The sequence below is a fragment of the Dryobates pubescens genome, chromosome 11 (assembly GCF_014839835.1).
Source record: "Dryobates pubescens isolate bDryPub1 chromosome 11, bDryPub1.pri, whole genome shotgun sequence".
NCBI classification, from domain to species: domain Eukaryota; kingdom Metazoa; phylum Chordata; class Aves; order Piciformes; family Picidae; genus Dryobates; species Dryobates pubescens.
In genome coordinates this window covers 1,854,731-2,413,721 of record NC_071622.1, presented here as the reverse complement: position 1 = coordinate 2,413,721, position 558,991 = coordinate 1,854,731, and the positions used below count along the sequence as shown (strand labels likewise).

The window sequence follows — 558,991 nt, the reverse complement described above, 5'->3', positions numbered from 1 at the left end:
GGGGACAATCCCTGCCCTGGTCCTGTTGGTCACACCAGTGTTGATCCAAACAGGGATGATGTTGGCCATCTGGGCACATGTTGGCTCATCTTTAGCTGGCTGCCTCCATGCCTAGAGGGGTTTCAGAGCCATGGAGACATGGTGCTGAGTGCCATGGTTTAGTGGTGCCCTGGCAGTGCTGGCTTCATGGTTGGCCTGGGTGATTTTCAAGGTCTGCCCAAGCACAGTTGGATTCTGTGTTCCAAGAGAGGGCTGGAGGGAATGAGCCTGCTGGGCATTGCTGAGGAGCTTGAAGATCTCTTCCAACAAGAACAGTTCTGTGGTGCTGGATGCACCTGCAGCTCCAGCCACCCCCTGGCAGTGCAGCAGTGCCTAACCTTGATGCAGAGCCTGCCCAGGGAGGTGGTGGCAGCCTCCTGCCTGGAGGTGTTTGCAGCCAGGCTGGAGGTGGCTGTGAGCAACCTGCTGCGGTGTGAGGTGTCCCTGGCCATGGCAGGGGGGTTGGAACTGGCTGAGCCTTGAGGTCCCTTCCAACCCTGACAGTTCTGTGATTCTATGACTCCTGCTGAGGAAACTGATTCTCCAACGAGGAATAAGGACCTGGCTGTGGAGCAGGCAGCAGGCAAAGCTTCCTGTTGGATGGCAGGAAAGTGCCTGGGCAGGAGTTCAACAGTACCCATTTATTTCTGGTCACCACCATGTGAGCTGAGCCCAAAGTAAACCAACAGGGGAATGGAATAAAACTAGAAGTGGGGAGATTGAGATTGGATGTGAGGAAGAAGTTGTTCCCCAGGAGGGTGGTGAGAGCCTGGCACAGGCTGCCCAGGGAGGTGGTGGCAGCCTCCTGCCTGGAGGTGTTTGCAGCCAGGCTGGAGGTGGCTGTGAGCAACCTGCTGTGGTGTGAGGTGTCCCTGGCCATGGCAGGGAGTTGGGACTGGCTGAGCCTTGAGGTCCCTTCCAAGCCTGACAGTTCTGTGATTCCATGATTGTCTCCCTCTTATCTTCTGCCAAAGCCAGGCTGAAGCTTCAGCTGTGCCATGGTGGTGCATCTGACCAACAAGCCTCATGCCACATCCTTCCTCCCTCCGGTTGTTAGAGCTGAAGTATATTTGTGGCCTCCCTTCGAAGAAAGGAGGAACAGGAGGAGGAACTGAACTCCTCAGCACAGAGCTGGTGTGTGAGGCTCTGGCTCTGCTCCCAGCTCTGTGGTTCCCTCCCCAAGCACAGCTTGGTTGGGTTTGGTTGTGTGCCAGATACCAACCAGTACGGTGGCTGGTGCCCAGTGCTGCTCCCCACAGCCCACTGCTGGGGCCAGGACTCTTCAATGTCCTTCTGAATGGTCTGGATGACCAAGGCACCCTCAAGTCAGCTGGCAGATGACACCAAGCTGGGTGGCAGGATTGATCTGCTGAAGGATCTGGAGCTTCTGCAGAGGGAGCTGGCCAGGCTGGCTGGCTGGGCTGAGGACAATGAGGTGAGGTTCAACAAAGGCCAAGCGCTGGGTGCTGCACTTGGCTCACAACAACCCCATGAAGCCTCCAGGCTGGGGGCAGAGTGGCTGGAAACTGCCTGGTGGGGCAGCCCCTGTCCACAGCCAAGCAGGTTGTGCTCCTACAGACATCTGCCTCCGGAGCCAGGAGCTGCAGGGGAAAGTGCAGGTTCTCAGACTGCATCTTGCAGGACTAAGTCCAGAGGCCCAGCACTGGCTTGTGCCTTTGGAAGACTAAACCAGAGACAAAGACAAGTGGTGGTGCCATGGTGCCATGGTGTTTGCAAGGCAGGGAGCCATGAGAGCCAGACAAGCCACTGGAGAGCTGGCTGCCACTTGGCAGCTGCAGGGGAGGCTCTGCCTGGATGGAGGGCAGCAAGGGCTGATGCTGCTCTCTGGGCTGCCTCAAGCCTTCCACACCCTTATGAACCTCATCCCACTTTCCCAGCAGCCCACCTCCCCACCATCCCACCTCCCCAGCATCCCACCTTCCCAGCATCCCACCTCCCCAGCATCCCACCTCCCCACCATCCCACCTCCCCAGCATCCCACCTTCCCAGCATCCCACCTCCCCACCATCCCACCTCCCCACCATCCCACCTCCCCACCATCCCACCTCCCCACCATCCCACCTCCCCAGCAGCCCACCTCCCCACCATCCCACCTTCCCAGCATCCCACCTCCCCACCATCCCACCTCCCCACCATCCCACCTCCCCACCATCCCACCTCCCCACCATCCCACCTCCCCAGCATCCCACCTCCCCAGCATCCCACCTTCCTAACATCCCACCTCCCCACCATCCCACCTCCCCAGCATCCCACCTCCCCACCATCCCACCTTCCCAGCATCCCACCTCCCCACCATCCCACCTCCCCACCATCCCACCTCCCCACCATCCCACCTTCCCAGCATCCCACCTCCCCACCATCCCACCTCCCCACCATCCCACCTCCCCAGCATCCCACTTCCCCAGCATCCCACCTCCCCACCATCCCACCTCCCCACCATCCCACCTCCCCACCATCCCACCTCCCCAGCATCCCACCTTCCTAACATCCCACCTCCCCACCATCCCACCTCCCCACCATCCCACCTCCCCAGCATCCCACCTCCCCAGCATCCCACCTTCCTAACATCCCACCTCCCCACCATCCCACCTCCCCACCATCCCACCTCCCCACCATCCCACCTCCCCACCATCCCACTTCCCAACAGGCCATCTGCCCAGGATCCCACCTCTCCAGCACTGCCCTTCTCAGCATCCCAGCTCTCCACCATCCCATCTGCCCAGCACCTCACCTCTCCAGCACCACCAATCCCAGCCTACCCTCTGCTGTGGGCTCAGGAGCCCACCTCTCCTCCATCCCAGCAGCACCAAAGCCAGGAGCATGCCAGGTGTGTGCCTGGGGGCTGTGCTCCCCATCAAACCCATGGAGATTACCTTTAAGCACCTGCTGGAGGATCACATCACTCCAGCCCAGGCTGGCTGTGTGTGTTGAGCAAACCCAGCTGAAGATGAGCCAATATTTGCTCACTATTGATAAAAGAACTGCTTTCAAGTGAAAAGAACATTCATGGAGTTGCTTTCTGGAGATGGTTGAATCCAAACACTGGACTAGGGCCCTGGACAGTCTGTGATGGGGACAGTGGGTCTGTTCAAGCCCACCTGCCTCCTTAGCTCCAGGGGTAGGGTTGGACCTGAGGCAGGCTTCAGAGCCCCCCCGCCCCCCTGCCCATCCCAGGTTTGGAATCTCTCCAGGGAAGGAGACTCCACAGCCTCTCTGGGCAGCCTGCTCCAGGCCTCCAGCACCCTCACACCAAACAAGTTCCTCCTGATGTTCAGGTGGAACCTCCTGTTTGTGCCCTTTGTGGGCAGCACTGAGGAGAGCCTGGCCCCATCCTCTTGCCCCTGGCCCCTCAGCTCTTGCTCTTTCCTCTCCCAGGCTGCAGTCCCCATCCCTGGAGGTGTTTAGGAAGAGCCTGGCTGAGGCACTTGGTGCTGTGGTTGAGCTGATCAGATGGTGCTGGGTGAGAGGTTGGACTGGATGATCTCTGAGGTCTTTTCCAGCCTGGTTAATTCAATTCAATTAATTTCATTCCTATTCTATTCTATTCTATTCTATTCTATTCTATTCTATTCTATTCTATTCTATTCTATTCTATTCTATTCTATTCTACTCCACTCTGCTCCACTCCACTCTGCTCCACTCCACTCCACTCCACTCCATTCCATTCCATTCTATTCTATTCTATTCTATTCTATTCTATTCTATTCCATTCCATTCCATTCCATTCCATTCCATCCATCCCATCCCATCCCATTCCATCCCATTCCATCCCATTCCATCCCATTCCATTCCATTCCATTCTATTCTATTCTATTCCATTCCATTCCATTCCATTCATCCCATTCCATCCCATCCCATTCCATCCCATTCCATTCCATCCATCCCATCCCATCCCATCCCATCCCATCCCATCCCATCCCATCCCATCCCATTCCATCCCATTCCATTCTTTAGGCTCCATGGCTGCCTGCTGGCTTTCCAAGGTGGAGGCCAAGAGGATCCCATTCACAGAGCATCCAAGGGCTGTGGAGCTGCAGAGCCAGGAGGAGAAGCTGGGTGCTGTGGTGGGGGGGAAGGCTTTGCCAGACCTTGTTTGGCAACCAGCCTTGTTTGGAACCCTGATAAGAGAAATCCATAGGCATCCAGCTGTCTAGCCAGGCCCTCCCCACCCTCCATCTCCACGGAGCAGCCTGTTTATCCTACACCTTCCCTCCCTGCCATGCTGAGAATTCTTCTCATTGCTCACCCAGCCTCCAGCTGGCAAATGGTCTGGAGCAGTTCTATATTAGAAGAAACCCCAAAGCAGCGGTGGGAGAGGAAGGCTCAGAGGGTTGGAAGGCAGACAGAAGCATTCTTGACGTGCACAAAGCATTCCCCGCCTGCTTCAGGCAGGGTGGAGGCTGCCTTCCCTTGGAGGCCACCTAGATGTTCCTGGAGTCATTTCTCTTCCTTTTGTGGAGCACTACTGGATATTTATTGCCTGTCTCCTTGCCTTCAAGCATTCCAGCCACGGTGACGTCAAGAGATTGGGGATGGAATGCGCACCAAAACCAGAGCGCAGCGCCGGAGGACTCGGCTGCTCCCATGGCTGCTGGGGTCAAGGCCCTAGAGCCAGAGGAAAGCATCAGGCAAGTGGGCCCTTGAAGATGGAAGCCCTACAGAAGGAGTCTCTGGAGGTGGAGCTGCTGGAGATGGAGCTGCTGGAGGTGGAGCTGCTGGAGAAGGAGATGCTGGAGAAGGAGCTGCTGGAGAAGGAGCTGCTGGAGATAGAGCTGCTGGAGGTGGAGCTGCTGGAGGTGGACTGCTGGAGATGGAGCTGCTGGAGGTGGAGCTGCTGGAGAAGGAGCTGCTGGAGGTGGACTGCTGGAGATGGAGCTGCTGGAGGTGGAGCTGCTGGAGAAGAAATCTCTGGACTGGGGAAGTTGGGAGCAGGTGTCAATCTGTTAGAGGGTAGGAGAGCTCTGCAGAAGGACCTTGCCAGGCTGGGCAGATGGGCAGAGGCCAAGAGCAGGAGATTGAACACATCCAAGTGCCAGGTTCTGCACATTGGCCACAGCAACCCCAGGCAGAGCTACAGGCTGGGGTCAGAGTGGCTGAGAGCAGCCAGGCAGAAAGGGACCTGGGGGTGCTGGTTGATGGTAGGCTGAACATGAGCCTGCAGTGTGCCCAGGTGGCCAAGAAGGCCAAGGGCATCCTGGCCTGCATCAGGAGCAGTGTGGCCAGCAGGAGCAGGGAAGTCATTGTGCCCTGTGCTCAGCACACCTTGAGTCCTGTGTCCAGTTCTGGGCTCCTCAGTTAAGGAAAGCTGTTGAGCTGCTGGAAGGTGTCCAGAGGAGGGCAACATGTTCGTTTCTCTCTGGCTTGATCCATCCCTGGACACTTGGAGTGGATGCTCTACAAGGTCCTTTCTCTGTGGCTTGATCCATCCCCGAGGAGTTGCTACTGGTGTGATGAGGTGGCTGCTCTCCTAGTCCTGGGAGCAGAGCACCAGCAGGTCCCCATCGGGTGGGGGACATGCAAGGAACCACAGCACAGGGCAGTCTCAGCCACCACCTGAAAGAGTTTCTCTCTTCAGAGCCTAGCATGTGATTCATCTTCCTTTCTCTCGCCATGCAGGAGGAAAGCTCCATGACCTTCCCCTCCTCTTCATCTATTCTGGACATTAAGTGAAACATTGTTTCCTCTGAAATTTGACCTGATTCAATTAATGGCAACATTGCTCCCAGCCAGGAGCAGCTAATTAATGTCAATAGTTAACAGATCAGCAGCAACTTCTGCTGAGAATGAGCTCTTTGTGGTCTGTTATGGAGTAGGGAAAGAAGAAAGAGCATTTTCCTCCAGTCCAGGGATTGGTAGGATAGGATAGGATAGGATAGGATAGGATAGGATAGGATAGGATAGGATAGGATAGGATAGGATAGGATAGGATAGGATAGGATGGGATGGGATGGGATGGGATAGAATAGAATAGAATAGAATAGAATAGAATAGAATAGAATAGAATAGAATAGAATAGAATAGAATAGAATAGAATAGAATAGAATAGGATTAACCAGGCAGGAAAAGACCTCAGAGATCATCCAGGCCAACCTCTCACCCAGCACCATCTGATCAACTCAGCCATGGCACCAAGTGCCTCAGCCAGGCTCTTCCTAAACACCTCCAGGGATGGGGACTCCACCACCTCCCTGGGCAGCACATCCCCAGGGCCAATCTCTCTTGCTGGGAAGAATTTCTTCCTCACCTCCAGCCTAAACCTCCCCTGGCACAACTTGAGACTGTGTCCTCTTGTTCTGGTGCTGGGTGCCTGGGAGAAGAGACCAACCCCCACCTGGCTACAACCTCTCTTCAGGGAGTTGGAGAGAGCAAGAAGGTCTCCCCTGAGCCTCCTCTTCTGCAGGCTAAGCAACCCCAGCTCCCTCAGCCTCTCCTCACAGGGCTGTGCTCCAGACCCCTCCCCAGCTTTCTTGCCCTCCTCTGGTACAGTTGGGACCTCCCAGCCAGGGTGCCCCCAGCACCACATTGACTTCTCAGTGTCACAGCATGGCAGGGCTCAGAAGGGACCTCTGGAGATCATCAAGTCCAACCCCCCTGCCAAGGTAAGTTCACTTAGAGAAGGTCACACAGGACCATGGCCAGGTGGGTTTGGAATGTCTCCAGGGATGGAGGCTCCACCACCTCTCTGGGCAGCCTGCTCCAGGGCTCCACCACCCTTAAAGAAGTTCCTGCTCATATTTAGATCAAACTTGTGAAGTTCAAGCCTGTGCCCATTACCCCTTGTCCTGTCTCAGGGCACCACTGAAAAAGGGACTGGTCCCAGCCTCCTCCTGTCTCCAGAGAAGGGCAACAGAGCTGGGGAGGGGTCTGGAGAACAGGGCTGGGGAGGAGCAGCTGAGGGAGCTGGGGGTGTTCAGCCTGGAGAAAGGGAGGCTGAGGGGAGACCTTCTGGCTCTCTACAGCTCCCTGAAAGGAGGTTGGAGCCAAGGAAGAAGCAAGAGGACAAGAGGAAATGGCCTCAGGTTGCACCAGGGGAGATTGAGGTTGGACCTGAGGAAGAATTTCTTCCCCTTGACAGCTGTCAGTGCCTGGCCCAGGCTGCCCAGGGCAGTGGTGGAGTCCCCACCCCTGGATGCAGTGCTGAGGGCCCTGGTTTGGTGGTGCCCTGGCAGTGCTGGGTTCAGGGTTGGACTCCATGATCTCAGAGGAGCCTTTTCCAACCTGAACAACTCTGTGATTCCAGGAGGAGAATGGAGCTCCCAGCCACAGCACATAAAGATCATCTGCTGCCTTTCCCACCAGCTGCCTCTCACACTGGCAACCATATCTCCTCTGACCTCTCATCTCCTTTCCTTTCCTGCCCATTCTAGCCCAGGTTAAACTCACAGCACCTCACAGGATGTCAGGGGATGGGAGGGACCCAAAGAGATCATCCAGTCCAAGCCCCCTGCCACAGCAGGACCATACAACCCAGCTCAGCTCACACAGGAACACATCCAGATGGGGCTGGAAAGGCTCCACAGAAGGAGACTCCACAACCTCTCTGGGCAGCCTGCTCCAGGGCTCTGTGACCCTCACAGGAAAGAAGTTTCCCCTTGTGCTGAGTCTCCAAAGTCCTCTTCAACCAAAGCGATCAGCAGACCCAGCAGGCCATTTGCCCTCTGCACCCATTGCTGTGACCCCTTTCTCAGTGACTGAAGACAACCCCAGCACCCCCTTGGGGAATCAAGAACCAGAACCTGATTTGGACCTTTCCTTCCCAGATGTGTGTCCTTAGTGACTCCAAGAAGCACCAGCCTTATGAGGAGAGGCTGAGGGAGCTGGGGTTGCTTAGCCTGGAGGAGAGGAGGCTCAGGGGAGACCTTCTTGCTCTCTCCAACTCCCTGAAGGGTGGTTGTAGCCAGGTGGGGGTTGGTCTCTTCTCCCAGGCAAGCAGCACCAGAACAAGAGGACACAGTCTCAAGCTGTGCCAGGGGAGGTTTAGGCTCGAGGTGAGGAGAATGCTCTTCCCAGCAAGAGAGATTGGCCATTGGGATGTGCTGCCCAGGGAGGTGGTGGAGTTCCCAGCCCTGGAGGTGTTTAGGAAGAGCCTGGCTGAGGCACTTGGAGCCATGGTTGAGTTGCTTAGATGGTGCTGGGTGAGAGGTTGGACTGGATGATCTCTGAGGTCTTTTCCAACCTGGTTAATTCTGTGGAATGGAATGGAATGGAATGGAATGGAATGGAATGGAATGGAATGGAATGGGATAGGATAGGATGGGATAGGATAGGATAGGATAGGATAGGATAGGATAGGATAGGATAGGATAGGATAGGATAGGATAGGATAGGATGGAATGGAACGGAACAGAACAGAATGGAACAGAATAGAATGGAATGGAATGGAATGGAATAGAATAGAATAGAATAGAATAGAATAGAATAGAATAGAATAGAATAGAATAGAATAGAATAGAATAGAATAGAATAGAATTAACCAGGTTGGAAAATACCTTCTCAGATGGTGCTGGGTGAGAGGCTGGACCTGATGACCTCAAAGGTCTTTTCCATCCTGGTTAATTCTGTGCTTCTGTGCTTGGAGCAAGAGGTATGAGAAGAGGTCAGATCAGGCTGCTCCTGCGCCGAGCCCCAGAGCCAGATGACAGAGCTCCCTCTGCCCTGCCAAGAGCGAGCTGCAAGGAGCTGCTCCTCCTTGGAGCTGGGCCCTGAGAAGATGTCAACAGCTGCAGGAAGCCTCCTGACAAGCTCTGAGAGCCAGAGGAGAGGTGGAAGTTGTGGAGTTAGATAAATATTTTGGGTCTGTGGTTAAACACAGCCACCTTCTGCTTCCTCAGCGCCGCGAGGGGAAGCACAGCGCCAAACAAACAGGGCTCCAGCTGGCCCTGGGGCTGGAGCCTGCTTGGTGCCTTTGCTCAGGCTCTGCAATGTTTTCTGCCTGTGGTACCCCAGGTGAAACCTCCCCCTCCCTCTCCACCTCTGGGGAGACCATCTCATGTTTCTCCAAGTGCAGGGTTCAGTGTCAGGACCTTCAATCCAAGAAGGACATTGTGGGGCTGGAGAGAATACAGAATTAGCCAGGTTGGGAAAGACCTCAGAGGTCATCCAGGCCAACCTCTCACCCAACACCATCTGAGCAACTCAACCAGGGCACCAAGTGCCTCAGCCAGGCTCTTCCTAAACACCTCCAGGGGTGGGGACTCCACCACCTCCCTGGGCAGCACATCCCAGTGGCCAATCTCTCTTGCTGGGAAGAATTTCTTCCTAACATCTAGCCTGAACCTCCCCTGGCACAGCTTGAGACTGTGTCCTCTTGTTCTGGTGCTGCTTGCCTGGGAGAAGAGCCCAACCCCCAGCTGGCTACAACCTCCCTTCAGGGAGTTGTACACAGCAAGAAGGGTCTCCCCTGAGCCTCCTCTTCTGCAGGCTAAGCAACCCCAGCTCCCTCAGCCTCTCCTCCCAGGGCTGTGCCCCAGACCCCTCCCCAGCTTTCTTGCCCTTCTCTGGACACCTTCCAGCAGCTCAACATCTTTCCTAACCTGAGGAGCCCAGAACTGGGCACAGGACTCCAGGTGTGGCCTAAGCAGTGCTGAGCACAGGGAAGAATGACTTCCCTGCTCCTGCTGGCCACACTGTTCCTGCTGTAGGCCAGGATGCCCTTGGCCTTCTTGGCCACCTGGGCACACTACTGGCTCCTGTTCAGCTGCTGTCAAACACTACCCCCAGGTCCCTCTCTGCCTGGCTGCTCTCAGCCACCCTGACCCCAGCCTGTAGCTCTGCCTGGGGTTGCTGTGGCCAATGTGCAGAACCTGGCACTTGGATGTGTTCAATCTCCTGCCCTTGGCCTCTGCCCATCTGCCCAGCCTGGCAAGGTCCCTCTGCAGAGCTCTCCTACCCTCTAACAGATCAACTCCTGCCCCCAGCTTGGTGGCATCTGCAAAGAGGAGCTGGCAGTGAAGCTGGTGCAGGGGCTGGAGAGCAAATCTGGTGAGTGGCAGCTGACAGAAGCTGGAGTTGTTCAGTCTGGAGAAAATGAGGCTGAGGAAAGACCTTCTGGCTCTCTATAACTCCCTGAAGGCAGGCTGGAGCCAGGTGGGGGTTGGTCTCTTCTGCCAAGGGACAAGAGGAAACAGCCTCAAGTTGCCCCAGGGGAGGTTTAGTTTGGACATGAGGAACAATTTCTTCCCCTTGAGGGTTGTCAAGGCCTGGCCCAGGCTGCTCCAGGCAGTGGTTGAGTCCCCATCCCTGGAGGGACTTGAAAGCTGTGGAGATGTGGTGCTGAGGGCCATGTTTTAGTCAAGGACTTGCCAATGTTAGGCCAATGATTGGAGTCAGTGATCTTCAAGGTCTTTTCCAACCTAGGCAACTCTGTGATACTCTTTGGTTTACACCATTAAAATAAGCAGCTGTGAAGAAGACAGCTCAGGTTAGTTCTTGTGCCATGGTCTTGAAGGCCAGGCTGGATGAGCCCTTGAGCAACCTGGTCTGGGGGAATGGAATGGGATGGGATGGGATGGGATGGGATGGGATGGGATGGGATGGAATAGAATAGAATAGAATAGAATAGAATAGAATAGAATAGAATAGAATAGAATAGAATAGAATAGAATAGAATAGAATAGAATAGAATAGAATAGAAATAGAAATAGAAATAGAATTAACCAGGTTGGAAAAGACCTCAGAGATCATCCAGTCCAACCTCTCACCCAACACCATCTGATCAACTCAGCCATGGCACCAAGTGCCTCAGCCAGGCTCTTCCTAAACACCTCCAGGGATGGGGACTCCACCACCTCCCTGGGCAGCACATCCCCAGGGCCAATCTCTCTTGCTGGGAAGAATTTCTTCCTCACCTCCAGCCTAACCCTCCCCTGGCACAGCTTGAGACTGTGTCCTCTTGTTCTGAAGGTGTCCCTGCCCATGGCAGGGAGGGGTTGAAACTAGGTCATCTTCCAAGTCCCTTCTAATCCAAACCACTCTGTGAATTCATGAGGTTCTTCTGGCTCATGTTGTCTCTGTGCCAGGAGCTCCCCCTGGTACCATTCCTGGCCAGGGGGTCAGCTCAGCTGGGACCCAGCAGGGATCTCCCACATCAGCACCCTCCAGCTCAGGCATGGAACCTTCTCCTGGTGGCCATGGCAGTTGGACATTAAGAGAGATGATGAAATTATGGAGAATAAATTGGTTCCTTGAGGAAATCAAGTGGGTGGGTGGTTTTGTTCCATGAGGGAGAGGTTCACAAGGCTCTGCAGAGCTCTCCAGCTCTATTTGTTTTCAGCAAGCAGCTGCAAACCCCTTTGTAAACAAATGCCAGCCCTGCCTGGGTCTGCAGGCTGCTCACAGCCCTGGTGCTCAGGAGGCTTCCAGGGCTCCAGCAGCCCCTGCCCTGCTCTGCTCTGCTCACTCTGCCCCTGCTTTCTACACACTCTTCATGCAGATGCTTTCATGGAACCATGGACTGCTTGGGGGGGAAGGGACCTTTAAAGGTCATCCAGTCCAACCCCCCTGCAGTGAGCAGGGACATCTGCAACCAGAGCAGGTTGCTCAGAGCCCCACACAGCCTGACCTGCAATGGTTCCAGTGCTCAGAGCCCCAAACAGCCTGACCTGCAATGGTTCCACTGCTCAGAGCCCCAAACAGCCTGACCTGCAATGGTTCCATGCTCAGAGCCCCAAACAGCCTGACCTGCAATGGTTCCATGCTCAGAGCCCCACACAGCCTGACCTGCAATGGTTCCATGCTCAGAGCCCCACACAGCCTGACCTGCAATGGTTCCATGCTCAGAGCCCCACACAGCCTGACCTGCAATGGTTCCAGTGCTCAGAGCCCCACACAGCCTGACCTGCAATGGTTCCACTGCTCAGAGCCCCAAACAGCCTGACCTGCAATGGTTCCACTGCTCAGAGCCCCAAACAGCCTGACCTGCAATGGTTCCACTGCTCAGAGCCCCAAACAGCCTGACCTGCAATGGTTCCATGCTCAGAGCCCCAAACAGCCTGACCTGCAATGGTTCCACTGCTCAGAGCCCCACACAGCCTGACCTGCAATGGTTCCATGCTCAGAGCCCCAAACAGCCTGACCTGCAATGGTTCCACTGCTCAGAGCCCCACACAGCCTGACCTGCAATGGTTCCATGCTCAGAGCCCCACACAGCCTGACCTGCAAGGGTTCCACTGCTCAGAGCCCCACACAGCCTGACCTGCAATGGTTCCATGCTCAGAGCCCCAAACAGCCTGACCTGCAATGGTTCCACTGCTCAGAGCCCCACACAGCCTGACCTGCAATGGTTCCATGCTCAGAGCCCCAAACAGCCTGACCTGCAATGGTTCCACTGCTCAGAGCCCCACACAGCCTGACCTGCAATGGTTCCATGCTCAGAGCCCCACACAGCCTGACCTGCAATGGTTCCACTGCTCAGAGCCCCACACAGCCTGACCTGCAATGGTTCCAGTGCTCAGAGCCCCACACAGCCTGACCTGCAATGGTTCCATGCTCAGAGCCCCAAACAGCCTGACCTGCAATGGTTCCAGTGCTCAGAGCCCCACACAGCCTGACCTGCAATGGTTCCAGTGCTCAGAGCCCCAACCAGCCTGACCTGCAATGGTTCCAGTGCTCAGAGCCCCAACCAGCCTGACCTGCAATGGTTCCAGTGCTCAGAGCCCCAAACAGCCTGACCTGCAATGGTTCCAGTGCTCAGAGCCCCACACAGCCTGACCTGCAATGGTTCCAGTGCTCAGAGCCCCAACCAGCCTGACCTGCAATGGTTCCATGCTCAGAGCCCCACACAGCCTGACCTGCAATGGTTCCACTGCTCAGAGCCCCACACAGCCTGACCTGCAATGGTTCCACTGCTCAGAGCCCCAAACAGCCTGACCTGCAATGGTTCCATGCTCAGAGCCCCAAACAGCCTGACCTGCAATGGTTCCATGCTCAGAGCCCCAACCAGCCTGACCTGCAATGGTTCCACTGCTCAGAGCCCCACACAGCCTGACCTGCAAGGGTTCCACTGCTCAGAGCCCCACACAGCCTGACCTGCAATGGTTCCACTGCTCAGAGCCCCAAACAGCCTGACCTGCAATGGTTCCAGTGCTCAGAGCCCCAAACAGCCTGACCTGCAATGGTTCCACTGCTCAGAGCCCCACACAGCCTGACCTGCAAGGGTTCCACTGCTCAGAGCCCCACACAGCCTGACCTGCAATGGTTCCATGCTCAGAGCCCCACACAGCCTGACCTGCAATGGTTCCACTGCTCAGAGCCCCAAACAGCCTGACCTGCAATGGTTCCATGCTCAGAGCCCCACACAGCCTGACCTGCAATGGTTCCACTGCTCAGAGCCCCACACAGCCTGACCTGCAATGGTTCCACTGCTCAGAGCCCCAAACAGCCTGACCTGCAATGGTTCCACTGCTCAGAGCCCCACACAGCCTGACCTGCAATGGTTCCACTGCTCAGAGCCCCAACCAGCCTGACCTGCAATGGTTCCATGCTCAGAGCCCCACACAGCCTGACCTGCAATGGTTCCATGCTCAGAGCCCCAACCAGCCTGACCTGCAATGGTTCCATGCTCAGAGCCCCAACCAGCCTGACCTGCAATGGTTCCAGTGCTCAGAGCCCCACACAGCCTGACCTGCAATGGTTCCACTGCTCAGAGCCCCACACAGCCTGACCTGCAATGGTTCCATGCTCAGAGCCCCAAACAGCCTGACCTGCAATGGTTCCATGCTCAGAGCCCCACACAGCCTGACCTGCAATGGTTCCATGCTCAGAGCCCCAACCAGCCTGACCTGCAATGGTTCCATGCTCAGAGCCCCACACAGCCTGACCTGCAATGGTTCCATGCTCAGAGCCCCACACAGCCTGACCTGCAATGGTTCCATGCTCAGAGCCCCAACCAGCCTGACCTGCAATGGTTCCATGCTCAGAGCCCCACACAGCCTGACCTGCAATGGTTCCATGCTCAGAGCCCCAAACAGCCTGACCTGCAATGGTTCCATGCTCAGAGCCCCACACAGCCTGACCTGCAATGGTTCCATGCTCAGAGCCCCAACCAGCCTGACCTGCAATGGTTCCATGCTCAGAGCCCCACACAGCCTGACCTGCAATGGTTCCACTGCTCAGAGCCCCAACCAGCCTGACCTGCAATGGTTCCAGTGCTCAGAGCCCCACACAGCCTGACCTGCAATGGTTCCACTGCTCAGAGCCCCACACAGCCTGACCTGCAATGGTTCCATGCTCAGAGCCCCACACAGCCTGACCTGCAATGGTTCCACTGCTCAGAGCATCCCTCTGAAGCAAGAGAGCTGGGGGTGAGGAGGACAGTTGTGCTGCAATTGCAGCAGGAGAGGGTTAGGCTGGAGATTAGGAACAACTTCTTTCCTGCAAGAGTGGTCAGGCCCTGGCACAGGCTGCCCAGGGAGGTGGTGGAGTCACCATCCCTGGAGCTGTTCAAGAGAGGTGTGGCCATGGCACTTTGGGACATGGTTTAGTGGCCATGGTGGTGCTGGGTTGATGGTTGGACTGGGTGATCCTGGAGGTCTTTTCTAGCCATGGTTCCATGGTTGTATGAAGTCTGCTCATTTGATTCCCTCCCTCTCATTTTCAAGCTCAGAGCTGTGTCCTTCCAGTCCCTCTGTTCTCAGTCCCAGTTTGTGTTGTCTTTAAAAGGTCATGCTCACACCAACCCAAAGCCCCACAAGTCACCCTGCAAAGGTTGCTGACAGCCCTTAATGACCTGCTAAAAATAACATGGGTGATTCATCTCCTGATGCATGGAAGCTGCAGTTACTCCTTCTTGGCAGCTCCCTTGGCTTTGCTCTGGGCTGCAGCAGATGACAAATCAAGGCATCCTGAAGGGACTTCTTCTTTGTGCCATCCTGTTGGCCTCTGCCCAGCCTGGCAAGGTCCCTCTGCAGAGCTCTGCTACCCTCCAACAGCTCCACTCCTGCCCCCAGCTTGCTGCCATCTGCAAGCTCGCCGATGGTGGGCTCAGTCCCCTCGTCCTGTTCCAGCCCCCCTGCCACATCTCCCTGTGTTGCCAGGATGCCTGTTGTGACCTCACCCTGGCACTGCTATTGCCCTCCCCCAGCCTCTGACTGTGGAGGTCTCCCTGTGCTCCCCAGAAGCGTCAGCTGAGCTCCATGAAGAGCAGAGTGCCGTTGCAGCTCAGCTGGGAACACCTCCAAAGAGGGCTGGGAGAATGAAGAAAATCTTTATATTTAGACTGTGTTCATCATCATTTATCTCTTCTGCCTCCTCTTCCAGACTTTCATGAAGACAGATGAACATAAAAGGAATTCTTCTGCTTTGGACACATGGAGGGGAGCAGGCACAGAGCAGTTCCAGGCAGCAAGTGATGGCATTTGCTGTTCCCAGGCTTTGTTCCTGAGTCAGTTTGCCTGGCTTTGGTAAAGGAGGTCACCCAAGCTGCAAGTTCACAGCTGGGGTCTTGAGATGTGTTAAAGATGGGGAAGTGTGGGCTTGAGATCTGCAAACACTGCAATCTGAGATGTCAAACCAAATACTTGTCTGAAGAGAGAAGCATCTCAGAAGGTCAACTGAAGATGCTTCTGCTTGTAGGCAAAAGAGAAAAGAGAGGGGAGGGGAAAGGAAGCAAAGGCTGAGAGTGGTAAAAGCTACCAGAGTCACAGGGTGGGGTGGGTTGGAAGGGGCCTTCAAGATCATCCAGTTCCAGCCCCCATGCCATGGGCAGGGGCTCCTTCCACTACACCAGCTTGCTCCAGACCCCATCTAACTTGGCACCCACAACCTCCCTGGGCCACCTGTTCCAGCATCTCATCAATGCAAGATGTCCTTCACCAGGTGATCTTTAAGGTCCCTTCCAACTGAAGCCATCCCAAAGCCTGAACACCTCCCCAGATTCCCAGCATTTTCCTCACTGAACTTCACTCTACCTTGCTGCTTTTTGGATGGGATGTGCCCTCCTCAAACTCATTTTGTGCATTCCACAGGGGCATGTTCTGACCAGCAGCCCCAGGGCTCTCAGCCTTTCCTCCTCACAGAGCTGCTCCAGGCCCCTCAGCATCTTGGTAGCCCCCCCTGGACTCTCCCCACTAGTTCCCTGTCTCTCTTGAGCTGGGAAACCAAGAGCTGGACCCTGGAATCCAGCTGTGGCATCCCTAGGGCAGAGTAGAGGGGCAGGAGAACCTCCCTTGACCTGCTGGCCAGGCTCTGCTGCATGCACCCTAAGAGCCCATTGGCCTCCTTGGACAGGAGGGCACACCACTGGCTGATGGGGAACTGGTTGTCCACCAGCACTTTAGTGGAGCTGCTTTGCAGCAGGTCACCTCTCACCTGTACTGCTGCAGAGGGGTGCTCCTCCCCAGGTGCAGGACCCTACACTTGCCCTGCCTGAACTTTGTGAGGTTCCCCTCCCCCAGCTCTCCAGCCTGCCCAGGTCTGGCTGGGTGACAGCACAGCCTGATGGTGTGCCACCCACTCCTCCCAGTTTGGGACCACCACACCAGCTCCTGCCCAGCAGCTCCAGGAACGTCTCTGGCAGGACTCCTTGTCAGCTAGTGCCACCTGAGCCACCCTCACAGCTCCAGGCCTGGATGAAGCAAACCAGAAGGTCAAGAACCACAAAGCACTTGGTGGGACTCAGGTCAGCCTCAGCATTGCTTGGGAGAAAAAAGACATCTGGACACTTGACTGGGAAAGAGGCTTTCCTGCCCCAGGCTCTGGGCTGGGCTGGACAGGGGCTGGGGAGAAGAGGTTCTGAACCTTGTGGCATATTGGTGGGTATGGGAAGACCAAGAGGAGGAGAGAACTAATCTGGTCCCTGGTGGGCACTGCTGTGAGGCAGCAACAGCATAAAATCAGAGAACTGTCAGGGTTGGAAGGGACCTCAAGGCTCAGCCAGTTCCAACCCCCCTGCCATGCCCAGGGACACCTCACACCACAGCAGGTTGCTCACAGCCACCTCCAGCCTGGCTGCAAACACCTCCAGGCAGGAGGCTGCCACCACCTCCCTGGGCAGCCTGTGCCAGGCTCTCACCACCCTCATGGGGAACAACTTCTTCCTCACATCCAATCTCCATCTCCCCATTTCTAGTTTTGCTCCATCCCCCCCAGTCCTATCCCTCCCTGGCAGCCTCAGAAGTCCCTCCCCAGCTTTCTTGGAGCCCCCTGCAGATCCTGGAAGGCCACAATGAGGTCTCCTGGGAGCCTTCTCCTCTCCAGCCTGCACAACCCCAACTCCCTCAGTCTGTCCTAAGAGCAGAGCAGCTCCAACCCTCTGCTCCTCCTCGTGGCCCTTCTCTGGACACCTTCCAGCCCCTCCAGATCCTTCCTGGCACAGAGGCTCCAGAACTGGACCCAGAGCTCCAGCTGTGGTCTCAGCAGAGTGGAGCAGAGGGGCAGAATCCCCTCCCTGGCCCTGCTGGCCACATTTCTCTTGCTGCAGCCCAGGCTCTGCTTGGCTCTCTGGGCTGCAAGTGCTCCCTGCTGGCTCCTGTTGAGCTTCTCCTCCCCCAGCACCCCCAGGTCCTTTTCTTGAGGCTGCTCTCAAGCCAGTCCCCCTCAGAGTTTGGTCCCTGCTCTGCTTTCTGCAGGCAGCTTGTCCATGGTGCCTGTAAGACCTTTCAGATGAAAGACACATGTGGGTTCTTGTGCTGTGCACTGCCATCGATCTCTGACTGGCTTTTTGTCCCTTGGAAGCCAATTTCTTGCCAGCTTGGCCACTGGGCTCAGGGTAATTAATGAAACCTCCCTCCTGAGACTCACAGACACAAATTTGCCCATTTGCAGCAAAGGTGAAATTCAATTTCCTCCAAATGGAAACCATCCTTCAAAGAGAAGCCCAAGGGAAGCCCTTGCAGGGGTTTTGACCCCAGACAATTCATGCTGTGCATTTTCCACCACAAAATCCACCCAATCCCAGCATGGTGGAGTTGGAAGGGACCTCTGGAGTTCATCCACTCCAAGCCCCCTGCTCCAGCAGGGCAGCCACAGCAGCTTGCCCAGCAGCACAATGCCCAGCTGGCTTTGGAAGCTCTCCACACCAGGAGACTCCACAACCTCTCTGGGCAGCCTGCTCCAGGCCTCCAGCACCCTCACAACAAACAACTTTCTCCTCCTGGTCAGATGGAACCTCCTGGGTTCCAGTTTGTGCCCCTTGCCCCTTGTCCTGTCCCTGGCACCACTGAGCAGAGTCTGGCCCCAGCCTCTTGCCCCCCACAGCTCCTTCAGCTCTTGCTGAGCATTGCTCAGCTCCCCTCTGGGGCTGCTCTTCTGCAGGCTCCCCAGCCCCAGGGCTCTCAGCCTTTCCTCCTCACAGAGCTGCTCCAAGCCCCTCAGCATCTTTGTAGTCTCCCCTGGACTCTCCCCAGTAGTTCCCTGTCTCTCCTGAACTGGGGAGCTCAGAACTGGAGCCAGAGCTCTGTGCCTGTGCCCTCCCCAGGGCAGAATAGAGAGGCTGTGGCTCCAGCCTGGCCATGCTGTCAGGTCCTCCAGCCTCACTTTCCTGCAGCACAGATCTGAGCTGCTGAAAAGAAGTGAAGCAGAGGCCACCTTCATGTGGTGCTCCAAGTGCTGCTGCTTCACCAAGCAACATCCACTCTCACTGAGCCTTTGTGAGACTTGGGTCCACACCTGGACTGTTCCTTGCTGTCTTTTATGCCCTTGCTCACTGTGTGTGTGTGGGGGGGGGGGGTTGGACAAGATGAACTTTAAAGGTCCTTTCCAACTTTAAGCATCCTTTGAGTTTATGATTCCCTTGGTTGAACCAAGCACAGGTCCTGACCTCAGCCTCCAGGCTGATGAGGGTCAGGCACTGGAGCAGGCTGCCCAAGGAGGTGCTGGAGCCACCACCCCTGGAGCTGTTCAAGAAAGCTGTGGCCATGGCACTTGGGGACATGGCTTAATGGCCATGGTGATACTAGTCCAATGGTTGGATTTGATGAGCTTAGAGACCTTTTCCCACCCAGACAATTCAATGATTCTCTGGGGAAGAGAGGCCAGCCCAGCAGATGGCACTGAGCTGGGGGCAGGAGTTGATCTGTTAGAGGGTGGAGAGGCTCTGCAGAGGGACCTCGACAGGCTGGGCAGATGGGCAGAGGCCAAGGGCAGGAGATTGAACACATCCAAGTGCCAGGGGCTGCACATTGGCCACAACAACCCCAGGCAGTGCTACAGGATGGGGTCAGAGTGGCTGAGAGCAGCCAGGCAGAGAGGGACCTGGGGGTGCTGGTTGAGAGTAGGCTGAACATGAGCCTACAGTGTGCCCAGGTGGCCAAGAAGGCCAAGGGCATCCTGGCCTGCAGCAGGAGCAGTGTGGCCAGCAGGAGCAGGGAAGTCATTCTGCCCTGTGCTCAGCACTGCTTAGGCCACACCTGGAGTCCTGTGTCCAGTTCTGGGCTCCTCAGGATAGGAAAGATGTTGAGCTGCTGGAAGGTGTCCAGAGAAGGGCAAGAAAGCTGGGGAGGGGTCTGGAGCACAGCCCTGGGAGGAGAGGCTGAGGGAGCTGGGGTTGCTTAGCCTGCAGAAGAGGAGGCTCAGGGGAGACCTTCTTGATGTGTACAACTCCCTGAAGGGAGGTTGTAGCCAGGTGGGGGTTGGTCTCTTCTGCCAGGCAAGCAGCACCAGAACAAGAGGACACAGTCTCAAGCTGTCCCAGGGGAGGTTTAGGCTGGAGGTGAGGAAGAAATTCTTCCCAGCAAGAGAGATTGGCCATTGGGATGTGCTGCCCAGGGAGGTGGTGCAGTCCCCATCCCTGGAGGTGTTTAGGAAGAGCCTGGCTGAGGCACTTGGTGTCATGGTTGAGTTGCTTAGATGGTGTTGGGTGAGAGGTTGGACTCTGATCTCTGAGGTCTTTTCCAACCTGGTTAATTCTATTCCATCCTATCCTATCCTATCCTATCCTATCCTATCCTATCCTATCCTATCCTATTCTATTCTATTCTATCCTATCCTATTCTATTCTATTCCATTCCATTCCATCCCATTCCATCTCATTCCATTCCATTCCTTTCCATTCCCTTCCATTCCAACCCAGCTGAAAAGAGAGATGTGTATCCTTTGCCCTCTCAAAGCCCATAAAGCTGTGATGGAGCAGGCAGTGGGCTGGGGGACTCGACCTCCCCTTCTGCTGCAAGGAGGTTCTCAGCAGGGCCATCAGTCCCATCGTGGAGCTGGGGAGCAGGGTGGATATCCCCACTCCTTATAGGGGACCCTGGAGGATCCTTGCCAGCTCCCCTGTCAAAGGCTGAGCTCAGGATGCAACTGCTCCTGCCAGCAGGATCATCTGGGCTGTGTTTAGTGGTGCCCAGAGAGAGGATTTTGCACATCTAAATAAACTGAGAGTGGACAGACACTTGGAGAAGAGCAGAAGGATGTTTGTCAGAGGAAGCAGCTGGGATGTGGTCTCAGGCTTAGGAGCCACCCTGATCTTAACCAGCCACAAGACCAGCACACTGCCTAGGGGCAAAATGCAGCTTAGGCTCAGCTGGTTGACCTCAGACATGGTGGTGTCTGAAGGTGAGCCAATGTGTGGCCAAGGTGGCCAAGAGCATCCTGGCCTGGATCAAGAGCAGTGTGCCCAGAGCAGGGATTGAGGCCCTGGGCTGGGCACTGCTGAGGCTACACCTCGAATCCTGGGTTCAGCTTTGGAGCCCTCACTCCTAGAAGGACACTGAGGGGCTGGAGAAGGTCCAGAGAAGGGCAATGAGGCTGAGGAAGGGTCTGCAGAGCAGGGCTGGTGAGGGGGCCTGGGGTTGTTCATCCTGGAGAAGAGGAGGCTGAGGGGAGACCTTCTGGCTCTCTGCAGCTCCCTGAGAGGAGGCTGGAGCCAGGTGGGGGTTGGTCTCTTCTCCCAAGGAACAAGTGACAGGACAAGAGGAAATGGCCTCAAGCTGCTTCAGGGGAGGTTTAGGTAGGACCTGAGGAACAATTTCTGCTGTGAAAGGGTTGTCAAAGCCCTGGCCCAGGCTGCCCAGGGCAGTGGTGCAGTCCCCATCCCTGGAGGGGTTTCAAAGCTGTGGAGGTGTGGTGCTGAGGGACAGGATTTAGCAGTGCCCTGGCAGTGCCATGTCAATGCTTGGACTCCATGGTCTGGGAGGTCTTTTCCCAACAAAAACCATTCTGTGATAATATTTCTCCTGGGTTGTGGCCACATCTCCAACCCCAGCATCTGCCTGGAGCAACCTGGGTGTCTGGAGACCAGGAGGCCCTCACCTCTACACCTTCTGAGCTGGGGGGAGCTGTGGGGAGCTGGAGCTCGTTTTGGCTACCTCCCCAAGGTGACAGTTCCCTTTTACAACCCCTGGCTGTCAACAAGATACAAGAGAATCAATATTTTCCTCGTGGAGGATGGTCAAAGGGAGGAACAAATCTTCCAGTTCTAAGTTTCCTGTCTCTACAGCATACAGAATCAACCAGGTTGGAAAAGACCTCAGAGATCATCCAGTCCAACCTCTCACCCAGCACCATCTGATCAACTCAACCATGGCACCAAGTGCCTCAGCCAGGCTCTTCCTAAACACCTCCAGGGATGGTGACTCCACCACCTCCCTGGGCAGCACATCCCCATGGCCAATCTCTCTTGCTGGGAAGAATTTCTTCCTCACCTCCAGCCTGAACCTCCCCTGGCACAGCTTGAGACTGTGTCCTCTTGTTCTGCTGCTGCTTGCCTGGGAGAAGAGACCAACCCCCACCTGGCTCCAACCTCCCTTCAGGGAGTTGCAGAGAGCAAGAAGGTCTCCCCTGAGCCTCCTCTTCTGCAGGCTAAGCAACCCCAGCTCCCTCAGCCTCTCCTCCCAGGGCTGTGCTCCAGACCCCTCCCCAGCTTTCTTGCCCTTCTCTGGACACCTTCCAGCAGCTCAACATCTTTCCTGACCTGAGGAGCCCAGAACTGGACACAGGACTCAAGGTGTCAGTGATGGTCTCTGTGCTGGTCAAGTGTGAGCTGCACTTGGGGGTGAGGTTTAGTGGTGCTGGGTTGCAGGTTGGACTCCATGGTCTGAAAGGTCTCTTCCAACCAACCAATTCTATGATTCTGTGATGCTTTTATCTTCTGCACCTAACAGGAGGTAAACGAATTAGGGAGAACCAACCAGACTCAAACTCAGTTTAGTGTCTCACAAAGGCAATTGGAAGCCCTACCTAAGAGACACCATGGAGCTAACACCTTCAGACCACTAAATCCTTAATGAGGTTAGGAAACAGAGTGCCATGTCCCAGCTTGTACTCTGACATGGACCTGGATCAGCAGGAGAAGATGAAGAACCTTCATTAACCTGGTGGATGAGAAGCCTGGGGGAGGAGAAGCTCAACAGAAGCCAGCAGTCAGCACTGGCAGCCCAGAGAGCCAACCACAGCCTGGGCTGCAGCAGGGCCAGCAGGGCAGGGAGGGGATTCTGCCCCTCTGCTCCACTCTGCTGAGACCACAGCTGCAGCTCTGGGGCCAGGTCTGGAGCCTCTGTGCCAGGAAGGATCTGGAGATGCTGGAAGGTGTCCAGAGAAGGGCCACGAGGAGGAGCAGAGGGCTGGAGCTGCTCTGCTGTGAGCACAGACTGAGGGAGTTGGGGTTGTGCAGGCTGGAGAGGAGAAGGCTCCCAGGAGACCTCATTGTGGCCTTCCAGGATCTGCAGGGGGCTCCAAGAAAGCTGGGGAGGGACTTCTGAGGGTGTCAGGGAGGGATAGGACTGGGGGGGATGGAGCAAAACTAGAAATGGGGAGATTGAGATTGGATGTGAGGAAGAAGTTGTTCCCCAGGAGGGTGGTGAGAGCCTGGCACAGGTTGCCCAGGGAGGTGGTGGCAGCCTCCTGCCTGGAGGTGTTTGCAGCCAGGCTGGAGGTGGCTGTGAGCAACCTGCTGTGGTGTGAGGTGTCCCTGGCCATGGCAGGGGGTTGGAGCTGGCTGAGCCTTGAGGTCCCTTCCAACCCTGACAATTCTGTGATTCTGTGGTCTGCCTCTGTGGATGGTGACAGCCAGGGCTGGCCAGGGCTGAAGCAGAAGGAATGTGTGGTATCACTCAACATGGACAAGTTTATATCACAATGACAAATGGCAGCTGCTGCAGCCTTCCTGTAAGTAAGAGCTGCATGTTTCTAAGAAGTCTTCTGACTAATGTGGGACAGCTCTTGGCTGAGAGAGGCTGGAGAAAAACAACCACCACCAAAAAAACCCTTTATCAAAGGCTTCTGCAGCAGATAAATGCCAAGAAAACCAAAAGCTCAAGCGAGGAGAATCTGGGACGGGGAGGGAGTGTGGGAGCTGCTGACTCCTGCACTTGCTGCCATCTGTGAGGCTGCAGCACTGCTCTGTGCTGTGGGGACAGAGAAGGGCAGCAAGGCTGGGGAGGGGTCTGGAGCACAGCCCTGGGAGGAGAGGCTGAGGGAGCTGGGGTTGCTTAGCCTGCAGAAGAGGAGGCTCAGGGGAGACCTTCTTGCTCTCTCCAACTCCCTGAAGGGAGGTGGTAGCCAGGTGGGGGTTGGTCTCTTCTGCCAGGCAAGCAGCACCAGAACAAGAGGACACAGTCTCAAGCTGTGCCAGGGGAGGTTCAGGCTGGAGGTGAGGAAGAAATTCTTCCCAGCAAGAGAGATTGGCCACTGGGATGTGCTGCCCAGGGAGGTGGTGGAGTCCCCATCCCTGGAGGTGTGTGAGAAGAGCCTGGCTGAGGCACTTGGTGCCATGGTTGAGTTGATCAGATGGTGTTGGGTGAGAGGTTGGACTGGATCATCTCTGAGGTCTTTTCCAACCTGGTTAATTCCATTCTGACTGTATTCTATTCTAAAAAGGTCCTAAATGTGCTGTGGAGGAGGTCACCACTTACCTGCTGCCACACTGCTCAGCAGCTCCTAGCATCACATAATCTCACAGCATCCCAGCATGCTGTGGATTGGAAGAGGCCTCTGGAGATCATCCAGTCCAACCCCCTGCTACAGCAGGGCAGCCACAGCAGCTTGCCCAGCAGCACAATGCCCAGCTGGCTTTGGAAGCTCTCCACACAAGGAGACTCCACAACCTCTCTGGGCAGCCTGCTCCAGGGCTCCAGCAGCCTCACACCACAGAGGTTACTCTTCATCCTCAGATGGAATCACTTGAAAGTTGTTGACTTAGCTCCAAGAAGATACTCTCTGAGCTGGGAAGGCTGGAAGAGGCCATCCTGCCCCCAGAGCAGTCAAAAGGAGTCATGCTGAGCTCAGGGGTGTCATGGTGTGGGGGCTGGTCACTTCTCCCAGGGCACAAGTGACAGGACAAGAGGGAATTGACTGAAGTTGCCCCAGGGGAGGTTTAGGTTGGGCATGAGGACCAAGTCCCTTCCCAAAATCATAGAATCATAGAATCAATAAGGTTGGAAGAGACCTCAAAGTTCATCAAGTCCAAGCTGTCACCCAACAGCTCCTGACTAACTAAACCATGGCACCAAGTGCCACATCCAATCCCCTCTTGAACCCCTCCAGGGATGGGGACTCCACCACCTCCCTGGGCAGCACATCCCAGTGGCTAACTACTCTCTCTGGGAAGAACTTTCTCCTCACCTTGAGCCTAAAATTGTCCTGGCCCAGGCTGCCCAGGGCAGTGGTGGAGCCCCCACCCCTGGAGGGGTTTCAAAGCCCTGGAGATGTGGTGCTGGGGGCCAGGGTTCGGTGGTGCCCTGGCAGTGCTGGGCTCGTGGTTGGACTGGATGAGCTTAGAGGTCTCTTGCACCAAACCCATTCTGTGGCCCCAGCCTCTCACCACTGGCAGCCCTTGCCCCAGGGCCTCTGGCCAGCCCTGCCCTGCAGCTCAGCTGTCCCCCAGCCGTGACCCCGGCCCGGGCTGCGGCGCCGCGTGGCAGCTCCTGCCTTGGCCCTTGCAGTGCAATCTGATTGTGAGGGCTCTGATCAAATTTGCAGACACTGATCAAGGATATCCAGAAGAGTAATGGGAAAATTACTTCTGGTTCTTCATCTCCTGGGAGTGGGGGTGGAGTGGAAGCTGGAGGCAGTGGAGGGTGGTCCCAGCTTCAGCCCTGCCACCCCCTGGGACGCTCCCATCCCCCCATCAGATCCTTGCAGGAGTAGCTGCCTCTTCAGCTTATCCTTTCCAAGGCTGCCCCTTTGCATCACTTGGTGCCCCTCCAGAATCATTAAGGTTGGAAAAGGCCTCCAAGGTCATCCAGTCCAACCAGCAAGCCAACACCAAACCATGTCCCCAGGTGCCATGGCCTCACCTTTCTTGCACACCTCCAGGAGTGAGGACTCCACCACTGCCCTGGGCAGCCTGGGCCAGGCCTTGACAACCCTTGCACAGAAGAAATTGTTCCTCTATGCCCAACCTCTGATGCAGCTTGAGGCCATTTCCTCTGTCCTGTCACTTGTTCCTTTGGAGAAGAGGCCAAGCCCCACCTGGCTCCAGCCTCCTTTCAGGGAGTTGTAGAGAGCCAGAAGGTCTCCCCTCAGCCTCCTTTGCTCCAGGCTGAACATCCCCAGCTCCCTCAGCTGCTCCTCACCAGCCCTGCTCTCCAGGCCAGCTTTGTTGTCCTTGTCTGGACCTTCTCCAGCCCTTCAATGTCCTTCTTGGAGGGAGAGGCTGAAAGTGCAAGCAAGACTGTGCTAGTGAAAACACCACAAACATCAGCTGGGCTGGCCACAGAGAAATGAAATCAGGTGTTTAGTGCAATTAAATGCAATGGAAGAAAACACTTCATGGATGAGAAGCTGCTTTCCAGTGGGGTGGGGAGAGCTGCTGGCTCACACAGCACAGCTGTGAAGCCTCTGAGGGTCTTCATCAACAGCTGCCAGAGATGCTGCAGTTTCATTTGAAGGGACCTTTAAAGGTCACCCAGTCCAACCTCCCTGCAGTCAGCAGGGACATCTGCAACAGCCAGCAGACTGCTCAGAGCCCCAGACAGCCCCACCTGGAATGGTTCCAGGGATGGGACATCTGTTGCAGTAGGGGAATTGCACAGAGCTGTGGCTGCTGAGCTCAGCCCCTGCTCAGGGCTGGCTCTCTCTGGGGCTCAGGGTGGATTTCTGCAGCCAGGGGCTGCTGCCAGCAGTGAGAGCCTGAGGGGGACAGGCACTGCCTGGGCTGGGCTGCAGGAAGCCTCTGCCTTGCACTTGCTCCTGCCCACACCAAGGCACAGCCACAGCTTGTGCCCCATGCTGGGGGGCAGCAAGGCAGAGCTGGCACCTGTGGGGAGGAGAGGGCAGGGCAGGGGAGCCTCAGCTGCCCAACAAGAGACTGCAGCCCATGGGTGGCATCTGCAGGAGACAGCTGGGGGAGCACCAGGGTCAAGCTGCTTCTTCCCTGGGCAGTGTCCCAGGAGGACTCTGTCCCTTCTGCCTTCCATCCCCATCCCTGTGCTCCTGAATCCAGCTCCTGAACCCAGTTCCCATCTGCTGCTGAGTCCAGGCTGGGACTTGCCCAGTGCCTGCCCCCAGCACCAGTGGTGCCCATGGTGCCAGCACTGCCACCAGGGCTTGGGTTCCACCTTGGTTTGTGTCTCTGTGTCTCTATCCCATGGCATTGTTCTTCTTTCCACCCCAGCTGGTTTGGTTCCTTTCCCACCCCAGCAGCCTCTCTCCCTTCTTCCCTTTGGGAAGGAGAGGGCTTCATGGAGAGCCTCTGGCACTTGTTTGTTGGCTCCCCAGGCCTGACTTCTGACAGCAGACATCAGGCACGAGGTCTAATGCACCAGAGCAGAAGATGGCAATGCCCAGACAAGCAACACAGGAGGGAGAGTCAAGGCATGGTTTAATTAGAGTGATTCCAGTTTGCACTACTAATCAATGGGCAGTCCCTGATTAATTTGTGTTGAAAGGGAAAGAGTCCTCCCCAGGAGGTCACCACCTTCACCAGGTGCTGGATTTCATCTCCAGCACCCCAGGCAATCTCAAGAGGAGGCAAAAAGCATTGCAGCAGATTTCCAACCTAAGTAAAAAGGAATCTAAGGGAAATGATTGATTTCTTTTCAGGTGGATTGAAAGGGATGAGGGAAAAACAGAATCACAGAATGGTTTTGTCTGGAAGAGAGCTCCAAGGTCACTCAGTCCAAACCATCAACCCAAGACCACCATGAAGTGACAAGAACCCAAATCTTTAGACCTACCCCCCTAGCAGCACTGAGTGTGACAAACAAGAGACACAAAGGGAACTGGGATGATGGCCCTGGGTGTGCACCATGGCTGCTCCCAACCACCTCTCAGGCACTCCAGAAATCCCAAAGGAGAAGAGCAAAGCTGTTGTGTTGATGATCTGGATGAGGGCATTGAGGCCATCCTCAGTAAGTTTGTAGATGACACCAAGCTGGGGGCAGGAGTTGGTCTGTTACAGGGTAGAAGAGCTCTGCAGAGGGACCTTGCCCGGCTGGGCAGATGGGCAGAGGCCAAGGGCAGGAGACTGAACACATCTAAGTGCCAGGTGCTGCACATTGGCCACAGCTACCCCAGGCAGAGCTACAGGCTGGGGTCAGGGTGGCTGAGAGCAGCCAGGAAGAGAGGGACCTGGGGGTGCTGGTTGAGAGTAGGCTGAACATGAGCCTACAGTGTGCTCAGAAGGCCAAGAAGGCCAAGGGCATCCTGGCCTGCAGCAGGAACAGTGTGGCCAGCAGAAGCCACACTGCTGCCCTGTGCTCAGCACTGCCCAGGCCACACCTTGAGTCCTGTGTCCAGTTCTGGGCTCCTCAGGTTAGGAAAGATGTTGAGGTGCTGGAAGGTGTCCAGAGAAGGGCAAGAAAGCTGGGGAGGGGTCTGGAGCACAGCCCTGGGAGGAGAGGCTGAGGGAGCTGGGGTTGCTTAGCCTGCAGAAGAGGAGGCTCAGGGGAGACCTTCTTGCTCTCTCCAACTCCCTGAAGGGAGGTTGTAGCCAGCTGGGGTTTGGTCTCTTCTCCCAGGCACCCAGCACCAGAACAAGAGGACACAGTCTCAAGCTGTGCCAGGGGAGGTTTAGGCTGGAGGTGAGGAAGAAATTCTTCCCAGCAAGAGAGATTGGCCATTGGGATGTGCTGCCCAGGGAGGTGGTGTCCCCAGCCCTGGAGGGGTTTAGGAAGAGCCTGGCTGAGGCACTTGGTGCCATGGTTGAGTTGATCAGATGGTGCTGGGTGAGAGGTTGGACTGGATGATCTCTGAGGTCTTTTCCAGCCTGGTTAATTCTGTGTTCTGTAACAGACAGGAGAGACCACAGTGTGTGTGCCACCCTCCGTGGGCATCCAGACAGCAGCAGAGGAAACCTAGTGGCACCAAGTGGCACCTCCCTGGGAATCCAGTGTGGGGTTGAACAGATTGAAACTCCAAAAGGCAAATCAAAGGCAAATCAGCAGCAAAGGTGGTGATCAGAGTCATCTTCTTCAGCCACCTCAACCCTCTGGTTGTAAACATCAAGCCTTCGGGTTTGCACTCTGCAAGGAGAAGGAGAAACGAGAGAGAATGAGGCTGGTGTGCACCTACAGAGGGGGACAGTTGTGCACCTCTACATGGGGCTGTGAAGATGCTGAGGGGCCTACAGCACCCCTGTGAGGAGGAAAGGCTGAGAGCCCTGGGGCTGTTGAGCCTGCAGAAGAGCAGCCCCAGAGGGGAGCTCAGCAATGCTCAGCAAGAGATAAAGGAGCTGTGGAACCCAGGAGGTTCCATCTGAACAGGAGGAGAAAGTTGTTTGTTGTGAGGTGCTGGAGGCCTGGAGCAGGCTGCCCAGAGAGGTTGTGGAGTCTCCTTGTGTGGAGAGCTCCCAAAGCCAGCTGGGCATTGTGCTGCTGGGCAAGCTGCTGTGGCTGCCCTGCTTTAGAGTGGATGATCTCCAGAGGCCCCTTCCAGGCCCCAGCATGCTGGGATTGGGGGATTCAGGTTTCAGACTGGTGCTTCTCTTGAAGCCCTTCAGCATATTCCAACCCCCTCTAAACCTGCACTGTGAGGAACCTGAAGGACACACTAAGCACTTGAAGGTCTTGCGTGAGCCTCCCCTCCAGCCTGAGCCTGGCACCCAGCCACCAGGGACATCCCACCTGCTGCATGCAGATCTAGGAGGGCAGATTTAGACTGGAGATTAGGAAGGAATTCTTTCCAGTGAGGGTGGTGAGACACTGGAAGAGGTTGCCCAGGGAGGCTCTTCCCTGGAGGTGTTCAAGGCCAGGCTGGATGAGGCCTTGAGCAACCTCTGCTAGTAGGAGGCGTCCCTGCCCGTGGCAAGGGGTTGGAGCTAGAGGATCTTTAAGGTCTCTCCCAACCCAAACCACTCTATGAATCTATGTCACCTCAAAGGGTGACTCAGGACTCTAAACCTGGTGATAAAGCTTTGAAGCCCTGAGCAAGGCAGGCTCAGGAGCAGCTGAGCGCTGAGGCAAGAGGCAGTCCGAGACCGCTTAAAGAGCAAGGCAGAGGAGCAGAGAGGAAATGACTCCTGGGTAACCACAACCCCCTCACCACAGCTTCCAGAGCTTGCTCCAGGTCTTCCAGTAAATCTTCTTCGTCTTCCAAACCCACTGACAAGCGAATTAAAGTGTCACTGATTCCAAGAACCTCTCTGTCTTCTCTGGGCACCGAGGCGTGAGTCATGATGGCTCTGCAAGGGGGGCAGAGGAAGAAACACCCAGCAAAATACAGCCCAGCAGCAAAGCCTTCGATGCTGGCAAGAAGTTTTGGCTTTCAACATTAAAGAGCAGACAACCTGCTCTGCTGCCAGCATCTCCTGCAGCTCCAGGGAGCCCGGACACGGCTTGTGTACCACCTGCTGGCCGACTCGCAGATGGAAGGCAGCTGCTGCTGGCAACAGGGCCGAGGGCTGGGCCCTGCCCTGGGCTCACAGCAGCAGCCTGCAGCACTCCAGCCTCGGGGCAACGTGCCTGGAAACTGCCCAGCAGCAAAATACCTGAGGAGTGATGGCTGGCAGGAGCTTCAGGTGAGCCAGGGTGTGCCCAGGTGGCCAAGCCCCTGGCTTGGGGCAGCAACAGTGTGGCCAGCAGGAGCAGGGCTGGGACTGTTCCCCCTGCACTCAGCACTGGTGAGGCCACCCCTTAAATTCTGGGATCAGTTTTGGGCCCCTCTCTCCAAAAAGGACATTGAGGGGCTGGAGCTAAGTCCAGAGAAGGGCAATGAAGCTGGTGAAGGGTCTGGAGAAAAGGTCTGGCAGGGAGCAGCTGAGGGCACTGGGGGTGTTCAGCCTGGAGAAAAGGAAGCTGAGGGCTTCTGGCTCTCTACAGCTCCCTGAGAGGAGGTTGGAGCCAGGGAGGGGTTGGTCTCTTCTCAAACAGAACAAGTGAGAGGAAATGGCCTCAAGTTGCCCCAGAGGAGGTTTGGGTTGAATATGAAGAACAACTTCTTCCCCTTGAGGTTTGCCAGGTCCTGGCCAAGTCTGCCCAGGGCAATGGTGGGGTCCTTATTCCTCAAGGGGTTTTGAAGCTGTGCAGAAGTGGTGCTGAGGGCCATGGTTTAGAGGTGCCCTGGCAGTGCTGGGTTCATGGTTGGACTCATCTCCAACCAGAACCATTCTGTGGTTCCCTGATTCTTTCAGTTACTGTCAGTTTAGGAAGGGCAGACAAGTCAGTCACTTGCATCTCCCAGGTTTTCAGCACTTCTGAGCTACAAATGATGAAGTGGATGCTGAAAAAGTGGCCCTGCAGGAGGAGAAAAGCCTTCTCCACCTCCTTCTACATGCTGGATACTGAGTCTCCTTCTCAGGAGAGCTTCCAAAGCCAGCTGGGCATTGCAATCCTGGGCAAGCTGCTGTGGGTGCCCTGCTTTAGCAGGGAGGGGTTGGACTGGGTGATCTGGGCTGCCCAGGGAGGTGGTGGAGTCCCCATCCCTGGAGGAAAGATATTGAGCTGCTGGAAGGTGTCCAGAGAAGGGCAACGAAGCTGGGGAGGGGTCTGGAGCACAGCCCTGGGAGGAGAGGCTGAGGGAGCTGGGGTTGCTTAGCCTGCAGAAGAGGAGGCTCAGGGGAGACCTTCTTGCTCTCTCCAACTCCCTGAAGGGAGGCTGTAGCCAGGTGGGGGTTGGTCTCTTCTGCCAGGCAAGCAGCAGCAGAACAAGAGGACACAGTCTCAAGCTGTGCCAGGGGAGGTTCAGGTTGGAGGTGAGGAAGAAATTCTTCCCAGCAAGAGAGATTGGCCACTGGGATGTGCTGCCCAGGGAGGTGGTGGAGTCCCCATCCCTGTTTGTGTTTAGGAAGAGCCTGGCTGAGGCACTTGGAGCCAGGGTTGAGTTGCTTAGATGGTGCTGGGTGAGAGGTTGGACTCGATGACCTCAAAGGTCTTTTCCAACCTGGTTAATTCTATCCTGTTCTATCTCCAGAGGTCCCTCCCCACTCCTGCCATGGTGGGACTGTGTGAGAAGCCTGCTGGCTGCCCTGCAGCTCTGTGAGGCTGTGGGGATGGAGGATGACTTACGGGTGCTCCGCGAGGCTTTCGTAGCCGCCCAGGCTCTCCGCCAGCGCAAAAACCTGCAGGGGGGAAAGAAACAGAGCTGAGCTGCCAGCGAGGCTGGGAATGCCTGCAATGAACTTCAGGGGGGCTCTCAGTGCTCAGAAAGAGACTTCAGGAACAGGGTAGCTTCAGGGCTTTCTTCTCAAAGTACTGCCAAGGCAGCAGCAGGGCAAGGACAGAAGGGAACGGCCTTTTACAGGGGCTTGTAGTGCTAGGACCGAGGGCAGTGGCTTTGAGCTGGGAGAGGAGAGGTTGAGGCTGGAGGTTAGGAAGAAATTCATTCTAGTGAGGCTGGTGAGACACTGGCACAGGTTGCCCAGGGAGGCTGTGGATGCCCCCTCCCTGGAGGTGTTCAAAGCCAGAATGGAAGAGGCCTTGAGCAGCCTGCTCTAGTGGGAGATGTCCCTGCCCATGGCAGGGGGGTTGCAACTGGATGACCTTGAAGGTCCCTTCCAGCTCAAAGCATTCCATGATTCTGTGAATCTATGAAAGTGAGGAGCAGGCTCTGCTTTGGTGCCTCCAGTTTCCATTTTGCTCAGAGGAAGATGAGAGCAGGCTGCCTGAACAAAGGCTCAGCTAAGAGCTGAGGGATCACATCCTGTCTTCACATCCCCTTCCTTCCACAGCACCCATCGCTGCTCACATCTACCTCTTGTGCTTCTCACAGAATTCCAAGGGGCCTTTCAAGGTCATCCAGTCCAACCCCCTCCCTGTAGTCAGCAGGGACATCCCCACCTAGAGCAGCTTGATCAGAGCCCAAACACCCTGACCTGCACTGGTTCCAGGGATGAGGCACCTACCAGCTCTCGGGGCAACCTGGACCAGGGTCTCACGCCCCTGCGGTGAGCCAGGTAGGGGGCAGGCTCTTGTTGCAAGAAACAAGTGACAGAACAAGAGGAAAGAGCCTCAAGTTGCACCAGGGGAGGTTTAGGTTGGACATAAGGAACAGTTTCTTTCCTGCAGGAGTGGTCAGGCACTGGCACAGGCTGCCCAGGGAGGTGGTGGAGTCTCCATCCCTGGAGGTGTTCAAGCAAAGTGTGGCCATGGCACTTTGGGACATGGTTTAGTGGCCATGGTGGTGCTGGGTGGATGGTTGGACTCAAGGACCTTGGAGGTCTTTCCCAATGCATTCTGTGATGCTATGGAATCCTGGGGGTGCTTGTGCAGAAGCCTGCAGGTCCTTTGTTTGCAGTGATGGATGCCCTACACCCTGCTATGTAAACAATCACTTCCAAGGAGCTGAGGCATCTTCTTCTCCCCTCTCATTAGCCTCCATTTGCAAATCATCTGTTATTTAGAGATGGCTGCACCCCAAAGCCTTCAGGAGCTCTGCAAGTAGAGAAGGACTCTCCCCCACCCTATGAAAAGCCAGGTCCTTCTATAATCACTCTCAGAGCAGGCTGTATTTACCACCAGAGTCATAGAAGCATGGAGTCACAGAAGCATGGAGTCACAGAAGCATGGAGTCACAGAAGCATGGAATCAAGCAGGTTGGAAGACACCTCCAAGATCACCCAGTCCAACCTATCACCCAGCCCTATCCAATCAACCAGACCATGGCACCAAGTGCCTCAGCCAGGCTCTTCTTGAACACCCCCAGGGATGGGGACTCCACCACCTGCCTGGGCAGCACATCCCAATGGCCAATCTCTCTCTCTGTGAAGAACTTTCTCCTCAGCTCCAGCCTGAACTTCCCCTGGCACAGCTTGAGACTGTGTCCTCTTGTTCTCAAAAGACTAGGGGAATCTCTGGTGCTTCCTCCTGCTTTTGGCATCATTTCATTGACTCCAAGCACAGAGCTGCTCTGCCAGTGTCCAGAACTCGTGCTTGGAGGCATTCCAGGGGAAGGAGTGGGAGATACCCAGAGGCTCTTCAGCTCTGTCCAGTGGGAACCACTGCCTTTTGGGTGGGCATGAGTATTATTATGGGAGACAACTGGCTGTGAGAGCCCCTGCTGCAGCTGGGGCTTGGACTGGATGATCTCCAGAGGTCCCTTCCTCTCTCTCTCTGGGAAGAACTTCTTCCTAACCACTTTACCTTTAAGTTCCTGAGGAAGGCAGAAGCATGCTCCAGACCTCCTTTGATGTAAAAGGTCACCATCCCAGGACAGCCAGTGCACTGCCTCTTGATGAGCTCATGCTGGGGGTGTGAAGGCAAACCTGGAACAGCCAGCAAGAGCTTTAATTGCCCTCACTCAGCTCAAAGAGCAAAGCACCCTCAGCTAGCCGGAGGCGGCCTGCTCACGGCCGTGGCGGACACCTCACGGGGCAGTCACAGAGGGAAGGCTGCATCAGCAACAGGGAGCAGCCAGGCCCAAGCCTCCAAGAGGTCAGCAGCTCCGAAGGCTGGGCAACCTACCTGGGAAAATGACCTTCTCCACCCGGGGATGTGCCTGCAGGAAGCGAGCCACGGCCAGCGCGTTGCGGAAGTGCTGCCGCATCCGCACCGCCAGGGTCTTCAGGCCACGGTTGCAGAGGTAGCAGTCGAAGGGAGAGGGAACAGCTCCAAGAGCTATGGCAGGTGAAAGAAAAACTCCACCAAAATCCACCCCCCACACAAAAACAAACAAGGAATCAAAGATCTACTTGAACCAAAACCCCACTGAGAAGAACGTTGCAGCCTCAGCCGAGCCGCAGGAGGGAGAAGAGACAGGGCAAGAGGGAATGGGGTGGGGTGGGATGGGATGGGATGGGATGGGATGGGATGGGATGGGATGGGATGGGATGGGATGGAATAGAATTAACCAGGTTGAGAAAGACCTCAGAGATCATCCAGTCCAACCTCTCACCCAACACCATCTGATCAACTCAACCATGGCACCAAGTGCCTCAGCCAGGCTCTTCCTAAACACCACCAGGGATGGGGACTCCACCACCCCCCTGGGCAGCACATTCCCATGGCCAGTCTCTCTTGCTGGGAAGAACCAGAGCCAGAGCTCTCCTACCCTGTAACAGATGGACCTTCAACTCCTGCCCCCAGCTTGGTGTCACCTGCAAACTTACTGAGGATGGACTCAATCCCCTCCTCCAGATCACCAATCAAGATATTGAACAGGCTGGGGCCCAGCACTGATCCCTGGGGCACACCACTGGTGCCTGGCTGCCAGCTGGCTGTGGCACCATTCACCACCACTCTCTGGGCTCAGCCTCCAGCCAGTTCCTAACCCAGCTCAGAGTACTGCTGCCCAAGCCAGGGGCTGACAGCTTGGCCTCAGGTTGCACCTGGGGAGGTTTGGGTTGGACAGTAGAAGAAACTTCCTTCACTTAAAGGGTTTTCAAGCACTGAAACAGGCAGCCCAGGGAGGTAGCTGAATCCTCATCCCTGAAGGGGGTTTCAAAGAGGCAGAGTTGTGCTGCTGAGAGACATGGAAGAAATTCTTCCCAGCAAGAGAGATTGGCCATGGGAATGTGCTGCCCAGGGAGGTGGTGGAGTCCCCATCCCTGGAGGTGTTTAGGAAGGGCCTGGCTGAGGCACTTGGAGCCATGGTTGAGTTGATCAGATGGTGTTGGGTGAGAGGTTGGACTGGATGATCTCTGAGGTCTTTTCCAACCTGGTTAATTCTATTCTATTCCATTCCATTCCATTCCATTCCATTCCATTCCATTCCATTCTAAGGGTTAGCATCAGCCCTAGTAGTGTTAGGGAATGGTTGGACTGGATCTTAAAGGCCTTTTCCAACTGATATGTTTCCATGAAGCCTGGAGGTGCTCAAGAAACATCTGGCCATCTGGGCACATGGTTTAGTGGCCATGGTGGTGCTGGGTTGATGCTTGGACTCCATGACCTTGGAGGACTTTTCCAGCTGAAACAACTCCATGACTGCACAAAGCCAGCCTAGGACTGGTGAACATCAGAGGAGGGGTTTCAAGGTGCTTCCACCTGTGTCACTGCTTTCTCTCCACGTTTGGATGAGGCACTCAGTGCCATGGGTTAGTTGATCAGATGGTGTTGGGTGAGAGGCTGGACTTGATGATCTCCAAGGTCTCTTCCAACCTGGTTAATTCTGTATTTCAAAGCCTGAGCTACATCTCATGAGGTCTGTGGTGACAGGTTGGACTTGATGACCTTTGAGGTCTCTTCCAACCTGGGTGGTGATTCTGTGATCTCTGGATAGCTTCCATTTGTGCATGCAGCACCTGGGTCATGAGGAGCTGCTCTGTCTCAGTCTGACCCACTTCAAGGAGTTCCCCACACCAGCTACTTACAGTTTTGTAGGAACTTGAGCCTTTCATAGAGTTCCTCAGAGTTTACTGAAACAAGTCCCATGACAACATCACTATGGCCTACAGAAAAGCAAGGAGAAGATCAGAATCAGCTGCTCCATCTGCCCCAGGGTGCTGCCATTTTCTCACTCTTGGTACTAAGAGTCCCACTGTGGTGAGCATTGGGGTTCTCCTCAGTGCTACAGCACCAGGCTGCTGCCTCAGAAAGCCAGCCAGAGAATGCCCACTTCTACCTGCACCACCAGGGACATGTGGTGACAGCACAGCTACAGCCAGGTCAGCTTCAAGCCTGGGCTCTGAACACTCAGACTAAGGTCACTAAGCCAGCAAGGGGCCCTCATGGTCAAGAGGGCCACTGGTCTCCTGGGATGCATGAAGAAGAGTGTGGCCAGCAGGTGGAGGGAGGTTCTCCTCATCCTCTACTCTGTCCTAGTGAGGCCACAGGAGTCCTAGGGCCAGCTGTGGGCTCCCCAGTTCAAGAGAGGCAGGGAACTACTGCAGAGAAGGCTCTGTGGATGTGCTTTTGGGCAGGCTCCAGCACAGCTGCATGAAACCTCCTTTGAGCCTCAGCATCATTTCTAGCAGCTGCCTTCCACTGAAGCCACAGCCTTTGCTGAAGTCAAAGCAAGCTTGGCTAGAAGCACCTCGAGGGTCTGTCAGCTGGAGCCCCAGGCTTACCATTCATGTACTTGGTTGCAGAGTACATACAGATGTCAGCCCCCAGAGACAAAGGACGCTGCAAGGGAATGAGAATCTTGAGTCAGACCAAAGCTCCTGAGCACTCTGGGTCATAAGAAGCTGGAGGGAAAGGCTGTGACCAAGCCCTGAGACAGCAACAGCTGGGGACACTAACAAACCCCACCAAAATATAAAGCTGAGCTCCTAAAACCACACAGACCTGAGCATGAAGGAACAAGCCCTGCACCAGCACAGTGAGAAGCTGACCTGCTGCAAAGCAGCTCCACAGGGAAGGACATGGGAGAGCTGCTGGGCAAGAAGCTCACCATGAGCCAGCAATGTGTCCTAGGGGCCAAAAAAGCCAAAGGAATCCTCAGGCCAAGAAGATGACTGTGGCCAGCAGCTCAAAGGAGGTTCTCTTCCCCTTCAACTCTGCCTTTCTAGGCCACAGCTGGAGCCCTGAGTCCAGGTCTGGGCTCCCCAGTTCAAGAGAGACAGGGAACTGCTGGAGAGAGTCCAGGGGAGGCTCCAAAGATGCTGAGGGGCCTGGAGCAGCTCTGTGAGGAGCAAAGGCTGAGAGCCCTGGGGCTGAGAGCCTGGAGAAGAGCAGCCCTAGAGGGGATCTGATCAGTGCACAGCAAGAGCTAAAGGAGCTGTGGGGAGCAAGAGGCTGGGGCCAGACTCTGCTCAGTGGTGCCCAGCCACAGGACAAGGGGCAAGGGGCACAACCTAAACAGGAGGAGAAACTTGTTTATTGTGAGGGTGCTGGAGCCCTGGAGCAGGCTGTCCAGAGGGGTTGTGGATTCCCCTTGTGTGGAGAGCTTCTGAACCCAGCTGGGCATTGTGCTGCTGGGCAAGCTGCTGTGGCTGCCCTGCTTTAGCAGGGGGTTGGACTGGGTGATCTCCAGAGGTCACTTCCAGCCCCCAGCACTCTGGGATTTGGGGATCCTGTGGTGGGAAATGCATCCATGTGAGAGTTGGTGACACTGGACTGAAGGACCAACAGAAGGCCTGAAGAAACTGCAAAGGCTGTTTGGGTTGGGGGTTTTGTGCCAGGTTGCTCTTCCCTAACCTCCAACCTTTGTCCCTTGAAGCCTTTTAAGGTGAGGCAGCCTGAGAAGCTGATGGCCCAGGAGTAATGAACAACACATTTTGTGTAACCAGTCACTAAGGAAAGGACTTTGCACATGATAAAAACTTTAATTATAAAGCCTAAGGAGCATCACGGTGGTAAAAGGTAATAAATCAAACAGACTTGGAGCAGAATCAGAGAATTGTCAGGGCTGGAAGGGACCTCAAGGCTCAGCCAGTCCCAACCCCCTGCCATGGCCAGGGACACCTCACACCACAGCAGGTTGCTCACAGCCACCTCCAGCCTGGCTGCAAACACCTCCAGGCAGGAGGCTTCCACCACCTCCCTGGGCAACCTGTGCCAGGCTCTCACCACCCTCCTGGGGAACAACTTCTTCCTCACATCCAATCTCAATCTCCCCACTTCTTAAGGTGTTTAAGAAGAGCCTGGCTGGGGCACTTGGTGCCATGGTTTAGTTGATCAGATGGTGCTGGGTGAGGGGTTGGACTTGGTGATCTCCAAGGTCTTTTCCAGCCTGGTTTATTTTGTGTTCAGTATCACTGTTTATTCTATTCTATTCTAATTCCATTCCATTCCATGCTATCCTATTCTATTCCATGCTATCCTATTCTATCCTATTCCATCCTATTCCATTCTATCCTATTCCATTCTATTCCATTCCATTCTATTCCATTCCATTCCATCCTATTCCATTCCACCCTATTCCATTCCACCCTATTCCATTCTATCCTATTCCATTCTATCCTATTCCATTCCATTCCATCCTATTCCATCCTATTCCATTCCATCCTATTCCATTCCATCCTATTCCATCCTATTCCATTCCATCCTATTCCATTCTATTCCATTCAATCCTATTCCATTCCATCCTATTCCATTCTATCCTATTCCATTCTATTCCATTCCATTCTACCCTATTCCATTCCATCCTATTCCATTCCATCCTATTCCATCCTATTCCATTCCATCCTATTCCATTCTATTCCATTCAATCCTATTCCATTCCATCCTATTCCATTCCATTCTCATCCAGCCTGGCCTTGAACACCTCAAGGATCTCCACAAGGAAGCTCCCTGGGCAGCCTGTTCCTGCCTCTCACCATCCTCACCTTCCAGAACCTCTCCCCGATGCCCTGTCCACATCTCCCCTCAAGCCTCCAGCTCCTCCCTGCATTGTCAAAAGGACCCTTTGACTTCCCTGAGGTGCAGAGAGAACTGCACACAAAGCACCAGCTTACCTGGAAATAGGCAGACATGAAAGTGTTGTCCACCACCAGCAGAACATCTTTGTGCTTGTGGACTACCTCTGCGCAGGCCTCGATGTCGATGACCTTCAGCATGGGGTTGGTTGGGGTCTCAATCCAAACCAGCTGCAGAAACACAGCAAGGCAGAGGCCATCAAACACAACCTCCTCGAGGGTCAGCTTCTCAGGAAGGTTTGCAGGGGGGGGGGGGAAGGAAATGAGTCCCCAGTAGGGGGGGAATGAGAGTCCCCAGTGAAGCAAGGCAAACATACCAGGGGGGAGGTAATGCTCTGCACACAAGCAGCTGATACCTGGCAAGAACAGCAGAGCTGTGGATGTGCATCACCCCTGAGGAAGGGCCTGACACAGCCAGGAGAAAGGCTGCATGCCCACAAGTCCCTAAGGCTTCTATAGCTGAGTTAGCTTCCCCTAGAGCAGGCCTGGGACAGAGTGGCTGGAAAGCACCAGCTGGAAGAGGACATAGCAGCCACTGGAAGAGGACATGGCAGCCACTGGAAGATGTCCCAGCCTGTGCCACTGGAAGATGCCCCAGCCTGTGCCCAACAAGGCCACCAGCACCCTGGCTTGGGGCAGCAATAGTGTGGCCAGCAGGAGCAGGGCAGGGATTGTTCCCCTGGCCTGGGCACTGGTGAGGCCACATCTCATATCCTGGGCTCAGTTTTGGGCCCCTCACTCCAAGAAGGACATGGAGGGCCTGGAGTGGTCCAGAGAAGGGCAACAAAGCTGGGGAGGGGTCTGGAGAACAGGGCTGGGGAGGAGCAGCTGAGGGAGCTGGGGGTGTTCAGCCTGGAGAAGAGGAGGCTGAGGGGAGACCTTCTGGCTCTCTACAGCTCCCCAAAAGGAGGTTGGAGGCCAGTGGTGGGGTTGGCCTCTTCTCCCAAGGAACAAGTGACAGGACAAGAGGAAATGGTCCCAAGTTGCCCTGAGGGAGGTTTAGGTTGGACATCAGGAACAATTTCTTTCCCAAGGGGGTTGTCAAGGCCTGGCCCAGGCTGCCCAGGGCAGGCATGGAGTCCCCATCTCATCCCTGGAGGGGTTTCAAAGCCATGGGGATGTGGTGCTGAGGGTTTAGTGGTGCCCTGGCAGTGCTGGGTTCATGGTTGGACTCCATGATGTTAAAGGCCTCTTCCAACCAAAATGATTCCATGATTCCATGTGCCAGAGCCATGAAGCACCTCCTGCTTCCACCCTGCTGCTCCCTCTTCTGTGTCTTCTCTTTTCCCTCCTCCCTCTCCCCCTCCATGGTGCTTTCTTGCCCTTTCAACAATGCTTTCAGTGAGGCACCACAACCATTACAGAATAATTGACCAGACTGGAAAAGACCTCAGAGGTCATCAAGTCCAACCTCTCACCCAACACCATCTGATCAACTCAACCATGGCACCAAGTGCCTCAGCCAGGCCTTTCCAAACACCACCAGGGATGGGGACTCCAGCACCTCCCTGGGCAGCCACAAAGATACCATTGAATGACACTTATTAAGTAGCTTCAGGGATTCCCCACCTACAGCTTGGTGTCCCATACCTTGGTCTCAGGTGTAATGGCAGCTTCTAGGCACTTGGTTTGGGTGCAGTCCACAAAAACCACATTCAGCCCCATTTTCATGGCTACTTGCCTGAAGTACCTATTTGTGCCTGCAGAAAAAACCCCAAACAAAGCAGACCAGAAAAACCATGAGGAGATTAAAACTACAATTGAAAGCATGTCCTCAGCCTGCCTTCAGTGAGCTCCAGCCTCTGGTAGGCAGCCAGAGCCAGGAGGGGAGCTTTGTGGTCTACACCATCAACAAGACATCAGAACTGTTTTTACTTCTGCTGCCAGCCCAGAGCCAGCCCTCCCCTGGGCTGAGCCCCAGCAGCAGAGGCAGGGAGGGGATTCTGCTGCTCTGCTCTGCTGAGACCCCACCTGCAGTGCTGGGGCAGCTCTGGAGTGCTCAGCACAGACAGGGACCTGTTGGAGCAGGGCCAGAGGAGGCCACAGCAATGCTGGGAGGGCTGGAAGGGCTCTGCAGTGAAACCAGGCTGAGAGAGTTGGGGTTGTTCAGCCTGGAGAGGAGAAGGCTCCAGGGAGAGCTTCTGGTGGCCTTTCAGTGCTTCAAGAGGTTGAGCAGAAAGCTGGGGACAGAATTCTGAGCAGGGCCTGTGACAGGACAAGGTGGGGGATGGTGTGAACTCCAAGAGGGAGATTGAGACAGAGAAGGAAGAAATGTTTGACATGAGGCTCTGGTTTTGGCTGCCCAGAGAGCTGGGAGCTGCCCCATCCCTGGCACCACTGCAGGTCAGGCTGTCTGGGGCTCTGAGCAGCCTGCTCTAGCTGCAGCTGTCTCTGCTGACTGCAGTGGGGTTGGACTTGGATGACCTTTCAAGGTCCCTTTCAACCTAAACCCTGTTATGAATAGAAGTGGCCAGAAGGTGGTCACTAAATGAATAACTTACTGACCACCTGGCAACACTGCCTGGATTAAACATTAATTCATCAGCTCTTCTGCCAAGGTTACTCAGCTCCTCTCCCTTCTGCAGGGGAAGAGTTTCTAGGACACATGGGTGAAAAAGAGAATAAAACACACCAGATCCCAGAACCTCAGCATGGGAGGGGATGGAAGGGACCTCTGGAGATCATCCAGTCCAACCCCTGCTAAAGCAGGGCAGCCACAGCAGCTTGCCCAGCAGCACAATGCCCAGCTGGGGCTGGAAGCTCTCCACACCAGGAGACTCCACAGCCTCTCTGGGCAGCCTGCTCCAGGCCTCCAGCACCCTCACACCAAACAAGTTTCTCCTCCTGCTCAGATGGAACCTCCTGGGTTCCAGTCTGTGCCCATTGCCCCTTGGCCTGTCCCTGGGCACCACTGAGCAGAGTCTGGCCCCAGTCTCTTGCCCCCCACAGCTCCTTTAGCTCTTGCTGAGCATTGCTCAGCTGCCCTCTGGGGCTGCTCTTCTGCAGGCTCCCCAGCCCCAGGGCTCTCAGCCTTTGCTCCTCACAGAGCTGCTCCAGGCCCCTCAGCATCTTTGGAGCCTCCCCTGGAATTCCATCCAGCACTTCCCTGTCTCTCTTGAACTGGGGAGCCCAGAACTGGCCCCAGGACTCCAGCTGTGGCCTCCCTAGAGCAGAGTAGAGGTGGAGGAGAACTTCCCTTTCCCTGCTGCCCAAACTCTTCCTCATGCAACCCAGGAGACCATTTGCCTTCTTGGCCTCAAGGACACATTGCTGGCTCATGGGGGGCTTGTTGTCCTTCTCTGGGGAGCTGCTTTCCAGCAGACCACCCTCTCACTGCTGCATGGGGTTCTTCCTCCCATGCTACAGGACACCACACTTGCTCCTGTTGATCTCCATGAGGTTCCCTTCCCCCCAGCTCTCCTAGAAGTGGGCTGCAGCATCCCTGAGGCCTTGAAAAGCCATGGGCACAGCAGAGCCAAGCTGTGCTTTCAGGGAAGGTGGCAGAACTCTTGTCTGGAACAATCCAGAGCAGAAATGCTGGATGGAGAAGGGTCAAAGCTAGGGAAGGCAGAGCAGGAACACCATGGAGCTGGCAAGCTCTGCTGAGCTGGACTGCAGAAGACAGATCCTGCTCTGCAAGCCAACCTGGGGAAGGCTGTGCTGCTTTCCCCCCATTCCAGCATCCCTCACTAATTAGCTGCTCTTCCTTTTAACTTCCAGGTTGTGCTGCAGAACCTCCCAGGGTTTGAAGTCCCAACACCCCCCAGCCAGGCAGCTCTGTGCCCTCACACAGTCAAAAGCCTTCAAAGAGAACTGCAGGTCCTGCATGGGGACCTCAGGGGGCTGATGAGAATCACAGAGAGGTGCAGTTAGACTCATGGCATCACTAAGGCTAGAAAGGACCCCAGAGATCACTTCATGAAGCCCCAGGCCATGCTCCTGTGTCCCTTACCTCCATAGACATCATCCATGCAGATAATGGTGTCCCCTGACTTCAAGAGGTGAGTGATGTTCAAAGTAGCAGCCAAGCCAGAGGCAAAAGCTAAACCTGAAAGAGAAAAATGTCAACTGCAGACAATTTGAATGGGATCCAGCCCTGCCAGCTTTGCCTTCCCCTTCCTGCTCTGTCACTCCCCTGAGTCCTACCTCACTCTAAGTTGGTTCAGTGAAAGCAGCAGGCTGATTTTACATGGAGTGGAGCCCAGGAGGAACACCAAGAGCTGCTGCCTGGCTCCTGCTCCCCACCTCACAGGGTCATGGAACTGTTCTGGTCAGGAAAGACCAAAGCTCAGATCATTGAGCCCAACCATCCTCTAACTTAGAATCATAGACTTGTCAGGGTTGGAAGGGACCTCAGCCAGTTCCAACCCCCCTGCCATGGCCAGGGACACCTCACACCACAGCAGGTTGCTCACAGCCACCTCCAGCCTGGCTGCAAACACCTCCAGGGCTGGGGCACTTGGTGCCATGGTTTAGTTGATCAGATGGTGTTGGGAGAGAGGTTGGACTCAGTGGTCTCAAAGGTCTTTTCCAACCTGGTTTATTCTATTCTATTCTATTCCATTCTATTCTATTCTATTCTATTCCATTCTATTCTATTCTATCCTATCCTATCCTATCCTATTCTATTCTATTCCACTCCTATTCCATTCCATTCCACTCCATTCTGTTGCATAACTGCTGCTGCTGGCTCAGTGTCCTTGCTCCCCATGTCCCACCCACTGCAGACACCCAGGGGACAGCCCTGGTGACATTTGGCTTGAGGAACACATTCATGGCTTACAGTATTTGGCTCCATCCAGTGCTGCCACAGCCTTCTCCAGGCAGTTCCTGGTAGGGTTCCCACTCCTGCTGTATTCATAACCCTGTGGGGAAAAGCAAGAAACAAAGACAGCTTCAGAGAGAGCACCAAGAGAGCTGTGTCCCAGAACAGGCAGCTCCAAAACCCCAGGGTACTCATCCACCTCAGCTGGGTTAGGAACTGGCTGGGGGACAGAGCCCAGAGAGTGGTGGTGAATGGTGCCACAGCCAGCTGGCAGCCAGGCACCAGTGGTGTGCCCCAGGGAGCAGTGCTGGGCCCCAGCCTGTTCAGTATCTGTATTGATGATCTGGAGGAGGGGATGGAGTCCAGCATCAGTAAATGTGCAGATGACAGCAAGCTGGGGGCAGGAGTTGATCTGTTAGAGGGTAGAGAGGCTCTGCAGAGGGACCTTGCCAGGCTGGGCAGATGGGCAGAGGCCAACAGGATGGCATTCAACAAGTCCAAGTGCTGGGTGCTGCACTTTGGCCACAACCCCAGGCAGTGCTACAGGCTGGGGGCAGAGTGGCTGAGAGCAGCCAGGCAGAGAGGGACCTGGGGGTACTGGTTGGTAGCAGCTGAACAGGAGCCAGCAGTGTGCCCAGGGGGCCAAGAAGGCCAAGGGCATCCTGGCCTGCAGCAGGAACAGTGTGGCCAGCAGGAGCAGGGAAGTCATTCTGCCCTGTGCTCAGCACTGCTTAGGCCACACCTGGAGTCCTGTGTCCAGCTCTGGGCTCCTCAGCTTAAGAAAGATGTTGAGCTGCTGGAAGGTGTCCAGAGAAGGGCAAGAAAGCTGGGGAGGGGTCTGGAGCACAGCCCTGGGGGGAGAGGCTGAGGGAGCTGGGGTTGCTTAGCCTGGAGAAGAGGAGGCTCAGGGGAGACCTTCTTGCTCTCTCCAACTCCCTGAAGGGAGGTTGGAGCCAGGTGGGGGTTGGTCTCTTCTCCCAGGCAAGCAGCACCAGAACAAGAGGACGCAGTCTCAAGCTGTGCCAGGGGAGGTTTAGGCTGGAGGTGAGGAAGAAATTCTTCCCAGCAAGAGAGATTGGCCATGGGGATGTGCTGCCCAGGGAGGTGGTGGAGTCCCCATCCCTGGAGGTGTTTAGGAAGAGCCTGGCTGAGGCACTTGGTGCCATGGTTGAGTTGGTGTTGTTGGGTGATAGGTTGCACTTGATGATCTCTGAGGTCTTTTCCAGCCTGGTTAATTCTATTCTATTCTATTCACCTCCTCCAGGAGCAGCTGGCTGGGGTCTTGGCTGTGTCAGGCTGCTGCACCCAACCTCCAAACTGGCATCCCCCAAGCTGAAAATGGCTTGCAGGGCTGTGCTGCTGGAACTATCAGGCTGTTAGTTATGTTCTCCTTCCTGGAGATCCACCTCTGGGCACTGCTGGAGAAAAGCTCTTGGGCTGACACAAGGTTATCCTGTCCCATCTCCAGGATGCTCTGCCTGAAAGATGCTTCAGGGCACCAGTTAGTGCCAAGCTGTGCCCATCAACAGGTCAAAAGCCTCCCTGGCATGCAAGCAAATCATGCTCCATGTGGCACTGCAAGGGCTTGTATGTGAACGCTGAGCCCCTCATGCGTGCAGGGCTGCACTCTGCAGAGACAGCCTGGCTAAGCATCCTGGGACCTGCTGCACTTCCAGGATTTCTGCTTAAGGACAGCTTCAGCAGAGTCAGGAATCCAGCAGCTGGCTCTCAAGAGAGCTCCCAAGCTAGCAAGTGGCCATCAGCACCTGAATACAGCAGCCTGGGACTCCTCCTTCTGGTGTCTTCTCAACAGTCACAATTTCAGTCCCTTGCAAGTGATTTTAGGTGGAATGAAAGATCATCACAAGGCAGGCTCCTGCTGCCCAACCAGCACAGCAGGATGGCCAGCCCTCCACTTTGGAACAAAGGCTGGATTAAGGGTTGCAAATCTGGGCTATTCCCCTCAGGCATGCATGGTGCTCAAGGCAAGCACTCCCAGCACTTCCTGAAGCACATCCACAACATACTTCCTACAATCCCAGCATGCTGGGGGTTGGATGTGACCTCTGGAGATCATCCAGCCCAACCCCCCTGCTCAAGCAGGGCAGCCACAGCAGCTTGCCCAGCAGCACAATGCCCAGCTGGCTTTGGAAGCTCTCCACACGAGGAGATTCCACAACCTCTCTGGGCAGCCTGCTCCAGGCCTCCAGCACCCTCACAAGGAAGAAATGTCTTCAGATGGAACCTCCTGGGTTCCAGTTTGTGCCCACTGCCCCTTGTCCTGTCCCTGGGCTCCACTGAGAAGAGTCTGGCCCCATTTTCTTCTCCCCACCCTTTAGCTCTTGCTGAGCACTGAGAAGATCCCTTCTCAGACTCCTCCTTCTAGTAAAGTGAAATTGACTCAGAGGACATCTACCTGGACTGGAAGAACAACTGAATCTGCTGCTTTTAAGAGCTGGGCACGTGAGGAAAGTCACTCTGCCTGTGCTCAGCACAAAGTGGTGTGACCACAACGGCTTCAAGAAGTCCCCTGTTGGATGGAACCCATCTGAGCAACCCCCGAACCTTAACGTGGTTAACAGCTTCCTGCAGCAAATGCCCATCCCATGAGTGCTGCTGGGTGGGCTCCTTCCAGCACCTTTCACCTTGGAAACCACCCTCAGTGTTCCTCCCAACCCATAATGGCCCAAAGCAGCTATTCTGGCAGGGAAAAGATGCTGGGTGAAGGAAGGGAAATGATTCCATGAGCTGCAAACTGGATCACACAGGCTCACAGGATGTCAGGGGTTGGAAGGGACCCAAAGAGATCATCCAGTCCAAGCCCCCTGCCAGAGCAGGACCATACAATCCAGCTCAGCTCACACAGGAGCACATCCAGATGGGGCTGGAAAGGCTCCAGAGAAGGAGACTCCACAACTTCTCTGGGCAGCCTGTGCCAGGGCTCTGTGAGCCTCACAGTAAAGAATTTCCTCCTTGTGTTGAGGTGGAGCCTCCTGTGCTGCAGCTTCCATCCACTGCTCCTTGTCCTGTCCCAGGGAGCAAGTGAGCAGAGCCTGTCCCCTCCCTCCTGACCCCCAGCCCTCAGCTATTGATAGACATTGATTAAATCCCCTCTCAGTCTTCTCTTCTCCAGACTAAAGAGCCCCAGGCCCCTCAGCCTCTCCTCCCCAGGCAGTGCTGCAGTCCCCTAAGCATCCTGGTAGCCTCCCCTGGAGCCTCTCCAGCAGATCCCTGTCCCTCCTGAGCTGGGGAGCCCAGAACTGAACACAGCACTCAAGATGAGGTCTCAGCAGGGCAGAGCAGAGGGGGAGGAGAACCTCCCTGGCTCTGCTGGACACACTCTTCTCAATGCCCCCCAGGATGCCCTTGTCCTCCTTGGCCCCCAGGGCACATTGGTGTCCCATGGATAAGTTGTGATCCACCAGCACTGCCAGGTGCCTCTCCACAGGGCTCTCTCCAGCAGATCCCCTCCCAGCCTGTCCTGCTGCAGGTTATTCTTCCTCCCCAGCTGCAGGACTCTGTACTGGGGACCTCATGGGGCCAGCTGTCTGCACGGACCCCCCTGGCCAGCCAGCACCGCCCAGGCTGAGCCTTACCGAGCCGGGCTATGAGCCCTCGCTGTGTCCCCATCCCTCAGCTCCCCGGTGAGGGCCAAGCCCAGATCGGGGTCCTGCCGGTGGCCCCCCCACTCACCGTATGCTGCCCTGGAGCCTTTTGCTTGAAGGTAGTGGAGAGGGAGAGGGGAGGCACAAGAGCACCCGATCGCCACTGCTCGGGCTCCTGCCCGACGTGGATGGCCTGGGTGGCAAAGTGCGGGAAGGGCGGCAGGAAGGACGGAACCCCACCACGCTCCATGGCCCCGGCTCCCCTCGCTGCCGGCAATGCCGCTGCCCGTGCCGGTGACGCGGGAACCGCCGCGGCGCCCCGCCCCGCCCCCAGCCACGTCACGCACGGCACCGCCCACCGCGGCGTCAATCACGGCCCAGCCCACAGCCCCTCCGCTCACGGCACCGCCCACCGCGGCGTCAATCACGGCCCAGCCCACAGCCCCTCCGCTCGCGGCACCGCCCACAGCGACGTCAATCACGGCCCAGCCCACAGCCCCTCCGCTCACGGCACCGCCCACCGCGGCGTCAATCACGGCACCGCCCCCAGCACGTCACGCCTCGCCCCGCCCACAGCCACGTCAATCACGGCCCAGCCCACAGCCCCTCCGCTCACGGCACCGCCCGCAGCGGCGTCAATCACGGCACCGCCCCCAGCACGTCACGCCTCGCCCCGCCCACAGCCACGTCAATCACGGCCCAGCCCACAGCCCCTCCGCTCGCGGCACCGCCCACAGCGGCGTCAATCACGGCACCGCCCCCAGCCACGTCGCGCCTCGCCCCGCCCACAGCCACGTCAATCACGGCCCAGCCCACAGCCCCTCCGCTCACGGCTCTGCCCGCAGCGACGTCACGCACGGCCCCGCCCACAGCGCCACGGACGGGAGGGAGGGGCCGGTCGGGGGCGTGGGTTTGGGATGGGACGGGGCCGGCTCTGCCCAGGGCTGTGGCTCTTTGGTCTTTGCAGGAGCTGGTCACTGCAGGCAGCCGAGGCTGTTCTGATTGTGTGCGGCTGCCTGTACCTGCTCGCTGCCCAGAAGCAGTGTCGAGACAGGCTGATCGGATTGCTTTTGTCCTGAGAACCACAGACTGCTTGGGGTGGGAAGGGACCTTTAAAGGCCATCTACTCCCACTCCCCGCAGTCAGCAGCGACATCTGCAGCTAGAGCAGGTTGCTCAGAGCCCTCTCAAGTCTTACCTTTAATACCTCCAGGAATGGGGACTCCACCACCTCAATGGGCGACCTGTTCCGGTGTTAACCACGCCATGAGGCTGGGCCAAGCCTTTCGCTGTTACACCACTCACCCGCTTGGGGGCGCCACTAGACTGCAGCGCGGCCGCTGCGCACCGCTGCGGCCGGGCGCGGGGCACCGCCTCTGCCTTGGTTCCTGCTCTTCGGCCCCGGAAGGGTGGCGTGACCGAGCCCGGGAGAGCGGCCGGCAGCAGGCGGGACAGAGGCAGCGTGGCTCGGGCTCTGCGAGCCGGCGTGGCCGCCTGGCAGTGCAGGAACCCGCCGTGCTGGCTACAGGAGGAACGCCAGGCGGCGGGGGACAGGGCGTCCGGGGAGCCCACCCGAGCTGTCCCCAGCGAACGGCTTCCTCCTGCCTCTGCACCTGAGCCCATCGGCGTGACCTCAGCCGAGACAGGCACAGTTAGGGACTCTCTGCTAATGCTCACATCTTGGAATCATAGAATCCTTAGGGTTGGAAGGGGGCTCAAGGCTCAGCCAGCTCCAACCCCCTGCCATGGCCAGGGACACCTCACACTACAGCAGGTTGCTCACAGCCACCTCCAGCCTGGCTGCAAACACCTCCAGGCAGGAGGCTGCCACCACCTCCCTGGGCAGCCTGTGCCAGGCTCTCACCACCCTCCTGGGGAACAACTTCTTCCTCACATCCAGTCTCAATCTCCCCATTTCTAGTTCTGCTCCATCCCCCCCAGTCCTATCACTCCCTGGCACCCTCAAAAGTCCCTCCCCAGCTTTCTTGTAGCTCCCTTTAGATAGTGGAAGGCCACAATAAGGTCTCCTTGGAGCCTTCTCCAGACTGAATAGCCCCAACTCCTTCTGTCCTCTTCTCTGCAGCCAGGGCAGAGGAGGCTATAGCATGATCCACTCTGATGAGACTACCTACAGTGCTGCAGTGCTGGGGCCAGCTCTGGAGTCCTCAGCACAGCACAGACCTGTTGGAGTGCTGGAAGCCCTCTGCTGGGAGGTCAGGCTGAGAGAGTTGGGGTTATTCAGCCTGGAGAAGAGAAGGCTCCAGGGAGACCTCCTGGTGGCCTTGCAGTGCTTCAAGAGGCTGAGCAGAAAGCTGGGGACAGACTTCTGAGCAGGGCCTGTTGTGACAGGCCAAGCGGGGATGGTTTGAACTCAAAGAGGGAGATTCAGACAGGGAAGGAAGAAATGTTTGACAGTGAGGGTGATGAGGCTCTGGTTATGGTTGGCCAGAGAGGTGGGGGCTGCCCCATCCCTGGAACCATTCCAGGTCAGGCTGTTTGGGGCTCTGAGCAACCTGCTCTAGCTGCAGATGTCCCTGCTGGCTGCCAGGGGTTTGGACTGGATGACCTTTAAAGGTTCCTTCCAACCCCAACCACTGTATGATTCTTCCTCTACCTCCATTTTCATGTTGTGGTTATGTGTGTAGCCCACAAATAGTCTTTTGTGGCTGCTTCTGGAGCAGGTTGTCCTGTCCCTCAGTGAGCAGAGAGACCTTTGGTATTGGTACTACTGCTCCTTTCAAGGGCACAGATTCTCACCCCAAACCTCCCACAAGCAGGGGATCCCATCACTAAGTGGGACTCTGCAGATGCTCATCCCATGCTTTAGTCTGAGCAACCTCAGCAAAGAGCTTGTGGGCTTTTTAGTAAGGAGATAACAAAGGTCTGAAGTGCTTTGGGACAGCACCCCCTGAAAAGAAGAGGCAGTCAATGCCTCCACTTGAACAGAAGCCATGGAGGCTACAATGGTTTAACATTTCTTACCCACAGTTTCCTCTTAATTCCTTTAAAAGTCTTTGGTTGCTTTGAGGAAAAAAAAAATGATTTCTTTCAAGCCAATCATCCTCAACTGCTGGAAGTTAATTCCTCCAGAGCTGGCAAAGTCCATTCCTTGTCCTCCAGGACCTTATCTGTTTTGCTTTGTGGAAGTGAGGGAGGGGGAAAAAAAAGGTCAACCAAAGAGCATTTCTCTGTACTCAAGTTTCAACCTTCCATTAGGGACTCTTCAGAAGTTTAGATGTCCCTGGTTAGACCTTCAGCTACAAGCAAAGCAGCTCACATTCAGAGTGGATCAGTTTCACTGCCTGCCCACCTTGGGGCTTTGCATGAATTTACTTCTGGGTTTTATTCCTCTCTGCTTTTTGACCAAGATCTTCCTTTATGTACTCAAAAAGCTGGCATCCTTCCTGGAGGGATACACCCCTGAGGAAAATACTCCTCCATTAATACTCCTCCATTACTCCTCCTCCATTATTCAGTTACTCCATTATTAAATTACTCCTCCATTATTCAGTGACTCCTCCATTATTCACTTCCTACTGGAGGAATTCCTCCAGTCAAGTTTCCATAGACTCACAGCCCAGCAACTGTAGAAGATGCAGCTCCACCTTTGCCACATCTGATCCTGCTCCTTGGATCTCAAGTGCCTGTAATTTAAGAAGGTGTGGAGTAAACCAGGCAAAGTTTGGTTGTGAGATGGTATAACCTCCCCCCCCCCAGAGCATTGGGTGTAGATTAGTCAGCAGAGCCCTAGCTTGGGAGGAGACCTGGGGTCACCAGAACCACCACTTTTCACCATTCCCATTACTGATGCAGTCATTACATGGAGTCATGGAATTGTTTGAGTTGGAAAGGCTTCTAAGAGTCCAACCATCCACCCACCACCACCATGGCCATCAAATCATGTCCCAGAGTGCCATGTCCACAGGTTTCTTGAACACCTTCTGGGACAGCAACTCCACCACCTGCCTGGGTAACCTATTCCACACCTCTAAGTGGAGTAAAGGACTCCATAACAAGCTGGTAAGCAGTGACTTCATGCCCCTGCCTCTTCTTAGCTGGCCTCCAGTCATTCAAAAGGCAACAGGTAGCTTCCAACATCAGCTGCAACCTGAACTAGGGCATCTCCACAGGACTAGCTAGGCACCACACACCTTTGCAGCACAGCAAACAGCTGGAGAACAGACTGGAGACACCAGAGCTGCCAACAGTTTCTCAAACTCTCTTTGTAAATGGGTTGTAGTTTCTTCTAAAAGCAAGAGCCAGAAAAACCTTGTTGGAAAGACCAAGTGTGGAGGATAGAGCAAAGGTTTTCCCCCTAGAACTGTGTAAAATTCCATGTCAGAATTGTAAGGGAAGTGGATGTGTTGTTACCTTGAGGAGAGCAGGCACAGAAATTGTGTTTCATAGCTCCCACCTCTGCCTCAAACTTTTCTTGGCCTCCCAGTGTGAGGTGATGAAAATGGGTGAAGAAAGAGGTCATCCAGAAAGGTAATTCTCTTATCACAGCAGTTCTCATCATCTTGGAGGAAGATCATTTGCACAGGTCCTTCCCCAGTTGGGTGGCAGTGTTGATCTGGAGGGTAGGAAGGCTCTGCAGAGGGAGCTGACCAGGCTGGATTGATGGGCTGAGGTCAGTGGGATGGGGTTCAACAAGGCCAAGTGCTGGGTGCTGCACTTGGGTCACAACAATCCCATGAAGGCTCCAGGCAGGGGGTAGAGTGGCTGGAGACTGCCTGGTGGAAAAGGACATGGGGGTGCTGGTTGACAGCAGCTGAAGATGAGACACTGTGTGGCCAGGTGGCCAAGAAGGCCAGTGGCATCCTGGCCTGGATCAGCAATAGTGTGGCCAGCAGGAGCAGGGCAGGGATTGTGTCCTGGATACTGGTGATGCCATACCTCAAATACTGGGCTCGGTTTCTCCTGTTCAGATGGAACCTCCTGGGCTGCAGTTTGTGCCTGTTGCCCCTTGTCCAGTCTCTTGACACCACTGAGAAAAGTCTGGCCCCAGCCTCTTGTTTCCTGTATGGCCTTTATCTCTTGCTTAGCACTCAGCAGATCCCCTCTGGGGCTGCTCTTCTGCAGGCTCAACAGCCCCAGGGCTCTCAGCCTTTCCTCCTCACAGAGCTGCTCCAGGCCCCTCAGCACCTTTGCAGCCTCCCTTGGACTCCCTGTCTCTCTTGAACTGGGGAGCCCAGAACTGGGCCCAGTATTCCAGATATGCTCTCCTTAGGGCAGTAGAAAGGGGAAGGACAACCTCCCTCAACCTGCTGCCCACATCCCCGTGCACCCCAGGAGACCGCTGGCCTTCCCGCGGGCAGCTTGCAGGCTCTGTTGTAAGGCGTCAGTGTGTGCAGCGATCCCTGAGAAGGGCTAACCCACAGCGGAGCCGGACAGGGCCTGACCGCGGCTTTTTATCTCCGCCGACGGCCCGCTTCGGGGAGCGACGGGCTCTCGGGCAGCCGCCGAGCGGAGCCGAGCGCCGGGGAGCGGAGCGGAGCGGAGCGGAGCCGACCGGAGCCGAGCGAGGGGCGGGGCGAGGATGCGGCCCCGCCCCCTTCCCCGCCCCCTTCCCCGCCCCCCCGGCTCCCGCACGTCTCGCGGCGCCCGTCAGGCTCTCGCGGGAAGCGCCGGCCAAGATGGCGGCGGCGCCGGGTTCTTGAGCGGGCCGCCGCGGGCGGGCGGGCAGACGGCTCTCGGGCGCAGCGGGCTCCGGGTGCCTCTGGCGGGGGATGCCGACGGGACGGGACTCGCCACCGCGGCGGCTCTGAGCCTATCGACCCCTGCGGCTGAGGCGAACCTTCCCGGCGGGGCCCCGCCGGCCGCGGGGCCGCCGCTGGCGATGACCGGAGAGAAGCTGCGCTCGCTGCGCAGGGATCACAAGCCCAGCAAGGAGGACGGGGACCTGCTGGCTCCCGGAGAGGAGGAGGCGGCCGCCGCGCCCGGAGGCATCTTTACCGGCGGCCGGGGAAGCAGCGGGAAGGGCGGCAGGGCCGGCGGCCACCGGATCTTCAGCAACCACCACCACCGGCTGCCGCTGAAGGCGGGGGGGCCGGCGGGCGGCGGGACCGGGACCGGGCCTCCCGCCGAGCCCGACAAGTGCGCCCCGCATTTCCCCGTCCACGAGTGCGTCTTCAAGGGGGACGTGAGGCGGCTCTCGGCCCTCATCCGCACCCAGGGCATCGGCCAGAAGGACAGTCACGGTGAGCGGCGGGCAGCGGGCGGGCCTGGGCACGGCGTGCGCGGAGCGGGCGGGCCCGGGGCCCGGGCGGCCGCGGGCAGCTCCTCCGGGAGCCGCGGCCTCGGCTCTCGGCCCGCCCTGCTCGGCTGGAGGCCTCGCCTCTGCCTTCCGAGCCGCTTTTCCCCGCTCGGGGCTTGGGGGGCCGGCGGGGTGGGGGCGGTGATGTGGCTGCAGGGAGGGCAGGCTGGAAAACGAGTGAGGTTTGGGTGATGCTGGTGGGCACCGCACCGGCTCCTGTGGCCCCGGACTGCCCGCAGAGCAGCTGCTTGCCTGGTGTTGCTTCCAGTCCAGAACCTTACTTGCTTTGAAAAAGCAGTTGTTATTGCAGTGCCCGAGCTGTCACCTAGTAGCTCTGGGAGATGGACACCTCAGTGGTTCCATGACAGGTTGCACTTGATGATCTTTGAGGTCTTTTCCAACCTTATTGATTCTATGGCAGGCACACTCTGGAGTGCTTCATTTGCCTCTTGCTGCAACTGTCTTTGGTTTGATTTGATTTCCCACCCCCTCCATAAAACTTTTATCAGAGAATCACAGAATGGTTTGGGTTGAAGGGGACCTTAAAGATCATCCAGTGCCAACCCCTTGCCATGGACAGGGACACCTTCCACGAGAACAGAATTAACCAGGTTGGAAGAGAACTTTGAGATTGAGTCCAGCCTCTCACCCAACACCATCTAATCAACTCAACCATGGCACCAAGCACCCCATCCAGTCTCTTCCTAAACACCTCCAGTGATGGTGACTCCACCACCTCCCTGGGCAGCACATCCCAGGTTGCTTAAGGCCTCATCCAGCCTGGCCTTGAGCCTCTTCAGGGAGGGAGCATTTCCCTGGCACTTGAGTTCTGGAATTGGAAAGAGCCAAAATCATTTTCTCTGCTCCTCTCCAAGCTTGCTTTGGATAGAAGTGGCAGTAGCAGCAGAAGAAATAGAATCCTCCTGCTCCTCTGTAGTGCATGAATGTTTGACACCTTGCTAGGACAACTTAAAATAAGCTCTTCAATTGAGGGAGTGTTTTACACTGTTGGCAAATGTAACAGCCTGTCATGTCAGCTTAAGTTTGATGGTTAATTCTCATCTCTGTTTCCTGCCTATTTCAAGAGTAACACAGAATCCCAGCATCTTGACCCCACAGCTCCTTTAGCTCTTGCTGAGCATTGCTCAGCTCCCCTCTGGGGCTGCTCTTCTGCAGGCTCAACAGCCCCAGGGCTCTCAGCCTTTGCTCCTCACAGAGCTGCTCCAGGCCCCTCAGCATCTTGGGAGCCTCCCCTGGATTCTCCAGCAGTTCCCTGTCTCTCTTGAATTGAGGAGCCCAGAACTGGAACCAGTACTCCAGATATGGCCTCCCTAGAGCAGAGTAGAGGGGGAAATGAACCTCCTTCCAGCTGCTGCCCACACTCCTCTTGATGTCAGGCAGGGTAGGTTTCTGCTGGCAGATGCAGAGCTACACCGTATGTGGTATCAGAAGGGGCTGTGATGGATGAATGTGCCTGTGCTCCTCTTCTGAATGACAGCAAAACCTGGCCTTTGTTTGAGGTAATTGTGTGATCTGAGAGCATTCAAGCAGAGCAGTCATAGAATTGCTTGGCTTGGGGAGGACCTCTGAGGTCATCCAGCCCAACCATCAGCCCAGCACTACCATGGCTATTAAAGCACCTCCCCAAGTGCCATGGCTGCACATTTCTTGAGCACCTCCAGGGATGGTGACTCCAGCACCTCCCTGGGCAGCCTGTTCCAGTGCCTGAGCAATCACTGGGATTGCTCTAATGGGAAGAAGAATGCACCAGGGAGTTAGCAGCCCTGGCCAGGGGAGCATCAGGCTCTGAAACCCAACCTGATGCTTGTGGAGTAATTTGCCAGGTCCCTTTCCTCAGGCAAGCCAGGGAGGATTTCCTACAACTGTCACAACATTGCTCTCAGGATGTTGTTGTAAATATAGCTCCAGATAAATTTATCCTGTCCTCCTCATTCCATGCACTGCTGGAGTGAAAGCAGCAGTCTGGGGAGGAGATTTTCTCACTCCCTGCTTTCCTTCTGCTGCCTCCTCCAGCTCTTCCTCAAGGAACTCATCACCACGAGCTTAGCAGAGTTACTCTGGGGCACTTCTGCTCCTTCTTCAGCACCCTGTCATGTTCAGGAGATGCCAGCAGTGTTGCTGACTCTTTAGTTTAATATATTTGCACAGAGAGAGGCTCAGAAATCTGTAGGTAAAGGAACTTTCTTCTGCTTCACACTATCAGCAAGGTTGGAAGAGACCTCAGAGATCATCAAATCCAACCCATCACCACTTCCCTCACAGCTTCCTTGGTGCTGATTGCAGCAGGAGCTCTTTGGGGCCTTTTACTCATTCTCCTCCTCCAAATTTTCACTTTAAATGGTCTTTTTTTTTTCCACCAAAAGCCCAGCAGCAGCCCCTCGGTGCCTTGGCATGCCAGAGGCCTGACTAACGTTTCCTTGTTGTTGTTTTCTTCCTGCTTGGAGCCATCCTTCCTTTGTGTACATTTCTGAGGTGTGAGTTGCTGGCAGTAGATGACCTCCAGGTCAGAAATAAACCAGAAGGATCCCAGCACAGGAGGAAGTGACAGAGAAGGGAGAGAGACCTTCTAGTAACAGTTTGTGTTGGCAGTTCACTCCCTATTTTTAGCGTGGTGAAGTTCAGGAGAGCCAAGTCCTGTAGAGTGTTAAACTGTTGCTGTTCTGAGAAAGCAAAAGGAGTGCAGCCTCCCTGAGCTGACCTCAAACCCCATCACCCATCCAAAGGCTGCTGTCATTGCTCCAAAACCTGTGGATTTGAGGGGGGGAGAAGCTGCTGGGGGTAACTTGGGGATGATTTCTGCTGTTACTGTAATGTGCATGCAGGAGCTTCAGCATAGGTGGAGAAGGTTTTAGTCTGGACAGACAGATCTCCTTGCTGAGTTATTCTAGGAAAGCAGATTTGGCTTCCTTCCTTCCTTCCTTCCTTCCTTCCTTCCTTCCAGATGCCTAACAAAAGGTTAAAGCTACACATCCGTGTGCCAGTGGATGTGTAACAACAACCCCATGAAGGCTCCAGGCTTGGGGCAGAGTGGCTGAATCCTGCCCAGCAGAAAAGGTGCTGGTTGGCAGCAGCTGAAGATCAGGCAGTGTGTGCCCAGGTGGTGAAGAAGGCTACCACCCTTCTGGCTTGGGTCAGTAACAGGGTGGCCAGCAGGAGCAGGACAGGGATTGCTCCCCTGTGCTGGGCACTGGTGAGGCCACAGCTTGAGTCCTGGGCTCAGTTTTGGGCCTCTCACTCCAGGAAGCAGATGCAGGGGCTGGAGCTGGGCTGGTGAAGGGGCTGGAGCTGGGCTGGTGAGGAGCAGCTGAGGGAGCTGGGGTGGTTGAGCCTCAAGAAAAGGAGGCTGAGGGGAGACCTTCTGGCTCTCTACAGCTCCCTGAAAGGAGGCTGGAGCCAGGTGGATGTTAAGTCTCTTCTCCCAAGGGACAAGTGACAGGAGAAGAGGAAATGACTGCAGGTTGCCCCAGGGAAGGTTTAGGTTGCTCATTGGAAGAAACTTCTTCACTGAAAGGGTTCTCAAAGCATGGCCTGGGCTGCTCAGGGCAATGGTGGAGTCCTCATCCCTGAAGGTGTTAAGCAGCTGTGGATATATGGTGCTGAGAGACATGGTTCAGACTTGCTAGAGTTAGAGAATGTTTGGACTCTGATGCTTGGCCTTTTCCAACCCAAACTCTGGTTCTCAGCCCTGTATTTCAGGTGTGGGTTTGTGCAGGCAGTTGTTGTTGTTCCAGTGCAGGGTCTCAGGCCCTGCTGTGCTGAAACCAGGCCTGTAGGCTCCAGGAGGTGTGGAGGGAATTGTCTGCTTCCCCCCAGCTCTAGCTGGTGCTGAAGCTGCCTGCAGGTGGAAGGGAAGTGTGAGGCTTGCTGGTGTGCTGAGTTGAGCTGTGGCCAAGAGGAGAATGAATTTGATTGCAGCTGCCCAAGTCTGTGCCCAGGTCAGTGTCTAGCAATGGTCCCAGCAAGCACCTTGGGATGATTCAGTGGGGTGGAAAGCAGCCAGGCACCACGTCAGCCACTCAATTATTTACACTGCCTGCTGGATTTCCTCTCTCTTACCCAGGTGAGCCACACACTTGGAAATTCACACCCTCCCCTCCCTCTCCAGCAGCTCCTTGCTGTCCAGCTGCTTGTGCTCATGGAATCCATTAAGGGAGGTGGTTCTGCCCCTCTGCTCTGCTGAGACCCCACATGGGGCTCTGGGTCCAGTTCTGGAGCCTCTGTGCCAGGAAGGATCTGGAGGTGCTGGAAGGTGTCCAGAGAAGGGCCACGAGGAGGAGCAGAGGGCTGGAGCTGCTCTGCTGTGAGCACAGACTGAGGGAGTTGGGGTTGTGCAGGCTGGAGAGGGGAAGGCTCCCAGGAGACCTCATTGTGGCCTTCCAGGATCTGCAGGGGGCTCCAAGAAAGCTGGGGAGGGACTTTTGAGGGTGTCAGGGAGGGATAGGACTGGGGGGGATGGAGCAAAACTAGAAATGGGGAGATTGAGATTGGCTGTGAGGAAGAAGTTGTCCCCCAGGAGGGTGGTGAGAGCCTGGCACAGGCTGCCCAGGGAGGTGGTGGCAGCCTCCTGCCTGGAGGTGTTTGCAGCCAGGCTGGAGGTGGCTGTGAGCAACCTGCTGTGGTGTGAGGTGTCCCTGGCCATGGCAGGGGGTTGGAGCTGGCTGAGCCTTGAGGTCCCTTCCCAGCCTGACAGTTCTGTGATTCTATGAATCAACTCTTGCTGTGCTTCCCTGAGAGCCTCAAGCTGGTAGAAGCATCCAACCACCCTTCCCCTGCCCTGGCAGAAGTGCTTGGTTGCACTGTGTGCTGCCAAGGCAACATTGCTCAGTGCTGAAGTTCACCTCCTTTTCTTTCATCAGAATCATTTTACTTGGAACTGTTCTGTATGCTCAAGGTAAATGTTCAAGAGGAGCTTCAGCAGTTCTTGCCATCATCACAGAGTGTTAGGGGTTGGAAAGAACCTCTGGCCATTATCCAGTCCAACCCCCTGCTAAAGCAGGGCAGCCACAGCAGCTTGCCCAGCAGCACAATGCCCAGCTGGGGCTGGAAGCTCTCCACACAGGGAGACTCCACAGCCTCTCTGGGCAGCCTGCTCCAGGCCTCCAGCACCCTCACACCAAACAAGTTTCTCCTCCTGTTCAGATGGAACCTTCTGGGTTCCAGTCTGTGCCCATTGCCCCTTGTGCTGTCCCTGGGCACCACTGAGCAGAGTCTGGCCCCAGCCTCTTGCCCCCCACAGCTCCTTTAGCTCTTGCTGAGCATTGCTCAACTCCCCTCTGGGGCTGCTCTTCTGCAGGCTCTCAGCCCCAGGGCTCTCAGCTTTTGCTCCTCCCAGAGCTGCTCCAGGCCCCTCAGCATCTTTGGAGTCCCCACTGGTCTCTCTCCAGTGGTTTCTTATCTCTCTGGGGAGCCCAGAACTGGCCCCAGTGCTCCAGCTGTGGCCTCCCTAGTGCAGAGCAGAGCTGAAAGGGAGAAGGAGAATCTCTCCTGACCTCCTGGCCACACTCCTCTTCATACTCTTCTGGAGATCCAGCCTCCTTTCAGGAAGGCCAGGAGGCCTCCCCATGCCCAGCCAGGTTCTGAAGAAGGTCACCCAGGATCAGCAACTGGTTTGTGTTCCTGTGGAGCTGTTCCCCTGGAGTCCCATTGTGTGTTCATGGAATGGTTTTTGTTGGAAGGGGCCTTCAAGGTGATCCAGTTCCAAGCCCCTGCCATGGGCAGGGACACCTCCCACTAGCCCAGCTTGCTCAAGGCCTCATCCAACTGCTACTAATTAGTCTGGAGCTTCCCCCACTCAGATACCCAGCAAGAGGAGGAGAGTGTGGCTCCTTCAGCAGCTGCTGGGCTTGGGTTTACCTCTCCAGATGCCAGAGGAGTAGGAATTGTGCTGTGCCTGCCAGGTTTCTGACCTGACCAGTATGGAAGGCTGCTGCTGCCTGCTTCAGAGCCTGCTGGGTGCTGCTGCTTGGTGTTGATGGTTGGGTTGACAGGAGACTGGGCTCATCTCTTCCAAGGCATTGCAAAAACCTTCTCCTCTCAGGGCTGCAATGAGCCAAGCAAGGATTCTGTCTGCTTCCCATTCTCCTGCTGCTGGGAAGAGCTTGGAGGTTGCCTGGAGACATTCTGTGCCCAGAACTTCTTCATGTGGTGGCTTCCAACCATTTTGCCTCTTGATCTGAGGCTGACAGGTTCTCATTTCTGTGCCCTTCCCATGTCCAGGAGAGACACTGTGCCAACTCCTCTGCTCTCTTTCTGCACCCTCCATTTCCTCTCCCCATTAGCTGCTGGATCCAAGTTTCCTATCTAGTTTTTGCACCCCTCTTGGTGAGAAGGCAATCATTGAGTTGAAGCCTGTGTGGGAAGAGCTCTCTGGATGTGATCTAGTCCAACCTCCTGGCCCAAGCAGTGATAGCAGCAGAGTTGGGTGAGCTGCTCAGAACCCTGGCCAGAGGAGTTTGGAAGTGATGGCTGTTATCTCCCAGCTGCACTTCCTGCTTATCTGCCAAATGAAATCTAGCAGAGGTCTCAGGCAGGCTCTCAGGGGCATGGTTAGCTTTTGTTGACTTCTATCTTGCTGTTCTGCTGAGCTGCCCTAGCTTCTGAAGCCCTCTGGCTCTGAAGTCACTGTTTGCAAGCTGCAGGGTGGGTTTCAGTCTTCAGGTTTCTCACTGTTGGAGAAAACTGAGTGTAGAGCTGCCAAAGATCATCAAGTCCAGCCCTTGCCCCAGCACTGCCAGGTCACTACTAAACCATGGCCCTCAGCACCACATCTTTACAGCTTTGAAACCCCTCTAGGGATGGGGACTGCACCACTGCCCTGGGCAGCTTCCTCCAGGGCCTAAACACTCTACCAGTGAAGAAGCTTTTTCTCATGGCCAGCCTAAACCTCCCCTGGGACAGCTTGAGGCTGTTTGCTCTTGTCCTGTCACTTCTTCCTTGGGAGAAGAGCCCAACCCCCACCTGGCTCCAGCCTCCTTTCAGGAAGGCCAGAAGGTCTCCCCTCAGCCTCCTTTTCTGCAGGCTGAACAGCTGCTGCTCACCAGCCCTCTTCTCCAGACCCTTCCCCAGCTTCATTGCCCTCTCCAGACCTGCTCCAGCCCCTTCATGGAGAGAGGGGCCCAAAACTGAGCCCAGGACTCAAGGTGTGGCCTCACCAGTACCTGGTCTAGGGGAGCAATCCCTGCCCTGGTCCTACTGGCCACAGTATTGCAGGTCCAGGCCAGGATGCTGTTTGCCTTCCTGCCCAGCTGGGCCACATGCTGGCTGGTGTTCAGCTGCTGTAAGCCACCCCCCTCAGGGTCACTTTCTGCTGGGCAGTCTGCAGCCACTCTGCCCCAAGCCTGGGTGTGAGGTAAGTGCAAGCCCCAGCCCTTGGCCTTGTGGAACCTCAGCCCCTCAACCCTCATCCCTGTGTGCAACTCCCTTGCCATGGAGCAGCTCAACTTGATGTTGTCTGCCAACTTGCTGGGCTTGGCCTCCCTCCCCTGCTCCAGCTGTGCAGTGCTTGAGGAGCTGAGGACCACGCTCAGCATCTGAATGCTCTGAGCAGCTGCTTTGGCTCCTGCCCAAGTGCCTTCCTTCAGTCACTTAACAAAGCCCTGCTGCATCCGGTGCTCTCCCTGTGCTCTGCCTCACACATCTTACAAGGCCTATTAATAGAGCCTTTGAGGTCAGCCTCATGTGCATAATGAAGGAGGATGGAGCTGGCTGCTGCTGCCAGTGGCCCTCCAGAGGAACTTGTGCCACGTGTGGTGGAGCTCAGGCAGAGCTGCTTGGAAGCTCTGCCTCTGCCTGCTCGCTGTCTGGGGAGGAGAGCTCGTGGTCACAGGCTGCTTTGGGTGGGAAGGGACCTGCACTCAACCCTCCTGCACTCAGCAGGGACATCTGCAGCTCCACCAGCTTGCTCAGAGCCCCTGACAGCCACCTGACCTGCAGTGGTTCGAGGAATGGGACATCTGCCACCTCTCTGGGCAACCTGGGCCAGTGTCTTGCCACCCTCACTGTCAAGCACTCCTCCCTTCTTTCCAGCCTGAATCTCCCTCTTTGAGTTCACACCATCCCCCCCCACTTGTCCTGTCACAGCAGGCCCTGCTCAGAAGTCTGTCCCCAGCTTTCTGCTCAGCCTCTTGAAGCACTGAAAGGCTCTCCCTGGAGCCTTCTCTTCTCCAGGCTGAACAACCCCAACTGTCTCAGCCTGGTTTCACTGCAGAGAGCTTCCAGCCCTCCCAGCATTGCTGTGGCCACCCCTGGCCCTGCTCCAACAGGTCCCTGTCTGTGCTGAGCACTCCAGAGCTGCCCCAGCACTGCAGGTGGGGTCTCAGCAGAGCAGAGGGGCAGAATCCCCTCCCTGCCCCTGCTGCTGGGGCTCAGCCCAGGACAGGGCTGGCTCTGGGCTGGCAGTGCTTGGTGCCAGCTCACGTCCAGCTTTGCACCCACCAGCACCCCAGGTCCTTCTCTCCAGCCCTTCCTCCCCAGCCCAGCAGTGGTGTCAGTGACCCTACAGCACAGAGAGGCCCTTTATGTAGCAGGCTCTCCACGCTTGGGATTCCATCTCTGAGCTGTTCCATGCATCACCCTGAGTGGCAGGGGTTGGAGGAGACCTCTGGAGACCATCCAGTCCAACCCCCCCTAGAGCAGGTCACACAGGAACAGGCCCAGGTGGGCTTTGAATGTCTGCAGAGATGGAGACTCCACCACTTCTTTCATCTAAGGGAGATGGAGCCCCAGAGCAGGCTGCCCAGAGAAGTTCCTCCTGTTGAGATGGAACTTGTGATGTTTGTGCTCATTGCCCCTTGTGCTGTCCCTGGGCACCCCAGGGAGAGGCCTGGTCCTGTCCTCCTGACACCCCCCCTGGAAATACTGACCAGCACTGATGAGGTTCTTGGTGTGCAGCAAATCCTTGCTGCTGCTGTGCTGCTGCCAGATAACCCTGAAAGCAGCTTGAGGTGGTAGAACTGCACAAGAAATTTGCTTTCCAGGTGTTTTTTCCCTCTCCACTTAGTGTTTAAAGCTGTCCTTGCCCATGGCAGGGAGGCTGGCACTGGGTGATCTTTGAAGCCCTTCCCAGCCCATTCTGTGATTCCAGCCATGCCTGGTTGCATGAGGAAGGGGGTTTGTAGCCAAGCTTTCAAAGCTGAGTAGGCTCTTAAACTTTTCATCAGTGTCCTCTCTTGGAGCAGCTCCTAACCCAGATGTGTCCCTCTGTGAAGTGCTACACTCCAGGCCAGCAGAAGTGTGGAGCTTTGGGTGGTTCAGAGGTTCAGAGAAGGGCTTGGGCTGCAAGAGACCTTGGAAAATCATCAGCTTCCACCCCCCTGCCATGGGCAGGGACACCTTCCACCACCCCAGGTAGCTCAAGGCCTCATCCAGCCTGGCCTTCAAAACCTCCAGGGATGAGGCTTCCACCAACTCCCTGGGCAGCCTGTGTCAGTCTCTCTTGAGACTTCCCAGACTCACAGAAATATTCAGGCTGGAAGAGCCCCTCAGCATCACCAAGTCCAGCCCAGAGCCCTGCTCTGCAAGGCTCACCCCTAAACCAGAGCCCCAAGCACCACATCCAAGCCACCTTGAAACACAGCCAGGCTTGGTGACTCCACCAGCCCCCTGGGCAGCACATTCCAGCACCTGACCACTCTTGCTGGGGGAAAAATGTCCAGTCTAAACCTCCCCAGTCACAGCTTGAGGCCATTCCCTCTTGCTCTGTTATTAATCACCTGTGAGAAGGGACCAGCAGCAGCCTCTCCACAGTGTAGCTGTAGAGAGCAATGAGGTCTCCTCTCAGCCTCCTCTTCTCCACACTCACCATCCCCAGCTCCTTCAGTTGCTTGCTCTCTTCTCCCAGGCAAGCAGCACCAGAACAAGAGGACACAGTCTCAAGCTGTGCCAGGGGAGGTTCAGGCTGGGTGTTAGGGAGAAAGTTCTTCCTGGCAAGAGAGATTGGCCATTGGGATGTGCTGCCCAGGGAGGTGGTGGAGTCCCCATCCCTGGAGGTGTTTAGGAAGAGCCTGGCTGAGGCACTTGGTGCCATGGTTGAGTTGATCAGATGGTGCTGGGTGAGAGGTTGGCCTTGATGATCTCTGAGGTCGTTTCCAGCCTGGTTAGTTCTTCTCCAGTGCAAGGGATTGCTTAGAGAAGTGGAGCTGCCCTGGTGGGGTTTGGTTTGCCCCTTGGGAGGGCACAGATCTGGGGTTTGTTGCCATGGGAGGTTGGAGTGGTGCGTGCCAGCACCTGAAGGAACTGTGCTGGCTTCTCCTACCTCGAGTTTAACCTCTCTTTCTCCTGTTATTTGTTGCAGGAAACACTCCTTTACACCTTGCTGTGATGTTGGGACACAAAGGTAGGTAAAGCCCTTCAGTGACCTTGCAGGCTTGAGGGCAAGAGGAACTGTGCCCTTCTCCTGCAAGCGGTTTGCTGCTAGCACAAAGCCATTGCCCCTCCTCCTATCACTGCAAGATACAGAGCCTCCCCTCACAGTGGTACCTGAGAGCCATCCCAGCTCCTCTGTGTGCTGACCCAGCAGCCAGGGCTTTGTTTGCCTCCCCACAGGAGGCAATCTGTCTGCCAGGGAAGTGTCTCTTCCCTTCGGAGCGCTCTGACTCACCGCGGGCTTGCTCCATTTCCGGGGCCATCCCGAGCAGGAGAACAATGCAGGAAGCTCATCTTGCCTGCATGCCTGCCCAGCCTTTTGTGTTTGCCATGAGACACTTGTTCAGCCTGCAGCTTGGGCCTGCTGTGTCACTGCAGATGGGTCACCTCGGTTGTGGGTTTTGCTAAGGAGGTGTGGGGAGCAGGAGGCCTGCAGTCAGAAGCTGGAGAGCTTTGAGGCTTCAAATGAGGACATTCAAAGCATGGCAGCTCTCTGAGCTGTTATCTCCTTCACTTTAAGGACTGTTCATCCTCCCACCATCACCTTTTACCTGTAGGCAGAGACTTGATCACCTTGGAGGTCATTCCAACCTTAATGGTTTGATGATTCTATGAGCAGGGAATGTATGTTGAGCTGTGAGCAGGTGATCCCTTCCAGCTCCAACCATTCTGTGGTTCTGGGGCTTTGCTGGGGCCTGCTGTGGTTTGATGGCCAGGTGATCCTTAAGGGCCCTTCCAGCTCCAACCATTCTGTGGTTCTGGGGCTTTGCTAGGGCCTGCTGTGGTTTGATGGCCAGGTGATCCTTAAGGGCCCTTCCAGCTCCAACCATTCTGTGGTTCTGGGGCTTTGCTGGGGCCTGCTGTGGTTTGATGGCCAGATGATCCTTAAGGGCCCTTCCAGCTCCAACCATTCTGTGGTTCTGGGGCTTTGCTGGGGCCTGCTGTGGTTTGATGGCCAGGTGATCCTTAAGGACCCTTCCAGCTCCAGCCATTCTGTGGTTCTGGGGCTTTGCTGGGGCCTGCTGTGGTTTGATGGCCAGGTGATCCTTAAGGGCCCTTCCAGCTCCAACCATTCTATGGTTCTGGGGCTTTGCTGGGGCCTGCTGTGGTTTGATGGCCAGGTGATCCTTAAGGGCCCTTCCAGCTCCAGCCATTCTAAGGTTCTGGGGCTTTGCTGGGGCCTGCTGTGGTTTGATGGCCAGGTGATCCTTAAGGGCCCTTCCAGCTCCAGCCATTCTAAGGTTCTGGGGCTTTGCTGGGGCCTGCTGTGGTTTGATGGCCAGGTGATCCTTAAGGGCCCTTCCAGCTCCAACCATTCTGTGGTTCTGGGGCTTTGCTGGGGCCTGCTGTGGTTTGATGGCCAGGTGATCCTTAAGGGCCCTTCCAGCTCCAACCATTCTGTGGTTCTGGGGCTTTGCTGGGGCCTGCTGTGGTTTGGTGAGATGGTAACACTTCTTATCAGCACAGTGTGAGTATAGCAGGGGTAGCATGACAGGATCCCAGCATGGTGGGGGGGTTGGAAAGGACCTCTGGAGCTCATCTAGTTCAAGCCCCCTGTGAAAGCAGGGGCACCTGCAGCAGCTTGCCTAGGATCACAGTGTCCAAGTGGTTTGGAAGCTCTCCAGAGGAGGAGACTCCACAGCTTCCCTGGGCAGGCTGCTCCAGGGCTCCAGTACCCAAGAAGTTTCTCCTCCTGTCCACTGATGCAGGCTCTTGGTGTTGATGAAGCAGGTCCCTGCAGTGCTGGGGCACAGGACCGTGAGGCACATGTGCTGTGGGTATCCACCCTGTTAGCCCTGTAGTCCCAGGTGTACAGCTGGTGCTGCACATGTTCTGAGGAGCTCCTAGGTGAGGCTGTGCCTGCTGGCCTGCTGCAGCTGCCACCTCACCACAGGATGTTGCAGCACACAGGGATGTGTCAGTGCCACAGCTTCCTCTCTGCCTCCTGCACGCACATTGGCATCAGGTCTGCCCCCATCATCATGTCTGGCAAATTAGCTTCTCCTTGACCTTTGTCAGGGCTGGGTTGGCCACCACACAAGGGCCAGAGGCTCTCCATGAGCCCCTCTGCCAAGGGAACAGAAAGGGAAGAAGGGAGAGAACCTGCTGGGGTGGGAAAGAAACTAACTCATCCGGGATGGAAAGAACAACAATGCCTTGGGATAGAGATACAGAGACACAAACCAGTGTGGAACCCAACCTCTAATGGCAGTGAGGGCACCATGGGCACCACTGGTGCTGGGGGCAGGCACTGGGCAGGACCCAGCCTGGACTCAGCAGGTGGGAACTGGATTCAGGAACTGGGTTCTGGATCTGGATTCAGGATCACAGGGATGTGGATGGAACAGAGTTCTCCTGGGACACCAGCCAGGGAGTTAGAGGCTTGACCCTGGTGCTCCCTCTGCTTTCTCCTGCAGATTGCATCCATGGGCTTCAGTCCCTTCCTGAGCAACTGAGGCTCCCCTGTCCTGCCCCCTTCTCCCCACTTGTGCCACCTCTGCCTTCAGTGCTGGGTTGAAAGCTGGGCTGTGGCTCAGGCCAGGCCAACCTTTGAGCCAAGGAGCCTGAGGCAGAGAAGGGAGGCCCAGCTTGATAGGTGGGTTTATGCATGAGGTGGAGAGCAGTGATGCAGTGTCTCAAGATACCTTCCCAAGGTGGCTGCACCGAGATGGAACTCCAGAAGCAGCAGGAGGGACACTTCTCCAGTGGTGCCACAGCTAGTGGTTGATCAGCAATTATGTCTTCAGTGCAGTAATTGAGCTGGGGAGGTGCTGTGAGTCCTCTGGTACACATTTCTGGGCTGTTTGAGGTGTGAGTCAGAGTCCAGATGTCTGGTTTGATAAACTCCCTAAATATCTGCTGCTCTTAGGTTATTGCTTCCTGTGCTCTGAATGGACTGGCTTGATGCTGCCTGGAAACCATGATGACTTTATCACTGCTTCTCTCTCTTCCTCCAGAGTGTGCCCACCTGCTGTTAGCCCACAATGCTCCAGTAAAGGTGAAAAATGCTCAGGGATGGAGCCCTCTTGCAGAAGCCATCAGCTATGGAGACAGACAAATGAGTAAGAGTCTCTGCTTCCTAATTAATTAGATCTTGAGGCCACTTTGAGAACAGGGAAACAAAAGGGTTTCAAGCCAGGAGGGTTTATAAGCCTTGTGGTTTAGTTCCCTGAAGAATTCATCTTCATCAGCTGGACTTTTAGATACTGCTCTAGGAGCCAAGAAGCTTCCCTGAAGGATTTGTCTTCACCAGCTGAGCTTTTTGGGGCTTTTTGGGTCTAAATGTGAGGCAAAAAAGCTCTTCACATGTCCAAGACAGACAATGTGTCAGGGTACCTGAAGCAAAACCTTGACTGCTTAGCATTAAAACAAGCTATGAATTAGCTCTTCAGGTTGGACTTGCAAGGTCAGAGTGGATTTGAGCTCAGCTGGATTTCAGATTTCACCTCACTGGAGCTGCTGCAGGTGGTCAGATGTGGCTTTGAGGGAGCAGTTGGCCATGGGGTGTTGCTTTTGTGCTGTGTCTCAACAGGCAGGGGAGTGAAGGTGGTGAGGATTTCATCCCTTTAGATAGGGGTTAGTGAAAGGAAGAGAACTCTGCTGCTGCTCACTGCTGGCTGTTAACAGCATGTCCCAGAGCAGAAAACTCCTATGTACCATTAGACATTGTTCAGCCTGGAGAAGAGAAGGCTCTTCTGGTGGCCTTTCAGGTGGATCAGAAAGCTGGGGACAGACTTTTGATCAGGGCCTGTTGTGACAGGGCAAGGGGGGATGGTCTGAACTAAAGGAGGGAGATGTAGGCTGGAGAGAAGAAAGAAGAAGGTGCTGAAACCCTGAGAGATGAGAGATGCCCCATCCCTGGAAGCACTGCAGGTCAGGTGGTTTGGGGCTCTGAGCACCCTGCTCTAGTTAGCAGCTGTCCCTGCTGACTGCAGGGGCATTGGACTGGATGAGCTTGAAAGGTCTCTTCCCACCCAAACCAGTCTGTAATCACAGAATAGCTTGGATTGGAAGGGACTTTAAAGATCATCCAGTCCCAGCACCCTGCCTTGGGCAGGGACCCCTCACACTGGATCAGGTTGCTCAAGGCCTTGAACAGCTCCAGGGAGGGAGCATCCACAGCCTCCCTGGGCAGCCAGCTTGTCATACCCTCACCCCAGTCTGCATGTTGGCTGCTTGCTGCCACAGAGTGCTCTCAGTGTGAGCAGATGTTGCCCAGCTCATGGGCCAGAAGATGCTTGTGTAGAAGGTCTCCTGAGATGACAGGAAAGTCCCCCTGCTGCTCAAACACCCCCAGGGATGGGGACTCCAGCACTGCCCTGGAGTTGAGAGCCCTTCCCAGGAAGAAACACTTCCTAGCATCCAGCCTGAGCCTCCCCTGGTGCAGCTTGGAACCATTTCTTCTGCTCCTGTCCCTTGCCACCAAGGAGCAGAGGCTGCCCCTTCCTCACTCCAACCTCCCTTCAAGGAGCTGTAGAGAGCAAGGAGGTCTCCCCTCAGCCTCCTCTTCTCCAGCCTGAACACCCCCAGCTCCCTCAGCCCCTCCTCAGAGCCCAGAACTGAACACACACTCCAGGTGTGGCCTCCCCAGTGCTGAGCACAGGGGGATGGTCACCTCCTGGCCCTGCTGCCCACCCTGTTTCTGACCCAAGCCAGGAGGCCATTGGCTTGCTTGGCCCCCTGGGCACTGCTGGCTCACGTTCAGGGACTGTCAACCAACACCCCCAGCTCCCTCTCCAAGTTGCAGCCTTCCAGCCACACATCCCCAGGTCTGGAGCTTGCCTTGGGGTCGTTGTGACCCAGGTGGAGGAGCTGGCACTTGGCCTTGGTGAGCTTCATACAGTCAGCCTGTCTTAAAGATGATCTGCTTTGTTTTATAGACAAGTACTGAGGCTTTGTTTCCTGCTGAGATCAGAGTAGGCTATGTCTAATTAGCATAACTATGGCTTAATTATCATCCCTGAAGAAGTTGTTCCCCATGAGGGTGGTGAGAGCCTGGCACAGGTTGCCCAGGGAGGTGATGGAGGCCTCATCCCTGGAGGTGTTTGCAGCCAGGCTGGAGGTGGCTGTGAGCAACCTGCTGCAGTGTGAGGTGTCCCTGGCCATGGCAGGGGGGTTGGAGCTGGCTGAGCCCTGAGGTCCCTTCCAAGCCTGACAGTTCTGTGATCACTCTCAGTGAACATCTTCAACTCCTGCTGAATTGTTTCACCCTGGTTTTACCAGCTGTCAGATAGTGACCTGTAGGTACCAAGCAAGCAGAGCAGCCTTCCCTCATGGTTCATTTCTCTTCAGTCACAGCACTCCTGAGGAAGCTCAAGCAGCAGTCCAGGGAAAGCGTTGAAGAAAAGCGACCTCGGTTATTAAAAGCCCTGAAGGAGGTGAGTCCAGAGCAGGGGTGTTGACCAAAGGAGCCAAGGATGGACACCAGTGGCTGCTGTCCTTGCTGTGGAAACAAGAGCTTCACTCTTCTGCTCTTAATGGCAGCCTTGGCTCTCAGTGTCCATTTCCAGGGGCCACAGAACTATGCTCGTGCTTTCTTCCCCGGCTCCAGGAGGTGAAGTAGAGGGCAGATTGAAACTGGAGGTTAGGAAGAGGTTCTTTACCATGAGGGTGGGGAGACACTGGAACAGGTTGCTCAGGGAGTCATGGATGCACCCTTCCTGGAGGTGTTCAAAGCCAGGTTGGATGAAGCCTTGAGCAGCCTGGCCTAGTGGGAGGTGTCCCTGCCCATGGCAGGGGGATTGGAACTGGATGATCTTAAAGGTCCCTTCCAACCCAAACCATGCCATGAGTGTCTGAACCAGGAAGGTTTCTGTGAGGAACAACTGCTGGTCTCCTTTGCAGGCCAATGGATTTTTAATCTCTGTTTCTTTGCATTAGAGTTTTAAGCCTTTCTTAAATCCTTTGTTCTGGTGAATAATTCAGGGGATTTTAGTCACCAGTCACTCCTGACACTTTTCTTGCTTAATAATGAAAGAGGGTTTGGGGTTAGCTCTCCAATTCTTCTTGAGCACAGTGAAACATCAAGGAGGCCAAGAAGATAAACTCAGTCTCCTCCCTTTCACATTGCTGCTGGTGTGTTAAAACTGGGGTTAGAAGACAGAATCATGCTGGGGGTTGGAAGGGACCTCTGGAGATCACCCACTCCAACCCCCCCTGCTGAAGCAGGGCAGCCACAGCAGCTTGCCCAGCAGCACAATGCCCAGCTGGCTTTGGAAGCTCTCCACACAAGGAGACTCCACAGCCCCTCTGGGCAGCCTGTTCCAGCACCCTCAAAGCAGAGGATTTCCTCCTCCTTGGTTCCAGTTTGTCCCTGTTTCCCTTTGTCCTGTCAGTGGGCACCAGTGAGAAGAGTCTGGCCCCATCCTCTTGCCCATGTCCCTGTAGCTCTTGCTGAGCCTTGAGAAGATGGCAGAATATCTTTGGTTGGAAGAAACCTTCAAGATCATCTAGTCCAACCTTCAACTCTTCGCCCCTCAGTAAAGGCAGGTGGTTATTTCCCTTTGGCTGGGCTGAGCTTCTCCTGCCTAATCAAGTGGTAAAAGAATTGCCTTTGTGGAAAACCAACTATTTATCTTGAGCTAATGAAGCCATACCCTGATACATTGAGCTGCACTACATCAGTGATGCAGTCTATGAATGGTCTTTGCCAACATTCCTACATTTGTCATTGATTCAGGAAAGAAACCCAGCCTGGCAGTAGGAAACTCCTGTTTTGTGTGGGGGCAGGCAGAGCCTTCTTCAGACCAGCTCTGCCCTGCCTGGCTCCTGCTGGGGGCAGGCAGAGCCTTCTTCAGACCAGCTCTGCCCTGCCTGGCTCCTGCTGGGGGCAGGCAGAGCCTTCTTCAGACCAGCTCTGCCCTGCCTGGCTCCTGCTGGGGGCAGGCAGAGCCTTCTTCAGACAGCTCTGCCCTGCCTGGCTCCTGCTGGGGGCAGGCAGAGCCTTCTTCAGACAGCTCTGCCCTGCCTGGCTCCTGCTGGGGGCAGGCAGAGCCTTCTTCAGACAGCTCTGCCCTGCCTGGCTCCTGCTGGGGGCAGGCAGAGCCTTCTTCAGACAGCTCTGCCCTGCCTGGCTCCTGCTGGGGGCAGGCAGAGCCTTCTTCACACCAGCTCTGCCCTGCCTGGCTCCTGCTGGGGGCAGGCAGAGCCTTCTTCAGACCAGCTCTGCCCTGCCTGGCTCCTGCTGGGGGCAGGCAGAGCCTTCTTCAGACCAGCTCTGCCCTGCCTGGCTCCTGCTGGGGGCAGACCTGGCCTGGAGTTGCCTTAGTGAAAGTCTGTGCCCTCCTCAGTGTGTTACCAGCATTTACTGATTTTAATCAAGTCACCCCTTCATTTTGTTTGGCTTTGAGCACAGTTTAAAGGAGTTGTTGCCTGAGGTCTGCTTATGGAGGTGGAAGATCTTCTGTTTAATTATTGAAGTGTATCTCCAACAGCAGAAGAATGAAGTTTGTGGCTGGTTAGAATCCTCCTAACAGCAACCTGCCTCATTAATCTGAGCCAGGGAAATGCCATTCCATGGGGTTGGGAGGGATCAATAAAGCAGCCAAGAGGCTTCATTGATCTCTCTGCAATAAATCATTTCAATGAATTATTTACAATCCAAGGCTTAATAGCTGTATGAGTTATTGCTTGCAGATAACCACTGGGAGTGGGGAGCTCAGATGAGAGAACAATCTCTCCCTATTGATCCTCCTCTAGTTAAAGCTTCAGCAGGAGCTGAAGCTGCCTTTGACATCAGACAGCCCAGACAAGGCTGTCTTCAAGCTTTGTTCAAAAATCCAGCACAGCCCCTAAAAGCTTCTTGGGCAGGGCCCAGCTCCTGCCTGCCTTGCAGCTGGCAGAAAGGCCTGAAAACCTAACCTCAGTCTTCTTTTCATCTCAGCTAGGTGACTTCTATCTAGAGCTTCACTGGGATTTTCAAAGTTGGGGTAAGCAATTGCATGTTTCTTTTGTTGGGAGCTACTAAACCCACTCTGCAGCACGTTTCTCTCTGCCTTCCCTTCCCTTCTCCTCTGCATCTTGGGAAGCTCACAGTCCACTTCTCAAGATCTTAAGTTCCAAAGGTAAAACAGATCAATGTTTCCCCCCCCCACTCTGAATCATTTTTTTCTGAGCTGAATTCTGTTTTGTGATCCAGTGACACAGATACTGCTAAACAGTGAGAGGATTCTCTCTCCAGGCTCCACAGCCCCAGGGCTCTCAGCCTCTCCTCCTCACAGAGCTGCTCCAGGCCCCTCAGCAGCTTTGGAGCCTCCCCTGCACTCTCTCCAGTAGCTCCTTGAATTGGGGAGCCCAGAACTGGTCCCAGTGCTCCAGATGTGGCCTCCCTAGGGCAGGGTAGAAGGGGAGGAGAGCCTCCCTCAAGGTAGTGGCCACATTCTGCATGCCCCCCAGGTGGCCATTTGCCCACGAGGGTCCGTTGCTGGCTCATGGGGAACTTGTTGTCCATGAACTTGCATTGGGATGGTGATGGGAGATGGGGAATGCTGTGTTTGTGTTTAAAGGCTTCCAAAATGAAACTGCTGTCTGGGGTGCTTTCTGGCAATAGTTTGCAGAGGAGCCTCAGTGTCCTAACTTCCTTCTCTCTCTCCCTACCTCTAGTGCCTTTACTCTCCCGAATTCTGCCTTCTGATGCATGTAAAATACACAAACAAGGTATAAATATCAGGTGAGTGCTGCTTTTTAGTGTCTGCTGAAGTCCTGAAGTGTCTTCCTGGTTGGGGGAACCCACTGGATTCCAGCTTTTGCAGGGTCTGGAAGAAACCACTGAGAAGTCTGCAGGAGGCTGGGAAGCAACATGGCTTTGGTACACTGGTGTTCAGAGACAGGGGGTGGCTTGAAATTCACACTGCCTGGGGTTTGGCCATGGAGCTGACTCTCTTCTCTTACCCTACTGATCTGAATTTAACTTCACTTTTCTCCCTTGATCTCATTTCTCTCTCTTCATCTGAATTTAACTTCACTTTTCTCCCTTGATCTCATCTTTTTTTCCCCTCTCTTCACCTGAATTTAACTTCACTTTTCTCCCTTGATCTCATTTCTCTCTCTTCATCTGAATTTAACTTCACTTTTCTCCCTTGATCTCATCTTTTTTTCCCCTCTCTTCACCTGAATTTAACTTCACTTTTCTCCCTTGATCTCATTTCTCTCTCTCCATCTGAATCTAACTTCACTTTTCTCCCTTGATCTCATTTTTTCCCCCCTCTACTGGTCTGAATTCAACTCCAGTCTTTGACTCACTTCAAATAAAGCAACTAGGCCTGAAAATAATCCCTTGGAAACCAATTTTACACAGTTCTACCACAATTTCAAAGGGGCTTTCAGTATTCTAGAGAGAAATGTTGCCACTCCAGTCTGGGTAATAGAACCAGGGAGGGTGGTTGACATGCCAGATTCACCAACAAAGTAGAGTCCTTCCAGGAGCTCCTCCAATGCCATCATTTCTGGTTTAGTTTGAGGTTTTGGGGTTGGAATTGTCCTTTTCTTTAGGTTCTAACCCCAGCCAGGCCTGCCTTGGCCTCAGCTGGGCCAAACAAGTCAAAGCTATGGTTGAGAGGATTCAATCTGTAGAAAATTCTGTTCTACTAAAGCCATCAGCAGAGGGTTGGGAGCTGAGTGTTGGGTCAAAGGTGGAGTCAGAGGCCCCTTTTATCCTTCACACTTCTCCTTGCTCTGCCTGTATGAGACTGAGGTGGCTCTGAGTGCAAAGAGCTGCAGCTTCCTTTTTGAAAGCAAAAGTCAATGGGATGAGTAGGAAGCAATCACCACTTGGAGCTGCAGAGGTCACTAAATTCAAGGCTTTTCCATCCTTTCTGATGAAAACATGAATCTTTTAGCAGTAAGGGAGAGGAATCATCAGCCAAGATCTTTGTCCTTGGCTCCATCTTCTAGTTATCCAGGTCAGCAGCAGCATTTCTTTTGTGTTGGCAAGGGGAGGGGGAGAAATAGAAATAGCAACTCAAATAAGTCAAATTTAATACAATTCAGACTGTTTCTGAGCCCTCTTCAGAATCTGGGCCATGGCCTAATAGCAGCATCCTAACAGCAGCCCTCAAAGCAGGGGCTGCTGCTTGGCCAGGCTGCTGCTCAGCTTGGAGCATTGTTGCTCTAGCCTGGTTGTGTAAACTCTCTCACTTCCACCTGCAATAAAGATGACTCAGAGCAAATGGGACTTTTTTCTTCCTCCCAAGCAAGAGAGGAGAGTTTGGGTTTATAAAGGTGAACTTGATTCAGTCTTAGTGATTTCTGCTGTTGTTGTTTTCACCTCCAAGCTTCACTCATGAAATACTCTGTGCAAAGTTCCCCCTTCAGCTGCTTGTGGTTTAAAACCAGCCATCAATAAAGGGTTTCTGCTTGCAGGCTGGGCTTAACTGAAGTGGTGCTGGTTAAAGGGGGGGTGTGTGTGAAATTAAACCCCCTCCTCACCCCCCACCAACATTAGCTGAGCTGGAAGCAAATGGAAGATACATTTACAGGCAAGGCCACAACCTCCAAGGGAAGGCAGTGACTGTGTACAAAAGATCCAGGAGTTAGAGATCCTAACAATGAACAAACAACACAGGAACCACCCTGGTCAAGAGAGGCAGGGAAGATGGATCTCTCCCTCTGTCCAAAAGGGAGAAGGGAGCAGAGGAAAAAGTAGCTGTTAGTCTTATCCCCAAACACTGCAGCCAAGGTGAAGCAGAGCAGTCTCCCCTCAGAGCATGAAGCAAGCAGAAGAGGGAAGGTTGTTTTGGTACAGCCACTCTTAGAGCAGATACCTTTCCAGTGGGACTGTTTAGAATTCACAGAACTGTCAGGCTTGGAAGGGACCTCAAGGAGCAGCCAGTTCCAACCCCCCTGCCATGGGCAGGGACACCTCACACCACAGCAGGTTGCTCACAGCCACCTCCAGCCTGGCTGCAAACACCTCCAGGCAGGAGGCTTCCACCACCTCCCTGGGCAGCCTGTGCCAGGCTCTCACCACCCTCCTGGGGAACAACTTCTTCCTCACATCCAATCTCAATCTCCCCATTTCTAGTTTTGCTCCATCCCCCCCAGTCCTATCCCTCCCTGACACCCTCAAAAGTCCCTCCCCAGCTTCCTTGGAGCCCCCTGCAGATGCTGGAAGGCCACAACTCGGTCTCCTCGGAGCCTTCTCTTCGTTACCTCTGCTTTTCCTTTCCCCACCCAAGATTTGCATTTCTCTACTTCTCTGCTTGAAATCTGTGAGAAAACTTTTTAAAGGCCTGGAAGCCTAAATCCCCAGCTGAAAGGCCTGCTCTCTCTTCCCAGGCTGGACACCACTCTGATAGACTTTACCGACATGAAGTGCCAACGAGGGGACCTGAGCTTCATTTTCAACGGTGACGCCGCGCCCTCCCAATCTTTTGTAGTTTTAGACAACGAGCAAAAAGTTTACCAGAGAATCCATCATGAGGTAAAGACCTGCCTGACCCTCACCCAGGCTTGGGCAGAGGCCAGTGGGATGAGATTTAAGAAGGGCTAAGTGCAAGGTTCTACGCTTTGGCCGCAACGACCCCGAGCAGCTCTATGGGCTGGGGAAAGAGTGGCTGGGGAGCAGCCAGGCAGAGAGGGACCTGGGGGTGCTGGTAGAGAGTAGGCTGAACAGGAGCCAGCAGTGTGTCCAGGTGGGCAAGAAGGCCAAAGGCATCCTGGCCTGCAGCAGGAACAGTGTGGCCAGCAGCAGCAGGGAAGTCATTGTGCCCTGTGCTCAGCACTGCTTAGGCCACACCTGGAGTCCTGTGTCCAGTTCTGGGCTCCTCAGTTCAAGAGAGATGTTGAGGTGCTGGAAGAGTCATAGAATGGGCTGGGTTGGAGGAGACCTTAAAGATCATCTGGAAGGTGTCCAGAGAAGGCCTTAGTGCTGGTTAGCCCACACCTTGAGTCCTGTGTCCAGTTCTGGGCTCCTCAGCTTAGGAAAGAGGTTGAGCTGCTGGAAGGTGTCCAGAGAAGGGCAAGAAAGCTGGGGAGGGGTCTGGAGCACAGCCCTGTGAGGAGAGGCTGAGGGAGCTGGGGTTGCTTAGCCTGCAGAAGAGGAGGCTCAGGGGAGACCTTCTTGCTCTCTCCAACTCCCTGAAGGGAGGTTGGAGCCAGGTGGGGGTTGGGCTCTTCTCCCAGGCAAGCAGCACCAGAACAAGAGGACACAGTCTCAAGCTGCACCAGGGGAGGTTTAGGCTGGAGGTGAGAAGAAAGTTCTTCCCAGCAAGAGAGATTGGCCATAGGGATGTGGTGCATCCCTCATGCCCTTGAGGGGTTTCAAAGCTGTGGAGATGTGGTGCTGAGGGCCATGGGTTAGTGGTGCCCTGGCAGTGCTGGGTTAAGGGTTGGACTCCATGATCCTGAAGGTCTCTTCCAGCCAAAATCATTCTGTGACTCTATGAGGAAAAAGCTGGGATGGGAGGCCTGGGAAAATCCTTTCCCTTCTGAGAGGCAGATGCTTTCAGTGGAGCTGGACTGCTTGTTAATCTTCCCAGTGGCTTTAACTCAGGTGTCCTCAGGTTTTCATACCTGCTGGCAACTCCTTTGCATCCCTTGAGTCAGCCTGGCACCACTTCAGTTGTTCACTAGGGTCTGACTCATTGGACTCCTCCTGTTTGGCCAAGATTTTCATTAGAGCTTTATTAACCCATCACCTGGGGACCTTTGCCTGTGGAAAGGATCACAGAGTATCTGTGGTTGGAAGAGACCTTCAAGATCACTGAGCCCAACCATTGACCCAGCACTGCCAGGGCACCACTAGGCCATGGCCCTCAGTACCACACCCCCATGGCTCTGAAACCCCTCCAGGGATGGGGACTGCACCAGGGCAGCCTGGGCCAGGCCTTCACAACCCTTTTAGGGAAGGAATTGCTCCTCATGCCCAATCTGAACCTCTCTCAGGCTGGATGAGGCCTTGAGCAGCCTGGTCTGCTGTCCCTGCCCGTGGCAGGAGCGCTGGAGCCAGGGGATCTTGCAGGTCCCTTCCGACCCAAACCATTCCAGGATTGTTGTCATTATTACTCATTTCTGTGCCTCATTTGGGATGTTTGGGGTTTTTTTTCTTCTAGGAATCTGAGATGGAAACAGAGGAGGAGGTGGACATTCTGATGAGCAGTGACATTTACTCAGCAACGTTATCAACCAAATCCATCACCTTCACCCGTGCCCAGACCGGCTGGCTCTTCCGCGAGGACAAGACAGTAAGCTCCCAGCTCCTCAGCCCCCTGCCTGCTGGAAGGTGTCCCTGCCACTGCCAGGGGGGATGCAGCCAGCTCAGCTTCAAGGTCCTTCCCAGCCCAAACCATGTTAGAGGGTAGCAGGGCTCTGCAGAGGGACCTGGACAGGCTGGGCAGATGGGCAGGGCCCAAGGGCAGGAGATTGAACACATCCAAGTGCCAGGTTCTGCACATTGGCCACAGCAACCCCATGCAGAGCTACAGGCTGGGGTCAGAGTGGCTGAGAGCAGCCAGGCAGAGAGGGACCTGGGGGTACTGGCTGACAGCAGCTGAACTTCAGCCAGCAGTGTGCCCAGGTGGACCCTTGAGGACCAGGTGGCACTGGAGGACCCTTCCAACTCAATCCATGCTAAGAACCTCTGAATCTTGTTCCTAGCCTGCTGTGTCCAGACTGTTGATAACAAACCACGAGATGAAATCCAAGGCAGAAGAGCACAAAACCAAGACACAGAGCAAAGCTCCTCAAAAGGGACCTGGGGGTAGTGTTGACAGCAGCTGCACAGCACCTGGCCAGCAGTGTGCCCAGGGGGCCAAGAAGGCCAATGGCATCCTGGCCTGCAGCAGGAAGAGTGTGGCCAGCAGGAGCAGGGAAGTCATTGTGCCCTGTGCTCAGCACTGCTCAGGCCACACCTGGAGTCCTGTGTCCAGTTCTGGGCTCCTCAGTTCAGGAAAGATGTTGAGCTGCTGGAAGGTGTCCAGAGAAGGGCAAGAAAGCTGGGGAGGGGTCTGGAGGAGAGGCTGAGGGAGCTGGGGTTGCTTAGCCTGCAGAAGAGGAGGCTCAGGGGAGACCTTCTTGCTCTCTCCAACTCCCTGCAGGGAGGCTGTAGCCAGGTAGGGGTTGGTCTCTTCTCCTAAGGAACAAGTGGTAGAACAAGAATAAACAGCCTCAGGTTGCACAAGGGGAGGTTTGGGTTGGCCATGAGGAATAATTTCTTCCCCTTGAGGGTTGTCAAGGCCTGGCCCAGGCTGCCCAGGGCAGTGATGGAGTCCCTATCCCTGGCAGGGTTTCAGAGCTTTGGAGAGGTGGTGCCAAGGGAGATGGTTTCGTGGTGACCTGGCTGGGCTAAGGGTTGGACTCTGCTCTTAAAGATCTCTTCCACCCAAGACAATCCCATGACTTCAGACAGGGGAACTGGCCTTTGGGATGTGCTGCCAGGGAGGTGGTGGAGTCCCCATCCCTGGGGATGGCTGTGGCACTTGGAGCCATGGCTTAGTTGTCAGGAGGTGTTGGGTGATGGCTTGGACCTGATGATCTCTGAGGTCTTTTCCACCCTGATTGATCCTGGGATGCTATGAGCTGTACCTCCCTGGAACTGTCCAGGGGTAGCTGCTGTGGCTGGCTGGTAGGAATGGCAGCACTTGAAGCCTGAAGCTGCCATCCTGCAGCCCCAGTCAGCTGGCTGTGCAAACGTTTCAGTCTGGTTTGTGGCTTACCTCCTTGTGAGTCACTCCTCTCCCAATTCCTTCCTTGCAGGAAAGAGTGGGGAACTTCTTGGCAGACTTCTACTTGGTGAATGGGCTGGTGCTGGAGTCCAGGAAGAGGAGAGAGCACCTCAGTGAGGAGGACATCCTTCGAAACAAGGCCATCATGGAGAGCCTGAGCAAAGGGGGCAACCTCATGGAGCAGAACTTTGAGGTAGGCTCAGTGAGCCCTCACAGCCTGGGAGCTGGGCTGGAGGGAGGGTCATCTTCATGGTGTCACAGTATCAGCCAGGGTTGGCAGGGACCACAAGGATCAGCCAGTTCCAACCCCCCTGCCATAGGCAGGGATACCTCACACTAGGTCAGGCTGCCCAGAGCCTCAGCCAGCCTGGGCTTAAACACCTCCAGGGACAGGGCCCCAACCACCTCCCTGGACAACCCATGCCAGGGCTTCAGCACTCTCATGGGGAAGAGCTTCCTCCTCACCTCCAGCCTGAATCTCCCCACCTCCAGCTTCATTCCCTTCCCCCCAGTCCTATCACTGCCTGAGATCCTGAGCAGTCCCTCCCCAGCCTTCTTGGAGCCCCCTTCAGATCCTGGAAGGCCACAATGAGGTCTCCTGGGAGCCTTCTCTTCTCCAGACTGCACAACCCCAACTCCCTCAGTCTGTGCTCACAGCAGAGCAGCTCCAGCCCTCTGCTCATCCTCCTGGCCCTCTCTGGACACTTTCCAGCCCCTCCAGATCCCTCTTGCAATAGGGGCTCCAGAACTGGAGGCAGTACTCCAGGTGGGGTCTCCCCAGAGCTGAGCAGAGGGGCAGAATCCCCTCCCTGGCCCTGCTGGCCACACTTCTCTTGCTGCAGCCCAGGCTCTGCTTGGCTCTCTGGGCTGCAAGTGCACTCTGAGAGCTCCTGGTGAGCTTCTCCTCCCCCAGCACCCCCAAGGCTCTCTCCTCAGGGCTGCTTCCCAGCCAGTCCCTGCCCAGCCTGGATTTGTGCCTGGGATTGCCTCCACCCAGCTGCAGGACCCTGCCCTTGGGCTTGTTGCACCTCTTGAGGTTGGCTTGTGCCCAGCTCTGCAGCCTGCCCAGGCCCCTCTGGCTGGATCCCTTCCCTCCAGCTGTCTGCTGCCCCACACAGCTTGGTGTCAGCAGCAACCCTGCTGAGGCTGCACTCAGTGCCACTGTCCCTGGCACCCACAGAGATGGTGACCAAGCCTGGGCCCAGGACTGATCCCTGGGGGACTCTGCTTGTCCCTGGCCTCCCCTGGGACAGGGAGCCATCTTCCACACCAGCCACTGGGCACAGCCTCAAGATGATGTTTTTATTGCAGCTTGATTGCCTTAATTAGGGAATAATAAATAGGAGCTGCAAGTCTAATCATGGTGATGGCTTAATTATCCTAATGAGTGGGGAACTGCCCTGATTAGCTTGGCTATTTTAGTCTTCCTTTGGCTCTTAGCCCCAGATGATGGGTTTGGCTGTGGCAAATCACTCCCCTTTGCTTTAGAGCCCAAATATTGATTGGGTTTGATGCCTTTCTGGTGGTCTTTTGCAATCCATTCTCTCATTTGGCTCCATTAAGATGATGGAGCTAAGGCTGTTATTAGTACCAGGAAATCAAGAGCTATTGAGAGGGAGCCAAGCATCAGCTGGGAACACACCCACAGCCATTAATTTATGCCTCTGACTAGCTTCTGCTTTGCTGCTTGGCATGCAGGCTCTTCAGTTCCCTGATGAGCTGATGGGTCCCACCAGCCCAGTGCTACACAACATACACTTGGAGGCCAAATACTCAGATGGGGGCTGTCAGAGTTGGAGCAGGAGGAGGGAAAGCCCAGGGAAGGATCAGCTGCAAGCTGGACACACTGCATTGATGCTCCTCTGACAACTGGGGAGCAGCTGGGCCTGTAACTCATGCAGGGGGGTTAGAACTAGGTGATCTGTGCCCAGCACTGCTCAGGCCACACCTGGAGTCCTGGGTCCAGTTCTGGGCTCCTCAGTTCAGGAAAGAGGTTGAGCTGCTGGAAGGTGTCAAGAGAAGAGCAAGAAAGCTGGGGAGGGGTCTGGAGCACAGCCCTGGGAGGAGAGGCTGAGGGAGCTGGGGTTGCTTAGCCTGCAGAAGAGGAGGCTCAGGGGAGACCTTCTTGCTGTCTGCAACTCCCTGAAGGGAGGTTGTAGCCAGGTGGGGGTTGGTCTCTTCTCCCAGGCAGGCACCCAGCACCAGAACAAGAGGACACAGTCTCAAGCTGTGCCAGGGGAGGTTCAGGCTGGAGGTGAGGAAGAAATTCTTCCCAGCAAGAGAGATTGGCCACTGGGATGTGCTGCCCAGGGAGGTGGTGGAGTCCCCATCCCTGGAGGTGCTCAAACAAGGCTTGGCTGTGGCCCTTGGAGCCAGGGTTCAGTCAGTCAGGAGGTGCTGGGTGGCTTGATGATCTCTGAGGTCTTTCCCAACCTGGTTGATTCTGTGGTTCTGTGATCTTGAAGGTCCCTTCCATCCAGAGCTCTCCCTGAAGCTATGAATGGCAAAGTCCTCAGAGAGTAGCAGGACAGGTGCCTGCAAGACTGGCATGGAGCTCAGCTGGTGTGTGCCCAGGTAGCCAGAGGCCAGCAGCAGCCTGCCTTCATCAGCAAGGGTCTGGCCAGCATGATCAGGGGAGTGATTGCCTCCCTAGACTAGGCACACCTAGAGCTGACACCTAGAGGTTCAGATTAGGGCCTCTCACTCCAAGGAGGACACTGAGGGGCTGGAACAAGAGCAGAGAGGGGCAGTGCAGCTGCTGAAGGGTCTGGGGAAGAGGTCTGCTGAGGAGCAGCTGAGGGAACTGGGGGTGTTCAGCCTGGAGAAAGGGAGGCTGAAAGGAGGTTGGAGCCAGGTGGGGCTTGGTCTCTTTTGCCCAGGAGCAAGGGACAGGACAAGAGGAAATGGCCTCAAGTTGCCCCTGGGGAGGGTCAGGTTGGAGCTGAACAATTTCTCCCCCTTGGGGGCCTGGCCCAGGCTGCCCAGGGCAGAGCTGGAGTCCCCAGCCATGGAGGGGTGTCAGGGCCATGCAGATGTGGTGCTGAGGGCCTTGGCTTGGTGGTGCCCTGGCAGTGCTGGAGTCCCCAGCCATGGAGGGGTGTCAGGGCCATGCTGATGTGGTGCTGAGGGCCATGGCTTGGTGGTGCCCTGGCAGTGCTGGAGTCCCCAGCCATGGAGGGGTGTCAGGGCCATGCTGATGTGGTGCTGAGGGCCATGGCTTGGTGGTGCCCTGGCAGAGCTGGAGTCCCCAGCCATGGAGGGGTGTCAGGGCCATGCTGATGTGGTGCTGAGGGCCTTGGCTTGGTGGTGCCCTGGCAGTGCTGGAGTCCCCAGCCATGGAGGGGTGTCAGAGCCATGCTGATGTGGTGCTGAGGGCCTTGGCTTGGTGGTGCCCTGGCAGTGCTGGAGTCCCCAGCCATGGAGGGGTGTCAGAGCCATGCAGATGTGGTGCTGAGGGCCTTGGCTTGGTGGTGCCCTGGCAGAGCTGGAGTCCCCAGCCATGGAGGGGTGTCAGAGCCATGCAGATGTGGTGCTGAGGGCCTTGGCTTGGTGGTGCCCTGGCAGAGCTGGAGTCCCCAGCCATGGAGGGGTGTCAGGGCCATGCAGATGTGGTGCTGAGGGCCATGGCTTGGTGGTGCCCTGGCAGTGCTGGGCTCATGGTTGGGCTCCCTGATCCTCAAGACCTCCTTGAGCCACAAGGATTCTGTGCTCCAAGGAGGGGCTGGAGGGAAGGAGCTCAAGGTCCTCAGCTCCCAGTGCAAGCTGTGATTTGAACAGGAAGGGAAGATGCTCAGCAGGTTTGCTCTGTAGGGTGGTACTGGGTGATCTGAAAGGGCTTTCTTCCACCCTGAGCTCCTCCATGATCCCATGATGTGTGTCTCTCCCCACAGCCTGTCAGGAGGCAGTCCCTGACTCCACCATCACCCAACACCATCACCTGGGAGGAGTACATCTCTGCTGAGAATGGCAAGTGAGTGCCTGCTCTGCTGACAGCAGCTTCCACACCCCCTGAGATCAGGGCTTTGGCCCTGTGGGGCTCTGGGGGTGGGGGTTGGGTTGTGGGGCTTTCTTTGTGTGTTGTCTGCTCTTTGGGTGCTTTACAGAGTACAGAATCAGCCAGGCTGGAAAAGACCTTTGAGATGATCAAGTGCAAGCTCTCACCCAGCACCATCTGAGCAGCTGAACCATGGCTCTGGGGGCAGTGGCTGACAGCAGCTGAACAGGAGCCAGCAGTGTGCCCAGGGGGCCAAGAAGGCCAAGGGCATCCTGGCCTGCAGCAGGAGCAGTGCGGCCAGGAGGAGCAGGGAAGTCATTCTGCCCTGTGCTCAGCACTGCTCAGGCCACACCTGGAGTCCTGTGTCCAGTTCTGGGCTCCTCAGGTCAGGAAAGATGTTGAGCTGCTGGAAGGTGTCCAGAGAAGGGCAAGAAAGCTGGGGAGGGGTCTGGAGCACAGCCCTGGGAGGAGAGGCTGAGGGAGCTGGGGTTGCTTAGCCTGCAGAAGAGGAGGCTCAGGGGAGACCTCATTGCTCTCTCCAACTCCCTGAAGGGAGGTTGTAGCCAGGTGGGGGTTGGGCTCTTCTCTTGGGCAAGCAGCAGCAGAACAAGAGGACACAGTCTCAGGCTGTGCCAGGGGAGGTTTAGGCTGGAGGTGAGGAAGAAATTCTTGCCAGCAAGAGAGATTGGCCACTGGGATGTGCTGCCCAGGGAGGTGGTGGAGTCCCCATCCCTGGAGGTGTTGAGGAAGAGCCTGGCTGAGGCACTTGGTGCCATGGCTGAGTTGCTCAGATGGTGCTGGGTGAGAGCTTGGGCTGGATGCTCTCTGAGGTCTTTTCCAGCCTGGCTGATTCTGTATTGTGTAAAACTGAGTTAAAACCCCCTGACTTCTTTCCCCCCCTGCAGAGCTCCTCACCTGGGCAGAGAGCTGGTGTGCAAGGAGAGCAAGAAAACCTTCAAGGCCACCATAGCCATGAGCCAGGAGTTCCCCTTGGGCATCGACTCGTGAGTGACAGCTGGCAGCCAGCTCTGCTCCCCAGGCCTGCTCAGATGCCTGTGTGAGCTGCACAGGCCTCTGGCTCACAGCAAGGGCAGCTTGGCACCACAGAAACCTGGGAAGGAAGTCACCTGGTCACATTGTCACCTTGCTGCTGGAGTGCCTCTGGCTGGAAGAGCCCAGTGCTTATCTCACTTGATAAGGGCAGAGAGTTGCTCAGGTTTATCATTAACTTAGCACTGCAGGATTCCCTGAGGCCAGAGTGATGTCCTCAGCACTGCAGGATTCCCTGAGCCCACAGTGATGTCCTCAGCACTGCAGGACTCCCTGAGCCCACAGTGATGTCCTCAGCACTGCAGGATTCCCTGAGCCCACAGTGATGTCCTCAGCACTGCAGGATCCTCTGAGCCCACAGTGATGTCCTCAGCACTGCAGGATCCTCTGAGCCCAGAGTGATGTCCTCAGCACTGCAGGACTCCCTGAGCCCACAGTGATGTCCTCAGCACTGCAGGATTCCCTGAGCCCAGAGTGATGTCCTCAGCACTGCAGGACCCTCTGAGCCCACAGTGATGTCCTCAGCACTGCAGGACTCCCTGAGGCCAGAGTGATGTCCTCAGCACTGCAGGACTCCCTGAGCCCACAGTGATGTCCTCAGCACTGCAGGACTCCCTGAGCCCACAGTGATGTCCTCAGCACTGCAGGACTCCCTGAGCCCACAGTGATGTCCTCAGCACTGCAGGACCCTCTGAGCCCACAGTGATGTCCTCAGCACTGCAGGACCCTCTGAGCCCAGAGTGATGTCCTCAGCACTGCAGGACTCTCTGAGCCCACAGTGATGTCCTCAGCACTGCAGGACCCTCTGAGCCCACAGTGATGTCCTCAGCACTGCAGGACTCTCTGAGCCCACAGTGATGTCCTCAGCACTGCAGGACCCTCTGAGCCCACAGTGATGTCCTCAGCACTGCAGGACTCTCTGAGCCCACAGTGATGTCCTCAGCACTGCAGGACTCTCTGAGCCCACAGTGATGTCCTCAGCACTGCAGGACTCCCTGAGCCCTGTAAATCAGCACAGAGCTCTCAGGTTCCTCATCTCCCTGGAGCAGGGGGTGTGACACCAGGAGCTTCAGGCTGTGGTGTGCAGTGAGGCCAAGTCCAGATCTTGGACCCCTGAGGCAGTATGGAAGATTCACAGCCCCTCAGAGGGGGCTGGGAGGGAAGGCACCTTACAGTTCTGCCATGGGCAGGGACACCTCCTGCTGGAGCAGGCTGCTCCAGGCCTCATGGCAGGGAGCACTGAGAGCTGAGTGTGAGGGTGCTGGTAGTGAGGCTCTGAGGTGACAGCCCCCTGGGTCCCAGCATGCTGGGGGCTGGGAGGGACCTCTGGGGATCATCCAGCCCAAGCCCCTGCTCCAGCAGGGCAGCCACAGCAGCTTGCCCAGCAGCACAATGCCCAGCTGGCTTTGGGAGCTCTCCACACAAGGAGACTCCACAGCCTCTCTGGGCAGCCTGCTCCAGGCCTCCAGCCTCACAGCAAAGGAATCCCTCCTGCTGTTCAGAGCCCCCTGGGATCCAGTGATCCTGCTGCTCAGAGCCCCAGGCAGCCTGGCCTGCAGTGGTAGCAGTGATGGGGCATGTCCTGCCCCTCTGGGCCCCCTGGGTCAGGCTCTCCTCACCCTCCTCACCTTCCCTCCAGCCTCAGTCTGCCTTTGAGTTCACACCATGCCCCCTTGTCCTGTCAGAGCAGGCCCTGCCCCCAGCTCTCTGCTTGGTGCCTGCCATGCTCCTGGTGTCCTGTTTCAGTCACTGAGCCTTGGGTGGGAGGAGTGGGCACTGAAATCTCTTCTCCTTTGCAGGTTGTTGAATGTTTTAGAAGTCATTGCACCCTTCAAGCACTTTAACAAACTTAGAGAATTTGTGCAGATGAAGCTCCCTCCAGGCTTTCCTGTCAAGTTGGGTAAGAGAATGACCACAGCAGCCCCCTGAGGCTTCCCATTGCCCACACCAGTGTGGTGATCCATGCAGAGTGTTCACAGCTGGGCTTTGGGGCAGGCAGTTGTCTTGTGTGAGAGCTTCTTGCTGTAGCTTTCAGGAGCACAGCATGCTGGGGGTGGGAAGGGACCTCTGGAGATCATCCACTCCCACCCCTGCTCCAGCAGGGCACCCCCAGCAGCTTGCCCAGCAGCACAATGCCCAGCTGGCTTTGGAAGCTCTCCACACAAGGAGACTCCACAACCTCTCTGGGCAGCCTGCTCCAGGCCTCCAGCACCCTCACAACAAACAAGTTTCTCCTCCTGGTCAGATGGAACCTCCTGGGCTCCACTTTGTGCCCATTGCCCCTTGTGCTGTCCCTGGGCACCACTGAGCAGAGTCTGGCCCCATCCTGTTGTCTCCCACAGGTCCTTTATCTCTTGCTGAGCATTGCTCAGCTCCCCTCTGGGGCTGCTCTTCTGCAGGCTCAACAGCCCCAGGGCTCTCAGCCTTTCCTCCTTCCAGAGCTGCTCCAGGCCCCTCAGCATCCTTGTATCCTCCCCTGGACTCTCTGCAGCAGTTCCCTGTCTCTCTTGACCTGGGGAGCCCAGAACTGGCCCCAGGACTCCAGCTGTGGCCTCCCTAGGGCAGAGCAGAGGGGCAGGAGAACCTCCCTTGAGTGCTGGCCACTCTCTTCATGTACCACATAAGACCATTGGCTTCTTGGCCACAAGGGCACATAGCTGGTTGAGGGTGACCTCCTTGCCCACCTGCACTGCCAGGCCCTTCTCTCTAGCAGATCAGATCCCAAACCCCTCCCAATCCCTAGCTGCCAGGGGGCATTGTTTGCACCCTGTGTTCTTCTGCTCTTCAGAGCAGAATGGTTTGGGTAGGAAGGGACCTGAAGGAGAGGAACCAAATGAAGTTGAACAAGGGGAAGAGCAGAGTCCTGCAGCTGGGGAGGAAGAATAAGCTGCAGCAGGACAGGCTGGGAGGGGATCTGCTGGAGAGAGCCCTGTGGAGAGGCACCTGGCAGTGCTGGTGGATCACAACTCATCCATGGGACACCAATGTGCCCTGGGGGCCAAGGAGGCCAAGGGCATCCTGGGGGGCATTGAGAAGAGTGTGTCCAGCAGAGCCAGGGAGGTTCTCCTCCCCCTCTGCTCTGCCCTGCTGAGACCTCACCTTGAGTGCTGTGTTCAGTTCTGGGCTCCCCAGCTCAGGAGGGACAGGGATCTGCTGGAGAGGCTCCAGGGGAGGCTACCAGGATGCTTAGGGGACTGCAGCACTGCCTGGGGAGGAGAGGCTGAGGGTTCTGGGGCTCTTTAGTCTGGAGAAGAGAAGACTGAGAGGGGATTTAATCAATGTCTATCAATAGCTGAGGGCTGGGGGTCAGGAGGGAGGGGACAGGCTCTGCTCACTTGCTCCCTGGGACAGGACAAGGAGCAATGGATGGAAGCTGCAGCACAGGAGGCTCCACCTCAACACAAGGAGGAACTTCTTTCCTGTGAGGGTCCCAGAGCCCTGGAGCAGGCTGCCCAGAGAGGTTGTGGAGTCTCCTTCTGTGGAGCCTTTCCAGCCCCATCTGGATGTGCTCCTGTGTGACCTGTGCTGGGTTGTATGCTCCTGCTCTGGCAGGGGGGCTGGGCTGGATGATCTCTTTGGGTCCCTTCCAACCCCTGACATCCTGTGAGCCTGTGATCATCTAGTGCCAGCCCCTCCAGGGGCAGGGGCCCTGCAGTGCTGGGGCAGGCTGCTGCAGGCCCCTGCAGTGCTGGGGCAGGCTCTGCAGGCCCCCCTGTGCTGGGGCAGGCTCTGCAGGCCCCTGCAGTGCTGTCTTTGTGCTTCCTCTGCAGACATCCCTGTCTTTCCCACCATCACAGCCACTGTGACCTTCCAGGAGTTCCGCTACGACGAGTTCGCCGACTCCATCTTCACCATCCCCGAGGACTACAAGGAGGACCCCAGCCGCTTCCCCGACCTCTAACCCCCTGGGAGGAGGCTTGGTGCTTGAATGGCCAGCCCCAGCCTGCCAGGGGGACACAGCAAGCAGACCCACCCAGCCCACTGGTAGAGGTAGCAGAGTGGGTCCTGGAGGAGGGGCTGGACCGCGTGGGCCGGCGGCCGAGGGAGCGCTGCTCCGGCCGCGGCCGTGCTGAGGCCGGCGGGGGGCAGCTCACCCAGGGCCTGACCGGCAGCAAAGCCTCCTTGACCCTCTCCTTCAACACTTCCACATCCAGCAGTGCAGGGGGGGCTGCTCTGCCCCCTGGGTGGCCCTGAGGACACCTCTGAGAGGCAGGAGGCCTGCTGAGGCCTTTCACGAGGCTGTTGTTACCGTTTGTCGGTGACACGCAGCGGAAGCAAACCCAAGCAGATGCAGAGCGCCCTTGGACCCTCAGCATCCCACTGGAAAGGCCCTGCCTGGATCCTGGGCCCTCTCCACCACCTCCCATCCTGCAGCTGGCCTGGATCCTGGGCCCTCTCCACCACCTCCCATCCTGCAGCTGGCCTTCAGCTGACTAAGTGCTCCCTCCTCTGAAGCTGTGCTCTTGGGGAAGGGTCAAGCTCTGGCCCCTTGCTGTGGTTGGGACGGTGGTTTTGGAGCTCTCTTGGAAGGAGGGAATGCCTTCTTCTGGAGATGAAGGAACCAAATGGTGACCATGGAACAGCCCTCCAGCAGCAGCACCTGTCCTGCAGGGAAGCAGCTCCCTCCTCCAGCACCTCTCTGCTAGCCATGGTGGTGCTGGCCATGTCTCTGAGCCTTCCATTTCTTCTCTCAGCTGCTCCTTTGAATCATCTCTTTTGTTAGCTCAGCACTTCCAACCTCTTCATCCTGCTTTGGCAGGTGTGTGCCCCCCATGCCCATGGCACTGTGGTGGTAGCATGCTTGGAGGGCCACTGGCTGGGAATGACCACTCCTGGTCTTTTGCTCCTCTTCACCTGGGAGACCTGCTCCAAACTGCTTGAGGTCAGCGAGGTCGTCCTGAGTTGGTGGCCAGCAGCCAGTCAGACCCATGGGGCAGGTCTAAGGAGCCACCAGAACAAGAAGCTGAAGCCCTCAGTCTCCACAGAAGCAGCTCCTGCTGTTCAGCTCATTGTGCTGCAGCTGGAAGGGGGCTCAGGTTGGAAGGGTTCAGCTCCCAAGTGCTTGAGATGTCCTCAGATTCAGTTCCTTCCTCTTCATGTTGTGACTCAAGTTGAGCAGTTCTGCTTCAGTGCTTTGGCTCCCTGGGCTTCTCATTCCACCTCCTCCTCTGACCAGACTTCCTCCTCTGACCAGACCCCAGCTCTTTTGGGGCTGGTTAGAAGGAATGTGTGCAAGAGGCTCCTGGTGCTATTTGGCTGAAGATCCAAGTGCTGTGCTGTGGTTGGACAAACCTGTAAATACCTTCAGGACCATCAGCTTTGTACACTGTCCTCCTACCCCTTCCCTTCCTGCTCATCACTCAGTTCAACATCCAAGGCTCTAGGGAGGAGTCCCAGCAATGCTTGGGCAAAGCAACCACCCCAGCAGGACAGGGTGGAGGTGGCTGGTGGTGAGGCAATAACAGCTGACCCAGCAGGACATGGAGCTCCATGCCTGCAGCAGATGTTCCTTCCAAACTCCTGGCATCCAGCAGCAGCAGACCCCAAGAGGCTGCTCTGGAGAAGACAACATCCACTTGGTCACTGGAGCCCAACCCAAGGCTGTCAGCAGAGCCCACGGGGCAGGGAGCTGAGGCTGAGCCTCTTCCAGTGTGGCTCTGAGCTGGCCAGGTGAGGTGTGGTGGCTTTGCAGACTGTGATCCATCAGCAGCAGACCCCAAGAGGCTGCTCTGGAGAAGACAACATCCACTTGGTCACTGGAGCCCAACCCAAGGCTGTCAGCAGAGCCCACGGGGCAGGGAGCTGAGGCTGAGCCTCTTCCAGTGTGGCTCTGAGCTGGCCAGGTGAGGTGTGGTGGCTTTGCAGACTGTGATCCACACCCTGGAAACAGCTCCAAAATCCAGCTCTGGGGGCAAGAAGCAAAGGGAAGTGTGGGCCTGGAGCTCCTCCTGAAGTACTGTGTCAGCAGCAGATGGTGGCCATGGGCCAGGAAGGAGAGCACTTGTTCTGCCAGGCCACTCTGAGCTCCTCAAGGGTTTCCCAGCTGTGCCAGCAGCAGAGGGCACCCAGCTCCTGCTCCTCCTCGGGCACCACCAAGATCCTTCTAGGGAGAAACCAGGCTTGAATGTATGGAGAGGCCAAAGGAGCCTCCTGGTGCTGGAGGGCAGGGTCTGGTGCTGGAGGGCAGGGTCTGGTGCTGGAGGGGCCAAGCTTGGGCTGCTCCTGTCACAGAGGCATGCTGGAGGAGGGGATGTTCTGTGTGCTGCTGCTGCAGGAGGCCTCAGCTGCTCAGGACTGTCACCAGCCACAGGCTTCTCCTCCAGGGGAATGCTGGACATCCTTTTGCTCCATATTACAGGAGGGAAGACCCCCAGGGGGGTTGTGTGACCCTGGGGGCTTGGGTCCTCCAAATCCTCATCAGAGCCTGGTGAGAGGGGAGGCAGCATTGTGCAGCTGGAGAGAAGTGGGACCATGGGGGGCTGCTGTGCAGCCCCACCTGAGAGCAGAGGGTTCTGTCCAGCTCCAGCTGCCTGCAGCTACAGCCCACAGCCTCTTCTGGGGGTCACTGAGAGCTTTGACCACCCACTGCAGCCCCTCAGATGTTCTCTGGGGTCTCCCCAGACTCCCAGCTGGGGGTTTGAGCCTTCCTGATTCCCCAGCTCCCAGCTTTGAGACCTGCAGCAGCTTTCCAGAGGGGGTTGCTGTGGGGAGGTGTGCTCAGCCTGGCAGTGGCAGCAGAGAAGGGTGGGCACAGCCCTGGGGGGCTGGCATCTCCTTACAGCAGTCTGGTGAGCAAACCCTGCTCTCTCTTGTCTCCCTCTGGGGCTGAGTGATCCAGGTTGTCCTTCCCAGTCCAGGGAGCATTGCCACATCCCTCTGACAGCTTCCTGGTTGAAGACCTAGTGAACCTTTTCTCCATCCTTCCACCTTTGGGTGATGTCTTCTGTCTGAACCATTCCCAGCAGTGTGTCTTGAAGCTTCAACTCACAGGAGGTCAGGGGTTGGAGGGGACCCAAAGAGATCTTGAGTCCAACCCCTCCCTGCCAGAGCAGGACCATACAACCCAGCTCAGCTCACACAGAAACATCCAGATGGGGCTGGAAAGGCTCCAGAGAAGGAGACTCCACAACCTCTCTGGGCAGCCTGCTCCAGGGCTCTGGGAGCCTCACAGGAGAGAAGTTCCTCCTTGTGTTGAGGTGGAACCTCCTGTGCTGCAGCTTCCATCCAGTGCTCCTTGTCCCAGGGAGCAAGTGAGCAGAGCCTGTCCCCTCCCTCCTGACCCCCAGCCCTCAGCTATTGATAACCATTGATTAAATCCCCAATCAGTCTTCTCTCCCCAGGCCCCTCAGCCTCTCCTCCCCAGGCAGTGCTGCAGTCCCTTCAGCATCCTCAGAGCCCTCCCTAGGACTCTCTCCAGCAGATCCCTGTCCCTCCTGAGCTGGACACAGTATTCCAGGTGAGCTCTCACTAGAGCACAGTAGGAGAGGAGAAGCTCCCTGGATCTGGAGAGAGACTTTGGAGGATGGCTTCCTGCTGGGAAGCCATCAGCCAGAGGGACACTTAGGCTGAGCCCACCCTGGGGATTCATGTGGTGGAAGCCCCAGTCAGGAGCTGTGAGCCCAGCACTGGGGGGGAGGTGTTGGTGGTGGCCACAGCTGTGCTGTGAGCCCGGGGTCCTGCAGTGCCTGTGAGCTCCTGCTCAGCTCTCTCTTGGACACTGAGCCAGCAGAACTCTGCTTGAGGCCCCCTTGGGTGCTGAGGGAAGGTTTGGGCCCCTGGAGGTGGTCTTAGAGACCGAGCAGCACATCAGCTTCAGCTGCTCCCTTGGGGCTGTGCAGGTGGAGAGCCCTCACTGCAGGGAGCCAGCCTGGAGGGCAGGGCAGCTGGGAACCAAAACACCTGGACTCGCCCATGGGCCCCAGGTGGGCCCAGAACCAGCTTCACCTTTGTGGTTAAGATGAAAAAGGGAGGCTGGGGGAGAGCCTTCCCCCCCTTCAGCTGCACTTGGACACTGGGCTGTGCTTGAGGTGAAGCTCCCAGGGGTTGCAAGGTGCACAGCAACACCATGGGGGCCTGAGATGAAGCTGGCAGCAGACACAAGGGGCACAGGGACCCCATGGTGGTCCTGGGGGTGAAGGTGACAGTGATGTGCAAGTGGAAGAGGAGGAGCCTCTGCAGCAGGGCTGGGGGAGATGCCACCTCAGGGCAGAGTCTGGGGCATTGTTTCCTGCTCTCACCACCTCCCTGGTGGCCACAAGCTCTTCAGCCAGCAACTAAAACCCAACCATTAACTCTGGTGCCCTGAAGCAAGATGCTGTGGCACAAGCAGCCCTGGGTGGTGTTACCTGTGGTGCCCTGAACCAAGATGTGGCAGAAGCAGCCCTGGGTGGTGTTACCCAACCACATCGCTTCACTGGTCTTCCAAACCCCTGCTTTAACCTCTGGCAAAGGGAATGTGCTGATCTCCTCCTCCTCCTCCCACGGAGCTGCTGCTCCCCACTGTCCTCTTCCCTTCATCCTCCCGAGCCCCATCCAGGTCCCACTGGAACCTCCCCTCCTGCAGTCGCCAGTGGAGGCCAAGCTCTGGTTTTTAAGCTGGTTTTTCTTAGGTTCTGGGTTCATCCTCCACCTGGGAGGGTTTCCTCCCCACCTTCTGGAACCCCTGGTAACAAAGCTCCTCTAATGCTGCAGTTCCACCTTCTCCTTAACAGTTTGGTAACGATCACAGACCCCCCACAGCCCTTCCCTGGCCGTCCTGATGGAGCTGGGCCCAGCAGGGGGCCCTGCCTGCCCCAGCCCCGGTCCATGTTTTTATTCCCCACCCCCTCACTAATTGTTGGGGTTTGGTTGTATCATTTGTTAGAATAAAGACCAAAATGCTCTGATTCTCAGCTGGCTCCACCTCTGGCAAGCCAAGGGCTGACTTTCTCCTCTGGGGCTCTTCTGGCTGTGGCCTCTGAGGAGAGGTTCCAGGGGAGGGGAGGGGCTCACAACATGACCCTGCTCCCCAAAAGGCATCTTCTGGTCATACCTGTGCCTCGGGTTCTGCCTCACCCCCCAGAGGCCATGTGCAGGACAGCACAGAGGGGATGGAGTGGCTCCAGAGAGGCAATGGCCTCCAGCCCCTTCCCCACCTTCAGTGCCCTGCTCCAGCCCCACAGTGGCCTTGGAGGGCAGAGCTCACAACTGCAGCCAGAGCAGAGGGAAGGAGCACAAGGTTGCTGCTCCTGCTGCCTTCTCCAGAGCAGACTCGGGAGCCTGGGGGCAGAGGCTTGGGAAGGAGCCTAGAGGTGGGAGGCCCCCAGGGAAGTCGCTCTGGTGTGGGGGGAGGCGCCCAGGGAGGCTGCTCCAGGGGCAAGAAGCTCCCAGGGAGGCTGCTTTAGGTTGGGGAGGCCCCAGGGAAGGCCTCTCTGGGACAGGGGGAGAATTACAATAGAATGAGAATAGAATTAACCAGGTTGGAAAAGACCTCAGAGATCATCCAGTCCAACCTCTCACCCAGCACCATCTGATAACAAAACCATGGCACCAAGTGCCTCAGCCAGGCTCTTCCTAAACACAAACAGGGATGGGGACTCCACCTCCTCCCTGGGCAGCACATCCCAGTGGCCAATCTCTCTTGCTGGGAAGAATTTCTTCCTCACCTCCAGCCTAAACCTCCCCTGGCACAGCTTGAGACTGTGTCCTCTTGTTCTGCTGCTGGGTGCCTGGGAGAAGAGACCAACCCCCAGCTGGCTACAACCTCTCTTCAGGGAGTTGTAGAGAGCAAGGTCTCCCCTGAGCCTCCTCTTCTGCAGGCTAAGCAACCCCAGCTCCCTCAGCCTCTCCTCCCAGGGCTGTGCTCCAGACCCCTCCCCAGCCTTGCTGCCCTTCTCTGGACACCTTCCAGCACCTCAACATCTTTCCTAAGCTGAGGAGCCCAGAACTGGACACAGGACTCCAGGTGTGGCCTAAGCAGTGCTGAGCACAGGGCAGGATGACTTCCCTGCTCCTGCTGGCCACACTGTTCCTGCTGCAGGCCAGGATGCCCTTGGCCTTCTTGGCACACTGGAGGTAGTTGTAGAGAGCCAGGAGGTCTCCCCTGAGGCCGCTGCAGGGGAGGGGAGGCAAAGCAGCAGGGCAGGAGCCAGCAGGTGAGGCTGGGTGAGGCTGGCAGGAGCAGGTGAGGCTGGCAGGAGCGGGTGAGGCTGGCAGGAGCGGGTGAGGCTGGCAGGAGCAGAGTGAGTTTCAGGGTTTTTATTATCAAAGTTCTGTAAAACAATTTCTGAAACTGTACATGGACATGGCACAGACTGCAGCCTACTTCTGTCTCTTTTGTTTTGTTTTACCTGCACAAAAGTCAAAAAAAAGCTTCTTGGGCTCCGGTAGCTAAGGGGAGAGCTTCGCCTAACCTACTGCAGGTACCAGGGGATCACCGTGGGCACCAGGGGAGGGCAGACACCAACCGATGGGCTTCAGAACTGAAGATCAAGTCCAAGGGAGCTGGGAGGAAGGAGCCTGGCTTTGAGAAGCTCAGGAGGGTGGATTTCAAATGCACTGCTCTTCTGCGAGGTGGGGAGGGGAGGGGAAAGGGGGTGTCACCCCTCAACACACCGAAGGACCTGGGGGATGGGACACTGCACCACTCGGCCTTTCATCACTGGGCACTGCTGAGGTGGAAGGCTCCAGGCTGAAGATGATGATGGGAAGCGATGAACCATCTCAGCCTGCCCGAGGTGGGTTTGGACCAAGCGATCGCCAGGAGCCCTCAAAAAGGTCAGTGCAGTGGAACTGTCTTCAAAGCCAAACCAAACCCACCTGAGGGGGGGAGAAGGGAGAAACAACCCAAACCCAAACCAACCCCAGGCACAGGGCTTCAGAAGTGAAAACAAGAGAAACAAAACCTCAAATCTATCTCTAGGAGAACGAGGAGCTTCAGGTGCAGGCATCTGTGTAGCCACACTTAAGACCCTTGGTCAGGGCAGACCCACCCAGGCCCTCAGAGCAGGCCCACCCTCCAAGTGGACCCACCCAGGCCCTCAGAGCAGGCCCACCCAGACTCTTGAAGCAAATCTACCCTTGAAGTAGACCCACCAAGGCCCTTAAAGTAGCCCCTTGAAGCAGATGGGTGGTCTGTGGCAGGAGTGGAGCAGAGGGAGGCCATCTCTGCCGGATCAACATGCAGTCAGTGCATTCCCTACGCTGCTCTATGGTGCTGCGAGGAATCCCAAGTCTCGGGGACACTAGGGTGGGTGAGAGCTGATTGACTACAGGAGGTCACACACAAACAAGTCCATGCCTGCTGGAGACACATGCAGCTTCTTGACTTCTGCTCCGAGCAGCACCCCAAAGCGCGGCGGTGGCGGCGGACCGCTCGGCGCGAGCTGACCGGCGGCCGGGGCCGGTCGCCTTCGCTCTGTCTAAAGCTTTGTTGGGTGTGAAGTTAGTATCAGGAGAGGTACAAACCATGGCTAGCTGGGAGCTGGAGACACCTAGGAGTTAGGATTAAGGAGGAGAGCGTAAAAAGAACCAGAGAGGAAGGGCAGGGAGGCGCGGGCGCCGCCCCGCTTCAGTCACTCATGTCCATGTCCTCCTCGTGGTGGTCGTCGCCGTTGACCTTGGACTCCCGGCCGGGATCGCCGCTGCCCTTCTCCCCCGCGGCCTCCTTGCCTTTAGGGGAGGAGGAGTCCGCCGTCTTCTTCTCCTCCTTCTTCTCCTTCTCACTGTCGTAGCCCTGCTCCTCCTCGTCGTAATCCCTGGTGACCTGCTTTGCGCGGAGACAAGGGCGGGTGAGAGGAGCCCGCCGCGCGCAGGGGCCGGGCGCCCGCGGGGACCTGAACTTACCTTCACGTCCTTGTCGCTCTCCGACTTGCGCTCCCGCTCCTTCTCCTTGTCCTTGCTCTTCTTCTTCTTGCTGGTGGAGCGCTCCCTCTCGTCTCGACTCCTCTCCTTCTCTTTGTCCTTCTTCTTCTCCTTTTTATGCCTGCAACCGGAGCAGAGCTGGATGGGAGCCCCACCTCGGCAGCCCGCGGCGCGGCCCGCCGCTCGCAGCTCACCGCTGCAGCAGGGAGGGCGTGCATGCTCCCCCCCGGGAGGTGTTCAAGGCCAGGATGGATGAGGCCTTCGGCAACCTGGGCTGCTGCCCATGGCAGCAGGGGGGTTGGAACTAAATGGCAGAGAGGAGAGAGGGCGGGCCGAGGAGGAGAGAGGGCAGGCGGAGGAGGAGAGAGGGCAGGCGGAGGAGGAGAGAGGGCAGGCAGAGGAGGAGAGAGGGCGGGCAGAGGAGGAGAGAGGGCGGGCAGAGGAGGAGAGAGGGCGGGCAGAGGAGGAGAGAGGGCGGGCAGAGGAGGAGAGAGGGCGGGCAGAGGAGGAGAGAGGGCGGGCAGAGGAGGAGAGAGGGCGGGCAGAGGAGGAGAGAGGGCGGGCAGAGGAGGAGAGAGGGCGGGCAGAGGAGGAGAGAGGGCGGGCAGAGGAGGAGAGAGGGCGGGCAGAGGAGGAGAGAGGGCGGGCAGAGGAGGAGAGAGGGCGGGCGGAGGAGGAGAGAGGGCGGGCAGAGGAGGAGAGAGGGCGGGCAGAGGAGGAGAGAGGGCGGGCAGAGGAGGAGAGAGGGCGGGCGGAGGAGGAGAGAGGGCGGGCGGAGGAGGAGAGAGGGCGGGCAGAGGAGGAGAGAGGGCGGGCAGAGGAGGAGAGAGGGCGGGCAGAGGAGGAGAGAGGGCGGGCAGAGGAGGAGAGAGGGCGGGCAGAGGAGGAGAGAGGGCGGGCAGAGGAGGAGAGAGGGCGGGCAGAGGAGGAGAGAGGGCGGGCAGAGGAGGAGAGAGGGCGGGCAGAGGAGGAGAGAGGGCGGGCAGAGGAGGAGAGAGGGCGGGCAGAGGAGGAGAGAGGGCGGGCAGAGGAGGAGAGAGGGCGGGCAGAGGAGGAGAGAGGGCGGGCAGAGGAGGAGAGAGGGCGGGCAGAGGAGGAGAGAGGGCGGGCAGAGGAGGAGAGAGGGCGGGCAGAGGAGGAGAGAGGGCGGGCAGAGGAGGAGAGAGGGCGGGCAGGGCGGGCAGAGGAGGAGAGAGGGCGGGCAGAGGAGGAGAGAGGGCGGGCGGAGGAGGAGAGAGGGCGGGCGGAGGAGGAGAGAGGGCGGGCAGAGGAGGAGAGAGGGCGGGCGGAGGAGGAGAGAGACCTTTGAGATCATCAAGTCCAACCTCTCACCCAGCACCATCTGATCAACTCAACCATGGCACCAAGTGCCTCAGCCAGGCTCTTCCTAAACACCTCCAGGGATGGGGACTCCACCACCTCCCTGGGCAGCACATCCCAATGGCCAATCTCTCTTGCTGGCAAGAATTTCTTCCTGTAATCCAGCCCAAAGCTCCCAGGGAGGTGGTGGAGTCCCCATCCCTGGGGGTGTTCAGGAAAGGCTTGGCTGTGGCACTTGGAGCCATGGGTTAGTTGCCAGGAGGTGTTAGGGATTAGGTCATAGGTTGGACTTGATGATCTCTGAGGACTTTTCCAGCCTGGTTGATTCTATGATTCTAATAGCTAGGTGTAACCACACAGCACCTTCCCAAGGACCCACTGTGACCTCTGCTGCACTTCACATCACAGCAACACTCCAGCAGGCACCACTTTGCTCTGCCAAGAGCCTACTGACCTCCTTGGAGATGGGGACCTGGACATTTTCCTCTTGGGAGACCTGGGCTTTTTAGGTGACCGGGATCCACTCCTGCTTCTTCTGCGTCGTCGTTCTCTGCAGCACAGGGAGAGCAGAGTTGGTTGAGTTGGGTTTCTTAAAGCCACAAATGCACCTCTGGCTCTGCTCCCCCTCTACTCTGTGCCCAGCCCATATCTGGAATACTGGGTGCAGTTCTGGGCTCCCCCAGTTCAAGAGACAGGGAATGCAGGAGTAGTGGAGGTTACAAAGGTGCTGAGGGGCCTGGAGCAGCTCTGTGAGGAGGAAAGGCTGAGAGCCCTGGGGCTGTTGAGCCTGCAGAAGAGCAGCCCCAGAGGGGAGCTGAGCAATGCTCAGCAAGAGCTAAAGGACCTGTGGGGGACAACAGGATGGGGCCAGACTCTTCTCAGTGGTGGCAGGGACAGGACAAGGGGCAATGGGCACAAACTGCAACCCAGGAGGAGAAACTTGTTTGGTGTGAGGGTGCTGGAGGCCTGGAGCAGGCTGCCCAGAGAGGTTGTGGAGTCTCCTTGTGTGGAGAGACTCCAAACAAAGCTGGGCATTGTGCTGCTGGGCAAGCTGCTGTGGCTGCCCTGCTTTAGCAGGGGGGTTGGAGTGGATGCTCCCCAGAGGTTCCTTCCCCCCCCAGGCTGGGCTGCTGTGAGATGTGAGACCTACCTGCTTGTGCTTCTCGACCGCCTGGCTGTGCTGTAGCTTTTGGGAGGAGTTTTGGAACGTTTCTTTTCTTTCTCTTCTTTCTTTTTATCCCTTTGAAGTAAAACAGAGATTTTTAAGGTCTTTCTTAGGTCATTTTTAAACTCTTCCAGGAAGGAAAAAAAGGAATGAAGCCATGGTGACTACAGTGGAGAGCAGGAACTGCTGAGTACAGCTGGAGTGTGTCACACACTGACAGGCACAAAGGCAATGCCTCTCCAGAGCACAGCACGAGGACAGCTCTTCTATAGCTTCTGGGTACAGCATCTCCACCTTTAGACCCTCACAGCTCCAAGGACATCTTCTGAGTGGCTCAGCAAGTGCTTGCTGCATGTAGTGACCCTCAGCAACAGCGTGTTCCATGTTTCTATGCAACTGTGCCCATGCAGAGGACAAATGTGACATAACTCCCTAAGACTGCCTTTGCGGAGCCACCAGGTTCATCGTGACCCAGGCTGCTTGGTGAGATCATCTTTTAATTAAGCAGCACCACTCAGTAATTTGGCTCCTAGCAAACAGAATGGACTGAGTGAAGGACTCTACCTGGTTTTGGATGTGCTCCTCGACCTCCTGCTTCTCTCTCTGGAATGAGATCTTCTTCGCCTTGGGCTTTTCGATCGCCTCCTGCTTCTTGATTTTGAATGGGACCTTCTCCGTGACCTGCTTCTGGAGCGCCTGCAAGGAACAGTGCACACAGGAGGTCAAGATCTGACCTTCTGTCCCCAAGCTCAGAGCCCAGCTGCTGGCTCATGGTGCTGGGAAAAAGCAACCACCAGAGAACACAGGGAACGGCAAAGGTGTCACACGCAGTCCGCCGAGGCCCTCGGCCGGACTTGGAGCACCACCTCCTGCAACAGCCCCACAGGGAAGCTCAGGAAGTGTGGGTGGTGAGGTGGGGCAAGAACTGGCTGAAGGACAGAGCTCAGAGGGCTGTGATGAGCAGAGCCTACAGATGGTGGTGTTCTCCAGGGGTCAGGGCTGGGTCCTATCTTGTTCAACATCTTCATCAATGAGCTGGATGAAGGGAGGCAGTGGACCCCCCAGACCGGGAGGAGTGGCTGACGCCCTGTCAAGGCTGTGCTGCCCTTCAGTGAGACCAGGCCAGGCTGGAGAGCTGGGTGAGGAACCTCAGGAAGCTCCACAAGAGCAAGTGTAGAGAGAGAGACTGAGGGAAGAACAGACCCTTAGGCCTGCTATAAGATGGAGAGTCCACAACAGCTCAGCTGTTCAGAGCAGTGAGGGCTGGGTGAAGGCAAGGCTCTGGGCTAAGGTGGTTCTCATCTGACACAAGGAACAGTTCACTGTTCAATACAATCAGACACTGCCAGCACTAGCTTCATAGATTCAGAGAATGGTTCAGATTAGAGGAGTTGGATGATTAGATGGTCTTGGGTGATAGGTTGGACTCGATCTCAAAGGTCTTTCCCAGCCTGGTTAGTTCTGTGCTCTGTCTGGGTTGGAAGGGACCTTGAAGATCTTCTAGTTCCCACCCCCCTACCATGGGCAGGGACACCTCTCACTAGGACCAGGCTGCCAAAGGACTCAGTGGCCTTAGGTTCCTTCTGCAGCACTTTGAGGTGCTTTGTGCTAGTAGGCCTCCACCTCACACCAGAGAGTGGCCTCACCACAGCCTCATCTTTGAGACCATTCTTCCACCTCTCAGCTTCCACAAGCAAAGTCTCAGCTCCAAGAAGCACTTCTGGAGGAGCTCTTTCATCTCTGTGGGTTTTGTTTGTAAAGGAAATAAGCTACCTACCTGTGTCTAGATGAAGAAGGTGTCCTCCTCCTCCTGGAGCGTGACCTGGACCTTGAATGTCTTCGTTTTTCATCTTTTTTGTCTGGAGTTGCAAAGCAAAGTTAAAAAGCCACAGTTATTTAGTTGGGCAACACCTCTAAAGAGCAAGCCCAGCCTGCTACCCAACACCTCCATGGCCACTAAATCATGTCCCAAAACACCACAACCACAGGCTTCTCGAACACCTCCAGGGATGGCGACTCCACCACCTCCCTGGGGAGCCTGCTCCAATGCCTGACCATGACAGCAGGCTGAACATGAGCCAGCAGTGTGCCCAGGGGGCCAAGAAGGCCAAGGGCATCCTGGCCTGCAGCAGGAACAGTGTGGCCAGCGGGAGCAGGGAAGTCATTGTGCCCTGTGCTCAGCACTGCTTAGGCCACACCTGGAGTCCTGTGTCCAGTTCTGGGCTCCTCAGGTCAGGAAAGAGGTTGAGCTGCTGGAAGGTGTCCAGAGAAGGGCAAGAAAGCTGGGGAGGGGTCTGGAGCACAGCCCTGGGAGGAGAGGCTGAGGGAGCTGGGGTTGCTTAGCCTGCAGAAGAGGAGGCTCAGGGGAGACCTTCTTGCTGTGTACAACTCCCTGAAGGGAGGTTGTAGCCAGGTGGGGGTTGGTTTCTTCTGCCAGGCAAGCAGCACCAGAACAAGAGGACACAGTCTCAAGCTGTGCCAGGGCAGGTTTAGGCTGGATGTTAGGAAGAATTCTTCCCAGCAAGAGAGATTGGCCACTGGGATGTGCTGCCCAGGGAGGTGGTGGAGTCCCCATCCCTGGAGGTGTTTAGGAAGAGCCTGGCTGAGGCACTTGGTGCCATGGTTGAGTTGATCAGATGGTGTTGGGTGAGAGGTTGGACTGGATGATCTCAAAGGTCTTTTGTTCATGTGGGTGGGTTAAACCATCACACCACAACAACCTGGTTAGATTCTATCCTGAAGCATCAAGCCAACATTTAGCAGACCATGAACTTCTATCATTTCCCACAGCCAAAGTCCCCCTGAGGCTGCAGAAGGTGTTCCATCAGTGGGAGTTACCTGGCTCTATAGCAGCAGAGATTAACGACTGTGCTTCTCGGACTCTTTTCATAGCTTCTTCTATTTCTTTACTGGAGGTATCTGACTTCAGGCTGGGTGAGACAAGACCTGCAGCTACGTGGTTCAACCTGTGCAGGAAGAGAAAGTCATATCACAACTTCAGTGTCTATGAATCCAAGAAACACAAAGTGAAGAGACCTAAGCAATCAGAACTTGTCTGTGCTCCCCCTGAGCAAGACCTGTGCCCTCGTGGCCAAGGCGGCCAGTGGTGTCCCATGGGGCATGAAGAGCGTGGCCTGCAGGTGAAGGGAGGTGCTCCTGCCCCTCTGCTCTGCCCTGCTGAGACCACAGCTGGGGGACTGAGGCCAGTTCTGAGCTCCCCAGCTCAAGAGACAGCATAGTGGAGACTCTGGAGATACTGAGAGGCCTGAAGCAGCTCTGTGAGGAGGAAAGGCTGAGAGCCCTGGGGCTGTTGAGCCTGCAGAAGAGCAGCCCCAGAGGGGAGCTGAGCAATGCTCAGCAAGAGCTAGAGGACCTGTGGGGGGCAAGAGGCTGGGGCCAGACTCTTCTCAGTGGTGCCAGGGACAGGCCAAGGGGCAATGGGCACAAACTGGAAGCCAGGAGGTTCCATCTGAAGAGGAGGAGAAACTTTTTGTTGTGAGGGTGCTGGAGGCCTGGAGCAGGCTGCCCAGAGAGGTTGTGGAGTCTCCTTGTGTGCAGAGCTTCCAAAGCCAGCTGGGCATTGTGCTGCTGGGCAAGCTGCTGTGGGTGCCCTGCTTTAGCAGTGGGGTGGACTGGATGGTCTCCAGAGAGACTTTCTACCCCCATGGCACACTCCCTTAAACAAAAGCAGCCTTTCTGCTGGGCACTGAAATAAGAACCAGCACATCCTTGTGCTTGCTGCTCTTTGCTCCCTTTCTCTACCAAGTAATCAGACACCTTTTGTTTTGCTGTCTCCTGACAGCTCTGCCACACACAGGCTCCTTCACCATTGTCTGTTTCAGCAGGAGCTGCTTATTCTCAGCAGGATGAGAGGTTCTAGCTGCACCTTCACCTTATGGACACAGAGGTGACAGCAATCAAACTGAACTTCCCTGTCTCTAGCAAAATGAAATGCCAGAGATCAAGGGGAACTACTCTGTAGATGCAAGGCTGAATCATCTTCACTTCCTCCCCCTCTTTTCTCTACCCCAGAAAAGCCTGCACAAGACCCTCAAGACACCAGGTTTCTGCAGCCTCATTAGATCCAGCAGGAGAAAGGCTGGATATCCAAGCACAGAAGATAAACCCAGGATTAAGTGCAACACAAATGTTCAGAATGCTTACTTTGGATCCACTGTGCTCATCAGTTTTAGTAGCTGGTCTGCTGCAAGAGACTGAGAGAAGGAAACCAGAATTAGAACCACATTGGAGGGTGTCCATGGTGAAGAAGATTGACTGCCTTGAACGTGCCCTCAAGCCTCTACACATGCAAAACCAATCCAAACCCCAGGCAAGTTACAGAGCAGGAGGCAGACTGTTCTGTCTCAAAACTTGGTGTGAGGTCTGAACATCTCATTTCAGTGGTGCTTAGGTAGCTTTCCCCTGCCCTGCACCACTGCACAAACACAGAAACTTTCATAGGTTCCTAGAATGGTTTGGGCTGGAATGGACCTTGAACAACATCTAGTTCCAACCCCCCTGCCAAGGGCCACCTCTCACTAGGCTGGTCCTAGGCTGCTCAAGGCCTTTTTCCTGGATAGAACCAAAGAACTTGAATTTAAAACCCCATTTCTGGTCTTTCCAGGTGATTTATTTCTCTGTTTCTTCAAGAGAACAGAGAACTTCAGCTGCCTGCTCATGGGAAGTCCTCAGTGTCAGTTCATGCATAATAAGCTGAAGTGTAGTTAAGAATTCCACCAAAGAAGTCTGGTTTACATCTCTCAGGAAAGCTCAGATATGCTCCCAGGTGCTCACTTCCTGCAGCAGTGCTGTGCTGACAAGAAAATGTTTAATCCCCACTGATTTTTTTCACACAACAGCCACAGGCTGAACCCAAACAAGAGCACAGGGCCAGGCACTTCTCAGTGCCCAGCCACAGGCCAAGGGGCAGAAGCTGCAACCCAGGAGGTTCCACCTGAACAGGAGAAGAAACTTGTTTGGTGTAAGGGTGCTGGAGCCCTGGAGCAGGCTGCTCAGAGAGGTTGTGGAGTCTCCTTCTCTGGAGAGCTGCCAAACCTGGCACTGTGATCCTGGGCAAGCTGCTGCTGCCCTCTGTTAGCTTAATGGACCCAGGAAACAATCCTTCATTATTCCAAGTTTGGATTGCTTTAAACATGCACCCAGGATGCCTTTTTTTCTCTTTGGTTTCATTATGGCCATCATTTTCTTGTCACCAGACATGGCATACATGCAGATGCTAAATGATGGATTTCTTAGCAAGGCAGCAGGTTGTTAGCACTTCTTGGGCCTGTAAAAGGCTCTTTGTGCAGTATTTGGGCCCTGCCCCTCACCTGTCCAGCTCACCGTCCCTCGGGCCCTGCGCCTCACCTGCCCAGCTCGCTGTCCCCTGGGCCCTGCCCCTCACCTGTCCAACTCGCCGTCCCTCGGGCCCTGCCCCTCACCTGTCCAGCTCGCTGTCCCCTGGGCCCTGCCCCTCACCTGTCCAACTCGCCGTCCCTCGGGCCCTGCCCCTCACCTGTCCAGCTCGCTGTCCCCTGGGCCCTGCCCCTCACCTGTCCAGCTCGCTGTCCCTCGGGCCCTGCACCTCAACTGTCCAACTTGCCGTCCCTCAGACCCTGCCCCTCACCTGTCCAACTCGCCGTCCCCTGGGCCCTGCCCCTCACCTGTCCAACTCACCGTCCCTTGGGCCCTGCCCCTCACCTGTCCAGCTCACTGTCCCTCGGGCCCTGCACCTCAACTGTCCAACTCGCCATCCCTTGGGCCCTGCACCTCAACTGTCCAGCTCGCCATCCTTTGGGCCCTGCCCCTCACCTGTCCAGCTCGCCATCCCTCGGGCCCTGCCCCTCACCTGTCCAACTCGCTGTCCCCTGGGCCCTGCCCCTCAACTGCCCAGCTCGCTGTCCCCTGGGCCCTGCCCCTCACCTGTCCAACTCGCCGTCCCCTGGGCCCTGCCCCTCACCTGTCCAACTCGCCGTCCCCTGGGCCCTGCCCCTCAACTGCCCAGCTCGCTGTCCCCTGGGCCCTGCCCCTCACCTGTCCAACTCGCTGTCCCCTGGGCCCTGCACCTCACCTGTCCAACTCGCCGTCCCTCAGGCCCTGCACCTCAACTGTCCAGCTCACCATCCCTCGGGCCCTGCCCCTCAACTGTCCAGCTCACCATCCTTTGGGCCCTGCACCTCAACTGTCCAGCTCACCATCCTTTGGGCCCTGCACCTCAACTGTCCAGCTCACCATCCCTTGGGCCCTGCACCTCAACTGCCCAGCTCACCATCCTTTGGGCCCTGCACCTCAACTGTCCAGCTCACCATCCTTTGGGCCCTGCACCTCAACTGTCCAGCTCACCATCCTTTGGGCCCTGCACCTCAACTGTCCAGCTCACCATCCTTTGGGCCCTGCACCTCAACTGTCCAGCTCACCATCCCTTGGGCCCTGCACCTCAACTGCCCAGCTCACCATCCTTTGGGCCCTGCACCTCAACTGTCCAGCTCACCATCCTTTGGGCCCTGCACCTCAACTGTCCAGCTCACCATCCTTTGGGCCCTGCACCTCAACTGTCCAGCTCACCATCCTTTGGGCCCTGCACCTCAACTGTCCAGCTCACCATCCTTTGGGCCCTGCACCTCAACTGTCCAGCTCACCATCCCTTGGGCCCTGCACCTCAACTGTCCAGCTCACCATCCTTTGGGCCCTGCACCTCAACTGTCCAGCTCACCATCCTTTGGGCCCTGCACCTCAACTGTCCAGCTCACCATCCTTTGGGCCCTGCACCTCAACTGTCCAGCTCACCATCCCTTGGGCCCTGCACCTCAACTGTCCAGCTCACCATCCCTTGGGCCCTGCACCTCAACTGTCCAGCTCGCCATCCTTTGGGCCCTGCACCTCAACTGTCCAGCTCACCATCCTTTGGGCCCTGCACCTCAACTGTCCAGCTCACCATCCCTTGGGCCCTGCACCTCAACTGTCCAGCTCGCCATCCCTTGGGCCCTGCACCTCAACTGTCCAGCTCGCCATCCCTTGGGCCCTGCACCTCAACTGTCCAGCTCACCATCCTACTCCCTATTGCTTGGCACTTAAAAAGTAGAAATAAAAATTCCTTTTAAGCTGGGAAAAAGTGGAGCCCAAAGTGTTTCTATGTAAACCTGCTATGCCAAACCCCAGGGATCATTCTGTAACAGTCCCAAGAAGAACCAGGCCACATTCAGCCAAGTCTTTAATAAAAACCAGGTTTGCAGACCTCAGGTTCTCAGACCTTCAGCCTGTTGCTTGGGCTGCCCCCTGCCTGCCTGCCTGGGCTGCCCCCTGCCTGCCTGCCTGGGCTGCCCACGTTGCCAGGAGGGAGTTAAAAACTTTTAGGCTCAATAAGCACTTAATGAAGTGACCTGGAAGCAGGATAACAACATGGAAGGTCCTCAAGATTAAAGGACAGAGTGACCTCAAAGGTTAAAATAATCAGAAACAAGACAAATGAATTCAAAGCAGGATCTAAAGAGAGTCAACTTCCCTCAATCTCTGTAGCCAATGCCTCATTCTGTTTCCTTGACAGAAACCAGACTGGGACAGAGATTCACAGATCCCAACCACTGAGGTGTCCCCTCCAGAACCTGTGGGGGTTGCACAGGAACCCACACCCATTAAAGAGGAGGATTTCAGTGTGGATGTAGGAGGACCTCAGGATAATGAATGAGGTAACTATAATAAATTAATCAAAGAGCTGGAGAATGTGCACCAAGATTGATGTGCTACACATCATGTTCTACAGTTTGCTATTTAACCTGTATCTGAACTGCTGCTGCCTGAGCTCATGGGGAGCTGAATTTGCTATTTATCACCTGGCAGAAGCAAAGCAAAACAAATATGTTCCCTCTGTATCTTGATTTGCTTTGCACAGCAAGCACATTACCCTTTGGAGGTGGGGGGAAATAGGGGGTGTTACACTAAAATTATCACTTACTCTACTCAACACTATGTGCTAGGGAAAATAAAGACAGTTTTGAAGTGTGTGACCTACCTGAGAGTTTAGGTTTGCTCCAGGAAGCCCCAGAGCAGCTAGGGCAGGATCAAGAGCAGGAGCTCCTAAAGCAGCTAAAGGAACAGCACCAATCTGGAACACAGACAGCAATGAGACAAAGACAAAAAGCTGTTAGGTTAAGATCCTCAATCAAGATACTCAATGATTAGACATGTGGAAACTTAAATTGGGTTTGACTCAGCCTTCTAGATACAGCAAACATTGTATTAAGTTCAGGGAGAGTGTTTCAGTTTCTCTCATTCAGGTATTTCAAAGCTTCAGAATCACAGAATTCTTTCCCAGCAAGAGAGATTGGCCATGGGAATGTGATGCCCAGGGAGGTGGGGGAGTGCCTGTCCCTGGAGGTGTTTAAGAAGAGCCTGGCTGAGGCACTTGGTGCCATGGTTGAGTTAATCAGATGGTGTTGGGTGAGAGGCTGGACTCAATGATCTCAAAGGTCTTTTCCAACCTGGTTGATTTGGTATTCTGTATTCATAGAATCACAGAATCAGTAAGGTTAGAAAAGACCTCAGAGATCATCAAGTCCAAGCTGTCACCCAACACCTCCTGACAACTCAACCATGGCTCCAAGTGCCACATCCAAGCCTTTTTAGAACACCTCCAGGGATGGGGACTCCACCACCTCCCTGGGCAGTACATTCCCATGGCCAATCTCTCTTGCTGGGAAGAACTTTCTCCTCACCTCCAGCCTAACCCTCCCCTGGCACAGCTTGAGACTGTGTCCTCTTGTTCTGGTGCTGGGTGCCTGGGAGAAGAGACCAACCCCCACCTGGCTCCAACCTCCCTTCAGGGAGTTGGAGAGAGCAAGAAGGTCTCCCCTGAGCCTCCTCTTCTGCAGGCTAAGCAACCCCAGCTCCCTCAGCCTCTCCTCCCAGGGCTGTGCTCCAGACCCCTCTCCAGCCTCACTGCCCTTCTCTGGACATGTTCAAGTGTCTCAATGTCCTTCTTAAACTGAGGAGCCCAGAACTGGACACAGGACTCAAGGTGTGGCCTAGCAGTGCTGAGTACAGGAGGAGAATGACTTCCCTGCTCCTGCTGGCCACACTGTTCCTGATCCAGGCCAGGGACCACTGGCTTTCTTGGGGTATTCTGTGATTGCCTCCCCTTTGGTCCAACTGGAGAGCTTACCTGAGAAAGAGGGTTGGGAGTGGGCAGGAGTCCACCTCCAGGCAGCAGACCTGCCACAGCATTAGCTGGTGCCAAGAGAGACAAAGCCTTAGTCTCATCAGGAATAACTCCTGCAGAGAAACAGCCTGGCATTAGAACACATCCCAGCTCCAGGGGCAGAAAATTACACACAAAAAAAAAATACACCCAGAAAAAAACAAAACCTTGTCTCCCTGAAACACCACCTGAATTTGTTGGAAGCATTTACGTTGGCTAAAACACAACAGCTCCATCCCTAGCCATAATTTATCATTCATTTATCAGATTGGGGGAGGGGGATGAGGGGGTGGGAGGGAGGGGAGGAAAGGGGAGTGTTGAGGGGGCAGTTAGAATGAGAACTTCACCTCAATGAAAGCTTTGGAACCATTTCTTTGGTTGGGGGGAGGGTGTTGGGGGTGGGGTGGGGAGAGAGGAGAGGGGAGGCTTTTATTTGCGTGGTGGGTTTGGTTTTTGCTCTACAAACTCGGGCGAAAGTCTCTAGAGCAAAACCCAAAGCCAAAGCCGCCAGAATAAACCACAACCAAATCAAGCAAACAGCACAATACTTTTTTTTTTTTTTTTCTTTTGGAGGGGGGAAGTTTGGTTTGAGTGTTTGGTTTGTTTTTTGGTTTTTTTGGTGTGTGTGAACACTGCCAAGGTTTCATCACCTGTCCTCGATTTTTAAGTCATGAACCAAACGTAAGCAAGCACAGTCGGTTCTCCAGAGTGGGGGGTTGTGCTCTCAACTGTTTTATGAACAACGACTCGTGTCGGCTGCTTTTCACTACAAAGCACACAGAAAAAAATCAAGATACACAAGACACAGAAAAAAAAAAGAAAAAAAAAAAAAAAACAAAAAGAGTTGGATTTAGGGGTTAATAATGATGGTTACAGTTCACTGTTTCTGTGTTTGTTCGTTTGCTTTCTTTGCTTTGGGAGGTTCGTTTGTTACGCACCTACCACGCTGTCGCGTTGGAACGTTGGGTCAGGCTTAAAAAGAGGAGAGAGAGAGAGAGAGAGAAGGGGAGGGAGCGTGGAAAACAATCTGGTTGGGGTTTGTTTGGTTTCTGTTGTTATGGTTTTTTTGGTGAGGTCAAGAGTAGGGCTTTTGCTGGCTCGGCTAAGTGAGCAGGTTCTGCAGGCCTCTGAGCGGGCGGTGGGGGTCGGTCGGTGGCACATCTCCTTACCTGCGCGGTAAAATGCCTTTTGTCCCCCTATGTGCCACGCTTTATTGTACCCCCCACAGTGCTGCTGACATGCTGCAGAGGGAACTTCTGGCCCCAAATCTTGCAGCTAAGACTGCCTGCTCTGCACAGAGAATTTTAACTGGGTGGTGGTGGAGGTAGGGGGGATGGGGGGGGAGAGGGGAGAGGAGGGGAGGTGTCCTACTGTGAAAGGAGTCATTATGGAGGTAGTAGCTTTAACTCTATCCAACAGCAAAAGCCCTATACAGATGGATTAATTTGTTAATGTGCCCAAGCCCCCAAAATGAGAGTTCAACAAAACAGTTGGTCTTTTTTTTTTTTTTAACTAGATAGTTGCAAATACCAGTTAAAAGTGTTTCTGCAAATACACAATTAAGAAACTGCATCTCATCATGTAAAACATACAATATGTACAGGGCACTTAAGAGAAACTGGATAAGCTGCAGAAGAAAACTGTTGGGTGGTATTTTCAGCAGGGCCTGGTATATAGTTCAGGCTGAACCAGGGAAAAGAACTGTAAAACACAACAACAAAAAAGAAAAACCACTGTTAAATAAAGGTCATGGTTCCTTCCACCTATACTGAGAAGTGCCGATAATCTAAACAAACTGCATCATACACAGCACTGTTTTAGCTTGCTCGTGGCATTGAGCTGTCATCAATTTAGATACCCAAAGTTATGGGGGGGGAAGAGGAAAGGGGAGGGGGAGGGGGGAAAAAAGGGCATTTAGATAATAAGAGGGCATCAATGCATCAATATATTAACATACCTACAGAAAGATTAAGGGGGGGTGGGGAGGTGGGGGGGGGGGAGAGGAGGGGAGAGAGCTTGGCATGCAGAAATTATCGGCCTCAAAAGGAGGAGGACACACAAATCAACGGCTCAAAAGTTAATGACAGCTAAAACATTGGCAAAAGAAATCCACTAAGCACGACATTTCTGGCAACTGAAAAAAAAAAATAAATAAATAAATACAAATCCTCAGGAGCTTTAGGCTCCAAGACCCCCTCAGAGAAGAGCTGCATCCATTAAAAAAGAACAAACAACCAAAAAAACCCCAATAATAATTAAAATAACCATAAAAGAAACAAAAAAAAAACAAACCCCAAACTCATGCATCCGAGCCTCTACTTGGTCAAAAAAACTTAAAACAACAGAAAAAAAAAAAAAACAACTGAAGAAATCAATAAACTACAACTTTTTAAAAGAGAGCAATGAGGCCCCTCACCAGGTATAATTTTCATGCTTCAAGAGCTTTTTTTACTGCTGCTTTGTTAGAACCATGAAATACGGCATGAATGGGTAGAAATGAAAGAAAAAAGAACAAACAGACAAAAAAAGAAACAAACATTAACCAAAGAACCTAAACACCTCCCCCTCCCCACCCCCCCAAGAAAGCCATCTTTAATTAAACCTTGAAATGCTTAAGAGGCATCTTTTGGGAACCTTGAAATGCTTAAGAGGCATCTTTTGGAACCCTGAAATGGTTAAAAGACATCTTTTCTTCAGCCTTAAAATGGTTACAAGCCACCTCTTTGAACCTTCAAGTGGTGAAAAGCTACCTTCTGAGACCTTAAAATGGTTAAAAGCCATCTTTTCTTTAGCCTTCAAGCGGTTAAAAGGCACCTTTTGGGACCTTAAAGTGGTTAAAAGCCATCTTTTTGAACCTTAAAATGGTTAAAAGCCATCTTTTCTTTAGCCTTCAAGTGGTTAAAGGCCACCTTTGGGGACCTTAAAATGGTTAAAAGGCATCTTTCCTTTAGCCTTAAAATGGTTAAAAGGCCCCTTCTGGGACCTTAAAATGGTTAAAAGGCCCCTTCTGGACCTTAAAATGGTTAAAAGGCCCCTTCTGGGACCTTAAAATGGTTAAAAGCCATCTTTCCTTTAGCCTTAAAATGGTTAAAAGCCACCTTTTGGGACCTTAAAATGGTTAAAGGCCACCTTTTGGGACCTTAAAATGGTTAAAGGCCACCTTTTGGGACCTTAAAATGGTTAAAAGGTCACCTTTTGGGACCTTAAGATAGTTAAAAGGCCACCTTTGGGGACCCTAAAATGGTTAAAAGCCACCTTTTGGGACCTTAAAATGGTTACAAAGCATCTTTCCTTTAGCCTTAAAATGGTTAAAAGCCACCTTTTGGGACCTTAAAATGGTTAAAAGGCATCTTTTTGGGACTCTTAAAAAGCCATCTCTTTTCAAACCTTAAAAGCCACCTGGTTTTTTTCCCCCCACACACCTCTAAAGTCACTTTTAAAGCCTTAAAAGTCATCTTGAAACCTTTTAAAAGCCACCTTTGATTACAAAAAAACCACACCTTAAAAGCCATCTTTACATCTTAAAAGGAAAAAAAAAATAATAAATCACCTTTGTTGAGTTTTAAAATCTTAAAGAGTTAATCTTTATAAAGTTTTTCCTATCAAATCTAGGGGGGGGAGGGAAACAGACAAAGACTAAACCTTACCGTAGGCTTTGTGTTTAAGCTCTAGAACACAAAGCAACAGCCACCACACCCCAGTGTCTGTGTATGTGGTAGAGGGGATAATGATTGCACTTCAACAAGACAAGAAACAAGTTGACTTTTAGTGACAGGCAATATTCAGACAAAGAGTTATCACAACAAGGAAGGTAAGAAGAGGTCAAAAAGCCCCCAGTTCGGCACAGTCCTGCCTTTAAGTCTGGATTTAATTAAGGTTTCTTGCTGTCTTGAACAGGGAGCCTGGCAGGGAGGCTTAGCAGGGAGAACTCTGCTCCAGAGTAAGGATAAAAATGGGCTTTCCAGACCAGGGTGGGCATCTTATTGGCTGAGCCTCTCTCTTGTTAAGACTTGTTGACATCCTGCTGTTGACCTACCAACAGTGTGTTCCAGGAGGAACACTCCCCATTTAAACACCCCCACTGCAAAGATTGGACTGGATTTGATTTGATTCACACAACTTTGCAAGCCAAGCTGGTGGGGGAGCCTTCTCTATATGCCAGAATCCATTTAAACAGCCTCCCCCATTTCAAATATTGGGCTGAATGTGAATTTCTTGATACAAATCTTGGACCCAAACTCCTGGGGAGATCTGTCTGGGTGCCACAAGTCCATTTTCAAAGCCCCATTTCAAATACTGGGCTGCATTACAGAACTTGGAAGCTAAAGGCTTGGGGGAGATTTGTCTGTGTACCCAAAATCCATGTAAACAGGCTCCCACTTCAAATGCTGGGCTGCATTTGAATTCCTTTACAGACTTTGGAAGCATGACTCTTGGGGAGATGTCTCTGTGTGCCAGATTTGTCCACCATTGGATGGAGAAAGTCAGAGTGACAGAGAAGAACACCACCACAGTTGAAATACTGGATTGAATCTGACTTTCTGTTCACAATCTTGGAACCAAAGCTCCCTGGGGAGGTTTCTCCAAATGCCAGATTTGCCCACCATCAAGCACAATGGAGAAAGTCAGACTGACAAGAGAGAAAAGTCCATTTAAAGAGCCCAAATATTGGACTGGATTTGATTCTTCTTTACACAATTTTGGAAGCAAAGCTCCTGGTTGAGATTCCCCTACGGGGCACTTAAAGCCCCACTTCAAATATTGGACTGGATTTGAATTTCTTGACACAATCTTGGAATCAAGGCTCCTGAGGAGATTTTTCTGTGTGCCAGATTTATCCTCCATTTGATGGAGAAAGCCAGAGTGACAGAGGGAAAAATGGGGGGGGGCTGGGGGAGTGTTATCCTCAAGGGACAAGTTAAGCACTAAACTTTCTCCCCCGTGGGCCCTGGAGACCATTTCAGTGCTGACTCTAAAGGACTGTTGCTGTCTCATGCTTACACACCAAGAGGAGGACAAAGATGCCTTTCAGCTATGTGCTCAGACCTCAACTAACCCAAGCAGAAGCAGTTACTCAATGGCAGCTTCAGAAGGTGGTCTGTACTCCCCCAAAGCAGCATGTGTCCATCAAAGGTCACACTGCAGGTTCCTACATTCCAGAATCAGGAAGGTTTCATTCTAAGAAAACACAAAGACAAGACAGCTCCCCAGGCCTCAAAAGACAACCTAGAGCATTACAATCTCTTGCTTACAGCTCTGAACCCAGGCCATGTATCACATTTCTTACTGTAGTAGAACTTAAATCTGCAGACTTTTCACTTAAATTCAAAGCCATCTGGGAAAATCCGTTATTTCAGGAGTGAAAACAAAACCAAAACAACAACAAAAGCAAAGGGGGGAAAAAAAATGCAAGGAAAACAGTACAATGGAAATCAATTACTTCTAAAGCAAGTCTAGAAGAGTTTAATAAGACTTCTGCAAGAAGAGGTGTCTTCTCAGCACTTTGTTTTTAAGGTAAGTTCCAAAAACCCTGCTCATTGCCTTTCAAATTACTGTAACACCCTAAAATGTAAAAATAAAAAGAAGAAGAGAAAATGTAGTTAACAAAGTGGTTACACCAGGAAAACACTTGGGGACTTGAGTGCTTGCTGGCCTTTAGTTAATGTCTAGAATCCCCTGTAGCTTCAGAGGACCCACTGTTTTTCAGCCATCTGGAAGGGCTTTGCATTTGCCTTCTCCACTACAAAAATCACACACACAAATAACAGAGAGAAGAGTTTATTATTTAGTGAAATGCTATAAAATATATCAAGGATGAAAAACAAGGAAAAAAACAAACAAAAACTAGCACCAGTGCCCAATGTGGCACCTCTGAGGAGAGCTAGCTTTCAAATTCAAGTGGAACTATTGCAACCCTTGGTATACTGGATGTGATAAGCAGGGAGAGTGCCTTTTGCCAGGGAGATTCCCAACTAAAGGCAGCAGCGGGGATCCCAAAGGAATCTTAATCCACTCTGATGGAGGGAGAACCCAGTCTCATGAAGAGATTTGGTTTCTGTATGAATGAGGCAAACAATGATTAAGGCAAGATCTTCAGGTGAGATCCTTCAAATGCCAAAGTGTTTGCCTAAGCTGAGGAAAACGTCTCAGCCAAAGTGAGAAAAGGGCAAGATCTGGGCAGACTTCTGCCTAGAACGTTGGTATCTGAACTCAAAGATGTCTCTTAAAGACACACAAAGCCAGTCAGAGGTGAACTTTCCACTCTCACTCTGTGCCATGAGATTAAACCCCAACATCATTTAATCCACTGGCAATATACCAAGGGTTCCAAACAGTGATTTTAAACTTTTTGACATTTAACTAATTCTCTCTTTTTTTTTTTTCTTTTCTCTTTTTTGGTGTGGTATCTACTGGAATGAAACTGCCATCAAACTGGTGGCTTCATAGGTGATTAAACAATGCACCAACCTTCTGCATAGGGTACGACTATCAAGGCTCTGTCAACGAAAACAGTGTTTGTCAGGTGCTGGGCCACGACCGCCGAGTCCGCCTCGTGGAACTTTACAAAACACACCCGGGACGACACGGGCAAGGGAGAGTCACTGCCAGAGGGAAACAAGGCAACACGTTAATTGAAGCTAAACAGTCACACTGGGGAGCTTGGCACTTCGGCTGCCCACCCCCGCTTGCACCAAAGCAAGAAACCCCGCACGACGAGGGGACACTCCTCTATGCGAAAGCAGCATTTCTGCTATCGCCTTACAGCGTCACCAAGGTTGGAAGAGACCTCGCAGATCATCGAGTCCAACCTGTCACCACAGAGCTCATGACTAGACCATGGCACCAAGTGCCACGTCCAACCCCCTCTTGAACACCTCCAGGGATGGGGACTCCACCACCTCCCTGGGCAGCACATTCCCATGACGAACGACTCTCTCTGTGAAGAACTTTCTCCTCACCTCGAGCCTTGAATCCACCTCTGGCACCCCCAGCTCCCCTCCCCTCCCTAGCACCCTGACTCCCCCCTCTCTCCAGCACCCCCGGCTCCCCTCCCCCCTCTCTCCGGCACCCCTGGGTCCCTCATTGGTACCAAGCACCATTTTAGAGATTCAGACATTGCACTGGGTGGGAAGGGACTCTCAGAGATCATCTTGGCCAACTCCCCTGCAGTACCCTCACAGCAAAGAAGCTTCTCCTTCCCAGTTCAAGAGGGAAAGACTGGAGAGAGTCCAGGAGAGGCTCCAAAGATGCTGAGGGGCCTGGAGCAGCTCTGTGAGGAGGAAAGGCTGAGAGCCCTGGGGCTGTTGAGCCTGAAGAAGAGCAGCCCCAGAGGGGAGCTGAGCAATGCTCAGCAAGAGATAAAGGAGCTGTGGGGGACCTGACTCTTCTCAGTGGTGCCCAGGGGCAATGGGCACAAACTGGAACCCAGGAGGTTCCATCTGAACAGGAGGAGAAACTTGTTTGGTGTGAGGGTGCTGGAGGCCTGGAGCAGGCTGCCCAGAGAGGTTGTGGAGTCTCCCTGTCTGGAGAGCTTCCAAAGCCAGCTGGGCATTGTGACCCTGGGCAAGCTGCTGTGGGTGCCCTGCTTTAGCAGGGGGTTGGACTGGATGATCTCTGGAGGTCCCTCCCAACCCCTACCATGCTGGGATTGTATGGCAAAAAGGTTATGGGGACACAGCCATGCATCTTAGGAGTTAAAAGCCGTTTCAGGAATGCACAGGACTGCTGTGAAAGCAGCAGCATGTCCCACACCCTACTTCCTCCAGGAGTTCAGGCAGGGTCCACGAGGCGCTCAGCTCTGCCCTCAAGCACCAGAGGTACAAAGCAGCCTCAGGAGGTAGCTCTGAAAAACTCCTTAATTCTTTACCATCAAAATGCACCTTTACTAAGCAGACTCCCAGCAACAATTAGAAGATGAGCTCTTGAAAAATGCATCCCACTGCCAAACCACTTTCATCTGGGTTGAGGAACACTGATCGAGTCTTGAAGCACTGACAAGAGTTGTCAGAACTCAGAATTATTTCTTCATCAAAGGCAACATCCAAGATCTATTTCTGTTACTGCAAATGCCAAAACAGCTATTCCAATCTTCAGAAAAGCTGAGCAGAGGCTTCACCAAGCAGCTCACTCCAATAGCAAGTGATGCAAACTCGTGGACTGCCCTCAACATGTATTGGATCACGTTTTAATACACTTTAAATTTAAACTGATGGAGAAAATTGCTGGCAGAGAGAGAAGCCAGCAAACTGGGGCTTTTAAAACGTCAGAAACAGCCACTTCAGCCAGTATCTCACAGCTTTAATTCATTGGCAAGTGTCAGTGTAGTGACAAATGGCACAGGGAGGAGAAAATGGGCACTAGCAGCTCTTTTTTATCTATGACCAAATGGCAGCTGGCCAGAATCGTGCCCTTTCTTAAGCCATTTGCAGAGAACCCAAAGAAGCATCAGCAGAAAAAAATAACAAGATCATAGCAGTGAAGTGTCTGGAGATCAAGATGTTCTGGCATCTCTGAATGCTACAGTCAGCTATTGCCTAAAGAAATTAAGCTGTTTGTGACATTAATGCAGCAAAAACCATTCAGACACCCTGAAACTGTCTGTGGTTGCTCACAGAAGAGAGTAGATACTGTTGCTATACAAGAGTACCACTGCCTACTGATGAGCTGAGCGAGCTGAACATACACAGTCCCAGCACGCTGGGGGTTGTAAGGGACTTCTGGAGACCATCCAGTCCAACCCCCTCACTAAAGCAGGACTCACAGCAGCTTGCCCAGCATCACAATGCCCAGCTGGCTTTGGAGGCTTTCCAGACAAGGAAATTCCACAATCTCTTTGGGCAGCCTGCTCCAGGGCTCCAGAACCCTCACACCAAACAAGTTTCTCTTCAGATGGAACCTCCTGGGTTCCACTTTGTGCCCATTGCCCCTTGTCCTGTCTCTGGGCACCACTGACAAGAGTCTGGCCCCAGCCTCTTGCCCCTCAAAGCTCCTTTAGCTCTTGCTGAGCATTGCTCAGCTCCCCTCTGGGGCTGCTCTTCTGCAGGCTCTCAGCCTTTCCTCCTCACAGAGCTGCTCCAGGCCCCCCAGAATGTTTGGAGCCTCCCCTGGATTCTCACCAGTAGTTCCCAGCTTCTCTTGATCTGGGGAGCCTAGAAATGGACCCAGTACTCTACCTGTGGCTTTACTATGGCAGAGCAGAGAGGGAGAAAAGCCTCCTTTGACCTATTGGCTACACTCTTCTTCATGCACACCAGGAGACCACAACTGCAAACACTTCAGGCCATGCTTGTGCAGGCTGACATTTAAGAGAAGCTGGTGTGTTTCATTTTAAAACGTTTATTTCCAGTCACTGCAAAGCCCAAGCTGTGGCTGAGAGAAATTCAGGAAGAACAGAACATTCTCCCCAGTTACCAAAAAAAGGCCCTCATTATTCTCATTCAGCAGAGAGTGAGAAATTCAATAACTCCCTCTCAGACACCATGCCAGGGATTGCTGAGGCACACCACAACTGAGTGTAGTTGGGGTCTGGACAATGCACCCATTCTGAAGTACAGTAGATAAGAACCTCTAACTACTTGTTCAACAAAAGTTCCTTCATCCTACAACCAGCATCTTAAAGCTATTAAATCCTGCCATTTAGATAAACACTACTAATGATGTAATAATAATCAGGCTAGAGTGAACAGATTGTCCATGCAGTAGATGTTTTTCACCACCATCATGTTCACTAAGAGCCAAACTCTTTCCACTGGGGCTCTGAAACAGGACAAGGATCAACAGGCACAAACAGGAACCCAGGAGGCTCCACCTGAACAGGAGAAGAAACTTGTTTGGTGTGAGGGTATTGGAGCCCTGGATCAGGTTGCCCACAGAGGTTGTGGAGCCTCTTTCTTTGCAGATTCCAAAGCCACCTGGCCACTGTGACCCTAGGTATCCTGCCCTCCATTTCTGATAGCACACAAATAACCTTGTAACAGATTTTGGCAGCAGCATGAAGTTTCAGAAACAGAATTAATTGCCAATAACAGTCCTTAAAAATGGGAGGTAACATTAAAATACAGAGCAGCACATCAAAGAGCTGAGAATCTTTGAAGGTGAATTTGCTGTGCTTGCTGCCAAGTATTAATAGTTCTGCCATTTCAATCCAGTTAGCACAGCTGATAACAGTTAGCTCTGGGAGTCAGCCACTCACTCCCATTCTTGGAACTGTTCCTCAATTTCAGTTAGATTTACATCGTTTCACAGAATCATTCTGGTTACAAAAGACCTTGAAGATAAAGTTCAAAGATTATCTCATCACTAAGCCACGTCCCTCAGCACTGCATCACCACAGCTTTGAAAGCCTTCCAGGGATGGGAACTCTACAACAGCCCTGAGTAGGCTGGGTCAGGATATGACCAACCCTACTGGGGAAGAAATTGTTCCTCATAACTGATCTAAGCCTCTCCTTGTGTAACTTCAGGCCATTTCCTTTTGTCTTGTTCCTTGTTCTTTGGAAGAAGAGACCAACCCCCACCTGGCTTCAGCCTCCCTTCAGGGAATTGTAGAGAACCAGAAGGTCTCCCCTCAGCCTCCTTCTCTCCAGACTGAACAACCCCAGCTCGCTCAGCTGCCCCTCACCAGCCCTGTTCTCCAGACCCTTCAATAAGCTTTGCTGCACTTCTCTGGACCTGCTCCAGCACCTGAATGTCCTTCTTGGAGTAAGGGGCCCAAAACTGAACACAGGACTCAGAGTGTGGCCTCTCCAGTGCCCTGTACAGGAGGACAATCACTCCCCTACTAAAACACTCTCTCTTCCATGATCCCATTTTCAACATTAAATTGACAAAATCCCATCCCAAACTAGAACCACACTGCCTCTAGATTTGTGTATGTAGCTACCTAGCAAGATGGGTCAACATTCCTGGGTTTGGGATTGAAGACTTAATGAGGGAAAAAAAAATAATTAAAAAAAAATGTTTTCTGACAGCTTTTTGCCCCCAACCAAAAAATAAAAAAAAAAAAGGCAAACACACTCCCCATAAAAAAAAAAACAACAAAAATGGTTTTGCTTGATTTTTTTCTTCCATCAATCCTTGCCCATCATGCCAAAAAAAACCTCAACCCAAACCCTTTTTCCTTACATAATCAATACACAAAAGATCAGCATGTAACATGAGGTGCTATAAAAGAAACTCAGACTACCAAAAATCAACGTTAAAAACCCGAGAGACCACGCATTTGTTTCCATTTGACTTGTAAATCTATGATATTAGTGGTTGCCTGCTTGTTTGTCACCCAATTCTTTTTAAGATACAGGTGCTTTTATACAAATTTAAAAGTCCGATGGCCAACTACCCACACACCAACTACAACTTCGGGGATAAATCCAGCAGAAGTTAGCAAGGCTGAGCCGGAATGAACAGTACCCAGGGGAAAAGGTGCGCTGAAGAGGAATCCGGCGTGCGACTACACGTCGTAAATTCCTCTTTCCCCCGCATGAAGAAATCGCATGAATAATTACAGCTTTAAGACGCACGTAAGGTCTTACAGCCCCTTCATCTCGGAAGAAAGGCAGGCACACAAAAGGGGCTCGCTCCGGTTTGAGTCACCGGGAGTCCCCAGCACACCCTCTGCGTGCTGAGAAAGAGGGGATCCCTGGCCGCCCCGTTAGCGCCGAAGCGGAGGCGGATGCAGGCCGAGGCCTAGCCGCCCAGCCGCGGCGGGAAGCAGGGCTGCTGGCCGCCATGAAGGCCAGAGGCGGGCCGCAGGCCTGCGCCTGGGGGAGGGGAAGGCGGAGGCGGCGGCCAGGCCGCAGAGGCGGAAGAAGGGGGCCGCTCCTCGCGGGTGGAAAGGCAAGAGAGAGAAAAGCCAGCAACTCACTCGGGAGGAAAGAGGCGCAGCTCCTCGATTTTCCCGAGGAAACCGAAGAGCGTCCGCATCTGCTCGGAGCTAGCGCTGGGGGAGACGTTGGTGACCTGAATCACGTCGGTGCCGCTGCTCGAAGCCATTGCGCTGCCGCCCGCTCCGCTGCTACAAACACATCAGGGAGAGGAACAGCTCGTTAAGCCCGACCACGCTCCTCACTGTTGCTCTTGCGACTACCGCCTCCTGCCACCACCAACCACCTCCGGCCCGGCTCGGCCTAGCCGCCGCCGCGCACACCCCGTCGCCCGCCTCACCAGCCTGCCTGGGCCGCAGTATCCCACAAGCCCCCGCGGCCGCCCGCCGCGCAGGCGCACTGCGAGCAGCGCCCGAGCCCACGCAGCCTCACGGCCTAGGCCGCGCTGGCCGCCGGGAGTGCGCATGCGCCTCGCCGTGCCGCCCGCAACTCTCGCGTTGATTGGAGGAGGCGGGAACGCGCGGGGTGCGGTGGCCGCGGAGGGGGAAGGCGGGAAATGGCGGAAGCGGGACCGTGCAAGCTAGCCCAGGTCACACAGAACACATCCAGAAGGGCCTTGGAAGGTTCCACAGAAGGAGACTCCACAACCTCTCTGGGCAGCCTGTGCCAGGGCTCTGGCACCCTCACAGGAAAGAAGTTCCCCCTTGTGTTGAGGTGGAGCCTCCTGTGCTGCAGCTTACATCCAGTGCTCCTTGTCCTGTCCCCTTCCTCCCGACCCCCAGCTCTCAGATATTGATAATAATTTATTAAATCCTCTCTCAGTCTTCTCCAGACTAAAGAGCCCCAGGCCCCTCAGCCTCTCCTCCCCAGGCAGTGCTGCAGTCCCCTAAGCATCCTGGTAGCCTCCCCTGGAGCCTCTCCAGCAGATCCCTGTCCCTCCTGAGCTGGGGAGCCCAGAACTGAACACAGCACTCAAGGTGAGGTCTCAGCAGGGCAGAGCAGAGGGGGAGGAGAACCTCCCTGGCTCTGCTGGACACACTCTTCTTAATGCCCCCCAGGATGCCCTTGGCCTCCTTGGCCCCCAGGGCACATTGGTGTCCCATGGATAAGTTGTGATCCACCAGCACTGCCAGGTGCCTCTCCACCGGGCTCTCTCCAGCAGATCCCCTCCCAGCCTGTCCTGCTGCAGGTTATTCTTCCTCCCCAGCTGCAGGACTCTGCTCTTCTCCTCGTTCAACCTCATTTGGTTCCTCTCCTTCAGGTCCCTTCCAACCCAAACACCCTGGAGTTTCAGGGGTTTAATGGACCCTAATGGTAGCAGAGATTGTGGAGGCTAAGCAGTTTTGTGTACTGGGAGCCCATGAAAATGTCAGCTGGGATTGCAGAGTCATTTTACTGTGGGGGCGGTGAGGCACTGCAATGGCTTGTAAGAAGTTGTGGATGCCTCATCAGTGGGAGTGTTAAAAACCAGGCTGGATGAGGCTGTGAGCAGACTGGTTTAGTGGGAAGTGCCCTTGCCCATGGCAGGGGTCTTGAAGCTGGATGGTCCTTGGGTCCTTCCAACCCAAACCATTCTATGAATCTATGCTGCTCAGTTTTCAGAGGCTGCTGGAGAACAGCAGGAGGAGCAGCTGAGAGGACTGGGGATGTTCAGCCTAAAGAAGAGGAGGTGTAGAGTAGAGTAGAGTAGAATAGAGTAGAGTAGAATAGAGTAGAGTAGAATAGAATAGAATAGAGTAGAATAGAATAGAATTAACCAGGTTGGAAAAGACCTCAGAGATCATCAAGGCCAACCTCTCACCCCACACCATCTAATCAACTCAACCATGGCACCAAGTGCCTCAGCCAGGCTCTTCTTAAACACTTCCATTGATGGTGACTCTACTGCTTCCCTGGGCAGCACATTCCCATGGCCAGTCTCTCTTGCTGGGAAGAATTTCTTCCTCACCTCCAGCTTAAACCTCCCCTGGCACAGCTTGAGACTGTGTCCCCTTGTTCTGGTGCTGCTTGCCTGGGAGAAGAGACCAACCCCCACCTGGCTACAACCTCCCTTCAGGGAGTTGTAAAGAGCAAGAAGGTCTCCCCTGAGCCTCCTCTTCTGCAGGCTAAGCAACCCCAGCTCCCTCAGCCTCTCCTCCCAGGGCTGTGCTCCAATCCCTCCCCAGCTTTGTTGCCCTTTTTTGCCCTTTGTTGCCCTTTTCAGAGGCTGCTGGAGAACAGCAGGAGGAGCAGCTGAGGGGATTGGGGTTGTTCAGCCTGGAGAAGAGGAAGGAGAGGGAAGACCTTACAGCTCTCTACAGCTTTCTGAAAGGAAGATGGAGCCAGCTGGGGGTCAGTCTCTGTTCTCAAGGAACAAGTGAGAGGGCAGGAGGAAATGGCCTCAAGTTGCATCAGGGAGGCTTTAAGTTGGGCATGAGAACAAAATTCTTCACTGAAAGGGTTCTGAAACACTGGAGCAGGCTCCCCAAGGAAGAGGTTGGCTCCCCAAGGAAGTGTTTGGCTCCCCACCTCTGGAGGCGTTTCAAAGGTGCAGAAATGTGGTGCTGAACAAAGCGGTTTAGCACTTCCTCAAGCGGAGCAGGGAATGCAGCTGAGGAACCGGTTTCACCAGTGCTGCTCCTGTCCTGGTGCTGCTGGGAGGCACCATCCCTCTCACCTACACACCCTGCTGAGGGAGGGGTGCCTGTCCTGCTTCTCTCTGCTGAAGACTAATTGCAGGAAGCAGGCCAAGCTGGCTGCCAAGTGTCTTCTCAGTCACAGGATCGCTGAACGCCAGGGGTTGGAAGGGACCTCCAAAGATCATTCAGTCCAACTCCCCTGCCAGAGCAGGATCACCTGGGGCATGTCACACAGGAATGCATCCTGGCAGGTTTTGCATGTCTTCAGAGAAGGAGACTCCAAACCTTCTCTGGGCAGCCTGCTCCTGGGCTCTGTCACCCTCACAGCCTAAAAGTTTTTCCTTGTGTTCACATGGCACCTTCTTGCCCCCATTGCCCCTTGCCCTATCATTGGACATCACTGAGCAGGGCCTGCTTCTGTCCTCCTAACACTCACCTTTCACACCTTTATAAACATGAATGAGGTCAGCCCTCAGGCTCCTCCAAGCTAGAGACTCCCAGCTCCCTCAGCCTTTCCTCACGAGGGAGATGTTCCACTCCACTCAGCATCTTTGTGGTTCTGCACTGGACTCTTTCAAGCAGTTCCCTGAGGTCCTTCAACTGAGATGTCTGGACCTGGACACAATGTTCCAGATGTGGAACAGGGTAGAGTAGAGGGGAAGGAGAACCTCTCTCAACATGCCTAGCACACCCCAGGATACCATTGGCCTTGGCTGCAAGTGCACATTGCTGGCTCACTGTCATCCTTCCATCCACCAGGTCTCCTAGCTCCATGTCCTCTGTGCTGCTCTCCAACAGGTCAGTCCCCAACCCCTGCTGGCCCTTGGGGTTGCTCTTTCCCAGATGCAAGACCTAAACTTGCCCTTCTTGTGTTTCATTCAGTTTCTCCCCTCTCAACATTCCAGCCTGCCTAGGTCTGGCTGAATGGCAGCACAGCCTTTAGGTGTGTCAGCCACTCCTCCCAGTTTTGTGCCATCAGCAAACTTGCTGACAGTGCCCTCTGTGCCCTCATCCAGGGTGCTGATGAAGGAACTGAATAGCACTGGTCCCAGTACCAACCTCACTAGATACAGACCTCCAGCTAGACTTTGTCCCTTTGACCACAACTCTCTGACTTAGAATCAGGGAACTGTCAGGGTTGGAAGGGACCTCAAGGCTCAGCCAGCTCCAACCCCCCTGCCATGGCCAGGGACACCTAACACCACAGCAGGTTGCTCACAGCCACCTCCAGCCTGGCTGCAAACACCTCCAGGCAGGAGGCTGCCACCACCTCCCTGGGCAGCCTGTGCCAGGCTCTCACCACCCTCCTGGGGAACAACTTCTTCCTCACAGCCAATCTCAATCTCCCCATTTCTAGTTTTGCTCCATCCCCCCCAGTCCTATCCCTCCCTGACACCCTCAGAAGTCCCTCCCCAGCTTTCTTGGAGCCTCCTTCAGATCCTGGAAGGCCATAATTAGGTCTCCTCAGAGCCTTCCCTTCTCCAGACTGCACAGCCCCAACTCCCTCAGTCTGTCCTCAGAGCAGAGCAGCTCCAGCCCTCTGCTCCTCCTTGTGGCCCTTCTCTGGACACTTCTTTCCTTCAACCAATTCAGGATCCATGTCACACTTAGTGCTCATCCACACTTACTCAGGTTAGCTGCAAGGATGCAGCCTCTGCTGGGAAGCCAGCAGCTGGTGATTGATTCAGTGTCAGAACAGCAAAACATTCACACTTCAGTGGGGCTGTTCTGTTTCACTTGCCTTTTGCACCTGAGTGCAGGAGGAAAGATGGGGATTCTCTCACCAGCCTCGAAAGCTTGTGGAGATGCTCTTCATCATTGCCATATTTCAACAGCTCCCCTCCTGATCCCCTTGCTAACAGAATTGCCTGATGGGTGGCTGCCAAGAGACAAAGTGCTATTGATTTTTCCAGTGACCCAGGCTCTGAACCTGAGCAAGAGTAGAAATTGATTTACTGATCATCTTAGAGTGCCAGAGCCCTGGAGCAGGCTGCCCAGAGAGGTTGTGGAGTCTCCTTGTGTGGAGAGCTTCCAAGCCCAGCTGGGCATTGTGCTGCTGGGCAAGCTGCTGGGGGGGTCAGACTGGGTGATCTTTACTTTTGTGAGACCTCCACCTCAAATACTGCATCCAGTTCTGGTGTCCCCTATCAGAAGAAGGACATGGAACTGCTGGAGCAGGTGCAGAGGAAGCCACAAAGATGATCCAAGAGCTGGAGCACCTCTGCTAGAAGGACAGGCTGAGGGAGCTGGGGGTGTTCAGTCTGGAGAGGAGAAGGTTCCAGGGGGACATTAGTGCTGCCTTCCAGTGCCTGAAGGGATCCTACAGCAACACTGGAGAGAGACTTTTCATAGGGATGACTAGCAACAGGACCAGGGGGAATGGTTTTAAGCTGAGGGGGAGTAGGTTTAGACTGGATCTCAGGAAGAATTTCTCCACTGTGAGGGAGGTGAGACTCTGGAACAGGTTGCCCAGAGAGGCTGTGGCTGCCCCCTCCCTGGAGGTGTTCAAGGCCAGGTTGGATGAGGCCTTGAGCAACCTGGGCTGGTTGAGAGGCATCTCTGCCCATGGCAAGGGGGCTGGAGTACCTGATCTTTGAGTTCCCTTCCAACCCAGGCCATTCTGTGATGATCTCCAGAGGTCCCTTCCAACTTCCACAAACTCACAAGCTGGAACCCAGGAGGTTCCAGAAACTTCTTTGGTGTGAGGCTGCTGGAGCCCAGGAGCAGGCTGCCCAGAGAGGTTGTGGAGTCTCTGTGGAGAGCTTCCAAAACTAGCTGGACATTAGGAGGAGGGTTTAGACTCTGGATGATCTCCAGAGGTCCCTCCCAAGCTCCCCAACCCTATTAAGGGGCTCAGGGAGTTGTGTGTAGCAGAGCATGAGTAGCTCACAGCAGGAGCAGTTGTAAGCTGAGCTTCGTGCTACTCCGAGAGCCTTTTTTCCCTCTCTCTTTTGCAAGAGGAAGTGGAAGGAATGTTAAATATGTGCAAAGAAAATGGGTTTGAGGTCGTGTGATGTGTGAATCCTCAGAAAGGCTGAGCTGGGAGCTCCTTTGATTTGGGTGAGCTCCAAGAGGAGTCTCAAAGTCTTGGCAGCAGCGTTTAATGTATAATTAACGACCGAGCGCTCGCCACCCTCTCGGAGGGAGGCTGCAGCTCCACTCAGAGCTGCTCGGGGTGTTTTTGGTGGGTTTCAAAGATCTTGGGTATGAAACTGACAGAGCAGAACCCATTTCTCTCTGCTCTGCCTGAGTTAGGTGTTGATACTCAGCGTGGCTCTGAAGCTGGAGCTGGAAATAACCCCCCTGCACGTGCAGACGTGAGATGCGCTGCCTGCCGACACAGCTCCCCCGTGCAGGCAGCAGGAGGCTAGGGCTGGGTGTGGATGGCAACAGAACCAGGGGACACAGACTCAAGCTGTGCCAAGGGAGGTTCAGGCTGGAATATTAAGAAGAAGTTTTTCAGAGAGAGAGATTGGCCATTGGAATGTGCTGCCCAGGGAGGTGGTGGAGTCCCCATCCCTGGAGATCATAGAATCAATAAGGTTGGAAAAGACCTCAGCAATCATCAAGTCCAACCTCTCACCCAACACCACCTAAGCAACTCAACCATGGCACCAAGTGCCTCAGCCAAGCCTTTTTTGAACACCTCCAGGGATGGGGACTCCACCACCTCCCTGGGCAGCACATCCCAATGGCCAATCTCTCTTGCTAGAAAGAACTTTCTCCTCACCTCCAGCCTAAACTTCCCTGGCACAGCTTGAGACTGTGTCCTCTTTTTCTGCTGCTGCTGCTTGCCTGGGGGAAGAGACCAACCCCCACCTGGCTCCAACCTCCCTTCAGGGAGTTGTACACAGCAAGGTCTCCCCTGAGCCTCCTCTTCTGCAGGCTAAGCAACCCCAGCTCCCTCAGCCTCTCCTCCCAGGGCTGTGCTCCAGACCCCTCCCCAGCTTTCTTGCCCTTCTCTGGACACCTTCCAGCAGCTCAACATCTTTCCTAACCTGAGGAGCCCAGAACTGGACACAGGACTCCAGGTGTGGCCTAAGCAGTGCTGAGCACAGGGCACAATGACTTCCCTGCTCCTGCTGGCCACACTGTCCCTGCTGCAGGCCAGGATGCCCTTGGCCTTCTTGGCCACCTGGGCACACTGCTGGCCAGGTGCTGTTCAGCTGCTGTCAACCACTACCCCCAGGTCCCTCTCTGCCTGGCTGCTCTCAGCCACTCTGACCCCAGCCTGTAGCACTGCCTGGGGTAGCTGTGGCCAATGTGCAGAACCTGGCACTTGAATGTGTTCAACCTCCTGCCCTTGGCCTCTGCCCATCTGCCCAGCCTGGCAAGGTCCCTCTGCAGAGCTCTCCTACCCCCTAACAGATCAACTCCTGCCCCCAGCTTGGTGTCATCTGCAAACTTACTGATGCTGGACTCAATGCCCTCATCCAGATCATCAGTAAAGATATTCTCCCTTAAGCCTTCTCTTCTCCAGGCTGAGCAAGCCCAACTCTCTCAGCCTGGCCTCCCAGCAGAGGGCTTCCAGCCCTGCCAGCATTGCTGTGGCCTCCTCTGGCCCCGCTGCAGCAGGTCCCTGTCGGTGCTGCGGAGTCCAACGCTGGCCCCAGCTCTGGGATGTTTCTGAGGTAGCTGTGATTATTTGCTGTTTTAATGCCAATTTGGGCAGAGTTCTGTTTCCTGTGGCACTGAATCAGGCACAATCCATTGGCTCATGCCTCTTTGAGGGCTTTGTGCAAAGCTGTGACTCCCACATTGTGTAACATCTCCCTTTGAGATGATTTTTAGAAGGCAAGGTGGGAAGGTGCCAACTGTAGCTTCCTTTGGGTGTAACAGCAAAGGAAAGTTTGCTCTGATCTTGGAACATTTCTGTTTAGGATGCTGAGAATTTGGGTAACCCTCTGCAAAAACAGAGGCTTTGGTGGCAGTCAGTTTGCCTTCACAGGTTGCAGTGAACTCAGTTGACTCACTGGTGCCCTGGCTCTGCTGCAGACCTTCAAATAGCCTTTACTGCAGACCCAGGCACTTTCTCCCTGCTTCCTTTGTCCTCCAAACCCTTTAATTAAAGGCTCCATGCAGTTTGAGGGAAGCTGAGCTGAAAAGCAAAGTCCTTTTCTACAGTTTTTTTTTGCTTCTCCTTTTTGGGCTGCAGCCCAGCTGCACCCAGTTTGTCCTCACCAAGAGGTTCATCAGCTCCATTATGCCACCCTGTGCAGCAGCTGTGGCTCCAGCCCAGCTTCCCTGCACGTGTCCTCAGCAGCTTTGCTCGCTGGGTTTACTCCAAACACTTGGGTTGGACATAGGGAACAGTTTCTTCCTCTTGAGGCTTGTCAAAGCCTGGCCCAGGCTGCCCAGGGCAGTGGTGGAGTCTCCATCCCTGGAGGGGTCTCAGAGCTGTGCAGATGTGGTGCTGAGGGCCATGGTTTCATGGTGAGCTGGCAGTGCTGGGCTCATGGTTGAATCTTGGTGATCTTCAAGGTGATTCAGAGTTCCAGGAGAGGGCTGGAGGGGATGAGCCTGCTGGGCACTGCTGAGGATTAGCTGTGGGTACAGAAACATCTCTGTTGAGTCAGAGAATCATAGAAGAGTTAGGGGTGGAAGGGTCCTTCAGGATCAGGCCAGGTCCAACCCCCTGCCACGGGCTGGGACACCTTGCACCTCCAGCCCAGGCTGCTCAAGGCCTCCTCCAACCTGCCCTTGAACACCTCCAGGGAAAGAGCATCCACAGCCTGTGCCAGTGTCTCAGCAGCCTCACTGGGGAGAATCTCTTCCTAATCTCCACTCTGAGTCCTTGCAGAGGAGCAGCTGAGATGGAATTTATGGCCTGGAAAGGTTCATTCTCCACTTACACCTGGTAATGGAAACCTCCAGGCACCTTTGGCTCTCCTGACTTGGGCCTGAAGCTCTCAGGTTGCCCCAGGGGAGGTTTAGGTTGGACATGAGGAACAATTTCTCCCCCAATAGCGTCACAAAGCACTGGCTCACGCTTCCCAGGGCAGTGCTGGAGTCCCCATGCCTGGAGGGGTTTCCAAGCTGTGCAGATGTGGTGCTGAGGGTCATGGTGTGGTGGGGAGCTGGCAGTGCTGGGTCAATGACTGGGCTTGATCTTGAAGGTGTTTTGCTGCTGAAACCGTGGTTCTCTGCTTCTCTGACTGCTTTCTGCCACATGGTGGTGGTGTTGCTTTTCTTCTCGCCCTCCAAAGTCATGTCTGAGACCATCTGGAGCGCCGAACCCTGCAACTTCGCGGTAAGATGTCGAGCTTAATAAATATTCAGGCAATTTGCATGGCCCTTTTGCAGCCAGAGTGCAATGGCACTGTCCCAGAGTTGCAGGATGGTTTGGGTTGGAAGGGATCCTAAAGATCATCCAGTCCCAACCCCCCTGCCATGGGCAGGGACCTCTCCCACTGGGCAGGTTGCTCAAGGCTTTGTCCACCCTGGCCCTGAACACCTCCAGGGAGGGGGCAATCATTTATCAATCTACTGCAGTACCCAGGCTGTCATTGTTGGCTTCCTGCTTCTTTGTGTCTAAGAGATTGCTTTGGTGGTCCACCAGCAGTCTGGTTGACCATTTGGTGCTAATTTGTCTCCATAGGGAAAAAGATTTCAGCCCTTTAGTTGGTGGTTTCTTTCAGAGGGGACTTCAGTACATTTTGAGTCATGTAGGTTGGCCAAGGAGGTGGTGGAGTCCCCTTCCCTGGAGGTGTTCATGAATTGTGTGCTCATGGCACTTTGAGCCATGGTTCAGCAGCCCTGGTGGTGTTGGGTTGGTGGTTGGACTCCATGATCTTAGAGATCTTTTCCAACCCAAACAATTCTCTGCTTCTATATTTATTAGGATGCAGCATCAAATGGGCTCCAACATGAGAGTGCTACAAGTTCCCTGCTGTCCTCTGGAGCAGATCCCAGCTCCACCATGTAGGTCTCCTCGCTGATCTGTCCTTCTTCCACCCTTCCTAGTTCTTCACAAGACTCTTCCTTGATCCATCTTTCTCCTTCCACCCTTCCCAGTTCTTCACAAGACTCTTCCTGCTCTCTTTCCTGATCCATCTTTCTCCTTCCACCCTTCCCAGTTCTTCACAATAGAATAGAATAGAATAGAATAGAATAGAATAGACCAGACCAGACCAGACCAGACCAGGTTGGAAGAGACCTTCGAGATCACCAAGTCCAACCTATCACCCAGCACCATCTAATCAGCTAAACCAGGGCACCAAGCACCCCATCCAGTCTCTAAAGCAGACTCTTCCTGCTCTCTTTCCTGATCCATCTTTCTCCTTCCACCCTTCCCAGTTCTTCACAAGACTCTTCCTGCTCTCTTTCCTGATCCATCTTTCTCCTTCCACCCTTCCCAGTTCTTCACAATAGAATAGAATAGAATAGAATAGAATAGAATAGAATAGAATAGAATAGACCAGACCAGGTTGGAAGAGACCTTCGAGATCACCAAGTCCAATCTATCACCCAGCACCATCTAATCAGCTAAACCAGGGCACCAAGCACCCCATCCAGTCTCTAAAGCAGACTCTTCCTGCTCTCTTTCCTGATCCATCTTTCTCCTTCCGCCCTTCCCAGTTCTTCACAAGACTCTTCCTGCTCTCTTTCCTGATCCATTTTCTCCTTCCACCCTTCCCAGTTCTTCACAAGACTCTTCCTGCTCTCTTTCCTGATCCATCTTTCTCCTTCCACCCTTCCTAGTGCTTCACAAGACTGTTCCTGCTCTCTTTCCTCATCCATCTTTCTCCTTCCGCCCTTCCTAGTGCCTCACAAGACTCTTCCTAACCCAATCATTCAGAGAGCACTGAGCTCTTGGCCTCCTCAGCTGCCACTAACCTTGGGGCAGTCCTAGGACTTCTTCCTGCCCTCAAGCTCAGCAGCTCAGTGGATGGTGGAGCAGCTCTTTTGGTGTCTCAAACTCTGCTCTGCTAAATATAAGTTCTCCATTTGAATAAACTAACCTACTACTGCTTGAAGGTCATCTTTAACAACCAGCTCTAATGACAGCAGCAAGGCAGCTCCCCTCACCCCACCCCTCCTCTGGTTTGGGTTTTTTTTTAGCCACTGAGTATTTTTAGAAGTTCTTGGGCTAGTTGTGATCTGCTGTGCCAGGGATACCATCTACAGTGACCCAGAAAGACATCTTGCTGGCTGGCCTTTGCCTCCAGACACCACGAGGGAACTCAGGGCAGAACCCCATCCAATTAATCCAAAGCCTCCTAGGAGCAGATCACACTGGGGCAAGGAATCCTGCAATCATTGAATTGTTCTGGCTTGGAGAAGGCCACTAAGGTCATCAAGTCCAACCACCAATCCAACACCACCAAGGCCATCAAACCATCTCCCCAAGGCAGCATGTCTCACATTTCTTGAATGCCTCCAGGGACAGAGACAGAGTGTAGGGGGAACAGCTGTGTTACAGGTGTCATAGAACTGTCAGGCTTGGGAGGGAGCTCAAGGCTCAGCCAGCTCCAACCCCCTGCCATGGCCAGGGACACCTCACACTGCAGCAGGTTGCTCACAGCCACATCCAGAATAGAATAGAATAGAATTGAATTGAATTGAATTGAATTGAATTGAATTGAATTAACCAGGCTGGAAAAGACCTCAGAGATCATCAGGTCCATCCTCTCACCCAACACCATATAATCAACTCAACCATGGCACCAAGTGCCTCAGCCAGGCTCCTCCTAAACACCTCCAGGGATGGGGACTCCACCACCTCCCTGGGCAGCACATCCCAACAGCCAGTCTCTCTTGCTGGGAAGAATTTCTTCCTAACACCCAGCCTGAACCTCCTCTGGCACAGCTTGAGACTGTGTCCTCTTGTTCTGGTGCTGGTTGCCTGGGAGCAGGAGCAGGGAAGTCATTCTGCCCTGTACTCAGCACTGGTCAGGCCACACCTTGAGTCCTGTGTCCAGTTCTGGGCTCCTCAGCTTAGGAAAGATGTTGAGCTGCTGGAAGGTGTCCAGAGAAGGGCAACAAAGCTGGGGAGGGGTCTGGGGCACAGCCTTGGGAGGAGAGGCTGAGGGAGCTGGGGTTGCTTAGCCTGCAGAAGAGGAGGCTCAGGGGAGACCTTCTTGCTCTCTCCAACTCCCTGAAGGGAGGTGGTAGCCAGGTGGGGGTTGGTCTCTTCTCCCAGGCAAGCAGCAGCAGAACAAGAGGACACAGTCTCAAGCTGTGCCAGGGGAGGTTTAGGCTGGAAGTGAGGAATCAGTTCTTCATACTTGTGCTCTGGCTTCTCTTCAGCTCCTCTTTCTTTCCTGGTGAATATTTATGAGCACTAAGAGTCCATCAGGAATGACTTAAAGCCCTCCTGTCTGGAATCCTTAGTAGCATGGAGATGATGGTAGCTGGAGGTCATGTCCTTGGCCCACCTAGGGGCTCTCGTCTCTCTCATGCAAGTTTCTGAGCTGCAGGTTAAACGCTGCTTTAGGAGAAGTGAGTTTGTTCCCTCTGGGCTTGGCTTTCACACTTCCAAGTGAGCTTTCTGCTGCCTGAAGTAGAAGGGAAGCAGCAATGAGGCACCAAACGTGTTCTGGTGAGACCTGTTCCCTAAAAAGCCCTGATCCTCAGCGCTGAGCAATCCCAGCACCAGGAAGCAAACCCAGCCTCCTCCCCAATTAGCTTGCTCTCCATTCCTTTCCACCACGTTTCCCACCACCCCCCTCTGACAACACTCTCCCAACCACTCTAATTTTGGATGAGATCTTCCTGCAGGAAGATTCATGATGCCAGAAGTGCTGAAGTAATTCCCTGCACATGCATTTGGCTTACAGAATACAGAATTAACCAGCTTGGAAAAGACCTCAGAGATCATCCAGTCCAACCTCTCACCCAGCACCATCTGATCAACTCAACCATGGCACCAAGTGCCTCAGCCAGGCTCTTTCTAAACACTCCCAGGGATGGGGACTCCACCACCTCCCTGGGCAGCACATTCCAATGGCCAATCTCTCTGGGAAGAACTTTCTCCTCACCTCCAGCCTAAACCTCCCCTGGCACAGCTTGAGACTGTGTCCTCTTGTTCTGGTGCTGCTTGCCTGGGAGAAGAGACCAACCCCCACCTGGCTACAACCTCCCTTCAGGGAGTTGGAGAGAGCAAGAAGGTCTCCCCTGAGCCTCCTCTTCTGCAGGCTAAGCAACCCCAACTCCCTCAGCCTCTCCTCCCAGGGCTGTGCCTCAGACCCCTCCCCAGCTTTCTTGCCCTTCTCTGGACACCTTCCAGCATCTCAACATCTTTCCTAAGCTGAGGAGCCCAGAACTGGACACAGGATGCTGATGGCAATTCATAGACTCACAGAGTGGGTTGGGTTGGAAGGGACCTTCAAGGTCATTGAGTTCCAGCCCCCCTGTCATGGGCAGGGACACCTTCTACCAGCCCAGGTTACTCAAGCCCTCATCTACCCTGGCCTTGAAGGCCTCCAGGGATGGGCTTCCATGACCTCCTTGGGCAACCTGTTCCTGTGTGTCCAATGTGCCCAACAGCCCACATGTCAAAGAGGCATCAGAGGGAGTCAGAGAATCCCAGCATGGCAGCAGTTGGAAATGACCTCTGGAGGTGATAGAATGTGTTGGTTGGGAGAGACCTCTAAGCTCATCCAGTCCAACCCTGAACCCAGCACTGCCAGGGCACCACCAAACCCTGGCCCCCAGCACCACATCTCCATGGCTTTGAAACCCCTTCAGGGATGGAGACTCCACCACTGCCCTGGGCAGCCTGGGCCAGGCCTTGACAGCCCTTTGGAGCGAGCCAGGCAATGAGGAGGTTTGTGTCTCAAACTGACATGGGGAGAGAGAACCTTTCTGCAGACATGTTCTAGGTTCTGCAGTTCAATAGGGATGAAGATCTACTGGGAGAGTCCAGGGGAGGCTCCAAAGATGCTGAGGGGCCCTGCAGCATCGCTGTGAGGAGGCAGGGCTGAGAGCCCTGGGGCTGCTGAGCCTGCAGAAGAGAGGGGATCTCATCAGTGCTCAGCAAGAGCTAAGGACCTGTCAGGGCAAGAGGCTGGGCCCAGGCTCTTCTCAGTGGTGCTCAGGGACAGGGCAAGCAGCAATGGGCACAAACTGGAACCCAGGAGGTTCCATCTGAACAGGAGGAGAAACTTGTTTGTTGTGAGGGTGCTGGAGGCCTGGAGCAGGCTGCCCAGAGAGGTTGTGGAGTCTCCTTGTGTGGAGAGCCTCCAAAGCCAGCTGGGCATTGTGCTGCTGGGCAAGCTGCTGTGGATGCCCTGTTTAGCAGGGGGGGTGGACTGGATGACCTCCAGAGGTCCCTTCCCACCCTACCATGCTGGGAATTGGTGACTGTGGTACAAGACACTTCTCCAAGCAACTTCACTGAGGTGAATCATGCAGCAGCCAACATGCCTGCAAAAAGCCACCACCAAAAGCACCCTGCAAGTCCAGCTCTCTGTAGATCAAGGCTGGGTGACTTCTAGGGCTGTGTCCCACATGATGCTGACCCATCCTACCTGGAGAAGCACCACAGGATGGTTTGGAATGAGCTGCCCATATTTGCTGACAATAGTTTTGATTAGCAGTGCTTGCAGACTGTTTTCATGACTACTCTAAAAACCAAGGGGTTGTTCTTCAGAGAATTCAATTTGCCATCAAAATAGACATTAGAAGGAGTAGAAAGACCTCAGTTGAGGCTTTTGATTGCTCAGGAGCTTTCCATTCTGGCCTTTCTTCACCCAAATTCTCCCTGGAGTGTAAAATGCTGTGTTGATGTTGGGGTTAATTACCTGGTGCCTGACATCCAGAAGCATCACCTCCTGACATTAAAGCTTCCAGGAATGCTAATGGCCAAGGCCAGGTTCTTCCTTCCAGGCTTCCAAGTGAAAGGAAACCAACAGCAAGAAGGCAGCAGCTCATCAAAATTCCTCAGCAGCCATCAGGGCTGCGTTCTGCTGGGCTGTCTTGTTAGCTGTCAACCATTCCCACCATTAGGAACAGGCATCTCCCAAGGTTTCCATGGTGCTGAAGCACTCCAGGAGAGCAGCCAGCCCACACAGGAGCCAGCAGCCAGGAGATGCTGAGCCACCACCAGCACGTGGTGGCTCATCTCAAAGAACAGAAGAGGATAGATCAGAATAGAATAGAACAGAATAGAATTGAATTGAATTGAATTGAATTGAAGTAGGATAGAACAGAACAGAACAGAATAGAATAGAATAGAATAGAATTGAATTGAATTGAATTGAATTGAATTGAATTGCAGTAGGATAGAATAGAATAGAATAGAATAGAATAGAATAGAATAGAATAGAATAGAATAGAATAGAATAGAATAGAATAGAACAGAACTGAACTAACCAGGTTGGAAAAGACCCCAGAGATCATCAAGGCCAACCTCTCACCCAACACCATCTAAGCAACTCAACCATGGCACCAAGTGCCCCAGCCAGTCCCCTCTTAAACACCTCCAGGGATGGGGACTCCACCACCTCCCTGGGCAGCACATCCCAATGGCCAATCTCTCTTGCTGGGAAGAATTTCTTCCTCACCTCCAGCCCAAACCTCCCTTGGCACAGCTTGAGACTGTGTCCTCTTGTTCTGGTGCTGCTTGCCTGGGAGAAGAGACCAACCCCCACCTGGCTACAACCTCCCTGCAGGGAGTTGGAGAGAGCAAGAAGGTCTCCCCCGAGCCTCCTCTTCTGCAGGCTAAGCAACCCCAGCTCCCTCAGCCTCTCCTCACAGGGCTGTGCTCCAGACCCCTCCCCAGCTTTGCTGCCCTTCTCTGGACACCAAACAAGTGCCAGAGGCTCTCCATGAAGCCCTCTCTTTCCCAAAGGGAAGAGAAAGGGAAGAAGTCAGAGAGACTGCTGGGGTGGGAAAGCAACTAACTCAAGTGGGATGGAAAGAACAACAGTGCCTTGGAATAGAGAGCAATGGAAATGTCCAGTAGTGTTCTCCAGCAGCACTGGGGGAGGTTATAATTGGTAGCAGCATCTTGGAAGTGTGGGCTTGAGGCTCAGGTGGGGTTTGGTGAGCTGTCTCCTCCTCCTGTGGGGACTGGAACCTGTGGTGAGATCACATTTGAGATTCCAGTGTGGGGGCAGCTGCCTGTGTGATGGGGCCAGGGATGAGCCCTGCAGAGCTGAGGGTGGAGCCAGGGGCATGGAGGGTGCTCCAGCCAACTCTTCTCCATTTCTGGGTCCCTCTCTGCCTGCCCTGTTGTTTCTTTGCCATCTGCTTTCTGCAGGCATAGCTGGGATAAATTTGGATTAGCTGGAATTAGTTCCACCAGAGTTGCTGCCTTCTCAGTTGAAACAAAATCCATTCCTGCCTTAGAATCACAGAATGGTTTGGGTTGGAAGGGACCTGAAGGATCATCCAGTTCCAACCTCCCTGCCATGGGCAGGGACACACACTGGAGGTGTTCAAGGCCAGGCTGGATGAGGCCTTGAGCAGCCTGGGCTGGTGGGAGGTGTCCCTCCCATGGCAGGGGGGTGGAACTGGATGAGCTTTCAGGTCCCTTCCAACCCAAAGCTATTTGTGGCTGTATGATGTTTAGAGTGACTGCTCCTGTGTGTGCAGCTCATGTACACAGCCATGGACTGCTTTAGGTGCAGAGGGCCCTTGAAAGGTCACCCAATCCAACCTCCCTGCAGCCAGCAGGGACAGCTGCAGCTAGAGCAGGCTGCTCAGAGCCCCAACCAACCTGGCCTGCAGTGGTGCCAGGCATGGGGCAGCTCACACCTCTCTGGGCAGCCTGGGCCAGGCTCTCACCACCCTCACTGTCAAACATCTCTTCCTTCTCTCCAGTCTGAATCTCTCTCTTGAGTTCAAACCTTCCCCCCTTGGCCTGTCACATCAGGCCCTGCTCAAAGCTCTGTCCCCAGCTTTCTGCTCAGCCTCTTGAAGTCCTGACAGGCCACCAGAACCTCTGCCTGGAGCCTTCTCTTCTCCAGGCTGAACAACCCCAACTCCCCCAGCCTGGCCTCCCAGCAGAGGGCTTCCAGCCCTGCCAGCATTGCTATGGCCTCCTCTGGCCCCGCTCCTACAGGTCCACATCTCTGCTGTGCTGATGCCCCCAAAGCTGGATGCAGAACTCCAGGTGAGGTCTCAGCAGAGCAGAGCAGAGGGGTACAGTCCTCTCCTTGGGGTGCTTCACAGTAGAGGCAGCTAAAATGGGTTCTTTTCTTTAACACACCAGCTCCATCCATCTCTCACTGTCAGTTCATCTCCTCTGAACACCATGCTTTGTCCCTGTGGCAATGAGCTGCTGGAGCACAACAAAGGAGATAGGTGAGCAGAGGTCTGGAGGTGGAGGAGGTAGTTAGAGAGGCTAAGCTTAGAGCAGAACTTGAGGCTTGAGGATGGAGATGACTCAGGACAACCTCCCAGTTCAAACAGTGAACTGGGAAGGGAAACAAGAAAGCAGCTTTCTGGTGCTGGATCCAACCTAGCAGTGACTGGCAGCTCCCCTCAGGGGCTGGACAAACCTATCTGGAATGAGAGCTACACCACATCCAAACTCTGAGTTCTGCTCATTGCTAGGTTGTCCAACACAGATCAGCACAGGAGAGAAGACAGAATCAGCCAGGTTGGAAGAGACCTTTGAGATCATTGAGTCCAACCTCTCACCCAGCACCATCTAAGCAACTCAACCATGGCACCAAGTGCCTCAGCCAGGCTCTTCCTAAACACCTCCAGGGATGGGGACTCCACCACCTCCCTGGGCAGCACATCCCCATGGCCAATCTCTCTTGCTGGGAAGAATTTCTTCCTCACCCCCAGCCTGAACCTGCCCTGGCACAGCTTGAGACTGTGTCCTCTTGTTCTGGTGCTGGGTGCCTGGGAGAAGAGACCAACCCCCACGTGGCTACAACCTCCCTTCAGGGAGTTGGAGAGAGCAAGAAGGTCTCCCCTGAGCCTCCTCTTCTGCAGGCTAAGCAACCCCAGCTCCCTCAGCCTCTCCTCCCAGGGCTGTGCTCCAGACCCCTCCCCAGCTTTGTTGCCCTTCTCTGGACACCTTCCAGCATCTCAACCTCTTTCCTAACCTGAGGAGCCCAGAACTGGACCCAGGACTCCAGGTGTGGCCTGAGCAGTGCTGAGCACAGGGCAGGATGAGCTCCCTGCTGCTTCCCAGCCTTCCCCCGTGGTGTTACTCATCACATCGTGAACACGTCTGCCTGCAGCATTTGATGGTTGCTACCCATCCATGTGTGGGGGGAGAAGGGAACACTGAGAATCACTGCAGAAAAATCAGCTCATCTGCTGTGGTCCACATCACCTCTGGCTGCAGATCTGACGAGAAATCTTAGTAGGCAATTGATGCCGGAGGGGCCTGGGAGTGCCGCTGGACAAGTTCCTCATGAGCAGGCAATGTGCCCTCATGGCCAGGAAGGCCAATGGTCTGCTGGGATCAATGCAGTGTGCCCAGCAGGTCAGGGCAGGTTCTCCTGCCCAGGTTCTCTGCCCTGTGGAGGCCACAGCTGGAATCCTGGGTCGAGTTGTGGGCTCCCCAGGTCAAGAGAGACAGGGAACTACTGGAGAGAGTCCAGGGGAGGCTCCAAAGATGCTGAGGGGCCTGGAGCAGCTCTGTGAGGAGCAAAGGCTGAGAGCCCTGGGGCTGTGAGCCTGCAGAAGAGCAGCCCCAGAGGGGAGCTGAGCAATGCTCAGCAAGAGATAAAGGACCTGTGGAGGGCAAGAGGCTGGGGCCAGACTCCTCTCAGTGGGGCCCAGGGAGAGCACAAGGGGCAATGGGCACAAAGTGGAACCCAGGAGGTTCCATCTGAGCAGGAGGAGAAATTAATTTGGTGTGAGGGTGCTGGAGGCCTGGAGCAGGCTGCCCAGAGAGGTTGTGGAGTCTCCTTGTGTGGAGAGCTTCCAGCCCCAGCTGGGCATTGTGCTGCTGGGCAAGCTGCTGTGGCTGCCCTGCTTTAGCAGGGGGTGCATTGGATGATCTCCAGGGGCTCCTTCCAACCTGCACTGTGCTGGGAGGCTGGGATTAACAACTAGGAATTGTTTCAACCAGGATTAGCTCCCCAGGCTCCCCTTTCCCCTCTGTCAGCAGCAATATTTACTCTTGATAGGGTGGCCAATGTCATCCTACAGGCAGTTGTTTTTCCCACCCTGTCTCAGTGCTAAACCCAAACAAACCTCAGCTGGAGAAGCCTCCCAAAGACCAATCTGATGTTCATTGACATTCTCTGGCATGGAACCGACAGCGCTGCTGGAGAATTGCAACTTGAAGCTTATTTATGTGAAGCTTTCCAGGAACCATTTATCACCAGTTATCTGCAGAAGAGAGTTTCACCACCACCACCACCCCCTCTGGTGCTGCTAATGAGATTTTACACCCTCCAGACCTTTCCAGCCTTCACTCATGTTCATCCACCAGCTGGCTGTCACCTTCTAAGGTGACACCACAGAGATCCTTAAGGGGGTTGTGGATTTCCAGCTCCTGGATGAAGGGAAGGGAAGGGAAGGGAAGGGAAGGGAAGGGAAGGGAAGGGAAGGGAAGGGAAGGGAAGGGAAGGGAAGGGAAGGGAAGGGAAGGGAAGGGAAGGGAAGGGAAGGGAAGGGAAGGGAAGGGAAGGGAAGGGAAGGGAAGGGAAGGGAAGGGAAGGGAAGGGAAGGGAAGGGAAGGGAAGGGAAGGGAAGGGAAGGGAAGGGAATTGAGTTGAGTTGAATTAACCAGGTTGGAAAAGACCTCAGAGATCATCAAGTCCAACCTCTCACCCAACACCATCTGAGCAACTCAACCATGGCACCAAGTGCCTCAGCCAGGCTCTTCCTAAACACCTCTAGGGATGGGGACTCCACCACCTCCCTGGGCAGCACATCCCAATGGCCAATCTCTCTCTCAGGGAAGAATTTCTTCCTCACCTCCAGCCTAAACCTCCCCTGGCACAGCTTGAGACTGTGTCCTCTTGTTCTGGTGCTGCTTGCCTGGGAGAAGAGACCAACCCCCACCTGGCTACAACCTCCCTTCAGGCATTTGGAGAGAGCAAGAAGGTCTCCCCTGAGCCTCCTCTTCTCCAGGCACACCACTTCCAGTCTGGCCTCTTCTTGCCCAGGAAAAATGACTGCTTTGCTGGTCACAGGCTCACAGGATGTCAGGGGTTGGAAGGGACCCAAAGAGATCATCCAGTCCAAGCCCCCTGCCAGAGCAGGACCATACAATCCAGCTCAGCTCACACAGGAACACATCCAGATGGGGCTGGAAAGGCTCCAGAGAAGGAGACTCCACAACCTCTCTGGGCAGCCTGCTCCAGGGCTCTGGGACCCTCACAGGAAAGAAGTTCCCCCTTGTGTTGAGGTGGAGCCTCCTGTGCTGCAGCTTCCATCCATTGCTCCTTGTCCTGTCCCAGGGAGCAAGTGAGCAGAGCCTGTCCCCTCCCTCCTGACCCCCAGCCCTCAGCTATTGAGAGACATTGATTAAATCCCCTCTCAGTCTTCTCTTCTCCAGACTAAAGAGCCCCAGGCCCCTCAGCCTCTCCTCCCCAGGCAGTGCTGCAGTCCCCTAAGCATCCTGGTAGCCTCCCCTGGAGCCTCTCCAGCAGATCCCTGTGTCCTCTGCCTCTGGTTTGCATCTTCCTTTATGGACACCTGAGTTTTGCCATCTTCTCCTGCTTAAGGACAAACCTTTACTCTCTTTGCCTCCTCTTGGAGCTCAGCTCTGCTTGGCCAGAGGCAAAAACGTCTGCTGGAGGTGAGAGCTGCCTTTGCCAAGGAGCTGGAGGAGGCTCTTGCTGAGGATTACTGGGCAGAGGGCTGGTGTGCTGAAGTCACTGATTCCCAAAGGACTTTGGATGCAAAGCTCTGCACGCTGGCTTGGCCACAGCAACTCAGCTGTGCCTTTGGCATTGTTGTTTTCCCCAATTACCCCATTCCTGAGGCCAAAGTCAAATCAGGTCTCCCCTGGGTGCTAGTTGAGTTTGCCTGAACTTCTGAAAGCAGTGCTGAGTCTAGAGGGCCACTCCTGAGCTGCTGATCTCATTTAACCCAAATACTCTCTGGATTTCAGCCATCCAGCCCCTTTCATGTGATTCTTCTGCTTTGCCTTTGTTCCCTTTCTCAATCCATCTCCATTTTCTGCCTCATCAGGGAGAAGCTATGGGTCACAACCAAAGGCCACCTGCCAACCTGCCTACCTACTGAAGCTTTCCTTGGGCTTTCTTTTTGCCTTCAGCTTCTACAAAGGCTTCAGTTCAAGAGCTTGTGAAGACTGACCCACATTTCCTCACTGGAGCTGCCACACTCTTGGGTGAACTTTCCAAGCTGTTAATATCAAAGCTGCTTCACTTGGTTTTTCAGCACACTGAAGAGAAAAGAGCCCTTGGAGCAGCTGTGCTGGCTGGAGCATGAAGCTTCAAGCCTCCTTCACTCACTGCACATCTCTCAGTCTGCTGTGGACTTCAGGAAATAGCCTGAAAATGTGCCAGGGGAGGTTCAGGTTGGACATGAGGAACAATTTCTTTGCTGCAGGAGTGGTCAGGCATTGGAGCAGGCTGCCCAGGGAGGTGCTGGAGTCCCCATCCCTGGAGGTGCTCAGGAAACGTGTGGCCATGGCACTTGGGGCCATGGTTGGATGGCCATGGTGGTGTTGGGCTGATGGTTGGACTGGATGACCTTGGAGGTCTTTTCCAGCCAAAACTATTCTATGATTCAGCAGGGAAGATCAGTGCTCTGGGCTTTATCAGAGAGAATCCAGTTGTCTGGGTTCCTAGCTAAGCCAGCAATGTCCAGCCCTCATTACAGACCCAGAAAGTCACCAAGTATGGAACCAAGTTCCACCATTTAGCTTTATCTCCTAGAATCATACAATCAATAAGGTTGGGAAAGACCTCAGAGATCAGCAAGCCCAACCTCTCACCCAGCACCTCCTGAGCAACTCAACCATGGCTCCAAGTGCCACATCCAATCCCCTCTTGAACACCTCCAGGGATGGGGACTCCACCACCTCCCTGGGCAGCACATCCCAATGGCCAATCTCTCTTGCTGGGAAGAACTTTCTCCTCACCTCCAGCCTAAACTTCCCCTGGCACAGCTTGAGACTGTGTCCTCTTGTTCTGGTGCTGCTGGCCTGGGAGAAGAGACCAACCCCCACCTGGCTACAACCTCCCTTCAGGGAGTTGCAATAAGGTCTCCCCTGAGCCTCCTCTTCTCCAGGCTGCTGTCCTGCCAGCTGTGGAAAAGGGTGGGAAGAAGGTCTGTTGTCAGGGGGCAATGTTGTGTTCACCTTGGTGAAACCACACCTCCAATCCTGGGTGCAGGTTTGGGCCCCTCACTGCAAGAAGGACATTGGGGGGCTGCAGCATGCCCAGAGAAGGGCAACCAAGCTGGGGAAGGGTCTAGAGAACAGGGCTGGGGAGGAGCTGCTGAGGGAGCTGGGGTTGTCCAGCATGGAGAAGAGGAGGCTCAGGGGGAGACCTTCTGGCTCCCTGAAAGGAGGTTGGAGTCAGGTGGGGATTGGTCTCTCCTCCTTGGTATGAGGTGAGAAGATGAGAGGAAATGGTCTGCAGCAGTGCAATGTCCCTCTTGGAACTGGAGGCCCCAAACCATCCTTCATTAAAGCACTTGAAACTCTCAGCTGTGTCCTCTCCTGAACCCCCCAAATCCTCATGGGTTTGGTTTTATTCTCCTCTCTCGTTACCTCCACAGGCTCTTGCCGCCCTCTGGGGTGAAGATCACCCCAACCAGCCCCTCAGCAGCCCATTGCTCATCCACCACCAGAGCAGAGGAGCTGAGAAATTCAGCCCAGCTATTAATAACTCACAAAACCCTCGCCATGAGCAGCAGCTAAAAATACTCACTGCTGAAACAGATCTGGATGGAGTGAGATTAATTAATGCTCCCCTCTCTCTCCACTCCTAACTAATCTTCACCCCAAGTTTGGAAGAGTGAGTTAACCCAGGACTACTTAACATGCACTGTCCCAAATGCAGCAGCACCCAGGTCCCCCTTGCTCTGCAGGACACGTGCAGCACAAGGATGGGGCCATGGTTGGGGCCAGGAGAGCTTTAGCCTCTTGATGAGAAGGAATTGTTTGGGTTGGAAAAGGCCTCTCAGATCATCCAGTCCAACCATGAGCCCAACACCACAAACCATGGCCCCAAGTGCCAGGGCCACACATTTCTTGAAGGCCTCCATGCGTGGTGACTCCACCATGGGCAGCCTGTGCCAGTGCCTGACCACTCCTGCAGGAAGGAAATTGTTCCTAAGCTCCAACCTGATCCTCCCCTTACACAGTTTCAGGCCATTTCCTCTTGATCTAGCATCTGATACAAGGGAAAACAGACCAAGCCCCACCTGGCTCCAACCTCCTTTCAGGGAGCTGTAGAGAGCCAGAAGGTCTCTGCTCAGCCTCCTCTTCTCCAGGCTGAACACCCCCAGTTCCCTCAGCTGCTCCTCACCAGCCCTGCTCTCCAGACCCTTCACCAGCTTCATTGCCCTTCTCTGGATCCTCTCCAGCCCCTCCATGTCCTTTGTGCCCAAAACTGAACCCAGGACTCAAGTTGTGACCTCATCATTGCCCAGCACAGGGGGAAATCCCTGCCCTCTCCCTGCTGGCCACACTATTGCTGACCCAAGCCAGGATGCTGGTGGCCTTCTTGGCCACCTGGGCACAGCCTGGCTCGTCTCCAGCTGCTGTCAACCAACTCTCCCAAGACCTTTTCCCCCAGGCAGTTTCCAGCCACTCTGCCCCAAGCCTGGAGCCCTCACAGGGCTGTTGAGAGCCACGTGCAGGACCCAGCTCTGGGCTTTGTGGAACCTCATCCCAGTGGCCTCAGCCCATGGATCCCTCTGTAGAGCCTCCTGAGCCTTAAGCAGATCAGCTCTGCCCCCCAGCTTAGTGTCATCGGCATCCTAATCCAGCGGCAGGGTATCAGCTGCAGGGGGTGCTGGCCGTGCCGGTTTGCGAGGCAGCTGAGCTGGGTCACCCCGGGACGCCCTACCCGCAGCTCCAATCCCATGCAGAGAGCTCCGGACAGAAGTTCTCCTGCGATGCTCAAGGGCACCACACCAACCTCTAATTAAAATGGAACGCCCTTGATTGCTTTCTCAATGGCTCTGATGACTCTGTTAATCCGTGGCGATGGATGTGGTGACTCTGTTAAGCCGAGGCAGCTCTGGGCACACACCGCTGCGGGGGCAGTGCTGCTGCTCCCAGCCCACCTGCCCTGGCACACGGCTGGGGCCCTGCTCCCCTCCCTGGGCTCCACCTCTCCCCAAAGCAGGATCACAGAACAGAGGCACAGAGTGGTTTGGGTGGGGATCACAGAATCATAGAGTCAATCAACCAGGTTGGAAAAGACCTCAGAGATCATCAAGTCCAACCTGCTACCTAATCCCTAACACCTCCTGACAACTAAACCATGGCTCCAAGTGCCACATCCAAGCCTGTCTTGAACAACTCCAGGGATGGGGACTCCACCACCTCCCTGGGCAGCACATCCCAATGGCCAGTCTCTCTTGCTGGGAAAAACTTTCTCCTCACCTCCAGCCTAAACCTCCCCTGGCACAGCTTGAGACTGTGTCCTCTTGTTCTGGTGCTGCTTGCCTGGGAGAAGAGACCAACCCCCACCTGGCTACAACCAGAGAGAGCAAGAAGGTCTTCCCTGAGCCTCCTCTTCTGCAGGCTAAGCAACCCCAGCTCCCTCAGCCTCTCCTCACAGGGCTGTGCTCCAGACCCCTCCCCAGCTTTCTTGCCCTTCTCTGGACACCTTCCAGCAGCTCAACATCTTTCCTAACCTGAGGAGCCCAGAACTGGACACAGGACTCCAGGTGTGGCCTAAGCAGTGCTGAGCACAGGGCACAAGGACTTCCCTGCTCCTGCTGGCCACACTGTCCCTGCTGCAGGCCAGGATGCCCTTGGCCTTCTTGGCCCCCTGGGCACACTGCTGGCCAGGTGCTGTGCAGCTGCTGTCAATACTACACCCAGGTCCCTTTTGAGGAGCTTTGTTCTGTGCCTTGGATTTCATCTCATGGTTTGTTATCAACAGTCTGGACACAGCAGGCTAGGAACAAGACTCAGAGGTTCTTAGCATGGATTGAGTTGGAAGGGTCCTCAAAGCTCATCCAGGTCCAAACCCCCTGCCCTGGGCAGGGACACCTTCCACCGGCCCAGGTTGCTCAAGGCCTCATCCAACCTGGCCTTGAACACTTCCAGGGAGGGGGTATGCACAACCTCCCTGGGCAACCTGTGCCAGTGTCTCCCCACCCTCACTGGAAAGAGTTTCTTCCTAATCTCCAGCCTAAATCCCCCCTCTTGCAGCTCCAAGCCATTGCCCCCTGTCCTGCCACAATTTCACCATCAATCTCCTCGGAGCTTTCAGCCACATGTGGCATCTGCATGTGACAGCTGGAGAAGATGGCTCTCAATGTGCTCCACTCAGCTGCTTTTTGGACACCAAAATTGCTCCCTGTTCTCTGCCTACTGTCAGCATAATAACTCCTGTGTCCTGACATCTGGGGTTCACAAAGGGTGGTGAGAAGGAAGGAGAAAACAACTCCAGCTACTGTTTGATTATCACCCTCAGGGATGATACCCCTGTCTGCAAAGCAGCTCTCAGCTTTGGGCATGATGAGACCCTGGCAGCACTGCCCAGTGGCTTTTTATCCTAGTGCACAGCATCTTCATTGAGCTTTGGACCAAAGAGAAGTGTCACCTGAACTTCTGAGTCCCTCCAGGTGTACAAAGGCTTCCATTTTCCTAGGGGGCTACAAAAATAAAGACAGGTGAGCTTCTGACTCCCTGGCAGTTCTTAGCCACACAATCCCAGCATGGTGGAAAGAACCTCACCCACTCCAACCCCCCTGCCAAAAGAGGGGCACCCACAGCAGCTTCATGCTGTCAGATTCATGCCAGAGAATGTCAATGAACATCAGATTGGTCTTTGGGAGGCTTCCCCAGCTGAGGTTTGTTTGGGTTTAGCACTGAGACAGGGTGGGAAAAACAACTGCCTGTAGGATGACATTGGCCACCCTATCAAGAGTAAATATTGCTGCTGACAGAGGGGAAAGGGGAGCCTGGGGAGCTAATCCTGGTTGAAACAATTCCTAGTTGTTAATCCCAGCCTCCCAGCACAGTGCAGGTTGGAAGGAGCCCCTGGAGATCATCCAATGCACCCCCTGCTAAAGCAGGGCAGCCACAGCAGCTTGCCCAGCAGCACAATGCCCAGCTGGCTTTGGAAGCTCTGCACACAAGGAGACTCCACAACCTCTCTGGGCAGCCTGCCCCAGGCCTCCAGCACCCTCACAACAAACAACTTTCTCCTTCTGTTCAGATGCAAAGAATTTTCTCCTCCTGTTCAGATGGAACCTCCTGGGTTCCACTTTGTGCTCACTGCCCCTTGTCCTGTCCCTGGGCACCACTGAGCAGAGTCTGGCCCCAGCCTCTTGCTCCCCACAGGTCCTTTATCTCTTGCTGAGCATTGCTCAGCTCCCCTCTGGAGCTGCTCTTCTGCAGGCTCAACAGCCCCAGGGCTCTCAGCCTTTCCTCCTCCCAGAGCTGCTCCAGGCCCCTCAGCATCCTTGTAGCCTCCCCTGGACTCTCTGCAGCAGTTCTCTGTCTCTCTTGACCTGGGGAGCCCAGACCTGGCCCCAGTGCTCCAGCGGTGGCCGCAGCGGGGCAGAGCAGAGGGGAGGATCTGTCTCTGTGGACCAGGTTGCCCTAGAGGCAGAGGCTGCTGTGAGGAATGCCCTGGCCAGGAAGGAGGATCTGTTGTTCTGCATTGCTCATTCCTTGCTGGAAATCAATTAGCAGGCAGAGGGGACCCACCACGTCTCTTGGTAGCCATGGAGACTGAGTGAGGAGCTGGGGGGAGAACAGCACAGGCTGTTCATGTAAAGTCCACAGTTTCCCTTCCAGGAGTCTTTAACTTTTTGGAGACAATCCCAAACTGTCTCCATGAGAGCTGCTGAGCTGCTGAACTTTGCTGGCTGGTCACAAGAAGCTGTAGGTGTCTTTCCTTGCCCCCCCCCAGCCCCATACTCATCCTCCTGCTTTTGATGCAAACTGGGCTGGGATTTGTGGACTCAACCTGCTGAGGCCTTTCCATCCCTTTTCAAATCACCATTAACCCAGCACTGCCAGGCCACCACTGGAACATCTCCCTGCCCTTTACCAGGTAGAACTGCTGGAAGGCAGCTCCATGGGCAAGGACCTGGGAGTGCAGGTGGACAACAAGTTACCCATGAGCCAGCAATGTGCCCTCAGGGCCAAGAAGGCCTAATGGTCTCCTGCATTAAAAAGAGTGTGGCCAGGAGGACCAGGGAGGTTTCCCTTTCCCCTCTACTCTATGCTGGGGAGACCACAGCTGGAGTCCTGGGTCCAGTTCTGGGCTCCCCAGTGCAAGAGAGAGGCTCTGGAGATGCTGAGGGGCCTGGAGCGCCTCTGTGAGGAGGAAAGGCTGAGAGCCCTGGGGCTGGAGACCTGGTGAAGAGCAGCCTGAGGAGGGAACACATCTTAGAATAGAGTAGAATAGAATAGAATAGAATAGGAGTAGAGTAGAATAGACTAGACTAGACTAGACTAGACTAGACTAGACTAGAATAGAATAGAATAGAATAGAATAGAATAGAATAGAGTAGAATAGGCTAGACTAGACTAGACTAGAATAGAATAGAATAGAGTAGAATAGAGTAGAATTAACCAGATTGGAAGAGACCTTTGAGATCATCCAGTCCAACCTCTCACCCAGCACCATCTGATCAACTCAACCATGGCACCAAGTGCCTCAGCCAGGCTCTTCCTAAACACCTCCAGTGATGGGGACTCCACCACCTCCTGGGCAGCACATCCCAGTGGCAGTCTCCCTCAGGCTCTGCCCCAGAGGCCATTCAGCAGCAGAGGTTTCCCAGGGTGAGAGTGCTAACAGGTGACAGTTCACTGTGCACACAGCCTTGGGAGGAGTCCAAAAGCTTCCACACGCTGTGGTTTGACTTTTCCTGGTGCTCCATGAGGGTTTCATTGCATCACAGAGTCACAGAATCACTTTGGGTGGAAGAGATCTCTCAGATCATCAAGTCCAACTGTTAACCCAGCACTGCCAGCTCACCTCTGAACCATGGCCCTCAGCACCACATCTACACAGCTCTGAACCCCCCTCCAGGGATGGGGACTCCAGCACTGCTCTGCTGCTTTCTAGTCAGGTGGAGCTAGCAGCTCTTCTCCAGCAGCAGCTACCAGCACTGCCTCCCATCCAGAGACATCCCAGATGTGTTTTGCTCCTCCTCCTCTTGCAGGGGCCACGTTTGTGGTGCTGTCAGATTCCATGCCTCCAGCTGGTCTGGAAAATGCTGGGTTTAGGCATCCTAGCAGGCAGCACACGTAGGGGAGGAGGCAGTGTGGGAAACTCAGCTCATTTGGAGTCACTTTTTCACCCCTTTGCACTAATTATTTAATCACTGAGACGGGGCTGAGGCCGTGTCAGAAGTCATGACACGTCTCTCTCTTGATTCCCACAGCTGCTTTCTTCTCAGCCAGGGCACAGCACAGCAAGGCTGAGCTGCTTCATCTTTAATTCCCATTGATCTGAGCTCATGTTCTCCAGTACCACTGAAGGAAGCTGGGGAAGAAACCAAAGAGAGCCTCATGTTCGTGTTTCAAGCAGCCATACATCGCTGAGAGCCATGTGCAGGTGGGCTGTGTACACACAGCCTTCTGGTGCCTCTGGTGGTGGCAATGCTCACCCCAAGCTTGGGCTCCTCGCTCCAAGAGGGACACTGAAGGGCTGGAGCAGCTCCAGAGAAGGGCAACAAAGCTGGGGAAGGGTCTGGAGAACAGGGCTGGGGAGGAGCAGCTGAGGGAGCTGGGGGTGTTCAGCCTGGAGAAGAGGAGGCTGAGGGGAGAAGGAGGCTGAGGGGAGAAGGAGGCTGAGGGGAGAAAGAGGCTGAAGGGAGAAAGAGGCTGAGGGGAGAAGGAGGCTGAGGGGAGAAGGAGGCTGAGGGGAGAAGGAGGCTGAGGGGAGAAGGAGGCTGAGGGGAGAAGGAAGCTGAGGGGAGACCTTCTGGCTCTCTACAGCTCCCTGAAAGGAGCTTGGAGCCAGGTGGACGTCAATCTCTTCTCCCAGAGGTCAATCTCTTCTCCCAAGGAACAAGTGACAGGACCAGAGGAGATGCCCTCAAGTTGGGCCAGGGCAGGTTTAGGTTGGACACTCTGTGATTCTGTGACATGAGGAACAACTTCTGCCCTTTGAGGGAGGAAAGGCCTGCAACAGGCTGCCCAGGGCAGTGCCAGAGTCCCCACCCCTGGAAGGGTTTTAATCCTGTGTAGAGGTGGTGTTGAGGGACATGGTTTAGTGCTGGGTCAATGGTTGGACACTAGAATCTTAAAGGTCTCTTCCAACCAAGTGATTTTATGATTGATTCTAAGTCCATATCTCCATGCACTTCCTGAAAGGAGCTGAAAACCTCTCTCACCAAAGCAGGGGTTCAGTGGTGAGGCTGCTGGTGTGAAGGATGTCTTCCCCCAGTGGGACACTGAGCACCCAACCAAAAAAGACATGCCAGAGGAAGTCAGGGCAGATATGCTTCAGTGGAGGAAAGGCCTTATTGACCATTTCATGACCCTGAGGGCATTGCTGACCAGGCTGATGCTACCAGGGATGAGCAAGGAAAGCCTGTGGAGCTCAATGAATCCATCCAACAAGCTCACAGCTGCTGCTCTGTAACCTCTGTGTTGGGCAGGGGCTGTGCTCTCCTCTGAACAGCTCCTCAGCAGGTCTGACCACACATAGAATCATAGAATCAACCAGGTTGGAAAAGACCTCAGAGATTGTCAAGTCCAACCTAGGACCTAATACCTAACATCTCCTGAAAGCTAAACCCTGGCTCCAAGTGCCACATCCAAGCCTTTCTTGAACACCTCCAGGGATGGGGACTCCACCATCCCCCTGGGCAGCACATCCCAGTGGCCAATCTCTCTTGCTGGGAAGAACTCTCTCCTCACCTCCAGCCTAACACTCCCCTGGCACAGCTTGAGACTGTGTCCTCTTGTTCTGGTGCTGGGTGCCTGGGAGAAGAGACCAACCCCCACCTGGCTACAGCCTCCCTTCAGGGAGTTGGAGAGAGCAAGAAGGTCTCCCCTGAGCCTCCTCTTCTGCAGGCTAAGCAACCCCAGCTCCCTCAGCCTCTCCTCTCAGGGCTGTGCTCCAGACCAAAGCTTCAGCCTCAGGTTCAACCTCTAATTGGTGCCTGTCCTTCACAAACCTTCTAGTCTCTGCCCTTTGTCTTCAAGACAGAGGATTTTATTCATTTCTTTGAAATCTAAACCATGTCCTTGTGTGCTTCCACATCCCAAATGCCATCAGGTCAGAATAACAAACATCAGCTTCTCAGAAGGTGTCTGGAGCTATCCACCCAAGCCCATGCCAGCAGGAGCTCTGAGCCTTGTCCCACGCTCTACCTCTCATGCCATCAGGTTGTCTATTTGCAGCTCTGACTTGCAGCTCCTCATCACACACAGGCTGTCAGCTCCACTCAACCCAAAAATCTATCAAAGCACAGGAAAAAACCATGCAGTTGATGCTCCTGAGGAGCTGTGTGTGATGGCATGGAGATCATCAAGCCCCAGCGTGTTTGGGGTTGGAAGGAACCTCTGGAGGTCATCCAGTCCAACCCCCTGCTCAAGCAGGGCAGCCACAGCAGCTTGCCCAGCAGCACAATGCCCAGCTGGCTTTGGAAGCTCTGCACACAAGGAGACTCCACAGCCTCTCTGGGCAGCCTGCTCCAGGCCTCCAGCACCCTCACACCAAACAAATTTCTCCTCCTCTTCAGATGGAACCTCCTGGGTTCCAGTTTGTGCCCACTGCCCCTTGTGCTGTCCCTGGGCACCACTGAGAAGATTCTGGCCCCAGCCTCTTTCCTCTCCCCAGGTCCTTTAGCTCCCACAGCAGCTTGCTTAGGATCACAATGGCCAGGTGTGAGGTGTCCCTGCCCATGGCAGGGGGGTTGGATCTTTGAGGTCTCTTCCAACCTTGGTGATACTGTGATACTGTCCCTTCCAGTTCTAAGATTCTATGATTCTATGATCTCTCCAGAGAAGAAAGCTCCACAACCTCTCTGGGCAGCCTGCTACATCCTAAATGGCAGAGTTTGACTCTCTGGAGAGATTCAGACCTGCCTGGCATGGACAGCTCTGTGGTGGGGCTGGGTTGCAACCACATGAGCAATGCACCAAAGAATGTTGTAGAGACAAAACCAAAACCAACTGAAGCTTGCTGGGGTTTTATGCCAAGAGCTAAGGAACCTTGTTCTTCAGGGAAGATAAAAGACAGCTAAGAGAGAAGAGCCTGGATGAGGCACTTGGTGCTGTGGTTTGGTGATTAGATGGTGTTGGGTGAGACTTGATGATCTCAAAGGTCTTTTCCAACCTGGTTAATTCTGTTCTGTTCTGTTCCATTCCATTCCATTCCATTCCATTCCATTCTATTCTATTCTATTCCATTCTATTCCATTCCATTCCATTCTATTCCATTCCATTCCATTCCATTCCATTCCATTCCATTCCATTCCATCTCTGTCAAGTCAGAGAATCATAGAATAGTTTGGGGTGGAAGGGTCCTTCAAGATCAGTCGAGTTCCAACCCTCTGCCATGGGCTGGGACACCTTGCACCCCTAGCCCAGGCTGCCCAAGGCCTCATCCAACCTGGCTTTGAACACTTGTTCTGTTCTGCTCTGTTCCATTGTGTTCTGTTCTATTCTATTCTATTCTATTCTATTCTATTCTATTCTATTCTATTCTATTCTATTCTATTCTATTCCATTCCATTCCATTCCATTCCATTCTATTCCATTCCATTCCATTCCATTCCATTCCATTCTATTCCATTCCATTCCATTCTATTCCATTCTGTTCTGTTCTAACCTATTCTATTCCATTCTGTTCTGTTCTGTTCTAACCTATTCTATTCCATTCTGTTCTATTCTATTCTATTCTAATCACTGCACTTGGATTTCTCCTGCCCAGCTGAGGTCCCAGACATTCCTCCACAGCAGCAAACTGGATGCCTAGCAGCAGCCTCCTTACTCCGAGGCCAAGCTCTCTTTCTGCTGGGGGAGCATCTGCTCTGCCATAGCTTGGCAAGGAGAGGTTGGCATGGCAACAGAGGCTCCCCCGCTGCCGTGCCTGCCTCGTGCTGCCATTTTGCTCAGGATCCCTGGTGGCTTCAGGATTAACCACCCACCAGCTCCCATCCTGAAGCAGCAAACAAGCAGCCGGAGCCCGCTGTGGCTGCGGGACTCCTCGTTGCCTGGCTGCTCTGGGAGTTTCATAGACACATAGGTTGGGAGGGACCTTCAAGATCATCCTTGCCCTGGGCAGGGACACCTCCCACCAGCCCAGGTTGCTCAAGGCCAGGTTGTGGAGAGACACTGGCACAGGTTGCCCAGGGAGGTTGTGCATACCCCCTCCCTGGAAGTGTTCAAGGCCAGGTTGGATGAGGCCTTGAGCAACCTGGGCCAGTGGAAGGTGTCCCTGCCCAGGGCAGGGGGTTTGGACCTGGATGAGCTTTGAGGACCCTTCCAACTCAATCCATGCTAAGAATCTCTGAGTCTTGTTCCTAGCCTGCTGTGTCCAGACTGTTGATAACAAACCATGAGATGAAATCCAAGGCACAGAACAAAGCTCTTCAAAAGGGACCTGGGTGTAGTATTGACAGCAGCTGCACAGCACCTGGCCAGCAGGGTGCCCAGGGGGCCAAGAAGGCCAAGGGCATCCTGGCCTGCAGCAGGAGCAGTGTGGCCAGCAGGAGCAGGGAAGTCATCCTGCCTTGTGCTCAGCACTGCTGAGGCCACACCTTGAGTCCTGTGTCCAGTTCTGGGCTCCTCAGGTTAGGAAAGATGTTGAGCTGCTGGAAGGTGTCCAGAGAAGGGCAAGAAAGCTGGGGAGGGGTCTGGAGCACAGCCCTGGGAGGAGAGGCTGAGGGAGCTGGGGTTGCTTAGCCTGCAGAAGAGGAGGCTCAGGGGAGACCTTCTTGCTCTCTCCAACTCCTTGAAGGTGGGGGTTGGTCTCTTCTCCCAGGCAAGCAGCACCAGAACAAGAGGACACAGTCTCAGGCTGTGCCAGGGGAGGTTTAGGCTGGAGGTAAGGAGAAAGTTCTTCCCAGCAAGAGAGATTGGCCATTGGGATGTGCTGCCCAGGGAGGTGGTGGAGTCCCCATCCCTGGAGGTGTTCAAGACAGGCTTGGATGTGGCACTTGGAGCCATGGCTTAGTTGTCAGGAGGTATTAGGTGAGAGGTTGGACTTGGAGATCTCTGAGGTCTTTTCCAACCTTATTGATTCCATGATTCTAGGATTCTATGCTCTTTCTGAATTCTCCCTCCCTTTGGTCCTCCAAGCTCCTCCCCATGCACTGCCATCAGTGGTGACACACCAGATCCTGCTGAACAGGTTGTTCAACAATCATCAAATGGTTTGGAATCCTGGGATGATCTGGACCTCAGAGAATCACAGAATCCCAGACTGGCCTGGGTGGGAAGGTACCTTTAAACATCCACCCAGTCCAACCCCTGCAGCCAGCAGGGACAGCTGCAACCAGAGCAGGCTGCTCAGAGCCCCAACCAACCTGACCTGCAGTGGTGCCAGGCATGGGGCAGCTCACAGCTCTCTGGGCAGCCTGGGCCAGGCTCTCACCACCCTCAGGGTCAAACATTTCTTCCTTCTCTCCAGCCTGAGTCTCCCTCTTTGAGTTCAAACCATCCCCTCTTGTCCTGTCACAGGCCCTGCTCAAAGCTCTGTCCCCAGCTTTCTGCTCAGCCTCTTGAAGCACTGCAAGGCCACCAGAACCTCTGCCTGGAGCCTTCTCCTCTCCAGGCTGAACAACCCCAACTCTCTCAGCCTGGCCTCCCAGCCCAGGGCTTCCAGTCCTACAATAGATCTATTTTAAGGGCAACCTGCAGGCAGATGAGGAGGGGCTCTGGCAGGGAGTGCAGAGATAAGACAAAGGCTGCTGGTGACAAATGGTGGTGAATGGTGCCCAGCCATCAAGCCAACAGCACCATGCCCACTAAACCATGTCCTGCAGTGCCACATCTCATGTGGTTGTGAACACCAGGCTTGGGGCATCTGCAGAGTGCTTTGCAAAGCTTCTTTTGACAAATGTTCTCCATTCTTCACCTCTCCTCCCTGCTGCCCTCTCCTGCTGCTCTTTGTCCACAAGTTGTGTCAAGCCCTGTGAAAATCAGAATGAAGTTGGTGACTAAACTCCCGCACCTGGAGCAAGGCTTCTCTTCTGACCCTGAATCCCCACCTGTGTGAGCATCCCTGGTCTCAGCTCTCAGCTGATACCAGTGTCTAGGTGATGTTATTTCAGGCAGTGCCCTGGAGCTTAGCCCAGAGCTGTGGCTCTGGTGCTGGGTTTGGGAAGGCTGCCAGGAGAGAGAGGCACCTCGCTGAGAAACGCCTCAGGAGTCACTCAAACCATAACTGGAGCATCTCTGTGAGGAGGAAAGGCTGAGGGCTGGAGAAGAGCAGCCTGAGAGGGCATCCTCTCAATGCTCAGCAAAGAGCTAAAGGGTGCAGGGTAGAAGGACAGGGCCAGACTCTTCTCAGTGGTGCCCAGCCACAGGACAAGGGGCAATGGGCACAAGCTAGAAGCTAGGAGGTTCCATCTGAACAGGAGGGGAAAACTTGTTTGTTGTGAGGGTGCTGGAGCCCAGAGAGGTTGTGGAGTTTCCTTCTCTGGAGAGATCCCACCCCACCTGGCCATCATCTTAGAATGGAATAGAATAGAATAGAATAGGGTAGGATAGGATAGGATAGGATAGGATAGGATAGGATAGGAGTAGAATAGAATAAGGTTAACCAGGTTGGAAAAGACCTTTGAGATCATTGAGTCCAACCTATCCTGTGCAAGCTGCTGTGGGAGCTAAAGGACCTGGGGAGGGGAAAGGGGCTGGGGCCTCAGTGGTGCCCAGGGACAGGACAAGGGGCAATGGGCACAAACTGGAACCCAGGAGGTTCCATCTGAACAGGAGGAGAAATTTCTTTGTTGCTGGAGGCAGCAAAGAATTCTTTGGGTGCTGGAGAAAATTCTTTGGGTGCTGGAGGCCTGGAGCAGGCTGCCCAGAGAGGTTGTGGAGTCTCCTTGTGTGCAGAGCTTCCAAAGCCAGCTGGGCATTGTGCTGCTGGGCAAGCTTCTGGGGGTGCCCTGCTTTAGCAGGGGGTAGGATGATCTCCAGAGGCTCCTTCCAACCTGCACTGTGCTGGGATGCTGGGATTAACAACTAGGAATTGTTTCAACCAGGATTAGCTCCCCAGGCTCCCCTTTCCCCTCTGGTAGCAGCAGTATTTACTCTTCATAGGGTGGCCACTGTCATAGAATAGAATAGAATAGAATAGAATAGAATAGAATAGAATAGAATAGAATAGAATAGAATAGAATAGAATAGAATAGAATAGAATAGAATAGAATAGAATAGAATAGAATAGAATAGAATAGAATAGAATAAACCAGGTTGGAAGAGACCTTCAAGATCATCATGTCCAACCTATCATCCAACACCACCTAATCAACTAAACCATGCAACCAAGCACCCTTGTCAAGTCTCCTCCTGAACACCCCCAGTGATGGTGACCCCACCACCTCCTGGGGCAGCCCATTCCAGTGGGCAATCACTCTCTCTGTGTAAAACTTCCTCCTAACCTCCAGCCTAAACCTCCCCTGGTGCAGCCTGAGTCATCCTACAGGCAGTTGTTTTTTCCCCCCTGTCTCAGTGCTAAACCCAAACAAACCTCAGCTGGAGAAGCCTCCCAAAGCCCCCTTCCATGCTGGGATTCTGCCATTCTGTGGACAGCAGCTGCCAAGGAGACAGAAGCCCACCTGTCTTTATTTTTCTAAGCCCATAGGGGCATGAAAGCCTTTGTACACCTGGAAGGACTCTGATGTTTGGGTGCCATTTCTCTTTGGTCTGCAGCTAGGGTGCTCTCCATGAGGGTAAAAAGGCAGTGGGCAGTGTTTCCTGGGACTACATCACGATGCCCAGTGGCAGGACAGGGAGCAGTGGATGCAGAGATGAACATAAGTTCCATCTATGCATGAGAAGGATCTGTGTTAGTATAAAGGTGACAGAGCCCTGGGGCAGGCTGCCCAGAGAGGCTGTGGAGTCTCCTTGCGTGGAGAGCTTCCAAAGCCAGCTGGGCATTGTGCTGCTGGGCAAGCTGCTGTGGGTGCCCTGCTTGAGCAGGGGGTTGGACTGGATGATCTCCAGAGGCTCCTTCCAACCTGCACTGTGCTGGGAGGCTGGGATTAACAACTAGGAGTCTCCATCCCTGCAAGCATGCCAGACTCACCTGGATGTGTTCCTGTGTGACCTTCTCTAGGTGGCCCTGGCTTGGCAGGGGGGGCTGGACTCCATGCTCTGCAGAGGTCCCTTCCAAGCCCTCCCATTCTGTGATTCCCTGAAGCTGTAGGAAAGCCAAGGCAGAAACAGAACTTGCATGAGATGCCTTCAAACCCATCAAGAAAGCCAGGCAAGAGCAAAGCAATCATCCCATGGTTAATCAGGGCAACAGAAGCCTCATTTCAAAATGGTGCCATGGTGTGAGGGAAGGAATTAGGGAAGATAAAGGTTGTGCAGCAGCCAAGTGAATTTCTGCTGAGAGAAAGGAAATCTCCAAATCCATTTGCCACAGCCATTGTGCTACTGAGGGCTGAATGGATCTTCAAAGCCCCACACCAGCAGACACTGAGCTCCACACTTCATGCTTCAATTCAGCCTAGTCTCAAGCCCTGTGTGTGGCACTGCTCTTCCCAGAGTCATAGAATGGGTTAAGTTGGAAGGGACCTTGAAGGTCATCTATTTGCAGCCCCCTGCCATGGGCAGGGACACCTCCCACCAGCCCAGGCTGCTGGAGGCCTCATCCAGCCTGGCCTGGAGCACCTCCAGGGAGGAGGCAGCCACAGCCTCCCTGGGAGACAAGCTCAAGCCTGCTCTTGAGCTTGTTGCAGTTACCCATTGCACAAGTTAGGCTCACACTGAGACTCCCACTGGAAAGCCTGGGGGGTGCTGGGTGGAGCACAGCCCTATCCTCAACCTAGGGGGCAGGGGGGCAGGAGCCAGCTCTCCCAAATCACCACCTGGCCAGGTACTGCAGGGTGCAAGATGAACTATTCCACCCATGAGAAGCAGTGTGGGCAGCAGGGGCAGGGAGGGGATTCTGCCCCTCTGCTGTGCTCTGCTGAGACCCCCCCTGCAGTGCTCTGCTGAGACCCCCCCTGCAGTGCTGGGGCCAGCTCTGGAGTGCTCAGCACAGACAGGGACCTGTTGGAGCAGGGCCAGGGGAGGCCACAGCAGTGCTGGCAGGGCTGGAAGCCCTCTGCTGGGAGAGAGCTGGGGTTGTTCACCCTGCAGAAGAGAAGGCTCCAGAGAGACCTTCTGGTGGCCTTTCAGTGCTTCAAGGGATGGTCAGAAAGCTGGGGACAGAGTTTTGATCAGGGCCTGTTGTGATGGAACAAGGGGGGATGGCTTGAACTCAAAGAGGGAGACTGAGACTGGAGAGAAGGGAGAAATGTTTGACCCTGAGGGTGGTGAGAGCCTGGCCCAGGTTGCCCTGAGAGGTGGGAGATGCCTCATGCCTGAACTGGCTGACCTTCAAAGGTCCCTTCCAACCCAAACCAGAGTGTGATTCTGTGATTCACAGCTGCAGATGGGTCTGTCTCTAGACATGTCCCAAGCCATACATCCCCAAGCCCCACATCTGCAACAACCACCAAGCAGCAACAAGCTCTCCATGAAGGCATCTCAGAATCATTTTGGTTAGGAGAGTCCAACCCTTGACCCAGCACTGCCAGCTCCCCACCACACCATGGCCCTCAGCACCACATCTCCACAGCCTTGAAACCCCTCCAGGCATGGGGGCTGCATCACCTGACAGCACTCAAGGGGAAGAAATTGTTCCTCATGTCCAACCTAAACCTCCCCTGGGGCAACCTGAGAGCTTCAGGCCCAAGTCAGGAGAGCCAAAGGTGCCTGGAGGTTTCCATTACCAGGTGTAAGTGGAGAATGAACCTTTCCAGGCCATAAATTCCATCTCAGCTGCTGCTCTGCAAGGACTCAGAGTGGAGATTAGGAAGAGATTCTCCCCAGTGAGGCTGCTGAGACACTGGCACAGGCTGTGGATGCTCTTTCCCTGGAGGTGTTCAAGGGCAGGTTGGAGGAGACCTTGAGCAGGCTGGGCTGGAGGTGCAAGGTGTCCCAGCCCGTGGCAGGGGGTTGGACCTGGCCTGATCCTGAAGGACCCTTCCACCCCTAACTCTTCTATGATTCTCTGACTCAACAGAGATGTTTCTGTACCCACAGCTAATCCTCAGCAGTGCCCAGCAGGCTCATCCCCTCCAGCCCTCTCCTGGAACTCTGAATCACCTTGAAGATCACCAAGATTCAACCATGAGCCCAGCACTGCCAGCTCACCACGAAACCATGGCCCTCAGCACCACATCTGCACAGCTCTGAGACCCCTCCAGGGATGGAGACTCCACCACTGCCCTGGGCAGCCTGGGCCAGGCTTTGACAAGCCTCGAGGGGAAGAAACTGTTCCCTATGTCCAACCCAAGTGTTTGGAGTAAACCCAGCGAGCAAAGCTGCTGAGGACACGTGCAGGGAAGCTGGGCTGGAGCCACAGCTGCTGCCCAGGGTGGCATAATGGAGCTGATGAACCTCTTGGTGAGGACAACCATCAAGGAGAAGCAATGCACTGCAGGCTCCCCTGCTCTGTTCCCCTGGGGCAAGCTGAGGCCAGGCAAGGTGTGTGCACAGACCTGCAGTGAAGTCCTCCTGCCCACAGCTGCTTTGCCAGGAACTTGTTCATCCCTGGGACAGCACAGGGGGGGAGGCTGCTGGTGGCTGAGGCCAAGTGGCTGAACCATCACGTGCTTGATCTCCCTCTTGGAGCCCAGGGAAGCCACAGATAACACCTTATCACCCTGATCATCTCCAGCAGAAGGCAGTGCTGTGGATAATAGGCTGGGAGTTAAGAACCTTATCAGCTGACATGATTTATTAATTAATTCCTTCTAATGATTGCCCTGCAGCACTCAGAACAAAGAAACCCTCCCGAGGAAGTTAATTGGCATTAGATATGGAAGGAGCAGCAGCACAGAGCCTCCTGGGAGGCCTGCAGCTCCTGGTGGGTCCCCAGGGGGCTGGGCTGGGTTCAATCTTGTTCAACATCTTCATCAAGTGACCTGGATGAAGGCACAGAGTGGATGCTCAGAAGGTCTCTTCCAAGCCAACACATTCTCTGGTTCTGTGGCTGCCAGGCACTCTGCACACACAACCCCAGGCTCCTCAGCAGAGAATCAGCAAGGCTGGAAAAGACCTCAGGGATCACCAAGTCCAACCTATCACCCAGCACCTCCTGACAACTAAACCATGGCTCCAAGTGCCACATCCAAGCCTGTCTTGAACACCTCCAGGGATGGGGACTCCACCACCTCCCTGGGCAGCACATCCCAGTGGCCAATCTCTCTTGCTGGGAAGAATTTCTTCCTCACCTCCAGCCTGAACCTCCCCTGGCACAGCTTGAGACTGTGTCCTCTTGTTCTGGTGCTGCTTGCCTGGGAGAAGAGACCAACCCCCACCTGGCTACAACCTCCCTTCAGGCAGTTGGAGAGAGCAAGAAGGTCTCCCCTGAGCCTCCTCTTCTGCAGGCTAAGCAACCCCAGCTCCCTCAGCCTCTCCTCCCAGGGCTGTGCTCCAGACCCCTCCCCAGCTTTCTTGCCCTTCTCTGGACACCTTCCAGCAGCTCAATCCAGCACCTGGAACGCTCAAGTAGAACACTCAGCAGTTAGCTGCCACATCAAGCACCAGCCAGACCCTACCAACTGCTCTGAGGATCTTCCAGAGAGCGTAGATGTTACTGCAGCACAACATGTTGCATGTGGGGAGCCCTTTGGTGCTGCTCTCCTTCACCATCTTTACTCTGAACCTCTTCCAAAATCCTCTTTGGTTCCTGGACCCTTAGCCAGCTCAGCTCTGTCCAGGTGACCCCATAATTCCCCACACCCAAGTGCTTTCAGCTTCATTTCACCTGGGGCTGGTGGTTTCCCTGTGAGGAAAGGCTGAGAGCCCTGGGGCTGTTGAGCCTGCAGAAGAGCAGCCCCAGAGGGGAGCTCAGCAATGCTCAGCAAGAGATAAAGGAGCTGTGGGGGGCAGGAGGCTGGGGCCAGACTCTGCTCAGTGGTGCTCTGTGACAGGCCAAGGGGCAAATGGCACAGACTGGAACCCAGGAGGTTCCATCTAAGCAGGAGAGAGAAGTTCTCTGGCGTGAGGGTGCTGGAGGCCTGGAGCAGGCTGCCCAGCGTTGGCCATGGTGATGATGACCCAGCTGGGCATTGTGCTGCTGGGCAAGCTGCTGTGGGTGCCCCTGCTTCAGCAGGGGGCTTGGACTGGATGATCTCCTGAGGTCCCTCCCAGCCTTTAGCACTCCCTGATTCTCTGAGTCTCCTTCTGAAGCCCCAGAAGCACATGGCTGAGCCTGCTCCTGGGAGACTTGGGGCTATTCTTAGCCTAGCGGAAGGAACAGCTCTGTCACAACACCCAACGAGGAATAAAAGAGCTAAAAAAGGGCCCTGTGGCTGACTTCACTCGTGTGGCACCACACAAGTTCATATTCATCTGCCAAAAGCATTTGTTTTGCTTCCCTGGCAGTCGGTGTCCCACCACAGAGGGAGCAGATCCATGCCCAGGGGAAGCCAAGCCGACCAAGGATCTGGAGGGCAGGAAGTGAGGAGGGGAGAAGGCTTCAGTGCTTGGGCTGGCAGACCTGGCCTGCCACTGGCCAGCAGGAGTTTGCACCTCTGGAGACACCAAGATGCTCCTCTGCTTCCCCTGGAGAAGCAGCACATGAACAGAACATGAGGATGGGAGACCACCAGGGCCACCAGCTCCAGCGCTCTGCCTCCACACAGGGCACCTACCCTGCCCTGCCTCCAGACAGGGCATCTACCCTGCCCTGCCTCCAGACAAGGCATCTACCCTGCACCTACCCTGCCCTGCCTCCACACAGGGCATCTACCCTGCCCTGCCTCCAGACAAGGCATCTACCCTGCACCTACCCTGCCCTGCCTCCAGACAGGGCATCTACCCTGCACCTACCCTGCCCTGCCTCCACACAGGGCATCTACCCTGCCCTGCCTCCAGACAAGGCATCTACCCTGCACCTACCCTGCCCTGCCTCCAGACAGGGCATCTACCCTGCACCTACCCTGCCCTGCCTCCACACAGGGCATCTACCCTGCCCTGCCTCCACACAGCACACCTACCCTGCCCTGCCTCCAGACAGGGCATCTACCCTGCATCTACCCTGCCCTGCCTCCACACAGCACACCTACCCTGCCCTGCCTCCACACAGGGCATCTACCCTGCACCTACCCTGCCCTGCCTCCAGACAGGGCATCTACCCTGCATCTACCCTGCCCTGCCTCCACACAGGGCATCTACCCTGCATCTACCCTGCCCTGCCTCCACACAGGGCATCTACCCTGCATCTACCCTGCCCTGCCTCCACACAGGGCATCTACCCTGCCCTGCCTCCACACAGGACACCTACCCTGCCCTGCCTCACTGCTGGTGGCCTGAACGGAAATGCTTACAAGCCCCAGGTTGATGTTGGTGAGAATAGAGTAGAATAGAATAGAATAGAATAGACCAGACCAGACCAGACCAGACCAGGTTGGAAGAGACCTGTGCAATCATCCAGTCCAACCTATCACCCAACACCATCTAAGCAACTCAACCATGGCACCAAGCACCCCATCCAGCCTCTTCCTAAACACCTCCAGGGATGGGGACTCCACCACCTCCCTGGGCAGCACATCCCAAGGGCCAATCTCTCTGGCTGGGAAGAATTTCTTCCTCCCCTCCAGCCTAACCCTCCCCTGGCACAGCTTGAGACTGTGTCCTCTTGTTCTGGTGCTGGGTGCCTAGGAGAAGAGACCAACCCCCACCTGGCTGCAACCTCCCTTCTGGGAGCTGGAGAGAGCAAGGTCTCCCCTGAGCCTCCTCTTCTGCAGGTGAGAAACCCCAGAGCAAAGCCTCTCATTGGTGTTCCCAGGAGCCATGTCCTAAGTGCTCAGCAGGTGTCAGCCCCAGCACTCCCTGCCCTGCCCTGGCACCAGCAGCTGGAATCTCCTCAAAGCTTTGCTGGAGGCAGGACATCACCCAGCATGGTGAGATGCTCTCAGACAGCTCAGAATAGAAGCAGAGAACTGCAGAATGATTTTAGTTGGAAGAGACCTTTAAGGCCATCAAGTCCCACCATGAACCCATGTTAAGTCAGCAACCACAAACCCAAGCCAGGCCACCACTAAGCCATGGCCCCCAGCAGCACGTCTCCTCAGCTCTGAAACCCCTCCAGGGATGGGCACTCACCACTGCCCTGAACAGCCTGCCACAGGCTGGGGAGGAAACTGCTCCTCATGTCCAACCTAGACCTCCTCTGGTGCACCCTGAGGCCATTTCCTCTTGTCCCAGAGCAATGAGGTCTGCTCTCAGCCTCCTAAAGACTAAACACCCCCAGCTCCCTCAGCTGCTCCTCACCAGCCCTGCTCTCCAGACCCCTCACCAGCTCCACTGCCCTTCTCTGGACCCCCTCCAGCCCCTCTGTGTCCTTCTTGGAGTCCTCCTTCTTTCCTGCCACAAGGTCAGCAGGGGATTTCATACAGCACCCATGCTGTGTGGCTCCACAGGCGAGTCCAGCTGCCGAGAGCTCCCTGCCTGTCAGCTCTCTGAGGCTTCTGACTTGCTAAACCTCTTTGTTGCCTGAAGTGTGGTGGGAAAAAGCCCCAGTTGGAGGCACCAATAATGGGTGTTTGCTGCCCAGCTTTGTGTCTAAAGCTCTTTTGTCCTGGGGGTTTAAAAAAAAAAGCTGCTTTTGTCATTTCTGTTGAGTTTTATCTCTTGAGCTGCTCTGGAGAGAGTGGATTAGTCAGAGGTGTGGGCAGTCAATTGCCCACCACGGCAAAGCCTCTCTTGGTGTTTAAAACACTGATTTCAAGAGGCTTTGGGCATGTTCAGCATCCATTAAAAGCTCCATCCTTTGTCTGCAGAGCCACCCAAGAGCAGCCCAGCATGGTGGGGATTGGAAAGGACCTCTGGAGGTCGTGCAGTCCAACCCTAACCCTAACCCTAACCCTAACCCTAACCCTAACCCTAACCCCACCCCCCCCTCCTTGCTAAAGCAGGGGCACCCCCAGCTGGTTGCTCATCAACCAACCTCAAGTATGGTTGAATGAGAGAAACATTTTGGTTGGAAAAGACCTTTAAGGATCATAGAATCATAGAACAGTTTGGGTTGGAAGGGACCTCCAAATGTCACCTGGTCCAGCCCTGCTGCAGTGAGCAGGGACAACCTCCACTAGGTCAGCTTGCCCAGAGCCCTGTTGAGCCTGAGCTTGAATGTCTCCAAGGATGGAGCTCAACTACCTCCCTGGGCAACCTGTCCCAGTGTTCCACCACCCTCATGGTAAAGAACTTCCTCCTAACATCCAACCTAAATCTGCTCTTCTCTAACTTCAAAAGAAAAGGAAAGGACCTGGGGGTGCTGGGGGAGGAGAAGCTCAACAGGAGCCTGCAGTGAGCACTTGCAGCCCAGAGAGCCAACCAAGAGAAGCAGAGCCAGCAGGGCCAGGGAGGGGATTCTGCCCCTCTGCTCCGCTCTGCTGAGACCACAGCTGGAGCTCTGGGGCCAGCTCTGGAGCCTCTGTGCCAGGAAGGATCTGGAGGTGCTGGAAGGTGTCCAGAGAAGGGCCATGAGGAGGAGCAGAGGGCTGGAGCTGAGGGATAGACTGAGGGAGTTGGGGTTGTGCAGGCTGGAGAGGAGAAGGCTGCCCTAATTGTGGCCTTCCAGTCACTGCAGAGGGCTCCAAGAAAGCTGGGGAGGGACTTTTGAGGGTGTCAGGGAGGGATAGGACTGGGAGGGATGGAGCAAAACTAGAAGGGGGGAGATTGAGATTGGATGTGAGGAAGAAGTTGTTCCCCAGGAGGGTGGTGAGAGCCTGGCAGAGGTTGCCCAGGGAGGTGGTGGAAGCCTCCTGCCTGGAGGTGTTTGCAGCCAGGCTGGAGGTGGCTGTGAGCAACCTGCTGTAGTGTGAGGTGTCCCTGGCCATGGCAGGGGGGTTGGAGCTGGCTGAGCCTTGAGCTCCCTTCCAAGCCTGACAGTTCTATGACACCTGTAACACAGCTGTTCCCCCTACACTCTGTCTCTGTCCCTGGAGGCATTCAAGAAATGTGAGACATGCTGCCTTGGGGAGATGGTTTGGTGGTGTTGGATTGGTGGTTGGACTTGATGACCTTAGTGGCCTTCTCCAAGCCAAAACAATTCAATGATTGCAGGATTCCTTGCCCCAGTGTGATCTGCTCCTAGGAGGCTTTGAATTAATTGGATGGGGTTCTGCCCTGAGTTCCCTCGTGGTGTCTGGAGACAAAGGCCAGCCAGCAAGATGTCTCTCTGGGTCACTGTAGATGGTATCCCTGGCATGATCCTTAAGGTCCCTTCCAACCCTAACAAGTCTACGATTCTCTTGCCCTTTATCCTATCACTGCAGACCTTTGGGAGCAGTCCCTCCACAGCCTTCTTGTAGCCCCCCTCAGGTACTGGCAGGCTGCTATTAACTCTTCCTGGAGTCTTCTCTTCTCCAGGCTGAACAACCCCAGCTCCCTCAGCCTGGCCTCCTCACAGGAAAGTTGTTCCTCTGATCATTTGCACCCCAACAGCACCCTGGCTGTGAAACCATGTCCCAGAGTGACATGTCCACATCTTTCACTGCAGCCACCTGGAGAATTTGCAAGCATTTACATTTTGAACCTTTCCTTCCCCCAAAGTGGCACGTTGGCAGCTCATGAATATGTGTCATGGAGCTTCTGCCCAGCACAGAGATGGAGAAATTAACTACACAACAAACATCCTCTACATCTGGCATGTAGGAGCTGATGAGTATTTCCAGCTGGATGGGGAAGAAAAGGTTTGCAAAGCTGCCTGGTAAGGGGTTGTCTGGCAAGATCAGTCACTGAGCAGCAGTTGGACATCAGCAGGAAGTTCTTCACAATGAGGGTGGTGAGACACTGGCAAAGGTTGCCCAGAGAGCTGAGGCCCCATCCCCAGAGACATTTAAGGTCAAGCTTGATGGAGCCCTGAGCAACCTGATCTAGCTGGAGATGTCCCTGCTGGCTGCAGGGGGTGCAACAGGATGACCTTTGAGGGTCCCTTCCAACCTGATGCATCCTGTGACAGCAGCAAAACGACCTCTTCCAACAGGAGACTGGGATGCAGAGGCTGGCCCACCTGGAGCCCTGCCCTGCACCACATGGGGCTCTGGGGGACCTGATCTGGAGCCCTTCTGGTGGCCTGCCAGTGCTGCTAGAGGCTGATCAGAAAGCTGGGGGCAGGCTTTTGAGCAGGGCCTGTTGTGACAGGCCAAGGGGGGATGGTCTGAACTCAAAGAGGGAGATTCAGCCTGGAGAGAAGGGAGAAATGTTTGACCCTGAGGGTGTTGAGAGCCTGGCCCAGGCTGCCCAGTGAGGTGAGAGCTGCATGGAACCATTGCAGGTCAGGTTGGTTGGGGCTCTGAGCAGCCTGCTCTAGCTGCAGCTGTCCCTGCTGCCTGCAGGGGGGTTGGACTGGACAGACCTCTAAAAGCCTCTTCCAACCCAACCCAATCTGTGACTCTATGAGTTGATAAGTCCATGCCCACCCAGCCCCAGGAGCTTCTGCTGCCCACCTTCATGGGGTTTGGAAACACAGGGTGAAAAAACTGGCTGGAGCATAGAACAGCTACAGAACTCAGCATGAAGTCAGTAAGATCCTCATCCTCCACATCAGACAGAGGTACCTTCTGTTCCTCCCTGCTCCATCTGCTTGTTTACTCCCTCACCATCCTTGCTGGAGGTGACCACCCTGCCCTTCCTTTTGATTCATTTCCAGACTACAAAGGCTGGGAGCAGCTGGAATCTTATTCACAGGGGATTGTGCAGGTAGGCAATGCAGAGCAAAACAAGAGCATGAGGCCAGGGAGGACAGGAAACAATATTCTATTGTCAGAAGCTGGAAGGAGTCTTTGAGATCTACAGAAATGGCAAAAAGAAAGGAGAGAGGAATCCTGGAATTGTTTTGGTTGCAAAAGACTTTGGAGACCATGGAGTCCAACCATGAACCCAGCACTCCCAGCTCACCACTAAGCCATGGCCCTCAGCACCACATCTCCATGGCTTTGAAAGCCCCCTGGAGATGGGGACTCCACCACCACTCTGGGCACCCTGGGCCAAGCCTAAACAGCCCTCAAGGGGAAGAAATTCTCCTCATGTCCAACCTAAACCTCCCTTGGGGCAACCTGAGGCCACTTCCTCTTGTCCTGTTGCTTGTTCCTTGGGATAAAAGACCAAGCCCCCTCTGGCTGCATTCTCACTCCCATTCAGGGAGCTGCAGAGAGCCAGAAGGTCTCCCCTCAGCCTCCTTTGCTCCAGGCTGAACACCCCCAGCTCCCTCAGCTGCTCCTCCCCAGCCCTGTCCTCCAGACCCTTCACCAGCTATGTTGCCCTTCTCTGGACCTGCTTGAGTCCCTCAATGTCCTTCCTGGAGTGAGGAGCCCAAACCTGAACCCAGAACACACAGTGTGGCCTCACCAGTGCCAAGTCCAGGGGGACAAGCCCTGTCCTGCTCCTGCTGGCTGTACTCTAGCTGAAAAGAGCTGGACCCTGCCTCCTGACCCTGTGATCACCAGGTCCTGACCTGGTTTGCTTTGCAAAGCAGGGTCTGCTTTCCCAGCAGTGCCTTTGTGTGCAGCTCCCTTGCTGTCTGTGACACCAGCTGCAGCCCACAGGCAGCAGCCTGTTCCAGACTGGAGCTGCTGGGAGATCACAGAGCAGGCTGCTGGGAGGCTTGTCGCAGCGTGGGCAGCCCTTCCCTCCACCTCCTGCTTTGCCTGACAACACTTGAATTTTTGTTTATTGATCTGAAAGGTGAAGCTAAGTTGCTCTGAGGCCGGCTCCAGCTCTCAGGTCTCTCAGCAGAGCTTTCTGAGGTCGTGGCTGTGCTCAGGAGAATCCCACCTCCAGCCCTTGGCAGTGGCTGCGGTTTCTGTGGTAACAGCACGTCTCCAACCCTTCCCACTCCAATATGCTAAAAAAGTTATTAATATCCCTGGAATTTCGTTCAGAGCAGCTCTCATTTGACTGCTGCCAGCTTCATCAGAGTTGAATTGGCCAGGTATTGTGCTTGCCCTCAATTCCAGCTGCTGTTCGTGGCAGGTGAAGCTGCTGGTGACTGAGAGCAGTGCTGCTGGCACTCCTCGTGGTGAGCCCAAGGAAACCTTTGCTGGGTGCTCCTTGTAATTGTTCACAGGCTGCTCAGAGCAGGTTGGCTGCTCTTCAGGGAGGGATCTGTAGCTTTGGGAGTGCTACTGGGTTCCTACAAATTGCAGAATGCCAGAATCCCAGCATGGAGAACCTCTGGAGGTCATCCAGTCCAACCCTCGCTGCTGAAGCAGGGCAGCCACAGCAGCTTGCCCAGCAGCACAATGCCCAGCTGGCTTTGAAAGCTCTGCACGCAAGGAGACTCCACAACCTCTCTGGGCAGCCTGCTCCAGGCCTCCAGCACCCTCACAACAAAGAATTTTCTCCTCCTGTTCAGATGGAAGCTCCTGGGTTCCAGTTTGTGCTTCGTTTTCCCTTGCTGGTGTCCCAGGAGGACTCTGTCCCTTCTGCCTTCCACAGCTGAGGGAGCACCAGGGTCAAGCCTCTTCTTCCCTGGACAGTCCCAGGAGGACTCTGTCCCTTCTGCCTTCCATTCCTATCCCTATGCTCCTGAATCCAGCTCCTGAACCCAGTTCCCATCTGCTACTGAGTCCAGGCTGGGACTTGCCCAGTGCCTGCCCCCAGCAGCAGGGTGCCCATGGTGCCAGCATTGCCACCAGGGCTTGGGTTCCACCTTGGTTTGTGTCTCTGTGTCTCTATCCCATGGCATTGTTCTTCCTTCCATCCCAGCTGGTTACGTTTCCCAGCCCAGCAGTCTCTCTCCCTTCTTCCCATTGGGAAGCAGAGGGCTCCATGGAGAGCATCTGGTGGCCACAGCAGCCCCAACCCTTGACAATGGTCAAGGTGCCATGAGCAGCTGTGGAAAGCAGCAGCAGATATGAGAAACCTGCTGCTGTTTGAGATGGGAAGCACTTTGCTGTGTAGAGACAGGCAAGAGCAAGACAGAGAGCCCAAGGCAGTGTAGCTGAAGAAGCAGGCTGCCCAGGGAGGCTGTGGCTGCCCCCTCCCTGGAGGTGTTCAAGGCCAGGCTGGAGGAGGCCTCGAGCAGCCTGGGCTGGTGGAAGGCGTCCCTGCCCAGGGCAGGGGAGGGTTGGAACTGGGTGCCATTGAAGGTCCCTTCCAAGCCCAGCCGTTGAGGGGCTCTGTGACCCGCTGGTGCTTTCCCCATCCCCTCAGCAGCGCTGCTGCCTGCTCTCACCCTGCCTCTGAGCCTCGCCGCTGCTGCAGCCACAGCCCAAACCCTCCTCAAGACCATGGGGCAGAGAAAATCAGCACAATATCTGGAGATGTAATTAAAAATTAGGAGCTGGGCTCCAGCAAAGAAGATTAAAGTATTAGAGGGAGGCCAAAGCCGCGGCGGCTACGCGGCAGAGCTTCGTTGCCTTCCGCCGGCCAGCCCCAAGGCCTGGCTGCTGGCCCCTCTGGAGGCTGCTGTGTGGGTTGCTGCAAAGAACCTTCCTGCTTTCCCCTGTCCACACTGCTGTTAGAGAATCAAAGGATCATTCAGGTTGGAAAAGCCCTCTGAGGTCATCCAGTCCAACCATCAACTCAACAGCCCCATGGCCATCGAACCATGTCCCCAGGCGCCACAGGTTTCTTGAACACCCCCAGGTGACATTTGAGCTCAGGCTTGCTGTGCCTCTCAGCAAGCTGCTCCAGGTGCAGATATCCCTTCTGACTGCTGGGGGCTTGGATTAGAAGACCTTTAAAAGTCCCTTCCTACCCAAACCATTCCATGGTAATAGATTTATTGATCATTATGCAGAAGAAACAGAGTAAAGGAACTTTGCATCTCTCTGGCAATCTGGAATCCAGCTTAATGAAAGTTGAAGGCTTGAAAGGCTGAGGTCCCTTCCAGCCCCATCCTGTTGGAACTCTGGGATTCTGTTCTGCTCTAACCATGTTAAAACTGTGGATTAAAATAGGCCAGAGGCTGGGCTGTCATTTGGGAATCACAGAATGATGGTAGGGGTTGGAAGGGACCTCTGGAGATCATCCACTCCAACCCCCTGCTAAAGCAGGGCCCCCACAGCAACTTGCCCAGCAGCACAATGCCCAGCTGGCTTTGGAAGCTCTCCACACAGAGACTCCACAACCTCTCTGGGCAGCCTGCTCCAGGCCTCCAGCACCCTCACACCAAAGAAGATTCTCCTCCTGGTTAGATGGAGCCTCCTGTGCTCCAGTTTGTTTCTACTGGCCCCTGTCCTGTTTGTGGACACCACTGAGAAGGTGCAGCCTGGCAAGTCTTGCCCTGCCCCAGCCCAGGAACAAAGGCCTTGGGGACATCTTTGGGACCCACTCAAAGCAAGCAGCTTCTTCAGCTCCATCACTCTGGAGGCAGATGAGGTCTGGGCTTGCAAATGAGCCCATCTTAGCTGGGATGTGCATCACAGCATGTGTGAGGATGCCCCATGGATATCCTGAGGTGTTAGTTGATGGGCACAGGGTCTCTCCAGGCTGGAGTGCTGCTGAAGCTCTCCATTCAGGAGGGACTTGAGCAGCTTCTCACCTCGCAGACACACAGCTTGACCCCTGAGCTGCTGCTGGTGACTCATTGCTCTTAGCAGCTCCCTTGAAAGCTGCTTGAGTTCTCTGTCAGAAGAAACACTGACAAACCCCTCCCCATTCTGCTTTCTGGAGTTCCTTCTTGAGTAGCAGGGCTGGGTTTGCAGGGTGATGCTGCAGGTCTGTGTTGGCCCCAGGTGACTGCTGTGTGGATTTGATCCCTCACAGACTCACAGAATGGTTTGGGTTGGAAGGGACCTTGAAGATCATCCAGTTCCAGCCTCCCAAAAGACATCTGGGGAGAGGCTAAGGGAGCTGGGGGTGTTTAGGAGGCTCGGGGGAGACCTTCTTGCTCTCTACAACTATATGAAGTAGGTTGCAGCCAGGTGGGGGTTGGTCTCTTCTCCCAGGCACCCAGCACCAGAACAAGAGGACACAGTCTCAAGCTGTGCCAGGGGAGGGTTAGGCTGGAGGTGAGGCGAAAGTTCTTCCCAGCAAGAGAGATTGGCCATTGGGATGTGCTGCCCAGGGAGGTGGTGGAGTCCCCATCCCTGGAGGTGCTCAAGAGGGGATTGGATGTGGCACTTGGAGCCATGGTGTAGTTGTCAGGAGGTGTTGGGTGCTAGGTTGGACTTGCTGATCTCTGAGGTCTTTTCCAACCTTATTGATTCTGTGATTTATTTCCAGCTGCCAGCCGTGGAGACTCAGCTTGCTGCCTGGAGAAGGCTGATGTGACTCATGCACCATGACAAGTGCAGAGGCACAGGAGCTGCCTCTCTCCTGCCTTTCCATCCTCCCACCCCCACCTCAGCTGGGGTTCTGCAGCCTGTGTAGCTGAGGACAACACATCCTACTCCTTGACAAAGTGTGTGACCCACCACAGAGCCTGATCTGCTCTCCACCAGCTCCAAAACCTAGTGCTAAGTGCCAGGTCCTCACAGCCATGAGGTCCATCCTGACCTGGAAAGGGATGGGTTAAGTGCAAAGCTGTCACTCATGCATAAGAATAGAATAGAATAGAATAGAATAGAATAGAATAGAATAGAATAGAATAGAATAGAATAGAATAGAATGAACCAGGTTGGAAAAGACCTCTGAGATCATTGAGTCCAACCTCTCACCCAACACCATCTGATCAACTCAACCATGGCACCAAGTGCCTCAGCCAGGCTCTTCCTAAACACCTCCAGGGATGGGGACTCCACCACCTGGAATCATAGAATCATGGAATCATGGAATCAATAAGGCTGGAAAAGACCTCAAAGATCATCAAGTCCAACCTGTCACCCAGCACCTCCTGACTACCTAAACCATGGCTCCAAGTGCCACATCCAATCCCTTTTTGAACACCTCCAGGGATGGGGACTCCAACACCTCCCTGGGCAGCACATTCTGTTCTGTTCTATTCTATTCTATTCTATTCTATTCTATTCTATTCTATTCTATTCTATTCCAATGGCCAATCTCTCTTGCTGGGAAGAATTTCTTCCTCACCTCCAGCCTAAACCTCCCCTGGCACAGCTGGAGACTGTGTCCTCTTGTTCTGGTGCTGGGTGCCTGGGAGAAGAGCCCAACCCCCACCTGGCTCCAGCCTCCCTTCAGGGAGTTGGAGAGAGCAAGAAGGTCTCCCCTGAGTCTCCCCTGAGCATGGTTGACCTCATGGTGTCTTCATGGTGAGCTGCCAGTGTCCACATGGTTGGCCACATGCTGGCTTCATGGATGTCCACATGGTTGTCTGCTTAGGCCACACCTTGAGTCCTGTGTCCAGTTCTGGGCTCCTCAGTTTAAGAAGGACATTGAGATGCTGGAAGGTGTCCAGAGAAGGGCAAGGAGGCTGGGGAGGGGTCTGGAGCACAGCCCTGGGAGGAGAGGCTGAGGGAGCTGGGGTTGCTTAGCCTGCAGAAGAGGAGGCTCAGGGGAGACCTTCTTGGAATGTGCTGCCCAGGGAGGTGGTGGAGTCCCCATCCCTGGAGGCCTTGTGCAGCCTAGCCTTGAGCAGCTCCAGGGAGGGAGGTGATTTCTGTCTCTGCTTTCATCACCTCCTGCTCTGGTAGCTCCAGGGCTGCTCCTCTGCACTCTTATTTACAGCCACAAGGAGAAGCACAAAAAAGGGCAGGAAGCAATTCTCACTTGCTGATAACTGTTCCCTCTCATGGACAGGAGCCTTGACTCCTTGTTGAGGATGAGGTGCCAAATGATCACTTGACAGAGGATCACAAACCTCCACGGACTTCAGAGAAGCTGCAGCAATGCACACCAGCAGACAAAACTCCACCTGGAAACCTCTGCAGCTCATGGGGTGGGAAGCAGAAGTTGCTTGGCCACCTGGGCACACCCTGCCTCATCTTCTGCCTCACTCCCAGCTCCTTTGCCATCAGGCAGTTTCCAGCCACTGTGCCCTAAGTCTGGAGCCTTCATGGTGCTGTTTAGACCCAAGCGAAGGGCCCAGCACTTGGCTTTGTTAAACCCCACACCAGTGACCTAGGCCCATTGCTCCAGCCTGGCCAGATCCATCTGCAGAGCCTTCCTACCCTCCAGCACATCAACATTCCCACTCAATTTAGGGTGATCTGCACTGAGGCAGGACCTGTTGCAGAAACCTCTTCCTCAAGAAACATCAAGATGCTTGAAGCGACTCTGAGATGATGCAGAAAACCCACTCAATATTGCCTGAAATCTCCCAGTTCCTGTTTCTTCCTTTCCATGAACTCATTAAGCATCTATGCTGAGTGTTTTCTTCCAGCCTCTTCTTGATCAGGAGCTTAATCCTGGAGCAAGAGATGAAAAGAGATTTGGGTCAAGCCCTGCAAGCATTATGCTTGTTCAATCAGAGCTCAAACAAACAAACCAAAAGAGAAATCAGTGTGGTGACACAGTTCAGCTAATTCCTCCCTGCCCAAAGCAGGCACTGGAAAGGGAGGATCAGACAGCTCAGCTCCCATTCAACTAAACCCAAGAGCCAAAGCCCTGCTCAGCTCAGTTGAACAAACCCAGCTGAAGGAATCTTTTCCATCTTCCAGAACAGCCTCGAGGAGGAAAAGAACCTGGTTGGGAATGACTCAGCCCCAGTTTCATCTGGGAGCCTTCCTGCCCAGCCAGTCCATTTCATCTGCCCTTCATAGACTCAGAGACACAGAAACACAGACCCACAGAGTCATAGAGGCACAGACTCATAGAATCACAGACCCACAGAGTCACAGAGTCATAGACTCATGGAGTCACAGACCCACAGAGTCACAGAGTCATAGACTCATAGAGTCTCAGAGTCACAGAGTCACAGAGTCATAGCATTATAGAATCATAGAGCCATAGAATCATAAAATCACAGAATCAGAGATTTATAGATTTATAGAGGCATAGAATCAATAAGGTTGGAAAAGAGATCATCCAGTCCAGCCTCTCACCCAGCACCATCTGATCAACTCAACCATGGCACCAAGCACCCCATCAGGTCTCTTCCTAAACACCTCCAGGGATGGGGACTCCACCACCTCCCTGGGCAGCACATCCCAAGGGCCAATCTCTCTTGATGAGAAGATCTTTCTCCTCACCTCCAGCCTAAACCTCCCCTGGCACAGCTTGAGACTGTGTCCTCTTGTTCTGGTGCTGCTTGCCTGGCAGAAGAGACCAACCCCCACCTGGCTCCAGCCTCCCTCCAGGGAGTTGGAGAGAGCAAGAAGGTCTCCCCTGAGCCTCCTCTTCTGCAGGCTAAGCAACCCCAGCTCCCTCAGCCTCTCCTCCCAGGGCTGTGCCCCAGACCCCTCCCCAGCTTTCTTGCCCTTCTCTGGACACCTTCCAGCAGCTCAACATCTTTCCTAACCTGAGGAGCCCAGAACTGGACACAGGACTCCAGGTGTGGCCTGAGCAGTGCTGAGCACAGGGCAGGATGACCTCCCTGCTCCTGCTGGCCACACTCTTCCTGCTGCAGGCCAGGATGCCCTTGGCCTTCTTGGCCCCCTGGGCACACTGCTGGCTCATGTTTCATCTGCCTTGATGTCAAAGCCAACCCTTCCTTCCCCTCCAGTGGGAGTCAGCTCATCTTTATCGAGCTGCCCCTTGATACAACCTCTTGTGAAGACCACAGCTCCCAGTTCAACCAAGGAAGTCCAGCAGCCAGGGGCAGCAGGAGATCTATTCACCACCACAATGGGTACAGGTTTCCTGAGAAGAAAAAGCTGGGGAGGGACTTTTGACAAGGGCTTGTGGTGACAGGACAAGGGACAATGGCTTTGAGCTGGAAGAGGAGAGGTTGAGGCTGGAGATGAGGAGGAAATCCTTTCCAGTGAGGCTGGTGAGACACTGGAGCAGGTTGCCCAGGGAGGCTGTGGATGTCTCCTCCCCGGAGGTGCTCAAGGCCAGGTTGGCTGAGCCCTTGAGCAAGCTGGGTTGGTGTCCCTCCCAGTGAGTACCAGAGAATCACAGATTTATTTTGGATGGAAGAGGCCTTTAAGGTCATGGAGTCCAACCCTGAACCCAGCACTGCCAGGGCACCACTAACCCATGGCCCTCAGCACCACATCTCCACAGCTTTGAAACCCCTCAAGGGATGGGGACTGCACCACCTCCCTGAGCAACCTGGGCCAGGGACTGATAACCCTCAAGAGGAAGAAACTGTTCCTCATGTCCATCCTAAACCTCCCCTGGGACAACCTGAGGCCATTTCCTCTTCTCCTGTCATTTGCTCCTTGGGACGAGAGCCCAACCCCCACCTGGCCCCAACCTCCCTTCAGGGAGTTGCAGAGAGCCAGAAGGTCTCCCCTGAGCCTCCTCTTCTGCAGGCTGATCAGCCCCAGTTCCCTCAGCTGCTGCTCAGAAGTGGAGCTGCAGCCCATGTAGGATGCTGCTCTGTGCATTAGTTAACAGCACCGAAGTCAGACCCGAGGATTTATTTAGCAGCCTATTTTTAGGCCTTGCTTTGGTCTCTGAGTCTTTGCTTCCCCTTTTGGAAAACTCTCAGACACTCTTAGCAAAGCTGTTGGTGAAGCTTGAAGGAAGGGCTCACCCCTGCCTGGCTGCTGCCTGCAACCTGAAGGGATCTACATCATCTTCCTCTCCCCAGCAAACCCAACAGCTACATGAAATCTGGAAGCTGTTAGTCATTTGCACTTGCAGAGTCACAGCCTGCTTTGAGTAGGAAGGAGCTGCTAAAGGTCCTTCTAGTCCAAGTGCCCCACAGCCAGCAGGGACAGCTGCACCTAGAGCAGGCTGCTCAGAGCCCCAACCAACCTGACCTGCAATGGTTGCAGGGATGGGGCAGCTCCCACCTCTCTGAGCAACCTGGGCCAGGCTCTCACCACCCTCAACATCAAACATTTCCTCCTTCCTTCCAGTCTGAGTCTCCCTCTTTGAGTTCACACCATCCCCCCTTGTCCTGTCACAGCAGCCCCTGCTCAAAGCTCTGTCCCCAGCTTTCTGATTGTCCCCCTGAAGCACTGCAAGGCCACCAGAAGCTCTCCCTGGAGCCTTCCCTTCTGCAGGCTGCCCAGCCCCAACTCTCCCAGCCTGGCCTCCTCCCAGGAAAGCTGTTCCAGCCCTCTGATCATTTTCAACCCAACACCACCATGGCTGTTAAGCCATGTCCCAGAGTGACACGTCCACATCTTCCACTGCAGCCCCGGGGAGAATTTGCTGTGTGTTTCAAGCTCTCTGTTCACATCTGATGGATCTGTGTGTGGTTTGGGTGTTTCCAGCTCTGAAGTGCCTGTGTTGATGTTTGCAACTCTGTGTTTGTGGATTTGTACCTTACCTACTGGTATTTACAGACTGGGGTGTTCACACCACCCCCCCTTGTCCTCTCACAGCAGCCCCTGCTGGAAGTCTGTCCCCAGCTTTTTCTTGGCCACTTGAAGCACTGCAAGGCCACCAGAAGCTCCCCCTGGAGCCTTCTCTTCTCCAGGCTGAACAACCCTAACTCTCCCAGCCTGGTCTCCCAGCAGAGGGCTTCCAGCCCTGCCGGCACTGCTGTGGCCTCCCCTGGCCCTGCTCCAACAGGTCCCTGTCTGTGCTGAGCACTCCAGAGCTGCCCCAGCACTGCAGGTGGGGTCTCAGCAGAGCAGAGGGGCAGAATCCCCTCCCTGCCCCTGCTGCCCATCAGCCCAGGACAGGGCTGGTTGTGTGTGGAAGGTGATGTGATGAGAGAGAATGGACTGAAGCTGCAATAGGGCAGATGGAGACTGGGTATCAGGAAGGAATTCTTTCCAGTGAGTCTGGGGAGACTCTGGAGCAGGTTGCCCAGGGAGGCTCTGGATGCTCCCTCCCTGGAGGAGTTCAAGGCCAGGCTGGATGAGGCCCTGAGCAACCTGGGCTGGCAAAAGGTGTCCCTGCCCATGGCAGGGGGTTGGAACTGGCTGATCTTGAAGGTCCCTTCCAACCCAAACCAATCTGTGGGTCCGTGGGGACGTTCCTGCTGCGAGCTGGCAATGGAGGCAGCGACCACTGCTGCTGCAGGAGGGACTTCCCAAGGCTGCTCCTGCAAACTGCCTTGCTTGTGCTCCACTCCAGCTCTTCAGAGTCCTTCTCTCCTCTCCTTCCTTTGCCAGGGAAATAAAGTGTAATCACCAAGGTGCTGTTCCAGAATGTCCTGCTCGTTTTTTCCCTAACCCAGCGCAGTAATTAACATTCATCCGAGCAGGCCGGGGTGGGGAGAAGAGGAGAGCTCTTTGTAATCAGCCTTCTGGGAATCAAGGCATCAGCACTTCCAGCATGTGAAGAGTGCTTTATCCATTGAAAAAAAGAAAAGAAGATATTCCCCTGTTCCCTCCTGGAGAGCAGAGAGAAAAAGAGCCAGGAGAAGGCTGGCCAGATGACAGTTGTTGCTAATTCAGATGCAAAGATCTCCTGATGGCACTGAGGGTTCTGAACACAAAGTGCCTGCAGCAATGCTGGCCCTCACCAGGCCTTAGCAACCACTTCTCTCCTCGGATCTCCTCCTCTCCCCCCATAGCTGCTGTGGGGCAGAGCTGAGGACTTCTCCATCTGTGGGGCTCTGAGAAGTGAGCCCCAGACCGAGCAGGAGCCTGGGAGGAGCCTTTCAGGAGGACTTGCAGGGTTTCTCCTGAGCCATCAGTTTGGGTCTGGCTGGCAACCACAGAATCCCAGCACGGTAGGGTTGGAAGGAGCCTCTGGAGGTCATCCCCTCCAACCCCTGCTCAAGCAGGGCACCCCCAGCAGCTTGCCCAGCAGCACAATGCCCAGCTGGGGCTGGAAGCTCTCCACACAAGGAGACTCCACAGCCTCTCTGGGCAGCCTGCTCCAGGCCTCCAGCACCCTCACAACAAACAAGTTTCTTCTCCTGTTCAGATGGAACCTCCTGGGTTCCACTTTGTGTCCATTGCTCCTTGTCCTGTTGCTGTACATCACTGAGCAGAGTCTGGCCCCAGCCTCTTGCCCCCCACAGGTCCTTTAGCTCTTGCTGAGCATTGCTCAGCTCCCCTCTGGGGCTGCTCTTCTGCAGGCTCTCAGCCCCAGGGCTCTCAGCCTTTCCTGCTCAGACAAATGCTCCCAGAAATGAGCAAGGAGTTGATGTTTGGAGCACTGCTGCTGTTAATTTGCCACACTCCAAATCACACAGGAGGGAGAAGGACAGGAACAGACATCTCCACCAAACAAAGCCTCTTCAGCTGCACCTCAGCTGTGGCAGGGGCTTAAGCCAAACCAAGGCACTCAGTGATTCTATGATGCCCTGTGAATTCCTTACAGCTCTAGAGAAGGTGATCCTGTTCTGTCCACTCCTCCCCACAGCTCTGACTTTGTTCACCTATGTAGGATCATCTATATTTACTCACAGATCCCTGCTGAAGGGCCTGGAGCACCTCTGTGAGGAGTCCCTCCTGCCCAAGAAGGGAAATGGTCTCTTGGGGGCATGAAGGAGAGTGTGGCCAGCAGGTCAAGAGAGGTTCTTCTGCCTCTCCATTCTGCCCCAGTGAGGCCACAGCTGGAGTGCTGGGGCCAGTTCTGGGCTTCCCAGTTCAAGAGAGACTGAGAACCATGGGAGAGAGTCCAGGGGAGGCTACCAAGATGTGAGGGACCTGCAGCATCTCTGTGAGGAGGAGAGGCTGAGAGCCCTGGGGCTGTGGAGCCTGCAGAAGAGCAGCCCCAGAGGGGAGCTGAGCAATGCTCAGAAAGAGATAAAGGACCTGTGGGGGGCAAGAGGCTGGGGCCAGACTCTGCTCAGTGGTGCCCAGAGACAGGACAAGGAGCAATGGGCACAAACTGGAACCCAGGAGGTTCCATTTGAACAGGAGGAGAAAAATTCTTTGGTGTGAGGGTGCTGGAGGCCTGGAGCAGGCTGCCCAGAGAGGCTGTGGAGTCTCCTTGTGTGGAGAGCTTCCAGCCCCAGCTGGGCATTGTGCTGCTGGGCAAGCTGCTGTGGGTGCCCTGCTGGAGCAGGGGGTTGGAGTGGATGATCTCCAGAGGCTCCTTCCAACCCCACCATGCTGGGACTGTGTGGTTGCAAGAAGACCAATGTGCTGCCATGGCTATTTTTGCAGTCTCTAGGTTTTTCTGCAGATTCATGAGCACTTCCAGGCAGGATTCCTTCCCAAGAGCATCTCTGGGGTCGTTTTTTACATGCTGATGTTTGCTGAAGGTTCAATATTTCACCTAAATTAAAGGAAATCCATCTTCTGCCTGAAATGCTGTGCAACATCCTAAGGAGGGGAGCAGGGAAAAAAATATTGCCCAGTGAGTGCTAATCTGTCAAGGCCTCTCCCTTTCATTATCAGCCTAAGAGACATCATCTACATAAAATGTAGGTCAGAGCATCCCATTTACCACCAGATTTATCCCTGGTGTGAGAAGCAGTCGTGTGCTCCTGCAAACCCAGACATGTTCTGATAAGGAATTTCAGTGGCAAAAAGCCTCCTTATCTGCCAGATAAGCACTGAGCTTCCCTTCTCCATGGATTGTCTCTGCAGCTCTTGCTGCTCCAGGGTGAGAAAGCTGGGAGAAACTCAGTGCTTGCAGAGCTTGGGGCTGTGGAGAGGCATGGAACAAGTCCAAGTGCTGGGTGCTGCACTTTGGCCACAGCAACCCCAGGCAGTGCTACAGGCTGGGCACAGAGTGGCTGAGAGCAGCCAGGCACAAAGGGACCTGGGGGTGCTGGTTGAGAGTAGGCTGAACATGAGCCTGCAGTGTGCCCAGGGGGCCAAGAAGGCCAAGGGCATCCTGGCCTGCAGCAGGAACAGTGTGGCCAGCAGGAGCAGGGAGGTCATTCTGCCCTGTGCTCGGCACTGGTTAGGCCACACCTGGAGTCCTGTGTCCAGTTCTGGCCTCCTCAGTTTAGGAAGGAGGTTGAGCTGCTGGAAGGTGTCCAGAGAAGGGCAAGAAAGCTGGGGAGGGGTCTGGAGCACAGCCCTGGGAGGAGAGGCTGAGGGAGCTGGGGTTGCTTAGCCTGCAGAAGAGGAGGCTCAGGGGAGACCTCCTTGCTCTCTCCAACTCCCTGAAGGGAGGTTGTAGCCAGGTGGGGGTTGGTCTCTTCTGCCAGGCAAGCAGCACCAGAACAAGAGGACACAGTCTCAAGCTGTGCCAGGGGAGGTTTAGGCTGGAGGTGAGGAAGAAATTCTTCCCAGCAAGAGAGATTGGCCATGGGAATGTGCTGCCCAGGGAGGTGGTGGAGTCCCCATCCCTGGAGGTATTTAGGAGGAGACTTGATGGGGTGCTTGGTGCCATGGTTGAGTTGCTTCAGTGGTGTTGGGTGAGAGGTTGGATGCAATGATCTCGAAGGTCTCTTCAAACCTTATTGATTCTATGATTCTATGAAGGTACCAAGGTGTGTCTCCAAAAGTCTATCTTTGGAGGGTTTTGCCTCTCTGCTTCACTCTGCTGAGTTCCTACCTGCTCTGCTGTAAGCACAGACTGAGGGAGTTGGGGCTGTTCAGTCTGGAGAGGAGAAGGCTCCCAGGAGCCATTGTGGCCTTCCAGGATCTGCAGGGGGCTCCAAGAAAGCTGGGGAGGGACTTTTGAGGGTGTCAGGGAGGGATAGGACTGGGGGGGATGGAGCAAAACTAGAAATGGGGAGATTGAGATTGGATGTGAGGAAGAAGTTGTTGCCCAGGAGGGTGGTGAGAGCCTGGCACAGGCTGCCCAGGGAGGTGGTGGCAGCCTCCTGCCTGGAGGTGTTTGCAGCCAGGCTGGAGGTGGCTGTGAGCAACCTGCTGTGGTGTGAGGTGTCCCTGGCCATGGCAGGGGGGTTGGGACTGGCTGAGCCTTGAGGTCCCTTCCAACCCTGACAGTTCTGTGATTCTAATTGCCATGGTGAGGATGAGCACAAGAGGAGCAGACACCCATGTGTGGGGTGGGCTGCAGATGGGTGTCAGTGCCACTGCTGTGTCTCAGCCTCAGTTACCATGAATCATAGAATTGGTTAGGTTGGAAAAGGCCTCTGAGGTCATCCAGCCCAACCATCAGCCCAACAGCTCCATGGCCATCGAGCCACAAGCCCAGGTGCCATGGCCACACATTTCTTGAACACCTCCAGGGGTGGGGGCTCCAGCACCTCCCTGGGCAGCCTGTGCCAGTGCCTGACATCCCTTGCAGGAAGGCAATTGTTCCTCATGCCCAACCTAAACCTCCCCTGGTGCAGCTTGAGGCCTTTTCCTCTTAGTTGTCTTCTCCCATGGCTGAGCATGCCCACCTGGTGACTTCTGGGGAGCAGGACCTGCATGTGGTTTGGTGAAAAATGGCTCCATCAAGGAGCAGAAGGGAACAGAGCTGCAATTAGTGTCCAGTCTGCTCCCCTGGCACTTCTCAACTGAAGCATCCACGGTGTTCTGCATAATAATAAGAAAATTAGAGACAAGAGCTACCACCATTAAACATCTCCAAGATAATTAAGCAATAAATAGTAGCTCAGGAGGGTGCAGGAGATGCTGATAGACAATCAGAAAGTTCCTGCAGCTAAAGGTTGACCAGAAATGATAGATGGGAAGATGGGAGAGGAAGGAAATGAACAGAAAATACTCTTTCAGCACAGGAAAAGAAAATGAAATGAGAAGGTAGTGAAGCTCCTGCTTGCCAAGGCAAGAGGGATCAGCAGCAGGATGTCAGGAGTGCCTCTCCCTGGAGGTGGTCAAGGCCAGGCTGGAGGAGGTTTTGAGCAACCTGGTCTAGTGGGAGGTGTCCTTGGCCATGGCATGGGGTTGAAACTAGATGATCTTCAAGGTCCCTTCCAACCCAAACTGTTCTTGAGGGCTTCCAGCCCTCCCAGCTGTGCTGTGGCCTTGAGTGCAGAGATAGAATAGAATAGCATAGAGTGGAATGGCATGGCATGGCATGGCATGGCATGGCATGGCATAGCATATCATAGCATAGCATAGCATAGCATAGCATAGGATAGAAGTAGAATAGAATAAACCAGGTTGGAAAAGACCTTCAAGATCATTGTGCCCAACCTATCACCCAACACCACCTAATCAACTAACCCATGGCACCAAGCACCCTATCAAGTCTCCTCCTGAACACCTCCAGTGATGGTGACCCCACCACCTCCCTGGGCAGCACATCCCAATGGCTAACAGCTCTTTCTGTGTAGAATTTCTTCCTAACATCTAATCTGAACCTCCCCTGGCACAGCTTGAGACTGTGTCCTCTTGTTCTGGTGCTGCTTGCCTGGGAGAAGAGACCAACCCCCACCTGGCTACAACCTCCCTTCAGGGAGTTGGAGAGAGCAAGAAGGTCTCCCCTGAGCCTCCTCTTCTGCAGGCTAAGCAACCCCAGCTCCCTCAGCCTCTCCTCCCAGGGCTGTGCTCCAGACCCCTCCCCAGCTTTCTTGCCCTTCTCTGGACACCTCCAGCAAGTCAACCTCCTTCCTCAACTGAGAAGTCTCACTGAGCAGCTGGAATTTGTCTCAATCACGATGATGAGTGAAATACTCAAGGGCTGGCATGAGTACCATGCAGGAGACACTTCCTGGGTTGGGAGGAGTTGCTATGGTATGGATGCAGAACAAGATGACATGAGAAGCCAGGTTGGACAGGGCCTTGAGCAGCCTGGTCTAGTGTGAGGTGTCCTGGCCCATGGCAGCAGGGGTTGGAACTGGATGACCTTTAAGGTCCCTTCCAACTCTAACCTTTAGGAAGAAGGGAGGCCTGGACTGGTGGAGAATGTCCAGACCAACCTGAAAGCAAAGAAAAAGTCCCTCAAAAGCAGGAGGAGCAGCATCCATGGGCTGATGATCTGAAGCCTGACAAAACTAGGGGCTGCCCCCCCAGGCATGAAAGCATCCACTGCATCCTTCCCTCTGCATCTCAACTGGAGTGCTCATGGCTGAGGCACAGCTCCAAACTGGGACACCACCACTTGTCTTTCATGGCATGATGGAATCATGGAATGGTTTAGGTTGGAAGGGACATCTAAAATCATTTAGGCAAAACACTATGCAGAGCAACCCCTCTGAGCAAGAGAGCAGCTTGCTCAGAGCCCCAGCCAGCCTGCCAGGCATGGGGCAGCTCCCACCTCTGCTCATTAACCTCTCCTGCTTCACTAGAGGCAAAGGCTCATTGAATCATGGCATGGCTTGGATGGGAAGAGTCCTTTAAAGGTCATCCAGTCCAACCCCCCTGCAGCCAGCAGGGACAGCTGCACCTAGAGCAGGCTGCTCAGAGCCCCAACCAACCTCACCTGGAATGGTTTCAGGGAGGGGGCAGCTCCCACCTCTCTGAGCAACCTGGGCCAGGCTCTCACCACCCTCAACATCAAACATTTCCTCCTTCCTTCCAGTCTGAGTCTCCCTCTTTGAGTTCACACCACCCCCCCTTGTCCTGTCACAGCAGCCCCTGCTCAAAGCTCTGTCCCCAGCTTTCTGATTGTCCCCCTGAAGCACTGCAAGGCCACCAGAAGCTCTCCCTGGAGCCTTCCCTTCTGCAGGCTGCCCAGCCCCAACTCTCCCAGCCTGGCCTCCTCCCAGGAAAGCTGTTCCAGCCCTCTGATCATTTTCAACCCAACACCACCATGGCTGTTAAGCCATGTCCCAGAGTGACACGTCCACATCTTCCACTGCAGCCCCCGGGAGAATTTGCTGTGTGTTTCAAGCTCTCTGTTCACATCTGATGTATCTGTGTGTGGTTTGGGTGTTTCCAGCTCTGAAGTGCCTGTGTTGATGTTTGCAACTCTGTGTTTGTGGATTTGTACCTTACCTACTGGTATTTACAGACTGGGGTGTTCACACCATCCCCCCTTGTCCTCTCACAGCAGCCCCTGCTGGAAGTCTGTCCCCAGCTTTTTCTTGGCCACTTGAAGCACTGCAAGGCCACCAGAAGCTCCCCCTGGAGCCTTCTCTTCTCCAGGCTGAGCAACCCCAACTCCCCCAGCCTGGTCTCCCAGCAGAGGGCTTCCAGCCCTGCCAGCACTGCTGTGGCCTCTTCTGGCCCCGCTCTATCGAGTCCATGTCACTGCTGAGGACTCCAGAGCTGGACCCTTGGTGGTCCATGGTGGATTCTTACAGGGTTCCTGCAGCCCCATCAAACCAGAGATTTCCAGGAGCTGTGCTGGCAGGAGGAGGCCATCTCCACAGCAAACCCTTAGCAAAGAGCTTTTCACTGGTGAGAGGATGTCCAGATCTGCCTTCTGCTAGCCTGGCAGGAGAGCAAAGAGAGGCGCTGGCATGACACGTGGAGCTGGGCTGTAATGAAATGTTTATTCACAGCCAGTTTAATATTCACTGTTCAATTGATCCGTGGAATATTTCCCCATCAAAAATTCATGAGGTGCAGTCTTTGCTTTTCTGCCTGGGGAGCAGCTCTCCAGCGAGCCAGCCGCTGGCTCCCGGTGCCTGCGGCCCCACCGCCCAGGGGGCCCAGGACAGCCAACCCAGGACAGCCAACAGCTCATTGTGCTTTATAGAGGTACCCAGCAGCTGCAGCTGGCTCAGGGCAACCCCAAGCATTGATACAGGATGGGCAGGGACTGGCCAGAGAGCAGCCCTGAAGAAAAGGACCTGGGGGTGCAGGGGGAGGAGAAGCTCAACAGGAGCCAGCAGTCAGCACTGGCAGCCCAGAGAGCCAAGCAGAGCCTGGGCTGCAGCAAGAGAAGTGTGGGCAGCAGGGCCAGGGAGGGGATTCTGCCCCTCTGCTCCACTCTGCTGAGACCACAGCTGGAGCTCTGGGGCCAGTTCTGGAGCCTCTGTGCCAGGAAGGATCTGGAGGTGCTGGAAGGTGTCCAGAGAAGGGCCACAAGGAGGAGCAGAGGGCTGGAGCTGCTCTGCTGTGAGCACAGACTGAGGGAGTTGGGGTTGTGCAGGCTGGAGAGGAGAAGGCTCCCAGGAGACCTCATTGTGGCCTTCCAGTATCTGCAGGGGGCTCCAAGAAAGCTGGGGAGGGACTTTTGAGGGTGTCAGGGAATGATAGGACTGGGGGGGGATGGAGCAGAACTAGAAATGGGGAGATTGAGATTGGATGTGAGGAAGAAGTTGTTGCCCAGGAGGGTGGTGAGAGCCTGGCACAGGCTGCCCAGGGAGGTGATGGCAGCCTCCTGCCTGGAGGTGTTTGCAGCCAGGCTGGAGGTGGCTGTGAGCAACCTGCTGCAGTGTGAGGTGTCCCTGGCCATGGCAGGGGGTTGGAGCTGGCTGAGCCTTGAGGTCCCTTCCAAGCCTGACAGTTCTGTGATTCTATGATCTGTGCCCAAGCACTTGAGGGTTCAGACACTTAGGTACAGAAGTTGCAGTGCTCTGAGGTGGAACTCTGTGAAAAAAAAAAAGGATTGGAGGAAGAATTGGACATGAGGAACAATTTCTTTGCTGCAAGAGTGGTCAGGCACTGGCACAGGCTGCCCAGGGAGCTGCAACCCCACCCTGCTGGGATTCTGTGGAATATTAACTGACTGCCCTCCCTAACACCTCCACGAGAGCTACCACATTGTGCTTTGCAGAGAGGAGCTCCAAACCTGGCTCAAGATCAAAACAAACAGTTTATGGCCTCAAATTGTGCCAGTGGGGGGTTTAGGTTGGAGATTAGGAGCAGCTTCTTCCCTGCAAGGGTGCTCAGGCATTGGCACAGGCTGCCCAGGGAGGTGGTGGAGTCCCCATCCCTGGAGGTGTTCAGGAAAGGAGTGGACACAGAATCCTAGAATCAATAAGGTTGGAGAAGACCTCCAAGATGGACACAAAGGTTCATACAGAACCTCCTGGGTTAGTGCCTGGCAGAGTCCCCATCCCTGGAGGTGTTCAAGAAACCTGTGGCTGTGGCACTTGAGGCCATGGTTTAGTGTCCATGGGGATGTTGGGCTGATGGTTGGACTCCATGATCTCAGAGGTCTTTTCCAACCCAACCCATTCTGTGATTCCATGAATCTCTCCCTCACTTGGCCAGATCTGGAAGCCAAGACATTGGCTTCGCTCTCTTCTCCCAGCAGCTCCAGGTTGAGAGGGCAGCTCAGCACCTGGCAGGGGATGGCAGGAGTTAATGTGGGGTTTGGAAACAACTTTCTCTGCAGCTGAAGGTATAAAAAGGAGCTCTTACCATGGCAACTAACTCAGTGTTTGGCACTGCATGTCCTCCCCCCCTCCCCAGGTACCCACCAAGAGCTGAGCTCCCCGTGTGGAGCAGGTCCCTGCCTGCTTTGCTGCAGAAGGCAGAAACGTGCCTGGGTTTATTTCATTAATATTGATTAAAGAAGTTGATGACTAAGTGTGAGGAGGAAGCAAAAATCCTCTTCAGCTCTCAAAATAATTCCAGATACTTATTTTTAGGCCAGCATGAGATAATTGATTTACACCAAGCCCTTAACATTGAGATGGAGCCAAGGGCCAGGTACTTAATCTTATTCCCAGCCCTTAATGGTTTGGAGTTGTAAAAGCTGCCCTGGTGCACGTCACCACTGGTGGGCTCTTGGCCCACACTCCCTGGGGTCATCCTTCCTTGATTACAGGAAGAATCTTCAGGTGTCACAGAATCAATAAGGTTGGAAAAGACCTCAGAGATCATCAAGTCCAACCTGTGACCTAATACCCAACACCTCCTGGCAACTAAAGCATGGCTCCAAGGGCCACATCCAAGCCTTTTGTGAACACCTCCAGGGATGGGGACTCCACCACCTCCCTGGGCAGCACATCCCAATGGCCAGTTGGTCTTTCTGGGAAGCTAGTAGTTTTACTAGTAACCAGTAGTTTCACTAGAAACTTCTAGACTAGGAACTCCTTCACTTTGAGGGTGCTGGAGCTCTGTTACAGGCTGCCCAGAAAGGTGGTGGAGTCTCCAGCTCTGGAATCAGTCAAAACCCACAGGGACACCATCCTGGGCAACCTGCTCTTGGTGAACCTGCTCTGGCAGAGGAATAGATGTTCTCCAGAGGTTCCTTCCAACTGCTATCACTCTGTGGATCTGTGAGCTAAAGAAGGTATTTTTTTACTCTGAGGGTGCTGAGGCCCTGGTCCACATGTCCCAGAGAGGTGACAGATAGATTCCAACCCCCTGCAGTGACCAGGGACAGCTGCACCTAGAGCAGGTTGCTCAGAGCCCAGACAACCTGACCTGCAATGGTTCCAGGGATGGGGCAGCTCACACCTCTCTGGGGAGCCTGGGTGAGGGTCTCATGACCCCCAGTGTCAAACCTTTCTTCCTTCTCTCCAGTCTCAATCTCCCTCTTCTAGTTCAAACCATCCCCCCTTGGGCTGTCACAGGAGGCCCTGCTGAGAAGGCTGCAGGGATGGGGCTGAGAAGGCTGCAGGGATGGGGCTGAGAAGGCTCCAGGGATGGGGCTGAGAAGGCTGCAGGGATGGGGCTGAGAAGGCTGCAGGGATGGGGCTGAGAAGGCTCCAGGGATGGGGCTGAGAAGGCTCCAGGGATGGGGCTGAGAAGGCTGCAGGGATGGGGCAGAGAAGGCTCCAGGGATGGGGCTGAGAAGGCTCCAGGGATGGGGCTGAGAAGGCTGCAGGGATGGGGCTGAGAAGGCTCCAGGGATGGGGCAGAGAAGGCTCCAGGGATGGGGCTAAGAAGGCTCCAGGGATGGGGCAGAGAAGGCTCCAGGGATGGGGCAGAGAAGGCTCCAGGGATGGGGCTGAGAAGGCTCCAGGGATGGGGCTGAGAAGGCTGCAGGGATGGGGCAGAGAAGGCTCCAGGGATGGGGCTGAGAAGGCTCCAGGGATGGGGCATCTTGCAGCTCTCTGGGGTTTCCTGGCTGTGTATTTCAAGCTCTCTGTTTACATCTGATGTATCTGTGTGTGGTTTGGGTGTTTCCAGCTCTGAAGTGCCTGTGTTGATGTTTGCAACTCTGTGTTTGCATATTTGTACCTTACCTACTGGTATTTACAGACTGGGGTGTTCACACCATCCCCCCTTGTCCTGTCACAGCAGCCCCTGCTGGAAGTCTGTCCCCAGCTTTTTCTTGGCCACTTGAAGCACTGCAAGGCCACCAGAAGCTCCTCCTGGAGCCTTCTCTTCTCCAGGCTGAACCAACCCCAGCTTCCAGCCTTCCCATCATTGCTGTGGCCTCCTCTGGCCCTGCTCCAACAGGTCTGCTGTGCTGAGGACTCCAGAGCTGGATCTGTGGTGGTCCATGGTGGATTCTCATCTCCAGGCTGAACAACCCCAACTCTCTCAGCCTGCCCTCCCAGCACAGATGTTCCATGCCACCACTGCCATGGGGGCCAAGCAAGCCCCAGAATGTGCCCAAGCTGTGGATGAATGGCTGAGCACAGCCAACCAAGAGCATTTCCCTTTGTTCTCCACTCGTGATGTGAGGTTGAAATCAAGCGTGAGCTCCATGTCTGCTTGATTTTACCTTCCTGACTGTAATGAAGGGAGACTGAAGGTCCCTGGAGTGTTGTTGCTGCTTATTTTGGCATGCTGGTTCATGTTCCAATCTGTCAGACATTCCCAGTGGAGGGCAGGAGATATGGGGATGCTGGGCTTGCACAGCCCTCCCTGAAAGGTTTTTCTGCACCAGCGTTCCAGGCAGCCTCTCGAGTCAAGCACACTCACTTCTGGGTGGCTGGAGGAGCTGGCTTGGCTGGGGGATGAGGATCATAGAAGCACAGATTACATCAGGGACATCTTGTGCAATCCTCCTGCAGTCAGCAGGGACATCTCCTGGAACACAGCCCTGGGAGGAGAGGCTGAGGGAGCTGGGGTTGCTCAGCCTGGAGAAGAGGAGGCTCAGGGGAGATCTCGTTGTTTTGAAGGCCAGGCTGGATGTGGCTGTGAGCAACCTGCTGCGGTGTGAGGTGTCCCTGGCCATGGCAGGGGGGTTGGAGCTGGCTGAGCCTTGAGGTCCCTTCCAACCCTGACAATTGTCTGATTCTATGATCTGTGCCCAAGCACTTGAGGGGTCAGGCACTTAGGTACAGAAGCTGCAGTGCTCTGAGGTGGAACTATGTAAAAGAAAGGATTGGAGAAGACTTGATAGGTGCTTGGTGCCATGGCTTAGTTGTTTGGGTGGTGTTGGATGATAGGTTGGACACGATGATCTTGAAGGTCTCTTCCAACCTGGTCTATTCTATTCTATTCTATTCTATTCTATTCTATTCTATTCTATTCTATTCTATTCTATTCTACTCTACTCTACTCTACTCCATTCCATTCCATTCCATTCCATTCCATTCCATTCCATTCTATTCTATTCTATTCTATTCTATTCTATTCTATTCTATTCTATTCTATTCTATTCTATTCTATTCTACTCTATTCCATTCCATTCCATTCCATTCCATTCCATTCCATTCCATTCCATTCCATTCTATTCTATTCTATTCTATTCTATTCTATTCCATTCCATTCCATTCCATTCCATTCCATTCCATTCTATTCTATTCTATTCTATTCTATTCTATTCTATTCTATTCTATTCTACTCTACTCTATTCCATTCCATTCCATTCCATTCCATTCCATTCCATTCCATTCCATTCTATTCTATTCTATTCTATTCTATTCTATTCTATTCCATTCCATTCCATTCCATTCCATTCCATTCCATTCCATTCCAATTGGACATGAGGAACAATTTCTTTCCTGCAGGAGTGGTCAGGCACTGGCACAGGCTGCCCAGGGAGGTGCTGGAGTCCCCATCCCTGGAGGTGCTCGGGAAAGGTGTGGACATAGAATCATGGAATCAATAAGGTTGGAAAAGACCTCAAAGAGCATAGCTGCTGGGGACACAGACTGATGGCCATGGTGGTGTTGGGTTGATGGTTGGACTTGGTGATCTTGGAGGTCTTTTCCCACCCAAACACTTCTATGATTCTGTGCTAAGGGAGCTGCCCACTCCCTGGGGCCCCTGGCCAGCCTCCCTCCTTGGCCGGGATACGTGCCGAGCGTGTGCCCCGTGCTGGGCTGGCAGCACAGAGCAGCTAATGCAGGAGGTGATCTCTTTTCAGCCTCCCTCGCTGCTTTTTCCTGAAGAAAATGAATTTTTTAGCTGAAGTTTCTCACTGTGTCTGTCCTAGAGCATGGACAAGAAAGGTTAGTGATGAATTATGCAGAGCTGCATCCCCTGAAGAGGGGAAGGGAAGCACAAGGAGCCTCACAAGGGGAAACATGGCAGCACCCCCGATGGATGGGGATCAGCTGAGGGAGATGGGGATCCCACCAGTGTCTTCTGCTGCCCATGGCCTTCAGCCAGGCAATGAGCAGCCAACCCCAAGCCCAGCAGCAGCTCTGCTCTTCACAAAGGCCATGGCTGGCAGTCTCCAGCCAGGAACTGGTCGTTCCTATGGTTACCCATGGGGCTCTTCCCTGCAGAGCAGGAGGCCCTTACCCAGCTTGGCTTGGCTGGCCACTGAGCCCCCCTGGGTAAGTCCTGTGCTGCCTCAGGCTGGAGTGGCCTCTGGCCTTGGCTCTCACCCCTCAGTGATTTCTCAGGAAGCAGCTTGGGTTTGCCAATGAGGTCACCTCCATCTTCTCCAGCCATGTTCTCCATCTTCTCTCTTCAACCCAGGCAGATGTCTCAGCTCCTGCAGGTCCTTGTCATGAAGAAGGAGAGAGGAATTTTAACACCCAGAGAGGTGGGAGCTGCCCCATCCCTGGGAGCATTCCAGGTCAGGTTGGTTGGGGCTCTGAGCAACCTGCTCTAGTTCCAGCTGTCCCTGCTGACTGCAGGGGGCTGGACTGGATGGCCTTTAAAGGACTCTTCCCATCCAAACCATGATTCAATGATCCTTTGCTTGGGCTACAGAATACAGAATTAACCAGGCTGGAAGAGACCTCTGAGATCATCAGGTCCAACCTCTCACCCAACACCATCTGATCAACTCAACCATGGCTCCAAGTGCCTCATCCAGGCTCTTCTTAAACACCTCCAGGGATGGGGACTCCACCACCTCCCTGGGCAGCACATTCCAGTGGCCAATCTCTCTTGCTGGGAAGAACTTTCCCCTCACCTCCAGCCTGAACAAAGCCACCATTCCTTTGCATCAAGGTAATGTAGGACTTTTGTTTTCAGTACCTGGGCTTCTCCAAGCTGCCTCTCCCCATTTTTCATCACCCTGAGCTCTACATTTCCTGTCACCCCTCCCCAGTCTCTCGAGCAGATCAATCAAAGCTCAGCTGCAAAGTCCTGGTTAATTGGAAGTGTCACTTGCTGTATTTGATGATCTTTGATCCCTTGCTCTGACTCTGTTCCCTGCCAGTGATCCTTCTCAGAAGAGACTTTATCCTCAATCCAGTCACCAGGCCTGGAGCTGCCATAAATCAGGAAGAGAGCCAAGAGGGCTTCTTCAGCTAACAAGGGTTTCAACTCCAGGTCTCATCTACCTAAAACTTTGAGGCCAAATACAGATATTGATCCAGTTTCTCTTAATCTTCTTCTTAGCTTCATATATTCCCAAAGAACCTCATGAAGTTCAGCCAGAGCAGTGCAGGGTCCTGCACATGGGGAGGAAGAACCCCCCTGCAGCAGTACAGGTGAGGGGGGACCTGCTGGGAAGCAGCTCCAAGGTGAAGGACCTGAGAGTGCTGATGGGCAGCAAGTTGTCCATGGAGCAGCAGTGTGACCTCCTGGCCAAGAAGGCCAATGGTCTCCTGGTATGCATCAAGAAGAGTGTGGCCAGCAGATTGAGGGAGGTTCTCCTCCCCTCTACTCTGCCCCAGTGGGGACACATCCAGAGGAGAGGGTCCAGTTCTGGGTCCCAAGAGAGACAGGAAACTGCTGATGAGAGACCAGGGGAGACTCCAAAGGTGCTGAGGGGCCTGAAGCATCTCTGTGAGGAGCAAAGGCTGAGAGCCCTGGGGCTGCTGAGCCTGCAGAAGAGCAGCCCCAGAGGGGAGCTGAGCAATGCTCAGCAAGAGATAAAGGAGCTGGGAAGAAGAAAGAGGCTGGGGCCAGACTCTGCTCAGTGGTGCCCAGGGAAAGGACAGGGGGCAGTGGGCACAAACTGGTACCCAGGAGGTTCCAGCTGAACAGGAGGAGAAAGTTGTTTGTTGTGAGGGTGCTGGAGGCCTGGAGCAGGCTGCCCAGAGAGGTTGTGGAGTCTCCTTGTGTGGAGAGCTTCCAAAGCCAGCTGGGCATTGTGCTGCTGGGCAAGCTGCTGTGGCTGCCCTGCTGTAGCAGGGGGGGTTGGACTGGATGCTCTCCAGAGGTCCCTTCCAAGCCCAGCATGCTGGGGTTCTCTGGTATTTTACATCACTTCCAGTGCTGCTCTTGGTTTACTACAGAGACCTTGAGATCCATGAAGTGAAAGAAGTGTGATGGAACAGCTCATGCTCTGCTTGCAGCAGCTGCTTTAGAGCATCATTTAGGGATCTGCACTCAAAGGTGTCAGAGGTGCCTGGAAATGGCCAGGGAGAAGGTTCAGCTCCACTCAATGGAGATGCTGCAGGCAGGTTGCCCAAAGCACCCAACACAGAATCACAGAATTGTTTTGGCTGGAAAAGACCTCTCATATCCTTGAGAGGAATTCCCTGGAGGGGTTTACTCCCCTGCTGTAGAGGGTGGTTTGCTAGATGGTTAAAATCTGAGCAGGTGAGACCCTTCCCAGCTTCCTACAAGAAATCTGAGCACAAGCCAAGCATGAAAGAAACCCTCCAGAATTTTCATTTCCCCTGCAAATTTAGGAGGAGGCCAACAGTGGGAATTCTGAGGGTGTCAGGGAGGGACAGGACTGGGGGGATGGAGCAACACTAGAAATGGGGAGATTGAGATTGGCTGTGAGGAAGAAGTTGTTCCCCAGGAGGGTGGTGAGAGCCTGGCACAGGCTGCCCAGGGAGGTGGTGGCAGCCTCCTGCCTGGAGGTGTTTGCAGCCAGGCTGGAGGTGGCTGTGAGCAACCTGCTGCGGTGTGAGGTGTCCCTGGCCATGGCAGGGGGGTTGGAACTGGCTGAGCCTTGAGGTCCCTTCCAGCCCTGACAGTTCTGTGATTCTAATTGCCATGGTGAGGATGAGCACAAGAGGAGCAGACACCCATGTGTGGGGTGGGCTGCAGATGGGTGTCAGTGCCACTGCTGTGTCTCAGCCTCAGTTACCATGAATCATAGAATTGGTTAGGTTGGAAAAGGCCTCTGAGGTCATCCAGCCCAACCATCAGCCCAACAGCTCCATGGCCATTGAGCCACAAGCCCAGGTGCCATGGCCTCACATTTCTTGAACACCTCCAGGGGTGGGGGCTCCAGCACCTCCCTGGGCAGCCTGTGCCAGTGCCTGACATCCCTTGCAGGAAGGCAATTGTTCCTCATGCCCAACCTAAACCTCCCCTGGTGCAGCTTGAGGCCTTTTCCTCTTAGTTGTCTTCTCCCATGGCTGAACATGCCCAGGTTGTAAGCCCCAGCATGGTGGAGCAGACTGTGGCACCAGGAGAAGCAGTTGCAGAGCCATCTGGGTCAATTATCCAGGCTGTTATGATTGAGGATTAAAATCTGATCCTCTTGGAGAGTCTGATGCAGGGGGATTGTGCAGAGCAACCATTTGTGGGAGAGAAACAAACCCACCCAAACCAAACCCAGACCCCAGTGCCAGCTGTGTCTTGATTGCTGTAAGACCTGAAAGCCCCTAAAATTGCTGCTCCCACTGCTGTGTTGGGAAGGTGTTGGAGCTACCAGGAAGGGTAAGGCTCTGCTGTCCCAGGCCTTCAGGCAGTGTCCAGCTTAATCAGCAGCAGAAAATCGAGAAGAAAAGATGCAATTGAATTTGAGCTCTGCCTTGGCAGAACAGTGACCCCCTCAGCATCATCATGCAGTGCTACAGGCTGGGGTCAGAGTGGTTGAGAGCAGCCAGGCAGAGAGGGAACTGGGAGTAGTGGTTGACAGCAGCTGAACAGGAGCCAGCAGTGTGCCCAGGGGGCCAAGAAGGCCAAGGGCATCCTGGCCTGCAGCAGGAACAGTGTGGCCAGCAGGAGCAGGGAAGTCATTCTGCCCTGTGCTCAGCACTGCTTAGGCCACACCTGGAGTCCTGTGTCCAGTTCTGGGCTCCTCAGTTCAGGAAAGATGTTGAGCTGCTGGAAGGTGTCCAGAGAAGGGCAAGAAAGCTGGGGAGGGGTCTGGAGCACAGCCCTGGGAGGAGAGGCTGAGGGAGCTGGGGTTGCTTAGCCTGCAGAAGAGGAGGCTCAGGGGAGACCTTCTTGCTCTCTCCAACTGCCTGAAGGGAGGTTGTAGCCAGGTGGGGGTTGGTCTCTTCTGCCAGGCAAGCAGCACCACAACAAGAGGACACAGTCTCAAGCTGTGCCAGGGGAGGTTCAGGCTGGAGGTGAGGAAGGAATTCTTCCCAGCAAGAGAGATTGGCCCTTGGGATGTGCTGCCCAGGGAGGTGGTGGAGTCCCCATCCCTGGAGGTGTTCAGAAAAAGATTGGATGAGGCACTTGGTGCCATGGTTGAGTTGATCAGATGGTGTTGGGTGAGAGGTTGGCCTTGATGATCTCTGAGGTCTTTTCCAACCTGGTTAATTCTATTCTATTCTATTCTATTCTATTCTATTCTATTCTATTCTATTCTATTCTATTCTATTCTATTCTATTCTATTCTATTCTATGGATGTCTCTCCAGCTCTTTCTTGCCATGGAAACATGAAGCCCATGGATGTCTCTCCTGCCATGGAAACATGAAGCCCATGGATGGCTCTCCTGCCATGGGAACATGAAGCCCATGGATGTCTCTCCTGCCATGGAAACATGAAGCCCATGGATGTCTCTCCTGCCATGGTTACCCCACCACATGCCCATTGCATCCCATTTTCCTGCTCTGCTTCCTGTTTTCCCTTTCCCAAGGTGTTCAGATGCATGGACAGGCTGGAAACCCCCTCCTGCCAACCACGACCTTCAAAGCTGGAGGGGAAAATCAACATCTCCTGCTGGCTGCTGCTGTTGTTCTGGAGGGATAATGGGAGGGGGGCAGCACAGACTGGGGATAATGGGAGGGAGGGAAGGAGGGAAGGGGGGAGAGAGAGCTCTGATTCAGAATTTGTCAACCCACAGTGTTTACAGTAATGAGGTTGGGAAAAATACCTGTTGGGAGCAGCAAACCTCAGGAGGCTTCACTTGCTGCTCACTGCCATTGCTTAGTAACTGCTCTATTTTTAAGTACTGAGAGGGTATCACACCAGAGCCACCCCAAAAAACCCATGGAAGGTTGCTCAGTCTCCAGTCTAAGAGGAGTTAAACCCAATGAGAATGTGGCTGATAGGCCTGGGGGAGCTGAGGTGGCCTGTGGGCACGCTGAGCTGGGGGCTGCTGGTGCCAAGAGCTGCCCCAATCAGCTCTCAACTCTTCCATTAGAGTCAAAAATCCATCAGCAAAATTGAGTCAGAGAATGGGTTGGGTTGGAAGAGACCTTTAAAGGTCATCTTGTCCAACCCCCTCTACAGTCAGCAGGGACATCTAGAGCTAGAGCAAGGTGCTCAGAGCCCCATCAGGTCAGGTTAGGAAAGATGTTGAGCTGCTGGAAGGTGTCCAGAGAAGGGCAAGAAAGCTGGGGAGGGGTCTGGAGCACAGCCCTGGGAGGAGAGGCTGAGGGAGCTGGGGTTGCTTAGCCTGCAGAAGAGGAGGCTCAGGGGAGACCTTCTTGCTCTCTCCAACTCCCTGAAGGGAGGCTGTAGCCAGGTGGGGGTTGGTCTCTTCTCCCAGGCAAGCAGCAGCAGAACAAGAGGACACAGTCTCAAGCTGTGCCAGGGGAGGCTGGACGTGACGAGAAAGTTCTTCCCAGCAAGAGAGATTGGCCACTGGGATGTGCTGCCCAGGGAGGTGGTGGAGTCCCCATCCCTGGAGGTGTTCAAGACAGGCTTGGATGTGGCCCTTGGAGCCATGCTTTAGTTGGCAGGAGGTGTTAGGGATTAGGTGAGAGGTTGGACTGGATGATCTCTGAGGTCTTTTCCAACCTGGCTGATTCTATGGTTCTGTGATTCTCAATTGTTTTGTGGTTGCTCAAAGGTCAAAACAAGGATCTCAGGGGGTTGGTAACTGCAAAGGCATGTTCTGGAGATGCATTTGATGGTCACAAATTATCTCTGCTGCTGCCAAAATGATCCTAATCAGAATGTAATACACCAGAGCACAAATGGCTGCTTTAATTTTGGAGGCCTCCCAGCGCTGCTGGTTTGGGAGCCCTGGCAGGCTGCAGCTGCCTTCTGCTGCCATGGAATCATGGAATCAATAAGGTTGGGAAAGACCTCAGAGATCATCCAGTCCAACCTATCACCCAACACCTCCTGACTAACTAAACCATGGCTCCAGGTGCCACATCCAATCCCTGTTTGAACAGCTCCAGGGATGGGGGCTCCAGCAGCTGCCTGGGCAGTGGGAGGGTGCTGGGAAGAGCCAAGTCCTGCTGGGAAGGCAGAACCTGAGCACAGCACCCACTCAAAAAACCCTCTGCAGATAGAAAAGTAGGGTGAGCTCCCCCAGCCCCCCAGAGGTGATAGAATCAGGGAATTGTTTTGGTTGGAAAAGACCTGGAAGGTCATCAGGCTCAGCTTGCAACCCAACACCACCATGCCCACAAAACCATGTCCCAGAGTGCTATGGCTGCATGGTTTAGGAACCTGTCCATGGATGGGGACAGCACCACCTCCCTGAGCAGCCTGTCCCAGTGTTTGAGAACACTTTGGGGAAAGAAATTCTTCCCTGTGTCCAACATATACCTCCCCCAGGGCAACCTGAGGCTGATTCCTCTTGTCCAATCGCTTGTTCTTTGGCAGGAGAGGCTGACCCCCATCTGCCTCCAACCTCCTTTCAGAGCCAGAAAAATCTACCCTGAGACTCCTTTTCTCCAGACTCCCTCTGCAACCCCAGTTCCCTCAGCTGCTCCTCACAGGACTTGTTCTCTAGACCCATAACCATCTTAGAATCATAGAAGTGTCAGGGTTGGAAGGGACCTCAAGGCTCAGCCAGTTCCAACCCCCTGCCATGGCCAGGGACACCTCACACCACAGCAGGTTGCTCACAGCCACCTCCAGCCTGGCTGCAAACACCTCCAGGCAGGAGGCTTCCACCACCTCCCTGGGCAGCCTGTGCCAGGCTCTCACCACCCTCCTGGGCAACAACTTCTTCCTCACAGCCAATCTCAATCTCCCCATTTCTAGTTTTGCTCCATCCCCCCAGACCTATCCCTCCCTGACACCCTCAGAAGTCCCTCCCCAGCTTTCTTGGAGCCCCCTGCAGATCCTGCAAGGCCACAATGAGGTCTCCTGGGAGCCTTCTCCTCTCCAGCCTGCACAACCCCACCTCCCTCAGTCTGTCCTCACAGCAGAGCAGCTCCAGCCCTCTGCTCCTCCTCATGGCCCTTCTCTGGACACCTTCCAGCACCTCCAGATCCTTCCTGGCACAGAGGCTCCAGAGCTGGACACAGTGCTCCAGGTGTGGTCTGGCCAGGGGCTGGAAGCCCAAGGGTGGAGGGGCAGCTGCTGCTGGGGGTCTCATTGTGGGCTCTCACTGAAAGCTCTCCCTTCCTACTCCCCTCACCCCACAGTGTGTGTGTTGGAATTGTAGAGGTAGAAAGGACTGGAGTACCTTAAAGGTCAGAAGGACCTGAAGCAGGGAATAACCAGAGGCTTCTGCTGTGGAAACCTCGAGGAGCAACATCATGGGTGAGGATTTGTGCCTGCTGCAGCATCTGCAACGTCTTGTTGGAGAGCTGCTTGCTGCAGAGTGCAGCCCACTGCAGCAAACGGGGGGAAGGAGAGCGAGTCCTCCTCCTTCAGCACTGCTCTGCTGAGAGGTGCAGCAGAAATGGAATCAACCAGCAGCCTCCACCAGCCCTGCCAGAAACCCCACTGGTGGGAAGGCTCCGCAGCAAAGCCCTCCTGATTTCCCTGGGTGAGCAGCCGAGCTCGGAACGACCTTCATCTGCTCTTCATCGGGGTGGCTCCAGCAGGCAAAGTCATGCCTGGATTGAGGCAAGTCCTGATGAAAGGAGGGATTTCAGAGGCAGCTGGAATGAGGCTTGCAGCTCAGATGGTTAAATGCTCGCTGCCAGACCGACCTGGAGAGCTCAGCCTTCTCCAGGCTGGAACTGAAAGGCGAGGGAAGGCTTTTGTGCACCACCTGAACATCAGTGCTTGGGAGGCAGGCACCTGCCAGTCAGACTTGATGTGGCCCTGGGCAGCCTGTTCTGGTTGGAGGTGTCCCTGCTGACTGCAGGGGGGTTAGACAAGAGGACCTTTGAGGATCTCTTCCAACCCCATGCAATCTGTGAATCTCTGCTTTGGAGGGAAACAAGAATGGAAGGGAGAAGAGTAGGGATTCTGCTGGCAGCAGAGGAGCACTGGGACCAGTGCTGAATGTCCTGGTGCCCACACATCCCCCCCCCCCCCCCCCCCCCTCCCTTGCCTGCAGTTTTCACATTAATAGATATTTATAACCATAGAGTCATGGAGTGGTTTGGGTTGGAAGGGACCTTGAAGATCATCTAGTTTTGACACCCCTGCCATGGGCAGGGACACCTCCTGCTAACTGAAACATCAGGACCTGAGGGAGTTTCTTGGCTCGCATTGTCTCTCTTCTGGCCTCAGCAGCTTCAAGGTGGCTCTGGCCTCCTATTGCAGCTTCTTCTGTTGAGGTGGTTCCCAAGCTCCTCTGAGCCCTTAGAATCATAGAACTGTTGTGGCTGGAAAAGACCTTTGAGATCATCAAGTCCATCCATCAGCCCAACACCACCACGGCCATCACACCATGCCCCACAGTGCCATGGCCACAGGTTTCTTGAACATCTCCAGGCATGGTGACTCCAGCACCTCCCTGGGCAGCCTGTGCCAGTGCCTGACCACTCTTGCAGGAAAGAAATTGTTCCTCATGTCCAACCTGAACTTTCCCTGGCACAATTTCAGGCCATTTCCTCTCATTCTATCACCTGAAACTAAGGAGAAGAAACTGCCCCCCACCTGGCTCCAGCCTCCTTTCAGGGAGCGGTAGAGAGCCAGAAGGTCTCCCCTCTGCCTCCTCTTCTCCAGACTGAACACCCCCAGCTGCCTCAGCTGCTCCTCACTGGCCCTGTTCTCCAGTCCCTTTGCCAGCTTTGTTGCCCTTCTCAGGATCTGCTCCAGCCCCTCAATGCCCCTGGAGTGAGGGGCCCAGAACTCAAGGTGTGGCCTCACCAGTGCCCAGCACAGGGGCACAATCCCTGCCCTGCTCCTGCTGGCCACACTAGTGCTGACCCAAGCCAGGATGCCATTGGCCTTCTTGGCCGCCTGGGCACACCCTGGCTCATCTTTAGCTGCTGTCAACCACCACCCCCAGGTCTTTTTTCCACCAGGCAGTCTCCAGCCACTCTGCCCCAAGCGTGGAGCCCTCACGGCGTTGTTGTGACCCAAGTGCAGCACCCAGCACTTGGCCTTGTTGAACCTCATCCCACTGATCACAGTCCATTGATCCAGCCTGGAGAGATCCTTCTGCAGACACTACCCTCAAATGGAAGATGCCTTGGTGTCCAGCAACACCATCACCCCAGGCCCCATGGAGGGGTTTAAAACCACTTAATGGAATTCAAGAGTGAGCAGGTGAAGGAGCCTGGTCCTGATCTTTTATGCCAGGTTTCTAAACAGCTTCCAGGTAATGGAGGTGAAGGGATTTCCCTGGCAAGGAGAAGACATGAGTTGTTCCATTGAGATAGAGGCTGAGGACTTCTGACATCCTAGCCTGATGGTGTCATACACTCAACAGTATCAGCACACTCCTGCCTACCCTGTCATGGGCAAGCCAGGGCTGGTGGTGGCACTGATGGTGGCAGGGCAGTGATATGCCAAACCCTGACCCATGCAAATATGCTCCTACTGGTCCCACCCCATTCCCTTCCCATCATATCCCATCCCATCTTCCCATCATATCCAATCCCACCTTCCCATCATATGCCATCCCATCTTCCCATCATATTCCATCCCATCCTCTTCCCATCTTATCCCATCCCATCTTCCCATCATATCCCATCCCACCTTCCCATCATATTCCATCCCATCCTCTTCCCATCATATCCCATCCCATCTTCCCATCATATTCCATCCCATCCTCTTCCCATCATATCCCATCCCACCTTCCCATCATATTCCATCCCATCCTCTTCCCATCATATCCCATCCCATCTTCCCATCATATCCAATCCCACCTTCCCATCATATCCCATCCCATCTTCCCATCATATCCAATCCCACCTTCCCATCATATGCCATCCTATCTTCCCATCATATTCCATCCCATCCTCTTCCCATCTTATCCCATCCCATCTTCCTATCATATCCCGTCCCACCTTCCCATCATATTCCATCCCATCCTCTTCCCATCTTATCCCATCCCACCTTCCCATCATATTCCATCCCATCCTCTTCCCATCTTATCCCATCCCACCTTCCCATCATATTCCATCCCATCCTCTTCCCATCATATCCCATCCCACCTTCCCATCATATTCCATCCCATCCTCTTCCCCTCATATCCCATCCCTCCCAGTGTTGCTGTCCCCCCCAGACTCTCAAGAAGAAGGTCCATTTTTGGTGGCCCCTGTTGTTTCCAGAGTTCTTGATGCCATCTTTTGCCAGGCACTCCCAGTCCCTTACACCCCCCCAGTCTGGAACCACCCTTACCACCTCCCAGCACCCAACTGGACTTCTGTTTCCTGCCTGCTGTGGCCTACTTAGAGGGTGACCTAAAAAGCAGCAGCCACAGCCCATGACTCATCTGCTCTTCTCAATCTTAAAATGAAAGCCTCTGGACATGGAGATTGGCATTGTCCAGGAATAAATGAAGTGGCACTTGAGAGGACAACCAGAAGGGAGGTGAGGGGGTGGAAAGTACACTGGGGCTTCCACAGGGAAAAAGTTCCAAGGTGTGTAGCACCATCAGTGATTAAATATGAGGAGCTGTGTCCTTCAGGGATGTTCCTTCCCTATGTGACAGACTTCTTACTCAGGGGATAACAAAAAATAACTTGGTTTCAGGACTTGAGGCTCACAGAATCATCAGATGGATTGGATTGGAAGGGACCTTAAAGACCATCTAGTTCCAACTCCCATGCTCTGGGCAGGGACACCTTCCCCTGACCAGGTTGCTCAGACCTCCATCCAGCCTGGCCAGGACGTGCTGTGATTTATCACCTCATCATCCCAGCCATGGGGACTCCAACAGGCCATGCTGAGCCCAGACCTGCAGAGCTAGGAACACATCCACCTCTGCTCTAACTTTTCACATCACCCCAGCATGGTGAGGGTTGGAAGGGACCTCTGGAGATCACCCAGGCCAATCCCCTTGCTAAAGCAGGGGCACCCACAGCAGCTTGCCCAGGCCAGGTGGAGAGGACACATCTGGTGTCCTGGGTCCAGTTCTGGCTTCCCCAGGTCAAGGGTGACAGGCAACTGTTGGAGAGAGTCCAGGGGAGGCTCCAAAGATGCTGAGGGGCCTGGAGCAGCTCTGTGAGGAGCAAAGGCTGAGAGCCCTGGGGCTGTTGAGCCTGCAGAAGAGCAGCCCCAGAGGGCAGCTGAGCAATGCTTTTAGCTAAAGGGTGATGGGCCACAGGAAGAGGCCAGACTCTGCTCAGTGGTGCCCAGGGACAGGACAAGGGGCAATGGGCACAAACTGGAGCCCAGGAGGTTCCATCTGAACTGGAGGAGAAACTTGTTTGTTGTGAGGGTGCTGGAGGCCTGGAGCAGGCTGCCCAGAGAGGTTGTGGAGTCTCCTTGTGTGGAGAGCTTCCAAAGCCATCTGGGCACTGTGCTGCTGGGCAAGCTGCTGTGGCTGCCCTGCTTTAGCAGGGGGCTTGGGCTGGATGATCTCCAGAGGCTCCTTCCAACCTCACCATGCTGGGGTTCTCACACAGCACAGAGCAGGCTGCAAAGTCACCCTGCCACCAAGGAAATCATGTGCTATGGCCATGACCTGCCCTGGAGCTGTGCTTGGTGGTGGTTCTTCCAGCAAGCCCACCTGTGCATGGAGGACAGGATGAGGTCACCAGCCAGGAGGTTACATGCCTGGGCCAATGCCTGCTGCAGAGAGTTCTGCTGCAGTGAGGAAGAGAGAGTGAAAAGACACAAGCTGAGCATCACCTGCACCTGCCAACTGCAACATCTGCTCTGCAGACACCCAGAGAAGCTGCAGTAAACCCAAGCCATCGCCAGGTCCTCAGCACTGCACCTGGGCAGCACACAAGGACAAGGGCAGAGGTCCCAGACCCACACACTGGTCCCTGTCTGTGCCTCAGAGGCTGGATGTTCCTGGTGATGCAGGACAATCTCCATATCCTGCAAGATCTTCCTTGCTGCCCACACCCTTGCAGCCTGTGGCCTGTTGCATCCCTGTTCCGAGGGATGCTGAGCCACCTCCCACGGAGGGTGAGGGCTCTGGGACATCTGCCAGCACTTTCCCACCCTGCAGATGCATTTTGAGATGGTTTTGGTCCTCTTGACCGCAGAGCAGTTTGCCAGGCTGGAGACTTCCCCTCGGCCTCCACAGCTTTGCAAAGTGAAGAAAATGATTCCTGCCTTAGGGAAAGGAGGAGGACCAAGGACTGGGGGCGGGGCGGGGGTGGAGGGGACAGGAGGGAACAGCAGAGGACAGGAGTGATGGCTTTTTAGCATCTCCCACGCAGCCGGGGGTTGCCCTGGCCCCGCTCTGCTCCTTGGCTGCGGGAAGGGGGCTGCACCACCTGCGTGCACCACACAGCAGCCCTCCGCGGACCCCTCCGCACCCTTCCGCGGGCGGGTGAGAATGGCTTTGGCACGCCCCGCTCCGAATTTCCACCGCTCTGCGCTGCTCTGCACTTTTCCTCGCTCCGCGCATCCCTCCGCACTCCTCCGCGGGTGGGTTTAGCCTTGGCACGCCCCCTCCACGCCTCCCTCCCTCATCTCCACGCTTCTCCGCACCTCCGTGCATCCTTCCGCGGGTGGGCGTAACCCCGGCACCCTCCTTCCCTTCCTCCCTCCTTTTCTCCCACCCCTCCGCGCATCCTCGCACATCGCATTGCGCATCCACGCGCGCATCCCTCCGCACTCTTCCGTGGGTGGGCGGAACCGTGGCACGCCCCCGCGACCCTCCTTCCCTACTCCCGGAGCTCCGCGCTGCTCCGCCCCGCCGCGCATCGCTCCGCGCATCCTCCCCCCGCATCTTCCCGCGCATCTCCCCGCACATTCCACCCGTGCACTGCCCCCGCGCATCGCCGCGCATGCCTCCGCGCACCTCCCGCACCGTTCCCTTCCGCGCGTGGGTGTAACCGGGACGGGCGCCCTCCTCTCTCCGCGCATCCCCAGCGCATCCTTGCGCATCCCCCCGCGCGTCTTTCCGCACCCTTCCGCGGGTGGGCGTCACCTTGGCACGCCCCCTCCCCGCCCCCTCCCTCCCTCCGCCCCTCCCCTCCCCTGCACCTCCGCGGCTCGCAGCGCGGGCGCGCAGCGGGGCCCTTCCCCGCCGTTGCCGGTGCCGTCGCTGCCGCCTTTGTGTCCCGGGCACCGCCCCGCTGAAGGGGAGGCGGGTCCGGAGCGGCGGGGAGCGGCGGGGCCGGCGAAGCCGCGGGCGCGGGGAGCCCTCGGCCGCGCCCCCGCAAAAGCTCCGCGCCCCCCGCTCCGCGGCTTGGCCGCGCATGGACGCGCGTTCCCGTCTGCACCGTGAGTAACGACCCCGGGAGGGGACAGGTGGGGTGGGGTGGGGGTCCGTGGTGTCCCGGTTCGGGGATTTTGCGGGGGGATGCTGATGCCGGTGAGGGATGCGGAGATTCCGCGGAGGTTCCGCGGAGGACAAAGGAGTGCGCAGCGCTCGGGGTTGCCGGGGGGGTTCGTGGCGCTGCCGGTGCCGCCGTCGCTGTCACCACCCCCGGGAGGTGACATTCCCGGTGGGACTGGGGCTTGTTCTCCTGCCGGGAAGGAGACACCGGGCTGGGATCAGCACCGGGAGAACCTGCGCCCTTCTCTCGCTGCCTTCCCGAGCTCACACACACACAGGGACCGGTGCCTCCCGGGGGAGGTGGGGGGATGCAGCAGTGGCTGCGCGCTGGGGACATCGTTCCAGAAGCCACCGGCATTCAGTAGTCCCATGTGGATGCGATGGTGGTAGCCCTCTCCTCTCCCTCGTCCGCCTCCTCATGCAAGCCCAGCTCTACATCTTGGTCCCTTGGCATAAGGCTAGTATCTGCTAGAAGTTGGTTGCCCAGGCTTTGTAAGGGCTCAGGGCAGTAGGTATGAGGTCATCACTCTTCCTGAGGGATGGAGAGAGGAACCTCCCCAAGTCCTGGCTGGAGAGATGGGGCTGTGCCACCCCCAGCCCCATGTCGGTGGGGCTGGATTGTGCTGAGGGGTCGGGGCTGGGCTGGTTATTGCCGTGAGGTTGGCCCGTGAGGCTGTGGCCATAAGGAAGTTCCTTATTTTGGGGGGGGGACGAGAGGGTGATCCTGGATTTCATTTCCATTGCTTGGGGTTTTTTTGTTGCCTCTCACTCCAGCACATCTCTTCGCTTTTGGTCCAGCTGTGATTATTTTTCCCCCCCAGCTGGGCCACGTGCCCGTGCTGGGTTTTAACCTCAGGTGTTGGGGTGGGGGGTGGGGAAGTATTTATAGCCCTTTGGGGAACAGATGAAACCTAAAGCGTTTTCCTCCTCGTTCCGTGACGGGAGAAGTGACTTCATCCTGGTGGGTTCTCGCCCGTTCCACATCTGCTGGCTCAGAGGATGTCCGCTCGCCATGGCAACCTCCACCTCGCATCACAGCCACTTTTTTGGTGTGTGTGGGGAGGGGGGAAGTACCAAGACTTAAAGGAATAGGGACAGCTGGGCTTCAGAAGCCCTGGAATCGCCGCTAACGCGGCAGCTCGGCCAACCCCACCTCTCTTTGGAGCCTATTTGGAGGACCTTCTAATTGGTATCCTCAGGATCTGTGGGTTTGAGCTCATTGACGAGGCTACCCCTTGTAGACACGGGGATGGAAAGGGGTCAGCCTCCGGAGGGGCTCTGGAATTTTACTCCTTCCGTTGCTGCAGTGCAAGTAGGTTTCCTCTTTCAAGATCCATCTGGACGCCTTCCTCGGTAACCTGCCCTAGGTTGATCCTGGGTTGGAAGGGGTGGGGTTGGACTTGATGGTCTCTGGAGATCCCTCCCAACCCTTACCTTACGATTCCTTGATCCCAAGGTTTGATGACTCCTTGATGCTATAATTCTATGACCCCATAAGTCTTCCTTTTCAACCTTAGTTTCTCTCATTTAGTCCAAATCCATCTGAATTCCACAATGTTGGAGTCAAGTCCAAATCCATCTGAATTCCATGGTGTTGGAGTCAAGTCCAAATCCATCTGAATTCCATAGTGTTGGAGTCAAGTCCAAATCCATCTGAATTCCATAGTGCTGGAGTCAAATCCAAATTCATCTGAATACCATGGTGTTGGAGTCAAGTCCAAATCCATCTGAATTCCATGGTGCTGGAGTCAAATCTAAATCCATCTGAATTCCATGGTGTTGGAGTCAAGTCCAAATCTATCTGAATTCCATAGTGCTGGAGTCAAATCCAAACCCATCTGAATTCCATGGTGTTGGAGTCCAGTCCAAATCCATCTGAATTGCACAGTGCTGGAGTCAAATCCAAACCCATCTGAATTCCATGGTGTTGGAGTCAAGTCTCCTCATGCATCATCACATCTTGATGCCCACATGAACTTCAACCTTCACCTTCAACTTGTGTTGCTAGAACACCACTTTCTTGCTTTAATGACCTCCCAGGGGAGGAGCATTCTGTGGCTACACAAATAATGCACCTTCAAAGAGAAATGGATTTGTAATCAATCTTTTTGTGGTGGCTGAAGGAACAACCCTCATCATCATTCACTAATTAATTAATGAGTAGGGGAGCAGCAGAACCCAGCTTGCTATGGAGCTGGCTGCTTGGTTGTGGCACAGCTGATGCTCGCTGTGTTGGTCATGGAATCATGGAATGGGTTGGGTTGGAAGGGACCTTATGGATCATAGAATGGGTTGGGTTGGAAGGGACCTTATGGACCATAGAATGGGTTGGGTTGGAAGGGACCTTGAAGATCATAGAATCATAGAATGGGTTGGGTTGGAAGGGACCTTATGGATCATAGAATCATAGAATGGGTTGGAAGGGACCTAAAAGATCATTGAATCATAGAATGGGTTGGGTTGGAAGGGACCTTATGGATCATAGAATCATAGAATGGGTTGGGTTGGAAGGGACCTTATGGATCATGGGATCATAGAATGGGTTGGGTTGGAAGGGACCTTATGGATCATAGAATCATAGAATGGGTTGGGTTGGAAGGGACCTTATGGATCATAGAATGGTTTGGGTTGGAAGGGACCTAAAAGATCATTGAATCATAGAATGGTTTGGGTTGGAAGGGACCTTAAATACTATCTAGTTCCAAGCCTGCTGCCATGGGCAGGGCAACCTCCTACTGGGCCAGGTTGTTCCAAACTGGCTTTGAATGTCCATCAAAATGAGATGTAGGGAGTGATCCAGAACAAATCCTTCACTCCTTGAGCCCACAGGAATTTATCAGTGCCTCTAAATTGCTCGTTGGGAATTGGCTAAAGCTGTAGATGCTCACAAAATGGGATTCTGAAGGAAGAGTTATGCATTATCCTTGGGGGGAATTCCAAGGTGGCTTCATGTGCACGCTGCTAAAGCCACCAAACTTCAGATTAATGAGGAATTAATGACCCCCTGAGATATCTGCAGCTGCACCAAGCTCCACTGTGTGCAGTGAGCTCAGAGCAGAGCATCAGAATTCATCACAGATGCAGACAGGAGGGATTAACCCACATCTAACCACGGCCAGCAGATGTTCTCCAGGACAAGGTGACTGCGGCTGCGTGGTGGCAGCCCCAGGCTCCCCAGCCCTGCTGGCCACACACCATCCCCTGCCCCCAGCAACCATCTGCTGCTTGGTCCACCAGTAAACACAAGGAGCTGCTGCCCAGGCTGTGAGACACTGGCACAGGTTGCCCAGGGAGGTCGTGGATGCCCCCTCCCTGGAGGTGTTCAAGGCCAGCTGGGATGAGGACTTGAGCATCCTGGGCTGGTGGAAGGCATCCCTGCCTGTGGCAGGGGGGTTGCACCTAGATGATCTTTAGTGCCCCTTCAGACCCAAACCATTTTAGGATGATCATGGAGAGGAGTGAGGATCTGGGGTGCAGCAAAGCTTCCCAGTGCTTCCCAAATGGTGGCATTGTGGCTACCAGACATTCAGTTAATGGAACTCCAATACTGACCTGCTGGAGGGTGGCTCCACCCCTGGAGCTGGGCAGCCAGCCTGGGGTGGCTGCCACTTGGGCAGGGCTTGGCCTGGTGACTTGAGGAGTCAAACCTTCTGGAAGTGGGAGGAGGAGGAACTCTTCTCTTTAAATAAGAGGGAGTTGTGTATCCATCAGACCCTTCACAGGTTCCTTGATAATCCACTGGATGGGCATTTCATACCCTGTGGAGTGCCATGGAGAAAAGTGTCCCAGAAATCATCAGTGATAGCCCAGGATCCCAATGAACAATTCATGTCTGCCCAGAGAGAGTGTGGAGTCCTCTCTGGAGGCTTTCAAGATCCATGTGGATGCATTCCTGTGTGACCTGCCCTGAGATGATCCTGCTTTGGCAGGGGGCTTGAACTCCATGATCTCTGGAGGTCTCCTACCACCCCATGATCTGGGTAGATGCAGGCTGAGCACAGACCAAGCACCTCAATGCTGTCTTTAAGCCCTATTTAAAGAGTTGTGAAGAGCCACCATGTGTCTTTGGGTTTCAGCTCAGCTCTCTCTAATTTTAGCCTGGTTGCTGGAGGCTTTCATTTGCTGGCACGGCAGATTTCACCAAACCTCAGGACAAGTCCTCCACAACTCCCAGGGCTTTTTCCTGTCACATCTTTTGCTTTATCCCCATGGGAATGCAGCAATTTGCTGATGCCAGGGGAATCCAGTATGGATTACTGGGCATCTTGACTGGGTAGATCTACCCAGCCTAGTAGGACCTGTGTAGAAGTTGTGGAGGAATTGTAGGTGGGGAGATGTGATGGTCAGGAGGAAGAAGGAGCTGGGGATCAGGATGGGTGCAATCTCATGTAAGGGTTGTGACAGCCCAGAGAAGAAGTCATCATCACTGGAGGTGTTTAAGAAGAGCCTGGCTGAGGCACTTGGTGCCGTGGTTGAGTTGATCAGATGGTGCTGGGTGAGAGGTTGGCCTGGATGATCTCAAAGGTCTTCTCCAACCTGGTTAATTCTGTATTCTGTAAGTTGCCACTGGCAGTTTTGGAGCTAAGTGTAAAATTAGGGAAGTAAAGGAGCAGAGCAGGTCTTCTCCAGGGAACAAGTGAAGGAACAAGAGGAAGCAAGGGAGGACCTTCTCACTCTCTACAGCTCTCTGAAAGGAGATTGGAGGGAGGTGGGGTTGGGCTGTTCTCCCATGGAACAAGTGATAGGGTGAGAAGAAATGGTCTCGGGTTCCCCCAGGGGAGGTTTAGGTTGGACATGAGGAACAATTTCATCCCCTTGAGGGTTGTCAAGGCCTAGCCCAGGGCAGTGGTGGAGTCCCCATCCCTGGAAGGGTTCAAAAGATGTGTAGCTGTGGATCTTGGAGGTCTTTCCCAAGCTGAATGATTCTGTGATTCTCTGAAACCCATAGAGCTCCAGAGGTGCTCTGCTGAGGTGGAGCAAATCAAATATTCATGGATCAAGCTGTGGTGAATGACGAAGGTAAAGAAGCTGTGAGCTCAGAAGCTGGAGGACATCCTTCATCTTTTAGTTCACTGTTATCCAGAGTGAACTAAGAGGAGCTGAAGCCTATTGGAGGGAAATGCTTTTGGCTTGTAGTGATTTGGATTGGGTTGGGGTATTTTGGGTGGGTTTTGGGTGGGTTTTGGGTGGGTGTCCCTCCCCAAATATTTTGTTGAGCAAAAAAAAAGAGATGAAAATGAGAGCTCCTCAAGGAACATCTGAGAGGAGAACCTTAACCTCTTTATTAGTGTAGGAGACAGTGGGTATGGGATCTAAGAGGCTTGGGTGAAGGACAGCAATGCTGTTTCTTCAAACCAAATAACCTAGATGTGTGAAAGAGCTGGTGGGACTCCACTGGGCCTGTGCTTGGTGGGCAAGGTCCCATGGGGGGGAGCTAACACTTGGCTTTGTGTGGTGTAAATTGTCAGGGGAGGTTCAGGCTGGATGTTAGGAAGAAATTCTTCCCAGCAAGAGAGATTGGCCATGGGAATGTGCTGCCCAGGGAGGTGGTGGAGTCCCCATCCCTGGAGGTGTTTAAGAAGAGCCTGGCTGAGGCACTTGGTGCCATGGTAGAGTTGATCAGATGGTGTTGGGTGAGAGATTGGACTTGATCTCAAAGGTCTTTTCCAACCTGGTTCATTCTATCCTATTCTATTCTATTCTATTCTATTCTATTCTATTCTATTCTATTCTATTCTATTCCATTCCATTCTATTCTATTCTATTCTATTGTGTCAACAGTGCTGTGCTCAAGGTGTAGAGGCACACTTGGGACATCTTTCACGCTTAGATCATCACTGAAGTTTGATGCTTGGAAGATGTCACACAGGCTATAAAGAGAGTAATCACTAAAGTCATCTCCCAGGTCCTACCAGAGACCTAAAGAGCATCTTGAGAAATAATGTTCCAGGTCCTAGCATGGACCCAGAGAGCAGATTGAGAAATGATGTTCCAGGTTCCACCACTGAGCTAAACAGCATCTTGATGTTGTTTAGCCTGGAGAAGAGGAGGCTCAGGGGAGACCTTCTTGTTCTCTCCAACTGCCTGAAGGAAGGTTGTAGCCAGGTGGGGGTTGGTCTCTTCTCCCAGGCAAGCAGCACCAGAACAAGAGGACACAGTCTCAAGCTGTGCCAGGGGAGGATCAGGCTGGGTGTTAGGAGGAAATTGTTCCCAGCAAGAGAGATTGGCCATTGGGATGTGCTGCCCAGGGAGGTGGTGGAGTCACTGTCCCTGGAGATCTTCAAGAAGAGCCTGGATGAGGCACTTAGTGCCATGGTCTGGTTGACTGGACAGGGCTGGGTGATAGGTTGGACTGGCTGATCTTGGAGGTCTCTTGGTGGCTGAGGAAGGGAACTGTGGCTGGCAGGTCCTGGTGGTCCTGGTTACTCTTGAGGAAAGAGCATTTTGATGAGCTCCTCCTGACAAGAGGGAAATGTGGGGATGGTTATGGGGGAGCTGGTGGTGAGATGGGTGAGGCTGACAAGGGGCTTCTTGGTACCTGGGGGGCAGCTTCACTGCATAATTAGCCTAAGATCTCAAGCTGTGCCAGGGGAGGTTCAGGCTGGAGGTGAGGAGAAAGTTCTTCCCAGCAAGAGAGATTGGCCATTGGGATGTGCTGCCCAGGGAGGTGGTGGAGTCCCCATCCCTGGAAGTGCTCAAAAAAGGCTTGGATGTGGCACCTGAAGCCATGGTTTATTTGTCAGGAGGTGCTGGGTGATAGCTTGGACTTAATGCTCTCTGAGGTCTTTTCCAACCTTATTGATTCTATGATAAATCTGCTATGGTGTAGAAATCTCCATGTCCCTACTGTTTGATTTTGCTCAGGAACTGGATACCAGTTGGTGTGGGCATGTGTTAGGTGGGTTCACCTCTAGGCAGGCTGAGAACTACAGCAGAGAGTGCAGGGGGGGCTCTGAACATGCTGAGGGGCCTGGAGCAGCTCTGTGAGGAGCAAAGGCTGAGAGCCCTGGGGCTGTTGAGCCTGCAGAAGAGCAGCCCCAGAGGGGAGCTGAGCAATGCTCAGCAAGAGCTAAAGGAGCTGTGGGGGGCAAGAGGCTGGGGTCAGACTCTGCTCAGTGGTGCCCAGGGACAGCACAAGGGGCAATGGGCACAGACTGGAACCCAGGAGGTTCCACCTGACCAGGAGGAGAAACTTCTTTTTCTTGATGGTGCTGGAGGCCTGGAGCAGACTGCCCAGCAAGGTTGTGGAGTCTCCTTGTGTGGAGAGCTTCCATCCCCAGCTGGGCATTGTGCTGCTGGGCAAGCTGCTGTGGCTGCCCTGCTTTAGCAGGGGGGGTTGGACTGGATGCTCTCCAGAGGTGCTTCCAACCCCTACCGTTCTGTGAGTCTATGAAGCTTGAGCTGTTCCTACAATAAAATAAAACACACTAAAAACCCCCAAAGCCCACAACACAAGCACCACTCTTCATCTTTCAAAGCCTGAGCACTAAATTGGTGGCTTTCAGCCTTTCTCTAATTATGTGAGGCATTTCCCCCCCCCCCCCCCCAGTGCTTAACAAATGGTTGTGCTTCGTGCCAGCGCTTCAGCCCGGTGTTCTGGGGGACTGTGGGTGTCAGGGAACAGAACATATTTCTGTGTCTGTGAATATGATCCCACACGTTGTCTTAAGTGGGAAAATGTTCACAGCCCCTTATATGGCAAAGGATTTTTCTATATCTATAGAATTTTTTTTTGGTCCCCATTTATATTTCCTCCCCCCTCCCCTTTCTCCTAAATCCTGCTTGCTCCTGCGGTGATCTGCAGCCTCAACAGCCCCAGGGCTCTCAGCCTGTCCTCCTCACAGGGAGGCTCCAGGGCCCTCAGCGTCTTTGGAGCCTCCCCTGGACTCTCTGCTGTAGTTCTCATGGAATTGGATGGGATGGGATGGGATGGGATGGGATGGGATGGGATGGGATGGGATGGGATGGGATGGGATGGAATAGGATGGAATGGAATGGAATGGAATAGAATAGAATAGAATAGAATAGAATAGAATAGAATAGAATAGAATAGAATAGAATAGAATAGAATAGAATTAAGCAGGTTGGAAGAGACCTTTGAGATCATCCAGTCCAACCTCTCACCCAACACCATCTGATCAACTCAACCATGGCACCAAGTGCCTCAGCCAGGCTCTTCCTAAACACCTTCAGGGGTGGTGACTCCACCACCTCCCTGGGCAGCACATCCCAAGGGCCAATCTCTCTTGCTGGGAAGATCTTTCTCCTCACCTCCAGCCTAACCCTCCCCTGGCACAGCTTGAGTCTGTGTCTTCTTGTTCTGGTGCTGCTTGCCTGGGAGAAGAGACCAACCCCCACCTGGCTCCAACCTCCCTTCAGGGAGCTGGAGAGAGCAAGAAGGTCTCCCCTGAGCCTCCTCTTCTGCAGGCTAAGCAACCCCAACCTCCTTCACATGCCATTTTTGAGGAATAATGGTCTTCCTGACACATGAGGACAACCTTCAGTTGCTCAGTGAGTGTTTGCAGGACATTTGCTCCAGGGCTGTAAAAGAAGGCTCCCATCAGTTGCTGCTCCCTGGCTGCAGATGGCTGCAGGATTTTCCTGAGAGTTTTTCGTTTGGTTTTGTTTCTCCCCAGGGGTTTCTGCAGTAGTCAGAGAGGCCACACTGAAGTTAAATCATAGACTTGATTTTGTTGGAAAAGACCTTTAAGATCATCAGCCACCAGCCACCAAACCAACACCACCATAAGCCATTGAGCCATGTCCCCAGGTGTCATGCCTCAGTACTCAAGGTGTGACCTCAGCAGTGCCCAGCACAGGGGGACAATCCTTTCCCTGGTCCTGCTGCTCATCCAAGCCAGGATACTGTTGGCTTTCTTGGCCACCTGGGCACACCCTGGCTCATCTTCAGCTGTCTCTTGTCCAACACTCCTAGGTCCTTTTCCACCAGGCAGTTTCCAGCCACTCTGCCCCAAGCCTGGAGCATTCATGGAGGCTTTTTGCCACAAATGCAGGACCCAGTTCTTGGCCTTATTCAACCCATGGGGCACTTGGTGCCATGGTTGAGTTGATTAGATGGTGTTGGGTGATAGGTTGGACTGGATGATCTGAAAGGTCTTTCCCAACCTGGTTCATTCCATTCCATTCCACTCTACTTCTATTCCATTCCACTCTACTTCTATTCCATTCCACTCTACTTCTATTCCATTCCACTCTACTTCCATTCCATTCCACTCTACTTCCATTCCATTCCACTCTACTTCCATTCCATTCCAATCTACTTCTATTCCACTCTACTCTACTTCTATTCTACTCTATTCTACTCTACCCTACTCTACTCCATTCCATTCCATTCCACTCCATTCCATTCCATTCCATTCCATTCCATTCCATTCCATTCCATTCCATTCCACTCTACTTCCATTCCACTCTACTTCCATTCCATTCCACTCTACTTCCATTCCACTCTACTCTACTTCTATTCTACTCTATTCTACTCTACCCTACTCTACTCCATTCTATTCCATTCCACTCCATTCCATTTCATTCCATTCCATTCCATTCCAAATACAGACAGTTGACCTTGGCCCATGGATCCAGCCTGGCCAGATGCCTTTGCAGACCCTTCCTACCCTCCAGCAGATCAACACTGCCACCCAATTCAGTTCCATCTGCAAAGTGGCTGAGGGCACACCAGTCCCCTGATACAGAGCTGAAGGAGAGCTGGCCCCAGCACTGAGCCCTGGGGGACACCAGAGGAGCAAAAAGCAGTGCCATGGTGGCCTCTGCCAGCACACCAACCTCCACATCTGTGTGGAGAAACCTCTTGAGAAGGTCTATTTCTGTGCGTCTCCCAAGGCTCCCCGGCGCCTGTGCCATCGCTCTGCTGGGGAAAGGCACTTGCTTATTTATTTCCTTTAATGGGCTGTCATTAGCACTCTGCTGCTGAGTGATTATTTCCATCCCTAATGGCAGCAATATGTTAACTTCCACAAGTTCAGGACGAAGATCCTGGAGCTGCCAGTCAGAGCGTGAGGGCTGCCGGCGCTCTTCAATCAGCGCTGCTATTTTTGGCTGGACGGATTTAGCCTCACTAGGTGTGCTGCAAAGAGCCAGGCCAGGCTCAGTCCTTGTCCAAGACACAGAATCATCGAATTATACAACTGTACATGATAAGGCACCTCTGGAGACCGTCCAGCCCAACCCTCCTGCTGAAGCAGGGCACCCCCAGCAGCTTGCCCAGCAGCACAATGCCCAGCTGGCTTTGGAAGCTCTCCAGAGGAGACTCCACAACCTCTCTGGGCAGCCTGCTCCAGGCCTCCAGCATCCTCACAACAAACAAGTTTCTTCTCCTGTTCAGGTGGAACTTGCACAAGCCCTATGAGGAGAGGCTGAGGGAGCTGGGGTGGCTTAGCCCGGAGAAGAGAAGGCTCAGGGGAGACCTTCTTGCTCTCTCCAACTCCCTGAAGGGAGGTTGTAGCCAGGTGGGGGTTGGTCTCTTCTCCCAGGCAAGCAGCACCAGAACAAGAGGACACAGTCTCAAGCTGTGCCAGCTTGCCACTTTTCAGTGTTGCAAGTGCTGTCTCAGCACAAAGACTCATCACAAAAAGGCCCTGGGGGTGCTGGTGAACAGCTGGCTGAAGATGAACCAGCAGTGTGCTCAGGTGGCCAAGAAGGCCACCAGCATCCTGGCTTGGATCACTAACAGTGTGGCAAGCAGGACCAGAGAAGGGATTGTCCCCTTGTGCTGGGCAGTGGTGAAGCCACATCATGAATCCTGGGCTCACTGTTGGGCTCCTCACTCCAAGCAGGACATTGAGGTGCTAGAGCAGGTCCAGAGGAGGTGAAGGGTCTGGAGAACAGGGTTGGGGAGGAGCAGCTGAGGGAACTGGGGGTGTTCAGCCTGGAGAAAAGGAGGCTGAGGGGAGACCTTCTGGTTCTCTGCAACTCCCTGAAAGGAGGTTGGAGCCAGGTGGGGGTTGGTCTCTTCTCCCTAGTGTCAGGTGAAGTGGACTGAAATTGCCCCAGGGGAGGGTTAGATTGGACATAAGGAACAATTTTTTTCCTCCCAGAGTGGTCAGGCACTGGAACAGGCTGCCCAGGGAGGTGGTGGAGTCACCATGCCTGGAGGGGTTCAGGAAATGTGTGTCCATGGCACCTGGGGACATGGCTTGGGGGGCATGGTGGTGTTGGGTCAGCAGTTGGACTCACTGACCTTGGAGGTCTTTTCCAAGTGAGGTGGTTCTGTGGTTCTGTTTGCTTGTGACTGATGACACTAAACTCACTGTAACAAGTTAAGGGCTAACCTGGGGGGAAATGGAGAGGGAAGATGAACAGACTGCTGCCAAGAGCCTTTCTGTGGTCCCAGCATTAAGTGGAGCTCTCATTCTTGCCCTGGAGAGGATGATGAGCTGCTCCTGCTCCATCTTTTCCATGCCACCTGGGACTTGGTAGCTCTCTCTCATGTTTCCCCCCACTCATCTCTTTTCAAACTGACCTACTTAGTGACTCTTCACAGAGGAGCCTCTACCTTTGCCCATCCTTTTCATCCTATTTTGAGCTTTTTCCATATCCAGTTGTCCTTCTATTTTTTTTTCCACTTCCAGGAGGGGACCATTTCTTTAAAGCTTTAGAACAGCTCTGGGGAACTTTCAAGCAGAGGAAGTGGTGTCCTTCCTGAGGAACTTTCTAGTCCCTCTGACCACCCTGGCTCTGGCAGCAAGGGGTGAGCAGCACCAGAAGACATCAATCAGAAACAGAAGATGAAGAGAAATTAGTTTGTTCTGCTCACCTCAGATGCAGTACTCCAGAAGAGAAATGGTTAGGGTTGACCAGGAAAAGAAAAGAGCAACCATTCTGTCCCTGATGAGCTGACAAGCCTGACATCATCTACAGAAGCTACCTGTGACCAGTTCTGGGGCCCTCAGGTTAGGGAAGATGTTGAGCTGCTGGAAGGTGTCCAGAGAAGGGCAACAAAGCTGGGGAGGGGTCTGGAGCACAGCCCTGGGAGGAGAGGCTGAGGGAGCTGGGGTTGCTTAGCCTGCAGAAGAGGAGGCTCAGGGGAGACCTTCTTGCTGTGTACAACTCCCTGAAGGGAGGTTGGAGCCAGGTGGGGGTTGGTCTCTTCTCCCAGGCAAGCAGCACCAGAACAAGAGGACACAGTCTCAAGCTGTGCCAGGGGAGGTTTAGGCTGGAGGTGAGGAGAAAGTTCTTCCCAGCAAGAGAGATTGGCCCTTGGGATGTGCTGCCCAGGGAGGTGGTGGAGTCCCCATCCCTGGAGGTGTTCAGGAAGAGCCTGGCTGAGGCACTTGGTGCCATGGTTGAGTTGCTTAGGTGGTGTTGGGTGAGAGGTTGGACTGGATGGTCTCTGAGGTCTTTCCCAACCTGGTTAATTGTGTATTCTGTACCTCATGGCCTCTATTCATCCTCTTTCTCTGTGTACCTTACAGTGGAGAACTTGGCTGCTCCTTTCTTTGGCATTAAGGAAAAGATCTACAACACTGAGTACCAGACCTGTTGTTGGCCCTTCTCAGCATCAGAGTCCACACAAAGATGCTGAGGGGCTTGGAGCATCCACGACCCTAAACACATCATCAGTGTGTCTGCTGAATACCTCCGGGGATGGGGACTCCACCACCTCCCTGGGCAGCCTGGTTCAGTGCCTGAGAACCTGCTCTGGGGATATTTTTTTTCCTAATAGGCAACCTAACCCTCCCCTGGCATGAGTTGAGGCTGTGTCCTCTTGTCCTATTGTTTGTTCCTTTGGGGGAGAGACCAAACCCAACCTGGCTCCAGCCTCCTTTCAGGGAGTTGCAGAGAGCCAGAAGGTCTCTCCTCAGCCTCCTTCTCTCCAGGCTGAACACCCCCAGCTCCCTCAGCTGCTCCTCACCAGCCCTGTTCTCCAGACCCCTCCCCAGCTTTGTTGCCCTGCTCCAGCACTCTGGTAGTGAGGGCCCAAATCTGAGCCCAGTATTTGGGGTGTGGGCTCAATAGTGCTCAGTGCTCACTCTAGTAACACACACAACCAGTAGGTCCTCTGTGAGGAGGAAAGGCTGAGAGCCCTGGGGCTGAGAGCCTGCAGAAGAGCAGCCCCAGAGGGGAGCTGAGCAATGCTCAGCAAGAGCTAAAGGACCTGTGGGGGGCAAAAGGCTGGGGCCAGACTCTGCTCAGTGGTGCCCAGGGACAGGCACAAACTGGAACCCAGGAGGTTCCATCTGAACAGGAGCAGAAAGTTGTTTGTTCTGATGGTGCTGGAGGCCTGGAGCAGGCTGCCCAGAGAGGCTGTGGAGTCTCCTTGTCTGGAGAGCTTCCAAGCCCCCCTGGCTGTTGTGCTCCTGAGCAAGCTGCTGTGGGTGCCCTGCTTTAGCAGGGGGGTTGGACTGGATGATCTCCAGAGGTCCCTTCCAAGCCCTACTGTTCTGTGTGAGTCTGTGAGCTGCCCACAGGTCTCAGGAGGAGGAGCAGATGTCTGTTGCTGCAGTGATGAGCGTGTTGCAGTAACTGAGTGCCTGAGCCAGAGAGGAGCAGAAAGAGGCAGTGGAAATTGCATGGTGGACAAAGCTATCAATATTAAGGCAGTTTCTCTTCTTTTCAGCTGTGATCTGTAATTTCCCACCATTATTTGTTTCCTAATAAATTGTCTGGGGCTCATCTCAACATCAAAACACATTAAGCTTTTTGCTCTGATGTCTGTTACCCAGGCTAATTTAATTCATCTTTGGGAAGGAGTTTATGACCAGATGCAGGAGATTTGACTCTGAAACCTCGCCCAGCTTCTTCTTTCTTTCTGGACATACCCAGAAGGGCCAAATCTGCCTCCTTTCCAGCCTCATAATCTCACTGAAGCCAAGAGAGCTCCAGAGGTATAACTCAAAGTACACTCATTAGATCCCAGGGCAGGATGGGAGGGTGAGGGATTGCCAGTCAGGAAGGTGGAGCATGAGAGAGTTGGCTGCTGGTGTGTTGAGGAAGCTGAGGTTTGTCTTAGCAAGGCTTCCAGTGTTTCACCTGGAATGACTGAGACTCAGCTGATTAAAATAGGGGGGTTACATTGAAAGGGAATCAACAAAACGAAGTGTAGAATCATAGGAGGAGAGGATTGTTTGGGTTTGAAAGATCATCCAGTCCAACCATCAACCCAACCCCACCATGGCCATGAAACCATGTCCCCAAGGGCCATGGCCACAGGTTTCATGAACACCTCCAGGCATGGGGACTCCACCACCCCCCTGGGCAGCCTCTTCCAATGCCTGACCACTCTTGCAGTGAACAAACTGTTCCTCATGTCCAACCTGAGCCTCCCCTGGCACAATTTCAGGCCATGAACTGGTAGTAACTACTGGCTCCATTTAACTGGACTATGTAACCTGAATGGTTGTTATCAGTTGAGTGGAAAAAGGGTTTGAGCAACCTCCATCATCACATGGTCCTGGAGAGGAAGGTTTGGGGATTAAAATGGCTTTGGAAATTAGGACAGTCCAGAGCTAAAGAGAATTGAAGTCATTCCTCTACATTTGGTGGGGATCATAGAATTATTTCAGCTGTAGAAGACCCCTAAGGTCACCCAGTCCAACCACCAACCCAACCCCACCATGGCCACCAAACCATGTCCCCAAGGGCCTTGGCCACAGGTTTCTTGATCACCTCCAGGGGATGGGGACTCCACCACCTCCCTGGGCAGCCTGTTCCAAGCCTGACCACTCCTGCAGCAAAGAAATTTTCTCACATTTGGGTGGGAGTTGGACTCAAAGAGCTTAAAGGTCTTTCCCAGTCAAATGGTTCTCTGATTCGCAGAGGTTGGTCTCTTCTCCCAGGCAACCAGCACCAGAACAGGAGGACACAGTCTCAGGCTGCGCCAGGGGAGGTTTAGGCTGGAGGTTAGGAGGAAGTCTTACACAGAGAGAGTGATTGCCCATTGGGATGGGCTGCCCAGGGAGGTGGTGGAGTCACCATCACTGGAGGTGTTCAGGAGGAGACTTAACAGGGTGCTTGGTTGCATGGTTTAGTTGGTTGGGTGGTGTTGGATGAGAGGTTGGACACAATGATCTTGAAGGTCTCTTCCAACCTGGTCTGGTCTGGTCTGGTCTATTCTATTCTATTCTATTCTGTTCTATTCTAATTTTGTCTCCCCAGCTTTCTGTTCTGTTTAGCTTTGTTGTCCAACTTGTGATGGGACAAATTCTGCTTTGATTTAATACCCCTGTAAGTTGGTACTAACTCTGTGTGTGTGGAATGGAGGGGGAACAATCCCTGCCCTGGTCCTGCTGGCCACACAGCCAGGATGCTGTTGAGCTTCTTGGCCAGCTGGGCACTCGCTGCCTCATCTTCACAGTTTTCAACTTGTAGCTATGTTCTTACATGATGACTGCTTTAAGATGGTGCATGGAGGTAGGACCTGATGGCATTTCCTGGCCTGCAGGGCTGCACCAGTATAAAACTACCTTGAGAATGGCTGGTTCAGGAAGCCAGCGTCACTGTGAGTCTTGCTGGGAGCCCACAGGGCTCTGGCAGACCTCAGGCAACAGTGTTGGTGTGAGCTGAAGGAGTCATGGAATCATAGAATCAATAAAGTTGGAAAAGACCTCAGAGATCATCAAGTCCAACCTATGACCTAAATCCCAACACCTCCTGACAACTAAACCATGGCTCTAAGTGCCACATCCAAGCCTTTCTTGAACACCTTCAGGGATGGGGACTCCAGCACCTCCCTGGGCAGCACATCCCAAGGGCCAATCTCTCTTGTTGGGAAAAACTTTCTCCTCACCTCCAGCCTAAACCTCCCCTGGCACAGCTTGAGACTGTGTCCTCTTGTTCTGGTGCTGCTTGCCTGGGAGAAGAGACCAACCCCCACCTGGCTACAACCAGAGAGAGCAAGAAGGTCTCCCCTGAGCCTCCTCTTCTGCAGGCTAAGCAACCCCAGCTCCCTCAGCCTCTCCTCCCAGGGCTGTGCCCCAGACCCCTCCCCAGCTTTCTTGCCCTTCTCTGGACACCTCTCACGTGCCATGGTCTAACCCACCTCTGGTTCAGCTTGTGTTGTGCCTGCTCTTGTCCAGCAGCATTTGAGGAGGCTTTTTTTGGATGGCTTAACATGCACCAAAATATCCTGGGTCAGTGTCTGTGTCACCACCTTCCTGGGGAAGAAAATAGAGCTGAAGGACGCTGTGCTGCTTCCTCACAGCTTCTCCTACACACACAAACAGCAGCCAAGCAGGGACAGAATGGGATGGTAGCCTCAGTGGTTGCACAGGGGAATACAGCTATGAGCACCCAATCCTCCAAGGAAACCTGCCAGGGGAGAAATCCAGGTCTTCTCCAACGGCAGTAATGAGGCTGCAGTTGATTTCCTGGAGCAAAATGCCTCATTTTAGGATGTTTTAGTGTCTGAAGCTGTTCATGATGTGTTTGTCAACCAGGAGGGCAAAATCCAGGTTTAGTTGGATGTCTAAGAGGCAAAGAATCTTAGAGTGGCCTGAGCTTGAAGGGACCTCAAGGAACATCTAGTTTCAACTCCCCTGCCACGGGCTCCCATCAGAGCAGGGTGCTCAAGGCCTCCTCCAACCTGGCCTTGAAGAGAGGGGGCATCCACAGCCTCCCAGCTGAAGAAAGCTGCAGCTGAGGAGCAGAGCAAGCTGTGGTTTTTACAGCTGAAAGGTTCATTCTGCCCTTTAAGAAGCACTCACATGATTCCCATTGCTGTCACTTGGGGGGAAGCCGTGGAGGCTGCAAAGGAAAGGGCTTAAGAGAAGTGGATATGCAGCAACTTCAGCCATGGTTTATAGCACACAACATGAATGGAATTGTGCTGAGGGCTTTGTTAATTGGCTGAACAGGCTTCTGCAGGCTCTATTTTGAGGGCATAGCATTTGCTGTACCTTCTGGTTTGTGCTGAATGCTGCTGGGTTCACCGCACCTGGGCACAGTCTGTGCTTAACCTGTCTCTTTCATGCAGCCACATGTGGTGGGTTGACATTTGCCCCTCTCCCCCTGCTCCCCAACATTAACTTTGCCAGCCCAGGCCAGCTGGAGGCAAGTGAAAGCTGGATTGACAAGCCAGAACTACAGTCTGCAATGTTTAAAAGACATAGCCTGAAACTACCACACCATAGAATCCTGTTGGTTGAGAAAGACCTTGAGGACCACCAAGCCTGGACATGGATCTTGAGGTGCTGGAAGGTGTCCAGAGAAGGGCCAGGAGGATGAGCAGAGGGCTGGAGCTGCTCTGCTGTGAGCACAGACTGAGGGAGTTGAGGTTGTTCAGTCTGAGGAAGACAAGAGAAGGCTCCAAGGAGACCTCATTGTGGCCTTCCAGGATCTGCAGGGGGCTCCAAGAAAGCTGGGGAGGGACTTGTGAGGGTGTCAGGGAGGGATAGGACTGGGGGGATGGAGCAAAACTAGAAATGGGGAGATTGAGATTGGATGTGAGGAAGAAGTTGTTCCCCAGGAGGGTGGTGAGAGCCTGGCACAGGCTGCCCAGGGAGGTGGTGGCAGCCTCCTGCCTGGAGGTGTTTGCAGCCAGGCTGGAGGTGGCTGTGAGCAACCTGCTGTGGTGTGAGGTGTCCCTGGCCGTGGCAGGGGGTTGGGACTGGCTGAGCCTTGAGGTCCCTTCCAAGCCTGACAGTTCTATGATTCTATGTCCAGCCCTTCTCTAGCTCTACCAAGGCTGGTGCTAAGCCATGTCCCTCAGCACCACATCTCTGAGTAAATCTCTGGTGTTGCCATGTAGTTGCAGCTGTGTTCACTCATGATGAGGTGGGTGTATGGGGACAAAGCAGTGTGCAAGCTGCTCATGAGCCCACTCTGCTTTCCTCAGTGGTGATGCAAACCAGCAGTCACTCACTCCACATGGCACAGAAAGTGGAACAGAACTGCCTGGTCTCTCTTGTAATCAGGTGCTGAGGAGTCAGGTTTTAGGAGCAGGCATTGTGGTGAAACTTGGAGTGTTGTGGAGCTCTGGAGGAGGCTACCCAGGGATGTGGTGGAGTCTTCGTCACTGGAGATGTACAAAACCCACCTGGACACTGTCCTGTGCAGTCTGCTCTGGGTGAACCTCATTGCTCTCTACAACTCCCTGAAGGGAGGTTGTAGCCGGGGGGGGTTGGTCTCTTCTCCCAGGCAGCCAGCACCAGAACAAGAGGACACAGTCTCAAGCTGTGCCAGGGGAGGTTTAGGCTGGAGGTGAGGAGAAAGTTCTACCCAGCAAGAGAGATTGGCCACTGGGATGTGCTGCCCAGGGAGGTGGTGGAGTCCCCATCCCTGGAGGTGTTCAAGAGGGGACTGGATGTGGCACTTGGTGCCATGGTCTAGTCATGAGGTGGGTGGTGACAGGTTGGACTCGATGTCTTTGAGGTCTCTTCCAACCTTAGTGATTCTGTGATACTGTACCCTGCTCTGGCAGGGGGGTTGTACTGGATGATCTCCAGAGGTCCCTTCCAACCCCTGCCATCCTGTGACTCTGTGAAGGTTCCAGGGTCAGACAGGGGTTTGGGCCTGAGAAGGATCAGGGACAGACTGCCAGGCCCACATCATAGAGTCACAGAACCATTTAGGTGGCAAAAGATGCTCCAAGATCACTGAGTACCACTGTCAACCCATCAGTGACAGGTCACCACCAAACCATGTCCTTCAGCACCACATCTCCAGGGCTCTGAAACCCCTCCAGGGCTGGGGACTCCACCCCCTCCCTGGGTAGCCTCTTTCAATGCCTGCCCACTCTTGCAGGAAAGGGATTGTTCCTCACCTCCAACCACCACCTCCCTTAGGGCTGCTCTTGTCCTGTCACTTGCCCCTTGCAGGAAGAGACCAACCACCACCTGGGTCCCTCAGGGAGCTGCAGAGAGCAGACATCTCCCCTCAGCCTCCTTCTCTCCAGACTGAACAGCCCCAGCTCCTGCAGCTGCTCCTCCCCAGCCCTGTTCTCCAGACCCTTTACCAGATTCGTTGTCCTTCTCTGGACCTGCCCCAGCCCCTCAATGTCCTTCTTGGAGTGAGGAGCTCAGAAGTGAGCCCAGGATGCATGCTGTGGCCTCAGCAGTGCTGAACACAGGGGCACAATCCCTGCCCTGGTCCCCCTGGCCACACTTGCTGCTGCAAGCCCAGGATGCCGTTCCTGGCCTCTTGGGCATGCGGTGGCTCCTCATCAGCCAGCTGTCAGCCACCACCCCCAGGCCCTCTTCTGCTGGCCAATTTCCACCCACCAAGAAGATCTTTCAGATGATCAGGTGCAGCCCAGCACAATGAAATGGATGTCCTCCATTTTCTCACTGCTGGTTTTCTTTTTCTGGGCCATTCATTTTGGTTTTGCAAGTGCTTCTGCTGCCTTGGAACTTGAAGGTTGTGGAAGAGCTCCCAAACAGCTTCATCCCTTTTCTCAAACCACCAAGGAGAAGCTAGGAGCTTATGAGTCACTCCATGCTTTCAGAATCATGACCACAAAGTGGATCCTGATCCAATGGTTCCCTGAGATCATTAAAACCTGCATTAACTTGCATGAGATATGAATCAGGCTGCCAAAACCTATGCATCTAGCCCAGCTTTAGCTGAGGCTTTATTCTCCACTGAGCTAAACAGAGGCTTGCTTTCAAAAAAAGGGCTGATATTTGCCCTTGAAATGGTGCAGAGTGGAAGGAAAGCAGAAAAAAAGCTGGTAAAGGATCATCCTGAGATGCTTTCTGCTGCAGAGTGTCATGGCCTGATGAGAGCTCTTCTTTCTTTGGTGCTATGTTTTGGTTGGAGACACCACACAGAACGGCTTGGGGTGGTTAAATCATAGATCCACAGAATGGTTTGGGTTGGAAGGGACCATCCAGTTGTGAGCCCCTGCCATGAGCTGGGACACCTTCCATTAGAGACCAGGTTGCCCTTCCAGCACACCTTCATAGAATCCTTTAGGTTGTATTCCTGGGTATCAAGTCCAGCCCAACCCAGCCAAGTCATTTGCTTGATCCTGCTTGTCAAGGGTGATGATGATCCTGGAATGGGTTGGGTTGGAAGGGATGTTAAAGATCATCCAGTTTCAAACCCCTCCCCTGGGCAGGGACACCTTCCACTGGCCCAGCTTGCTCAAGCCCTCATCCAACCTGGCCTTGACCACCTCCAGGGAGGGGGCATCCACAGCCTCCCTGGGCAGCCTGTGCCAGGGTCTCACCACCCTCACTGGAAAGAATTTCTTCCTCATCTCCAGTCTCCATCTCCCCTCTTCCAGCTCAAAGCCATTGCCCCTCATCCTGAGGGCCATGGATGCCTGGCCCAGGTTGCCCAGAGAGGTGGCAAATGTCCCATCCCTGGACCCACTGCAGGTCAGGCTGTCTGGAGATCTGAGCAGCCTGCTCCAGCTGTGGCTGTCCCTGCTGGCTGCAGGGGGGTTGGCCTTAGATGACCTTTAAGGTATCTTCTAACTCCCACCACGCTGGGATTCTGTGAAAGTGAAATGCAACCATTACTCAGAAATGCTTGGATGAGACACTGGCCATGAGAATGAGGAGAAAAGGAGGCTGAGGGGAGACCTCCTTTCTCTCTACAACTCCCTGACAGGAGGTTCAAGAGAGGTGGGGGTTGGTCTCTTCTCCCTAGTATCAGGTGATAGATTGAGAGGGAATGGCCTGAAATTGTGCCAGGGGAGGGTTAGTTTGGACATGAGGAACGATTTCTTGGCTGCAAGAGTGGTCAGGCATTGGAACAGATCTGGTGAGGAGCAGCTGAGGGAACTGGAGGTGTTCAGCCTGGAGAAAAGGAGGCTGAAAGGAGACCTCATTGCTCTCTACAACACCCTGAAAAGAGGCTGGAGTGAGGTGGGGGTTGGGAGTTGGTCTTTCCCCCCAAGGAACAAGTGACAGAACAAGAGGAAATGGTCTCAAGTTGCACCAGGAGAGGTTTGGGTTGGAGATGAGGAACAATTTCTTGGCTGCAAGAGTGGTCAGGCACTGGCACAGGCTGCCCAGGGAGGTGCTGGAGTCACCATGCCTGGAGGTGGTCAAGAAATGTGTGGCCATGGCACCTGGGGACATGGCTCAGTGGTCATGGTGGTGTTTGGTTAACAACTGGACCTAATGATCTTAGATGTCTTTTCCAACCTGTTTGAATCTATGATTCTGTGACAAATGCTGGTGCTCTGTGTGAGATGACAGACAATGCTGGCCTGGTGGCCATAAGCCTGCCTGCATGAGGTGACCTGTCTCTTCCTTTTGATTTCCCTTTTAACACTCACAATGAGCCAGATTGTTTCAGTGGTTCTCTGAGCCAGAGCCTCCTCAGGTGTAGGAACAGCTCTGGCCCAGCCTGAGGTTCGTGCTGCTCTAATTTGCAGCTTCATTTCACTGGGGACAGCGCCGAGGATCAGCACAGTCAGGCTCCTGGAGCAGGGAGGACTTCTGCATGAGAGACTAAGTAACTTATGGAAATGATGAAATGAAACTGGCATCTCCAGGCCAAGAAAGCCAATGCTGGGGTGTGATCATCCATCTTCAACATTTACCAGCCTTTGATGGATTGGTTTTATGGTCTCTGAAGGCTTCATAGAGTCATAGAATCAACCAGGTTGGAAAAGACCTCAGAGAGCATCAAGTCCAACCTCTCACCCAACACCTCCTGACAGCTAAACCAAGGCTCCTTTCTTGAACACCTCCAGGGATGGGGACTCCACCACCTCCCTGGGCAGCCTGTTCCAGTGCCTGACCACTGTTAAAGCAAAGAAATTGTTCCTCACATCCAAGCTAAACTTCCCCTGGCACAATTTGAGGCCATTCACTCTCATTCTGTCAGCTGATATTAGGGAGAAGAGACCAACCCCCACCTCATTACATTGTCCTTGCAGGTCATGGAATCATACAATCATAGAATCAAGCAGGTTGGAAGAGACCTCCAAGATCAGCCAGTCCAACCTGTCACCCAGCCCTATCCAATCAACCAGACCATGGCACTCAGTGCCTCATCCAGGCTCTTCTTGAAGGTCTCCAAGGACACCACCTCCCTGGGCAGCACATCCCAATGGCCAATCTCTCTCTCTGGGAAGGACCTCTTCCTAACATCCAGCCTGAACCTCCCCTGGCACAGCTTGAGAAGATACTGGGGGAAAAAAAAACCAGAGGCTTCACCTTAATCTCTGACTGTAGCTTTTTAGCAGCATTAAAGCATCAGCAGATGAACATCACTACCCAGTTTCACCTGCATGGTTCCAACACTTCTGGGGTCCATGGTTTAGGAAAGCTGTTGAGCTGCTGGAAGGTGTCCAGAGAAGGGCAAGAAAGCTGGGGAGGGGTCTGGAGCACAGCCCTGGGAGGAGAGGCTGAGGGAGCTGGGGTTGCTTAGCCTGCAGAAGAGGAGGCTCAGGGGAGACCTTCTTGCTCTCTACAGCTACCTGAAAGGAGGTTGTAGCCAGGTGGGGGTTGGGCTCTTCTCCAAGCAAGCAGCACCAGAACAAGAGGACACAGTCTCAAGCTGTGCCAGGGGAGGTTTAGGCTGCATGTTGGGAAGAAATTCTTCCCAGAAGGAGTAATTGGCTCTTGGAATGTGCTGCCCAGGGAGGTGGTGGAGTCAGCAACTCTGGAGAAGCCTGGCTGAGGCACTTGGTGCCATGGTTGAGTTGATTAGATGGTGTTGGGTGATAGGGTGGACTGGATGATCTCTGAGGTCTTTTCCAACCTGGTCTATTCTATTCTATTCTATTCTATTCTATTCTATTCTATTCTATTCTATTCTATTCTATTCTATTCTATTCTATTCTATTCTTAGCCTGCAGAAGAGGAGGCTGAAGGGAGATCTTCTTGCTCTCTACAGCTACCTGAAAGGAGGTTGTACCCAGGTGTGGGTTGGTCTCTTCTCCCAGGCAAGCAGCAGCAGAACAAGAGGACACAATCTCAAGCTGTGCCAGGGGAGGTTCAGGCTGGAGGTGAGGAAGAAATTCTTCCCAGCAAGAGAGATTGGCCATTGGGATGTGCTGCCCAGGGAGGTGGTGGAGTCCCCATCCCTGGAGGTGTTTAGGAAGAGCCTGGCTGAGGCACTTGGTGCCATGGTTGAGTTGATCAGATGGTGTTGGGTAAGAGCTTGGACTCAATGACCTCTGAGGTCTTTTCCAACCTGGTTAATTCTGTATTCTGTCAGTGGTGCTGCATGGGTTGAGCAGGTTTGTGTGATGTTGCTTGGCTGATGTTCAGGATGCAGGGCCATGCTGCAGGTAGACAGTGTCTGTTCTTGCTGCCCTTGAGAGGCAGAAAAGCAGAGAAGGCAAAGCTGCTGTGTTCTGCCCCCTCTTGCAGAGCACAGGCTTGGAGTGACAGTTGTCATCTTGCCTGCACCATTGCACAGCTGTGTCCTGTGTTCCCTGACCTTTTAGCCATGATTTCTCCAACAGGGAAGCTCCATGAGCCATGAGAAGCTCAGGAAGTGTGGGAAACCCTTCAAGTTTTGCCAATAAGTTGTACTAGATAGTTTCAGAATACAGAACTAACCAGGCTGGCAAAGACCTCAGAGCTCATCCAGTCCAACCTCTCACCCAGCACCATCTGATCAACTCAACCATGGCACCAAGTGCCTCAGCCAGGCTCTTCCTAAACACCTCCAGGGATGGGGACTCCACCACCTCCCTGGGCAGCACATCCCAATGGCCAATCTCTCTTGCTGGGAAGAATTTCTTCCTCACCTCCAGCCTAAACCTCCCCTGGCACAGCTTGAGACTGTGTCCTCTTGTTCTGGTGCTGGGTGCCTGGCAGAAGAGACCAACCCCCACTCCCCTCAGCAGACTGAGTGTTATGCCTGGCTTGATTAGGAATTGAGCCCTGGGTTCTGCTGCTCTTCACCCTGCTCTCTGCTGTTATGTAACTCATCTCACCTCTGTGTCTCCTCTGAGTTGGTGGTGGAGGAGCACACCTTAAGCTCTTGCACAAGCCAGGGCTTACTTCTGTGGTGGGTTGAAATTCCCCTCCTCCCCCCCCCCCAGCATGAACTTTGCCAGAGTAACTCAGTTGGAAGCCACTGGCAGCTGGATTTGCAAGCAGAACTCCAAAGCTGGGAGTGCAGTGGCTAAACACTGCAGGAAGCTGAGCCCCTGCACCTTCAGCAGCTGGGTTGGGGGCTTGGAGGCTTTGGGTTTCCTTCAGTCTACACTGGCTTTAGAATGGACTTCCCTAAATCATTATTGTGGATCTTTTCCCCTAGCTGAAGCCTTTCCAGGTTGCTCAGAACGACCTTCTGGCTGCTGTCTGTCTTTCTTCCATCCATGCTTTGTCCTGTGGCAGATAAAACAAGGTGGTGTTGCAAAGGTCTGCCTTGCAGAACGTCCCCAGCTGGCCCCAACCTCCTTTCAGGGAGCTGTGGAGAGCCAGGAGGTCTCTCCTTAGCCTCCTTTTCCCCAGACTAAACAATCCCACTTCCCTCAGCCGCTCCTCTGAGGTGTTCCATTTGTTAATCACGGGTGTGTGGCTTAATTAACTTCCTATCCACACAGGCAGAGTTTATTCTCGCTCCTGAATCTCTAAGAAAAAGCTTGGAGATGTGTCAGCATCTCCTCTGCCTCTCTGAAAGGCACTGAGATGGCAGTTGAAAAGAATCACAGGAGGGAAGACATCAATGACTGTGTCCTTATCCTGCTGGACAAAAGGCACACTGAAAAGGAAGCTCTTCTGAAGGGGGAGGGCTGTGATCATCAGCCTGGAGGGGGGAACCTCAAAGCCTCTGATCAGAGGGCTGGAGCACCTCTCCTGTGAGGACAGGCTGAGGGAATTGGGGCTCTTCACCTTGCTGAACAGAAGGCTCCAGGGAGACCTCAGAGCACCCTTCCAGCACCTGCAGAGGGTTACAGGAGAGCTGGGGAGGGCTTGCAGTGACAGTCAAGGGGCAAGGGCTTTGAGCTGGATGAAGGGAGATGGAGACTGGAGATTAGGAAGAAATTCTTGCCAGTGAGGCTGGGGAGACACTGGCACAGGCTGCCCAGGGAGGCTGTGGGTGCCCCCTCCTTGGAGGTTAGAATAGAATAGAGTAGGAATAGAATAGAATAGAATAGAATAGAATAGAATAGAATAGAATAGAATAGAATAGAATAGAATAGAATTAACCAGGTTGGAAAAGACCTCAGAGATCATCAAGTCCAATCTCTCACCCAACACCATCTGATCAACTCAACCATCAAGTGCCTCAGCCAGGCTCACCTCCAGGGATGGGGACTCCACCACCTCCCTGGGCAGCACATCCCAATGGCCAATCTCTCTTGCTGGGAAGAATTGCTTCCTCACCTCCAGCCTAAACCTCCCCTGGCACAGCTTGAGACTGTGTCCTCTTGTTCTGGTGCTGCTTGCCTGGGAGAAGAGACCAACCCCCACCTGGCTACAACCTCCCTTCAGGTAGCTGTAGAGAGCAAGAAGGTCTCCCCTGAGCCTCCCCTTCTCTAGGCTCAGCAACCCCAGCTCCCTCAGCCTCTCCTCCCAGGGCTGTGCTCCAGACCCCTCCCCAGCTTTCTTGCCCTTCTCTGGACACCTTCCAGGTGTTCAAGGCTGGGTTGGATGAGGCCTTGAGCTACCTGGTCTCTAGTGGAAGGTGTCCCTGCCCATGGCAGGGATTTGGAAGAGGATGATCTTGAAGGCCCTTTCCAACTCTAACCATTCTGTGATTCCTTTCAGTTCTTGTTCACCCCCCTCCAGAGCCAAGTGGATGTGTCTTCTCCTCCATATAGTCACAGCTAATGAAGAACCTATAGCCCTCTCCTGCACATCTGAGCACTTCTCACTGCTTTTAATTGACTTCTCCAGCATTTAGTGGGGCTTGATGGACTGGGAAGGCTTTCCTTTAGTCTCTGCTCTTTGAACATTTCTTCTCCTGCTAGCATTTCACATTCGAGGTTTGATCTCTTGCAGCTTTATTTGGAAGAAATTAGCTTGTACAAGAGCTGGGCTCTGTCAGAAATGGATATTTGGATCTCATCCTAGTTCAGGAGCTCACTGCTTTGGTGGCTGAGGCTTCGGAGTGTGGGTCTCATTAATATACCCTGCACGGTCTGGTTCATCAGAGCAGCCTTGTCCTGCCGAAGATGTGGCAGCTGCTGGGAGCACACACAGCAGCCTGAGAGCTTCACTCCTACTTTCATATTCTGGCTTTGCTCCAAATCTCCTCCTGCCCCAGACAAATCTCTGCTGGCCCAGAATCATGGTGGGTGGGTCTCTTCTCATGTGCAGCAAGCGACAGGACAAGAGCAGATATCACAGTATCACCAAGGCTGGAAGAGACCTTAAAGATGGCCTCAAGTTGTGCCAAGGGAGGTTTAGGTTGGACATTGGGAAAATATTACTCCCAAGCAGGGTTCTCAAGCACTGGAAGAGGCTGCACAGGGAGGTGGTGGGGGTCACACTCGGTGGAGGTGTTTAGAAGATGCCTTGAGGGAGGGCTGAGGGATGTGTTTTAGTGGTAGTGGCTTAGCAGCAGTGGGGAGATTGTGACCTCCTGGCAAGTGGTTGGACTTGATCTCAGAGAATAGAATAGAATAGAGTAGGATAGGAGAGGATAGGATAGGATAGGATAGGATAGGATGGAATGGAATGGAATAGAATGGAATAGAATAGAATAGAATAGAATAGAATAGAATAGAATAGAATAGAATAGAATAGAATAGAATAGAATAGAATAGACCAGGTTGGAAGAGACCTTCAAGATCATCAAGTCCAACACCACCTAATCAACTAATCCATGGCACCAAGCACCCCATCAAGTCTCCTCCTGAACACCTCCAGGGATGGTGACCCCACCACCTCCTGGGGCAGCCCATTCCAGTGGGCAATCACTCTCTCTGTGTAAAACTTCCTCCTAACCTCCAGCCTAAACCTCCCCTGGTGCAGCCTGAGACTGTGTCCTCTTGTTCTGGTGCTGCTTGCCTGGCAGAAGAGACCAACCTCTGCCTGTCTACAACCTCCCTTAAGGTAGTTGTAGAGAGCAAGAAGGTCTCCCCTGAGCCTCCTCTTCTGCAGGCTAAGCAACCCCAGCTCCCTCAGCCTCTCCTCCCAGGGCTGTGTTCCAAGCCCCTCCCCAGCTTTGTTGCCCTTAGAGGCCTCTTCCAACCTCCACAGTTCTATGGGGCTTCTCCTTTTGACTGTCTGTATCAAGGTTTGCTCATGCCTCCTGTTGTTTGTTCTGTACCCAGCAGTTCTCTGTAGTCCACAGTCATAGAATCATGTCTGGGTGGAAAGGGACCTTTAAGCTCCATCTAATCCCATCCCTCTGCAGTCAGCAGGGGCATCTGCAACTAGAGCACATTGCTCAGAGTCCCTGTCCAGGAGTGGCTCCAGGGATGGGGCATCTCCCACCTCTCTGGGCAAACTGGGTTGGGCTCTCCCCACCCTCAGTGTCGAACCTTTCTCCCTCCTCTCCAGTCTGAATCTCCCTCTTTGAGTTCAAACCACCACCCCTTGGCCTGCCACAACAGGGCCTGCTAAAACATCTATCCCCAGCTCTCTGCTCAGCCTCTTCTCCCAGGCAAGCAGCACCAGAACAAGAGGACACAGTCTCAAGCTGTGCCAGGGGAGGTTTAATCAGGAGGTGAGGAGAAAGTTCTTCCCAGCAAGAGAGACTGGCCCTGGGAATGTGCTGCCCAGGGAGGTGGTGGAGTCCCCATCCCTGGAGGTGTTTAGGAAGAGCCTGGCTGAGGCCCTTGGTGCCATGGCTGAGTTGATCAGATGGTGTTGGGTGATAGGTTGGGCTTGATGATCTCTGAGGTCTTTTCCAGCCTGGCTCATTCTGTCTTCTGGATAAAATAACAAAACCACCCCAAAACTGGGACCTGGATTAAAGCCTCTCTCCTTCTGTGGTGGCTCTCCATGTACAATTAAGCTTCTTTTCTAAACTCTCCTGTGCTTTTCAAGCCTGTTTAATGTAATGCAGTGATTTGCAGCAGCCTGATTCCTCTGCCAGAAGTGCTGCAGGAGTAAATCCAGCGCCTGCTGAAGGATGCTGCTTCCCCACTGGTCCTCTTATCTCCCACACCTGTAATCCCATCAAAAGGAATCTGCTAGACCACTTTGACACTGCAATTTAGACTTTCTCTCTCCCTCTCTCTCTCCACACGTGTGGCAGCATTAATTTTATTAAGCTGCTGTAATTCTTGTTGTGAGTTGCTTCCTCCAATGCGCTGTGGAGGATCAGTGTCAAGATGCCAGCTCTGCAGCTAGCCAGATTATCCCTTTTTTCACTCTCTTAATCGTTTGGGACAGCAGCTGCTTGGGCTGGTTGGGTTCTTCCTGGGGAGGATGTGCAACAGGGCACAAAGGAGGTGAATGTAATCCAGTTTGGGTTGGGCATTGCAATATATTTGTTCAGTGAGATGGGGACCAAGCCCTGGAACAGGTTGCCCAGGGAGGTGGTGGAGTCAGCATCCCTGGAGGGGTTCAAAGCACCATGTAGATGTGGCAGTTTGGACCGTGGTTGCTTGGGCCTGGTGGGGTTGGGTTGGTGCTTGGACTTGATCATAAAGCTCCTCCCCAGCCTAAACAGCTGTATGGTTTCACACCTCTGACCAACTCGCTGGCACTCTCAGAACACAAGTGAAAGGCTCCAGATACATGCAGACCAAATCTCTAAAGACACTCTCATCCTGTCACTTGTTCCTTGGCAAAAGAGACCAACCCCCACCTGGCTCCAGCCTCCTTTCAGGGAGCTGTAGAGAGCCAGGAGGTCTCCCCTCAGCCTCCTTTTCTCCAGGCTAAACAACCACAGGTCCCTCATCTGCTCCCCCCCCAGCCCTGCTCTCCAGAGCCTTCACCACCTGCCCCACTCCAGCAACAGGACAAGGGGCAACTGGCACAAACTGGAACCCAGGGGGATCCATCTGAAGATGAGGAGAAAACTCTCACTGTAAGGGTGCTGGGGCCCTGGAGCAGGCTCCCCAGAGAGTCTCTCCTGGAGAGATTTCAAACCCAGTTGGACATTGTGATCCTGGGCAAGCTGCTGTGGGTGCCCCTGCTTCAGCAGGGGGGTTGGGCTGGATGATCTCCAGAGGTTCCTTCCATCCACTACCCTGCTGGGATTCTGTGAAGGATAAGAGGATGATTTGGAGCTGCCTTAGGGTGACCTTCATCCCAGCTTGCTGGCAACCCCACAGCAACACCAATCCTTCTCCACAAGTTTGGAGGCAATGAAGTCTCAAGGAAATATTCTTGAGATGGGAAGCCAAGAAGAGCTCTTTCATAGAACACAAACTGGGTTGGAGGGCACCTTTAAAGGTCCTCTAGTCCAACCCCCCTGCAGTCAGTGGGAACATTCCCAGCTAAATCAGGTTGCTCAGAGCCCCATCAAGCCTAACAATGAATGCCTTTAAGGATGAGGCCCAAGCACATCTCCAAGCAACTTGTTGCAGTGCTCTACCATCCTCAATATTAAAGAACTTCTTCACAAGCACAGCCCTGTGAGGAGAGGCTGAGGGAGCTGGGGTTGCTTAGCCTGCAGAAGAGGAGGCTCAGGGGAGACCTTCTTGCTCTCTCCAACCACCTGAAGGGAGGTTGGAGCCAGGTGGGGGTTGGTCTCTTCTGCCAGGCACCCAGCACCAGAACAAGAGGACACAGTCTCAAGCTCTGCCAGGGGAGGTTTAGGCTGGAGGTGAGGAAGAAATTCTTCCCAGCAAGAGAGATTGGCCACTGGGATGTGCTGCCCAGGGAGGTGGTGGAGTCCCTATCCCTGGTGTTTAGGAAGAGCCTGGCTGAGGCACTTGGTGCCATGGTTGATTTGCTTAGATGGTGTTGGGTGAGAGGTTGGACTCAATGATCTCTGAGGTCTTTTCCAACCTCATTAATTCTATTCTATTCTATTCTATTCTATTCTATTCTATTCTATTCTATTCTATTCTATTCTATTCTATTCTATTCCATTCCATTCCATTCCACTCCTAGTCTAGTCTAGTCTAGTGCAGTCTTTTGATGCAGCCCAGGTTGTGACTGACCTTCTGGGCTGCTCTTTTGAAGCAGTCCTGCTTCTTCAGGCTGCCTGAGGACAATCAGCCCCAAATTGGCCACCTGTCCTTGTCTCCACATCTGTTTGAGGCCTCCTTCTCCTCTTTCCATAGCAGGACCACCCTTCACACATCTACTGAGGGTTTAATTATCACCAGCAGCCCTGAGTGTTAAATAACATTGAAGCTGTGAGGGGCTGGGGTGCTTGGTGCCTCGTGATGGTCATGAGGAGGATGTCAGTGAGATGGAGAAAGCTCTTGTGACAGATACAGATGCAGAGCCACAGCTTGCTTGCTTGATTTCTTTCTTTCTTCCTTTCTTCCTTCCTTTCTTCCTTTCTTTCTTTCTTTCCTTCTTTCTTTCTTTTTCTTTCTTTCTTCCTTTCTTCCTTTCTTCCTTTTCTTTCTTTCTTTCCTTTCTTTCTTTCTCTCTTTCTTTCTTTCTCTCTTTCTTTCTCTCTTTCTTTCTTTCTTTCTCTCTTTCTTTCTCTCTCTCTTTCTTTCTTTCTTTCTTTCTTTTTCTTTCTTTCTTTCTTTCTTTCTTTCTCTCTTTCTCTCTTTCTCGTTCTTTCTTTCTTTCTTTTCTTTCTCTTTCTTTCTTTCTCTTTCTTTCTTTCTCTCTTTCTCTCTTTCTCGTTCTTTCTTTCTTTTCTTTCTCTTTCTTTCTCTTTCTTTCTTTATCTTCTTTCTCTTTCTTCCTTTCTTTCTTTCTTTTCTTTCTCTTTCTTTCTTTCTCTTCTTTCTCTTTCTTTCTTTATTTTTTCTTTCTCTTTCTTTTCTTTCCTTTCTCTTTCTTTCTTTCTTTTATTTTTCTTTCTTTTTTTCTTTCATTCTTTCTTTCTCTTCCTTTCTTTCTTTCTTTCTGTTTGTCTGTTTGTTTGTATTTGCTTAGGGATTTTGTTGTTTTGTCACCAGCTGTACAATAGTCATAGAGTAGTCATAGAATCAAGGCTGGATAGGGTTGGAAAACATCTTTCAAGGTCCATCCATTCCAGCCCCCCTGCAGTCAGCAGGGTCATCCTCAACTAGAGCAGGTTGCTCAGAACCCCAGACAGCCTAATCTGGAATGGTGCCAGGAATGGGGCAGCTCCAACCTCTCTGGGCAACCTGGGCCAGGCTCTCACCACCCTCACTGTCAAACAGTTCTTTCTTCTTTCCAGTCTGAATCTCCCCCTTTTACTTTCAAACCATCCCCCCTAGTCCTGTAGCAGCAGGCCCTGCTCAAAAGTCTGTCCCCAGCTCTCTGCTCAGCCTCTTGAAGCACTGAAAGGCCACCAGAAGGTCCCTCTGGAGCCTTCTCCAGGCTGAACAACCCCAACTCTCTCAGCCTGGCCTCACAGCAGAGGATTTCCAGCCCTCCCAGCATTAGAATAGGATAGGATAGAACAGAACAGAGCAGAACAGGTTGGAAAAGACCTTTGAGATCATCAAGTTCAACCTCTCACCCAACACCACCTAAGCAACTCAACCATGGCACCAAGTGCCTCAGCCAGGCTCTTCCTACACACCTCCAGGGATGGGGACTCCACCACCTCCCTGGGCAGCACATCCCAATGGCCAATCTCTCTTGCTGGGAAGAATTTCTTCCTCACTTCCAGCCTAAACCTCCCCTGGCACAGCTTGAGACTGCGTCCTCTTGTTCTGGTGCTGGGTGCCTGTGAGAAGAGACCAACCCCCACCTGGCTACAACCTCCCTTCAGGGAGTTGCAGAGAGCAAGAAGGTCTCCCCTGAGCCTCCTCTTCTGCAGGCTAAGCAACCCCAGCTCCCTCAGCCTCTCCTCCCAGGGCTGTGCTCCAGACCCCTCCCCAGCTTTCTTGCCCTTCTCTGGACACCTTCCAGCAGCTCAACCTCTTTCCTAACCTGAGGAGCCCAGAACTGGACACAGGACTCCAGGTGTGGCCTGAGCAGTGCTGAGCACAGGGCAGGATGACTTCCCTGCTCCTGCTGGCCACACTGTTCCTGCTGCAGGCCAGGATGCCCTTGGCCTTCTTGTCCACCTGGGCACACTGTTGGCTCCTGTTCAGCTGCTGTCAACCACTACCCCCAGGTCCCTCTCTGCCTGGCTGCTCTCAGCCACTCTGACCCCAGCCTGTAGCACGGCAGGGGGCTGTTGTTGCTGTGGTCCCCTCTGGCCCTGCTTGAGCAGGTCCATGTCTCTGCTGTGCTGAGGGCTCCTGAGCACAACTCTCTGCAGTTTTTCAGTGTAGTGATTTGTAAGTGGGCTGGAAGCAGAGGGCAGACAGCCAGGCTGAGCACGGCCAGGGCGGACTCGCCTTCATTCCGTGTCGGAGGAGTGAGTGAATGAAGCTGCTGAGCAGAGGCAGTGATGCAGACATGCATAGCCCGAGGCAGTGACTAATGTTCAGTTGGTGTTTTGCATCAGTGAGTAAAGATGGGCTATGCAGCCCTGATATAATAGACACTTCCTTCAGACTGCACCAGGGGGTGGCTTTAGCTCTCTCTGCTCTCTGTGCTGGGGGTGACTTAGAATAGAATAGAGTTAACCAGGTTGGAAAAGACCATTGCACAGCTGTGTCCTGTATTCCCTGGCCTTTTATCCATGACTTCTGCAACTGGGAAGCTCCATGAGCCATGAGAGGCTCAGGAAGTGTGGGAAACCCTTCAAGTTTTGCCAACAAGTTGTACTAGATGATAGTTACAGAATACAGAATTAACCAGGCTGGAAAAGACCTCAGAGATCATTGAGTCCAACCTCTCACCCAGCACCATCTGAGCAATTCAACCATGGCACCAAGTCCCTCAGCCAGCCTCTTCCTACACACCTCCAGGGATGGGGACTCCACCACCTCCCTGGGCAGCACATCCCAATGGCCAATCTCTCTTGCTGGGAAGAACTTCTTCCTCACCTCCAGCCTAAACTTCTTGCTTCCTTGGTTGAACTGACCACAGCATCCTCAGGTTGCACCAGGGGAGATTTAGGTTGGACATGAGGAAGAAGTTCTTCCCCAAAAGAGTTGTCAAGGCTGCCCAGGGCAGTGGTGGAGTGCCCATCCCTGGAGGGGTTTCAAAGCTGTGGAGAAGGGGTGCTGAGGGTTCAGTGGTGCCCTGGCAGTGCTGGGTCAATGCTTGGACTCAATGGTCCTGGAGTTGATCTGCTGGAGGGTAGAGAGGCTCTGCAGAGGGACCTCGACAGGCTGGGCAGATGGGCAGAGTCCAACGGCATGAGATTTAACACATCCAAGTGCCAGGTTCTGCACATTGGCCACAGCAACCCCATGCAGAGCTACAGGCTGGGGTCAGAGTGGCTGGAGAGCAGTCAGGCTGAGAGGGACCTGGGGGTGCTGGTCGACGGTAGACTGAACATGAGCCTGCAGTGTGCCCAGGCAGCTAAGAGGGCCAATGGCATCCTGGCCTGCATCAGGAACAGTGTGGCCAGCAGGAGCAGGGAGGTCATTCTGCCCCTGTACACTGCACTGGTTAGGCTGCACCTCGAGTACTGTGTCCAGTTCTGGGCCCCTCAGTTTAGGAAGGAGGTTGACTTGCTGGAACGAGTCCAGAGAAGAGCAACAAAGTTGGTGAGGGGTTTGGAACATAAGCCCTACGAGGAGAGGCTGAGGGAGCTGGGGTTGCTTAGCCTGGAGAAGAGGAGACTCAGGGGTGACCTTATTACTCTCTACAACTATCTGAAGGGAGGTTGTAGACAGACGGATGTTGGTCTCTTCTCCCAGGCAAGCAGTACCAGAACAAGAGGACACAGTCTCAGGCTGCGCCAGGGGAGAGTCAGGCTGGATGTTAGGAAAAAGTTCTATACAGAAAGAGTGATTGCACATTGGAATGGGCTGCCTGGGGAGGTGGTGGAGTCGCCATCACTGGAGGTTTTTAGGAGAAGACTTGACAGGGTGCTTGGTGCCGTGGGTTAGTTGCTTGGGCGGAGTTGGATTGGTGATGGGTTGGACGCGATGATCTTGAAGGTCTCTTCCAACCTGGTTTATTCTATGTATTCTATGTATTTCTTCCTACCAAAATGATTCTAGGGTGGACTTTTACAAATCCCCAGCTGCTCTGTCCCAGGCAGAAGATGAGCCTGACTTAACCATACCTGAAGGTCTGACCTGAAAGATCAGCCAGTTCCAACCCCCTGCCAGGGGCAGGGACACCTTCCACCAGCCCAGGTTGCTCAAGGCCTCATCCAGCCTGGCCTGGAGCACCTCCAGGGAGGGGGCAGCCACAAACATCTTTAATATGAAAATTAGTGTAAAATTGGTGATGCCTTCCAGTTCCTGAGCAGCAGCTATCAAACATGCTCAGGCAGGGACAGGACTTCTGCTCTTTGCAAGGTCTCTCCAGTTACAACCTGAATTCTTGCACTGTTTACACCCCAGTCTGTAAATACAAGAAGGTAAGGTACAAATATGCAAACACAGAGCTGCAAACATCAACACAGGCACTTCAGAGCTGGAAACACCCAAACCACACACAGATACATCAGATGTAAACAGAGAGCTTGAAATACACAGCCAGGAAACCCCAGAGAGCTGCAAGATGCCCCATCCCTGGAGCCTTCTCTGCCCCATCCCTGGAGCCTTCTCTGCCCCATCCCTGGAGCCTTCTCTGCCCCATCCCTGCAGCCTTCTCAGCCCCATCCCTGGAGCCTTCTCAGCCCCCTCCCTGCAGCCTTCTCTGCCCCCTCCCTGGAGCCTTCTCAGCCCCATCCCTGGAGCCTTCTCAGCCCCCTCCCTGCAGCCTTCTCAGCCCCCTCCCTGCAGCCTTCTCTGCCCCATCCCTGGAGCCTTCTCAGCCCCATCCCTGCAGCATTATCAGCAGGGCCTCCTGTGACAGCCCAAGGGGGGATGGTTTGAACTAGAAGAGGGAGATTGAGACTGGAGAGAAGGAAGAAAGGTTTGACACTGGGGGTCATGAGACCCTCACCCAGGCTGCCCAGAGAGGTGTGAGCTGCCCCATGCCTGGAAGCATTGCAGGTCAGGTTCTTTGGGCTCTGTGCAACCTGCTCTGGGTGCAGCTGTCCCTGCTGACTGCAGGGGAGTTGGAGTGGATGACTTTTAAAGGTGCCTTCCAACCCAAAGCAGTCCATGATGCTATGATTTGCAGGTGGCCATAGTCATTTGAAACCATTCCAGCCCTCTGTGGGCAGTGCATGAATAATTTTGGCTGAGGACCATCAGTCAAGGACCAAACCAGCCTGTTTCCAGCTGACACACAAAAACCCACAGAGTGGCCAGGGATTGGAATAGGTTGTCCAGGGGGGTGATGAAGTCACCATCCCTGGAGGTGTTCAAGAAATCAGTCTTCTCCCCCAAGGAACAAGTGACAGAAGAAGAGGAAATGGTCTCAGGTTGCACCAGGAGAGGTTTAGGTTGAAGATGAGGAACAATTTCTTGGCTGCAAGAGTGGTCAGGCACTGGCACAGGCTGCCCAGGGAGGTGCTGGAGTCACCATGCCTGGAGGTGTTCAAGACATGTATGGCCATGGCACCTGGTTTAGTGGCCATGGTGATGTTAGGCTGATGGTTGGACTCCTTGATCTTAGAGGGCTTTTCCAACCAAAAGAATTCAATGATTGTATGAAAATGGTGTGAGAAATGTCAAAGCAGCACAATCTGAGAGGCTTCTTAAAAGTACCTCCTAGTGGCTGGCCTTCCAGCACCTGAAAAGGACTGGGGAGGGACTATTCAGAAGGCCTTGTAGTGATAGGATGAAGGGAAAAGGATTGGAGCTGGAAGAGGAGAGATTAAGACTGGAGATTAGGAAGAAAATCTTTCCAGGGACAGTGTTGAGACCCTGGAACAGGCTGCCCAGGGAGGTGGAGGAGTCTCCATCCCTGGAGGTGTTCACAAGCCCTGTGGCCATGGTGCTTGGGGCTGTTGTTTACTGGCTGTGGTGGTGGTAGTTGATGGTTGGACTCGATGATCTTAGAGGTCTTTTGCAACCTCAATGATTTTGTGATTCTTTGAATCATAAAATCATCAATAAGGTTGGAATAGACCTCAGAGAGCATCAAGTCCAGCCTCTCACCCAACACCTCCTGACAACTAAACCATGGCTCCAAGTGCCACATCCAATCCCCTCCTGAACACCTCCAGGGACAGGGACTCCACCACCTCCCTGGCTTCAAGCCCTCCAAGTGAGGTTGATGTATAGCTCCTGCTTTTCTCTTCTCTTTTTCTCTGTGCTTTGGAAACTTCAACCTTAAGTTTCAGCCTCCATGCAGAAGTGGTTCCAGAAGGTCTCATTAGAGTGTTGGAGGGCCTGGTGACAGAAAGCAGTTAAACTCAGAGTGATGGATTGCCCACATCAGTGTGAACATCTGTACAGTGGAGGGGAAAGAAACTGTAGATGCTCTGGGAAGGGAAATTACTGAGATGGAACTCCAGCAATTCCAGGCAAAAGCCACATCCATCTGCAGAGTGATGAATGCCTGCCCAGCAGGTCCAGAGAGGAAACACAGCAGAATTTCCCTGCAAGCTGGATGTTGAGTAGAGAGCAGCAAGCTGCTTCGGGAGCAGCACTGGGAGACTGATGGGAAGCCAGCTGGGCCCTGCAGAGGGGTGAGGAAGCCAGGAAAGAAAGAATGAGAGCAGGAAAACGAGAGACAAGGAGGAGCTGACTCCAGCCCTGTGTTCTGCCTGCCTTTCACTTCAGGTGGGGTTGGGTTTTCTGCAGGCAATTCTGCTTTGAAGGTCTTGCAGTGAAGTTACTTAAGGATGAGGAGTCTAGAGGACAAGCCTTGTGAGGAGCAGCTGAGGGAACTGAGGTTGCTACCCTGGAGAACAGGAGGATGAGGGGAGACCTCCTCACATCCAGGTGGGTCTGGAAGCTCTCCAGAGAAGGAGATTCCACAAAGCCTCTCATTGTGGAGAGAAATGAGGTCTCCTTTCTGCCTCCTTTTCTTCAGACTAAACAACAGTGGAGCAAAACTAGAAATGAGGAGATTGAGATTGGATGTGAGGAGGAAGTTGTTCCCCAGGAGGGTGGTGAGAGCCTGGCACAGGCTGCCCAGGGAGGTGGTGGCAGCCTCATCCCTGGAGGAGTTTGCAGCCAGGCTGGAGGTGGCTGTGAGCAGCCTGCTGTGGTGTGAGGTGTCCCAAGGGGGTTGGAAGTGGATGATCCTTGAGGCCCCTTCCAGCCCTGACAATTCTATGATACTATAACCCCAGTTCCCTCAGCTGCCCCTCAGCAGCTCTGCTCCCCAGACCCTTCATCTGCTTCGTTGCCCTTCTCTGGACCTGCTCCAGTCCTCTGATTCTGTGAGCAGAGCAGTGAGCAAAATCAAAGTCTCTTGGTGGTGCGTGGGACATCTTCCTCTTGCTGGCAAATGGAGAGGTGGGAGGCACCTCACTGACTACCCAGAGGGAATCTCTGATGTTATTTAAGTGTCTGTCTGTACTTTTCCTGTCAGTAGTTACTGAATAGACACCAAGGGACATCTATTCAAAGTGGACTTTAACCTCCTGTCTATAAACCCCACATTTACTCCTACACAAAGACATTTTTACATGCAAGTTGGGTCACTGAGAATTTAATCACCCTTTCTGAAGTGAAAAGGAGGTTTTCTGGGCAGAAAGGAAAGAGACAAACCAGAATCCACACTGGGAGGCTGTGTTCTAGAGACTTGGGCAGGTTTTGGACTCAGCCTGACAGGGTACTGGGCAACCTCAGTTAAAATAGGCTATCCCCTAGAAAACTGGGAGCAGATGATCCTTGGGGTCCCTTCCAACCTTGGCATTCTGTGGTGGATTTGCAAGGTGGGGCTAGGGTCTGGAATGAATTGTTTGCCTTAAAAGTACCTGGGTGGGAAAACCCCTTGGTAATGAACTTAGCCAGGTGTCCAGAAGAGAAGGAGCCGGGAGAGAGAAGGGCAATGAACTGCAAAAATGACCTTGTTTTGTCCACCAGTGCAGAAATCCTAGAATCATATGGTAGGGATTGGAAGAAATCATCCAGTCCAGACCCCCTGCTCCAGCAGGGCACCCACAGCAGCTTGCCCAGCAGCACAATGCCCAGCTGGCTTTGGGAGCTCTCCAAAGGAGACTCCACAACCTCTCTGGGCAGCCTGCTCCAGGCCTCCAGCACCCTCACAACAAAGAATTTTCTCCTTCTCTTCAGGTGGAACCTCCTGGGTTCCAGTTTGTGCCCATTGCCCCTTGTCCTGTTGCTGTACATCACTGAGGAGAGTCTGGCCCCAGCCTCTTGCCCCCCACAGGTCCTTTAGCTCTTGCTGAGCATTGCTCAGCTCCCCTCTGGGGCTGCTCTTCTGCAGGCTCAACAGCCCCAGGGCTCTCAGCCTTTCCTCCTCACAGAGCTGCTCCAGGCTCCTCAGCATCTTTGGAGCCTCCCCTGGACTCTCTCCAGTAGTTCTCTGTCTCTCCTGAACTGAGGAGCCCAGAACTGGACCCAGTGCTCCAGCTGTGGTTTCAGTAGGGCAAAGTAGAGGGGCAGGAGAACCTCCCTCGACCTGCTGGCCACAGTTTCTTCATGCCCTGCAGGAGACCATTGGCCTTCTTGGCCATGAGGGCACATTGCTGGCTCATGGAGGACTTGTCCACCAGCACTCCCAGGTCCTTCCCCTTAGAGCTGCTTCCCAGCAGGTCACCCCTGACCTGTCCTGCTGCAGGGGTCTTGATGATGATTGCTGCTGGCAGAAGCAGGCTCTCAGTGACTGACTGCACTGCACCTCTGCTGGGGGCTGCATTTATTTGTCTGTTTTCCTGTTTTATCCTTTTTGCCATTAAGATTGAATGAAAAGCTAAATGCATGACAGCACTGCTTTGCTCTTCTGGTGGCACTGGGCTTTACTCATCTGAGGCTGAACTTCTCATGCTACATCTGTTCCTCTCTGCTGCATAGACAAGAGCACTACCAATACACATAATTAAGCAGGCTGATTAATTTCCAGGACATCCACAGACTTTTAGTTGCTTGCTAAATTGAGTGCAGGAAGCATTGGATTGATTGTATTTATTCTTTGAGGCTTCTTCCTGGCTAGCATCTTTTTGCTTCTTGAGTTTTGGCCAAGAATGCCATAGGCATCCTGGCCTGGGTCAGGACTAGTGAGGCCAGCAGGAGGAAGGGAGTGATTGCCCCCCTCTCCTGGGGCCACACCTTGAGCTCTGGGGGGGTTTGGGGCTCTTCACTCTAAGAATGACATTGAGAGGCTGGAGCAGGTCCAGAGAAGAACAATGAAGCTGGAGAAGGGTCTGGAGAACAGGGCTGGGGAGGAGCAGCTGAGGGAACTGGGGGTGTTCAGCCTGGAGAAGAGGAGGCTGAGCAGAGACCTTCTGGCTCTCTGCAGCTCCCTGAAAGGAGGTTGGAACCAGGTGGGGGTTGGTCTCTTCTCCCAAGGAACAAGCAACAGGCCAAGAGGAAATGGCCTCAAGTTGCACCAAAGGAGGTTTAGGATGGACATCAGGAAAGATTTCTTGAGTGCAAGAGCGTTCAGGCACTGCACCAGGCTGCTCAGGCAGCTGGTGGAGTCCCCATCCCTGGAGGTGTTCAAGAAACCTGTGCACATGGCACCTGGGGATGTGGCTTTGTGGTCATGGCAGTGCTGGGCTTGAGGCTTTCCCACCCTTAGTGATTCCATGATGGCTCTGAGAGCTCTGAGAGCTCTCCATCACTTCAAAAGAGGGGAAACAACTGGGAAGAGCAGAGGAAACAATCAGGAAGTGCAGGAAAAGTCACCAAGTGCCAAGGGGGTTCCAGAGAAGACAGCGTGGGAACAGAGAGAGAGCTGGGACAGAAGTGGAAGAGAAGCTGGACAAGAGATTAGAGGAAACCTTTTAGTCAGTGCAGAAGAAAGAGTCAACTAAATGCAGCAAAGGAAGGCAGCAAGAGCCTCACTGATGAGCCACTCCCCTTGGATGGCATCACTACTGCCTCAGGCCTTTTTTATCTCCATAAAGAAGTGATTACAGGTATCCTGGCTTGGATCAGGAGCAGTGTGGCCAGCAGGGGCAGGGAGGTCATTCTGCCCTGTGCTCAGCACTGCTCAGGCCACACCTGGAGTCCTGTGTCCAGTTCTGGGCTCCTCAGTTCAGGAAAGATGTTGAGGTACTGGAAGGTGTCCAGAGAAGGGCAAGAAAGCTGGGGAGGGGTCTGGAGCACAGCCCTGGGAGGAGAGGCTGAGGGAGCTGGGGTTGCTTAGCCTGCAGAAGAGGAGGCTCAGGGGAGACCTTCTTGCTCTCTCCAACTCCCTGAAGGGAGGTTGTAGCCAGGTGGGGGTTGGTCTCTTCTCCCAGGCAAGCAGCACCAGAACAAGAGGACACAGTCTCAAGCTGTGCCAGGGCAGGTTTAATCAGGAGGTGAGGAGAAATTTCTTCCCAGCAAGAGAGATTGGCCCTTGGGATGTGCTGCCCAGGGAGGTGGTGGAGTCCCCATCCCTGGAGGTGTTTAAGAAGAGCCTGGCTGAGGCACTTGGTGCCATGGTTGAGTTGATCAGATGGTGTTGGGTGAGAGGTTGGACTGGATGATCTCTGAGGTCTTTTCCAACCTGGTTAATTCTGTACTCTGTAACCCCTCATATTCTGCATCTCTGTGATATTCACCTTGAGCTCTAGAGCACTGCCACCTCTTAGGGAGCCCAAACCAGCCTGATAATTAAAGACTAAGTCACACTGCAGGCAGAAAAATGGGGAAAGTTCAGGCTGGAAGACAACCTCTTGGGGGCATTTGCTACCTTTGAAGCTCTCCATTTTCCAGCTTCCTTTGAAAGAGCCTTTGCAGGGCCCTCGGAGAAGCTCTTTGACCACGGACAATGGGGAGATAAGGCAGGAGGCTAGCCACGAGCTAGAGGCTGCTTTTCAAAGGCTTTCAGATATTATTGTTGCTGGGCCTATAAATATTGTTTAAAAGCTTTTATGAGAGCAGATTTCCCCCCTGGGGAGCTGTACAAAGCAACTGAGTTGTGTCGTGGGATGTGGGCAGCCTTTCTCCAAGGCTTTTAAATAATTGTGATTTGCTTTACTGCCTTTGTTCTGAAAGGGCTGAACACCCCCACCCCATTCTGAGGGCTGCTTGGGTTTTCCCACCCCCTCTGAGGTATTTTCTTGTCCAGCACCATGGCTATCTGGGGCTCTGGGTGACTGGTGCTGGCTGCATATACATCAGGCATTATGCCAGGCCCAAAGAGTGGTGAGGAATGGAGTTGAGTCCAGTTGGAATGTGCTGCCCAGGGAGGTGGTGGAGTCACCATCACTGGAGGTGTTTAGGAAGAGCCTGGATGGGGTGCTTGGTGCCATGGTTTAGTTGATTGGGTGAGAGGTTGGACTTGATGATCTCAAAGGTCTCTTCCAACCTGGTTAATTCTATTCCATTCCATTCCATTCCATTCCATTCTATTCTATTCTATTCCATTCCATTCCATTCCATTCCATTCCATTCTATTCTATTCTATTCTATTCTATTCTATTCTATTCTATTCTATTCTATTCTATTCCATTCCATTCCATTCCATGCCATGCCATGCCATGCCATTCCATTCCATTCTATTCTATTCCATTCCATGCCATTCCATGCCATTCCATTCAGCTGGTGGCCAGTCACAAATGATGCTCTCCAGGGCTCAGTTACTGGGATCATAGAATCAGAATCATAGAATCAATAAGGTTGGAAAAGACCTCAGAGATCATCAAGTCCAACCTGTCACCCAACACCTCCTGACAACTAAGCCATGGCTCCAAGTGCCACATCCAAGCCTATGAGGAGAGGCTGAGGGAGCTGGGGTTGCTTAGCCTGCAGAAGAGGAGGCTCAGGGGACACCTTATTGCTCTCTGCAACTCCCTGAAGGGAGGTTGGAGCCAGGTGGGGGTTGGTCTCTTCTGCCAGGCAAGCAGCACCAGAACAAGAGGACACAGTCTCAAGCTGTGCCAGGGGAGGTTCAGGCTGGAGGTGAGGAGAAAGTTCTTCCCAGCAATAGAGATTTACCATTGGGATGTGCTGCCCAGGGAGGTGGTGGAGTCCCCAGGAGGTGTTGGGTGACAGCTTGGACTTGATGATCTCTGAGGTCTTTTCCAACCTTATTGATTCTATGATCCAAGCACTTTTAAGGCTTCTTCATGCATTTTGAACCCAGTGTTGCTCTTAGTGGTGTCAGATGGACTCTACTGAAATAGATGGCACCACTCTTGATTTCCACAAGTACAGCTGAGAGCAGGTTCTTGATCCCTGCTGATGATCACCTGATAGCTGAGCTATCACCAGGCATGGTTGGTTGATGAGAGAGAAATACCAGGTAGGACAAGGGGCAGTGGGCACAAACTGGAGCCCAGGAGGTTCCATTTGAACAGGAGGAGAAACTTGTTTGTTGTGAGGGTGCTGGAGGCCTGGAGCAGGCTGCCCAGAGAGGCTGTGGAGTGTCCCTGTGTGGAGAGCTTCCAGCCCCAGCTGGGCATTGTGCTGCTGGGCAGGCTGCTGTGGGTGCCCTGCTTTAGCAGGGGGGGGTTGGACTGGGTGACCTCCAGAGGTCTCTTCCAACCCTCCCATTCTGTGTGTGTCTGTCAGATGAGAAAATCCATTTTCATTTTATACTTGCATGAAAAGAAACAAACCAGTAACAGATGTCAAAATCCATTGAGTACAGTGGGAGTAGCACTTGGAACACTCTGAACTGCTGCCTGGGCTTTGGCACAAGGGCAATGAATGAACAAAAATCACAGAATCACAGCATGGTTTGGGTTGGAAGGGACCTTAATGATGATCTAGTTAAAACCCCTGCCATGGGCACTTACCAGACCATGTTGCTCAAAGCCCCATCGAGCCTGGCTTTGAACACTTCCAGTCTTGGAGCTTCCACAACTTCTCCACCATCCTGAGGGGGACAAGCAAGTCTGTACTCATGTAGTACTGCACCTATTACCAGTAGCAAAGTACAAATGATGCCAGGGGAGGTTTGGGCTGGATGTTAGGAAGAAAGTCTTCATAGAGAGAGTGATTGCCCACTGGAATGTGCTGCCCAGGGAGGTGGTGGAGTCCCCATCCCTGGAGGTGTTTAGGAGGAGACTTGATGGGGTGCTTGGTGCCATGGGTTAGTTGATTAGATGGTGTTGGGTGAGAGGTTGGACTTGATGATCTCGAAGGTCTCTTCCAACCTGTTCTGTTCTGTTCTGTTCTGTTCTGTTCTGTTCTGTTCTAGTCTATTCTATTCTACTCTACTCTACACTACTCTCCTCTATTCTATTCTATATAGTAAAATGCCTGCCTGGAGTCTTGGTTCCACAGCATCATTTTGGTCCCTGGGAGCATTTTTTTGGTATTCTGCAACCTTTTCTTCCAGATTCAAACCCTGTCTCCTGAGGATGAAATACTGATGTTTTAAATTAAGTACTTTTTTGTTTACTATAGCTTCATGAGAAGGTCTGCAGTAAAGCAGCAGAGGCAGTTCTCCTGTGGTGGGAATCATAGAATCAACCAGGTTGGAAGAGACTTCCAAGATCATCCAGTCCAACCTATCACCCAGCACCACCTAAGCAACTCAACCATGGCACCAAGTGCCTCAGCCAGGCTCTTCCTAAACACCTCCAGGGATGGGGACTCCACCACCTCCCTGGGCAGCACATCCCAAGGGCCAATCTCTCTTGCTGGGAAGCATTTCTTCCTAACATCCAGCCTGAACCTGCCTTGGCACAGCTTGAGACTGTGTCCTCTTGTTCTGCTGCTGCTTGCCTGGGAGAAGAGACCAACCCCCACCTGGCTCCAACCTCCCTTCAGGGAGTTGGAGAGAGCAAGAAGGTCTCCCCTGAGCCTCCTCTTCTGCAGGCTAAGCAACCCCAGCTCCCTCAGCCTCTCCTCCCAGGGCTGTGCTCCAGACCCCTTCCCAGCTTTGCTGCCCTTCTCTGGACACCTTCCAGCATCTCAACATCTTTCCTAAGCTGAGGGGCCCAGAACTGGACACAGGACTCCAGGTGTGGCCTCAGCAGTGCTGAGCACATGGGAAGAATAACCTCCCTTCTCCTGCTGGCCACACTGTTCCTGATCCAGGCCAGGATGTCATTGGCCTTCTTGGCCACCTGGGCACACTGCTGGCTCATGTTCAGCCTACTCTCAACCAGCACCCCCAGGTCCCTTTCTGCCTGGCTGCTCTCAGCCCCTCTGTCCCCAGCCTGTAGTGCTGCTGGGGCTGTTGTGGCCAATGTGTGCATGGGAACTAACATGTGAGCATTCAGTACCTGAAGGAGACCTGTAAGAAACCTGGGGAGAGACTTTTCACAAGGGCCTGGAGTGAGAGGACAAGGGGCAATGATTTTGAGCTGGAAGATGAGAGACAGAGGCTGGAGATCAGGAGGAAATTCTTTCCAGTGAGGGTGGTGAGACACTGGGACAGGCTGCCCAGGGAGGCTGTGGATTCCCCCTCCCTTGCAGGTGTTTCAAAGCCAGGCTGGACACAGCCTTGAGCAACCTGCTCTGGGGGAGGTGTCCCTGCCCATGGCAGGGGGTTGGGACTAGATGGTCTTTAACATCCCTTCCAACCCCAACCATTCTGTGATTCAGTTAAGGAAGTTTTGCTGTTTGACAGGAGAGGGGGAAGCTGCTGTTATGACCAAGAGCTTTCAGAAGAGCTGTGTAAGCCTTGCAGAATCAGGGGTTTGTTGGGATGTTAGAGGAGGAAAAAAGCTCTCAGGCTGCTGTGGCTGGAGTTTTTGTTTTCCTCTGATCATGCTGAGCTGGCAGATCTTTGCAGTAAGCAGTGTGGAATATAAAGATCTCCTTCTCTGAGAGAATGTCTGTGGTGTTAATCAAGGTTTCTCCGAGTCCTGCTTCTATGGTAGGAGGAATTGGGCAGTGAAATTCTAGGTGACTTCAGGAAAAGGGGATTTTTGTGGCAGTGTCTCCTGGTTTGGCTGGAGCAGAGCAGGCTGTGCTCAGAGCTGTGGCTGCTGAGCTCAGCCCCTGCTCAGGGCTGGCTCTCTCTGGGGCTCAGGGTGGATTTCTGCAGCCAGGAGCTGCTGCCAGCAGTGAGAGCCTGATGGGGACAGGCACTGCCTGGGCTGGGCTGCAGAAAGCCTCTGCCTTGCACTTGCTCCTGCCCACACCAAGGCACAGCCACAGCTTGTGCCCCATGCTGGGGGGCAGGAAGGCAGAGCTGGCACCTGTGGGGAGGAGCAGCCAGGACAGGGGACCTTCAACTGCCCAACAAGAGACTGCAGCCCATGGGTGGCATCTTCAAGAGAAAGCTGAGGGAGCACCAGGGTTAAGCTGCTTCTTCCCTGGCCAATGTCCCAGGAGGACTCTGTCCCTTCTGCCTTTGATCTCAGTCCATGCCTAGAGAGGCTGTGAAATGTCATCCTTGGAGACATTCAAGTTCAAGCTTGGTGAGGCTCTCAGCAACCTGGGCTAGCTGCAGACATCCCTAACTCCCTTCAGAGTTTGGGTTGGAAGGGACCTCCCTAACACTAGCTCCTTTCAGAGGGGTTGATCCCTTCCATTTCCTCTCGTCCCATCACTAGGGAGAGGAGACCAACCTCCACCTGGCTCCCACCTCCCATCACGGAGCTGCAGAGAGCAGTGGGGGCTCCCCTCAGCACCATGGGAGGCTCTCACGTTGGGCAAGCAGGATTTCCACTGTGTCAGTCCCTGCTGTTCATCTTCCTTTCCTCTGCATGCTTAGAGATGACCTCCAGCACGAGCTGCTCCATCACCTTTCAATGGGTGGACGTGGTGCTAACTGGCCTGCAAGTTCCCAGCCCTTGCTGGTTGTAACTCAATGATCTTAGAGGCCTTTTCCAACTGAAACTATTCTATGATCCTTTTCTTTTCTTCTTTTATTTTCTCTTTTCTTTTCTTTTCTTTTCTTTTCTTTTCTTTTCTTTTCTTTTCTTTTCTTTTCTTTTCTTTTCTTTTCTTTTCTTTTCTTTTCTTTTCTTTTCTTTTCTTTTCTTCTTTTCTTTTCTTTTTTTTTCTTTTCTTATCTTTTCTTCTCTTTTCAATTCTCTCTTCTCTTTTCTTCTCTTTTCTTTTCTTCTCTTTTCTTCTCATTTCTTCTCTTTTTGTTTCTTCTCTTTTCTTCTCTTTTCGTTTCTTCTCTTTTCATTTCTTCTCTTCTCTTTTCTTCTCTTTTCTTTTCTTCTCTTTTCTTTTCTTTTATTCTCTTTTCTTTTCTTCTCTTTTCTTCTTTTCATTTCTTCTCTTTTCTTTTCTTTCCTTCTCTTTTCTTTTCTTTTCTTCTCTTTTCTTTTCTTATCTTCTCTTTTCTTTTATTCTCTTTTCTTTCCTTCTCTTTTCTTTTCTTCTCTTCTCTTCTCTTCTCTTCTCTTCTCTTCTCTTCTCTTCTCTTCTCTTCTCTTCTCTTCTCTTCTCTTCTCTTCTCTTCTGTTTCCTTTTCTTTTCTCTTCTTTTTTCTTCTCTTTTAGTTTCTTTTCTTTTCTTTTCTTTTCTTTTCTTTTCTTTTCTTTTCTTTTCTTTTCTTTTCTTTTCTTTTCTTTTCTTTTCTTTTCTTTTCTTTTCTTTTCTTTTCTTCTCTTTTCTCTTTTCTTTTCTTTTTTTCTTTTCTTTTCTTTTCTTCTCTTTTCTTTTCTTTTCTTTTCTTCTCTTTTCTTCTCTTTTCTTCTCTTTTCTCTTTTCTTCCCTTTTATATTTTCTTCCCTTTCTCTTCTCTTTTTTATTCTCTTTTTTATTCTCTTTCTCTTCTCTTCTCTTCTCTTCTCTTCTCTTCTCTTCTCTTCTCTTCTCTTCTCTTCTCTTCTCTTCTCTTCTCTTCTCTTCTCTTCTCTTCTCTTCTCTTCTCTTTTTCTTCTCTTTTCTGTTTTTTTTTTATCTTTTCTTTTATTTTCATTTTTTTTAGAGGCTGGAGGCTAGACACCTTGTGAGTAAATTGGAGAAGCAGCTATTCAGTGGTCTAGAAATGTTATCACAGTCTAACACATGGGTGTTAAGAACATCTGCTCCTCTAATGAGTTCACTGAGTATTTCATTTTTCTACATGACTGCAAACGCTGAGACTGTGCAGGGCTACAGCTGAAACAAGGTGAAACGAGACAGAAATGTACCAAAGGCTTTGCTGTTTGTTTGCTTTGGGTTTTGTTTTTCTTCCCAACCCAGCCTCAGCTCTGGCATTGATCTTGAAGCACTGAGATTTTTAGCATGAACCAGAAGCATTGAGATTCAGTGACCTCAAACAATGCCTTCAGAGCGTTCAAACAAGAGGTTGCTGAAGCCAATGTTCTGTGTGTTGACTTCCATCAACCTCACGACATCTGAGACACTAATTCATGCTTAGCCTGATTATTTTGTGTGCAGAACATTACATGCAGGGCAGCTGGCTGTGTTTTGAACACAGCTAGGTTCACCTCGCTGCAGTGTTTAAAATACAGGGTGCTGGCCCTGAGCAAGAATCACAGAACCATGGAATCAATCAGGCTGAAAAAGACCTCAGAGATCATCAAGTCCAACCTAGCACCCAACACCTCCTGACTAACTAAACCATGGCTCCAAGTGCCACATCCAAGCCTGTCTTGAACACCTCCAGGGATGGGGACTCCACCACCTCCCTGGGCAGCACATCCCAATGGCCAATCTCTCTTGCTGGGAAGAACTTTCTCCTCACCTCCAGCCTAAACCTCCCCTGGCACAGCTTGAGACTGTGTCCTCTTGCTCTGGTGCTGCTTGCCTGGGAGAAGAGACCAACCCCCACCTGGCTCCAACCTCCCTTCAGGGAGTTGGAGAGAGCAAGAAGGTCTCCCCTGAGCCTCCTCTTCTCCAGGGGAGGCTTTGAGCAGCCTGCTCTAGTGGAAGGTGTCCCTGCCAGTGGAACTGGATGATCTCTTCCAGCCCAACCCATTCTGTGAATCTCTGAAACCACCATTCTTGGAATAGTAATTTCAGGTTAGATTAGGGGAAGTTTTTTTCCCCCTTTTCCTTTTCTAGCTTCTTCTTTTCTTTCACTAATGAAAGACTCAGCTTTTGTGGGACTTTTCACTTCAGTTTCTTTAGAGATGAGAGGGCTTCTGCATCTCAGTGTTAGAAAGCAACAGATAATAACATGTTAACTAGGGAAGTTTGTAGGATTAGAACCATAGAACAATGTTGAGACTGGAAGAGACCTCTGAGATCATCAATGCTGAAGCTGGAAGAGACTTTTGGGCTCATTAGTTTCCTTGTGAGGGTCCTGGAGCCCTGGAGCAGGCTGCCCAGAGAGGTTGTGGAGTCTCCTCACAGAGAGGTCTTCAAAACCCACCTGGGAGCATTCCTCTGTGACCTGCCCAAAGTGGCCCTGCTTTGCAGGGGGGTTGGACTTCATGATCTCTGGAGGCCCCTTCCAAACCCTAGCATTACATGATTCTATGATCAGTGTTGAGGTTGGGAGAGACCTTTGAGATCATCCAAACCTTTGAGATCATCCAGTCCCCCTGTGAGATGCAAAATCACAGACCAGTTGAGGTTGGCAGCACCTCTGGAGATCATCTAGTCCAAGGCCATTTTCAACAGTCATCTAGAGCAGGTTGTCCAGAACTGTGTCCAGTCAGGGTTGAGTATCTCCATGGATGGGGACTCCACAATCTCCTGGGGCAGCCTCTGCCAGTGTTCAGTTATGGTCACACTAGACAGGGTACTGTGTTCATATGTTGTGTGTCAGATGTTTCAGTGCCTCACTCATCTTGCTGGCCCTTCAGTGGGTGCTCTCCAGCAAGCCAATGTCTGTGTTGTGCTGGGGAGCTTGGAAGTGAGTGCAAACCTCCATTGCCTGAAAAGAGGCTGGAGTGAGGTGGAGGTTGCTCTCTTCTCCAGAGTATCAAGTCATAGAGTGTGAGGAAATGGCCTGAAATTGTGCCAGGGGAAGTATAAGTTGGACATGAGGAACAATTTCTTCCCTGCAGGAGTGGTCAGGCACTGGCACAGGCTGCCCAGGGAGGTGCTGGAGTCACCATGCCAGGAGGTGTTCAAGAACCCTGTGGCCCTGGCACTGTGGGCCATGGTTTAGTGGCCATGGTGGTGTTGGGCTGATGGTTGGACTCAATGGTCTTGGAGGTCCTTTCCAACTGAAACAACTGAGTCTATGTGGCCTCACCAGTGCTGAGGGGAAGAATCACCTCCTGTGACACATGAAAAAGTTGTGAACTACTAATTATACACCTGAGGAGAGCAAACAAATTAACCAGGACTGCATGTGAGGGGAAAGAGCCCTTCAGAATGCTTCAGTTTCAATATTTATGGTTAGACAGTGATGTGGAAATCCACTTCTAGAAGTGTGTGTTTGTATGCTGTTGAAGGTAAATGTTGAGATGCAAAACCCAACCTCAACTGCCTCTGAGTGTGAAGACCTGAACTGTGCCTTGAGATGAGTCACCTCCAGGCACAGCAAAAGCTATCTGCAGCAGGAGCAGTGTGGCCAGCAGGAGCAGGGAAGTCATTGTGCCCTGTGCTCAGCACTGCTCAGGCCACACCTGGAGTCCTGTGTCCAGTTCTGGGCTCCTCAGGTTAGGAAAGAGGTTGAGCTGCTGGAAGGTGTCCAGAGAAGGGCAAGAAAGCTGGGGAGGGGTCTGGAGCACAGCCCTGGGAGGAGAGGCTGAGGGAGCTGGGGTTGCTTAGCCTGCAGAAGAGGAGGCTCAGGGGAGACCTTCTTGCTCTCTGCAACTCCCTGAAGGGAGGTTGCAGCCAGGTGGAGGTTGGTCTCTTCTCCCAGGCAGCCAGCACCAGAACAAGAGGACACAGTCTCAAGCTGTGCCAGGGGAGGTTTAATCAGGACGTGAGGAAGGAGTTCTTCCCAGCAAGAGAGATTGGCCATGGGAATGTGCTGCCCAGGGAGGTGGTGGAGTCCCCATCCCTGGAAGTGTTCAAGAAGAGCCTGGCTGAGGCACTTGGAGCCATGGTTGAGTTGATCAGATGGTATTGGTGATAGGTTGGACTGGATAACCTCTGATGTCTTTTCCAACCTGGTTAATTCTGTGCTCTGGGATGAGCAGCTGCTGTCATCTGAGGTGGGGGAATTTGGCCAATTTGAATTAATTTAATGACTGATGGAATATTTCAGAAGTAGAGGAGAGGAAGGAGTGTCCAGCCTGGAGAGGATTGAGAAGGGTGGCTCTCAATGCTCAGCAAGACCTAAAGGATGGGGGGCAAGAGACTGGGGCCAGACTCTGCTCAGTGGTGCCCAGGGACAGGCCAAGGGGCAATGGGCACAAACTGGAACCCAGGAGGTTCCAGCTGAACAGGAGGAGAAACTTGTTTGGTGTGAGGGTGCTGGAGGCCTGGAGCAGGCTGCCCAGAGAGGCTGTGGAGTCTCCTTGTGTGGAGAGCTTCCAAAGCCAGCTGGGCATTGTGCTGCTGGGCAAGCTGCTGTGGCTGCCCTGCTGGAGCAGGGGGGTTGGACTGGGTGACCTCCAGAGGTCTCTTCCAACCCTCACCATGGCTTTCTAGTTCCAGCTGTCTGTCTGTAAACTGGTTGCTCTTGTTATGAAAATGTCTCCAGGAGGACAGGAAACCACACAGGGAGCTCAGGAAAATTTCCAGAAACAACCTGTTTGAAACCACCAGCTACCTTTTTTTTCCTGTGGCAGACTGACATCTATTATAATCACCTTCTAAATCCAGAAGAGAAAGACAGGTTCCTTGTCAGCCACACAATATCTTCAGAGTGACAAAATGAAATCTCTTCCTTGCACTTCTCTCTGTTTTAAATTGATGCTCACAAATCTCAAAGCCCTTGTTCAGCAACTTCCACTCTCATCTCCCTAGAAGTGCTCAAACCTAAGGAGCTCCTCTCCTTTGTGGGGCATGTTTATGTGCTTGTGTTCTTGACACCACTTGAAAGTGCCCACCTCTTTTAGCTTCTCTTGTATGTCCTGCTCCAGACTTCTGACCACACTCTCTGCCGAGCTTGGGTTAGCCCAGGAGTGCTTCATGTGATGCCACCTGGCTTCTAAAGAAGCCACCTCAGGCACCACTTCTCATGTATTTTTTCCCCTATTAGTGAAGACAGAGGAAGCAAAGAAGTTAAGTTCTGATATTTGAGGACATTCATTTAATTTTGGGCTTCATTTTAGCCAGATGAGGTCAACAAAAGAATCTCCAAGGTTGAATCTGTAACTTTGTGGCTCTGCCTCTGCTGCATTTCCTGATGGCCTTAGACTTGGGTCTGTTTTGTCACATCCATAGCCACAAATGAGCATCCTGGTGAAGGTGTCAGGAGGTATAAATAGCCCCTGAGTGAATTGAGGCCAGGTATTAATAGTAGGATGAAACTCAGGAAAGGTGAACTTCCACAGGAACATTCCAGCAGGACTAACCAGGAGCAAGGAGCTGTTTGACTGGAGGTGGAGGTAGAAGAGGTGAGGGAGGAGGCTCAGTGATGTGGTTGCAGGCTGTAAGCAGTAACTGCCCCCTGTAACAGGTGGTGTTCCCCAGGGGTTAGTAATGGGTCCAGTCCTGTTCAACACCTTCATCAACCACCTGGATGGTGGGGATAGAGTTTACCCCCATCAAGCTTGCTGGTGAGATGAAACTGGGAGGGGTGGATGATAGACCACCAGGCTGTGCTGCCATTCACTGAGACCTGGGCAGATTGCAGAGCTGGGCACAGGGGAACCTCATGAGGGTCAGTAAGGGCAAGTGTAGGATTCAGAACCTGGGGAGGATTACTCCCTTGCACCAATACAGGTGGAAAGCAGCTGCATGGAGAAAGACCTTGGAGTCCTGGTGGATAATAAGTCATGCATGGCACAGCAATGTGCCCTGTGGCCAGGAAGGGCAATGGTCTCACAGGATGCATGAAGAAGGTCAGCAGCTCAAGGGAACTTTTCCTTCCCACCTTCTCTGCCCTGGTGAGGCCACATCTGGAGTACTGTGTTGAGTTCTGGGCTCTCCAGTTCAAGAGGGGCAGGGAAATACTAGAATTTGTCCAACAGAGGCTATGAGGATGATGAAGAGACCTGGGGGCAATGGTTGACAGCAGCTGAACATGAGCCAGCAGTGTGCCCAGGTGGCCAAGAAGGCCAAGGGCATCCTGGCCTGCAGCAGGAACAGTGTGGCCAGCAGGGGCAGGGAGGTCATTCTGCCCTGTGCTCAGCACTGCTCAGGCCACACCTGGAGTCCTGTGTCCAGCTCTGGGCTCCTCAATTCAAGAAAGATGTTGAGCTGCTGGAGGGTGTCCAGAGAAGGGCAAGAAAGCTGGGGAGGGGTCTGGAGCACAGCCCTGGGAGGAGAGGCTGAGGGAGCTGGGGTTGCTTAGCCTGCAGAAGAGGAGGCTCAGGGGAGACCTTCTTGCTCTCTCCAACTCCCTGAAGGGAGGTTGTAGCCAGGTGGGGGTTGGTCTCTTCTCCCAGGCACCCAGCACCAGAACAAGAGGACACAGTCTCAAGCTGTGCCAGGGGAGGTTCAGGCTGGGGGTGAGGAAGAAATGCATCCAGTCCCTACCATTTTATGATTCTGTAAGTCACAAAGAAAGTTCTTTCCCAATCCCATCCTCCTCTGGCTCTGTTTTCATTCCTCAAGAACAGTAGCAGAGACTGTGAGGATGTTGTTCAGCGTTCTGATACCATCTGTTTTCCTTGGTGGGAGGGAGAAATGGGATTCACTCCAAGCTGTCCAAATGTGTTCTCTCTCCCCCCCTTCCCCTTCCCCCCCCCCCCAAATGCACCCCCACTCCCCCCCCTTCCAGGCTGCAATTCAGATGTTCAGGTTCAGTTTCTAATGCGCTTCAGTGGCACTTGGAGTGCTGTTGTCTGGGCACTCCTGGGCCATATGTCACTTGACCCACCAAGGCTGTCATCACTTACAGAACACAGAATACAGAATTAACCAGGCTGCAAAAGACTTTTGAGATCACCAAGTCCAAGCTCTCACCCAACACCATCTGATCAACTCAACCATGGCACCAAGTGCCTCAGCCAGGCTCTTCCTAAACACAAACAGGGATGGGGACTCCACCTCCTCCCTGGGCAGCACATCCCAGTGGCCAAACTCTCTTGCTGGGAAGAATGTCTTCCTAACATCCAGCCTGAACCTCCCCTGGCACAGCTTGAGACTGTGTCCTCTTGTTCTGCTGCTGCTTGCCTGGGAGAAGAGACCAACCCCCACCTGGCTACAACCTCCCTTCAGGGAGTTGTAGAGAGCAAGAAGGTCTCCCCTGAGCCTCCTCTTCTGCAGGCTAAGCAACCCCAGCTCCCTCAGCCTCTCCTCCCAGGGCTGTGCTCCAGACCCCTCCCCAGCTTTCTTGCCCTTCTCTGGACACCTTCCAGCAGCTCAACATCTTTCCTGAACTGAGGAGCCCAGAACTGGACACAGGACTCCAGGTGTGGCCTGAGCAGTGCTGAGCACAGGGCAGAATGACCTCCCTGCCCCTGCTGGCCACACTGCTCCTGATCCAAGCCAGGATGCCTGTAATCACTTCTTTATGGAGATAAAAAAGGCCTGAGGCAGTAGTGATGCCATCCAAGGGGAGGGGCTCATCAGTGAGGCTCTTGCTGCCTTCCTTTGCTGCATTTAGTTGACTCTTTCTTCTGCACTGACTAAAAGGTTTCCTCTAATCTCTTGTCCAGCTTCTCTTCCACTTCTGTCCCAGCTCTCTCTCTGTTCCCACGCTGTCTTCTCTGGAACCCCCTTGGCACTTGGTGACTTTTCCTGCACTTCCTGATTGTTTCCTCTGCTCTTCCCAGTTGTTTCCCCTCTTTTGAAGTGATGGAGAGCTCTCAGAGCCATCATGGAATCACTAAGGGTGGGAAAGCCTCAAGCCCAGCACTGCCATGACCACAAAGCCACATCCCCAGGTGCCATGTCCACAGGTTTCTTGAACACCTCCAGGGATGGGGACTCTACCACCTCCCTGGGCAGCCTGTGCCAATGCCTGACCATTCTTGCACTCAAGAAATCTTTCCTGATGTCCATCCTAAACCTCCCTTGGTGCAACTTGAGGCCATTTCCTCTTGGCCTGTTGCTTGTTCCTCAGGAGAAGGGACCAACCCCCACCTGGCCCCAACCTCCTTTCAGGGAGTTGTAGAGAGCCAGAAGGTCTCTGCTCAGCCTCCTCTTCTCCAGTTCCCTCAGCTGCTCCTCCCCAGCCCTGTTCTCCAGACCCTTCCCCAGCTTCATTCATCTTCTCTGGACCTGTTCCAGTCCCTCAATGTCATTCTTAGAGTGAAGAGCCCAAAACCCCCCCAGAGCTCAAGGTGTGGCCCCAGGAGAGGGGGACAATCACTCCCTTCCTCCTGCTGGCCACACTAGTCCTGACCCAGGCTAGGATGCCTATGGACTCCCCTCAGCCTCCTCTTCTCCAGGCTGAGCAACCCCAGCTCCCTCAGCTGCTCCTCCCCAGCCCTGTTCCCCAGACCCTTCTGCAGCTTCATTTCCCTTGTCTGGATCCACTCCAGCACCTCAAAGTCTGTCTTCTCCTGACTCTCCTTATTTTTAGATCAATCATTTTTGTTAGCAGGCAGCTGACAGCCTGAGCACAACAACATTCTGATGTGTTTTTTTCCCTCCTCCTTGCTGTTCTATACCTTCCAACCAGTGAACTTCACCAGAAGGCTGAAGCTGAGAACCAAGCTCTGCAGCCTCAAGCTGCAAAGTCCCCCTCAGGACTTTCCCCTGGCTCTTGCAGAGTGTTCTGCTGAAGGGCTTTCTGCAAGTCCCTGCCTTGCATGACAGGGTGGTGTAAAACTGTCCAAGCCCGTAGAGCTGAGGGCTGCTGTGTGCAAAGTCCTTGCAGCAGCTGCAGTTCAATCCTGCTCCTGACGTGGGCAGAAACTCTCCGCCGTGAGCAAAGACAGCCCTGGTGGTGCTGTCTCATCCCCTCATGCCTTCTGAGGCTGCTTGCAAGATCTCCTGGCTCACCAGACAATAGATGGAAGTAAATGAAGAGGTTGTTGGGCAACCCATTGTGTTCCCCCTGACTGGAGGGCTGGGGGGAGGTGCTTTTTGCCTTTTCTGCGCCAGGGAGGGAATGGATTTTTGCCTTGCCATTATCATAGGGATGTGTCCCTTGGAAAACACCTCTAAGATCATCAGCCCAGCACCACCTTGGCCATTAAGCCATGTCCCTTCCCATGGCTTTTCCATCCCTCCAGGGACAGCAAGTCATTGAAGGTGTTCAGGAGGAGACTTGATGTGTGCTGGGTGCCATGGGTTAGTTGTTTGGGTGGTGTTGGGTTGGTTGATGGGTTGGACGCGGTGATCTTGAAGGTCTCTTCCAACCTGGTTTGTTCTATGTATCCTATGTAATTCCACCACTGCCCTGGGCAGCCTGGGCCAGCCCTTGACAAACCTTCTGGGGAAGAAATTGTTCATCATGTTCAATCTAAACCTACCCTGCAGCACCTTGAGGCTGTTTGTTCTTGTCCTGTCACTGGTTCCTTGGGAGCAGAGACCAGCCCCCACCTGGCTCCAACCTTCTTGCAGGGACTTGTAGGTAGCCAGAAGGTCTCCCCACAGCCTCCTTTCCTCCATGCTGGACAGCCCCAGTTCCCTCAGCTGCTCCTCACCAGACCCTTTCACCAGTTTCACTGTCCTTCTGTGGACCCTCAAGGTCCTGCTTGGATTCAGTGGCCCAAAACTGAACCCAACACTCAAGGTGTGGCCTCACCAGAGCCCAGCCCAGAGAGACAATCCCTGCCCTGCTCCTGCTGGCCACACTAGTGCTGATCCAAGGCAGGATGTTGGTGACTTTCTTTGCCACCTGGGCTCAGCCTGGCTCATCTTCAGCTGGCTGTTGACCAAGAGATATTTGATGACATCCAGAGAGCAGCCCTTTTCCATTGCATCCTCTGTGTCTCCCAGATATAATCCATTCAGAGAGTGAAAAGTGACAAAGGATCTTTCAGTGGTTAAATTACAACTCTCCTAGAAATACTTCAATAGAAATTAGCATGGAAGTGTTTTGAGATGAGGAGGCTCAGGGGAGACCTTCTTGCTCTCTCCAGCTCCCTGGAGGGAAGCTGTAGCCAGGTGGGGGTTGGTCTCTTCTCCCAGGCAAGCAGCACCAGAACAAGAGGACACAGTCTCAAGCTGTGCCAGGGGAGGTTCAGGCTGGATGTTAGGAAGAAATTCTTCCCAGCAATAGAGATTGGCCACTGGGATGTGCTGCCCAGGGAGGTGGTGGAGTCCCCACCCCTGGTGGTGGTCAAGAAAGGCTTGGATGTGGCACTTGGAGCCATGGTTTAGTTGTCAGGGGGTGTTGGGTTTTAGGTAATAGGTTGGACTTGCTGATCTCTGAGGTCTTTTCCAACCTTATTGATTCTCTGATGAGCCAGGCAACAACAGGAGAGAAATGTCAAATGCAGCAGAAGTCTTAGGCAGGCCTTGGGGGCCAGGTTCTGCTCAGCTGCTCCCGTGGGCAGAGTTCTTAGCAAGACAAGATTGTCATCAGTATCAGTAGCATTGCTGCTGGCATAATTGGAAGTGAAATAAGCTGATGAAATCCTAAACTATCTTGATAAATGTGTGAAAGCTGCAGGAGAAGCCTTGATTGTTTTGGTGACACTGTGGGCATGACAAACAGGGAGCCCTGGCTTGGGTTATGCAAAATGATATCTTGGTGCTGTCAAGAAAGGCTAGGGAAGGGTTTATGGAATGTACCTGCTCAAGGGGTTTGTGCTCAAGGGTCAGGGCTGGGCTGGGCACTACACAAGTGCCAGAGGCTCTTCAGGAACTCCTCTGCTTCCCAAAGGGAAGAAGGGAGAGAGCCTGCTGGGGTGGGAAAGGAAGTAACCCAGCTGGGATGGAAAGAAGAACAATGCCATGGGATAGAGACACAGAGACACAAACCCAACCCCTGGTGGCAATGCTGGCACCATGGGCACCACTGCTGCTGGGGGCAGGCACTGGGCAAGTCCCAGCCTGGACTCAGCAGCAGATGGGAAATGGATTTGGGAGCTGGATTCAGGCTATGGATCCATCAGCAGAGGAGAGCCAGATTCAGGAGTTAGACTCTGGAGCTGGTTTCAGGAGCACAGGGGTGGAGATGGAAGGCAGAAGGGACAGAGTCCTCCTGGGACACTGCTCAGGGAAAAAGGAGCACAAACTTCATTGGTGTGAGGCTGCTGGAGGCCTGGAGCAGGCTGCCCAGAGAGGTTGTGGAGTCTCCTTGTGTGGAGAGCTTCCAAAGCCAGCTGGGCATTGTGCTGCTGGGCAAGCTGCTGGGGGGGTTGGACTGGATGATCTCCAGAGGTCCCTTCCAACCCTTATCATTCAGTGATAATTCCTGCTGCCTGGTGCAGAAAGTGTGTCCACTAAAATCCCATAGTTTTAATTCAGTCAAAGGGAGGAAATTCCATCCCTCACTTCTCTCTGCCTCACCACACCATGCCCCCAGGCCAGGCTTGCTCTCCTTTTCAGACTCCTCATCAGCAGAGCGGCTTCTACAATGGAAGCTGTGTCTATTTGTGTTGCTGCCAAAAGGCTACCATGGTTTATATCTGGCTAAGGCTTCATTTAGCAGGTGGGTGGATCCTAAAATGCCACTTAGCTCTTTGTCCACATTTTATTTTTCAGCTTGTTTCAGGCTGGGAGGAATTGCTTTGGACATTTAAACATCCCTCCTGCTCACTCATGGGAAGTGGCTTAGCCCTGGAAGAGTGGCTCCTGAGCTCAGTGAGCTGAGGCCTTCTGTTTTGGAAGAGTGAACAGTCAGCAGGTGACTTATGAGCATCAGGCATGGGGAAGCAAGGGAGATGCTGAAGGCAACTCCATTGTTGCTGAATGGAAAGGAAATTCAAGAAGAGCTTTACTGTGAGGCTGCTGGAGCCCTGGAGCAGGCTGCCCAGAGAGGTTGTGGAGCCTCCTTCTCTGGAGGCTTTCAAAAGCCTCCTGGATAGAGAACCATAGAATTGTTTTGGTAGGGAAAGATGTCTGAGGTCATCAAGTCCAACTGTCCACCCAGCAGCACCACGGCCATGTGTTCCTATGCAACCTGATCTAGGGGACCCTGCTTCAGCAGGGGGAGTGATTAGCTCATCTCCAGAGGTCCCTTCCAACCCTCAATATGCTGTGATTTGAAGTTGGAAGAGGGGAGATTTAGACTGCATATTAGGAAGAAAATCTTTTACCATGAGGGTGGAGAGACAGTGGAACAGGTTGCTCAGAGGGGTTGTGGCTGCTCCCTCCCTGGAGGTGTTTAGTGCCAGGTTGGTCTTGAGCAGCCTGGGCTAGTGGAAGGTGTCCCTGCCCGTGACAAGGGGGTTGGAACTGGATGATCTTTAAGGTCCCTTCCAACCCAAACCATTCAGTGATTCTATAATGCTGTGAAAGAAGGTGCTTGGATCTTCCACATCTGTTGTGCCCATGCCTCTGATTTCTAATGATCTGCTGAACCCCTCTCCTGAGAATAGAGCCTCTGTGCTTCTTGAGTGAAACACTTTGGTACAGTCCAGCTTGGTGATCCCAGTTTACAACTGGTCCATTCTATTCTATTCTATTCTATTCTATTCTATTCTATTCTATTCTATTCTATTCTATTCTATTCTATTCTATTCTATTCTATTCTAAAAGACTTCTCTTCTAAAGGAATGGTCAGGCCCTGGCACAGGCTGCCCAGGGAGGTGGTGGAGTCACCATCCCTGGAGGTGCTCAAGAAACCTGTGGCCATGAATACAGAGTAAGCAATTAACCAGGTTGGAAGAGACCTTCAAGATCATGGAGTCCAACCTCTCACCCAACACCATCTAAGCAACTCAACCATAGCACCAAGTGCCTCAGCCAGGCTCTTCCTAAACACCTCACCTGGTGAGAGGCCTTGAGCACAAGCCCTATGAGGAGAGGCTGAGGGAGCTGGGGTTGCTTAGCCTGCAGAAGAGGAGGCTCAGGGGAGACCTTCTTGCTCTCTCCAACTCCCTGAAGGGAGGTTGTAGCCAGGTGGGGGTTGGTCTCTTCTGCCAGGCAAGCAGCACCAGAACAAGAGGACACAGTCTCAAGCTGTGCCAGGGGAGGTTTAGGCTGGAGGTGAGGAAGGAGTTTTTCCCAGCAAGAGAGATTGGCCACTGGGATGTGCTGCCCAGGGAGGTGTTGGAGACCCCATCCCTGGAGGTGTTCCAGAGGGGATTGGATGTGGCACTTGGTGCCATGGTCTAGTCATGAGGTCTGTGGTGACAGGTTGGACTTGATAATCTTTGAGGTCTCTTCCAACCTTAGTGATATTGTGAGACCTCCAGGGATGGGGACTCCACCACCTCCCTGGGCAGCACATCCCAATGGCAAATCACACTCTCTGTGAAGAACGTCTTCCTATCATCCAGCCTAAACCTCCCCTGGCACAGCTTGAGACTGTGTCCTCTTGTTCTGGTGCTGGGTGCCTGGGAGAAGTGACCAACCCCCAGCTGGCTCCAACCTCCCTTCAGGGAGCTGGAGAGAGCAAGAAGGTCTCCCCTGAGCCATGGCACTGTGGGATGTGGTTTGGTGGCCGTGGTGCTGTTGGGTTGATGCTTGGACTCGATGCTCTCAGAGCTCCTTCCCAATCCAAACAATTCTGTGATTCTGAGAAAGTGCTAAAATGCTCTGCAGAAAGCCCCTGCTCAGATTGCATAATTGGGCATTAAAGTTCTGATTATACTTTACAAACTCCAGGACTTTGTTAAAAACCTGACATTCCAATGTACTGCATCTCAGTGTTTGACAGCTCAGCTGTGAGATTTTTTTTTTTAGGGAACATTTGTACCATAAGAACAGCATGTTAATTGCCTAAAAAAAACTGGGACAGATTAATCATGGCAGGGAACACCAGCCTTAAGAGCATGTAGTTCTAGAGCCCTCTGCTGCTGAAAACCCTTGGAAATGCAGCTCAGCATCCACAGAATTCCAGACTCCCAGCGGGGTGGGGTTGGAAGGGACCTCTGGAGATCACCCAGTCCAACCTCCATGCTCAAGCAGGGCAGCCACAGCAGCTTGCCCAGCAGCACAATGCCCAGCTGGCTTTGGAAGCTCTGCACACCAGGAGACTCCACAACCTCTCTGGGCAGCCTGCTCCAGGCCTCCAGCACCCTCACAACAAAGAAGTTTCTCCTCCTGTTCTGGCTTCCAGTTTGTGTTTGTTGCCTCTTGTCCTGTTCCTGGGCACCACTGAGAAGAGTCTGGCCCCATCTTCTTGTGCCCCCACAGGTCCTTTATCTCTTGCTGAGCATTGTTCAGATCCCCCTGGGGCTGCTCTTCTGCAGGCTCAACAGCCCCAGGGCTCTCAGCCTTTCCTCCTCACAGAGCTGCTCCAAACCCATCAGCATCTTTGGAGCCTCCAAAGTGAAGAAGTTCCTCATGTTTCAAGGGTTCAGATTTATAGAGCCAAGGCCTTCTGGTGCATTGCTGTCATTGGAGGTGTTCAGGAGGAGACTTGATGGGGTGCTTGGTGCCGTGGGTTAGTTGTTTGGGTGGTGTTGGATTGGTTGATGGGTTGGACGCGATGATCTTGAAGGTCTCTTCCCACCTGGTCTATTCTATGTATTCTATGTATTCATTTACCTGGAAAAGAGAGAAGCTGCCCCAAAGGTGTCCTTAAATCTGCTGCTTTCTTGCTCACAGACTGTGGCAGGTCTGCTGCTTCGCCTTGGTGGTGAAATCTGATGGGCAGATCTGTGGGCTGGGCTGGCCGTGCTGGCTCTGCAGGGGGGGGTTGGTAAATGCAGGATTTGCAGAGAAAGGCCCACACAAGCTTTCCACCCAAGAAGAATCTGACTTCATTTCTGCTAGTGAGGCTGTTGGAATTCATCTCAAGAGGATGGGGCAGCCAACAGTGGTAAAAATGTGTTTAAACCACAAAGCAGAATGAAAGCTGCCAAACGCAGCCAAGCCTTAACAAGCTGGGCTGGGGAAGGGAAGTGAGAATGTGCCACCCACCAACTTCCCTAGGGAAGTGAAGTCAGATTTTAAGGAAGCATTTCCCAGTGCTACATCGTCTGATGACAACATGAGCAGCAACAAAAATCACCTCTGGGGGTCTCACACAGCCTCACAGGTTTCCTGAACACCTCCTGGGATGGGGACTCCAGCACCTCCCTGGGCAGCCTGTGCCAGTGCCTGACCGCTCCTGCAGGGAAGGAGTTGTTCCTCATCTCCAACCTAAACCTCCCCTGCCACAGTTGCAGGCCATTTCCTCTCATTCTGTCACCTGATATTAGGGAGAGGAGCCCAACCCCCTCCTGGCTCCAGCCTCCTTTCAGGGAGCTGTAGAGAGCCAGAAGGTCTCCCCTCAGCCTCCTTTTCAGCAGGCTGAACAACCCAATGTCCCTCAGTTGCTCCTCACCAGCCCTGTTCTCCAGACCCTTCAACAGCTTCATTGCCCTTCCCTGGACCTCTGCAGCCCCTCAATGTCTTTCCTGGCATGAGGGGCCCAAAACTGAGCCCAGGATTTGAGGTGGCAAGGACAAAGTCTCCAGCTGAAGTACACAAACACATCATCGCTCTCACCATCGCTGCCTTCCAGCTAAAGACCACACCTTGACTAAAGACTTGAAAACCTCTCTGGGAGACACTGAAACAGGGTGAAGAGGGCAGATTTAGCCTGGAAATGAGGAGGAAATTTGTTCCAGTGAGGCTGATAAGATGCTGGAACAGATTGCCCAGAAGGGTTATGGATGCCTCCTCCCTGGATTTGTTCAAGGCTGGGTTGGATGAGGTCTAGTGGGAGGTGTCCCTGCCCACAGGAAGGAGGTAGGAAGTAGGTAATCTTTAAGGTTCCTTCCAACCCAACCCACTCTCTGGTTCTCAAGGCTAGAGATGGCCCTAGCTAGTGTTGAGAGGAAAAGGTGAGGAGCAGCTGAGGGAACTGGGGTTCTTCATCCTGGAGAAGAGGAGGCTGAGGGGAGACCTTCTGGCTCTCTACAGCTCCCTGAAAGGAGGCTGGAGCCAGGTGGGGTTTGAGCTCTTCTCCCTAATATCAGGTGACAGAATGAGAGGAAATGGCCTGCAATTGTGGCAGGGGAGGTTTAGGTTGGAGATGAGGAGCAATTCTTTTCCTGCAAGAGTGGTCAGGCACTGGCACAGGCTGCCCAGGGAGGTGCTGGAGTCACTGTGCCTGGAAGGGTTCAAGACATGTCTGGCCATGGCACTTTGGGACATGGTTCAATGGCCATGGTGGGCTTAGAACAAGGATTTGGGGAAGCAGGGGGGTTCAGAGAGAGCCTGTGTCACCCCTTGGCTGAGGAGAGGCTGAGGCACCTGGGGCTCTTTAGTCTGGAAAAGAGAAGACTGAGAGGGGATTTAATCAATGTCTATCAATAGCTGAGGGCTGGGGGTCAGGAGCGGGGGGACAGGACAAGGAGCAATGGATGGAAGTTGAGCACAGGAGGTTCCACCTCAACACAAGGGGGAACTTCTTTCCTTTGAGGGTCCACAGGCCCTGGAGCAGGCTGCCCAGAGAGGTTGTGGAGTCTCCTTCTCTGGAGCCTTTCCAGCCCCATCTGGATGTGTTCCTGTGTGAGCTGAGCTGGATTCTATGCTCCTGCTCTGGCAGGGGGGTTGGACTGGATGATCTCTTTGGGTCCCTTCCAACCCCTGACATTCTGTGAGCCTGTGATCTGTGGTCCTTTAGTGCCCAGCCCAGCCCTGACCCTTGACAAAGCATTGAACTTGATTCCCTTCTGTTTTGGACTTGAGTAGTACCTGCTCCACAGGTGTGACTGCAATAGAGGTGCTGAGCAAGGCTGCATCAATGTGCAGGGAGAGCCAGGTCCTTTGTCCCAGCACATCCCCACCTAGGTCCTTGCAGAAGCTCAGCTTTCACTAGGAGTCACTCACTGCTTTTCATTCAAACTCCCTTGCCTAGCTGCAGTTTGTAGTGGCACATTATCATCTCTGCAACTTTTCTTCTGCAAGCTCATCAAACTCCATCCAGTTTCCCTGTAGTAAGCTGCTGCTAAGCTGATTAATATGTCAGGAATAATGCAGATGGATTGTGGTGAAAAATAATTGGATGTTTTGTCTGATCCTGTCCCCAACTCTGAGGAGGAAACTGAGGATTTAGCTCTCTAGCTTGTATTTAAATCCCAATTTGTGTGGTTGGTGGATTCAGCAGGTAAATTATTTTTCCCCATGGCCTTCCTTTGGGTAGTTCTTGCCATCTTATGGATGGCAAAAAGCCATCAGGAAAGAAATGAAGCATATTTCACCCTCATTTCATGAGGATAATCCTTTAAACTAAAGAGTTTGGCCATTGGGATGTGCTGCCCAGGGAGGTGGTGGAGTCCCCATCCCTGGAGGTGTTTAGGAAGAGCCTGGCTGAGGCACTTGGTGCCATGGTTGAGTTGATCAGATGGTGTTGGGTGAGAGGTTGGACTGGATGATCTCTGAGGTCTTTTCCAACCTGGTTAGTTCTGTACTCTGTAATTACTGCAAGGAGAAGCTGAAAGCCATCACAGATCTAAGTGTAAATAGAAATTCCCTTGTTTCCAAGGTGGCTGTTTCTCATCTGAGTTTGTTAGGATTGTCCCCTAGAGAACAGCTCTGCTAAGGAGCAGCTGAGGGGACTGGATTCTTCCACAGAGGATGCAATGGAAAAGGGCTGCTCTCTGGATGTCATCAAATATCTCATGGTCACCAGCCAGCTGAAGATGAGCCAGGCTGAGCCCAGGTGGCAAAGAAAGTCACCAACATCCTGCCTTGGATCAGCACTAGTGTGGCCAGCAGGAGCAGGGCAGGGATTGTCTCTCTGGGCTGGGCTCTGGTGAGGCCACACCTTGAGTGTTGGGTTCAGTTTTGGGCCACTGAATCCAAGCAGGACCTTGAGGGTCCACAGAAGGACAGTGAAACTGGTGAAAGGGTCTGGTGGGGAGCAGCTGAGGGAACTGGGGCTGTCCAGCATGGAGGAAAGGAGGCTGTGGGGAGACCTTCTGGCTGGGGTTGCTTAGCCTGGAGAAGAGGAGGCTGAGGGGAGACCTCATTGCTCTCTAGAACTCTCTGGAAGGAGGCTGAAGCCAGGTGGGGTTTGGTCTCTTCTCCCTAGTATCGGGTGACAGAATGAGAGGAAATGCCTCAAAATTATGCCAGGGGAGGTTTAAGCTTGACATTAGGAACCATTTCCCCCCCCTGCAAGAGATCAGGCACTGGAACAGGCTGCCCAGGGAGGTGGTGGAGTCACCATCCCTGGAGGAGTTCAGGAAATGTTTGGAATGGCACTTGGGGAGATGGTTTGTGGCACTTGGTGCCATGGTCTAGTCGTGAGGTCTGTTGGGACAGGTTGGACTTGATGATCCTTGGGGTCTCTTCCAACCTTAGTTACACTGTGATGCTGTGATACTGTGATACTGTGGTTTAGTGGCCATGGTGGTGTTGGGTGGATGGTTGGACTGGATGATCTTAGAGGTCTTGTGCAACTGAAACAATTCCATGATTCTATGATTCTAACCTGCTCCAGTGCTCCACCACCCTCACAGTAAAGAACTTCTTCCCAATGTCCAAGATATTCCTAATGTCCAAATTTAAGAGGTTTCTAAGAAGCAGAAGTCCAGTGAAAGGATCAAGCTAAGTTTTTCTTCACTGAAAGAGTGGCATTGAAATAGGTTGCCTGTGGAGTCACTGTCCATGGAGGTGTCCAAGAAACATGGGGACACAGCACTTGGGGACATGGTTCAATGGCCAGGGAGGTCTTAGATTAACAGTTCCACTCAATGACCTTAGAGGTCTTTTCCACCCAAAGCAATTCTATGATTCTATGTCACAAAGTGTCTGCAAGCTTTCTGTCATGAATGTTCTCCCAGACTGAGGGAGCTGGGGCTGCTCAGTCCAGAGAGGAGAAAAGGCTCCAAGGAGACCTCATTGTGGCCTTCCAGGATCTGCAGGGGGCTCCAAGAAAGCTGGGGAGGGACTTTTGAGGGTGTCAGGGAGGGATAGGACTGGGGGGATGGAACAAAACTAGAAATGGGGAGATTGAGATTGGATGTGAGGAAGAAGTTGTTGCCCAGGAGGGTGGTGAGAGCCTGGCACAGGCTGCCCAGGGAGGTGGTGGCAGCCTCCTGCCTGGAGGTGTTTGCAGCCAGGCTGGAGGTGGCTGTGAGCAACCTGCTGTAGTGTGAGGTGTCCCTGGCCATGGCAGGGGGGTTGGAGCTGCCTGAGCCTTGAGGTCCCTTCCAACCCTGACAATTCTGTGATTCTTGTGTGTCAAAAGCTAAAGCTGGAATCTGACTATCATGGGATCCCAGCATGGTGAGGGGTGGAAGGAACATCTGGAGCTCAATCCTCCAGCCTTTGTCCCACATGGATAAGCAAAGCTGTGCATCTGTTTTCAATGCAGTATTGTGATGCCTTCTGCAAAGCCACTAATACACCTTCCCTGGGTGGGATCTTAAAGCAGGGGGTGGGGGGAAATAAAAGGAAATCAACTTTTCTAGGTGACAAACAGTTCCAAGGAATGAGATGCTGGTTTCCAGGCAAGGACTAAGCAGATTACTTTCCATCAGGACTTCTTTATGAATTGGACAATGGTGAGAACTTGAACAGCACTGATGCAAGAGCTTACATAACCCTCCCTCTCACGTCACCACGGTGGCATTATGGCTCCAGACAAAACATCTCGACTTAGCACAACCACTGCAGAAGCCAGGGATCAGGAGGCATGCAAGGAAATAAATCAGCAAAAAATTCACACAGGGTTTCCTGCAACCACAGAATGGTATTGGTGCAGTTGGAAAAGACCTCTGAGCTCGTTGAGTCCAACCATGGAGCCAGCAACCGTTGATGCAGCCTTGTTCAGCGCTTGTGTGGCAGTCACACCTGTGGAGCAGGTACTATCCAAGTCCAGAATAGAAGGGAATCAAGTTCATCTGCAATGCTTTGTCAAGGGTCAGGGCTGGGATGGGCACTGAAGAGGTGACACAGGCTCTCTCTGAACCCCCTTGCTTCCCCAAACCCTTGAGCTAAGACCAACACAGCCATCAAACCGTGACCCCAAGTGCTGTGGCCACAGGTTTGTTGGACACCTCCAGGCATGGTGACTCCACCACCTCCCTGGGCAGCCTGTGCCAGTGCCTGACCACTCTTGCAGCCAAGAAATTGTTCTTAATCTCCAACCAAAACCTCCCCTGGTGCAACTTGAGACCATTTCCTCTTGCCCTGTCACTTGTTCCTTGGGATTAAATACCAACCCCCACCTCACTCCAGCCTCTTTCCAGGGCGTTGTAGAGAGCAATTGAGGTCTCCTCTCAGCCTCCTTTTCTCCAGGCTGAACACCCCCAGTTCCCTCAGCTGCTCCTCACCAGATCTCTTCTCCAGACCCTTCTCCAGCTTTTTTGCCCTTCTCCAGACATGCTACAGCACCTCAGCTTCCTTCTTGGAGTCAGGGCCCCAGAACTGAACCCAGGATTTGAGGTGTGCAAGACAATGCTGGGATGATGCCCACAAAAATGCATGTAATAGAAGTGTGAGGAGCTCCAAAGCTGGATGAAGAGGGCAGGTGTGAGACATGCATAGAACCATGGAACTGTCTGGTTGGAAAAGACCTTAAGATCAAGTTGGGGCTGTTCAGCCTGGAGAAGAGAAGGCTCCAAGAGGCTTTATAGTGGTCTTCCAGTATGGGAAGGGAGCTACAGGAGAGCTGGGGAGAGATTTTTTTACAAGGGCTTGTAGTGACAGGACAAAGGGCAATGGCTTTGAGCTGGAAGAGGGGAGATTGAGAATGAGGATCAGGAAGAAATGCTTTACACTAAGGAAGGAGGGTGAGACACTGAACAGGTTGCCCAGGGAGGTCATCGATGCCTCCTCCCTGGAGGTGTTCAAGGCTGGGTTGGATGAGGCCTTGAACAACCTGGAGTTGCCCATGGAAGGGAGTTGGAACTAGATGATCTTCAAGGTCCCTTCCAGCCCAGCTACTCTAATTTTATGATCCCTGAGTCCAACCATAACCTGACATCTCCCTTCACTCAGCTGGTAGACCACATCCCTAAATTCCTTGTCCAAACACCTTCAGTGATGGAGACTCCACTGGACAGCCTGCTCCAGGACCTGGTGACCCTGTGGGTGAAGAAATGTTTCCTGCTGTCTAATCTGAAGCTCTCCCTGGTGCAACTTGGGGCCATACAAGATGGGCTTTCTACACTGAAAAGAAAAAAGGGAATCTGAATGATTAACAATGCTGAGTCTCTAATTGGGGAGAAAGTGCAGTGAAAATTAAGATGCTTCTGAGAGCTTTGAAGCTCCCTAATGATTTCAGTGACCCAGGCTGAAAATGGACACCATGTAAATCATCTAAGCAGCACGCAGAAAATTAATTAAGAGAGAAGAAAGAGCACAAAAATGGATGTCTGGCCAGGGCCAGGAGAATAGCAGTGAGGAACAGGGCTTTGGAGGAAGGAAAGGCAAGGTTTGGGTCATGTGGCTCTGAGCAACCTCATCTAGTGTGAGGGGTCCCTGCCCATGGCAGGGGGGATGGAACTGGATGATCCTCGGGGTCCCTTCCAGCCCTAACAGTTCTATGAGTCCATGGTCAGGGGGGTTGTTAATCACAACCTTACACTTGGCTTTTGCAGGTCTACAGAATGGTTTGGGTTGAAAGGGATCTCAAAGCTCACCTATTTGAAAGGCATCTCAAAGCTCACCTAATTGAAAGGGATCTCAAAGCTCACCTAATTGAAAGGGATCTCAAAGCTCACCTATTCGAAAGGGATCTCAAAGCTCACCTATTTGAAAGGCATCTCAAAGCTCACCTAATTGAAAGGGATCTCAAAGCTCACCTATTTGAAAGGGATCTTAAAGCTCATCTAATTGAAAGGGATCTCAAAGCTCACCTATTTGAAAGGGATCTCAAAGCTCACCTATTTGAAAGGGATCTCAAAGCTCATCTGCTTGAAAGGGATCTCAAAGCTCACCTATTTCCAACCCCCTTGCAATGGACAGGGACACCTCCTACCAGACCAGGTTGCTCAAGGCCCCATCCAACCTGGCTTGGAGCCTTCACAGCCTCTGTGGGCAACCTGTGCCAGTGCCTCACCCCTCTCATGGGGAAGAATTTCTTTGTAATGTCTCCTCTCAGCCCAGCTTCTTCCAGCTTGAAGCCATCATCCTGTCACTCCATGCCTTTGTCAGGTGTCCCTCTCCATGTGCCTTGTCCCTTTTGTTCAAGCTCTTTCAGCACAGAAACTGTTCCATGAAAACCTGATGTATTGGAACAAAGTGGAAAGGTCCCAGTGCCCTCCTAAGAGCAGAGGAGGGCTGCCTTCAGCACCTGTAGAACCACAAATCATGCTACATCACACAGAAATGCCTCTGTCCCACAGAACATGTTTGAGGAAGGAAAAGAAGAGGTGCTACTGCCCTACACTGTGGTGTGAGGGGCAGGGGTATGGCAGCAGGAAAAGAAATAGCAGCTTGAGAGCTTTGTCTCCAGCTTCCTCTTGTGACCTTGTGTTCCAAGCATCCTGGCTCACAGTCAGGGCAGCTGTTGGTGATGCATGGTTGGGTTGAGGCTGTCCACCTCAGAGACTCCATGTGGGACTGGCATTCAGGGTCCCTGGGGGTTTGCTGGCTGGGTCTCTGAAGGAACCAGGATGGACTCCACATGAGGTGAGCATTGGGGGCCTCTGGGAGCTGGCTGGCTGGATCTCACAAGGAACTGTGGTGGGTTGAGGGTGCCCACCTAGGAGACTTCACATGGGATGGGTGTTTAGGGACTCTGGCACAGGCTGACTGGGTCTCCTGAGGAACTGCAGTAGGTTGAGGGTGCCCACCTAGGAGACTTCACTTTGGGTGGGCATCTGGGGACCCTGGATGCTTTCTGGCTGGGTCTCTCAAGGAACTATAGTGAGTTGAGTGTGTCCACCTTGGAGACACCACATAGAGTGGGCATTTGGGGAGCCTGGGGGTTTGCTGGCTGGGTCTCTCAAGGAATTGTGGTGGGTTGAGGCTACTCACTCCAGAGGTTCCACATGGAATGGGCATTTGGGGAGCCTGAGGGTTTGCTGGCTGGGTCTCTCAAGGAGCTGCTCTCCACCTTCATCACTTCTGGAGCGATGCCAGACCTCTGGAATTGCTCAGCAGGGGTGATGGAAGCTGTAATTCTGTAAGTGATTGATAGCTTTGTGATTTCTAGGCTCAATCCTCTAACTGGCTGCAAAGAGCCAACCTATTAGCATATTAATGTTTGTTGATGATGCTGATAATAAGAGAAATAAAGAAGGAGCAGGGAAATCATCACTTGTCTGTGATGTATGGCAAAGAAACCAGTGGAGCGAGTTGTCTGCTGCTTTGAATGTAATGAATATTTTCTGATCCCTCTGGCAAATGTCACCATTATTACTCAGTTCAGCCTTGCAAAGCTCTCATGCACACTTCCAAGCTCTTTATGTTCAGGGTTTCTCAGTAGCTTCTCCAGCCTGGCCAGATCACTTCTCATTTGGCACTTTGGTTCTGCTTTCTGGAGGGAATTGCAAGGTTATGGAAGCCTGGGTCAGCAGCAGTGTGGCCAACAGGAGCAGGGCAGGGATTGTTCCCCTGTGCTGGGCACTGCTGAGCTCACACCTCCAACACTGGGGTCACTTTTGGGCTCCAAGAAGGACATTGATGTCCAGAGAAGGGCAACAAAGCTGCTGAAGGGTCTGGAGAACAGGGCTGGTGAGGAGCAGCTGAGGGAGCTGGGGTCATTCAGCCTGCAGAAAAGGAGGCTGAAGGGAGACCTTCTGGCTCTCTACAGCTCCCTGAAAGAAGGCTGCAGACGGGTGGGGGTTGGTCTCTTCTGCCAGGTATCAGGGAATAGGACAGGAGGAAATGGCCTGAAGTTGTGCCAGGGGATATTTTAGCTGGAGATGAGGAACCATTTCTTTCCTGCAAGAGTGGTCAGGATTTGGAACAGGCTGCCCAGAGCAGTGGTGGAGTCACCATCCCTCTAGGTGCTCATAACCCATGTGGATGTGACACCTGGGGACGTGGTTTAACAGCCATGGTGGCCTCAGGTCAGTGGTTGAACTCGATGATCTTAGAGGTCTTTTCCAACCTTACTCATTCTATGATTCAAATCTGCTTTCACTCAGGTTGTTCTGTGCCAGGAAAATTACACCTGCTCCTTGACTGTCAGGGCAAATCTCCATCTTCTAGAGACAACCACTTGAAAAAATGATGTTTGATTACAGTGAAGTCTGAAATGTTTTATAAATGGAGGGTTACAGCAAGCTTGTAGAGAATGAGCTACATGGAAGTCATCACAAGCTGGTTTCTTGTCAGCCTGCTCCAGGGCTCCAGCACCCTCACAACAAACAAGTTTCTCCTTTTCTTCAGATGGAGCCTCCTGGGTTCCAGTTTGTGCCCACTGCCCCTTGTCCCATCCCTGGGCATCACTGGAAGAGTCTGGCCCCAGCCTCTTGCCCCCCACAGCTCCTTTAGCTCTTGCTGAGCATTGAGCAGATTCCTTCCCAGGCTGCTCTTCTGCAGGCTCAACAGCCCCAGGGCTCTCAGCCTTTCCTCCTCACAGAGCTGCTCCAGGCCCCTCAGCATCTTTGGAGACTCCCCTGGACTCTCCCCAGTAGTTCTCCGTCTCTCTTGAACTGGGGAGCCCAGAACTGGACCCAGGACTCCAGAGGTGAACTCAGCAGGGCAGAGTAGAGACAGAGGAGCACCTCCCAAAACTCTGCTAATGCACCCCAGGAGACAATTTGCCTTCTTGACCACAAGGGCACATTGCTGGCTGATGGGGAACCTGCTGTCCCCAAGGACTCCAAGGTCCTCCTCCACAGAGCTGCCAATGCTCAGTATGATCCAGTGAGCCTCAGAGAAAGCAAACTTCCACGGATCATAAAGTTTGGTTTAATTGTCTTCCCCCTGCTTTGTGCTCTGCTTTCTGGGTGCTGGACGGGTTTGGGTTTTGGTGGTTGAGTTTTTGGTGTTTGGGGATTTACGTGTTTGGCTTTTTGGTGTTTGAGGGTTTAGGTGTTTGACTGTTTGATGTTTGGGGCTTTAGGTGTTTGGCTTTGTGGTGTTTGGGGCTTTAGGTGTTTGGCTTTGTGGTGTTTGGGGGTTTAGGTGTTTGGCTTTGTGGTGTTTGGGGCTTTAGGTGTTTGGCTTTGTGGTGTTTGGGGCTTTAGGTGTTTGGCTTTTTGGTGTTTGGGGGTTTAGGTGTTTGGCTTTGTGGTGTTTGGGGCTTTAGGTGTTTGGCTTTGTGGTGTTTGAGGGTTTAGATGTTTGGCTTTTTGGTGTTTGGGGATTTAGGTGTTTGGCTTTTTGGTGTTTGGGGCTTTAGGTGTTTGGCTTTGTGGTGTTTGGGGCTTTAGGTGTTTGGCTTTGTGGTGTTTGAAGTTTTATGATAGCTCTTTTTTAATGTTGGGGCTTTAGATGTTTAGGGTTTGATATTTGGGGCTCTAGGTGATTGGCTTTTGGGTGTTTGGGGCTTTAGGTGTTTGGCTTTGTGGTGTTTGGGGCTTTAGGTGTTTGGCTTTTTGCTGCTTCATTTTCAGGTGTTGGGTTTTGTTTTTCAGCATGTTTATAAATGCAGACATTTGGAGTCATGCAAGTCTGAGATGATCAAGAGCTGACTTCACAATTATGGTCAGATGGTTCAAATTGTGTCATTTGGAGATCCTTGTTTCCAGTGCACTAGTGACAAGAAATCAAGTGGATTCCAAGGGCAACTTGAAACTACTTTGTGTGTTTCAACTCTTTCAAGAGGCTTTCCCAATAATTCCCACTTCTCTTTGCTCTTAATGTTGGGTTTGTTGTTTGGGGTTTTTTAAGCACCATTAATGGAAAGACAAAAACATCACATTGAAGACAATCAGTTGTTTATTTTAGGGTGAAACTAAACTGATTTAGGCTGGAGGTGAGGAAAAAGTTCTTCCCAGCAAGAGAGATTGGCCATTGGGATGTGCTGCCCAGGGAGGTGGTGGAGTCCCCATCACTGGAGGTGTTTAATAGGGGATTGGATGTGGCACTTGGAGCCATGGTTTAGTTAGACAGGAGGTGTTGGGTGATAGCTTGGACTTGAGGATCTCTGAAGTCTTTTCCAACATTATTGATTCTGTGATTCTATGATCAGATGAAAAACATTTCTCTTCCAACCTGGTCTGGTCTGGTCTATTCTATTCTATTCTATTCTATTCTATTCTATTCTATTCTATTCTATTCTATTCTATTCTATTCTATTCTATTCTATTCTATTCTATTCCATTCCATTCCATTCCATTCCATTCCATTCCATTCCATTTTTTAGCCATATGGGAATTCAAGGTGTTCAAGAGGGGACTGGATGTGGCACTTGGTGCCACGGTTTAGTTAGTCAGGAGGTGTTGGGTGACAGGTTGGACTTGCTGGTCTCTGAGGTCTTTCCCAACCTTGTTGACTCTATGATTCTATTCTGTGATTTTTTAGTCATGATTCTTTTAATCTCATTTTTAATTACTTGGGGGCCAGGGGGGGAGAAGGAAAATGGCCAAATCTGATCACAGGTAGGAGCACAGTTAGAAGAAAAGCTTCTGAGATGAACAAATAACTTCTTCTCTTTGTCTTTGGATTACAAAGTGCTGCCTCCCCTGCCCTTTTGTGCTCTTGAGGCTCTGAAGTTTGTGGAACTGTTTTGTTCCATTCTTAAATCTTTGTTGTTGTTGTTCCTTGAGCCATAGAGCAAAACCTCTACATCTGCTTTTGAAATAGGTAAGGAAAACATCTCCTCCCTGCTTCCTAAGTAACAGGGATTAGTGGGCTGGCTGCACAAAAGATGCATTAATTGCAAAGAGATTAGATTTTACTGCAATTAATTTCCACAGGGCTCAAGTTTTGCTTAGATTAAGGATTGTTTGTAAAAGAGAATAAACTGCAGATAAGGATAATGAGAGGCTCCCATGGCACAGATAAATGCAGGTTTCTCTCCGTGCTCCTCTCCTGCTTTCTGGAATGCCATTCAAGGAAGAATATTGGGGGTTGAAAGGATTCCTGGGAGCCTGGGGCTGGGGGAAGTGTGTTTGGGTTGCCTTTTGTCTTGCTAAGTTGTTCAAAACTGCTTCAATGCAGTGTAGAGAATTAATTATTAGACGAGATGGGAATCGCTTTCCTTCAGCAAAATGGCAATAAAAAAAGGGTCCCAGAACCCCATCATTGTGGGACCTCTGGAGAACATCCAGGCCAAAGCCCCTGCTAAAGCTGGAGCATCCACAGCAGCTTAACAATGGGTCACAGTGTCCAGCTGGCTTTGGAGGCTCTCCACACAAGGAGACTCCACAGCCTCTCTGGGCAGCCTGCTCCAGGCCTCCAGCACCCTCACACCAAACAAGTTTCTCCTCCTAGTTCTTTGGTGAAAATCCACCTATTCCCCCTGCCTTCACAGGTCAGGCTTTAGAGCTTTCCAAGTTGCTGAGTATTTATCTGGGTGGCTTGATAAGGCTGAGAGGCTTGAGGCTATTGAGCCTGGAGAAGAGCAGCCCCAGAGGGGATCTGATCAATGATCAGCAAGAGATAAAGGACCTGTGGGGGGGCAAGAGGATGGGGCCAGACTCTGCTCAGAGGTACCCAGCCATGGGACAAGGGGCAAGGGGCACAAAGTTCAACCCAGGAGGTTCCATCTGAACAGGAGGAGAAAGTTCTTTGGCATGAGGATGCAGAAGCCCCAGAGCAGGCTGCCCAGAGAGGTTGTGGAGTCTCCTTGTCAGGAGAGCTTCCAAAACCAGCTGGGCATTGTGCTCCTGGGCAAGCTTCTGTGGGTGCCCTGCTTTAGCAGGGGGGTTGGAGTGGGTGATCTCCAGAGGTCCCTTCCAACCCCCACCATGCTGGGATTCTAGGATTCAGTGATGAGTTTTATGAATTTCATGTTCTTCCACGTGAGACTGAGTAGAGAACTTGAAATATCCTCTTATTTGGCTGCTATAGACCTTCTAGAGTGTAGAGAATTAATGTAGACCATGACATATGGTGAGCAACAACCACACTCAGGTATGGAGAAGTCTAGTTCTGTGAGGGGTTTCAGTCTGGAAAATCCCTGAGCACTGAAGTCTTGATGAGGAAGTAGGAGAAACCTTCTAGACAAATTTCAGGGATTAAGGAATTTTATGAAGCATCAATGTGTGGTGACTCAGGATCCCCAAAGCTGGGAGATCAGCTTTCTGTTGGCTTGGAATGGAATGGAATGGAATGGAATGGAATGGAATGGAATGGAATGGAATGGAATGGAATGGAATAGAATAGGATAGGATAGGATAGAATAGAATAGAATAGAATAGAATAGAATAGAATAGAATAGAATAGAATAGAATAGAATAGAATAGAATAGAATAGAATAGAATAGAATAGAATAGAATAGAATAGAATAGAATAGAATTAACCAAGTTGGAAAAGACCTCAGAGATCATCCAGTCCAAGCTCTCACCCAGCACCATCTGATCAACGCAACCATGGCACCAAGTGCCTCAGCCAGGCTCTTCCTAAACACCTCCAGGGATGGGGACTCCACCACCTCCCTGGGCAGCACATCCCAAGGGCCAATCTCTCTTGCTGGGAAGAATTTCTTCCTCACCTCCAGCCTGAACCTCCCCTGGCACAGCTTGAGACTGTGTCCTCTTGTTCTGGGGCTGGCTATATTCATGAGCCCTCCCCAGCTTTGTTGCCCTTCTCTGGACACCTTCCAGCAGCTCAACATCTTTCCTAAACTGAGGAGCCCAGAACTGGACACAGGACTCAAGGTGTGGCCTAAGCAGTGCTGAGCACAGGGCAGGATGACTTCCCTGCTGCTGCTGGCCACACTGTTCCTGCTGCAGGCCAGGATGCCCTTGGCCTTCTTGGCCACCTGGGCTCCACCTGGCTCCATTGGACTTGGGAGTTTTGGTCCTAAAGATCTCAAGCAGCAATCTTCTTACAGTGAGTAACCATCAGAACAGAAGAGAAAAGCCTAATTAAAATTAGGAAGGAATACAATCTAGGTAAGAAAAATGTAATTACCAAAAGCTGGAATTAGTCCAGGTGGGGAATTAATAATACTGAAATTAATAGAAGGTTTAATTACCATTAGTCCACAGGGCATGAAATTTGACTCTTTTTAGTTGTAGCACAGGACCTTTAATTCTGTGCTGGTGGTTTCTGCAGGCAACAATACTCATCCCAGAGGAGACAGAGGGATTTCTTTCTTTCTTTATTAACACATGTATATATAATTTATTTTTCTCTTTGTTTTCCTTTTAATTTCAAAGATAAATACTGAACCTGACTATGGACACATGCAGATCCAAGTTCACAGCTTTCCATGGCCATTCTCCCACCAAATAGTCAAGGGTCAGGGCCGGGCTGGGCACCAAATCAGTGCCAGATGCTCCCCATGAATCTTTCTACTTCCCAAAGGGAAGAAGGGAGAGAGGCTGCTGGGGTAGGACAGGAACTAACCCAGCTGGGATGGAAAGAAGAACAATGCCATGGGATAGAGACAGAGACACAAACCAAGGTGGAACCCAAGCCCTGGTGGCTATGATGGCACCATGGGCACCACTGGTGCTGGGGACAGGCACTGGGCAAGTCCCAGCCTGGACTCAGCAGCAGATGGGAAAAGGATTTGGGAGCTGGATTCAGGAGCACAGGGATGGGGATGGAAGGCAGAAGGGACAGAGTCCTCCTGGGACACTGCCCAGGGAAGAAGAGGCTTGACCCTGGTGCTCCCTCAGCTGTCTCCTGCAGATGCCACCCATGGGCTGCAGTCCCTTGTTGAGAAGTTGAAGGTCCTGGCTGCTCTTCCCCACAGGTGCCAGCTCTGCCTTCCTGCCCCCCAGCATGGGGCACAAGCTGTGGCAGTGCCCTTGGTGTGGGCAGGAGCAAGTGCAAGGCAGAGGCTTCCTGCAGCCCAGCCCAGGCAGTGCCTGTCCCCATCAGGCTCTCACTGCTGGCAGCAGCCCCTGGCTGCAGAAATCCACCCTGAGCCCCAGAGAGAGCCAGCCCTGAGCAGGGGCTGAGCTCAGCAGCCACAGCTCTGAGCACAGCCTGCTCTGCTCCACACAAAGCAGGACACAACAGCCAGCAGTCTCCACAGTTGTTGCTTCATGTTAACTTTTGTCACAAGCCCTTGCCAGTGCACCACAACTCAGGTGCAAGTACTTCTATTTTTCCAGTACTGAGTTTTTGCCTTAAATGCTAATTGTTCCTCATAGCTTCTCAGAATGGTAGTGCTTGGAATGGACCTCTGGAGATGGTCCTCCAGTCTAAGCTCCCTGCTAAATCAGGGACCCCTCCAGCAACTTGCCCAGGATCACAATGGCCAGATGAGTTGGGGAGCTCTCCAGGGAAGAACACTCCACAACCTCTCAGGGCAGCATCCATCCAACTGCCATTGTGGTTTGGTTTTGTTGTTCTTCAGAAGAAGACAGCTCCAACAGATAACCACTTAATGTTAGAAAGAAATTCTTTCCACTGAGGCTGGGGAGACACTGGCACAGGTTGCCCAGAGAGGTTGTGGATGTTCCCTCCCTGGAGGTGTTCAAGGCCAGGTTGGATGAAGCCTTGAGCAGCCTGCTCCAGGGGAAGGTGTCCCTGCCCATGGCAAGGGGCTTGAAAGTGGCTGATCTTTGAGGTCCTTCCCAACCCAAACCATTCTGTGACTCTCTGAGTCCCACCACCATGATTTATCCTGACAGCTGGCTTTTGTTGCAGCTGTTGAGGAAGGCAGAGTAATTGGATCGCTTTTGTTTATCCTCTACAGTTATTTCTCCCTAATTTTTAAACCAATTTTCTGCTGCACAAGAAACTGCAGGTATTTCATGAGCTGCAATAATGGGCTCCCTTCTGTTTGCATAAGGAAAAAGGGAGAGGAAAAACCAAAGGAGAAGAGGAGGGTTTTGAATGCTTTTTGCTGTGGCAATTGCCATTTTTAGCCCATTTCCAGCACTTGACTACCAGTCCACTTCCCAGCTGCTCTCTCATACTCTTGTGCTCATGGGTTTCTATTCAAATGAAAGGTGGGGGGCTTTGTTTTCTGCCTCAGCCCACAGCAGAGGGGAAGAATGCAAAGCTAAGTGCTTTGTGGTGCCTGTGGGAGGGATGGCTCTGGGAGTCGCTTCTGAAGTCCATCTCACTGCTGAATTGTTCATTAGCTTCACAGTATCACAGTATCACAGTATCACAGTAACTAAGGTTGGAAGAGACCCCAAGGATCATCAAGTCCAACCTGTTCCAACAGACCTCACAACTAGATCATAGCACCAAGTGCCACGTCCAATCTCCCCTTGAACACCTCCAGGGATGGCGACTCCACCACCTCCCTGGGCAGCACATCCCAATGACGAATGACTCGCTCAGTGACGAACTTTTTCCTCACCTCGAGTCTAAACCTCCCCTGACACAACTTGAGACTGTGGCTTCGAGTGGCTCCAAAAGCTGCACATCATTCGCTGTTCCAAACTGATTTGGTTCGTGTCAGGGTTTGAAATGTGTAGTTGGAAGGGCTGCTTCCCCTGCTTGAGAACCCTAAGAGAGCTCCCCATGAGCCAGCAGTGGGAATCTCTTGGCCAAGAGGGCCAGGGGTCTCCTGCAGGGCAGGAAGAAGAGTGTGGCCAGCAGGTTGAAGGAGGTTCTCTTCCTCCTCTACTCAGCCCTGGTGAGGCCACAGCTGGAGTAGTGGGACCAGTTCTGGGCTCCCCATTTCAAAAGAGACAGGGAACTACTGGAGAGAGTCCAGTGGAGGTTCTGAAGATGCTGAGGTGCCTGGAGCAGCTCTGTGAGGAGGGAAGGCTGAGAGACCTGGGGCTGCTTAGCCTGGATATGAGCATGAGCCAGCAGTGTGTTCAGGGGGCCAGTGGGTCCATGGCATCCTGGCCTGGATCAGCAATAGTGTGGCCAGCAGAAGCAGGGATGGGATTGTTCTCCTTTACTCAACACTCAGAAATCTACTGGGCTCAGTTTTGGGCCCCTCAGTCCAAGATGGGCATTGAGGTGCTGGAGCAGGTCCAATGAAGAGAAACTAAGCTGGTGAAGGAATTTGAACACAGGCCTTAAGAGGAAGGGTTGAGGGAACTGGGGTTGTTTGGTCTGCAAAAGATGGAGGCTGGGGGGAGACCTCATCACCCTCTGCAACTACCCAAAGACATTTGGAATGAGGTGGAGGTTGGTCTCTTCTGCCAAGGAATAAGTGACAGGAGAAGAGGAAATAGCCTCAAGTTGTGCCAAAGGAGGTTCAGGTTGGATATCAGGAAAAATTCCTTCACAGAAAGGATCATCAGTCATTAGAACAGGCTGAGAGACTTCATAGAACCAACCAGGTTGGAAAAGACCTCAGAGATCATCAAGTCCAACCTATGACCTAACACCTAACACCTCCTGACAACTAAACCATGGCTCCAAGTGCCACATCCAAGCCTTTCTTGAACACCTCCAGGCATGGGGACTCCACCACCTCCCTGGGCAGCACATCCCAATGGCCAATCTCTCTTGCTGGGAAGAACTTTCTCCTCACCTCCAGCCTGGATTGAGTCGAGTTGGGGTTGTTCAGCCTCGAGAAGGCTCCAGGGAGACCTTCTGTTGGCCTTCCAGCACCTGAAGGGGTCTACAAGAAAGCTGGGGAGGGACTGTTTACAAACAGGGTGCCAGGGAAGGTTCAGGTTGAATATTAGGAAACATTTCTTCCCCTCAAAGGGTTCTCAGGCACTGGAACAGTCTGCCCAGGGAGGTGTTGAAGTCACCACCCCCGGAGGTATTTAACAGATGGTGCTTAGGGACGTGGTTTAGTGGCAGTGGTTTAGCAGTGGTACCTCTAGGTGAGTGGTTGGACTTGATGATCTGAAAGATCTCTTCCAACCTCAACTCTTCTGTCATTCAGTGTTTTCTGGAGTCCTAAGATAGAAGAACAGATGATGCATTGAGATTGCTTTTTGTGTGGATGCTGGGAAATGTCATTTCCTCGTGTTGTGTCTAAGGACAAACAGAATGCAGGCTCCAGAGGTCCCTCAGGGAAAACTGTATCTGATGGACTTCAATCTTAATAATCAAGGACACAGCTGTTGGAGTGAGTCCAGAGGAGGGCAACAAAGGTGATCCAAGGGCAGAACACCTCTGCTGTGAGGATAGGTTGAGGGAGCTGGGGTTGTTCAGCCTGGTGAAGAGAAGACTCTGGGGAGACCTAATAGCTGCCTTCCAATACCTGAAGGGGTCCTACAGGAAGGCTGGAGAGGAAGCCTTCCTAAGAGTGTCCTAAGACAGGACAAGGGGGAATGGTTTGAAGCTGAGGGAGAGCAGGGTTAGACTGGATTTTAGGAAGAAGTTCTTCAGTAAAAGGGTGCTGGGACTCTGAAATAGGCTGCCCAGGGAGATTGTGGATGCCTCCTCCCTCAGGGTATTCAATACCAGGCTGGATGAGTCCTTGAGCAGCCAAGTCTAATTGAGAGGCATTCCCTGCCCGTGGCGAGGAGGTTGGATGACTTTAGGGGAGGGTTAGGCTGGATGCTAGGAAGAAGTTCTTCCCAGCAAGAGAGATTGGCCCTTGGGATGTGCTGCCCAGGGAGGTGGTGGAGTCCCCATCCCTGGAGGTGTTTAAGAGGGGACTGGCTGGGGCACTTGGCGCCATGGTTGAGGTGATCAGATGGTGTTGGGTGAGAGGTTGGACTTGATGATCTCTGAGGTCTTTTCCAATCTGTTCTGTTCTGTTCTGTTCTGTTCTGTTCTGTTCTATTCTATTCTATTCTATTCAATCTTATTCTGTTCTATTATATTCTATTCTGCTCTATTCTATTCTATTCTGTTCTATTCTATCCTATTCTGTTCTATTCTATTCTGCTCTGTTCTATTCTATTCTATTCTCTCCTATCCTACCCTACCCTATCCTATCCTACTCTACTCTAGATGACATCTAAGGCCTCTTCCACGTGAAGCCACTCTCTGATTCTGAAAGCCCTTGTCCCAGAAGTGCTGCTGGTTACAGAAACTGTGGGTTTTTCCCCTCTGCCCTTTTCCTGCAGTATGCTGTTTGGAGATGACAACCAAAAGGAAAATCATCGGCCGCCTGGTGCCCTGCCGGTGTTTTCGTGGCGAGGAGGAAATCGTCTCAGTGCTGGATTACTCTCACTGTGGCCTACAGCAGGTGCCAAAGGAGGTTTTTAACTTTGAGCGGACCTTAGAGGAGCTTTACCTAGATGCCAATCAGATTGAAGAGCTACCCAAGGTAATCCATCTTCTGCTCGTACTACGGCTGTCGACGGGGTGGGCTCAGCCGCGTCCCGCGGGCGCTGCCGTCCTGCAGCCCTCGGCACAGGGAGGACGTGGGCCTGCTGGACAGGGTCCAGAGGAGGGCCATGGAAGTGCTCAGGGGGTTGGAGCACCTCTGCTACAAGGACAGGCTGAGGGAGCTGGGGGTATTCAGCCTGGAGTAGAGGATGCTCTGGTGAGACCTAATAGCAGCCTGCCAGTACCTGAGGGGGGCTCCAGGAAGGATGGAGAGAGACTGTTTGCAAAGGCCTGCAGGGACAGGACCAGGGGCAATGGCTTCAAGCTAGAGAAGGGCAGATTGAGATTAGATATCAGGAGGAAGTTCTTCACTATGAGGATGGTGGAACACTGGAAGAGGTTGCCCAGGGAGTTGGTTAAGGTTCCTTCCCTGGAGATATTCAAGGTGAGGCTGGATGAGGCCCTGGGCAGCCTGATCTAGTTGGGGATGTCCCTGCTGACTGCAGGGAGGTCAGACTGGATGAGCTTTGGAGGTCCCTTCCAGCCTGGACTATTCTATGATTCTGCCATTGGACTTGCTCTTGACCAGGAGACCTGCTTGCTGGGGAAGGACCCATGGCTAGTAACCATGGCTTGAGTCAATACTAACTCTGAGGTTCAATTCCATTTTCACAAAGGTGGGTTCTTCCCCTTCTTGGAGGAGCTCCAGCAGCTATGCCACCCTTCTTGCAGAGAGAGTCAGAGAATGCATTGGGTAGGAAGGAATCCTCAAAGGTCATCTTACAGCATCTTAGAATGCACTGGGTTGAAAAGGAGGCCTCTGAGGAACCTTAGAGAATCATAGAATGCACCAGGTTGGAAGGGACCCTCAACACTCACAGAATTGTTTGGGCTGCTGGGAAGGACCTCTAAGATCATTGTGTCAAACCACCAACCCAACACCACCAGAGCCATTAAGCTATGGAATGCATTGGATTGAAAGAGACCTTTAAAGGTCATCCAGTCCAACCCTTCTGCAGTCAGCAGGGACATCTGCAGCTAGAGCAGGTTGCTCAGGGTCCCATCGAGTTTGACATGGAATGTCTCCAGGGATGGGCAGATGCTTCTGCATGGGGAGGAGCAGGACCACTACTTGTCCTTGCTTCATGCCCCAAGAGCAGGGGACAAACAATGCCTGACCACTCTTCCAGTAAAGACAATTTTCTTGATATCTAATCTACCCCTCCCCTGGTACAACTTGAGGCTATTCCTTGTCCTGTCACTTGCTCCTTGGGAGAAGACACCAACACCCCCACCAGCTCCAGCTTCCTCTCAGGGAGCTGGAGAGAGCCAGCAGGTCTCCCCTCAGCCTCCCTTTTCTCCAGGCTGAACAACAGCCAAGTCCCTCAGCTGCTCCTCACCAGACCTGTTGTCAGTTTTGTTGCTCTTCCCTGGACCTGCTCCAGCCTTTCAATGTCCTTCTTGGGGCAAGGGAACCAAAACTGAACCTAATATCCAAGGCGTGGCCTCACCGGTGCCACGCTTGTCAGGATGAGGTGCTTATCCTCGTGGGAGAAGAGCCAGAGCTCCCTGAGCAGTGTTTCTATAGCTGGAAAGGAGGTCCTGCAGTGGGCTGGGTTAAATTGTCCTTCCAGGGTAAAACTTCTTGCACAGAATCTTTAAATCTTTTCTTCTGTTGATTAATGTTTACTGTAAGGAGTTGAAAGTTACTGTACCCAGTGTTCTGGAAACAAAAGAGGGCAAGGTAGTGGAAAAAACCCAATTAATAGTAGGTGCTAGCTACATAATGAAGCATGAAGGAATGTAATCCATGCCTTAATTGAATTTTTCTTGACAGTAATGAAAGATGCTTACAAGTCCTTAATTAAACATTGTTCCACTGCAATCCATTCTGCACCATCTCTCTACATATTTCCTACTTGTGCTCTGCACAGGCTCCAGATGCCTTCTATTTTCTGATGTAGGAAGCAAGCTTGCTCCAGCCCATGGAGCTCCATTATTTGGGTGGAATGGTTCATCACTGAAGATCTTGGAATCATAGAACTGTTGAGGTTGGAGCAGACCTTTGAGGTCACCAAGTCCAACCACTTGCCTACAGCTTGCAGCCCTACCACTGCTGCCAAGCTCCTACCACAAACCCACGTCCCTAAGCACACCATCGATGTGTCTGCTGAATACCTCCAGGGATGGGGACTCCACCACCTCCCTGGAGCAGGCTGCCCAGAGAGTTTGTGGAGCCTCCTTGTCTGTAGAGCCTCCAAACCCAGGTGGGCATTGTGATCCTGGGCAGGCTGCTGTGGGTGTCCCTGCTTTAGCAGGGGGGTTGGACTGGATGACCTCCAGAGGTCCCTTCCAACACCTCCCACCCCCACCCCCCCACCCTGGGATTCTGTCAAAAGCTTCTAGTGAAGGCATTGGAAAAGGCTGCCCAGGGAGGTGGTGTAGTCACCATCCCTGGAGGTATTCAAGGAAAGATTAGGTGTGACACTTTGGCATATGGTTTGGTGATCACGGAACAGTTGGGTAGAAGGTTGGACTTATCATAGAATCATGGAATCAGAGAATCAATAAGGTTGGAAAAGACCTCAGAGGTCATCAAGTCCAACCTATCACCCAACACCTCCTGACTAACTAAACCATGGCTCCAAGTGCCACATCCAAGCCTTTTCTGAACACCTCCAGGGATGGGGACTCCACCACCTCCCTGGGCAGCACATCCCAATGGCCAATCGCTCTTGCTGGGAAGAACTTTCTCCTCACCTCCAGCCTAAATTTCCCCTGGCACAGCTTGAGACTGTGTCCTCTTGTTCTGGTGCTGCTTGCCTGGGAGAAGAGACCAACCCCCACCTGGTTACAACCTCCCTTCAGGTAGTTGTAGAAAGCAAGAAAGTCTCCCCTGAGCCTCCTCTTCTGCTGGCTAAGCAACCCCAGCTCCCTCAAGCTGTGCCAGGGGAGGTTCAGGCTGGGTGTTGGGAAGAAATTCTTCCCAGCAAGAGAGATTGGCCATGGGAATGTGCTGCCCAGGGAGGTGGTGGAGTCCCCATCCCTGGAGGTGTTTAGGAAGAGACTTGATGGGGTGCTTGGTGCCATGGCTGAGTTGCTCAGATGGTGTTGGGTGAGAGGTTGGACTGGATGATCTCAAAGCTCTTTTCCAACCTGGTTTATTCGATTCGATTCTATTCGATTCTATCTTGAAGGCTCCTTGCCAACCCAAACCACTCTATGATTGTGTGATTCTAAACAGCATCATGAAGCAAATACTTCCTGTTGAAAAAAAACACCAAACCCACAACCTTTTAATTGCTCTTAATTGTCAGAAACTGCTTCATTAAGCCCAGCCTTGCCCTTGTAACCCAGAAGATTAATGGCAGGGTTCATTTGCTTGCTTCACACCATTCATAATGGTTTAGTTTGTCCTAAGCCTTTATTAATAGTTATTAAACAGTCCAAATAATTTCTTTATCAAACTTTCTGCTTGAGATCTTTTATTATCCTTTTCTTTTCCTGCACATCTCTGAACTTTTTGTTTGTTTGTTTGTTTGTTTTGTGCTGCTGAATCAATATTCCACGACATAAAATGCCAGTTTGTGCTTGCCTGACGTGGCTCTGGAGTTGCTTAGCACCAACTTAACACCAACTTTTGCATCACATACTGTGCTCCACCACAGGCAGAACCTTCCTCTCTGTTTCCTTCCTACACCCAACAGTGATTCATTTACATTTCTCTCCTTTTCTGCTCAAAATCTGGAACTAAAGCTTAAAGGCATAGCCTAAACCCACCCCGCTGCCTGTAAGTGTGAGTTCATTCATACTTCCAGAGGACATTCCTGGTGTCCACTTTTTGGTGATTTACCAAATTTTAGGTGCCTCTGATGCTCTGAAATTTTTCTGTCATCAGAAAGCTTGATCCTGGTTAAAAAAAAAAAACAAAAAACTAAGGAAAAACCCCCAGTAAAGACTCTTGGTCATTATCTGCCTTACTTCCTACATAGAATCACTGGCACAGGTTGCCCAGGGAGGTGGTGGAAGCCTCATGCCTGGAGGTGTTTGCAGCCAGGCTGGAGGTGGCTGTGAGCAACCTGCTGCAGTGTGAGGTGTCCCTGGCCATGGCAGGGGGGTTGGAGCTGGCTGAGCCTTGAGCTCCCTTCCAAGCCTGACAGTTCTGTGATCCTAATTGTTTGGTTGGAAAAGACCTCTAAGAACATCAGGTCCAACCATCAGCCCAACACCACCATTCCCACTAAACCATATCTCCAAGTGCCATGGCCACCCATTTTTTGAGTGCCTCCAGGGATGGAGACTTCAGAACCTTCCTGGGCAGCCTGCTCCAATGCCTGACCACCCCTGGAGGAAAGAAATTGTTCCTAATCCCCAACCTAAACCTCCCCTGGCATATTTTCAGGCCATTTCCTCTCATTCTGTCACCTGATACTAGAGGAAAGAGACTAATCCCCACCACACTCCAGCTTCCTTTCAGGGAGTTGTAGAGAGCTAGGTGATCTCCTCTTCTGCAGACTAAACCCCACTTCCCTCAGCTGCTCCTCCCTAGACCCTTCACCAGTTTTGTTTCCCATCTCTGGACACACTGCAACACCCCAATGTCCTTCTTTGACTGAAGGACCCAAAACTGAACCCAGTATACAAGGTGTGGCCTCACCAGTGCTGGGTATGGGGGCTGAGTTGTGGTTGTTCAGCCTGGAGAAGGGAAGCTCCCAGGAAGACCTTAGAGAAGCTTTCCAGTAATTAAGTGAGCTACAGAACCATTGGGGAGGGACTTTTTACAAGGGCTTGTAGTGACAGGATGAAGAATGATGGCTTTGAGCTGGAAGAGGGCAGATTTAGACTGGAGATTAGGAAGAAATTCTTTCCAGTGAGGGTGGGGAGACACTGGAACAGGTTCCCCAGGGAGGCTGTGGATGCTCCCTGCCTGGAGATGTTCAAAGCCAAGCTGGATGAGGCCCTGAGCAACCTGGGCTGGTGGAAGGTGTCCCTCCCCATGGCAGGGAGGTTAAAACGTAATGATCTTTAAGGTCCTGTCCAACCCAAACCATTCTATGAATCAATGATCCTAAAGGTCTTTTCCAAGCAGATCAATTCTATTACTCTATGTAGTGTTTTAGGCATTCCATGTAGGTATTAGTCAAGCAGAGGCAACCTGTGCTCATGGTCCTGAGCAGCCTGTAACAATGTCCTCTCAGACAGAACCAGAGATTTGGTTTTGGTCGAAAAAGACCTTGAAGATCATCTAGTCTGGAGAAGAGGAGGCTCAGAGGAGACCTTATTCCTCTCTCCAACTCCCTGAAGGGAGGTTGTAGCCAGGTGGGGTTTGGTCTCTTCTCCCAGGCAACCAGCACCAGAACAAGAGGACACAGTCTCAAGCTGTGCCAGGGGAGGTTTAGGCTGGATGTTAAGAAGAAATTCTTCCCAGCAAGAGAGATTGGCCGTTGGGATGTGCTGCCCAGGGAGGTGGTGGAGTCACCATCCCTGGAGGTGTTTAAAAAGAGCCTGGATGAAGCACTCAGTGCCATGGTTTAGTTCATTAGGTGGTGTTGTGTGATAGGTTGGACTTGATGCTCTCGAAGGTCTCTTCCAACCTGGTTAATCCTATTCTATTAAACTGCTAAGTCAACCTAATGGCTTTTCTAAGCATTTCATTGTGGAGTTCTTACCTAGGTAAGTTCTGTGTTGTGGTGTTTGTTGCTTCTGCTAGAAATGGTGACCCCCAACTGCTCTTTGCCCTGAAGCACTCTAAAGTGTCTTCTTTTGTGTGTGTGTTGCAGCAACTCTTCAACTGCCAAGCTTTACGCAAGCTGAGTATACCAGACAATGACCTTTCCAGCCTGCCCACCACTATTGCCAGCTTAGTTAACCTCAAGGAACTTGATATCAGTAAAAATGGTAAGAGCTCCACAGGACAACTGAGTATTTGTAAAGCATTGCAATGAACATGAGCATTAATGATGCTTTACTTGCTAGTCATTAACAAGCTCTTGTTGCAGAAGCCTTGCTCTTCCTCTGCATGATGTACTGTTGTCCCTTCTGAGAAGTCTGGGTGGATGCCTACCTCATTTACTGTTCCTTGAAGAGAAAATAGGGTTTGGGTTTGTGTAGTGTACCATGAGTTGTGATACCCATTGGACACTGAAGTGGGAGTCCCTTTTTCAGTGGACTTATGAACTTGTTCTTTGAAGGGAAAACAGGGTTTGGTTTAGGGACTTCTGAATCTGTCCTTTGAAGGGAAAATAGGGCTTGGTTTAGAGTAGTCTACCATGATGAGTTGTAATACCCATTGGAAACTGAAGTGGGAGTCCCTTTTTCAGTGGACTTATGAACTTGGTCTTTGAAGGGAAAATAGGGTTTGGTTTAGAGACTTCTGAACCTGTCCTTTGAAGGGAAAATAGGTTTGGTTTAGAGACTTCTGAACCTGTCCTTTGAAGGGAAAATAGGTTTTGGTTTAGAGACTTCTGAACCTGTTCTTTGAAGGGAAAATAGGTTTGGTTTAGAGACTTCTGAACCTGTCCTTTGAAGGGAAAATAGGTTTTGGTTTAGAGACTTCTGAACCTGTCCTTTGAAGGGAAAATAGGGTTTGGTTTAGAGACTTCTGAACCTGTCCTTTGAAGGGAAAATAGGTTTTGGTTTAGAGACTTCTGAACCTGTCCTTTGAAGGGAAAATAGGGTTTGGTTTAGAGACTTCTGAACCTGTTCTTTGAAGGGAAAATAGGTTTGGTTTAGAGTAGTCTACCATGATGAGTTGTAATACCCATTGGAAACTGAAGTGGGAGTCCCTTTTTCAGTGGACTTCTGAACCTGTTCTTTGAAGGGTTAATGACTAGGATAGGATAGGATAGGATAGGATAGGATAGGATAGGATAGGATAGGTCAGGTCTACCATGATGAGTTGTGATACCCATGGGAAATTGAAGTGGGAGTCCCTTTTTCAGTGGACTTCTGAACCATTCCACTTTCCAAAGAGGCTTGGTAGAGCCTGGGCTCTTGTGCCATGTCTGTAAGCATCTAAAGCTGGAGGCAAACAGCCACCAGGATTTATCATCCAACCAGTGACTCATTTGCTGATGTGCATTCTTGAAGCTGCATTTGCATATTCATGTGCCTAAACTCCTTTGCATGTAAACTTAAGTGCCTTTGTTTTGAAGATGAGGTTTAAGCACTCTTGAAAGCCTTGAAAAATTCCTTATCAGGGTGGACCTGGAGCCTCTCAGGATTGTGTGTGTGCTCTCCTGAGTGGAGAGCAAAGCCTTGAGAAAGAAAAAGATAAGGAGTTCAGAAAGCAAAGGCAGGCATAAATCAGTAGAGATGATGTCACTATTTCACTCCAGAAGGTTATATAAGACAAGCATTAGCATAATAATTTCAGTCCAAGGCGTGTTATCTCTGCTGGTGTATTTATTTAGTGCTTCAGCATCACTTTTTGGACCTCAATACTAAAATATGTGTGGGTTTTTTCCTGGTAGAGCTTAAGTCTGATCTGAACAATGCCAGATTCTACTTCCATGCTAAGCTGTGTGTGTCATGCCTTGTAGAACTAGACTCTAATGCCAAAACATGAATGCTCTTCCAGGGAGAGCTTAAGTCTGGTCTGAACAATGCCTAATTCTACTTTCCTACTAAACTCTGTCTGTTCTTCTGGTAGAATTACACTCTAATGCTAAAGTTGCACTCTTCTGCCTGGTGGAGCTTAAGTCTGATCTGAACAATGCCAGATTCTGCTTTAATACTAAGCTCTGTGTGTTCTTCCTGGTAGAACTAGACTCTAATGCTAAAACATGACTGTTGTTCCTGGTGGAGCTTAAGCCTGGTCTGAACAATGCCTAATTCTACTTCAATACTGAAATGTGTGTGCTCTTTGTGGTAGAACTAGACTCTAGTGGTAAGACATGAATGTTGTTCCTGGTGGAGCTTAAGTCTGATCTGAACAATGCCTAATTCTACTTCAATACTAAGCTCTGTGTGTTATGCCTTGTAGAACTAGACTCTAATGCTAGAACATGAATGTTGTTCCTGGAGGAGTTTAAGTCTGGTCTGAACACTGCCTAATTCTACTTTCCTACTAAACTCTGTTTGTTCTTCCTGGTAGCATTACACTATGATGCTAAAATTTCAGTCTTCTGCCTGGTAGAGCTTAAGTCTGATCTGAGCAATGCCAGATTCTACTTTAATACTAAGCTCTGTGTGTTCTTCCTGGAAGAACTAGACTCTAGTGGTAAAACATGAATGTTGTTCCTGGGAGAGCTTAAGTCTGATCTGAGCAATGCCAGATTCTGCTTTAATACTAAGCTCTGTGTGTTCTTCCTGGAAGAACTAGACTCTAATGCTAAAACATGACTGTTGTTCCTGGTGGAGCTTAAGTCTGGTCTGAACAATGCCTAATTCTCCTTTAATGCTACACTCTGTGTGTTCCTCCTGGTAGAACTAGGCTGTAGTCCTAAAACATGAATCTTGTTCCTGGCAGAGCTTAAGTCTGATCTGGGGGAAAAAACCCAAAAAGATAAATGAACTCCTCTGTGAGCAAAAGTTAAGCAGTTTGGGTTGGTTGGTTTGCTTTGCTTTGCTTTAGAGGCAACACAATCATTCTTTCAATACTTCTTTTCATTTCTATTTTCAATAGGAATTCAAGATTTCCCAGAAAATATTAAATGTTGTAAGTGCTTAACAATTATTGAAGCCAGTGTCAACCCTGTCTCGAAGTGAGTATCAGCAGCTTGTCTTTTCTAGAGGGCAAGGGCAGCAAAAGCCACCCAACCTGACCCAGAATGTAAAGCTTTTTGGAACAGGCTCCTTAGCAAGACCAAGCTGAATTCCCTTCTGTTTTCTGAGTTGTTTTAAAGTCCAGGGTGTGATGCAGCTACAAAAAAGATCTGTGGAGCAGTATCTGAAGGGGGCCTACAAGAAGGCTGGGGAGGGACTTCTCAGGATCTCAGGTAGTGATAGGACTAAGGGGAAGGGAATGAAGCTGGAGGTGGGGAGGTTCAGGCTGGAGGTGAGGAGGAAGTTCTTCACCATGAAAGTGGTGAAGCCCTGGAATGGGTTGGCCAGGGAGGTGGTTGGGGCCCTGTCCCTGGAGGTGTTTAAGCCCAGGCTGGATGAGGCTCTGGGCAGCCTGATCTAGTGTGGGGTGTCCCTGCCCATGGCAGGGGGGTTGGAACTAGATGATCCTTGTGGTCCCTTCCAACCCTGACTGATTCTATGATACTATGACTATGTGATTAATGTGGTGTCTTTTTCATGTGGCAAAGCAGCCCAAGCTTTTTGTCTTGGGGAAGTAAGGCTTGAGACAACCTCACGTGCCATGATGTCTTGGCTGGGACTCGGGCAACCCTTATTCCTTCCCAAAACTTGCAATAATAGTGGCCCCAAAAAACCCAACCCCCAACACAACAACCCTGGGCTGTCATCCTGTGGCTCAGGAAATGGAGTGAAGGAGAGGAAAGGCTGAAATGTTACTATTTCCCTTTGAAACTGAAGGAAAGGAAAGAAAATAAAGAAAGCAAAGACCTTTGAAGCCTTTTGCAAGCTGGAAACCTGAGGTAGGAAGGGGATAAAAAAGCCTTGGATGTGCCAATCACTTCCACTTCATATGGTTAGAGCAATGTGGGAAAGAGGAGAAGGGGCCAAAATGTTGTCTGCAACAAACAAGTTGTTGAGAAGTTGGGTAGGAAAAGGTGGTGAGAAGGAAGGAGTCATCTTTCTCCCTCTAAATATACATTGTTATTATTGCCATAGCAACCTTGGTGTGAGCATTAAGCTTTTCTCACTGTTTCTTGGGGGTATTTTTTAGGCTGCCAGATGGCTTCACACAACTTCTAAATTTGACCCAGCTCTATCTAAATGATGCCTTCTTGGAGTTTCTTCCAGCTAACTTTGGAAGGTAAGAATTAGTCATCAAAGCATATTGCTCTTTCCTATGAACCCAGTCTTTAAGGGAGCTTGAAGGGATGATTTTAAAGCTGTGTTCTTGGTAAAAATCAAAGAATCCAAGAATGGTTTAGGTTGGAAGGGACCTCAGAGATCATCTACTCCAACCTGAGAGAGAGAGGCTGAGGGAGCTGGGGTTGCTTAGCCTGCAGAAGAGGAGGCTCAGGGGAGACCTTCTTGCTCTCTCCAACTCCCTGAAGGGAGGTTGGAGCCAGGTGAGGGTTGGTCTCTTCTCCCAGGCAAGCAGCACCAGAACAAGAGGACACAGTCTCAAGCTGTGCCAGGGGAGGTTTAGGCTGGAGGTGAGGAGAAAGTTCTTCCCAGCAAGAGAGATTGGCCACTGGGATGTGCTGCCCAGGGAGGTGGTGGAGTCCCCATCCCTGGAGGTGTTCAAGACAGGCTTGGATGTGGCACTTGGAGCCATGGTTTAGTTAGTCAGGAGGTGTTGGGTGATAGGTTGGGCTTGATGATCTCTGAGGTCTTTTTCAGCCTGATTGGTTCAATTCAATTCAATTCAATCCAATCCAATCCTATTCTATTCTATTCTATTCTATTCTATTCTATTCTACTCTACTCTACTCTACTCTACTCTACTCTAATCTACTCCACACTACTCTAATCTACTCTACTTTACTCTAACCCCCCTGCCATGGGCAGAGGCAGCTCTCAACTGGACTTGAAAGGGGGGAAAAAAAGAGAAAAAAGATATTTTGGCTTTTCAGTCTTATTTGTATGAATATTATGTCACCAAGGGTCTAATAATGAAGAGATTGAGTCTGGTGCTTTAGGGGGGAAATGAGAATGAAGTTGAAGAGGAGGAGTGTCCCTGACCGAGTGGCTTATTGACTCGTGGCTAGGGCAGGAGACACACCAGCACAGGATAAAGGACCTGCAGGGAGAATAATGTTGCTAATATCCAACCTAAACCTCCCCTGGTGCAACCTGAGGCCGTTTCATGTTGTCCTACCACTTAGAAATTTCTTTCTCAGAACAAAATCCTTTCCAGTGAGGGTGGTGAGACAATGGAGCAGGTTGTCCTGGGAGGTTGTGGCTGCCCTCTGCCTGGAGGTTCAAGGGCAGGCTGGATGAGGCCTTGAGCAACCTGGGCTGGTGGGAGGTGTCCCTATCCATGGCAGGAGGTTGGAACCGGATGATCTTGAAGGTCTCTCTCAACCCAAACCATTTCATGATTCTCTGATAGTAGGGAGAAGAGACCAACCCCGACCTGGCTCCAGCCTCCTTTCAGGGTGCTGTAGAGAGCCAGGTGGTCTCCCCTCAGCCTCCTTTTCCCTCAGCTGCTCCTCACCAGCCCTGTTCTCCAGACTCTTCCCCAGCTTTGTTCCCTTCTCTGGACCTGCTTCAGCCTCTCAATGTCCTTCCTGGAGTGAGGGACCCAAGATTTTTGAGCTGTGGCCTTACCAGTGCCCTTCTGCCCTTGCCTGAAGCCCTTTGCTCCTGACTCCATTTCCTACCACATCCAGCCTCCGAACAACTTGACAATTTCCTCCTGTGCCTGAAGCAGACTTCTTCGTTGTTGTTGAAGCAAGCTGTTTCACATAACCTTTATGGATTCTTCAGCCAGGCTGAGGCTGGAAATTAGGAACAATTCCTTCCTTGCAGGAGTGGTCAGGCACTGGCACAGGCTGCCCAGGGAGGTGCTGGAGTCACCACGCCTGGAGGTGTCCAACAAACCTGTGGCCATGGCGCTGTGGGACGTGGCTTGGTGAATGTGGTGGCGGTGGGTTGATGGTTGGTCTTGATGATGTTTGAGGTCTCTTCCAGCCCAAACAGTTCTCTGAGTTGATGACTCTCTGGACTAATAATTTTCTGTCCTCTTTCCAGACTCGTCAAATTGCGAATTTTGGAGCTAAGAGAAAACCACTTGAAAACTCTACCAAAGTAAGTGAATACCTGCACAAGCCTCTGTCACCTGCTCATCCCACAGGTGCTGAACATTTTTACTGCCAGCCTGGCAATGGTGGTTGTTTCTCTTCAGAGTTATTTTTCTCCCCCCACCCTGCTTTCAAGACATTCCACTGAAGGTTTTCAGCTGAAAGCAAACAGAATGGAAGATGGAGATTGGTGCAATCACAGGCTCACAGGATGTCAGGGGATGGGAGGGACCCAAAGAGATCATCCAGCCCAGCCCCCCTGCCAGAGCAGGACCATACAACCCAGCACAGGTCACACAGAACACATCCAGATGGGGCTGGAAAGGCTCCAGAGAAGGAGACTCCACAACCTCTCTGGGCAGCCTGCTCCAGGGCTCTGTGAGCCTCACAGGAAAGAAGTTCCCCCTTGTGTTGAGGTGGAACCTCCTGTGCTGCAGCTTCCATCCATTGCTCCTTGTCCTATCCCAGGGAGCAAGTGAGCAGAGCCTGTCCCCTCCCTCCTGACCCCCAGCCCTCAGCTATTGATAGACATTGATTAAATCCCCTCTCAGTCTTCTCTTCTCCAGACTCAAGAGCCCCAGGCCCCTCAGCCTCTCCTCCCCAGGCAGTGCTGCAGTCCCCTAAGCATCCTGGTAGCCTCCCCTGGAGCCTCTCCAGCAGATCCCTGTCCCTCCTGAGCTGGGGAGCCCAGAACTGAACACAGCACTCAAGGTGAGGTCTCAGCAGGACAGAGCAGAGGGGGAGGAGAACCTCCCTGGCTCTGCTGGACACACTCTTCTTAATGCCCCCCAGGATGCCCTTGGCCTCCTTGGCCCCCAGGGCACATTGGTGTCCCATGGATAACTTGTGATCCACCAGCACTGCCAGGTGCCTCTCCACAGGGCTCTCTCCAGCAGATCCCCTCCCAGCCTGTCCTGCTGCAGGTTATTCTTCCTCCCCAGCTGCAGGACTCTGCTCTTCTCCTTGTTCAACCTCATTCAGTTCCTCTGTGCCCAGCTCTCAGTCTGTCCAAGTCTAGCTGGGTGGCCAAGACTTGACTTTCACTGACTTGCAGTGCAATATCCCAGGTCTAGAAGGTGACATCTTAAAACATCTGCTGTCAGCTGGAAAACATTGGGGTGGGGGGAATTAGAAATCAACATCTGAGCTAAGCTTGCTCAGTGATTCTGTGAGGCATTTTCCTCATCAAGGAGTAGTCTGAGGTGTTGGAAACATACTTGATGCAACCTCAGTAGAACCATCTCCCCGCATGGGGCTGCACAAACATTGAATGCATTTGGTGGCTTACAATGAAATCAAAGTGAGGAACCTGAACCATCAAACTCTTGAAGAACCTTCACTTGGGCCTGGACAACAACTAAAATGTATTTGGTGTGGGTTACAATGAAATTGGGAAAGCTGAATCCTGAGACCCTTGAAGAAGCAGCACTTGGGGTTGGGAAAGCTGAATCCTCAGAGCCTTGAAGAAACAGCACTTGGGGTTGGGAAAGCTGAATCCTCAGAGCCTTGAAGAAGCAGCACTTGGGTTGGGAAAGCTGAATCCTCAGAGCCTTGAAGAAGCAGCACTTGGGGTTGGGAATCCTGAATCCTCAGAGCCTTGAAGAAGCAGCACTTGGGGTCAGGAATCTTGAATCCTCAGAGCCTTGAAGAAGCAGCACTTGGGGTTGGGAAAGCTGAATCCTCAGAGCCTTGAAGAAGCAGCACTTGGGGTTGGGAAAGCTGAATCCTCAGAGCCTTGAAGAAACAGTACTTGGGGTTGGGAAAGCTGAATCCTCAGAGCCTTGAAGAAGCAGCACTTGGGGTTGGGAAAGCTGAATCCTCAGAGCCTTGAAGAAGCAGCACTTGGGTTGGGAAAGCTGAATCCTCAGAGCCTTGAAGAAGCAGCACTTGGGGTTGGGAAAGCTGAATCCTCAGAGCCTTGAAGAAGCAGCACTTGGGTTGGGAAAGCTGAATCCTCAGAGCCTTGAAGAAACAGTACTTGGGGTTGGGAAAGCTGAATCCTCAGAGCCTTGAAGAAGCAGCACTTGGGGTTGGGAAAGCTGAATCCTCAGAGCCTTGAAGAAGCAGCACTTGGGGTTGGGAAAGCTGAATCCTCAGAGCCTTGAAGAAACAGTACTTGGGTTGGGAAAGCTGAATCCTCAGAGCCTTGAAGAAACAGCACTTGGGGTTGGGAATCCTGAATCCTCAGAGCCTTGAAGAAACAGCACTTGGGGTTGGGAATCCTGAATCCTCAGAGCCTTGAAGAAGCAGCACTTGGGGTTGGGTTTCTCGGTACTGTTCACCCCAAAAAGTAAGTTGCTATAATTTGTTGCCATCCTTTGACCTTTTAAGTGACATTTTGAGAAGGAAAGCAGAAAGGGATGATAACTACATTGTGCAATTCACAGGCTGGAGAGAGGAAGCTGTATTTCACAGAGCAAGGAGTATGTTTCTGGGTGCAAACCAGCTGGTTGCTCCACCAGGTGTCCCAACCCCATGGCTGTGGGGGTGGTTGGGATTGGGAGTTGCATGGCCCTGTTATGGTGGTGCCAACTGGCTGCATCAATTATTGAGTAATTAGTAAGTGTTGCTAATACTCAGGTCTGTGTTGCTGAGCTCTTTTTCAAAGGGCATCCTGCCAGCAAGCCTGCAGTTGCCAGCATCTCCTGGGCAGGTGTTTTGGCCCCTGGTGTGGCATGGTGACATTTCCCCTACTGCCTGGGGGCTTTCAGCCACAGCCCTCTCCTTTCTTGAAGGCAAACTGTATTTTCTGTTCTCCATTGATTCTTGATAGCAGTTAAAAGCCCTTTTTGGTATCAAATTGCCATTGTGAGTCATTTCCTTTGTTCTGAGTCTGACCATTGTGAAAAGCAACCAAAAAAACCCCAAACAACCCCCAAACCAAACCTCCACAAACCAAACCCAGCTTCAGCCTGCCACCAAAGTGCTGATCTGTGGTCAGGTCTTGTTTAGGACAACAGGTTTGCAGCCTTTGGGGTCTTGATCATCTGAAAGGGTTCCATATGTGTTGTGGTGCATCTGTGGGATCCAGGCTATGGACCTGCTGGGGTATATCCATGGGATCTAGGGTATAGACAGGGTGTAGGTTAAAGACCTGTTTGGTATCTCCTTGGGATCTAGGGTATGGATCTGCTGTGGTATATCTATGGGATCCAGGGTATGGATCTGCTGTGGTATCTCCATGTGATCTAGGGTCTGTTGTGGTATCTCCATGTGATCTAGGGTATGGATCTGCTGTGGTATCTCCATGTGGTCTAGAGTCTGTTGTGGTGTCTCCATGTGATCTAGGGTATGGACATGCTGTGGTATCTCCCTGGGATGTGGGGTATGGACAAGCCTGGAGAAGAGGAGGCTCAGAGGAGACCTTGCTCTCTACAACTCTCTGAAGGGAGGTTGTAGCCAGGTGGGGGTTGGTCTCTTCTCCCAGGCAAGCAGCACCAGAACAAGAGGACACAGTCTCAAGCTGTGCCAAGGGAAGTTTAGGCTGGAGGTGAGGAGAAAGTTCTTCCCAGCAAGAGAGACTGGCCATGGGAATGTGCTGCCCAGGGAGGTGGTGGAGTCCCCATCCCTGGAGGTGTTCAAGAAGGGATTGGATGTGGCACTTGGAGCCATGGTTGAGTTGTCAGGAGGTGTTGGGTGATAGGTTGGACTTGATGATCTCTGAGGTCTTTTCCAACCTTAATGATTCTGTGATTCTATGACATGCTGTGGTATCTCCCTGGGATGTAGGATGTGGACCTGCTGTGGTACCTATGTGGAATCTAGGGTATGGAGACACTGTGGTATCTCCATGGGATCTAGGGTGTGCTGTGATATCTCCAGGTGCTCTAAGGTGTGTTGTGGTATCTCCATGGGATCTAGGCCATGTACATGTTGTAGGGTATATCCATATGCTCTAGAGTAACTCCTAAACTTCAGTCTCTTCCAGCAGGCAATTGCAAAGTCTTTGCATGCAGAAGGTGCTTGTTGGAAAGGATGGATGTGTGTGTGCCAGGACTGAGGAGTTGGAAGTCCACAACAGAAGAATTTTGATTGAACACAATGTTTATAGACTTCTGATGTAATCCTGATCCAACTGAAGCTCATAGAACCATAGAATAGCAGGGGTTGGAAGGGACCTCCAGAAATCATCATGTCCAACCCCCCTGCCAAAGCACAATAACCTAGGGCAGGTCACACAGGAACACATTCAGATGAGTATTGAAGGTCTCCAGAGGAGGAGACTCCACAATCTCTCTGAGCAAACATGAATCATTATTGATCTGGAGGTGCTGGAGGGTGTCCAGAGAAGGGCCACGAGGAGGAGCAGAGGGCTGGAGCTGCTCTGCTGTGAGCACAGACTGAGGGAGTTGGGGTTGTGCAGGCTGGAGAGGAGAAGGCTCCCAGGAGACCTCATTGTGACCTTCCAGTCTCTGCAGGGAGCTACAAGAAAGCTGGGGAGGGACTTTTGAGGGTGTCAGGGAGGGATAGGACTGGGGGGGATGGAGCAAAAGTAGAAATGGGGAGATTGAGATTGGATGTGAGGAAGAAGTTGTTCCCCAGGAGGGTGATGAGAGCCTGGCACAGGTTGCCCAGGGAGGTGGTGGCAGCCTCCTGCCTGGAGGTGTTTGCAGCCAGGCTGGAGGTGGCTGTGAGCAACCTGCTGCAGTGTGAGGTGTCCCTGGCCATGGCAGGGGGTTGGAGCTGGCTGAGCCTTGAGGTCCCTTCCAAGCCTGACAGTTCTCTGATTCTATAAGATTCCTACTCGTGTGCAGTAGCCTCTGGTTTCAGTAACACCATGTTTGTAAAGGTGGTGGAATGTGATTGTCCCTGCTGCATGATCTTGATGCAAGGAGGGCCTTTGGTGCTGGGAACCAAGGGAGACATTATTTTTGTTGTGCTTGATCTCTGCTCATGGCTGTGGCAGAAGCCTTTGCTATATACTGCTGAGACCAACTGGAAATAGAAGGTTCTGCTTATGCAAACGCTGCCCTTCAGGCTGCTCGAGGAGAGGGACAGCTGGCTTATGCAATAAAGGAAGAGGAGGAAAGTTAACAAGGTCATTTTTGTATCAACTGGGGCAAGAATCATAGAATCATTCTGCTTGGGAAAGATCCCCAAGATCACTGAGTCCAACCACCAACCCAACACCACCATGGCCACTAAAGCATGGCCCACAGTGCCAGGGCCACACATTGCTTGAACACCTCCTGGCATGGTGACTCCAGCACCTCCCTGGGCAGCCTGTGCCAGTGCCTGACCACTCCTGCAGGGAAGAAATTGTTCCTCATGTCCAACCTAAACCTCCCCTGGCACAATTTCAGGCCATTTCCTCACATTCTGTTACTTGATACTCTGGAGAAGAGAGCAACCTCCACCTCACTCCAGCCTCTTTTCAGGCAATGGAGGTTTGCTCTCACTTCCAAGCTCCCCAGCACTACACAGGCATTGGCTTGCTGGAGAGCACCCACTGAAGGGCCAGCAAGATGAGTGAGGCACTGAAACATCTGACACACCACATATGCCTACATATTTTTTGATCACCTCCAGGGATGGGGACTCCACCACCTCCCTGGGCAGCCTGTTCCAGTGCCTGACCAAATGGCAGATCTCTGCATTTCTAGGGTTCAGCTCTTTCCAGTGAGGGTGGTGAGACACTGGAACAGGTTGCCCAGGGAGGTTGGGGTTGCTCCCTCCCTGGAGATGTTCAAGCTCAGGTTGGATGAGGTCTTGTGCTAGTGGGAGGTGTCCCTGGCCATGGCAGGGGGGTTGGAACTGGATGATCCTTGAGGTCCCACAGAGGGTGTGCCTCCTGCTCCTTCCTAGTGTGAATTTGGCCTAATTATAGTAAAAAGATGGCAACTACTGGTATGGAGCAGCATCTCTTTGCATGCTGATGTGGATCTGGGAAGACCATGGCTGAGCATGGGAGCTTGAAGGCCTCGTGGTGGTGAGGCCATGGGCAAATACTGCAGAGTGGCAGGGAGAAGTAAAGCAGCATAGGTGCATCATTTAGGCTTGGGAGGGAAACAGAACATTCAATACCAGACTCTCTTTATTTTCTCAGTCAGTAAGAGAAGGCAAATTGTGAGGAGGAAATCGTCTCTGCAACAGAACCACCTGGGGTTAGGACACAAAAATGCAGTTCTGTAAATCAGAATGTATTGTTCCAGCTCATTGCAGAGAAAGTGATGCAGATCTGTCAGATATATAGCTAAAGGTGTTCTTTCTTATGGAGCCATGGAATACTTTAGGTTGGAAGGGATTCTAAAGCTCATCCAGTCCAACCCCACTGCAGTCAGCAGGGACAGCTGCAGCGAGAGCAGGCTGCTCAGAGCCCCAAGCAAGCTGACCTGCAGTGGTGCCAGGGATGGGGCATAAGATCATAGAATTATTAAGGTTGGAAAAGACCTCTAAGATCATCAGGTCCAATCCTCTACCCAACACCTCCATGACCACCAGGCTATGTCCCATAGTGCCACACTACCACCTCTCTGGGCAACCTCAGCCAGGCTCTCACCACCCTCAGTGTCAAACATCTCTCCCTCCTCCCCACTCTGAATCTCCCTCTTTTAGTTCAAACCATCACGCCTTGTCCTGTCACAACAGACCCTGCTCAAAACCTGTCCCCAGCTTTCTGCTCATCCCCTTTAAGCACTGAAAAGCCACTGGAAGTTGTCCCTGGAGCCTTCTCCAGGCTGAGCAACCCCAGGATGAAAATGAAAGAGAGGTCAGGCACTGGCGCAGGCTGCCCAGGGAATTGGTGGCATCCCCATCCCCAGCAGCCTCTGGAGATGGCACTTTGGGACATGGTTCAATGGCCATGGTGGTGTTGGGTTGGTGGTTGGACTGGATGGTCTTGGAGGTCTTTTCCAACCAGGACAATTCCATGGTTCTGTGGTTGTAAGTCACTAAGTCTGCGCAGGCTCCTCCTGGAATGATTTGGAGCTTGTTGTGACATTAGTTGCACATTTCCCCATCCTCCAGCTCTGAAGCAGTGGGGGAGAGGCTCGGTGTGTCATCCAGGCATGGTGTCTGGGCTCTAGCTGTGAGTCAGCCTGGCAGCCCTGGGAGCCCAAACTCTCCACACAAATGCAGCAAATTAATTTAGTTTCGCTTCCCTGACCTCCTTCTCTTCCTTCTTTTTTGACTGAGCATTCCTTTGAGACCTTTTCCACAGACTCTGGCAGGCTTCCTTCTCCTGAGGGACCTGAAGAAAGGTTTATTATTGCTCTTTACAAAGTATTTCTGAAGGCATTTGCAGCCCTGTGTAGCTAGCCATGTCGTTCTGCTGTCCTCATTGGAAGATGGTTTCCAGCCTCTGTAAAGGAGGCTTTCTAAGTCTTCTCTGTTTTCCAGGCTGTCATGCTGGGGTTGGATTTTTCTCAGGTCCTTCTGACAGGTGATCTTTGTTGCCTTAAGGCTCTTGATTCTTCTCCCAGCAGTGGTTTAACTTGCTGAGCTGATGTGGAGAACTTCTCACTGTGATTATTTCATAGATTCATAAAATGGTCTGGGTTGGAAGAGACCTTCAAGATCATCCAGCTCCAACTCCCTGCCATGGCCAGGGACACCTCCCACTAGCCCAGGCTGCACAAGTCGTCATCCAGCCTGAGCCTGAACACCTCCAGGGAGGGAGCATCCCTGGGCAGCCTGTTCCAGTGTCTCACCACCCTCACTGGAAAGAGCTGAACCCTAGAAATGCAGAGATCTGCCATTTGGTCAGGCACTGGAACAGGCTGCCCAGGGAGGTGGTGGAGTCCCCATCCCTGGAGGTGATCAAAAAATATGTAGACATGTCACTTGGGGACATGGTTTAATGGCCATGGTGGTGCTGGGTTAATAGCTGGACTTGATCATCTAGTTCCAACTCCCTGCCACTAGACCAGGTTGCACAAGACCTCATCCAACCTGAGCTTGACCATGTCCAGGGAAGGGGCATCCACAACTGGGAAACATGTTCCAGTAAAGAATTTCTTCCCAATCTCCAGTCTAAATCTCCCCTCCTCAAGCTTCAATCCATTCCCTCTCATTCTGTCACAATAAGCTCTTGTAAAGTAGTCCCTCCCCAGCTTTCTTGTAGCCCCCTTCAGGTACTGGAAGGCTGCTAGAAGGTCTCTTGGAGCCTTCTTTTCTCCAGGCTGAACAGCTCCAACTCTCTTCATCTTACCTGCTCAGAGTCATGTTGAGAAAGGCTGGAGATACTAAACTCAGAGGCAGGACTTGAGTCCAGCCAGTCACTGTTTGAGTGAGGAGCAGGCTGGCAGACTGGGAAATTGGCATGAGGATCAAGGGCTGGATTATGCTGGCTGCTGAGAACTTGGATCCCATGAGCAATGTGACTGCTGATGTCAGAGAGTCTTCTCTGGCCTACCCTAGGAAAAATTCATCCTGCCTTCTGCTCTTCAAGAATAGGCTGCCTTAATTAGCTAGTCCACAGTTCAACCCAGCCTCACTAATTGATTTTGGCCAAGTGCTTTAGGAACCGTGGCACAGACACAAAGCTCAGAGATGGTTCCCCACAACTAGAATAGAATAGAATAAAATAGACTTAACCAGGTTGGAGAAGACCTCAGAGATCATCCAGTCCAACCTCTCAGCCAACCCCATCTAAGCAACTCAACCATGGCTCCAAGTGCCTCAGCCAAGCCTTTTGTGAACACCTCCAGGGTGTCCACCTCCCTGGGCAGTACATCCCAATGGCCAACCTCTCTTGCTGGGAAAAACTTTCTCCTCACCTCCAGCCTAAACCTCCCCTGGAGCAGCTTGAGACTGTGTCCTCTTGTTCTGGTGCTGCTTGCCTGGGAGAAGAGACCAACCCCCACCTGGCTCCAACCTCCCTTCAGGGAGCTGCAGAGAACAGTAAGGTCTCCCCTGAGCCTCCTCTTCTCCAGGCTAACTACCATTCATCACTTTGCCTCTTGGCTTGCTGAAGATCTGTGGTTATGCCAGGCCAGCACCAAGTTCTTACTGCAATTAAAGTAAATCACCAGTTCTTTAAACCTAGCAGCTAAATTGACAACTTTGGTTGGGAAAGAGACATTCTGTGTACCAACAAAAGCTTCCAATTTGTTTAACCATTACATTTTAGCTTGGTCTTGTTGGCTTCAAAGCCAGGTTGGACGAGGCCTTGAGGAACCTGGGCTAGTGGAAGGCATCCCTGCCCATGCCAGGAGGATTGGAACTAGATGATCTTCAAGGCTTCTTCCAACCAAAACCATTTTCTGTATCTATGGCTCCTACTCCTATGGAAACCTCATGTATTTGCATTGCATTTTGTGTTTTCTGAGCCTTCTCTGTCATAAATATTCATTGCTCTCCATAGCAACAAATAGCAGCAGACCTTCCACTCCCAAACTGAGCGTTGTGGGAGCATTAACATCCTGAGAGCAGCCAGGAATGTTTCATGTCTTGGGAAAGAACATGGAAACTCCACCCTGTGCTGTTGCTTGTGCCAAGCAGCCAGGCCACCTGCCTGTGTTTTGTCAAAAATCAGAGAATTGTTTGGGTGGGAAAGACCTCTGAGATCACCCAGTCCAACCTCCAACCCAACACCACCATGGCCATTAAACCACCTCCCAAAGCACCATCACCACACATGGCTTGACACCTATAGACTCATAGAATTGTTTGGGTTGGAAAACACCTCTAAGATCATCCAGTCCAACCTTCAACCCAACACCACTATGGTCATTAATCCATCTCCCAAAGGGCCATATCCATATGCTTCTTGATCATAGAATCAAAGGATCATAGAATTATTTTGGTTGGAAGAGGTCTCTATGATCAGCAAGTCCAACCTTCAACCCAACACCACCATGGCCATTAAACCACCTCCCAAAGCACCATCACTACACATGGCTTGACACCTATAGACTCATAGAATTGTTTGGGTTGGAAAACACCTCTAAGATCATCCAGTCCAACCAGCAACCCAATACCACCATGGCCATTAAACCACATCCCAAAGCACCATCAGCACACATGGCTTGACACCTATAGACTCATAGAATTGTTTGGGTTGGAAAACACCTCTAAGATCATCCAGTCCAACCTTCAACCCAACACCACTATGGTCATTAATCCATCTCCCAAAGGGCCATATCCATATGCTTCTTGATCATAGAATCAAAGGATCATAGAATTATTTTGGTTGGAAGAGGTCTCTATGATCAGCAAGTCCAACCTTCAACCCAACACCACCACGGCCATTAAACCATCTCCCAAAGCACCATCACCACACATGGCTTGACACCTATGGAACCATAGAATTGTTTGGGTTGGAAAAGACCTCTGAGATCACCCAGTCCAACCTTCAACCCAGCACCACCACGGCCATTAAACCATATCTCCAAGTGCCATCACCACACATGGCTTGACACCTATGGAACCATAGAATTGTTTGGGTTGGAAAAGACCTCTGAGATCACCCAGTCCAACCTTCAACCCAGCCCCACCATGGCCATTAAACCATATCTCCAAGTGCCGTGGCCACAGGTTTCTTCTTCACTTCCAGGGATGGTGACTGCATAACCTCTCTGGGCAGCCTGTTCCAATGCCTGACCACTCTTCTCCCAGCACAGAAAAAACCCCACCTTTGAGGAGCTGGTATGATCTTTGCTCTTGGAGCTGTTTGGGTTGAGGAAACTCCTTCTGGGGGGTTTTGTGGAGTTTCTTGCAGTTGGAGCTCTGTAAAATGGAGAACTTGCAGAAGCTGCATTTGTAAATGCTCTGAGTCACAAGTCTCAGAGAAGCTGTAGGTGTTAGTAATTGATGAGAAAATACTTGTATTTGTTGTCCTCATCCTTATGACTCACTGTTTACCCTCTGAAGCTGTGGCTTCTCATCTCTGCTTTGGTTTTCTGGGCAGCAGATATCACAGCTGCTTGTTTTTCTGCATAACTGTGCAGGTAGGAAAGAACACACAGTGGAGATGTTACCGAGAGGTGAGTCCACAGCAGATTTCCCTGGGTCTTTGCCTGTTGCTCAGAATTAATGGGCTTTGTGAGGAGTCAGCTTTGCAGATCAGGTTCTCAAGTACAGCTTCTAAGGTTCTGAAGATGAGAACAATTCAAAACTGGGTGGAATTTAACAGTATCTTCTCCTATCCCCTGATACTAGGGAAAGGAGACCAACCCCCACCTCACTCAGGGAGCTGTAGAGAGCAAGGAGGTCTCTCCTCAGCCCCCTTTTCTCCATGATGATCAACCCCATGTCCCTCAGCTGCTCCTCAACATCCCTGTTCTCCAAACCCTTGCCTAGCTTAATTGCCCTTCTCTGGACCTGCTCTAGCCCCTTCCTATCCTTCCTGGTGTGAGGGGCCCAAAACTGAACCCAGGAATTGAGGTGTGGCCTCACCAGTGCCAGTTAGACTAGACTAGACTAGACTAGACTAGACTAGAATTAACCAGGTTGGAAGAGACCTTTGAGATCATCAAGTCCAACCACTCACCCAACACCATCTAATCAACTCAACCATGGCACCAAGCACTCCATCCAGTCTCTTCCTAAACACCTCCAGGGACAGTGACTCCACCACCTCCCTGGGCAGCACATCCCAAGGGCCAATCTCTCCTGCTGGGAAGAATTTCTTCCTCACCTCCAGCCTAAACGTCCCCTGGCACAGCTTGAGACTGTGTCCTCTTGTTCTGGTGCTGCTTGCCTGGGAGAAGAGACCAACCCCCACCTGGCTCCAACCTCCCTTCAGGGAGTTGCAGAGAGCAAGAAGGTCTCCCCTGAGCCTCCTCTTCTGCAGGCTAAGCAACCCCAGCTCCCTCAGTCTCTCCCCACAGGGCTGTGCTCCAAACCCCTCCCCAGCTTTGTTGCCCTTAGCCTTGTTCCCACACTCTGAGCTTACAAATGTTCTCTTCATGCACTGATGACCTGCTTTCTTCAGACAGTGTCTCTGGCTGAGTTTTAGAAGCCCCATTCCAGAAGATGTACTGCTTTGGCACCACGACACTCAAGCAGTGCCAGCATCTCCATAAGCAGCCTCCACCACCTATCTTATTTTTAGGGCTCTTTTTTAAGCTAAATATAGTTGCTGTTCAGAGAAGATGTAGAAGAGTTTATGATACTTCTTTTCTAATTCTAAGAAGGTTTTCCTGGCACACACAAACAAGTCAGACTTGGCTGAAACATTGCCTGCAGCCATCAGGTCCAAAGGCAGGGGTGGCATTTGCTTTTCTGGCCTGAACTCCAGCAAGGAGAAGCTCTAGCTAGAGCTCCTCATACTGCAGTGAACATACAGCAGCAGCTCAGCTTCTGCCATCCCTGGGAACCCTGAGGTTATCAAACTGTAATTAGTGGTTCTTACCTGGTGGGCTTCATGCTGTCTGATTTGAGTGGGTCCAGTGGGCAAAGGGAAGAACACAGCAGGAATTAGAGCCTTGGAGGGAGGTCTCTTTCATACTCCCAATTATTCTGTTTTCCTGATTTATCACACAATCCCTGCGAGGTGGGGGTTGGAAGGGGCCTCTGGAGATCATTCAGGGGCACCCACAGCAGCTTGCCCAGCAGCACAATGCCCAGCTGCCTTTGGAAGCTCTCCACACAAGGAGACTCCACAACCGCTCTGGGCAGCCTGCTCCAGAGCCCTCATATCAAAGAAGTTTCTCCTCCTGTTCAAATGGAACCTCCTGGGTTCCAGTTTGTGCCCATTGCTCCTTGTGCTGTCCCTGGGCACCATTGACAAGAGTCTGGCTCCATCCTGTTGCCCCCCACAGGTCCTTTATCTCTTGCTAGGCATTGCTCAGCTCCCCTCTGGGGCTGCTCTTCTGCAGGCTCAACAGCCCCAGGGCTCTCAGCCTTTCCTCCTCACAGAGATGCTCCAAGCCCTTCAGCATTGTTGTGGCCTCCCCTGGACTCTCTGCAGTAGTTTCTAATCTCTCTTGACCTGGGGAGCCCAGAACTGGATCTAAGACTCCAGCTGTGATCTCACCAGGGCAGAGTAGAGTGGAAGAAGAACTTCCCTTGACCTCTTGGCTGCAGTCTTCTTGATGCCCCTTTGCCTTCTTGTCCCATTGCTGGCTCATGGGGACCAACTTGTCCAGCAGTGCTCCCAGGACCTTCTCCATGGAGACACTTTCTAGCAGGTCACCCTCTCTCCTGTACTGGTGCAGGAGGTTATTCCTCCTCAGCAGTAGGACCCAAAACTTGCCCTGCTCGAACTTCATGAGGAGCTACTTATTTGCTCCCTTAAACCTTCCATTTAGCAGATGCAAGAGTGCTTGCTTTTTCCCTCCAGAAGAGTTTCTCTCTCATTAGCAGGGCTCCATTTCAGCTAAAGACTTCATAGCACAAAGCAGTAGGAGGGGAGAGCGTTGACAACCGTGGAGAATCGCCCCAGCCCACCTTCCACTCATTTTGTTCTTAATTACAGCAGAACCCCGAGCTCCTCCCAGAACAACTGGCAGCTAAACACACCATGAGCTGCCTCTGACTGTTACTAATGAGATCTAATGTGGTTGCACTCAGACTCTGTGCTCTGCTCTCTCAGGCCCTGCTTGGTTGATGGTAGGCAAGAAGGTTGCTGCCTCTGCTCACAACGCCCTCAGTCAGCCTCCTTTTGATAGGCTTTGATTACTAAAATGATAACAACAAAGTGCAGAGTAAGAAAGGTCAGCACTGAGAGGGGAGGGAAACCAAGAGGAGATGGCTGCTGGAAGCCCTGAGCACAGGATGGGAAGCTTTTGCCTGCCATGCCCAGCGGGGAGGGTGGCTCTCTGCCATTTAACAGGGTGCTGGGTTAGGGCTGGATGGTTCAGAGCTGAGCACGTGGAATCCTGTGGCTGGAGGAGATCTTGAAGATGGTTGAATCCAGCCCTCAGCCCAGTGCTGCCAGGTCACCACTTGAGCCATGTCCCCCAGCACCACACCTACACAATTCCTGAACCCCTCCAGGGATGAGGACTCCACCACTGCCCTGGGCAGCCTGGGCCTTGACAGCCTTCTGGAGGAAGAAATTGTTCCTCAAGTCCAACATAAACCTCCCCTGGTGCAACTTGAGGCCATTTCCTTTTCTCCTGCCATTTGTTACTAGGGAAGAAAGACCAGCCCCCACCTCACTCCAACCTCCTTTTGGGGAGTTGCAGAGAGCCAGAAGGTCTCTCCTCAGCCTCCTTCTCTCCAGACTGAGCAACCCCACATTCTGCAGGTGCTCCTCACCAGCTCTCTTCTCCAGACCCTTCACCAGCTTCCTTGCCCTTCTCTGGACCTGCTCCAGCCCCTCTTGGAGTGAGGACCCCAAAACTGAACCCAGTGGTGAGAGCCTGGCACAGGCTGCCCAGGGAGGTGGTGGCAGCCTCCTGCCTGGAGGTGTTTGCAGCCAGGCTGGAGGTGGCTGTGAGCAACCTGCTGGGGTGTGAGGTGTCCCTGGCCATGGCAGGGGGTTGGAGTTGGATTCTAAGATTCTATGGCTGATCCTTGAGGTCCCTTCCAAGCCTAACAATTCTGTGATTCCATGATTAGAGGTGTGGCCTCACCAGTGTTGAGTATAGGTGGGCAATCCCTGTCCTGGTTCTGCTGGCCACACTGTTGCTGATCCAAGCCACCCTCTTGGCCACCTGGGCACACTGCTGTAGACTGTAGAATAGCTTTTTGAAGTTGCTGCCATCCTTAGCCATATCTAAGTGTAGGACCTGAACCTGCTGGAGCTGTGGGCACTTCAGCAGTGACCACATTGCCTGATGGAATACCCAGGGAGCTGGTGGACTCCCCATCCCTGGAGGTGTTCAAGAGGGGATTGGATGTGGCACTTGGAGCCATGGTGTGTTGGGTGATAGGTTGGACTTGATCATCTCTGAGGTCTTTTCCAACCTTATTGATTCTATTCTATGATTCTATTCTGTCCTCTCTGCCCACCTGCAGCAGCTCTCTAATAACTGAATTAGGGGATCACATTGTGGCTCTGTGGTTGCTTGGCTTTCTTTCCTTGGCCATGTCTCTTGGATGAAAGTCTTGCTCTGGCCTCCTCTTTGGTTCTCCGAGCTGTCATGTGTATCAGATGGGGTTCATGTGCTTGTGGTGTCCTCTCTGGTCAAACACATTATTGATAGTGTGGCAAAACAAATCTCTTGGAGAGCTTTCTGTGGAGATCTTCCAGAGCCTGGAAACTATACATAGAATCAGAATGGTTTATGTTGGAAGGGAACTTAGAGATCATCCAGTTCCAACCCCCCCCTGCCATGGGCTAGGACACCTTCCACTAGACCAGATTGCTCAGGGCCCTGCCCAGCCTGGCCTTGAGCACCTCCAGAGAGAGGAAACTTCTACAGCTCAAGCTACCCATGAAGAAATCAACCATTGTTCTGAGGGGCATAACTAGAGAATCTCAGACTGGTTTGGGTTGGAAAAGTCCCCTCAGAGCACTGAGTCCAATCATTACCAAGTCAGATGCTAACCCATGACCACTCTAACTACATACACATATTTTATGTCCATCAACAGGGGCTCCTCCTTCTGCTCTTCCATTTTGTGAGGTGCTCCTTGACAAAGATGTTGAGCTGCTGGAAGGTGTCCAGAGAAGGGCAAGAAAGCTGGGGAGGGGTCTGGAGCACAGCCCTGGGAGGAGAGGCTGAGGGAGCTGGGGTTGCTTAGCCTGCAGAAGAGGAGGCTCAGGGGAGACCTTCTTGCTCTCTCCAACTCCCTGAAGGGAGGTTGTAGCCAGGTGGGGGTTGGTCTCTTCTGCCAGGCAAGCAGCACCAGAACAAGAGGACACAGTCTCAAGCTGTGCCAGGGGAGGTTTAGGCTGCATGTTAGGAAGAAATTCTTCCCAGAAGGAGTAATTGGCCACTGGAATGTGCTGCCCAGGGAGGTGGTGGAGTCAGCAACTCTGGAGGAGCCTGGATGAGGCACTTGGTGCCATGGTTGAGTTGATTAGATGGTGTTGGGTGATAGGGTGGACTTGATGATCTCAAAGGTCTTTTCCAACCTGGTCTATTCTATTCTATTCCATTCCATTCCATTCCATTCCATTCCATTCCATTCCATTCCATTCCATTCCATTCCATTCCATTCCATTCTATCCTATCTCTGACTACTTCCATCCTTCTCCCTCAGTTCATACTTCTGAGTCATGACATTTTTGACCTCAGATTCATGGTTGTCTTTTATTTTTCTAACACCTTTTTCTAACCTCTTATTTCTCTGGATTTGCCTTTAGAAATAATCCTGGGTTTGATGTCTTCATGCTGTCTTTAGGCCATACTTGAATAGAAAGAGGAATCAAAAGGATTACTAAATAAGCAACCTGTGTTGAGAGTAAATTCATCTACTCTTGGGGTTTTTTTTTTGGGAGGGGGGAGGCAGCTGATTCAGTTAACTTTCAGTCATCAGATATTCCTTAGCACTGTTTGAACTTGCTTCAGCCTCTTAATTATTCAACATCTGAAGTTAGCTCTCGCTGCTCTCTGGGAAAGTACATGAGGAAACAGGGGCAAAGTTGCATTTCTGAGTCTTGCAGCCTACAATTAGCTCTCCCTTTCATGTGTGTTCATTCATGCCATGCAGATCCAGTAGCCAAGAGTAAAAACATGTGGTGGTGAATCCTTTGGAGATGTGAATCCTATATTGCATAGCTTGGTGATGTAGCTTTCACCTGCTGGTGGGAAGGACATTTCTGAAACCACAATCATAGATCCTCAGAATTGTTTTGGTTGGAAAAGACCTCTAAGAGCATCGAGCTCAACCATCAGCCCAACACCACCATGGCCATTAAACCGTGTCCCAGCATGCCATGGCCACATGGTTCTTGAGCACCTCCAGGGATGGTGACTCCAGCACCTCCCTGGGCAGCCTGTGCCAATGCCTGACCACTCTTGCAGGAAAGAAATTGTTCCTCATGTCCAACCTAACCCTCCCCTGGCAGCATTCCAGGCCATATCCTCTCATTCTATCATCTGATACTAGGGAGAAGAGACCAACCCCCACCGCATTCCAACCTCCTCTCAGTGAGCTTGGAAAGCAATGAGGTCTCCCTGGCTGGGGCCAGCTCAGGAGTCCTCAGCAATGACATGGACCTGTTAGAGTGAGGCCAGAGGCCACAGCAATGATGGGAGGGCTGGAAGCCCTCTGCTGCTAGACCAAGCTGAGAGGGTTGGACTTGTTCAGTCTGGGGAAGAGTAGACTCCATGGAAACCTTCTGTTGGCCTTTCAGGGCTCAAAGAAAGAGATCTTTGAGCAGGGCCTGCTGTGACAGGACAAGGGGTGATGGTTGGAACTCAAAGAGGGAGAATCAGGCTGGAGAGAAGGGAGAAAGGTTTGACACTGAGGGTGGTGAGACCCTGGCCAAGGTTGCCCAGAGAGGTGGTAGCTGCCCCATGCCTGAAGCCATGGCAGGTCAGGTTGTCTGGGGCTCTGAGCAGCCTGCTCTAGTTGCAGATGTCCTTGCTGGCTGCAGGGGGGTTGGCCTGGGTGGTCCTTTGAAGGTCTTTTCCCACCCAAGCAGTCTGGGATTTCATGAGTTTCAATCAGTGTGTTCCTTGCATTCTGCACACAAAAGCTTTCCCCTGAAATGTGATTCCCACATTCACAGATTGCACTGGGTGGGGAGGGTCCCTCAAAGGGCATTGGACCCACCCCCCTGCAGAGAGCAGGGCCACCTCCAACTAGAGCAGGCTGCCCAGGGTTTGTCATGCCCAGGTGCTCTGATTCTGACTGAATCAGGAGGAGCTTGGTTTCAGTTTCTCTAGGTGGGACTCTTGTCTCTGTGGTGCTTTTATTTTAGGCTCCTGGTGCAGGATTTGGTCAAGCCTCCCCAAGCCTTCAGTGCTGTAGATGCGTTGGATGTGTTTAGACACCTTCTGCAGCAGCAGTTCCATCTTTGGGGCATTGAAACTGGTTTTTCTCACCTTAGCATTTGAAGATGGAGAGTGCCCTTGCCCATCGCCTGGCAGCAAACAGCAGAGGATGTGGAGTCAGCAGCTTTTCAGGCACCAGAAATGGCAGCAGCAGGAGCAGCAGCACGAGTAGACTGTGTTGAGGTAGTTCTCCAAAACTATGTTATGAAACCAAACAGCTTTGGCAGGCAAAGGCTGATGGAGGCTGCCTCTTAGTCCAGAGCACAAGCCCTGTGAGGAGAGGCTGAGGGAGCTGGGGCTGCTTAGCCTGCAGAAGAGGAGGCTCAGGGGAGACCTTCTTGCTCTCTCCAACTCCCTGAAGGGAGGTTGTAGCCAGGTGGGGTTGGTCTCTTCTCCCAGGCAAGCAGCACCAGAACAAGAGGACACAGTCTCAAGCTGTGCCTGGGGAAGTTTAGGCTGGAGGTGAGGAGAAAGTTCTTCATGGAAAGAGAGATTGGCCCTTGGGATGTGCTGCCCAGGGAGGTGGTGGAGTCCCTGTCCCTGGAGGTGTTCAGAAAAGGCTTGGATGTGGCACTTGGAGCCATGGTTTAGTTGTCAGGAGGTGTTAGGTATGAGGTAATAGGTTGGATTTGATGATCTCTGAGGTCTTTTCCAACCTGGTTGATTCCATGTATCTATGAATGTTCAATCCAGTTGGATATGTTGGGTGGTTTCCCTCTGTGCTTAACCCAGGTGGTGTGCCCAGCCCTGTGTGTGGCACAGTGATGTTTCTGATAGCCAAGGCAGAAGGACGCTTTGTGGCTTCTTTGCTCCTGACCTCTCCTGGTGTTAATAATGGCAATGAAGAAAGATGCTGTCATGGCTGACTGAGGGCTTCTGGAGCTCTTTAGTCATCAGAGATTTGGTAGCTGTAGGCATCATGGTCTCTGCTATAGTCTCAGAATCACATTATGCTAGGGGCAGGAAGGGAGCCCTGGGGATCAGCGAATGCAACCCCCTTGGCTAAAGCAGGGGCACCCACAGCAGCTTGCCCAGGATCACAAAGCCCAGTTGGGTTTGGAATCTCAGCAGAGGAGGAGACTCCACAACCTCTCTGGGCAGATTTGTCTTTATTTGCCTCTTGTTTCTGCAGCAAGTTGTAATTTCCATTGACCATAAATGAAAACAGAACTCTGTGTGCTGTTGCAGAAGGAAACTGAGTGTGGGACTGTTAGAACCTTCTCATGTATGTGGAAGTGTGATGTAGAAGAAGCAGACACTAGTTGTGGGGCAGTGTTACCCCTGCAGGTGTATTTAAGGCTGCATACATCTGGTTGTGTCTCTGCACCACTGCTCCTCACTCAGGGATTGTTACCTCTTAGAGGCTGAGGGAGCTGGAGAAGAGGAGGCTCAGGGGAGACCTTCTGGCTCTCTACAATTACCTGAAGGGAGGTTGTAGCCGGGTGGGGGTTGGTCTCTTCTGCCAGGCAAGCAGCACCAGAACAAGAGGACACAGTCTCAAGCTGTGCCAGGGGAGGTTTAGGTTGGGTGTGAGGAAGAAACTCTTCCCAGCAAGAGAGATTGGCCACTGGGATGTGCTGCCCAGGGAGGTGGGGGAGTCCCCATCCCTGGAGGTGTTCAAGAGGGGATTGGATGTGGCACTTGGAGCCATGGTTTAGTTGTCAGGAGGTGTTGGGTATTAGGTGAGAGGTTGGACTTGATGATCTCTGAGGCCTATTCCAACCTGGTTGATTCTATGATTCTGTGATTGAGCTGTTGGAACAGAAGGGCAACAAAGCTGGGGAAGGGTCTGAAGAACAGGGCTGGTGAGGAGCAGCTGAGGGAACTGGGGATGTTCAGCCTGGAGAAAAGGAGGCTGAGGGGAGACCTTCTGGCTCTCTACAACTCCCTGGAAGCAGGTTGGAGCCAGCTGGGGGTGGTTTCCTCTCCCATCTAACAAGTGATAGGACAAGAGGAAATTCCTTCAAGTTGCACCCAGGAAGGTTGTCAAGGAGCTGTAGGTGTTTGAGAGCCATCTCTCTGAGCTGGTTGTCATGGAGCTGTAGGTGCTTGAGAACCATCTCTCAGTGCTTGTTTTCCAGGATGTGTAGGCTTTGGAGAGCCACATTCCACTAATGGGCTTAAAAATAAGGGAAAATTACAATAGAAGATTCATCTTGTTCTGAACCCACCATGAGCTTCCACAGCTGACCTTCAGACCTTCTCCACAGCATTCCAGCACTCACTTATGAATGGAAGAGCAGACCCAAAAGTGATCTGGCTGTGGATTTATGTGGCAGCTCTGGCTGTGGGGTTTTATGAGCACCTTAACTCTCTCCCATGACATCATTCCAAGTGCTGAGTGTTTAACTGAGCATTACTCATGATTGTGCCTTTCCTGGCCCTACTTTAGTGAATGACTCCTTGGAAGAAATAATAATAAATAAATAATAGAATGAAACTCTTCTCAAATAAAAACAAACACACAAGAAATTAGAATCATAGAATCAGCCAGGTTGGAAAAGACCTCTGGGACCATCAGGTCCAACCTATGACCTAATCCCTAACATCTCCTGACAACTAAACCATGGCTCCAAGTGATACATCCAACACCTCCAGGGATGGGGACTCCACCACCTCCCTGGGCAGCACATCCCAAAGGCCAATCTCTCTTGCTGGGAAGAGCTTTCTCCTTACCTCCAGCCTAAACCTCCCCAGGCACAGCTTGAGACTGTGTCCTCTTGTTCTGCTGCTGCTTGCCTGGGAGAGGAGACCAACCCCCACCTGGCTCCAACCTCCCTTGAGGCAATTGGAGAGAGCAAGAAGGTCTCCCCTGAGCCTCCTCTTCTGCAGGCTAAGCAACCCCAGCTCCCTCAGCCTCTCCTCCCAGGGCTGTGCTCCAGACCCCTCCCCAGCCTCCTTGCCCTTCTCTGGACATGTCACCATCAGGTCACCTTTGAAGAGTTTTGGAGTTTGCTATCTCAAACTCTGGAATTCTGTGCATGTATGGACAGGAGCTGTGTCTGTAACTAGCAGAGGGATGCTGGTGCTGGGTTGCCAGGTCTGGTTTCAAGGTGTGGGGTTTTGAGCACTTTCATGTAAGCATGGGAAGTTGCAATCACTAGAGGCCTTTCACAGAATCCCAGCATGGTGGGGATTGGAAGGGACCTCTGGAGATCATCCAGTCCAACCCTTCTGATCAAGTAGGGGCACCCCCAGCAGCTTGCCCAGCAGCACAATGCCCAGCTGGCTTTGGAAGCTCTCCACACAAGGAGACTCCACAACCTCTCTGGGCAGCCTGCTCCAGGCCTCCAGCACCCTCACAACAAACAAGTTTCTCCTCCTGTTCAGATGGAACCTCCTGGGTTCCAGTTTGTGCCCATTGCCCCTTGTCCTGTCCCTGGGCACCACTGAGAGTCCCCATCCCTGGAAGTGTTTAGGAAGAGCCTGGCTGAGGCACTTGGTGCCATGGTTGAGTTGATCAGATGGTGTTGGGTGAGAGGTTGGCCTCAGTAATCTCAAAGGTCTTTTCCAACCTGGTTCATTCTGTGTTCTGTATAGTTTTGGTAGGCAGAGCCACTTCCTGGTGCTTTACAGAGAAGCTGCTAAGAAATTCATCCACCCTTATCCCCAGAGGCACCATTTCTGCTCCTTTCAATCACCAATAAATGTGAGAGAGGTCATTTCCCTTCAGCATCCCTGCAAAACGGCAGCAAGGTTTCTCCTTTCACTTTGGCACTCAGATGAATGTTGGTTTTGAGCAAGGATTGAACTTTTTTTAGTCCAAGGACTTCAGCTCCTGCCTGGAAACTGGAGTGTGGTGTTCTTACCTGCATCAGCCATCAGCCTGCTGTGGTTCTCTTTTTGCCATGCTGGTGTCACCTCAGCTTTCTTTTGATCTGAACCGAACCCCGTGGACAGTTTGCCAGCAAGGATTTCATCTTGGATGTCTCCTCATCTGTTACAGGTCAATGCACAAACTGACTCAGCTGGAGAGGCTTGATCTGGGCAATAATGAATTCTCTGAACTGGTAAGAAATGCACTGATTTCTAACAGAAAGCTTCTGTGGTTTGGTGGCTCTGGGCATGAGGCATGAAACTTTGGCTCTGAAAGGCCTTGCTGAGTTGCAGCCACGTGCTGTGGGCACCTTGCCTTGAGGAACAGAGGATTGCTCGTTGTTCCTGAGGTGCTATTAGGATGTGCTGCATCTCCACCAGGCTTCAGCAGTTCAGGTGAACCTTGTGGGTGGTGGAACACTGCAACAGGTTGCCCAGGGAGGGAGCTGAGGCCCCTTCCCTGGGGACAGTCAAGGTCAGTCTCAACAAGGCTCTGAGCAACCTGATCCAGGGGAGGATGTCCCTGCTTGCTGCAGGGGGAGATGACTTTTGGAGGTGCCTTCCAACCCAAACTGTTCTATGGAGGTCACACAGCTCTCACTGTGAGCTGGTAGCCAGTGCTGGAACACTTCAATGGGGGATGAATTGATAGAATCATAGAATCACTAAGGCTGGAAAAGACCTCTAAGATCATCAAGTCCAACCATCACCCCAACATCACCATGGCCACAAAGCCATGCCCCCAAATGATCTCAGTAAAATCCCCCTTGTGCCAGCTATGTGCTGATTAGTCAATATCTATCTTTATATCTTGCAAGTATTAGGAATTGCTGTTAGCAGAAGTAAACTTTGGACTCCAGGAGGAATTTCTGTCCCTAACTCACTGCTAAGATGAAGATCTGGTGTCCTGAGATTGAGTAGCTATGGGGGGATGATCTCAGCAGAGAAGATAATCACATTCCCTTTATCTATAGCTGCTTCACCTGTAATGTGTCTACTACATCTAGGTGGCCTTCAAGGTCCCTTCCAACCCAAACCATTCCATGGATCTCTGAATCTGTAGGAACTGACCCTTCTCAGAAACACTCTGAGGGAGGTTTCAAGGGTGGCTCCTTTCAAGGAGACCTCATTGGCTTCATCTTGCAGGACTAGAAACATGTGAAAAGAAACCTTATGAGACACTGGTCTCTCATCTTCTCTGAGCCCTGCCACTGCCAGGGCTGTTCAGTAGGACCTGCACTTTTAGAATCATAGGGTCACAGGCTGCTTTAGGTGGGAAGGAACCTTTGAAGGTCATCCAGTCCAACCCCCCTGCCATCAGCAGGGACAGCTGCAGCTAGAGCAGGTTGCTCAGAGCCCCACACAACCTGACCTGCAGGGGTTCCAGGCATGGGGCAGATCCCACCTCTCTGGGCAGCCTGGGGCAGAGTCTCACCACTCTTACTTTACAACAGATAATTTTTCTGTAAAGGAGAAAATCTTTAAGATCAGGGAGTCCAACCATCACCCCAGCACTGCCAGGTCACCACTAGACTATGGCCCTCAGCACCACATCTCCATGGCTTTCAAACACCCCTAGGGATGGGGACTCCACCACCGCCCTGGGCAACCTGGGCCAGGCCTTGGGAACCCTTTTGGGGAAGCAATTGTTCCTCATGTCCAGCCTAAACCTCTCCTGGGGCAACCTGAGGCTGTTTCCTCTTGTCATATCATTTTCTCTTGGCAGAAGAGCCCAACCTGGCTCCAGCCTCCTTGCAGGGAGTTGCAGGGAGCCAGAAGGTCTCCCCTCAGCCTCCTTTTCTCTCAGGCTGAACAACCCCAGCTGCCTCAGCTGCTCCTCCCCAGCCCTGTTCCCCAGACCCCTCACCAGATTCACAGCCCTCCTCTGGAGCTGCCCCAGCTTCTCAATGCCCTTCTTGGAGTGGGGTGCCCAAAACTGCCCCCTAACCCATGGTATCTCATCACATGCCATACCAGAGTCCATGCTCAGGGTATTCAAAGTCTAACTGTGATATGGACAGCACAGGAGCAGGCTGTTGTCTCTCAGAAGGGTTTGTGCCTGGTGAGAGGAACTTAAAAGGAAATTCAACTTGAGAGGGGAAATTCTGATTGTCTCTAATAACCTCAATCAGGGAACACTCTGGAGGAATAAAGAAACATTAATTATCACAGGGACAAACAGTGTAAAATGACCATTAATCAATTTAGCCTGGAAAATTAGAAGTGATGTTAACCATTGGGGGACAATAAAGTTTCAATAGAATTAGGCAAATTGAAATAAATTATCATTAGAACACTGAGCAAACATTTTTTTTCCCCCTAGAAACACAATCCATGGCCACATGGAAAGCTGAGGGACTGAGCTCTCCAGTTGAACAGGATCTGATTTAGCTGATCATTGGAGATTAGAAGAAACTTCTTCACTTCAGGGAAGGGTCCTCAAAGCCTGGAACAGGCTGCCCAGGGAGGTGGCTGAATCCCCATCCTGGGAGGGGTTAAAAGACACAGAGCTGTGGTGCTGAGGGACATGGCTCAGCCCCAGCCTTGGTAGAGTTAGAGAGTGGCTGGACTCAATGGCCTTTAAAGTCTTTCCCAATCAAAAGAATCCTATGGCTGCATGATGCATTGGGAGCTTCTCCCACCCGGGGCCATGGCACCTGGGCAGCTGGAAAGCCCAGGTTGTGGGGCAAGAAAGCTGGGGAAGGGAACTGGGGCTGTTCAGCCTGGAGAGGAGGCTGAGGCTCTCTACAACTCCATGAAATAAAATGGAGAAGATCCTCTCTCAGACTTCTCTGGAGTGAAAAGCCCCACATCCCTCAGCCTTTCTTTCCATCAGAGATGTTCTAGTCCCCTAATCATCTCCCTAGCCCCCTTCTGTACCCTCTCAAGCAGTTCCCTGGCCCTCTTGAGCCAGGGAGCCCAGAACTGGACACAGTACTCCAGCTGTGGCCTCACCAGGGCAGAGTACAGTGGGAAGAGAACCTCATTTAACCTGCTGGCCATGCTCTTCTTGATGGACCCCAGGAGACCATTGGCTCTCTTGGCCTCGAGGGTACATTGCTGGCTGTTGGTGTCACCATTTTAACCACTGCATATGACAGCTGCAGACACTAAATCATACAGACACCACCTGTCCAGCAGGGTATTCAACAATCTGCTGCTTTCAACCTCCTCTGCAGACTGTAAGTCCTGCAAGAGGCACTTCGACATGAGGAGATCCACAAAGAGTGCATTGGGTTGGAGGGGACCCTCAAAGGGCATCTTGTCCAAGCCCCCTGCAGGCGGCAGGGACAGCTCCAACTAGATCAGGCTGCCCAGGGCTACATCAAGTCTGATCTTGAATGTCTCCAGGGATGGGGCCTCAAACCCATCTCTGAGCAACCTGCTGCAGGGTTTCACCACTCTCATTGTGAAGAACTTCCTCCTGATGTCCAACCTGAATCTCCCCTGCTCCGGTTTCAAGCCATTGCCCCTTGTCCTATCACCGCAGGCACTTCCACACAGTCCCTCCCCAGCCTTACTGTAGGCTCCTTTCAGATACTGAAGTGCAGCTCTAAGGTCTCCCTGGAGTCTTCTCCTCACAGGGTGAACAGCCCTAACTCTCCCAGCCTGTCCCCACAGGAGAGGTGCTCCAGCCTTCTCTGTGGCCTTCCCCTGGACCTGCTCCAGCAGATCCATGTCTGCCTTGTGGTAGGGGTCCCATAGATGGACACAGGACCCCAGGAGAGGTTTCACCAGAGCAGAGCAGAGTGGCAGAATCACCTCTCTTGACCTGCTGGCCACATTTCTGGTCTTTCCTTTCAGCGTGGTGCTTCTGAAGCTCCACAACTCTTCACTGCTTTGATTTGTCTTGTTCCTAGACCCCATACCACAGCATATCACACCACTACCCCAGGACTCTGCCAAACTTCAAGCTCCTCCTCGTCTGCATTTGCTTTCTGAAGGGTTCTTCCATGTTACAAGTTTAGGAGAAGAGCAAGAGTGGTTAAATTCAATGAAATATTGCTGCCAATAACTGATGTGGGTCCTAGAAAGAGAAGAAATGAAAGGGAAGGAAGAATCTTTTCGTTAGGAAAATACTGATTTCTATTTCATTCAAGAAAATGTGGATTCATTTGGCTGAGAAAAACATGGATTCAGTTAGGGAAGGAAAGCATGGATTGACTGAACTCTCCATAATGCTCTGTGGTGTTTGGTTTCTTTTGTCTCCTCAGCCTGAGGTTCTTGAACAAATCCAGAACCTGAAGGAATTGTGGATGGACAACAACTCTTTGCAAATACTACCTGGGGTATGAACATTTATGTCATCAAAGTATTGCATGATGCAGGGAGCTATTTTCTTGAGTGGCTTCTTCATCCTAGATCCAAGAGTTATTAATTGTTATCAAGAAAGCAAAGCCTCCCCATAAACCCCTTTTAATGGCTGTGTTATTAGATGACAGCCTCTAGCTGGACCTGGTTTAGTTTAGTTTTGTATAGTTTTCATGGTGAAGGGAAATGATTTCCTCAGATCTAATGAATGTGGAGCACATTCAGTAGCTTAGGATGTGTTGGTTAGCTGTGTGCAGATGGGCTGAGGTTGGAGGGACCTCTGGAGGTCATCTTGTCCAACCCTGCTCAAGCAGAGCTATCCAGAGAATAGGATAGGATAGGATAGGATAGGATAGGATAGGATAGGATAGGATAGGATAGGATAGGATAGGATAGGATAGGATAGGATAGGATAGGATAGGATAGGATGGGATAGAATTAACCAGGTTGGAAAATACCTTCTTAAGTTGCATTCCACCTGGTATAACCTAAATGGGGCATGTAAAAGACATGAGTGACCCTCTCCTCACCCTGGTTGATTAATCATGGTGAGTAACAACATACTCCAACCCCTGTTGCAGTCTTAAAGGCAGGTTCTGGCTTTGTCTGCTACTGCTGCTAGATTCTGTAGAGGCTTTAGCCTCAGCTCTCATTGAGCTGCAAGCTCAGCACATGCCAGTGCAGCTTTTAAGGGTGGTGTCCTAAGAAGGTGTCCTGGAATTCTCTTTATGAGACAGATTGTGCTAAACACCCTGCACCAGAAGCTCCTGCTTCAAGAAACAGGTCAGAATGAAAGGCAGGTGCCATTTTTGGCTCCAGGATGAACTTCAGGATGAACCTCAGCAGTTCTTTTCAGTTCCTTTTGTAGCTATCAGGACAAACAGGTTGGCAGGTCACCACTGCTGGTGCTTCAGAGAGAGAACTGCAGTGAAAGGTTGCTGAGACAACTGGATTTAAGCCTGCATTGCTGTTGTTTGTCTTGAATTGAGCAGAGGAATCATGTGTGACTGTTGGAGTAACTCTATGTAACGTGCTTTTAAGTCTATAGGGAAGTTAAAACAGCTGGTGTACCTGGATGTGTCAAAAAACAGGATAGAAACTGTTGACTTGGACATATCAGGATGTGAAGGACTTGAAGACCTCCTCTTGTCATCCAACATGCTGCAGCAACTGCCAGACTCCATAGGTGAGAAAAGCTCAGGATCTCTCCTGGCCTCTTACAACCAAGGGTTTCATTTATGCCTTCTCTCTCTCTGTGTTTTGTGTTCTGGTTATTATGAGACTTTTAATAGCTGGAGGAAGAGCTGCCATTCAGCTCCAAAGGAGTGTAGAACATCTGTGCCTGGACAATCATTTTGTAAAGCCATGGTTAGAAAGCATTGATGACTCTGCCACAGAAAATAAGCAAAGAGAGAGATGATTGATCTGATCTACATTTGAAAGTAGGAATAAGTGGCGATGGCAACGGTGTGAAGATCTTGAAGGCAATTACCACCCTTGGTTGCAGCAGGGCAATTCCATAAGGGAGCATTAAAGAATGGCTCCCAACTGCTCATTTTCTTCTTTTGACTCTGTTGCATGCATAGAATTCCTGACTTATTCAGAATATAGCCAAATCCTGGAAGCAAAGTGCTTGTAGAGACATCGCCCTCTGCATCTGGGTATTTCATTTCAGTCTTGGTCCCTTCTCTGTTCTTTGGAAGCACTTCAGATCCTTCCCTCTCTTCTGTCGCTCCCAGCTGATGAGCCCATTAAATCATCACCTTTTTCACTTCCCTAAGTGCTTCCCTTTGAACATGGAACTGTTCAATTCCCCAGTTTTGAATCAACTCAGTGAAGATTCCATAATGTATTGCTGATGAATGACGCCGTGCTCGATGAATGTCGCTAGCTGGCTTTCACAGCTCTGCTCCGCTTTGGTCTCTCACAGCTCCACCACAAATTCAGGAGTCCTTGCTTTATGTGCTCTTTCTGGTCTGAAGATGGTCATTTAGAGGGCATTTAGCTCCTGTACAAAAGGAATAAATAGTTACAGTCTGACCTCCTTCCTGTGAAGGTGGTGAGACACTGGAACAGGTTGCCCAGGGAGGTTGTGGATGTCTCCTCCCTGGCGATCATGGAATCATAGAATCAATAAGGTTGGAAAAGACCTCAGAGATGAGCAAGTCCAAGCTGTCACCCAGCACCTCCTGACTAACTAAACCATGGCTCCAAGTGCCACATCCAAGGCTCCAGGGATGGGGACTCCACCACCTCCCTGGGCAGCACATTCCGATGGCTAATTACTTTTTCTGAGAAGAACTTTCTCTTCACCCTGAGCCTAAACCTCCCCTGGCACAGCTTGAGACTGTGTCCTCATGTTCTGGTGCTGCTTGCCTGGGAGAAGAGACCAACCCACACCTGGCTACAACCTCCCTTCAGGGAGTTGGAGAGAGCAAGAAGGTCTCCCCTGAGCCTCCTCTTCTGCAGGCTAAGCAACCCCAGCTCCCTCAGCCTCTCCTCCCAGGGCTGTGCTCCAGACCCCTCCCCAGCTTTCTTGCCCTTCTCTGGACACCTTCAAGTCTCTCAATGTCCTTCTTTAAATTGAGGAGCCCAGACCTGGACCCAGGACTCAAGGTGTGGCCTAACCAGTGCTAAGTACAGGGGCCCATGGCAGGGAGGTTGGAGCAGATGATCTCTAAGATCCCTTCCAGCCTAAGCCATTCTGTGGTCTACACTCACAGCCAGGCTGAATGGGGCCATCAGCAGCCTGGTGTAGTAGAAGGTGCTCTTGCTTACTGCAGCCTGTTTGGAACTTCCAACCCAAACCCTTTGATGCTTCTATGATTATAGAAAGTTTAAAACAATAAAAATTAATGTAGAGGACTCATTTCTTGCTTCTTCTTCTTCTTCTTCACCTGTTTGTAGGGCTGTTGAAAAGACTCACGACGTTGAAAGTGGATGACAATCAGCTCACGATCCTGCCAAACGCCATTGGAAAGTGAGTACAAGCTTCAGGATGCTCAGCACTGACCAAAATGTGGTGTTTTCCCCTGTGCTTGTGGAGGTTTGGTGGTGGTGGTGGTGGTTTTTAACTGAAAAAAGTAAAAAATAAGGCAAGGATAGGCTGAATGATCATTTTGTAACTGTGGGCCCAACACCCAGCTGGGAACATTGAAATCACTGAAATTGGTGAGAGCACAGCTGGAGCTCTGGGGCCAGCTCTGCAGCCTCTGTGCCAGGAAGGATCTGGAGGTGCTGGAAGGTGTCCAGAGAAAGGCCACGAGGAGGAGCAGAGGGCTGGAGCTGCTCTGCTGTAAGGACAAGGGGTTCAAGAGGGGACTGGATGTGGCACTTGGTGCCATGGTCTAGTCATGAGGTCTGTGGTGACAGGTTGGACTCGATGATCTTTGAGGTCTCTTCCAACCTTGGTGATACTGTGACAGACTGAGGGAGCTGGGGCTGTTCAGTCTGGAGAAGAGAAGGCTCCCAGGAGACCTCATTGTGGCTTTCCAGGATCTGAAGGGGGCTCCAAGAAAGCTGGGGAGGGACTTTTGAGGGTGTCAGGGAGGGATAGGACTGGGGGGGATGGAGCAAAACTAGAAATGGGGAGATTGAGATTGGCTGTGAGGAAGAAGTTGTTCCCCAGGAGGGTGGTGAGAGCCTGGCACAGGCTGCCCAGGGAGGTGGTGGAAGCCTCCTGCCTGGAGGTGTTTGCAGCCAGGCTGGAGGTGGCTGTGAGCAACCTGCTGTGGTGTGAGGTGTCCCTGGCCATGGCAGGGGGCTGGAGCTGGATGAGCCTTGGGGTCCCTTCCAGCCCTGACAATTCCATGGTAATTCTATGATTAAAAAACCAAATCTGGAGCAACTCCTTTCCGTGGACCTGCAGTGGGGAGCAGATGAAATCCCATTTCCCAAGGGGGGGGAAATATCAAGGAAAAAGAAAAAAAAGAAGGCAAGAAAGAACAAAGCTATTCCTCTGTGTGAATTACTTGCAATTTAGATGATGAGAGCAGCAAAAAAAAAAACATTAAGTAAAAAAAAACACCCCACCAGAAAAGTGGAAGGTCTGGAAGTCTGTGGGGGAATACGTCTGTTTCCATGGCAACAGCCAGAGCTTGATGCTTGAGGAGAAAATGGCTGCAAAGCCTCTCAGATGTGTGAAGATTTCTTACAACCTCGAAGCAGCACCGGTGAAGTGGGCACAGGAAATGTGGGAATGTCATAATGAATCTCATTAGGCAAAGCAGTAATGAAGCCCTTTAGCTGCTGTGTGCTGCGAGAGGGTCGCTGGTGTAGGATTCTGACTGCTGCTGTGTCCTCAGCTTCCTGCTCTGCAGCTGTAATGGGAAATTCCAGGTGCATGCAAATGGCTCTCCAAAAGTGAGCCTCTGGGTTGGTTCATACCCTAACCATCTCCACTCCTAGCAGAATGTATCTGCAGAATGGATCTTTCTGTAGGATTCCTCTTCCTCTGCCTATTTCATTTCTGAAATAATGTCTAAACTGATATGTGGGAGGGAAGCAGGATATTTAATTGTCAAGCATCAGGGCTGGGTGGCCACCAGCCCAGTGCCAGATGCTGGCCATGAAGCCCTCTGCTTCCCAAAAGGAAGAGGAAGGGAAGAAAGGCGAGAGACTGCTGGGGTGGGAAAGAAACTCAAACAGCAATGATGGCACCATGGGCACCACTGATGCTGGGGGCAGGCACTGGGCAAGTCCCAGCCTGGACTCAGCAGCAGATGGGAACCAGATTCAGGAGATGGATTTTGGAGCTGGATGCAGGAGCACAGGGATGGGAATGGAAGGCAGAAGGGACAGAGTCCTCCCAGAACACCAGCCAGGCTTGACCCTGGTACTCTCTCAGCTGTGTCCTGCAGACGCCACACAGGGGCTGCAGTCCCTTGCTGGGCAGTTGAGGTTCCCCTGTCCTGACCTCTCCTCCCTGCAAGTGCCACCTCTGCCTTCCTGCCCCCCAGCATGGGGCACATGGAGAAGAAACAGAGCTCACTAAAGATGGAACCCAGGAGGTTCCACCTGAAGATGAGGAGAAACCTCTTTTCTGTGAGGTTGCCTGGAGCAGGCTGCCCAGAGAGGTTGTGGAGTCTCCTTGTGTGGAGAGCTTCCAAAGCCAGCTGGGCATTGTGCTGCTGGGCAAGCTGCTGTGGCTGCCCTGCTTTAGCAGGGGGTTGGACTGGATGATCTCCAGTGGTCCTTTCTAACCCCAGACCTTGCTGGGACTCAGAGATCCTGTGAATCAGAAAAGGGCAAACATTTGCTATGCAGATCATTGTCTAGTGATCAATTCTGGCAGGCAGAGAAAGCTCAGGGGGCTCAGAGCGGTACAGGACACTCCCCAGAAAGGTCTTCAGCAATTTTGGGGGTGATTTGTTAAAACCATTAAGAACATCTCTTAATTACTGAATTTCTGCAACTGAAGGCAAGCTCCTTTCCTGTCCTTCACTCTTGCTTGTCATGAAGCCTCAATTCCATCTCAGAGATGCATCCTGCTGCCTTAACGCCAAGCAGGTGGCTGAGCACCTCCTCTTTCCACACTATTTCCGAGTGATTGGTTGGGATTTTAAGTGAAATCCCTTCTCTCGTGTAATGAGGGGAGAGTCTCCCACATCAAAATGAACTTCTCTGCTCTGACTCATCCATTTGGACAGTTTCCTACTGGTTCTCCTAAATGTTAGTCGTAGTACCCACTGCAGAGTGTATTATTGTCACACAAAGAGGAGCGGTGTGGAGGAGGGAACTCTCCCTCCAGGGACCAGTTTCATGATGAGCCACAAAGCACTTCACAGAAGCATAAAAGCAGAGAATCCCAGCATGGCAGGAGCTGGAAGGGCCCTCTGGAGATAGTCTAGTCCAGCCCACCTGCTACAGCAGGTTCACCTAAGTCTGGTGGCCCAGGATTGCATGCAGGCAGGTTTGGAATCTCTCCAGAGAAGGAGACTCCAGAACCTCTCTGAGCAGCCTGTTCCAGGGCTCTGTCACCATCAAAGTGACAACCCACACTGCCTGGGTTGCTGATGGTGAACCTCCACCCTCACTTCTATCACTCTTGTTTAAAGAGCAAGCCTGTCAAGAGTTCTATCCTGCAGACACCATGCACACCAGTCCCAGCTTAATAAAACATTGCACATAAAATCAGAATAAGAATTAGAATTAGAATGAGAATTAGAATTAGAATTAGAATTAGAGTTAGAATTAGAATTAGAGTTAGAATTAGAATTAGAGTTAGAGTTAGAGTTAGAGTTAGAGCTAGAGTTAGAATTAGAGTTAGAATTAGAATTAGAGTTAGAGTTAGAGTTAGAGTTAGAGTTAGAATTAGAATTAGAGTTAGAATTAGAATTAGAATTAAAGCAGGTCGGAAGAGACCTTCAAGATCATCAAGTCCAACCTATTATCCAACTCACCTAATCAACTAAATCATGCAACCAAGCACCCCATCAAGTCTGCTTGGTTGCATGCTTTAGTTGAAGAAGACAAACATTGATTAAGGACTTGGCCAACTTGGAGCCAAAGGCTGGAGGCTTTGTCTGTAGGACCCAAGAGAACACCAATGCTTCACCTTCTCGGATGGGAAGGTGTCATGAGGGAAGTCATGGTCCATATACAGGCAATGGTGCAGTGGATCAAGAGCCAGTGTGTGGGGTTGAGTGCTTTGTGTTTCTACACCTCATCTCACAGGACCAGAAGCTGCATATCAAAGTGTGAAGTTGTATTCTTGGGTCTGCAAAATTCCTTTTGCCTGATGATGGCCAAGTAGAGGCTGCAGCTAAGTCAGGGTTTAGGTTCTTTTGGCAGTTGGGGAAAAGGGGAACATCATGAGGTTCAACAAGAGTAAATGTACCTGGGGAGGAACACCCCAGGTTAGGGGTTAACCTGCTGGAAATCAGCTTCATGGAGAAGGACCTTGGAGTCCTGGTGGACAATAGGTTATCCATGGCACAGCAATGTGCCCTTGTGGCCAAGAAGGCCAATGGTCTTCAGGAGTGCACGAAGAAGAGTGTGGCCAGTAGGTCAAGGGAGGTTCTCCTGCCCCTCTACTCTGCCCTGTTGAGACCACAGCTGGTGGACTGAGTCCAGTTCTGAGCTTCCCAGTTCAAGAGAGACAGGGAACTACTGGAGAGAGTCCAACAGAGGCTACAAGGGTGATGAAGGGACTGGAGCATCTGTCTGATGAAGGAGAGCTGAGAGACCTGGGGCTCCTGAACCTGGAGAAGAGCAGCCTGAGAGGGGATCTTATAATGTGGGTGTCAAGAGGAAGGGGCCAAGCTCTTTTCAGTGGTGATCCGTGATGGGACAAGGGGCAATGGATACAAATTGGAACCAAGGAGGTTCCATCTCAACAGAAGGTTAAATTTGTTTATGTAAGAGTGGCAAAGCCCTGAAACAGGCTGCCCGAAGAGGCTGTGGAGTCCCCTGCCCTGAAGACTTCCAAGACCTGTCTAGATGCACTCCTGTGTGACCTCCCTAGGTAATCCTGCTTTGGCAGGGGGGTTGGACTCCATGAGCTCCAGAGATCCTTTCTAGACCTTACCATCTATGATTCTATAAGGGTTGTGCCAGTATGAGATGAGACTATGATGAGTTGGAACTACTCTTCCAGCACTCTTCATTCTCCATGAGGTTCCCTCTACCAATCTACCTCAAAATATCCCTCATCTACCTCAGGACGTGTGAAATGCCTCAATTCAATGGCTGCCAAAAGGAGCAGCAGGTGCATGTCCTATTTTTGTCTGCAAAAGCTCCAGAATCATCTCAATTTAGCCCAAGAAGGCAGTGAGTTAATGGTTTATTTACTTATTTCAGTTACATTTGCATTGTTGGCATTCCAGCCCTTTCTCTCAGCTGGCTTTCGTGGACAGCCCATCATGAATGCAAAATCACTTGCTGAAGAATCTTGTTGTAAGCATGGGACTTAAGAGGGGTGAAAGAGAGTTGCACACCGATTTAGGATGGGAGGCAATGGATTGAAGCTGGAGAAGGGCAGATTTAGACTGGAGATTAGGAAGAGATTCTTTCCAGTGAGGGTGGGGAGCTACTGGAACAGGTTGCCCAGGGAGGTTGTGGGTGCTCCCTCCCTGGAGGTGTTCAAGGGGGAGGTTTTCAGGGGAGACCTTATTGTTCTCTACAGCTACCTGAAGGGAGGCTGTAGCCAGCTGGGGGTTGGTCTCTTCTCCCAGGCAACCAGCACCAGAACAAGAGGACACAGTCTCAAGCTGTGCCAGGGGAGGTTCAAGCTGGATGTTAGGAAGAAATTCTTCCCAGCAAGAGAGATTGGCTGTTGGAATGTGCTGCTCAGGGAGGTGGTGGAGTCACCATCACTGGAGGAGCCTGCATGAGGCACTTGATGCCATGGTTGAGTTGATTAGATGGTGTTGGATGAGAAGTTGGACTTGATGATCTCAAAGGTCTTTTCCAACCTGGTTAATTCTACTCTATTCTAAGGCCAGGCTGGATGAGGCCTTGAGCAACCTGGGCTAGTAGAAGGTGTCCCTGCCCATGGCAGGGGGTTGGAACCAGATGCTTCTCAAGGTCCTTTCCAACCCAAACCATTCTGTAATCCTTTGATTTTGCTGGTTTATCGTGGCCATCTTCATTTCTCTGCTGCTGATGGCATCAGGAAGGGAAGCAGCTGGGAATGCCTGTGCCAGACAATCTCTTCTAAATGCAATTCTGTTGTCTGATCAAGCCATTCCTCACTGTCGGGGAACCTTCCGCAGTTACCGCGGGGAGCATCAGATCCTCTGATCACCACAGGAAGCGTCATGCCTCTCAATTAGCTTATCTCTTGTCAAGCTTCTCTGGCTGGGTTACCATCAGTAAAGGGAAGACTTTGTGCATCTTGCCATTTGCAGAATCACACAGCATGCTTCAGGTTAGAAGGGACCCTCCAAGGTCATCTTCTCCAACCCCCAAGCTTCCCCTTTGACTTCCATCTGTATGCAGTAGGCAAAGAGAGAACCACAGAATCACTTTGGTTGGAAGAGACCTTTAAGATCATGGAGTCCAACCATGAACCCAGCACTGCCAGGTCACCACTGAACCATGGCCCTCAGCACCACATCTATATAGCTTTGAGACCTCTCCAGGGATGGGGACACCACCACTGCCCTGGGAAGCCTAGGCCAGACCTTGCCAACCCTCAAGGAGAAGAAATCGTTCCTCACGTCCAACCTAGACCTCTCCTGGGGCAACTTGAGGCTGTTCCCTCTTGTTGTTTGTTCTTTGGGAGAAAAGACCAACCCCCACCTGGCTCCAACCTCCTTTCAGGGAGTTGTAGAGAGCCAGAACATCTCCCCTCAACCTCCTTTTCTCCAGACTAAACAACCCCAGCTCCCTCAGCTGCTCCTCACCAGCCCTGTTCTCCATCCCCTTCACCAGCAGTGTTGCCCTTCTCTGGACACCACTGGCTTTTCTACCTTACTGAATGGTTCTGCATCTAGTTTGCAACAAATGGTGGTGGAACCAAAGCTTGCTTTAAAGAAAATCTGTCCCCAGAAGCTGGCAGAGCTGTTGGATCCCTTCCACGCCTCTGTCACTAATCACTCTATGACTCACTGTGGCTTTTCACTCTGCTGAAATGCTGCAATTAGAGGAAAGTTCTGAGAAGTCCATGTTAGGAATAGCTATTTATGGTTTCATGTCTCATAAAATCTCAAGACTGAAAGAATTCTTGGGTTTTTTTTTAATTAAGAAACTGGAACAAAGGTAAGGTAGACATAGCCCAGGCCTGCCAGGGTGACTCACATAAACATTGAGGAGCAGAGGTGAGCTTCACAGAAGATCTAACAAAACAGGTGGGGGAGGAAAAAAGCCCCAACAAACAATCTTCTGAGCACCAGGGCAGTGGACAGGGGAGGAGCAAAACACCGAGGAAGAAATAATTAATTGCCATTTAACTTTAGTCATAATTAAAGCCCCTGAGAGAAGAAGGTAGCAGTTGTGGAACAGCCAAGGGGCAGCAGAAGGAAGGAATGTTGATGTTTGTCATGGGTCACACAACAAAAGGTGGGGATTGGTCTCTTCTCCCCAGTAAAAAGTGATAGGATGAGGCCTTGAGCATCCTGGTCTAGTGGGAGGTGTCCCTGCTCATGGCTGGGGGGTTGGAACTGGATGGTCTCAAGGTTCCTTCCAACCCAAACCCTTCTATGAATCTATGAATCACCAAGAGAGTCATTCGTCATTGGGATGTGCTGCCCAGGGAGGTGATGGAGTCCCCATCCCTGGAGGGGTTCAAGAGGGGATTGGACGTGGCACTTGGTGCCATGGTCTAGTCATGAGGTCTGTGGTGACAGGTTGGACTCGATGATCCTTGGGGTCTCTTCCAACCTTGGCGATACTGTGAGACTGTGAAATGGCCTCAAGTTGCACCAAGGGAGGGTTAGGCTGGGCAACAGAAGAAACTTCTTGACTGAAAGTGTTCTCAAACCCTTCAGGATTCTCAAACCCTTCAGGAACTGGAAGAGGATTCTCAAGGAGGTGTTTGAATGCCCATCCTGGAGGTGTTTCAAAGAAGCAGAGATGTCATTCTGAGCAACGTGGTTTAGCAGCAGCCTTGGAAGAGATAGAGAATGGTTGGTGCCGAGGGACATGGTTTAGCACCAGGCTTGGCAGAGTTAGAGAATGGTTGGACTCAATCATCTTTAAGGTCTTTTCCAACCAGACTCATTCTGTGATTCTATGATAGTTCCTAGAATAAAATGGACTTCACTGGAAATCTGCAGCAAAGGTGCTGCCTGATGTCTGTAGGAGTGCGATGCTTTAGCACTTTGCAAGGATTGAGGCTGGGTGTCTGCTCTCTGCTCCTTGTACAGCATCTAACAAGTGTATTTACAATTGCAGTTTGTCTTTGTTAGAAGAATTTGACTGCAGCTGCAATGAGTTGGAGTCCTTGCCTTCCACCATCGGCTACCTTCACAACCTGAGGACCTTGGCTGTGGATGAGAATTTCCTGCCTGAGCTGCCCAGAGAAGTGAGAAGCTGATTCTCTTTCGTTAAATGGCAAGATGAAAGTGGTTTGTGATAGGTCCTCTGCTCAGAGGAAGAATCTGTTAAAGCTGGTCTTTCTGCACCATGGGGAAGAACAAATCTTTCTTACCTGCCGGGCCTCAGGAGTTGCTGAGGGAACTGTGGGTGTGATTGTCCCCTGCACAGGGCACTGGTGAGGCTGCACCTCGCATCCTGGGTTCACTTTTGGGCCCCGCGCTCCAAGAAGGAGTCTGGAGAACAAGGCTGGTGAGGAGCACCTTAGGGAACTGGGGTTGGAGAAAAGGAGGCTGAGGGAACAGCTCCCTGAAAAGAGGAGGGAGCCATGTGGGGCTTGGTCTCTTCTCCCTAGTATCAGGTGATGGAGAGAGAGGAAATGGCCTCAAATTTTGCCAGGGGAGGTTTAGACTGGATTTAGATTTGGAGTTGGGGTTAGATTAAGATTTTAGCTTTAGATAAGGTTTAGATCTGGATTTGGATTTGGATTTGGGGTTAGATTAAGATTTTAGCTTGAGATAAGGTTTAGATCTGGATTTGGATTTGGATTTGGGGTTAGATTAAGATTTTAGCTTGAGATAAGGTTTAGATCTGGATTTGGATTTGGGGTTAGATTAAGATTTTAGCTTGAGATAAGGTTTAGATCTGGATTTGGATTTGGATTTGGGGTTAGATTAAGATTTTAGCTTGAGATAAGGTTTAGATCTGGATTTGGATTCGGATTTGGGGTTAGATTAAGATTTTAGCTTGAGATAAGGTTTAGATCTGGATTTGGATTTGGGGTTAGATTAAGATTTTAGCTTGAGATAAGGTTTAGATCTGGATTTGGATTTGGATTTGGGGTTAGATTAAGATTTTAGCTTGAGATAAGGTTTAGATCTGGATTTGGATTTGGATTTGGGGTTAGATTAAGATTTTAGCTTGAGATAAGGTTTAGATCTGGATTTGGATTCGGATTTGGGGTTAGATTAAGATTTTAGCTTGAGATAAGGTTTAGATCTGGATTTGGATTTGGGGTTAGATTAAGATTTTAGCTTGAGATAAGGTTTAGATCTGGATTTGGATTTGGATTTGGGGTTAGATTAAGATTTTAGCTTTAGATAAGGTTTAGATCTGGATTTGGATTTGGATTTGGGGTTAGATTAAGATTTTAGCTTGAGATAAGGTTTAGATCTGGATTTGGATTCGGATTTGGGGTTAGATTAAGATTTTAGCTTGAGATAAGGTTTAGATCTGGATTTGGAATGAAATTTAAATTTCTATTTAGATTTGGATTTAAATTTAAATTTCTATTTGGATTTAGATTTAGATTTTTATTTGGATTTTGAATTGGATTCAGATTGGGATTTGGATTTAAACTTGGATTTGATTTGGATTTGGATTTAGGATTAGATTTAGAATTGGGTTTGGAGTTCAGTTTAGATTGGAGTCTGATTTGGATTTCAATTTAGCTTAGATTTTGATTTTGAGGTTTAGATTGAGATTTAGATTTGTTTAGATAGGAACCATTTCTTTCCTGCAAGAGTGGTCAGGCATTGGCACAGGCTGCCCAAGGAGGTGGTGGAGTCACCATCCCCGGGGGTGTTCAAGAGGTGCGTGGCCATGGCACTTGGGGATGTGGCTTAGTGGCCATGGTGGTGTTGGGCTAATGGTTGGACTGGGTGATCTTAGAGGTCTTTCCCAACCCAAACAATTCTCTCATTCTATTCAAAATAGTAGAAGCAGTAAATCAGTAAATTCATGTAAAGAAGAGAATGCCACTCAGAAGAGCAGTGCAGGTATCCCTTGGCATCGCCCTGCTGTCAGTGACCAAGGGAGGGCATCATGTCCTGATCTGATTCCCTAGTTGCTGCTTTTGGTCACAGTAAAAACTTAAATATTTTTTGGCCACCTTACTTAAAAACTTGGTCATAATGAATGCTCTTGAAGAAGGCCTCCTGACACCTGTGGGGTTTTGTGTTTCCTCCCTCCAGATTGGAAGCTGCAAGAACGTGACGGTGATGTCTCTGCGCTCCAACAAGCTGGAATTCCTTCCTGATGAGATTGGGCAGATGCAGAAGCTGAGAGTGCTAAATCTGAGTGATAACAGGTACAGTTCACAGCAGTTTCCTTACCCACTTTAAGGCTCTACTGGAAAAAACCCAAAACCAAAAACCAACCTTAAACCCCCTCTTTTTCAGAAATAGGTCAATATAAAAATATATATTTCAGTATATTAATAAATATATTATATTTATATCTATACATTAAAATAGGTTGCCCTAAAATACATTGAAAATATAAATAGGTGGCTATAAAACAGATTTAAAACACAAGTAAGTTGCTATTAAATATATTTAGAATATAAATAGGTTGCTATAAAATAGATTGAAAATGGATTGAAAAGATAAATAGGTTGATGGGAAATATATTTAAGATAGAAACTGGTTGCTATAAAACAGATTGAACATATAAATGGGCTGTACAATATATTTAGAGCATAAATAGGTTGCTGTAAAATAGATTGAAAATGTAAATAGCTTGATGCAAAATATATTTAAGCTGGAAATTGGTTGCTATAAAATACATTTAGGATATGGAAAGGTTGATATAAAACACATTTAAAACAGAAATAGGTTGTTGTGAAATAGATTTAAGATATAAATAGGTTGCTGTAAACCAGATTTAAAATAGAAATAGCTTGATGTGAAATAGATTTAAGACATAAATTGGTTGCTATAAAATATATTTCCCATATAGAAAGGTTGCTATGAAATAGATTTAAGATATCAACAGGTTGTTATAAAATAGATTTCAAATAGAAATAGGTTGATGTGAAATAGATTTAAGATATAAATTGGTTGCTATAAAGTGTATTTAAAATAGAAATAGGTGGTTGTAAAATATATTTAGACTATAAATAGGTTGAGATAAAATAGATTGAGAATGTAGATAGGTTGCTATAAAATGTATTTTAAATAGAAATAGGTTGATGTGAAATATATTTGAAATAGAAAATAGGTTGCTATAAAATCTATTTCAAATGTACAAGATATGTTAAAAATGAATTTATTTAGGCTGTAAGGAAAGAGAGGGGGGAAAAAACCCCCACAGAACCCTGCCAGTTCCAGTAGAATCACAAAACCATTCAGCAGTGCAGCCTATGGTGTGGAAATCCCCCTCTGGTCACAGGCTCACAGGATGTCAGGGGATGGAAGGGATCCAAAGGGATCATCCAGTCCAAGCCCCCTGCCAGAGCAGGACCATAGAATCCAGCTCAGCTCACACAGGAACACATCCAGATGGGGCTGGAAAGGCTCCAGAGAAGGAGACTCCACAACCTCTCTGGGCAGCCTGCTCCAGGGCTCCTTACAGTAAAGAAGTTCCTCCTTGTGTTGAGGTGGAGCCTCCTGTGCTGCAGCTTCCATCTGTTGCTCTTTGTCCTGTCCCAGGGAGCAAGTGAGCAGAGCCTGTCCCCTCCCTCCTAACCCCCACCCCTCAAACATTGATAACCATTCATTAAACCCCCTCTCAGTCTTCTCTTCTCCAGACTAAAGAGCCCCAGGCCCCTCAGCCTCTCCTCCCCAGGCAGTGCTGCAGTCCCCTAATCATCCTGGTAGCCTCCCCTGGAGCCTCTCCAGCAGATCCCTGTCCCTCCTGAACTGCTGTTCCCAGCAGCTATGATCCATACCCAGCAAAAATTAGGGGAAGGACTTTCCACATAAGTCTGAGTCACTGCCAGAGGTTTCCTTGTTGAAATTGAGGTTGAGCAGAAGACATAGGATGAAGTGATGTAGAAATCCCTCTCATAAATGGGTTTCAAATAATTCCCTTAATGCTTCTGCATTGCCATTGTGGACCATAAAACAGTCAATGTGTCCAGAATGTGAAGTTAAACCATTGCAGGCCAGGCTGTCTGGGGCTCTGAGCAGCCTGCTCTAGTTGCAGCTGTCCCTGCGGAGAGCAGGGGACTAGATGACCTTGAAAGGTCCTTTCCAACCTAAACCATTCTGTGCTTCTATGATACCACTTCAGAATGTATCTGGTTGGTCCTTTATGACTTTCTCCTCCTGAAACCAGAAGGGATTTCACCTCCACCTGGCAGGTGTCCACTTGCTCATGCCTCTTTGCACATCATTCTCCTTGCAGAGGGAACAGGCTTGGTCACTGTCAATCCATGCTGGTCATCATGGAGGTGTAGTTTCACAAAGGGAACACAATCTTCCACTGGGAATCTGTCTACTGCAGGTTCATCCTGGTGAATGCCACCTCAGGCTCATCTCCACTGGGAGCTGGGCTACTCAACTGTTCAGTGAGACATGCCACCAAAAATGTCCCTTCTGGGGCTGTTCCCCGCGGCACGGGGAGCGCACTTGGCTCTGGCCACTCAGGGGGCAGGGCTATGGGTGGCTTTGAACTTGCCTTGCCAGGGCACGAGGAAGATTTGCAGTCTGCTCTCTGCATGGTCACACACACACAGGGTGATGGACAACTGTGGTGTGGCATGGAAAGGGGAAGAGCAGAACTTTCCCTCTCTTGCTTTGTCTGGTGCCTTTCTGGGTATGGAACTCAGCCCTTGGGAGGTTTGGGGAGTTTGAAGTCCTGACCGAATGTCTTTTGGGAAGGAGGCAGACCTGACACAGACCTCTTTGCCAGCCAGGTGTGGTGGGTTGAAGGTTCCCCCCAGCATTACCTTTGCCAGACCCACTCAGTTAGAAGCCACCACACCAGGCTGGAGAGCATCCCAAGTGTTTGTGAGTGGACACATGGTGCTCAAAGGCGGCTCAGCTTGCTGTCCCTCTCTGGTGCATTTACAACACTATGACCTCAACTGCTGGTCTTGTTCCATGTCTTCTGAAGGCCCTCATGGACTTTGCTGATCTTAACACACCAGCAGCAGCCTGAGTTCCAGGCCTTTCTTCAAATGTTCAATGATGAGTTAAATCCTGACTTGCTGTCAAGTTGCCAAGGTGTAGTCCACGGTCTAGTCTAAGGTGTGCAGCTGAGCAGAGCCAGGAAAGTTTTGACCACAAATACTTGCAATGCAGCTACCTAAAGGTTCATCACAGAATGATAGGGGTGGGAAGGGACCTCTGGAGATCATCGAGTCCAACCCCATGTCCAGATGAGGTTCAACTAGAGCAGGTTGTCCAGGCTGGCATCCAGGTGGGTTTGGATTGGTTCCAGAGACAAAGACTCCACCACCTCTCTGGGCAGCCTGCTCCAGTGTTCCACCACCCTCAAAGCAAAGAAGTTCCTCCTCATGTTCAGAGGGAACTTCTAATGGTCAAACTTGTGCCCATTACCTCTTGTCCTGGCACTGGGCACTGCTGAAAAAAAGACTGCTCTCATCTTCCTGACACCCACCCCTGAGGAATTTACCAACACTGAGAAGATGCCCCTCAGGCTTCTCCAGGCTAAAAAGCCCCAAGTCCTTCAGCCTTTCTTCAAAAGTCCCCTCACCACCTTTGTAGCCCCACCATCCTTGCCTCTGCCAGGTACAAGGCTGTCTCCAGTGCTTCAAGAATGGAGTGGCTGATAACTTATAGAATCACAGAATCATGGAATCAATAAGGTTGGAAAAGACCTCAGAGATCACCAAGTCCAACCTCTCACCCAACACCTCCTGACTAACTAAACCATGGCTCCAAGTGCCACATCCAATCCCCTCTTGAACACCTCTAGGGATGGGGACTCCACCACCTCCCTGGGCAGCACATCCCAATGGCCAATCTCTCTTGCTGGGAAGAACTTTATCCTCACCTCCAGCCTAAACCTCCCCTGGCACAGCTTGAGACTGTGTCCTCTTGTTCTGGTGCTGGTTGCCTGGGAGAAGAAACCAACCCCCAGCTGGCTACAACCACCTTTCAGGTAGCTGTAGACAGCAAGAAGGTCTCCCCTGAGCCTCCTCTTCTGCAGGCTAAGCAACCCCAGCTCCCTCAGCCTCTCCTCCCAGGGCTGTGCTCCAGACCCCTCCCCAGCTTTGCTGCCCTTCTCTGGACACCTTCCAGATGATCTTTAAGGTCCCCTCCAACCCAAAACCCAAGAGATGTCTTACCAGTAACCGGTGTTCTTCACAATGTGTAGTCCACATAGACATTTGTCTTCTCCTCTCTCCTCAGAGTCCTTCCAGGTCTGAGTCCTGTGATTGAGAGGTAGAATTGTTAGAATGTACATTTGGGCTACACTTCTCAAAGAGCATCGGTTACTGGTAAGTAACCTTTCTTTTAGTTTGAGCTTCTCCTTAGCTGGAAGAGACAGCACCTTCTCCATTTGTACTGCTGCTGGCTAGGGCTCAGCACCTGCAGTCTCACCCAGAGGTGCTGCATTAAGGGCCAGTTAAGATGTAGACTGGGCACGAGGACGCAGTTCTTGACCACGAGGGTGGTGGAACACCGGAGCGAGTTGCCCAGGGAGGTGGTGGAGGCTCCCCTCCTGGAGACAGTCAGGCTCAGGTTTGATGGGTGTCAGGAGAATGGTGCTAGTCTCCTTTTCAATGGTGTCCTGTGACAGGACAAGGGTCACAGGCAGAAACTGGAATACAGGAAGCAGTACCTCAACATGAGGGAAAACTTTAGTATGAAGGTGATGGAGCCCTGGAGCAGGCTGCCCAGAGAGGTTTTGGAGTCTCCTTCTCTGGAGACTTTCAAGACCCATCTGGATGCATTCCTGTGTGTCCTGCCCTAGGTGACCCTAGCATTCTCTGAATGCCAGTATCCCAGCAAGGTGGGGGCTGGAAGGGACCTCTGGAGGTCATCCACTCCAACCCCTGCTAAAGCAGGGCACCCCCAGCAGCTTGCCCAGCAGCACAATGCCCAGCTGGCTTTGGAAGCTCTCCACACAAGGAGACTCCACAGCCTCTCTGGGCAGCCTGCTCCAGGGCTCCAGCACCCTCACAGCAAAACATTTCTCCCTGTGTTTAAGTGAAAAAGTCATTTTGGCACAGCACAGCTTGCCTTTGAATTGTAAGTTAATTCAATTTGGCTGTCTTCTTAATTAACTACCTGTGCAGCAGCTGAAGCTTCATCTGGTATTGTGAAGACATTTCCCCTTGGATTTATAAAAACAATTATACCTCTAATTTTGCAACCTGTCTAGTGAGGCTTTTCACCACCTGAGCAGGAAAGAAGAGCTCTGCTGAACAGAGCAGCCACAGCCTGTCCATTGCTTTGTCCTGCTCCCTGCCTGCAGCTGTGCATTGGATCAGTGGGAGCAGTGGTGATTAATCCCTTTTCTTAATTACTCATGAGCAGCTTTCTCTTCAGAGGCCAAAGTCCCTTCCTGAGGGTGGTGTTACAGAATCACAGAGTGGTAGGGGTTGGAAGGGACCTCTGGAGATCACTGAGTCCAACCCCTAGAGAAGGTCACACAGGAGCATGTCCAGGTGGGTTTGGAATAGCTCCAGAGATGGAGACTCCATCACCTCTCTGGGCAGCCTGCTCCAGGGCTCCAGCACCCCCAGATTAAAGAAGTTCCTCCTGATGTTTAGATGGAACTTCTGATGTTCCAGCTTGTGCCTGTTACCCCTTGAGCTGTCACTGGGCACCACTGGAAAAAGCCTGGTCCCTCAGAGGTCTTTTCCAACCTGGTTAATTCTATTCTATTCTATTCTATTCTATTCTATTCTATTCTATTCTATTCTATTCTATTCTATTCTATTCTATTCTATTCCATTCCATTCCATTCCATTCCATTCCATCCTATCCTATCCCATCCCATCCCATCCCATCCCATCCCATTCCATTCCATCCTATCCTATCCTATCCTATCCTATCCTATCCTATCCTATCCTATCCTATCCTATCCTATCCCATTCCATTCCATCCTATCCTATCCTATCCTATCCTATCCTATCCTATCCTATCCTATCCTATCCTATCCTATCCTATCCCATTCCATTCCATCCTATCCTATCCTATCCTATCCTATCCTATCCTATCCTATCCTATCCTATCCCATCCCATCCCATTCTATCCTACCCTATCCTACCCTATCCTATCCTATCCTATCCTATCCTATCCTATCCTATCCTATCCCATTCCATCCTATCCTATCCTATCCCATCCCCAACGACCTTCTCCAGACAAAGGTTTCTGTGTAGTTTTGAAGCTTAGGTTACAGCTGCTGACTGCTGAAGTGTAACAAAATAAAGGTATCACTTGAAAAGCACCAAAAAAAATTCTCTTTTTACACAGGGGGGAAAAAAAAAAGCTCTGAATAAAACATTTGGAGAGTGTAAGAAGGCTCAATGTTAACTCTTAAAAACCCAGCTCATCACTTTAATGTCGAAAGCAAGTCACATCCTGCACTAATCCACGCTGCAGGATTTACTTTGTGACAAGAGAGGAGTGGAAACTGGGTTGCAGGTAGTTTAGGCGCCCCTGACTTCCTCCTGGCATTAATTCCAGGCTTAAGGATGCACAGGCACGTACACCAGCTCTGATCTCTGCAGGCTTTGAGCTGCAGATTCTGTCCCAGAGGACTCTGGGTGGGCACAGTCAGGGCAAGTTGGTTCACTTGGAGAGATGTCATAATCAGCAGAAGGTGTTCTTAGGGAAATGGGAACATATCTGAGGGCAGCTCTGCAGAGATGGACTTGGGGTGCTGGTGGGTGCAAAGCCGGACACAAGCTGGCACCATGCACTGCCAGCCCAGAGCCAGCCCTGTCCTGGGCTGATCCTCAGCAGTGTGGGCAGCAGGGGCAGGGAGGGGATTCTGCCCCTCTGCTGTGCTCTGCTGAGACCCCACCTGCAGTGCTGGGGCAGCTCTGGAGTGCTCAGCACAGCACAGATATGGAGCTGTTGGAGCAGGACCAGAGGAGGCCACAGCCATGCCTGGCTGGGAAGCCCTCTTCTGGGAGGCCAGGCTGAGGGAGTTGGGCTTGTTCAGCCTGGAGAAGAGAAGGCTCCAGGGAGACCTTAGAGCAGCCTTCCAGAACTTTAAGAGAGCTACAGGAGAGCTGGGGAGGAACTTTGCACAATGGCTTGCAGTGACAGAATGAGAGGGAATGGATTGAAGCTGGAAGAGGTGAGATTGAGACTGGGGATCAGGAAGAAATTCTTTCCATTGAGGGTGGTGAGACACTGGCACAGGCTGCCCAGGGAGGCTGTGGATGCTCCCTCCCTGCAGGTGTTCAAGGCCAGGTTGGATGAAGTCTTGAGCAGCCTGGGCTGGTGGAAGCTGCCCCTGCTCATGGCAAGAGTGTTGGAAGGGGATGATCTTTAAGGTCCCTTCCAACCCCAAACCATTCTGTGATTTCAGTAGCTCTAGATAACAAATGTCACTCTAAATGCAGAATGCCCTTAATAAAAGATTACATTTCAGTTAAAAAGGGAAAGAAAGTAAAGATAGCAAATGACAGCAAGTGCAGTGTGGGCAAGACAAGCCATGCTACAACCCAACCTTTAGAAGGAACTCTTGTCAAGACAAAGGACTCACAGTGTTCCAATGTTTTCTCATTTACAGACTGAAGAATTTACCCTTCACTTTTACCAAACTCAAAGAACTTGCAGCTTTGTGGCTTTCTGACAACCAGGTAATGACTTTCAATATTCTTATTGTCCTCTCTAACTCAGCTCTACTTGAACAATGCCCACAGTCAGCTGTGGCTCCTCTTTAACTCAGGTTGAATAATGCCCATGGTCAGATATTGTCCTTCTTGAACTCAAGTTGAACAATGCTCATGGTCAGGTATTGTCCTTCTTGAACTCAGGTTGAACAATGCTTATGTCATATATTATCCCTCTTGAACTCAAGCTGAACAATGCTCATGGTCAGGTATTGTCCCTCTTGAACTCAAGTTGAACAATGCTCATGGTCAGGTATTGTCCTTCTTGAACTCAGGTTGAACAATGCTTATGTCATATATTATCCCTCTTGAACTCAAGCTGAACAATGCTCATGGTCAGGTATTATCCCTCTTGAACTCAAGCTGAACAATGCTCATGGTCAGGTATTGCCCTTCTTGAACTCAAGCTGAGCAAGCCCATGGGCAGATATTGTCCCATTTGAAGTGAAGCTCAATAATGCCTGTGGTCAAATATTGTCCTTCTTGAACTCAAGCTGAATAATGCCCCTAGTCAGATGCTGTCTCTCATGAAGCTGAAGCTCAGGATAATTCTTCAGAGGCCAGCTATCACTTTTTAATCTGCATGAAGAAGCCACCAGGACTCAGGCCCTGCAGCTGCCACTTTGCAGGGGGTGGTGCTGAGCCTGTGCTGAGCACTGCCAGTTGCAGGACCACTGGTAGCACAGCTCATGCCTGCCCACAGCACCGTATCTTTGTCACAATGATGTCACACATGGTCCCTGCTGACTCCTGGTCCACCATTCAGCCATGCCCTCACATCCTCACAAAGCCAGGTGAGATGCAGTCAGGAGGTTGATGTTGGCACGTGCTGGTTGCACTGCTCCTTTAATGCACTTCTTGCTTTCACAGCTAAGCAAAGAGACATTTAGTGCTGAAGGGAGGGGAGAAGAAGTGGGAGGGATAATAAAGAACAATGTGGAAATCTTAATGTGTTTAATCAGGATTCTCTTTCCCCCTCACTCTCATTTCCATTAAGAAAAGAACATCTGATGGCTCCTCAGCCCAACCACACATGATGTGATTTCAGCATGTGGACTTCTTCTGTGGTGCAGCACAGATTAATTTCTACTCTATTAATTATGCCAGTCACTCCAGCACAGATTAATTTCTAGCCCATGAACTGTGCCAGTCACTCCAGCACAGATTAATTTCTCTTCCATGAACTCTGCCAGTGCCTCCTAGATGCTGTGTTGGAGGAAAGCAGTAACAAGCTGTAAGCACTTGAAGTAAAACCCAACAGCAACACCTGAATACTCAGAGTGTAAATCCTCCACTATCTTGCACCAAGTGAACTAACAGCTGGTGGGAGTTTTAGTCCTTGCTAGCCCTAGCTTGAACTAAATCTCAGCCATACTGTGGGTGTTTGAAATAGGTACTCACAGCTCTGCCCCACGGATCCTTCAGCTTCCTTACTGGTGGGACTCACCCCACGGTCAGCATTTCTGCTGTTTGGTGTGCTGGGGATCCTGGTAGGACTTAGAGGAATTGGAGAAGTGAGACATGAAAAGAAAAAGGCATTCCCACCAAAGTAAGACTTGCTTTACTCCATGGAGAGGTTTCTTTTAGTCAGTCTTCTCTTAACTCTGATGGAGAGGGTCCAGAGGAGGCCACAACAATGATCAGAGGACTGGAGCACCTCCCCTGTGAAGAGAGGATGAGAGAATTGAGGTTGTTCAGCCTGGAGAAGAGAAGGTTCCAGGGAGAACTTCTGGTGGCCTTTCAGGGCTTAAAGAGGCCTACAAGGAAGCTGAGGAGAGACAGCTTACAAGAGATGTGCCAAGGGAGGTTCAGGTTGGACATAAGGAAGAGTTTCTTCACTGAAAGGGTTCTCAGGGATTGGAATGACTTGCCCAGGGAGGTGGTGGAGTTACCTTCCCTAGAGGTGTTTGAAAGATGTGTGGATGTGGTGCTGAGGGATGTGGTGCTGAGGGATGTGGTGCTGAGGGATGTGGTTTAGTGGTAGAGGCTTAGCAGTAGTGTTGAGATTGTGAGCTCTAGGCAAGATGTTGTGCTTGGTGATCTCAAAGGTCTCTTCTAACCTCAAGAGTTCCATGATTCCACAAGGGCATGCAGCTCTAGGGCAGTGGTTTTCAACTAGAACAGGGTAGATTTAGTTTGGACATTTGCAAGAAGCTCTTTGCTATGAGGGTGGTGGAACAGTGGAACAGGCTGCCCAGGGGGGTGGTGGATGCCTCATCCCTGAAGATATTCAGGGTTAGGCTGGATGGGGTTCTGAATAACCTGGTTCAGTTAGGGATGTCCCTGTTGACTGCAGAGGGCTTGGACTAGATGACCTTTAAAGGTCCTTTCCAACCCACTGCATTCCAGTGCATTGGAATCGTTTGCCCAGGGAGGTGGTGGAGTCACTGTCCCTGGAGGTGCTCCAGAAATGTGTGGACATGGCACTGTGGGCTTAATGGCCATGGTGGTGGTGAGTGGATGGCTGGGCTAGATGATCTTGGAGGTCTTTTCCAACCCAAGCAATTCTAGGACTTTTCCAGTTATTGAAAGCTAAAATCCCACCTCACACAGACACGTGCTCCCAGCTGGGACACGTGCTCCCACTTAGGGCACGTGCTCCCAGTTAACCAGTCTTTGTCTTGCCTTTCCCCTGCAGTCCAAGGCTCTCATCCCACTGCAGACTGAAGCTCACCCTGAAACAAAGCAGAGAGTGCTGACTAACTACATGTTTCCCCAGCAACCCCGCAGCGACGAAGGTAAAGCACCAGCAGCAGCTCCTGCAGAGGCGGGAAGGATGCTTGTTTAGGCAGCAGGAGGGAGAGGAAAAGGGTCTGAGACGTGCTTCTGTGTCTGAGATCTTCTTCTGACACGTGAAGCCACTGGTGCACACTTAACAGTCTGGATTTCATCATACACACAGGAGTCCTGTTCACTAATCCATCAGGTTTACATTTTCATTAAATAGCTTTTTACTTTTCATCATGCTGAGGAGCCTGGAGCAGCTCTGGGAGGAGCAAAGGCTGAGAGCCCTGGGGCTGGTGAGCCTGCAGAAGAGCAGCCCCAGAGGGGAGCTGAGCAATGCTCAGCATCTGTGAGAGGCAAGAGGCTGGGGCCAGATTCTCTCAGTGGTGCCCTGTGACAGCACAAGGGGCAATGGGCACAAAGTGGAGCCCAGGAGGTTCCATCTGAACAGGAGGAACTTGTTTGTTGTGAGGGTGCTGGAGCCCTGGAGCAGGCTGCCCAGAGAGGTTGTGGAGTCTCCTTGTGTGGAGAGCTTCCAGCCCCAGCTGGGCATTGTGCTGCTGGGCAAGCTGCTGTGGCTGCCCTGCCTGAGCAGGGGGTTGGCCTGGATGATCTCCAGAGGTCCCTTCCACCCCCCACCAAGCTGGGATTCTCAGACTGTCAGAAGATTGGCTGTGTATAAACATTATGATCCTGGACATGAGTGTGCATGGGACAGAAATTCAGGGTATGCCTTGCAGGACATGCAGAGGGGCTGCTGGCCAGAGCAAGCTCAAGCTGCAGAGCCACTGGACCCATGTGAGAGAGTTAAGGGTTGAACCAGCTGCTAGAGAGATGAAGTTCAGAGCTCTAAGCCTGGTAGAACTGAAGGTTTGGCTCCTCACCTAGCTACACCAAGTCTGAGAGCTTTCACACTCCCCCTCCACTCCAGACCTGGCCCAAAGCCTTGTCACCCATCACGTTCATTTCAGTTTTCATGTGCAACTCCATTTACAATCATTTAGCAGCTCCTGCTCTCATTGCTCCCCTCAACTGTTTGGAAATGATAACCCAAGATGACAGGATCAGCTCAAGGAGGCTGTGGATGCCCTCTCCCTGGAGGTGTTCAAGGCCAGGCTGGATCAGGCCTTCAGCAACCTGCTGTAGTGGGAGATGTCCCTGCCCATGGCAGGGGGGTTGGAACTTGGTGATCTTAAAGGTCCCTTCCAACCCAAACCATTCTGATTCTATGGTTTCTGGCTAGATCTTTCCCAGCCTTGTGCTGGGTTCATACATTGTTTGCCCTTCTGCTTTGCTGTTTGTGCTTTCACTGCAGATTTCCAGTCAGACAGTGACAGTTTTAACCCTACCTTGTGGGAGGAGCAGAGACAGCAGAGGATGACTGTTGCCTTTGAATTTGAAGAGAAAAAGGAAGAGGAGGAAAATCCAGGGAAAGTTAAGGTAAGTTCTAGGTGACTTCTTCTGCTATTCACAGAATGGCCATTAAAACATGTCCTGAAGTGCCATGTCTACATGCTTCTTGATCAGGGGCTTGGAGCTGCTCTGCTGTGAGGGCAGGCTGAGGGAGCTGGGGATGCTGAGCCTGGAGAAGAGAAGGCTCCAGGGAGACCTAATCACAGCCTTCCAGTACCTGAAGGGGGCTACAGGAAGGATGGAGAGAGACTGTTTACAAAGGCCTGTGGGGATAGGACAAGGGCCAATAGCTTCAAACTATTACAGAGCAGATTTAGGTTGGATGTTAGGAACAAGTTCTTTACTATGAGGGTGGTAGAACGCTGGAACAGGTTGCCCAGGGAGGTGGTTCTGGCCCCTTCCTTGGAGACATTTAAGGTGAGGCTTGACAGGGCTCTGGGCAACCTGATCTAGTTGGGGATGTCCCTGCATGCTGATGACCTGTGGATGTCCCTTCCAACCCAGACCATACTCTGACTCTTGAACACAGAAGCAGACAGCTTGGACTTTTTCCTGGTTAAAACTGACCTCCCAGCCAACTGCATGTTAGAAAAGAGGCATTGAAAGCACTCAGTAGCTTTGAACTTCAGCATCAACTCCATCAAGCACTTCAAACATTCTCTTCTCAGGGTCATGCTGCTTTTGATGCAGCATTAAACAGAGGGTCCAGACTGCCTCTGTAATAAGTCTTAATTAGCAATGAAAATATCTCCCTTCCAGTGGCTATCACCTGGCACAGCTGCCACTATTTTTCCTCTTTAATATTAATACTCCCAGTGATATGAAACTCCTGCTGAAATCCCAGTCTGTGACCTGCCTATCATCTCATGGAAGTCCTTTTTTAATTTGTCATGCAAGTCCATTTTTCATTTCTTAGCACTTCTTAAGGATTTGCTGTAAGATTGACTTGCAGCTCTGTTGGGCTGCTGGACCTTACCCTTACATCATGGTCTGAATGCTCTGACAAAAAGCCTAATTAGGCCACAGCTCAATGGGCTTGCTTTCAACTAGAGCACCAGTGGTGTCCCCCAGGGATCAGTGCTGGGCCCCATCCTGTTCAATATCTCTACTGATGATCTGGATGAGGGGATTGAGTCCATCCTCAGTAAATTTACAGATGACACCAAGCTGGGGGCAGGAGTTGATCTGTTAGAGGGTAGGAGAGCTCTGCAGAGGGACCTTGCCAGGCTGGACAGATGGACAGAGTCCAGCATGATAGCATTCAACAAATCCAAGTGCCAGGTGCTGCACTTTGGCCACAACCCCATGCTCAAAGGGCAAATATCTCCCAGTAGATCAGATTCCCTTCTCAGCTGCCAGGAAAAATTCAGATCAATTCAGCAGACAACATAGCTAAATGAATCCTGTGCTTACACCAGTGCTGTTTTGAAGAAGTGTGAACTTATATAGAATCAAAGGACTGTTTGGGTTGGACAAGACCAAGAGCCTCCAGTCCAGCCATCAACCCAACACCACCACGGCCATCAAACCATGTCCCTAAGTGCCATGGCCACAGGTTTCTTCAACACCACCAGAGATGGTGACTCCAGCACCTCCCTGGGCAGCCTGTGCCAATGCCTGACCACTCCTGCAACAAAGAAATTGTTCCTCATGTCCCACAGGAACCTTTCCTGGCACCACTTCACACCATTTCTTCTCATCCCATCACCTGATACTAGAGAGAAGAGGCCAACCCCCACCTCGCTGCAACCTCCTTTCAGGGAGTTGTAGAGAGCAACACAGTCTCTTCTCAGCCTCCTCTTTGGGAGGCCAACCCCAGTTTCCTCAGCTGCTCTTCTCCAGACCTGTTTTTCAGACCCCTCACCAGCTTCATTGCCCTGCTCTGGACCTGGACTCACCCAGCTCATGGAGAAAGTTAGGGCTAGCCCTAACAAGCCCTGTGAGGAGAGGCTGAGGGAGCTGGGGTTGCTTAGCCTGCAGAAGAGGAGACTCAGGGGAGACCTTCTTGCTCTCTCCAACTCCCTGAAGGGAGGTACTAGCCAGGTGGGGGTCGGTCTCTTCTCCCAGGCAAGCAGCACCAGAACAAGAGGACACAGTCTCTAGCTGTGCCAGGGGAGGGTTAGGCTGGATCTTAGGAAGGAGCTCTTCCCAGCAAGAGAGACTGGCCATTGGGATGTGCTGCCCAGGGAGGTGGTGGAGTCCCCATCCCTGGAGGTGTTTAAGAGGAGCCTGGCTGAGGCACTTGGTGTCATGGTTGAGTTGCTTTGATGGTGTTGGGTGAGAGGTTGGACTTGATGATCTCAAAGGTCTTTTCCAACCTGGCTAATTCTATTCTATTCTAATTCTATTCTAGGGTTAGGGCTACAGTTAGGGCTAGGGCTAGGGTTAGAGTTGCAGACAGGCTCTTAAAGAACCAATCCCATCCCTTATTTTATGTCACTGAAATTCCATTCAAGGTTGACATAGTGTAACTGCAAACAGATCCATGGAGGTAGCTCCAGCCAAGCCCCTCAAAACCCATTGAGGTAGCTGCATGTGACTCCAACAGAGTCACTAACAGTGGGAGGAATTCACACGTAGCCATAGGGCTGTAGCCACGGCTTTTAGCCTGAATGCTGCTTTCACTTTGCATCTGTCCCTTTCATTCATTGTTTTATGCACCTGCAGGTGGAAATCAACCTGAAACGTTATCCCACTCCATACCCAGAGGATTTAAAGAACATGGTGAAATCAGTTCAAAACCTGGTGGGCAAAACAAGCCACGGAGTGCGACCTGAAAACTCAACACCCACTGTCAACAGTGACCCAACAGTGAAAGACAAATATGAGCACAAGTGGCCCATGGCACCAAAGGAGATTTCAGTGGAGGTAATGTGAAAGGGTTCTGATTCCTCTTGAGAGCTGAAGGTGAGATGTGAACATAGCTCCATCAATTGATAGTTGGTCAGTGTCATACCTTGATAGTTTCACTCTGTGCAGTAATTTCAGTTGGGTTTCCCCCATTATTGCTGAGCTTATCAAACTGAATGTTGGGCTTTGAATCTACCTAGATCTGAATTTGAGGTTTAAAATCTACCCAAACCTGAATTCTGGGCTTTGAATCTACTTAGGTCTGAATTTGGGGGTTAAAGTCTACCTAGAGCTGAATCCTGGGCTTTGAATCTACTTAGATCTGAATTTGGGGGTTAAAATCTACCTAGATCTGCACTCTGGGCTTTGAATCTACTTAAGATCTGAATTTGGGGTTTTAAATCTACCCAGATCTGAATCCTGGGCTTTGAATCTACTTAGATCTGAATCTGGGGGTTAAAGTCTACCTAGATCTGCACTCTGGGCTTTGAATCTACTTAAGATCTGAATTTGGGGTTTTAAATCTACCCAGATCAGAATCCTGGGCTTTGAATCTACTTAGATCTGAATCTGGGGGTTAAAATCTACCTAGATCTGCATTCTGGGCTTTGAATCTACTTAGATCTGAATCTGGGGGTTAAAGTCTACCTAGATCTGCACTCTGGGCTTTGAATCTACTTAGGTCTGAATTTGGGGTTTTAAATCTACCCAGATCTGAATCCTGGGCTTTGAATCTACTTAGATCTGAATCTGGGGGTTAAAATCTACCTAGATCTGCATTCTGGGCTTTGAATCTACTTAGGTCTGAATCTGGGGGTTAAAATCTACCTAGATCTGCACTCTGGGCTTTGAATCTACTTAGGTCTGAATTTGGGGTTTTAAATCTACCCAGATCTGAATCCTGGGCTTTGAATCTACTTAGATCTGAATCTGGGGGTTAAAGTCTACCTAGATCTGCATTCTGGGCTTTGAATCTACTTAGGTCTGAATTTTGGGTTAAAAAAATCTACCTAGATCTGAATTTTTGTCATAAAATTTCCTTAGGCCTGATTTTTTTTGCTTTAAAAATCTCCTTAGACCTGAATTTTTGCCTTATAATCTCTTTGGATCTAAATTCTGGTCTTAGAATCTACCCAGATCTGAATTCGGGGTTTTGAGTCTGCCTAGATCTGAATCCTGGGCTTAAAATCTACTTAGGTCTGAATTTAGGGGTTGGAATCTACCTAGATCTGAATTTGGGGGGTTAAATCTACTTAGATGTGAATTTTGAGCCTTGAACCTATGTAGATATGAGTGTTGGAGTTTGAATTCACTCAGCTCTGAATTTGGGGGTTTAAATCTACCTGGATCTGAATTTGGAGTTTTACATCTACCTAGATCTGAATTTGGGGGTTTGAATCTGTCTAGATCTCCTGAATTATAATGATATGAGAGACTTTTTGAGGTTTAAATCTACCTGGATCTGAATTTGGGGGTTTAAATCTACCTAGAGCTGAATTTGGGGTTTAAAATCTATCTAGATCTCAATTTTGGGGTTTGAATCTACCTAGATCTGAATTGTTGGGCTTTAAATCTACCTAGATCTGAATTTGGGGTTTAAAATCTATCTAGATCTCAATTTTTGGGTTTGAATCTACCTAGATCTGAATTTGGAGTTTTACATCTACCTAGATCTGAATTTGGGGTTTAAAATCTATCTAGATCTCAAATTTTGGGTTTGAATCTATCTAGATCTGAATTGTTGGACTTTAAATCTACCTAGATCTGAATTTGGAGTTTTACATCTACCTAGAGCTGAATTTGGGGGGTTTAAATCTACCTAGCTCTGAATTTGGGAGGTTTAAGTCTGTCTAGGTCTGAATTTGGGGGGTTGTATCTGTCTAGATCTCCTGAATTATGGTGTGGGACACTTGCATATTAGCAGGAGAATGGCCCTGATGAGGATTCCCATCTCAGGCCTCAGGAAGCGTGTTTCTGCCTCATGTGCCACGACAACTCAGTTTGCTCTGTTTGACCCTACTATGCCATTAGGTTCTGCTGCTTCTACTCCTGTTATGTGTCATAAGACAGCCAATTAACCTTGTCAGAAGTTAATGAAGTCAGCAGGAGCGCTTCACTGACTGCAGGGAACTTCAGCTCACGCACCCCCCGAGTAGTGATTTGCAACGAGGTGCAGAATTCAGCCCGTAGTAGGCTCACCAGAAGTGGGTCAGTACGCACAGGAACAAAGTCAGCTCTTCCAACGTGAATACAGGCAGCTGCTAAAGACTGCAGTCTGCTGCAAAGCTGTAGCAAAGAGCTGAAGCTTCAGCTCAAAGCACTTCTGCTCATCAATATTCACACTAAAGGCTTATTTTGTGCAGGCACAGTTCAGGAAGAAGGGAAATCATTTGCCCCGGCAGGGTGTGTGTGGGTTTAAAAGCTTGGACAGGCCTCCAAGAACAGCAGCAGTCTTGAAAATCTTCATGAAGATGCAAATCTTCTTAATGTTCAAAAGAACTAAATGAAGGGGAGGGGAATTTATCAGATTATCTTCTCACTCCTTTGTTACTGAACCACTCTGATGAATTTGTTGTCCTTGAAACGTCCCTGCTGGACGGGAGCTTTCCTTCCTCAGTTTGCCACAGCACAGGTTGGCAGTTCTGACATCTCCAGCAGGCCCCAGGGATGCTCTGCCAATACCAGCTGTTTTATTTACACTTAAACATTTTCCTTCCTTAAGCTCTCTCTTCAGATGGCTTCAGAAGCCTTCCTCCCAACATAAAGGCACAGTTTTGATTAGTGCATCAAACTAAAATACCAAAGGTAAATAATTCATGGATTTAGCTACATCAATTCCACTGTTGTTCTTTTTTATTCATTAAATCCTCTCCCTTTTTACTCATTCAATTCTTTCCCTTTTTACCCATTACTTTCTTTCCCTTTTTACCCATTACTTTCTCTCCCTTTTTACACATTCAATTCTTTCATACTGTTCAAAGCCAGGTTGGATGGGGCCTTGAGCAGCCTGGGCCAGGGGAAGGTGTCACTGCCCATGGCAGTGGCATTGCAGCTAGATGATCTTGAAGGTCCCTTCCAACCCCAACCACTCCATGATTCTCCTTTATACTTTCACTACAATTTTAGTAAGACCTGGGCTGAGATACATTTGCCTTTATTCCCTTTCTTTCTTTGCCTCTCCATGTCTTTATAACCAGCTTCTCATCCTTCAGTTTGTCCTAACCTTCTCCAGCTTAGGAGTGCTGCCAACCCTCTTACAAGCATTTAAGTGCTCCTCTGGAACAGGTCCATGATTAATGGTCCCACATTCCTCCACCTTGTGCATGCTGTGTCTGCCCAGAGCCCCTTTCTGCTTCATTCCAAGGCTTTTATATTCTTGACAAGCAGACCCTAGGAGTTAGGCTAGCCTAAAAATTCCACCTCTTCAGACTGTAATTTAATGTTCTTGTGTTGCCAGCATGAATAATTGGTGACATTTCTCTTCTCCAGTTATTTCAGTGGGGTTTCACCATGTACTTTCTCTTGGGAAACAGCTCATTGTCGTTTTGTAGCCTCTACCTGTATCTTTGGTTCTGAAGAATAAGTTCTGACACAACACAACTGCATTTATCTCCTTCCTTTGTTCTTGCAATTGGTCTTATTAATACTTTGTAGGTTTTTTTTCCCCCTATTAGTGATATTTTTATTCTTGGGCTTGTAAGGAAAAGAAAAAGTCCTCTTAAAGTAGAATTAAATTGGAGTTTAGGTTTTTAGCACATGTTTCACTTCCATGGCAAACACCAGAGAAGTTCTTTCAGAGGTGGAATAGCTGAACTTGGGGCTAACAATGAAGGGGGGAAATTTAACATGACCTGGAAAGCTTCATGAAATCATGCAGCTGATAACCCTGTGTCCACCATTATGTCACAAATGGAACTGCTGCTGCTTCTTATCTTACAGCAAGTAGCTTTCTTTCAAGCTCCCTCCCTGGGAGACACTGGTGCAGGCTGCCCAGGGAGGTGGTGGCAGCCTCCTGCCTGGAGGTGTTTGCAGCCAGGCTGGAGGTGGCTGTGAGCAACCTGCTGTAGTGTGAGGTGTCCCTGGCCATGGCAGGGGGGTTGGAACGGGCTGAGCCTGGAGGTCCCTTAAAGCCTGACAGTTCTGTGATTCTATGATTCTTATGAGCTTTTTTGGATGTTTCATGGCACAATGTTGGGATTCTAGGTTCAAGATAGAGACAATAACGAATTTCCAAAGAGTCCCTTGTCTGAGCCAGACAACAGCTCAGACAAGAAGCTGGAAAGCTCAGACAAGAAGGAGGAGGAAGAGCATACAAAAAGCTCAGAGGTACAAGAAGAACATGCAAAAAGCCCAGAGGTACAACAACATACTAAAAGCCCAGAGGTACAACAACAACATACTAAAAGCCCAGAGGTACAAGAAGAACATGCAAAAAGCCCAGAGGTACAACAACAACATACAAAAAGCCCAGAGGTACAAGAAGAACATACAAAAAGCCCAGAGGTACAACAACAACATACTAAAAGCTCAGAGGTACAAGAAGGAGACTATACTAAAACCTCAGAGGTACAAGAATCCTTGCTTCCAGGGTGGAGGATTTCACACCCAGAGAATGCTCTGCACCTCTTTCTTTCTTTCTTTCTCCACAAGTGGTTTTGCATAGGTTTGTTGCACTGCACTAGGAAATGATTGTGCTGCACTCTTGTTGGCTTGAATTTGTGTGTCCATCACTACTACTGCTCTCACACAGCAAGGGATCACTGCATGGGAAAGGAGGTGGAAGTCTTGGATGCCTTCCACCATGTAAGAATCAGTATGTAGCTGTATTTGCTTCAGTGTTAGCGTTGCAGGAGTTCATTAAATGGGCTGTGAGGGGACCTGTTTGCTGGTTTGGTGTGGCCCTACCTCCAGCAGACCACCAGATGTCTGTTGTGCAACTGTGATTCTGGGGGTTGAGGGTAAACCACATGGCAAATGCTTCTTTGTTTGTACTCCACAAAGTAGCTAATGGAGAGTAAACCTCTGGAAGTTTTCTCCTTATGAGTAAAAGCAAGCAAATTTTATATCTATATATAAGCATTTTACATTTGAATAAGGTGGGGCTTGGGTTTGGTACTCCCTTTGATGAATTGTTTGTCTAAATATTGCATTTCTTCATTGATGTCACTCTGCAAAGTCCCTGGAGTACCTTTAACAGCAAAATGGCAGGGTACTGAGATCCTCATAGAGTCTCCATTAGTGTAAGTTCCCTCCTAAGTGTTTTTCTCCTAATCATTTCCTTCCTTTCTACTGCTAATTACTGATTTCCTCCTAACAGCTCCCCAAATCTTCCTCTTTTCTACTCTCCTTCACCTTCCACCCTCTTAATGCAGTCACAGCTCATCCACTCACTTCCAACACCGTGTATGTTTTTGGTAGCCCTCCCCAGAGGGATCCTTGCTGGCACTGTTCAACTTCCCAGTGTTGCCATGCCCAGCTCCACCAGTTGCCTTGCCATTACCTTTCCCTCAGCCTGTGCCCCAACACCCACAAAGTGCCTTTCCCATATTCCTCACTTTCCAGTCCCTCTCCTGAAGTCCCTTTCTGAGGAGAGGGCTACCAGAATCATTCCTCTGGTATCATCTCCTACCTTGTCTTCTCAAGACCCCTCCAGGTCAACAGCCCCCTCCCTGGAGATGTTCAAGGCCATCTTGGATGAGGCCTTGAGCTGCCTGGTCTTGTGGAAGGTGTCCCTGCCCACGGCAGGGGTTTGGAACTACATAATCCTTAAAGGTCCCTTCCAACCCAAACCATTCTGTGAATCTGTGAATCTTTTTCATTTCTGAACCTTCTTCCAGGGATAAGAAATGTCACAGATTCCCTGTCTGGGCCTTTGTTCCCTTTTACCTATCCCATGAGCCCAATTAAATTAATCCTAATTAAAAATATCTCTTTGTAAGACTCCCTCCCACTTGCCTTCCACTTTTTAGCTCGGGTTATTTGCAGTCCTGTTGCCAGCTAGCCCAGCAAAAGAGCTGTGCAGGGCAAGCTCTGAAGGTCAAGACCTGGGGAACTCTCGAGGAGAAGTTTATGAACTCTGAGTCATTTTTAATTAAGCACACACAAAAAAAATCCCTCTGTAGAGACAAAGTCATTTAAATGAAATGTAGCTACAGGTGCAGGGAATCTCTGGACTGACTTGTGGAACGAGGAACACTTACCCCTCAAACAAGAAGTCATTTGCTTGCTCTAAATCTTCACTGATTTCCGCTGGCACTTTGCATTGTTGTGACCTGTACCTCATCACAGCAATGGTTACCTGGCCTCAGGGTACCTTGCAGGTTCCATCTCTTCTGCCCACGTTTTGGGGGATGCACACAGCACCATAATTTTCACAGCTGCTGGATGCAGAGCTAAGTAAATGCTGAGCTGACAAATCAGCACGACTCCACACTGCCCAGCTGGGGGGAGTTTGGTGCCGTCTTTGTTGGCTGCAGTTTGAAGTGGATTCTGTTCCCCACATTTACTCTCCGTTGTTCTGTTCCTCAGGATGCCTTTGGACATCCTGCCAGTGAGATGAGGATAGGAGAACTTCGTCCTTCCATGCCAGAGACTCCACTGTACCCTCCCAAACTCGTTCTTCTGGGTAAAGACAAGAAAGGTACTAACTTGACTTACAACCTTCTGGCTGAAAGCATTTGTGATGTTCACTGCTAGACATGTTGCTTGAGATGTTCTGCACATCACTCTGATGCTTCAGGTGTTCTGCACTTCACTCTGACGCTTAAGAGGCTCTGCACTTCACCCTGATGCTTCAGAGGCTCTGCACTTCACTCTGATGTTACTTACTGATTCCATTTCTGTCACTTTGGGGTGGTTTTTCTGTGCACGTGTCTCCACAGCCTCAATGTAAAGATGTGTTTTTCTGGAGCTGAGTTCTGCAGCTCCCCCCTCCTGAAAAACCTTTGCTGTCTTTTGTTTCAGAATCCACAGACGAGTCTGAAGCAGATAAGATCCATTGTCTGAATAACAGCGTTTCCTCAGGCACTTACTCAGACTATTCCCCTTCCCAGGCTTCCTCAGGGTCCTCCAACGCCCACGTTAAAATGGGGTCCTTGCAGACAACGGCTAAAGAAGCAGTGAATAACTCTTTGTGGGGGAACAGGTGGGACCATCTTTCTTAGACTCATAGAATCTTTCAGCTTGGAAATGACTTCTAAGATCAAAGCCCAACACTAACGAGCCCGCTAAAGCGTACCCCAAAGCGCCACGTCTACGTGGCCGTTGAACCCCTCCAGGGATGGGGACTCCACCACCTCCCTGGACAGCATTTTACAGAGCTTGACAACCCTCTGGGGGAAGAAATTGTTCCTCATGTCCAAACTAAACCTCTCCCAGTGCAACCTGAGGCTGTTTCCTCTCATTCTATCACTTGCCAGGCCACTCTTAAGACAGCTTGTGGCTGTCTTTAGCCTTCTGCTGGCAGATGCAGTCAGAGTGATGCTACCCTCTCCATTGATGCATTCCAACTACAAACCCCCAAGGTTTTTGGCCCAGTTGGGCAGAGTGGTAGGTAGCTATTCAAAGCCCAGTTGGCCCATTCATACTCTATAAATGTCAGTAATTCTACAGCTGGTTTTTCAACTCTCTGCTACAACCACACATTAAAAGCTCCTAATAATGGAGCTGCAATTACTCTGCTCTGCGTGGCCCTGAGCTGCAGCTGGTTGTAGTTTAGCACAGAGAGCAGAGTTTGTGTTTCTCTCATATTATCACTGTCCTCAAACTTCCCCGGGGCCACATCAGTGCTGAGATCATCAGTAGGAAAGTTGTCATTTGCTCTGCCCATCAGCAACCTGAAAACCCTCTCCTGCCCTACCAGGAACAGCCCATCCTGTTTATTCCTGCCCATAAATCACCTAATGAAGTTCCATCCACAGGCTCTTCCCCACTAGAGAGAAACTGGAGGTGCATAACATCTTGGTGGTGAGAACGTGCACAAAGTCAATCTGGGATTTTTGTTTTGCAAAAAAAAGATGATGTAAGTGTGAAAAAAAACCCAACACAAACCCCTCTTCCCTTGCACCCACAGAGTAGTTTGAAAGCAGGCCAATGTGTGCAGTTGGATTTTTATGGACATGGCATGGAGCCACCCAGGACTCTTGATGGATTCCTTAGTTTCTAGTGTATGTACTCAGCAGAGCCTGTGCTCCAGCACACAAAACCCCAAACCCTGCTGCAGCCCTTCATGCCACAGCAGCAGCACGAGAGAGTCACTGAGTGGCAGGGGTTGGAAAGGACCTCTGGAGACCATTGAGTCCAACCCCCCTACTAATAAAGGTTCACCCAGATCAGGTTGCACAGGAATGCACCCAGGGAGGATTTGGATGTCTCCAAAGAAGGAGACTCCACAACCTCTCTGGGCAGCCTGTTCCAGTGCTCTGTCACCCTCAAATTGAGAAATTCGAGGGAAACCTCCTGTGGTTTAGTTTGTGTCCATTCCCCCTTGTCCTAGATGTGGCCACCACTGAAAAGAACATCTCATAGTACAATCCCAAAGCCACAGTGCAGATCATAGAATTGTTTTGGTTGGACAAGATGTCTAAGATCACCGAGTCCAACCATCCACAAGGAATTGTTTTGCTTGGGAAAGACCTCCTAAGATCACCAGGTCCAACTGTTGGCCTAACACCACCATTAAACCACATCCCAAAGCGGCACAGCTACCCATCTGGGAGAACATTCAGCTCCTTTACAGTCAGGCCTCTGAGGATGATTTAAGTGCTCTAATAGAGGACATTTTATCTTGTTTGGGTTTTCTCCTTTTCTTTTTTGTTTTTGTTGGTTGGTTTGGTTTGGTTTGCTTTGTGCAGGCTGGCACAGTCCTACCCACAGCCCCTCGAAACAAAGCCATTGCTGAGCCAGCGGGAAGCGGCTCCGGCGGTGCCGCTGCCGCAGCGCACGGACAGGCGCCCGCTGAGCGACACCTTCCCCGACAGCTGGAACGACAGCTCGCACTACGACAACACGGGCTTCGTGGCGGAGGAGAGCGCGGTGGACAGCCCCAACGCCAACCCCCTCCTGAGCACCAAAACCAGAAGCACCTCGGCGCACGGGCGGAGGCCGCTGATCAGGCAAGACAGGATAGTCGGCATTCCCCTGGAGCTGGAGCAGCCCACGCTCAGAAACACACACGAATCTGAAGTGCCTCCTCCCAACCCTTGGCAAAATTGGACCAGAACCCCTAGTCCTTTCGAAGACAGGACAGCTTTTCCTTCCAAACTGGAAAGCACCCCCACCACCAGCCCTTTGCCTGAGCGGAAAGATCACATCAAGGAGGCCGTTGAGATGACCGGCACCTTCCCCCCGGGGATAGCGTGGGAATATCACGATTCGAACGCTAACCGAAGCCTCACCAATGTTTTTTCCCACATCCACTGTCGGCCGGATCCTTCCAAAAACGTCATCTCCATCAGCAAGAGCACGGAGCGCCTGTCCCCCATGATGAGGGACCTGAAAACAAACAAGTTCAAGAAGTCGCAGAGCATCGACGAGATAGACATCGGCACGTACAAAGTGTACAACATCCCCTTGGAAAACTATGCATCCGGTAACGACACCGTAGGAACCCACGAGAGGGTGGACAAGCTCCTGGGCCCGGAGCACGGCATGCTGAGCATGTCCCGCAGCCAGTCGGTCCCCATGCTGGACGACGAGCTGCTGACCTACGGCAGCGTCAAGGTGCAGCCGCAGCAGAAGCCGTCCGTCACCAAGAAAGTCTACCAGTTCGACCAAAGCTTCAACCCGCAGGGAGCGGTGGAGGTCACGGCGGAGAAGAGGCTACCGCAGCCTTTCCAGATCAACCCCGAGTACATTCCCCAGCAGAGTAAAAACCTGCCCCAGGAGCTGGTCAGCCCCAGGGTGTACCGCGGCTACCCGCCCGTGGAGCACATGTTCTCCTTCTCCCAGCCGTCGGTGAACGACGAGACGGTCGCTCCCCCCTTCGCGACCCAAGGGTCCCGGCCGGGGTTCTTGAGGAGGGCAGATTCGTTGGTCAGCTCCACCGAGATGTCCATGTTCAGGAGAGTCAGTGAGCCCCACGAGCTGCCCGTGACCGACAGGTATGGCAGGCCTCCATACCGAGCGGCTGTGGAGCGCCAGGGCAGCATGGCGCTCTCTGAGTCTCAGTTCCTCAAGAGGAACGGCAGGTACGAAGACGAGCACCCTTCCTACCAAGAAGTGAAAGCCCAGACCGGGAGCTTTCCGGTTAAAAACCTTACCCAAAGGCGGCCGCTGTCGGCAAGAAGCTACAGTACAGAGAGTTACGGCACGTCCCAAACCAGGCCGGTTTCAGCGAGGCCTACAATGGCAGCTCTGCTGGAAAAGATACCTTCAGACTATAACTTGGGTAACTATGGCGACAAGCCTTCCGATAGCAGTGATATAAAGACAAGGCCTACCCCTGTGAAGGGAAATGAGAGCTGTGCTAAAATGCCCGCTGACTGGAGACAACAGCTACTTAGACATATAGAAGCTAGAAGGTTAGACAGGGTATGTTTGGCATTTCTCTGCAATTAATGCCTTTAGTTGTGTGTTTCGCTATGTCAAACTCTTTGCACGTCCCGTGGTCGCTACCAGAATTTCCCAGCCGTGAAGTCCTTGCGTTGCCAAGCAGGGGAGCCGGCCCTCGAAAAGAGGTTCCCAGTCATGAAAGTTCTTGTGTTTGATGCTATCAGAGGAACCAGCCCTCCAAAAGAGGGTCTTGGGGGGTGGGAGGGGGTGGGGGAGTGGTGCTCAAAAAAGCGAGGGGTGAACTGAGTGATGAGGGGTCTCTGGATGAGGAGTGCTCCCTGGAGCACGTTGCTAAGGTGGTAACTGCTGCAGCACTGTCTGAAGGAACAAACCACATCCACTGGCCCTGGAGGTGCTTGGGAAGCAGGTAGCGCTTCAGGACACGGTTTACTGCTCCTGGAGGTGTTGGTGTGACGGTCGGACCCGACGACCTTCCAGGTCTTTTCCAACCAAAACAATTCCATGAATCTATGATTCCAGATCCCTCCTTGTCATAGAATCATTACGGTTGGGGAAGACCTTTAAGGTCACCAGATCCAACCGCAACCCAACGACCTTGGCCGTGAGGCTGCAGCTCACCACCACAGCAACGCGCTGGGAGCTCTCAAGCGTGCTGGGTACATCTTGGCAGCAAAAGGCAATAAAGAAGCACAGGTTTAAAACAAGCCCAGCAACGAAAAGCAGAAGAATGTATTTTAGCTGTTGTGGATTTTAGTGGAAGGGGATTTAAAGGTGCCTCAGCTCTGAAAACATTTTTTGCTGGATATACACTGCCCCTGGTTTGGAACCAGGAGGATGATTTCCACTCCTTTTAGCTGCAGGAAATTAGGCTGCTTTGCCCTTTTTCTATACACATAGAGAGTGCCTGGTTTCGGTCATGATCTTGAGTATTTAACAGCCTGCTCCATGAACCGCATTTACCTCAGGAGCTGAAGTGGTTGTGAAAAACTCCTGCCATGAAATGCAGAAGGGAGTCTCAACAATGTGTCCAGATACCTATTTTAATGCCAGCTGCTCATGGGTTTGAGGTTAATATCTTCATTACCTTCCAGTTGCTCCAGTGTGATGCATATTAAAATACCATGAAGGATCAAATGGGTAAACTTTAAACACTGCCTCAAAAGCTGAAGATTTTTTCTTCCTTCCTTCAGCTGCTTGAGGGGTTGGGATTGGCCTTTTTCGTGTGTTGTATAAAACTGAAACACTTCATTCCTAGGCAAAATGGCAGCTCAAGCAGAGATGTTTCTGGTGGAAATAAACCCTTCCCAGATCCTGCTGGTCTAAGAAATACCTTTACACTTAGCTTACAGTGTGTATTTGCTTAAGGAATGCTTTAACTGGGGGCAGTTCAGCCCATCTAGTCAAACTGAGTTCTAGTCAAACTGAGATGATGGAATTCATCTGGTTAAACTGAGTCCATCTAGTTAAATGGAGTACATATAGTTAAATGGAGTCCATCTAGTTAAACTGAGTTTGTCTAGTTAAATGGAGTCCATCTAGTTAAATGGAGTCCATCTAGTTCAACTGAGTTTGTCTAGTCAAATGGAGTCTATCTAGTTAAACTGAGTCCATCTAGCTAAATAGAGTCCATGTAGTTAAACTGAGTTTGTCTAGTTAAACTGAGTCCATCTAGTTAAATAGAGTCCATCTAGTTAAACTGAGTTTGTCTAGTTAAACTGAGTCCATCTAGTTAAACGGAGTCCATGTAGTTAAACTGAGTTTGTCTAGTTAAACTGAGTCCATCTAGCTAAATAGAGTCCATGTAGTTAAACTGAGTTTGTCTAGTTAAACTGAGTCCATCTAGTTAAATGGAGTCCATGTAGTTAAACTGAGTTTGTCTAGTTAAATGGAGTCCATCTAGTTAAATGGAGTCCATGTAGTTAAACTGAGTTTGTCTAGTTAAACTGAGTCCATCTAGTTAAATGGAGTCCATCTAGTTAAACTGAGTTTGTCTAGTTAAACTGAGTCCATCTAGTTAAATGGAGTCCATCTAGTTAAACTGAGTTTGTCTAGTCAAATGGAGTCCACCTAGTTAAATGGAGCCCACTCAGTGAAATGGAGTCCATAGTAAGCCCTGCAGGTGCCAGCTAGTTCCCAGTGCTTTGCCACACATGATAAGCAAAGCTCTAAGAAGCAGGGCTGTCTGGTGGAGGTTTTGATGATGGGAATGCCCAGGCACTGCCATGCAGCAGCTGCTTCAGGGGAAGGTACTGCCCATGGCCAGCAAGATGCTGGGCTGTGCAGGACCTAGGCTAGCTTGTCCCCTGAGCTCACCAGGAGCAGTCACAAAGCTCGCTGAGCTGCAGAGCCGCTTCGTACAGGGGTTCTGCTCTGCCACTGACGCTCTTCAATGCTAGACACACGTTTTGGGTTGCACAGCCGTACCTAAATTTGGCCACCTTGGCAAAAATAAAGACTTGTACCACCTTCTACACTGCAGTTTGCAAACGACAGATAACAACACACCTCATCTGCTGTCAGCGTTGAAGTCTTTTCTGGTATCCATTTTATGTACAACCTAGCGATGTATTTGCTTCCGTGTGAGCCAGTGCATGCCTCAAAGAAGCTCTTTACTCCTTGGTTAACTGTTTGTTTGCTTAAAAACTAAAACTCCTGTGAAATTAACCATATATATATATGTGTGATACTTGATTCAAGGAGCATGTGTGTTCATATCCTGTCACGTGGTTGTTTCCTCTACTCAGACCGCTGCTTACAAACACAACACAGTTAGCCTTGGCATGCTGCACTCTGGAGGGTTTTCAGCAATGCATGCCGGCAGAAGCATGACTTTAAACTTGCAGCCTAAATCTAAATTTGAAAGCCAAATGCTTCAAGAGCTACCTCTACCGAAAGTAAGTATGGGATAGCCCAGCACCTACCAGCCTTCCCAAACCGATTCTTAATGATTTATTCCTCCTTTGCTGTTTTTTTTTGGTGGTTTTTCTCCCCCTCCCCTACCACCCCGGGGTTAGCTTTTTGGTTTTGCCTCTTATTCATGCTTAGACTACACACAATCCAAAAAGCAAAGAGAGCTGACACTTGGGCTCTTGGTTTCCCGCGCAGTTCTGATCTTGCTTTTTGGATTCCTTGCTCACCTGGCTGTCATTACTGCTTCCTTGCCTCTCGTCCTCCAGACCGACGCCATCGCTTCTCTCGGTGACTTAACCCGTGCGCAGCAGGAGCGGGGGAAGCGTGTTTGCTTTTGTGACTGTTTGAGCTGAGAAAGGTGGATGGGGAAATGCTTCATGTTCATTTCAATAGGCTCCAGGAGACAGGGATTTTCAATGTCTGGATGTTAGTAACTGCCTCTAGAAAGCAAATGGTTTTCCCCTGTTGAGTGCAGGCCTGCCACACCTGAGCTGGTTTCAATCCTTTGTTGGGTAATGCCTCCGCAAAGAAAACAGTCTTCCTATTTCTCTCACTGTTTATCTCACAGCTGCTAGTCACAGAATGGCTCAGGTTGGAAGGGACCTTAGAAACCATCTACTCCGACCTCCCTGCCACGGGCAGGGATGCCTCTCAACTAGACTTGATTGCTTGAGGCCCCATTGATTCTCTGCCGATGATAAATGCGGTCATACGAAATGAGACACAATCAAACGATTGGTGGGAAAAGCACGTATGACAAGCCAGAGAACAACATAGAACCACTCAGTAATTCAGGTTGGAAAAGACCTTTAAGATCATCCAACCACTAGCCCAGCACTGCCAGGTCACCACTAACCCATAGCCCTCAGCACCACATCTACACAGCTTTGAAACCCCTCCTTGCAATCTGGACTCCACCACTCCCCTGAGGAGCCTGGGACAGGCCTTGACAACCCTCTAGGGGATGAAATTGTTCCTCATATCCAGCCTGATCCTCCCCTGGCCCAACCTGAGGACATTTCCTCTTGTTTCTTCTTCTATGGGAGAAGAGACAAACCCCCACCTCACTCCAACCTCCTTGCAGGGAGTTACAGAGAGTCAGAAGGTCTCCCCTCAGCCTCCTTTACTCTGGACTGAACAGCCCCAGCTCCCTCAGCTGTTCCTCAGAAGATTCGTGCTCTAAATATTGCAGAAGTGTTGTCAGAGTGTCAAGAGAAGGGATACTGAGCCCTTGCTCTGCATCACACCTGCCCACACCGGAGCCCTGGCAGCCGGTGGCAGCCCCTTGCAGGCAGTGGCACTGCTGGGGTTGTGCGTAACGGCAGCAGTCAAAGGGACGAGCATCGTTAAGTCTCCTACTGCATTAGCAGCAGGAGCTGTTGGTACAAATTAGCAACATCTCTGTGAGTAATTAAAGGGTAGCAGAGCACAGATCCAGGCACTGAAATGTGATCATCTGCGCTGGTAATTGCCGGGCTGGCCTCTGGTGTGGGTTGGCCTCGGCCAGCTGGCAACCTCCCAGCCCATCCCTGGCCGCAGCTCCACAGTCAGCACTGGCCAGAAATTCCCAAAGGAGGGTTCCAATGCCCCAGCAAAGAGGTTCAATCCAAGCCTTTTTAAAAGAGTAAGATCATTTCATGGTAGCAACATGACCAGATTGTGGTGCTTGGCCAAGGACAGGTCTTAGCCCTGCTTAGCTTGCTAAACAGAGGCGTGCGCATCGCACATGGGGCTGCCAGGCAAGGCTGTGACAGCTTAGCAGGGCACACAGACACTCAGATCACTGCCAGGCTTCTCCTGCTCTCCACACGCTCCATCTACACCTCCCATCCCTGGTTATAAACAAGTCCTAATGTTAGTGTGTGCTTCTCTGTTGTTGAGTTGATGACCTCTAGGTCCAATCTTAACTGTAGTCGTGCGTGTGTGTGTGTGTTTGGGCACAGACAGCCTTCTGGTGTTGGTCATACTGTTGTTTTCACCCAAAGAATTTGTTTGTCTCCTTGAGCTTATACTAATTCTTGTCACAAGTCATAGGTTTAGGTTGGAAAGGACCTTGAAGATCATCTAGTTTCAATGCCTCTGCCGTGGGCAGCGACACCGCCCACTAGAGCAGGTTGCTCAAAGCCTCATCCAACGTGGCCTTCAACACCTCCAGGACAGGTTGGATGAGGCCTTGAGCAACCTGGCCTTGTAAGAAATCCATTTTGGCATCAGCTCCAAATGGTGGTGGTGGTTTTCTACACACACCTAGGAATAAGGTGTTATAAATACATCACTTCCAAAGAGTTTTTAGGGTGCAGATAAAGAAGGTTACTAAAGTATGGAGGCACGAGGACAGTCATGAAGCTGTTCAGAGTGACAATGGCTTGGGATGTGGTTTCAAGTGAATTACTCTGCTGTATACTTCACCAGCATTTCATTGCTACATACCCATCTAATATGTGATGCTGAACTGCATGGGGGGGCAGGGGGTTGTATTTTTCTTGCTGTCTGGGGAAATGATTGTTGAGCAAATAATCTGAATGTTTAGTTATTGTTTAATTTTATTCCTTCCCATGCTCTAAAGGATTTGCATTTCTTAATGAATCCAGGCCACAACTGCGTCATCTTTCCCCTCTTCTTCCTCCTCTTTCTCGTGGCCTTGATTCAAGAGAGTAATGAGTGAGGTCTAATTGTCCCCTGCAAGGCCAGGAAATCACATACAGAAATTCCTGACCTTCAGAAGGTTCCTCACAGCAGTTCTACCCCAGCTGTAAAATGGTTGAGCTGCTGCTTTTCACTTTTCACCTCAACTTCATAGTTTGAATGCAGTCTGCCCCAGCTCTAGAAATGAACAATACTGCAAGCAGACAAACTCATTTGGAAAAAGCTGTTGTGACAGATTCCTCCTCCTTATTGAGAAAGCAGAAAGCACCCTCTATTATTTTTGCTTCTTCCACTGCTGAGTGCAAGCTCACCTCTGCAGATTAGTCAGTCACTTACAAAACCAGCAGAGCATTGCCTGCAGTGACAAGAAGAAGCACTTCTCAGAAGAATGCTTCCAATGTTTTTGGCAGCAGTCTCAAAGAAGAGCTGATGGCTTGGTGCACTTCCTGCCTCCAAAGAGCTCAATGCCACCTTCCTTTAGGGATAAGCAGCACCTTCAGGGAATGGTGGAATCAAAGAGTGGTTTGGGTGGGAAAGGACCTCTCAAGCTCCATCCAGTCCAACCCCCTGCAGTCAGCAGGGACAGCTGCAACTAGAGAAGGCTGCTCAGAGCCCCAGACAACCTGACCTGCAATGGTTCCATGGCTGGGGCATCTACCACCTCTCTGGCCAGCCAAAACCAGAGGCTCCCCACCCTCAGTGTCAAACATTGCTCCCTTCTCTCTTTCTGCTCAAACCATCACCCCTTGTCCTCTCACAATAGGCCCTGCACAAAAGTCTGTCCCCAGCTTTCTTTTTGACCCCTTTAAGTCTGTGAAGGCCAGCAGAAGGTCTCCCTGGAGCCTTCTCTTCTCCAGACTGAACCACCCCAACTCCCTCAGTCTGTCCTCGCAGCAGAGGGCTTCCAGCCCGTGGATCATGGCTGTGGTCCTCCACTGAGGAGGAGAACCAGGCACATTCCCATGGGAAACTGCCACACCGATCCCCTTCATCTCTGTGTGGTGAGAACACCCCAACCATTGCAGAAATTCATCTCACATGGAGAGGAGCAGCTTCCAGCACAGCCCTGGGCACCTTGGCCCGTGGGTGGCTCTGGAAGGGATGACTCACATCACCAAGATGATGACCTTTCTTTTTCCTTGTTTTTCACTCCTCCTCAGAGCTGGAATTTTTGCCCTGGTACTTTTTCGTTGTGCAGGAGCTGTTTACTGCCCTCTAATCTCAGATGATGAACCCCCCTTTGGATGAGGCTTGTGGGGAGCAAAGAGGGCAGAATGCCTGAGCCATGGGTTTCTGCAGGCATCAAGAGTCAGAGCTAGGTCTAAGGGACCCAAGGGTCTAGTTGTGTGTGAGGGACTCAGAGCCATGTCACCAGGTTTCATAGAGCCGTTGTGGTTGGAAAAGACTTTAAGATCATGGAGTCCAACCATGAACCCAGCACTGCCAGGTCACCACTACACCATGGCCCTCAGCACCACATCTCCATGGCTCTGAAACCCCTCCCAGGGATGCAGTGTCCTAGGGAGCAGTGCAGCAGGCACTGGACCAGCGTCTGTTGAGCTGTGAGAGCCAGCCTGTGGCAAAAGCACCAAGGCTGGTCTTGTTTCCCCATTTCCCTGTGTGCAAAGCAAGCCCTTGAGGGAGGAGGTGCAGTTTCAAGAGGGGGAAATGTATTTTTTCAAGTGGGTTTCAATAGAAGGGAAGCCATCACCTCTTCCCTGCTTTTTCTTGAATGATGAGGCACTTTGCTGTCATTCAAAACAATTCAGGTTGACTATTTTCATATGTTCTCTTCACTTGCCCTCTGAGGAGTCCAGTCTTAATCACAAGTTACTTCTATTTACTTCTCAAGGATTTTCCTCCCCCCCTTTGCTTCAAAAAGCCACCAGCAAGACAGACATTCCTCATCAGCCACCAGCTCCCAGCTTTTATGTTTCAAAGCAACAGTTCCATTTGTTCTTGCAGTCACCTAAAGAAGTGTTTCATGATTGGGCTTTTTTTTTTTTCTTCCTTTTATTAGTATTATTGATTTTTTTTTAAGCATGAAGCTGAAGAAGAAATTGCTGGAATGGAAAGAACAGGCTTTGGTTTTGTGTGTGTGTGTGTGTCTTTTGAGTTTGCAGATTGCCATTAATCAGAACTGAATAAGCAATTAACTGAATAAGCACTGCAGCAGGCTGAGTGCTGTCAGGACACAATGCTGGCCTTTTTTTGGTGGGGGGGAAGCCTGGCCTTGTTCAACAAATTCCCAGCTATGGTAAAGAAACAGAGAGAGAAAAGCAGGATGGGACAGAACAAATATTGATGGTCTTAAAAATACTAAGAAGAAGAGGGAAGTAACCAGGGGGGGGGAAAGTGATGAAGGAGAGAGAAGTGGGCAAAAGTGAACAAAGGCATCAAGCTCATTTAGGACACTTTAACTCTGTGATGTGCCCATTCATAATTAGCAAAGTAGTTGACTACTGATGAATATTGGGCAGATGGTGGGGAGCTGGACTAGATGATCTCTTAGAGGTCCCTTCCAACCCTTAACATTCTGTCATCCTGGGACAGTCTAATAGCTAAGAGCAAACCCAGCCACAGCCTAGTGACAGTTGGGTGAGCACTTCACAGGGTGATACACAGCCTGTAGCATGAGGTGAAAGAGAGACTGGCCACTGGGATGTGCTGCCCAGGGAGGTGGTGGAGTCACCATCCCTGGAGGTACTTAAAAAGAGCCTGGCTGAGGCACTTGGTGCCATGGCTTAGTTGATTAGATGGTGTTGGGTGAGAGGTTGGACCTGATGATCTCAGAGGCCTTTTCCTACCTGGTTAATTCTGTGTTCTGTATTCTGAAAGGAGCCATAAGCCAAATAATACAGAATCACAGCATGACAGAGATTGGAAGGGACCTCTGGAGATCATCCAGTCCAAGCCTTTAGGAGGCTAAAGAAGGGAGACCCACAGCAGCTTGCCCAGCAGCACAATGCCCAGCTGGCTTTGGAAGCTCTCCACAGAGAGACTCCACAACCTCTCTGGGCAGCCTGCTCCAGGCCTCCAGCACCCTCACAACAAACAAGTTTCTCCTCCTATTCAGATGGAACCTCCTGGGTTCCAGTTTGTGCCCACTGCCCCTTGTCCTATCACTGGGCACCACTGAGCAGAGTCTGGCTCCAGCCTCTTGCCCCTCACAGGTCCTTTAGCTCTTGCTGAGCATTGCTCAGCTGCCCTCTGGGGCTGCTCTTCTGCAGGATCAACAGCCCCAGGGCTCTCAGCCTTTGCTCCTCACAGAGCTGCTCCAGGTCCCTCAGCATCCTTGGAGCCTGCCCTGGACTCTCTCCAGTAGTTCCCTGTCTCTCTTGAACTGAGGAGCCCAGAACTGGATCCAGGACCCCAGCTGTGGTCTGGGTAGGACAGAATAGAGAGGGAGGACTGGAGGAATACTTTCTGAAGAAATATAATTTAATCTTGGTGGCAAGTTCTTACTGGAGAAGGTTTTGCTGGTTGAGTGAGCAATGAGAAGCTTCTCACTCAAGTGCTCCATGGCAGACTGCACATTTAAAGCAGGGAGCTTTGCCCAGATTTGGTTCTCTGAAACTCCTGAGCTACCTTAAATTAACTTCCTCCTTTTATTTCCCCCCCTCCCTCACCATTCATTATTCTCATTACTCCTCTTGTCTCCCTTCCAAGATGTCCTGCTTGCCAAGAGTCCCCCAGAAATGTGCCTGCACGTGGATGAAAGGCCCCAGAACCGTGCAGGGGTTTGGGTGTTAGCCGTAGTGTGCTGCACTTTAACTGTGGGTTTGCTTTAACTGAAATGAAACCAAAACAATTAAGAGAGTAAAAAATAAATATATATATATATATATATAAAGGAAGAGAGGATTTTGTTGTGGTGCTGACTAAAGGCTGCCCCTACCATTTCTGCAACAGACCCCATCGCAGCAGAGCAGCATCCTGGACAACGGGCAGGAGGAGGTGACCGTGGGCAGCCAGTGGAACCCCTACCCGCTGGGGCGGCGGGACGTGCCACCGGACACCGTCACCAAGAAGGTAAGCAAGCCACCAGCCCAGCTGAACACCACAGCTCCTTTTCCCAGTGAAGGAGGAGGAGGAGGAGGAGGAGAGGAGGTCGATTTGCTATCATTAGTAACGTAAGAAAACCTCCTCCACCTCGCAAGCGACTTGTTTCTGCAATAACGTGAAGCTCCATTCTGCAGGTTTAGAATTCAGATTAAAAGCTGCTTTCTAAAAGCCCAGGTTCACTCCTGTGCCACTTTCAGCTCCTAACTACACACACATCAAGAGCCAGGATGGTGGTCTCAAAAGAGCAAGTCTGAGCCCTGTACCTTACCTCCACATAGAGTGGCTGCAGCCGAAAAGCACGTAAAGCAAAACCAGACTACAGAGTTTGGAGGGGCTGTGTTCAAAGGAGTCCTGGTGCACGCTGGGTGGTGTGGCAAACTGCAGCTGTTGTGGGTTTCAACATCCCAAGGGTTTGCCTTCCTTCTCCCCTAAGAGGATAATGCACTCACAAGGATGTCAGACCGATACCTTACCCTGTTCCAAAAGAGGGTTGGGAAATGCCTGTTTGTCCTCCAAAGCTGCAAGCAGTAATGGGTATGGATCAAGGGGGGTGGTGTCATGCCTGGCTTGGGACTCTTGTAATACAGATGCTGGTACTTAAAGTCTGTGAGATGTCCTCAGTGGGCTTGGCAGGTGCCTTCCTGCCTCTTGTCCTGACAAGTCTTCATTCCAGTCGTGTGGGATACCCACAGCAGGCTTGGCAGGTGCCTTCCTCCCTCTTGTCCTGACAAGTCTTCATTCCAGTTTCAATTCCATTCTTCAGTTCATCACAACAAAACAAATGTGTAGAGATGGAGGCCAGCCCAGTGTCTGGATGCTCACAGACATCTTGGCAGAGACATCCAGGCTGCTGTTCATCGTCATTTGCTGATGAACTCACTAGAAAAGGGCTCTAATTTCTAGTACCTTGTGGTGGTAGATATTAAATTCCAGTGCTTGGATCTGGCCTGTTTGGATGCAAACACTGGCTGTTCTCTCTTGGCTCTGCTCACCCCCTGAGAAACTGCCATTTTTGGATGCTCTCCTGACAAAGCTGCAGAATGGAGGCTCTTGACAGACCAGCACTGTGTTTGCAATCAGCTTTGGAAGGCAGAGCTGCACATCTAAGCAGTGATAATGACATGGGTTGATGTCAGTATGGAGGCTGGTCCTGAAGGCAATGTGAAAGTCTCAGTGTGGACACAGTTAACTTCTGCAGCCTGATTACCCATCAGCACTGATGAGGCACATCCAACTGTCAACAACCAGGGCAACTGTAGAAGCAGTAGCCCTTGACTGCATCCAGGAGCAGCAACAAGAGATACACACAGAATCATAAAGCTTGGAAAGGACCTCTGAGATCATGAAGGCCAACCATTAACTCAGCACCACCAGGTCACCACTAAACTATGTCCTTCACCACCATGTACCAGAGAGTTGCTTGGAGATGAGTGACTAAAGCCATCGCACCCAGAACAGCTCAGAGACTCCTCCCAAGGCAAGGGAGGATGATTCACAGATTGCATCAGGCTGGAAGGGACCCTCAAAGGTCATCTTGTCCACCCCCCCTGCAGTGAGCAAGGACACCTCCAGTTAGATCAGGCTGCCCAGGGCCACACCAACTCTGATCTTTAATGATGATGATGAGGAGGAAGAGGCCCTGATGTTGTCTGATGGAGTTGGTCCAACAGCCAAATTAGTTGAAGGGTCTCTTTATCCTGTGATATGCAAGAAACTGGGAGAAGACATTTAAGAGGAGCCACTGCTTATCTTCACTGGCATACTGGGCTAAAACTGAACCACAGAACCACAGGGGCTGGAAAGCACCTCTGGAGATCACACAGTCCAACCCAAACCCTGCATTTATCCATCCCCATCTACCACAGCCTCTGTCCTGCATTTGTGCATCACCAGCAGCGTTACCAGAATAAGCAACTGCAGCTTCTGGCTTGTTCTCCCTACCTCAGCATTTGGCTGCTCAGATGAGGTAAGCTGAGAGGCTGCCCAGGCAGGTCATGGATGCCCACTCCCTGGAGGGGTTCAAGACCAGGTTAGATGAGGCCTTGAGCAACCTGCTCTAGTGGAAGGTGTCCTGGAACTAGAAGATCTTTAAGGCCCCTTCCAACCCAAACCATTCTATCAATCTGTGATAGTTCAAGCATTGCATAATCCAGCTGAAACCTGCTTAACTCCGTGGAGCAAACCATTGTTCAATCCCTTGGCAGCTTCTTACCTTATACTGCAAATATTGGAGAGTGAGCTGAGAATAATTAACTTTCCATGTGGCTGTTAGCTAAAGCAAAGAGCACAAGTGACACTGGGGGAAGCAGGCTGCAAAAGAGATTTCTTTTTGTGTCTGCAGAATAAATAACTCCATTTTTTTCCCCCAGAGAGGCAGCTTATCCCACCCCCAGCAAGAGCCATGGTGTGAATACACAAGGAGAAGTGATATCATCTCTTCAAACTCTATTAACAGGAGTGAGAAAATGAGTTCTGAAAATTGCTTACCCACCGTCCTCAGGAGGGGGGTTGCAGTGTCCAGGGAAAGTGACCTCCAGCCTCCTGCTTTCCTAGCATCTGGGGAGGGAAACAGAGCACTTCTTTGAAGTCAGGCTCAGAAAACCTTCCCTAGAATTGGACTTCAACAACAAGAAACAAACTGCAACATCAGAAGTTCCATCTAAACATCAGGAGTAACTTCTTTAATGTAAGGGTGATGCAGCACTGGAGCAGGCTGCCTGGAGGGCTGGTGAAGTCTCCATCCTCTGGAGACATTCAAAACCCACCTGGATGTATTCCTGTGCAACCTTATTTAGGCAAACCTGCCTTGGCAGGGGGGGATTGCACTGGATGATCTCCAGAGGTCCCTTCCAACTTCCACCATCCTGTGGCTCTGTGAAACGGTGGAAATACAACTTGAGGCAGATGGGTGAAGGGCTCCTGCAGATCAGCGTCACTGTGTGGTGGAGATGAAGCTGGAAAGCCCAACAGGAGGTGTTCAAGAATCATGTGGACTTAGGAAGCATTTCTTTCCTGCAAGAGTGGTCAGGCACTGGCACAGGCTGCCCAGGAGGTGGTGGAGTCCCCATCCCTGGAGGTGTTCAAGAAAGGTGTGGCCATGGCACTTGGGGACACGGTTTAGTGGCCACGGTGGTGTTGGGTCAGTGGTTGGACTCAATCTTAGAGCTCTTTCCCACCTGAGACAATTCTGTGACCCTATGAAATCAGTGGGAGAGGAGCTGGGACTTGTTCCTCAAGGAGAAGAGTGTGTGCTGTAGCTGGATGGACAGTGTAGACACAGTGGTCCATGTTCCTATATCATCCATACATAAAGGGCTGCTACAGGGGCAGTGAAGGCTCCTTATGTAGGTTAGGGTGGGAATACTACACCATAATCACTGTGCCATTATGTGGGGTGGGAGGGGCTGTTTCTGCCCTTTTTGCTGTTCACAATGCACCTCAAATGCCATCCCTACTCCAAACATGATCCTTTTTCTGTCATCACCCCATAGTTGAGGGGCTCTCTGATGGAAAAGTTGGATGTTTTTCATCTTCAAATGGAATAATCCTAACTCACTTGATAGAAGACTACAGCATTTCTGCTTCCTGGGAGACAACTTCTTCTGTCATGTCAACAAAACCAGTTGGGGCCTGAGTTAGCTGCTCCTCCAGAAAAAGGGAAGGAGTAGAAGTGTAGTGGAGGATCCTCAAAAGGGAACTTGGAAACTCCTGGGGTTTCACTTAGAGCAGGGTAGATGGACATTGGGAAGTTCCTTATTATGAGGGGGGTAGAACACTGGAACAGGTTGCCCAGGGAGGTGGTGGAGGCCCCATCCCTGAAGACATACACAGTCAGGCTTGATGGACCTCTGGGCAACCTGATACAGTAGGGGGATATCTCTGCTGACTGCAGGGGGCTTGGGCAAGGTGGCCTTTAAAGGGCCTCTCCAAGCCAATGCATTCTATGATTGTATGAGAAAGAAGAGGGAGAGGGAGGATGGAAAATGAGCAGACACCAGCTGAGCAGATACAAGTGCATGCTGATGACCCTCTGAGGATGAGCTACACAGGCTTGGGGTTGTGTAGGACTCTGTGAGTTGGCCTCTTCTGCTGCAGGGTCACAGCAGCCCACGTGAAGGCTGAAGCTGTGCAGACTCTTGGTGATCCCTGTGTGGGCTGGGAAGGTCTTGGTGGATGTGGAAGGAGCATATGCTGTGGAACTGGAGCAAGGCAGCTGCCTCAAAATGGGACATACAAAAGTGCCTGAGTCACCAATTCTTTCCCTTTCTGACTTGGAAGTATCTCTGCCAGCCATGACTGAGAGGCTAGAGGCTCTTTCTGCCTCCTCTGCCAGGCAACCGGCACCAAACAAGAGGACACAGTCTCAAGCTGTGCCAGGGGAGGTTTAGGCTGGAGGTGAGGAAGAAATTCTTCCCAGGAAAAGTAATTGGCCACTGGAATGTGCTGCCCAGGGAGGTGGTGGAGTCCCCATCCCTGGAGGTGTTCAGAAAAAGATTGGATGTGGCACTTGGAGCCATGGTTGAGTTGATCAGATGGTGTTGGGTGAGAGGTTGGGCTTGATCTCAAAGGTCCTCTCCAACCTGGTTATTTCTGTGTTCAGGATGGGGATTCACTTGTCACAATGTCCTTTTCTCAGGGATTCTTCCTGTAGAGAAGTGTGACTGAGATTTCCAGGCCAGCTTGAACTTCCCCCTCCTCCCCCCTTGCATTTCCTCCCACCATGAAGCATAACCGCAATGGAGAAGATGCAGTCTCTTCCTCTCTGCTCTTTATGACATTTGTCTTGTGATTTGGAAGAAGTGATTCTCACTTTCCAACCTGCCCCTCTTCCTGAAGGCTTCCTGCTCAGAGCTGATTGATAAGAGAATGCATTTTCCTGATATGCTTTATTGCTTTTTTTTCCTCCTTTCTTTCCTCATTCCTGAAAGGAAGCAGCGAGGGAGAAGAAATGGTCTGTAAATGAGGCACAACAACAGAGACTTATGGAATGATGAGAGCAGACTCAAGGGACCTCCAGGCAAAAATAGTCCATCTGACTAGCCCAGAAAGCCAATCACATCCTGGCTGCAGCAACACAAGCAGAGCCAGCAGGGCCAGGGAGGGGATTCTGCCCTCTGCTCCACTCTGCTGAGACCACAGCTGCAGCTCTGGGGCCAGGTCTGGAGCCTCTACTCCAGGAAGGATCTGGAGGTGCTGGAAGGTGTCCAGAGAAGGGCCATGAGGAGGAGCAGAGGGCTGGAGCTGCTCTGTAGTGAGGACAGGCTGAGGGAGTTGGGGTTGTGCAGGCTGGAGAGGAGAAGGCTCCAAGGAGACCTCATTGTGCTTCTAGGATCTGAAGGGGGCTCCAAGAAAGCTGGGGAGGGACTTTTGAGGGTGTCAGGGAGGGATAGGACTGGGGGGGATGAAGCAAAACTAGAAATGGGGAGATTGAGATTGGATGTGAGGAAGAAGTTGTTCCCCAGGAGGGTGGTGAGAGCCTGGCACAGGTTGCCCAGGGAGGTGGTGGCAGCCTCCTGCCTGGAGGTGTTTGCAGCCAGGCTGGAGGTGGCTGTGAGCAACCTGCTGCGGTGTGAGGTGTCCCTGCCCATGGCAGGGGGGTTGGAGCTGGCTGAACCTTGAGGTCCCTTCCAACCCTGACAGTTCTATGACTAAACTGCTTCTGTTCCACCACCACCACTTTTGCAGCCATCCCAGAGCCTGGGGCAAGACCCTCAGCCAGCCAAGACACCACCCAGAGGAGCTCAGCCCCAGTGACAGAGCCCAGCCAGCACCGAGGGTGGGATTGGAGGAGTCAGCAATATTGGCCCTAACAGCCGGGGGGCCACCAGGCCCCCCGGCCTTTGTTGTCACCACCACCATCACCCAGTGTGCACCAGGGGCACTCACCAGAGATGAGGAGGATCCTCAGCCCAGATGGGCTCAGCTTAGGGCTGCAGCCTCCCCTGGTGGGGATTAAATAGGGGAGTGGGTGGGAGGGCCAAGTGGCCACACCTGGGGTGGGAGGAGACTGCAACAGAGCCCAGGTGCTCTGGGTTTGAGGGCCCAGGGAGGTGGTGGAGTCCCCATCCCTGGAGGTGTTTAAGCAGAGCCTGGATGAAGCTCTTGGTGCCATGGTTGAGTTGATCAGATGGTGTTGGGTGAGAGGTTGGACTTGAAGATCTCTGAGGTCTTTCCCAACCTGGTTAATGCTGTGATGCTGAGATGGGATTAGAGCAAATAGCAGGCTTTCTGAGGTGCTGCATTTCAGGACCCTGCTGTGATAAGTATGACACAATCTGAAGCATAGAACCAGCACCTGATCACCTGCTCCCCTTGCATCTTGGTGGCACAGGGTGACACAGGTTCAGGTACCAACTGTGGACACAGCTTGCAGCTGCTGAGGAATTAATGAGGAACTAACAAGTCCACCTTGAGCATTTCCTTCCCTCTGACCATGGCTGAATAGAAGATGTCTATGGGAGATGTGGGATGTTCACAGCACAGGCTGATTCACCAAGTGCTGCCTGGACTGTCTTAGTCACTGGTTCTTAAGCTCTTCCATGTCCACAGCTGCAAGAGTGGTCAGGCACTAGAACAGGCTGCCCAGGGAGGTGGTGAAGTCACTGTCCTGGAGGGGTTCAAGGACCATGTGGCCGTGGCACTGTGGGCCATGGTTTAATGGCCATGGTGGAGTTAGGTCAGTGGTTGGACTCGATGATCTTGGAGGTCTTTTCCTACCCTAACAGTTCTATCATTCTGTGATTCTAAGATCATCAAGTCCAACCACTGACCTATGAAATGTTTCCAGCTCAGAAAACATCCTGAGCAGAAGCAAGGATCATGACAGGAGGAGCAAAACCAAACCCTGTTTCTCAAACATCCTGCCTGTAATTCATAGGACCACAGGATGTCAGGGGTTGGAAGGGACCTCTGGAGATCATCGAGTCCACCCCCCCCTGCCAGAGCAGGACCACAGAATCCAGCACAGGTCACAGAGGAACACATCCAGATGGGTCTTCAAACTCTCCAGAGAGGGAGACCCCACAACCCCTCTGGGCAGCCTGTTCCAGAGCTCTGTGACCCTCACAGGAAAGAAGTTCCTCCTCATGGAGCCTCCTGGGCTGTAGTTCATATCCAGATGAACTGCAAAGCAGCAGTGTCTGGGTGGAGATGGCAGGAGCAAAGTGCCAGTGTGGTGCAGAGCTGGTGACCCAAGACTCTGCAGAGCCCTTTGGCAGCACAAGAGGGGCCCACAGGCAAGGCTCCCCTGATGCACAACCCCCACCCGTGCCCGCTGGGGCTGCCTTCATGTGTGCCGAGACACTGGCACAGGCTGCCCAGAGAGCCTGTAGATGCCCCTCCCTGGAGGTGCTCCAGGCCAGGCTGGATGAGGCCTCGAGCAACCTGGGCTGGTGGGAGGTGTCCCTGCCCCTGGCAGGGGGCTGGAACTGGCTGATCTTTAAGGTCCTTCCCAAGCCAAACCAATCTGTGCATCTAGGAACGGTCACCGAGTGCCAGGGCCACATCCTTGCTGCTTTTACTCGTGGGGTGTGGGGGTTCTTTTTAGCCAACTGGGGTCAAAAAGCAAACCTCTGCTGTGCTTTGGGAGGTTTGCTTTGACTGGACTCTGTAAGTTGTACTGATTGCTTCCTTTCAGCTTCCTGACTTTGTGGCCTAACGGGTTACGTTACCCACAGGCAGGTAGCCACATCCAGACCTTGATGGGCTCGCAAAGCCTGCAGCACCGCAGCCGCGAGCAGCAGCAGCAGCAGCAGCAGCAGCAGCAGCAGCAGCAGCAGCAGTATGAAGGCAACATGAACAAGGTCACCATCCAGCAGTACCAACCACCACTGCCCATCCAGATCCCCTCCTCCCAGACCTCCCGGGCACCGCAGACAGGGAGATGTTTAATCCAAACCAAGGGGCAGAGGAGCACCGATGCCTACCAGGAGCAGGTGAGGAAGTGGGGCTACAAAATGACTTGTGGGCAGTGGTGCCAATCCGGGCTGGGGGGTGGTGAGATTGAGAGCAGCTCTGCACAAAAGGACTTGGGGGTGCTGCTGGATGAGAAGCTGGATGTGAGGCAGCAGTGGGCACTGGCGGCCCAGAAAGCCGATGGCAGCCTGGGCTGCACCAAAAGCAGCTTGGCCAGCAGATGGAGAGAGGGGATTCTGCCACTCTGCTCTGCTCTGGTCAGACCTCACCTGCAGTGCTGGGTCCAGCTCTGGGACCCCCAACACAAGGGGGACATGGACCTGCTAGAGTGGCACCAGAGGAGGCCACTAAGATGATCAGAGGGGTGGAGCACCTCTCTTATGGGGACCGTCTGGGACAGCTGGGGCTGTTCAGCTTGGAGAAGAGAAGGCTCCAGGGAGGCCTTAGAGCTGCATTTCAGTATCTGAAAGGGACACACAGGAAGGCTGGAGAGGGACCTTTCATAAGGGTTTGTGATGATAGCACAAGGGGCAATGGCTTGAAATTAGAGCAGGGTGGATTTAGGTTGGACATCAGGAGGAAGTTCTGCACAGTGAGGATGGTGAGACACTGGAACAGGTTGCCCAGGGATCACAGAATCAATCAAGCAGGTTGGAAAAGACCTCAGAGATCATCAAATCCAACCTGTGTGGCTGAGGCCCTGTCCCTGGAGACATTCAAGATCAGACTTATGTGGCCCTGGGCAGCCTGATCTAGTTGGAGATATCCCTGCTGACTGCAGGGAGCGTTGGACTGGATGACATTTAGAGGTCCCAGAAGGTCTCCCCACAGACTTCTCCAAGCAGAGCAACTTCAGTTCCTCAGCTGCTCCCCCTCAGCCCTGTTCTCCAGACCCTTCTCCAGCTTTGCTGCCCCTCTCTGAACCTGCTCCAGACCCTCAGGGTCCTTCTTGGAGAGAGGGCTCCAAAACTGAATGCAGTCAAGATGTGACCCCACCAGGTCCCAGCAGGGGAGGAAACAGGCTTGGGAGAAGAAGGTGCCATTGCTTGGGCAGGTTCTCATGAGGGCATCAGCTCATCTTGCTGTATCTTTTTAACCCAGTTTTGTGTGAGGATAGAGAAGAATCCTGGCCTTGGATTTAGTATCAGTGGTGGAATCAGTGGACAAGGAAATCCATTCAAACCTTCTGATAAGGTAAGTGTTCAACTTCTCTCCTCAAACTGTCCTCATTTTAGAGAGCCAGAGAGTGGGGACAGAGATGAGGGAAGGGGTTGGGTTCTTTCTTGCACTTTCATGTCAATAATTCAAGATTTTCTTCCCCTACTTGGCCTTTTCTTTTGTTAAGGGATTATTGGTGGTGCTTTTTTCAGTCCTAACTTCCATGTTTAAGAGGTGGAGAAACCACTGCAGAGTAAGAGGAAGCTTAGTAAAAATCCCTCCAGTGATAATCAGCTAGAGAGGGCTTCAGGGTTAGGGAATGGCCTCTTTAAGCTGTGGATTCATCTGGTTGGTGGTGTAAAACTGAGTGGAGTTTGCTGAATTACAGCTGGAGATGTAAAATACTCTTGGGAAGAGCAATTTAACACAATCTTCATTCCTTGCCATTTTCTCTTTGGTGGTTTCTGGCTTGGATTTCAAGAATCATTCCATTCAATGCACACAGCTCTCAGGCACTGCAGCAGCTGTCCCCTCAGCCTCATCCCTGTGGCCTCCTTTGAGACTGCACATGGCAATTACATTTTATACCCTCCTGGGCTTTTCTTTCCCCATGGTTCAATGTATGGTAGACTCGTGGAACTGTTCTGCTTGGAAAAGCCCTCCTAAGGTCACTGGGTCCAACTCTCAACCCAACACCACCATGGCCCTTAAACCATGTCCCCAAGTGCCATCTCCACAGGTTTCTTGAACACCTCCAGGGATGGGGACTCCACCACCTCCCTGGGCAGCCTGTGCCAGTGCCTGACCTCTCCTGCAGTGAACAAATTTTTCCTACTGTCCAACCTAAACTCCTCTGGCACAGCTGCAGGCCATTTCCTCTCATTCTATGCTGCTTGGGAGAAGAGACCAACCCCCACCTTTCAGGGAGATGTAGAGAGCCAGAAGGTCTCCCCTCAGCCTCCTTCTCTCCAGGCTGAACATCCCCAGTTCCCTCAGCTGCTCCTCACCAGCCCTGCTCTCCAGAGCCTTCCCCAGCTTTGTTGCCCTTCTCTTAACCTGCTCCAGCCCCTCTTTGGAGTGAGAGCCCAAACCTGCACCAAGTACTCAAGGTGTGGCCTCACCAGTGGCCAGCACAGGGGCACAATCCCTGCCCAGCTCCCGCTGGCCACACTAGTGCTGATCCAAGCCAGGATCTCAGCCACCTGGGCACACCCTGGCTCATTTTTGTGTCCTTCTTTGAGACTTCAAATGAAAATTACACTTTCTAACATGACAGTTTGGTGGGGCTTTTGGATGGGTAATGTCTGAAGCTAGAATTAAGCTGGAGTTCCACTGATATACATTGAAATGGATGCTCCCTCCCCAGAGGTGTTCCAGGCCAGGTTGGGGTTCTGCTCTAGTGGAAGGTGTCCCTGCCCATGGCAGGGGGTTGGAACTACATGGCCTTTGAGGTCCCATCCAATCCAAACCAGTCTATGAGTCTATGAAATGATTCAAGTGGGGTCCAAACCCCACTCTGGGTGAGTCTGCACAGCAATGTGTAGAGAGACTGAGTGTTACCACTAAGAGAACTGCAAGTCTAGGTGTAAAAGGAGTGGTGAGGAGTCCTATTGAAGGAATTAATCATGAAACCTTTCATTTTGCTGTGCTGTTACTCTGAAACACTGCTTCCCACACCTTTAAATCAGCTTGATCATGGTTTAAATGTCACAGAAGTGATAAGAGGGCAAGGCTGCCTCTTTCCATGGGTGCCAGTGATGAGTTGAAGTCATGCATATTGATTCTGTCTGCAAGCTGCAATCAGTGGGGCTGGCAGTGAGTAAGCCTCTGCTCAGTGACCTCAGTGATCACCAGCATGACAGTGAGATGCCCTGAAGCAGTCACTCATTTCAGTGGCAGCCTGGTGTCACCAGTTAATGGCATGTGGATGACATAAAGCAGCCCATGGCTCTGCTCCTGAGGAAGCCAGGCTGTTAGAAAGTTCACAGAGCCACTGGCCAGCACCTGGCTCCATCCCTCAAGGACATGAGCGATGTGCATGGTGATCCCAAGCAGAGAATTTCTCTGCTGCCTCTGGGAGCAGTGGGAACAGCAGGAATTCAGGCTTGGGGTCTGCTCTGAGGTGCCCATGGCAAAGAAAGGCAGAGGATGCAGGAGCAGAGGGCTGTAGGAGCTGTGTGACACATTCCAAATGGGTTCATACATTCATAGGCTGGAAGGGACCTTAAAGATCATCCAGTTCCAACCCCTGCCATGGGCAGGGACACCTCCCACTAGAGCAGGCTGCTCAAGGCCTCATTCAGCATGGACTTGAACACCTGCAGGGAGGGGACACCCCAGGATTTGATTTGAAGGGTTTATTAACATATTTTACTGAAACTCTGCAAACACATCTCAAAATGTCCTTTATTCCTTGATGGGTTTTTCCCCCCTTTCAAAGTCCTTCACTCCTCAGACACTGGATTAAGTGGCATACCCCCAACCATTGTACTGAATGCCTGTGGCAGGGGCTTGGAACGAGCTGATCTTTGAGGTCCCTTCCAACCCAAACCATTCTGTGAATCTGTGACCATCAAGAGAGCTTTTAAATGTGTTTGGTCTGGTGGTTTTTCCCAGAAGAAGGAAAATGCTTGTTCCATTTTAATTACCCTCCTGACAGCCCTGTTCCTCTTGCCCTGCCTATACTGGACATTGCTTTCATATCATGTCACCAGAGGATGGGGCAGAGGAGGCTCAGGGGAGACCTTCTTGCTCTCTACAGCTACCTGAAGGGAGGTTATAGCCAGGTGGGGGTTGGTCTCTTCTCCCAGGCAAGCAGCACCAGAACAAGAGGACACAGTCTCAACCTGTGCCAGGGGAGGTTTGGGCTGGATGTTAGGAAGAAATTCTTCCCAGCAAGAGAGATTGGCCATTGGAATGTGCTGCCCAGGGAGGTGCTGCAGTCACCATCCCTGGAGGTGTTTAAGAAGAGCCTGGCTGAGGCACTTGGAGCCATGGTTGAGTTGATCAGATGGTGTTGGGTGAGAGGTTGGACTGGATGATCTCTGAGGTCTTTTCCAACCTGGCTAATTCTGTGTTCTGTAATTCTGCATCTACCTCCTCCCTGGGTAATTTTGTGCTGTGGGGTTTGAATTTCAAATGATTTTATCAATTAATTTGAGGTGCTAACTAGCCCAAGAGCACAGAGAGCTGCTACAAACCCATCCCAGTGTGGATACAAAGAGATTAGAAGAAGAGTTTCATGTCCAGCCATTGCTGGAGTATTTTAAACCCCCTAGAGAGCAGTTAGGGAGAGACCTGTATTTTGGGAAGTAGTTCTTGGTGCTAGCATCCTAACCTCCTGTTACTTCTGACTTATAGGGTATCTTTGTTACTAGGGTTCAGCCTGATGGACCAGCATCCAGCCTGCTCCAGCCTGGCGACAAGATCCTCCAGGTAGGGGCAGATTCCTTTGCTTTGTACCTCCAAATGAGTCAGTGATGATGCTTGAAGGACAAGTTACCTGCTAGATGTGGTGCCAGGGTGCTTTGGTATCGATTTGAACCCAAATGGTACGAGCAGAACTTCATGAGCTGGTCTCAGACTGAACAAAACCAGCCGAAGACAGAGTGGGGATGTGAAAAAGAGGTGGTGGGAAGTGCTTGTCCCACAGTCCCTGTGCTGCTGGTGGGGAGATGAACCAAACCCAGTGAGCACACTGGGAGCACAGCAAGGACTGTCATAGAATCCTTGAAACCTGGAGTCACTGAATCCTAGAAACTTGGAGTCACTGAATCCTATAATCCTAGAAACCTGGAGTCACAGAATCCTATAATCCTAGAAACCTGCAACCACAGAATCCTAGACTCCCACAAACCTGGAATCACAGCAGTCTGGAACCCTAGTATCACAGAAACCTGGAATCCTAGAACCCTAGAATCATAGAATCCTTGACTGGTTTGGGTTGGAAGGGGCCTCTAAAGGTCATCTAGTCCAATCCCCTGCAGTAACCAGGGTGTCCCTGACTCAAGCAGGTTGCTCAGAGCCCCATGAAGCTCAGCTTTGAATGTCTCCAGGGATGGGGCCTCCACCACCTCCCTGGCCAACCTGTTCCAGTGTTCCACCATGCTCATAGTAAAGAACTTCTTCCCAATGTCAAGACATTCAAGTCAAATTTGATGGCTCCTGAGCAACTTGGTCTAGTTGCAGATGTCGCTGGTCACTTCAGGGGGGTTGGACAAGATGACCTTTAAAGGTCCCTTCCAACCCAAGGCCTTCTATGATTTCCCTCCTTGCACCTGGGGATGCTGAAGTGTACAAGGATGGCAGCAGCAGCCTTCAGCACGGGCATGGAGCGCAGGAGAGGGTTAATGCCTGCAGCCTGTCCCCGGAGCGATCCCAGTGACACCATTTCAACTCTCAAGTAAAAATAATCCCTCCTTCTTCCCACCCCTGCTACCAGCACAAGGAGGTGTGGGGAGAGAGGAGCTTTGCAGGCAGCTCCACAAGCACAAGCGCCTGAGAAAGCAAAGCAGGGTGAGAAGCTCCCCCTGTGCAGCTGGTGTGACCCTGGGGGAAGGCGATGGAGTCGCCTGCCAGGACGGGATTGGAAGCGCCAACATTTTTTGCCTCTCTTTTTGCCGCTTTCGCATTTTTGAAAGCACTCAGATGGCCCCCAGCCACTCCCGGATCCACTGCGGGGCCAGGGCAGTCCCTGCGTGCCCTCCAGGGAGAGCTCAGCCTTTTGCTTCCTCGCTTTGGGTCCTGGGACCAAGATTTTCCTGGCTGCCCTTCCTGCCACAAAGGACTCTGCGTTGTGCTCTGGGAACACAGAGCCCAAGCCCATTGAAATGGCTCTTATCCCTTGCTTGTTTCATGGGATTGGTCATTCGCATCCTCTCATTGATTGGGGGGTGGTAATTTTACTTCTCTTTATTTTTATTTCCTTCTTATTTATATTTTAATTTGCATTAGTTGATTTTATTAGTTTAGGTACTTTTATTAGTTTTAGTTAATTTTCATTTCTTTCCTGTTGGGATTTTTATTGCCTCATTTTATTCTTTTATTTCACTTCTATTTGGATTCTTGTTACCTCATTTTATTCTTTTATTTCACTTCTATTTTAGTTTTCATTATCTCCTTCCATTCTTTTCTTTCCTTTTTATTGCATTTCAATATTATCAGCTGGTTTTATTATTTGATCTCATTTTTATTCTTTTACTATTTATTATTTTGTTTTATTAATTTTAATGATTTTTAGTCTTTTAATTTTAATTTCATTTCTATTTCCATTTTTATCAGCTCCTTTTATTAGTTTATTTCATTTGTATTTCATTTCTATTTTCATTTTGCTTATCTCACGTTCTTCTTTTATTTCATTTTTCTTTCATTCTATCAGCTGATTTTATTCTCTTATCTCATTTTTATTTCTTTCATCATTTTTGTTATTTTCACTTTTATTTCATTTCTATTTTCATTTTTATTAGCTTCTTGTATTTCATTTTTATTTCATTTCTATTTTCATTTTATTAGCTTCTTTTATTTCCTGTTTATTTCTATTTTAATTTTTATTATCTCATTTTATTCTTTTATTTCACTTTTATTTCATTTTAATTTTATTAGTTTATTTCATTTTCATTTCATTTTTAATTCTGATTATCTCATTTTATTCATTTAATTCATTTTCATTTGATTTTCATTTTATTAGCTATTTTATTAGAGTTTATTTCATTTTCATTTCAATTTTCATTTTGATTGTCTCACTTTCTTCTTTTATTCCATTTGTATTTCATTTATATTTTAATCTTTACTAGCTTATTTTATTAGTTTATTTCATTTCTATTTCATTTCTAGCTCCATTTTGATGATCTCACTTTCTCCTTTTATTTCATTTCTATTTTCATTTTGATGATCTCATTTTATTCTTTTATTTCATTTTATTTCTCTTGTGTTTTAATTTTGATGATCTCATTTTATTCTTGTCGCTCATTTGTATTTCATTTAAATTTTATTAGCTGATTTGATTATTTTATCTCATTTTTATTTCTTTTGTAACTTTTATAACCTCATTTTATTGTTTTCTTTTTTATTTCATTTCTAATTTATTTTTTATTAGCTTCTTTTATTCTTTTATTTCATTTTTATTCCATTTCTATTTTTGTTTTGATTATCTCACTTTCTTCTATTTCACTTTTATTTCATATTTTCATTTTTATCTCATTTTATTCTTTTATTCCACTTCTATTTAATTTCTATTTTCATTTTTATCTCATTTTATTCTTTTATTCCACTTCTATTTCATTTCTATTTTCATTTTTATCTCATTTTATTCTTTTATTCCACTTCTATTTCATTTCTATTTTCATTTTTATCTCATTTTATTCTTCTATTCCACTTTTATTTCATTTCTATTTCCATTTTTACCTCATTTTATTCTTTTATTCAATTTCTATTTTCATTTTTATCTCATTTTATTTTTATTTCACTTTTATTTCGTTTAAATTTTATTAGCTGATTTTATTCTTTTCTTTCATTTTTATTTCATTTCTACTTTCATTTTTATTTTATTCTTTTAATTTTTATTTCATTTGTATTTTAATCTTTAAGATTATAAGAATCTTAATAATCTTAAGATTAATAATCTTAAATAATCTTTATATTATTTCTTCTTGTATTTCATTTCTAATTTTTATTAGCTGGTTTTATTCTTTTCTTTCATTTTTATTTCATTTCTACTTTCATTTTTATTTGCCTATTTTATTCTTTTATTTCATTTCTATTTTCATTTCTATTAGCTGATTTTATTCTTTTATTTCATTTTAATTTCATTTCTATTTTCATTTTTATTTGCCTATTTCATTCTTTTATTTCATTTCTATTTTCATTTTTATTAGCTCATTTTATTCTTTTCTTTCATTTTTATTTCATTTCTACTTTCATTTTTATTTGCCTATTTTATTCTTTTATTTCATTTCTATTTTCATTTCTATTAGCTGATTTTATTCTTTTCATTTTTATTTCATTTCTATTTTCATTTTTATTTGCCTATTTCATTCTTTTATTTCATTTCTATTTTCATTTATTTTATTTATTATAGTCTTTTATTTCATTTTTATTTCATTTCTACTTTCATTTTTATTTGCTTATTTCATTCTTTTATTTCATTTCTATTTTCATTTTTATTAGCTCATTTTATTCTTTTATTTCATTTTTATTTCATTTCTACTTTCATTTTTTATTTGCCTATTTCATTCTTTTATTTCATTTCTATTTTCATTTTTATTAGCTCATTTTATTCTTTTATTTCATTTTAATTTCTATTTTAATTTGTATTTTCTTCCTTTCTCCTTTTATTTCCTTTAATTCTGCTCTAGGTTATTTTGCCCCTAGAGTTTTTCCTTGTTTTGAGGGGCAGCAAATGCCACTCTCCTGATTAATTCATCACTTTGAGGTTGATGAATGGGGTTTGACTTTGCACTCTGATGGTTCAGGCAGGGCTGGGGCTCAGCCTGAGCAGGGCTCCTCCTCTGTCACAGCATTTCAGACTCTCTGGCAAGAACATTTTTGCAACTCCCTTCTGCCCCTGCCTGGTGCCTGCTGCCTGCTGCCAGGTGTTGATTTATGCTGTGGCAGGCTCATTAATCTCATGCAGGTATTAAGAGAGTGATAAAGACACAGCTGTAGTGAGGGAGATTTCAGCTCTCCCATCCCAGTGATGCCTTCAGCTGAAAGGATCTGGCTCTCTAGGCAGGCAGGCCCTGAAATTATTAATGCCACTGGCATCACTTCTTCTCCAAGCCCCTCTTCCACACTCTCACCATCACCTCTGCTTGCCTTTCTCTCAGCAGACAAGCCCCTGCCAGAGACCTGGGCTTCCTTGTAGCAACTACTGCACAGGAGGAGGCTCCTGCACACAGAAGCTGTCTTGTCACTGTCTGCAGCCCTTGCCTGCAACAAGTGCCACTGCTTCTGACACCAGTTTCTGCTGGTGCTCCAAAGGAGGAACCACCTTCTCCTCTTTCCTCAGGCTTAGCCCCCTCCCTCCTCATGCTGCCTGCCCTCTCTGCTTTCAGTATCCTCTAGACCTTCATGCTACACATTGATAGAACAGTTTGGGTTGGAAGGGACCTCAAAGACCACCTAGTTCCAACCCCCCTGCCATGGGCAGGGACACCTTCCACTCGACCAGGTTGCCTTGTGCAGCCTGCCCTTGAACAGCTCTCCCCATCGTGTCTGACACTTTGTCCCCATGGAGCACCTCCATGTCCATGCACCTTTTGTGCATCCACACAGTTTCCTCAAGCTGACATCCAAGAAGGCATCAGACCAGGGCTCCAGGGGGATCATTTTGAACATTTATATGGCAGGCCTTGCTCAGCAGGCTGCTGTCAGGAGAAGCAGAGATGTTTCTGGCAGACGCTTATGCAGCTCAAGTGAATGGAGAGATTAAGAGGCTTGACATTGCCTGAGTGGAATCACAGAGTTATAGAATGGTTTGGGTTGGAAAAGCCCTCTGAGATCATGGAGTCCAACCAGCAGCTCAACCCCACCATGGCCATTAAACCATGTCCCACAGTGCCATGGCCACAGGTTTCTTGAGCACCTGCAGGGCTGGTGGCTCCAGCACCTCCCTGGGCAGCCTGGAAAAATCCAAGGGTTTACTTCTGCTTTGTGCTCAAACAGTCTAAGGATTCCTTTTTATCATGAGCTTAATTGTAGGGGAAAAGCCATGACCATGGTTCCCAGGGGATGCTCTCAGTGGCAATTCTTTATTACCAAACCTCTGCACACATTTTGTGGGGGTTTAAAATGCACCCTTGAGACATGCAGCCTGGAGAGGCTGCCATGGGCAGGGACACCTTCCACTAGAGCAGGTAGCTCAAGGCCTCATCCAACCTGGCCTCAAATGCCTCCAGGGAGGGGGCATCCACAACCTCCCTGGGCAACCTGCTCCAGTGTCTCCCCCCCCCCCCCCCCACTGCCAAGAATTGCTTCCTAATCTCCAGTCTCAATCTCCCCTGTTCCAGCTCAAAGCCATTGCCCCTTGTCCTGTCACTACAAGCCCTTGTCAAAGGGCTTCCCAGCTCTCCTGTAGCTCCCTTCAGGTACTGGAGGGGTGCTCTAAGGTCTCCCTGGTGTCTTCTCCAGGCTGAACAGCTCCAACTCTCTCAGCCTGTCTCCACAGGGGAGGTTCCTGGCCCTGTGATCATCTTTGTGGTCTCCTCTGGACCCGCTCCTACAGATCCATGTCCTTCTTCAATGATCTTAAAGGTCTTTTCCAATTGAACCAATTCTCTTATGAACAGATTCTGGTCCTCACAACTCCAGAAGGCTCCATTGGGACCTGGAGGGGAGTAGAACTGCTCTTTCTTTCCTTTGACACAAGCTCTTATGCTCTTGATTTGATAAGTAGGAATGATTCTCCCATTATTAAATCAGCACTTTCAGTAGGTGCCCTTGGAGGAGGAGCTGAGCAGGTGACTTTGGAGTTGTGTGGTTGTACAAGCAAGGAGAGAGAAGCTCAGGCAACCATGTCATGGGCTTTTGCCACCACACAGTCAAGAGCTCTAAAAACCCTCTCAGTTTGGTGGCTCCACAATTCATCTCAAAATTCATGCATTCCTTTTGCCTAACCACTGGAAGTAAATAATAACCCTGTGTGTAAAATACACCTGCAGATGTCACAGGGATGTCTAAGCCTTGCAGATGTGGTGCTGAGGGATGTGGTTTATCTGTGCCCTGTCACAGTGTGTTTGGTGGAGAGCAGAGCAGGAAGGAAAGCAGCAGATCCTGGTGATCATTTATTCAGATGATGAATAACAACTCCCTCTGGGTGTGCCCTGCTTAGGTATTTTTGGATGTGCAGCTCCTACAGCTCTCTTCCACACAGAAATGTTTCCTGCAGGAAAGAGCTTTCTCTGTTAGTTAGAGCAGAATCAGAGAATCACAGAATTGGCAGGGTTGGAAGGGACCTCAAGGCTCAGCCAGTTCCAACCCCCTGCCATGGCCAGGGACACCTCACACCACAGCAGGTTGCTCACAGCCACCTCCAGCCTGGCTGCAAACACCTCCAGGCAGGAGGCTTCCACCACCTCCCTGGGCAGCCTGTGCCAGGCTCTCACCACCCTCCTGGGGAACAACTTCTTCCTCACAGCCAATCTCAATCTCCCCATTTCTAGTTTTGCTCCATCCCCCCCAGTCCTATCACTCCCTGACACCACAAAAAGTCCCTTCCCAGCTTTCTTGTAGGCCCCCTTAAGAACCCACACAACATTGTCCTGTACCCTTTGAGGATGAGCAGGCAGCACTGCCCTGCTCTTGAGTTGGTTTGAAGCTTCTTTCCTTGCCATTTTTTCTCTGAATGAGCCTAGAATTAGAGAACTGTTTTGGTTGGAAGAGATCTGTAAGGTCACTGAGTCCAACCATTAGCACAGCACTGCCAGGTCACCACTAAACCATGGCCCTCAGCACCACATCTCCACAGCTCTGAAACCCCTCCAGGGATGGGGACTCCACCACTGCCCTGGGCAGCCTGGGCCAGACCTTGCCAACCCTCAAAGGGAAGAAATTGTTCCTCCTGTCCAACCTAAACTTCCCCTGGTGCAACCTGAGGCTGTTTCCCCTTGTCCTGTCACTGTCCTGTCACACCACCCTCCACCTGGCTCCAACCTCCTTCCAAGAGCTGTAGAGAGCCAGAAGGTCTCCTCTCAGCCTCCTTCATCTAGACTCTGTGAATCTAGATTGTATGATGCCAGATTCTATGATTCTATGATGCTAGAGTCTATGAATCTAGATTCTATGACTCTATGATGCTGGAGTCTATGATTCTGTGAGTCTATGATTCTAGAGTCTGTGATTCTATGATTTTATGATGCTAGAGTCTATGATTCTGTGAGTCTATGATTCTATGATGCTAGAGTCTATGATTCTGAGGCTATGATGCTAGAGTCTATGATTCTATGAGTCTATGAAGCTAGAGTCTATGATTCTAGCCTCTATGATTCTACAATTCTAGAGTTTATGAATCTAGATTCATTCCACAATTCTAGAGTCTATGAGTCTATGATTCTATGATGCTAGAGTCTATGATTCTATGAGTCCATGATTCCATGATGGCTAGTCTCTGAGTCTATGATTCTATGAGTCTATCTATGATGCTAGAGTCTATGATTCTATTAGTCTATGAGGCTAGAGCCTATGATTCTATGAGTCCATGATTCTATGATGGCTAGAGTCTATGATTCTATGATGATAGAGTCTATGATTCTGAGTCTATGATTCTATGATTCTATGATGCTAGAGTCTATGATTCTGAGTCTATTATTCTATGATTCTATGATGCTAGAGTCTATGATTCTATGAGTCTATGATTGCATGATGCTAGTCTATGATTCTGAGTCTATGATTCTATGATTCTATGATGCTAGAGTCTATGATTCTATGAGTCTATGATTGCATGATGCTAGTCTATGATTCTGAGTCTATGATTCTATGATGCTAGAGTCTATGATTCTATGAGTCTATCTATGATGGCTAGAGTCTATGATTCTATGAGTCTATGATTCTATGATGGCTAGAGTCTAGAGTCTATGATTCTATGAGTCTAGCTATGATGCTATAGTCTATGAGTCTATGATGCTAGAGTCTGTGAGTCTATGATTCTATGATTCCATGATGCTAGTCTATGATTCTGAGTCTATGATTCTATGCTCCTATGATGCTAGAGTCTATGATTCTATGAGTCTATGATTCTATGATGCTAGAGTCTAGAGTCTATGATTGTATGAGTCTATGATTCTATGATGCTAGAGTCTAGAGTCTATGATTCTCTGAGTCTATGATGCTAGAGTCTGTGATTCTATGATTCTGATTCCATGATGCTAGTCTATGATTCTATGATTCTATGCTCCTATGATGCTAGAGTCTATGATTCTATGAGTCTATGATTCTATGATGCTAGAGTCTAGAGTCTATGATTGTATGAGTCTGTGATTCTATGATGCTAGAGTCTAGAGTCTATGATTGTATGAGTCTGTGATTCTATGATGCTAGAGTCTAGAGTCTATGATTCTCTGAGTCTATGATGCTAGAGTCTATGATTCTAGAGTCTATGCTTCTCTGCTCTCATTTGTTCAGCCTCAATGACCTTAGAGAGCTTTTCCCAGCCAGCCAATTCCCTGACTCTCTGCCCCCCTTGTGCCTCTCCTCTCCCTGTGTTTGTGTTGCAGGCCAACGGACACAGCTTTGTACATATGGAGCACGAGAAAGCTGTTCTACTACTGAAGAGTTTCCAGAACACAGTAGACCTAGTTATTCAACGTGAGCTTACTGTCTAAATATTTTTATATCAATAGCAGATATGTCTAAGCCAGACCTAATGTTCAGATTTCTATACATAGGGTAAAAAAACAAAAAAAAACCACAAAAAAACAACAACAACAAAAAGGTTCTTTTTTTTTTGGGGGGGGTGGGGGTGGGGGTGGGGGTTTGTTTGCCAATTGCTGGACCAATGGCAAAGGGTAGTGCCAAAATGTATCATAGTCTATGTTAGTACCAATCAGCTGGGAGAAGGGGAGAGGAAAAAATAAAATGACCAAAAAACCACCCCCACCCCCACAAAAAAGTAAATCTCTTGATGATATCCAGCTATTGTTCATGTGGCTAGGTATTAGTCTGAATTGTCAGCCTCTGGCTGGGCATTGGTGCAGGGGGGTTGCTTTTGTGGGTTGGTTTGGGGTTGTTGTTTGTTTTGGTTTTTTAAATCGATTTCATAGGATTTGGAAACATTGAAGCACACTGAAAAAAAACAAAACAAAATAAAGCAAAGCAAAACAAAACAAAAAAAAAACCCCAAGAAGAAGAAAATCCTTTAGGAATTGTGCTGTCCATCAAAAACACTGCCTCAAAGTTGTATATGCCTTTATAAAGAGACAAAATAACAATAGTAACCTATAAAGCTGTACTTCCCATGAGATATTTCTATCATGTCACATACAGAGAATAAAAAATAAGAGAGAGAGAGAGAGAGAGAGTGAAGAAAAATAAAATAAAGAGAGTATTTTCCTAAGCACCTCAAAGAAAGTATATATTAAATGAAATGTACTGATGTTGATTTATTTTCAATGCAAAGATGTTCTATGCCTTATGAAAATACCTGTACATATGCAGTGTGTAGAGCTGGCTCCAGATTAATCAGTCCAAACTGGCACTAGACAGGGGGAGAGGACTGAGGAGCTCCACTCCCAGCTCGGGGGCCCAGAGAGGAATAACCCCACCTGGCAACTGGTTTGACTTCTTCCTCTGCTTTGATACTCCCAGTTGGTTCCATGTGGAGATCCTTCACGGATGAGCAGTGAGCTGAGGCAGGTCTGGGGGAGAAATGGGGGAAGGTTGTGACGGGTGGCAGTAAAACTGCTTCTGTTGCTGCTGGTTTTATAGAGTCATAGAATGGGTTGGGTTGGAAGGGACCTCAAAGATCATCTAGTTCTAACCCCCTGCCGTGGGCAGGGACACCTCCCACTGGACCAGGTTGCTCAAGGCCTCATTCAGCCTGGTTGTGAACACCTCCAGGGAGGGGGCATCCACAACCTCCCTGGGCAACCTGTTCCAGTGTCTCACCACCCTCACTGTAAAGAATTTCTTCCTAATTTGATCATTTAACCTGTTAATTGACAATGACAGGCCCTGCACTTACATTCTCCATTCCCTCCCAGTCTCCTGTACTTCCACTCTGGTCCAGGCTGTGCTGGTCCCTGCCTGCTGTGCTGGTCCCTGCCTGCTGTGCTCACCATCACTGTGGGTTTAACCCTTTACACAGCACATTAGTTAGAACTACAGAATTGTTTCAGTTGGAAAAGACCTCTGAGATCATGGAGTCCAACCATCAGCCCAACACCACCATGGCCATTAAACCATGTCCCACAGTGCCATGTCCACACATTTCTTGAACACTTCCAGGGATGGTGACTCCAGCACCTCCCTGGGCAGCCTGTTCCAATGCCTGACCACTCTTGCAGGAAGGAGATTGTTCCTCATGTCCAACCTAACCTTCCCCTGGCACAATTGCAGGCCATTTAGCAGTCCCTTGGGAATGGAAGGGAGCAGATTTAGCCTGGGACATAGGCCATGACGCATAGCAGGGGAGCAGCAGGTGGCACTGAGCCTGGGCAAAGCTTTCCCAGTTTGAAAGCCCTTTCAGGTCCAAGTCGTGGTGCTGGGACAGCACAGGATGGTTGAGCATCCTGTGTCCATCACATTTATAACCCACAGCAAGGAGTTAAAACACAAGACAGCTTCTCACACGATGCTTGCAGGGATCCTGTTCCCACTGAGCTGCAGGGAGAGGAGCAGGAAGCCCTGCTTGCTCGAGTCTTCTGCTGCTGGATCAGAAACACCCAGGGGACTGCAGCTCCAGCACAAGGGCATGGCCAGGGACAGAATCCCAGCAGGGTGGGGATTGGAAGTGACATCATTCAGTCCAACCCCCCTGCTTAAGCAGGGTTGCCCACAGCAGCTTGCAGAGGATCACAGTGAGGTTTGTGAAAGTCTCTAAAGGACACCCTTTTCCCTCTCTGCTTGTCAGAAGCCCTAGAAATTCTGGAACCCCCCTTCTCCTCCCATCCACTCTCACTCACTGAGGAGGTCAGTATATTCCCAAACAGGCTTCAAAAGGCGATGTGGCTGTTGGGTGCAGTGCCCTCTCTGCTCCATGGACCTGTCACTCCTGGCATCACAGAATGGTTTGGGTTGGAAGGGACCTTAAAGATCATCCAGTCCCAACCTCCTGCTGTGGGCAGGGACACCTACCACTAGCCCAGATTGCTCAAGGCCCCATCCAACCTGGGCTGTCCAACCTCTCCCCCAGAGGAGAACCTTGTGGGTTTGTGCTCCAGCTCTGTGCACAGTGAAGAGCAGGCTGGAGCTACAAGCAGCGTTGTCACCACTCCTGTCAGCCAGCACGTCCCTAGCAGCACTAAACACATCCATGGCTGCTCCTGCACAGGTTGGGGTCAGAGGGGCTCTTATTCCTGAACTGTAAGGAGCTCAGTGGTCCTGTTCCTGTGCTGCCCCACCAGCTGTGACACAGAAATTCCAAGCTGGCTGAATCATGGAATCCCAGACTGGTTTGAGTGGGAAAAGACCTTTAAAGTTCATCTAGTCCACATCCCCTGCAGTCAGCAGGGACTGAGCAAGTCGTCCTCTGTACCCACAACCCAGTGGCCAACCTGGTAGGACCTGGTTTGATTTTCTCTGGTCACAAGGCAGCTCTTAAAGAGAAAAAAGAAAGAAAAACAAAAGAGAACAAAACAAGGGAGTAAGAAAATTAGGTGGGAAAGGGTAAAAAAAGGACAAAAAGAAAGAGAGAAACCAAAAAAGGATGAAGAAAAATAAAACTAGAGAGAAAGGGGGAGAAGAAAGGAGAAAGGAAATACAAATGGGGGAAAGAAAGAAAGGAAGGAAGGAAGGAGGGTAAAAAAAAAAAGGAGAAAGAAAATAAAACTGGGAAAAAGAAGGAGAGAAAAAATCAAAGGAAGAGGAAAAGGAAAACCAGAAATAAATGGGGGGGAAAGGACAGGAAAAAAAGAAGGAAGAAAACTAGGGAAAAGGGGGGAAAGAAAAAAGGGAGGAAAGAAAAAAGGGAGGAGGGGAAAAAGGAGGAAGAAAAAAATAGGGAGAAAAAAGGAAAAAGATGGGGGAAAGGGAAAAGGGAAAAAAAGGGAACAAGAAAATGGGGGAACAAAAAGGGGAAATATAGGGGAAAACCAGGGACAGGGAAGGAGAAAAAGCTGCTTCCAAGATGCTTTTCTTATTCTGAGGAAAACAAGTTGAGCCCAGGCTGCCTGCAGGAGTCTCCATTTTGAGTCATTTTCCCATCTTCCCATTCCCAGCTTGCAGTTTGCAGCAGGGTGTTGATCACCTCTGACCTTTAGAGGGCAGTTGCCCAGAATCCCAGCACAGTGGGGGCTGGAAAGGACCTCTGGAGATGATGGTGATGCTGTGTTAGGAAAAGCTGAGAGCCCTGGGGCTGTGGAGCCTGCAGAAGAGCAGCCCCAGAGGGGATTTGAGCAATGCTCAGCCAGAGCTAAAGGACCTGTGGGGGACTAGAGGATGGGGCCAGACTCTGGTGCCCAGGGCCAGGACAAGGGACAATGGCTATGAAGTGGAAGCCCTCACAACTTCTTTGTTGTGAGGGTGCTGGAGGCCTGGAGCAGGCTGCCCAGAGAGGCTGTGGAGTCTCCTTTTATGCAGCTTCCAACCCCCTCAGGCCATTGTGCTCCTGGGCAAGCTGCTGTGGGTGCCCTGCTTTAGCAGGGGAATTGGACTGGATGGTCTCCAGAGATCCTTCCAACCCCCACCATGCTGGGGCTGTGTGAGAACAGCTTTGATGATGCTGAACAACCTCACCTGAAAAGTGAGAGCACTCATGTTCTGGCACCCCACTGCTCTGGCAAAACCCCAGCCAAAAATCACTGTATGGAATGTTCAGGAGATGGCTTTGCTCTTACCACAAAGCACTTTGAATGCAGAGCCCTGTCTTGGTCAAAGCTCTCTGGCATGCAATGCAAGGTTACACTTGATGATCTTGGGGGTCTCTTCCAAGTGAAACTATTCTATGTTTCTACAGCATTTAGTGACCTTCTGCAGCCCCCAAAAGCTGCTCTCTAGAGCTGTGGGTATAAATGTCTACATCTGATACAGGTTCATGCAACAGGGAATGCAGAGAGTGTTAAATGAAACCCCAGATGTCCCTCACATGGAGGCCTTGGTCTCCAGAGAAGATCTGAGGCTGGGTCTCAGAGGTGTCTACTGCAGGAGGAGGGTCAGAGCTTGAGGTCTGTGCTGGAAGCTCAGTCCAGGAGCACATGGGGGTTCTGTGTTCCTCCTCTCCCACAGGCAAGCCCTGCAGAACAGAAATAGGGTTTGACACAAGTGTCCACATCCATCTTAAAGGTCTTTTGCAACCAGAGAGATCCTGTGTCCCAAAAGTCACAAACAGGCACAGGAGGTGACAAGCCTCAGGCTGTGGAGTCACCACCTGCCTCAGCACCAGAATAAGAGAGGTTGGAAGGGGGCTCTGGAGAACCTTCAGCCCAACACCACCTGCCAGAGTAGGCTCACCTAGAACAGGCTGCACAGGATTCATAAATTCATAGAATGGTTTGGGTTGGAAGGGACCTTGAAGATCATCTAGCTTCAACCCCCCTGCCATGGGCAGGGACACCTCCTACTCAGTAGTATTGCTCAAGGCTTCATTCAACCTGGCCCTGAACGCCTCCAGGGTGGGGGCACCCAGGACCTCCCTGGGCAGCCTGTTCCAGTGTCTCACCACCCTCTCTATAAATCACAATGTCCAGGTAGGTTTGGAACGACTCCAGAGATGGAGTCTGACAGAACTTCAGCTGAAGTCTGAGCTCCCTCCCCATGAGTTAACATGTCCCAGTGCCCCATCCCACCTCACCACTCTTCCCCCAGGCTCCTGCCTCCAAGCCCTCCACATGAAGCAAGCGCACCAGGCTCAGGCCATCAGCTGCAAGGGTTCCCTTCCTTCCTTGAGTGGAGCACAACATCAAGGATACAACTTTCAGGGCAGTAGTTTGGATAGGATATGAATCAATTGGAGGTTTGCTTTTTGTTCTGAACACCTTTGGGGTTGGCTCCCTGTGGCTGACACCACGGTGGCACCCACCCCAAGACCAGGTGGCGTTTCCTCTGCCAGCGTCAAGGGGTCATGGAAAAGCCAACGTCAAAGGGCAGCACTTGAGAATGGTTGAGTTTAAAGCAAAAGAATCAAAACAAGAAACAAGCATTTTTAAAGATATCTGTTCATAAAAAGCTTTTTTTTTTGCCATTCCTCATCCTGGACAATTCCAGCCCAGAAGCTTGGAGTGAACAATATCACGGCATTGCATACTCATTCCCACGACCCTTCCAAGCTGTCTTCTCACAGATTGCAGCAGGTTGGAAGGGACCCTCAAAGATCATCTTGCCCAACCCCCCCCTGCAGGCAGCAGGGACACCTCCAGCTAGATCAGGCTGCCCAGGGCCACAGCAAGCCTGACCTTGAATGTCTCCAGGGCTGTGGCCTCGACCACATCGCTGGGCAACTCCAGCACCACCCAACCTGGCCACAACCCTGCAGCACCTGAGGCTCCATCTATTCTCCAGGGAGGGGGCCTTCTCTGCCTTGGTGCTGGCACAGGGGTGGGTGGCCTCACCCCAAAGCCCTCCCCACCACCACCCCCCCCCACTACACCCTTCCCCCAGCCCTTCCCTGGGTTTTCTACTCGTGAGTACTGTATCCAGTTGAGAACCAACAGCTTCCTTTATTAAAAGATTTTACCATTTTATAAGAGACATGTTTAATTATGATGGAGATGGCTGTATTGTAATTAATATTTTGAGATAATTGTGATTTTGAGCTTCAATTCTATACAGAAATAAGAAAAGAGAAAAAAAAAATTAAAAATGGTCATTTCTGTTCTTTTTTTTCCTTTTTTTTTGTATGTGTTCAAAGATTGCTATATTAACAACAAAAAACCAACACCACCACACTTTACCTGTCCTTTTCAGTTGAAACCACAGCATTCCTGTAAATAAAGCTGAATGAAGAAATTATTTATTACTTTATGAAGATAGATTTGTGAATGTACTCAGAAAAAAAAAACAAACAAAAAGAGGGAAAAAAGAGAAAAAAAGAGGGAAAAAAGAGAAAAAAAGAGGGAAAAAAGAGAAAAAAAGAGGGAAAAAAGAGAAAAAAAGAGGGAAAAAAAGAGAAAAAAGAAAGAGGGGGGGAAAGGAGAGGGGGGAAAGGAGAGGGGGGAAAGGAGAGGGGGGAAAGGAGAGGGGGGAAAGGAGGGGGGGAAAGGAGAGGGGGGAAAGGAGAGGGGGGAAAGGAGAGGGGGGAAAGGAGAGGGGGGAAAGGAGAGGGGGGAAAGGAGAGGGGGGAAAGGAGAGGGGGGAAAGGAGAGGGGGGAAAGGAGAGGGGGGAAAGGAGAGGGGGGAAAGGAGAGGGGGGAAAGGAGAGGGGGGAAAGGAGAGGGGGGAAAGGAGAGGGGGGAAAGGAGAGGGGGGAAAGGAGAGGGGGGAAAGGAGAGGGGGGAAAGGAGAGGGGGGAAAGGAGAGGGGGGAAAGGAGAGGGGGGAAAGGAGAGGGGGAAAGGAGAGGGGGGAAAGGAGAGGGGGGAAAGGAGAGGGGGGAAAGGAGAGGGGGGAAAGGAGAGGGGGGAAAGGAGAGGGGGGAAAGGAGAGGGGGGAAAGGAGAGGGGGGAAAGGAGAGGGGGGAAAGGAGAGGGGGGAAAGGAGAGGGGGGAAAGGAGAGGGGGGAAAGGAGAGGGGGGAAAGGAGAGGGGGGAAAGGAGAGGGGGGAAAGGAGAGGGGGGAAAGGAGAGGGGGGAAAGGAGAGGGGGGAAAGGAAAAAATTAGAGAGAGAAAGGAGGGGGGAAGAGAGGGGGGAAAGAGAGGGGGGAAAGAGAGGGGGGAAAGAGAGGGGGGAAAGAGAGGGGGGAAAGAGAGGGGGGAAAGAGAGGGGGGAAAGAGAGGGGGGAAAGAGAGGGGGGAAAGAGAGGGGGGAAAGAGAGGGGGGAAAGAGAGGGGGGAAAGAGAGGGGGGAAAAAGAGGGGGGAAAAAGAGGGGGGAAAAAGAGGGGGGAAAAAGAGGGGGGAAAGAGAGGGGGGAAAGAGAGGGGGGAAAAAAAACAAAGAAATGAGGTTGGGGTTGGGTGTTTTTTTCTTTCTTTCTTTCTTTCTTTTTTTTTGCCAAAACTTGAGGGGGGGGAAACCAAGCAAACAAACAAACAAACAAACAAAAGCTGCTTCCTTTTCTGTGCACAACCCCCCACCAATACACCCAAGAATTAACCACTGCTGTCTGCAAGTCCCAAAGCGAGCCCAGCGCCAGCGCTTCAGCTCATTTTCGTTTCGCACAGGGCAAGGTTGTTATCCTTTAATCCAGTTTGAATCCAGTTTGGTTTCTTTCCTGTAGGAAACAGGGGCAAGGGAGTTCAGGTGCAGAACTGGGTGTGTGGAGGATGGGGGTTTTGCTTCTGTACATACAAGAACAAGGACTTACAGGGACTCCCAACCGATGCTGTGCAGCGTATAGCAGAGCCGTTTTTGGGCTTTGGTGTACTCAACTTTTTCAATATTTAAAGAAAATAAAAAGAAAAGGGAAAAAAAAAAAAAAAGGAAAAGAAAAAGCCAAAAAAAAAAAAAAAGTGTTTTGAATAACATTTCAAAAGTCTCTTTATTGTATAAATAATAAAAATGTCACCTTATTGTAACGGAGGTTTGGTCGTCTTTTGTGGGGGCAGGAAAGCAGCTCCCAAGTGCCAGCACCACACCTGGCTTGGTGCCTACAGGAGCATAGAACTGGTTGGCTTGGAAAGCACCCCTGAGATCATCCAGTCCAACCTTAGCCCAACACCACCATGGCCATTAATCCATCTCCCAAATGCCATCACCACACCTGGCTTGGTACCTACAGGATCATGGAACTGTTTGGCTTGGAAAGCACCTCTGAGATCATCCAGTCCAACCTTAGCCCAACACCACCATGGCCATTAATCCATCTCCCAAATGCCATCACCACACCTGGCTTGGTACCTACAGGATCATGGAACTGTTTGGCTTGGGAAACACCTCTGAGATCATCCAGTCCAACCTTAACCCAACACCACCATAACCTTAACCCAACACCACCATGGCCATTAAAGTATCTCCCAAAGTACTATGTCCATTTATTTCTTGGTATCTGTAGAATCAAAGGACTGTTTGGGTTGGAAAAGACCTCTAAGATCACCCAGTCCAACCAGCAACCCAACACCACCATGGCCATTAAACCATCTCCCAAAGTACCATGCCCATTTATTTCTTGCTACCTGTAGAATCAAAGAACTGTTTGGGATGGAAAACACCTCTAAGATCATCCAGTCCAACCAGCAACCCGACACCACCATGGCCATTAAGCATTCTCCCAAAGCACCATGACCACACATGTCTTGATATCTACAGAATCATACAATTGTTTGGGATGGAAAACCCCTCTGAGACCACCCAGTCCAACCAGCAACCCACCACCACCACAGCCACTGAACCACAGAATCACAGCATTGTTTTGGTTGGAAGAGATCTCCAAGATCATCCAGTCCAACCATCAACCCACCACCACCACCATGGCCACTGAACCACGTCCCACAGTGCCATGGCCACACATTTCTTGAGCACCTGCAGGGCTGGTGGCTCCAGCACCTCCCTGGGCAGCCTGGAAAAATCCAAAGGTTTACTTCTGCTTTGTGCTGTGAGAGCTTGAGGATTCCTCTTGAAGCTGAGCTTAGCTGTACAAAAAAGCCAGGACCATGGTTCCCAGGGGATGCTCTCAGTGGCAACTCTTTATTACAAAACCCCTGACCATCTCTGGTGGGGTTTTCCAAGGCACCCTTGAGACATGCAGCCCGGGGGGGGAACATTTCAGAGGTGACTTCTCGACATGCAAAGAGCATCAGAAATGCTATGGGGCTAACAAAGAGCGGAGCAGGAAGGAGGAAGGCAGTGAAACCACCAAGAGTTTGGTCAAGGAGGAGGATACTTGGTGCTCTGATTGCCAAAGCCAGCCAGGCTCAAGCAGGGATTCTGCTCCTCAGGTACTCCAGCACCGCTGCTGTGCCTTTGGACAGGATGGCTGCGCGGGGGGTGCGGAATGGATTTCCCTCCAGGAGAAGTGTCCTGGGAACAGAGATTGAGAGGGTCACAGAATGGGTTGGGTTGGAAGGGACCTTCAAGATCATCCAAGCTCCACCCCCCTGCCATGGGAGCAACACCTTCCACTAGCCCAGGCTGCTCAAGGCCTCATCCAAGCTGGCCTTGAATACCTCCAGGGATGCAGCACCCACAGCTTCCCTGGGCAACCTGTGCCAGTGTCTCACCACCACTTCCTCAGCTCCTGTCTACATCTGCCCTCCTCAAACTCAAAGCCACTGCTCCTTGTCCTGTCACTACAAGTCCCTGTAAAAAGTCCCTCCCCAGCTCTCCTTGAGCTCACTTCAGGTACTGGAAGGCTGCTCTAAGATGTCCCCAGAACCTTCTCTTCTCCAGGCTCAACAGCCCCAGGGCTCTCAGCCTTTCCTCCTCACAGAGCTGCTCCAGGCCCCTCAGCACCTTTGGAGCCTCCCCTGCACTCTCTCCAGTAGTTCCCTGTTGACCTGGGGAGCCCAGAACTGGACCCAGTATTCCAGATGTGGCCTTACAAGGGCAGAGTAGAGGGGAGGAGAACCTCCCTTGACCTGCTGGCCACATCTTCTTCACACAGCCCAGAAGACCACTGGCCTCCTTGGCCACAGGAGCACATAGCTGGCTCCTGATGACTTTGTTCTTAATTATTGTCTTTCCCTCTGACAAAACATGCCCTGAGAAAAGCAAGAAGCTGTTCTCAGGAAACAGGCCAGTGCTTCACACACCCACCTCAGATTTTCACAGTTCCCAAGTTCTGGTGGCACCTGGAGGAGGTCATTGTTCTGAAGGTCTAGTGTTCCAAGATTGTCCATCTTCTTTAGCTGCAGAGGGTCGATGGACCCAACCTGGTTGTTGCTGAGCAGGATTGTCTCCAGTGCTAGGATGTGATACAGGACACTGGGGAAGACTTTCAACCTTCAAGAAGAAAAAGGAGGAGAAGCAATGGAAGTCAGAAACTGGGCATGCAAAAACTCAACAGCCTCCAAAAGCAGAGAGCATTTCAGCTTTAGTTAAGGTTGTCCTGGTTTGGGTGGAGCAGAGCAGGCTGTGCTCAGAGCTGTGGCTGCTGAGCTCAGCCCCTGCTCAGGGCTGGCTCTCTCTGGGGCTCAGGGTGGATTTCTGCAGCCAGGGGCTGCTGCCAGCAGTGAGAGCCTGATGGGGACAGGCACTGCCTGGGCTGGGCTGCAGAAAGCCTCTGCCTTGCACTCGCTCCTGCCCACACCAAGGGCACTGCCACAGCTTGTGCCCCATGCTGGGGGGCAGGAAGGCAGAGCTGGCACCTGTGGGGAGGAGCAGCCAGGACCTTCAACTTCTCAACAAGGGACTGCAGCCCATGGGTGGCATCTGCAGGAGACAGCTGAGGGAGCACCAGGGTCAAGCCTCTTCTTCCCTGGGCAGTGTCCCAGGAGGACTCTGTCCCTTCTGCCTTCCATCCCCATCCCTGTGCTCCTGAATCCAGCTCCAGAATCTGTTTCCCATCTGCTGCTGAGTCCAGGTTGGGACTTGCCCAGTGCCTGCCCCAGCAGCAGTGGTGCCCATGGTGCCAGCACTGCCACCAGGGCTTGGGTTCCACCTTGGTTTGTGTCTCTGTGTCTCCATCCCATGGCATTGTTCTTCCTTCCATCCCAGCTGGTTTGGTTCCTTTCCCACCCCAGCAGCCTCTCTCCCTTCTTCCCTTTCTCTTCCCTTTGGGAAGCAGAGGAGTTCAAAGAGAGCCTCTGCCACTTGTTTGGTGGCCACCCAGCCCTGACTCTTGATGGAGTTGCACATCTAACCCTAATGCACTGGAAGGAGAACACATCCATTGTCCTACCTTGCACAGTGAAAAAGAAGAAACACAGAATCAGAATGCTAGGGGTTAGAAGGGACCTCTGGAAATCATCCAGTCCAACCCCCTGCCAAAGCAGCATCACCCAGGCCAGGTCACACAGGAAAGTATCCAGGTGTGTTTGGAAGCTCTCCTCAGAGTGAGAGCTCCACAACCTCTCTGGGCAGCCTGCTCCAGCACCCTCATACCAAACAAGTTTCTGCTCATGTTCAGGTGGAAGGTGCACAGTGCCAGCTCCACCCCTCCAGCAGAGCTGCAGGCCCCAGTGACAAGCCCAGCTGACCTACAAATTGTGACAGAGAACAAGGACCAAAGTGCTCCCCTTGGGCTCCTAAGGAATGCCAGTGGGGCTCCCAGCCTGGTGCTGAGTCTCTGCTGGCAGCCAGAGCAGCAGCCCCTCTGCAGGGACAGTGCTCCCTGGCCATCAGTCCCTTTGGATTTCTGCCCCCCTCAGAACTGCTGCACAACAGACCCCGGAGGGCAAGCCTCTTGGGATCCATTTTGGGTTGTTTCCTGTCCCCACTTCCCAAGGTGTCTCTCTCTCAAACTTTTGAGGCAGAAGGTTACAAAGCCCCACCAGTCCTTTGGAATAGCAGTGCTTTGAAGCTCAGAGCTAGCTAAGCTTCTCTCATGTGCCTCCTCATCCTCAGAGCACAGGAAAATCAAATCCAATCCACCCCAGCTGTTATTTCTGGACACAAAAATCAACCTAAAGCAGTTGCTCACCTATTAAAAGCCAAATTGATCACCTGCAGTCTGCTCAGTGCTGCCATCTCCTCTGGTAAAGAGGTCAAACTGTTGTTTCTGTGGATCAGAGGAAGACAAACAATCACCAAGTGCCACCAAGCTGGAGTTCAGGCCCCACAGAGGCACAGCATGTGTTCACCAGCACCAACACACCCTCTTACACCACTCAGCTGCTTCAGAAGTGGCTCAGCACCGTGCTCAAGGCCAGACTTTTGCTAACACCAGCCAGGTTCTGCCAGCAGGAGATTCAGAGCCTGTCCTCTGAAGCTTCTCAAGGACTGCCAAGCTTCTAAGAGCTCCACAAATCTGCTCCTTGGTTTTCAGAGGGAAGCTCATCAGGCTGGTGCTGGAGGTAGGCAGGTGTGGGCAGGGCTGGGATTTGTCCTCTTCCTTTCAGGCATTGGAATGGGTTGCTCAGGGAGGTGGTGGAGTCCCCATCCCTGGAGGTGTTCAAGAAATGTGTGGCCATGGCACTTGGGGACATGGTTTGGTGGCCATGTTGGTGTTGGGTTGAAGGTTGGACTTGATGATCTCAGAGGCCTTTTCCAACCCAAACCTCTGATTCTGTGACACTGTCCCCATCTGGGTGCCAGGCAGTCAGTGGGAGCACCCTAAACCTCTTCAAAGTTCATTTAGCCTGGTTCCCAAACTCTTTTACTCTTACTGCAGTGTTTCTCACCCCAGGAAGCCATTCAGAAGCTTCCTAACCACAAAGAAGAACAAACAAAACATGTCCTGTGTGGGACACCAGAGGAAAACAAAGACAGCTCACTAGAGATGCCTAGACAGGGATTGAGACCTGAAGCTGCAGTCATCTTTGTCCTTGTTCCCTCATCCATCTCTTGTTACCATCTACTTCCCCAAGCCTCAGCCCAGCTCCTCCATCAGCAGCACCTATGTCACTGCATCACTGACAGCTTAAGGTTGGCAGGGACCTCAGAGCTACTCTGGTCCAGCCCCCTAGAGCAGGTGGCTCAGGACCACATCCAGCTGGGTTCTGAGTATCTCCAAGGATGGAGGCTCCACCCCTTCCCTGGGCAACCTGTGCCAGCACCCAGTCACCTGCACAGTGAAAAAGTGTCTCCTGATGTTCAGAGGGACCCTACTGCATGTCACTGAGTGCCTGGGGCCTCTGGTTCTGTCCCTGGGCACCACTGGAGGAGTCTGGCTCCAACCTCTCCACCTTCCCTGCAGGTGTTTGTAGCCATGGGTGAGATCCCCTGAGGCTGCTCTGCTCCAGGCTTCTTCTCATAGCAGAGATGCTCCACTCCCTTCAGAGAATCAGAGAATGGTTTGGGTTGGAAGGGGCCTTCCAGGTGCAACCCCCTGCCATGGGCAGGGACACCTTCCACCAGCCCAGGTGGCTCAAGGCTGGCTCTGAACACTTCCAGGGTTGGAGTCTCCACAACTTTCCACCTTAACTCTGTCCATCTAGGTCACTCACAACCTGGCCTTCAACACCTCCAGGGAGAGGACACCCAGCACATCCCAGGGCAACCTGTCCCACTGTCTCACCACCCTCACTGGAAAGAATTTCCTCCTCAGAAGTTCTTCACTGGACTCTCTCCAGGCACAGGCAAATGACTTTAAATCAAGCTGAAGTAAAACCCTGTCCCTGCAACCTTGCTTTGCTATTTTGTGGTGAAAGCCCAAAGCTAACAAAGAGACCTAACCCTGGAGTCAGAATAGATGCAAGGAGCAGTTTTGAGGAGTTAGAGAAGGTAAAATGATACTGAAGTAGTTAAACTGTGGTGAGACACTGGCACAGGCTGCCCAGGCAGGTTGTGGCTGCCTCCTCCCTGGAGGTGTTCAAGGCCAGGCTGGATGAGGCCTTGAGCAACCTGGGCTGGTGGAAGGTGTCCCTGCCCATGGCAGGGGGTTGGAACCAGATGATCTTTAAGGTCCCTTCCAACCCAAACCATTCTCTGATTCTCTGAAGGGACTGGAGCATCTCTGCCATGAAAAGAGGCTTGGAGGGCTCAGCCTGCAATCAGATGACCTTCAAGGTCCCTTCCAACCCAACCCAGTCCATGAAGCCACGAAACAAAACCCACCTACAGAGCTTCAGCTCCAGGCAGCAGCAGGTCTCTGCCTCCATGCACCACTTCCCAGCTACCCACCAGCATTATTTTTTTTGCTGTGAGATTTCTTTAGTGAGGAGGTGGGAGGGGGGGTGGGGGAGGATGTTTTTAAATAGCAACTTCACATCTCTAAGAATCTTTTTTCCCCTGAGTGAGGCAAGAGCTTTCATCACAGCAGGCCTCAGAGCCTGTCCACTTGTGGAGGCGGGGGATGGTGGTGCTGGCTTTTCTTGAAGCGGTTCCCAAATGTAGGCCATTTGCTATTTTGGAGCTGTGGGTCACTGAGCTGCCAGGGAGGCATTCTGGGAACTGAGGAGTTATTGCAGTGCTGCTCTCCTGCTGGGGCAGATGGCTGGATTCAAGAGGCAGCAGCAGAAGCTCCTGAGAGCGGAAGCCCAAGCGCAGGCAGCAGACCAACCTGAGATCCAAATGTGTCAGCTTATGCAGCACACACAGCTCCAGGCACACTGAGGAGAGCTTATTGAAGCCAAGGTTGACATCACACAGAGAGTCCTTCAGCTCCACAATCCTGAAAGCCAAGAGGGATACACTTTGATCAGCTGAGAAGCACAGTACTGCCTAGGCTGGAGACCTTTGGGGTCACCCAGTGCAACCACGAACCCAGCACTGCCAGCTCACCACCCAGCCCTGGCCCTCAGCACCACAGCCCCAGGGCTTTCAACCCCCTCCAGGGATGGGGACTCCACCACTGCCCTGGCCAGCCTGGGCCAGGGACTGACAACCCTTCAGGGGAAGAAATTGTTCCTCATGTCCAACCTAACCCTCCCCTGGGGTAATTTGAGACCATTTCCTCTTGTCCTATCTCTTGTTCCTTGGGAGAAGAGCCCAACCCCCACCTGGCTCCAACCTCCTTTCAGGGAGCTGCAGAGAGCCAGAAGGTCTCCCCTCAGCCTCCTTTTCTGCAGGCTGAACAACCCCAGCTCCTCAGCTGCTCCTCACCAGCCCTGTTCTCCAGTGCCTCCTCTGGACCTGCTCCAGCCCCTCAATGTCCTTCCTGAAGTGAAGGGCCCAAAACTGAACCCAGTACTCAAGGTGTGGCCTCACCAGTGCCCAGCCCAGGGGGACAATCCCTGCCCTGCTCCTGCTGGCCACACTATTGCTGATCCAGGCCAGGATGCTGGTGGCCTTCCTGGCCATCTTTAGCCACTACCAGCCAACACCTCCAGGTCCTTTTCCACAGGCAGTTTCCATTCTGCCTCAAGCCTGGAGCTTTGCAGGTTACTGTGACCCAAGTGCTCCTGAAGCCCCTGCCTGCTGTGTTCCTTGAGCATTTCAGAGGCCATTTTGTGCAGGTAATGCACACTTGGGGTACAGCAAAAGCACAGAATGGCTTATTCAAAGCTGCTGGGAGAGGAAATTTTCTCTCACTCATCAGGAGATTTCCTGCTCACTGAAATGCAGGTAAGAGGTATGCACAGACTGCAGCAGGTTGGAAAGGACCCTCAAAGGCCACCCTGCCCAACCCCCCTGTACTCAGCAGGGACACCTCCAGCTGGATCAGGCTGCAGAGGGCCACAGCAAGTCTGAAGCTACAGCACAGATCACAGAATCCCAGAATGGGTTGGGTTGGAAGGGACCCTGAAGATCATCCAGTTCCAACCCCCTGCCATGGGCAGGGACACCTCCCTCTAGCCCAGGCTGCTCAAGGCCTTCTCTGCCTTGGCCTTGAACACCCCCAGGGATGGCCACCAGATGTTTTAACAAGAAGACTCAATTCATCCTCTTTAGCAATGGAACAAACAAACCCAGACTGCAATTTCATTGCCATCTTTTGTTTTGCTTCTGCTGCTCTGCTCTTACCAAATTCCAGGAATGCAGCATCTGCTGTTTCTGGGAACAGGGAACTCTGGTGGTTGGATGTCAAATAGTTACCAGGTCAAGAAGCTACTTTATTGACTCCCTGTATCAAAATCTCTGCTTTAAACTGGCAAACAAAAGGTAATTAACAGAAAATGCTCAGCTCTCCCATCTGGATTGCCACAGCATTCTCTGGCACCTCCCAGCTGCCCACCCACAGCTATCCCCAGGGAGTGCAACCTCCTCTAACAGGCCCAGGCACTGTCTCCCTCCAATGAATTGCTAGAAATGGGACTGAGGATGGATGAGATCACAGAATGGTTTGGGTTGGAATGGACCTTAAAGATCAGCTAGTTCCAACCCCCTGCCATGGGCAGGGACACCTCCCCTCATCCAGCCTAGCCTCCAACACCTCCAGGGAGGAGGCATCCACAGCTTCCCTGGGCAACTTGTTCCAGAGTCTCACCACCCTCACTGCCAAGAATTGGTGCCTAATTCCGGTCTCAGTCTCCTCCCTTCCAGCTTCAATCCATTTCCCCTCATCCTGTCACTACAAGCCCTTGTAGAAAGTCCCTGCCCAGCTCTCCTGTACTCTCCTCCAGGTACTAGAAGGCTGCTTTAGGGTCTGCCTGGAGCCCACTCTTCTCCAGGCTGCACAACCTGACATTTCTCAGCCTGCCACACAGGGGAGGTGCTCCAGCCCTCAGTTCATTCCTGTGGCCTCCTCTGGGCCTTCTCCAACAGTTCCATGTCCTTCCTGTGTCAGGCTGCAGTCTCACCAGAGGATTGTAGAGGGGAGAATCACTTCACTCACCCTGCTTGATGTGGCCCTGGGCAGCCTGATCTAGCTGGAGGTGTCCCTGCTGACTGCAGCGGGGGTTGGACAAGATGCCCTTTGAGGGTCCCCTTTCAACCCCATGCAATCTGTGACTCTGTCAATAAAGTGCTGAAGCCACACACAGATTCTCTTCATGTAGGAGAAAACCTGCTTTGTAGGGACAACAATCCCACACTGTGGGGAAGAGCAGCACTTCAGGAGGAAGAAGAAGTCACATCCTTCTCCTCTCACTCACTTCAACCAAGAGGGAAAACAACATGTAATGAAGGCACCACGGAGTAGAGCCAAGCTGCTTCTCACTGCCATCTTCTTGCTAATCAATGGATCCTGCTGGGGATTGATGATCTCCAGAGGTCTCTTCTAACCCTGATGAGACACTGGAACAGGTTGCCAAGGGAGGTTGTGGATGCCCCCTCACTGGAGGGGTTCAAGGAAAGGCTGGATGAGGCCTTGAGTAACTTGGTCTAGAGGAAGGTGTCCCTGCCAGTGGCAGAGGGTTGGAACTGAACCAACCAGAACCAGAATTAACCAGGTTGGAAAAGACCTTTGAGATCATCAAGTCCAACCTCTCACCCAACACCATCTGATCAACTCAACCATGGCTCCAAGTGCCACAGCCAGGCTCTTCCTAAACACCTCCAGGGATGGGGACTCCACCACCTCCCTGGGCAGCACATCCCAGTGGCCAAACTCTCTTGCTGGGAAGAATTTCTTCCTGACCCCCAGCCTAAACCTCCTCTGGGCACAGCTTGAGACTGATCCCTCCCATCCCAAACCATTCTATGAATCTATCAACCCCCTACCACTCTAAAATTGCATGAGCCACCTGCATGCTGCTCCTGCTAGAAACCCAAATGTCTTGCTCAGCACCTCAGCTGCACTTCCATTTGTGTCCACACACACAGGGGCCTCTGCCTGTGTGCACATACACTGGCTTAGAAACACCAGCAGGTGCTGGGGGACAGCAGCAAGAGAAAAAGGCAGAGATAACAACTAGAGAATGACCTTTACAAAAGTACCTTGGAGGAATTTCCACCAGCTGGTTTTTGCTGAAGTTGACAGTGGTGACAGGATGGCTCTGGACTGCATTGAACATCTCATCAGGGATGGCAGCTGCCTGCTTCTCACTGCACAATGGAAAAGGGTTTAGCTGACTGAAAGGAGCAAGTTAATCATTCCCCACTCACTAACAAGATGCCATGAAAGACAAGCAGTAGAATGGATAAATTACTATCTACAATTTGCTGTCCTTGAAGGGACTTAAGGCTTGGTTAGAAAACAAAAAGAAGTGAAAAACCCCAACAAATGCTGAAGCAGCATTTGAGAGGCATTTAAAGCAGCATATGAGAAGCCCAGGGTTCAACCTAGAATCACAAAGGTTGGAAAAGACCTCTAAGATCATCAAGTCCAACCTTCTACCCAACACCTCCATGGCCCCCAAACCATGTCCCAAAGTGCCAGTCATGGTCAACTTCACCATGAGCCAGCAATGTGCCCTCATGGCCAAGGAGGCAAATGCTCTTCTGGGGTGCATGGAGAGGAGTGGGGCCAGCAGGCTAAGGGATGTTGTCCTCCCCTTCTATTCTGTCCCAGTGAGACCACAGCTGAAGTAGAGGGTCCAGTTCTGGGCTCCCCAGGTCAAGAGAGACAGGGAACTACTGCAGAGAGCCCAGGGGAGGCTACCAAGATGCTGAGGGGCCTGGAGCAGCTCTGTGAGGAGGAAAGGCTGAGAGCCCTGGGGCTGTTGAGCCTGCAGAAGAGCAGCCCCAGAGGGGAGCTGAGCAATGCTCAGCAAGAGCTAAAGGAGCTGTGGGGGGCAAGAGGCTGGGGCCAGACTCTGCTCAGTGGTGCCCAGGGACAGGCCAAGGGGCAGTGGGCACAAACTGGAACCTACAAGGTTGCATCTGAACAGGAGGAGAAATTTCTTTGGTGTGAGGATGCTGAAGCCTGGAGCCCTGAGATCCTTGCAACATCCCAGCTCTCAGCAGGACTGTTTGACCCTGAAGTTGCCAGCAGTCAGGATTTTCTTCCCCTCTCCCAACTGACTAGGTTACATTCTTGGTTAATTTTCAGCTGTGACTGCCATAAATGATTCATCTACTACAAGATGTTCTGAGACTTAATGAAAGTGGGTAAAGAAATTGAAGAGGCACAAAAAGCCCCTGAAGATATGAGGTGGCTTTAGTGGCTAAAAGCAATGCTCCTGTGAAATCTTGGACAGAGCAAAGGCATCATTTGGAAAAGCCTGAGATGCAAACCAGCCTGCTCCTGAGCACACAAACTGAAGTGCAGCAGGCTGATGTGCAGGATGGTCTGGCATCTATCACAAGGGGAAAAAGGGGGAAAAAAGGTTGCCTTCAGGCTTTAGGAATAGGTAAGAGGCTGTGGATGAACCCTCTCTGGAGGTGTTCAAAGCTAGGTTGGATGGGGCCTTGAGCAACCTGGGCTAATAAGAAGTGCCCCTGGCCATGGTGGGAGGTTGGAACTGAATGATCTTCAAGGTCCCTCCCAACCCAACCCATTCCATGAATCTATGGACTCTACATTCCAAGCCAGGCTGGACAAGGCCTTGAGCAACCTGGTCTGGTGTCCCTGCCCATGGTGGGTGTTGGAATTAGATGATCTTCAAGGTCCCTTCCAACCCAACCCATTCTCTGGCCATACCTATAGTCCAGTAATTTGAGTGTGGTTATGGCATGCATGTTAATCCTTGACTGGCTGGGCAGAGTCATGGCTGTCACAGCAGGCTCCTCACCTTGGCTAGGCACATCATCTAGAGAGGACAAACACATATCAGCACACAAATTACAGGCTGCACTCAGAGCTGCTGTTCTGAGTGACCTGGAGGGAGAGGATGTAGGTGGAGAGCTGTGGAGGCTCCAACCCTGGAAGCCTTCAAAGCCAGTTTGGACAGGGCCTTGAGCAACCAGCTCTAGTGGGAGGTGGCCCTGCTCATGGCAGAGGGGTTGGAACTGGGTGACATTTAAGGTCCCTTCCAACCCAAACCATTCTGTGATTCTCTGACTCCATGGCTCTGATTCTATGAAACTCCATGGCCATCCAGCAGCATTCATACAGAAACCCCTGCCAACAGCTGCACCTAGCCATAAGTTGTGACCCTGTCATTAAGAAGGCTCAAAGCAATTAGCTGAAACCCAAGAGAGGCCTCTCTCCAGTTTAAAGCTCTCCAGAAACAGGGCTGCTACTGCTTTAGTTCCAACTGAAGATGCCAGAGCAGGCAGAGGAAGATCACCATGGAGAAAAGGAGGCTGAGGGGAGGCCTTCTGGCTCTTTACAACTGCCTGAAAGGAGGCTGGAGCCAGGTGGGGGTTGGCTTCCTCTCCCAAGAAACAAGAGATAGGACAAGAGGAAATGGCCTCAAGTTGCCCCAGGGGAGGTTTAGGTTGGATGTGAAAAGAAAGTTCTTCACTGAAAGGTTTCTCAAACCCTGGAACAGGCTCCCAGGGGACATGGCTGAATCCCCATCCTTGGGGGAGGCTTTAAAAGAGGCAGAGCTTTGGTGCTGAGGGACATGGTTTAGCCCCAGCCTTGGCAGAGTCAGAGGCTGGCTGGGCTTGATGATGTGAAAGGGCTTCCCCAAGCAGAGTGACTCCATGGCTCCTTTCCCTAAGCACCCTGCTGCAGATGCAAGACACCAGAGCACTTCATTACCCACCAGAATCTGCTCCCCTTCAGCAGGGAAGTCGCTGAGGCTGTACTCTAGCACCCAATTAATTTCTATCGAGTTAGCATCTCATCAGACTGGAGGGGAACCTGCCCTTTCCAAGCCTCTCTGCTGCAGTAACTGAATTGATGCTGCCATCCTCTGGCAGGAGAGAGAAAAACCCACAAGGAGCACCACCCACACAGCTCACTCTCCGGAGAAGCTGCTGCTGTTGTCAAGGCTCCTTCCAAAGGAAGAGGGAAAGCATTTTTGTTGCCACTGAGGGCCATCATGACCATTTCCACGCTGTGTGTAATGTGAACTCGGATAGTTTGCCTACTTTAGGTTGTAAAACTGGGAGATGGAAGGTTTCTAGAGGTGGCAAATTGAAGTCCTTTTTGTACAGGCACCAATATAGGCTGGGCAGGGACTGGCTGGAGAGCAGCCCTGAAGGAAAGGACCTGGGGGTGCTGGGGGAGGAGAAGCTCAGCAGGAGCCAGCAGGGAGCACTTGCAGCCCAGAGAGCCAACCACAGCCTGGGCTGCAGCAAGAGAAGTGTGGCCAGCAGGGCCAGGGAGGGGATTCTGCCCCTCTGCTCCACTCTGCTGAGACCACAGCTGCAGCTCTGGGGCCAGGTCTGGAGCCTCTGTGCCAGGAAGGATCTGGAGGTGCTGGAAGGTGTCCAGAGAAGGGCCAGGGGGAGGAGCAGAGGGCTGGAGCTGCTCTGCTGTGAGCACAGACTGAGGGAGTTGGAGTTGTGCAGGCTGGAGAGGAGAAGGCTCCCAGGAGACCTCATTGTGGCCTTGCAGGATCTGCAGGGGGCTCCAAGAAAGCTGGGGAGGGACTTTTGAGGGTGTCAGGGAGGGATAGGACTGGGGGGGATGGAGCAAAACTAGAAATGGGGAGAGTGAGATTGGATGTGAGGAAGAAGTTGTTCCCCAGGAGGGTGGTGAGAGCCTGGCACAGGTTGCCCAGGGAGGTGGTGGAAGCCTCCTGCCTGGAGGTGTTTGCAGCCAGGCTGGAGGTGGCTGTGAGTTCCAACCCCCCATGGCAGGGGGTTGGGACTGGCTGAGCCTTGAGGTCCCTTCCAACCCTGGCAATTCTATGACTCTATAGGATTTCACCTCCCAGGATTGCAAGCTACTTCAAGATTCTGAGAGCTTCTTTCTAAGCTAATCAAAAATCACAGCCTGCTTTAGAAAACAGAACAGAAAGTAAAACCAACCCAGATGCTGAAGTAGTTCAGGGAATGAGAAGCCCAGGGTTCAATCTGGAATCCATTTCTTAAATTCCCTTTATAAGCTAATTAACAGAGCACAAACCTTGGATTTTGCTTCTCAGATATTTCAGAAGTTCCTGGGTGCCCTTCTGTGAAGAAAAAACAAACACAACAGAAGAGGTCACTAAGCACTTGCCAGCCACTGCTTGTGTGGCTGGTTGGCTAGAATCATTGAATCATGGAATTGTCAGGGCTGGAAGGGACCTCAAGGCTCAGCCAGCTCCAACCCCCTGCCATGGCCAGGGACACCTCACACCACAGCAGGTTGCTCACAGCCACCTCCAGCCTGGCTGCAAACACCTCCAGGCAGGAGGCTTCCACCACCTCCCTGGGCAACCTGTGCCAGGCTCTCACCACCCTCCTGGGGAACAACTTCTTCCTCACATCCAATCTCACTCTCCCCATTTCTAGTTTTGCTCCATCCCCCCCAGTCCTATCCCTCCCTGACACCCTCAAAAGTCCCTCCCCAGCTTTCTTGGAGCCCCCTGCAGATCCTGCAAGGCCACAATGAGGTCTCCTGGGAGCCTTCTCTCCAGACTGCACGACCCCAACTCCCTCAGTCTATGCTCACAGCAGAGCAGCTCCAGCCCTCTGCTCATCCTTGTGGCCCTTCTCTGGACACCTTCCAGCACCTCCAGATCCTTCCTGGAGCAGAGGCTCCAGAACTGGACCCAGAGCTCTGGCTGTGGTCTCAGCAGAGTGGAGCAGAGTGGAGCAGAGTGGAGCAGAGTGGAGCAGAGGGGCAGAATCCCCTCCCTGGCCCTGCTGGCCACACTTCTCTTGCTGCAGCCCAGGCTGTGGTTGGCTCTCTGGGCTGCAAGTGCTCCCTGCTGGCTCCTGCTGAGCTTCTCCTCCCCCAGCACCCCTAGGTCCTTTTCTTCAGGGCTGCTCTCAAGCCAGTCCCTGCCCAGCCTGTATTGGTGCTTGGGATTGGAAGGCCATCACCAGTCACTCAGCTGGAGGACAACAAGGGAGGGCCAGTTCCAGTCCCTCAGCTGGAGCCATATCACTGCTGGCTACAAATTCCACCCAATGCTTCCCACAGAAAAAGGTCTTTTTGTCAACCTCTTTATTTAGCCTTTTATTTACTTGTTCCAAATGAATGTTTCTGACCTTGGATCACCACCTCAGGAGCTACATTTCCAGCTTTGTAACTGAACTAACCAGATCCAAGGGCAAAGAAAAAAGTTCAGCAGAACTCCATTTTCTCTTTTAAAAGGTGAAAGCCCAGTGATGCCTTGGAGAAGACACCAAGGGTTGGCCAGGAAGTTGATTGCTCACTCTTCAGTAACTTTTTATTCCCCAAATTATAAAGTCTGGGAAAAAAACAAACCCTGTGGTTTACATCATTTCCCTGCATTTTTAACAGCTTGGCCCTCCATGGATTTGCCTTTCAGTCTGCCCACATCAGCATCCACTACTCATATAATCCATGAGTAATTAACTGGCAGAAGCTTGATTTAGGTTAGACACCAGGGTGGTAACACACCAGAACAGGCTGCCCAGAGAGGTTGAGGAGTCTCCTGCTCTGGAGACACTTCAAATCCACCTGGCCATTGTGATCCTTGGCAATCTGCTCTGGCTGACCCTGCTTTAGGAGTTTGCTTGGCCTGGATAATCTCCAGAGGTCCTTTCCAGCCCCTGCTATGTAACATTCAGAGAATGGCTTAGGCTGGAAGGGACCTTAGAAATCATCTACTCCAACCTCCCTGCCATGGGTGGGCATGCCTCTCAGCTAGACTTGGTTGCTCAACCAGACTTGGCTGCTCCAGACCTCTGTTGAATCCTAGATGCCTAACTCAGGGAAGTAGAGATGAGAAGCAGAAATCTTTGGGGGTTTTTCAATGCTCTGGCTACACAGTTTGGAGCAACACACACATGAACCAAACCCAGCTGCTGTCTGCAGTGCTCACCTGCAGGAGGTCTCTTCGAATGGTTCTCAAAGGATTTCCTTCCAGGGCCAGGAATTTCAACTGAGGAAGGTTCCCCAATGTGTAAGGCAGCCTAGAAAGGGAAACAACTCATTTCAGAGCAGCTTCAAAACAGTCTCTGAGGACTTTGCAATGGTTTGTCAGATGGCTTGGAGTTCTGAAGCTCAAAGGGTCAAAGCAAGAGACACAGAACATGATAGATCAAAGGAAGGCACAGAGAGACCAGAGTAATTAGACAATGCAGAAGGGGCTCCTGCATTTTCTGACAGAGATCTCATTTATCATAGGATCACAGCTCACAGGATGTCAGGGGTTGGAAGGGACCTCTGGAGAGCTTCGAGTCCAACCCCCTGCCAGAGCAGGAGCATAGAACCCAGCCCAGGTCACACAGAACACATCCAGATGGGGCTGGGAAGGCTCCAGAGAAGGAGACTCCACAACCTCTCTGGGCAGCCTGCTCCAGGGCTCTGGGACCCTCCCAGGGAAGAAGTTCCTCCTCATGCTGAGCTGGAACCTCCTGTGCTGCAGTTTCCATCCATTGCTCCTTGTCCTACCCCAGGGTGCAAGTGAGCAGAGCCTGTCCCCTCCCTCCTGACCCCCAGCCCTCAGCTATTGATAGACATAGATTAAATCCCCTCTCAGCCTCTCTTCTCCAGACTGAAGAGCCCCAGGCCCCTCAGCCTCTCCTCACAGGGCAGTGCTGCAGTCCCTTCAGCATCCTGATGTTTTCTGCTGGTGTCCAGGGAGAAAATTCACTCTTGGAGAGCTTTTTTTTTGTTGCTGCTGTTGCTAAAACTTGTGATTTTGATCTGAAAAGCACAGCTTGTCCCACCAAGCAAAATGATACTTCTGGAAAGGTTTCATTGCAACAGCCACAACTGTGCTTTGTTCTCTGAAGCACTGGGGGGGGGTTTGCTCTTTTTGCATGGAGGCAAAGCAAACCAGGAGCTGCAGTTGTGCATTATGGAAGATTTATGAGAAATAAAGTTATTTTTAAATCCCCTTTCTCCACCACCTCTCCCTTCCCACCAGATCTGCCCCTTTGCCACCTCCCCTGCCCCAGTTCCCCCATTTTCCCCTCAAACCCACAGCACCTGGGCTCTGTTGCAGTCTCCTCCCACCCCAGGGGTGGCCACTTGGCCCTCCCCACCCACTCCCTTATTTAATCCCCACCAGAGGAGGCTGGAGCCCTAAGCTGAGCCCATCTGGGCTGAGGATCCTCCTCTCATCTCTGGTGAGTGCCCCTGGTGCGCACTGGGTGATGGTGGTGGTGACAACAAAGGCCGGGGGGCCTGGTGGCCCCCCGGCTGTTAGGGCCAACATTGCTGACTGCTTTGCTAGACTGCTTTAGTATCACCCACAGGGGCTGGGGCTGAGCTCCTCTGGGGGATGTCTTGGCTGGTTGAAGGTCTTGCCTCTGGCTCTGGGATGGCTGCAAAAATGGTGGTGGTGGAGCAGGAGGCTGCTGGGGCAGGGGGGAGCAGGAGGCTGCTGGGGCAGGGGGGAGCAGGAGGCTGCTGGGGCAGGGGGGAGCAGGAGGCTGCTGGGGCAGGGGGGAGCAGGAGGCTGCTGGGGCAGGGGGGAGCAGGAGGCTGCTGGGGCAGGGGGGAGCAGGAGGCTGCTGGGGCAGGGGGGAGGCTGGGACAGGGGGAGCAGGAGGCTGGGGCAATTACACTTTAGAAAGTAAACCCCACCAGCTAGAGAAATAGCTGTGATTAGCTGTGGTGACCTGTCATCAGGCAGGCCTCCTCCCAGCCATCATGCAGTTTCTCACATTACCTACTGATGTCATTGTTGGCAAGGTCAAGCCTCTCCAGCTTCTGAAGCAGAGTAATTTCATCAGGGATGGATTTTAGCTTGTTGTCTCGAAGCTCCAGCACAGAGAGAGAATTCAGATGCTTCAGGCTCTCGGAGTTCAAGACTTCAATCTGGTTTTCCCCAGCATGTAATTCCTGCAGAAACACAGATCACAGCTCTGGTGCTCTGCTAAAATCACTCTGTGAAGGTGTCATAGAAACTGTCCTGCTCTGAGCTAGAGCAGAACCAATTCTGCTCAGAGCTGTGGCTGCTGAGCTCAGCCCCTGCTCAGGGCTGGCTCTCTCTGGGGCTCAGGGTGGATTTCTGCAGCCAGGGGCTGCTGCCAGCAGTGAGAGCCTGATGGGGACAGGCACTGCCTGGGCTGGGCTGCAGGAAGCCTCTGCCTTGCACTTGCTCCTGCCCACACCAAGGGCACTGCCACAGCTTGTGCCCCATGATGGAGGGCTGGAAGGCAAAGGTGGCATTAGTGCCCCTGTACTGGGCACTGGTGAGGCCATGCCTCAAATACTGAGTTCACTTTTGGGCTCCTCACTCCAAGAAGGACCTTGAGGGGTTGGAGCATGTCCAGAGAAGGGCAACAATGCTGGTGAGGAGCAGCTGAGGGAACTGGGGGTGTTCAGCCTGGGGAAAAGGAGGCTCAGGAGAGACCTCCTGACTCTCTACAACTCCCTGAAAGGAGGTTGGAGCTAAGTGGAGGTTGGTCTCTTCTCCCTAGTATCAGGTGATAGAGAGGAAATGGCCTGAAATTGTGCCAGGGGAGGTTCAGGCTGGGTATTAGGAACAACTTCATTCCTGCAAGAGTGGTCAGGCACTGGAACAGGCTGCCCAGGGAGGTGGTGGAGTCCCCATCCCTGAAGGTGTTTAAAGAGCCTGGCTGAGGCACTTGGTGCCATGGTTTAGCTGCTTAGATGGTGTTGGGTGAGAGGTTGGACTTGATGATCTCAAAGGTCTTTTCCAACCTGGCTAATTCTATTCTATTCAATCCTACCCTGACCCTTAACACAAACACATTGGAGATTGTGTTCCAGCCCCATTTGCTGTCCACATTGGTCAGACTTGTGGGTTTAGATCAGTGCTTCACAACAATTTCTGTTTAAAGCAGCAATAATTATTGGACAATTAGCAGCAGACAGGCTGCCAGCCTCCAGGCACTGCCAGCCTTACCTTGAGCAGCTTGCAGGAGGGGAGCTCTGGCAGGGCCCGCAGTTTGTTTCTCCTCAGGTAAAGCTGCTCCAGAGATGCCATGGTTGCTAACTTTGAAGGGACAGTTTCCAGGTAGTTTTTAGTACAATCCAGCTGCCTCAAGCCTGAAGATGTCAGCATGCAGTGACAAACACAGAGAGGAGGGGGGGGAAAAAACAGAACATGAGCTTTCTCCAGAAGCATAAATATCCTGAGTCTTAAAATAAACCTAACAGCTTGGCAAAGAGGATGCTGGGAGAACTCAGTCAGCAGCAACACTTCTCAAAACAAGGCATCTGCTTCTCCTGTGTCCTTCACAGAAGATGCTGGAATGCTCTCCTGGGGGGCATGAAGAGGAGTGTGGTCAGCAGGTTGAGGGAGGCTCTCCTCCAACTCTGCTCTAAGGAGGCCACAGCTGGAGCCCTGGCTCCAGTTCTGGGCTCCCCAGTTCAAGAGAGACAGAGAACTCCTGCAGAGTCCAGGGGAGGCTACAAAGGTGCTGGGGGACCTGTGAGGAGGAAAGGCTGAGAGCCCTGGGGCTGTTGAGCCTGCAGAAGAGCAGCCCCAGAGGGGAGCTGAGCAATGCTCAGCAAGAACTGAAGGAGCTGTGGGGGGCAACAGGATGGGGCCTGACTGCTCTCAATGGTGCCCAGCCAAAGGACAAGGGGCAATGAGCACAAACTGGAACCCAGGAGGTTCCATCTGAACAGGAAGAGAAATTCTTTGTTGTGAGGGTGCTGGAGGCCTGGAGCAGGCTGCCCAGAGAGGCTGTGGAGTCTCCTTGTCTGGAGAGCTTCCAAGGCCAGCTGGGCATTGTGATCTTGGGCAAGCTACTGTGGGTGCCCCTCCTTTAGCAGGGGAGGTTGAACTGGATGATCTCCAGAGGTCCCTTCCAGCCCCCACCACGCTGGGACTCTCTGATAAGAGGTCTCTGGTTTGATACACAGTAACTGGAGCTCGTTTTCTGGGTCACTGTGAACTCCAGCTCTAGAGAAGACATTAACCCTTTCAGACTGTGCTTTGCCAGCCCTGCCTGCCAGGCAGTGTGTCTGTGAACTGCAGCAGTGGCTGCTGGGTGGCACTGACTCATCTGAGCACACTCATTTACTTTTCATGGCGCTGATGTCTGCAGGCAGGCTCCTGAGCTGATTGGAAGCCAGACTGAGTCGCACCAAGTTCACGAGCAAAGCAAAACTTGTTGGGATGTCTGTCAGGTGGTTGTTGGAGAGATCCTGAGGATTAAAAGAGGGGGGGGAAAAAGAGAGGTTAGAAAGAGATGTTTAAAGTGTCCCATGAGTAGCACTACTGTAAAATTAATTACTGGCAGATCATCAGCATTAGATGGCTGACACCCCCAGGATCTCCCTGGCAGAGATGTGACTGGAAGCAGCAAGGCTCCCACGACTCACAGATCACAAGGGATTGGATTCAGCTGAAAATAGCTGGCAGAACTTGCTTTCAAACACACAAATCAGCCCCAAAGCCACCATGTAATAACTGACAGTGCACAGCAGTCACCAGAGTATCAGATCAGCCTCCAAGGTCCTGGAGGTGTTCAAGGAATGTGTGGATGTGGCACTCTGGGACAAGATTGAATGACCATGGTGGTACTGGGGGGACTCAATCCTCCTAAAGCTCTTTTCAAACAGAAATGATTTCATGCTTCCATGTTCCCTGGAGGGGTTAGAGGAACATGTGGGCATGGCAGTTTGGGACATGCTTTGATGGCCATGGTGGTGTTGGGACCCAATGATCTCGGAGGTCTTTTCCAACCCACACAATTCAATGAGTCTAAGTCAGTCTGGTTTAGCTAGCAGCAGCAAGGCCTGGCCAAAGCCTTCTTTCTGCACAAACAAATCATCAAAAAGATGTCATTTACTAATTCCTCCAAAGTGACAAGCTGTCCAAATCCATCAGGCAAGCAGCTCAGCTCATTGTGCTGCAGTAGAAGGCTCTTCAAGTGTGACAACTGTAACAGCTCCTCTGGGATGCTTTCCAGTTTGTTGTGGCTGGTAGGAAAACACAGAACACAAAAGGGGGGAAAAGGCAAATTACTGAGCTGCTTTAAGCACACAACTGCAAACAGAGCACTTCTGTCACAGAGGATGGTGGCCAGACTAGAGCTGCAACACTTGGCTCAGCTGGATTATCTCAGCCATACATGGCTTGCTAGAGAACAAACTCTTCAGACCCTTGGACATGGACAAAGCAGCTCCAGCATGAGGCTCATTGGCTCTCCTGTGCTGGCACAGTCTCACTGGGAGTTACATCTGCATGGGACAGGATTCAGCAGCACCTCCCTGACCTTCTGCACAAATGTGCTAAATGACTCCAGTAAACCAATGGTTTTGAAGCTCCCAGTGTGAATGAGATCTGATTTCACAGAATCCTACACCCCCAGCATGCTGGGGGCTGGAAGGGACCTCTGGACATCACCCAGCAGTGCAACCCCCAGGGGCATCACAGCAGCTTGCCCAGCAGCACAATGCCCAGCTGGCTTTGGAAGCTCTCCACACAAGGAGACTCCACAACCTCTCTGGGCAGCCTGCTCCAGGCCTCCAGCACCCTCACACCAAACAAGTTTCTCCTCCTGTTCACATGGAACCTCCTGGGTTCCAGTTTGTGCCCACTGTCCTGTCATTGGACACCACTGAGCAGAGTCTGGCCCCATCCTGTTGTCCCCCACAGCTCCTTCAGCTCTTGCTGAGCATTGCTCAGCTCCCCTCTGGGGCTGCTCTTCTGCAGGCTCAACAGCCCCAGGGCTCTCAGCCTTTGCTCCTCACAGAGATGCTGCAGGGCCCTCAGCATCTTTGTAGCCTCCCCTGGACTCTCTGCAGTAGTTCCCTGTCTCTCTTGCCCTGGGGAGCCCAGAACTGGAGCCAGGACTGCAGCTGTGGCCTCAGTAGAGCAGAGCAGACACTTCCAACATGCACTGCTCATGACAGAAAGTATCTGTCTACTCCAAGCTGCCATCCTGACTCAAATGTAGAGATTGCCTCCACATGATCATGCTAAATATCAGTGTTTTCACCTCCCAAGACTCTGACTTTTGAGTATCAGTGAAAGCAATCCCAGTAAACCCCAACTGCCCAGTTTTGATCCAAAACCTGTGGGTCTCACTCTCCTAATATGCTCTGGTTAAAAAATGAAAGTAGTTTTTGTGAAAGGGGTGGTGACAGCTGCAAGCTCTTATTCACACCACAGAAGTCACCACAGGGCTGCTTCTGTCCCTGCTTTGAAACCTGCACTTACCTGAGATCAAGCTTCTGCAGGTTCTCTAACTGTCCCAAAGCAGAGGGCAGTGACCTCAGCTGATTATCATGCACCTGGAAAAGAAAAAGATTTAAACCCAGTCACCAATTTGCACCTTGGGACTTTTCTTTCCCTCTCCCAGAAATAAACCCTGCTGACCTCACAGAATAGTTTTGGACACAAGTGAAGCTATGACACATCCTGCTTGACCAAAGAGGGAGGAAGGAAATGGGAGTGACTCAGATTTGATCACACAATCACCAAGGTTGGAAGAGACCTCAAAGAGCATCGAGTCCAAGCTGTCACCACACACCTCATGACTAACCCATGGCTCCAAGTGCCACATCCAATCCCCTCTTGAACACCTCCAGGGATGGGGACTCCACCACCTCCCTGGGCAGCACATCCCAATGACTAAGGACTCTCTCAGTGAAGAACTTTCTCCTCACCTCCAGCCTAAACCTCCCCTGGCACAGCTTGAGACTGTGTCCTCTTGTTCTGGTGCTGCTTGCCTGGGAGAAGAGACCAACCCCCACCTGGCTACAACCTCCCTTCAGGCAGTTGGAGAGAGCAAGAAGGTCTCCCCTCAGCCTCCTCTTCTGCAGGCTAAGCAACCCCAGCTCCCTCAGCCTCTCCTCCCAGGGCTGTGCCCCAGACCCCTCCCCAGCCTCCTTGCCCTTCTCTGGACACCTTCAAGTGTCTCAACGTCCTCCTTAAACTGAGGGGCCCAGAACTGGACACAGGACTCAAGATATGGCCTAAGCAGTGCTGAGCACAGGGTACAATGACTTCCCTGCTCCTGCTGGCCACACTGTTCTTGATGCAGGCCAGGATGCCATTGGCCTTCTTGGCCACCTGGGCACACTGCTGGCTCATGTTCATCCAGCTGTCAATCAGCACCCCCAGCTCCCTTTCTGTTTGGCAGCTCTGATGATTTGCTTGGGTCAAGTGAAGGAAGCTGACACCACAAATTCATACAAAAAGAGATTCACTTGTTAACTGCCTGGCTAAAGTCCTGTGTGTGTCTATCATGTGTCTAAGAGGAAAGGGAGAGACAAAAAGAGATAGAAAATAGGCAAAGATCCAGATCACCACCCAGGGCTCCAGTGTTGGCTCTCCTGGACTGTTCCTTGGGTCTTTGGGGGTGGGAACACCTGCCAGTGTGTTCAAGACCCTTTTTATCATGGTCAGAATGGGTGCTGCTTCCTGAGCTATCTCCTAATTTAGATGGGAAGTGCTGGAAGTGTGGAAGTCTTGCTCTCCAGAGAAGGGCAAGAGCTGGTGGAGGGTCTGGAGAACAATCTTATCAGGAGCAGCTGAGGGAGCTGGGGTTGTTTCATCTGGAGAAGGAGGATGAAGGGAGAACTCCTGGCTCCCCACAGATCCCTGAAAGGAGGCTGGAGCCAGGTGAAGGTTGGGCTCTTCTCATGATACAATGAGAGGAAATGGCCTGAAATTGTGCCAGGGGAGGTTTAGGTTGAAGATGAGGAACAATTTCTTTCCTGCAAGAGTGGTCAGGCATTGGAGCAGGCTGCCCAGGGAGGTGCTGGAGTCACCATCCCTGGAGCTGTTAAAAGAAACCTGTGGCCATGGCACTTTGGGACATGGGTCAATGGCCATGGTGGTGTTGGGCTGATGGTTGGACCTGATGCTCTTAGAGGACTTTTCCAACCCAAACAAGTCTGTAGTTCTCTGCTCTCCTACCTGCTGCAGAGGAAAGTACAGTCCTACCTTAAGTGATGATTACTTACATCCAGAACAGTGAGTGCAGGCAGGAGTTTGACATCCTCTGAGAGACACTGCAGCTTGTTTGAGGCAAGGATCAGCTTGGTCAGGTCTGTTTGCTCCCACCAACGCTCCGCAGCACCGAAAGAGAGGTTCTGCTGAGCCTCCTCCGGGGTATCCACGTTGATGCGCCAGACGTGCTGAGGCACTGCAGACACACACACCCCTGGCAGCCAGAGCCCCCTGGCAGCCAGAGCCCCCTGGCAGCCAGAGCCCCTAGGCACCTGCTCTCAAACTCCCACTGCTCACCACATAGAATTAACCAGCTTGGAAAAGGCCTCTGAGATCATCCAGGCCAACCTCTCACCCAACACCATCTGATCAACTCAACCATGGCACCAAGTGCCTCAGCCAGGCTCTTCCTAAACACCTCCAGGGATGGGGACTCCACCACCTCCCTGGGCAGCACATCCCAGTGGCCAATCTCTCTTTCTGTCTTTCATGGTGTGGCCAGCAGGAGCAGGGAAGTCATTCTGCCTGTGCTCAGCACTGCTCAGGCCACACCTTGAGTCCTGTGTCCAGCTCTGGGCCCCTCAGTTTAAGAAGGACATTGAGACACTTGAAGGTGTCCAGAGAAGGGCAGCAAGGCTGGGGAGGGGTCTGGAGCACAGCCCTGGGAGGAGAGGCTGAGGGAGCTGGGGTTGCTTAGCCTACAGAAGAGGAGGCTCAGGGGAGACCTTCTTGCTCTCTCCAACTCCCTGCAGGGAGGTTGCAGCCAGCTGGGGGTTGCTCTCTTCTCCCAGGCAAGCAGCACCAGAACAAGAGGACACAGTCTCAAGCTGTGCCAGGGGAGGTTCAGGCTGGAGGTGAGGAAGAAATTCTTCCCAGCAAGAGAGATTGGCCATTGGGATGTGCTGCCCAGGGAGGTGGTGGAGTCCCCATCCCTGGAGGTGTTTAGGAAGAGCCTGGCTGAGGCACTTGGTGCCATGGTTGAGTTGATCAGATGGTGCTGGGTGATAAGTTCGACTCGATCTCTGAGGCCTTTTCCAACCTGGTTAATTCTATATGCTGTATTTCTGGGAAACATTCCTTCCTAACATCCAGCCTAAACCTCCCCTGGCACAGCTTGAGACTGTTATAGAATTCTTTGGGTTGGAAAAGACCTCTTTAAGATCATTGAGTCCAGTCATCAACTCACCACCACCATGGCCATTAAGCCATGTCCTGAAGTGCTTTTCAGACACACACAGAGTCAGCTGTCTTTCCAGAGGCATTTTTCCAGGGCTGGCAATAATGTGCAGATGCAAATCTGCCAGCACCAGTGGAAACAAAGTTGATCTGCAAACACATAGCAGGGAGCATTCACTGCTGGGACTTGTTCTGTGGTGTTCCTGTTCTGCCAGGACAATATTGCCAAGGCTAAACCCAAGGCACATGAAAAACACCAAGTCCATAGAACAGGTCAGCAATCACCTGCAAACACAGCACCTGTTCATCAAATGTGGTTTGAGGGAGAAGGGACCTTTGAAGTTCCATCTAGTCCAACTCCCCTTGCAATCAGCAGGGATATCTGCAACCAGAGCAGGCTGCTCAGAGCCCCAACAGCCTGACCTGCAGTGGTTCCAGGGACGGAGCATCTATCACCACTTTGGGCATCCTTGGCCAGGCTCTCACCACCCTAAGTGTCAAACATTTCTCCCTTCTGGCCTTCCAGTGTCTGAAGGGAGCTACAAGAAAGCTGGAGAGGGACTTTTGAGGGTGTCAGGGAGTGATAGGAGTGGGGGGGATGGAGCAAAACTAGAAATGGGGAGATTGAGACTGGATGTGAGGAAGAAGTTGCTGCCCATGAGGGTGGTGAGAGCCTGGCACAGGTTGCCCAGGGAGGTGGTGGCAGCCTCCTGCCTGGAGGTGTTTGCAGCCAGGCTGGAGGTGGCTGTGAGCAACCTGCTGTGGTGTGAGGTGTCCCTGGCCATGGCAGGGGGTTGGGACTGGCTGAGCCTTGAGGTCCCTTCCAACCCTGACAATTCTGTGATTCTAAACCCCTTGTCTATCACAACAGGTCCTGCTCAAAGGTCTGTCCCCAGCTTTCTCACGAGCCCTCTGAAGCACCAAAAAGCCACTAGAAGGTCTCCCTGGAGCTCTCTCTTGTCCGGACTGAACAACCCCAACTCTGTCCCAGCAGAGGGCTGCCAGCCCTCCCAGCACTGCCGTGGGCTCCTCTGGCCCAGCTCCCCCTGCAGACGAGCCCCGCGGCCCCCCGGGCAGCCCAGGGCCGCGCACAGGCTCCGCCACCCCCTCCCGGCTTCCCTCCCCGCCGCAGAAGGGCTCCGTGCGCCGGCCCGGCGGCTCCCGGCCCCGGCGGCTCCCGGCCCCGGCGGCTCCCAGGGCAGGCAGCGGCGCGGCCCCACTCTCAGGGCAGCGGCATCGCCGCGGGGGCCGGTTCCCGGTGCTCACCTTCAGTCAGGTTCCGTCCGGCCAGGTTCAACTGCCCGCTCTTCCGAGCCGCCCGGAGCAGCCCCTGCGGCACGGCGGGGCCCAGCTCCGCTGCCGGCTGCCTGAAGCCCGCACGGGGATCCCCGGCCCGCGCTCTCCGCGCCGCCGCCATCCCTCGCCGGAGCCGCCCCGGTCCCGCCCCGCAGCCGCCCGAGCAGGCGGGGCCTGGCCCGGCCCTTCAGGCTGGCTGGGGCACGGCGCCGGCAGGAGCCCGGCGCTGGCAGCTCTTCGCCGGCCCCGGCGGCGGGAGCCGCCATTTCCCGCCCGGCGCTGCGGGGTGGCAGCCACGACGCCGAAATGGAGCCCAGAGAGGGGAGCGGGGCCGGGCAGCAAAGCCTTGCCCCGTCCCGGAGACGGTCAGGGTGCAAGCATCTCCCCCCTGGTTTGCATCTGCCCTAGAGGGTTTTGTTTCCAGCTGCTGCAGAACAAAACTGCCAGCGGGTTCATCTTGCAGCTCTGTACAAGGTGAAAATAGCCTGGAGGAGGCTCAGGGGAGACCTTCTTGCGCTCTCCAACTCCCTGAAGGGAGGTTGGAGCCAGCTGGGGGTTGGTCTCTTCTCCCAGGCAGGCAGCACCAGAACAAGAGGACACAGTCTCAAGCTGTGCCAGGGGAGGGTTAGGCTGGGTGTTAGGAAGAAATTCTTCCCAGCAAGAGAGATTGGCCCTTGGGATGTGCTGCCCCGGGAGGTGGTGGAGTCACCATCGCTGGAGGTGTTCAAGAAAGGCTTGGATGTGGCACTTGGAGCCATGGTTTAGTTGTCAGGGGGTGTTAGGGATTAGGTCGTAAGTTGGACTTGATGATCTCTGAGGTCTTTTCCAACCTGGCTGACTATGATGGGGGCCATCCAGATGGGACCTGGACAAGCTGGAGAGGTGGGAACGTATGAACCTCATGAGGTTCAATAAAGCCAGGTTCAAGGTCCTGTACACGGATCAGGGCAACCCTGCTATCAAACTAGGTTGGGGATGGAGGGCTGGGAGGGGTGCTGGTGGGTGAAAAGCTGGACATGAGCCAGCACTGTGAGCTGCCAGCCCAGAGCCAGCCGTGCCCTGGGCTGATCCCCGACAGCAGGTGGAGGGAGGGGGTTCTGCCCCTCTGCTCTATTCTGCTGACTCCCTGCCAGCTCTGGAGTCCTCAGCAGAGAAATGGGCCTGTTGGAGCAGTGCCAGCCGAGGCCATTGCAATGGCAGGAGGGCTGGGAGGCCTCTGCCAGGAGGCCAGGCTGAGAGTTGCGGGTGTTCAACTTGGAGAAGGCTCTGAAGAAACCAAAGCCCTGGCATCAACATGCTTCTCGAGAGAGGCGTTGGGCTGCTCTGCATAGAGCAAATAAAGCCAAGTACGGCAAACAAAACCCACCCACTGGCCCACAGCTCTACGCCTCCTTAAGAAACAACAACTCTCCTCTTCCCGCGGCACAAGCAGCCGCCGCGCCGCCCGTCCCCGCCCGCCGCTCCCCGCCCTTCTCCCCTCAGGCGCCCGCCCGCCGCCGCCTCCCCTGACGCCAAGCATCACGTGCCCACCGCTCGCCCAATCCGCTCTCAGGGGTTGCTCGCGCAGCGAATTTAAACCGCGGGGCCGCGGCCGTTGCGCTGCGCGGGGCGGAGCTGCCGGGAGGGCTCCCTCGGTTCCCTGCCCGCCCCGGCGGGGCACCGCTGAGGGATATGGAGGGGCGGCCGGCAGCCCCCGGGCCCTACCGAGCCACCAAGCTGGTGAGGATGGCGGGCTGCGGCTGCCTGGCGGCTGGGTTTTGGGTGGTCTTCGGGTGGGTTTGTGGGGTGGGAGCAGGAACAGCCGGTGCTCCCGCGGTGCCTGGGCCTTCTCGTTATGCTGGGTCTGTGCCTCAGGGCAGAACGTAAGTTAATGTCAACCGTCGTGTGCCCCCGTGGTGCCCGCAGCGCTGCGTGGCCCCTGAGCTTCCCCAGCGGCCGCGATCGCTGCTGTCTGAGCGCAGCGGGGGGGCGGTGGGAGAGGAGGGGTCTGGACCCCAGGCTGAAAGCCCTGGGGCTCTTGAGCCTGGAGAAGAGCAGCCTGAGAGCAGTGCTGGTCAGTATCTACAGTCCTGGCCCCTGTCTCTTTGCCGTGGTGCCCGGTGACAGCACAGGGGGCAGTGGCACAAACTGGGGCCCAGGAGGTGCCAGCTGAGCCGGAGGAGAAGAAAATTCTGCTCAGGCAACACAAAATACCCTGTAGGAAGAGCGAGTGGTGGTGGCACTGCCTTGCTCTTAGAAAACTGATCAATGCCTTACTAGAAGCAGCCTGCTCGGTAGTGTGCTGTGTAATTGTGTTACACAGGAAGGGAATCCTAGGGTTGTTTTGGTTGGAAAAGCCCTCTGAGATCCGTTGAGTCCAACCGTCAACCCAACACCGCTGTGACCACCAAACCATGTCCCCAAGTGCCACGGCCACACGGTTTAACACCTCCGGGCATGGTCACTCCACCGCCTCCCCGGGTAGCCTGTTCCAGTGCCTGACCACTCTTGCAGGAAAGACTTTTTTCCTGCTCTGCAATGTAAGAAAATCCTTTAGAACTGATGTTCCTGTGCTTTTGGCAGCTGGCTTCATCTCATGGCTGGGAGCTGCACCAAGCTTGAGGGCTTTGATTTGGCAGTGCCTTCAGGAAACTGAGCTGATAAAAATGCTGGGTGTGGGCAAGGAGGGTCAATAGAGCTTGTGAATGTGAAACTCTAATCTCATTTTCAGTTACAGAGGAATGAGATGAAAGTGGCAAACAGAGAGAGGTGATTCTCTTATTCTGCTCTGGTGAGACCTCACCTGGAGTCCTGAGTCCAGCTCTGTGGCCCCCAACACAAGAAGAGCCTAGACCTGGTGGAGCAGGTCCAGAAGAGGCCAGAAAGATGATCCAAGGGCCTGGAGCACCTCCCCTGTAGGGACAGAGAGTTGAGGCTGTTCACCTTGGAAAAGAGAAGGCTACGGGGAGACCTTAGAGCAGCCTTCCAGTACCTGAAGGGGACTGTTTAGAAGTGCCTGTGGTGATAGGAGAAGGGGCAATAGGCAGGGTTTGAAACTGGAGCAGGGGAGATTTAGGGTGGCCATCAGGAGGAAGCTCTCCACAACGAGAGTGGTGAAAAACTGGAACAGGTTGCCCAGAGATGTGGAGACATTCAAGTTGAAACTTGATGGGACCCTGAGCAACCTGACCTAGTTGATGTCCCTGCTGACTGCAGCTAAGGGGTTGGCCAAAATGACTTTTGAGGGTCCCTTCCAACCAGGTGCATCCTGTGAAAGCATTGGGATTTCATTGATAAGCTCAGTCATGTAACATTGTTTTGATTGATGCTTTCACTGATCACCTTCAGGCCTTCACCTGAAGTTCTTTGCTCTTTTGTTTCCCTTGCAGTGGAATGAAATTACAAGATACTTCCGAGCAGGGATGCCCTTGAGGAAACACAGGCAACACTTCAAGAAGCATGGAAGCTGCTTCACTGCCTCAGAAGCTGTGGACTGGCTCCATGAAGTGCTAAGGAACAACAGTAACTTTGGTCCTGAAGTGACCAGGCAGCAGACTGTTCAGTTACTAAGAAAGTTTCTCAAGAATCATGTCATTGAAGATATAAAAGGGAGGTGGGGAGCTGAAAATTTAGATGACAACAGTGCACTTTACAGGTACTGAAATGCTGAGGAGTTCACAGAGCTCAAAAATGTCCTACTTTGGGTAGAGCCATTGTGCCCAAACTTAATTATTAGCACCATTTCACTCCACTCACCCTTTGACTTCACTCTGAATTGCAGCTTAGACCACACATCCTCTGTGCTGAGTGCTCCCTGCATGCTTTTCTCCAGCCAGGTTTTTCACTGCCATGTGTGCTTTGGAGAGGAGCCAAGGAGAGTTGGTTGTAGTAGCTCCATGCTGTGCCACCAGCACTCCTGAGTTTGCTGCTCTTGGATGTTCTGCAGGACACCTAAGAGAAGCAGTCTTTGCTAAGTTCTTTAATTAAAGATATTAGTGGCCCTTACTTCTCAAATTCTGCTCTCAGTGGTGTATATAAATCCTGACCATCTTCAGCTTGACTTTGGAATCAAGACAAGTAGCCCAAACCTGATTTATAATCAAGAAAAGCAGCCCAGAGTCAATTCATAGCAAGATGAACAGTGTTCTACAGAGAAAATCCCAGCAGGTCTCTTCTTGTTTTCCTGAAGCCCATCAGAATCTTCTGGAATCACACTGATGTGGAGTCTGAGGCTAGAGTTTTGGTGAAGTGGTTTCTATTTCTCCTCTATTCTACATATACTTAATGTGGAATGGCTTTCAGCCTGAGGAGGGCAGATTTAAACTGGAGATCAGGAATTCTTTCCAGTCAGGGTGGTGAGACACTGGCACAGGTTGCCCAGGGAGGTGATGGATGCCCCCTCCCTGGAGGTGTTCAAGGTTGGACAAGGCCTTGAGCAACCTGGGCTGGTGGAAGGTGTCCCTGCCCATGGCAGGGGGTTGGAACTGGGTGATATTTAAGGTCCCTTCTAACTCAAACCATTCTGTGAATCTATGAACATCATTCCTATTCATTACAGATTTCCTTCAGCATCTCCAGTCAAACCTCTACCAAGCTCATGTCCACCAAAAGAGGACTTGGAAAACTTCTCCAGAGACAAGGAAAGACTTCTGAAACTGCCACATTTGTCCAGGAGACCTTTCAAAAAACATGAGTTGCTGCAGTCTCTGGTAAGGACTTCTTCATTTCTCGGAGATCATTTGAGTTCCAGAGACCTGGCCAAAATGGGGGGGCATTCTGTATCTATATGATGGGGGGCAAGGGGCCATGCTCTTCTCTGTGGTGCCCAGGCAAAGTACAAGGGGTAACAGGCACAAACTGGAACCCAGGAGGTTCCATCTGAACAGGAGGAGAAAATTCTTTGGTTTTCAAGCCCTGGAGCAGGCTGCCCAGAGAGGTTGTGGAGTCTCCTTGTGTGGAGAGCTTCCAAAGCCAGCTGGGCATTGTGCTGCTGGGCAAGCTGCTGTGGGTGCCCTGCTGGAGCAGGGGGGTTGGACTGGATGATCTCCAGAGGTCCTTTTCAATCCCCACCATGCTGGGATTCTGGGGTATGTTTTTGTTGAGACTTAATATTCATTAGGACAAGTAAAAGGCACAAGTTATTTGCCTTTGGTTTGTAGCTGGGTTTGGTTTCATTTTGGTGCTCTGTTAAGGTCAGTCCCTGGATCATGGCTTGGAATTGGATTTTCTACAGAAGGATTTATAGCTCTGAGGATAACTTTTACTTCATTTTGAGTTCCCTGAAGTGACTTACTCATCTTCTGCTCTCAACCACTCATTTGCAGGAGAACATAGGAAAACCAGGCCCAGGTGTAACAGAGGAAAAGAAAGCAGGCAAGCTTCATAGGAATGAAATAAGCCAGGAATACGTGGAAGAAACTTGGAGAAATGTCATTCTCATACAGTAAGGAAAACATTGTCACAAGCACCTTCTGGGGTGTGCTTGGGCATGCTCTTTCTTCACTGACATTTGCTCTTTGTCCCAGCAATGTGCCCTTGTGGCCAAGAAGGCAAATGGTCTCCTGGGGTGCATTCAGGAGAGGGTGGCCAGTAGGTTGAGGGAGGTTCTTCTCCCACCCTGCTCTGCCCAGCTGAGGCCTCATCTGCAGTACTGAGTTCAGTTATGAGCTCCTCAGTTTGAGAAGGACAGGGACTTGCTAGAGAGGGTACAGCAAAGGGCTACAAAGATGCTGAGGCCACTGGAACATCTCTGTGATGAGGGAAGACTGAGAATTGGTGCTTTTCAGTCTGGAAAATTGCAGACTGAGAGGTGGGAAATCATCAGTGCTGATCAATACCTCAGGGGTGGGTGTCAGGAGGATGAGGCCAGGCTCTTTTCAGTGGTGCCCAGTGACAGGACAAAGGGTAATGGCTCCCAACTGGAACACAAGAAGTTCCATCTAAACACGAGGAGGAACTTCTGTAAGGGTGAGGGAGCCCTGGACCAGGCTGTCCAGAGAGGTAATGGAGTCCCTGTGTCTGCAGATACTCAAACCCCACCTGGCTGTGTTCCTGTGTGACCTGCTCTAGGTGAACCTGCCTTGGCAGGGGCTAGGACTGGAGGATCTCCAGAGGTCTCCTCCAACTGAAAGTGTCCTGACATTGTCTTTCTGGAACTGAGAGTTTCTCCAACAGCAAACAGTCTCCTCCAGTAACTGGTGCTGGGATGGAAAAACCTCCTTTTAGTTCACAACTGGCAAACCTTCTAGACAGCAGCTCTTCTCCTTGCAGTTTGCAAACCATCTTAGGACTCCCATCTTTGGAAGAAGTTTTGCAGCCCAGCCAGATCATTCCTGAGTATGTCATATACAACATGACCAACACAAGCAAGCATGGTGTTGTCATCTTGCAGAACAAAGCAGGTAAGATTGGGTTTGTCTGGCTTTCAGTGAAGACTCAGTGTAGTGCAATTACCACAAGCAACAAACAGTAACTAAAGTAATAGATTTTGTATTCTGTTACACTCCCCCCACCCCTTAACTGCAGTACAATTCATTCTCTTTGTCCCCAGGGTGTTGTCACTGTTGCCTTCATTTTTAAATTACATAGATATAGAACTATTTTAGTATTAAACTTGAGCTTCTCTTTCATCTGAGTCATCATGAAGGCTCTGGATAAATTCTGTGCTTGTTTTATTGCAGAAGACCTCCCTCACTGGGTGTTATCAGCTATGAAGTGCCTTGCCTACTGTAAGTCACCCCACAGCTTTTGAAGTTCCAGAAAAGCAGTTTTGAGTTGAAAATTAACTATATTTGCACCTTAAGACCAACTGTGAAGTTTCACAGGAAATTCAAATCATCTTAGTGCCTTGAGAAGCACTGAGTGCAAACCAGATCAAATTATTGCTCTGAAATGTAGGCTACAAGAATTCACACATGCTAAAGGTGGTGTACTTCAGGTGATCAAGATATTAGTCCCTTAGCAGTCTTAATCATCCTGAGTTTGGGGCTGCATCATCTGATGCTGCCTCTTTTCTAGCAATGTGAACAGATCAAACTGGTGGAAGAAGAGAGGCTCCTCTCTTTGGAGCAGGGCAGGACAAGGGGTAATGGTTTAGACTGAAAGAGGGAGGTTCAGACTGGAGAGAAGGGAGAAATGTTTGGCAGTGAGGGTGGTGAGAGCCTGGCTTTGGCTGCCCAGAGAGGTGGGAGCTGCCCCATCCCTGGAACCATTTCAAGTCAGATTTTCTGGGGCCTCTGAGCAACCTGCTCTAGTTTCAGCTGTCCCTGCTGACTGCAGAGGGATTGGACTGGCTGACCTTGGAAGGTGCTTTCCAACCCCAAGCAGTCCATGATACTTGAGTCTATGGAAGGTGCAGGGGCACTGAAGCCTGCAAGCTTTCAGCAGAGGCACGTTCTCCAAGGCCAGGAAAAAGCTAAGCAGAGTCAGGCAGGGAGAAAACTTGACTGGTTGAGCAAACCTCTGCAGTTCAGGAGTAGAGGGACTTCTTCCTGGCTGCAGGCTGGACAAGAACAGTTCCTACATTTCATGTTAAACTGGGGAGGCCAATTCAAAGAAAACCAGTCAGAGTTTTTTTGCTTTGCTTAGAAGAAATGAAACAAAAGTTGGCAAAGGAGTTGAGATAAAAGCCTGCTGCTGCAGTCAGCCTTACAGTGACTGAACTTAGGAGAACAGGAGGAAGAGTTCCACTCCAGAGCATAGGTCTTGTGAGGATAGCTGAGGCCACTGGGCTTGTTGAGATTGGAGACAAGGAGGCTGAGGGCAACCTTCTGGCTCTGTATGACTCCCTGAAAGGAGTTTGCTGGAAGTTGGTCTCATATCCCAAGGGACAAGTGATAACACAAGAGGAAGGGGCCTCAAGTTGCCCCAGGGGAGGTTTAGGTTGGACATGAGGAACAATTTCTTCCCCTTGAGGGTTGTCAAGGCCTGGCCCAGGCTGCCCAGGGCAGTGGTGGAGTCCCCATCCCTGGAGGGGTTTGAAAGCTGTGGAGCTGTGATGCTGAGGGCCGTGGTTTAGTGGTGAGCTGGCAGTGCTGGGTTAAGGATTGAACTCAATGACCTCAAAGGTCTCTCCCAACCAAACCAGTTCTGTGATTGATTTGTTCCTCCATTTTGCACTTGCTTGCTGACATGATGGCTGTGAAAATCATTCTAACAAGAACAATCTGAGGCTGATTTAAACCAAAATAACAACACCCCCCCCTAACTTTTTAAGTAATGGACTTGAGAGTAAATTTTCTTTCTTCACCTTTTTTTAGGGCCTAGAAACAATGACCTGAACCAACCAACTTACAGTGGCTTTGAGCGAGATGTCTTCAGGACAGTTGCTGATTACTTCCTGAGTCTCCCTGAGCCACTGCTGACTTTTGAGTACTATGAACTCTTTGTCAATGTTTTAGGTATGTGGAAATCAGTGCAGAGCTGAAGCAACTGGGCAACAAATCTGTCCTTCAAAACCCAGCTTGAGCCTCCCACCTGAACTGTGTGACAGCTCCAGAAGGAAGCTTCTTCCTGTTCAGGAGGAAGCATCGCTGCCCTCACTCTGTGTTAGGATGTTAATTGAAGCACAGTTCTGTCTCACCACTGCTCTGAGCTCCATGATATGCTATAACCATAGCCTAAAAATATGCTTGTTGCTCTCTGTTCCTCACTGCTGCAGTGTGTAACTCCCTCTGTTCTTGCATGGTGGTTGCAATCACCTTGGTTTTGGATTCAGCTGCAATTTTTCCCTGAGGTTTTACTAACAGTCAGCTGTGACTTAATGTCTTACCTGTTCTTTTTCCCCTCAATTAGCAGCTTGCTTTCTGAACTTGTCCAGTTTCATACCACTTGCATCTTAACTTCTATTTCATTTTCTGATAGTTATGTGTGGCTGCATCACAATTCCACATAGATGCAGTGGAAAACACTCTGTCCAGGATGAGAAATGTGACTCTCAACCTTCAAAACCTCTTCAATTGAACTCTTTCAAGTCAACTGAGTGTCTTCTTCTCAGCCTGCTTCATAAAAAGCCTGACAAAAGAAAGACAGACCATGAAGCTTTCAGGAAGCCTTCTTCAGGAGAGTTCAGTGCTCAAAAGCAATGTGCCAAGGAACTGCAGCAGCACAAAGTGAGGTGTGCTCCAGGGAGTGCTGAGAATCTCATAGGAGGAAGCTGTCAGAATCTTTCAGCTTTCAGGAATGAACAAGATCCCCCTCGACCATTTAGGACAAGATGTTACTCTTTGGAAGGGATTGGAGATCCTACTTCAAGTGTACAAAGTCAAGGAGACTCTGATTCCCTCAGGCAAAGGGATGGAAAACCATCACTCCTGCAGGAGCAGAGCACTAACTGTGGCCTGCAGCCTGGCTTTGATAACACAGCTCAAAACCAGCCTCTTGGAGTCAGGAGAGCATCTGCCTCAACTCTGCAGGATAAAGAGCTGTTGGATGAGCATCACAGAGCAAAGCAAATAGGCAGGTCTCTGAGCTTGCTTGGCAAGAGGACCTCCAAAAGCTGCTCCAGCATTAATATGCCAGTTGCTGAAATCACACTGAAGCCAAAACCTCGCCTCTGTGGGCAAGGAAACCCAGATCCCTCCGTGGCTACTTCAGTGGACATCAGGAGGGAGGTTTCTGCTGTCACCATCAAAAGAAGACTCTCCAAAAGTACCACAGAACTCTCAGAGCACTCTTTCCCTCACTCCTCTTGTATGTTGAGTGGCACACAAAGTAAGGTGGCTTATCTAAAGCATGTTGTGAGGCCTTGTGTTGACTAACTCATCTCTGCTTCCTTACTCTTTGACACTTGCTAGGGGTGTTGTTGTGCAGATAACACAGCCTGTGAGGCTCGATAACAAAGCCTGCTTGAGAAATTGCACACTTTCAAGGTAGCCCCTTTGTAACTCTGCTAACAAATGGTAGCAGTGTAGTATCTTAGGACTCTTAAAGTTGATCTGTTTTTCATTCACCTTCCTCTTCAGGTAAGTGGTAAGTAATTCTGACCTAGAAGCTGAGAGTGAGGTAAGGGGGTTGGAACTAGATGATCTTTAAGGTCCCTTCCAACCCAAACCATTCTGAAGACTATGAATTAGCACAGATCTGCCTTTTTGGAGGAGACTTTCTGGTCTCTGAAAGGTATTTCTTGGGAGTAACATGAGTGTCATTTCTTTGGGTGTTGGGTTGGACTGGGTGATCAAGGAATCACAGTGTCATGGACTGGTTTGGATTGGAAGGGACCCTGAAAGATCCATCCAGTCCAACCCCTGCTGCAGTCAGCAGGGACATCTGCAACTAGAGCAGGTTGCTCAGAGCCCCAGATGACCTGGAATGGTTTCAGGGATGGAAATCTCCAGAGGTCCCTTCCAACCCCTATCATTCTGTGATTCTTGTCTTGTGGTCTTGTCCTGGTGGTACAGTTCAGAAGGAAGCAAGCTGAAGATGGCCACCCCCAGAGAAGGCCACAGAATGTTACTTACCTTGTTACAGCTGATCCCTGTAGGTGAGCCTAGAGATGGGGCCTACAAGAAAGCTGGGGAGGGGTTTTTTAGAAGGCCTTCTTGCCCTTCTCTGGACCTGCTCCAGCACCTCAAAGTCCTTGGAGGGGCCCAAAACAACCTAGTACTCAAGTGCCTGGTGCAGGGGAACAATCCCTGCCCTGGTCCTGCTGGCCACACCATTGCTGATCCAAGCCAGGATACTGGTGACCACCTGGGCACACACTGGCTCACCCCCAACACCCCCATGTCTCTGCTGGCCAGTTTCCTGGGTCAGTCCTAGGTGAAGCTGTGCTCCTCAGCTTGCAGGCAGGTAGGTGCCAAGGCCCCAGGTTGGATGAGGCCTTGAGCAACCTGCTCCAGTGGAAGGTGTCCCTGCCCGTGGCAGTGGGGCCAGACTTGGATGATCTTTAAGGTCCCTTCCACCGACCCCATTCTTGCACTGAGGTAAAATACCCTGAAAAGCTCAGCTCAGACCTGAATGCCAGCTTTGGTTTTTTCCTTCCACTTGCAGACCTCCTGCAGCCTCACTTGGAAAGGATTGCTGTGGAAGCCCTGCAGATCTGCTGCCTGCTGCTGCCCCCAGCCAACCGCCGGCGGCTGCAGCTGCTGCTGCGCATGGCGGCGCGGCTCAGCTGCAACGTGGACATGCCCCGGCTGCACGACGCCCTGGGCACCCGCTCTCTGGTGAGCCAGCCTGCCCTGCAGCCTCCTGCTGCTTCAGCACCTCCCCCCCCTGCCCCCAGCACTGCTCTGCACTTGGGGGGCTTCTCTCGGGGCACTGAAGTGGTGATGAACGGCAGGGGGGAAAGAGCAAGGCCTGCGAGTCGGGGGAGGGGATTCTGCCCCTCGGCTCCATGCTGCTGGGACCCCCCCTGCAGTGCTGGGCCAGCTCTGGGGTCCTCAGCACAGCAGAGACAGGGACCTGTTGGAGTGGGGCTAGAGGACACACCACCAATGCTGGGAGGGCTGGAAGCCCTCTGCTGTGAGGCCAGGCTGAGAGAGCTGGGGTTGTTCAGGCTAGAGAAGAAGGCTCCAGGGAGACCTTCAGTGCTTAAAGGGAGTTATTCTCACCCAGGTGCAGAACCCTCCCCTTGACCTCATTGGACTTGCTGGGGTTTCACTCTGCCCAGCTCTAGCCTGGCCATGTCTCACTGGGTGGCAGCACAGCCCCACAGAGTGCCACAGAGTGCCACCACCCCTCCCTCCAGTTTGGCTTGGATGGGACCACACTGCGATGGGTTAGGAACTGGCTGGAGGGCCGAGCCCAGAGAGTGGTAGTGAATGGTGCCACATCCAGCTGGCAGCCAGGCACCAGTGGTGTGCCCCAGGGAGCAGTGCTGGGCCCCATGCTCTTTAACATCTTTATTGATGATCTGGACGAGGGCATCGAGTCCATCATCAGTAAATTTGCTGACGACACCAAGCTGGGGGCAGGAGTTGATCTGCTGGAGGGCAGAGAGGCTCTGCAGAGGGACCTCGACAGGCTGGGCAGATGGGCAGAGTCCAACGGCATGAGATTGAACACATCCAAGTGCCGGGTTCTGCACATTGGCCACAGCAACCCCATGCAGAGCTACAGGCTGGGGTCAGAGTGGCTGAGAGCAGCCAGGCAGAGAGGGACCTGGGGGTGCTGGTCAACGGTAGACTGAACATGAGCCTGCAGTGTGCCCAGGCAGCTAAGAGGGCCAATGGCATCCTGGCCTGCATCAGGAACAGTGTGGCCAGCAGGAGCAGGGAGGTCATTCTGCCCCTGTACACTGCACTGGTTAGGCTGCACCTCGAGTACTGTGTCCAGTTCTGGGCCCCTCAGTTTAGGAAGGAGGTTGACTTGCTGGAACGAGTCCAGAGAAGAGCAACAAAGTTGGTGAGGGGTTTGGAACACAGCCCTGTGAGGAGAGGCTGAGGGAGCTGGGGTTGCTTAGCCTGGAGAAGAGGAGGCTCAGGGCTGACCTTATTACTCTCTACAACTACCTGAAGGGAGGTTGTAGACAGACAGATGTTGGTCTCTTCTCCCAGGCAAGCAGTACCAGAACAAGAGGACACAGTCTCAGGCTGCACCAGGGGAGGTTCAGGCTGGATGTTAGAAAAAAGTTCTATACAGAAAGAGTGATTGCACATTGGAATGGGCTGCCTGGGGAGGTGGTGGAGTCGCCATCACTGGAGGTTTTTAGGAGAAGACTTGACAGGGTGCTTGGTGCTGTGGGTTAGTTGTTTGGGCGGTGTTGGATTGGTGATGGGTTGGACGTGGTGATCTTGAAGGTCTCTTCCAACCTGGTTTATTCTATGTATTCTCATCCAGTTGACAGTAATTCCCTGTGCTATTGTGCCTGGACAAAGGCAAATGCTTCCTCTTCCAATGCCTTGCAGATGATCCAGACCTTCTCTGGCTGCGTGCTGCGCGGTGCAGCAGGGGCTGAGCTGGATGAGCTGCTTGCCACACGGCTGCTGTCCTTCCTGATGGACCACCAGCAGCACATACTTCAGGTCCCAACTTACCTGCAGGTCGCGGTGCGAGATCACATCGAGTACATGAAGGTGGCTCAGGTTGGTCCTGCTGGGCTTGCAACTTGTGCTGCCACTCTGGAGACTTGGGTGTGTGTTGGATGCCTCCTAGCTGATGGAATCCTAGAATTGGTTGGGTTGGGGGAGACCACTAAGATCCAGGCCAGCCCTCAACCCAACACCGCCACAGCCACTAAACCACGTCCCCCAGTGCCATGTCCACACATTTCCTTCTGCCTGGAGAAGAGGAGGCTCAGAGGAGACCTTGCTCTCTCCAGCTCCCTGAAGGGAGGCTGTAGCCAGGTCTCTTCTCCCAGGCAGCACCAGAACAAGAGGACACAGTCTCAAGCTGTGCCAGGGGAAGTTTAGGCTGGAGGTGAGGAGAAAGTTCTTCCCAGCAAGAGAGGTTGGCCCTTGGGATGTGCTGCCCAGGGAGGTGGTGGAGTCCCTGTCCCTGGAGGTGTTCAAAAAAGGATAGGATGTGGCCCTTGGAGCCTTGGTTTAGTTAGTCATGAGGTTGGACTTGATGATCTCAGAGGTCTTTTCCAAGCATATTGATTCTATGATTCTTGAAGACCTCCAGGGATGGGGACTCCACCACCTCCTGGGCAGCCTGTTCCAATGCCTGACCAGTATCTAATCATTAGACCTCCTTCAACTCTTCTTTCAGAGCAAATGTCCAGAGGAAGAAATTTGTGCCATATTGCCAACCTATTCATACTGCAAGCAAATAACTCCTGAGGAGTTTGAAGAACAGAAGGTTTCTACCTCACAAGCTGCAGTGGCAGAGCTCCTGGAGAACATCCTCAAAGATAAAAACCTGTCTGTGAAAGACAAGAAGAAAAAGCTGAAGCAGGTAAAAGTGTGGTGGGTAGTGCACTCAGAAATGCCTTTGTGAGGGATCTTGGTCATCAGAGCAGAGTCTGCAGAGAAGTGCTTCTGTAGAACCATTATGGTTGGGAAAGACCTCCAGGATCACCAAGGCCAAGTGGTAACCCAGCACTGCCAGCTCACTGCTAAACCAGGGCCCTCAGCATCACAGCTCCACAGCTTTCAAACCCCTCCAGGGATGGGGACTCCATCACTGCCCTGGGCAGCCTGGGCCAGGCCTTGACAACCCTCAAGGAGAAGAAATTGTTCCTCATGTCCAACCTAAACCTCCCCTGGGGCAACTTGAGGCCCCTTCCTTTTGTCCTGTCACTTGTTCCTTGGGAGAAGAGACCAACCCCCACCTGGCTCCAACCTCCTTTCAGAGAGCTGTAGAGCCAGAAGGTCTCCCCTCAGCCTCCTTTTCTCCAGGCTCAACAACCCCAGTCCCCTCAGCTGCTCCACACCAGACCTCCAGACTCTTCACCAGTTTCATTGCCCTTCTCTGGACCTGCTCCATCACCTCAATGTCCTTCCTGCAGTGAGGAGCCCAAAACTGAACTCAGGCTGTGAGATATGGCCTCACCAGTGTGCACTGCAGGGGGGCAGTCCCTTCAGACCTGGTGACAACAAAAAAGCCTGTTGAATGTGTTCTGATTGCTTGGGATTTTAAAGACAGTGGCTGCCCCCTGCCTGGAGCTGTTCAAGGCCAGGCTGGATAAGGCCTTGTGCAGCCTGTTGTAGCAGGAGGTGTTCCTGCCCATGGCAGGGGAGTTGGAATGAAATGATCTCTAAGGTCTCTTCCAACACAAACCATTCTGTTTGGCAGCAGGGGTCTTCAAACAGTGGCTTGAAACCAGTCTCAAATGGGTCCTGCTCTGTTAAGTGAAGCATGGTAGGACCATAGCCTGGGCTGTGGTGGAGCACTGCCTGTAGAAGTTGCCATGCAAACCCTGCAGGTGAGCTTCACACCAACAGGTGGCCAAAGCAGTGAGCTTTGGGAAGTTCTCCCTGCTCCCAGTTCTGAAACACTTGGCTGGGGACTCAGCTTTGTGTTGTGTAACTTGTGTTGCTCAAGGCTCTCAGGCACCTTGGCCTGCTAACATCTTGCCTAATGCTGAAGCTCAGCTCTGTCAGGATTTAGTGCTGGAGAGGTTTTTCTGGTTTGGAAAAGCCTTTGGCAGGTGTCAGAGTGCTTCAACACTGTTGTGCTTGTCCTAGAATCTCCTAAGCAAGTCTTGTGACCCTGCAAAAGCAGCTTTGCAGAGCAAGGCACGTTGCTTTGGTTGCCCTCCTCTAGCTCCTACCACAGTGGTTTCTCATGGCTGTTGTGAAAACTTGCTGGGCTTGGTGAAGTGAAGCTTGGACCTAAGTCCAGAAGCAGCTTCAGGGCTGCATGGTTGCAAAGCTCATTCTTAGAGTCCCCAGAGCTGCATGGTGTCACTCTTTGTGCTGGCACAGCTGGTGGTGTGGGAACTCAGAGCTGCTTGGAGTGGTTATTCACCTTTGATGCTTTGAACTGGGACAAGCCAAGTATGTGACACTTCCCAGAGGGCTGGGGCCAACTTATGTCCATAGCAAAAAACCCAGATGGTGTCCCTGGTAATGGTGTGACCCTCATGAGCTTCTCTCTACAGCTCCCTGAGTGGAGTCTGGAGTGAGGTGGGTCTTGGCTCTTCTCCCTAGGAACAAGTGAGGCCAGAGAGGTGGTGATGTCCCATCCCTCCAACCTCCTTCCAGGGAGCTGCAGAGAGCCAGGAGGGTTCCCCTCAGCCTCTTCTCCAGGCTGAACACCCCGAGCTCCCTCAGCTGCTCCTCACCAGCCCTGTTCTCCAGACCCTTCTCCAGCTTTGCCCTTCTCTGCACCCACTCCAGCCCCTCAATGTCCTCCTTGGAGTGAGAAGCCCAACACTGCACCCAGGATTCAAGGTGCAGCCTTCCCAGTGCCCAGTACAGTGGGGCAGTCACTTCCCCAGTCCTGCTGGCCACCCCAGTGCTGAGCCAAGCCAGGGGCAGTCACTTCCCCAGTCCTGCTGGCCACCCCAGTGCTGAGCCAAGCCAGGGGCAGTCACTTCCCCAGTCCTGCTGGCCACCCCAGTGCTGAGCCAAGCCAGGGGCAGTCACTTCCCCAGTCCTGCTGGCCACCCCAGTGCTGAGCCAAGCCAGGGGCAGTCACTTCCCCAGTCCTGCTGGCCACCCCAGTGCTGAGCCAAGCCAGGGGCAGTCACTTCCCCAGTCCTGCTGGCCACCCCAGTGCTGAGCCAAGCCAGGGGCAATCACTTTCCCAGTCCTGCTGGCCACCCCAGTGCTGAGCCAAGCCAGGGGCAGTCACTTCCCCAGTCCTGCTGGCCACCCCAGTGCTGAGCCAAGCCAGGGGCAGTCACTTCCCCAGTCCTGCTGGCCACCCCAGTGCTGAGCCAAGCCAGGGGCAATCACTTCCCCAGTCCTGCTGGCCACCCCAGTGCTGAGCCAAGCCAGGGGCAATCACTTCCCCAGTCCTGCTGGCCACCCCAGTGCTGAGCCAAGCCAGGGGCAATCACTTCCCCAGTCCTGCTGGGACCCCAGTGCTGAGCCAAGCCAGGGGCAGTCACTTCCCCAGTCCTGCTGGGACCCCAGTGCTGAGCCAAGCCAGGGGCAATCACTTCCCCAGTCCTGCTGGGACCCCAGTGCTGAGCCAAGCCAGGATCCATCCTTACCAAGAGGTTGCTGCTCCAGCTGGGCCCAGCCAGAGCTTTTGGTGGGGTCTGATGCTTTCTCTGTTCTGCTTTTCTCTTTGCAGTTCCAGAAGGAATACCCCCTCATCTACCAGAACAGGTTTCCTGCCACTGAAAATGAAGCCATGCTCCTGGAGAACAAACCCACCATCAAGCCCCCCATGCTCAGCCTGAGGAGACCAAGATTTCGTAGCCTCAGATATTAACTTCACCAACTTCCCCTCACTGCAGCTGCTCAGCTCTTTGCTGGAGGAACAAATCAGTTACCAAAGTGCACTCCCAACAGATGTGCTGGTGGCTTTGAGGGGAGAAGGAAGCAATGTTTACAGGGGCATTGTGTCAAGGTGCCCAGTTCACTCTGTTATGTTTTGTGTGTGTGTCTGTGTCTTGCAGGGAACTTTTGGACTGAAAGAGAAATCTTCCTCAGTTTACAAATTGTTCCAGCCCATTCTCCCCAGTACAAGTGAAGCTAAACACAAAGCTGTCCTTAACCCAAAACAGAGCTTGTGTGTTCTGTGGGACACTAATCCCATGGCTGTTACTGGAGGTGGTGGTTGTTTCGGGAACCTCTGCCATTTCTTCTCCCTGGGTGTCACTTTGCCATGCTGTGTGTCTGTTTCACTTAAGTGCCTTCTTCATGTGTTTGTCCTTAAACAGAGTCTTTGAGGTAAGGATTAATTTAAAGAGTTGCTGTTGTTTGTTTCTAAATGAGCCAGAAACCCACCAGAAATAAATTACCTGACTCCCTCAAACATTTCTGGGTCTCTCTCTACAATTTATCTGGAGCTGAGCAACCTTGGTATAGTGGGAGGTGTAGGGGGTTGGAACTTGATGATCTTTAAGCTCCCTTCCACCCCAAACCATTCTGTGACTGATACTAAAAGCTTTGGATGTGGTTCTGCTGTTTTCATAGATAATTGACTTTAGATCTACTCTCAAAACCAACAGAATCATAGAATTGTTTCAGTTGGACAAGACCTAAGATCAGGTGCAGTGATAACCCAACACCACCCTGCTCATTAATCCACGTCCCACAGTGCCATGGCCACAGCTTTCTTGAACACCTGTGGGGATGGGGACTCCAGCACCTCCCTGGGCAGCCTGTGCCAATGCCTGACCACTTGTAGGAAGGGAACTGTTCCTCATGTTCCACCTAAACCACCCCTGGCACACTATCAGGATATTTCCTCTCATTCTATCACCTGATACTAGGAAGAAGAGGTCACAGAATGGTAGGAGTTGAGATGGACCCCTGGAGATCACCCAGTCAACCCCCCCTGCTCAAGCAGGGCACCCCCAGCAGCTTGCCCAGCAGCACTATGCCCAGCTGGCTTTGGAAGCTCTGCACACAAGGAGACTCCACAACCTCTCTGGGCAGCCTGCTCCAGGCCTCCAGCACCCTCACAACAAACAAGTTTCTCCTCCTGTTCAGATGGAACCTCCTGGGTACCAGTTTGTGCCCACTGCCCCTTGGCCTGGGCATCACTGAGCAGAGTCTGGCCCCAGCCTGTTGTCTCCCACAGGTCCTTTAGCTCTTGCTGAGCATTGCTCAGCTCCCCTCTGGGGCTGCTCTTCTGCAGGCTCACCAGCCCCAGGGCTCTCAGCCTTTGCTCCTCACAGAGCTGCTCCAGGCCCCTCAGCACCTTTGTGTCCTGGAGATCTCCGCTTCCACAGCAGGCTGCAGATGTTCCTGCTCTGTAATACCTGTAGCCAACTGCTTTTAAAAGTCCAGGACCTAGCCAAATGTGCCTCTGGTTGCTCTCAAACCTGTTCAGTGTTGCACAAATGCTTGGTTTGTGTTCCAGTTAAGCAACTTAGGAGGCCAGAAGCTCACATTGCTCAGGATTTAGCTCTCAAAGCCCTGCCCTCATTATTCAGAGGTCTTGAGCTGTGTTATTTAATGCTCCCTTCAGAGGTTTTGACAGACCTTAACAAAAAGGGGAATCAAGAGGGAAATGGAGACAATGAAAGCTCCCAAAGGAGGGAGAGAGACAAAGTGCAGTTTAATCTAACCCCTTCTTTCAGCTGTCACTTTCTGCTGTGTGCAGAGCAGGCTGGGGCTCTGTTTCCAGGCTCTGAACTGGGTGTGCTGGGGCTCTTGAACTCCTCTTATGTGAGAAGGGTCTCCCTGTGCTGGGCACTGCTGAGGCCACAGCTCCAACACTGGCTTCAGTCGTGGGGCCCTCACCCCAAGAAGGACATTGAGGGCCTGGAGAGGGTCTAGAGAAGGGCAACAGAGCTGGGTGAAGAGTCTGGAGAGCGGGGCTGGGGAGGAGCAGCTGAGGGAACTGGGGGTGTTCAGCCTGGAGGAAAGGAGGCTGAGGGGAGACCTTCTGGCTCTCTGCACCTCCCTGGAAGGAGGCTGGAGCCAGGTGGAGGTTGGGCTCTTCTCCCAAGGAGCAAATGATAGGGTAAGAGGTAAATGGCCATGAGTTGAACTGGGGGAGGTTCAGATTGGGCATGTAGAACAATTTCTTCCCCTTGAGGGTTGTCAAGGCCTGGCCCAGGCTGCTCAGGGCAGTGGTGGAGTCCCCACCCCTGGAGGGGTTTTGGAGCCCTGGAGATGTGGTGCTGAGGGCCATGGTTTGGTGGTGCCCTGGCAGTGCTGGGTCAGTGGTTGGGCTCACTTACAGGTCTCTTCCACCCCAAATGATTCCATGATTTTGTGTTTATTGGTGGAATTCTTCCCCAGACAATGAGGGTTGTTGAACATGCAGGGTTAACTGAAGGCCTCCAGGAGCTCATGAAGGCTCAACTCAGAATCTTGTTTGTCAGCTAGACACCTTAAATGCCCCCTGAGGCCAGAAGGAAACTCTTGTAAGGAGGAGACAAACAAAGCAACCCAGGAAGAAGCCAACCTTTCACACCTGGTGTCTGTTCAAGGCCTCATTTTCTCCTTTCACCCCAATTTGGAGCCCTGGAGCCCAACTTCTGCTTGTACAGGAGGAGTGCCCACAGGTGGGTGGGATGAGGAGCTGTCTTCATCCCATGCCAAGGGCTGCCCAGGGGGGCAGAGCTGTAAGCTCTCCTTAACCTTGGAACATTCTTACAGCTTGGTGCTTTCACAACCATCTGCACTTAGCACAGCCCACGTCTGACGGCAGCACTGCTGCCTGTAAAGCAAGCCATGAGCAGGGCTGATGTCCTCCTGAGCACAGGCTCTGGGCAGCCTGGGCCAGGTACAGAGAACCCTTGTGGAGAAGAAATTGTTCCTCATGTCCAACCTGAGCCTCCCCCGGGGCAACTCAAAGCTGTTTCCTCTTGTCCCATCTTTTGTTCCTTGGGAGAAGAGGCCAACCCCACCTCACTCCAACCCCCACCTCACTCCAACCCCCACCTCACTCCAACCCCCACCTCACTCCAACCCCCACCTCACTCCAACCCCCACCTCACTCCAACCCCCCACCTCACTCCAACCCCCACCTCACTCCAACCCCACCTCACTCCAACCCCCACCTCACTCCAACCCCCACCTCACTCCAACCCCACCTCACTCCAACCCCCACCTCACTCCAACCCCCCACCTCACTCCAACCCCCACCTCACTCCAACCCCCCACCTCACTCCAACCCCCACCTCACTCCAACCCCCACCTCACTCCAACCCCCACCTCACTCCAACCCCACCTCACTCCAACCCCCACCTCACTCCAACCCCCACCTCACTCCAGGCTCCTTTCAGGAGCTGTAGAGAGCCAGAGGGTCTCCCCTCAGCCTCCTCTCCTGGCTGAACACCCCCAGCTCCCTCAGCTGCTCCTCCCCAGCCCTGTTCTCCAGACCCTTCCCCAGCTTGGTTGGCCTTCTCTGGGCCTGTTCCAGCTCCTCCTTGTCCTTGGAGGGGCCCAAAACTGAACCTAGCACTCAAGTGCCTGGGAACAACCCCTGCCCTGGCCCTGCTGGCCACACCACTGCTGATCCAAGCCAGGATGCTGGTGGCTGCCTTGGCCACCTGGGCACACCCTGGCTCATAGTGAGCTGGCTGTTGGCCAACACCCCCATGCCTCTCTCTGCTGGGCAGTTTCCTGGGCCAGTCCTAGCTGTGCTCCTCAGCTTGCAGGCAGGTGGGTGCCAAGGCCCCAGGCTGGATGAGGCCTTGAGCAACCTGCTCCAGTGCAAGGTGTCCCTGCCCGTGGCAGGGGGGCCAGGCTTAGATGATCTTTAAGGTGCCTTCCAACTCAAAGCATTCTGTGCTTCCATGAGTGCTCCACTGCAGGGGCTGGAGGTGTCTGCAGGCAGGAGCAGTTTCTCTCTGGCAGGCCTGCTGCAGCCCCTGGTGCTGTGCCAAGTGCCCAGCGTGACTCCAGCTCCCTCTGGCTCCTCCCCAGGGCTGCTCTTTCCTCCCCTCCCTCTCTGTAATCGCTCTGCTGGGGAAGAATTTAGGTCTCAGAAAAGCACTCAAAGCCCTTTTTTGTGCAAGACAAAACCTTCCAAAGCCCTGGGGAGGATTTGGGGGGGGTGAAAGCCAGCTCTGTTCCCAGGGCATGCTCATTGGTGAGGGAGGTTTTAGGCAGGGGGGGTCACCTCAGCAGGGGCTCAGCCCCCCCATAAATATCCTCTGTGTGGCTCTGGTGGCGTTTGGCTGCTCAGCTTCTTCCTCAAGGAGAAAATGTACAGCCAGTGAGTATCTCTGTGGGCTCCTGGGGCTTGGTATTGAGGAGGGAATTTGGTACCCTGAGGGTGGTGAGGGCCTGGCCCAGGTTGCCCCAGAGAGATGGTAGGTAGGGAAGCTGGAGGGAGGTGGGGGTTGGTCTCTTCTCCCAAGGAACAAGTGATAGGACAAAAGGGAATGGCCTCAAGTTGCCCCAGGGGAGGTTTAGGTTGGACATGAGGAACAATTCCTTCCCCTTGAGGGTTGTCAGTGCCTGGCCCAGGCTGCTCAGGGCAGTGGTGAGTGCCCATGCCTGGAGGGGGGCTGAAAGCTGCGGAGATGTGGTGCTTGGGGATAGGGCTCAGTGGTGAACGTGGCAGAGCAGGGCTAGCGGTTGCACTCAGGCATCTTGAAGGTCTTTGCTAACCTAAGTGATGTTGTGATTCTGTGCCACAGCCCTGGAACCACTGCAGGTCAGGTTGGCTCTGAGCAACCTGCTCTAGTTGCAGCTGTCCCTGCTGGCTGCAGGAGGGGGTGGGCTGGATGGACCTTGAAAGGTCCTTCCCACCCAACCCAGGCCATGAATTCATGGCTGGGGGTGGTTGTGGAGCCCAAGGCCAGCACAGTCTGGAGGGGAGGCAGAGCAGGGGCCAGTCTCTCGCTGTCAGTGTCTGTCCATCCCATGCTGAGGTGTCAAGTGGATCCAAGGGGACAGGCTCACCTCCAGGTACCAGGGGTAGGTCCATGCTTTGTGGGAGAAGGACACTGCCTGCATGGGCTGTGTCTGGTGTGGCCTCAGGAGCTCTGCAGTAGATGCAGCTGGGAGCTGCTTATCCAAGGTCTGGGAGATCCAAGTTGGATTTTGCTTCCTGGTGGCTCAGGGTATCCTGGATTTGCCTGCTGCAGGAGGAGTTTGCTGCAGCAGAGTCTGGCCCCTCAGCATTCTCTGTTCCCCCAGGGCTCAAGATGGTTTGCAGGTGGCTGTAGTTAGCTCTCAGAGCCTCTAAAGCTTTTCTCCCCACAAAGGCTGGTGCTTCTCCCTCCTGATCCCTCAAGTCTTGGATCAATCCACCTAGAAGCAAGATCCTCTCCTTTGGGAGCAGAGTTGCCAAAGCTGTCCCAAACCCAAGCTAACTCCAGGTCTCTGACCCTTTCAGAGTGGAGCATCCTGCTGGAGGCTACAAGAAGCTCTTTGAGACTGTGGAGGAGCTGTCTTCTCCAGTGACTGCCCATGTCACAGGTTGGTGTGGGCTCCTTGATCTCCTCCTGCACATGTGGTGCTCTCAGGAGCCTGGGGGGCACCAGAGCTGGGAGGCTTTACAGGGGCTGGAGGACAGGGTCAGGGGCAAAGGACCTACGGTCCTGGTGTGCTTGGGGGTGGAGGAAGGGCAGAGTAGATGGGACAGCTTCAGACCTGTCACCACTCAACCTCTTTGTCTGCTTGCTGTGCAGCTGAAGCCAGGAGCAGTGTTCAAAGGCTTTGCAAGCATTAAGTAATTTGAAGTCCTTTGGGTTTGTGTTGGCACAACAAAAACTCCTTGCTCTGGTTTGCCATGAACCCTGCCGGTAGCAATGCTGCATCTCCCACAGGCAGGATTCCCACCTGGCTGCGAGGAAGCCTCCTGAGATGTGGTCCTGGTTTGTTTGAGGTGGGAGCAGAGGCCTTCTACCACCTCTTTGACGGCCAGGCCCTGCTCCACAAGTTTGACTTCAAGGAGGGGCACGTCACCTACCACCGCAGGTACGGGGCAGGCTGCCCGGCAGCAACAGAGCCTTGAGGATGAGCAGCACAGGCAGGGGCAGCCCAAGCCCCAGCCAGGGCAGCTGGAGGGGCCTGCACCTGGGCAGCAGCAGCAACAGAGCCTTGAGAATGAGCAGCACAGGCAGGGGCAGCCCAAGCCCCAGCCAGGGCAGCTGGAGGGGCCTGCACCTGGGCAGCAACAGAGCCTTGAGAATGAGCAGCACAGGCAGGGGCAGCCCAGGCTTCAGCCAGGGCAGCTGGAGGGGCCTGCACCTGGGCAGCAACAGCAGCAAAGCCTTGAGAATGAGCAGCACAGGCAGGGGCAGCCCAAGCCCCAGCCAGGGCAGCTGGAGGGGCCTGCACCTGGGCAGCAACAGAGCCTTGAGAATGAGCAGCACAGGCAGGGGCAGCCCAAGCCCCAGCCAGGGCAGCTGGAGGGGCCTGCACCTGGGCAGCAACAGCAGCAAAGCCTTGAGAATGAGCAGCACAGGCAGGGGCAGCCCAAGCCCCAGCCAGGGCAGCTGGAGGGGCCTGCACCTGGGCAGCAACAGAGCCTTGAGAATGAGCAGCACAGGCAGGGGCAGCCCAAGCCCCAACCAGGGCAGCTGGAGGGGCCTGCACCTGGGCAGCAACAGAGCCTTGAGAATGAGCAGCACAGGCAGGGGCAGCCCAAGCCCCAGCCAGGGCAGCTGGAGGGGCCTGCACCTGGGCAGCAACAGCAGCAAAGCCTTGAGAATGAGCAGCACAGGCAGGGGCAGCCCAAGCCCCAGCCAGGGCAGCTGGAGGGGCCTGCACCTGGGCAGCAACAGAGCCTTGAGAATGAGCAGCACAGGCAGGGGCAGCCCAAGCCCCAACCAGGGCAGCTGGAGGGGCCTGCACCTGGGCAGCAACAGAGCCTTGAGAATGAGCAGCACAGGCAGGGGCAGCCCAAGCCCCAACCAGGGCAGCTGGAGGGGCCTGCACCTGGGCAGCAACAACCCCCTGCAGCAGCACCGGTGAGGGGGGACCCGCTGGAGAGAGGCTCCACAGAGAAGGACGAGGGAGTGCTGGTGGAAAGCAAGTCCCCCATGAGCCAGCAGTGTGCACTGGTGAACAAGAAGGCCAATGGTGTCCTGGGGGGCATGAAGAAGAGTGGGGCAGCAGGTCGAGGAAGGGTCTCTTCCTCCTCTACTCTGCCCTAGGGAGGACACATCTGGAATCCAGGGACAGTTCTGGGCTCCCCAGGTCAAGAGAGACAGGGAACTACTGCAGAGTCCAGGGGAGGCTACCAAGATGCTGAGGGGCCTGGAGCAGCTCTGTGAGGAGGAAAGGCTGAGAGCCCTGGGGCTGTTGAGCCTGCAGAAGAGCAGCCCCAGAGGGGAGCTGAGCAATGCTCAGCAAGAGCTGAAGGACCAGTGGGGGGCAAGAGGCTGGGGCCTGACTCCTCTCATTGGTTCCCACTGACCAGGACCAGTGGCAGTGAGCACAAACTGGAACCCAGGAGGTTCCATCTGACCAGGGGGAGAATGTTCTTTGTTGTGAGGGTGCTGGAGGCCTGGAGCAGGCTGCCCAGAGAGGTTGTGGAGTCTCCTTTGGAGAGCTTCCAAAGCCAGCTGGGCATTGTGCTGCTGGGCAAGCTGCTGTGGCTGCCCTGCTGGAGCAGGGGGTTGGACTGGATGATCTCCAGAGGTCCCTTCCAGCCCCTACCATTCTGTGATCTGCAGCTTCCAGACGTCTCAGGAGGCTGTTTTAATAGCACAGGATGTTGGGGGTTATGTCCTCACCTCCCAGGTGCCTTCCTGCCCTCCTCAGGTTTGTCAGGACTGATGCTTATGTCCGAGCCATGACGGAGAAGCGGATCGTGATCACGGAGTTCGGCACCTACGCCTACCCAGACCCCTGCAAGAACATCTTCTCCAGGTACCCCAAGCTGATGCAGGCATGCCAGTGATATCCTGTGGGACTTCTACTTCCACAGAAGCCTTGACTGCCTCTTGGTGTTTTTCCCCTGCTCAGGTTTTTCTCCTACTTCAAAGGTGTGGAGGTCACCGACAATGCCCTTGTCAACGTCTACCCCGTGGGGGAAGATTACTACGCCTGCACCGAGACCAACTTCATCACCAAAATTAACCCAGATACCCTAGAGACAATTAAGCAGGTGAGCTCTGGGAGAGCTGGAGGAGCAAAACTGAGATGAGAATGTTGGGTGACAACCTCCTGCAGCATGGTGAGAGCTGGGGCTGGCCAGAGAGGATCCAGAATCAGAGTCAAGAGTGAGAGTTAATGAGGGAAGAGTTCGTAGATTCATGGAGTCACAGAATGGTCTGGGGTGGAAGGGACCTCAAAGATGATCTAATTCCAGCACCCCTGCCATGGGCAGGGACACCTTCCACTAGCCCAGGTTGCTCAAGGCCTCATCCAGCCTGGCCTGGAGCACCTCCAGGGAGGGGGAATCCACAGCCTCCCTGGGCAACCTGTTCCAGTGTCTCACCCCCTCACTGGAAAGGTTGTAAATGAACCTGCTGCTGCTCCTCCTCTGAGCAGTATCTAACTAGGAGATGATGAGGATGCACGGTCCCTGTCCTTGCCTCAGGTTGTGGTTTGCAAACTGGAGCTGTGCTGCAGCCAGGCCAAAGCAGACCACGACTGCAGGGTTCCAGTCATGGAGCTTGTGGATGCCCCCTCCCTGGAGGTGCTCAAGGCCAGGCTGGATCAGGCCTTCAGCAACCTGGGCTAGTGGGAGGTGTCCCTGCCCGTGGCAGGGGGCTGGAACTAGATCATCTTTCAGGTCCTTTCCAACCCAAACCATTCTATGATTTCTACTAGAGCTTTACTGCTGCCTCCACCTCAGAGCTGAGCCCTGTGTGCCCTGCAGAGCTGCACACAACCCACAGCATGTGCTTTAATGTTTCTCTTTGCTGTGTTACCAATGGCCAGCCTGACGAGCCTTTCCTCCTGGGCCTTAGCAGCCCACACCTCTCCCTGAAACCATGTCACAGAATCACAGAATTGGTTTGGTTGGAGAACCATCAACCCACCACCACCATGGCCATTAAACCATGTCCCAAAGTGCCAGAATAGAACAGGATAGAATTAACCAGGTTGGAAGAGACCTTTGAGATCATCCAGTCCAACCTCTCACCCAGCACCATCTAAGCAACTCAACCATGGCACCAAGTGCCTCAGCCAGGCTCTTCCTAAACACCTCCAGGGATGGGGACTCCACCACCTCCCTGGGCAGCACATCCCAATGGCCAATCTCTCTTGCTGGGAAGAATTTCTTCCTCACCTCCAGCCTAAACCTCCCCTGGCACAGCTTGAGACTGTGTCCTCTTGTTCTGGTGCTGCTTGCCCAGGAGAAGAGACCAACCCCCACCTGGCTACAACCTCCCTTCAGGGAGTTGGAGAGAGCAAGAAGGTCTCCCCTGAGCCTCCTCTTCTGCAGGCTAAGCAACCCCAGCTCCCTCAGCCTCTCCTCCCAGGGCTGTGCTCCAGACCCCTCCCCAGCTTTGTTGCCCTTCTCTGGACACCTTCCAGCATCTCAACATCTTTCCTAACCTGAGGGCCCCAGAGCTGGGCACAGGACTCCAGAGCACACCTTTCCCGAGCACCCCCAGGGGCCACCTCCAGCCGCCTGGCTTGGCCGCTCCTCGCGTTCTCACAGAGCCCTGGGGGGGCTGGGCTTAGAAAGAGAGCTTCCAATGTCTGAGCTGACAACATACTGAGTGCAGAGCTGCTGCCTTCCCAGCTGCTGACTGCCTGCCTCCCCTGCTGCAGGTGGACCTGTGCAAGTACGTGTCTGTCAACGGGGCCACGGCTCACCCCCACATCGAGACGGACGGCACGGTCTACAACATCGGCAACTGCTTCGGCAAGAACTTCGCCCTGGCCTACAACATCATCCGCATCCCCCCGCTCCAGCCAGGTCTCTGCTCTGCTCACTCCCCACCCAAAGTCTGCTCCTGCAAGTGTGTTTGGGTTGGGAAAGCCTTCTGAGATCATCGAGTCCCCTCTGTCCACCCGGCACCGCCACGGCCGTCAAGCCGTGCCCCCGAGTGCCGTGGCCGCAGCTTCCTTGAACGCCTCCAGGCATGGGGACTCCACCACCTCCCTGGGCAGCCTCTGCCAGTGCCTGGCCACTCTTGCAGGAAACAAGTTGTTCCTAATCTCCTACCCTAACCTCCCCTGGCACAATTCCAGGCCATTTCCTCTCCTTCTATCCCCTAGAATCATAGAATCAAGCAGGTTGGAAAAGACCTCAGAGATCATCAAGTCCAACCTAATCCCTAACACCCCCTGACAACTCAACCATGGCTCCAGGTGCCACATCCAAGCCTTTCTTGAACACCTCCAGGGACAGGGACTCTACCACCTCCCTGGGTAGCACACTCCAATGGCCAATTCTTCTTTCTGGGAAGAACTTTCTCCTCACCTCCAGCCTGAACTTCCCCTGGCACAGCTTGAGACTGTGTCCTCTTGTTCTGGTGCTGCTTGCCTGGGAGAAGAGACCAACCCCAACCTGGCTCCAACCTCCTTCCAGGGAGCTGCAGAGAGCCAGGAGGTCTCCCCTCAGCCTCTTCTCCAGGCTGAACACCCCCAGCTCCCTCAGCTGCTCCTCACCAGCCCTGTTCTCCAGACCCTTCCCCAGCATTGTTGCCCTTTTCTGCACCCACTCCAGCCCCTCAATGTCCTTCTTGCCTTCTCTGGGCCCTCTCCAGCCTCCCAATGTCCTTCTTGGAGTAAAGGGCCCCAAAGTAAACCCAGTATTAGAGGTGTGGCCCAGTACAGGGTGACAACCCCTTCCCTTCTGCTGGCCACACTCTGACAAGCTTTCTCATCAAGTTCCTTTGCCTTTCAATGCTTTAAGACTTCCTTGGAATGTTGATTGTACCTTTGCATCTTTAGCTTTCATTTGCTCATTAACAGGGATGCTGTCATTAAACCACTTGAAAGTGCTTGCTCTACATCATGAACTTCATGTCAGAGGCAGAAGCCTGCTGGTAAAGACTCTAAGTACAAAGCCTGGGTGAAACCTTCCATAACTCTTCAACTCTCCTGTTCCAGACAAGGAAGACCCCATGAACAAGTCAGAGGTGGTGGTGCAGTTCCCTTGCAGTGACAGATTCAAGCCCTCCTATGTTCACAGGTAATGTCTGGGGGGTCAGCAGAATCCTCTAATCATTTTGGTTAGCAGAGACCTTCAAGATCATGGAGTGCAAACACTGCCCCAGCACTGCCAGGGCACCACCAAACCATGGCCCTCAGCACCACATCTCCAGGGCTTTGAAACCCTTCCAGAGATGAGGATTCCACCACTGCCCTGGGCAGCCTGAGCCAGGCTTTGAGAACCCTCAAGGGGAAGAAATTGTTCCTCATGACCAACCTAAACCTCCCCTCTAGCAACTTGAGGCCATTCCCTCTGGTCCTGTTATTTGTTACAAGGCAGAAGAGACCAAGCCCCACCTGGCTCCAACCTGCTGTCAGGAGCTGTAGAGAGCCAGAAGGTCTCCCCTCAGCCACCTTTTCTCCATCCAGGCTGAACACCCCCAGCTCCCTCAGCTGCTCCTCCCCAGCCCTGTTCTCCAGGCCATTCAACAGCTTTGCTGCCCTTCTGTGGACCCTCTCCAACCCCTCAATGTGCTTCTTGGAGGGGCCCAAAATGATCAGTGATGAAGGCCAGCAGAAGAGAAGGACACTGCTCATGTGTGGCAGGCTGTGTGTTCCTGTCATGAAGCTGCTGGGAGCTGTGAGCACAGACCAACAGGGTCCCTGTTGGGTTCTGCCAGCACCCATGGATGGCACCAGTCACTTCCAGAAGTGGCACCCAGGGCTTGTCCTCACATGAAAGCAACTGGGCATTGGCACAGGCTGCCCAGGGAGGTGCTGGAGTCCCCATCCCCAGAGGTGTTCAAGAAGCCTGTGGCCATGGCACTGTGGGACGTGGATTAATGGCCATGGTGGTGCTGGGTGGATGGTTGGACCTGATGATCTTGCAGGTCTTTTCCAACCCAAACAAGTCTATTATAAGTTGGTGATTTACCAAAATCCTGGTGTTTAGATCCCTGTCCTGTTTAAGTGATGATCTCTTCTAGTGCCTAAGTTTCACAGATTCATAGGATAGGATAGGATAGGATAGGATAGGATAGGATAGGGTAGGATAGGATAGGATAGGATAGGATAGGATAGGATAGGATAGGATAGAATGCTTGGGGTCAGGAGGGATCTTGTAGATCATCCAGGTCCAACCTCCCTGGCCTTGGCAGGGACACCTTCCACAGTCCAACCTCACTACAGTGACCTTGATGTGCTCCTCACATAGCTTTGGGTTGACCCCAAACTACATTGTGTTTGTGGAGACACCAGTGAAGATCAACCTCCTCAAGTTCCTCTCCTCCTGGAGCCTTTGGGGAGCCAACTACATGGACTGCTTCGAGTCCAACGAAACCATGGGGGTAAGCAGCGGCTGGCACCAGTCTGGGCAGCCACTCCTCAGCTGGGAGCTCCACTGCTTTGGTTCCCCCTTCCTTTCTCAAGCCTGAGGCAAACTGTGGCTGGTTTCCAGGTGTGGCTTCACGTGGCAGAGAAGAAGAAAGGCAGACTGCTCAACATCAAGTACCGCACCTCGGCCTTCAACCTCTTCCATCACATCAACACCTACGAGGACAACGGCTTCCTCATCGTTGACCTCTGCACCTGGAAGGGGTGAGCCCTGCTGGACTGCCCCCCCCCCGGGTGAGATAAGGGGGTCCCCCAGAGCCCCAACACCAAACACACTGGTCCCTGTGCTGGCACATCCCTTCCCTGCTGGAATCAATGCTGGTGCTTCACCAACTCCCTCCATCCAGCTCATATTCACACGTGGTGACAAGCAGACCATGTCCCCCCCCACTGTAGGTAGATGCCCCCACCCACTGCAGGTAGATGTCCCCCCCCACTGTAGGTAGATGTCCCCCCCCACTGTAGGTAGATGTCCCCCCCCACTGTAGGTAGGTGTCCCCCCCACTGTAGGTAGATGCCCCCCCCCACTGTAGGTAGATGTCCCCCCCCACTGCAGGTAGATGTCCCCACCCACTGTAGGTAGTCCCCACCCATATGATGCAGAGAGCCTCTTGGAAACTCATTTTCCAAGGAAAAAAACCCCAAACATTATCTTTAATTTGCCTTTATCCACACAGTGGAGGTTGGAAGGGACCTCTGGAGACGGTGTTGGCTGAGAGGTTGGACTGGATGATCTCAAAGGTCTTTTCCAGCCTGGTTTATTCCATTCCATTCCATTCCATTCTAATTCTATTCACCCAGTCCAACCCCCTGCTCAAGCAGGGCCCCCACAGCAGCTTGCCCAGCAGCACAATGCCCAGCTGGCCTTGGAAGCTCTCCAAAGGAGACTCCACAGCCTCTCTGGGCAGCCTGCTCCAGGCCTCCAGCATCCTCACATCAAACAAGTTTCTTCCCCTGTTCAGATGGAACCTCCTGGGTTCCAGTTTGTGCCCACTGCCCCTTGTGCTGTCCCTGGGCACTACTGAGCAGAGTCTGGCCCCAGCCTCTTGCCCTCCACAGGTCCTTTAGCTCTTGCTGAGCGTTGCTCAGCTCCCCTCAGGCAGCTCTTCTGCAGGCCCCAAGGTCTTAGCCCACTGAATTTCAGGACGAACCCAGATGCACCTGACCCCACCCCACTCCCAAATCCCATCCTTGCCTGTGTCTCTGATGCCATCTCCCTGCAGGTTCGAGTTTGTGTACAACTACCTCTACCTGGCCAACCTCCGAGCCAACTGGGAGGAGGTGAAGCGGCAGGCGGAGAAGGCTCCGCAGCCCGAGGCGCGCCGCTACGTCCTGCCCCTCCACATCGACAAGGTACTGCTGTGCCTGCCGGCAGGGCTGCCAGCCACTGCTCCCTGCACCAGTCCTCTGCAGGGCTGCTGGCCCAGCACTGCTACTGCTCTGCCTGACCCCATTTGTCACAGAATCGTGGAATTGCTTTGGTTGTTGGCAAAGACCTTCCAGATCATGGAGTGCAACCCCCGACCCAGCCCCACCGTGGCCATGAAACCAGGGCCCGCAGTGCCATGGCCAGCTGAGACACTGCTCCAGGGATTCATTCAAAGCAAACACTGTAATGGGGACAGAGCTTCAAGTACAGGTTGAGGAACCTGAAGGATGTGTCTTCAGAGATACTTCTTACCTTCTTTAGATGATGACACAATCATGGACAGTTTGGGGTGGAAGGAACCTCTGGAGATCATCCACTCCAACCCCCCTGCTAAAGCAGGGCACCCACAGCAGCTTGCCCAGCAGCACAATTGCCAGGGGGGGTTGGAAGCTCTCCACACAAGGAGACTCCACAACCTCTCTGGGCAGCCAGCTCCAGGGCTCCAGCACCCTCACAACAAAGAGGTTTCTCCTCCTGTTCAGATGGAACCTCCTGGGCTCCCATTTGTGCCCACTGCCCCTTGGCCTGTCCCTGGGCACCACTGAGAAGAGTCTGGCCCCAGCCTCTTGCCCCTCACAGGTCCTTTAGCTATGGCTGAGCACTGCTCAGATCCCCTCTCAGGCTGCTGAGAGCCCCAGGTCTCTCAGCCTCTCCTCAGCAGGAGCTCAGCTCCATTGCTGCTGTCCTGCAGCTGGATGAGGCTCTGCTCCCAGCCCTCTTTGGCTGTTCCCTGCCATTCCCAACAGCCCTGTGCAGACAAACTAAGAAGTTTGCTTCTCCACTTCCCCTGCTGGTTTTGCTTCGTTCCAGGCTGACACAGGCAAGAACTTGGTCACCCTGCCCTACACCACAGCCACTGCCACCCTGCGCAGCGACGAGACCATCTGGCTGGAGCCAGAAGTCATCTTCTCAGGGCCACGTCACGGTATGCTGATGACCCCAAAGCAAAGCAAGACAAGTCCCCCTGCACCCCCTCAAGCCCCCCAACACCTCTTCATTCATCCATTTGTTTGTTTCTTTTTATTCTAGCCTTTGAATTTCCACAGATCAACTACAAGAAGTACGGTGGGAAACCTTACACCTACACCTACGGGCTGGGGCTCAACCACTTTGTCCCAGACAGGGTAACTATCAACTTCCTGAGGTGCTTCTCAGTTCAAGGAGGAGGAGAAAGTCTTCCTGAGATGCAGCTTTTGGGTTTTGTTGTCCCCCCCCCCCATTTAGCTCTGCAAGCTGAATGTTAAAACCAAGGAGACCTGGGTGTGGCAGGAGCCCGACGCCTACCCCTCGGAACCCATCTTCGTTTCCCATCCTGATGCCCTGGAGGAAGATGATGGTAAAGCTGATTCTGTGTGGCTTGGTGGCATCTGGAACAGGTTACCCAGAGAAGCTGGGGATGTCCTCTCCCTGGAGGTGTTCAGGGCCAGGCTGGATGAGGCCTTGAGCAACCTGCTCTAGTGGAAGGTGTCCCTGCCCATGGCAGGGGGGCTGGAGCTGGCTGACCCTGAAGGTCCCTCCCAGCCCAAACTGTTCTATGATTCTAAGGATGTATGATCATGATATGGTGGGGTTGTGGCTGCAAGGGTCAGGAAGCTCCCAGAGGTGCCAGGTTCCAATTCATAGATTTGCACAATGGTTTGACTCAAAAAAGGCCTTAAAGATCATCCAGTTCCAGCCTCCATGCCATGGGTACAGACAGCTTCCCCTAGACAAGGTTGAAGTTCCTGAGGGAACATGGAACAAAGACTGAGAAAGCAAACAAGGAGGTTGGAACCAGGTGGGGGTCCCACAGAGCAAGAGACAGGAAACAGCCTCAAGCTGCCCCAGGGGAGGTTTAGGTTGGACATGAAGAACTCTTTTTCCCCCAAAGGGTTGTCAAGGTCTGACCCAGGGCACTGGGGGAGTCGTGGAGCCATGGGGATGTGGAGCTGAGGGGCATGGTCGTGCTGGGCTCATGGTTGGGCTCCATGATCTCAAAGGTCTCTTCCAGCCTAACTGATTCTGTGATTCCAGAATGTGACCCTCCCTTAAACCAGCTGTGGTTTCTACCCCTACCCCTGAGGATCCAACCCCCTACCATGGGGAGGGACACCTCCCACTACACCAGGCTGCTCAAGGTGTCATGAAGGAGCAGAGTGAGCTCAGGCTTTGTCCCTAAAGGACACACAGTCACAGTCATGCCCCAGGGCTCCAGCACCCTCCCATCAAAGAATTTTCTCCTCCTGTTCAGATGGAACCTCCTGGGCTCCAGTTTGTGCCTGCCCTGGGCCTGTCCCTGGGCACCACTGAGCAGAGCCTGGCCCCATTCCCTCGCCCCCTACCCTTTAGCTCCTGCTGAGCACCAAGATCCCAGTTCTCACCATCTACCTGGCTGCTGATCCCACAGTAGGGATGGATTTAGTGGTGTCCCATGTGAGAGTGGCCACCCTGTCCTTGCTCAGGCCCAGGCAGGGCTGCATGGGGGGCAGAGTGGGCCAGAGCTGATGGCTTTTCCCCTGCCAGGGGTTGTGCTGAGCATCGTGATCAGCCCGGGCACGGGGCCCAAGCCAGCCTACCTCCTCATCCTCAATGCCAAAGACATGAGCGAGGTGGCCAGGGCTGAAGTGGAGGTGAACATTCCAGTGACCTTCCACGGGCTCTTCAAGAGGGCCTGAAGCTCCTTCAGCTCCCAACAGGTGGAGTCTCCACTGACAAGCACTCCACTGCCTGCAATGCCTCTGCCACGCCACTTGATTCGCACAGCTCCCGAATGAAGAGCCAGCGCTTGGGTCCCGATGATCGCTGATCAAGCCAACCAGCTGCCCTGCACATCCACCACTGGCCAGAGCTTCCACAGGCACAGCTGCACCAGGCTGTGCCTGAAACCACGCACAGCCTGGGGCTGGGGGGAGAGATCTGGGGGTCTGCAACTTCCAACTTTGCAACTGCAGCAGAGAGAAAGGTGCAGAAAGCTGCAGAGGCTGAACTCGGCACCTGTACGGATGGGAACAGAATCCCAGCTGAGCTGGGTGGAAAGGGACCCCCAGAGGTCATCCAGTCCAACCCTCCTGCAGCCAGCAGGGACAGCTGCACCTAGAGCAGGTTGCTCAGAGCCCCAACCAACCTGACCTGCAGTGGTTCCAGGGATGGGGCAGCTCCCACCTCTGTGAACCCAAAGCCAGGGTCTCACTGCCTTCAGTGTCAAACACATCTCCCTTCTCTCCAGTCTGAATCTCCTTGAGTTCAAACCACCCCCCTTGTCCTGTCACAGCAGGCCCTGCTCCAAAGGCTGGCCCCAGCTTGCTGATCAGTCCCTTCAAGTCCTCAAAGGCCACCAGAAGCTCTCCCTGGAGCCTTCTCTTCACCAGGCAGAACAACCCCAGGTCTCAGCTTGTCCTCACAGCAGAGGGCTTCCAGTTCTCCCATCAGTGCAGTGACCTCCTCAAGCTCCACTCCAGCAGGTCCTTGTCTCTGCTGTGCTGAGCACTCCAGAGCTGGCCCAGCCCTGCAGGTGGGGTCTCAGCAGAGCAGAGCAGAGGGGCAGAACAGAATCCCCTCCCTGCCCCTGCTGCCCACACTGCTGGGGATCAGCCCAGGACAGGGCTGGCTCTGGGCTGGCAGTGCTTGGTGCCAGCTCATGCCCAGCTTTTCACCCACCAGCACCCCAAGTCCTCCTCAGGGCTGCTCTCCAGCCCTTCATCCACAGCCTGGATTGATACTGAGGTTGCCCAACCCAGGTGCAGGACTGGCACTTGGCCTTGTTGAATCTTGAGCTTCACATGTTGCCACCTCTTGAGGTCCTCCAGGTCCCTCTGAAGGCATCTTGTCTCTGAGGTGTGCACACCAGACTCCTCAGCTTGGTGTCATCTGCAAACCTGCTGGGGGTGCCTCCATCCCACTGTGTCACTGATGAAAGGCACTGGTACCAGTATGGACCCTGAGCACCCCCACTTGGCACTGATCCCCACCTGGACAGGGGGCTATTGAGCACTCCACCACTTGCTGTGGAGCAGTCTCTGGGCTCTGTTGTATGCTTTGAGTAAAGCTGGTTTTCAAAAGCCTGTGCTGCAGTGCTGTGGGTTCAAATCTCCTCCTGCTCACTCCTTTGGTGTCCTCAGAGCAAACTGAGTGCAGCCTTTGTGCAGCTGCTCTGGAAATCCCAGCTGAAGGCCCAGGGCAGGGGGCAGGCACCATTGTGTCTTACAGTAAGGCTGAAAATTGCATGTCCAAGCTGGATTAGTTTTCCCCCTCTCCCATTTCATTTGCTAGAGTGCAGTTTCCATGATGCTGTGATTCCTGAGCTCTGCATTTCATGCTAAAACTGACATCAAAGAGCTGTAGCTTCTGTAGAGTTACTCCAGGCTGAACCCTTCCTTGTCACAAACTCCTGGAGCAGGAGGCTGTGGTTTACCACACAAACAAGCTGCTGACAGGCCTGCACCTGAGCATTTTCATCTGCCTGCTGTGGTTGAGTTTTTATTCCTGGTCTCAAAGAGCTAGAAAGTGATTTCTGGTCAAGATTTTGAGTAGCCAAGTGCCAGCTTGAAGAGGTGGATGGGCTGGAGGTGGCTGCAGCTACATTCTGATGACAGGATGTTGAAATGGAGACAGCACCTGGTGCTTCTGCTGCTCTGTGATCTCCAAGCACTGGGCAACCACCTAATGAAAAACAAGAAAGCCAAAGCATCAGGAAAATGTCCTGGCCACAAACTCAGTCAGTCAGACACACAATTGGTTTGGTTGGAGAAGAGCTCCAAGATTATTGAGTCCAGCCATCAGTTTCTGCTGCCTTTGTGCCCAACAGAGGCCAGCTGGAGGCTGCAGCTTTAAGGGAGCTGCCTTGGGAGCACTGGGAAGGCATTCTGCTGTAGAACTCCAATGCTAAAGGATTCTGTGAGGCCCAGGTGCTGTTATTAAAGATCTTTTGATATTGAAGATCTGTTTTGCTGTCTACAACTCCCTGAAGGGAGGTTGGAGCCAGGTGAGGGTTGGTCTCTTCTCCCAGGCAAGCAGCAGCAGAACAAGAGAACACAGTCTCAAGCTGTGCCAGGGGAGGTTGGGGCTGGAGGTGAGGAGAAAGTTCTTCTTCCCAGCAAGATAGATTGGCCATTGGGCTGTGCTGCCCAGGGAGGTGGTGGAGTCCCCATCCCTGTTTGTGTTTAGGAAGAGCCTGGCTGAGGCACTTGGTGCCATGGTTGAGTTGATCAGATGGTGTTGGGTGAGAGGTTGGACTGGATGATCTCTGAGGTCTTTTCCAACCTGGTTTAGTCTAGTCTAGTCTAGTCTATTCCTTGCTCCTCAGGTTCCCACTCACTCATCAAAGCCCAGCAGAACATCCTGCTCTTCCACAAACAGCTTTCCCCAAGAAAGTCAACTTTTCCTGTGTCTGTGATTACAGGGAGTGAAGTTACAGAGCTGGCTTTGGTCTTTGAGACCTCTTAAGATAGCAACCACATTCCACTGCTACTGGATCCCTTTCAAGGCCTCCTTTAAAAGAGGATCTCTTCTCCCTATACTCTGTCCTGGTAAGGCCACCATCTGGAGTCCTGGGTCCAGTTCTGGGCTCCCCTGGTCAACAGAGACAGGGAACTACTGGAGAGAGTCCAGGGGAGGCTACCAAGATGTGAGGGCCCTGCAGCATCTCTGTGAGGAGGAAAGGCTGAGAGCCCTGGGGCTGTGGAGCCTGCAGAAGAGCAGCCCCAGAGGGCAGCTGAGCAATGCTTAGCAACAGCTAAAGGACCTGTCAGGGCAAGGGGATGGGGCCTGACTCTTCTCAGTGATGCCCAGAGACAGGACAAGGGGCAGTGGGCACAAATGGGAACCCAGGAGGTTCCACCTGAACAGCAGAAACTTGTTTGTTGTGAGGGTGCTGGAGGCCTGGAGCAGGCTGCCCAGAGAGGTTGTGGAGTCTCCTTGTGTGGAGAGCTTCCAAACACCCCTGGCCATTGTGATCCTGGGCAAGCTGCTGTGGGTGCCCTGCTTGAGCAGAGGGGGTGGACTGGGTGATCTCCAAAGGTTCCTTCCAGCTACTCCCAAAAGAGTGAAGATGTTTAGATTATGTAAGACCAAAAGAAGGATTTGGATAGGGAATGAAAAGGTGAAGTCAGTTCTGAGGTTCAGTGAGGAAAGTCTGAGTCAAGTCACCAGAACATAACCAGAATTCAAGAGACACTTTTTGCACTGAGTGATGGGGAAAGCTTTTCTCCACAGAAAACAGAGCAAGAAGTGGGAGACTCCATTCTGGGTCCAACCTTATTGATTCTGTGATTCCATGCCACTGAATCTCAGCAAGAGGTTAAAATCCATTCTAAGGAGCCTACCTTTCTGGTGTCTTGAGGCAGGATGACACCATCATCCCAGAGCCTGGCAGAGGAGTAGAATGCACTGCTTTCTTCTTCCAACCTGGGGAAGACAAAGTGTTGAACAAGCCTGAAGGCACCAAAATGCAGCCACAAGCCCAGCAGGCCAGTGAAATCCACCCAGAAATGAATGAAGCCTGAAGGGAATGAGTTCAAATGGAGCAGAGTCTAGCAAGTAACAGAGGAGAGCTCTGCTCACCCTGCCCCACAGACCAGCCTCCTCACTCAGGGGTGGTCACTCTTTGGCATACAGCAGAGTATCAGCAGAGATGGTGCTGGGGAGGACTTTAACTCAGACACAGTGAGACACTGGAACAGGTTGCCCAGGGAGGTTGTGGGTGTCCACCCTCTGAAGGTGTTCAAGGCCAGGTTAGATCAGGCCTTGAGCAACCTGCTGTGGGGAGAGGTGTCCCTGCCCATGGCAGGGGGGTTGGAACTAGGTGACCTTTAAGGTCCCTTCCAACCCAACCCATTCTATGAATCTGTGAACTTGTGTTTCCTTGAGAAGATCCTAGGAGCAGACCTCTGGGAACTGAAAGTAGTTTTTAGCACACTGAGGTTTGCTTTGGCTTCTTCAGGGCTGAAAGGGGCTGATAAGGAAGCTGGGGACAGACTTCTGAGCAGGGCCTGTTGTGGCAGGACAAGGGGGGATGGTTTGAACTGTAAGAGGGAGATTCAGACTGGAGAAAAGGGAGAAACTGTTTAATGTGAAGGTGGCAAGACCCTGGTCCAGATTGCCTCATCCCTGGAACCACTCCAGGTCAGGCTGGTTTGGGCTCTGAGCAACCTGCTCTAGTTGCAGCTGTCCCTGTTGGCTGCAGGGGGGTTGGACTGGGTGAGCTTTAAAGGTCCCTTCCACCCAAGCCAGGCTGGGCTGCTATCCAGCTCTGATTTGTTTGGGATGTGTTGATCTACAAGACAGACAAAAGTGGGGCTGTCAGGGATTGTGTTTTATGTCCTTACTTCTCTTTCAGCTGTTTTAGTTCTGCTTCATCTCCTGCACAGTCACTGTCCCCAGCTTGTGGCACTGTGGACAAATGCCTTGAATCCACCAGGGCAATCCTTGCATTGGGCCACAGGAACAGAAAGTTTGGACTGAAAGATCTCCCACACTAGAAGAAAAAAAATATGAAGAGCACCAAGTGAGTGAAAGGGGAAGGGTGAGATAGGAAAAAGTTCTTTACCATGGGGGTGGTGGAAAACTGCAACAGGTTGCCCAGGGGGGCAGTTGAGACCTCATCCCTGGAGATACTCAAGGTCAGGCTTGACAAGGCTCTGACCATCTTGGCTGGTTGGTCAGGGAGGTTGGGCCAGATGGCTTTTGGAGGTCCCTTCCAACCCAACCCATTCTATGATTCTACACTGGAATAGATTGCCCAGAGATGTGTTTGAGGTCCCATCCTTGGAGACATTCCAGGTCAGGGGGTGCTGGGCAGCTTGATCTAGTTGGAGATGTCCCTGCAGAGGGGGGTAGACAATATGACCTTCAAGGGTCCCTTCCAACCCAACCCATTCATGACTCTGTGAAATCCACCACAACCTGGTGGCTGAAGCATGACACAATCAAGGCTGAGGCACAGTGTGATGCAGTTGGACTTGTAAAGCATCAATGACCTGGACCTGGTCCTGTGGGAGGTGTCCCTGCCCAGGGCAGGGGGCTTGGAACTAGATGGCCTTGAAGGTCCCTGCCAACACTCTATGAATGTATGAATGACACAGCTCCTGGAGCAGTACAGCTGCCCTCCAACAACCACCACAGTCCTCACTGCCCTCAATATTCTCATTTTCCTATTTCTTTTTTCCTCCAAACACCTAAAATGTTCAGTTGTGAGCAAAGAGCCCTGCTGCACCTCCTGGCAGCGAGAACAGCACACACAGTGACACAGCTGAAGGAGAAGAACTCCTTGAGCACTCAAAACATGCTGGAAAAGGCAGGGTTAGAGCCCAGGAAGGGACACTTTCAGGTAATCCACTTGTAGAACTGGCTCTAGGTTCTTAAATGCAGATCTAACAACACCTGGAGGTGTTCAAGGCCAGGCTGAAGGGTGCCTTGAGCAACCTGGGCTAGTGGGAGGTGTCCCTGCCACTGTCCCTGCAAAGGGATGGACTCAATGCCCTCACCCAGACCATCAGTAAAGATATTGAACAGGCTGGGGCCCAGCACTGATCCCTGGGGGACAGCACTGGTGCCTGGCTGCCAGCTGGCTGTGGCCCCACTCAGCACCAGTGCTGTGCAAGGCTGGGGCAGTGCACAGAAGTCTGCCTCCAGCCCCTGCCTGGGGCCAGCAGCCCATACCATGAGGTAGCTCTCGCTGCCAAAGCAGCCGCCGATGACGATGGTGATCTTGGGAACAGCAGCACAAGCAACAGCAGCCATCATGGAGGCCTGGGCTTTCAACCTGTTGGACTGAGCCTCTGCCTGCAAGGGAAACACACAGCTTTAGATCAAAGACCCACAGTATGCATTGGTTGCAAGGGACCTCTGGAGGGCCTTTAGTCCACCCCCCCCCTGCAGCCAACAGAAACACTCCCAAGCAGAGCAGGCTGCTCAGAGGCCCCTCAAGCCTGACCCTGAATGTTTCCAGGGATGGGGCCTCCCCCACCTCCCCAGGCAACCTGCTTCAGTGTTGCAGCACCCTCAGAGGGAGGAACTTCTTCCTAATGTCCAATCTGGACCTACCCTGCTCTAGTTTCAAAGCACCACTGCTTGTCCCATCACTGTAAGCCCTTGCAAACAGACCCTCTCCAGCTTTTTTGGTGGCCCCCTTCAGGTACTAGAAGGCCACCAGAAGGTCTCCCCCTTCAAGTCTTTCTTCTAGACTCCCTCCACTCCCACCACACTTGTGTTTCTCAACCATTCATTTCTTCACAACTGTGTTTGATCCCATAATGCCAGCATAGAGTTCATGGGAAGGGACCTCTGGAGATCAGCCAGGCCAAGCCCCCTGCTAAAGCAGGGCAGCCACAGCAGCTTGCCCAGCAGCACAATGCCCAGGGGGGTTTGGAATCTCTGCACACAAGGAGACTCCACAGCCTCTCTGGGCAGCCTGCTCCAGGCCTCCAGCACCCTCACACCAAACAAGTTTTTCCTCCTGTTCAGGTGGAACCTTCTGGGTTCTAGTTTGTGGTCCTCACCTTCAGGTGCTTTAAAAAACCCACCTTCACAGATTCACAGAATGCATCAGGTTGGAAGGAACCCTCAGAGGTCATCTTGCCCAACCCCCCTGCAGTCAGCAGGGACAGCTCCAACCAGAGCAGGCTGCCCAGGGCCGCATCGAGTCTGACAGCAACGCTCAAGATGCACCCTCAAACACAAGAAGCAGCAGGAACTGCTTGAATGAAGGCTGCTGAGGGAGCAGTGCAGTACCTGTGGGATGTCCCTTGGCCCTGGTGCCTGTGGAGCAGTGTTCTGGAGGAAGAGGATGGGGATGCTGCGCTGGCCGCAGAGCTGCACGAAGTGGCTGCCCTTGAGAGAGGCGTCGTGGGACAGCTCCCCGTTGTTAGCCACTACCCCCACCAGGTGCCTGCAAAAGAGACACTCAGCAGCTCCCCTTCCCAGCACTGCAGATGGGGAAGCTTCAGCTCAGAATCTTCTGAAGAAAAGAACAGAAATCTCTGCCCACAGAGAGAGAGAGCTGGCCTCCAGGGGAATTCAGCAGGAAGGAGGAAGCAGAGAGGTGTCCTTCGGAATCAGGGAATGGTTTTGGCTGCAGGATCACCAAGCCAGCACTGACCCAGCACTGCCAGGGCACCACCAAACCATGGCCCTCAGCACCACATCTCCACAGCTCTGAAACCCCTCCAGGGGTGGGGACTCCACCACTGCCCTGGGCAGCCTGGGCCAGGCCTTGACAGCCCTCAAGGGAAGGATTTGCTCCTCCTGCTCCCTGCCGTGCTGGGGCTCTGGGATTTCACACAGTCATGACAACCATTCCTCTGGGACCACTCTCTGCTGTGCTGGCCTGAGACCCAGTGAGTTCAGAGCTCAGGAGAGAAGATCAGGCTTTCCACAAGTATGTTACTACCAGTTCTCCTAGAATCATGGAGTAGTTCAGGTTGGAAGGAACCTTAAAGGAAGGAGCCTCTAATTCCAGCCCCCTGCCATGGGCAGGGACACCTCCCACTAGCCCCAGTTGTTCAAGGCCTCATCCAGCCTGGCCTTGAACACCTCCAGGCAGGGGGCATCCACAGCCCTCCTGGGCAGCCTGTGCCAGTGCCTCCCCACCCTCACTGTCAAGAATCTCTTCCTAATCTCCAGTCTGAATCTGCCCTCCCCAGGCTTCAATCCAATCCCTCTCATCCTATCACCACAAACCCTTCGTACTCACAACTCATAGAATCAGCCAGGGTTGGGAGGGACCACAGGGATCATCCAGTTCCTACCCCCCTGCCATGGGCAGGGACACCCCACACTAGATCAGCCTGGCCAGAGCCACATCCACCCTGGGCTTAAACACCTCCAGGGAGGGGACCCCAACCACCTCCCTGGCCAACCCATTCCAGGGCTTCACCACTCTCATGGGGAAGAACTTCCTCCTCACCTCCAGCCTGCATCTCCTCACCTCCAGCTTCATTCCATTCCCCCTAGTCCTATTACTACCTGAGATCCTGAGCAGTCCCTCCCCAGCCTTCTTGTAGCCCCCTTCAGATACTGGAAGGCCACAATGAGGTCACCTCAGAGCCTTCTCTTCTCCAGACTGAACAGCCCCAACTCCTTCAGTCTGCCCTCATAGGAGAGGTGCTCCAGCCCTCTGATCTCCACCAACACTGTCCAAGCCCTTTGGACAAAGATGCTGAGACATTCTGACAGTAACATGTTGAAGCCTTACCCTTCCAGGTGGCCAAATCCTGTCACTAATGTTGTTCCATAGCCAGCCTTGAACTCCTGGAATCTGCTCCCATCCAGCAGACGACTCAGGATCTGCAAAGGAACACCCAGGCTGTGGCTGGCTTTGAAAGCCCTCCAGGGATGGGGACTCCACCACTCCCCTGAGCAGCCTGACCACAGCCATTTCAGTGAAAAAAAGGGGAATTCTACCCCAGGATTAGCTCTTTTCAAACACCAAGCCCTCATAATGCAAGAACCCAACCCAAATGAGCACAGAAGGCACTGTGCTGTCTCCCACTCCCCTCACACCCTCAAATCTGGTTTTAGGTTTGATTCCCAACCCCAGATTTTGAGCCAAATCTTCCATCTGAGATCACTTGCCTGTTACAGAGCAGTCCTTCATGTGCATAAAACCCCTGTGCCCCACCCCCTAGAGTGCTCAGTTCAGTTTATGTGGACATGAAAGGGCAGAATCTTGCTCGTAATTCTTCCCAGCCTGGTTTAAAAGCTGCCTTCAAAGCTCTGCTGCTTCTCCACTGCCAATCCCCTGAACTGGAGGAATCTATCCCTTAAAACCAAACAACAAACCAAACCTGGATTCACATCCTGGGAGATTAAATCTCTTCCAGAACAACACCATGAAAAGTTTCTGCTTCTGCCTGAGAGTCTGTCCCAGCCTCAAAGAAGTTTCACCTGAGCTTTGCTGGGTTTCAGTCAGTGTCTCATGAGGGATTTTAGTTACAAGAGAGATGTTTGGAGAGGAAAGATGCAGGAGGAGAGGACAGGACAGCAAAGGGGTGCATGGTCTCCAGGCAGTCAACAGCAGTACAAAACACACACAAGAAAAGACCTCTAAGGTCACCAAGTCCAACCTTGTACCAACACCTCCATGACCCCAAGTCCCATGTCTGCTTGGTTTCTGAACCCCTCCAGGCATGGTGACTCCACCAGCTCCCTGGGCAGCCTGTGCCAATGCCTGACCACTCTTGCAGGTAAAGAATCCCAGCGTGCTAGAGGTTGGAAGGGACCTCTGGAGATCACCCAGTCCAACCCCCCCCTGCTCAAGCAGGGCAGCCACAGCAGCTTGCCCAGCAGCACAATGCCCAGCTGGCTTTGGAAGCTCTCCACACAAGGAGACTCCACAACCTCTCTGGGCAGCCTGCTCCAGGCCTCCAGCACCCTCACAACAAAGAATTTTCTCCTCCTGTTCAGATGGAAACCTCCTGGGCTCCAATTTGTGTCCACTGCCCCTTGTCCTGTCCCTGGGCACCACTGAGTGTGACCCCAGCCTCTTGCCCTGCTCAGGTCCTTTAGCTCTTGCTGAGCATTGCTCAGCTCCCCTCTGGGGCTGCTCTTCTGCAGGCTCAGCAGCCCCAGGGCTCTCAGCCTTTCCCCCTCACAGAGCTGCTCCAGGCCCCTCAGCATCTCTGTGGCCCTGTTACTGACACAACAGCAACTCCAACAGCCCCTGGTGACAGATGGGATCAGCTGGATCCCTCTGTAATTCTCTGGAGCAGGTTTTCAGCTGAAATAGTTTCCAGAGATAGAATCACAGATGCCCAGCATTTGCTTGGGTTGGAAAAGCCCTCTGAGAACATTAAGTCCAGCCACCAACCCAACACAACCATGGCCACCAAACCATGCCCCATGCTGCCATGTCCACACATTTCTTGGAACACCTCCAGGGGTGGTGACTGCAGCACCCCCCAGGGCTCTCTGCTTTGGTGCTGACTGAAGGCAGCCTGGCAGCTGCTGGGGCAAGAACACAAACTATCTCAGGTGCTCCTCCAAGAGAGAAGAGCCTGCTGCCTGCTCCTGTGGAGCTGAGAGGCTGCAGGGACACAGCACGAGGCACTTTACCAGTTTCACTGGAAGGCTGCAGCGGTAATCTTGGGGGGCCAGCCCCAGGAGCTCCTCAGAGCTGTAGAGAGGAGCCTCATGCTCCAGGGCCTGCTCTGGCACCGCCTCATAGTTCAGCGTAGAGATCACGTTCCGGATGCAGGTGAAGGCTTCCTCCTCAGAGCCTGCAAAGTGGTCACTGCAGCCACTGACCCTGGGGGAGAAGAGCAACAGGCAGCAGGGTGAGCCAGGGAAATCCCAACTCTGGCAGGACACCACCAGCTGAAGGGGAAAACCCTAACCTGCAGTGTGCCTCTCCAAACCCCCTGAAGATACTCTGTGATGGTTCTTGGGGGAACGAGCTGCAACCAGCACTGATCCTTCTCAGCCTCACAGAACCACAACAGCCCCAGGCAGAGCTACAGGCTGGGCTCAGAGTGGCTGACAGCAGCCAGGCACAAAGGGACCTGGTAGTGGTTGACAGCAGCTAACAGGAGCCAGCAGGGTGCCCAGGTGGCCAAGAAGGCCAAGGGCATCCTGGCCTGCATCAGGGACAGTGTGGCCAGCAGGAGCAGGGAAGTCATTCTGCCCTGTGCTCAGCACTGCTCAGGCCACACCTTGAGTCCTGTGTCCAGTTCTGGGCTCCTCAGGTTAGGAAAGATGTTGAGCTGCTGGAAGGTGTCCAGAGAAGGGCAAGAAAGCTGGGGAGGGGTCTGGAGCACAGCCCTGGGAGGAGAGGCTGAGGGAGCTGGGGTTGCTTAGCCTGGAGAAGAGGAGGCTCAGGGGAGACCTTCTTGCTCTCTCCAACTGCCTGAAGGGAGGTTGTAGCCAGGTGGGGGTTGGTCTCTTCTCCCAGGCAAGCAGCACCAGAACAAGAGGACACAGTCTCAAGCTGTGCCAGGGGAGGTTTAGGCTGGAGGTGAGGAGAAAGTTCTTCCCAGCAAGAGAGATTGGCCATTGGGATGTGCTGCCCAGGGAGGTGGTGGAGGTGGACACCCTGGAGGTGTTCACAAAAGGCTTGGATGTGGCACTTGGAGCCATGGTTTAGTTGTCAGGAGGTGTTGGGGGACAGGTTGGCCTTGATGATCTCTGAGGTCTTGTCCAACCTGATTGATTCAATGATTCTATGAACCCTAGAATGGTTTGGGTTGGAAGGGACACCTTAAAGATCAGCTAGTTTCAGCCTCCTGCAACAGGCAGGGACACCTCCTACTACACCAGCTTGCTCAATGCCTCATCCAAGCTGGCTTTCAACACTTCCAGGCTTGAAGCATTCACAGGCACTGGCCCAGTGCCTCACTACCCTCATGGGGAAGAATTTCTTCTAATGCCTGATCTAAATCCATCTTTTTTCCCAGCTGGAAGCCCTCACCCCTCATCCTGTCACTCCAAGCCTCTGTCAAAAGTCCCTCTCCAGCTTCGGTCACATCAATTAAGACAGAGCCAGAGCTTCTTTAAAGCCAAACTGGCTGAATTCCCTCTGGCTTTGAGCCTTCTTTCACCTACTGGCAGTGCAGTTTAGCTCCTCCTAGGTCCTCAGCAGAGACATCCTCTCCTGTAGCAGCTCTCACCAGCGGTGGGCCCCCGAGGAAGAGTGAACTGATTTTATCGATCATCACCACCTCTTCTGCCATGGTTGGGACATAGGCACCTCCAGCTATGCAGGAGCCACACACCACTGCCACCTGAGGGGCACAGACCAAAGTCAGGACACTGCAGAGAGGAGAAGGGAAAACTGCAGCTTGGAGAGCAATGATCTAGAGATGAAGAAAGGCTGAGAGAGTTGGGGCTGCTCAGCCTGAAGAAGAGAAGCCTCCAGGAAGATCTTCTGGTGGCCTTCCAGAGCCTCAAGAGGCTGATCAGAAAGCTGGGGACAGACTCTTGAGCAGGGCCTGTTGTGACAGGACAAGGGGGGATGGTCTGAACTAAAAGAGGGAGAGAAGGGAGAGTTGTTTGACACTGAGGGTGGTGAGAGCCTGGCCCATGTTGGCCAGAGAGGTGGGAGAAGTCCCACCCTTGCAACCACTGCAGATCAGGTTGGCTGGGGCTCTGAGCAACCTGCTCTAGGTGCAGATGTGCCTGCTGCCTGCAGAGGGGTTGGACTGAATGACCTTTAGAGGTCCCTTCCCACCTAAAGCAGTGTGGGATTCTATCACCACAGAATCACAGACTGGCTTGAGTTGGAAGGGACCTTAGAGATCATCTAGTTCAATCCCCATGCCATGAGCAGGGACAGCAGACAGCTTGCTCAAGGCCCCATCCACCCTGGCTTTGACCACTCCCAGGCTTAGAGCCTCCACAGCTTCTCTGGGCAACCTGTTCCAGTGCCTCACCACCCTCTTGAGCAAGGATTTCTTCCTAACACCTGATCTCAATCCGGCTTCTTTCAGTTTGAAGCCATCAGCCCTCATCCTGTCACTCCATGCCTTGGTAAAGAGTCCCTCTCCAGCTCTCCTGCAGGCCCCTTCAAATCCTGTGGTGCTATATAAATAGCAGCATGAACACCACCACAGGTTTTGAGAGAGCTCAGCATTTACTCTGCCATAACCCAGAGAGCTGATGCTTTTCCATCAGCCAGTAAATACTGAGAAGCCCTTGAAAGCTTCTGTAAGGTGAGAGATGATCTGAATCTCCCCCTCCAAGAGAGAAGGGGAGTTTTAAGGATTGCTCCCTGTGTCTGAGAGTGGTTCCTGGAAGCTGCAATGGAATTCAGAGCCCTACCTGCACTACACTTACTTGTAGCCCACAGGACACTGTACCTGAGGGATCCTCATGGCAGACATGAGAGCTTCGTTGTAGAAGACTCTGCCCCCGTGCATCTTGTCAGGAAAGAGCTCTGACTGAAGGTACAAAGACAAAGAGAGTGTCAGCATTACCCACAAAAGCCAACACTTCCTCTTTGCAGCCTTCACTCCCAAAAGCTTTGTGACCCACCAACAAAGCCAGGCTGGATGGGGCCTTCAGCAGCCTTGCCTAGTGGGAGGTGTCCCTGCCCATAGCAGAGGGCTGGATCAAGATGACCTTAAAGGTCTCTTCCCACCCAAACCATTGTAGGATCCTGTGAATCACACCTGGAGCTTCCACACACAGCCTTTGTTGGGGGATTTATTCACCTTACACCCTGTGCAACTCCAGAAGGATACTCAGCTGCTGGGAGAGCAGAGGGAAGTTTCATCAGTCACTAAGAAAACAATTTATGCTCCACAGACTGAGGCTGGAAACATGGAGAAAGAGGAGCTCATGTTCATGCTTGATCCACTCCATCCCCCCTGCTGAAGCAGGGGCACCCACAGCAGCTTGCCCAGGATCACAATCATAGTATCATAGAACTGTCAGGCTTGGAAGGCACCTCAAGGCTCAGCCAGTTCCAAGCCCCCTGCCATGGCCAGGGACACCTCACACCGCAGCAGGTTGCTCACAGCCACCTCCAGCCTGGCTGCAAACACCTCCAGGCAGGAGGCTGCCACCACCTCCCTGGGCAGCCTGTGCCAGGCTCTCACCACCCAAATGGGGAACAGTTTCTTCCTGACATCCAGTGCCCAGTTGAGTTTGGAAGCTCTCCAGAGGAGACTCCACAACCTCTCTGGGCAGCCTGCTGCAGGACTCCAGCACCCTCACAAGGTGTTTTCTTCTGTGAACTGCTCTCAGCATTACCTGTAGTGGTAGGAAGGCTCCCCCACTGTCCACGAGGTACACAGCTATCAGCCTGTTCTGCATGGCTATTTCTTGAGCTCTTAATTGCTTCTTCACTCCAATAGGATAAATAGTTCCTCCTTTCACAGTGGCATCATTTGCCATGAAGACACACCAGACCCCACAGATCTTCCCAATCCCTGGAAGTGGTACCACAGATGTTTATCAGGATTCTCTAAGCAAGAGGCCAGATCACAGCTAGGATTTTCCTTTTTGGAGCTAGAAGCTGCTGATTAAGTTGCAACCACCACAGAGGAAAGAAGCTGAAACTCAGTGGCATTAAAAGAAAATCACAGAATCACATGGTGTGGCTTGGAAGGGACCTCTGGAGATCATCCAAGCCAACCCCCCTGCTAAAGCAGGGCACCCACAGCAGCTTGCCCAGGAGCACAGCTGGCTTTGGAAGCTCTCCAGACAAGGAGACTCCACAACCTCTCTGGGCAGCCTGCTCCAGGCCTCCAGCACCCTCACACCAAGCAAGTTTCTCCTCCTGTTCAGATGAAGTTCCAATTTGTGCCCAGTGCCCCTTGTCCTGTCCCTGGGCACCACTGAGAAGGGTCTGGCCCCAGCCTCTTGCCTTCCACCCTTGAGTTCTTGCTGAGCATTGAGAAGATCCCCTCCCAGTCTTTTCTAGACTAAATCATCTGAGCAGCAGAACAGAGAACTTGAACTAAACTTCCTCTTGGTGGCAACCTAAGAGAACAAACCCACCTAAGCTGCCTTCCAACTCGTAACAGGGGAAGCAATTAGAAAGCACCTACATACAACTGATAGCCCTGCTCACTGCATGGGGGTGTGACTAGAGGAGTTTTAAAGGTCCCTTCCCACCCAGTCCAGTCTGTGATTCTGTTGATTTCAAACCCCTTCCCCATTCTCTGCTGCCTCTCCACCACAGACTGCTGAAAGGATGCCCTCAAGCCACGGCCACCTTTAGACCTAATGCTGGAAGAGCCCAGCAAGGGCACAAATATCCTCCACCCATTTCCCACTCCACCACAATTGCCAGGAATTACCAGTGAGACAGCCAGCAGCTGGGACATCACCATAGGGCATGTTGAGGCCTGCCAGGGGGGAGAGCTCAAGGAAAGCTCCATGGTCAAGCAGCAGCTTCAGGCGGTCGCGAACGAAGAGCTTCTTGTTCCGGTGGCTGTGGCGCAGGACTGCCCTCTCTCCCCCTCCTCTGCTGGCAGCCTCCAGCAGCTCTGAGCACCTGAGTCAAAACCCAGAGGTTCACTGCAGGAAAAACACCTGGCCTTACAAGTTACTATGGGTTGGATGTAGGCATTAAGGGTGCTGCAGACTGTTCACAGCATCAACCAGGTTGGAAAAGACCTCAGAGATTGTCAAGTCCAACCTATGACCTAATCCCTAACACCCCCTGACGACTAAGCCATGGCTCCAAGTGCCACACCAAGCCTCTTCTGAACACCTCCAGGGACAGGGACTCCACCACCTCCCTGGGCAGCACATCCCAATGACTAAGGACTCTCTCAGTGAAGAACTTTCTCCTCACCTCTGGCCTAAACTTCCCCTGGCACAGCTTGAGACTGTGTCCTCTTGTTCTGCTGCTGGGTGCCTGGGAGAAGACCAACCCCCTCCTAGCTACAACCTCCCTTCAGGCAGTTGGAGAGAGCAAGAAGGTCTCCCCTGAGCCTCCTCTTCTGCAGGCTAAGCAACCACAGCTCCCTCAGCCTCTCCTCCCAGAGCTGTGCTCCAGACCCCTCCCCAGCTTTGTTGCCCTTCTCTGGACACCTTCCAGCAGCTCAACATCTTTCCTAACCTGAGGAGCCCAGAACTGGACACAGGACTCAAGGTGTGGCCTAAGCAGTGCTGAGCACAGGGCAGAATGACTTCCCTGCTCCTGCTGGCCACACTGTTCCTGCTGCAGGCCAGGATGCCCTTGGCCTTCTTGGCCCCCTGGGCACACTGCTGGCTCCTGTTCAGCTGCTGTCAACCATTACTCTCAGGATGAAGATTAATTCACACTTTGGGATCCTTGCTTCTTCCAAAGGGCAACCAAAAGCAAAGCTGTGCTGTTGAAATCCAGCAGTTTCACCTCTGTCCCTCAAAAATTGCCCTCCCCCCAACCTGAAATAACATCACTGTTCAACCTGGAGCTGATGTTCCCAGCTAACAGCCCTTCCTGAATCCACATCCTCCCCTGGGTGCTGCCTACACCTCCCCTACCTAACTTCTTTCACAACATCTAAGCAGAATTAATCTCTGCCACGAGCAGAGAGCTGAGGAGAAGGAGCTGAGCATCACCACCCAACCAAGAGAGACTGCCCTCCAACAACTGATCCACTGGGGGATGTCCCTGCTCAAAGATAGATGACCTTTGGAGGTCCCTTCCAACCCAAACCCTTCTGTGATTAGACTTTTTGACTTGCAGCTCTTAATGAGGCCAGGAGAATTTAGTAGTAGTAGTAAGCTAGATAATTCAGCAGTCCCAATTCAGCATGGTGGGTGAGCTCCTTGTTCCAGCTGCTCTAGGGAAGAGCCCAGGCAAGGCCTTCCTCCTTCTGTTGCCCTCAGTGAGTTTCCCTGGTAAGAATCAGAAGTTGTTAAGTGAACAGGAGGATAATAGCATTTATTTGCTGTTATTGTAAGTAAATAGCATCATTCCATATAAATACTGTAAGAGAGATATATAAATCACAGAATGGTAGGGGCTGGAAGGGACCTTGAAAGATCATCCAGTCCAAAACCCCTGCCACAGCAGGGTCACCTCCACTGTAATGAACTCTGGATAATAATACTTATTAAATACTACACCTAGAAGAAATGTTCATCTTAAAGCACAGAAGAGACTTCAAATGTAGTGAATGCTGCTCCAGTCAGCAAGGGAAGAAGTCAATACAGATGTCATTGGTTAGGGCAGCACCCAGCACAGCTGTGAGTCAAAGGGATCTGAACGAATTTGGGTCTTGGATAAACAGCTTCCCCATTGATCTGATCAACAGCTAAAGGGTGGAGGGCAACTGGATGGGGTCACTCTTCCCAGTGGTGCTCAGCACCTGGCCAAGGGGCAAATGGCACAAACTGGAAACCAGGAGGTTTCCATCTGAACAGGAGGAGAAAGTCCTTTGGCTTGAGGGTGCTGGAGGCCTGGAGCAGGCTGCCCAGAGAGGTTGTGGAGTCTCCTTGTGTGGAGAGCTTCCACAGCCAGCTGGGCATTGTGCTGCTGGGCAAGCTGCTGTGGGGGCCCTGCTTTAGCAGGGGGCTTGGACTGGCTGCATCTCCAGAGGTCCCTTCCTACCCTCACCATGCTGGGGCTGTGGGCTTTGTTTGAAGTAGAGTATTTCTCAGCAAGGTGGCTCATCTTTGACTAAACCCAGTGTTTGACACCACTCTTCACACCCCACTCTGTGACTCCATGACCTTGTTGTGGCTTCCTGCAGGCTGCAGAGATTGAAAGAGCTGAGGGAGGACAAAAGCTAAGGATTTTTAATAACATTGTGAATGCCACCACAGGAGGGCACAGTGTGTTTGCCACAGCTTTGCCTCCAGCTCAGGGATCACTCCTCTGAACAAAGGCCATCTGATCTTTAAGGACAAACAGATAAAAGACATTTTCCTGCTTTCAGCAGGGCACTGTGGTGAACTGCAGCCACTGCCAGCTCTTGCAGGGGGAATCTGGAAATGCCTGAGTCACCATTTTTAGCTTTGCATTCCAAGACCCAACACAAACCAGATTTTATGTAAGGTCCAGCACAATAGTTTGGGACAATAAATGGTAAACAATGGCACCTGGCACTATTGTAAACACAGCCTGAGGCATCTCAGTCCATATCTGAGGGGGTGTGATTTTTAAGTACTGACCCTTGTAAAATTCACACAATCACAGAATGGTTTGGGTTGGAAGGGACATAGAATCACAGACCTGTTAGGGTTGGAAGGGGCTTCAAGGCTCAGCCAGTTCTAACCCCCCTGCCATGGCCAGGGACACCTCACACCACAGCAGGTTGCTCACAGCCACCTCCAGCCTGGCTGCAAACACCTCCAGGCAGGAGGCTTCCACCACCTCCCTGGGCAGCCTGTGCCAGGCTCTCACCACCCTCCTGGGGAACAACTTCTTCCTCACATCCAACCTGAATCTACCCACTCCTAGTTTTGCTCCATCCCCCCAGTCCTATCTCTCCCTGATCAAAAGTCCCTCACAATCAAGACCATGCAGTTTTAACTCCCCCACCTTCCACTAGACCAGGCTGCAACCTGGCTTTCAAAACTTCCAGGCTTGGAGCCTCTACAGCTTCTCTGGGCAACCTGTTTCAGGGTCTCACCACCCTCATGGGGAAGAATTTCTTCCTAATGTCTCATCTAAATCCATCTCCTTCCAGTTTGTTGCTACCATCCCCTCTGCAGAGAAGCTGCCCAAGAAAAAGAGCAGCAAGAAAACTAGTTCAAGCTTCACAATGGCTGGGTCAAAAATAAGTAAGTTGCTTTTTGCTACTTTTTTATCCCAGATCTTTCTAATGAGCATTGATTCTACGTTAGAAAGCTCCTGGAAGTGGCCAGAAGTAGCTCTGCCACCATCTTAACGAGCAGCAATGTTTTTCAAGCCCCCCCAAAAGAAGAATTCGTTACCTTTTGATGACAGCCTCGCTGTTCTTTAGGTTTTCTTCAAAGACATGCTGATACAGGGATGGGATACGTCCGTCTAAAACAGGGAAGCTTTGGGGATGCCCTTGGGGCTTGGCTTTCCTGCTGGCTGGACGCCAGGGAGCCACGGGGAGCGCCCGGCCCCGCTTCTGCAAGGGATCTGCTGCCTCTCTGCCCCGGCACAAGTCCTTATATCTTCTGTCCAACACAGGACTTACGGTCTGCAGCCTCGGGAATAGCCGAGATGTGGCTTCAGGAGGCAGCCTGCTCAGGGAGGCCAGGGTGGCCATTGGCTCTTAAGAACTGAGGAGAGAAGAAACAACATCTGTCGGCAAAACAACACTCTGGTGACTGAGGAGGGGAAGCTGGCACAACACCTGAGGCTAGGGGCCACAGAATGGTGTAGGTTGGAAAAGGTCTTTAATTAGGATCATCATCGAGTCCAAATGTTGATCCAGCACTGCTAGGTCACCACTACACCACAGAATCATTGGGTTGCTTCAGCTGGAAAAGACCTTTAAGATCATTGACTCCAACTGCTGTCTAACTCTACCAAGCCTGGTGCTAAACCATGTCCCTCAGCACCACATCTTTCAAACCCCTCCAGCGATGGGGACTCCACCATGGCCCTGGGCAGCCTGGGCCAGACCTTAGCAACTCTCAAGGGGGGAAAATTACTCCTCGTATCCAACCTGAACCTCTCCCAGTGCAACTCAAGGCTGTTTCCTCTTGTCCTGTCACTTCTTACTTGGGAGAACAGACCAACCCCCATCTGGCTACAACCTCCTTTCAGGAGTTGTAGAGAGCCAGAAGGTCTCCCCTCAGCCTCCTCCAGGCTAAGCAACCCCAGCTCCCTCAGCCTCTCCTCCCAGGGCTGTGCTCCAGACCCCTCCCCAGCTTGGTTGCCCTTCTCTGGACCTCCTCCAGCTCCTCCTTGTCCTTGGAGGGGCCCAAAACGGAACCCAGTACTCAAGTGCCCTGTGTAGGGGCACAATCCCTGCCCTGCTCCTGCTGGCCACACCACTGCTGATCCCAGCCAGGACGCTGCTGGCTGCCTTGGCCACCTGGGCACACCCTGGCTCAGCGGATCCTCTCCAGCCCCTCAATGTCCTTCTGGGAGTGAAGGGCTCCAAGCCGACCCCGGTGTTTGAGCGGCGGGCTCACCAGCGCCCAGTCCAGGGGGCACCCCCTGGTCCCGGCCTCAGGCAGCACTCGGCGCTGCCAGCTGGCAGCGGCGCCCCCGAGGCCCGCGGGGCAGCAGCGGCCGCCGGGAGCAGGCCCAGCCGCAGCCCGCGGCAGGCGGCCGGGGCGCAGCCGCCCCCAGGCTGCCCCCAGCCGCCGCCGCCGGGGCGGGGAGCGCGGGGCCCCCCCGGCTCTCCGTGTCCCGCTCTCCCGACCCCTCCGTCCCCGCGCCCGCCGCCGACAGCGCCGCGCCCGCTCCCCGCCGGCCCTTACTCGGGCAGCCGCCGCTCGCCGTCCGGGCCGGGCCCGCCTCTCGGGGCGGCTCCGCAGCGCTCCCGGCGGCCCGCCCCGGCTGCCCTCTCCGGCCGGCGCCCGCCCTGCCCGGCCTGCCCTGGCGCGGTCCGCGGGAGCGGGGCAGGGCTGTGCCCTCTGCCGGGCACTGGGGAGCCCGCAGCTCAAACACTGGCTCCGGCTTTGGCCTCCTCACTCCGAGAAGGACACTGGAGGGCTGCAGAGAGTCCAGAGAAGGGCAACAAAGCTGGGGCAGGGTCTGGAGAGCAGGGCTGGGGAGGAGCAGCTGAGGGAGCTGGGGTTCAACAGATGAGGTTCAACAAGGGGAAGAGCAGAGTCCTGCAGCTGGGGAGGAAGAATAAGCTGCAGCAGGACAGGCTGGGAGGGGATCTGCTGGAGAGAGCCCTGTGGAGAGGCACCTGGCAGTGCTGGTGGATCACAACTCATCCATGGGACACCAATGTGCCCTGGGGGCCAAGGAGGCCAAGGGCATCCCGGGGGGCATTGAGAAGAGTGTGTCCAGCAGAGCCAGGGAGGTTCTCCTCCCCCTCTGCTCTGCCCTGCTGAGACCTCATCTTGAGTGCTGTGTTCAGTTGTGGGCTCCCCAGCTCAGGAGGGACAGGGATCTGCTGGAGAGGCTCCAGGGGAGGCTACCAGGATGCTTAGGGGACTGCAGCACTGCCTGGGGAGGAGAGGCTGAGGCGCCTGGGGCTCTTTAGTCTGGAGAAGAGAAGACTGAGAGGGGATTTAATCAATGTCTATCAATAGCTGAGGGCTGGGGGTCAGGAGGGAGGGGACAGGCTCTGCTCACTTGCTCCCTGGGACAGGACAAGGAGCAATGGATGGAAGCTGCAGCACAGGAGGCTCCACCTCAACACAAGGAGGAACTTCTTTCCTGTGAGGGTCCCAGAGCCCTGGAGCAGGCTGCCCAGAGAGGTTGTGGAGTCTCCTTCTCTGGAGCCTTCCCAGCCCCATCTGGATGTGCTCCTGTGTGACCTGTGCTGGGTTGTATGCTCCTGCTCTGGCAGGGGGGCTGGGCTGGATGATCTCTTTGGGTCCCTTCCAACCCCTGACATCCTGTGAGCCTGTGAACTGGGGTTGTTCAGCCTGGAGAAAAGGAGGCTGAGGGGAATCCTTCTGGCTCTCTACAGCTCCCTGAAAGGAGGTTGGAGCCAGGTGGGAGTTGGTCTTTTTCTCTCAAAGGGAAAGCAGTAGGACAAGAGGAAGTGGCCTCAGGTTGCACCAGGGGAGGTTTAGGTTGGACCTGAGGAACAATTTCTTCCCCTTAAGGGCTGTCAAGGCCTGGCCCAGGCTGCCCAGGGCAGTGGTGGACTCCCCATCTGTGGAGGGGTTTGAAAGCTGTGCTGAGGGCCATGGTTTGGTGGTGATCTGGCAGTGCTGGGTTAAGCATTGGACTCTTAAAGGTCTCTTCCACACAAAAGAATTCCATGATTCCTCCCCTGCCTTCCAAAGGAGATCTGCTGGGCTGGGTTGCACTCAGCCCTAGGTGTCCCTCAGGGAGGTCCTGGTGCAAGCTCTGCCACCCACCACTGTGGGACGAGTTCTCTTCCCCCCTGGCATCTCCCATGGCCTCAGTCCCCTGTGGGTGCCTCAGAGGATTAACTTCACCTCGGCAGGGCACACATCACAAAAATAACACAGGGAGCAAGGCAAGTTGCTGCTCTGGGAAATAAGTGCAATCATATCCACAACATATGGGTTTGATTTGTAAATGAGATGTTGTTGGGCAATATAGGCTGGGGCCGGCCCAGCTGCAGCCTGCAAAATCACATGCTGGTGCTCTCCTCGCCCTTAAATACAGGATGGCCACAAACTGTTTCCCTTTCGATGTCCCTCCTGCACAAAACATGTTGGATTTGTGGAGTTAGATGCTGGTTGGGCTCAATAACCTGAAAGATCTCTTCCAGCTGACACAGTCTGATGGTTTCTCCTCAGCAGCTTAGACCCCCACAAGTCCATGGGACCAGATGGGATCCATCCTAGGGTGCTGAGAGAGCTGGCAGATGAGCTGGCCAAGCCACTCTCCATTATTTTTCATCAGTCCTGGCTCACTGGAGAGATCCCAGCTGACTGGAAGCTGGCCAACGTGGTGCCCATCCACAAGAAGGGCCGGTTGGATGAGCCAGGGAATTCCAGGCCTGTCAGCCTGACCTCAGTGCCAGGAAAGATTATGGAGCAGGTCATCCTGAGTGCAATCACGCAACACTTAGAGGATGGCCAAGGGATCAGGCCCAGCCAGCATGGGTTTAGGAAGGGCAGGTCCTGCCTGACCAACCTGATCTCCTTCTATGCCCAGCTGACTGCCTGGTGGATGTGGGGAGGCCTGTGGATGTAGTCTACCTGGACCTCAGCAAGGCCTTTGACACCGTTCCCCATAGCAAGCTCCTGGCCAAGCTGTCAGCCCATGGCTTGGACAGGAGCACACTGCGATGGGTTAGGAACTGGCTGGAGGGCCGAGCCCAGAGAGTGGTAGTGAATGGTGCCACATCCAGCTGGCAGCCAGGCACCAGTGGTGTGCCCCAGGGATCAGTGCTGGGCCCTGTGCTCTTTAACATCTTTATTGATGATCTGGACGAGGGCATCGAGTCCATCATCAGTAAATTTGCTGACGACACCAAGCTGGGCGCAGGAGTTGATCTGCTGGAGGGCAGAGAGGCTCTGCAGAGGGACCTGGACAGGCTGGGCAGATGGGCAGGGTCCAAGGGCAGGAGATTGAACACATCCAAGTGCCGGGTTCTGCACATTGGCCACAGCAACCCCATGCAGAGCTACAGGCTGGGGTCAGAGTGGCTGGAGAGCAGTCAGGCTGAGAGGGACCTGGGGGTGCTGGTCGACGGTAGACTGAACATGAGCCTGCAGTGTGCCCAGGCAGCTAAGAGGGCCAATGGCATCCTGGCCTGCATCAGGAACAGTGTGGCCAGCAGGAGCAGGGAGGTCATTCTGCCCCTGTACACTGCACTGGTTAGGCCGCACCTCGAGTACTGTGTCCAGTTCTGGGCCCCTCAGTTTAGGATGGAGGTTGACTTGCTGGAACGAGTCCAGAGAAGAGCAACAAAGTTGGTGAGGGGTTTGGAACACAGCCCTGTGAGGAGAGGCTGAGGGAGCTGGGGTTGCTTAGCCTGGAGAAGAGGAGACTCAGGGGTGACCTTATTACTCTCTACAACTGCCTGAAGGGAGGTTGTAGACAGACAGATGTTGGTCTCTTCTCCCAGGCAAGCAGTACCAGAACAAGAGGACACAGTCTCAGGCTGCGCCAGGGGAGGTTCAGGCTGGATGTTAGAAAAAAGTTCTATACAGAGAGAGTGATTGCCCATTGGAATGGGCTGCCTGGGGAGGTGGTGGAGTCACCATCCCTGGAGGTTTTTAGGAGAAGACTTGACAGGGTGCTTGGTGCCGTGGGTTAGTTGTTTGGGTGGTGTTGGATTGGTTGATGGGTTGGACGCGATGATCTTGAAGGTCTCTTCCAACCTGGTTTATTCTATGTATATTCTATGTATATTTTCTTATTCTGTGCCCTGCAGGCAGCTCTGCTGGCTGCCCACAGAGGACACTCTGAGTGGCACCGCTCCTCTCCAGGGTAGCTGCAAGCCCTGGATGCTTTCTAATTAAATTTATCATTAAAATATTAAAATTAATTTGATTTTTTTCTCCCCCCACCCCCCTTTCCCTTCCATCCTTTCTCCTGTCCCTGGGCTGTTTCAGTCAATTTGCTATTGTTAGTCATGGCACAACCTTCTAGAAATTGCTGTGTGGTGCCTTTCAGTGACTTCATTAAAATGCATTCCTGCCAGAGAGCTCTTTAGCCATACATATTAATAAGGCTTGGGAGAGATAATTAAGCAGTGACTAATAGGTTCAGGGAGATAAGTCTCCAGCACAGGCAGCAGAAAGAATTTGTAGGTAAATAATTTGGATGTGTTATTAAAAAAAAACCCTCCCCAACTTGGCAATAATAATTAAGATTTGCTGAGCTACACTGATTTCATAGAGGGTTTATTTGCCACTTAAAAGCAGCTAGAACTGAACAAGCCAACCAGCTGCTGGGCTGATGCCAGGCAGTGTGGGCAGCAGGGGCAGGGAGGGGATTCTGCCCCTCTGCTGTGCTCTGCTGAGACCCCCCCTGCAGTGCTGGGGCCAGCTCTGGAGTGCTCAGCACAGACAGGGACCTGTTGGAGCAGTGCTGGCAGGGCTGGAAGCCCTCCCTCTGCTGGGAGGCCAGGCTGGGGGAGTTGGGGTGGTTCAGCCTGGAGAAGGGAAGGCTCCAGGGAGAGCTTCTGGTGGCCTTGCAGTGCTTCAAGGGGACAATCAGAAAGCTGGGGACAGAGCTTTGAGCAGGGGCTGCTGTGACAGGACAAGGGGGGATGGTGTGAACTCAAAGATGGAGATTCAGACTGGAGAGAAGGAAGAGATGTTTGACAGTGAGGGTGGTGAGAGCCTGGCCCAGGTTGCCCAGAGAGGTGATAGGTGCCCCAGGTCAGGCTGTCTGGGGCCCTGAGCAACCTGCTGTGGTTGTCCCTACTGACTGCAGGGGGGTTGGACAGGATGACTAAGGCCCCTTCCACCTCAAGCAATCTGTGACTGTTATGATTCTGTCTTTGATACTGTGCTCCCTTGTACCAGGAACCTCAACCCAGGCAGAGTGGGAAGCAGTGCCCCAGCCCTGGGTGGCTTCAGCTGTCTCCTGGGACTTTCGGAGCCCCTCTTGCTGTTCCAGACCCTGTGGCAGACCTGTGCTGAGCCCAAGGAGCAGCAGGCAGGGCTGCTCTCTCAGAGGAAAGGGAGCACTCGAGGGAAAAGCAGACACTTCAGGGGTTGAAGAGAGTCATGCTGAATCTGGAGGGTGATGTCTGCACCCAGGGAGGGTGGGGAGGCCTCCTCCCTGCAGGTGCTCAAGACTAGGTTGGATGAGGCTTTGAGCAACCTGCTCTAGTGGGAGGTGTCCCTGCCCATGGCAGGAGGGTTGCAACTAAGGTCCCTTCCAACCCAAACCTTTCTATGAATCCATGAAGCTGATTTGTAGTCTCCCAACTTACTTGTTAGTCTCCCATGCTTATTTGCTCTGGAGCAGCCAGGATCAGGCAAGTGGTGGTCATTTGTCACTGATAATTGAAGCTATTGATCAACCCCCCAGATCTGGGTGCTTGCAGGCTGCTCTGGAGAGGTTTCTGATGTACCCCCTGGAGATGATCAGCAACCTGCCACACCATTCTGGCAGGCTTGAGGGCATTTGCTGGGGTGGTTGTTGCTTATTTCAGTTCCTGCCTTCCATGGTGTAAGCAAAACTTCCTTCTCCCAACAGTTTGAGCAGGAGATGGAGAGACAGCAGATGCTCTGCAGCTTTAGAAAGCTCTTTTTGCATTTCCTGTGGGACCTGAAGTGAATTTTTGTGCTCTCTGTGATGCAGGTGATAATGGGGAAGGGTAGAGTGGTGACAGGAATTCATGTAAAGCAGGAGAATACATTTGAGGAGGTCTGAGCTTCAAAGACCTGTGGATAGGAGTGAAAATGCTGGGTGCTCAGCTTGCTGCAGAAGGAATTGGTGGTGCCAGGGCTTGGGTGTGGATTTCCAGTGAGATTTCTGCTTTCTGTTAAGGTGACCCACATAACATTTCCCTGCATTCATAAGATTTGGTAGTGCTCTGCTCTGTGAATGCAGCAGAGGGACCACTGCTTGGTTCTCATTTGCAGGCTTCTCATTTTGTTTTCCTTAATTAAGTGTCAGACTTTCACACAACCCCAGCATGGTAGGGGCTGGAAGGGACCTCTGCAGATCATCCAGTCCAAGCCCCTGCTAAAGCAGGGCAGCCACAGCAGCTTGCCCAGGGGCACAGTGGCTAGGTGGCTTTGGAAGCTCTGCATAGAAAGAGACTCCACAACCTCTCTGGGCAGCCTGCTCCAGGCCTCCAGCACCCTCTCACCAAAGGAATTTCTCCTGTTCAGATGCAACCCCCTGGGTACCAGTTTGTGCCCATTGCCCCTTGTCCTGTCACTGGACAGCACTGAGGGGAGTCTGGCCCCAGCCTCTTGCCCTGCTCAGGTCCTTTAGCTCTTGCTGAGCATTGAGAAGACTCCCTCTGGGGCTGCTCTTTTCCAGACTCAACAGCCCCTATCCAGGAGATAGGAATGGACTAAAGGTGGTTGAGGGGAACAGCTTTAGATGGGACATTAGGAAGAAGTTGTTCCCCAGGAGGGTGGTGAGAGCCTGGCACAGGTTGCCCAGGGAGGTGGTGGCAGCCTCCTGCCTGGAGGTGTTTGCAGCCAGGCTGGAGGTGGCTGTGAGCAACCTGCTGGAGTGTGAGGTGTCCCTGGCCATGGCAGGGGGCTTGGAACTGGCTGATCTTTAAGGTTCTTTCCACCCCAAGCCATTCTAAGAGTCTGTGAATAGAATCAGTGCTGAGGATCAGAAGGTGCTGCTTTCAGCAGAGGCTGCTTTGACTCAGGCTTAAAAGGGATTAAACCTCCTCCTGCAAGCTGAGCACTGCTTGCCCAGAGTCAGGGATAAAGAAACACTCTTCCTTCCACTTCAGCCTGCACATGTGAATGTTTATCACCAAGGGAAGGCATCACTCACCAGGGCTGGGGGGGGTTGTGTGTGTGCTGGGAGGCAGCTTGGGATAAATAACAAATCCTGTAATGAGGAGCCAGTGGATTCTAATTGACTTATGTGAGTCCTCAAGCTGCAGTGCTGCCTTTCTCCCTCTGGTCACGGCATTGAGCTCCCTTTGTTTGATGAACACTGAGGGGAAATGGAGTGAGGGGAGCAATAAAAAAAGCAGAAGCAAAAGCAAAGCAGCTGTGGTGAATGGAAGCAGCCTTCTGTGAGCCTTTGAAGTTGTTGGTTGCAGGGGTTATTTGTGCAGCTTTGGAGGAGAGAGGGGAGGAGAGGGGAGGAGAGGGAGAGGGAGAGGGAGAGGGAGAGGGAGAGGGAGAGGGAGAGGGAGAGGGAGAGGGAGAGGGAGAGGGAGAGGGAGAGGGAGAGGGAGAGGGAGAGGGAGAGGGAGAGGGAGAGGGAGAGGGAGAGGGAGAGGGAGAGGGAGAGGAGCCATTTAAGGAAAGTGAAGCTTGGAGTGAAGTCCTCACTCCACTTTTATTTAGAAACTCACTGAAGTGCCCTGGATGCTGGGGGAAGCCAGAGCACACTTTTTAGACTGCCAGAGCACAGGCAGGAAGGTTCCCCCAGAACCCTCCTCCTCACTTCTGTTTGTCATTTAGCTTTTGTTTTCTAATACCCCAGAGCTCTTTGAGGTCTTCTGGAACTGTGTCTAAACTAAAGCAGGTTGTCTTTTGGTTGCTTAACAGTGTGAACAGGCCCACAGCAGGGGTGGAGAACTGAAGGCTCCAGGGAGACCATGGAGCAGCCTTCCAGTGCCTGGTGGGACTACAGGAGAGCTGGGAAGGGACTTTCTACAAGGGCTTGTAGTGACAGGACAAGGGACAATGGCTTTGAGGTGGAAGAGGGGAGATTGAGACTGGAAATTAGGAAGAAATCCTTTCCAGTGAGGGTGGGGAGACCCTGGCACAGGTTGCATGGGAAGGTTGTGGATGCCCCCTCCATGGAGGTATTCAAGGCCAGGTTGGATGGGGCCTTGAGCAACCTGGGCTAGTGGAAGGTGTCTGCAATTGCTATGAGATGTTTAAAAGCTTCATTTAGTGGCTGCAAGATACAAGAGAACACAAGGAACAGGTGACAGGACAAATGGCCAAGAAGGCCACCAGCATCCTGGCCTGGATCAGCACCTCACATCCTGGGTTCAGGTTTGGGGCCCTCACTCCAAGGAGGACATTGAGAGGCTGGAGCAGGTCCAGAGAAGGGCAACAAAGCTGGGGAAGGCTCTGGAGAACAGGGCTGGTGAGGAGCAGCTGAGGGAGCTGGGGAGAAAGGGAGGCTGAGGGGAGACCTGCTGGCTCTCTACAGCTGCCTGCCAGGAGGCTGGAGTGAAGTGGGGGTTGGTCTCTTCTCCCAGCAGACAAGTGACAGGACAAGAGGCAATGGCCTGAAGTTGCTCCAGGGGAGGTTTAGGTTGGACATGGGGAACAAGTCCTTCCCCAGAAGGGCTGAGTCTTCCACTTTGAAGCTGTTACTCCATGCATTTGTAACAAGTCCCTCTCCAGCTTTCCTGTGGCCCTCTGCAAATCCTGGAGGCTTCTCTAAGGTCTCCTAGGAGAGGTTAAAGGAGATGAGGCAGAGATGTGAGACAGTCTGGTCTGTGGCAGATGAATTTGGCATTTCTCTCTTGCCACAAAGAGCCTACAGAGCCAGGAACAATCCCAGGATAATGCCAAGTGTGGAAGCAGAGCTCATTTGCAGAAGACAAGGAGTGGGAAGTGTTGCTTCCATCACTGCTGCTGGGTGAGGAGTGGTGACACCAAAGCCTCAGCCTGTGTTCAGCTGCTCACAGTCCCTTGAACATGGGTTTGTAAGGCCACTTCTAGCTAGTAATTGGTAACTGGCTGTGGTCAGGGGAGTCAGAGAAACACAGAGAGGAAGAGGATGAATCACTGAGTAAATAGACAATGGGTGCTGGAGGAGCTGCTGGGACACCCAGCTCATCTGGGGCAGATGTGACAGGTCTGGCTTCTGTTGGCAGGAAAAGGTTACTTGAAAGAGGAATGGAGTCTGAAGGCATGGTTCCAGCTCTGCACACCCACCCACACCTTCTTGGTGCATCCCTTGTCTCTGCTTAGGCTCTTAACCAGTCTTCAGCTTCTCACATAGCCCTGTGGTGACCCTGCTTTGGCAGGGGCTTGGACTGGATGGTCAAGTGCAGAGTCCTGCAGCTAGGGAGGAACACCACCAGGCACCAGTACAGACCAGAGGTCATACTGCTGGAAAGCAACCCCATGGAGAAAGACCTTGGAGTCCTGCTGGACAGCATAGGACATCCACAGGACAGCAATGTGTCCCTGTGGCCAAGAAGGCCAATGGCATCCTGGGGTGCATGAAGAAGAGTGTAGGCAGGAGGCTGAGGGAGGTTCTCCTGCTCCTCTACTTGTGAGACCACATCTGCATCCAGGTCTGGGCTCCCCAGTTCAAGAGAGACAGGGAACTGCAAGAGAGAGTCCAAGGGAGGCTACAAGGATGGTTGGGGGACCTGAACATCTCTCTGTGGCAAAACTGAGAGACCTGGGGCTGTTTAGTCTGGGGAAGAGAAGGCTGAGAGGGGATCTCAATGGCTAACTGTCTGAAGGGTGGCTGTCAGGATGAAGGTGCCAGGCTCCTCTCTGTGGTGCCCAGGGACAGCACAAGGGCTAACAGGCAGAAGCTGGAACCCAGGAGGTTCCACCTGAACAGGAGCAGAAACTTGTTTGGTGTGAGGGTGCTGGAGGCCTGGAGCAGGCTGCCCAGAGAGGTTGTGGAGTCTCCTGGTGTGGAGACTTTAAAAACCCACCTGGATGTGTTCCTGTGTGACCTGCACTTGGTGACCCAGGGAGGTGGTGGCTGGAAGTGTTTAAGACTGGCTGAGGCACTTGGTGCCATGGTTTAGTTGATTAGATGGTGTTGGATGATAGGTTGGACTTTATGATCTCAAGGGTCTTTTCCAACCTGGTTAATTCTGTGTTCTGGTAGAGAGGTTGAACTCCATGAGCTCCAGAGGTCCCTTCCCATCCCCACCATTCTATGATTTCTCTCTACATACCCCCTTAGAATGTGAACCCCTAACCTGAGGTCATCTCAGAGGTGTTTTCTTTGCTGTAAACATCAGTGTAGTCCCATCCTTAGAAACCCCTGAAGCAGAAGGTCTGTGTAGAGAGACATTTAGCCCAGTGAGACAGCACCAGAGCTGTTAGTGGAGTGTGTTGGCAGCTTCTGTCAGCAGTTCTTGCAACCACATAACATGGAAGGGGATAAAAATACCATTGACTGCCATCTGTGAGCCACATAAAGAGGGCAGAGTGGGACAGGGCAAAATCAGAGAGTCGTGGAATCATAGAGTCAGTCTTGGAGTCACAGGATCACAAATGCACAGGATTGGTTTGCTTGGAAAAGGCCTCCAAGAGCACTGAGTCCAACCATTCTCCAACCCTACCAAGGCCAGTGCCAAACCATGGCTCTCAGCACCACATCTCTGCTTCTTTTCAACACCTCCAAGGACAGGGATTCAGCCACCTCCCTGGCTAGCCTCTGGGCTTGAGAACCCTTTCAGTGAAGAAGTTTCTTCTAATGTCCAACCTAAACCTCCCCTGGGGCAACTTGAGGCTGTTTTCTCTTATCCTGCTTGAAGAGACCAACCCCTCCCTCAATCCAGCCTCCTCTCAGGGAGCTGTAGAGAGCCAGAAGGTCTCCCCTCAGCCTCCTTTTCTCCAGGTTGAACAACCCCAGTTCCTCAGCTGCTCCTCACCAGCCCTGTTCTCCAGACCCTTCAGCAGCTTTGTTGCCCTTCTCTGGACCTGCTCCAGCCCCTCAATGTCCTTCTTGGATGTCTCTTCCAACCTGGTTAATTCCTATTCTATTCTATTCTATTCTATTCTATTCTATTCTATTCTATTCTATTCTATTCTATTCTATTCTATTCTATTCTCTCCTCTCCTCTCCTCTCCTCTCCTCTCCTCTCCTCTCCTCTCCTCTCCTCTCCTCTCCTCTCCTATCCTCTCCTATTCACATCCTTGGCTTCCCTGAGCTGCAGTGTGACAAACAGGCTCAGGCAGAGAGGGAGCTCTTCAGGTGGGCTATAAGATCCTCAGAGACTCTTCAATACAGAGATAGATAAAGCCTCCTTGAAACCTCTAAGTCACTGCAGAGATCATTTGATTGCAAATCTTTTTGATTTAGGGTCACCCCTGGTTCCTTTGCAGCTCTCAGCCTCGCTGCTGAATGAGAGAGGCCCTCACATCTTGCCCATTTTGTCTGACAAGATCCTTTTCTCAACATTCATCCTCCATGACCACAGCTGAAAGATTTCAGATGTCCAAAAGCACCTCACAGTGGGGTCTCAGTTCTGATGGAGCCATTTTTAGCTGCTATTGTTGGCAATACAGTGAAAAGGGAAGGCAGGCTGCTGAACTGGAAGCAGCCTGCTTTGTTGAAGAAGCTGCTCTGGGTACCTGAACACATGGAAGGAAATGTCACTCTTGTCCCAGCTAGACTCCTGAATCCAGCATTTAGGGCAACAGTGAAAAATCAGGGGGGGCAGAGAAGGAGCTGCAAGAGCAAGAGGAAACTCCCTGCTTCCAGACCTGGCTCTGCTTTGTGACAGGAACTCATTGCCTGATGATGTTCTCTTGGGTTCACACAGTCCCAGGGGACAAGTGAGAAGAGGAGAGGACGTGGCCTCAGGTTCCAACAGCAGACTAAACCTCCATGGGACACGAGGCACAACTTCTTCCCCCACAGGACTGTCAGTCCCTGGCCCAGGCTGCCCAGGGAGTCTCCATTTCTAGAGGGGTTTAAAGGCTGTGGAGATGTGGTGCTGAGTGACATGGCTCAGATGAAACCTTCTGGGTTCCAGTTTATGCCCATTGCCCTTTGTCCTGTCTCTGGGCACCACTGAGCAGAGTCTGGCCCCAGCCTCTTGCCCCCCACAGGTCCTTTAGCTCTTGCTGAGCACTGAGAAGATCCCCTCTGGGGCTGCTCTTCTGCAGGCTCTCAGCCCCAGGGCTCTCAGCTCCTCACAGATCTGCTTCAGGCCCCTCAGCATATTTGGAGCCTCCCCTGGATTCTCTTCAGCACTTCCCTGTCTCTCTTGACCTGGGGAGCTCAGAACTGGACCCAGGATTCCAGCTGTGGCCTTGACAGGGCAATGTATAGGGGGAGGAGATACTGGGTTTGACGCTGGGATGAGACATACTGATGGGTGCAGCTGCTGGTACCCATGAGATGGAAGAGAAGAGCTGGAACAACAGGTTTTCTGCTGGCAGGTGGCACTGCAGTTGGAGCTGGGGGACTGAGTATGTTGTCCTCTTTGCCCCTCCAGTCAATCCAGGCCACCCTGGTGACCTGAGCATGCCTGTAAATGGGGAATTCTGCAATGTCCATAGAGAGGACATCACAGAAAGCCAAGCAGCCACAGCTGGGCTGTGCAGTTAGCAGAGTGATGCTGTCCACAAAAACCTCAAAGAGACTTCCAGCTGTAATGGAGCTTGGAAAATGCAATCCAACTGCTTCATTTTTAGGTCCCTGGTCTCAGCAGAACAGCAGCAGTGTGTTTACCAGCTTCATTAATGCCAGGGGCAGAATTCTGTCCCACAGCAGTGGTTGTCACATCAGGAATTTTCATACCAGAACTGCAGCAGCATTCTGCTTCTTCAGAGGTCATCAGAAGTGTTTGGCTTGGAAAAAAACCCTGAAGATCATCCAGTCCAGCCCTTAACCCAGCACTGCCAGGTCACCACTAAAGCATGTCCCTCAGCACCACATCTACACAGCTTTTCAATCCTTCCAGGGATGGGGACTCCACCACTGCCCACAGCAGCCTGTTCCAGGCCTTGACAACCCTGTCAAGGAAGCTTCTTCTCATGACCAGCCTAAACCTCCCCTGGTGCAACTTCAGGCCATTTCCTCTTGTCCTATCACTTCTTTCTTGGGAGAAAAGACCAACCCTCACCTGGCTGAGGCACTTGGTGCCATGGTTTAGCTGATCAGATGGTGTTGGGTGAGAGGTTGGACTCAGTGATCTCAAAGGTCTTCTCCAACCTGGTTAATTCTGTATTCTGTCTTCATTCTCAGATCCCCTCTTTGGTTGCAGCCAAGCTGTCTTTGTGCTCCTGAAATCTTGGTTTGAACCCACTGTGGATGTGTTTGAAAGAGGCAGGGATGTGTTGAGGGGTATTGTTTTGCACCAGCCTTGGTAGAGTTAGAGAACAGTTAGACCTGATGCTCTTAGAGGTCTTTCCCAACCAAAATGACTCTGTAATTATTTATGTTTTCTTATAACTTGGCCCAACCAGCAGAGAACTCAGCCAGGGAGTCAGGGTGTGCTTTAGAAATCACCTGTGACAGAAGTGTGAGGCTCTCTTCACAGCATCCCAGCATGGTGAGGGGTGGAAGGACCTCTGGAGATCATCCAGTCCAAGCCCATTCTGAGCCAGGATCACCCACAGCAGCTTGTCCAGCATCACAGTGGCCAGGTGGGTTTGGAAGCTCTCCACACAGGGAGACTCCACAACCTCTCTGGGCAGCCTGCTCCAGGCCTCCAGCACCCTCACACCAAACAACTTTCTCCTCCTGTTCAGGTGGAACCTCCTAGGTTCCAGTTTGTGCCCACTGCCCCTTGTCCTCTCCCTGGTCACCACTGAGAAGAGTCTGGCCCCAGCCTCTTGCCCCTCACAGGTCCTTGCTGAGCATTGCTCAGCTCCCCTCTGGGGCTGCTCTTGTACAGGCTCCTCAGCAGGAGCTCAGCTCCATTGCTGCTGTCCTGCAGCTGGAGGAGGCTCTGCTCCCAGCCCTCTTTGGCTGCTCCATGCCATTCACAGCAGACCTGTGCAGACAAACTAAGAGACTTGCTCCAGGCCCCACAGTATCTCTGTGGCCTCTGCTGGACTGTCTCCAGTAGTTCCCTGCCTCTCTCGACCTGGGGAGCCCAGAGCTGGAGCCAGGACTGCAGCTGTGGCCTCCCAGTGCAGAGCAGTTGGGTACAGCCCCTTCGGTGTGGGCAGAGCAGAGCCGAGGGCCATTCCCACCCTGCCCCATGGCCTCCCTGGGGCTCTGCCCCTGCTGATTTGCTCTCTGTCTCATGTGCCCCAGGGAGGCTCGAAGCAAGCAGCAAGTCTCCCCCGCCAGCAGAGCTGCCAGCCCCCAGCCCAGCTGGTTGAGGCCCAGCAGGAGCGCTGGGGATTAATCCCAGAGGGAATGTGGTGAATTCCTGAGGGCTCCTGCATTGCCAGGCACAGCTGGGGGGGATGCTGCCAGGCGAAAGTGGGGCTGCCAGCATCCATCAGCCCGGGCTGGGGGCTGCTCTCCCGGCGACAGACCGCGCTCAGCTGGGAGCTGTGGGGCTGCTTCCCTCTCACAGGTTAAAGGCTACAGGTTAAAGGCTGACAAAGCCCTGGAGCAGGCTGCCCAGAGAGGTGGTGGAGTTTCCATCTCTGGAGAGACTCAGAACCCACCTGAACATGCTCCTGTGGGACCTTCCCTAGGTGAACCTGCCTTGATAGGGGGGATGGGACTTCATGATCTCCAGAAGGCTCTTCCAACCCCTACCACGTGGTGCTCACCTCATCTGGTTTTAGTAGTTACCAAACTCTCTGAGATAGAATTGGAGGCACTCCTGAACTTTAGGCCACAGCATCACAGGAACCAAGGACAGGAGAATTTATTGATAGTGCATCCAATTTATTGACATCTCAGACCATTTATTGACAGCCCATCCTCTTGCCACTTTGGAAGGGACCTCTGCAGATCATAGAATCGTAGGTTGGGAATAAGGTTGGAAAAGACTTCAGAGATCATCAAGTCCAACCTATCACCTAATACCTAACACCTCCTCGCAACTAAACCCTGGCTCCAAGTGCCACATCCAGTCCTTTTCTGAACACCTCCAGGGATGGGGTCTCCACCACCTCCCTGGGCAGCACATCCCAATGGCCAATTACTCTTTCTGGGAAGAGCTTTCCTCAGATCCATCCTAAACCTGCCCTGGGGCAATCTGATGCCATTTCCACCTGTTCTATCACACCAATTCCCTACTTAGCTGCAATGACAGCCAGAAGGTCTCCTCTCCAGTTCTGGGCCACTCAGTTTAAGAAGGACATTGAGACACTTGAATGTGTCCAGAGAAGGGCAGTGAGGCTGGGGAGGGGTCTGGAGCACAGCCCTGTGAGGAGAGGCTGAGGGAGCTGGGGTTGCTTAGCCTGCAGAAGAGGAGGCTCAGGGGAGACCTCATTGCTCTCCACAACTACCTGAAGGGAGGTTGGAGCCAGCTGGGGGTTGCTCTCTTCTCCCAGGCAAGCAGCACCAGAACAAGAGGACACAGTCTCAAGCTGTGCCAGGGGAAGTTTAGGCTGGAGGGGAGGAGAAAGTTCTTCACTGACAGAGTTGTTTGCCGTTGGGATGTGCTGCCCAGGGAGGTGGTGGAGTCCCCATCCCTGGAGGTGTTCAAGAGGGGATTGGATGTGGCACTTGGTGCCATGGTTTAGCCATGAGGTCTGTGGTGACAGGTTGGACTTGATGAGCTTTGAGGTCTCTTCCAACCTTGGTGATACTGTGAGACTGTGATACTCTCAGCCTCCTCTTCTCCAGACTAAACCACCCCAGTTCCCTCAGCTGCCCCTTACCAGACCTGTTCTTCAGACCCTTCACCCAGCTCCATTGCCCTTAGCTGGCCCTGCTCCAGCTCCTCAATGTCCTCCTTGGAGTGAGGGGCCCAAAACTGCAGCCAGGATTGGAGGTGCAGCCTCCCCAGTGGCCACTGCAACCTGTCTTGCTAAAAGGAGGAGAATAAAGAAGATTAATCATTCCTGGTCTATTTTAGAATGCTTGATTCTGACAGCAGAAGTCATTTGTGTGTGTGTGTGTGTGAACAGTGCTGCAGACACTGTTGTTTGAGTCATCCTGGCTTATTTTATCCTTGTTCTTAGAAATAACTCCCTGAAAGGTCAGCCTTGGTTTAGCCATTGGGATGTTGGGGGGCAGCAGGAAGGCTCCAGCTCCAAATGATTAACCTGGCCAGCATGGCATTTGATGGAGAAATAAAGAACTCCTTCATTTCTCTGCTCTCCTCTTAGCTCTCTGTCCCAGGGGCTTGGGGTGTGGTGCTGGGGCACCTCTGCTCACCTCTCCACCCCTCTCCCGGGAGGTGAGGGACGAGCAGGACGTGTCTGAGGTCCTTCTGTGCAGGATAGCTGAGCTGGGGAGGGGGGTGGGGGGGGGGGTGGAGAATAATTGACTGCAGATACAGACTGACAATAAATTTGTACGCCCCCAAGAGTCTGGAAGAACCAGAGGAGGAGCAGTGAGTCACTTGTGAGTCATAGAAGCCTCCCTGGATTTATCCTGGGGATGATTTACTCTGCACACCACTCCTTGATCTGGTCTGTCTCGAAAGGACAGCCCTCAACAGCCCTGAATATCGTTGTGGAAAAATAAATGTTAGCTAACAGCAATCAGTCCTTGGCAGCTGCAGGCTTCCTTATGTAAGAGGCAATCAGAGAGCCCTGGAATTGCTTGGGCTGGAGGAGATCTTGAAAATCAGCAAGTCCAACCTTCAGATCTGTCAGATCAGTGTTGTGATAAGAAATGGTGCCCCCCAAAAAGCAAACAAGTGGTCAAAAAACCAAACCCCAGCCCCCAGCCCAGAAGCCCCAAGCAAGGTGCAGGGGAGGCTGGCTGCTCGTTCTGAAGGCAGCAGTTGGCAGGTCACCCCCTGGCAGCTGGCAGCTGCTCTGGGGGTGTCTCAGGGATCAAGCAGGGATCCTCCAGTGCTGAAGTGGTGGGCAGCCATGCAGCAGCACAGCAAACCCTTGGGGGCTTTAACTCTGGGTGCTTTTTCTTCTCACTCTCCTAAAGGTTCTTTCTGCTGAGAGCATTAGCACTGCAGTGCCTGAGGAGGTGGTGACCTCCTACCAAGCTCTCATCCTGGTGGCTGCCTGCTGAGGGTGTGCTCAGGGACCTGCCCTTCTGCTCAGCACTGATTCCAGCAGGGGAGGATGAGGATGGAGGTTTCAGATCTCTGGCATAAACAAGGCATCTGGTAATGGAAACCATCTGGGTTTGAATGGGTCCTTTGGAACTGGGTGGAAACCACCACTGGAGAATACCAATTGTAGCAGAAGCTCTCTCAGACAAATAAAAGCTGTGTAAGGGATTTGTGCCAGTCCTGCACTCTGTCCTGGGCTGCATGAAGAAGAGTGTGGCCAGCAGGTCAAGGGAAGTTCTCCTCTCCCTCTGCTGTACTCTAGGGAGCCCACAGCTGGAGTCCTGTGTCCTGTTCCGGGCTCCCCAGTCCAATAGAGATGGGGAACTACTGGAGAGAGTCCAGGGGAGGCTCCAAAGATGCTGAGGGGCCTGGAGCAGCTCTGTGAGGAGCAAAGGCTGAGAGCCCTGGGGCTGTGGAGCCTGCAGAAGAGCAGCCCCAGAGGGGATCTGCTGAGTGCTAGCAAGAGCTGAAGGGCCTGAGGGGGGCAAGAGGCTGGGGCCAGACTCTGCTCTGTGGTTCCCACTGACAGGACAAGGGGTGGTGAGCAAAAGCTGGAACCCAGGAGGTTCCACCTGAAGAGGAGGAGAAACTTGTTTGGTGTGAGGGTGCTGGAGGCCTGGAGCAGGCTGCCCAGAGAGGTTGTGGAGTGTCCCTGCCTGGAGAGCTCCCAAAGCCACCTGGCCATTGTGCTGCTGGGCAGGCTGCTGTGGCTGCCCTGCTCTAGCAGGGGGTTGGAGTGGGTGATCTCCAGAGAAGAGATGCGAGGAGAGCCCTGCAGCAGGCTGTGGTTGGGGCTCCAGTGCAATCACAGCACCCTCAGGCCCTTTTACAACACAGAGCCCAGGAACCATAAAGCTTCTTTAAAGTCATTGTCCCTGGTTGTTGGTTTTTTGCTACAGCACAAGAACAGAGGGGCTGAAGGCCTCAGGCTTTGCTCTGAGGTGGGAGCGCTCCTAAGTCCTCATGACCGTGTCAGAACTGCTCACAGCAGGTTTCCATCCTAGCCTTCTGGACACATTTCTCTGAGCAGGCACCAAAATCAAGGTCTGAAGCCCTGGTTATGAAGTTTTTAGGCTGCAGGGACCTGAACCCCTTTGCAGAGCTGCTGCTGCTGGCCTAGCAGGGTATAATAGCCCAGAGCAGCTGTGCCAGCTGGGCTGTGGGCTGCTTGGGCTTAGCTTGCAGGGCTTTTTCTTTGAGGGATCACAAGTGTTACAAAGACTTTGTGTGTGATTTGATGAGCAATCTAAAAGGAGGAGGTTGTATTCCTTCCTTACCCCCCAACCCCTTTTCTTTAGTCCAAGCCTTCTGCTTCCACTTCCACTCTATTATTCAAAGCCTAGCACTCATTAGAGCTCTTGGTGAGCTGATTTAACTCCCTCCCTGGCAAGAAACTCTCAGCTTTGCAGGATAAAAAAGTGTGCTTTCTGCTTGGTTAGCTGTTGGAGGGGCCCAACAAGCAGCAGAGCCAGCACATGATAAGCTCCAGGAATGCAGAGCTGTGAGGAGGAGGAGGAGGAGGAATGGTTCCTCCCCCTGTGAGGATCAGAGAGTGATCAGCTCAGCTCACTCCATCTCCTGTAACTTCACCCTGCACCTCCCACCATGTTCCAAACTTGAACAGTCAACAGGTTAGGGAAAGGTGAGCAGGCTTTGGTGCAGGGTGAGGGCACCAGCAGGCTAAAACCAGCCACAGGGCACTCAGCTGGGGGTGCAAATGGGCCAGGAGGGCTTCTCACTTCTCCTTGTCTGTCTGACAGACCTCTTTGGGCCTCTCCTATCTCTGTCCTTGGGAAAGAGTCAGGAGTAATGCACCTTCACCACATCAAATGTCAGATATTTTGGCAGAGGTCAGTTCTGCTTTAAGGATGAGGCTGAGAAATCCATTGTCCTTCTGCCTGCTGCCTGAGAGAGTCTCAGAGCTGCTTCAGGCACTAACTGCTCACAAGCAGCAGTAATGCTTGTGGAGAAATCCATTTCCTTTGCTCCTGTTTCTTTACACACATCATGTATCAGACAAAATCAAGGACTGACAGAATCAATAAGGTTGGAAAAGACCTCTAAGATCATCAAAGCTTTGATCATCTACCCAACACCTCCATGACCACTGAACAATGTCCCCAGGTGCCACATCTGTTCCTGAGAGTGGAGGAGAGGTTTGGGTTAGAGATGAGTGCTAGGCTTGATCTAATGAACCAGTAGCCTAACTGTTACCCCAGCACTGCCAGGGCACCACTGAACCATGGCCCTCAGCACCACGTCTCCATGGCTTGGAAACCCCTCCAGGGACTGGGACTCCACCACTGCCCTGGGCAGCCTGGGCCAGGCCTTGACAGCCCTCCAGGGGAAGCAATTGTTCCACATGTCCAACCTAAACCTCCCCTGGCCCAACCTGAGGCTGTTTCCTCTCATTCTATCACTTGTTACTAAGGAGAAGAGACCAGCTGGCTCCAGCCTCCTTTCATGGTGCTGTAGAGAGCCAGAAGGTCTCCCCTCAGCCTCCTTTTCCCCAGGCTCTTCAGTTCCCTCAGCTGCTCCCCACCAGCCCTGTTCTCCAGACTCTTCACCAGCTTCATTGCCCTATTCTGGACTCTGTCCAGCCCCTGAATGTCCTTCTTGGAATGAGGGGCCCAACACTGAACCTAGTACTCAAGGCATGGCCTCAGCAGTGCTGAGTCCAGAGGAACAATCCCTGCCCTGGTCCTGCTGGTCACACCATTGCTGATCCTTGGGTAATAATTCACAGCATCAGACCTGTGAGCAACATCAGTGCTAGAAGTAGCCATGCCATGGTCAGCATTTGCTTCCTGCCAGCTCAGAACAGCCCATGCCCCAGGCAGCTTGCAGAGTTTCTCCTGGGTTTACCTCCCAGTAGGTGTGGGAGCAGCCAAGCCACTCAGCTCAGGGGAGAGCTAAACAACCCTTAGCTTGCACTGAAAGGAAATGACTCTGCCTTCTCCTAATGAGGTTATGTTTCCATTCCAGCCAGAGCTGCAATTCTGCAGCTCTAAACCAGCAGATTAGAAACAGGAGGAAAGCTCTGCCCCTGTCCCTGTCCCACTGCCTGTGGGGGCTCTGTTGTAAGTCAACCAACTGGCCCTCCAGCCACACAGCTCTTCCTCAGCTCAGCTGTGCACTTGGCTCTCTGGAGCTGGTGTTGATTCTTCCCCCTCTACTCTGCTCTGGTAAGACCCCACCTGGAGAAGTGCATCCAGCTTTGGTGCCTCCAGCACAAGAAGGATCAGCTGGAGAAAGTCCAGAGGAGGCCACAAAGATGAGCAGAGGGCTGGAGAACCTCTCCTGTGGTGACAGGCTGAGAGACTTGGGCTTGTTCAACCTGGAGAAGAGAAGGCTCTGGGGAGACCTTAGAGCAACCTTCCAGCACCTGAAGAGGGCTACAGGAGGTCTGGGGAGAGACTTTTTACAAGGGCTTGTGGTACTAGGATGAGAGGGAACGGCTTTAAGGGGTAAGAGGGGACATTTAGGCTGGAGATTAGGGAAGAAATTCTTTCCAGTGAGGGTGGTGAGACACTGGCACAGGTTGCCCAGGGAGGTGGTGGATGCCCCTGTTTAAGGTCAGGCTGGATGAGGCTTTGAGCAACTTGCTCTAGTGGAAGGTGACCCTGCCCATGGCAGGGGGGTTGGAACTGGATGATCTTTGAGGTCCCTTCCAACCCAAACCATTCTGTGATTCTCTGAATCTGATGCTGCCACCAGGTGTCAGGGGATGCTTGAGGGTGGCCCAACCAGCAGGTGAGGGCCAGCCCTGCTCACAGAGCTGTTGCCACCCCATAGCATTTAAGGGCATGAGGTAAGAGGAGCAGGGATGAGATGAGCTTGTAAGCCTGGCTGGACCTAAGGACCAGCTGGGTTGTCTCCAGCCCCACAGAAAGCTGATCCCATCTCCAGTGCTGCCTGCAGTGGGCAAGGAGAAGGAAGATGGGCTGTGAGAGTCCTGGGTGAAAGCACTGGGAGGGGAGAGCTGGGGGTCTTCAGGCTACAGCAACAGCACAGAGTCTCATTTCAGCTTCCCAGCAGCAGCAGCAGCCACGAGAGTGGCCCTGGAGGCAGGAGAGTCCCCATGGAGGGTTTGGGGTGGGTAAGTGCCAGAGTCAAAGCCATCTTTTAGGAAGCAGAACAGGAGGGCTTCCTGGTAGCTTTCTGTTTACAAACCAGCTGCACAAAGTGAGCAGCACCAGAGAGACCTGGGCTCTCAAGGGTGAGGCAGGTTGGCCAAGCTGGTGTATAAAATGGCCTGAAATTGTACCAGGGAGGTTTAGGTTGGGCATGAGGAACGAGTTCTTCACTGCAAGAGAGGGCAGGCATTGGAACAAGCTGCCCAGGGAGTCCCCACCCCTGGAGGGGCTCAAGAAACCTGTGGCCATGGCACCTGGGGACATGGTTTGATGGCCATGGTAGGGTTGGGTGGGTGGTCAGATTTGATGATCTCGGAGGTCTTTTCCAAGCCAAACAAGTCAATGATTCTGTGATTCTGTGTGTAGGCTGGTGGCCATGAATCACAGGGCAGCTGCATTATGGAGGCATTGCCTTCAATAACAGAGGCCTCCTGCTTTTGTGTCATAGCCACAGACTGGGTTGGGCAGAAGGGACCTTTAAAGGTCCTGCAGCCAGCAGGGACATCTGTAATTACAGCAGGCTGCTCAAAGTCCCAAAACATCTCACCTGGAATGGTTCCAGGGACAGAGCATCTCCCACCTCTCTGAGCAACCTGGGCCAGGCTCTCCCCACCCTCAGTGGCAAACCTTTCTCCCTTCTCTCCAGTCTGAATCTCCCTCTTAGAGGTTCAAACCACCTCCCCTTGTCCTGTCACAGCAGGCCCTGCTCAAAACTCTGTTCCCAGCTTCCTTATCAGCCCCTTTAAGTCCTGAAAGGCCACCAGAAGGTCTCCCCTGAGCCTTCTGTTCTCCAGGCTGAGCAACCCCAGCTCTCTCATCCTGGCCTCTTAGCAGAGGGGCTCCAGCACCTTTCTCATGCCATGATCTGACAGCCTAAAACTCTTTGTGCTGCCAGGCTGTGACCTGGAAGCACTACAATAACAATGCCCCACCACCCACCCCTGGTTGTTTTTAACATGGATCAATTCCTCACCCACCCTCAGAGCTTCCTGAAGAACCAGATGAGAAATCACCCCAGCTGGAAGGACAGAATTAAGTATCCATCCCTATTCCACCACTGCACATGATCTCTTAGACATAGCTGTGTGGAGACAAAGTGCTGTCTGGGTTACACTGGCAGCAGCCCAGCCTTTGCATGTGAGACAACAGGAGGCTACACCTGGAAATGATTTGCTCTCCACCTCTTCCTCTTTCTCTCCCTGCAGGATGCCTTTTAGCTTGGTTTCACTGCACCATGCTACCACAAACAGCTTTATGAGCATGGAGCTGGGAAAATTCCCGTGGCCAGGGCTGGGCAGAGGAGCAAGAGGCTGCCTGAGCTGCTGCTGCTTCCAGCAGAAGTGTTGTAGGAAGTGGGGCCAAGGGATCAGGTGAAGTACTTTCTGTTTGCCCTTGCCAAGCAGTGTCTCCTGCTCTTCTCATAGAATCACAGAACTGTCAGGCTTGGAAGGGAGCTCAAGGCTCAGCCAGCTCCAACCCCCTTGCTATGGGCCAGGGACACCTCACACTGCAGCAGGTTGCTCACAGCCACCTCCAGCCTGGCTGCAAACACCTCCAGGCAGGAGGCTGCCACCACCTCCCTGGGCAGCCTGTGCCAGGCTCTCACCACCCTCATGGGCAACAACTTCTTCCTCACATCCAATCTCAATCTCCCCATTTCTAGTTTTGCTCCATCCCCCCCACAACACAAACTCAGCCAGAGGAGAGAGAGGAAGCAGTGGTTGGACCACTGCATGAAGAAGAGTGTGGCCAGCAGGTCAAGGGAGGTTTTCCTCTCCCCCTGCTCTGCCCAACTGAGGCCTCAACTGGAGTCCTGGGCCCAGATCTGGGCTCCCCAGTTGCAGAAGGACAGGGACTTGCTAGAGAGGCTACAGCAAAGGGCTGCAAAGACACTGAGGGCACTGGGAGATCTCTGTGGTGAGGAAGGGCTGAGAGAACTGAGGCTTTGTAGGCTGGAAAAGAGCAGCCTGAAGGGGATCTCACCAGTGCTGATCAACACTTCCAGCCTGGGTGTCAGGAGGATGGGACCAGGCTTTTGGCAGTGGTGCCCAGTGACAGCAGAAGGGGTAATGGGCACAAACTGGAACATCAGAAGTTCCATCTGAACATGAGCAGGAACTTTCCATGGGACAGCAATGTGTCCTGGGGGCCAAGGAGGCCAAGGGGATCCTGGGGGGCATTAAGAAGAGTGTGTCCAGCAGAGCCAGGGAGGTTCTCCTCCCCCTCTGCTCTGCCCTGCTGAGACCTCATCTTGAGTGCTGTGTTCAGTTCTGGGCTCCCCAGCTCAGGAGGGACAGGGATCTGCTGGAGAGGCTCCAGGGGAGGCTACCAGGATGCTTAGGGGACTGCAGCACTGCCTGGGGAGGAGAGGCTGAGGGGCCTGGGGCTCTTTAGTCTGGAGAAGAGAAGACTGAGAGGGGATTTAATCAATGTCTATCAATAGCTGAGGGCTGGGGGTCAGGAGGGAGGGGACAGGCTCTGCTCACTTGCTCCCTGGGATAGGACAAGGAGCAATGGATGGAAGCTGCAGCACAACAGGTTCCACCTCAACACAAGGGGGAACTTCTTCCCTGTGAGGGTCCCAGAGCCTTGGAGCAGGCTGCCCAGAGAGGTTGTGGAGTCTCCTTCTCTGGAGCCTTTCCAGCCCCATCTGGATGTGCTCCTGTGTGATCTGAGCTGGGTTGTATGGTCCTGCTCTGGCAGGGGGGCTGGGCTGGATGATCTCTTTGGGTCCCTTCCAACCCCTGACATCCTGTGATCAACCCAACACCACCATGGTCGGTCAACCATGTCCCACAGTGCCATGGCCACAGGTTTCTTGAACACCTGCAGGCACGGTGACTGCAGCACCTCCCTGGGCAGCCTGTCCTCTCCACTTGATTTCCTTGCTGCAGAAATCCTTCCCTCTAGATGTTTAGAGCTTAGGGGCTGGTGTGTGCACAGCAGGGGACATCTCACTGGCACACTCCTCAGAACCTTTGCTGCTTCCTTACTGCTGATTTCAGGAACTGGTGCTAAGAGGTTTTGGAGCATTCCAGGACAATGATTCCAGGTTTCAGTTTTGCCTGGAGAGGAACTGTGGTTTGCATTACTCTTCTAGACAGGGTTTCTTACAGAACCAGATGTCCTGCCACTAGCTTTTGTTGTTGTTGTTTGTAAGAATCACAGAATGGTTTGGGTTGGAAGGGGCCTCAGGGATCAGCCAGTTCCAGCCCCCCTGCCATGGGCAGGGACACCTCACACCGCAGCAGCTTGCTCAAAGCCTCAACCTGGCCTTGGACATCTCCAGGGAGGGAACATCCACAGCCTCCCTGGGCAGCCTGTTCCAGTGTCTCACCACCCTCACTGTAACAAATTGCTTCCTAATCTCCCATCTCAAGCTCCCCTCTTCCAGCTCAAAGCCATTGCTTCTTGTCCTGTCACTACAAGCCCTTGTAAAAAGTCCCTCCCCAGCTCTCCTGTAGCTCCCTTCAGGTACTTTCTGGAGCCTACTATTCTCCAGGCTGAGCAGCCCCAACTCTCTCAGCCTGTCCCCATAGAGAGGGGCTGCAGCCCCATGATCATCTTTGTGGCCCTGTTCTGGACCCTGCCTACCAGATCCATGTCCTTCTTACGGTGGGTGTGAGGGTGCTGGAGCCCTGGAGCAAGCTGCCCAGAGAGGCTGGGGAGTCTCCTTCTCTGGAGAGCTTCCAAAGCTCTCTCTTCCTGGGCAAGCTGCTGTGGGTGCCCCTGCTTTAGCAGGGGGTTTGGGCTGGATGATCTCCAGAGGTCCCTTTCCATCCCCCAGCATCCTGTGAAATCAGTGACAGTTAACTGGGACAGCTGGGGAACAGAAGGGTCCTCCACTGGGATGGGTATCCATAGGGATGGAAAGAGCTTTAGTCACCCCACCTCTAATCATCTCCTCATGGACTAAAAGCTTGTGCTTGGGCTCAGATGGAAACTGTGCCTAAGCAGCAAGCCATATTGCTGTGCAATTTTGATTTCAGAGGACAACAAAGGCAGAGTTGCTGACTCCTGAGTCAGTGCTTAGCCTGTGGGGCAGCCTGTCTCGATTGCATTGTGCTAAATTACTCCTCTTGGATAAGTCCTTCTCCTCCTGTTCCTTGCCAAGAGTCAAAATATGATATTATTTGGCAAGAGGGATGTGTATCCAAAATGTCAAATTACAGCTCCTCACTATTATGGGATACTTTTGGCCGTGGCCCTTTGTGACTGTTCCAAACCAGATGTCTCTTTCGAGGAGATCCAGAAAGTCCACACAGGCTTTGGGCTTGGGCTTAGGAGGTGCTCTGAAGATGTCTCCCAGGGCCTTGAGCAAAATGCTCTAGTGGAAGGTATCCCTGCCCATGGCAGGGGGGTGAAGCTGCATGATCTTTAAGGTCCCTTCAACCCAAACCATTCATAGAATCATAGAATCAACCAGGTTGGAAAAGACCTCAGAGATCATCAAGTCCAAGCTGTCACCCAGTGCCTCCTGACAACTCAACCATGGCTCCAAGTGCCACATCCAAGCCTTTCTTGAACACCTCCAGGGATGGGGACTCCACCACCTCCCTGGGCAGCACATCCCAGTGGCCAATCTCTCTTGCTGGGAAGAACTTTCTCCTCACCTCCAGCCTAAACCTCCCCTGGCACAGCTTGAGACTGTGTCCTCTTGTTCTGGTGCTGCTTGCCTGCTTGGGAGAAGAGACCAACCCCCAGCTGGCTACAACCTCCCTTCAGGGAGTTGGAGAGAGCAAGAAGGTCTCCCTGAGCCTCCTCTTCTGCAGGCTAAGCAACCCCAGCTCCCTCAGCCTCTCCTCCCAGGGCTGTGCTCCAGACCCCTCCCCACCTTTCTTGCCCTTCCCTGGACTCGTTCAAGTGCCTCAATGTCCTTCTTAAACTGAGGAGCCATTCTATGATTGTTTATTAGTTTAACTTTAGGTTTCTGATGTCTCAAGATTTTTGAGCCTTCAGACTGAGCCTTCAGAACTGCTGGTTCTGTTTGTACATGCAGGGATGCCCTGCTCTGAGCTAGACATGAACAAATGCTGGTCAGTGCTGTGACTTCTCAGCTTGGTGCCTGCTCACTGAGGGCACATTCTGAATTTCAGGGTAGGTTTGCAATGCCAGGGGCTGCTGCCAGCAGTGAGAGCCTGAGGGGGACAGGCACTGCCTGGGCTGGGCTGCAGAAAGCCTCTGCCTTGCACTTGCTCCTGCCCACACCAAGGGCACTGCCACAGCTTGTGCCCCATGCTGGGGGGCAGCAAGGCAGAGCTGGCACCTGTGGGGAGGAGAGGGCAGGGCAGGGGAGCCTCAGCTGCCCAACAAGAGACTGCAGCCCTTGGGTGGCATCTGCAGGAGGCAGCTGGGGGAGCACCAGGGTCAAGCCTCTTCTTCCCTGGGCAGTCCCAGGAGGACTCTGTCCCTTCTGCCTTCCATCCCCATCCCTGTGCTCCTGAATCCAGCTCCTGAACCCAGTTCCCATCTGCTGCTGAGTCCAGGCTGGGACTTGCTCAGTGCCTGCCCCCAGCACCAGTGGTGCCCATGGTGCCAGCATTGCCACCAGGGCTTGGGTTCCACCTTGGTTTGTGTCTCTGTGTCTCCATCCCATGGCATTGTTCTTCCTTCCATCCCAGCTGGTTTGGTTCCTTTCCCACCCCAGCAGCCTCTCTCCCTTCTTCCCTTTCTCTCCCCTGTGGGGAGCAGAGGGCTTCCCCTGGCACTTGGCTGGTGGCCAGTCCTGCCCTGATCTTTGACAACAGAAAACTGCAGGTACTTCCTTACAGCAACCAGTACAGCTCTGAAACTGCATCTTACTTAACAGCACAGAAGAGTAAAATGCTAAAGCCACTTCCTATCTGTCAGTTTTTCATCTGATCTTACACAGTTGGTAGCACTGCAAGATGATTAAACCTCTGGGGCCTCTGCCAGCTTAATTAACTAAGATCAGCTTCTACTACAGCTGAATTAAAGTGTGGATCCTTGGTGGGACAGTTCTGCAGCAGGCCCCAGCATCACAAATTCCCAGCCCCTGTGTCTTTGTTCCCTGCCCAGGGGACTCTGCAAAATGGCTTTCATTTAAATTTAGCTGCATCTGCTAATCCAGTCTCTGGAGGGCCAGGAAGATGTTGAGGAGTGCTCAACAGAGACAGGGAACTGCTGGGGAGAGCCCAGCAAAGGGCTACCAAAATGCTGAGAGGTCTGGAGCAGCTCTGTGAGGAGGAAAGGCTGAGAGCCCTGGGGCTGTGGAGCCTGCAGAAGAGCAGCCCCAGAGGGGAGCTGAGCAATGCTCAGCAAGAGATAAAGGACCTGTGGGGGGCAAGAGGCTGGGGCCAGACTCCTCTCATTGGTTCCCACTGACAGGGCCAGGGGCAGTGGGCACAAAATGGAACCCAGGAGGTTCCATCTGAACAGGAGGAGACACTTGTTTGGTGTGAGGGTGCTGGAGGCCTGGAGCAGGCTGCCCAGAGAGCTTGTGGAGTCTCATTGCCAGGAGAGATTCCAAACCCAGGTGACCATTGTGCTGCTGGGCAAGCTGCTGTGGGTGCCCTGCTTTAGCAGGGGGTTGGACAGGATGCTCTTCAGAGGTCCCTTCCAACCCCCACCAAGCTGGGATGCTGTGAAGTGGCAAGTTTTGGTTAGGCTTTGCTCTGGATGTTGAACACAAGGCAAGAAACCCTACAAGAGGTGGAGTGCCCATGCAGAAGTTTGATGCAAGTCAGGAGGTTCAGTCTGAGGGCTGCTGACTTAGGAAAGGGCCAGCTATAGAGACAGGCTTAAGAGAGAGGAAAAGAGCAGAGCTCCAAGCTTGCATCTTCACCAGGACTAGGAGGCAAGAAGAAAATTATTAGGAGCAATTTCTTTCCAGCAAGAGTGGAAGAGGCATTGGAATGTGCTGCCCAGGGAGGTGGTGGAGTCCCTGTCCCTGGAGGTGTTCAAGAGGGGACTGGATGTGGCACTTGGAGCCATGGTTGAGTTGTCAGGAGGTGTTGGGTGACAGCTTGGACTTGATGATCCCTGAGGGCTTTTCCAGCCTTGCTGATTCTCTGATTCTGTGATTCTGAGTTCTGTGGCTTTTGAGCTGTGGCTTTTTCAAAAGGGATTTTGTAGAGATGGGAGGGAGTCACGAGGGGGTGGGGACTGGTTTTGCTGAGTGAAGTCTTTTGGGTCTCCAGATGATTACTCAATCAAATAGAAGGATTGGAGTAGAGCTCTGCTTCCTGCCAGATGATGATTATGTTATGGAAGAGGTTTGGATGGAGGAATTCAGTGATAGACTAATGATGAATCTTCCCAAGACTTCTTCAGATATCCTGTTGCAGAACCTCTGCCTCCTGATGATTGGATTAATGCTTGACAGAGACAGCTTGGCAGGCTGCACTCCACAGCTTTGCCTTGGAGGGCTTGAGCCTTCCAACCGCAGGGGACTTGCAGAGCCAATAAATCACATTTCAAAAGCAACTCCAAACAGCCTTTAATAAATAATTGTTATTGGCCCCTCCTTCAGGATATCACAACTCTGCACCTCCAGGCTGACAAGCTGAGATCTGCTGTCAAATTAGCAGCTCAGCTCTGTCTCACATACTGCACAGAAGCCCTGATGCCCCTCTTGAACCTTCATCCTAAAGTAAAAGGAGGGCTTTGTCATCTGATTGGAAGCCTACCAGAGAAGAGCCTTCAAGAGAGTGAGCTGGGACTGTTCCTTCTCTGGTTTTCTTGTGTCAATAAGAAGGGGTCAGGCTCTTGTCAGTGCTGCCCAGGGACAGGACAAGGGGCAGTGGAGACAAACTGGAACACAGGAGGTTCCACCTCAACATGAGGAGAAACTTCTTTGGTGTGAGGGTGCTGGAGCCCTGGAGCAGGCTGCCCAAGAGGAGTCTCCTTCCCTGGAGACTTCCAAGAGCCATCTGGATGCACTCCTGTGTGACCTGCCCTAGGTGATCCTCCTTTGGTAGAGAGTTGGGCTGGGTGATCTGCAGAGGTCCCTTCCAACTGCTGCCATCCTGTGACTCTATGAAATGCTGCTCCATACCCAATGAATCAGAGCATTTCTTTTTCAGTTCCTTACAGACAGGCAGGACTCTGCCCCAGTGATGCCACATCTGGAGTCTTGAGTCCAGCTCTGGGCTCTCCAGTCCAGGAGAGACAGAGAACTACTGCAGAGAGTCCAGGGGAGGCTCCAAAGATGCTGAGAGGCCTGGAGCAGCTCTGTGAGGAGGAAAGGCTGAGAGCCCTGGGGCTGTTGAGCAGCCTGAAAGGGGATCTGATCAAGGCTCAGCAAGAGCTGAAGGGCCTGTGGGAGCAAGAGGCTGGGGCCAGACTCTTCTCAGTGGTACCCAGGGACAGGACAAGGGGCAATGGGCACAAACTGGAACCCAGGAGGTTTCATCTGAACCATGTCACTCAGCACCACATCTACACAGCCTTTAAACCCCTCCAGGAATGGGGAATCCACCACTGCCTTGGGCCAGGGACTGACAACCCTTTGGGGGAAGAAATTGGTTCTCATGTCCCATGGAGGTTTAGTCTGCTGTTGGAACTTGAGGCCATGTCCTCTCATCTCATACTTGTCCCCTGGGAGAAGAGACCAAACCCTGCCTGGCTCCAACCTCCTTTCAGAGAGCTGTAGAGCCAGAAGGTCTCCCCACAGCCTCCTTTTCTCCAGGCTGAACACCCCCAGTTCCTCAGCTGCTCCTCACCAGCCCTGTTCTCCAGACCTTTCCCCAGCTTTGTTGCCTTTCTCTGGACCTGCTCCATCACCTCAATGTCCTTCTTGGTGTAAGGGGCCCAAAACTGAGCCAAATACTCAAGGCATGGCCTCACCAGTTCCCAGTAGGGGTGGACAATCATTGCCCTGGTCCTGCTGGCCACACTTTTTCTAGGACATGAGACAGCGAAGCTTTCAGAGTTTCATCTCTGTGCCATCTGGGCATCCAAAGGAAGTTTTTCTCAGAGCCTTTGCAGTAACTGTGGCTCAGACATGTAGCACCAAACCCGAGGAGCTGGTGGAAGTCCTGCTGAGCCCTCTCCTACATCTTCAGGCAGCTAAACCTCCTTGAAAAGCTGGGCTCTGGGCCCAACCCTGCTGAGTCCTCTGTGGCAAGTCTCCTCCTCCTGCCTGGGGCTGAAAGCAGGAGAGTTATTTTAATAGCTGAGGCTTTCCAAACAGCCTGAGGCAGGCAGGAAAATAGCATGTCATGAGCAGCTAGGAGATGAGTTCCCAGATGATTGATTCTGGAGACCTTACTGAGGCAGACACTGTGATTTATCAACAGCTGGAAGATGCCTGGAGGTGTGTTTTCTGACATGCTTTGGGCCAGTTTTTCTCTTGTGAGGACACTTTCTGGCAGGAAAGAGGTCCCAGCTCACCATCTTTTGGGAGAAGGGATCTGCTCAGTGCTCAGCAAGAGCTAAAGGACCTGTGGGGGGCAAGAGGATGGGGCCAGACTTTTCTCAGTGGCAGGACAAGAGGCAATGAGCACAAAGGGGAACCCAGGAGGTTCCACCTGAAGAGGAGGAGAAACTTTGTTATGAGGGTGCTGGAGGCCTGGAGCAGGCTGCCCAGAGAGGTTGTGGAGTCTCTGTCTGAAAGGCTTCCAAACCCCCCTGGCCATTGTGCTGCTGGGCAAGCTGCCGTGGGTGCCCTGCTTTAGCAGGGGGTTGGACTGGATGATTTCCAGAGGCCCCTTCCAACCTCTATCCCATGCTGGGATGCTGTGTTCCACAGGCCCTTTGGATGCATGTCAAAAGTCAGATGTGATTAATAGATCTCAGCTTTGAGGTATTGAAGATGTAGCAATGAGGTGGAAAGTGCCTTCTAAAGGTGAGGTTATCATTTCCTGGCTTTTTGTTCCTTTCCTGGTTTCACTTTAGAAAGAAATTGATTAGAAGGAGGTTGACATTTAGCTGAAGATTGCACCAAGTAAGTTCTCTAGAGTCATTAATGTACAAACAGAGAACCACTGACTGCTTTGGGTTGGAAGGGACCTTTAAAGGTCATCTAGTTCCAACCCTGCTGCCATCAGCAGGGACACCTGCAGCTAGATCAGGTTGCTCAGAGCCCCAACCAACCTGACCTGGAGTGGTTCCAGGGATGGGGCAGCTGCCACCTCTCTGGGCTACCTGGGACAGGCTCTCACTGCCCTCAGAGTGAAAAATGTCTTCCACAGATCTAGTCTACATCTTCCTTATTTGAATCTAGTATCATAGTATCAGTCAGGCTTGGAAGGGACCATCTAGTTGGAAGGATCATCTAGTTCCAACCCCCCTGCCATGGGCAGGGACACCCCACACTAGATCAGGCTGGCCAGAGCCTCATCCAGCCTGGGCTTAAACACCTCCAGGGACAGGGCCCCAACCACCTCCCTGGCCAACCCATTCCAGGGCTTCACCACTCTCATGGGGAAGAGCTTCCTCCTCACCTCCAGCCTGAATCTCCCCACCCCCAGCTTCATTCCATTGCCCCCAGTCCTATCACTACCTGAGATCCTGAGCAGTCCCTCCCCAGCCTTCTTGTAGCCCCCTTCAGACACTGAAAGGCCACAATTAGGTACTTAGTGGCACTACTGCTTCCGAAGCTGTGCTGTCCTATAGGTCCTTCCTTGCTTTTGGTTAACTGTAGGACTTAACAAATGATGATCTGGGCTTGTCAAGACTCTCTCCTAGTCAATGGTGACTGCAGACCATCAGGGTGCCAATGCAATTCAAAAGCTTGTGCCACTTCCAACAGAGAAAATAGCAGAAGTCATCGCTCAGAGTCAACATTAAGTGCTGGATAGATGCCATAAAACAAATCAGCAGCAGAGTTCAAAATCTGCAATTGTTCTGGGTGGATTCTTGGGTTTTTTACATTTCTGTATGAATTACTTGGTATTTTAAGCCTTTAATTGTCTTGGCCCAAAGCCACCACCAGGCTTTGATTTTGGAGGCCTGGCTGCGTGGGTGATTCTCGTGGGTTCATAATGGGTACAAAGGACTTGTCCATTAAGAGCTATTTTTAACAATGAAGTCATAACTGTCATATAAAAATAAAGCTGAAACGAAACTAAAGGTGTCCTGAACCCAACAAACATCTAAAGTCCTCCCTAGCACTCGTATTCCACCACCACATATCAGGGGAAGAGAAGAATTTCTTAGCTCTGCAGATGAGGAACAGGTCACAGAACTAAAACAAATGACCTTGGGATGATTTAGGTTGTGCAGGTCAGCTTTGGAAGCCACACACCTAGTGCTTGAAAACCAGCACAAGCAGCCTGTTTCAGATGGATGCTGTTGTACCCAGGATCTTCACCATAGAATTGAATAGGGTTGTTTTGGCTGGAAAAGATCTTGAGGATCATGGACCATTAACCCAGCACTGCCTCTTAGCACCACATATCCATGGCTTGGAAACCCCTCCAGGGATGGGGACTCCACCACTGCCCTGGGTAGCCTGGGCCAGGCCTTGACAACCCTCAAGGGGAAGAAATTGTTCTTCATGTCCAATATGAACCTCGCCTGGTCCAACTTGAAGTTCTTTCCTCTATTGCTTGTTCCTTGGGAGAATAGATTGTCCCCTGCCCCACTCCAGCCTCCTTCCAGGGAGTTGTAGAGAGCCAGAAGGTCTCCTCTCAGCCTCCTTTTCTCCAGCCTGAACACCCCCAGTTCCCTCAGCTGCTCCTCACCAGCCCTCTTGCCCAGCCCCTTCCCCAGCATTGTTGCCCTTCTCCAGCCCCTCAATGCCCTTGGAGTGAGGGCCCCAAAACTGAATGCAGTATTGGAGCTGTGACCCCATCAGTGCCTAGCACAGGGGGACAATCCCTGCCCTGATCTTTCCAGCCATGGGGCTCTGAGGAAACTGGAAATGGGAGGTAAAAGGAAGGGGCTGGGGCGCAGGGCAGGATGGTGGCTGTGCCATGCTACCACCTTCTATCCCCTATCAGGTGAAAGGATTGGAGGAAATGGACTAAAACTCTGCCTGGGGAGGGTTATACTGGACACGAGGAACAATTTTCTTTCCTGCAAGAGTGCTCAGGCACTGGCACAGGCTGCCCAGGGAGGTGTGGAGGCACCATCCCTGGAGGCGTTCAAGGAACCTGTGGCCATGGCGCTTTGGGGCATGGTTTGATGGCCGTGGTGGTGCTGGGTGGACAGAAGGGACTCAATGATCTTAGAACAGTTCTTTGATTCTGTAATTGAGGGATGAAAAAAAACCACTTTGGGGCATGGTTTGATGGCCATGGTGGTGCTGGGTGGACAGGAGGGACTCAATGATCTTAGAACAATTCTTTGATTCTGTAATTGAGGGATGAAAAAAAAACCGACTTTGGGGCACGGTTTGATGGCCATGGCGGGGTTGGGTTGGAGTCGATGATCTCGGAGGTCTTTTGCAGCCCAAACAATTCTTCGCCGCTGTGATTCGCGCCCCGGCTCGGTCTCTGCTCAGGCCGAGCCCCGGCGGTGCCCGCCCCGCCGCCTTCACCTGCAGCGCTGCCGCGGGCGGCTCCCCGCCGCCGGCTCCACGGCCGGGGCCGGGGGTGCGCAGGCCCCAGCGCTCCCGGGGCGGGACGGGGCCGAGGCGGGGCCGGTGCCGTTGGCGGGGCCGAAGGGCCGGGGAGGGGCCGTGCCGTGCCGTGCCGTCATGTGATGGCTTCCCAGCTGCTTTAAAGCAGCCACATGCACCGAGCGGCTGCCACAATCACGGCGGGGAGCGGCGCAGGGGTGGTGGGTGGCGGGGAGCGAGCGGCGCGGAGCGGAGCAGCGCAGCGCAGCCGAGCAGCGCAGCGCAGCCGGCCGCTGGCCCGGCCCGGGGGCAATCAGTGCAGGGAGCCGAAGCAGGGGCGGCGGCGGTGGGTGGGTAGGGGGGGTCCGTCTGGTTGAATTCTTTTTCTTTGGGGTGGGGGGAACCGATTCAACCGGCGTGAGAAGATGGCTGGGGCTATCATCGAGAACATGAGCACCAAAAAGCTCTGCATCGTCGGGGGGATCTTGTTGGTCTTCCAAGTGATCGCCTTTCTGGTGGGAGGTCTGATCGGTGAGTGCTGGAGGGGCAAACTTCTGGGTTTGTTCTTCCTCTTCTTCTCCTCCTCCTCCTCTTCTCCTCCTGGCTCGGGTTGTTGAGCTACTTGTTACAGTATCGCTGACTCCCTCCTATGATCTCATTAGCCCTGCTTTTGTAGTTAAGAAAACACAGCTCCCTGGGCCCCTTTTGTGCCCACTGCACGCAAGGGGGGAAGGAGAGAGGGGGAAAAAAAAGGAAAGGGAAAGGGGAAAAAAAAAGTTTATACCTTTTAAAAAAAAAATTGCTTTCTCTCTGTACTTAAAGAAGGAAAAGGATAAAGGGTGTGGGGAGGGAAGGGAAAGAGAAGGGAAAAACCTTCAGTATGGCGACTGGTCGCGCAGGGAAAGGCTCGCATGGGAAAGTTGAAAGGGGGGGGGGGTTTGGTTTGGAGAAGAAGAGAGGGGAAAAATATATCCCCTTTTCCCCCTTTTTATCCTTTTCCTTTAAACAAATCTTCTTCTCTTCTTTCCCTACCTCTGCCCCTTCCCCGTTTCTCGGCTTCCCGAGCTGCTGCTGGAGAAAACATCAGCGTTAAAGAAATAAAAATACCCCCCCAAAAAAAACCCCCAACCTGGAAAACTAAACAAAAACATTTAAATTAACAAAAAAAAAAAAGACAAGGAGAATTAATGGGTTCTGCTCAGGGTGGCTTGTCGAGACCGGCCCTGGCGGGTGGAGGGGCTTTTTTGGGTGCTCGATGGACCTCTCCACCCTCCCCATGCTTTTGTCCGGGGTCCTTTCTTCTTTCTCCCTCCCTTCTCCCCCGCCCTTTCGGGTACCCTTAAACACCTCTCCACGTCCCTTGCTGTGCTCCCTGACCCCCTCCCCTCAGTGCCCACCCATGGGGGGCAGCCCTGACCACCCCCACCCTTCTCAGAAACCTTTTTGGGTGGCCCCGTTCCCCACCCGCTCCCCCCAGCCCCAGCCCACCGCTGCAGGCTTTTCTCGGGCAAAATCCCCCGCCTAAAAGTTTTTTTTAAGCCCATAAAATGTGTGTTTATTTCTTTATTAGCCTGCAGAGAGCATTCCCAAATCCTTCGGGAAGGGCTGGTGCGGATGAAGCCTCCAGGGAGGAGCCCACAAATGGGGGAGTTGAGGTCCCTCAGCCTTCAGGGGGTCGGGTTTTGTCTGGAGAAGGATCAGGGGGATGGCAGGAGGAAGATGGAGGAGAGCAGGAGTTTGGGGAAGTCCCAGGATTGATCATTTTTTTTTCTTGATGCTTTACTAGAAAGCAGCAGAGTCCTGTGCTGGCTCCTTGTGGGGAGCACTGGAGATCTAGGGATATTTTGGGAATTTCCAGTCTGGAGGTGTTCTGCACCGTGGAGGAATTCCTGGCTCAAGTCCTCCCCCTGTTCTCCTCCCACTTCTCTCCTTCTCTTTCCCCCGGAGGGCTCACCCAGGATTTATTCCCCTTCCTCTGGTATTTGGGGCCCTTGGGATCTGCAGTCATGGCTGTGGGCAACTGGTGTCACGTTGCTCTGAGAGGAAAATTGGTTGCACATTTTCTTAGGGAGAGCAAAGTCAGACCCTTTCCACAGTGGTCTCTCAGAGGTGTTGGGGTGGGGGGGGAAACCCACAGGAGTATGGAATTGGGTTTTTTTTTGGTTGGAGAAGAACTTTAAGAGGAGTCCAACCATTGAGCCAGCTCTGCCAGGTCACCACTAAACCGTGGCCCTCAGCACCACATCTACACAGCTTTGAAACCCCTCCAGGGATGGAGACCACTGCCCTGGGCAGCCTCAGCCAGGCCTCGGCAACCCTTCTGCGAAAGAAATGGTTCCTCATGTCCAACCTAAACCTCCCCTGGGGTAACTTGAGGCTGGTTCCTGTTCTCCTGTCTCCATCGACCCCCACCTGGCTCCCACCTCCTCTCAGGGAGCAGCAGAGAGCCAGGAGGTCTTGACAACCCTTTTCTATCTCCAGCCGTTCCTCAGGGAGCAGATTTGGTGTCCCTGCTGCACTTCAGTGCTTTGCTTTTCTCCCTCTCCATCTCTTCTCAAGAGCTGTAGGAATCCTTCCAATTTCCCCAAGCTTCAGTGTCCCTCATTTCCTTGTTTCAATTCTTCATCTTCACTTCATCACAAAGGAGCTGGTGGATTTAAAACCTGGTTCTTCTTGGCTGGTGGGGCTGAACCAGCACTGAGTATTATTAGGATAGGCTTTTCCCCCCCTTCTTTTGTATTTAAAAGGAGCTGGTTACTGAGCCTGGCACTGATTCATTAGGCAAAATGTCATGGCCTGTGTTGTGCAGAGTAGCCAGGCTTGGTGTCCATCTTAAAAAGTAGTTTTCAAGTAGCTTTGTGCTTCCAAGAGTGGAAAAGAAGGAAGTTGCTTGTGCAGAAGGAAGGTGTGGATCCCAGAGCTCTGTTCCTGTGGTCATCATGGGTTGGGTGTGACAAACAGATTTCTGTGTAGCTTTAAAGGGATTACAAAATGTTGTTTTTATTCAGTGCTGGAAATGGAAGAGCTTAGGGGCTGTTAGGTCACATTTCTGTCTTTTAGCCTGCAGGTAAGGAGGCTGAGGGGAGACCTCCTGGCTCTCTACAGCTCCTTGAAGGGAGGTGGGAGGCAAGTGGGGGTTGGTCACTTGTCCTTAGTAAAAAGTGACAAGATGAAATGGCCTCAGGTTGCACCAGAGGAGGTTTAGGTTGGACCTCAGAAGAAACTTGGGACCCCTTTTGGTGAAGAAAACACTGGGACAGACTGCCCAGAGAAGTAGTGGAGTCACCAGCTCTGGAGGTGTTCAAGAAGTGTGTAGATGTGGCACTTTGGGACATGCTGTAGTGGGCATGCTTGTGTTGGCTTCACAGTTGGCATTTACCTTAGAGGTCTTTTCCAACCTTAATGGTCCTCTAGTTCTGTGATCCTGCCTAGTTCCTGTTTATCTGCTGCCAGGCACCCATGGTAGGTCCCCTGCTCTGGGTGGAGGGCTCCTGTCCTCAGTGGGTAGCCCAAGCTGCTCCTGGGGCTGGAATGTGGCCTAGGCAATGGGTAGGGTAGGGGTAGAGATGTGGTGCTGAGGGTTGTGGTTTGGTGGTGACCTGGCAGTGCTGGGTTAACAGTTGGACTTGATGGTCTTAAAGGATCCTTCCAACCAAAACAGTTCTACAAATCAGCTTCTGAGTATGTGTCAGCACTGGGGCCTGTGTGTCCCTGAAAGCTCTGAGCCCATGGCTTGCAGCTGGTCCTGTGGACCAGAGCTGAGACCTGCAGCTCAAGGTGTTGGCTCCTTTAGCTAGTCCCTTGCACAGGGCATTTTCTGAGGAGCTTTTGGTTAGAGATGGGTTGGTGGAGACACTCAGGATCAATCTTGATGTGGCCCTGGGCAGCCTGATCTAGTTGGAGGTGTCACTGCTGACTGCAGGGAGTTGGACAAAGATGACCTTTGAGGGTCCCTTCCAACCCAGTGCCATCTGTGAGTCTGTGGTGGCCAGTGTTCTTCTGCAGCAGGGCTGGGGATGGGAGGTGCTGTCTCTTGAGGCCTTCAAGAAACGTGTGGCCATGGCACTTCGGGATGTGGTTTAGAGGTCATGGTGGCCTTAGGTTGATGGTTGGACTTGATCTTAGAGGTCTTTCCCCACTGAAACAACTGGACAGATGGGCAGAGGCCAAGGGCATGAGATTGAACACATCCAAGTGCCAGGTTCTGCACATTGGCCACAACAACCCCAGGCAGGGCTACAGGCTGGGGGCAGAGTGGCTGAGAGCAGCCAGGCAGAAAGGGACCTGGGGGTACTGGTGGACAGCAGCTGAACAGGAGCCAGCAGGGTGCCCAGGTGGCCAAGAATGCCAAAGGCATCCTGGCCTGCAGCAGGAACAGTGTGGCCAGCAGGAGCAGGGAAGTCATCGTGCCCTGTGCTCAGCACTGCTCAGGCCACACCTGGAGTCCTGTGTCCAGTTCTGGGCTCCTCAGGTTAGGAAAGATGTTGAGCTGCTGGAAGGTGTCCAGAGAAGGGCAAGAAAGCTGGGGAGGGGTCTGGGGCACAGCCCTGGGAGGAGAGGCTGAGGGAGCTGGGGTTGCTTAGCCTGGAGAAGAGGAGGCTGAGGGGAGACCTTCTTGCTCTCTCCAGCTCCCTGAAGGGAGGCTGTAGCCAGGTGGGGGTTGGTCTCTTCTGCCAGGCACCCAGCACCACAACAAGAGGACACAGTCTCAAGCTGTGCCAGGGGAGTTTCAGGCTGGATGTTAGGAAGAAATTCTTCCCAGCAAGAGAGATTGGCCATGGGAATGTGCTGCCCAGGGAGGTGGTGGAGTCCCCACCCCTGGAGGTGCCTGGCTGAGGCACTTGGTGCCATGGTTGAGTTGATCAGATGGTGTTGGGTGAGAGGTTGGCCTTGATGATCTCTGAGGTCTCTTCCAACCTGGTTAATTCTGTTGTGCTCAGCCTGTGTGGCTGCCCAGCAGGTGGGGAGGGAAGCAGCGCTGCTGGCTGGTCCTTGGGCCGTGGCGCGGGGCGGGCCGGCAGCCGCGGTGCCACGGGGACGGCGCCGCGGGGCTCCGGCGCACACCACGCGAGGGCACCGAGCCCCTCTCTTATTTTAGCTGGATTCAGGTCTAGGCAACCCAAACTCCGTCCCCAGCTGGGACAGGGCTCCGGAGCTGAGGCCGCTGTGCTTTCCCTTCGGCTGCCGCTTAGGTCATGTGTCAAAACAATGACTAAGTGCTCTATTTTAACAGGTCACTCGTGGACATCCCAAACACTCCCCTGGCACAGGGTTGGGACCTGGGGTGACAGTCATGGCTCGGGAGTTGGGGCCTTTCCTGCCCCTGCTGCTGCTCTGTCTAGTTTTTGAACACTGAACTGCAGGAGTCTTGCACCTGGGAAGGGCTCCTCAGAGCCTTCTTCTCTCCAGCCTGCACAACCCCAACTCCCTCAGGCTGTGCTCACAGCAGAGCAGCTCCAGCCCTCTGCTCCTCCTCCTGGCCCTTCTCTGGACACCTTCCAGCACCTCCAGATCCTTCCTGGCACAGAGGCTCCAGACCTGGCCCCAGAGCTCCAGCTGTGGTCTCAGCAGAGTGGAGCAGAGGGGCAGAATCCCCTCCCTGGCCCTGCTGGCCACACTTCTCTTGCTGCAGCCCAGGCTCTGCTTGGCTCTCTGGGCTGCAAGTGCTCCCTGCTGGCTCCTGTTGAGCTTCTCCTCCCCCAGCACCCCCAGGTCCTTTTCCTCAGGGCTATGCTGTGAGGCTTATCATGGTTGTCTCCTTAACAAGAGGTAAAAGAACCCCAGAGCAGGAGGAAGGAGACAAGAGAATCACAGAATTGCTTTGGTTGGAAAACACCTTTAAGATCATCCAGTCCAACCAATCTCTAACTCTTCCAAGGCTCCTGCTAAACCATGTCCCTCAGCACCACATCTCTGCCTCTTTGAAACACCTCCTTGAGAATCCAGTGGCTGAGAACCCTCTCAGGGAAGAAGTTTCTAGCAGATGCTAGAAACTTTGTGTATGGAGATCTGTCCTGACTCTAGTGTGGGTTTCATGCCTCTTGTTTATCTTTAAACCAAAGCTTTGGATTGCAAATAATCATCTTCTGTGTAAGCTGTTGTTGGTGTCCTTCTTCCTAAGGTCCTTTGCATCCTGGAATCTGTTAATATACAGAGTGTTTGGGAAAGGAAATGGACTTCCCTGCTCAAATCTGCCCAGAGGACAAGGAGATGGCAGGAGAGAGTTGCCAAGGCCTGTCCCAGGCTGCCCAGGGCTGTGGTGGAATCTGTATCCTGGAGGAGTTTCAAAGCCATGTAGATGTGGTGCTGAGGGACATGGTTTGATAGTGACCTGGCAGTGCTGGGTTCAGGGTTGGACTTGGTCTTGAAGGTAACCTTCCAGCCAAAACAGCTCTCTGATATTTGTTGTGAATCAAGCTCCAAAGTGTGGGACACTTCTCTTGATGTCCCCAGAGCTTCCACAGAGAATGCTGAACCCTCCTGGGGGCTGCTGCCTGCCACCCAGGCAGGGCTTTATGCGTCTTGATGGGCTTGCTGCTGCTGCCTGCTCACCACAAAAGCTGGCCAGATGGAGAAACCTACAGGCTCTGACTCCCTGGTTTGTTGTTAGGCCACCTTGTGCTTCACTGAGTGGTTTGGTCTCTCCTAACAACCTGGGGTCAAGAAATGAGGCCACTTTCCCCTGCAGCTTTCTTCAGTCAAGAGGAGTGATGTCCATCTTGCCTCAAGCTTTCCACTGCTACTGGAAGCTGTAGCAAAGCTGTTGGACAGAGGGACAGTGCGAAATTGGACAACAGAGCTCTGTGCAGCAATATCTGTGCTTCAGAACTCCTCTTTCTGTTGTTGTTGTTGCTCCTTTAGATGAGATATTGAAAAGACAACATCCCATAACTTGTGTGAGTTGCTTCTAAAACACCAGGGATGCATTAAGAACTTGGCCAGCAAGTTGAGGGATGTTCTTTTCCTGCTCTGCTCTGGTGAGACCACATCTGGAGACCTGAGTGCAGTTTGGGGCTCCCCAGGTCAAGAGAGACAGGGAACTACTGGAGAGAGTCCAGGGGAGGCTATAAGGGTGGTGAAGGGCCTGGAGAATCTCTGTGAGGGGGAAAAGCTGAGAGCCCTGGGGCTGTTGAGCCTGCAAGAGCAGCCCCAGAGGGGAGCTGAGCAATGCTCAGCAAGAGATAAAGGACTTGAGGGGGGCAAGAGGATGGGGCCAGGCTCTGCTCAGTGGTGCCAGGGGCAGTGGGCACAAACTGGTACCCAGGAGGTTCCACCTGAACAGGAGGAGAAAGTTGTTTGTTGTGAGGGTGCTGGAGGCCTGGAGCAGGCTGCCCAGAGAGGTTGTGGAGTCTCCTTGTGTGGAGAGCTTCCAAAGCCAGCTGGGCATTGTGCTGCTGGGCAAGCTGCTGTGGCTGCCCTGCTTTAGCAGGGGGATCCTCTGGATGATCTCCAGAGGTCCCTTCCAGCCCCAGCATGCTGTGATTCTGTGGAGCCTTGTCCCAAGTCACAGATGATCTCAGTTCCAGTGAGCCAGCTGAAGGCAGGAGAAGCTCCCTGTGGTGAACACCCAGTGCAGGAGCAGGCACACCGATAGTGAAGTGCTGCAGCCCTGGGGCCGAGGCCCAGCTCTGCCCTTCAGAGCTTTAACTGCTGGGGAAAGTGGAGGTGTTCACTGGGCACTTGAGTCTGCTGGGACCAGGGGGATGGATTTAAGAAGGTCCAGGTTCAATGCTCCCCTGCCTGGGTTTAGGATTGCAAAAGCCAGGGTTGTTTTGACTGGAGCAAACTGAACTCTTAGTGCTGTGCCTCACCCGGGCAGATAATGAGTCATGTGTGTGAATGGCTGAGCAGCTATCAACAATCCCACCCCATTATCTACATGTCTGCTTTGGCTCCTCAGCACTCAGCTTCCAGCACTGCATTTTTCTTTCCTGGGGTTTCATTACCTTTTTCATTTGGGGGTGGGGGAAGGCTGAGCTCTTCAGATTGCCTCCTCTCACAAGATTCCTGAGCTAGGTGGATGCAGCCTGCTCTAGGGCTGCAGGACAAAGCCCATTTTCATCTTGCCTGATTTGCTTTCATCCCTGGCCTCTCCAGAAGGTGGTCAGAGCTGTGCTGAATAGGTCAGTGCTGCTCTGTGGACATGAATGCCAATAAACTCCTCTCTATAGACACATTCCTTCAGAGCTGCAGCCTTGGCAGAAGCTCCAGGAGCTGATGGAGGACAAAAGAAAAGCAAGCAGACACGAAAGGTCATCTCTATTTAGTTCAGGTCTGCTCAATTCCTCTGTTTGAGGAGCTGTAACTGTAGCTGAATGGGCAAATGTGGTGGGAATTGAGAGTTCCCAGGCAGAAGTGGCCATGCTGGGGGCCTGGGGAGCAGGCAGGGAGGCTGTGAATCCTCCAGAGTGCTGGGGCTTTGTTTCTCTGGCATTGCATCCCTTCCAAACTACAGTTAGGAGAGATTCAGAGATTCATAGAATGGTTTGGGTTGGAAGGGACCTCTGAGATCACCTAGTTCCAACTTCTCTGCCATGGGCAGGGATAGCTTCCACTAGACCAGATTGCTCAAGGCCTCATCCAGCCTGGACTTGAACACCTCCAGGGAGGGGGCATCCACAACCTTCCCAGGCAACCTCTTCCCATGTCTCAGCACCCTCCCATCAGGGAAACTCTGCTGTGTAGTTTACAGGGAGAGGATGGTCCTCTTGATATTCCTCCTGGTCTCTTCTGGCAAGAAGAAGGTGATGGGATAAGAGGGAACTGCCTCAAGCTCTCTGCAGCTCACATAGTAGGGGCTGGAAGGGACCTCTGGAGGTTGAATCCAATCCCCCTGCCAAGGCAGATTCATCTAGAGAAAGTCACACAGGAACACTTCCAAGCAAGCTGAATGTCTCCAGAGATGGAGACTCCACCGCTCTGGGCCTTGAAAGGAGGCTGGAGCCGGGATGAGAGGAAGCAGCCTCAAGTTGCCCCAGGGGAGGTTTAGGTTGGGCAGGAGGAATAACTTCTTCCTGACTCAGGCTGCCCAGGGCAGTGGTGGAGTCCCCATCCCTGGAGGGGTTGGAGGGCAGCAGAGATGTGGCCTTGAGGGACATGGTTTGGGGGTGACCTGGCAGTGCTGGGGTAACAGTTGGACACAGCTCAAAGCTGTGTTTTCTTCATCCTAAATGGTTCTGAGATTCCTTGATTGATCCTAGCTATACCCATGCTTGCTGTTGAACATGACCTAAGCACTTGGAGGCAGCAGTTGTGCTGCCTCTCTGCAGGCAATGAGCATTACACAGGAAGCCTTCTCCTGAGTGAATAACGCTGATGGCCTTTGAAGTCCGGTTACAACTCTCTGATAGCCTGGGAAAGCCTTTGAAGGCCCCAAGGTGCCCATCTGCCCCAGGCCAGGCAGGGGAAGGGCCCCAGGAGCTGCTCCCTGCCATTCACATGCAGATGGCATTCCTTCCATATCTGAGCGCTGGCGGCTGGGAGGTGGTTTGTGATCTGCAGCCTGGGGGGTTGCAGCCTGGCCTCCTGGGAGGCAAAGCTGCTGGAGAGCATCAGGGCAGGCTGCTAGCGCAGAGCTCTTTGCAGGGATGTATTATCTGGGCTGGGTGAGGCAGGAAATGGGTTTCATCGGAGTGGCAAATGGACAAAGGAGAGCTTGGCAGGAGCTCAGCCTGTCTGTGGCACTCTGCAAACCGGAGCCTGCCTTGGGCTTTCTGCTTTTCAAGGCAGATTTTGAGTCTCTCTTCCATGCTGCTTCTGCTCTCTACATGTGTTTGTAGATTCATGGGTGGGGGCAGGGACACCTTCCACTAGACCAGGTTGCTCAAGGCCTCATCCAGCCTGGCCTCAGCACCACACCTATGCTGCACTGAAACCCCTCCAGGGATGGGGACTCCACCACTGCCCTGGGCAGCCTGGACCAGGCCTTGACAGCTATTTTGGGGAAGAAGTTGTTCCTCCTGTCCAACCTAAGCCTCCCCTGGTGCATCTTGAGGCTGTCTTCTCTTGCCCTATCAAACTGAGAGGGTATTTTGTACTCCCCTGGAGAGGCCATGGTGAGCAGCCAGCTCAAAGCCACAACGCTGAGGAGCAAACAGGCAGCTCCACACGAATGCACACACATCTCTCCAGCTACTGTGTGGTTCTAGGAAGCTTAGACATTCCTCCAAAGCCCAGAAATTCCTCCAGACCACAGCTGACCCTTCTCCTGGCTGAAGTGCTTGGTTGGGGACCTTCAAATCCCAGCAGCTCACTTCCCACCACAGTGTGTTAAGCTGGTTGGTTTGAGTTTGGCAGAGATCTGGGCTGCCCATCTGTGCCACCAAATATCACCTTCCAACCAGCTGTGCTCTGAAGTGGGCAGGACTCCCATGGCCCTTCCAAACACGGGGCAGAAGCCAATGCTGTCATTAGAGGAGGCACATGGACAGCCTGCTCCTGGCTTGCTCTCCACATCCAGAGCAGAAGAGTTGGATGTAGAATGCAGCTTGGATCAGGAATCTCCCAAACTGGGCTCTTCTGGCTTGGGCAGCTTCATTTTTATGGTCTGAAGCAGGAAAGATCAAGAAACCTCTAGTACAGGAAATTATCATGGAGCTGGCAACAGGGCTTTCCATCTGTGACAGCTTGTCTGGTAACTGCTGCTGCAAGGAAGGGTGGAACTGCTGTCCTGGGCTTTTAGAGGACTATGGTTTTGAGAAAGCTTGGACTCAAAGGGTTGGAAAGAAAGCCCTTCCCTAATGGGAATAAGTTCTCCTCCCCTGCTCTTCTTTCTCTGCCCTGGTGAGGCCACATCTGGAGACCTGGGTCCAGTTCTAGGCTCCCCAGGTCAAGAGAGACAGGGAACTACTGGAGAGAATCCAGTAAAGGGCTACCAAAATGCTAAGGGGCCTGGAGCTTCTCTGTGAGGAGGAAAGGCTGAGAGCCCTGGGGCTGTGGAGCCTGCAGAAGAGCAGCCCCAGAGGGGAGCTGAGCAATGCTCAGCAACAGATAAAGGACCTGTGGGGGGCAACAGGATGGGGCCAGACACTTCTCAGTGGTGCCCAGGGACAGCACAAGGGACAGTGGGCACCAACTGGAACCCAGGAGGTTCCATGTGAACAGGAGGAGAAACTTGCTTGGTGTGAGGGTGCTGGAGGCCTGGAGCAGGCTGCCCAGAGAGGTTGTGGAGTCTCCTTGTGTGCAGAGCTTCCAAAGGCAGCTGTACTCCTGGGCAAGCTGCTGTGGGTGCCCTGCTCTAGGAGTTGTCTTGGATTGGGTGATCTCCAGAGGTCCCTTCCCAGCCCCACCATGCTGGGAGTCTAGTCTGCAGTGGGGGTTTGGGGGGGCTTTTTGGGGGATGAATTTGGTGGTTCACATGTAGACCCACACTGCAGGTAGAAGCTGCTTTCATGGGAAGTGGGGACTGCTAATAAAAAAATGGTAATTTCAAGACTGCCTTAGTGGTTGCTCAATGAACTTGGTAGCATCAGCTTCAGGGAAGAGAGAGGTGAAGAAGAGAACTTCCATGCTGCAGTTGCTCCATGACCATACTAAGGCTTTATGATGTCACCACAGAATTGTCAGGGCTGGAAGGGACCTCAAGGCTCAGCCAGTCCCAGCCCCCTGCCATGGCCAGGGACACCTCACACCACAGCAGGTTGCTCACAGCCACCTCCAGCCTGGCTGCAAACACCTCCAGGCAGGAGGCTGCCACCACCTCCCTGGGCAACCTGTGCCAGGCTCTCACCACCCTCCTGGGGAACAACTTCTTCCTCACATCCAATCTCAATCTCCCCATTTCTAGTTTTGCTCCATCCCCCCCAGTCCTATCCCTCCCTGACACCCTCAAAAGTCCCTCCCCAGCTTTCTTGTAGCTCCCTGCAGATCCTGGAAGGCCACAATGAGGTCTCCTGGGAGCCTTCTCCTCTCCAGCCTGCACAACCCCAACTCCCTCAGTCTGTGCTCACGGCAGAGCAGCTCCAGCCCTCTAATCAGCCCTCTGATGGTTGGACTCGATGATCTGAAAGATCCTTTCCAAGTGAGCCGGTTCTGTGATTCTCCAGTTGGGAAAAGCCCGGCCTGTCTGGTGATAAATTAGCTTGTTTGTTCCTCCCCTGCTGCTGGCCGGTGTAATGAAGCAGAAGAGCATTGTGTGTGCTCGTTGGGTAGTGATGGCTCTGCGCAGAAGGGGGTAATTGAGTAGAAAAGCAGAATGCTCCTGGTGCCTGGGAGAAGTTAACACCCAGCCAGGTCGGGGGGATTGAAGCTCTAATCAATGTGGACACAATGCAATTGAGAGGTTCCAAAGGGCTTGTTTATGGTGCCCAGAGCAGGGGTCAGTAGTTAATTGGCAATGCTGTGGGTGCTGGAACATGTCCAGGGAAGGGCAAGAAAGCTGGGGAGGGGTCTGGAGCACAGCCCTGGGAGGAGAGGCTGAGGGAGCTGGGGTTGCTTAGCCTGCAGAAGAGGAGGCTCAGGGGAGACCTTCTTGCTCTCTCCAACTCCCCAAAGGGAGGCTGTAGCCAGGTGGGGGTTGGTCTCCTCTCCCAGGCAAGCAGCACCAGAACAAGAGGACACAGTCTCAAGCTGTGCCAGGGGAGGTTTAGGCTGGGTGTTAGGAAGAAATTCTTCCCAGCAAGAGAGATTGGCCATTGGGATGTGCTGCCCAGGGAGGTGGTGGAGTCCCCATCCCCGGAGGTGTTTTAGAAGAAGCTGAGTGAGGCACTCACTGCCATGGCTTAGTTGATAAGATGGTGTTGGGTGATAGGTTGGGCTCATAGAATGGAGTTCATCAGGTTGGAAAAGACCTTTGAGATCATCAAGTCCAACCTGACCTCTCTTGCAGGAGAGAGGTTGTTCCTCATGTCCAACCTAAACCTCTCCTGGCACAACTGTAGGCCATTTAGTGTTGTTCTGTCACCTGATAGAGGAGATGGGATGTCTCAAGGGCCAGGATAGCTGAAACAAAAGAAAACCTGCTGATTGCTGTGGTAGATGTTAGTGTTGCTGGCTTAACACCCATCACAGAATGCCAGCATGGTTGGGGCTGGAAGAGACCTCTGGAGATCATCCACTCCAACCCCCCTGCTAAAGCAGGGCACCCACAGCAGCTTGCCCAGCAGCACAGTGGCCAGGGGGGGTTGGAAGCTCTTCAGAGAAGGAGACTTGTCACTGATGCTGTGGAGCATGGTGCAGTGCTGAGTTAAGTTGGCCTCAAGGATCTTACAGGTGTTGTCCAAGCAAAACTGTTACGTGATTTTAACCTGAGAGAGAGCTGAGCTGCTTTGAAAGTCCATCACAAGTCCTCTTTGGGAGGTGGTGACCACTCTGCTGAAGGCACCTGGCTCTCTAGGGGGCTTGCTGGCTAAAAGCACTGCAAGGAGCCTCAATTCCTTGGCAAGAAATAGGAGGCACTGCTGTGACCCCTGCAATTTAGGATGCCCCTGGGCCTTTTGCAGTGAGCCCAGCACCTCCAAAGCCTCTGCTGAAGATGCAGTGGGTAGTTTCCTCGCTCCCCAACAGCATATGGGCCAGCTGGTGCCTGCAGACCTTGAAGACAAATGTGTTTATAGCCAGTGCCAGGGGGGTTGGAGCTTGCTGATCTCCAAGGTCCCTTCCAACCCATTTTTTTATGCAGACAAGCTTCAAAGAGTGTTTACTTTCTTCCCTCCCAAAACTAGCATGGAAGCCACAACAGAAGGGTTCCTCAGACTGTTGGTTTTATCTTCATGTCTGCTCTTGCCTGGCTTTTGCAGATGGTCTTGTCAAGGTTGGTGCTGTGAGAGCTAAGGAGAGCTCTGGTGGTGACCACCACCTCCTGCCTGCTTCCCAGGGGTGCAGGCATGCTGACTCCTTGGGAGATGGTGGCTGTTGCTCAGGAAGGGTTTGCTGTGAATCATCCTGGCTGGTTAACTTGTCTGGGGGAAGTTCTTTCTCTTAAGTATGGAGGTTGGAAATGGCCAACAACAGCTCCAGCAGGCTTGTGCTATTGGGCATCCAGCACTGCAGGAGTGGAAGCACTTGGGGTGAGGGCTCTCTGTCTGATGCCTGCTCACAAAGTCCCAGCATGGTGGGGTTGGATGGGACCTTAAACATTGGCTAGTTCCAACCCCCCTGCTCAAGCAGGGCAGCCACAGCAGCTTGCCCAGCAGCACAATGCCCAGCTGGCTTTGGAAGCTCTCCACACAAGGAGACTCCACAACCTCTCTGGGCAGCCTGCTCCAGGCCTCCAGCACCCTCACAACAAACAACTTTCTCCTCCTCTTCAGGTGGAACCTCCTGGGTTCCAGTTTGTGCCCATTGCCCCTTGTGCTGTCCCTGGGCACCACTGAGCAGAGTCTGGCCCCATCCTGTTGTCCCCCCCAAGTCCTTTATCTCTTGCTGAGCATTGCTCAGCTCCCCTCTGGGGCTGCTCTTCTGCAGGCTCTCAGCCCCAGGGCTCTCAGCCTTTCCTCCTCACAGAGAAGCTCCAGGCCCTTCATCATCTTCATAGCCTCCACTGGAATTTCTCCAGTAGTTCTCTGTCTCTCTTGACCTGGGGAGCCCAGAACTGGACCTTGTACTCCAGATGAGGCCTTGTTAGGGCAGGAAAACCTCCCTTGACCTGCTGTTCACACTCTTCACCCACCTGCTCATGGTCCCTGGAGCTCCTGAGCTTTCAGGTCTGCCTCCTGGAGAATCCCACTCCAAGCAGCTTCTGCAGCTCCTTCAGATGAATGCCCTGCTGTTTGGTCACCCTCCAAACAGTGACTGCAGCAGTGCAGTGCTGCTCCCCACCATGAGCTGGCTGGCCTGGGGCTTATCCCCTGTTTTATGCCCAAATGGCTCTTTAATGTACTGGAACATGTTGCCCAGGGATGTGTTAGAGGCCCTATCCTTGGAGACGTTCAAGATCAGACTTGATGTGGCTCTGGGCTGCCTGATCTAGTTGGAGGAGTCACTGCTGACTGCAGTGGGGTTGGACAAGATGACCTTTGAGGGTCCCTTCCACCCCAATGCAACCTGTGAATCTGTGGAAGAGGGCAGACTGGGACTGGAGATTAGGAGGAAATTCTTTCCAGTGAGGGTGGTGAGACACTGGCACAGGCTGCCCAGGGAGGCTGTGGATGCCCCCTCCCTGGAGGTGTCCATGGTCATGTTGGATGAGGCTGTAAGCAAACTGACCTGGTGGAAGGTGTCCTTGCCCATGGCAGGGGAGGCTGGACTTAGATGAGCTTTAAGGTCTCTTCCAACCCAAACCACTTGATGATGATGATGCTTGCCAGGCTGCCACCTCTCCCTTCATGCCTCAGGCATCCCCCAGCCCGGAGGCAGGGGGGCTGAAGGCAGCCTGCTTGGCAGCGCTTCTCGCCGGCGCTCCCCGGGTGCTGGCTTTGTTTTGCATAGCACTTTGTAATGCTGTGAGCTGCCTTGGCTGCAGTTTCCCCGGGCTCTGGAGTTGTTGGGTTGCTTTTTTCCCTTTCCACATGGTTCAGCACACACTAGAATGTGATGGGATGGGAGCCAGGGAAGTAATGGAAGCCAAGTGACAGCACTTGTTTGGTGCGAGGCTCCCGATGAGGAATGCATCGCAGTTGTCTCTTGCTCCTCAAAGATGGAACTTTGGCAGGGGAAGGTGGGGGGGAGGGGGGAGTGTTTGAAGTGGGGGTGCCAAGGATTTAAAATCATAATCAGTTGGTGATGAAAACATGGATTTGTGGCTGTAATGAGTTGCATCAAAGCACAAAACACTTGTCTAGAAGTAACAGTGTCTCTTAAGTCAGGAATGCTTGCTTGGAGATCGTCTGACAGAGCTGAGATGCTTGGAGAGCTTGGCCTGAAGGTTCTGCTTCTTTCACAGCAATGCTCCAGCTGCATAGCCTCTTACAGCTGCAGCTCCAGGCTGGATGGTGAGGCAGGAGAAAGGAGACTCAGACTGTTCTGTGTGCTTGCAGAATCAAATAGAATCCTGTGGTGGGCTTGGAAGGGACCTCTGGAGATCATCCAGTCCAACCCCCCTGCTAAAGCAGGGGCACCCACACAGCAGCTTGCCCTGGATCACAATGGCCAGGGGGGTTGGAAACTCTCCAGAGGAGACTCCACAGCCTCTCTGGGCAGCCTGCTCCAGGCCTCCAGCACCCTCACACCAAACAAGTTTCTCCTGTTCAGATGGAACCTCCTGGGTTCCAGTTTGTGCCCCTTGCCCTGTCACTGGGCACCACTGAGGGGAGTCTGCCCCCATTGCCTTGCCCCCCACAGGTCCTTTATCTCTTGCTGAGCATTGCTCAGCTCCCCTCTGGGGCTGCTCTTCTGCAGGCTCCACAGCCCCAGGGCTCTCAGCCTTTCCTCCTCACAGAGCTGCTCCAGGCCCTTCATCATTCTCATAGCCTCCCCTGGCCTCTGCCCAGTAGTTTCCTGTCTCTCTTGAACAGGGGAGCCCAAAGTGGGACCAGTATTACAGATGTGGTCTCAGTGGGCAAAGCAGAGGGGGAGGAGGAGAACCTCCCTTGACCTTCTGCCCACACTGCTCGTCATGCACCGCAGGAGACCCTTGGCCTTCCTGGCTACCAGCAGACCATTGTTCTGTAATCCTGGACTTGCAGCTAGATTATTTTGTGTGTGTGTGTGTGTGTGTGTGGAATGCTTGTTTTTCATTTGCATTGTTTCTTCCTTGTTCTTTTTGGTGCTGCTCTACTTGAGGAGCTTTCAGTGGGTCTCAGTTTGGGTTGCGTCGAGGCTGCCGCTCTGGGATGCTTTTTGGTCTTGGCTGGGGGTTGCCAGCAAGAGCAGGAAGGAATCTGGGAATCTTCCTGCTGAAGCAAATCCCTTTCAGCCCACCCCTCCTGCTGGCGTCACTGCTGCCTTTGGAGCTGGAAGACACCGAGCTGCTGTCAAAAAAACCGGCTGAAAAAATGCAGTTCCTAAACAACTGCTTTTGAATCACTTCCTCCCGGGCCCTGCCTTTGAGTCATCTCTGCCCTGCCTGCAGGAAGGAGCCTGGATGTCATCCCTCTGTGACGAGGTGGCACAGTAGGGAAGATGCTCCACGGGGTTCCTGGCTGGCAGCCCAAAAAGCAGGAGAGCTGCTGTTGTGGTGCTTCACCCAGCTGAGGAGGGCAGCCAGGGCTGAATCATCTGGGTGCAGCGTGTGTGCCTGGGGAGCCCAGAGCTCAGCTCGGCCCTCTGGGGGTGTTGCTCGGCTGGGGATTGTTTTTCTCCTTGAAATACCTGGAGGTTTGTAGATAAGGGATGAGTGCCTGCTGCTGGAGTTGTTTTGGTGGGTTGTGAGCTCTCCTGGAAGTCTTGGAGCAGCTGTGAGAATGAGGGTGGTGAAGATGCAGGAACAGCCTTCTGCCAGAGCCCGCAGGCTGGCCTGCTGGCTTCTCATTCTATATGGCCAGAGAATCCCAGCATGGTGGGGCTGGAAGTGACCTCTGGAGTACATCCAGTCCACCCCCCCCTGCTAAAGCAGTTGTACCCACAGCAGCTTGCCCAGGATCACAATGCCCAGTGGGGTTGGAAGCTCTCCAGACAGGGAAACTCCACAACCTCTCTGGGCAGCCTGCTCCAGGGCTCCAGCACCCTCACAACAAAGAGATTTCTTCTCCTGTCCTGATGAAACCTCCTGGGTTCTACTTTGTGTTCCTTGTCCTGATGCTGAGCACCACTGGAAAGAAACAGGGCACAAGAGGATGGGGTCAGAACCACTGGCAAGAGTCTGGCCCCATCCTCTTGCCCCCCACAGCTCCTTTAGCTCTTGCTGGGCACTGACCAGATGCCCTCTGGGGCTGCTCTTCTGCAGGCTCAACAGCCCCAGGGCTCTCAGCCTTTCCTCCTCACAGGGATGCTCCAGGCCCCTCAGCATCTTGGTAGGCACTTTGGTGTCTTTCCTCTGTTGACTCTGCCCTTGACCTGTCCATTATTCTTCATTCTTGGAGATCTATTACTTTATCTGCTCCTTCTGGTTTGATTTGGAGCTTCATAGAGTGGTGGGGGCTGGAAGGGACCTTGAAGATCAGGAGCATTTCAATGCTCAGCATTTGTGGTAGAGCTTTTTTAGGCTTTCCAAGCCTTCTTGTCATTTTTAAAAGGGTTGGAAGGTTTTGAGGGGTTCCACAAATGTAATTTAACACATTTGTATTGACATTAAGTTATTTGAATTAGAGGGCAGACAGACAAAGGAAACTCTCCAGCAGCTTCTGTGGTGGGTTGAAATTTCCCCCCAGCATTCCAAAGGAGTTCTCCTGCTCCATCTGCTTCCCCAAACTTGTGAAGCTGGAAGGAATTCATCCCAGCATGTCCAGTTGCACCCCAGGACAGAAGATCAGAGAGCTCTGATTTAATGGCAGTGAAATGTTGGCTATTAAAATGTTTTCAGCTGGTCAGCCCCCACCTTCATTCTGTGCCAAAGTGGAAACAGGTCCATAAGGGACAGGGAATTCTTAAGCTGCTGGTTGCTGGACTTTGTGACCCATGCAGGATTCTTGGGTGGTGCTGGGAGATGAGGAACCGGAGCAGCTCCATCTCTGCTCCTCTCCATTTTCCGGCTCTGTGATGCGTTCAAAGAGCATTAAAATATTCATTTCCCCCCTGAAGCTGGAAGCAGGGCAGAGCTGCTCTTGGGAGAACCTTTTGCATGACAGAACTGTGCTGGGAATTCACTCGAGTTCTTAAAAGCCTTCAGGCTGAAGGTGGATTCATTTCTTCCTTGGTTTCCCCTCTCTTTGTGCTGCAGGCTTGGAGTGTTTCCTCAGCAGCATAAACCCTGAGCAGTGTCCTCCTCCCTGGTTGTCTGATTTGGGGTGCTGCATGTTGCCCAGACATTGGAACAGGTTGCCCAGGGAGGTCATGGATGCTCCCTTCCTGGAGGTGCTCAAAAGCTTGGATGAAGCCTTGAGCCACCTGGGCTAGTGGAAGGTGTCCCTGCCCAGGGCAGGGGATTGGAACTGGGGGATCTGTAAGAACCCTTCCAACCCAAACCATTCTGTGCATACCAAGCCTTACAGTTTGCTGTACTGAAGGGGCACTGCAGAGTTTAGGGAGAGCTTCAGAGCCAAGATCTCAGCTTCTCTCTATAGATCTCAACTTCCTTACAGCCAAGATCTCAACATCTATTCTATATCCCAGGATTTCCACCCCCCTCCCTGCCCTGGCAATGAGGAATAAGATAAATAATAAGAGGAGGAGACTCCACAACCTCTCTGGACATCCAGCACCCTCACAACAAACAAGTTTCTCCTCCTGTTTAGATGGAACCTCCTGGGTTCCAGTTTGTGCCCATTGCCCCTTGTCCTGTCCCTGGGCACCACTGAGCAGAGTCTGGCCCCAGCCTCTTGCTCCCCACAGGTCCTTTATCTCTTGCTGAGCATTGCTTAGCTCCCCTCTGGGGCTGCTCTTCTGCAGGCTCAACAGCCCCAGGGCTCTCAGCCTTTGCTCCTCACAGAGCTGCTCCCAGGCCCCTCAGCATCTTTGCAGCCTGCCCAGACCCTCTGCAGTAGTTCTCTGTCTCTCTTGAGCTGGGGAGCCCTTTAGTGCACCTGGTACCCCAGCTTTGACCTGTTTAGGGCAGAGTAGAGTGGGAGGAGAAACTCTCTTGATCTGCTGGCCACACTCTTCTTCATGCACCCCAGGAGACCACTGGCAACAGGATCAGGCTGACTTAAAGCAGAAGGAAGAAATTCCTTCCTGCTGAAGCTTTCCCTGCAGTCAGCAGCAGTTAGCTCTGGCGGAGCTTCCCGGGGGCGAGCGGCTCACCCCCTGGGGTTTTGGCAAGGCTGGGATGGCTCCCGCAGCGAGCCTGCAGGCAGCAGGTACTGGTGCTGGCCCAGGGCTGGCTTAGAGGTGAAGTGCTGCAGCTTTTTGCCTTTACCAAGAATTCTTAAAAAAGAGCTGTGTGGTTGAGCAGGGAGAGGAGCCCTTCCTGCCCCAGCAGGCCTCCAGCTGTGCGTGGGGCACCGCGCCGCGGGGCGCCCTGCCCTGCAGCGCCGCGAGGTTTAGGATGCCAGCTCCGAGAGTCAGAGAGCACTTTGCCTTGGGAGGGACCTCAGAGATCATCTCATTCCTTCCCCTCTGCCATCCCAGTAGAGTAGGTCCCTCGTGGCCCTATCCAACCCGGCCTTGAAGACCTCTGTGGAGGGAGCACAGCCTCCCTGGGCAGCCTGTGCCAGGGTCTCACCTCCCTCACTGGAAAGAATTTCTTCCTAATCTCCATTCTCAGTCTCCCCTCTTCCAGCTCAAAGCCACTGCCCCTTGTCCTGTCACTACAAGTTCTTGTATAAAGTCCCTCCCCAGCTCTCCTGCAGCCCTCTCCAGGTACTGGGTCCATCTGGGGTTTTGATGCAGGCACCAGCTTTCCTTGTGGGTTTGCTCCAGTGAGGGGGTATGAAGGGAAGTCATCCTCAGTAACATTCAGTGTGATTTTGAAGTCACTGAGTGATCTAAGACTGATCCTCCAAACTCCATCTGCTTCAGCTAATCATGGTTTAGTCCTACTAGATTATAAATCTTGCAGATGGAATCACAGAATTATTTGGGTTGGAAGAGATCTCCAACACTGAGTCCAGCTCCAACCCAACACCACCATGGCCATTAAACCATGTCCCAGACACATTGCTTGAGTACCTCCAGGGATGGTGACTCTACCACCTCCCTGGGCAGCCTTAATTCATAGAATCAATAAGGTTGGAAGAGACCTGAGAGATCATCAAGTCCAAGCTGTCACCCAAGACCTCATGACTAACTAAACCATGGCACCAAGTGCCACATCCAGTCCCCTCTTGAACACCTCTAGGGGTGGGGACTCCACCACCTCCCTGGGCAGCACATCCCAATGGCCAATCTTTCTTGCTGGGAAGAATTTCTTCCTAACACCCAGCCTAAACCTCCCCTGGCACAGCTTGAGACTGTGTCCTCTTGTTCTGGTGCTGCTTGCCTGGGGGAAGAGACCAACCCCCACCTGGCTCCAACCTCCCTTCAGGGAGTTGCAGAGAGCAAGAAGGTCTCCCCTGAGCCTCCTCTTCTGCAGGCTAAGCAACCCCAGCTCCCTCAGCCTCTCCTCCCAGGGCTGTGCTCCAGACCCCTCCCCAGCTTTCTTGCCCTTCTCTGGACACCTTCAGGAGTCTCAATGTCCTTCTTAAATTGAGGAGCCCAGAACTGGACACAGGGCTCAAGGTGTGGCCTGAGCAGTGCTGTGCACAGGGCAGGATGACTTCCTTGCTCTTAACTGCAATACCAAGGGAGCTGTGAGGGAGAATCATCTGATCAGCTTAAGTTGCCTTCAAGTAGTTGAGTGGGGAGCTGCACATTGTGGTGGGGAAACATCCTCTAGGAGGTACCTAAAGGTGCTAAGAGTGTGCTTTTCTTCCCCTGCCAGCTCCCAGCCCCACGACAGCAGTTCCTTACACGTCGGCCAAGTGCATCGACATGAGGAGAAACCACCACAAGACCAAGTGGCTGATGCCCTGGGGGGACAACCCCTGTGAGAAGCTCAAGGACTTTGATGAGGCAGTGAGCAGGCAGATCGAGGCCAACGACATCGTCTTCTCTGTCCACGTTCCCCTGCCCCACAAGGAGATGAGCCCCTGGTTCCAGTTCATGCTTTTCATCATGCAGCTGGACATCGCCTTCAAGATGGACAACGACCTCAGTAAGTCCCCTCCCTGGGTGGCTGGTGACTCAGGGGTGACTTCCCAGTGTGTTCCTCCTAAGATTGTTCTTCTGCCAGACTGGCCTGGTTTGAGGCCAGGCAGATCCTCTCTTGCCCCTGAAAGGGGCAGAAGAATCACACACACACAGTGTGCCCAGGTGGCCAAGAAGGCTAAGGGCATCCTGGCCTGCAGCAGGAGCAGTGTGGCCAGCAGGAGCAGGGAGGTCATTGTGCCCTGTGCTCAGCACTGCTTAGGCCACACCTGGAGTCCTGTGTCCAGTTCTGGGCCCCTCAGTTTAAGAAGGGCAGTTTGTCCTGTGCCTTCATGGGCAGAACACCTCAGGGAAGGTGGGAGGATGTTCTGAGCAGGGGACATCAGCCCTTCTCTCTGAGCTGATCTGCAGCATGAACTTCTATGGGACAAGAAATCATTCACTGGCACCCATCCCTTGCTGGAGCCTGGCACCTGGAGGCTGCTTGCTCCCCAGCTGCTGTGGACTTCAGGAGCCCCCAGAGCTGGGCTCTTGGACTTCCTGCTGCAGTTTCACCTTGTGGAAAAGTAAACCTGAAACTGCTTAATGGTGAGGTCCCCAGTGGTGAGCCTCAGGGCTCAGTGCTGGGGCCAGTTCTCCTTAATGTCCTTACCAAGGATTTGGGTGAGGGGATTGAGGCACCCTCAGTCAGCTTGCAGATGATGCTAAACTGGGAGCCAGTGCTGACCTGCTGGAGGGTGGGGAGGCTTCTACAGAGGGACCTGACCAGGCTGGATCAGTGGGCTGAGACCAATGGGATGAGGTTCAACAAGGCCAAGCACTGGTGGGTCAAGCACTTGGGTCACAACAACCCCATGGAGGCTCCAGGCTTGGGGCAGAGTGGCTGGAGACTGCCTGGTGGAACCTGGGGGTGCTGGTTGGCAGCAGCTGAAGATGAGCCAGGGTGTGCCCAGGTGGCCAAGAAGGCCAGTGGCATCCTGGCCTGGATCAGCACCTCAAATCCTGGGTTCAGTCTTGGGCTCCTCACTCCAAAAAGGGCATTGAGGTGCTGGAGCAGGTCCAGAGAAGGGCAGCAAAGCCCTGGAGAACAGGGCTGGTGAGGAGCAGCTGAGGGAGCTGGGGAGGAATGGAGGCTGAGGAGAGACCTGCTGGCTCTCTACAGCTGCCTGCCAGGAGGCTGGAGTGAAGTGGGGGTTGGTCTCATCTCCCAGCAGACAAGTGACAGGACAAGAGGCAATGGCCTCAACTTGCCCCAGAGGAGGAACAATTTCTTTCCCAAGGGGGTTGTCAAGGCCTGGCCCAGGCTGCCCAGGGCAGTGGTGCAGCCCCCACCCCTGGAGGGGTTTCAAAGCTGTGGAGATGTGGTGCTGAGGGCCCTGGTTTAGCGGTGCCCTGGCAGTGCTGGGCTGGTTGGACTCCCTGGTCTTAAAGGCTTCTTCCCACCAAAGCAATTCTGTGATTCTATGACTTGGCATCTGGGAATACAGAGTCCCTGAGGAGTATGAAGTGAGAGCTGCATGGTGATGGACATGAGATGAGGTCATGATCCTGTAGCAGTGTGGAGGGACCAGTCTCATTTTGCAGTCTAAAAGGCTCCTTTTTTCTCCTGCTTCTTTCCAGAAATGTTAATGAGTGAGAGCAGCTTCTGGTTTCTTTGTAGCTGCAAAGCTGTTGGTGTGCAGTTGTGTGGCTGCAGGCTCCAAATTCATCCAGTTTTGGTTTCTTTGGTAGATTCTGGAATTTCAGAGAGTTGATGAAGCATGGCAGTGCAGCCACAGTAACTCCTGTGTCTCTTCTTGCTTGTGTGAGCCTCTTCCCAGCCACGCCGGCTCAGCCTGCAGCTGGCACACAGCCCTCTTCTGAAACAACTCCTCTATTTTTAGACTATTGTCATGCCAGTGAAGATGTCCTCTGCTGATACTGTCCTCAGAAGCGACTCATGGAGATGATCCTGGGCATTGAATGCCTGGTAGGAAAGCCCCAACGTGGGAGAGCCCACTGGTGGGGCTTGGGGCACGACCTGCCCCAGGGAGTCCCTCGTTGTCATGGCTCTGATCTCATGGCCCTGTGAGGGGACAGTTGTTGAGTTCAAAGCTGAGAGCTGCAGCAGGAGGGTCTCTGCCTAGGTCATCCTTGGATTCCTGCCTACTTCTCTGGAGAGCTTCCACCACCCCCCCCGGCCACTGTGCTCCTGGGCAAGCTGCCGTGGGTGTCCCTGCTTTAGCAGGGGGGTTGGAGTGAGTGACCTCCAGAGGTCCCTTCCACCCCCACCAGGCTGTGGCTCTGGGATTGCATGGACAACAGCAAGCAACCAGGGTCCCAGAGCAGGTGCCATGAGAGCTGGGGCTGGCTGGAAGCAGAGCAGGTGTTACTGGCACAGTGACACCCAGGAGCTAAGTGCCCTCCAGAATCTGACACCTTGCAGGGAGGTTCAGTTCTCCCTTCTCTGGAGAGCTTCCAACACCCCCTGGCCACTGTGCTCCTGGGCAAGCTGCTGTGGGTGCCCTGCTTTAGCAGGGGGCTTGGACTGGATGAGCTCCAGAGGTCCCTTCCAGCCCCCACCACGCTGGGGTTCTGTGAGCACACACCCAGGGAAGGAAGCCTCTCTTTTCTCTGCAGGGTTTCTAATCTAATCCTGTGACTGTGGTGAGCTTGGCACTGGGTGCTCAAGCTGCCAGTGCCACAGGGGGGTTACCAGGCTCCAGATTTTCTAGGCATCATCTACAAGATCTTTGGAGGCAAAGTTAATCTGCAGAATGCCTTGAGGAGGTGCTCTGCCATGGTCCTTGTGGGAGGAAGCTTCCTGGCATGGGGCAGCTTCATCTCTTGGTGCTGCATAGGGCACAAAAAATACCTACTTACTTATTTCTACCTTCTGTTGTTGGGAAATTCTGGAGAATATTGATGTGTGGAGGGACCAAAGAGCTCTCTCCTCAAACATCTGAGAGGCTGAGGCCAGGTTTGTTTTTTCCACCTTCCTTGCATGAATAATTCTGCCTCAGCCTTGAATAATTCCAAGCCTCTGCTTGCTCTCATCACTTCCAGAAGTGAAAACTGGTTCGACTGTCAGGCTCCTGCCTCCTGCTCCCTCCTCCCATCTGCTTTTTGATGTCAAATAACATTGTTGTTCTACTAACAGCACCTTGCTTTGATCTTGAAGCCAAGCCTGGTGGAACATCAGCTGCTGCTTCTCTCCTCCTTCCCTTCGTGCACATCTGCCTGCCCAGGCACGTTGCCTGTCCTGAGCACTTGGAGGACTTCAGGAGTATTGATGCTAGGCAGGAAGAGGACACAGAGCCCCAGCGCTGTCTGTCCACCACCTGACATTGGGGTGTGAACAGCATAAGTCAGCAATCTTCCTAAAATGACAGAATCCCAGCAGAGTGGAGTTGGAAAGGGACCTCTGGAGGTCACCCAGTCCAACCCCCTGCTAAAGCAGGGCACCCCCAGCAGCTTGCCCAGCAGCACAATGACCAGCTGGCTTTGGAAGCTCTGCACACAAGGAGACTCCACAGCCTCTCTGGGCAGCCTGCTCCAGGCCTCCAGCACCCTCACAACAAACAACTTTCTCCTCCTCTTCAGGTGGAACCTCCTGGGTGCCACTTTGTGCCCCTTGCCCCTTGTGCTGTCCCTGGGCACCACTGAGCAGAGTCTGGCTGCAGCCCCTTGCCCCCCACAGCTCCTTTAGCTCTTGCTGAGCATTGCTCAGCTCCCCTCTGGGGCTGCTCTTCTGCAGGCTCAACAGCCCCAGGGCTCTCAGCCTTTCCTCCTCAGAGCTGCTCCAGGCCCTTCAGTATGTTTGGAGCCTCCCCTGTACTCTCTGCAGTAGTTCCCTGCCTTTTGCACTGGGGAGCCCAGAACTGGACCCAGTGCCCCAGCTGCAGCCTCACCAGGTGTGGTAGCTTTAGTCTATGCAGACTATTCTCTCATGACAGCTTTGAAAGGGTCTCTGTACCCAGCTCTGTTCTAATGGGAGCTGGCACCTCCCTGCAGAGGGTGATGGGCATTGAGGGGCACTCTAACCCCTTGCTCTGCAGAAGCACTGAATGATTTCTCTTCTGGCTTCTGCATTTCATACTCCATGGCAGCAGCAACATTTGCCTTGCAAAGATGAAATACCAAAAGCTGTTGTTGTTGGCTCTCATCCCAAGCATTCCAGTTGGTTTTATGGCTTCTGAAATGAAGTCTCCACTTCTCTTTAGCTGGGCCAAGCTTTTCCCTTCTGTCCCCATTGATCTGTTTTGCTGGTCTTCTAAATAGCAGCTCCCAGAGGGCAAATCCGTGTTCAGTGGAAACCTCACTGATGGATTGCTGCAGAGAGGAGCTCTGGGTGTCTGTCTGGATGGTGGAGACCATGTGTGGAGAGGGGAAAAAACCACAACAGCTCAGAAAAATCCAGAATCACAGAATCAATAAGGTTGGAAAGGACCTCGGAGGTCATCAAGGCCAACCTCTCACCCAGCACCTCCTGACAACTCAACCATGGCTCCAAGTGCCACATCCAGTCCCCTCTTGAACACCTCCAGGGATGGGGACTCCACCACCTCCCTGGGCAGCACATTCCAGTGGCCAATTACTCCTTCTGGGAAGAACTTTCTCCTCACCTCCAGCCTAAACCTCCCCTGGCACAGCTTGAGACTGTGTCCTCTTGTTCTGGTGCTGCTTGCCTGGGGGAAGAGACCAACCCCCACCTGGCTACAACCTCCCTTCAGGTAGCTGTAGAGAGCAAGAAGGTCTCCCCTGAGCCTCCTCTTCTGCAGGCTAAGCAACCCCAGCTCCCTCAGCCTCTCCTCCCAGGGCTGTGCTCCAGACCCCTCCCCAGCTTTCTTGCCCTTCTCTGGACACCTTCAGGAGTCTCAATGTCCTTCTTAAATTGAGGGTCCCACAAGTGGACCTTGATGGATCCACATCAGATGCATAAAGGAGCCACCTCCAAGCACTGTATAAGTAGCATAGTCCAAACCACAGCTGCCATGCCCACCCTTGCCCCCCTTTGGATGTGTGTGCCCCACCACATCTGCCCAACACAAACACAGCTGAAGCAGGTCCAACAGTGCTTGAAAGCCTGCTGCTTCTTGGAGACATGAAGCAGTCTCCCTGCAGAATTATGAAGACCAGCTAGTTATTTGCTCATGTGGAGCTGAACTTCAAAGCTCATCAAGTCTTGCAATGTCTGTGGGTGAGCTGCTTGCTGGCAGCTCTGCTTCATACAGAGGTGAGAAGCTCTGGGTGTTGACACCATGTACACCTGGCACATCCTCACAGGACAGAGGACCTGTGGTGTCTGCTGCTGCAGTGACACAGCCCTGGTGGCTAGTTGTGATGATACAACACTGGGTGGAGTGGCTGACACCTCACCATGCTGCCATTCAGCCAGATTTGGCCAGGCTGAGAGTTGAGCAGAGGAGAACTTCAGGGAGTTCAACCAGGGCAAGTGTAGGGTCCTGCACCTGGGCAGGAACCTGCAGCAGTACAGGTGAGGGGGGACCTGCTGGAAAGCAGCTCCATGGAGGTGGACCTGGGTGTGCTGGTGGACAGGCTCACCACAAGAAAGCAGTGTGCCCTTGGGGTCATGAAGGCCAGGGGCATCCTGGAGTGCAGAAGGAGGAGTGTGGCCAAGGGAGGTTCTCCTTCCCCTCTACTCTGCCCTGGTGAGGCCACATCTGGAGTACTGGCTCCATTTCTGGGCTCCCCAGGTCAAAAGAGACAGGGAGCTACTGGAGAGATTGCAGGGGGGGCTACCAAGATGCTGAGGGGCCTGGAGTAGCTCTGTGAGGAGGAAAGGCTGAGAGCCCTGGGGCTGAGAGCCTGCAGAAGAGCAGCCCCAGAGGGGAGCTGAGCAATGCTCAGCAAGAGCTGAAGTGTGAGGGGCAAGAACTCAGGAGGTTCCACGTGAACAGAAGGAGAAAGTTGTTTGTTGTGAGGGTGCTGGAGGCCTGGAGCAGGCTGCCCAGAGAGGTTGTGGAGTCTCCTTGTGTGGAGAGCTTCCAAAGCCAGCTGGGCATTGTGCTGCTGGGCAAGCTGCTGTGGCTGCCCTGCTTTAGTAAGGAGGTTGGACTGGATGATCCTCACATAGACCTTTCCAACCCCTACCATGCTGGGATTCTGTGAGTGTGTCAGCTGAGATCTGGGGAGACATTGCTGAGCTCAGGAGGGTGAGTGGTGTGCAAGGAGATCATGGTGCTCCAGCACTGCCACAACAAAGTGATTCTGTAACCATCTCTTCCATTGTTTCTCTATGTAGTTGGTCCTGTAGGCATCTTCCAATGCCCTTCTAGCAGCTGCAGCTCTCAGAGGTTGATGATCTATAAGCAGAGGCCAGGTTGTAGCGTGCAGATGCTTGTCTCAGGATGTGCTTCTCGTTCAGAGCCTTCTCTTGGCCCTGTGCCTGGTACATCTGGTAGGGCTGGTATGGACTTGCCTCAGGTTTTTGAAGTGTGTTTGTGTTGCTGCTTGGCAGGCTTCAACTCCAGCTCAGCTTCATCAACAAGTCTTCTGAGGAGCAGCTGAGGGAACTGGGGTTGTTTAGTCTGGAGAAAAGGAGGCTGAGGGGAGACCTTCTGGCTCTCTGCAGCTCCCTGAAAGGAGGTTGGAGCCAGGTGGGGGTTGGTCTCTTCTCCCAAGGAACAAGAGATAGGACAAGAGGAAATGGCCTCAAGTTGCTCCAGGGGAGGTTTAGGTTGGACATGAGGAACAATTTCTTCCCCTTGAGGGTTGTCAGTGCCTGACCCAGGCTGCCCAGGGCAGTGGTGGTGTCCCCATCCCTGCAGGGGTTTCAGAGCCATGGAGATGTGGTGCTGAGGGACTTGATTTAGTGGTGACCTGGCAGTGATGGATTAATGGTTGGACTTGGTGATCTTGGAGATGCCTTCCAATCACAATGATTCTATGATTCTTGGAGTAAATAACACTCTTGACCCACGGCTGTACCATAACCTGTAAGTCATGATGGGCTGGAAGGAAAGAGAGATTGGCCATTGGGATGTGCTGCCCAGGGAGGTGGTGGAGTCCCCATCCCTGGAGGTGTTCAAGAAAGGCTTGGACGTGGCCCTTGGAGCCATGCTTTAGTTGTCAGGAGGTGTTGGGTATTAGGTCATAGGTTGGAGTTGATGATCTCTGGGGTCTTTTCCAACCTGGCTGATTCTGTGTTTTATGAAATCAAACCTTCCTGAGCAGTAAAAGTTCTTTCTTCTCCACTGGAGAGCAGATAAATGTTTGGGGGCAAAAAGCAAAGCCGTTTGGTCTGCTTTGTTTGGATAGCAAACATTCTACCCCATAGCTGTGTGCCTCTCTCAGCTCCTCTCCACAGCTAGAGGCTCTCCCACCCTTCTGATGTTCTACCACCCCTCTCTCAGCAGCCTTCTGTGTCTCTTGCAGGAGAGAATGCCGAGATCACCCTGGATGTGTCGCTGGCGTACCGTGACAACATGCTGGATGAGTGGCAAGAAATGACACATGCCATAGAGATCAGGAAGCTGAAGTGCACCTTTGGCTCACCAAAAGTAAGGTGGTTTGATGATGCTGGAGAAGTGGGAGCATGGTGGGATTTGCCCTCTTCCTTTCAGGCATGGGAATAGGTTGCCCAGGGAGGTGGTGGAGTCACTATCCCTGGAAGTGGTCAAGAAGCCTGTGGCCCTGGCACTTGGGGACGTGGTCTGATGGCCACGGTGGCGTTGGGTTGATGGTTGACTGGATGATCTTAGAGACCTCTTCCAGCCAAAACAATTCTGTGATTCTTTCATGGTGCTTCATGGGATCATAGGATGTTAGGGGTTGGAAGGGACCTTCAAAGATCATCAAGTCCAACCCCACTGCCAGAGCAGGACCACAGAATGTAGCTCCCTCACCTGGAGTACTGTGTCCAGATCTGGGGCCCTCAAAACAAGAGAGACTTGGGCCTGTTAGAGCGGGTCCAGAGGAAGCTACAGAGATGATCAGAGGGCTGGAGAACCTCCCCCTTGGGGACAGGCTGTGAGAGTTGGGGCTGTCCAGCCTGGAGAGGAGAAGGCTGCAGGGAGGCCTTAGAGCAGCATTTCCATATCTGAAGGGGGCCTACAGGAAGGCTGGGGAGGGCCTGTGGAGACAGGACGAGGGACAATGGTTTGAAACTGGAGCAGGGTGGCTTTAGGTTGGGCATGAGGAGGAAGCTCTGCACAACGAGGGCAGTGAAACACTGGAACAGGTTGCCCAGGCATGTGGCTGAGGCTCTGTGGCCGGACACATTCAAGGTCAGACTCCGGGCAGCCTGCCCTAGTTGGAGGCGTCCCTGCTGGCCGCAGTGGGGGCTGACCTTCGAGGGTCCCTTGCCCCCGAGCCGAGGGGCAGGGGCAGGACTGAGCGCCGCGGTGCCGCTGTGTGCCCTGTCCCCAGACGCCGGAGTCGGAAGGCCGTCACTACGACTGCGACTTCCTGCCCTTCATGGAGATCGGCAGCGTGGCGCACAAGTACTACCTCATCAACATCCGCCTGCCCGTCAACGAGAGGAAGGGCATCAACGTGGGCATCGGCGAGATCAAGGACATCCGCCTGGTGGTGAGTGCCCGCTGCCCCTCCTGCCCGCCTGCCCGCCGCCCCGCCTGCCCGCCACCCCGCCTGCCCTCCTGCCCGACGCCCCGCCTGCCCGACGCCCCACCTGCCCGCCTGCCCTCCTGCCCGACGCCCCTCCTGCCCACCACCCCTCCTGCCCGCCTGCCCGCCTGCCCGCCTGCCCGCCTGCCCGCCTGCCCTCCTGCCCGCCTGCCCGCCTGCCCACCTGCCCGCCTGCCCACCTGCCCGCCTGCCCTCCTGCCCTCCTGCCCGCCTGCCCTCCTGCCCGCCTGCCCACCACCCCTCCTGCCCACCACCCGTCCTGCCTGCCTGCCCACCACCCCGCCTGCCCGCCTGCCCTCCTGCCTGCCTGCCCACCACCCCGCCTGCCCACCACCCCGCCTGCCCACCTGCCCTCCTGCCTGCCTGCCCACCACCCTGCCTGCCCTCCTGCCTGCCTGCCCGCCGCCCCGCCTGCCCGCCTGCCCACCACCTCTCCTGCCCGACGCCCCACCTGCCCTCCTGCCTGCCTGCCCTCCTGCCCGCCTGCCCGCCGCCCCACCTGCCCTCCTGCCTGCCTGCCCACCACCCTGCCTGCCCTCCTGCCTGCCTGCCCGCTGCCTGCCTCCTGTGCTTCACCCCTGCCACCTCCTGCCTGCAGACCTCACTCCCCTCCTTCCGCAGTGCCGCTGTCCTCGACAGCTTGGAGCGGGCGCTGGACGCCTCCTCCCTGGAGGTCTTGAAGGCCAGGTTGGGTGAGGCCTTGAGCAGCCAAGTGTAGGTGGGAGGTGTCCCTGTGCTTGTGGCAGGGAGGTTGGAGGAAGTGGTCTCTAAGGTCCTTCCAACTGAACCCATTTTATGATGTTTTAACTGCTCTCCCCTGAGGAGCTCTCCCCAGGCTTTGAGCAGTGCCACCCTATGACCACCTCCACAGCTGGGCTCTTCCCACAGCGCCCAGGAGCTCCTCTCTGTCCTCTTCTCCCTCCTGCAGCAGTATAGAATAGAATAGAGTAGGTTGGGAAAGACCTTCAAGATCATCAAGCCCAACCTATCACCCAACACCATCTGATCAACTCAACCATGGCACCAAGTGCCTCAGCCAGGCTCTTCCTAAACACAAACAGGGATGGGGACTCCACCACCTCCCTGGGCAGCACAGCCCAGTGGCCAATCTCTCTTGCTGGGAAGAATTTCTTCCAAACACCCAGCCCAAACCTCCCCTGGCACAGCTTGAGACTGTGTCCTCTTGTTCTGGTGCTGCTTGCCTGGGAGAAGACACCAACCCCCACCTGGCTACAACCTCCCTTCAGGTAGCTGTAGACAGCAATAAGGTCTCCCCTGAGCCTCCTCTTCTCTATGCTCCACCTGCCTAAGCCCCCATCGATGGGACCTAAGGGGGAGCAGAACAGCAGGGCTCAGATGAGGCCTGGTCTGTGTCACACAGTTGGTTATGGGCACGCAGGTGTTTGAGGTGGCTGTCTGCCGTCCTTACGCCTGCCCTCCTCCCTTACTGCTTGGTGGCCATGGGTGCTCCCAGCTGGAGAGCCTCCCACCAGCGTCCCTGCGAGCGGCAGCAGCTGGCGGCGGCCGCAGACGGTGGTGGGAGGGCGCGTGGCTGGAGAGAGGCATTCTTCCGCCCCACGGCTTTCCCACCAGTGACTTCACGTCAGGAGGATCTTGTTACTTGTCTGGGAGCCATTCCACCGCCTTTTTCCGGGCTGGGGCAGAGGGCCCCTGCCTTGGCTCCTCTCCACCTCGCTGCTCCCTGTCTTGGGCCCTGTTTGCTGGGCTTTGGAAGCCTGCTTAGAGGCTGTGTCCATCCCATGGTGGATAAACCATGTCTTTCAAGGAGGGCTTGCATCTAGGCGTGGATCACGTCTCTCCTGTTAGGGGAAGCCTGGAGTAAGGCTGGGGAGAGATCTCGAGCACAAGCACTATGAGGAGAGGCTGAGGGAGCTGGGGGTGTTCAGCCCGGAGAGGAGGAGGCTCAGGGGAGACCTTCTTGCTCTCTGCAACTCCCTGAAGGGAGGTTGGAGCCAGGTGGGGGTTGGTCTCTTCCCCCAGGCAAGCAGCACCAGAACAAGAGGACACAGTCTCAAGCTGCACCAGGGGAGGTTTAGGCTGGAGGTGAGGAGAAAGTTCTTCCCAGAAGGAGTAATTGGCCACTGGAATGTGCTGCCCAGGGAGGTGGTGGAGTCCCTGTCCCTGGAGGTGTTCAAGAGGGGATTGGATGTGGCACTTGGAGCCATGGTTGAGTTGTCAGGAGGTGCTGGGTGATAGGTTGGACTTGAGGATCTCTGAGGTCTTTTCCAACCTTACTGATTCTATGAAGGATGTTACCCTGCCCTGCTCTTCAGCTGCTCCTTGGTTTTCCATAGGGCATCCACCAGAACGGTGGCTTCACCAAGGTGTGGTTTGCCATGAAGACCTTCCTGACCCCCAGCATCCTGATCATCATGATCTGGTACTGGAGACGGATCACGCTGATGACACGGCCTCCTGTCCTGCTCGAGAAGTGAGTAGGGGCCTTGGCTCGGGTCAGGGCCCTCTTGCTGCTGAGGGTCACCTTAGTTTCTAGGTCTTACTGAGGTCACAGGTTGCCCAGAGATGTGCTTGAGGCCCTGTCCCTGGAGACCTTGAATGTCAATCTGGATGGGGCCCTGAGCAACCTGCTGTAGTTGGTGTCCCTGCTCACTGCAGGGTGGTTGGACAAAGTGACCTTTGATGGTCCCTTCCAACTTGCTGCATCCTGTGAGGTGCTCACTGCTCCTGGGCAGAGCCCACATTTGAGTAGACAGGGATGGTCTTTTCTCTATCCTGTCCCTCTGTACTGGGAGCCTGACAGCTCTCCAGCTTCTCTTTCTTGTTTGTCCATGGCTGCTTATAAAGGCTTAGCCCCAGAAGTGTTAGACTGAGACTGCAGGTGAGGAAGAAATCCTTTGCAGTGAGGGTGGTGAGACACTGCAACAGGTTGCCCAGGGAGGCTGTGGATGCCCCCTCCATGGAGATGTTCTCAGTGCTAGGTTGGATGAGACCTTGAGTAACCTGGCCTAGGGGAAGGTGTCCCTGCCCATGGCAGGGAGGCTGGGACTAGGTGAGCTTCGAGATCCCTTCCAACCCAAACCATTCTGTGGATCTGTGAAGGTTTGCTGTCAGGAGGTGACACCCCATCACCACTGCCCCAACAGCACCAGATTTTTCTTCTGTTGCTCTTCATGCACAGCTTTGGCTTCTGGGGCTCTTCAAGCTGGCAAGAGATGGTGTTTCTGCCTCTCCAGGGTCATCTTTGCTCTGGGCATTTCCATGACGTTCATTAACATCCCTGTGGAGTGGTTTTCCATTGGGTTTGACTGGACTTGGATGTTGCTCTTTGGGGACATTCGACAAGGCATCTTCTATGCCATGCTCCTCTCCTTTTGGATCATCTTCTGTGGAGAGCACATGATGGTGGGTACCACACAGAGGAGAACAGCAGCGGGCCCCTGTGGCCACGAAGGCCAGTGGTATGCTGGGGTGCATGAGAAGAGCATGACCAGCAGGTGGAGGGGTGGTCTCCTTCCCCTCTGCTCTGCCCTGGTGAGACCATATCTGGAATGTTGTGGCCAGTTCTGGGCTCCCCAGTTCAAGAGGGACAGGGCTATACTAGAGAGTGTCCAAGGAAGGCTGTGAGGAGGGTGAAGGGACTGGAAAGTCTGATGAGGAAAGGCTGAGAGACCTGGGGCTGTTTAATGAGATCTCCTCTCAGTCTAATCCTCTCCAGGCTAATGGCTGTAAATACCTGAAGGGTGGGTGTCAAGAAGGAGGTGCCAGTCTCCTTTCAGTGGTGTGCTGTGATAGGACATGGGGTGCAAACTGGAACCCAGGAGGTTCCACCTCAGCAACAATAACTTCTTTGTTGTGAGGGTGCTGGAGCCCAGAGAGGTTGTGGAGTCTCCTTCTCTGGAGACGTTCAAGACCCACCTGGATGCATTCCTGTGTGACCTGCCCTGGGTGATCCTGGCTTGGCAGGGGGTTGGCCTGGGTGGTCTCTGTGGTTCTGACTTGCTTTCCTTTCTCTCCTGCCCCCACCTCCTCGTTAGGACCAGAACGAGCGCAATCGCCTCTCTGGGTACTGGAAACAGGTTGGACCCATAGCTGTTGGCTCCTTCTGCCTCTTCATCTTTGACATGTGTGAGAGGTAGGTGCAGGCCTGCTCTCCTTGCAGCTGACCTGCAGCAGGGAGCAGCCCTTGAACCCCCATGGCTGGATGCACCTCCATCTCCAACCCTTTCACTCAGACACAACTTGGCACCCTGATCCCAGTGGCAGCTCTTTGTTTTCTGCCCTCTTTGCAGGGGAGTGCAGCTGAAGAATCCCTTCTACAGCATCTGGACCACTGAAGTTGGCACAGAGCTGGCTGTATCCTTCCACCTGGCTTGAGGGAGGCTCTTGGTCTGTGTTGATAAGACAGAGAGATGTTCTCATCCTGCCAGATACCTTCATGTGCTGGGGAAATCCTCCTGCTGTGAGCAGACTTGGGGCTGTGAGGTGATGCTCAAGTGCTGTGGAGATGCTGGTGTCATTTGGAAGAAGCAATCCTGGCAGGCTTGCTGCTGGGCACTGCCAGGGACTGCTGCTGTGCTTGGGGCAGCCTCTGGAATCCCAGCATGGTGGGGTTCGGAAGGGACCTCTAAAGATCATCCAGTCCAAGCCCCCTGCTAAAGCAGGGCACCCACAGCAGCTTGCCCAGCAGCACAATGGCCAGGGGGGTTGGAAGCTCTCCAGAGAAGAGAGAACTGAACCTCCCTGCAAGGTGTCAGGTTCTGGGGGAAAGCCCCAGGGCACTTAGCTCCTGGGTGTCACTGTGCTCCTGCTCTGCTTCCAGCCAGCCCCAGCTCTCATGGCACCTGCTCTGGGGCCCTGGTTGCTTGCTGTTGCCCATGCAGGTGCTGCAGAGGCATTTCCATGACTTGCTCCTCCAGGTCCTGCTGGAAGGGCTCCCTCCCACTGCCATTCATTTTGATTCTTGGGCTGAGATTAGTTAAATTAAACCCCACCCTGTGGCATCCAGCCCTCTCCCTGGAGATCATGCTGATGGGCAGCAGCTTCCCAAAGCTCTGCAGGTCTTGACCAGGAAGGTCTCTGGGTGGGTTTTGTCTTCTCTTCTCGTCTTGGGGATGCTATTACAAGAGGTGAATCACCTGGAGAACCTTGGCTCTTACTCCTGTTGACCTCACACCACCTTCCCTTGACCTTCACTGCTCAGATGGCCTTTATCATAGTTGCAGGCATCTGCTTGTGCCTCTATTTCCTCTTCCTGTGCTTTATGGTCTTCCAAGTGTTCAGGAACATCAGTGGGAAGCAGTCGAGCCTGCCAGCCATGAGCAAAGCTCGGCGCCTTCACTACGAGGTAATGTCCCTCCTTGTCCTGCAGGTTCCTCATTGCTGGAATGCCTTTCTTGCCCTCAGAAGGCTCTGCTGGGATGTTCTCCCTCCACACAGAACTGAAGTGGAAGATCTGACCTTTGTTGGCTTGCTTGTGTGCTCAAATCCCCCAGCTGCCTTCCTCACGCAATCCCAGCGCGGTGGGGGCTGGAAGGGAGCTCTGGAGACTCCACTTCTCAGGGCAGGCACAGGCATTTGCACCACAGTTAGGTTAAAAAAGCCCCCAAGACACACAACACTAAAACAAACCCCAAAGCACTTTGTAGGTAGAAATGTCAACCTAGTGAAAGCAAGCCTGGTTTGCAGCCAGAGCTCCCAGCCTTGGCTGATCCCCAGCCTGAGGTGGTCTCATCATCTGCATTCCTCTCTGCCAGTCCCCTGGGTGAGAATTGCTGCAGCCTCCCTCCAGACAGAGCGTGGAGGTGAGGATGAGTCTGCTCCAGACCCATTCCCCACGCTGGAGGAACTCATCCTGCCAAGCCATAGGAGCTCCCCACAAGGTGTTTGTTCTCCAAAAGCTGTGAGCCATCGAGCTGGTGAAACAAACCCACAGCTCACACCTCCTTTTCCATGTTAGCTCCTGGTCAGTTGGTCACCAGAGGAAGTGGAAGGGAAGGGAAGGGCAGGGCAGAGCTGTCCAGACATGCAGCCCACAGACCCATTCCCCATGCTGGAGAAACATCAACTCGTGCATGAAAGCTCACCACAAGATGTTTGTTCTGCAAAAGCTGTGAGCTATCAAGCTGGTGAAACAAACCCACAGCTCACACCTCCTCTTCCACAGTAACTCCTGGTCAGTTGGTCATCAGAGGAAGTGGAATAGAAGGGAAATTGGTCACCAGAGGAAGGGGAATGGAAGGGCAGAGCTGTCCAGACATGCAGAGCCTGCTCAGAGCATCCTGGGGGAATGCAGACGTGTGGGGAGTGGAGAATATAGGCTGTCCTGAGGAGTGGGTGGAGGTTGTTTTGCTTTGGGGTTTTGTGGGTTGGGCTTTTTTTTTTCCCCTTCTCTTTTTTTCATCCCCTTGTAGATGCTAAACCCAAAAGTGGGTGGCTGTGGGTGCTGTTCATGTGAGCAGTGACATTTCTCTCTCAACAGGGGCTGATTTTTAGGTTCAAGTTCCTGATGCTCATCACCCTGGCGTGCGCAGCCATGACGGTCATCTTCTTCATCGTGAGCCAGGTGAGTGGGGAAGCTTGGCTGTCCTGGAGAGCATCACCCTCTGATCATGACAGCATGGACAGCAGCCCTGTGGAGAGGGGCTTGGGGTGCTGGTGGGTGAAAAGCTGGACCTGCGTGGGCACCAAGTGCTGCCAGCCCACAGCCTGCTCTAGTTGCAGCTGTCCCTGTTGGCTGCAGGGGTTGGACTGGATGACCTTTAAAGGTCCCTTCCCACCCAGCCCGTTCTGTGATGCCCTAGCCACCAGTGACATGGCTCACTTGGCTGTCACAAGCAGGTCTGGTGCTAAGCTGCTGCTCAGGAAGCTGTTTTCATCTCTCTTTGAAGCTCTGCAGTAAATGGCTGTGCCTGAGGCTTTCACAACGGCCTTTGGCTCACGGCGAGCTTTGGGGCCGCACTGTTTGAAGCATCAGCCAGCGTGATTTAGTCACTTCTGAGAACTCAGCAGGAGAAGAAAACACTTCTGCTCCCATTGAAAGGATCTGGTGGCTTTGTGTGGCCACAGAGAAACAGCACAACTGAACCTTCCTGGCCTGGCTTTGCAGCCTGGCTGCTTCCAACAGTGTCTGGCCCTCTCTGTTCTGAGTTGTGATGTGGCCTCTGCACAAGTCAGCTTCTAATGCTCCTTAATCTGCTTTGGTGGTTGACTCCAAGGGATTTTTCAGCTTGCATCTGTTTCAAAGATGTCAGTGTGCCCTCATGGCCAAGGAGGACAGTGCTCTCCTGGGGTGCATGAAGAAAAGCTTGGTCAGCAGGTTGAGGGAGGTTCTCCTCCCCTTCTAATCTGCCCTGGTGAGGCTGCGTGTATAGTCCTGAGTCCAGTTCTGGCCTCCCCAGGACAAGAGAGACAGGGAGCTGCTGGAGAGAGTCCAGGGGAGGCTACAAAGATGCTGAGGGGCCTGGAGCATCCCTGTGAGGAGGAAAGGCTGAGAGCCCTGGGGCTGTTGAGCCTGCAGAAGAGCAGCCCCAGAGGGGATCTGCTCAGTGCTCAGCAAGAGCTAAAGGAGCTGTTGGGGGCAAGAGGCTGGGGCCGGACTCTGCTCAGTGGTGTCCACTGAGAGCAAACTGGGGACAGACTTCTTAGCAGGACCTGTTGTGACAGGACCAGGGATGATGGGTTCAAACTGCAGCAGAGCAGATTTAGACTGGGCATCAGGATGAAGTTCCTCACTGTGAGGGTGGTGAGACACTGGAAGAGGTTGCCCAAGGAGGCGGTGGAGGCCTCATCCCCGGAGCCATTCAAGCGCCGGCGTGATGTGGCTCTGAGCCACCTGGTTTAGTTGGGGCTGGCCCTGCTTGCCTGCAGGGAAGTTGGCCTAGATGCCCTTTATAGGCCCCTTCCAACCCAAAGCAGTCTGTGGTTCCATGTCTTCCTAAATCCTGACAGACCTCCAGGGGCTGCTGCTGCCAGCCCCTGCTCTGCCGGCAGCACAGGAGCTCCTCGCATTATTCATGCAGCTTCTCCTGCTCTCAAAGCTCTATTTATAGCAGCCTGATGGTTTCACACCTGCCTCGTGGTCTCCTAGGAGCTGCTCTTTGTGGTGGCAAGCTTGGCTCAGCTCAGCCCTTGCAGCAGGTGGGCTGTGAGGGGGTTTGTCTCATTCCAGGCTGAGGAATGGGAGCCAGGGAAATCCTCAGGGAATTGGTTGGTTGGGACTGGCTTTTATTTGTTTCCCTGCAGCCTGAGGCTCAGGAGGAGAATCCCAGCCTGACTTGTGCCTCTCTGACTCTCACACACTCACTTTACTCCATCCTCTTGAACTGGTGCTGTTCTTGGGGATGTGCTCCGTGTTGGCTGCTGTGAGGTTCACTTTCTTACTGCTCTACTCCCAAGTCACAGCTTTTAGGGTGCATTTTGCTGCTGATTTCCTCCCAGGTTGGTGCTTTACTGACTTACTCCCAAGTCAGAGCTTCTGGGGCTCACTTTCATATTGATTTACTCCAAGTTGGAGCTTTAGAGCTACACTTTCTTACTCATTTACTCCAACCCAGAGCTTTTGGGACTTGCTTTCACATCGATTTGCTCCAAGTCAGAGCTGCTGGGGTTCATTGTCCTGCTGATTTACTCCAAGTTGTAGCTTTAGGGGGGGGTCACTTAGTGATTTACTCCAAGTTAGTGCTTTTGAGGTTTGTTTTAATACTGATTTACTGCAAGTCAGAGCTTTAGGGGTTCACTTTCCTACCCATTTACTCCAACTTGCAGGTTTCATTTCCTTCCTGATTTACCCCCAAGTTGGTGGGTTTTGAGGGGTTCATTTTTTGTATTGATTTACTCCAAGCTGGAGCATTTGGAGTTTATTTTCCAATCGATTTCCTGCCAAGTTAGAGCTTTAGGGGTTCACTTTCTTACTAATTTACTCCATAGTAAAGCTTTCAGGGGACACTTGCTGCTTTACTCCTAGTTGGTGCTTCAGGGGGGTTGCTTTCTTACTGATTTACTCCAAGTTAGGGGTTTTGGGGTTCATTTTCTTACTGACTTACTCCAAATAAAGTGGGTTTGGGGTCTACTTTCTTGCTTACTCCTAGTTGGTGTTTTAAGGGGTTGCTTTCTTACTGATACACTCCTAGTTGGTGCTTTAGGGGGTTGCCTTCTTACTGATTTACTCCAAGTTAGGGTTTTTGGGGTTGCTTTTCTTACTGATTTGCTCTAAGTGGGGTTTGGGCTCTGCTTTCTTGCTTATTTACTCCCAGGTGGTGCTTTAGGGGGTTGCCTTCTCACTGATTTACTCCAAGTGAATGCTTTTGGGGCCCATTCTCCTTCTGGTTCACTCCAGGTTACAGCTGTAGGAGTTCACTTTCTTACTCATTTACTGCAACTTCAGAGCTGGAGGAGGGCTCTTTCTCAGCGATTTACTCCAAGTTGGTGCTTCCTGGGGGCCCCCTCTGCAGAGTTTGGTGTGGCTGAGTGTCCTGTGTGTGTGTGTTCTGTGCTGGGCAGGTGACAGAAGGGCACTGGAAGTGGGGGGACGTGACGATCCAGGTGAACAGTGCCTTCTTCACCGGCATCTACGGCATGTGGAACCTCTACGTCTTCGCCTTGATGTTCCTCTATGCACCCTCCCACAAGAACTATGGCGATGACCAGTCCAATGGTAAGTGCCTCTGCAGCATCTGGAGGTGCTGGAGGCCTCCTGCCTGGAGGTGTTTGCAGCCAGGCTGGAGGTGGCTGTGAGCAGCCTGCTGCAGTGTGAGGTGTCCCTGGCTGTGGCAGGGGGTTGGAGCTGGCTGAGCCTTGAGGTCCCTTCCAGCCCTGACAGCTCTGTGATGCCGGTGTCTCACCGCCCTCATTGTGGAAAAACTTCCTCCTGATGTCCCATCTAAACTGACCCTGCCTCAGGCTCCAAGCATTGAAGCCCATAGCTCAGGTAGCTCCTGAGAGCTTGGAGGACATAAGATGAATCTTTAGCTTTCTGATGGTCAGGTACCTGCCTGTGAGGCCGAGCTGACAGTGACTTTTTCTCTCAGGTGACCTGGGTGTGAACAGTGGGGAAGAGCTTCAGCTGACCACCACCATCACCCACGTGGACGGCCCCACGGAGGTTTACAAGCTGGCTCGGAAGGAGGCTCAGGAGTGAGGCTGAGGGGCCCTCAGCTGGCAGCCAGACTGGGGTGGAGAGCAGAGGACAACACAGTGCCCCCCTGCAAGGAGGCCTCTCCGACCTAGCTCGCTCCTGGAGCACCCCATCCCGTGGTGGGTGACACCGAGCAGTGTCACCTGGCAGAACATTTGTAACCTCTTTGATATGGTGTAGTTATTCCTGGGGGGTGGGAGGGCTTTGTCTATTGGGTTACACTCCAGCACCTACAGACCTGCAGGGAGAGCGTTGCGGTTGCAAAGTCGTGCAGTCAGGAAGGGACGAGAGATGACCTTGGGGGGGCTTTGGTGTGGTTCTGGTGTGCCTGTGCATAAGGGTGGTGCCTGGGGAGCTCAGATGAGGAGCACCATCTTCAGTGGTGAAGGGTTGGGGCTTTTCCCCTCAAGGTGTTGGCTGAGGGGAAGGCTAAAGCCTCGCTGTAAAAACACTGACTCCCGGCGCCTGTGGTGGGCTGCAGCCGCGTTTGAGGCCTTCAGCAGAGCCCTGCAGCTCCACAGTGAGCCTCTGTCACCTGGAGTGGAATGAGGCTGAGGAGCAGCAGCAAGATGCCTCCTCAGTAGGTGTTTGTTCACACAGGGGAGTGTGCAAACTGGATGCCTGAGGAGAGAAGAGTGCTCCTGTCCTGAGTTAACAGAGAACGTCAGTCCCACCACCAGCTCCAGCCTGGGCTCAGCCTTCTTGGCTTCCTTGATTCCTCTTATTTTTATGTCTTCTTTTTTTGCCTTCCTCTGTTTTACCTTTTTTTTTGTTCCAGCTCCTTCCTTCTTGTGCTGCTCATGTGCCTTGAGGAGAAGAGAGAGGCCATGGCAGGGATGGTGTCTTCTTGCTTCTCCTGCCTGTGAGCCGGGCAGAGGGCACCAGGCTGCCCTGCCAGGGTGGAGCACAGCTGGCAGAGCTGGATTCTTCCAGGGATTATTGGACTGGACAAAAATCCTCTTGTCCCACACAGAGCAGGAGGAGGTGATGAGGACACTCAGCCCCATGCCATGCCTCACTGGGAGAATGGGAATGGGAACTGGTGTGGAGTGGAGGTGTCAACTGGTTTGTGCTGGCAACCAGTGAAGTCTCAATGGTGTGTGGGGGACGAAGGGTGGCCAAGGAGGATCTGTGCTCCTCCTTTGGAGGATCCAGAGAAACCTCATCACCTGCAACTAGTAAACACCTGTGTCAACTGCTAATAAAAGGTAACTCAACCTCCAAGTTTTGTCCCTAAAATGGAAGAATCTGCTGCTGCCATCTGGTCAGACACGAAGGGAGACCTTCCAGAGCTGCTGACAGGCACTGCTGGATCCGTTGTCCTGGGAAGAGCTGGCATGTGGCCCTTGGATTCTGAGAACTTCTGCCAGGACACCTGGCTCCTTAGAGTGCTGAGGCTGCAAAAGGAAAGGGAAACTGGGGAATGCCAGAAGTGAGGTCACTCCACTTGATCTTGGATACTTGAACTGGAACACTGATCATCCTCTTGAAGTCTGGGATGGGATTTCTTCTGGACAGGGACAACAGTGCCCCTGTGCTGGGGGATGTGGGGAAGTAAAATGAGAGAGGGGCACAGTTATTAGATGTGGAGTAAGTGCTGGCACAGCACCTTCACCCTGTGGCTGCCAAGATGCCACTCTTTAGTAGTTTCAGTAAGGAAAGAAGTCCTAGCTTGGGGTTGCTACTTGGGGTGCTGCAGGCTTCTCAGCTTGGGGGCCCCAGCTTGGGCTCCTGCCTGGGTTTTTAGCTTGGGCTCCTGCCTGGGCTCCTAGCTTGGGCTCCTAGCTTGGGCTCCTGGCTTGGGCTCCTGCCTGGGTTCCTAGCTTGGGCTCCTGGCTTGGGCTCCTGGCTTGGGCTCCTGCCTGGGTTCCTAGCTTGGGCTCCTGGCTTGGGCTCCTGCCTGGGTTCCTAGCTTGGGCTCCTGGCTTGGGCTCCTGCCTGGGTTCTTAGCTTGGGCTCCTTGCTTGGGCTCCTGCCTGGGTTCCTACCTTGGGCTCCTGGCTTGGGCTCCTGCCTGGGTTCCTAGCTTGGGCTCCTGGCTTGGGCTCCTGCCTGGGTTCTTAGCTTGGGCTCCTGGCTTGGGCTCCTGCCTGGGTTCCTAGCTTGGGCTCCTGCCTTGGGCTCCTGCCTGAGTTCCTAGCTTGGGCTCCTGGCTTGGGCTCCTGCCTTGGGCTCCTGCCTGGGTTCTTAGCTTGGGCTCCTAACTGGATTCCTAGCTTGGGCTTCTGGCTTGAGCTCCTGCCTAGGTGCTTAGCTGGGGGTGCAGCCCAGGTTCCTAGCTTGGGGTCCTCCCTTCAGTAGCTGTTCCAGCTCCCAAGTGAACTAAGCTAATGCACATCCTCAGCTCTGGTACTTCCCAACTTGAGTGCTCGACTTTGCAGCTTTAAGGTCCTGGTTTGGTTGGGTTTTTTCCCCCTGGTTGTGTTGGGGTTTGTGTGGTATTTATGTTGTCCTGGTAGATGTTGTCCATGGTTTCTTTGTGTTTTTTTACAGCTTAGTTTTCTGAAGGCTCCTCAGGCACTTGAGGAGGGGGAGCTGCAGCTTCAAAAGCAAACTGTGTGTCAAACACTAACGATCTGGGTCCTGGGGCTGCGTGCAGGGGTGGGTGGGGTAGGTTTTTATCTCTTCATTCCTGAGCCCTACTCATCTGTCAAACGGTCCCTGGGGCTGCTTTTGCTCTCTCCTTTTTATGGGTAGGTTGAGTTCAGTTTTTACAGAGTGCTGTAGGCGACCTGGGAAACCTGTAGTTGTGTTAATTTAAATAAAATACCCAACTTTGTGGAGTTGGCTTCTTGTGGTTCACTGCAGTCAGAGTCCCAGCACAGGCAGGGGCTGGAAGGGACCTCTGGAGATCAGCCACTCCAACCCCTCTGCTCAAGCAGGGCACCCCCAGCAGCTTGCCCAGCAGCACAATGCCCAGCTGGCTTTGGGAGCTCTCTGCCCAAGGAGACTCCACAGCCTCTCTGGGCAGCCTGCTCCAGGCCCCCAGCACCCTCACAACAAACAAGTTTCTCTTCCTGGTCAGATGGAACCTCCTAGGTTCCAGTTTGTGTCCATTGCCCCTTGCCCTGTGCCTGGGCACCACTGGGAAGACTGGCTCCTACCTCTTGCCCCCCACAGGTCCTTTAGCTCTTGCTGAGCATTGCTCAGCTCCCCTCTGGGGCTGCTCTTCTGCAGGCTCAACAGCCCCAGGGCTCTCAGCCTCTCCTCCTCAGCACTTTTGGAGCCTCCACTGGATTCTCTGCAGCAGTTCCCTGTCTCTCTTGAGCTTGGAGGCCCAGATGTGGACCTCCATTTCTAGCTGTGGCCTCCCTAGCACAGAGGTGGAGGAGAACCTCCCTTAATGTGCTGGCCACATTCATGCCCCCTCAGGAGACCATTGGCCACCTTGGCCCCAAGGGCACACTGCTGACTTGTGGGCAACTTTTTCTCCACCAGCACTCCCAGGTAGCTCTCCACAGAGCTGCTCTCCAGGTTCCCCCTCACCTGCCCTGCTGCAGGGGCTTGTTCCTCCCCAGGCACAGGACCCTACACCTTCCCTCCAGCCACCCCCTCTCCAGCCTGCCCATGTCTCGCTGACCAGCAGCACAGCCTGACAGCGTCAGTTCCCTTTCACCAGCACACAGGATGAGGGTCGAGATGATGTTTAAGGCTCCTTCCAACCCAAGCGCTTCTGCTCAGTTCCCATGGCGGAGGGGAATGGGGTGCTCCTCTTCGAGCAGCTCCGCTGGCCCCGTTTCTTCTGCAGCCTCTGTAGGCTACGCTGCCTGTGCCGCGGCGAGGAAGCGAGGCTGCTGCGAGCCGGGGCAGAGGCGGTGCAGCAGCTGCAGCAGCGCCGGGTTGCAGCGGAGCAGGCTCCTGCCTCTGCAGGCGCTGCCAGCCCTCCGCAGCCTCCCGCGGGGCCTCGCCGCTCGGCTCTGCCGGCCGCGCTCTTTGCTGCCCTCTGCTGCCAGCACCAGGGGCCCGCAGGCAGCTCCACAAGTGCCTCCGACGGCCCTCGGGTCTCAAAACGTGGGGAAGGGTCGCGGCTGAAGATTCTGCCCTCGTGGAAGTTCTGCTAACCGGCGTGGTGCTGAGGGACGTGGCTTAGAGGTGGCCTCGCAGTGCTGGGTTAATGGTTGAGTGATGTTAAAGCTCTCTTCCAACCCCAACAGCAGGATAGGATAGGATAGGATAGGATAGGATAGGATAGGATAGGATAGGATAGGATAGGATAGGATAGGATGGGATAGGATGGGATAGGATGGGATAGACCTTTGAGATCATCAAGTCTATCCTATCACCCAGCACCACCTAAGCAACTCAACCATGGCACCAAGTGCCTCACTCAGGCTCTTCTTAAACACCTCCAGGGATGGGGACTCCACCACCTCCCTGGGCAGCACATCCCAAGGGCCAATCTCTCTTGCTGGGAAGAATTTCTTCCTAACATCCAGCCTGAACCTCCCCTGGCACAGCTTGAGACTGTGTCCTCTTGTTCTGATGCTGCTTGCCTGGGAGAAGAGCCCAACCCCTACCTGGCTACAACCTATGATTTTTGTCATCTTTCTTTGAGCCTTTCCTAGACCTGACCTACCCTTCCAGAGGGGTCCCCAGCTTTCTGATCAGCCCCTTGAAGTCCTGAAAGGCCACCAGAAGCTCTCCCTGGAGCCTTCTCTTCTCCAGGCAGAACAACCCCAACTCTCTCAGCCTGGTCTCATACCAGAGGGCTTCCAGTCCTCCCAGCATTGCTGTCTCCTCCTCTGGCCCTGCTCCAACAGGTCCCTGTCCGTGCTGAGCACTCCAGAGCTGGCCCAGCCCTGCAGGTGGGGTCTCAGCAGAGCACAGCAGAGGGGCAGAACAGAATCCCCTCCCTGCCCCTGCTGCCCACACTGCTGGGGATCAGCCCAGGACAGGGCTGGCTCTGGGCTGGCAGTGCTTGGTGCCAGCTCATGTCCAGCTTTGCACCCACCAGCACCCCAAGTCCTCCTCAGGGCTGCTCTCCAGCCCTTCACCCACAGCCTGGACTGATGCCAGTGGTCTCCCTGGCCCAGGTGCCATGCTGCACATCCCAAGGTTCCCATGGGCCCACTCCCCAGTGGATCCCCAAAGGTTACTTGGCTGTGTTTCACCACAGGCTTGCTGGGCAGAATCTCCAGCAAGCAGCAAGGGAGGGACCTGGCCAATGCTTCCCAGCTTAAAAAGGGAGGAAGGAGCTTGTGAGTGAGCAAGCTTGAGTGTCCCAGCAGCGGTCTGAGGCTGTCTCCAGGTGTGATGGTGCTGTCATCAGTGGCTAGCTTGAAGGAGGAGCTGGTGGTTTCTCTGGGTCCTTTTAAAACCAGCTCCCAGCTGTCCCCAGAGGATCTGTATGTTGTGGGGCAGTGAAAAATGTGCCTTCTGCCACCCAAACCCACGGGAGGGCTGGGGAGGGACTGTTTAGAAGGGGCTGTGGTGGTAGGATGAGAGGCACTGGTTTGAAACTGGAGCAGGGGAGATTTAGGTTGGATATTAGGAGGAAGTTCTTCAGAATGAGAGTGGTGGAACACTGGAACAGGTTGCCCAGTGATGTGGTTGAGGCTCCATCCCTAGAGACATCCAAGGTCAAACTTGAACGGCCTTGAGCAGCCTGCTCTCGTTGCAGATGTCTCTGCTGACTGCAGGGTGGTTGGACAAGGTGACCTTTGAGGGTCCCCTCCAGCCCAGTGCAATCTGTGATGCTGTACTGAGATAAAACAAGCAAGAAGCAGCACCAGGGCTGCTTCTGGAAGAGTTTTGCTGTGTGGCTGGCTCTCAGAGGGGTCATGGATCTGCTTTGCTCCTTAGCACCTGACGCTGCACTTGCCGGAGAGCTGCTGCCTCTTGGAGCTCTTCCTGTGGCAGAGACTATTACAGGAAATCAATAGAAGCTTCAGGCCTCAGATCTGGGGTTCTAAATAAAACACAATGGTTGGCACCTTCTGCCTCTTCATCTCTGGCATGTGAGTCTGGAGCAGGACAATCCTGCCCCAGGCAGGGCTGGAGGCTCAGCTGCCTCTGCTGCCGGTGCTACTCCCGCTCCGAACTGCTCTGCAAGGTGTCAGAGATTTTTGGGGTAACTCTGAGGGGTTTAGGTCTTGGTTGTCATCAGGATGACCCCAGAGCTGGTGCTGCCCCAGCAGCATCTGGTCAGCTTTCTCCTCCCCCCTCAGCTGTGATGGCATCTACTGCAGGATGTCCATTTGCTCCCACTGCCCAGGCAGACGCTGCTGAGGCATTTCCTTGACTTGCTCTTTCAGGTCCCACTGGAAGGGCTCCCTCCCACTGCCATTAATTTTGATTACTGGGCTGAGATAAGCTAATTAAATTGATCCCTGCTCCTGCAGCATCCAGCCCTCCTGCAGGAACCTCTCTGAAGGTCCTGCTGGCTGGCAGCAGCTTCCCAGATCGCTGCAGATGGCGTTTTGCTGGGTGGTGTGCTCTCGCTGCTGTGCCCTCAGGCACTGGGGGACATCGAGCTCCTGCTCCCCACATGCTCGTGGGCAGGCTGCAGGCCAGCTGAGCCAAGGTGTGATGGCTCCACACAGGGAGTTCCTTGCTGAGATGGTTTAAATACTGTCCTCTCCTTTGGCTGCTTTGTTATCTCAGGCTTTGGACAGGAGTCATAGTTTGGGTTGCAAGGGACCTTGAAGATTATCTGGTTCCAATTTGCCTGCCATGAGCAGGGACACCTTCCACTAGACCAGGCTGCTTGAGGCCTCAGCCAGCCTGGCCTGGAACATCTCCAGGGAGGGGGCACCCATGATCTCCCAGGGCAATGAGGTTTGAGGTACTGGAGCTTGTCCAAAGAAGGGCAGCAGAGACGATGAAGGCTCCAGAGCACAAGACTGCCACTGTGTGCTTTCCCTCAAAGCTACCTGGAAAGGGAACCACCACCTCTGCAGCCCTCAGAAATTCTCCTGCTGATGCATAAGCAGCAGTCTGAGAGCCTGGCACAAGGATTCTAGACCCATCAGGTACTCCCCTGAAAGTGATGTGGGGTGGCACAGCCCTGCTGTGGGTGGCTGATGAGTAGCACCAACGTGTCTCTGTCTTCTCTGCAGATGCTCTGTTGTGCAGCAGCAGCTGAGCCGTGGGGGGACTGCAGCAGCTGCTGCTCTGACAGGGGAGGTTGTCACCACCTCCTCATGCAGAGCCAGTTTGGTTCCTGGCTCAGATCTGCTCTTCTCAAGGCAGTGCTCAGAACAAAGACAGGCACATCTCCAGCACAGGGAGCGCTGCGGTGGGCAAAGACTTCCTTCTGCAGCAGGAAGGATGGAAACCGTCCACAGACCTCGAGAGGAAGGTGAGCTCCAGCTGCCCACGCAGCCATGCTCACAGCAAAACATGGCTCCACGTGCTCCTGCTTGTGAGGACCCTTCCAACCCAACCCATTCTCTGGGGCTGTGTTACCAAGCACCATGTGCTGGGAGAAGCAATTTGTTTTGACTGCAAGGAGTCGGCAGAGCTTTGGCTGCTCCCTGCAGCCGGAGCAGGAGGTGCACATGGCTCCCTCTGAGCACAGATCCCAGGACACTGCTTCAAGAGGGTGGATCAGGAAGCTGCAGGCAGACTTTTGATGCCTTCCAGTTCCTGAGCAGCAGCTATCAAACATGCTCAGGCAGGGAGAGGACTTCTGCTCTTTGCAAGGTCTCTCCAGTTACAACCTGAATTCTTGCACTGTTTACACCCCAGTCTGTAAATACAAGAAGGTAAGGTACAAATATGCAAACACAGAGCTGCAAACATCAACACAGGCACTTCAGAGCTGGAAACACCCAAACCACACACAGATACATCAGATGTAAACAGAGAGCTTGAAATACACAGCCAGGAAACCCCAGAGAGCTGCAAGATGCCCCATCCCTGGAGCCTTCTCAGCCCCATCCCTGGAGCCTTCTCAGCCCCATCCCTGGAGCCTTCTCTGCCCCATCCCTGGAGCCTTCTCAGCCCCATCCCTGGAGCCTTCTCAGCAGGGCCTCCTGTGACAGCCCAAGGGGGGATGGTTTGAACTAGAAGAGGGAGATTGAGACTGGAGAGAAGGAAGAAATGTTTGACACTGGGGGTCATGAGATCCTCACCCAGGCTGCCCAGAGAGGTGTGAGCTGCCCCATCCCTGGAACCATTGCAGGTCAGGTTGTTTGGGGCTCTGTGCAACCTGCTCTGGGTGCAGCTGTCCCTGTGGAGCTCAGGGAGATTGGATTAGATGACCTTTAGAAGTCCCTTCCAACCCAAACCAGTCTGGGATTCCATGAGGTCCTCCTGCAGCTTTCCCTCCGAGGTGCCAGCAAACCTTTCAGGCTATAACCACTAAGCCTTGTTACTTGGGTTCCTCTCCCTCACACTGTCAGATAAAGAGCTGTATTTCACCATCACAAGTCTTATTTCTCCTCATTTATGATCAATTTACCCAAACACCACTGCCCTCAGGTCCTGTCCCGCCCTGGACAGAGAAACAGAGAGAGAAAGCCAAGAGCTACAAGCTTGGGAGGCACCAGGTGGATGGAGCCTAAAGAAACAGAGAGAGGAAGCCAAGAGCTCTGAGCTCGGGGATGGAGCACAGAGGAACAGAGAGAGGAAGCCAGGAGCTCTGAGCTCGGGAGGCACCGGGGGATGGAGCACAGAGGAACAGAGAGAGGAAGCCAGGAGCTCTGAGCTCGGGAGGCACCGGGGGATGGAGCACAGAGGAACAGAGAGAGGAAGCCAGGAGCTCTGAGCTCGGGAGGCACCGGGGGATGGAGCACAGAGGAACAGAGAGAGGAAGCCAGGAGCTCTGAGCTCGGGAGGCACCGGGGGATGGAGCTGACGGAGAAAGCCAAAAGCTCTGGGGACACCGGCTGGATGGAGAAGAGGAAGCCAAGAGCTACAAGACCGCTGCCTGCCGGCGGGTACTAAGAAGAGAAGGAGGAGGAGGAGGAGGGAGGCGGCGTTGGAGGCAGGCACCAAGCGAAGCCTGCCCTCCCCGCAGCGCCGGGGCTCCGGCACAGCTTCCCCGCTGCTGGCAGGAGATGCCTGGGCTCCTTCCTCTGCACGGAGGAGCCGATGGCTGCAGGTGAAGGCGGCTTCCCCTCTCCTAAGGGTGAGTGTGGACGGGATGAGTGCTTGGGGCGGCTGATTTCTCTTTAAGGCAAGAGAAAAGAGAGGCTGGGAGGGGAGTGCCTGGTTGAATTGCCTATTGCCATCACGCACCGAGGCGGCTCGAGCAATTCTTTTCTTGTTTTCTCCCCTCTCTTCCACTTATCCCCTCCCACCTCCATCCTCTCCAGGCTACCTCTCGAGAGAGGAGTGTAAACTTGAAGAAGCTGGGCTTTGGGGGGTTAAGAGCTTGGTTGGCATCACCGCCGTGCAGCCGACATGCCTGAACAAAGCAACGATTACAGGGTGGTCGTGTTCGGAGCGGCGGGGGTCGGCAAAAGCTCCTTGGTGCTCCGCTTTGTAAAGGGGACTTTCAGGGAGACCTACATCCCTACGATCGAGGATACCTACCGGCAGGTGATCAGCTGCGATAAGAGCATCTGCACCCTCCAGATCACCGACACCACGGGGAGCCACCAGTTCCCTGCCATGCAGAGGCTCTCCATATCCAGGGGACACGCTTTCATCTTGGTCTACTCGGTCACCAGCAGGCAGTCCCTGGAAGACCTTCAGCCCATCTTTGAGCAGATTTGTCAGATCAAAGAGGACATCCACAAAATCCCCATCATGCTGGTGGGCAACAAGAGCGACGAGACCCAGCGGGAGCTGGACGCCAGCGAGGGGCAAGCCTTAGCCAGCAAGTGGAAGTGCTCCTTCATGGAGACGTCGGCCAAAATGAACTACAACGTGCAGGAGCTCTTCCAGGAGCTCTTGAATCTGGAGAAGAGGAGAACTGTCAGTCTCCAGGTGGATGGGAAGAAAGCCAAGCAGCTGAAAAAGAAAGACAAGCTGCAAGGCAAGTGCTCTGTTATGTGACTGCCTTTGGCTGGACTTGGGTGGTGTCGTCAGAGGAGGGACTCCCCCACGGAAGACACATCTCTGCTGGAGGTTTCAGATGAATCCATCCCTTACAGGGCTGTTGCTTTGCTCTACAGCCTCTGCTGGGGTGTTTCTCGGGGTGGTTTGACAGAGGCTTTCTGCATGTTTATTTTTTTAAACCAATAAATGTTTGCTGTTGGCAATTCGGCCTGAGGAGGAGCTCTGTTTTTCATGCCAGAAGTTGAGGGGAGAGGAAAACGTTGGCCAAGAGCTAATGTGGAGCCTCCTGCCTCAGCGAGCAGGGGGAGGCGGAGTAAAGGCAGGACAAAAGCAAACAGGGTGCCCAGGGGAGCTGTGGCTGCCCCCTCCCTGGAGGTGCTCAGGGCCAGGCTGGAGGAAGCCTCAAGCAACCTGGGCTAGTGGA

At 52.8% G+C, this 558,991-nt stretch overlaps 10 protein-coding genes across 12 annotated transcripts; 6 read left to right on the top strand and 4 right to left on the bottom strand.

Moving 5' to 3' along the window:
• Positions 1–28,373: 28,373 nt before the first annotated feature.
• Positions 28,374–47,246, bottom strand: CTH (cystathionine gamma-lyase). The gene is made up of 12 exons (XM_054165522.1): positions 47,061–47,246; positions 43,386–43,467; positions 42,555–42,650; positions 40,193–40,302; positions 38,642–38,773; positions 36,311–36,368; positions 35,615–35,692; positions 33,768–33,920; positions 33,447–33,568; positions 31,374–31,426; positions 29,413–29,551; positions 28,374–28,394 (listed from the first exon to the last, which is right to left on the bottom strand). Exons 1-12 carry the CDS (start codon positions 47,220–47,222, stop codon positions 28,374–28,376), a joined length of 1,206 nt encoding a protein of 401 aa, XP_054021497.1. The 5' UTR covers positions 47,223–47,246.
• Positions 47,247–52,604: 5,358 nt separating this feature from the next.
• On the top strand, positions 52,605–87,281 carry ANKRD13C (ankyrin repeat domain 13C). The gene is made up of 13 exons (XM_054165233.1): positions 52,605–53,171; positions 63,540–63,581; positions 66,568–66,672; positions 68,903–68,988; positions 71,493–71,538; positions 72,212–72,278; positions 74,885–75,029; positions 76,660–76,791; positions 78,302–78,463; positions 82,161–82,240; positions 83,170–83,268; positions 85,114–85,214; positions 87,085–87,281. Exons 1-13 carry the CDS (start codon positions 52,811–52,813, stop codon positions 87,213–87,215), a joined length of 1,557 nt encoding a protein of 518 aa, XP_054021208.1. The 5' UTR covers positions 52,605–52,810; the 3' UTR covers positions 87,216–87,281.
• A 6,781-nt stretch (positions 87,282–94,062) lies between these two features.
• On the bottom strand, positions 94,063–119,081 carry SRSF11 (serine and arginine rich splicing factor 11). 2 transcript variants are annotated; one of them, XM_054165153.1, is made up of 13 exons: positions 118,995–119,081; positions 118,696–118,845; positions 113,302–113,435; positions 106,798–106,907; positions 105,649–105,741; positions 101,805–101,854; positions 100,479–100,606; positions 99,418–99,499; positions 98,205–98,336; positions 97,626–97,715; positions 96,930–97,025; positions 95,138–95,276; positions 94,063–95,060 (listed from the first exon to the last, which is right to left on the bottom strand). In XM_054165153.1, the coding sequence occupies exons 2-13, from the start codon at positions 118,821–118,823 to the stop codon at positions 94,863–94,865; spliced, it is 1,380 nt and encodes a 459-aa protein (XP_054021128.1). In that variant the 5' UTR covers positions 118,824–118,845; positions 118,995–119,081; the 3' UTR covers positions 94,063–94,862. The 2 variants fall into 2 exon arrangements, with proteins under 2 accessions (XP_054021128.1, XP_054021129.1); XM_054165154.1 differs by lacking the exon at positions 118,995–119,081 and having other exon boundaries at positions 94,063–95,057; positions 118,696–118,988.
• An 81,722-nt stretch (positions 119,082–200,803) lies between these two features.
• On the top strand, positions 200,804–387,616 carry LRRC7 (leucine rich repeat containing 7). The gene is made up of 26 exons (XM_054165628.1): positions 200,804–200,909; positions 280,579–280,781; positions 286,564–286,681; positions 289,410–289,488; positions 290,580–290,669; positions 292,559–292,615; positions 314,332–314,395; positions 318,416–318,490; positions 319,554–319,698; positions 321,420–321,492; positions 329,349–329,478; positions 331,463–331,578; positions 338,934–339,003; positions 341,675–341,774; positions 343,076–343,200; positions 345,841–346,041; positions 350,227–350,349; positions 352,552–352,663; positions 352,987–353,167; positions 354,876–356,553; positions 359,280–359,429; positions 366,004–366,123; positions 373,833–374,090; positions 375,172–375,264; positions 378,589–378,663; positions 387,435–387,616. The coding sequence occupies exons 1-26, from the start codon at positions 200,885–200,887 to the stop codon at positions 387,540–387,542; spliced, it is 4,569 nt and encodes a 1,522-aa protein (XP_054021603.1). The 5' UTR covers positions 200,804–200,884; the 3' UTR covers positions 387,543–387,616.
• Positions 387,617–396,590: 8,974 nt separating this feature from the next.
• Positions 396,591–421,714, bottom strand: LRRC40 (leucine rich repeat containing 40). The gene is made up of 15 exons (XM_054165007.1): positions 421,549–421,714; positions 419,121–419,302; positions 417,370–417,443; positions 415,997–416,126; positions 415,226–415,349; positions 414,100–414,242; positions 412,897–413,069; positions 411,100–411,190; positions 409,230–409,275; positions 406,908–407,016; positions 405,263–405,370; positions 402,006–402,116; positions 399,486–399,563; positions 397,661–397,846; positions 396,591–396,925 (listed from the first exon to the last, which is right to left on the bottom strand). Exons 1-15 carry the CDS (start codon positions 421,697–421,699, stop codon positions 396,820–396,822), a joined length of 1,812 nt encoding a protein of 603 aa, XP_054020982.1. The 5' UTR covers positions 421,700–421,714; the 3' UTR covers positions 396,591–396,819.
• Positions 421,715–423,249: 1,535 nt separating this feature from the next.
• Positions 423,250–438,324, top strand: DEPDC1 (DEP domain containing 1). Of its 2 annotated transcripts, XM_054165000.1 has the most exons (12): positions 423,250–423,297; positions 424,947–425,212; positions 426,116–426,266; positions 426,882–427,000; positions 427,828–427,958; positions 428,238–428,285; positions 429,816–429,956; positions 430,420–431,268; positions 432,547–432,719; positions 434,403–434,579; positions 435,208–435,393; positions 438,184–438,324. In XM_054165000.1, exons 1-12 carry the CDS (start codon positions 423,250–423,252, stop codon positions 438,322–438,324), a joined length of 2,430 nt encoding a protein of 809 aa, XP_054020975.1. The 2 variants fall into 2 exon arrangements, with proteins under 2 accessions (XP_054020975.1, XP_054020976.1); XM_054165001.1 differs by lacking the exon at positions 430,420–431,268.
• A 5,971-nt stretch (positions 438,325–444,295) lies between these two features.
• On the top strand, positions 444,296–455,062 carry RPE65 (retinoid isomerohydrolase RPE65). Its single transcript, XM_009909100.2, has 12 exons — positions 444,296–444,446; positions 446,238–446,345; positions 446,442–446,583; positions 448,203–448,350; positions 449,490–449,571; positions 450,745–450,877; positions 450,988–451,127; positions 452,147–452,276; positions 453,163–453,277; positions 453,382–453,476; positions 453,577–453,688; positions 454,855–455,062. The coding sequence occupies exons 2-12, from the start codon at positions 446,269–446,271 to the stop codon at positions 455,004–455,006; spliced, it is 1,326 nt and encodes a 441-aa protein (XP_009907402.2). The 5' UTR covers positions 444,296–444,446; positions 446,238–446,268; the 3' UTR covers positions 455,007–455,062.
• A 1,748-nt stretch (positions 455,063–456,810) lies between these two features.
• Positions 456,811–473,942, bottom strand: LOC104307993 (methylcrotonoyl-CoA carboxylase beta chain, mitochondrial). Its single transcript, XM_009909112.2, has 12 exons — positions 473,638–473,942; positions 470,064–470,260; positions 469,012–469,190; positions 468,117–468,197; positions 466,864–467,042; positions 465,379–465,571; positions 463,520–463,611; positions 462,058–462,214; positions 460,987–461,109; positions 459,654–459,802; positions 458,652–458,733; positions 456,811–456,990 (listed from the first exon to the last, which is right to left on the bottom strand). The coding sequence occupies exons 1-12, from the start codon at positions 473,940–473,942 to the stop codon at positions 456,907–456,909; spliced, it is 1,821 nt and encodes a 606-aa protein (XP_009907414.2). The 3' UTR covers positions 456,811–456,906.
• A 34,758-nt stretch (positions 473,943–508,700) lies between these two features.
• Positions 508,701–549,054, top strand: WLS (Wnt ligand secretion mediator). Its single transcript, XM_054165008.1, has 12 exons — positions 508,701–508,850; positions 529,651–529,923; positions 537,294–537,418; positions 538,287–538,448; positions 540,821–540,957; positions 541,721–541,889; positions 542,522–542,619; positions 542,777–542,840; positions 543,688–543,831; positions 544,966–545,049; positions 547,986–548,139; positions 548,513–549,054. Exons 1-12 carry the CDS (start codon positions 508,745–508,747, stop codon positions 548,620–548,622), a joined length of 1,626 nt encoding a protein of 541 aa, XP_054020983.1. The 5' UTR covers positions 508,701–508,744; the 3' UTR covers positions 548,623–549,054.
• An 8,765-nt stretch (positions 549,055–557,819) lies between these two features.
• Positions 557,820–558,675, top strand: DIRAS3 (DIRAS family GTPase 3). Its single transcript, XM_009909101.2, has one exon. The coding sequence runs from the start codon at positions 557,968–557,970 to the stop codon at positions 558,562–558,564; it is 597 nt and encodes a 198-aa protein (XP_009907403.1). The 5' UTR covers positions 557,820–557,967; the 3' UTR covers positions 558,565–558,675.
• The last annotated feature ends 316 nt before the right edge of the window (positions 558,676–558,991 follow it).

What these genes read in the sequence shown, in the direction of transcription:
- CTH (XM_054165522.1), bottom strand. Translation starts at nt 47,222, where the DNA reads ATGGAGCGTGGTGGGGTTCCGTCCTTCCTGCCGCCCTTCCCGCACTTT. An exon ending in TGCAACCAAGTACATGAATG is followed by an intron (nt 35,693 to 36,310) that starts GTAAGCCTGGGG and finishes GCTTTTCTGTAG; the next exon opens with GCCATAGTGATGTTGTCATG. An exon ending in CCTTCCTCAGGAACTTAAAG is followed by an intron (nt 31,427 to 33,446) that starts GTAAAGTGGTTA and finishes TCCCCCCTGCAG; the next exon opens with GTTTTTGCGCTGGCGGAGAG.
- ANKRD13C (XM_054165233.1), top strand. Translation starts at nt 52,811, where the DNA reads ATGACCGGAGAGAAGCTGCGCTCGCTGCGCAGGGATCACAAGCCCAGC. An exon ending in AAACAAGGTATAAATATCAG is followed by an intron (nt 72,279 to 74,884) that starts GTGAGTGCTGCT and finishes CTCTCTTCCCAG; the next exon opens with GCTGGACACCACTCTGATAG. An exon ending in TCTTCCGCGAGGACAAGACA is followed by an intron (nt 76,792 to 78,301) that starts GTAAGCTCCCAG and finishes CCTTCCTTGCAG; the next exon opens with GAAAGAGTGGGGAACTTCTT.
- SRSF11 (XM_054165153.1), bottom strand. Translation starts at nt 118,823, where the DNA reads ATGGCTTCGAGCAGCGGCACCGACGTGATTCAGGTCACCAACGTCTCC. An exon ending in CTGCGCCTCTTTCCTCCCGA is followed by an intron (nt 113,436 to 118,695) that starts GTGAGTTGCTGG and finishes TCCCTCTGGCAG; the next exon opens with TGACTCTCCCTTGCCCGTGT. An exon ending in AGGTCCCCATCTCCAAGGAG is followed by an intron (nt 95,277 to 96,929) that starts GTCAGTAGGCTC and finishes CTCCGGTTGCAG; the next exon opens with GCATAAAAAGGAGAAGAAGA.
- LRRC7 (XM_054165628.1), top strand. Translation starts at nt 200,885, where the DNA reads ATGGACGCGCGTTCCCGTCTGCACC. An exon ending in CGCGCGTTCCCGTCTGCACC is followed by an intron (nt 200,910 to 280,578) that starts GTGAGTAACGAC and finishes CTTTTCCTGCAG; the next exon opens with TATGCTGTTTGGAGATGACA. An exon ending in GCAACTGCCAGACTCCATAG is followed by an intron (nt 319,699 to 321,419) that starts GTGAGAAAAGCT and finishes ACCTGTTTGTAG; the next exon opens with GGCTGTTGAAAAGACTCACG.
- LRRC40 (XM_054165007.1), bottom strand. Translation starts at nt 421,699, where the DNA reads ATGGCGGCGGCGCGGAGAGCGCGGGCCGGGGATCCCCGTGCGGGCTTC. An exon ending in TTGTCACTTTGGAGGAATTA is followed by an intron (nt 415,350 to 415,996) that starts GTAAATGACATC and finishes TTTAATCCTCAG; the next exon opens with GATCTCTCCAACAACCACCT. An exon ending in CTCAAATTACTGGACTATAG is followed by an intron (nt 405,371 to 406,907) that starts GTATGGCCAGAG and finishes TCCATTGTGCAG; the next exon opens with TGAGAAGCAGGCAGCTGCCA.
- DEPDC1 (XM_054165000.1), top strand. Translation starts at nt 423,250, where the DNA reads ATGGAGGGGCGGCCGGCAGCCCCCGGGCCCTACCGAGCCACCAAGCTG. An exon ending in CATCTTGCAGAACAAAGCAG is followed by an intron (nt 427,959 to 428,237) that starts GTAAGATTGGGT and finishes GTTTTATTGCAG; the next exon opens with AAGACCTCCCTCACTGGGTG. An exon ending in AGAAGAAAAAGCTGAAGCAG is followed by an intron (nt 435,394 to 438,183) that starts GTAAAAGTGTGG and finishes TTCTCTTTGCAG; the next exon opens with TTCCAGAAGGAATACCCCCT.
- RPE65 (XM_009909100.2), top strand. Translation starts at nt 446,269, where the DNA reads ATGACGGAGAAGCGGATCGTGATCACGGAGTTCGGCACCTACGCCTAC. An exon ending in CTTCTCAGGGCCACGTCACG is followed by an intron (nt 453,278 to 453,381) that starts GTATGCTGATGA and finishes TTTTTATTCTAG; the next exon opens with CCTTTGAATTTCCACAGATC. An exon ending in TGCCCTGGAGGAAGATGATG is followed by an intron (nt 453,689 to 454,854) that starts GTAAAGCTGATT and finishes TTCCCCTGCCAG; the next exon opens with GGGTTGTGCTGAGCATCGTG.
- LOC104307993 (XM_009909112.2), bottom strand. Translation starts at nt 473,942, where the DNA reads ATGGCCACCCTGGCCTCCCTGAGCAGGCTGCCTCCTGAAGCCACATCT. An exon ending in CTGCCATGAGGATCCCTCAG is followed by an intron (nt 467,043 to 468,116) that starts GTACAGTGTCCT and finishes TGTGCCCCTCAG; the next exon opens with GTGGCAGTGGTGTGTGGCTC. An exon ending in GGAGCTAAACTGCACTGCCA is followed by an intron (nt 465,572 to 466,863) that starts GTAGGTGAAAGA and finishes CTTCTCCCCCAG; the next exon opens with GGTCAGTGGCTGCAGTGACC.
- WLS (XM_054165008.1), top strand. Translation starts at nt 508,745, where the DNA reads ATGGCTGGGGCTATCATCGAGAACATGAGCACCAAAAAGCTCTGCATC. An exon ending in CCTCCTGTCCTGCTCGAGAA is followed by an intron (nt 540,958 to 541,720) that starts GTGAGTAGGGGC and finishes CTGCCTCTCCAG; the next exon opens with GGTCATCTTTGCTCTGGGCA. An exon ending in TGGCGATGACCAGTCCAATG is followed by an intron (nt 548,140 to 548,512) that starts GTAAGTGCCTCT and finishes TTTTTCTCTCAG; the next exon opens with GTGACCTGGGTGTGAACAGT.
- DIRAS3 (XM_009909101.2), top strand. Translation starts at nt 557,968, where the DNA reads ATGCCTGAACAAAGCAACGATTACAGGGTGGTCGTGTTCGGAGCGGCG.